Source organism: Leucopleurus acutus (assembly GCF_964270905.1).
Source record: "Leucopleurus acutus genome assembly, chromosome: 16".
In the NCBI taxonomy this organism is placed as follows: domain Eukaryota; kingdom Metazoa; phylum Chordata; class Mammalia; order Artiodactyla; family Delphinidae; genus Leucopleurus; species Leucopleurus acutus.
The window spans coordinates 75,489,414-76,037,933 of NC_139158.1; the positions used below are offsets into that span (position 1 = coordinate 75,489,414).

The 548,520-nt window shown below is 44.7% G+C and overlaps 7 protein-coding genes and 1 long non-coding RNA gene across 18 annotated transcripts; 5 read left to right on the forward strand and 3 right to left on the reverse strand.

Annotated features, from left to right (window-relative positions):
• Window positions 1–62,363: 62,363 nt before the first annotated feature.
• ARFGEF2 (ARF guanine nucleotide exchange factor 2) lies at window positions 62,364–162,173 on the forward strand. Its single transcript, XM_082858090.1, has 39 exons — window positions 62,364–62,648; window positions 76,991–77,021; window positions 77,678–77,801; window positions 84,941–85,087; window positions 86,028–86,207; window positions 86,566–86,800; window positions 98,069–98,137; window positions 99,767–99,918; window positions 103,595–103,725; window positions 104,918–105,152; window positions 105,781–105,880; window positions 106,597–106,736; window positions 108,018–108,126; window positions 108,836–109,019; window positions 110,784–110,895; window positions 111,468–111,673; window positions 114,057–114,141; window positions 114,245–114,416; window positions 115,393–115,544; window positions 116,609–116,737; window positions 117,764–117,922; window positions 121,585–121,732; window positions 122,868–122,967; window positions 124,861–124,901; window positions 125,004–125,173; window positions 127,753–127,904; window positions 136,019–136,191; window positions 138,420–138,580; window positions 140,472–140,602; window positions 140,752–140,881; window positions 143,966–144,101; window positions 144,955–145,093; window positions 145,202–145,256; window positions 146,646–146,766; window positions 150,093–150,223; window positions 154,028–154,196; window positions 155,819–155,957; window positions 157,832–157,949; window positions 158,505–162,173. Exons 1-39 carry the CDS (start codon window positions 62,528–62,530, stop codon window positions 158,679–158,681), a joined length of 5,364 nt encoding a protein of 1,787 aa, XP_082714216.1. The 5' UTR covers window positions 62,364–62,527; the 3' UTR covers window positions 158,682–162,173.
• A 12,079-nt stretch (window positions 162,174–174,252) lies between these two features.
• On the forward strand, window positions 174,253–216,788 carry CSE1L (chromosome segregation 1 like). Of its 2 annotated transcripts, none has more exons than XM_082858091.1 (25): window positions 174,253–174,670; window positions 182,332–182,427; window positions 185,719–185,861; window positions 188,672–188,773; window positions 188,849–188,994; window positions 189,323–189,413; window positions 191,020–191,127; window positions 194,899–194,991; window positions 196,790–196,957; window positions 197,065–197,194; window positions 198,037–198,102; window positions 198,513–198,715; window positions 199,162–199,246; window positions 200,913–200,974; window positions 206,583–206,719; window positions 207,856–207,959; window positions 209,826–209,923; window positions 211,196–211,346; window positions 211,489–211,697; window positions 212,130–212,227; window positions 212,329–212,414; window positions 212,865–212,946; window positions 214,248–214,394; window positions 215,308–215,539; window positions 215,761–216,788. In XM_082858091.1, exons 1-25 carry the CDS (start codon window positions 174,535–174,537, stop codon window positions 215,848–215,850), a joined length of 3,063 nt encoding a protein of 1,020 aa, XP_082714217.1. In that variant the 5' UTR covers window positions 174,253–174,534; the 3' UTR covers window positions 215,851–216,788. The 2 variants fall into 2 exon arrangements, with proteins under 2 accessions (XP_082714217.1, XP_082714218.1); XM_082858092.1 differs by lacking the exon at window positions 174,253–174,670 and adding an exon at window positions 175,182–175,232.
• Window positions 216,789–225,262: 8,474 nt separating this feature from the next.
• STAU1 (staufen double-stranded RNA binding protein 1) lies at window positions 225,263–315,237 on the reverse strand. Of its 8 annotated transcripts, none has more exons than XM_082858100.1 (14): window positions 315,184–315,237; window positions 274,845–274,910; window positions 263,352–263,556; window positions 261,179–261,317; window positions 259,579–259,744; window positions 248,937–249,035; window positions 234,792–235,022; window positions 233,674–233,817; window positions 231,590–231,736; window positions 229,759–229,834; window positions 229,215–229,534; window positions 228,483–228,605; window positions 227,608–227,693; window positions 225,263–226,690 (listed from the first exon to the last, which is right to left on the reverse strand). In XM_082858100.1, exons 3-14 carry the CDS (start codon window positions 263,392–263,394, stop codon window positions 226,675–226,677), a joined length of 1,590 nt encoding a protein of 529 aa, XP_082714226.1. In that variant the 5' UTR covers window positions 263,395–263,556; window positions 274,845–274,910; window positions 315,184–315,237; the 3' UTR covers window positions 225,263–226,674. The 8 variants fall into 8 exon arrangements, with proteins under 8 accessions (XP_082714226.1, XP_082714225.1, XP_082714223.1 ...); XM_082858099.1 differs by lacking the exon at window positions 315,184–315,237 and adding an exon at window positions 286,184–286,347 and having other exon boundaries at window positions 263,400–263,556; XM_082858097.1 differs by lacking the exon at window positions 315,184–315,237 and adding an exon at window positions 286,184–286,347.
• A 206-nt stretch (window positions 315,238–315,443) lies between these two features.
• DDX27 (DEAD-box helicase 27) lies at window positions 315,444–335,687 on the forward strand. Its single transcript, XM_082857649.1, has 21 exons — window positions 315,444–315,569; window positions 317,591–317,737; window positions 318,904–318,963; window positions 319,242–319,407; window positions 320,753–320,796; window positions 320,914–321,000; window positions 321,683–321,788; window positions 323,234–323,407; window positions 324,081–324,231; window positions 326,889–326,988; window positions 327,108–327,249; window positions 328,135–328,288; window positions 329,116–329,197; window positions 329,310–329,487; window positions 331,204–331,310; window positions 331,517–331,619; window positions 333,224–333,318; window positions 333,414–333,537; window positions 334,059–334,146; window positions 335,233–335,307; window positions 335,439–335,687. The coding sequence occupies exons 1-21, from the start codon at window positions 315,477–315,479 to the stop codon at window positions 335,455–335,457; spliced, it is 2,295 nt and encodes a 764-aa protein (XP_082713775.1). The 5' UTR covers window positions 315,444–315,476; the 3' UTR covers window positions 335,458–335,687.
• A 2,181-nt stretch (window positions 335,688–337,868) lies between these two features.
• ZNFX1 (zinc finger NFX1-type containing 1) lies at window positions 337,869–365,354 on the reverse strand. 3 transcript variants are annotated; one of them, XM_082857750.1, is made up of 15 exons: window positions 365,251–365,354; window positions 363,810–363,925; window positions 363,114–363,220; window positions 357,112–358,920; window positions 352,986–353,117; window positions 351,391–351,539; window positions 350,658–350,807; window positions 349,240–349,354; window positions 347,718–347,968; window positions 345,895–346,034; window positions 344,727–344,881; window positions 344,204–344,349; window positions 342,494–342,604; window positions 341,977–342,072; window positions 337,869–341,367 (listed from the first exon to the last, which is right to left on the reverse strand). In XM_082857750.1, exons 3-15 carry the CDS (start codon window positions 363,172–363,174, stop codon window positions 338,926–338,928), a joined length of 5,757 nt encoding a protein of 1,918 aa, XP_082713876.1. In that variant the 5' UTR covers window positions 363,175–363,220; window positions 363,810–363,925; window positions 365,251–365,354; the 3' UTR covers window positions 337,869–338,925. The 3 variants fall into 3 exon arrangements, with proteins under 3 accessions (XP_082713876.1, XP_082713875.1, XP_082713877.1); XM_082857749.1 differs by having other exon boundaries at window positions 363,114–363,228; XM_082857751.1 differs by lacking the exon at window positions 352,986–353,117 and having other exon boundaries at window positions 363,114–363,228.
• Window positions 365,355–365,905: 551 nt separating this feature from the next.
• Window positions 365,906–369,455, forward strand: LOC309973114. The gene is made up of 5 exons (XR_014326812.1): window positions 365,906–365,984; window positions 366,337–366,446; window positions 367,904–367,968; window positions 368,297–368,377; window positions 369,233–369,455. It is a non-coding gene; the product is annotated as an uncharacterized lncRNA (long non-coding RNA).
• Window positions 369,456–389,974: 20,519 nt separating this feature from the next.
• LOC309973566 (somatomedin-B and thrombospondin type-1 domain-containing protein-like) lies at window positions 389,975–408,150 on the forward strand (the record flags this gene model as incomplete). Its single annotated transcript, XM_082857851.1, has 5 exons — window positions 389,975–390,218; window positions 398,976–399,170; window positions 401,508–401,586; window positions 404,260–404,436; window positions 408,033–408,150. 5 exons carry the CDS (start codon window positions 389,975–389,977, stop codon window positions 408,148–408,150), a joined length of 813 nt encoding a protein of 270 aa, XP_082713977.1.
• Window positions 408,151–435,219: 27,069 nt separating this feature from the next.
• On the reverse strand, window positions 435,220–541,531 carry KCNB1 (potassium voltage-gated channel subfamily B member 1). The gene is made up of 3 exons (XM_082858093.1): window positions 541,342–541,531; window positions 539,425–540,157; window positions 435,220–441,177 (listed from the first exon to the last, which is right to left on the reverse strand). The coding sequence occupies exons 2-3, from the start codon at window positions 539,989–539,991 to the stop codon at window positions 439,168–439,170; spliced, it is 2,577 nt and encodes an 858-aa protein (XP_082714219.1). The 5' UTR covers window positions 539,992–540,157; window positions 541,342–541,531; the 3' UTR covers window positions 435,220–439,167.
• Between the last annotated feature and the right edge of the window lie 6,989 nt (window positions 541,532–548,520).

Below are 548,520 nucleotides of genomic sequence, written 5' to 3' on the forward strand. Positions count from 1 at the left end.
GCTGAGTCAACACCCTGTTGGAAAAGCTGGCAGCGGAGCCGCGCAGGAGAAAGCCCTCCCCACCATGCGCGCCCCCGCCGGCCCCGGGAAGAAAGCGGTGACCCCAGCCCCTGCCTTTGGGACACCCAGGCCTTTGGGTGCCCTCGGGCGCTGCCACGACCTTGGGAAGGAAGACGCACGGCTCTCTCGTTCTCTCTCTTACCCCCTCTTTTCTCTTTCCCCTTCCTTTTTCTTTCCTTCCTTCTTCTCTTTTTCTCTTTCTTTATAACTTCTATGCCTCCCATGAGATGAGCCTGCCCTTTCCAACCTTTCTCAGAGGAAATTATTTGCTCTCCAGTCACTAATCAAGCGGCAGCTGCTCTGCCCGTGCCTCCTTCCATACACCCCCAGCCCCCACAAGGCCTTTGGAAACCCGGCTTCTAGTCTAGGCTGCTCTGTGTGACCTTGATAATCAGCAAACTGCTAGACAAGTGTCTTCACCTGCCGCACTAGACGATGTGAAGAGACGATCCCTCTGGGACCTGTTCAGGTTAAAATCCCAGCTCCCGCACTTGCTAGTTTCCTCGGGTGACCTTGCCCTGGTATCCTTACCTCAACAGCCTCAGTGTTATCATTACAGTGGGAATAATCATGGTACCTAGCTAATGGGGTCCTACAGGGTTATGTGTTAATCCATAGGGGTACTTGGAACAGTGCCCAGCACCTAGAAATTTCTCTATAAATGTTTATTATTAATATTGCATGTATGAACAGCCCTCTTAGCCCAGCCCCACTTTCCATACTGTCCACACAGTTCCTAACCTGCCCCTGTTCAAGGGCCAGAGATTGTGTCTCTGCAGTGGATCGGCTGACTCATGTAATATCCCCCCGTAGACTGTCATCATCCTTTAGGCTGTTCCGAACACCCAGGATCATTCTCCCAATGGCCTCTGGGTAAGTACTGCAAGTGCATAAGGACACAAGGAGAGAGTGGGGTGTCTTCTGCCCTCTCAGAGCTCTGTTGCTTTGTGATCTTGGACAAGATGACATTTGATCTGGGCCTTGGGTGACTGAAGTTCCCCTGGACAGGTAGTCAAGGGTGTGAGGTAGATGAGCCTGCCACGTTTGGGTAGTGGAATCAATTGTGTCTGAAAGGTGATTGGCTCCCGAGTTTCTCGGGAAGAGGGCTCCGGAGCAACTCTGCTCTGTGACCTTCAACTGGTCACAGCAACTCTCTGACCCTCAGTTGCCTTGTCCTTAAATTAATCCTATCTACCACAAGGGGAGAGCATAGTGGGAGCATCCTGGCTGTGGAATGAAACTGGCTTACATTTGTTTCCCAGTTCCAAATCTAACTGGCTGGGGTGACCTTGGTCAAAACACTTCACCTCTCTGAGCCTGTTGCCTGTTCTGTAAAATGGGAATCTTTGTAAGAGAAAAATGTATGTAAAGCAGTGTTTCTCAACCTCAGAATATTGACATTTGGGGCCAGATAATTCTTAGTTGTGAGGGACCATCCTATGCGTTGTAGGACATTTAGAGTCATACTGTACCCACTAGATACCAGTAGCACCCCCTCCCCAGACGTGACAACCAAAAGTGTCTCGACATTGCCAAACATCCCCAGAGGGACAGAATCACCCCCAATTGAGAACCACTGATACAAAGTACCTGACACAGATAGCCAGCACATATTAGGCTTTCAACAACTGTTAGTCCCCTTCCCAGCCGTGACCAAGAAAGATTAGCTTCAACTTCAGAGATATTAGTTACACACACACATACACACAGATCCCATGCTTCACCCAAGAATTGACCCGCCCTGCCAAAAAGACCAGCCTAATGTTTCCGCGTTTCCATGCATGGAGCCCACCTCTGGCCCACCCCATCTCTTCTACATTCTTTTACTCCCTCAGATTCCTCTGGGATATTTCTCCCCCACCATCCCATCCCTAGTGAAAGATAATACAACTTTTTTTTTTTTCTTTTTTTTTTGCGGTACGTGGGCCTCACACTGTTGTGGCCTCTCCCGTCGCGGAGCACAGGCTCCGGACGCGCAGGCTCAGCGGCCATGGCTCACGGGCCCAGCCGCTCCGCGGCATGTGGGATCTTCCCAGACCGGGGCACGAACCCGCGTCCCCTGCATCGGCAGGCGGACTCCCAACCACTGCACCACCAGGGAAGCCCAGATAATACAACTTTTAATAAATTACTTAAGCTCTCGTTTTCATCACTTGTGAACTGAGGATCGTAACTGTACCAACGTCTTGAGGTTGTTGCGAAGATGCCTGAGTTAGTACGTGGGAAGTGCTTAGAGCAGATAGTAAGCGCTCTGGAAGTGAAGGCGTTTATTTAGTCAGCGTGTAGACTGAGTGCTGAATCCATTGGGATGCATTTGGCTGCAAGGAGGAGAAAAACGGGCTACTGATGGGTTAAACCATAGGACGTCATTTACTTAACAAGAGGTCCAGAGGAGGCTGGCTCCTCAGGCTGGTTGAGCACTTGGTGACATCCTCAAGGATCAAGGCACCTGCGACCCTGCTATCCTCATCATGGTGGCTTTTCTCCCAAAGTTTGGGGCCTCAGAGACACAAGGTGGCTGCTGCACTGGCCACGTCACCTGCTAACACAGCTCCAAAGCAGGAGAGAAGAGGGTAAAGGGGGCGCTCCCCTGTGCCTCTCTCTTATCAGAGGGAGAAAACTTTCCCCAAAGCCCGCAGCAAGCGGATTCTCCCTTACACTTCACAGGCAGACTGGGTCACATGGCCGCCTTTAAATACTCCCTGACCAAGAGCAGGGTTGTCACCAGCAACTTAGAATAGTCCTGCTCCATCTCCTGAGACATGGCTGCCTGAACAACTTGGGCTTCTGATGTTAAGAGAGAAGCGTCTACCACAAGCACCTACTATGTGCCGGACATGGGGTGAGGTTCTGGGACTGCAGACGTGAACAAGATTAACACCATTCAGGCCCTCCTGGAGCTGACAACATTCCAGCGGGGGGAGCAGACAGTGATGAATTAAAGACAGCAAGTTCCTTCTGTCATTCATTCAATGGGTGTTTATTGAAGGCCTACTATGCGCCAGGCTGGGATACAGCGGTGACCACAGCAGGTAAGGTTCCTGCCCTCCTGGTGCTTCCAATCCAGAGCAGGAGGAGAAAAACAATAACCAAATCAACATTCAAAAAAAAAAAATTCAATTAACAAGCAAACAGGGACTTCCCTGGTGGCGCAATTGTTAAGAATCTACCTCCCAATGCAGGGGACATGGGTTCGAGCCCTGGTCCGGGAAGATCCCACGTGCCACGGAGCAACTAAGCCCGTCACCACAACTAATGAGCCTGCGCTCTAGAGCCCGCATGCCACAACTGCTGAAGCCCGTGCGCCTAGAGGCCATGCTCCACAACAAGAGAAACCACCGCAATGAGAAGCCCGCGCACCGCGATGAAGAGTAGCCCCCACTCGCTGCAACTAAAGAAAGCCTGCGCGCAGCAACAAGAGCCAATGCAGCCAAAACTAAATTAATTAATTAATTAAAAAATAAAATAAAATAAACAAGCAAACAAATAAACGAGATCCTTTCAGCTTCTCCAGAGTTGTTCGGTGGCACCTCCAGGCCTCTGCCTCAGGTCACTGCCTACCCAGGTCTCATTACTCAGATAGAGACCTCAGCGCTGGTGTGATCAATGGGGACTCCCTTGGTCCAGGGCTGGCTGCCTCCCAGCTAATCCTGGCACAGAGCAACTCACTGAACCAAACATGACTAAGGAATCAAAAGCTCAGGGAGATTTCCTTTATCTATCCCGGTGTCAGCCTGACCTCTCCTCCCTTCTTCCTCAACACTTCCATCCCTACCCTCCAGGATCTTCAGTGGGGAGCCCTTAGATCCCTGTCTATCTCCAGGGCAGGGCCTAAAATAGGCTATAGCTGGGAAACATTCACCAAAAGAACAGAGAAAAAGGAGGGGGAAAAAAGGCTCTCAGTTCAGCAAGAAAAAAAAAAGCAATGGTAATGATGGGGAAATTCTCTTCTACAGGGACAATTTTAGAGTTTCTGTTACCACGTACTTTGCAAATAGCGGGAAATACCGTTTCGTTTCTGTTGCATAAGTTTCACAGTTGTGAGGAAGAAGTTAATGCTGCTTGGAATCATTAGACAGATAGTTCCTTATTCTCTGCTGAGACTCTCTCAGATTCGGCAGGCTCAGGATTTGAAGGCGTCCCCTTCCCAAGCTCTGCTTTTTAAAATGATAATAATAATTAAGATAAAACAAGGGGTGGTTTTTTTCCCTCCCAAGTTGAACGAGCCAGGTGAGAACTGAGTTATCGAACTGCCCAGGACAGCCAATCATTTCTCAAATGCAAATAAGTTCTCAGTAAGCCAGGCCAGCTGCCCAGAGAGTCTTTTCCCCGTTCCAAGCACCAAGAGCAGCTTTCTGAGAAGAGGAGAGAGGCGTCTCCACCCTTGGTATTGGACAGAACAGCTGAACAACCCGACGCAAGGCTGGACATGCAGGCCGGGGTTCATTTCTTCAGACCAAGATACAATTCTCTTCCTGCTACTCTTGGTGGAGTCACGCACAACTCCCCAAGTCAAAACTTCTCCAAAGAAAGCCTTGCTCTTAGAAGCAGATATCTCCAGAAGGCTCTGGTTCAAGGTCTGATTCGAACATAATAGATATCAGATTAAGTCAGGGCTCCAGAGCTTTGCCAAATCATATTCCCACCAGAAAGCACTGGAAATATAGCCCGGAGGAAAGAGAGAAGGAAATGCTTAGGACCCTTGGTTCCAATCCTGGCTTGGCCGCTGACATGGTACCTTCTTTTTTTTCCAGGCTTTGGACATTGTTGTAGCTCTAGAGACCAGCTGCCTGGATTCAAATCCCAGCCCCACCATTTCCCATTGTGTTACTTTGTGCAAGTGACTTAATCTCTTCCAGCTTTGATGTATCTATCTTTAAAATGGGGCCGATAAGAGTTCCTACCTCACAGGGTTATTGTGCGGATTAAAATACTTAATAGCTCCAAAGTGCTTAGGATGCTACCTGATATTCAGTTGAGTGTTAGCTATTATAATTGGGTGAGGCCATGATGTTTGGAGGTGTGGCAGCCATCTTGACACCATGAGGGAGGACATTGCTGACCAGCTGAAGATGGCAAAAATGACAGATGGAAAGAACCTGGATCTTTGATGTCAGTGAGCTCCTAAATTAACCAACTGTAGAGCCATTCTACCTCTGCATTTCTTGTATTATAAGACAATAAAATTTCCTTATTGTTTAAGCCAGTTAATTTTCCTTTATTTGAAACCAAAAGCACCCTAATTGACATGCTTCCCTTCCCCTAGATTTCTCCCCACTAGGATGACCTGAATCTTCTGTTCATAGGGTGACCAAACACCCCAGTTTGCATGGGACAGTCCCAGTTGGTACCTGTTGTCCCAGGATAAATATTATTAATAACATCTCTGTTTGGATGATTATGGCCACCCAATCCTTTGAAATAAGCATTGCCCACTTCCTACTTCTCTCTTAAAAGGCACATGCCCCAGAGAGGACTGCTCTCCACCATATTCCTTTCCCAATGAAGCAAAGGTCTAAGGTTTGTAACATGAAGCCTGGACTGGGGGTAAAAGTTAAGAAAAAGGTTCAGGAAGAGATTGGTGCATAAAGGGTAAATTCTACAACTTAGTCAAGCCTGGAAATTGACCTGGATGGTGTATCTTGAAATTCTGCAGCGAGGGATGCCAGATGGTTTTAACAGACATACTGGACACACGTTTATATGTCTGGGTTATTTTTTTTTTTCAGGTTCTTTCCTGGACTGAAAACTCAAGAATAGGGCTGCCCAGTCCAATTCCAGACACCTGGCAATCCCAGTAGCAACTTTTACTGAAAACTTATGGTTTCCTCTTTAGCCAGCAGAAACACAAACAGCCACACCCTCTCCAATGCCATTTATACTGCAGCCTGCCTTCCAAATTTCCTGGGCAAATTCCATTCTTGGAGCCTTCGTTGAAAGGGAGAAAGTTCTAATACCAACTGTTACCATTTTTTGAGCACTCACTATGTACCAGGCACTATTAAGAAGTGACATCAAATTTTCACAACTGCCCTTTGTGGTAGTTATTATTGTCCCATTTTTACAGATGAGAAAACTGAGGCTCAGAAAGGAACCTGATCAAGGTGGCTGTATTAGTTAGGATAAAGATAGACATTGTGACAAGACCCAAATAGTAATGAATTTTTAAAAACATACCTTGTTTCTCTCTCATGTTATAGTCCAGGTATAAACAACCCAAGGCAGGTATGGAGGCCTCAAGGTTTCAGGGCCCAGGTTCTTTCCAACTTCCTTAACATGTGGTATCCACTGTATGCTCCAAGATGGCTGCTCTGGTGCTACATTCCAACCAGCAGAAAGAGAAAGGGAGAAGAGAAGGGAATGCCTGGTTCTTTAAACACCCCCAGGCCGGAAGTTTCACACATCACTCTCACCCGACTGGCCAGAGCTTTGTCACCCAGGTGTGTCTGACCCTAAATCCACGCCAAGCCACCACTCTGGTGTTGCCAGAGGACTGTGAGAATCTTGTTTCCCTCATCATAGAAGAATGCCAGGCACACCTAAATATTAATTGAACAAATGAATGAATGAGTATCTCAGTACTCGTGTTTGGACTCCAGGTTGGGAGAAAGCTCACTGTGAGGCCTGACACTGCTCTAGGCACTGAGAATAGCAAACAAAACAGGTCGGAGTCCTCGCCCTCCTGGAGCTGACACTCTAGTGGCAAAAGAGATGGCCAATTAAGACCCTAATACGTCGATCACAAAGTCTGCCAGATCGTGGTGAGGACTATGGAGAAAAACAAGCGGGAAAAATGACAGGGAGTGCTGGGCAAGAGCATCCGGAGGAGGGGGGAGGGGGAGAGAAATTCTCACTAAGAAGGTGACATTTTAGCAAAGAACTGGAAGAAAGAGGTGAGGGAGTAGGCGCTGCATGTGTTCCAGGCAGAGGGAACAGCAAGCACAAGGGCTTGGAGGCCGTGGGCCACAAGTGCTGAGCCCTCGTGCCACAACTACTGAAGCCTGCGCGCCTACAGCCCGTGCTCCACAACGGGAGAGGCCACCGCAGTGAGAGGCCCGTGCACCGCAGCGAAGAGTAGTCCCCGCTCACTGCAACTAGAGAAAGCCCGCACGCAGCAACAAAGACCCAACGCAGCCAAAAAAAATTTTTTTAATTAAAAAAAAAAAAAAAAGCTAGAACCTATAGGTTTGCTGAAGTGCTGGGGGTAAGAGAGACAGAGTTCAACTTGACTCCAAGGTTTTTGGCCTGAGCAACTGAAAGGATGGGCTTGGAATTAACCGGGATGAGGAAGGTGGTGGGAGGGGTGGGTTTGGGGGAGAAGATGGAGAATTTAGTTTTGATCATGGGAGATTGCAAATTCCATAGCCTGGTGGAGATGTCGGGTGGGCAGTCAGAGACGCAATCCTGGGGTTCAGGAGGGAGGGCAGCCTGGAAATAAGAATGTAGGCATGGTCAGAACATAAGTACTAGTTAAAAGCCACGGGATTGCGGGAGATCACCCAGGGAGGGCATGTGGATGGAGACGAGGACAAGGACAGAGGCCTGGCCCCCACCAGCATTCAGAGCTGGGGCAGCCAGAACAGATGTTACAGAGAGTCCATTTCCAATTTGTTGAGATTCCCTGGCTTTCCTAGGAAGACTGGACATAGTGATGGAGTCTCCCATGACCTTGAGAAATGGAGCAACAGTCAGGTTCCCAGTCTCAGCTCAGTCAATTCCTTCATGGTCCTGAGCCTAGTTTCCTCATCTGTTAAATGGGGACATTAAGAATCCTGCTCTGCCAGCTCTCCAAGGGAACGTGAGGACACAATGAAATCTTACAGACCCCAAAATGCTTGAAAAAGATGAAGAGTCCTATACAAATGAAAGGAATTTCTTTCCCTACCAGCCGAATTTAGGTCCTCAGAAATGTGAAACTGAAGCAGAGAAAAAAACATATACAGCTTCAGAGAAAAGAAAAGTTGTGGCAGAGAAAGACTTACGTATAGCTCCATGCAACAGCATGTGGATGAATTTTTAAAACTTAACATGTCATATGCAGAGACATGGATGGACCTGGAGACTGTTATACAGAGTGAAATAACTCAGAAAGAGGAAAACAAATATCATATAATATCACGTATATGTGGAACCTAGAAAAATGGTACAGATAAACTTATTTGCAAAGCAGAAATAGAAACGCAGATGTAGAGAACAAATGTATTGGATACCAAGGGGGGGAAGGAGGGGTGAATCAGGAGATTGCAATTGATATATATATACACTACTATGTGTAAAATAGATAACTAATGAGAACCTTAAAAAAATGTAATATGGAGCCAGTGAAGCCAGATATAAAAAAGCACATTATGCATGATTCCATTTATATAGTGCTCAAAAGCAGAAAATATTAAACTACAGTACTTAGAGGTGCACACTTGGATGGTAAAGCTATAAAGAAAAGAGTGTAGGTAGCATTTACTGCACAAGTCAGGGCAGTGCTTTTCTCCCAGACTAAGGAGTAGGGGTCTGGGATTTGGAGAAGCTGTACAGAGGCATTAAGGGCTTGGCAGTGTTGTATTTCTTACCCTAGGTTGTGATTTCACAAAGGTTCACTTTATAATAATTTATTATGATTTACATGTGTGTCTTCTACACTTTTCTCTCTGTGTTCTCCATTCCTCAACCTAAAAAATGCATCAAAAGCCTTAAAAATAAGCATACACATCTATATTCATACCCTTTGACCAAGTTATTCTCATTCAGGGAATCTGAGCCACAGAAATAATCACACACTCACACAAACTTTAATTCACAAAGATGTTCACTGCAGTGTTACTTATAATAGCTCAGATTTGAAAGGACCTAAATTCCCACTAATAGGTAAATAGTTACATACATTACGGTATAGCCACAATGTGGAAAATTATTTAGCCCTTTAAAAGTCTGCTATCAGAGTATATTTAATGGAATAGAAAAATGGTCATGATACATGGATAAATGGGGAGGAAAAGAGTGGAATAAATTACATACAGACTGTGATCCTAATATTGTCAATATATATTACATATTAATACAAAAAAAGACAAGAAGGAAATTACAAAAATAACAGGAGTAGTTACATCTGGGCAGTGGAATTTCGGGTATCTGTTTTCTTCTTTTTTTTTTTTTTGGCCACTCCCCGCAGCATGCAAGATCTTAGCTCTCCAGCCAGGGGTCGAACCCGAGTCCTCTGCAGTGGAAGCACGAAGACCCAACCACTGGACCACCAGGGAATTCCCTATTTTCTTCTTTACACTTATATTTCCCAAATTTTCTACAATGAATATATATTACTTTTATTCTTTAATACATTGCTTCCTCCGCTTTTTTTTTTTTAATTTGGACCTCAAATGCACACAATTAGTTAATAACACTCCTCAGGCCATGGCACACCATCAGTGACATCAGAGTATGGCCTCTACTTTGTTTAATTTTCACTTATTTTTGCCTTCGTCACCCATCTCTACTCCTCCCCCCCACCCACCCATGGACACCCACCAGGGTATATTTAAAGTGTGTTCTTTCTACCCATCTGCCATATATTTGTTTGGATATATGTGTATCCAAATAGACATAGTAAAAAATAGTAAAAAATATATAAAGAGAGAAAGTGTTGTTTTATGATTGTTTTTAAATTTTTACATAAATGGTACAGTTATGCATTCATGCTATGTTACTTTTTTCACCCGGCATGATGTTTTTTTGAGATCATTCCTTGTTGCTCTTTGTAAATATAACTCATTACTTGTGACTATTGCTTAGTATTCCATTATGTGCTTGTATCACAGTGGTAGACTGCTGGCTGTTCCCCAAGTGTGGTTTCCTCCTCTTCCAGGACACACTGAAGGACTACATTTCCCAATATCCCTTGCAGGTAGGTGGAGCTACATAATGGAGCTTTAGATGCCAGCAGATGCCATGCATGGCCTCCAGTCCTGGCCCATGGAACGTCTCCCATGTCCTTTCCTCCATGCTCTTTTCCCTTCTAAACTGATTGGGATGATGACCCCAGAGTGACCTTGGAAACCATGGGTTGAAGATGGCAGAGCCACCCTCAGCCCGGGTCTGAATGTCTGCACCGAGGGAAGACAGACCAGTGATCAGTAACGTTCACCTTAGAGCACCTTATGTGAGCAAATAATGAAATGTCCATGGGGTCTGAGACTTCACATACTTCATGGTCTATTTATTATAACTAATATTAACCCTAACCAATAAAACTGTATTCTACTTTTTCATTTCCTAGTATTGAAACTACTGCAAACTCTTTGAAGCAATGCTATAACAAACATTCTCATATATATTTCCATTTGTATCTGTGAGCAAGTATTTTTTAGGTTGTCAACCAGAAATGGAATTGCTGAGCCATAGGGTTTGTATGTATTTTGCTTACTCCTGACCTAAGCAATGGCAGAGGCATCAATCTTTGGGGGACAGTGACTGTGGAAGTTTTGGTCTTCAGTCACCCAGAGTCAGAATTGCCAGTTGGGGTGTCAGTGTCATCACTGGAGCCATCTCACAGAGTGGTTTGGGCATCGTTCTTGGGGACCTGGCTGCCAAGACTGACTTCCTGGGCACCCTTGAGATTCTGTGAGCTCCCTATAACAATTGATAAAATTCTACAATGGGTTCTGTTGTTTAAAACTGCAAATCACTGACCCAAGATCAGGAGCTGGCAAATTTGTTCTGTAAAGGGCCAGACAGTAAATATTTTAGGCTTTCAGGGTCGTAAAGTCTGTGCCACAACTACTCAATTCTGCCGTAGCGCTAACAGCCGCCAGAGACAATATGTAAATGGATGGGTGTGGCTGTGTTCCAATAAAACTTTATTTATACAAACAATAGCCGGCAGGCTGCAGTTTGCCAATCCTTGAGCTAGACAAAAAAGAGATCTCTCCTTTCTCTAAATCTCTATGTAGACATGTATGGCACGTTTCCTGGTCTTAATTCCTTGGTAAGTTCCTTTCTTCAGTCCATTTTGGACTAACACACTACCTTGCTTGCAAAGGACTGATGGAATGAATAAAGGAGTAAATGAATGAAAGAACGAACGGCATTGATTTAGAGGTGGTCCTAATGAACAACCCAGGCAAAGGCCAGTCAGAACAGGAGCCAACTGGAAACCATCTATAGGACCGAACCGTTGCACCAGCGGCCTCCAGTCCTGCTCCATTGAGCCCACCCTCTGCCCCCCAAACCCCACACCCACCCAACCAGGCTTCATCACGCATGTCTGGAAGGCACCAGTTTAGGGGTTCCGTTTCCAAATTTCAGAAGCTAATAAGGAACAAGGGTAACTGTGGGAGACTCAGTTCTCAAAAGCAAACCGTGTTCCAGTGACTAATCCATCTTTCACTCCCGATATTTTTATTCATCCCAGCAGAAATGTGTATGAGTCACAGCTCCTGTTGGAGAATGTTTTAAAATGCATTATTGTGTATGTATCTCCAGCCTGCAGACCAGCAGAATCTGGGTGCTGTTGGCAGGGGGCTAATGATTTCAGCACTAACAATAAAACCTGTCAAGTCACACTAACCAGGACTCCTTTTCCCCAGTCTCTTCAGCAACCAACAAATAAAAAAACAGAAAGAAAAAAATAATAATTGATTTGGCATCTGATTGAGGATGTGGCCCATGGAGTACTGAGGTGGTCACAGACTTACACATTCTCCTATCAATACCTTTTCCTTCTTTTAAGATCCTGCTGCAAAAGCAATTATACTCCAATAAAGATGTTAAAAAAAAAAAGATCCTGCCACAACACCCCCGTCTCTTCAGGAAGCCTTTTGAATTAATCTGATCTCATCATTGGGAAAGCAGAGTTTTAACCTCTGGACCACCAGGGAAGTCCCTTCCTCTCTCTTAGAACAGGACTCAGGAAAAGAAAAGGATCTCTTCTGTTCTTCTGACCTGTGGATGTTGCACGAAGACTCCATGTCTGGAGCCATGGCAGCCATCTTGGACCCATGAGGAGAGACTATACCATCGTGATGGATAGAAAGGACCTGGACCCTTGATGCTGCTGTTGAATCACTGAATTAACCAATCCTGGGACTGCCCTACCTCTGGACACATTGTTTAAACCACCTGGAGTTGGCTCTTCACTAAGTTGTAGAAAAAAATTATCCTGATGGATATGCCCCATATATGGTGAAACTTCAAAAAACGTAGCTCTAGGGTCACTCCAGACCCATGTGTGAGGTGCAGAGGGAACATCTTTCCAAGCAATCCTACAGGCACCTCAAAAACATGTCCCAACTTGAACCAATTATCTGACGCGGTTGCCAAAAGACCTTATCCACCCTCCATTAGATGGATGGCACCTCCATCTATAGTCTCTCTCATGAAACCCTAAATCCTTTTCTCATTTCTGCATTCATTCATTTAAACAAATCATATTTACTGAGCACCTACTATATACTAGGCATTATGCTAGATGTAGGGGAAAAAACAGTGAATAAGACAAGTTTCACCACTTGTGAAGTTTATATTCTGGTTGGGGGAGAGAGAGATTAAACAAACAAACAAACACATAGTCAATGATAGCTAAGAAATAAACGAGGTATTTTCACAGAAAAGTACAGGAAACTACATACCTAGATAGGGTGATTCAGGAAGACTCTCTTAAGGAAGTAATAGTTGAGATCTGAATGCTGAGCCAGAACCAGCTCTGCAAAGCATGAGAAGAGCTTCCTAGGCAGAAGAAAATGGCAAGTGCAAAGGCCCTGAGGCTGGACCACACTTGGAACATTCCAGGGGTAGTAAGGAGGCTGGTGAGGTGGGAACAATGAGTAATGAGAACAGTAGTAGGAGTTGAAGTCAGATTAGTAATGCAGAGACAGTCCATGCATTCATGGACTTTATGCTAAGCACAGTGGGCAGCCAGGGCAGGGGTTTAAACAAGGCTGTGATATGACCTGACTCAGGTTTTTAAATGGTCACACTGTTGGGCAGAGAATAGCCTGTAATAATAAAAAATGATCATAACCAACCCTTTTGGGGTTTTGTTTTTTGGGTTTTTTTAATATTTATTTATTTGGTTTTGTTGGGTCTTAGTTGTAGCATGTGAACTCTTAGTTGCAGCATGCATGTGGGATCTAGTTCCCTGACCATGAATTGAACCTGGGTCCCCTGCATTGGGAGCGGGGAGTCTTAACCACTGCACCACCAGGGAAGTCCCATAACCAACCCTTTTGTAATACCTACTGTGTGCCGGGAACTGTTCTAAGCAATTTCCATATATTAACTCACTGTGTCCTCATAACAATGGGAATGATTAAGATGCCATTTTATAGATGAAGAAACCGAGGCACAGAGAGGTAAAGTGACTTGCCAAGGATCACACAGTGAGTAAATCAGAGCCTGGACTATAGGAAACAGGGAGCCTAGCTAGAGGCTATGGTGTATATGGTGAGAGGGGGTTGCCTGGCTTGGTCTTGGTGGGCAGTACTGGAGACAAGAGAAGAGGATGGATCAAGAATATAACGTCAAGATATGGGAATTCCCTGGCAGTCCAGTGGTCAGTACTCCACGCTTCCACTACAGGGGACATGGGTTGGATCCCTGGTCAGGGAAATAAGCTCCCGCATGCTGCTCGGTGCTGGCCAAAATAAAAAATAAAATAAAAATAAAGAAAAAAATTAAAAATATATAATGTCGGACTTCCCTGGTGGCACAGTGGTTGAGAATCCACCTGCCAATGCCGGGGACACTGGCTCGATCCCTGGTCCGGGAAGACCCCACATGCCGCGGAGCAACTAAGCCCATGTGCCACCACTACTGAGTCCATGCGCCGCAACTACTGAAGCCTGCGCACCTAGAGCCCGTGCTCCGCAACAAGAAGCCACCACAATGAGAAGCCCACGCACCACAATGAAGAGTAGCTCCCACTCGCCACAACTAAAGAAAGCCCGCGCGCAGCAATGAAGACCCAAATGCAGCCAAAAATTAAAAAAAAAAAAAATATATATATATATATAAAATATATATATGTGATGTCAAGACAAAAAGGAAAGAACTTTCCGAGGGAGTGGACAGTATCCTGTCTGTACCTTCTGATTCCCTTCTCCAGCAGGACTTTCAACAGGACTTTGGCTGGAAGACAGGTCACTAGCCTGATGTCCTCCCTGCCCACTTTATGGATGGAGGTCTCCACCCCACCCCAAACCCCGTTATCCTGCAGCACCTCAACTTTTTCATCTCACATGATCACCTCCCCTTTTGAGAACAGCCCAACGCTGCTACTACTGACTCCGACCTTGGTCTTGCCCTGCCCCTCCAGGGCTTCGCCTGGATCCAAAGATAAAAAGCCGCCAAAAAGCCAGCCGGGCCGCTCGCGGCGCCTCGCTCTCGGAGGAGAGCACTTTGTAGACACTCCCTGGGCCTCAGCAAAACTTCTATTGTTACGGGAGGCAGAAAACCACCCGAGTGGCCCGGTTGCTTGCCGGCCAAAGATTGCGAGCACACCCTGTCCCAGCCCGGCCGTGGGCCTGAGCTCCCTGGGGGAGGCCAGGGGGCCGCAGGAGAGCAAGACGCGCGCTTGACACTGCTGTCTGCCGCAGGTTACAGCCTCCACCGACCCAGGCATCTCAAGGAAGCCAGAAAGAGGGAGAAAGCAGGGCGGAGGTGACCAGTTTGGCCTTTCAAGGCGAGGCAGTTGTTTCTACGAAGCGTCTGGGAGTCCCCTAAGTATCTGTCCCCAACCCCGAGGGGATAGAAGGTCAACCTCTCGGTTCCTCCTCAGCCCGGGATTGGTTCAGTGTGGGGTGAAAGTGTGAAAAGCTAGGGACCTACCCACGCCTGGCTCCTGCTCTGGGGCTTTCTGAAAAAATGAAGTGCACAGAGCCTGAGCAGAGAACCCACCTCGTGCAGAGCACAGCACAAGGCTTTGAGGATTCAGAGAATAGGAAAGCACCCTGTCCTCCAGGGTCAAGGTGGAGGTAAGATGAGTGGTGCAGAGGCGGAGGTTTGAGGGAGAAAGCAAGGAAGGCTTCAGGGAGGAGCTGGCCTTTTTCAACTGCTCTTTTAGAGGCGGAGAGGACTCAGCACAACTGTAAGCTTCTTGATTGCAGAATCTATTGCCCTGAATTATTTTCATTTTCCACAGTAATCTGCACTGAATATTGCTGCTTTCCAGTTAATTTTTTTAAATAAATTTATTTATTTATTTATGGCTGTATTGGTTCTTCGTTGCTGTGCGTGGGCTTCTCATTGAGGTGGCTTCTCTTGTTGTGGAGCCCAGGCTCTAGGTACTCGGGGTTCAGTAGTGGCGCACGGGCTTAGTTACTCCGCGGCATGTGGGGCCTTCCCGAATCAGGGCTCGAACCCGTGTCCCCTGCATTGGCAGGTGGATTCTTAACCACTTCGCCACCAGGGAAGTCCACCAGTTAAATTTTGTTGAAAATAAAATAATAGGACTGAAAGGATCCCTATTCTCGCCCTCCTCCCTCTTTCTTTCCTTCTTTAAAAAAAAAAATCCTCAAAATGACTAAACAAATAAAATATGCACAAAAGAGCCATGTTCTTTTTTTATGTAAATGTATGGGCCATGTCCTTTACTTTTTTTTTCAGATCACTAAAGGATTTTATGTGCTTTGCTGGAACTTTGGAAAACCCCAGAGGAGCAAATGAATAAAATGAAAATCACCTACATTTTCACCACTTAGAAATAAACATTCTTAACACGTCAGAGTATTCCTCACCAGGCTTTGGTGGTTTTTCTATTAGTATTAAGGTGAAATTCGTTACAGTGAAATGCACAGATCTGAAGTGAATGATTCAATGAATCTTGACAAATCCCTACACCGTGTACACCCCACCCCCCAATCAAGATCTAGAACATTCCTATCATCCCAGAAAGTCCCCTCAGGTCCCCTTCCAGTCAGCTCACAACCTCCACAGGCAACCATCCTTCTGATTTCTATCACCATAGATTAGTTTTGCCTGTTGTATAATTGGAATCATTATACAACATACAAAATGCCTGGCTTCTTTCACTCAGTATAATGCTTTTAGATCCGTTCATGTATCAATAGCTTGTTCCTTTTTGTTGCTGAGTAATGTTTTAATGCGTGGACGTACAACATGTTGGTCTAGCCACCCTGTGATGGTCTTTTGTGCTGTCTCCACTTTGGGGCTATTATGAATAAAATAAAGCCACTCTAAACATTGGTGGACACATATCTGTATGGACATAGGTTTTAATTTTTCTTAAGCAAATACTTAGGAGTGAATTGCTGAATCACATGCTTAACTTTTATCAGAAATTTCCACCAGGGGCTTCCCTGGTGGCACAGTGGTTAAGAATTCACCTGCCTGTGCAGGGAACACGGGTTCAAGCCCTGGTCCGGGAAGATCCCATATGCCACGGAGCAACTAAGCCCGTGCGCCACAACCACTGAGCCTGTGCTCTAGAGCCCGTGAGCCACAACTACTGAGCCTGCACACCACAACTACTGAAGCCTGTGCGCCTACAGCCCGTGCTCCACAACAAGAGAAGCCACCACAATGAGAAGCCCGCGCACCGCAACGAAGAGTAGCCCCTGCTCGCCGCAACTAGAGAAAGCCTGCGCACAGCAACAAAGACCCAACGCAGCCAAAAATAAAATAAATAAAATAAATAAATTTTTTTTAAAAATTGCCAACAGCTTTCCAAAGTGGTTGTACCATTTTATATTTCCACCAGCACAGTATGAGGCTTCCAGTTGCTTACTAGTATGAATTTTTCATCACACAGAGAATACATGGGTATATTCTCCCGTAAAGCTAAAGCACCTTTGGGCAATCACCAGGCACCCGCCACTCCCCCCAGAATAACACTGTTAGCAGTTTGGGGTGCTTCCTTGCAGACCTTTTCCTGTGCATTTATATACATAAATAAATACCATAGAAAACACATCGTATTATTTTGTGGTGATTCTTTTTACAAAAACGGAAAACATCTTCCGTTATACATTTCTTCCTTGTGTTTACCACCCCCAGCATACAACTTATTCCCTGCCTCTAGACTTATTCCCTCCTCTCCCCCTAGATAGGACGTGACCTCAGCTAAGGTAAGGAGTTTGTTTTGTTCACTGCTGTATTCCAAGTGCCTTGAACAGTGTCAGGCAGAAACGGATGCTCCAAATATCTATGGAAAGCAAGGAGAGTGTAAGTATTGTTCTGGAACTTGTTTTTTTCCCCTCTATAAGTCATAGATCTTTCTAGGTCAGCACTTACCAATCTATTTCCTTCCTTAACCTGCTGCATGTATTCTGTGACAGGAATATGCAAATTTTCTTTTTCATTCCCCTATGGATGGGCACTTAGGTTGCTTCTGATTTTTCATTGTTAGGAGCACTGCTGCCATGAACATCTGGGCTTGCCCCCTTGGGCACAATATTTCTCTAGAACAGTATCCCAGAAGGAAACAGGGGGTTCGGAGTGTCTACGCAGTGTAAATTTTAGTAAAATTGGCCAAAGAGGCAGGATCAACACATTGTCAACTTGAGGAATGGGGGGAAGTTAATGGTAAATGGATAGAATTTCTTTTATTTGGCAAATTGGGGGCGGTGGGGAGAAGGTAGCATCAGAGTCGTGCTGGAGGGTGATGATGTTCCCACACCCCAGAGTCACATGCCCTGAGTTCAAATTATGCCTCTGCCACCATCAAGCTGTATGACCTCAAACAAGTTAAGTCATTCAACCTCTCTGTGCCTCAGTTTCCAATCTGAAAAATGGGAATAATAAACATAGCCACCTCCAAGGGTTGTTATGAGAATCAACACACATATAAAGCACTTGGAGCTGGGATGGGCACTTGTTAAATATTCAGTAAGTGTCCTCCACTGTTACTATTTAACAACCAACAAGGGTTTGTGTTTAAAAGAACACCTGTGGCTCACTTCAGTCATTTCCTTCATCTTCCTGGCCTGTAGACATTGGCTTTTCCATCCACTGACTCAGGGCATGTATTCCAGAGGAGAGAGGAGAGGCCTGGGAGCGGAGGTCCAAGGGGGAGGGGATCCAGGGAGTTACAGGAACCAGTGGAGTTTCCAGAAGCAAGGGCTGTTTGTTCAGTGGCAACAAAAGCCCCAGAGGTGGGTTCAGGGAAGACCTATAAGCAGCTGTCGCAGCCAGGCAGTGGGGAAAGTCAGCAGTGACCTCTGGGAGGGATGTTGGGGCAGAAGCCAGCTTCAGAGGGCCAGGGCCAGGGCCTGTGCTGGTGGGGAAGGAGTTGGTCGGGAGCACCATTGTCCTTCAGAGAAATCTGGTCAGCCTGGACTGTATCTGGAAGAAGAAACACATGTCTTGATTTTTAAGTGTAGAAGATCTGAGCAGGTTTAAGGGGAAAAAATTATTTCAAGAGCCGTGACTACAGGGTCTGAGAGGAACAGCGCCAGTATATTCAGGGCCTGACCCTCTCAGAAAGTTTCTGCTGTGGTTAGATGTTCCACCAATTTCTATGGAACAGATAACCATGGGGAGGGAAAAGTTGCCTCACCGCCCCCACACACGCATTCACTAATTTCATCATGAGACACCAAGAAATAAAGGGCACAGTCCCCCCCCTTAATTAAGGGTGGATTCCAATCTAGTCTGGAAAAGGACACAGGAACGTGAAAAAGCTAAAATCATAATGAAAGATTTAAAACATGACAGGCAGGCCTGGTTTAGAAGAAAGACTGCAAACTAGCAGCCTATGCAAGGCTTTAGTGACCCAGAACAAGATATTTTCCATTTTGACTTGGTTGCCATCAATTACATCTAGGAAGTTTTCACAGTAAGATCTAAATGTCTCACACCCCACATCCTAAACGTCAGCCAATTCTATAGCTCCACCTTCAAAATGCAAATACCCAGAGTCTGATGACTTCTCCCCACCTCCTTTCTCACCCACCTACCGGTCCATTCTCCAGAGGCAGCCAGAGGGATACGTCGAGGACCTAAGTCTGGTCCTCTCTCTCTCTCTCCTCTGCTTAGAACCCTCCATGGCTCCCACCTACACAGAGCGAAAGCTAAAGTCCTCACAGTGGCCACAAAGTCCTGCATGTTCTGCTCCCATTACCTCTCTGCTCTCAACTCCTTTGACTCTTCTCACTTCCTCTGCTCCAGTCACACAGGTCCCTCACTGTTTCTAGAACATTCCAGGCAGGCTCCCTCCTTAGGACCTTTGTATTTGCTTCTCTCTCTACCTGGACTGCTCTTCTCCTGGGGGAAGGGTACCGCACAGCCCATTCTGGGAAGGTTTCCCCAATACCCCACGTAAAAGTTCGCAATACACCTGACACTTCTGCCCCCTGCCCTGCGTTATGTTTCTCCACAGCACTTACTACTGTCTAAAATGCTACGTAGTCTGTTTTGTTCACACCTGTCCCCCATTAGTTTGTAAGCAGTGTCTTCAGGCTGTTTTGCTCTCCATGGACTCTCCAGTACCTGGAACCACCCTGGCCCAGAGCAAGCACTCCAAAAACATTTGTGCAATACGAGCACTTCCAACTTCTCTTAACAAGCAGAGGAGGGACTTCCCTGGCGGTCCAGCGGTTAAGACTCCTTGCTTCCAATGCAGGGGGTGCGGGTTTGATCCCTGGTCAGAGAACAAAGATCCCACTTGCCGCGCGGACAAAAAAAATCAGAAGAATTTGGCATCAGTGGGCTAGAGAGGAGCCATCGCTCTTTTGTTCACTGCAGTCCCCACCCAGCCTGCTTCGCTCTGCACTTTTGTCCCCTGGGCAGATGACAGAGCACCGCATGGGGAGCCAAGAGCCGGCATTTTGATCCCCACTTTTCTGTTAAATCTTTTCCTCCCTGTCCCTGAGCCTGCCAACCTCACTGCTTAGAACACCCGGTGGTCGACAGAATCCGGCCGCCAGAGGAATCCAGCCCACCGCCTGTTTTTGTGCAGCTAAGAATGGTTTTTACATTTTTAAATGTTTGGGGAAAAAATGAAAAAGGAAGACGTTGGTGAACCATGAAAATTACATGACATTCACGTTTCAGAGTCCATAAATAAACTTGTATCGGCCCCAGCCATGCACAGCCCGTTTACCTGTAGTCTGTGGCTGCTTTTGCGCTGTAACAAACAACAGCAGAACGGCAGAGACTATGTGGCCTGCAAAGCCTAAAACATTTTATCTGGTCCTTTCCAGGAAACGGTTGCCAACACTGGTCTAAATCCCTTCGTGAGATGAACCAAAACCAAAAACCACCAATGTCTTTCTCAGCCTGAGCTCCTCTCTGAAAACTTCCCTTGTTCCTGGGACCCACTTTGGCCCCGGGAAGCAAGTCATATCACTGCACAGCCCACACTCGCTGGCCATGACTTGTTTGCTCTGTATTTGTTCCTTCCCTCCTCGAGGACCGGGACCTGCGGCTAAAATCCCCCAGTGTTGAGCACGTTGCCCAGTAGTCAGTAAATGTTGGTTAAACTTTTCTGTAGGCCTCAGGGCCACCCCTTCTCTACTCTGGGCTCCATTTTGTCATCTGTAAAGTGGGAGCCTTGATCCCTAATATCTCCAACACTGCGGAGAAGGCACCCATGAGTCCTCGCCAAGCTGAATGAGACTATTTGCCAAAACAGTTTTTTTTTTTTTAAAGGGCATCGTGAGAGCATCAAAGGTAACAAACTCATGGACTGTGGGCCCGATTTCAGCCCAAATATGTTTTGCTTGGTTTGCACTTTTTCTAAATGTTTTTTTACTTCGGTGTCAGTAGAGACCAAACCTACTGTAAACCAGCACACTTCAGTTGCGAGTAGTATCTATCCAGCCCTTGTGGGCACGTGAGTTGGCCATCCCTGGATGGAGAGTTAAAGGATCATTACAGCCAGGATGCCTGGAGCCCTAAAGAAGCCTCTGGAGTCAAAGGTGAGGAATGTAATTAGGCCAGTTTTTCTCAAACCTGGATGGATATCAGAATCACCCAGACAGTATATACGGTGCAGATTCCAGGCTCACCCCACACCCGCTGAATCCTACGCCCCATAGTTTGCAATGCTGGATGTGGATTTTTTCTTTTATTCTCCCCAAATGCTTATGCATTGCAGGTGAGACTATGTATCAAATCAAACTGCAGATGTCAATTTATCTGTTATGGTCAAAATTATAAATGTACCTATCTCTTGACCCAGCAATTCTGGTTGGGAATCTATCTTCCCAACCAGGGCTTCTTAAATTTTAATATGCATACAAATGCCCTGGGCATCTTTTTAAGATGCAGAATCTGATCCAGCAGGTCTGGGGTGAGGCCTGCGACGCTGCAGTTCTAACGAAGCTCCTAGTTGATGCCCAGCTGCTAGTCCTGGCACATTTTGAGCAGCGAGGCTGTGCATCTCCCCGCACACATAACCAGTGATGCAGGTACAAGGGGACTCATTGTACTATAGTCTGTCATTGCAACTATTGGGAATAACCTGCATGTCCATCAACAGGACACCAATCAAATTGGTGCATCCCTATAATAGAGTATTACATGGCCTTCAAAACTATCAAGGCAGCTCCGTATGAACTGCTATGGAATGATCTCCAGGGCATATTATTAAACATACAAAAAAATCAAGAAGCAGAACACTAAGCGGAATGTGCAACATCTTGTATGTAAGTGTTGGGTTGGAATATTTATGTTCATATTGACTTGTAGAAGCACAGAACAGCCTGGCAGAAGAAACTGATAACTGAGTACCTCTGGAGACGGCAACGGAGTGGATGGATGACATTTGAATTTTGAACTATGTGAATATAATACCTTTTGAAAAAAATGAATAAAAATTTAAATTATAATGACACCTAAATACAAAGACTCACTATGTGCTTCTAAGGCTCACACATGAATTTCACACATGAACCAGAAAAGCAGCTACAGCGTGGGTCACCTCCACCCTCGGTGCACTATGTACACATGCGTGTGCGCACACACACACACTTGCATCCAGCTTTGAGGACAGTCTGTGCAGGGTGTTGGCAAGCACGCTGGGCTTAAATGCGGCAAACCTCCATTGGATCTCAGTTCCACCACCTGAGTGGCATAGAGTAAGACATGCCACCTCAATAAGCACCATTTCATGGGGATGGTCAAAATAACACTGGCTACCCTGCAGACCTCAGATGGTGGGAAAACGCTTCAAAAACTGTCAAGCATACGCATGAAAAGACTAATTATAACATGAACCCTGATGGTGAGCAGGGCATCGGGCAGCCCCAGCCTGGTCTCCACGGGGTCTCGTGCTTACCTCCCAGGGCGCCATGCAAGGTGGAAACCCAATACCTTGACCTTTGCAGTCAGGCAGCTGCTCAGAGCAACCCCTGGCAGTGCTAATCTCCAACTCTCCTCCCACCATCTGGTCCAGCTGCCAGGCTGAGTCACACGGGGCTAGGGACAGCACATGACCTGTGTGAGAGTGGTGGCTGGGGGAGGATGGGAAAAGCCACAAGAGGCTGCCACTCCCCTCTCAGTGGGAAACTTCCTGCCAGGGAAGGAGATCTAAGCTTGACCTTAGGTCCTGAACTCAACTGGTTGCCTGGCTGTCTGGCAGAACTCCTCCTCCAGGAAGCCCACCGTGTGTGTGTGTGTGTGTGTGTGTGTGTGTGTGTGTGTGTGTGTGTGTGCGCACGCGCGTGCGCGCGCGTGTGTGTGTGTGCACGTGTGTGTGTGTGAGAGAGAGAGAGAGTGTGTTTATAGCAGAGAAAGAAGAAGTGTACAAGGAGATGATAATAAAACTAACAAATATTGAGCACTTAACCGTGTGCCAATCTCTGTCCTAATTATCTCACAGATTGGGACTTCCCTCGTGGCGCAGTGGTTAAGAATCCACCTGCCAATGCAGGGGACACAGATTCGAGCCCTGGTCCAGGAAGATCCCACATGCCGTGGAGGAACTAAGCCCGTGCACCACAACTACTGAGCTTGTGTGCCACAACTACTGAAGCCCACATGCCTAGAGCCCATGCACCGCAACAAGGAGTAGCCCCCGCTTGCTGCAACTAGAGAAACCCCGCACGCAGCAACAAAGACCCAACACAGCTAAAAATAATTAATTAATTAATTATTTAAAAAAAGTATTTCACAGATTAAACTCAGTGAATCTTTGTTGATACTGGCAACATTGTCATCACCCCCACTTTCCAGACGAGGAGACTGAGGCCCAGTACAGCTAATTATCTCGTCCCAGGTCATATAGCCCAGAGTCAGAGACAGGCAGTCTGACTCCAGAGCCCCGACTCTGAACCTCTCAGCCACAGGGAATTTCATTTCTGGAAGGGATTTCTCAGGTGTCCCTTATGTTGGCATCTGGCAGTGTAACCGTGGGCAAATTAACCCCGTGCTTCGTGTTACAGAGTCTCAGTTTCCTCACCTGTAAAATGAGCATCATCATAGCAATACCCACCTTTCAGGGCTGTTTGGAAGCTCAGTGATGAGGTATTGAAAGTCCCGCATGCAGGACCTTTAACCTGATATCAACTCTTGTGAAAATCATCATTGTTAATAGGATTATCATACCCATTACTATCCAGTACTATTGGGTATAGAAAACACCCAGTCCTGTGCAAAAAGGAATCAAATCTCTTTTTAGCAGTTTGTCTATATCATTCGTCTACAACATGTAACCTAAATATCTTGCCTCTTCTCCTGTTTCTGTCAACCCCTGTAAGAAAGCAAGATAGAGTTAGCAAAAGAAAGTTTGCAGATCTTGGTCATGATCAAAACCACTTTTTTTTAAGGCATCAAGAATCTTGATTTCTGCTGAGAGATTGTCACAGAAGAGAAACCTACACAGGGCAGAAAGTCCAGCCTGGTGGCAGGGGGACAGATGAAATTTATCTTTCAAGGTCACTTCGACTTCTTTGTCCCCATGGAGACTAATTCAATTCAACAATTATTTAGCAAGTGTTTAGGCTGTTCCAGGCCCCTGCTGGGGACTGGGGAGATGGCGCAAAATAAGACAGATAAAAATCCCCATCTCATGGAGCTGAGTTTCTGGGGGAGGAGACAGACAATAAACAAGTAAAGAGATCATCTAATGTCAAGTGTCAAGAAATGCGGGGAAGAAAAGTAAAACAGAGTAAGGGCGTGGAGGGTGGTGAGAGAGAGGGCGGGGCTGTTATTTTAAGCAAGGTGTTCAGGGAAGGCCTCTTGGAGACATTTAAGTAGAGAGCTAATGAAGTGAGGGTAGCCAGGGAAAGAATATTCCAGGTTGAGGGAGTGAGTAGCATGTGCAAAGGCCCTGAGGCAGAGCCAGGGGAGAGAGTGGTAGGAAATGAGTTTGGGTAGGCAGGCAAGGCCTTGCTTCTCTCCTACTTTCTTCTCTGCCAAACTGGGATGAAGACAGCAGCCTCCTACCCCACCTCCACCCGGGAGCTGCCAGGAGATATTGGAGGGAAAGTGCTTTGAGAGGGAGACCAGGGAACTAATCAGAACGTTATGAATGGACACGCTTTACAAGGCCTACGCCAGGAGCACTTTGTGACAGCATCGTTTCTCCTCCCTCCTGGCGATTCTGTTATCCTAAAGACTATACTGGGAGAGCCCAAGTTTCAAATATTTGCATTCTCTCACTCAAAGGATAGAAAAGGTAGGGCCCAGGGAGTGGGGAGACCTGCCTGAGTTCACTAGCATATTCCAGCTAGAGCCCCAGTTTTAAGGACTTGGCTCTGAAATGCAACAAATATTGACTCATCCAACTCTCAGGTGAAGAAGAGAGCAAATAAAATCAATAGCCTTGTCTCCTTGAGAAGTTGTTACTTCCCCCAAGGCAAGAAGGAGGTGAGACTATTTGTTGAGGGATTGGACTGGCTGAGTAACACCTTGCAAAGGAAATTAAATGTGTTAAATGAGCAATTTCTCCTGTAGACTGGTTTCTTTGCTCTTCTCCACTTCTCGTTTGTGCTTTTCAGAACGTTCCCCTAATCTTCTTAGGTCTTCACAGCCCATGCTGAGCAAGGGTTAGAGAAAACTCTGGGCTCTTCATCACCTTTCCACAGATGAGGACACTAAGGCCTGGAGTAGAAAAATAGCTCATCTGAGGCTGTACAGCAAGTTTATTTGTTCAGCCAGCAGATATGCATCATGGTGAATGGGGAAAATGGCAGGCAGCAGACCACCTAGAAAATAACATAATGAACAAGATAATTTCAGAGAATACCAAGAGTGTGGATGAAATAAAAGAAAGGGACTGGCAGGACTAATTGAGTGTGGTCAGAGAAGGGCCCCAGGGGAGGTGACGTATGAGTGGTGCCTGTAGCTTAAGAAACAACCAGCCATTTTCAAAGCCAGGAAGTAGTTCCAGGCCGAGGGACGGCACATGCAAAGGCCCTGTGGTTGGAACAAGCATGTTGCTGGAGGAACAGAAAGGAAAGGCCAGTGTGGCTGGAGCAGAGCAGACCAGGAGGAGGGAAGTGAGAGATGAGATCAGAGACGTGGGGGCAGGGCCTTGCAGGCCACTGTGGATTCAGTCCTAAGGGCGGTGGCTGCCCGGTGGAGGGCTCTATGGTTGGTGTCAGATCTCCTTCAGAACGAAGGCTCACTCTTCCATGACTCCCTTTGGCCTTCTACACATCCCGGTACTTCCTCAGCTGACCCTGGAAGTTCCTGGTTGTGCTCCTGGCACGTGACTCTAACTACCACCCCCACCCCACCCCCATCCCCAGCTCTGATTTCCCACAAACTCAGCAGCAGCTGCCTTTCTCACATACAGGCAGATCCTCACCTCGGTTTCTCAAGTTCACGCCCTCTGGGAGCCTTGCAGCAGATGAATTTACATCTCCCCCCTCCCTGGCGGCGGCAGGAATTGGGGGTAGGGAAAAAGAGAGCGAGAGAGCAGAGAAGTTGTTCAGGAGTGAATCTGCCTGCAAACTAGGTAGAAAAGCAGAGAGAGCACGAGCCAGACCTGATGTGAGGGGCTTATCAGCTCTGCCCTGCAGACAGGCTTCCACGGGCCAGATCTGTCTCCTCTGGCCTCACTCCTGGTGTTAGACGGTGGCAGACGGAATCCCAGAGTGAGGCTGGCCAAAAATAACCAAGCACAGGGACAGCATCTAGGGGAACCTGGTGGGGGAGATGGGGGTCCTAACCCCCCCCCACCAAATCACCATCAGACCTCCAAAACTCTTCCTTGGTGATATCTCTCTTTGATGTAGGCAGTTGAGGTCTTTTTTTTTTTAATTGAACTATAATTGACATATAACATTATATTAGTTTCAGGTGTACAACATAATGATTCTATATTTATAAATATTGCAAAATGATCACAACAATAAATCTAGTTAACATCCATCACCACACACAGCTACAATTTTTTTTCTTGTGATGAGAACTTTTAAGATCTATCCTCTTAGCATCTTTCAAATATGCTCTACGGTATTGTAAACTATAGTCACCATGCTGTATGTTACATCTCCAGGACTTATTTATTTTATATCTGGAAATTTGTACATTTTGACCCCCTTCACTCATTCCGCCCACCCTCAGCCCCTGCCTCTGGCAACCATAAGTCTTCCTAATAATAATAGCTCAGAGTTATAGAGCACTTACTGTATGCTATGCACTGTATTGAATACTTGGAAGTTTTAATTCACGAAAGCACCTATGTCCAATGGAAATAAAAAGATTCTTAGAAAACTTGGTGATTTTTATGTATTTTTCAAAAGCCAGCTAAGTCGGGCTTCCCTGGTGGTGCAGTGGTTGAGAGTCCACCTGCCGATGCAGGGGTCGCGGGTTCGTGCCCCGGTCCGGGCGGATCCCACATGCTGTGGAGCGGCTGGGCCCGTGAGCCATGGCCGCTGAGCCTGCGCGTCCGGAGCCTGTGCTCTGCAATGGAAGAGGCTGCAACAGTGAGAGGCCCGCGTACCACAAAAAAAAAAAGTCTTGTGATTCTTCCCTGATCAAAAAGAGAAACAGGAGCTGACATTGTCATCCTCTTCCTCCTTCTCCTCCGCACCACGGATTAATATGAATAATGGCTAACTTTATTTGAGCATTTGCTATGTACCAGGCTTTCTTCTAAGCATTTTGTGTATTGTTTCATTTAATCCTCACAACAATCGGAGGAGGTAGGTGCTATTTTAACCCCCTTTACAGAGGAGGCAACTGAGGCAGAGCCCACACAGGGGTGGTGAGTAGACATTAGCTCTCTCACTTCTCATGCTATGACCTTGGACAAGTCACCTCCTCTCTCCAGGCCTCAGTTTTCTCATCTGTGAAATCTCTAAGCTGTACAAGGTCATCATGACAGTCTAAACTTTTTGTTATGCCTTAAACACATTTCCTAACAATCAAAGCATACCTAAAAAGAATGAATTTGAAACCACCTACATGCCAGTGTAGGACATGTGTGTGTGTGTGTGTGTGTGTGTGTGTTTTAAAAGCCAATTAATCAGCAATCCATTGCAGTTTTTTCTTTTCAGCCTGGGCCAGCAGAATGGCTCCCACAAAGAAGGATGGTGAAAAGGACCATTCTGCCAGCAACAAGGCGGTGAGCAGAGAATATACCATTGACATTCACAAGCACACCCGTGGAGCAGGCTTCAAAAAACGTGCTCCTTGTACACTCAAGGAGATCCAGAAGTTTGCCATGAAGGAGATGGGCACTCCAGCTCTGAGTATTGACGCAAGCCAAAGGAACAAGCAATGTCCCTACTGTACCTGTGGGTGGTGTCCAGAAAACAAAATGAGGATGGAGATTCACCCGACAAGCTTGGTTCCCTGTGTCCCTGTCACCACTTTCAAAAATCTGCAGTCAGTGTGGATGAGAACTACCCACTGATTGTCAAATAGTTATGAAACAAACAAAAAAGAGCCGATTAACCAAGCTTTTAAAAATGAGTCTATACTTTAAAAAAAAATTACTAGACTTCTTTAGAGCCATTTTAGGCTTACAGAAGAATTGAGAAGGTAGGAAAGTACAGAGTTCCCCTATATGCTCTCAACCCCACCCCAGTTTCCCGTTATTAGCATTGGCGTGGTACTTTCGTTACGATTAATGAGCCAATATCGACACATCATTATTAGCTAAACCCACAGTTTACATTAGGGTTCACTCTGTGTTGTGTATGCTATGTGTTTTGATGAGTGTATAATGACATGTGTTTGCCATTGCAGTACCATATGGCACAGTTTCACTGCCCTCAAAATCTTCTGTACTCTGCCCGTTCATCCCTCCCTTCCGTTCCCCTAAACTCCTGACAGCCACCGAATTTTTTCTACTGTCACCATAATTTTGCCTTTTCCAGAATGTCATGTATGTAGCCTCTTCAGATTGGATTATTTCATTTACTAATATGCATTTAAGGTTCTTCCTTGTCTTTTGGTGGCTTGATAGCTCATTTCTTTTTAACACTGAATAATATTCCATAGTCTAGATGTACCACAGTTTGTTTATCCATTTACCTATTGAAGAACATTTTGGTTGCTTCCAAGTTTTGGCAGTTATGAACAAGGGCTTATACATTTTTTAATAATTATTTCTTCCAATGGTAAAAAGCAAAGATATAGGATCACCATGGATTAGGACAATATGGACAAACACTGAGAATGAAATAAAAATTTCCCCGTTTCCAGATCAAGAAACCGAGGCTCAAGGAGGGGAAGTGACATGTTCATTCATTCATTCCTCCAGTGAATATTTACGGAGGACCTACTATGTGAAGGTACTGTGCTGGGTCAGGGGGCACTGCTGGGAACAGAAAGATTAGGTCTCTGCCCTCCTGGAGTAGACAGACAATAACCAAGTAAATAAATAAATAATATGAATAACGAAAGAACAGCCAATATTTATTGTGTACTTTCTTTGCAACAGGCATTGTTCCAAACTCTTTGTGTGCATTAAGGCAGTTGACCCCTATAAGCACCCTGGGAAGTAAAACTATCATTATCCCATTTGCAGATGGAAAACTGGAGTCCAGAGAGGTTAAATCACTAACCTAAGATCACACAGCTTGAAAGTGGAGGAAGCAGGATTTGAATCCAGGTCATGGGGCTCCCAAGTCTGTGGGCTGACCACTGCTCTAAAATAATGGGAGGTCATTTTAGCCCGAGGGTTGGTGGCAGAGCCCAGGCTAAACGCTGATCTTCAGCTTCTCGTGTTTTTTTGTGCTGGGGCCCCCCTGCCTTTCAGAGTTCTGAGAAGCCAAACCTCGCTCTTCTTCTGGCTTCTTCCAGTCTCTTAGCCGTGGTCCCTGGGGGTTGGGGGGAAGGGCTCGTAGCTGGCCAGGGCTCCTGAGTGCAATCAGATCCCCTTTCTTTTTAAGCCATTAAATCCCTGATGACAAATTCTGCTCTTCGGAGCAGCAGGCTGACCTGACCAAGAGAACAGAGTTGCTGGGTATGGAATAAAGCTACACACCTCAGCTGGTGTTTTGGACCATCAGGCAAGGAGGGGCAGTCGCACCCAACTCTGCTTCCTGCCGGTGTGGTTCAAAATCAGCAGCAGAAAAAGCCAAAAGTTTCTGGAATGGTGTTGGTGAGGCTCTAGGGAAACAGGTACTCAGACACCGCTGATGAGAGAAAGTGGCTATAGCTGCTTTGAAAAACAATTCATCACAACTACTCAGCTTTAAAAGAACACAGCCTTTGACCCAGCAGTCCCAGGGCTGGAAGTTCATCCTACAGACATCCTAGTTATCCACACGCATGTGTCTAAGATGATCTATGCACAAGCCTAGACATTACAGCAGTTTGTAGCAAAAGAACTGGAATAACCCCATAGCTCTCCCATTCCCCTAAACACGTCCCTGCTGAAACAAATGAGGTTCATACTCGCAAACAAACTCTATGGTTTTGTTCAAAAGAAAAAGTCAGCTTTCCACTGCGATTGAGATTTCAAGATAACTTGTTAAGGGGGAAAAAGCAAGCCTCAGAACATTATATGCGATCTCAACTACAGCAGAAAGAAGAGAGGAGGGAGGGCTTTGTCTATAGAGGTGTTGAATCGTGAAAGAGTGCTAGGACCTGGGGCCAGGCATCCTATTTCTGGCCCTCCCTTGCTGTGTAACGAAGAATTAAATAAAGTAAGCTACATAAGAGGCTCTGTTCAGGGTCTAGGACATAGGAAGTAGTCAGTAAAGAGTAGGTATACTAATAAGTATCAGCATTACGCACAAACTTTCTCTGGAGGAAGACACAAGAAACGGGGTACAGGGGCTACTTCTGGGAACAGAAGGATGTGGGTGGGAGAGAGGGCTGCTGACTTTTCAGTGTATGCTCTTTTTGAAGAGTTTGAGTTTTTCTTTTTACCTGTGTCTGTACCATATGTTTCAAGAATATTATTTAAATAGGGGAGCAGGGCAAATTCCAAAGGAGGAGCAGCTGAGTGATTTCAGGTGGTTTTCCAGCTGGATTTTTCTGAGCTACCAGCAACCTGGGCCCCGTGGTTCACAGTCTGGCCCCTCATTCACCTGGGGGACTGTTAGAAGGGCAGGACCTCAGCTCCACCCCAGACCTGCGGAAAGAGAATCTGCATTTTGACAAGATGCCCAGGTGAGTCGCATGCGTGTGCAAGGTTGAGAGGCACTGGTTTTCAGGCTGCAGCCCCGGAGGCCTCCAAGGGCCAGAAGACAAGTGGGTTGTTTTTTTTTTAACATCTTTATTGGAGTATAATTGCTTTACAATGGTATGTTAGTTTCTGCTTTATAACAAAGTGAATCCGTTATACATATACATATATCCCCATATCTCCTCCCTCTTGCGTGTCCCTCCCACCCTCCCTATCCCACCCCTCTAGGTGGTCACAAAGCACCGAGCTGATCTCCCTGTGCTATGCGGCTGCTTCCCACTAGCAATCTAGTTTACGTTTGGTAGTGTATATATGTCCCTGCCACTCTCTCACTTTGTCCCAGCTTACCCTTCCCCCTCCCCATATCCTCAAGTCCATGCTCTAGTAGGTCTGTGTCTTTATTCCCGTCTTACAAGTGTTTCTCTGTTTTGTGACTCAGCCGAGCAAAGGATGAATGGAATGAGTGGCCCCTCCCTTGGGGTGGGGTTTGGGGAAGGGGAGAGAACAGGAAGAATTGAGAACTCTGCTTGCTGTCTCCCCACAGCAGGTTGTAGCACGTGAGGTCTGAGGCATGTGGCTTTCAGCAGCTCCCCGCTTAGGGTTTAAAATAACTTTCTGGTTAAAAAAGGAAAGAAGGAAGGAAGAGAGAAAAGGGAACCTCCCACTGTAGCCCACATCGCCCCGACATGAAAGGAGGCCTCTGCCCTCCCCACCCCAGCCCCAAGCCCACTTTCTGTCTCTTTGGAGACAGTGACAGAAGTATTGCTCAAGGAGAAATCAAGTGGGAGATCCTTAGAGCTGAAGGGCCTCTAAGCTAATTCACTTTAAGCTTCTCAGTTAACAGGTGGAGCAGTCAAGCCTCAGAGAGCGCAAGTGGTTTGTCCAAGGTCACACAGCACGTTAGGGGCAGACACAGCTCAGGAATCATAGAGGTAGGAGAGACCTTGAAACCGTCTACTTAAGAGCTACAAACTTGAGAGGCCACACAGGTGATGCCTGAAAGAGAAGCCGATCAGCCGTTCTAGCCCACAGGCTGCAGAGCAGGGACGTGAGCCCAGATGGGCTCATGAGAATTGGTTCTGGAACTTTTGTTGGTACCAGCTATTCACAGGCATAGAGCCTGCCAACAGTTTTTTTAATTGTGGTAAAATGTACTAACATTTACCATCTTAACCATTTTTAAGTATTCATTTTGGGAACATTAAATGCATTCACATTGTTGTGTAATGAGCCTGTCACTCTTGGTAGAGACATGGGGATAAGAAGTATATCACTCTTTTAGTTCTAGTCTAAGAAAAACTGCAGGGAGCAAAATGATAAATGACCACAGACACTGGGGTCAGGGAGAAAACAGGGAGTAGTGGGCACCATGGCAAACTGGAAAGCATGCAACCCCATCTGAGAGACAGCCTACTTAGCTCCAGCTGACTTGTGCCTGCAGGGACGCTAGATCATCTATATGTGAAAACACCTGATTTTTTTTTAATGTATTTTTTTGAAGTATAGTTGATTTACTATGTTGTGTTAGTTTCTGGTATACAGCAAAGTGATTCAGGTATATATATATACACACACACACATATACACATACATTCTTTTTCATATTTTTTTCTTTATGGTTTATCACAGGATATTGAATACAGTTTCCTGTGCTATACAGTAGGACCTTGTTGTTTATCCATCCTATATATAATAGTTTACATTTGCTAATCCCAAATTCCCAATCCAACCCTCCTCCAACCCCCTCCCTCTTGGCAACCACAAGTCTGCTCTCTATGTCTGTGAGTCTCTTTCTGTTTCATAGATAAGCTCATTTGTGTCATATTTTAGATTCCACATATAAGTGATATCACATAGTATTTGTCTTTCTCTTTCTGACTTACTTCACTTAGTATGATAATCTCTAGGTCCACCAATATTGCTGCAAGTGGCATTATTTCATTCTTTTTTTATGGCTGAGTAGTATTCCATTGTGTGTGTGTGTGTGTGTGTGTGTGTGTGTGTGTGTGTGTGTGTATACCACATCTTCCTTATCCATTCATCTGTCAATGGAATTTAGCCTGTTTCCATGTCTTGGCTATTGAAAACACTGAATGTTTTAAGCTTTTCTTCAAAATTGAAAACATTTTGAAAAGGTAAACAGAAAAATTCTCCCTCGCACTTGGGTCCTCCTCTCCCATAGGTAACAGTTATTGATTTCTTATGAATACTTAAAGTTTCTTTATAATTATACAAGCAAATAGTAACACATACATATGTTTTGTCTTGTTTCTCCATTTTTACACAAAAGAGAGCATAATAAACACTTTGTTTTACACCTGGCTTTTTTACTTAACAATTTATCCTAGAGAACTTACCTGATCAGTACTGGGCAGCGTCCTCATTTTTTCCAGCTGCATCGTATTCCATTCTATGGATGATCCATATTTGACCCACCCCATCCCCTGTTGATAGGCATTGGCTATTTTTTGAAACTGTTGCATTACAAACAATGCTGCCTGGATAACCTCCAACATAATCATTTTTCACATGTGCACATGTATCTGTGGGCTAGTTTCCAAACAGTAGAATTTTTTATATTTGCATTTTTAATATTTAACAAACTTGCCAAATTTTCCCCTCATAGTGGTGGTACCAAGATCCACTCCTGCCAGTCATGTATGAGCGACTATTTCCTCACAAACACTTTATTGTTTTAATGTTGACAAATAAACTAAAATGAAACAAAATAAAAACAATGTGCATCCAAAAAAACAAAGCTGTGGGCTGCATCGGTTCCAACTTTACCAACTCCAACCCTTCAAAGCCCAGAAATGTTGATTGACTTGCTTCAAGTTGCACAGTGAAGGAACCACAGAGTCAGGATTCGAATCTCAACAGCCTGATTCCTGTGACTGTACCTGATCAACTTCCCAGCCAACTGCCAGCTTGGGGGACCCCTCAGCTTTGGTGGTAAGAAACTACAGCTTCTGCAGAGTTACCTTGTCAGCTTAACCAGTTGAAAAAGTCCCAGGCTTATTTGCAGATGTTGACTGTGGATGGAGCTGGCCCCACACCCAGCAAGTACCTCCTCTCAGATGTATCAGTCAGCTTTTACTGTGTAACAACCAACCACAAAATCTTATTTATTTCTGTTCTTTCAACCTAAAGCCCTTCACCCAAGTGCTTGAGGAAGCCCCTTATTGCAGAAATGAGTCTGCAACTAAAACCCGTGAAGTAGCTTTGGGTCCAGACAGACCTGAGCTCCACTTCTGACTCAACCCTCTTGTAAACTGTATGACTTTGGATAATTGTCTCTTTTAAGATTCCTTTTCCCTCAACTATAATAGAAGGATAAAGGTAGTCCCCACTTTGAACTGCGGTAACCACAGTGGACACAAAATAAGTACCTTGAACATGAGAATCAGCTCACCAAGATGCTCAAGCTATGAAAGGCTCAAAGGAACTGGGCCGGTGTGAGAGGAGAGAAGGTTCAAGGGTCCCCTCTCACTTATACTCTTCTATGTCACACCCTCATTTAGTCAAGAACAGTGGACAGAATCACCCATACTCATCACATTATGATTTTTTTTACATCGAGCACAGATAATTAGATATGTGTAAGTTGCGTACACATGTAAAACAATTCCTTTGTATTTATATTGTGTTTATGCAACTAGATTGACAGCAGGGACTATCTTCTAGTGGGTAAGACAGGCATGGGAATGGCTAAATATTTGGCAAAATAGAATGAGATAAATGGCGGCTGCAAAGTGCCATGGGGAAGGGCAACCCATTCAAATTGGAGCCCGGAAGGGCTTCTGGAGTCTTCTGTATCATCCCTTGAAGGAGGGTTAGGGGATGGAAGAGGACCCAACGTTTATTAAACAGCTATTTGCTTGGCACTCTGTTTCCTGATTTAATTTTTTCTATTGAGGTTTTTTTTTTCTTTAAAAAATAACACAAGTATGATATCACTTGTGGAATCTAAATAATACAACAAACTAGTGAGTATAACCAAAAAAGAAGCAGACTTAGAGAACAAGCTAGTGGTTACCAGTGGGGAGAGGGAAGGGGAGAGGGGCAATGTAGGGGTAAGAGATTAAGAGGTCACAAACTATTAGGTATAAAATAAGCTACAAGGATATATTGTACAACATGGGGAATATAGCAAATATTTTACAATAATAACTGGAGTATAACCTTTAAAAATTGTGAATCATATTGTACAGCTATAATTTATATAGTATTATACATCAACTATACTTGAAAAAGGAATTTAAAAAGGAACATGCAAAATAAAAGGATTTGTTTAAAAAAAGAATACAAATGTATAAGTCAGCTTTTGCTACAGAACAAACTCTCATTTATTTCTGGCTCACACATCTGTGGATTTTGGGGGACGCTACTTTTTTTTAAGCTTTTTTTTTTTTTGGCTAAGCCACGCATGCCATGCAGGATCTTAGTTCCCCGACCAGGGATCGAACCCGTGCCCCCTGCAGTGGAAGCTCGGAGTCTTAACCACTGGACCACCAGGAAAGTCCCAGTGGGGAGCTACTATTGATCTCATGATTTCAGCTGGACCTCTGGGAAAGGGGGTTGGTTTAGAGATCCCCAATATGTCACTTGTTTTGGAGGGACTAGTGGGCTATGCAGAACATGTTCTTCTCATTGTGAAATGCAGGAACCCAGGGGACCAGCCCAACTCCACCAGCACATTTCAAGTCTTTGTTTATATCATGTCCACTAATACCCCATTGGCCAAAGCCAGTCATATAGCCAAGGCCAAAGACAAGAGATGGAGAAGTATGTTCCATCCACTGAAGTGGAGGAGGAGAGGGTACATATTTGCTCAAAAATCACCTAGTTGGATGCAATCAATAATACGTGAATGCAGTCATGTTAAAAATTCAAACAAGAAAATATAAAAACATAACAAGGGAGGAAAATACTTTACCATCCTCCCGATCCCACCTCTCCCCACCTGGACATAATCACCTCATCAGTTTGGGTTGAGCCCCTTCAGACTTCTTCCCACACTTTCACACACACACACACAGAAGATTTTTATTTTGCACAATAAGTTCATACACTATGTATTTTCACATGACAATTACAAGTATCTAACCATTTAACAATTATATTGACCCTATGATTAGACTTTTTTTTTAACATCTTTATTGGAGTATAATTGCTTTACAGTGGTGTGTTAGTTTCTGCTTTATAACAAAGTGAATCCATTATACATATACATATGTTCCCATATCTCTTCCCTCCTGCATCTCCCTCCCTCCCACCCTCCCTATTCCACTCCTCTAGGTGGTCACAAAGCACGGAGCTGATCTCCCTGTGCTATGCGGCTGCTTCCCACTAGCTATCTATTCTACGTTTGGTAGTGTACATATGTCCATGTCACTCTCTCACTTTGTCCCAGCTTACCCTTCCCCCTCCCCATATCCTCAAGTCCATTCTCTAGGTCTGCATCTTTATTACCATCTTGCCCCTAGGTTCTTCATGAACATTTTTTTTTTTTTTAGATTCCATATATGTGTGTTAACATATGGTATTTGTTTTTCTCTTTCTGACTTACTTCACTCTGTATGACAGACTCTAGGTCCATCAACCTCACTACAAATAACTCAATTTCATTTCTTTTTATGGCTGAGTAATATTCCATTGTATATATGTGCCACATCTTCTTTATCCATTTATCTGTTGATGGACACTTCGGTTGCTTTCATGTCCTGGCTATTGTAAATAGAGCTGCAATGAACATTGTGGTACATGACTCTTTTCGAATTATGGTTTTCTCAGGGTATATGCCCAGTAGTGGGATTGCTGGGTCGTATGGTAGTTCTATTTTTAGTTTTTTAAGGAACCTCCATACTGTTCTCCATAGTGGCTGTATGAATTTACATTCCCACCAACAGTGCAAGAGGGTTCCCTTTTCTCCACACCCTCTCCAGCATTTATTGTTTGTAGATTTTTTGATGATGGCCATTCTGACTGGTGTGAGATGATATCTCATTGTAGTTTTGATTTGCATTTCTGTAATGATTAATGATGTTGAGCATCCTTTCATGTGTTTGTTGGCAATCTGTATATCTTCTTTGGAGAAATGCCTATTTAGGTCTTCTGCCCATTTTTGGACTGGGTTGTTTGTTTTTTTGATATTGAGCTGCATGAGCTGCTTGTAAATTTTGGAGATTTGATTAGACTTTTTGAGTTGCTATTTTATAAGCAAGGAATCTGGGGTTAAGATGTGTACCCAAGATCGCCCACCTCTTCAATAGCTGGACCAGGATTCAAACTCAGGACTTTTCAAAAATTATTTTCATTACGATGAGGCTGTCTCTATAAAAGAGGGATCCAGGGCTTCCCTGGTGGCGCAGTGGTTGAGAGTCCGCCTGCCGATGCAGGGGACACGGGTTCGTGTCCCGGTCCGGGAGGATCCCACATGTCGCAGAGCAGCTGGGCCTGTGAGCCATGGCCGCTGAGCCTGCGTGTCCGGAGCCTGTGCCCCGCAACGGGAGAGGCCACAACAGCTAGAGGCCCGTGTACCGCAAAAAAAAAAAAAAAAAGAGGGATCCAATTATACCCCCAAAGTTGTTACCAGCCCACTATGCCTTTTGTATGGGACCACAGAGAAGGCGATGGTTGTGTCTGTGTTTGTGTTTGTGCGTATGTGCGTGTGTGTGTGTGTTGAGAGTGAGTTTTAGGAAAAGGAAAAAGGAGTTATCACTATGACCAGACTTGTGTTAGGAGCTTTGGGAAACATGATGTACAGAAAAGACCCTCACCCTCTGGTCACTTATAATTAAGCCAAAGAAACAAGGAGTCTCTCTTGAGGCAGTTGAACAACTCGGCAGGATGTGCTAGCTGGCAGATTGGGCACTGACGGGACGTTTGCTCTGTCCGTCTAAGAGCTGAATGCTGGAGGACACTAGCCTTAACCACGTTCCTAGAAAATGGGAAAAATTTAGAGAAAGAATGAATCTTGGCCTGAATTGGAAACAGTGGTGATTGCTACACTCATTGGACTCAGTAGGTGTGATGTGAGTGTGTCACCAGGGGGCTTAGTTTAGACTGGGGTCAGGGAAGGTTTCTTGAGGAACTGACCTTCAAGCAGAACCCTGAAGGCTGAGTGGGAATTAGGCAAAGAATAAGGGAAGAGAGAGAATGGCAGGTGGGAAAACCTTGAGTGAAGCCGGAGAGGGCTTGGGCATCAGAGGCAGAGAAGGATTCCTGGGTGGTGAGGTAGAGGGTGGGGATGGAGGTAGGGAAGCCATGTGGGATAAGGCCGGGCGGTTGGCAGGGGCCAGGTTTGCAGGGACTTGAGCTGATCTGCATTGCGAAGGCAGATAAGAGGGGAAACGTGTGCGTGACCACAAGCTGGTGCCAGAGGAAGATGGCACACGTATGTGACCGTGCAAGAATGGCTTCATGAGCATATGAGAGGACAAGGGCAGGGCAGCACATGGCCCTGGATCGGGGCCAGGGGAGGTGCTGTGTGAATCGTGTGATGATTCTGGGTATGATTTCCTCTGGTCAGGTCTGCAGCTAAAAATTCAAGGTTTCAAAAGGGTGTCTTGGATAGCATAACTTGAGAAGCCCTTTGCATGGAGTTTGAACAAAGCACAGAAGAGACGAATTCTGAGGTGTTTGTGGTGTGGAATAGAGGAACAGGTCGGGGAGGGATTGGCATTTGGAAGGTGTCACAAGGTGACATCTGAGCTAGGTCTTGAGGAATGAATGGGAGCTCACTAAGCCAGGATGGGGGGGACGACACAGCAGGCAGAAGGCACAGCAGAGGTAAAGGCAGGGTGTTCTGAAAGCGCCCGATGGGTGAAGGAAACAGGTTGGAGGGTGTGAACTTAGATTCCTGGTAGAGAGGGGCACAGGGAATGCTGGGGCTCAGCTGGGGGTAGGCTGTGCAGGGCGTCCCACACCAGGCACGGGAACTGGGAAGCAGCACGATCAGATGATTCGTAATAATATATCGGGCTCACTTCTGCGCTCTCTCACCACAAGGGACTAGAACGAGACATCTGGGGCCCTTCCCCCTCTTCCTCTGCACAAAGACACACCTTTTGGAGAGGTCAAGGTGGGAGATGGGGTAACAGATCCTGTAATCCTATCCCCAATCCCTGAGTCAGGAAGCCCTTTCCCCAGCAGGCTCTAGCCCAAGTCTGCTGTTAAGACAGAGGTTGGAAAACTGTTTTTCTCATCCACCTGGACTCAGGTGGGTGGGATGGAAGCCAACCCGAGTCTCTGGAGACAGTTCTCGCTGCAAGATTGGCCCTTGGAGGAAACAGATGAAACCCGATGCAACATGAAAGATGGCAGAGGTGGCCAAGTGCTGATCTTATCAAGCTAACTCCTCCTTGGAATCAAAGAAAGGGAATAGAGCTTTCCTTGTTTTCTCTCCTTTTACCTCTTGGTTAATTGCTGGCCAGGGGTCTGTGGGATAGGAGTTGTGGGTGACTCTCAGACTGTAATCTGGCCTGGGAGGTGGGCAGGTTTCCCAGCCATCCTGGATTTTTAACATTTTCTTGTTGGAAGTCACATCCTCAAGCAAACTATTGAACACCATTTAGGGGGAGGGACAGAAAAGGTAAAAGACTGTCTTTGCGCAAGAGGGGTCTGTAATCTAGATAAAGGCAGGAAAAGAGGCACAGGTTCTTCATCTATCTCACTCAACTGTGAGCTCTTTAGGAGCAAGGACCTAGTCAAAACCATACTGGCATTTGTCTCTGGAAACGAGCACATTATGGGGCTCAATATATATGTCAGCTCATCCAGAATTCTTTCAGTTGTGAGTATTAGAAACCCAGCTCAGGATGGTTTAAATGAAAAGTGGGATGTGTTGATTTATAGAACTGAGAAATCCAGGGCTAGAATGACGTCAGGCATGGCTGGATCTAGGGGTTAACCAAAGTCATTAGGGTCAGACTTTTTTCCGTCCCATCACTTAATTCCTGTGCTCTTTGTGTTGGCCTTATTTTCAAGTAGATTCTTACTAAGTGATGACTCTCGGTGGCAAGACATACCTTTAGCAACCCCAGTGGAAAGAGTTTCTATTCTCCCAATAGTTACGGCAGAAGTGCCTGGACTGGATCTTGCTGGACTGATGTGGGTCACAAGCTGATTCCTGATACAGTCACTGGCCAGGGGAATGGAATATGCTGATTGGCCAAACCTAAGCCCCATGTCCATTTCATATTTTTTACGTGAATAAATATGAAAGGCTAAAGATAGCAGTATAATATTTTACATTTGAACAACAGAGCAGCTACAGGGGTTCTTTTTCAAAACCTACATCAGACCATTTCACTCCTCTGCTCTGAACCTTCCATCTCACTCAGAGCAAAAGCCCAAGTCCTTACAATAGCTCACAAGGCACTGCATGATCTTCACCCCTGCCCAGCTCCGATTCCTCAACTACTTCCTCTCCCACTAATCTCCCCTTGCTCACTACTTTCCAGCCAGGTTGTCCTCCTTGCTGATCCACAAACCATTAGGTATGCAGTAGCCTCGGTTTCTTTATTAATAAGATGGGGATGCTTGTAGGGGACATCTGGCATTTTGTCTGCCCAGCATTCCTCGTTTTCGGGCACCTCTGTGACATCCCCTCACCCCCATGTGTTTCAGGAAGTGTTGGCCCATCCCAGATCCAAAAATGGACTTGTAACTGACCAATCAGAACATTCCAGCAGCATTCCAAAACCATTCACGGAGCTTGGTTCAGGGGTGGGCATGTGACCCAAGTCAATCTAATGAGATTCAATCCTGACACTTCCACTGGAATTATTAGAAGTAAAAAGCTCTCTTTATGCTAATGTTGTTAGAAGCATAATACAAGAATTAAGCCACAAGAGCTACCACATAGAGAGAGAATGTGCTTGACAAACACCAGGGAAAGCAGCGCAGTGAGGCTGAGAGAGGAAAACCGAGTTCTGGTGGTATCTTTGAGCTCCTGGATTCAGCCATGCCTGAATCCCACTAGACTTAAAGTTACATGCCTTAGAAGATTCCCTTCTTTGCTCAGGCCGATTTGACTTTGGTTTTAGTCACTTGTAACCAAAAGACCACATTGAAGGGCTGCTGTTGTAAGGGTTAAAGAACATTGTGAATTATACAGCGCTTAGCACGGTAAGTACTCAAAAAAACAGGAGTAATTATTAGTAGTATTTTATGATTCCATCTTCTGCACACATATCGAAATCTGTTTCCACTTTTAAAACTTTTACTTAAAAAAGTATTTAAAATTCTGTGTCATCAGGGTTGATAGTCACTTGGTACAAGTATGGCCACATGGGTCATTAGAACACTGAAATATTTTCATAATGGCTGGTAAACAGCACCACTCTGAATCTCCCAAGTACTCCCTGGATCTCTAGGACACACCCAACCCCTCTCTTGGGACTCTCCAGCCCATCCTATAATCTAGCACCTAAAGGGTTAACACCAGGGCTGACAGGAGCCTCCTGGACCTGCTCTCTGACTAAGGCTATGTATTTTTTTTTTTTTTTTTTTTTTAGGCTATGTATTTTTGATATCACCTCTGGGTAATCTATTGACTCTTCAATATGCATGCATTAAATGGAAACCCTAAATTATCAACAGCTCCACGAAATAAGAGCCTCACTCTCCATCCCTCAAATCACCAATTATTGTCAATTGTGTAACCTCGTCTGATCCTAAAGACACCAGAGACATAGTTTGGCACATTGATGACCAAGCAGGCATGGACACCAGGCCAAGTAACTTTTTTCTCCCTGCCTGTTACCTTGTAGAGCTCCTTCCCTTATTCTACATCATGGTCATATTTGTGATTCCTAGTGGCAATCTGATATTCCTTTGTTTTAACACACGATGGCTGGCCTTACCCTTCCTTCACGGTGAGACATATGGTCCGTTTTTGTTCAGCTTTTCAAATTTTAAAAACTCACTCTGTTGGAAATTGAATTTCCATGTGGTGCCCATCTTTCTGGTAATAAGCAACGGATTTCCTTCCTGATTCAAACTTCAGTTTTGCGAATCACAAGACGCAGTTTAACTTTTCGTCTGCAAGTGATTTTTGTTGGTGCTCTTTGAAATAAGAATCCTGGTGCCCAATTGTGTAACGCTACCATTTAATAAATTATTTATTTTGATTCTAAGTCCATAAAGGATTTAAAGTGGTTTTTAAAAATATGTACAAGATGAAATCAATACATGAGGGAATCAGGGAGAACAAAACTTAAGGAGCAGTATATCTGACAGGTATTGCACTCAGCTGCTGGTGAGAGAGACCAGAAATAACAGTGGCCCAAACACCACAGACATTAATTTTTCTCTTACATAACTGAAATCTGGCGGGAGGAGGTCCAGAACTGCTGTGGCAGCTCCACGGTAATTGAGGATACAGGCTCCTCCTAGCATCTTGCTTCATTATCCTTAGAATGTGGCTTCCATCCTCAAGGCCACCCCGTGGTTCAAGATGGCTACAGGAACTCCAGCCATTGCAGCCACATTTAGACAGCAGGAGGCCGGGAGGGAGAAAATCCTGCAATCCCAGCTTTCTTTAAGGAGTTTCTTGGAAGTTCCAGCCCAAAACTTCTATTTATCTCTCACTGGCCAGAATTTAACCCTAGCTACATAGGGACCTGAGAAGTATGGTCTCTTAACCGTGCACGTTGCCACCTCAAATAAAATCAGGGCTTGGTTACAAGGAAAGAAGGGAGAACGGATAACATGTAGGCCACTAGAAATCTCTGCTACAGATAAGAAAATGGAAGAAAGTAAGGAAGAGGAAGAAAGTAAGCTGGTTCCCAAAACTGCCTACTGTCAAGATGTCTCAGGTGTCTGGTGGCCAGGTTGTCTCCAAGCATCCTAGTGACGATGCAGAAAGGAATCTGTGGCTAAATACAAAGTGTATTATCCAAGCAAAGAAAGCAAACCCATTGCTCAGAAAAAACAGACAAACAAACAAAAAACAACTGGGAATTCCCTGGATGTCCAATGGTTAGGACTCTGCGCTCTCACTGCTGAGGGCCTGGGTTCAATCCCTGGTCGGGGAACTAAAATCCCACAAGCTGTGTGGCCAAAAAAACCAAAAAACAAACAAACAAACAAAAAATCAAAAAACAAAAAAACTTACCTTTTCCCAATACTGAGGTTAAAAAGAAAGTCTCCCCACAGGTCTTCTTGAGGAGACATGGGACATGGTGGGTAATATCCTTAACAATATTCCTGCAGTAAAGGAACAACACGATTCTGGGATTTGCTTCAAAAATTCAGGGCAAGGGAGTGAGTGGGAGTAGAGCTAAAACCAGATGGGCCATGAGTTGAAAATTGCTGGACTGGGTGCTGGAGACATGGGAGTGTGTTATGTGTTTTCCTTTACTTTGGTATATGTTTAAATTTTTTCCATAATAAAAAAAGATTTAAACTCTGCAATAGGTCCTTTCTGACAATTGCTTTTTAAAATGTTCCTTTTAATAAACTTGCTTTAAGTTAAATTGACAGGCTGTTTCTATCATAACTATTCCCTCATTTTTTTTTTTTTGGCTTTTTTATCTACTTTATTAACTTACTTTTTAACAGCTTTATTGAGATATAATTCACCTCCTGTACTATTCACGCTTTTAAAAGGTGCAATTCACTGGTTTCTCACAGAGTTGTACAACAATCACCACAATCTAATTTTAGAATATTTTCATCACCCCCCCAGAGAAGCTCCATACTCACGAGCAGTCACACCCCTTTCCCCTCCCCCACCCCGCGTCCACACTCAGCCCTAGACAACCACTTATCTACTTCCTGACTCTATGTATTTGCCTATCCTGTATATTTCGTGTAAATGGAATCATACAATATTGTTTTTCATGTGTGACTAGCTTCTTTCACCTAGCATAACGTATTCAAGTTTCATCCATGTTGTAGCACTCCTCAGTACTTCATACCTTTTCACAGCCAAGGAATATTCCATTTTATTGATATACCATGTTTTGTTTATCCAATCATCCTCAGTTGATGGACATTTTGGTTGTTTCCAATTTGGGGCTGTTACGAATAATGCAGATATGAGCTTTCACGTACAGCTTTTTGTGCAAATGTATGTTTTCATTTCTCTTGGGTATATAACTAGAGGTAGCATGGCTGGGTTAAATGGTAACTCTATGTTTAACATTTTGAGGGATTGCTGACTGTTTTCCAAAGTGGCTGCACCATTTTACATTTCCACCGGTAATGTATATCAGTTCCAACTTCTTCATAGCCTCACCATCACTGACTATGGGCTGTCTTTTTAATTTTAGTCATACCAATGGGTATAAAGTAGTGTCTTGTGGCTTTGATTTACATTTCCCTAATGATTGGTGATACTGACCATCTTCTAATGGATTTATTTGCTATTTGTATATCTTCTTTGGAGAAATGTCTATTCAAATCATTTGCCCACTCTTCAATTTATTGTTTTTTTATTGTTGGGTTGTGGGTGTTTTTTTAATATATTCTGGATACAAGTCCCTTATTACATGTATGATTTGGAAATATTTTCTACCATTCTGTAGCTTGTCTTTTCACTTTCTTGATGGTGATCTTTGAAGCAGAGAAGTTTTTAATTTTGATACAATCCAATTTATCTATTTTTCCTCTTTAGTCACTTGTGCTTTTTTGGTGTTATATCTAAGAAGGTTCTGCTTAACTCAGAGTCACAAAGATTTGCTCTGATGTTCTCTTCCAAGAATTTTATAGTTTTAGTTCTCACCTTTAGGTCTGTGATCCATTTTGAATTATTCTCTGTGTATAATGTGAGGAAGGGATCCAAATTTATTCTTTGGATGTGAATATCCAGTGGTCCCAGCACCGCTAACTGAAAAGATTATCCCCATTGAATTATCTTGGCATCCTTGTCAAAAATCATCTGACTGTAAGAGTGAGGATTTATTTCTACTCTTTTGATCTGTTTCACTGATCTTTGGCCTTATGCTGAAACCACATTGTCTTGATTACTGTAGCTTTGTAGTAAGTTTTGAATTCAGAAATTGTGAGTCCTCCAACTTTGTTCTTTTCCAAGGTTATTTCAAGTTTTCTGTTTCTTCTTCTTTTGCGTATGCAAGCCTCTCACTGTTGTGGCCTCTCCCGTTGCGCAGCACAGGCTCCGGACGCGCAGGCCCAGCGGCCACGGCTCACGGGCCCAGCCGCTCCACGGCATATGGGATCTTCCCGGACCGGGGCACGAACCCGTGTCCCCTGCATCGGCAGGCGGACTCTCAACCATTGTGCCACCAGAGAAGCCCCTCTGTTTCTTCTTGAGTCAGTTTTGTAGTTTATGTCTTTTCAGAAATTTGTCCAGTTCATCTAAATCACATAATTTTTTGCCACAGTTGTTCATAGTATTCCTTTAAAACTTTTTTATTTCTTTAAAGTTGGTAATGATGCCCCCTCTTTTATTCTTGATTTTAGTAACTTGAATCTTCTCCCTTTGGTCAATCTGGATAAAGATTTGTTGATTTTGTTGATCTTTTTAAAGAACCAAATTTTGATATCATTTATTTTCTCTATTTTTTCCTATTCTTTATATCCTTAATTTCTTCTCTAATACTTATTTCTTCTGCTTGCCTTAGCTTTATCCATAATATTTAAAATGTAGTGTTTTCTAAATTATTTTCCACAGGACCAAGAATATCGTTTGGTGAAGGAAAAGGATTTTTGTTATCAAATAGTTTTGGGAAGCACTGAATTTAATAATATTAAATCATTTCTATTTTTGTTTTTAACTATGGAGCTTCCCAGAAACTCTGCTATTTTTACTAATATTGTGGATTTCCAAGAGGGACTTTAGTATTCAGAATCTTCAATATATAGAGAGTTATTCAATGAGGAAACGTTTTTTGTAAAGTAGCTTTGGATTCTGGGATTTTGTGAAACTCTAAAGTTTCCTGAAGTTTTACCATGCACAGACTTTACATGGCTAAGATGTAGACTGACCATATAATTTACCATCCAAACCAGCACAGTTTTGAGACCAATGGGTGTGGCTACTAATAATTATGATAGAACAACAGGTGTAAAACCTAAACAATCCTGGGTTTTGAACCTGGACAGATGGCCTCACAACAGAGTCAGACAACCTGTGTTTGACCTCAGGTCCATCGTATCCAGTTGTGTGATCTCAGGCAAGTTGCTCAACTTGCCTGTCTGCTTTTGTTGTCTCATCTATAAAATGGGGGAAATTATAGTAGTACTTCCTTTGAGTTAATGCATATAAAGAACAGCTTAGTGAGGAGTCTAAAATTAGCCACTATCATCATCATCACCATCAACATATATCATTTGGATCTAATAGATACAGCCGAGATAGGGACACCGTCTTGTTTCACTGTTATATCTCCAGCACCTGGAACAGTGTGTGTGTGTGTGTGTGTGTGTGTGTGTGTGTGTGTGTGTGTGTGTGGCATTGTACATTGCAGGTGCTTAGTAAATATTTCTTGAATGAATTCATGCCAATGAATAAATGAATGAATGAATGAAACAGGAGTGCAGTAGGGCTTTAGTTTAAGCATGGATGGCAATAGCAAATGCTGGCAAGGCTGTGGAGCAACAGGAACGCTCACTCCTTACTGGTGGGAATTTAATGCCGCTTTGAAAGACAGTTTGGCGGTTTCTTGCAAACGGAACCTACTCTTACCGTACAATCCAGCAATCAGACTCTTTGCTATTTTCTCAAATGAATTGAAAACTTATGTCTACAGAAAAATCTAACGTGGATGTTTATAGCAGCTTTATTCATAATTGCCAAAAACTTGGAAGCAACCAAGATGTCCTTCAGCAGGCGGATGGATAAATAAACTCTGGTACCTCCAGACTAATGGCTCTATGGCTCTGTAAAGAGCACCAATGACATATCTGGCACGGTTCTGAGATTTTAAAAACATAAACTCATTTAACTCTCACAACAACCCCTTGAGGTCGGTACTATTATTATCCCCATTTACAGATGAGGAAACTGAGCCACAGAGAGGCAAAGTCAGTAGCCCAAAACTCAATCAACTAACAGAGATCAGAGCTAGGTTGTGAACCCAAGCAGGCTGGCTCCAAGGCTCAGGCTCTTTTTTTTTTTTTCCCGATATGCGGGCCTCTCACTGTCGTGGCCTCTCCCGTTGCGGAGCACAGGCTCCGGACGCGCAGGCTCAGCGTCCATGGCTCATGGGCCCAGCTGCTCCGCGGCATGTGGGATCTTCCCGGACCGGGGCACGAACCCGTGTCCCCTGCATCGGCAGGCGGACTCTCTGCCACTGTGCCACCAGGGAAGCCCAGGGCCCAGGCTCTTGATTGCTATGTATTCTGCGTCCTGTGTGCACAGTACTTTACAGTGTGCAAAACGCTGTCAGGCATGCACTATCTCATTTAAGCCTCACAACAACCATTAGAGGTAGGTAGCGCAGCTATTATTATCCCTATTGGGAGTGGCAATGAGGGGATAGTGAATGAGGAAACTGAAGCCCTGAAAAGGCTGGTGATTTGCCCAAAGTCACATGATACACAGAATAGGACCTAGAGGCAGATGGGCTGGGTTCAAACCCCAGCACTGTTACTGACTGACCACATGACTGTGATCAAGTTAAAGCATACCTCTGTGCCTCAGTTTCCCCATCTTTCTTAGCATTCTTATGAGGATTAAGGGAATTAATATATTGAAAGCACTTAGAAGGGTGCCTAGAACCTGGGCTGGGACTAGAGTGAGGCAAGTGAGGAACTTGCTTTGGAGCAAAATTTAAGGGGACACCAAAAAACTCGGTGATTAAGATAAATGATTTTTGTAATACCATATTTTTAAAAAATTAAAATGAATGTAAAAAATCCATGATGGATAAAAATATCCAACATGTTAAATAGACAGGAGCAGTACTACAGACTTTGCCTCTTGTCTCAGGCTCCAGTAAGGCTCCACGTGGCACTGTTACTGATCCTGTCCATATAGAAAACGTTGGTATTTTGTTCATTATGGATTTTTCATATTCATTTTGACTTTTGTAGATACTGTATTATAAATATCATTTCTCCCAGTCATGGAGGCTTTTTGGCACCCCCTTAAATTTCGCCTGGCTTGCTTCCACCTACCTAGCCCCAGGCTTGTTTTGCATAGAGGAGGCATCCATTGCACGTTTGCCATTGTTATTGCTACTGATTGCTAACTCTGCACCACGAATTGTTGTGAAGAGTTTTATAAATATCTATCAGCTCAACAAGAAGAATGAAAACCAGAAACAAAGTTGAAAACCAAGGAACAGGATGGGAGAAAATATTTGTAGCTTATACAAGCAAAAGATTAGTGCCAAAACTATATCAGGAACTCCTACAAATTCAAGGTAGGGGAAGAGGATTAAGAGGTACAAACTACTAGGTATAAAATAAATAAGATGCAAGGATGTAGTGTACAGCACAGGGAATATAGCCAATATTTTATAATAACTTTACATGGAATATCATCTATAAAAATATTGAATCACTATGTTGTACACCTGAAGCTAATATACTATTGTAAATCAACTGTGCTTCGATATAAATAAATAAATTAACAAATAAATACCTTAAAAAAAGAACTCCTACAAATTAATTAATTAATTAAATTTTGGGGCTGCATTGGGTCTTTGTTGCTGCGCGCGGGCTTTCTCTAGTTGCCGCGAGCAGGGGCTACTCTTCGTTTCGGTGCGCGGGCTTCTCATTGCAGCGGAGCCCAGGCTTCAGCAGTTGTGGCGCGCGGGCTTAGTTGCTCCGTGGCATGTGGGCAAGTAGGATCTTCCCAGACCAGGGCACGAACCTGTGTCCCCTGCATTGGCAGGTGGATTCTTAACCACTGAGCCACCAGGGAAGTCCCACAGATTAATTTTTTTAAAGGACAAATGACTCAATACAACAGCAGGCAAAGGAGAGAAACAGGCAATTCACTGAAAAGGGAAAATAGTTGATCATCAAATATATGAAAAACTTGAATCTCACTAGTTATGAAATACAAATTTTGAAATTGATGTTATCAAACATTGGCAAGGATATAAGGACACGGGATTATAAACTGATAGCAGCCTCTTTGGAGGGAAATTTGGCATATCTAGTAAATTAAAATTACACACACCCCCTTGCTGAGCTATTCCACTTCTTTTTACCCCAGGGAAAAACATACCCACGTGTGCAAAGATGTTTATTGAGACTTAGCTCGTAACGGCGATAAATTGGAAACACCCTAAATGTTCTTCAGGAAGAGAGCTGATTTTAAAAAAACAAACAAAAAAAACGTGATATGGCCAGCAACTTCACTCCTACTGGGGGGCCCAGGTCTATGGCAGCATCTCCTATCACCAGCCCTGATCTACAGAAGCCAGCTCCCCTGAGCTTTCCACCACCAGATCTCTCTTGTGCAGATAAGTGGAGAATTCCCTGGGCCCGTTTGCAGAACAGACTGGCAGGGCGGGGTTTTAGTGTCCTCACTCTTACAAACCTGCCGTTCTGGGTCTTGGCTCCCTTCCTGCATGGTCTGCTGGGGCAGTCCTGGCATTTCTACCACACACATTTTTTCAAGCCGCCCTCCTGGGAGCACATGAGCATCATCTATCTCCTGGGGATGTGCCAAGGTGTTAAATCACAGGAAAATACTCACAAATGGTAAACTCACTCATATGTAGTATCATGTTATCTCCCTACACTCCGCCCCTGATCCAGCGCCCTCTGGACCCAGTCCATCCACACTCTCCTGACTCTGGTTGGTACACGTGAAACTGATTGTGCAGCCCCTTCAGCGTCTAATCCCCCTCCTCCCTTAGCAGCCCAGCACATCCCCAAGTCGGGCTGTGCTGCAATGTGGCTCTTGGAGCTGGGGGTGGACGCTCTTGGTTGGACCTCCTTGTCTAGAAGTGTTCAAGAGAGTTTGGAAGTGTCCTCGGCAAGATGGTGTCAACTCCAGCCTCTGCAATCACACAGCCCTGGGTTCAAGGTCAGGAGCTCAGCACTTCCTAGTTGTGTGGAAATTCACTCATCCTCTGTGAGCCTCTGTCTCCCCATCTGTGAAGGGCAGGGAGTAGCACCGGCCTCAATGGGTCTTTGTAAAGATTAAGTGAGATAACACGCGAATAGCTCCCCACAGAGTGCCTGCCTGGCTGGGCTGAGACACTTAGATGGGCCCTTCCAAACTTGAGATTCTATAAATAGGCAGACATGCTTCCCAGAAACCAGTGGGGAATTGAAAGCAGTGTCAGGCCTTGGGGGAGGGGAAGAAAGGGACTTGAGGGAGAAAAGGAAACGCACACTGGGTTCCGCTGCAGCTGCGGTGTGTGCCTGGGGTTCTCTCCAGATACTTCTCTGTTGTGGGTACCATCCTGTGCATTGAGGGATTAGTAACATCCCTGGCCTCTACCCACTAGATGCCAGTAGCACTCCCACCCCACTTTGTGACAACCTCATATCCCCTGGGGAGCAAAGTAATCCCTGGTTGAGAACCACTGCTGCAAAATGAATTAAGCCTCCCAGTAAAACCGGGATAAAAACATGCTAATACCTGCCTTGTATGGCAGCGGTACAGATTGTGGTTATTATGATGTGTTTATTGAGCACTTACTACATGCCAATGTCTGTGCTGATGCTTGGCATTACTCAGCTCACCTAATCCTCAAGCCCATCCTACTTGCCACTGCTATCCTTATCCTCACTGTACAGATGAAGCAACTACAAACTTCTCTCTTTTCTTCAAATCCAAATTCAACCAGCGCCTCCCAAAGGCCTGTTATGTGCCGGGACCTGGGGAGGTATTGTACCTGTAATAACCTCACTGGTTTCTGGGTGGATTCTGCCAAATGGGAGGCAGTGGCTGGAGGTTGGAGGGTGAAAGGAAGGGAAGATCCAGAGAATTTTTCTCCTCTCTCCACCTCCAACAACATCTTCAGCAGCTGCTGTGTCTCCAGCTCCTGCCTTACAGCCCCTCCCTCATGGGTCCTGGCTCCCGCTGCCTGTCAAAGCTTCCAACAGGTGGCCCAGGCTCCCATGCCACCGTTAATGCCAACTCCTGTCTTTTCTCTCCCTCTACCAGGGTGGCAGCCTCTTCCTTCTCTGGTTAATCACCGAGCTGCCTAATATGCCCTGTTTGGCTTCTCAGCTCTTCCATTACCCACATGACCAATTCCCTCAGTTTGAATACCTAGAGGTGTTTCTGCTTTTCTGATTGGACTCTGACTGCTACATACAGGATCTGGTTTCCTTGCATGCTCTTAGATCAGAATGTTGAGCTCTTGGCGACACATGGAGTATACCTCCTGAATACAAGAATAAATGTGTTTGATAAATGTATTAATCAGGACTCCTGATTGCAAGTGACAGAAAACCTAACCCCAAATGGTTTAAGCAGCAAAAGGGAATTTATCAGCTTATGTAACTGAAAAGTCCTGAGGATGTACTGATTTCAAGCACAGTTTGATCCGGGAACCCCAATGCTGTTGTCAGCATGAATGTGGATGTTTACAGCAGTGAGAAAGGCCCATATAAACTGTAAACTGCTGTGGGAAAGGCTATGAGTAGTATCCCAGTGGCTTTTTCTCCCCTTCTTCCTGAGTTAGGCTCGGGGCTATCTGGAATCAGACTACATTTCCACAAAACAAGTGATTTGGTGATCTACATAAGATGGTCTCCTTTTTATATTGCCAAGTAAAGACTTTAAGATAAAAGAAAATTAAAGAATTCTTTTCATCATTACTTCACAAAGAAAGAACATTTTAACCACCACTACCTGCCAAAACGGGAAAGAGATTAAACTATTAGAATAAACAGCAGTTGTTTAAGTTTATAAAATTTTCATTACATTGTTGTTTTCCCCAAAGTACCATGAACTGGTTAAAAGAAAAAAGAAAAAAAACAAACCAAAAAAACCCTCCTCATCGTCTAGCCAGGTTGTGTGTGTGTGTGTGTGTGTGTGTGTGTGTGTGCGCGCACACGCACGTAGCAGGGGGATGTTGGGTAACCCAGCTCTAGAAAATTCTGAGATTCGTAAAAAGTGGTTCTTGCCCTAAGGAGCTTCAGGTTCCAAGAAGAAGAAGAAAACAACAACAACAACAAAAACAGGATAATTGCTTTAATCGAGGCACAAGCAATAAGAGAACCCAGAGAGAGAATTAGTCCTGACTGTGGAAAAACCAGGTGGGGAGCAGAGATCTGAGTGGGCTGAGATGAATTCTACGAGCCCATAAGTCTGGGAGATAATTTTTACCAGACCAAAGAGAATCTGCAATTCCTAGAGTCTTGGTACCTTTAGGAGCAGAGATTCTATCACCAAATAATCTCTTCCAGTTGGGGCATTAATGAAAACAGTGGGTGGGTTTGGTCCCCTCTCCTCCTGGGCCCCAGAGGCTCTGAGAACCATCACCTCTGATAGGATCCAGCTTGGAATTTAGCCTTAAAGTGCCTGCCAGTGCCTGCCAGTGCAGGTTTGAGAGGGAAGCAGCAGCCCCCAGGAGGGTCAGGAGATATATGGGGTCCTCGCACCATCATGAAGGACAATAAGGTACCTGGGACAGCAGATGTCAGAGGACTGGGCTCCGTGAGACGCTGAGACCCTGCGGCCCCCCAACCCGTTAAAACCCCTTGGAGAATTCGGGGGCATACCGGGAAGTTGTAGGCTGAACTCATTATGAGGAGGAATTATCCTCTTAGCTTTCCAGTCCCACAGCTCACTGCTGGAAGCACAGAAATGAGAAAAGGCAACAAAAGAGAGGGTCCTAGATGGCGGGGGTGGGCGGGGGGGTCATAGGGAGTATCAGGCAGAAGTCAGCGAATCAGAATCAAACCTGACTGATTTTCACGCAAGACTGGCAATGAAAATAAATAAGGAAAAGTCCCCAGACTTTGTAAGATGGGCTCATGGAAAATTGTGGTGAGAGAGATTTTTTCTGATTAGCTCCGGGGAATAAAATAAGCCGGTACCACACTCACACATGACATAGCTATTAGATGTTCTTCTGGTGCCCAGGTAGCGCATGAGAATGATTCTAAGGCAAGAGGAGGAAACCAAAACCTTTTTCCCTCCTTTTTTTCAGGGCGGTGGAAAATAGGACCAGGTGGTGAGTCTAATCAGAACATTGGCGCCCTCTTATGGCCAATATATAAATTGCATGAAGGTTGAGGATGGAGGAGGGGTGGAGGGTCTTCTTTCCCTTTTATGAACAGAGAAATGTTAGATATACTAAGACGTTTCAGAGAGGCTGGCATTGCTTAAGAGGAATGTCCACTGGAAGGCGTACTCTTGGAGTTGGAGTCTACAATACCCTTCTCCTTCTGAAGCCACCTTTTCCTGCGTTCCCTGGCTTGGTAAAGGGCCTCACCACCAGTCTGGTTCCCCAAATAAGAAAGCTGGGGGTCATCCTAGACACCCTACTCTCCCTCATCCTCACATTCAGGTAGTTCCTGAGGCCTGATCATGTAACCTTCTAAACTGGTCTTGAATCTGCCTGCTTTTCACCATCTCTCCTGCTGCGGCTCTGCTCCAGGCCACCAACCCCTGTCAGCTAGAAAACAGCAGAAGTTTTCCTGTTTTGAGTATTCTCCCTTTGATCCCTTCTAGCAGGGTGATCTTTCCCTTTGTCATCAAATTATTTTTGATTAAATAACTGTTCTGGTTACCGAGCTACAGATCAAATCACCTCAAAACTTAGTGGCTTAGAACAATAATCATTACCTCTCACAGTTTCTGTGGGTCAGGAATTCGGCAAGGGTGTGGCTTGGCAGTTCTGGCTGGAAGTTTCTTCTGTGATTGCAGTGTGACAAGGACTGCAATGACTGGAGCTGGGACAGTGGGAGCCAGAGCAGGTGGGGGTTGGAGGGGCTCAGCATCTTCCTATCTCCACCTGGGCTCTCCACGTCGGCTGCTTGGGCTTCCTCACAGCATGGTGGACTCAGGGCAGTGTGCCTGATTAAATGGCAACTCAGGGCTCAGGCACAAGCGTTCCCATGAACAAAGCGGAAACTGAACCACTGTTTATGATCTAGCCTCAAAAATACATAACATCGCTTCTGCCCTACTCTATTAGTTGATATAGTCTCAAAAGCCCACCCAGTTTCAAGGGTTGGGGACATAGATCTCACCTCTCAATGGGAGGACTGTCAAAGAATTTGTGGACATATTTTAAACCTGCCACAAGAATTAATACTTGGTAAAAGTTTAAAATATGATACAGATAAGGCTTCAACCAACCCCCCCCCACATTAGTCTATGTGTTTATTATCTGTTTCTCCACATTAGAAATTAAGCTCGATGAGGGTAAGGACTTGGGCATTTTGTTCACTGCAGTGTTCCCAGTGCCTAGAACAGGGTTCGAGAACCACAGGGTGATAGGACAGAAGGAAATATCTGTCGCACTCCTCTCTGCCTAGATTAGGCCAAGGCATCCTCCACCATCCAGCTCTCTCCCTCCTCTGTGGCTCTCCCAAACTCCTGCCCCGAGTCATTTAGTTGTATACTAAGTTGCCACATCTTAAAACACAGTGCCCTATAGAGATGAGCTCAGCTGTGGGAGCCTGGGAGCCTGGATTCAAATCCCAGCGCTAATGTGAACCTATGTGTGACCTTGGACAAGAAACCTCATGAAGCCTCAGTTTTCTCCTCTGTAAAAAGGACGTACTATTACTACTTATCTCCTGGGGTAGTGTTGAGTTAATTTAAGAAAAGCGCTTAGGGGGCTTCCCTCGTGGCGCAGTGGTTAAGAATCCACCTTATGGATTAAGTGGTTAAGAATCCACCAATGCAGGGGACACGGGTTTGAGCCCTGGTCTGGAAAGATCCCACATGCCCAGAGCAACTAAGCCCGTGCACCGCAACTACTGAGCCTGTGCTCTAGAGCCCGCGAGCCACAAGTACTGAAGCCCGCGAGCCACAAGTACTGAGCCCGAGTGCCTAGAGCCCATGCTCTGCAACAAGAGAAGCCACCGCAATGAGAAGCCCACGTACAGCAACGAAGAGTAGCCCCCGCTCGCCGCAACTAGAGAAAGCCCACGTGCAGCAAAACGAAGACCCAAGGCAGCCAAAAATAATAAAATTTTAAAAAAAAGAAAAGCACTTAGGGACTTCCCTGGAGGTCCAGTGGTTAAGACTCTGTGCTTCCACTGCAGGGGGCGCAGGTTCAATCCCTGGGGAAGGTCCCACATGCCGCTAGGTGAGGCCAAAAAAAAAAGCACTTAGAATAGTGTGGCCTGGGGGAAGTACCATGTGTGTTATCCACTATTAGCTCTCATATTTCTGCATTGTTAGTTATTTTTCCAGTGTATTTGCTTTATTTTTAAGACAGCTTTGTTGAGCTTTAATTCACAGATCATACAATTTACCCATCTAAGGTATACAATGGTTTTTAGTGTATTCACAGACTTGTGAAACCATTACCACAATCTAATTTCAGAACGTTTTCATCACCCTCCAAAGAAACTCTGTACCCATTAGCAGTCATTTCTCATCCCCCTCTCTCTCCAGGGCTTGAAAACCCCTAATCTACACTCTGTGTCTATGAATCCGCCTATATCCATGATATTTTTTTTTCTTGTATTGTTTCACCCTTGACTGTGTCTTATTTTCCACCCCCAATTATAATAAAGCATAAGATCCAGAGACCCTGTCTTCTTCTCTTTTTTGTCTCATCCTGAACTTCAAACTGTTCTTCACCCAGTGGGTATCTACTGAAAAGTAATAAACTGGTCCTTTGAGTGAGAACAAATACAGAGCACCTACTACGTGCCAGGTAATGTGCTAGGTACTTTATATATACATTGACTTATCCTCACACAAACCCACGAGGCAGGCACTGTTATTATCCCCACTTTACTGATAAAGAAACTGAGACACAAGAGGGTGAGTTACTTGCCCAGAGTGACACAGCCAGCAAGTAGGCAAAGTCAGAATTCCAACCCAGGGACATCCCTGGTGGCGCAGTGGTTAAGAATCCGCCTGCCAGTGCAGGGGAAACGGGTTCAAGCCCTGGTCCAGGAAGATCCCACATGCCGCAGAGCAACTAAGCCCATGCACCACAACTGCTGAGCCTGGCTGCTGCATCTACTGAAGCCTGCACACCTAGAGCCTGTGCTCCGCAATAAGAGAAGCCACTGCAGTGAGAAGCCTGCTCGCTGCAACTAGAGAAAGCTGGTGTGCAGCAACGAAGACCCAGTGCAGCCAAAAATAAATTTAAAAAAAAATTTTTTTTTAAAGTAAAAAAAGAATTCCAACCCAGACCATTTGTATCTGGAGTCTGCACTCTTTACCACTGCATCATACTTTCTCTTTTGAGGCCCTTTCACCTGGAAGGGCCATCCTTGTCCTTCTGATTTATCTAAAGATTACCTGTGGGTATACATGTGCTATGCTTTTGGCCACTCTGTCTATATTTGGGGGATTTCCCACCTCAAGAGTGGAAGGCAAAGCCAGACATGGTCTCCAGCCTCCCTTGCAGCAAAGGGGCTGGCACGTGGCCTTGGCTCTGCTAATCAGCCACACCCACACCAGCCTTCCATTTGGAGGTGAGTGACTTGAAGAAGGCCCACCTAAAATCCATCAGGTAAGAGTAGCAGAGAGGCCTGCAGCTTGCAGAAGTGGGGGTCCTGGAAATGGCATCCCATACCCAGCCTTGGCCGTGGAGCCTGTACCCAGGATGGCGGCAGTGGATCTTTCTGGTACAGCCCAGCAGTGAAATATAGACATTGCATCCGGCTGCAAAGCCTCCAAAACTGATTTTCTGGCCCTCCCAGAGCGTCTATCAGCTTCTTGGTATATTTTAATAAAACACTTTTCTGCTTAAATTATCTGGAGTGAATGCTGTTGTTCACAATTCAGAACCTTGTCTGAGACACTCAGTGTCTGGGTATTAGTTTCTTCCTGCTGCTATGACAAATTGCCACAAACTTAGCAGCAACACCAGAAATTGATCACCTCACAGCTCTGGAGGCCTGAAATCTGAAATGGGTCTCACTGGGCCAAATTCAAGGTGTCAGCAGGGCTGTGTTCCTTTCTGGAGGCTCTGGGGGAGAATCTGTTTTCTTGCCTGTTCCAAATTCTAGAGGCGGCCCAAGTGCCCTTGGCTTGCGGTCCTCTTCCATCCTCAAAGCCAGCAAGGGCATCACTCCGACCTCTGCTTCTGTCATCACATCTCCCTTCTCTGGCTCTGACTCTTCTGCCTCCCTCTTTCACTTACAAGGACGCTTGGGATTATATTCAGCCCACAGAGACCATCCAGGATAGTCTTCCCATCTCAAGATCCTCAATTTATACAGCTGAAACTAACACAACATTGTTAATCAACTAGACTCCAGTATTAAATAAAAACTAAAAAAAAAAAAATCCTCAGTTTAATCCCATGTGTAAAGTCCCTTTGGCCATGTAAGGTTATATTCACAGGTTCTGGAGATTAGCATGTGGGTGGGTATCTTTGGAGAGTTACTGGTCTGTCTATCACCGTTGGGTTCCCCAGAAACTCATTCATTCTGAGATAAGGATTTGGATGCACATGGTTTATTTGGGAAGCGTCAGTAGGAGAGAGGGGAAGTGAGACAGGGGAGGGGAGGAAGCCACAACAGGGTGTGTGGCCAGAGTTGTCTCTTCATCACTGGGTAGCTCTCCCCATTGTGTCAACCCACTGGCATTTCTGGTGTGCCCTAGGCTCAGCCAATCACACATACGGGTCCAGGGGGAGCGCTCAGGCCAAGGGTCTGGCATATTTAAAAACAAAATATACCAAAATAGCATGTAGCAGACCCTGTCAGTGCTCCAGACGTTTGCCCTGGGTACTCACCTCTTCTGGCTGCAGGAGGCTGCTTTGCATAGGCCATGGGGCTTGGCCAGCCTGTGAGCAGGACACAATATCAGAGCTGATGCCCCCAGAAGCAGCCCATAGTCAATGATGGGTGAGAAGCTGGTGAATGGATACTCTTGCTCTCCCATCCCTTGGCTGGGATAACTCTGAGACATGCCTACACTGGCTCCCAGAATTCTCCGAGGGAATGGAACCCCAGATGCCCTCGGTGATGACAGGCTTGATAGCACACCTGTGTTGGCTGCATCCCCACTCCTCTGCTGCTGTGTCCTGGGATCACCTCCCCAAACACACTTGAATCCTTGTCTTGGGGTCTTCTTCTCAGGGAGCCCAAACCAAGATCCAGGGACAAACAAACAACAAAACCCCACAACTGTGGTGTCAAATATTTACATTGGGCAAGTGAACACTTTTTTAGTGCAGCTGGACACAGGGACACAAGCAAGCAACATACAATTGCTGTATACATAACCGCCTTTGGAGACAATCTTGAAAATCTACATTTGAGGCTTTTCCTAAACATGAGGCCCCAACCAAATGGTGCTTCTGCCTCGAGCCCCCCCCCCCCCCCCCAGCCATGCTGACAGGCATCGAGGAGGCTGCACTTGAGTCTGGCCTTAAAGTAAACATGGAAAATGAATTTGTTTCCAGGGGAGCAGTGACACACAGAGGCACTGTGGGAGCGGGGGGCGGGGGGTGGTCATCCAGGACGGCTGGGCTTATAAAGAGGCTGTGTATCATGGGAAGAAGCCAGACTGGCAGCTGGAAAGGCAGACTGCAGGCACAGCTACAAGGGCCTTAAATGACTGGTGCTTGTTACCAAGTCAAGACATTACTCAGAGGAAAGCAGGAGTCAAAGCAGACAGTGTGGGCTGCCAACTTTATCCGTTAGACTAGGTTCAGCTGCAAGAGATAGGGAACTGAAAATAAAAGGTGCTTATTCTATCTCATGTAAAAGTCAATGGGTCAGCACCCCAGAATTGGCATGGCACCCCAGAGTTGGCATGACTCTCCCGAATGTCAGGGACTCAGGCGCCTTCTCTCTTGTTCTGCTGAGAAAAACTTCTATCCCAAAGATCGCCTCCTGGGTGCAACGTGGCTGCTGGACAAAGTGCGCTGGGAGGAGGATGGCTAAACAGAATGCAACGTATCTCATTAAATTTAAGTTTCAGGTAGACAGCGAATTCTTCTAAAAATATAACTGTGTCCAAATTATTGCATGGGACCTACTTATACTAAAAAAAAAAAAAAAAAAAAAGGATTTCTTGTTTAGCTGAAATTCAAAGTAACAGCTGTAACAAATGACCTCAAACTCAGTGGCTTAAAGCAACACAAATATAGGCTCTCACAGTTTTGGAGGTCAGAAGTGTAAAATGGATCAGCAGGGTGGTATTCCTTGTGAGGCACTCAGGGCACTTGTTTCTCTGCGTTTTCCAGCTTCTAGAGGCTGGCGTGCCTCGGCTTGTGGCTCCACAATCACTCCAACCTCTGCTTCCATCAACACATCTCCTCCTGACTCTGACCCTTCTGTGTCCCCCTTATAAGGACTCTTATTATATTGAGCCAACAAGATAATCCAGGATAATTTCCCCATCTCAAAACCCTTAACTTAATCACATCTGCAAAGCCCCTTTGGCCCTCTAACATAACATATTCACTGGAGATGAGTTAGGATGCGGATAACTTTGGGGACCATTATTATGCCATAGAAAAACAGAAGTTGTGCCCCCAAATAACCTGCTGATTAAATGACTAAGTTCTGTGGTCCCCAATCCAGCTCCCTCCCTCCCTGCATTCATTCATTCATTCATTCATTCATCCCATAAGTAGTTATTGAGCACTTCCTATGTGCTCTGGGCGTAAAGCTGTGAACAGAACAATGTCTCCACCTTCACGGATGCACACTCTACCTCCGTTAACTATTCTGAATTGAAATTCATAGATAATGAAACCTTCCTATGCACATAATTTTTTGGAAAATATAATGACCTAATAAAGACGAAACAAAAGGAAAGCAATGTGTAATTTGTAGATTTGATTTCAGTATATAAATGTTTAGGTGCTATTACACTAAGAGATATAATGAATCAGTCAGCTGCTAGAACCTAAAAGTCAAACTCCCTGGATTACAACAGCTGCAAATGCAAGGGTGCCATTGGGGCAACTCAAATACCATGGCTGGCCTAAATGGTGGCAATGTGGTTTTGAAACAGTGAACAGCATTTGGTAACGTTCCAGACAAAATACAGTTTTCCCTTGAATTATAATCACAGTTGCATTCCTGGAAAATTCAATATATATTAAAACCGCACCAAAAATGCTTTGTGTTTTTATGTAGGTTCTAGGCTGAGATCATTATCAATAGGTTTTTCACCTCCAGGAATGTCTAGTCCAACCAAGTGGGACATGTGTAATTCTTTGCTATCTGGGAATGTCCAGCTCTCTGCAGGATGTAGACAAGCATTCCTGCTCCCCCCGTCATGACAATAAAAATATTTCCTCCACAAAATTTTAAAAATGTCCCTGGGGGTGGTACTGCCCTCAAGGAGAAGCAATGATTGAGCATAACAGAGGTGCATATGTCAAGCCCTTGATGGGAACAAAAAGGAATCCAGAATGGCCTGAGAGTCCTGACGAGGAGGAAAGGGGGAGAGAGATGAAGCCAGAGAAGTCGGCCACAGTGAGATACTTAGACTCAATTCCAAGGACAATGGAGAGTGATGGGGAGTCACTGTAGGGTTTTCAGCAGGAGAATGACATGGCTTGACCTTGTCATGGGGGGATGGCTCAAAACACCTGTTAGTCAGTGGACTGCACTGCTTTCTTCTGCATTTCACACGTTTGTTCATTCACTCACTAATTCATTCAACACGTGAGGACTGAGGAGTGTCTCAGTGATGTATGTATTGCTGTGTAACAAGCTACCCCCAAATGTAGTGGCTTAAAATAACAATCATTTGTTGTTTTCCACGAATCTGTGGGTTAGCTGGGCAGTTCCTCTACTGGTCTCACCAGGGTTTCTCAAGCTGTTGAATTCAGCTGGTGGGTCAGCTGGGGGCTGGGCTCAGCCAGTCGTGCTGGGATAACGGGCCTCTCTCTCCATGGGCTCTTTCTTCCAGATGCTCCTGCACCTCTGAAGACCTCATGATGCCTGGGTTCTGGAAGAGCACAGCCTCACTTCCACCACATTTATTGGTCAAGGCAAGTCACAAGAGGGTAGAGAAACAGACTTCACTTCTTTCTTTCTTTTTTCTTTTGAGATAACATTTATTCATTGAAGTACAGTTGATTTACAATGTTGTGTTAATTTCTGCTGTACGGCAAAATGATTCAGTTTTATATATATATATATATATATATTCTTTTTCATATTCTTTCCATTTTGGTTTATCACAGGTTATTGAATATAGTTCCCTTTACTATATGGTAGGACCTTGTTGTTTATCCATCCTACGCAGACTTCACTTCTTAGCAGGAGGAGCTGCAAAGTCTCCAGACAGCAATGGAATTTATGGCCATGAAACCTTCTACCTAGCTCCAGAACAGGCCCTGGGGATGCAGCCTGCTTCTCTGTGACCTAAACCCTAGTCAGATGACAAACAAGTCAACAAGTGAAAAAGGTCAGAAAGTGCTGTAGGGAGAGAGGGGCTACTTTAAACACAGTGATCAGGGAGGGCCTCCCTGAGATGTTTGAGCGGAGACCTGAGCATCTGAGCATGTCTGTGTCAGAAGTTTCCAGAGATTCCAAAAAGACACTGCCCTTGCACGCCCAGCAGCACCATGGCTCCCTTGGGGGAGGTGGGCAGTGTGAAAGGAAGGGCTCCAGTGGACAGCACAGAGTGGGCCAGAATCTGTCTCCTTACCCTCATTGGCAGGCTGTGTGACACTGGCCATCTCTGTTTCTTCCCCCTGTCTGATGCCCCCAAGTGTCCCCACCTCGCACACTGCACTGGGAGGAACCACGGGTTTATGAAAATAGATGGATACACTCCAGAGGGAGGTGCACTCGGGATGGTCCTTTCTGGCAGCACCACGCACAGATGTGGCACTGGACACACAGAAGTTCACTGGACTGGATGCCAGGAGTCGGGTCTACTCCAGGGACAGGAGGGTTGTGTGGAAGGTGTGTGTCTTGCCACAGGGGTGGTGAAATCCCATTTCTGGAGAGTGTGCATGAATACACCTCCTTACCATCCCTCTCTCCCCCGCCCTTTCCCTCCACCCTCCACGCCCCCCTCCTTTGCTCTCTCCCTCTCCCAGCCTGTTTCCTTGCCTTTCTCGCCTCCTCCCCCTTCACCTCCCTCCCGCACCATTTCTTTTTCCATTCTGCCTCCCTCTCCTCCTAATTCCCCCCCTTCCCTTTCTTTCCCTCCCTCTCCTCCTCTTTGTTCCCCCTCTCCTCTGCTCTGCTCCCCAACTCTCCTCTTCCTCCCTGCTCTCTCCCTATCTCCCCCTCCCTTTCCCCTCACTTCTCCTCTTACCTTCCCGTCTCCCCTCCTCTCACGCCCGCCCCCCTCCAATCCTCTAGCTTCCTCTTTTCTCCTCACCTCCCCTGACTCCCTAATCACCTCTCTCACTCACCAACTTTCTTTGCATCTTCTCTCTCTCCCTCACCTCCTCTCTTTCCTCCTCTTACTCCTTTAGCATCTCTCACTCTCTTTTTTTCCAGTCCTCTTGTTCCCTTTCCTTTCTTCCTCTCCTCCGATCTCCTCCACCTCTATCTCTCCTTCATCTCTTCTCTGACCCTGTCATCCCCACTCTCACGTTCCTCATGGCCTTTCTCCTCACCTTCTCTCCTCACACCCCCATCACCACCCTTCCAGCCTGCCACCACCTTTCTTCCGTCCTTCACATGCCCTCCTGCCTCCACCCACTTCTACTCACCTCCCAACTTTGCCCCTTCCTTCCTCCACCCTCGCCCCTCCCCTCCTCGTCCACCTGGCCCCGCCCCACCCCAAGCCTAGGCCACGCCCCCCAGGGTCACGGAGTCGACGGACGCCGTAGCGCCCCCTCCAGTCACGTGGTCACGTGACGCGCTCCAACATGGCGGCGCCGTGGGGCCGCGGCGTCGCTTCCTGACTGGGCGGCGCGGACGGACGCGGCTGGTGCCGGCGTGGACGCCGGGCCCTCAGCTTCGCTCGCCCGCCTGCTAGCGCCATCCGCCCGCGGGGTTTTTAGCCCCCGCTGGGCCGGGGCCATGCAGGAGAGCCAGACCAAGAGCATGTTCGTGTCCCGGGCCCTGGAGAAGATCCTAGCCGACAAGGAGGTGAAGCGGCCCCAGCACTCCCAGCTGCGCAGGGCCTGCCAGGTGGCGCTCGGTGGGTGAGCCGCCCCGGCCCGGCCCCGCGCCGGCCTCCCCGCGCCTGCTGTTACCCCACGGGGCCTCAGCCCGGCCTCCTGGGCGCCACGACCCCGAGTCCCACCCTCCCGCCCTCCTTATTATACCCCGGGAGAAACTGATGCCCTGCCAGCTTGGGACTGGCCCAAGGTCACCTAGCAAGTTGGTGACAGCCAGGGCTGGCTCTCCAGCCTCCCAGCCCAGGGCTCTTGCCACGGCTCCTTGCCGTCCTATTTCCTGGTTCCTTCTCTCGTCACCTTCAGAAGCAGCAGCCCGTGCTCTGAGTTTTTTCTTTACCTGGGTTCTGCTGGTTGGAGTTACCCCATGTGAGCAGAGCTGCCCAACTGGTTTAGGGAAACTCCTGAGGCCTGCTTTGGAAGTGCCCAGCTGGTGTATGTTTTCCTTTCATTTGGGGATCGCCCATAACTCCCTCCAGGAGGGAATGTAGAGGGTTATCCTGCACCTTCAGGTATTGTAGTGTTAAAGAGATCTGCTCTTTCCTTGCGGTCCACTCAAATAGAGGGTCTGTGAGGGCAGAGACACTTGTTTGTTTTATTCACCGCTGGATCCCCTGCATCTGCAACAGGGCCTAACACGCAGTAGATGCTGACTGAATGGACCCACAGATGATTGAAAGAGGGGAGAAGTCTGATTCATCTCTAGTTAAAACCTTGGTAGTTGATTCCATCATCAAGATCCTATCTTTTAGTTTGTCACTCAACAAATATTTATCAAATGCCCACTGGGTGGCAGGCACTGAGGATACAATGGGGAATGAGACAGACAAGGTATTTGCCCTTACAGAGCTTCTACTCTAATAGGGGAGGCAGAATAAGTAAATTTTAAAATGAATGAGACATTTTTTTGAATGCTAATAAATACTTTCGTAAAAGCAGTTTTAAAAAGTTTATTTATTTTGTTTATTTATTTTTGGCTGTGTTGGGTTTTCTTTTCTGCGCACGGGCTTTCTCTAATTGAAGCGAGCGGGGGCTACTCTTCGTTGCGGTGCGCAGGCTTCTCATTGTGGTGGCTTCTCGTTGTGGAGCACGGGCTCTAGGCTTGCAGGCTTCAGTAGTTGTGGCACGCGGGCTCAGTAGTTGTGGCTGGCGGGCTCTAGAGCGCAGGCTCAGTAGTTGTGACACACGGGCTTAGTTGCTCTGCGGCATGTGGGATCTTCCCAGACCAGGGCTCGAACCCGTGTCCCCTTCATTGGCAGGTGGATTCTTAACCACTGCGCCACCAGGGGAGCCCTAAAAGTAATTTTTTCATAATTACCTTACTTCTGTAAAATTTTTTGTAAAAGTAGATGTGATAAAAAGGGCTTGAGGACTGCTTTCCATAGGGTGGTCAAGAATGTAATCCTTTTTGAGGAGGTGACATTTGAGCTGAGTACTGAAAGGCAGGAAGTATTCACCACGTGGAATTTCAGAAGAGAGTTCTAGGCCGTGAGGATCAATACATTTGAATAGAGTTGGCATCAAGTTAATTCATCACCCCAGTGCCTTTGGTTTGGAATCTGTAAAAGTGACCACGTAAATGGAAAGTTTGCTTTTCTGTCACAGAGTTTGAGGTTACCATCACCTTTCTCCTTTCATTTGGTGCAGGGTACTCTGGGAGTCTTCTCTTGGGGCCTAGGAATGGGTTTGTGAACTTTGCATTTATTTCTCTGGGAAGAAGGCGGTGCCTCTCATCAGCTTCTCAGAAGGATCTGAGACTCCCTCAAGGATCAAGAACTATTGATACAAAGGTGGTTGTTGCTGAGAAAATCTGGAAACATACTAGTTCTGTGAAATTCAGGATCAATTAGAGGAATTTACTGAGACTTAGATTTGTAAAGCTTTTTTATTCAGGAAACCAAGGCTAACTGTTGGATATTGTTTTATCAGGAATGCAGGATAAGCACTACAAAGCAGTAGTTAGGCAAAAGCCTGGTACTTACAACTCTGCTTGGAAATCTGCCTGCATTCTATCCTCTCAGTGTTACTTTAAGTGAATTGTTGCAGAAGTTTCAAAATAGTTATTTGGCAGAGAAGTTTTCATTCCCCCTTCAGAACACTTAACATCAGATTTTCAGCAAATTGTATATCACTTTGTTGGAACCTACGTATAAAATCGTCACATGGATCATAGAGGGCCTTAACATTGAGAGCTTTTTATATATTTTTGGATCATGCCTTGTTGAGAAATTCAGATTTTTCCAACCCAAATTGTGGAATGCACATTCAGGGTTTTGGTAGTGAATTGTAAGAAATAGCCTATACTGAAAATATAAATTCTCCATTAAAAATATTTTTCTTGTCAAACAATATAGACGAGTTAAATAAAATATCCCATATGATGTTATTTAAGAAAAAGAAATAGCCGATAAAGGAAGTAATGTGACCACAGGTTAATTGAATAGCAAACTGTCATGGTGGCTCATCATCATCAAATTGAGTAATTATTACAAGGGAACCTATGTAAAGAGTTAGACTGGCCATCTTTTTTTTTTTTTTAAGACAGTACTTGTGTGTCATTGCTGTTAAATAAAAATGACTGCAGAAGAAAGCGTATAGCAAAGTATCTGGTGATATTTCACTCTGCATCTCAAGGCCCAGTTTTGTGTCCAGTAAAAGTAGCTGAAACAAGCCTGTGTACGAAGCATTGCAATGTGGCGAGTATTTTAGAGATTGCCGTGTATAGATTATTACTCACTTTGATAAGAGGAGCTGTAAGTGACTGCTCAAAGTTGAAATGTTTGAACGATAGGAGCACTTCCAGCAAACAGCTTCTGTGACCTTCCACCAGTTGTAGCATATTAGAGGGAGGGGATCACGGATGCAGGGGCTGTGTAGTGTAGGGATTTGGAGTGTGTTCTGTGGACTCAAGACTGCCCGGGTTCAGATCCCTTGCCTTCTACTTGCTATCTTTGTGACCTTGGACAGATCTTATAGCTTCCTGATGGGGTTATTATAAAGATAAAGTTAGGGGGCTTCCCTGGTGACACGGTCGCTAAGAATCTGCCTGCCAATGCAGGGGACACGGGTTCGAGCCCTGGTCTGGGAAGATCCCACATGCCGCAGAGCAACTAAGCCCGTGAGCCACAGCTACTGAAGCCCGTGCGCCTAGAGCCTGTGCTCCGCAACAAGAGAAGCCACCGCAATGAGAAGCCCGCTCACCGCAATAAAGAGTAGCCCCTGCTCGCTGCAACTACAGAAAGCTTGCGCGCAGCAATGAATAAATAAATAAAACAAATAAATTTATTTTTAAAAAAAGATAGTTGGCGTGTGCAAAAAACTTGACGTGTAGTAGGTGCTCTGTAAAGGCTTGCTCTGTTATTTATTATTTTAAGCTGTGAGAAACCACAAGACACTCTAAGCACCCTGGCTTGATGTTAACTTAGGTTGGTTCCTCGTTCAAGAATGACTTATTGCTCTATTTGGTTTGTAGATGCAATAAATTGGAATGTAATTACACGACTGAAAGGCTGTGTTTATTAGAGTGTTAACTTGCTAAGCTCAGTGAAGACAAGGGTTGTTCCTTGTAAAAACAGTGATGATCAGGATGGAATAGGTTTGGAGTAATCTCCGGGATTCATCTTCACTAAATGCCAAATGCATAGGTAGGGTCTGCCCGATTAGAGGATCATGGCCTTCCAGCCTTTATTGAGAAATCAAAAGAGCCTGTGAAAGTATTCATCACCCCAAGGACATTGTTGCTCTTTACTTTCTTAATGAAGTTTTTATATATATTAATAGTCTTGAACCTTTCAGCCCTCCAGTTGGGGTACATAATTACATTTTTAAACCTCCCTTTCACAGAGGTTTTATTTAAGAGCCATTCTCTCACATGGTCTCTTTAAATTATATTTCTGTCCTTAAACTCTATCAAGTTTAGAGACTTGAGAAAATAAGCTGAGTAGTTTCGAATGGTGTGGAAAAATCTGGAAATCTCGAAAACTTTAACTGAATTGTTTTCATAGTAGTCTTCATATATGGTAGGAGATTCGGTATCTTATTTAATAATTTAATACCCACAAAGTGCCAAGTAGGAGCTGAGTGCTCTGTAATTGCCAGTTGTCATTAAACATACCTATGTTTTTCATATGAAATTGAGTGACTTTAATTTTTAGAGCAGTTTTAGGTTCACAGCAAAATTGCCTGGGAGGTGCAGAGACTTCCCATATTCCCCTCCCTGCCCACCCTCGTGCATGGTCTCCGCATTACCAACATCCCTCACCAGAGTGGGGCGATTATATAGTGACGATCCTAACTCTGACGCATCATTATCACCCAATTGAGTGAGTGACTTTTTTTTTTTATAAATTTATTTATTTTATTTATTTATCTTTGGCTGCATTGGGTCTTCGTTGCTGTGTGCGGGCTTTCTCTAGTTGTGGCGAGCGGGGGCTACTCTTCCTTGCGGTGCATGGGCTTTGCGTTGCAGCGGCTTCTCTTGTTGCGGAGCACGGGCTCCAGGCGTACAGGTTTCAGTAGTTGTGGCTCGTGGGCTCTAGAGCGTAGGCTCAGTAGTTGTGGCCCACGGGCATAGTTGCTCCGCAGCATGTGGGATCTTCCTGGACCAGCACTCGAACCCGTGTCCCCTGCATTAGCAGGTGGATTCTTAACCACTGCGCCACCAGGGAAGCCCGAGTGAGTGACTTTTCTAAATCACATGTTATATAATAGCTATATGATATCAACCATGTACTAAGCACTTCTGTGTTTCAGGCACCGTGCCATACGCTTCACATGCAGTTTAGTTCTTACTATTATTATCCTCATCAAAGGCCTTAAGAACTTGGCTGACGTGACTTAACCAGAAGCAGTGGAGCCAGGCTGTGAACACTGGCAGTCTGGCTCCAGAGCCCAAGATCTTAACTATTACTACCATTCCTCCTCCATACAAAAGTTCTTATGTTGTATAAAATACTCATTGGAGTCTTAAACAATCATTATATTGGCAGTGAAGTTTCTATGCAGTGAACTTTTGGTGATGTTTCAGTAAGTAGAGCATTCAATAAGTAAAGAGACCGTATTTTTTGTAGTTGAATTTTGAGATGTAGTATTTGAAAGCCTCTAATCAAAAAGATCACAGCTTTTTCTCTGCAGCTTTTTACTGCTTATGTCTTTGGTTTAATTTACGGACTAACAGGAAGAAAGAAATGAAGTTAAAGAGCTGGTTTCCCATGAGTTTCATTTGAGGTATTATATCTTGCTGATTTATGACCTCTCTCTACATCAGCAGTAAACTCTTCTATTCATTCTGGAGTTGTGACGTGTGATTGATGTCCGTCTTTGGGTACGGCAGGCAAAGGGAAACCAAAGTTCAGAGGGCAACTTGCCTACATCTGCACATCCAGGTGGGCAACAACTACAATGGGTAGCTGACATATAAATCATAAAATCCACTTTTAGATTTACTACTCTGTTTAATATACGGGATTTAGAGACATGTGGGTCATTGGTGATCTTAGCTTGAGCTGTTTTGGTGGCACGCTGAAGGTGAAAACCAGTCTGGAGTGGGTTGAGGTGTGAGTGGGAGGTGAGGAAATAGACCGTGAGCGCACGCAGCTCTTTCCCAAGGTTTGGCTATGCTGTGAAGGGGAGGAGGGAGATGTGGCTCATGGGGGTTCTTTGGTTTTTTCTTTTTCTTTTTTTAAAGGTAGAAAAGACTCAAACTTGTTTAAATGTCATTAGGATGAAGCCAATTAAGGGAGTATATTCATAAATTTTAGTTGCATGTTAATATACAAAAAACATTCAGCATTCACATGTCCGTATAATATATGGTAAATGGCTTTTTCCTGCATACGATGTTGTTGTTCTTCTAACTTTGATGTGTTTGAAATAACTGTTCTCATTATTAGGAGGAATGTAAGTGCAAAATTTGAAAAATACCAAAAATATCCCTAAATTGTCATAAAGTAAGGCTTTCAATTGAAACACAAAATAAAACCTTTAATGTTAGCAAAGTCGGGTGTTTTGATTAGACATCTTGTTTATATGTGCTGTAGATTATAAAAATTTTGAGAAATAATAGGACTTGGGACCCTGACATTACTTTTTGTTGAAAAGCTTTATAGTGATTCTGCAGGAGGAGGTTCTCTGTCTAGAAGCAGCACTAAAAATTGAATTTTGATTATTGAAAAGCATTTATTTGTTGGATTGGCAGAAAATTCATTGGGAGCTGTGTTTGAAACTTTGCTTATTGATTGGTCTTGTGATCCTGGACTAATCATTTAGCTTCTCGGAGCCTTGGTTTCCTGGGATGAGAAAGGTGATAATGCCTGTGTCACAGGATTGTTGTAAAGGTTATATGAACTAACGCAATAAATAACTGACACCGTATCTGGCACCTAACAAATGACCTACTAAAATTCAGAGGCATTGGTGTTACCATATTTAAGGGAGAAGGAACTGAATACTTGTTCTTCCTGCCTCCTTTATTGGTTGGTTTATGGACATCTTTGCTGGTCTCTGACATTTTGACACTGGTGAGGCAAGTGGTTGGAAAAATTTAGAGCTCTGTCCTGTACTTGTAAATCTCAGGGGAAACCATAAGCAGTGCTGGGGAAAACAGTGAGACCATTCTTTATGGAAAAGAGCAAACTTGTGAAAATGTGTGCTTAATCAGCAAGTACATGGAGTCTCCTATATAAATAGCTCAGAACTGTATTGAGTTCTTTTTCACCAGGCTGAGGGGGCCTGCCTGGAAAATACTTGACTTTCTTTCCAGCAAGGTTATCTTAGAAAATCCTTAACTGTTTGCGAATTTATTCCTGGAGTCTTCCTATAAGAAGCTTCTTTGGGTTTACCGTCTTGGTTGTAAATGAGTCTTTTAGCTTTTTTATTAGGTATTTCATTAGTTTTATAGACTTGTGGGGAGAACAGCCTTCTTGTGCTAGGACCTAGAATTCTTAAATTTTCCCTCTGTCCTAAGGAGTAGTCAGTGCATACTTGTTCTCTATGTAGTCCTTCTGACTAAACCAGGGTGACATTCATTCAGAAGATATTTACTTGGGTGTCATACCAGGTGTCATGATGCAAGGAAAACAAAACAAACAAAGACCCTGTTCTCATGATGTTTGCAGTTAATGGGGAAGAAGGGGACTGTTCAGATGATCATGTCCTCTGAGTCATATTAATAACCTGACAACTCCTATGAAGGAGAGGAACCTGGTCCCACAAGGGGAGTGGACAAAGGGATGAAGGAAAACTTCCCTGAGGAAGTCTTGAGAGCTGAATGATAAATAAAAATTAAATAGGTTAGGGTGAGAGGCATTATGGCAGCAGGAGGGGGAACAGCATATGCAAAGGCCCTGTGTCAGAGAGGAATATGACGGTTAAGGAAACTAAAAGATACAACAGCCTGTGAATCTGTAGTTACCTCAAAATTTTTTAAAAGCTTTAATAATAATTTTTTTAAAAGAAACTAAAAGAGGCCACTGTGTGGTTGCAGCATGGCAAATGAAGGGGGAGAGGTTTTGGGGATAAGGTGGGAGAGGTAGTCCAGGGTCCTACCATGCAAGACCTTGGAGGTTATGTTGAGGAGTTTGATTTTTAGACCAAAAGCAGTGAGATAACACTGCAGAGTTCTAAACAGGGAAGAAGGTGATGGGATAAACAGGTTTGTATTTTGGAAAGATCACTTTAGCCATTATGTTCAGAACATCTTCGAGGAAAACCAGAGGGACTGCCCAGGGACCAGTGAGAAGGCAGTTACCATCATCCAAGGGAGAGATGCTGGTGGCCTGGACTTAAGTAGTGACAGTAGTAACAGAGTAAAGTGAATGTATCCCCACTTGTTTAGAAGGTAAAACTAAGAAAACCTGGTGATGGATTGGGTAAGAACACGAGAAAGTGGATCAGTAAAGCTGACTCTTAAGTTTCTGACTCACGCAACTGGATGGATAGTGGTGCAGTTCTTTTAGATGGGGGTGGGAAGACCATCTAGGGAGAGGTGGGTGGAGGAGCTTGATCTGAGTTGGGACTTGGATGTGTTGAGTTTCACCTGCCTTTGAGCATCCAGTTGGACAGGTGGAATAGGAAGTGGATGGATGTACGAGCCTTGTGTTCATAAGGCAGGCCGGCACCGGAAATCGAGATTTGGGGGTCATCCGAGCCCAGGTGGGAATTGAAGATGCAGTTGAGGCTGCGAAGGCCTGTGGGGGAGAGTGTACAGAAAAGGAGAGGCAGGAGAGCCTGGGCCTGAGGAACCCTGGCCTACCTGGCTGGGCAGAGGAGGCTGAGTCTACCAAGGAAATGGAGAAGAGATGGGACAAGAAGCAGAGGGCAGATGAAAACGGGTGCTTATGAAGCCGGAAGTCGAGAAAATTTCCGAGAAAGTTTCAAGGAGGGGGAGGTCAGTCAGGTCAAATGCTGCAAGGAGGTCAGGTCAGATGGCAACTGGAAAATTGCCCATCAGATTTAGAGACATGCGGGTCATGGGTGACCTTAGCTTGAGCTGTTTTGCTGATGCAGTGAAGGTGAAAACCAGACTGGAATGGGTTGGGGCACGCATGGGAGGTGAGGAAACAGACACAGCTCTTTCCAGGGCTTTGCCTGGGGTGTGAAGGAGAGGATGGAGATGTGGATCGTGGGAGTTTTTGGTTTTATATTTTTCTTTGTTTAAAGGTAGAAGAGGCTTGAACTTGTTTAAATGTCATTGGGAAGGGAGCCAGTTAAGGGAGAGGTTAAATAATGCAAGAAAGAGAAAGGACAGTTTATTCATTCAGCAAATACTGAGTGCCTGCTCTGTGTCTAGGAATTCCTAGATAATGGGGATTCAGCAGTGAACAAAACAGACGGAAGTCTCTGTTATCACAGAGTTTATATTCTACTGGGGAAGATGGAGAATAAGTGAACTGATACAAAGTATGTCAAGGGTGATAAATACTGTGATGAAAAACTAGGAAAAATCGGTGTAAAGTGAAAAAATAAAGCAGGTAAGGTGGTCCAGAATCACAAGGAGGGCAGTTTTAGGTGGAGAGGGAAGGCCTCTCTGAAGAGGTGACATTTGAACAGCCATCTGAAGGAAGGGAAGAGTGAGTCTTGTGGATATCTGGGGGAGAGAGGGCATTCCAGGTGGCAGGAAGAGTAAGTGCAAAGGCCCTGAACAGGACAGGCAACAAGTAAGCTGGGGGCGGGGTGGTAGGAGGTGAGATCAGAGGGATAGCAGGGGGCCAGATGTTTTAGAGGCTTGGAGGCCAAGTTCAAGATTGTGAGTTTTTACTCTGTGAGATGAGAAGCCAGTGGCATTTTGTGCAAAGGAGCAGATGTTAATCAGATTTACGTTATGATGGTTATGGATAATCTGTTTTGAGCAGATGTAATCTGATTTACATTTTAAGGGACTCCCTCTGGCTGCTGTGTAGACAAAGATGTGGGCCAGGAGGAAGGGTGAGAGCTGAAGCTGTGAGACCACTTAAGAAAGAGGCTCTTAGTCTAGGTGGGAGATGATGGTGGCTTGGTCTGGGGTAATGGGGATGGTCCAGCATATGAGAAGTGATCAGATTCTAGGTAGTTCCTCAGGAGGCAGTAGGGATGGGAGACTGCAGAGTTGGAGGGGCTTGACACTGTTTTCTAGCAGGAGAGAGTGCAGGCTGGGTACAGAAGTAGGTGAGTTTGTAGATTGGCCAACAGGAAGTTGAGGGAGTCTCCTCGTGTTGGCTTCTAATTTCTGCATGAAATAGGCTGCTCCATCGGTTGTGAGTAAAGATGAATGGTGATGACTAGGAGGGAGAGATGGGGTATTTGAAGAGAGTAGAGAAATGTGCAGTAGTCTTTGTGGAGAGTTGGAGGTGGTGAGCTTAACTGGCAGTATTTAGGGTTCCATTGTGGTTGGTGATTAGGGTCTTTATAGACCTACCAACTTGCCCTGTAGTCAGAGGTCTAGTCGTTAGGTGGAGACAGGTCAGAGGAGAGGGTCATATAATCTAAGTTTGGGATTTTGCCAGAAGTTAAGACTAAAAGTCAGAGAGAGTCAAGCCTATTGTTTGGCTGTCATTCAGATAACAATCCTGTAATGGGACCCATCCTGGAAAATGAAAAGAGGGGAAAGCTGACAAGTTCTTGGCCTTGTCAGGTCTGACAGGCCAAAGAAGGGTCCTACTGGGAGCAGTTAGTGGGTCATCTGGAAGGAAAGGAGGTTGTGGGCGGAGAACAGGCAGCAGCTAGAAGTAGCACAGTTCCAAACAGGGACAAGATTCAGAGTATGGCCAGCCACGCCAGGCTGACTTGGGGTGGAGGAGGAACTGAGGGTAGTGTTGGTTTGCATAGTAGAGAGGGGTATGCAGATCAGATGTGTGAGGGGAGGTGAAGGTTCCATGGGATGTCGTGGGACTTTGGGGGGTTGACCGGGATGGCGTTGTTGAGCTTGGTCGTGGTCATTGTTGGACTTAGCTTGGGAGTGGAGCAGAGAATGTGAGCTGGTGCCAAAGTCATTGATGAATGGGGAGGTGTGACCCGAGGTTCCTAACTGACAGCGATGGCCAGGAAGGATTTCCCAGGAAGACAGCATGGCTTTTCAGGTGCAGCTGCCCCACCCCACTCAGGTCTGGCTCCTTTCCAGCCTGCTTATTTATTGCTGCTAATTGCCCAGTTGGCTGTTGGGAGAGCAGTGCATGTTAAAAGGCAGGGCAATAAACTGGAGCAACTGTGCCCACTCCTCCTCCCTCACCCATCCTCCTCCTCTTTGGCTCTGGAGCAGACAGCCTAGGTGTGAATCCTGTAGTGGCACTTCCTACTGTGACTGTGGGCATGTGACTTCACCTCTCTGTGTCCAGATTCCTCACTGTATATGGTTAGGAGATGAGTCTCTTGTCTTCCTGAGTTGTAAGGAGGACCAAATGGGCACCTGCCCCTAGCGAATGTCAGCAGTTATTATGATGATTTGTGTTCCACTGATTTTCTTCTTTCCCTTGGCTTTCCGTCGTTCCACCGATGGCGCTAGAGATTTTGCACTATTACTGACTCCTGTTTTAAGATAAGAGCAAGAGAACGGACATTTATGGACCACCTGTGTATGCCTGACACTGCCTTAGCCATCAATACTTCGGGTTTGTTAAAAGAATTACCTACACCCAACTGCCTAGTTACAGTCTCTGGAGCATATGGGGCTGCTTTTTATCATCCTCATTTTTTTTAGAGTAAGACATCAAGGTTCAGGGAGGTTTAATAACCTACCTGGCATCATTCAGCTAATAGATGTCCATTTTCTTTCGGAACTTCCAACCCATTTCTTGTCTTTCACCACACCAGGCTATGTCAAGTGTTCTGTGGGACCCCATGCCACACACCTTTTCCCTGTTTGTTTTTTTTTTCCTTGCCTCTTTTTTTTTTGGCCACGCTGCATGCAGCATGTGGGATATAGGATCATAATTCCCTAACCAGGGATCGAGCCTGTGCCCCCCGCAGTGGAAGCACAGAGTCTCAACCACTGGACCGCCAGGGAAGTCCCCTGCCTCTTTTCAATGGAAAAAAATATTGTATTATCCAAATATATCTAGAAGCCACCTGTTGGGTCAGACTATATGGAACTACTACCCTCAAGCCATTTCCAGCTTTCCTGTGGCTCATGCTCATCCGTCTCTGCCCCCGCCCTGGCCCCAGCCCCCACTAATGCTTGCCTGGGCTATTAGCAGCAGCCTCTTGATTGGCTTCCCTGCTTCTGTGCTGTCCACCCTCCTCTTTATACTCAAAACTGCAGCCAGAGGGATCTGTCCAAACATAGGTCCGCTCAGGCCCCTCCTCCACTGCCCTCCAGGGGCTTCTCCTTATCTGGACCCCTACTGGGCCTTGTGGAGAGGATTTTTCAAATTTTTTTCCTTTAACAAAGAATGTTCTAGAGAGTGCAACAATTCCTCATACTTGTGGGAATACTTAAGTATAGATTAAGAAGACTAAAGGAAATCTGTGATCACGTGTTTTGTGAAGATCGCAGTTTCTTGGTCTTCTGCAGTAGGTACTGCTCACTGTGGAGGGCTATGCCCTGCCCTGCTCAAGTCACACTGGCCCTTGTTTATTCCCACCGGAAAACCAGGGTGCACCTTCCTGTGGTCCTGTCCCATCAGGCCAGAAAAAGAGGTGGGGGGATTCCAGAGCCTGGGTTGTAAATAGGCTCCCCGAGGCTGGATGAGGGATGTTCGTACTACAGAGCAGTACGAACATCACAGCATTCACGCTTTGAATTAATGATGCAAAACGAGTGTTTATATTGTTTTGCACTTATAGGTTACGGAGTAATTCGACATGCTTATTTGAGAGCCAAGTTACCCAAGAGGTTACGAACACAGGCTTGGGAGCCTAATTTTCTGGGTTCAAGTCGCAGCTCCACCTCTCACTGACTTGTAACCTTTCTGGATCTTGTCTCTTCGTCTGTAAGATATAGCAGAGTTTGGCCTCGAACCCTGGTCCTCTGGCTCCTTAGTTGCTCTTTGTTCTTTGGCAACGTTTTGCTTGTATAAAACGGGGATGTTTTGTTTTCCTTGTGCTGGTCATAGTCCTTTATGCCCTGCAGTTAGTTTTCCGCTGCCAGTGAATTTCTTTCTCCTTGATTCTTCCCTCTCCCTTAAGACAAAGGTTGCAAACTGGTAGTGTAAGGTCAGGGCAGCCTGCAAACAAGTTTCATTTGAGCATAATTTTTTTTTTTTTTTGGCCATGCCTCGCGGCTTGCAGGATCTTAGTTCCCTGGCCAGGAATGGAACCAGCACCCCCTGCAGTGGAAGTGTGGTGTCTTAACGACTGGATTGCCAGGGAAGTCCCTGAGCATAACTTTTTTAAACAGTTGAAATTACTTCCAATTACAGTTGGAGTTTTCACTTAAAATCCAGATTTTGACTTCTGGAAAAATCAGAACAACGGGCACCTCTGGGCTCAATCAGCTGGGACTGAGACTCTGCTGCACTCCATGCCCTGTTGGGTGGGGAGGGGGTCCTCCCTGCCCCTGATGTCTTATACCCACCTGTGTCTCTCCAGGAGGTTTCCTGCCTGGCCTCCATAGGTCTTTGATTTGATTACCCTTAGTGCCTCAGTGAGTAAGTAGCAGTCCTGGTGATTGATTTGTCAACTGGTGGGTTGACACCAGTGGCATTCTAGAATAGACTATTTTAGAGCTCAGAGGTCAGCACAGACTCTAACAAATGCCTAATTGCTTCAGATACACTTAACAGCTAAACTTAACTCTAATAAGGTAACCATGACTGGAAGGAACCCTTGCATTTGAGTTCCGGCATCAGTGCCCCTCTGACATGTCACACAGTGACAGATAATATTACCACCAAGCAGAGTCTTGACATTATGCATGTTGATTTCTGTAAGCTGAAAGCTTGGCCACCAGCCTCCTGGGCTGGATTTCCCGGGCCACTCCCACAGCCTGGGGCCTCAGCTAGAGGAGGCCAGAGCTACTTCCTGAGTGGATTCTTGTCCCAGAGGAGCAGGAACCATGCCACAGAGCTCTCTTTAGCAGAACCTGTGTGTCACAGGCCTTGTGGTCCATGAGCGAAATGTTTGATATTAGTCATCTGGTGTTCCTCTTCTGTTTTCTTATGTGTGTAGTAAGAGGACATTGAAAGAGTGGCTTGAAGGTTAAAATTGCCACCTCTAGTGAGTCCAGTTACTCGGTTTTCACTTCCTAAAGGTCAGTCTAGAATAGAGTTGTCCAGGAAAAGGAAACTTGTCACTTCCAAAACTGTGTTCTGGGGTTGCTAGGATAACTAATGCCATATCCAAACCACTGGCTCTCAAGAGATTGTGTGAAGAAGGCTGGCCTTTTGGAGGTTATCTGAATACATGGCATTCAGGTAGACATGTTTCACTGGCCTGCTTTGATAATACCGCGAGCCTGCCAAGCCTGACACGTAGGAATGCATTCGACTAAGTGGCTGTGGGGGAGTCCGGCGTGTTTAGATATAGGATGTTCTTGTCTCAATGGCACAAAATCTTGTTCTTCTGGAAATAAGATGATCTCTCTTTGAGACTGTGACTTCTGAGTGTTGGCACTGTTCCATAACAGTAACCATGTAGTTGTTGTACCCTCCATGGTAAAGGTTTATAAATTAACTTTAATTCATAAAAATTATATATGACTTAGCACAATATAAATGTACTTAATGCCACTGAACTGTACACTTAAAAATAGTTAATGTGGTAAATTTTGTGTTACATATATTTACCACAGTTTTTTTAAGTGCTAGAGAAAAAGTATGTATACTTACAGAAAATGTGGGAAAGAGAAAAAGATCATCATCCCCCTACTTAGATAGCTTTCAATATTTTGTTATATTTGTTTTTTTTAATATACATATTGCATGCTCCTAACATGCCTTTCTTTCTTCCCCACCAGATGAAATTAAAGCAGAAATAGAAAAGCAAAGGTAAGCCTGGGCATGTTCTCCTTGCTGAAGTGCAGTATGAAGGGAGTAGTAGGTGGTGGCCGTGGGAACCCCTTTCTCTGCATGTTTTCCCATATTTCTGATCCTCAGGTGGCACACACTCTCCTAGCATAGCGCTGGGCACATGGCAAGACTTTGTATGTGTTTGAACTGATACCGAGTTAACAGGTTACTGGCTCAACAACTGCATATTTGGAGGAAGGATAAGGAAGGTCAAGTTAATGCTGTTGTACCTTCTCTTGACAGAAGAGGCAAAGCCCTTGTCTCTTGTATGTCATGCTTCCTCAGGCAGGAGGGCAGCTTGTTCTGTTAAGGGGCTGCTCCTCATCTTCATAGTAATGAAGCCAGTGAGTCCCATTTCAGAAATACAGCTCTGACGTGGCAGGTGCCAGGATTCAGTCCAGGCCGCTGTCAGTACAGCTTGCTCATCAGAGACCTTGTTCTCTGCCTGTGGCCCCTTGGTGTTTTTTCTTAATGCATGTGTTTAAACTTTTCATTGTCTAGCCCCACAGATGCAGTTTGCAGGCACTTTTAATTAAATGATTGCACGTGGGATGGGAAGTTAGAGTGGGGGGTAGGAAAAGCAAGCTCTTTTTTTTTCATTTCCCCTCTCCGGCCCTCTCCTGCTTTTTTCCTAGGCTTGGTGCTACCGCACCACCAAAGGCAAACTTCATTGAAGCTGACAAGTATTTCCTTCCATTTGAGCTGGCTTGCCAGTCCAAGTCCCCACGGGTGGTCAGCACATCCCTCGACTGCTTGCAGGTACCATGTTTCAACTTGGTGGTATAAAGGATGTTCTCTCAAGCCACAGGTAGTCCTCTGCACAGGAGCTGTGCCCGTAACCCCCTGGTACTCAGAATGCTTCCGGAGGTGATGGAGAAAGGAGCATTCCAGCTCATTCTTTTTTTTTTTTTTTTTTTTTTCGGTATGTGGGCCTCTCACTGCTGTGGCCTCTCCCATCACGGAGCACAGGCTCCAGACGTGCAGGCTCAGCGGCCATGGCTCACGGGCCCAGCCGCTCCACGGCATGTGGGATCCTCCCGGACCGGGGCACGAACCCGTGTCCCCTGCATCGGCAGGCGGACTCTCAACCACTGCACCACCAGGGAAGCCCTTCAGCTCATTCTTTATGGAGGTCTTGTGAGGGAGGGAAGAATGAGAGGTCTGACCTCTTTACCTAAAAAAGAATTTGTTTCTCTCGAAGTATTTTGTTGATCTCTCTTATGTATGTTTTCCTAAATGAAACCTTTAGCATTGATTGGAATATTTGGTACATATGTGGGTACATAAGATATTTAATGCTACTTCTTTATTGATGGCATTAATATTCATAATGCCAAGTAGAGAAATAGATATCATCGACTCTCATTATTTGTGGTGATGGTCTATAAAGTTGCTGTGAACACGGAATTAGCAAACCCTGAAGCATTGTTCCTGAAGGGAATACAGGGCTAGGTTCCTGTGAGCCTCTCTGGTCACGTGTTCATCAGCTGATCAGTACATAACTTTATTCTTTGTGTGTTTCTGTTTAAAGACACATTATTTAATATATATTGTTGATTTGTTAGCATTGAACTTATGGTCAACAGCACTATGACACATGCCTGAACAAAGCTGATCACACGTCATTTCTCTGTAGGGCACATCCTACAGAGACAGCACTAGACAGCACTTAGCACTGTGCATGGGGGCCATTTTAAATGGCGAAAACACCAACGGAAAGGACAAAAATGTGAAAACCATGGCAATAAATAGATCACAAGAAAGACACTGTTTACGGTATGAGAGGTGAAACAAGAAGGCAGAGTGTCTCCTTGTTTGACCTTAGCCAGGAACTTGTGCATCAAGTGATTCAAATTTTTCACTGCGCTGCAGGTGTCCGCAAGTGACCACAAAAGCGTCCCAAATATTGATTGGGAACTTACAAATTTTAGTGAGCGGGCACTCACAAGTACAAACCTGTGAATAATGAGGATCGACTGTACTTAGGGCCATAAGTAACCTTGTTATAAGTTACTTTTTACTGGTGAAAAAGCAGCAGTGGAGAAATTAGGGTGACTTGTCCAATGACATGCAGATAGTGAGGGACAGAAACAGGACTGCAACTTGGGCTTCTTAATTCCCAGTCCAGCATTCTTGTATTTTTCATAAGATCTACTCATGAAGCTTCCGGTTACCTCAGAAACATTTGTTTTTAAACCCAGTGGGCAACCTACAGCAATGAAAAGAGCTTGATAAATTTTAAAAAATACAGTGGAGAGAGCCACAATTTATCAGTACTTTCTAGAACAGGAATAGTGAATAGGTTCTATATTTTATTGCTTGGAAGCTGTGTTGAACAAATACCTGGAACCTCATCTGGGTTTCTTGAGAAAGTGCCATGATTGATTGGTCGTGTCTGCTGAGGAACAGGACCGCCAAGTGGCGGTGGGCATGCCACATCTTTGGCATCTCTAGTCTGATATTTACTCTATTAATTTCTCTTGTTTGATATATCTATACTTGAAAATTGGTGAGAGTTTCTTCACAGAAGCAGCTCTTCTAAATGAAAAGCCATTTTCTCATTCAGTATAATTCTGTGCAGATTGTCCTATGTGGAACATGTAATGAGCCAAGCATTTTAAAGTGGCAGGCTCAGATCCTACTTCTATCCTGAAATATTTGTTGCCGTGAACATTTTCAGAGGAAATTTGGCATAATTAGCTGTTTTGTCCTCATGTTAAGGTTTAGTTCGGAAGCTGGTGCTGATAGTTAACATTATTGGTGTCCTAAACAATGCCAGTGTATTAAGCACTCAGCCTGCGCTGGGCCCTGTGCTAAGTGCTTTATCCCCAGCATCATGTTTAATCTTCCCAACAACCACCTGAGGTTCCTACTCTCATCCTCATTTTAGAATCAATGAAACTGAGGCTTGGAGAATAAAATGACCAGCCCTGCCAAGTTCCCCTGGCCAGGCAGTGATGGGATTGGGTGGGTGTCTAGGACTTGTTTACCCCAAGCCTGTGTTTAATCAGGGGTCCTTAAACTGTGCCATGAGCCAAATCTGGCCTGCAGCCTGCTTTGGTAAATAAAGTTTTATTGGAACATAGCTGCCTTAATCTGTTCAGACTGATATAGCAGAATACCACAGACTGGGTGGCTTAAACACGGGACATTTATTTCCTACAGTTCTGAAGGCTGGGGAGTCCAAGATAAAGTACCAGCTGATTAAGTTCCTGGTGAGCCGTCTTCCTGATTTGTAAATGGCCAAGTTCTCACTGTGTCCTCACATGGCAGACAGAGCAAGCTAGGTGTCTGGTTTCTTCTTATAGGGCATTAATCCCATCATGAGGACCCCACCCTCATGGCCTCATGTAAACTTAATCACTTCCCAAAGGCCCCACCTCCTAATACCATCATATTGAGGGTTAGGACTTCAACATAGGAATTGCGGAAACAGAAACATTCAGTCCATAACACCAGCCATGCCCTTTCGTTGATGTATTATCTATATGGCTGCTTTCCAGCTACTACAGCTGAGTTGAAGAGTTGGAACAGAGACCATGTGACTTCACAGCCTAAATATTTAGCATGTGGTCCTCTACAGAAAAAGGCTGCTGACCTCTGCTCTTAACTATTACCCTGTAGTCTGGCCTCTTTAATTAAAAATATGCTGTGTTTTCCTGGAAGTAGTCTGTTTCTGGAATTCTGTGTACGTGTGAGTATGGTTTCTGATGGAAACATCGACGTCCTGCTGTACTTCAGCGACTTGAGTGCAGTACCTGTCTTGAGGCTTTTGGCATGTGGTTCACTCTCTTTTCCAGAATGGAAGTTCTCTGTAATTTGATAGGTACACTAAGATTTCTTTGGTTAGTATACAAAATGCAAAATGTATCGTCCTTTTTATGACAGTAGAAAGTGGCTGGGTGCTCCCTGGAATACTGAATGAAAAAATTCATTTCCTCTTGGGGTTTGTCCTTGCAAACCTGTTTGACTGGCTTTTCCCAGTGTGGGTGATGTGACTTCTGCCTTGGAAATGGAGGGCCAGTGTCTAGGAGTAAAGGTTGGTTTTGGCAGGGTTGAAGCCAGCTGCAGAGGCTGTGCCCTGGGCATTTTAAGGAGTCCCTTTTTGAGCATGGAGAGATGATGGGGTAGCAAAGGTGTTTCTGGGTTTGGTTTGCTGTGAGTACAGAGCTCAGCATTCCCTCCCCCACAGGGAGAAGCCCAGAGCCTTCCCTTCTCACTTCTCCCAAGTGACAAAGATTCTCCTTATTCCTTTTCTCCAGCACCTGGTCGCCACACGCTCCCCCAAGGCCAGGACTGGAGGAAGGAGGGTTAGTTCAGGCTTGCCTAAACTAGTGAGTGATCTTCAAGTTTTTCTGGGCACATACCAACCACAGAAATTATTTTTCAGAATATTCTCTCAGAATATTCGTATTTCTTCAATTATAAGACTATATACAGGTACTACTGTTATTAAATTATGTACATTATAAACAATACGAAAACAGACCTTTTGAAAGGGTAGGACAAAAAAGTAGATAGAAACAGACTTCTAATATTTTCTTTCTACGTAAGGCTGTAGGAAACCACTGGTCTGAGCCATCTGGTTCATACCACAAGCATTATCTTTTTTTTTAAAATAAATTTATTTATTTTTGGCTGTGTTGGGTCATCATTGCTGTGCACAGGCTTTCTCTAGTTGCGATGAGCGGGGGCTACTCTTTGTTGCGGTGCGTGGGCTTCTCATTGCAGTGGCTTCTCTTGTTGCGGAGCACGGGCTGTAGCTGTGCAGGTTTCAGTAGTTGTGGCTCGCGGGCTCTAGAGCGCAGGCTCAGTAGTTGTGGTGCACGGGCTTAGTTGCTCCGCGGCATATGGGATCCTCCTGGACCAGGGCTCGAACCCGTGTCCCCTGCATTGGCAGGCAGATTCTTAACCACTGCGCCACCAGGGAAGCCCACAAGCATTATCCTTTATCTCTTATTTCTAAAAGACTTTGGATTTTTTAATGCACATTTTAAAATCTATTGTAATAATATAAATTGTACCTGAATATATTCTCTGTTAGAAATTTCTTTTAGAACTTTACAGATTAAGGCTGAAGGCCCTTGGACTGCTAACCCCGAACCCAGTTGCCTATTTAGGTGTATAATTTTCTCTCTCTTTTCTTTCTTTCTTTTTTTTAAACATAAGTGATATCATTTATGGTATCATTTGTCTGTGGAGGACCACATGCTAAATATTTAGGCTTTGTAGGTCGTATGGTCTCCATTTCACCCCTTCAACTCAGCTGTAGTAGCTGGAAATTATATCATATATCATTTATACTTGTACAGATTTTTCTGTGGCTTGCTTTTTACACCAGTGTTTTTAATGCCAGAACACTACATGCAAATTGAGGGCATTCCTGTGGACTGATAAATGATGTGTTATGCAACCATCTTACTTATCCCTCCCCGTCTAGAGGGGCATTGACAAGTAGCATCCCTGTGCAAGCAGCCTCCTTGGACACAAGTATCAGTGAGCCAGCTGCCCAGAGGCCTCCCTCCTCTGCCCTTCTTCCCATCCCTGCTTCGCATCAGCAAAGAATAAGACAGGAACTTCTACTCTCCATCTCTGTCAGTCCCTCATGGTCCAAGCCACCAGCATCTCCCCCCTAGACAGCTGAGGTGGCCTCATCATGGGTGCCCAGCTTCCACTGCTGTTGCCCTCCAGCCTGTTCTGTACTCAGGAGCCGGGCAGAGCCTTTAGAAACGTATCCCATCATGTCCATCCTTTGCTTACACCTGCTAGTACTTTCTACCTCACTTACTGTGCAGAGCACCTTCCTCAAGTGAGCCTGCCAAGCACACTTCTGCCCCTGTGAGAAAAAGGACTGTCTTATCACTGTTGTACCCCCAGTGCCAAAACAACATCCGGTACAAGGAAGGGTGAGAAGGCAGAACTAGAAAGACCCACAGGTTGCAGGAACTCTGCTTTCTTCCGGTCCTGCCTCACAAGGGAGTAAAATTATACTTAAAACCCTTTTCCATTGGAACGGTAACGTGCCCTTTAAGGAGGGCATAGAGGGGCGAATACTTCCAATCTTTTTTTATATTTGAATTAAACATCTGTAATTCACCTCCATCTTTGCTTTGCACCATCAGTGTTGGGTTCTGTGGGGCCTGCTTTTCAGCATTCACATTTTAGGAGCTCATAGACCATCCCACTCATAACCCAGTACTCAAAACGGACTTGAGTCCATTAGGAGTAAGGAGTCAGCAGTGTCCAAAAGCAGAGCTCACTTACCAGGTGGCCGGCAGCAGAGCTTATTTACCAGGCGGCCGGCGCTGCCCTCACTGGAAGCCCGCATGGGGAGCAGTGATGAGAGCAGATGAGGTAAAAGGCATCTGGACTTGTTCTTCAAAAACACACTTGAGCACCTCCCCGCCTCCATCTGGAGCTCTCTGGGGTTGGTCTTGAGCAGCAGAGTGTGTGCAGGCCTCTCTTGTGCTCACTCGGTCACTTGATCCAGCAATGTCGTATTTGTGCTCTCAGTCACTCTCTTTCCATCTGTTTTTCTTCCTGCTTATTGAATGGCGGCGCTTTCGAGGCTAATGATGGGGAAGAGCCATTGAGAAATGGCATCTGGCCTCCGCAGGGCGGCGCATCTTCCTGTTGCAGTGGTGGCGGCACTGTGGATCGCCTCAGGAGCTGTGTCTCTCTGGGCAGGTAGATCAAGAATGTGACACGCCAGAAACCAAAAAGATAAAGAACAGAACAGCATTTGTCAGAGTCTTTACTAAGTCACTGGAAGCAGAGGGTGCCTTAGAATTCACAGATCCCAGAGGGCTTGTAGCAGATGAGTGGTTCTTTTTATGTGGTCAGCCATCAGGATAACCTGAAAGACTTGGAGAAAAACCGATTCCTGGGCTCCACCCAACAAATTCTGTTAGAGGAAGTTTGTGTTGAGGTCCAGGAATCTGTATTTGTAACGAGCTCCCTCAGGTGACCATGAATCTCAGCCAGGCTTTGAAACCATCCTGACCTTTGAGTTCCCTTCCAGCTCTCAGATTGTCCCTGATGAAATCCAGGTCAGGCGTGAGGTGGCCCAGGCAGGCAGGCGGCCCCTGTCCAAACTGATCTGTCACCTGACCGAGAGGGCACAGCTCAAGCAGCCTCATCTGAAGAGGCTGCCGCACGGGTGACATGCAGTTTGATAACGTAGGTGCAGAAGTCAGTTAGTTTTTTTACTTTAATTTTTGGAATAGAAAATACACCAACATGGTTTGATTCAACATTCAAAAAGAATGAAAGCCTGCTCTACAAAATGTGTTAGTCCCACCCCTGCCTACAGCTGCTTAGTTCTCCCTGCGCTCAAGCAAACCATGTCATCATTAGCTTTTTATGTATCTTACTGTTAGAAAAAAAAAAAAGTTTTTTAGCAGCTTGAGATATAATTCACATGCGTACAATTCACCCATCTGAGGTATACAGTTCAGTGACTTTAGTATATTGACAGAGTTGTGGAGCCCTCACCACAATCTAATTAGAGACCATCTTATCCTCAGAAAGAAGCCCCGTTTTTGCTCATCAGCAGTCACTCCCTGTTTCCCTGGGATCCCCCCAGGTCTAGGCAGCCGCTGACTACTTTCTGTCTCTATTATGTATAGTTTTTAATCGCTCCATTTTTTACACAAGTGATTTTGCGCTGGGGGCTGTTGTACACGTGCTTTTCCACCATTGTGGGCTCTTCTGCCATCGGGAGTCAGGCTGGATGCTATGCTCTCAGGGTGGCTGTGCCTCCTGCACCCAGGATTGCAGAGACATCTGTGTGGGAACCGGAAGTTAAAGGCTGAGCCCACTGCCTGCCTCTTACTGCTGTGGGCGGCCTCAGCCCTGGCCTGGCAGAAACTTCTCACGTCTATGATTTCTGTGTTTAGAAACTCATCGCATATGGGCACATCACCGGCAATGCCCCCGACAGTGGAGCCCCCGGGAAGCGGCTGATTGACAGGATTGTTGAAACCATTTGCAATTGTTTTCAAGGCCCTCAGACCGATGAAGGAGTTCAGTTACAAATAATTAAGGTATTTCTGTCTGTCTGCCTGGTCTGGATTTTAAATGAGAAAGCTCATCGCCCTTGGGAATTTGGCTTTCTAATTTACCATGTGTTAGTTGTCTCAGGAGGTGCTGAGCTGGAACAGAAAAATGTAAGCATCACTTAGATCTTTTGTTAAGTGTCAGAACTGATTAGCATGGACTGAGACAAGAAGAGTGGAACCAGGTGTGTTTTCAAAGTAAACAGTTCCGCTGGTAACTACATAAATTGCTTGTGAATTAAATTGACTTCAAATCCTCTGCTCTTTCCCCTCGAAATTCTGGATTCCCAGACTGCCATTTCTCAGCAGGTCCTCGTGTTGATACTTTTATCACCAATTTGCCCCTGTCCTCTTACCCTCCCTTTCCTTCGCCCTGTTCCATTTCTGCTGCCAGGAATGGTTTGGCATGGGGTGGTCCCATCTGCTTGTCAGAGAACCAATCAGGATGGGTGCGGTCAGTGTTTCAAATCTTAAATCCTGGATGTATTAGCTTTGTGAGGGAGCTCCCTGTTAGCCACACCTTTCCTGAAGCTCCCTTGAAAACCCACCAGGGAACTCTGAAACTGACCCTCCCCCCCATCAAAACATGTATATTTTGTGATTGGCGTAGGTGAGATCAAGTTGGAGCACTTTCCCTCCTGAGACAAGTCTGTATTTTTGGCTTTTTAAAAAGTAAGCTGATAGAAAGCCCACTTCAGCGCAACTTATGTACTTTAAATGACTTGTATTCTATGGAGTTAATAATTGTGTTTAAACTCAAAGCAGTAGGGGGTTGGTTTTTGGTACTAATCATCCAGTTTAGTTTGCAGAGCCATCTTCTTAAACCAAACCAAATTAAAAACAAAGCCAAACCGTGTAGAAAAGTTTGGCTGTGAGAGGATGGGAGGTGGGTGCTCGTGAAGGTGAAGGTTGCGGATTTCTGTTTTAGGCTCTTCTGACTGCAGTGACGTCCCCGCACATTGAAATTCACGAGGGTACTATCCTGCAGACGGTCAGGACATGTTACAATATCTATTTGGCCAGCAAAAATCTCATCAATCAAACCACTGCCAAGGCTACTCTTACTCAGATGCTGAACGTCATTTTCACCCGCATGGAAAACCAAGTGGTGAGCGGTAGCAGTTATCAGCTGCTGGGGGGCGGGACACCATCCCATGCTGTGAACTGTTTCATGTGTGGCCTCGGTGCTTGGTGAAGATTCATAGCATTTTAAAATCAATCCCTTCCTCCTCTGAGTTCTCTGCACTCTGTTTTTATCCTTGCTTTAAAAAGCAGAGAGAGAATCTAGCATGGGTTTTGAAATTTGCATTCAGAATTTGCTTTGAGTTTGCTGCAGGAATTTATTTCCTTTTTAAAATTCTATCCTTCTGTTTGGAAATTTTTTATGCAACAGGCTGGCGTATTTTCTGTTCCTTATCAAAATGCTGGATCCATTTAGATTGAATCCCTTTTTCGTTGCCTTTCAGTTGCAGGAGGCCAGAGAATTGGAAAAACCAATCCATTCGAAACCCCAGTCCCCTGTGATCCAAGCTGCAGCAGTGTCCCCAAAGTTCAATCGTTTGAAACAGAGCCAGGCACACAGCAAACCAACAACTCCTGAGAAGACAGATTTAACCAATGGTGAACATGGCAGGAGTGGTTCTGGAAAAGTGAGCGCAGAGAATGGAGATGTGCCCAGAGAGAGAGACCCGTCGCTATCAGGTACGGCCCATGCGCTTCCCTGTCCATCCTGTATCCGAGGGGCAGGTGAAAGAGTTGTCTGGTGTCATCGCAGGAAACCTCTGATAGCAGCTCTTCTATTTCTGGGCCTCCCCCTTGACTTCCCTTTCGCTTTTCTCTTACGAAACACAGCCAGTGAGGCATGGTGTCTCAGATCACATTGTCAGTTGTGCACTTTTCTTTGGATAGTTCCTGGAATGTATTGATATCTAGCCACTGCTACTTGATGTCAACTTCAGTGCCGTGGGTTCACTTTGGAGCATTTGTCTCCCAGGAGTTAATCGTTTGGGTAGTTGATCATTCAGTGTCTGTTTTATCTCCCAGAGGAGGACAAGGACCTCCTCTGTCACGTATCCACAGGATCTCCGTGCTTTGCCCACTGCCGGACAGTTAGTTGCTATTTATGGACATCTGTGAAGGGAGCCAGAAGGTGGGTGGGTGGGTGGATTCATAGAGAAACAGATAAACAGGTAGCTTTGTTTTCTTCTTCTGAGACCAAGTACACTATTTGGTTGTGTTTGCTTTTTTAATTGAAAGAGATATTCCACACCTGGTGATAGTCTTAAAGTAAGTAAAACATTAGGCATGAAATTTTGGACTGGGTTGTCATATATTTCTGAATGTTTGCATCTCTCCCTGGGCAATTTGTACAAACCAGATCCTAAGTTCATATATTTTTCAAGAATGTACCTTCTTGCCAAGTGATTCTGCCAAATAATTCTTCGCTCTAGCTGACGGCTCTACAGTGAAGTATCTGACCCATCTTTTTTTTTTTAATGTTTTTTTATTGTGGTAAAAGGCACATAATATAAAACATACTATTTCAACCATATTTAACTGTACAATTCAGTGACACTAAGTACATTTCACATTGTTGTGCCACTCTCACCATCATCCATCTCCCGAAATTTTCACCTTCCTGAACTGAAACTCTGTCCCCATTAAACACTGACTCCCCATTTCCCCTCCCCACCCCCTGGCCCCTGTCATCCATCAGTGTACTTTCTGACTATGAATTTGACTATTCTAGGTATTTCGTATAAGTGGAATCAAACAGCATTTTTCTGCACCTACTGTATATTGGAACGCATTTTTAAGGTTAACTTAATATATGTCTACAAACAGATTGTGTTGTTTTTCTCCCCGTGCTATACAGTAGGTTCTCATTAGTTATCTGGTTTATACATGATAGCGTATATATGTCTGACCTGCCTTTATAATTGGTCTCATATCTTTTTCTGCCCCATTATTGGTAATGACATCTGTTGATGGTATGTTCGCTACCAGAGAGACCATACTTGAGCAGTTTTTGTTCATCTGTAATTTACCAGTGCTTGGCACAGGTAGGAACAGACCAAGTGTTGTTGCTGGCATGTTGCTCTGTATCAGTTTACCCAAGGCAAGGATCAGAGAAAAAGTTGCCACAAAGAACTACATGTGTGTCTCGTGTGAACACTGTGGCAGGCTACTCAGTCCCACTGTCATGTGTCTTGGAAGGTGCTCAGGAAGTCCTGGCCTACCCTCTGTATGTGTCATCGTCTTTGCCTTATTAACTCTCAGGGCAAGGACCAGGCAGGTTTTTACTGTAACCTTTATCAGACTGTGCTCAGTCAATCAATATTAATATTTAAACAGACTGTAGTAAGCATAGCTGTGCAGATGTAAAAGCAAGTCTCTCTGAGCTGTAAGAACGTCCTTCCACTACAGCCCATTTTCCACATGGCAGCCAAAGTGATCTCTTAAAAGCATGAATTAGATCACCACCACCCCTCTGCTTAAACCCCTCTGATAATTTCCCATCCCGTCCCATTCAGAGTGAAGTCTATGCCTGCCCCATCCCCACAGCTTCCAAGGCCCTGTGTGGCCTGGCCCCACCCACCTCCCTATACCCTTCTTTTACTTCCTTTCCCCTTGTTTGCGATAGTGGTTCTGGTTCTTGAAAGTGTGGTGCTTGCTCTTGGTGCCTTCGCACTTACTGTCCCTTCCTTGTCCCCCCCTTTGTCTTCAGGTCTCTCAGTTCTAACTGATCCCTCTCTCTGAAGCTCCCCATCACTCTGTCCCATCATCCTCTTTTATTTTCCTCATAGCATTTTTTTTCATCCTTTGTAAGGTTGCTTTATTTTCCTTTTAGTCCAGCGGCAGATTTTTTAAATATATATAATTTTATTTATTTATTGGCTGCATTGGGTCTTTTTTTTTTTAACATCTTTATTGGAGTATAATTGCTTTACAATGGTGTGTTAGTTTCTGCTTTATAACAAAGTGAATCAATTATACATATACATATGTCCCCATATCTCTTCCCTCTTGCATCTCCCTCCCTCCCACCCTCCCTATCCCACCCCTCTAGATGGTCACAAAGCACCGAGCTGATCTCCCTGTGCTATGCGGCTGCTTCCCACTAGCTATCTATTTTACGTTTGGTAGTGTATATATGTCCATGCCACTCTCTCACTTTCTCCCAGCTTACCCTTCCTTCCCCCTCCCCGTATCCTCAAGTCCATTCTCTAGTAGGTCTGCGTCTTTATTACCATCTTGCCCCTAGGTTCTTCATGAACATTTTTTCTTTTTTTGATCCATATATATGTGTTAGCATACGGTATTTGTTTTTCTCTTTCTGAGTTACTTCACTCTGTATGACAGTCTCTAGGTCCATCCACCCCACTACAAATAACTCAGTTTCGTTTCTTTTTATGGCTGAATGATATTCCATTGTATATATGTGCCACATCTTCTTTATCCATTCATCTGTTGATGGACACTCAGGTTGCTTCCATGTCCTGGCTATTGTAAATAGAGCTGCAATGAACATTTTGGTACATGACTCTTTTCGAATTATGGTTTTCTCAAGGTATGTGCCCAGTAGTGGGATTGCTGGGTCGTATGGTAGTTCTATTTTTAGTTTTTTAAGGAACCTCCATACTGTTCTCCATAGTGGCTGTATCAATTTACATTCCCACCAACAGTGCAAGAGGGTTCCCTTTTCTCCACACCCTCTCCAGCATTTATTGTTTGTAGATTTTTTGATGATGGCCATTCTGACCAGTGTGAGATGATATCTCATTGTAGTTTTGATTTGCATTTCTGTAATGATTAATGATGTTGAGCATCCTTTCATGTGTTTGTTGGCAGTCTGTATATCTTCTTTGGAGAAATGTCTATTTAGGTCTTCTGCCCATTTTTGGATTGGGTTGTTTGTTTTTTTGATATTGAGCTGCATGAGCTGCTTGTAAATTTTGGAGATTAATCCTTTGTCAGTTGCTTCATTTGCAAATATTTTCTCCCATTCTGAGGGTTGTCTTTTCATCTTGTTTATGGTTTCCTTTGCTGTACTGCATTGGGTCTTCGTTGCTGTACGCGGGGAGGGCTACTCTTCATTGTGGTGCATGGGCTTCTCATTGTCGTGGCTTCTCTTGTTGCGGAGCACAGGCTCTAGGTGCGCAGGCTTCAGTAGTTGTGGCTCGTGGGCTCTAGAGCGCCAGCTCAGTAGTTGTGGCACACGGGCTTAGTTGCTCCACAGCATGTGGAATCTTCCTGGACCAGGGCTCGAACCCATGTCCTCTGTATTGACAGGCGGATTCTCAACCACTGCCCCACCAAGGAAGTCCCCCTCATAGCACTTATTACTACCCCAAATCACTGAAGAGTTTGTGTTCACTTGCTCCTGGTCTAAGACCTTGGCCACCCTGTTTACCACAATATTCCCAACACCTGGTCTGGTGCCCAGCACACATATTCAGTAAATTCTTTTTTTTAACTTAAAATTCTGTTCTAACAAAGTATGCTTTACACTTAGTATATTGCTGTGGATTTTGTTGCCAGTATGATATACCCCGTGAGGCTTCTCCCAAGAACGTGGGCATCAGATTGCCTGTAGAAATCAGACCGCAAACCTGCCAATGGTAGGTCAGAATGGAGGTGCACCATCACCCTTACAAAGAGTGACTGGCTTCCACTTCTCCAGATGTGGCTCTAAAGAAAGAACGATACATCCAGCTCTCCTGCAGGTTCCATCCTGTGGAATGGCCGTCACGTAGCCACCCCTGGCTAGGCAGTCACTGTGCCAGGAGTGGTGCTTGCTACTTGGGTGCTCCACATACGTTGTCCTGCTTTACTGGGAACCCTTCCTGGGCCTTCTTGGGATAATGTGCCTCCCAGTGAAATATGTGTGGGTAACAATTCACCGACAGACCAGAGCATCTTTTTCCCCTCAGCAGTTTTTCATCCCAAGTTGATAAATCTACAATTTGTCAGTCTTGTCGGCCTGAGCAAGAAGTGGATCAGATAGCTCTTTGTAAATTCGCAAAATGAGATTTCTGAGCCTGTGACGTGCTAGCTTATGTGAATTTTAGGGCATGGCCAGCAGCCTTCCCTTGGGACCTCACCCCATTTGTCCATTCACACCCCTCCGATGGCCCAGCTATTCTCGTCAATTTTTTGAAAAACAGCTTGATTGAAATACAATTCACATTCCATAAGTTCAACCGTTTAAAATGTACAGTTCAGTTCTTTTTAGTATGGTCACAGAGTTTGCAACAATCACCACAATCAGTTTTAGAGCATTTTTATCACACCCAGCCCTGTACCCACGAGCAATCACTTCCCCTTTTCTTCTAAGTTTATTTTTAAGATTCTGACTATTTAACTCCCAGCATTAGACTTTAGCATTTTTACATGTATACAGCTAATATGTAGCTGTTGTAGGTACAGAGTTACCAGTGTGTTCACAGATTTCTTAGCTCACTTTTTTCATCTTGCAACCCATTCTTTAAGGGAAAAACAACCCAACTCTTAGATACTACAAAATAGAGAAAATGTATCCTCCCTCAGCTAGTGTGGAGGTTCTGATCAGACAGCCTGGGTTCAGATCATAACTGACTACTTAGTAGCTCTGTGACCTTGAGCAAAATCTTTAACCTCTCTGAGCCTCAGTTTCCTCATCTTTAAAATGAGAATACAACTGGTACTTATAGGTTTGTGAGAATTAATGAGAACAGTGTCTGGCACTTAGGGCTCTATAAGTGTTTGTTGTTATGATCTTTCATATAAGTTTCAGCTTAAAAAATGAGTTAGTTTAGAGAAAAAAATTACAAATATTTCAAATGGTAATCAGACTTGAAGTTAATGGGAACAGTGCAGTAGGATAACGTGAGTCTGTTTTCCATGTTAATGATACCAGATCCTCTGCTTTAGGAATTTTATTATTTTTGTTGACCAGAAAAAAAAAGGGTCTGGAGAATTCCCTGGCAGTCCAATGGTTATGACTCCACGCTTCCACTACAGGGGGCGTGGGTTCAATCCCTGGTCAGGGAACTAAGATCCCGCATGCTGCACAGTGCTGCCTGGCCAAAAAAAAAAAAAAAACTAAAATAGCTTTAAACAGACAAACGAAAGTTCTCAGGCTAACTCTTTATCAAAACAACAAAATGTACCCACAGGTCCCCCTTCTTTCTGCCTTGTTTTTGACACAGCCTGCTTTACAGGGAGGTTTTGCAGCTCATTGGTTTATAGCATTTTTATTAGCTGTGTAATGGACATTTATTTTGGGACAATAAGTTGTCCAATGTATTTCATACATTTGAGGAACCGTATTGGTGTGTGGCCAGAATGTGACAGCAAACAGCTTTATGCCTTGGTTTTTCCCTTTAGTTTTCTTATGCGTTACCAAATGCTTAGATGCTGGACATCACCAAAGCCTTGTTTCTAGGAAACAGGTGTATGTCATATTTCATTGTCACCACATGCACACACTTGCCCCTTCTAACTCCTGGTCTCCCTTCTCCCACTCTACTTTTTCCCTAGCATGTAGCAGAAAGTATAATTTACTTATTTATTATCCTAGCTAAGATGTAAGTACCATGAGAGTAAGGATCTTTGACTGACTAATTTTTATTTTTTTAATTGAAGTATAACTGACTTACCACCTGATATTAGTTTCAGGTGTACACCATAGTGATTTGATATTTTTAGAGGCGACAAACTGTACACAGTTATCACAATATTATTGACTGTGTATCCTGTGCTGTGCATTACATCCCTGTGACTTATTTATCATATAAGTGGTAGTTTGTGCCTCTTAATCTCCTTCACCTATTTTACCCCATACCCCACCGCCCTCCCCTGTGGCAACCACTAGTCTGTTCTCTGTATCTGTAAGTCTATTTCTGTTTTGTTATATTTGTCCATTTGTTTTGTTTTTTATATTCCACATATAAGTGAAAACATAGAGGATTTGTCTTTTTCTGACTTATTTCACTTAGCATAATACCCTGTAGGTCCATCCATGTTTTCACGAATGGCAAGATTTCCTTCTTTTTTATGGACTAAAGGACTCCTAGCCGAGTCACGCCCCTTCTAAGGAGCCTTCCTGGAAGCCTGTGCCATCCCCGTTACTTAGGCTTGCCCCTCATTGGCTAAAACTGGGTCACATGGCCACCCTTTCTACTAGGAAGGCCAGGAAATGTAGGCACAGCCCCTTCCGAAACAGAAATAGAGCTCTCTGAGGAAGAAGGATCTGAGTTAGGTAACTGGCAGTGCCTGCCTCAGGGGTTGTTGTCTAGCTGGCTAGGGAGAGGGTGGCAGCAAGGTTTTCTCCAATCAGAACCTAATCAAGGTGTCTATCTTATTTTACTTGGGGACAGAGTCTGTGAAACAGGTAGGGTCTGTTACCTAATCATTAACGGCCAGGTGGTGGCCGCTGGACTTCCCCGCAAATCAGCAAAACCAGTGTTTTTTAAGTGTACTCAGAACTTTGCAAGGATTTGATTTGATTTGGTTGTCCCACATTTTCACAGCAGGCTTGAAACTTAAACACAGCAGCCTTCTTGGTGGTCATTACACCATCCAGGAAAGCCTCTTCTGAGCCCTGCAGGCGGTCATGTCAGCAGGGGAAGCGGCCCAGGGTTCCTGTGTGGAGTCCTGCTGCTTCTGGGCCGCTAGTGGGATTCCTCAGCAACAGCGCCCTCTGCAGGAACCTTCCGCGGGAGTCTGGACTTCCTGACTCCCTACCCCTTCCTAGCCTGAGACTATTTTAATTTTGAATGGGTGCTGGTGCGGATCCAGCCTGTCAAGGAAGATAGGTTAAACACTCTTATCCCTCAAAAAAATGGTGATCCTGATGCTGTTTAAATGGAAAAACAGCAGTGAAGGAAAGGGGAGATCCATGTTGAAATGGAAATTTTACTTTTCTCTGTAGGAGTGAAAGATAGTGAAGGCTTTAGCTAACTGAAAGTGCTTTCAACATGGCTAGTTGGGAAATTTCAATATGGACTTAGTCTGCAGGGCCAGGCAGATGGCAGAAACGAGAAAGCTTCTATCACCAGGGCATCGTGAATGTCTTAATGCAATTACGCTCTACACATAAAACACGCAGGCCTAAGAAAAATTAACGTTTGAGTGCTCTTCTTTTCAGGCATCATCTTAAACGCTTTACGTGTTTTATCTTATCCAGTTCTCACAAACCCTGTGAGGTAGGTGCTGTTGTAATCATCCTTGTTTACTGCTGAGGAAACCAAGGCTCGGGGCAGTTACTTAAGTTCCCACCTTGGGAAGTGGTAGAGCGGGATCTGAACCAGGCATACTGGCTCCAGAGCCCTCACTCTCAATCACTGTGTTGAGGAACATTTTCTCTCTGAGGTTCTTAAACACCCTACCCTGTCAGTCTTCCATTTTTACCACTCTTGTCAGAGACATGCTACTAGGCATGTGTTCCTTTCCTACTCTCTGTGCTTGACCTCAAGGAGGATAGACAGTTGGGAGCGGCATGGAATGAGGCAGCAGGACATCTGCAGAGTTCATGCCCTGGCTAAAGGGGACAGCTGCTCCTGGTTCTAGCCGGTTGGGGCCAGTGTTACCAGATATTCTTTTTTTATCTTTAAATAGAAGTGAGATCTGGATTTTTATGACATGTCTCCCAGTTTTTAAATGTTCACAGCTAATTCAGAAGTTTTAGAAAGCAGTGCATAGGCACAGCAAAGGAAACAATCAACAGAGTGAAAATGCAACCTATGGATTGGGAGAAAATATTTGCAAACTATATGTCTGATAAGGGGTTAACATCCAAAATGTCATACAAGAGTAAAAAACCACAAATAAGCCCACTGAGAAATGGGTAAAGGACCTGAATAGACATTTCTCAGAAGAAGGCATACAAATGGTCAGCAGACATTTAAAAAGGTGCTCAACTTCACTAATAACCAGGAAATAGAAATCCAAAGCGCAATGAGATACCACCTCATGTCTGTTAGAATGACTTTCATCAGAAAGAGTTGGAGGGGATGTAGAGAAAAGGGAACCCTTGTACCCCATTGGTAGGAATGTAAGTTGGTACAGCTGTTACAAAAAACAGTATGGAGGGAAAAAAGAACAGTATGGAGGTTCCTCAAAAAATTAAAAATAGAAATATTTTATGATCCAGCAATTCTGTTTCTGAGTATGTAGCCAAAGGAAATGAAATCAGGATCTTGAAGAGATAATCTACACTCCTATGTTCATTGCAGCATTATTCACGATAACCAAGATATGGAAACAACGTAAGTGCCCATCAACAGATGAATGGAAAAAGAAGATGTGGTTATATACATACAGTGAAATCTTATTCAGCCTTAAAAAAGGATATCCCACCAGTTGTAACAACATGGATGGACCTGGAGGGCATTATACTAAGTGAAAGAAGCCAGTCACAAAAAAGACAAATACTGCATGATTCCATTTATATGAGGTGTACCTAGAGTAGTCAGATTCATAGAGATAGTGTAGAAAGGTGGCTGGGGAAATGGGGAGATGTTTGTCAGGGGTACAAAGTTTCAGTTATACAACATGGATAAGTTCTGGAGATCTAATGTACAACTGTGTGACCAGAGTTAACAGTACTGTGCTATACACTTGAAATTTGCTGAGTGTAGATCTTAAGTGTTTTCATCAGAAAAAAAAAAAAGGAAAAAAATAAGGTAACTATGTGAGGTGATGAATATGTTAATTGTCTTGTTTGTAGTGTTTATTTCACAGTGTATGCATATATCAAATCATCAAGTCATACACCTTAGATATATATAATTCTTGTCACTTATAGCTCACTAAAGTTTGGGGGTGGGGGGAAGCAGGGTATAGGCTAAACAGTGCGTATCTGCAGACCAGATGTACCCGGCAGCCACCACTTCCCAGCCTCTGATTTAACTCATCAAGCCTGCAGCTCCTCTGATGAAACGTATGCATCAGGCTGATATTTCTTGGGTGTTGAATGTGTACAAGGGACTAACAGATTAGAAACTGTCATCATAATTCTGTTAAATCATAGCATAAGAGAATGTTGGAACTAGAAAGGAACTTGGAAATATCTAGCCATTTGTTTACCAAATCATGGCGTAGATGAGATCTTAGACGGCTCATAGGTGAATGGTTTTTACTTTAATAGTTGTATGTTTATTTTAACACGCATTCAGAAAGTATGATTAGCGTGTGAAGCCTGTGATTTTGTGAATGTTAGTTACTGTTTAAGGTGAGTTAAAGAGCACTGTTAAATATGTATGTATGTACCAAAATATCTACAAGTCCTTTCCTTAGTACCATTCTTTCAAATAAAGTAATTTGGTACCCCCCCCCCAAAAAAAGTGTATGTAAATATGTGTGTAATAAATATAATAATATAAGTGGTGCACGAAAATGGCAAAAATTGTGAAGGTTGTGTGAGAATGACTGAAGTATGAGTAACACTGATGTAGACTAAATCATCTTATTTAGATGAAAAAACAGGTTTAGAAGATTTTGCCTGTGGCTGCGGACTTTTCTAACTTCCATTCAAGTTCTTTTTTGCCCTCTAAGAAAAGCATATAACATCAGTATTTTCCACATAAAGTTACTTACCCATTTAAATAATTATGATGGTTTTATTTGTCAATTAGCCCTCAGTAAAGCTGGGTGGTGGAGAATAAATAAATAGTTATGGTGAGTATCGACTGAAAAAAAAATGCACAGTTGAGAATAAAAGTTGAGAATTATGTTTTATTGGTGGACAAACCTGAGGACTTAAGCCAGGACACAGCCTCTCTGCAGGCCTGCTCCGAAGAGGTCAGGGAGGAGCCAGGGTATAGAGGAGTTTTTGCAACAAAGACCAGGTAGTCGGAACTTCAAAATATTACTGTTAATTAAAGAAAACCAGATATCTCAAGTTAACGAATTGAGTACTTTTCTGTGTATGGGAAGATGCAAGAGTCTGGGCTCATTGAAGTCATTCCTTTGATGTGCACCTTAGCTATCTGGGGCCAGTATACTGTGCTTTCCCATCCTGAGTCCCCTTAGGGTGCACCCTTTGGAGGTGGTTGCATGGCTGAGGGCGTGGTGTCATTTGTCTCCATCCCGAGTTCCCCCGGGGCTTACCGTAGGGGGTGACTCTGGTGGCTTGTTGGCTGCAACATCTTTTGTTTACTGATATGATATGTGGGGCAACATTTTTCTTTCACATGAGTTAAGTGCTCAATGAAAATACTTGGTGCTGCTTCTGCAGGATCTAGTGGACCAAGCACAGAACTCATAAAAATAGTGGCCTGATTGAAAATCCTCGTTAAGGAAGAATTTAAAGGGTTATTTTGGTTTTGTTTATTTAACATGATGGTCTTTTTGTCAGTGATGTTTTATAAATCAGTAACATTTGCTTCCAAAGGTCTAGTCAAGTGCTGTTTACTAGTTCTCCCAGAACTAGTTTGCTACAAAAACAACTGGTACCAAACCTCTTCCACTTAAACAGTTAACATTTTATAGAATAATTCAATTTAAAATTTAGTAAATTCTCAACTGTCACATTAGAAATCTCATGCTAAGTTCTGGGCTTACAGTGTGGGAAAACAAAGCAGCAGAAGGCATGTCATTTACCAGGGCTCTGTGGTACACGAGGTGAAGGGACAAGATGAAGCTGCTTCTTCTGTTCTGCCAGGAACTATAGCTGGATACAGTCCAGCTCCTGCCTCCAAGCCGGGGTGGTAGAGAGGGCCCTGGGCCAGCAGCTGTGACTCAGGAAGGAAGAATGTATAAGACAGCGAGGTCTTAGTGTTCCACAGAGGGAAAACCGAGTCATAGCAGATGCTGCCTCTGAGTTTCCAGATTTCCTGGGACACAATCAGATTTGGCTTTGGAGAGGGCTTATTTGTACCCTTGCCTTCCGACTGCGACTCTTAATCTCCTTCTCCACCTTCCTTAGTTTTCCCTGGAAATGCCCACACGTATGTGTTTGCATTTGTGTATTTGGTGTATGTGTAGGGATTGAAGATGGAGCTCAGGAAGTGGTGAAGGAGATCTTAGAAGATGTGGTCACGTCTGCAGTTAAAGGTAAGAACCAAGACCCCAGCCTTTCCTCCTACTCGTTCCTTCATAGAAGTCCCCGGCCAGTATTTTAGTGCCCACCCCCAGTAAACTCATGGAAACTGAGTCTGCCCCTGTCTGCCCACCTTTCATATGGAATTCAGAAATTACTTGTCGTTAGTGATTGGCGTTATTCTCACTCGGGTTGGGTTCAAGAAGCACAGTCTGACAATGTTAAGAGTTGGGTGCTCCACATGGAGATGCAGAGGGCCACTCCTGTATACAGCCAGGTTTTTCCAGAAGTGGACGGGGAGCCCTGAGGTGGTGAATTTTCCTGGCCAGCCATTGATGTATCCAGGGGACCATCCCCACGTCAGCAGGTATCAGATGCACAGGGAGGCTTTGTTCATTTTGTTAGACTTCATTCTTAACTCCCTCAGTTTTTGGTGTAGTTTCAGTGGAATTAACCTTGTATAGCTCAGAATGACTATCAGATGATTTTTCCTTTGTTTTTACCCAAAATTTCAGGTCAGTGGTTATGTGCTGAACACTCAGCTCCAGTGCCAATAAACCACTAATGGATTGAAAAGTCAATAAATTAGTGGGTTGCAATCAGCGTTTTCTAAATGGAAGAGAATAAAATGAAAATAGATGCAAGCTGAATGTGACTCATATAGTAATGTTAAGCATTGTTTCATGAAACATGTTTCAGTGATTTATTTATGTGCACATGTGTATAACTGGGTCATGACTGTTAAAATGTATTTCTTAGTGAGGGTCATGGTCAAAGAAGTTTGACCCACTGCTCTAAGCCCTATCCTTTTATTAATTTAGGGTACCACCAAACTATATTCATAGATTTCATTATTTAACTTTTTATAGAAATGTCTTTAAAATAATACCTTTAGATTTTTTTTTTTCCTGGGGCCAATGCAAGAAGTTCTCACATAATAAACACTTATCTGTCTTGTTCACTGCTATATCCCTCAGCCCCTAGCACAGAGCTGGGCACATAATAGGTGCCTGATAAATATTTGTTGAATGAATATATGCTTCAAAAACCATTATGGACAGTTACGCTTATTAAGTTGTTCGGTGTCCCTTAAATATATAATGATCCACATGGTAAATTCCTCATAGAGTTCAGATGTTCTGCTAATCATCAGATATGCTTTCTTTCATTAAATGATGGAATCTATTTAATTCTTTGTCTTTTCCTTTTCCACATGGCTGCCAGGAAGCTCAGGTCTACATTTCTTTTTTTCATGTGACTGAGGTTTTCTATCATAACTATCAAACTCTTTTCATTTACGTAACTCTTGTTCTCTAACCCCTTTATTAGTAGCCCTTTTTTAAAAAAAAAATCGGTGCTTTTTATGTTTAGCTGGTTCTAATCTTCTTTGGAAGTAGGTAGGGGTGGGCAGGACTGCTGTATTGCACAATTCTGAAGGCACCACTGACCTGGGCCACAATATGAAGGAAGCCACCTGGGAGTGGGGCTGTGGGTAATAGACACATATAGCCAGAGCAGGGCAGTGGCTCAGGGAAAGGGAAAAAGCAGTAGCTGGAAGGTTATGTGAATAACTTCTTCTTGGTGTGAGGCCACCTTTTAGGGTAAGTACTAACTTGGTAATGACTTTTGCATTGTATTTTAAGAAGCAGCACAAAAGCACAGTCTGACGGAGCCTGAGAGGGTCCTGGGTGAACTGGAGTGCCAGGAACATGCCGCACCCCCAGCAGCTGACGAAAACTCACAGACCAATGGGATAGCGGACGACAGACAGTCCTTGTCATCGGCAGATAATCTGGTACGTTGGTGATCTTCCTATCAGGCTTGTTTTGGTTTTTACTGTTTTAGAAGACGCAGAATTAAATCTCTATCAGAGGAAGCGAGTGAAAACCAACAAGCCCTGTTCAATTCTTTAGCCACACCATCCTGGCCTGATAGTCTTTGTGTTAACAGGTTCCATTCTTGGAACATGCTAATGTTGCTGGTATATAATAGGGTTGTTAAACTGTATTTATTCAGACTTTTAAAAACTTATATTTCCTGCCCTTTTTCTTTTCTCTCAAAATGGTGTATATTCATTATAGAAAAATAAGAAAATACAGAGAAGGAAAATAAGGAAATAGAAGTTATCCATAATCTTCTAACCCAGAGATAACATTTGTTAACATTCTAATTATACTCTCGATTTTTCTCTCCCTCCCATGTTTTTTACCACTTACATGTAGTAACACAACGTACATGCTGTTTTGTAACCTGCTTTTTAAATTTGAGGTATATGAACATCCTTTCAGGGCCCCCCTAAGTGTGTCTGCTACATTATTATTATTTTTTTAGGTAGCTTTGTTGTTCTCTTGAGAACAGTATATATAAACATTCAAAACAGGAAGAAATGATATTAACATCCCACCTGAACCCACTCTCTCGCTGTACCTTTTCACCAATGTTTCTCAACCTTTTAAATGATCTGTCTCTCACACACACACGCACACGCACACACACACACACACACACACACACACACACACACACGGGAGCCTTTTTATGTATTTTTCCCATTCATCACCCTGTTTCATGAAATTTTAAAGCTATTGGTAAACTAGATACCTGTTTATGTACTGTATGTATATCTGTGCTTTATACATATAAAGAATGATTTTTTCCCACACCCATTGCCCCCGCCCCCAACCAGTTTTTGCCCCTGTCTTAGTCTGTATAGGCTGCTGTAACAGAATACTATTTACTGGGTGACTTGTAAACAACAGAAATGTGTTTCTCACAGTTCTGGAAACTGGGAAGTCCAAGATCAAGGTACCAGCAGTTTCAGTGTCTGGTGAGAGTCTGTTTCCTGGCTCACAGATAACTGTCTTCTTACTCTGTCCTTCTGGCAGAAGGGGCGAGGGAGCTCTCTTGGGCCTCTTTAATAAGGACACTAATCCCATCCATGAGAGCTCCACCCTCATGACCTAATCACCTCTCAAAGGCCCCACCTCCAAATACTGTCACATTAGGATTAGGTTTCAACATGTGAATTTTGGGGTGGAGTAGGGGGCACAGACATCCAGTCTGTAGCAGTCCCCTTGGGGTTATATCATCCCCATTAAGAATGCACTTATATAGGGATGTACTTAAATCCACACAAGGTATTTGTGTGTTATGTACTAGGCTGCAACTTTGTTCACTCAACACTGTTTTATGGTCATCTTTTTACATCAGTAGTACATATATGTCTAACTAATGTTTTTAATGGCCATGTGAAATTCTATCATGGATTACCATAATGTAACAGTTCCCTATTAGGTTTTTGGGTTATTTTCAGTTTAATCACCGGAGACAGTTCTACATTGAACATCCTTGTAGATAGATCTTATGCCCATCCTTAATTCTGTATGATAAATTCACACAACTGGTATCGTTGGGTCAAGAGTTGGGAGCTTTAAGGCTTTGTTCCTTAACATCAAATTAGGCGGCCAGGAGGGCAGTGGTCGAATTTCTGCCCACTTGGAGGTTCTCAGCACTCATTTTCCCATTCCCTCATTAAAACTGAGCAGTAGCATTCATTCAAATCTTTGCTGGTCTGATGGAAGAAAGATCCTGCCTTAATAATTAGTAGTAAGGTTATTTTGGTTTATCTGTTATTTGCATTTCTTGGTAAATTGTTTACTCATGCTTTCTGCCTGTTTTTCATTTGGGAGTAGGGTTTCCATATTTCCTGAAAGAATTATGAGAACTTTTTGTATGTTGAGGATTTAATCCTTGTCATATATTGCAAATATTTATTTTAAAAAAATTTTAATGTAGCTTACTTTTTTATTTAAAGAAGTTTATTTTAAAACAAACACCTGTCATTTTTTCCCCCATTTATCCTGCAATAATATTCTTAGAAATAGCTTTTTTACCCAAGCTAATATAAATAATTACCTGTATTTGCTTTGGGATTTTTTATGGTTTAACCTTTGCTCGTTTAGCATTTTAAACCACCCACACCCACTTTTTGAAGGACAAGGAACAATTTTTAGAATTGCTGTAATGACTCCCCCATAAGCTCCTGTTTTGACATATTGTTTCCTCCTCCACATCCCTCACTTCCCCATTGAATAAATACTGGGTGGGCGAAAAGGTTCGTTCAGTTTTTTCCATAAGATGGCTCTAGTAGCACTTAGTCGTCTTTAACTTCATTTGAAACAGGTTTGTTAAATTGTATGTGACAGCTGTCATATCAGCAGACATTTAAAAATAAGAAATCAAAATTGGTGAATTTTTGTGTAGCCATTTTAATATTGAAGATGGAAGAAAAAAGCAACATTTTCATGCTTTATTATTTCAAGAAAGGTAAAAATGCAGCTGAAACGCATGAAAAGATTTGTGCAGTATATGGAGAAGGTGCTGTGACTGATCAAATGTGTCAAAAGTGGTTTGCAAAGTTTTGTGCTGGAGATTTCTCGCTGGACGATGCTCCCAGTTTGGGTAGACCAGTTGAAGTTGATAGTGATCAAATCGAAACAATAATTGACAACAATCAACATTATACCACGCGAGAGATAGCTGACATACTCAAAATATCCAAATCAAGCGTTGAAAATCATTTGCACCAGCTTGGTTATGTTCATTGCTTTGATGTTTGAGTTCCACATAAGTTAAGGGAAAAAAAATGTTTTGACCGTATTTCCGCATGCGATTCTCTACTGAAACGTAATGAAAACGTTCCTATTTTAAAACAAATTGTGATGGGCAATGAAAAGTGGATACTGTACAATAATGTGGAACAGAAGAGATTGTGGGGCAAACGAAATGAACCACCACCAACCACACCAAAGGCCGGTCTTCATCCAGAGAAGGTGATGTTGTGTATATGGTGGGATTGGAAGGGAGTCCTCTATTATGAGCTCCTTCCGGGAAACCAGATGATTAATTCCAACAAGTACTTCTCCCAATTAGACCAACTGAAGGCAGCTGTCAAGAAAAAGCATCCAGAATTAGTCAACAGAAAACGTAATCTTCCGTCAGGATAACCCAAGACCGCCTGTTTCTTTGATGACCAGGCAAAACCTGTTACAGCTTGGCTGGGAAGTTCTGATTCATCCACCGTATTCACTAGACATTGCTCCTTTGGATTTCCATTTATTTCGGTCTTTACAAAATTCTCTTAGTGGAAAAAATTTCAATTCCCTGGAAGACTGTGAAAGGCACCTGGAACAGTTCTTTGCTCAAAAAGATAAAAAGTTTTGGGAAGATGGAATTATGAAGTTGCCTGAAAAATGGCAGAAGGTAGTGGAACAAAAGGGTGAATACGTTGTTCAATAAAGTTCTCGGTGAAAATAAAAAATGTGTCTTTTATTTTTACTTAACAAAACTGAAGGCACTTTTTGGCCCACCCAATAATTTAAATTTTCATGAGATAATTACGTTTCTTATTTTTGAAGAGTTACCCTTTGGTTTGGACCCTTTGATTTTTCTCATCTTTGTTCTAATCTTAGGAATCAGATGCACAAGGACATCCAGTGGCCGCCAGGTTCTCGCACATTCTGCAGAAGGACGCCTTCCTGGTGTTTCGCTCCCTTTGCAAGCTGTCCATGAAACCCCTGGGCGAAGGCCCCCCAGATCCAAAGTGAGCAGACAGCAGTTCTTGGCCGTCTATAACCCAAATGACCCCGAAGGATCTTGGGGGCTCCAAGAAACCCCAGGGCCTCGTGCCCTGGTTGGTGTAAATTCAGGAATTTACGGGGTGGTTTTACAACTTTTTCAGGCTCATGCAGGTCCCCTAGTCCTTTCATCATGAATTGTCTCTGTGTTCCCACCAACCATGATCATTGTGCCCAATTTTCCTTTCCTTGGTTTACGTGCTAAAAATAATCATTATATTGAACATTCATCTTCTTTTTACTGACTAATGAATTAATCTGCTGATCTGGGGATCCACCATCAGGATGCATACAAACCTCAATTTCTTACCCTGATTGGAAACTTCTTCTTTGTGGATACAGATTTAAGCCCCAGATTCAACTCAGAGAAGCCAAACCTTTAGAGTCAAGGATGTACCACAAGGATGGTAGTGCTGTGGAGTGTCAAAGCAGAAGTTCTGGAGCCACAGGGAGCTGTGTTCAGCCCTGGCTTACTTGAGTCCAGCTTCATGGCCGTATGAGCTACTAAACCTCATCTGAAAAATGGGAATACGGAAAATCACCTCACACGATCAATGATGTGAAATGATAGAATGACATCCCAAGCATAGGGCCTAGTACTTGATGAGAGTTTTATAGTTACTATTATTATTATCATTATTATTAGTCATTAATAATAATCCTCACTCTTCTGTTAAGAATATGGTGACTGTTAGGGAAAAGACTCATGAAAGTTTCCCATTCTTTCCATCCCTTGTGGGCCGGGATGGGGAGCATGAGGCAGATGGATGAAGAGCACTGTTCTCCTTGTCTCTAAAGGTAGAGCGGGACAGACGTTTTCGTCTCACGTGCTGGATGTGAAGTAATTGGTTCTATTAGATTAGTTGCAGAACCAGCTTTCCAGAGTCAGTGTGCACTTATTTTGCTCCTGCTCGGTCCTGTGCTTTATGACAGAGAGTTGGCAGCTCTCGTTCTCCCAGGGCCTGCAGGTTCTGTGAGAACTCACCTCATGCCATCTGCCCTCATTCTCTTGACATTTAGGTGCTGTTGCCAATTCTCAACTCCCTGGCTTCTCAGAAAATCCTGCTCCACTGGTAGAGGAGTGAGACCTTCTCAAGAAACATGCTTTCTAAAATTTCACCTTTCAGCTCTGTCCTTGTTTTCCACTTCCTTCGCCAGATCCCACGAGCTGCGCTCCAAGGTGGTTTCCCTGCAGCTCCTCCTCTCCGTGTTGCAGAACGCTGGCCCGGTCTTCAGGACTCACGAGATGTTCATCAATGCAATCAAGCAGTATCTCTGCGTGGCATTGTCCAAAAACGGCGTCTCCTCAGTGCCTGATGTCTTTGAGCTCTCTCTTGCCATTTTTCTTACTCTTCTTTCAAACTTTAAAATGCACTTGAAGATGCAGATAGAGGTAAGGACTCCAAATTGACTTTTCTTTTTTTTTAAGTTTGATGACACTTTTGCATAATGCGTTAACTGCTGGCCTCATAGTCACCAGGAACTAGAGTTACACAGTCTACTTGCTAGTACCCCAGAGAAGAATTTTTTGAGCAAGAGAACACCTTTTCATAAAAAGTTACTGCCCCAAAATCTTGTATACCTTTCATTTTAACCGAAGGTTTAAATCATATGGTCTGTGTGTTGGGCTCAGTCCCCAAACATGTGCCTATAAGTTGTTTGGGATAACTTGAATTAGTTTCCAAATTGAGAAATCAGATTCTCCATGAACATCCGTTTTGTGATTTCTCTCAAAAAACCACAACCCCGGTCCTGCATTTCCACGTAGCAGCTCTTGGTGGTTTCTCAGGAGCAGCTGCTCTCTCTGATGGGGCCGTGTTCTCGGTTCACTGTGGTCCTACCCTGTTAGCTCTTCCCACCCAGGGTTCCGGTGCTGGTCAGCAGTGTGTGTGCCTCACCTCTTCTCCTGCCCGGGCTGCTTCACTCATAGGCTCTGCCTGTTCTTCAAAGGCTTTGGGGGTTTTGAGCCCTAATTTAAATTATTAATTGGTATCCTCCTTTTTCTTCTTCTTGTCGTATAGGTCTTTTTCAAAGAGATTTTCCTGAACATTTTAGAAACATCAACAAGTTCTTTTGAGCACAGGTGGATGGTCATTCAGACCCTGACAAGGATCTGTGCAGGTATTTTCACCCTGAGGGTGCTCATCTATTTGACTTGCCCAGAAACACTTCTGATGCTTTCATTCTCCAAAGTCCAGATTAAGACCTTTAACTCCTCCTTTTAGAGTTTTAATGAAGTGCTGAGGAAATCATTACCTTAAAGGCTACTGCTAGCCCAATGGCCAACTCAGACTGGTTTGCCCAGGACTTTCTGATTCTAGCATGGAAAGTCCCACGTCCTGGGAAACCCCGTAATCCTGGAAAACCAGGACACTTGTCACCCTACCTACAAGCTGAACGTGGTTTGTAAGTCACAGGGTCCTGGGTCTTGGTGCTGCCAACCCTTGATTGGATGCTAAGGTAAATGTGGATTTCCCTTACACTGTACAATTGTGTAGCTATAAACCGAGCATCTGTTTGTTATCTGGGTAACTGCATAAAAGTTACACAACTTTAAGAATTGGATCGGGCAGTTCTCTCTTTTTTTGATGAGGAAAGTGAGCTGTAGAGAGGTGGAAGCAGCTGCCAGGATTTCAGTTAGTACCAGGGCAGGCCTAGAAAGAGGGCCTTCCATGCTCCTGGTCCTTCCAGCATGCATTTCCAGAGTGAGGTGTGTCCAGCCTGAGTTAGTAATTCACTGGGAAAAGTTTTTGACCGAGGAATCTCATTTAATAAGATAACGTAACTGCTGTCTGTGTTCAGTCAGAATTTCTAATATCCATGTGTTATTTTCCAAGATGCCCAGTGTGTTGTAGATATTTATGTCAACTACGACTGTGATTTAAATGCTGCTAACATTTTTGAGCGCCTCGTAAACGATTTATCCAAAATCGCTCAGGGAAGAAGTGGACACGAGCTGGGAATGACACCTCTGCAGGTACAAACACTGAGAGCACTCGTTTATAATTTAAAGTTCATTCATTTCAGTAAACATTTTTCGAGAGTCACCGTGTGCCAGGCACTGTCCTTGGTGCTGGGGATACAGCAGTGAAAAAAACACAAACACGCACATCCATGTGCACGATTGCTGTGGTCCCAACACTTGAAAGCAAACAACGAAGAAGTAAGCCACAGAGAAAAATAAAGCAGGGAAGATAGAGAAGGGATGTTGGAGGTGAGGGTGGTGCCATTTCTAATGGGGCATCAGGGTGGCCTCCCTGAGAAGGTGACACTTGAGCTGAGACCTGTAGAAGCGAGTTCACTCTGTCACCTTTCCATAGATCACGTGAAAACAGGATCCCAGACTCCAGTAAAGGCAAAGGAGATTGCTTCTTATTAGATTCCCTCATTATTAGAGTGCCTACGAAGAGAATAGTATTCTTAACCTGAGGTCTCTGAAGAAACTGGTCAGAAGGTCTGTGAGCCACCTGGAATTATATATAGAATTTTGGTATATGGGCATTTTTCCTAGATAAAGGTCCATAGTTGTCATTAAATTCACAGAGAGAGATCCGTACTATTTTAGATGCTGTTTTGAGTCTAAAATATTTGCTTTTTTTTTTTTTTTTTGGCTGCATGTCTTGTGGGATGTTCCCCCGACCAGGAATTAAACCTGGGCCCTGGCAGTGAAAGCCCAGAGTCCTAACCACTAGACCACCAGGGAACTGCAACATTTTTTAAGACATTTACAACTTGCATTCAACTTTTAAGAAATGCTACTTAAAAGAAAAAAAAACAGTATTTTTATTTACTTGCAGAATAAGCCTTAAAATGGAATGCTTTTGTGGGTGTTTAGGGGATGATGGTATGTCCACAATCATTCATCTGCTGGAAAAGATTCTTTTCTCTTTTTTCAGGGTCACTAGTTAAGACCCTCTTATTTATTTATTTTTTTAAATGCTATTTTTAAGTGTTTTGTTTAATTTAAACAAGCAATGAATGAGGACTTTCTTTTAAAAAATCCAGATAATACTCTGTTTTAGGAATGCACACATCCCATATTTTTGCTGCTGGGGAGTTTGTAATGAACACCTTTAAAGATGTTCATGGCTTTTGCAATGAGCCGTCAATATTTATGTCACCTGTTAGCTTTTCCTTGGGTTAATAGCACCGAATGTCAGTGCTTATCTCGTGTCGTCTCAGGATTCCCGGAGCCCTCTAGATGTCGGCACTTAATTTATCTGCTGAGTCTCTGTGTCGTGTCACTTTTGTCCTTTAGGAGCTCAGTCTGAGGAAGAAAGGCCTGGAGTGCCTCGTGTCCATCCTCAAGTGCATGGTGGAGTGGAGCAAAGACCTGTATGTGAATCCCAACCACCAGGCCAGCCTCGGTGAGAGACCCCTGCTGCAAACAACCTCCCCATCCAGCCCTCACCCCCACCACGCACAATAGGCTGCTCACGTCATCGGGAGAAGCTATCCTGATATAGGTGTCTTAGAGTTAGCAAAACACTTTCATTTGCAAACTAGGTGAAGTATTTTAAATGTTCTGTTTTCTCATCCATCTGGAATTTGGGGGGGAATAGTGTGAATTGTGCTCGAACTCCATTTTTCCAAAAGGGGAGCCAGTTATTCCAACGTTTTTTTAGTACTCTCTCCTTCCCTCACTGATTTGAAGCACCACTGATTTGGTTTATGATATACCAAATTCTCCTGTGTGTGTAAGTCTGTTTCTGAATATTCTGTTCTATTGATTTGCCTGTTCTTGCACCAATACCACGCCTTTCAAATGCCTAGAGTTCTTAGCAGTGAGTTTTGATACCTGCTAGGACAGGTCTTCCTGTTCATTGTTCCTTAAGTGTCTTGACTGGTTTTGTACTTTTATTCTTTCATGTGAATTTTAGCATTAGCTTATCAAGTTCCACAAACAAGTAAGTTGTTAAGTAAAGTAACTGAGTGATATCAAGGTGCTCATGACCCTTACAGTACAAACTTTATTGTTACAGGTCTGGGAAAGGGAACTGCAGAGGCAGACCTCACCTCAGCCGTGTCTCTGTCCCATCTGTTTATTTGGTTTCCTTCGCTTTTATGTCATCGCAGGTCAGGAGAGGCCCACGGATCAGGAAATGGGGGACGGGAAAGGCCTTGACATGGCGAGACGGAGCAGCGTGACATCCATGGAGTCCACGGTGTCCTCGGGGACTCAGACGGCCATCCAGGATGATCCGGAACAGTTTGAGGTCATCAAGCAACAAAAGGAGATGATTGAACACGGCATTGACCTGTGAGTGTGGCTATCGCTCTAGCTGAATCTCTTGGGAACCTGGCACTGACTCCTCAAGACAAAATGCCTGTTTCCAGAGACCAGTGCTGGCACCTGTGCCCAGGCCCGATCAGGCTGGGCTGAGAGTGAGTGTGTGTGAGAGAGAAATTTAATAGCTTTGTGTGGTTGATGCCTGGTCTTTTTTCCCCTCCTAATTAAAAAAGTCAAACCAGTTTAGAAAATACAGAAAAGCATAAAGCAAGAATGTTAAAATCACTCATACAATTACTACCTCGAGGAAATCACCATTGGTAACACTTTTTTCTAACTGTGTATTGTGGAAAGTTTCAACATACAGAAAAATTAACTTTTGCCATATTAGTGTTATCTGTGTATTTTTTTCCTGAACCATTTGAAAGTACTTTGTAGCCATCATAATATTTCAGCTGTACATAGTTGAAAAATAAGGACATTCTCCCATGTAACCACATCATCATTATTACAATCACTGGTAAATCATAATGTTTCTTTTCAGTTTTTTATACACAAAAGTACATATACACACAATCTCACATCCTGTCCAACTTTTGAATGATTAGTTTTGTAAACTCAATTTATTTTAAAAGTTGATGTTATAATACTCATTTATTAATTAAAATGTTGATCTCCTCATTTCCACTCTCACCATCCCTGCATCCCCCCCAGTCTGTTCTCCCACAGCAGCTAAAGGAATCTTTTAAAAACTTAAATCAGGTCTTGTCACTCCCTGCCTACAGTCATTGCAGGTTTCCCATTTCCTCCCCACAGCCCGATCCAGCCTCCAGCCTCCCTCACTGACCTCTTCCCCGTTCAGTACTCCTGGGTCACAAGGGGCGTTTCAGCCCCTTGAACACCTCAAGCTTTCTGCACTATTGCACCTTCTGCTTAGAACATTCTTGGATCTTTTTCATTCTTCGGGCTTGGCAAAGCATCTCTTCCTGAAAGAGACCCCCTGTAACCACACTCTCTGAACAGTCCCGAGGTAGTCTGTGTCCCTGCGCCATAGTCATAGCCTGTCCTCACAGTCCTTGCCACAGTTTGTGCTTATACATGAAGATCATTCCCCAATGCGTGGCCTGGTAAATAACAAGTTGAATTTATACGTCAGTTAAGTATGCCTGCCTTTAACAGAAAATCCAGAAGTAACAGTGCTTAAGCACCATTAAAGAAAATCCCAAAGGGGACAGGCTAGGACAGTTGCAGTGGCTCTTATGGACGTCAGAGACCCAGGCTCCTTTTAGCTTTCTGCTTCACCATCTTGAATACAGTTTTCATCTTCAGTGTTGCCTCGTGGTTTAAGAGGACTGCTGGAGCTCCAGTCATCACACATATATTCTGGGGAAGAAGGGGAAAGAGCAAAAAATGTTCACCTCCCTGCCAAGTCAGCTTTGTTTAAGGATCCTTCCTAGAAGTATCCACACCACTTCTGCTCACCTCTCACTGGCCAGAGCTTTATCACACGGCCGTACTTTGTCTAAGCGAGGCAGGGGAATGTAGTTCTTATCCCAGATAGTTGTGTGCCCAGCTAAACATCTAGGTTTTATTAGTGCTGGAGAAGAGGAGAATGGATATTGGGTGACAACCAGCAGATTCTGTTAAAGCTAGGTCAAAAATTAAAAGTGGAATTGAGAAAAACTACCAGGACACACACAGTTCGTGGTGTTACTGTAATTTGCCTCAAATGCTAGCTTTTTTCTATCCTCCAGAGTTTGAAATAAGCAACCTGTGTCCCATCTCTTGAAAAAGGTTCAACAAGAAACCCAAGAGAGGGATCCAGTATCTCCAGGAGCAGGGCATGCTGGGAACGTCAGTTGAAGACATTGCCCAATTCCTGCACCAGGAGGAGCGCCTCGATTCTGTAAGATTGGGGGCTGGGTACGTGCATGTGGGTTCTTTCGGGTGATTCTGAGACCTTTCTGGCTTTAGCCTAGAGACTGGCTGACCCTGAGTGCAGTGCTACTGTCCACACCCCTGCTTACAGCAGGGTTGGCCAGTGTTGCAAAAAGTTCTATTTATCCCTTTGGCCAGTGTTGCAAAAAGTTCTTTAAAGGGAATAAACCAGCCTCCTGACAGGTGGTTGTGTATCTGGTGGGACAGTGTCAGAGCTAAAAGTGTCACTTGGCTGCTAGAAATTGTTCTGGGTGCTCGTTGGCAGCTCACCTCCCTCCTGAGTGTGCCCCATCATTCCTCCACTTTTCAGTCTCCTGTGCCTCCCCCTCTTCCTTCGTGGCGGGACGAAGGAACCTGGAATGGTTGGGTGGGTGGGCAGGCTCAGGGAGTTGCCTAACTTTTCTAGCAGTTCAGCCCATTCTGGGTGTTCAGAGCCGGGGCATTCGGGCCCCACCCCCACCCCCGCCTTTGACTGAAGTGTCTTTCACTGGGTGTTCATAATTGACAATTTTTAGGTATGAGTGAGTGTGTATGTTTCAGACCCAAGTAGGTGATTTTCTGGGAGAAAGCATGAAGTTCAACAAGGAGGTGATGTATGCCTATGTGGACCAACTTGACTTCTGTGAAAAGGAGTTTGTCTCAGCCCTGCGGACGTTTCTAGAAGGTTTCCGCCTACCTGGGGAAGCTCAGAAGATTGATCGGTTAATGGAGAAGTTTGCTGCAAGATACATAGAGTGCAACCAGGGGTGAGCACCATGTTTAAGTCCCTTCTGCGCCCTCTTTTTGCCTTCCTCAGAGCACCAGTCTTAGTGTGGTTGGGGTTTAATCTGCACCAAGCTATTACAGTTTCTGTTCACTGTGTCTCACGTTAGGACCTCACCTCGACCGTTCATGTCCCCTCTACAGGAGGTTGAGGACCAGAGAGGCTAAGTAACTTGCCCAAGACTACACAGCTAGAGCCCACGCTCTTAATTATGACAAAAGAGCAGTTCTGTGGGTTGAGAAGAGGCACTCAGGCATCTCTTTCCTAATCAAGAACAGCTCCCTGACTTAATATATGGGGTACATCTCAAGAATTTTAGTTTTTCTTTGATTACATACTGATGAGCAGGTTACTGAAATGGCTCCGTAACTAATAAAACCCCACCTAAGTACATGATTTCATCTTGGGGCCTTTTTTCTTAACTATTATTATTTTTTTAATTTTTAAAAAATTTTTAAATTCTTTTATTTTTAAAATAGTTTATTTTCCCTACAGTTCAGTTTTTTAAATTATTATTTTATTTAATTTATTTTTGACTGCGTTGGGTCTTCGTTGCTGCGCGCGGGCTTTCTCTAGTTGCGGCGAGCGGGGGCTACTCTTCGTTGTGGTGCGCGGGCTTCTCATTGCGGAGGCTTCTCTGGTTGCAGAGCGCGCACTCTAGGCGCGTGGGCTTCATTAGTTGTGGCATGTGGGCTCACTAGTTGTGGCTCACAGGCTCTAGAGCACAGGCTCAGTAGTTGTGGTGCACAGGCTTATTTGCTCCGTGGCATGTGGGATCTTTCCCAGACCAGGGCTTGAACCTGTGTCCCCTGCATTGGCAGGCGGATTCTTAACCACTGCACCACCAGGGAAGTCCCTTGGGGCCTTTTTTGATAGGTAGTTCATTTTTGCATAGGAAATGGAAATTGAAAGGAAAGCTAACCTTTATTAAACACCTCCTGTGTGCCAGCTGTGCCGTGAGTTTTACATGCATTTCATCTTAATTAACGGTAAGCCTGGGAGGTAGTATCCCTGTTTTATAGCTGAGGAAACAGGCTCTGAGATAGCAACCTGTCCAAAAATTAATCAGCTAGAAAGTAGCAGAGATTGAATATGAATTTGTCTGACTCAAGAAAGCTCATGCTCTTTCCTCTGAACATGAAGTTAAGAATGTCTGAATATACTGTGAACATGAAGTGGAAAATTTTCAGTGGAAACATTTTGAGAACAGTTTTGCCTCTTAAGTCAGCTTGGTTTTCATGTTAATTGGTCCCAATCCTCCAGGCTGTCCCCATGAGATGACCTGGTCAGAAAAGGCAGCCTCTGGTCGTTTTAACCAAATAGGTATTAGAATTTTCTGTGAAGACACAATTAGATGTTATTTACTTTAAACATATCTCTTATGTGGACCTAGAGACCTTGGTCTGTGTCCCCTAGTCGGTAAATATGTGACCCAATTAAATGTCACGTTAGAATGTAGACCTTTTACTGTGTTCTTCAGAACTTCTCCTTCTCCTGTTGGGGGCAGTTTGGATAGACAGGTTTTTCTTTAGCCTCACATATTACAAGGCTGTGCATCCCCAAGTATTTGTCTTTCTTCTCTTGCCTAAGGCGAAAAAAGTCAGACTTCACCAGCATATTGTTTATTAAAGCAACATAAATATTTTTCTTCGTATTTCTGCTGTTAAATATCATAGTGCATAATGTAAACCTTTTTTTTTTTTTTGCGGTACGCGGGCCTCTCACTGTTGCGGCCTCTCCCATTGCAGAGCACAGGCTCCGGATGCGCAGGCTCAGCGGCCATGGCTCACGGGCCCAGCCGCTCCACAGCATGTGGGATCTTCCCAGACCAGGGCACGAACCCGTGTCCCCTGCATCGGCAGGCGGACTCAACTACTGTGCCACCAGGGAAGCCCGCATAATGTAAACTTTAAATGGCTAATAACTGGACAGGAGTTTTAGTCACCTTTCCACCCAGTGCCTAGCACACAGTAGGTATTCTCAGGAACAGGACCAACGTGAGGCAAGCGAAGCACTAAAGGTGCAGACTGTAAAGGGCCTCGCTCAGAGTCATGTGCTGTCGGGTCGGCACCTGGGAGTAGGGGGGGCCTCGCTTGCCTCACCCTCGTCACTGGCCCTGGAGACTCCTTAAGGATCTTTTTTAAAAATCGACTTGAAACTGCTCTATTCAAAGAAGTCTAAATCTGACACGTATTCTTAACTAGCTTTTTCTGCACTCTGGATCGTTAGTTATCATTCAGTGATGATGAAAGCATCCTGAAGAGCAGTTGGCCTGCTCAGAGAAACACATCTCCTTGAGCACTGTACCCTTCCAGCCTCGTCTCCGTGTATGTTCTCACATGTGGAATCGTTTTTTCTTTTTTCAGGCAGACTCTATTTGCTAGTGCTGACACTGCATATGTCCTAGCATATTCAATTATTATGCTAACTACAGACTTGCACAGCCCTCAGGTAAAATATTTTAATGATACATATACTATAGTGGCTAAATAAGGAGCTTTATTTGGGCCATTGGCTGTCTTCTAAATGGGTTCTTAATTTTTTTAAATTTCAGGTAAAAAATAAAATGACAAAAGAGCAGTATATTAAAATGAATCGGGGTATCAATGATAGTAAAGATCTGCCTGAAGAATATCTCTCAAGCATCTATGAAGAAATAGAAGGCAAGAAAATTGCGATGAAAGAAACAAAAGAACACACGATTGCAACCAAATCTACTAAGCAGAGTAAGGTCTAATGGCAAATTATTTCTATTAATTCCAGTTTTCGAGTGTATCAGAATGCATGATTAAGTTCCCTGGTGATAGATTTAATTTGCATATCTAGCTATCTAAATAAGAAATATGATTAAATTAGTTATTATGATTATGTTGGCGCTTTCATAATATCACTTATCTTCTTGCTAGATTTGTAATTAGTTACAAGAGGGAATTTAAAATAATCTGAGAGCTAAATCATTCCCCAAAAATGTTCCTTAAAACTCTGCTGTAATACCAGTGGTGATTGTGCCAACCTTGATTAGAATTCTCTGAGTTAACACCCCTGTGAAGCTACCAGTTTCTTTATTTGAGAGGCAGCAGTGTGTATGGTTTAGAGCAGGGGTCCCCAACCCCCCGGGCCACAGACTGGTAGCAGTCCGCAGCCTGGTAGGAACTAGGCCGCACAGCAGGAGGTGAACGGCAGGCGAGCGAGTGAAGCTCCATCTGCATTTACAGCTGCTCCCCATCGCTCGCATTACCGCCTGAGCTCCACCTCCTGTCAGCATTGTGGTGAGTTGTATAATTATTTCATTATATATTACAATATAATAATAATAAAGTGCACAATAAATGTAATGCGCTTGAGTCATCCCGAAATCATCCCCTCCCCCCAGGTCCGTGGAAAAATTGTCTTGCACGAAACCCGTCCCTGGTGCCAAAAAGGTTGGGGACCGCTGGTTTAGAGCACGGGCTGTAGAGCCATGCTGCCTGGATTCAAGTCCCAGCTCTACTGCTTATTAGTTGTGTGACCCTGAGCAAGTCACTTAATGTCTTTGTGCCTCATTTCCCATCAGTAAAATGGCGATAATACTTGTAACAGACTCATGTAGTGGTCCTCATGAGTGTTTGTGAGTTAATTGTTGTAAATCTTTTGAAACAGAGCCTGGCGCATAGCAAGCGCTTAGTGAATGTTAGCTGCTATTATTCTCTTATTTCTTTGTAGGTGTCGCTAGTGAAAAGCAGCGACGGCTACTATACAATTTGGAGATGGAGCAAATGGCTAAAACAGCCAAAGCCCTGATGGAGGCTGTGAGCCACGCCAAAGCCCCGTTTACGAGTGCCACTCACCTGGACCACGTCCGGCCAATGTTCAAAGTGAGTATCCTGAGAAGTTAGGACACAGCTAAGCCTGATTCTAGAGCTGACCAGCCAGAAGCTCACCAGCGAGTTTATAATGGTGAAGAGATTGGGGAGAGGAAAAGGCCAAGCCTGGGTGTGTCTTTCTGGACAGCAACAAAAGCAAGTCCTTCCTAGAAGCCCTGTGATGATGCTAGGGATACGTCAGCATGGGCTGTGCCATCCGAACGTCTGGTTTAAACCCTGCTTTTGCCACTTTGTCGCTCTGTGACCATGGTGAGGCTATTCATCCTCTGTCTGTTCATCGTCTGTGAAATGGAGACAAATGCAGAGTGCTACAGGGCTGCCGGGGGATTGAATGAATTAATAATTATTCAGGCATAAGAGACAGTTTTATTGTGACATCTCATCTCAGTGGCCTCAGGGTTAGTTTATCAGATGAAATTATGTAGAAGTAAAAGACAATATCCTAAGGTCTCTTTTTTAAATGCCTAGTAAAGGTACACTTTCTAAATACATAGCACTCATGTTTTTCTCTAAGATGTTTTTATAGTAACTGTTAATATCCTGTTAGTTGATCAATTCTAGATTTTTGTGAGCTTTTAGTTTCAGGGAATTCACAAGAAACTTGGAGGAAAAGTAAAGTCTAAATAATTTGAATTAGGAACCTTTCAATAAACAAAGTTTATAGAACACAAGTTGCTTATAGATTTCACCTTGCATGCCGGCCTCTGATTAGTGATGGATGCCTGCTGCACTGTGTAAAGGATTCTCGAGCCCTGATTAGACTCAGCAGGGAGTGGGATCTCTGATTGATCAGTGATGTCTGCCATGAGCACAGATAGATATGGTGGGGGCACACTAGCCGCATGTTTGCCATCCTTTAGAACTGTACGTTTAGTAAATGGCATATCTGTAGTGACAGCTTTGACCACAGTTTAGGAAGAATTATTTTACTTTGTGAATGAATCAAAGTAGCAGTGAACTTGGCATCCTGGCTGTGTCATAACTAACAGTGTGGCCTCTAAGTGCTCTTCCACACTGAGATTCTAGACGTTATTGAAACCTTCCTTTCTTGGTAGCTGGTGTGGACACCACTGTTGGCAGCCTACAGCATCGGACTGCAGAACTGTGACGACACTGAAGTGGCCTCTCTGTGTTTGGAAGGCATCCGATGTGCGATCCGGATTGCCTGCATCTTTGGAATGCAGGTGGGTATAAACACAGCTCCAGAGATACTGGTGGGCCATTTTCTTTCAGATTTGTAAAAATTTAGAAACTATCAGACATTTCCAATTAGCCAAAAACATCTCAGCAAACTCCGTACTCATGCCCACCAAGAGGAAGCCCACAGATTTGTGCTGGCAACAGCCTCATTAGGGGAAAAAATTGGAGATTTGGATTAAAACCTTCTTTGAAGATAGGTGGGGTCCAAGCTACTTAATTGGATTTGACAAAACAGCCTTCCTATCCATCTGGCTAACTGCCTGCCCTGGTGCTTAAAATATTGTTTTTCCTTTTAAAATCAGCTTATTATTTTAATTTCCCTTATTTCCAGGTCTTCTCTGGGGGAAATAAATAGTTCAATGCACAATGAATATGTCTGTAAATCTTTTGAATCTTGAAAAACTCAAATAAGCAAATAAGCAAAATACAGTTCTCAGAATGTTAGGAAATCAGGAAGTTGTCAGTCCCATGTATCATTTGCTAAATCACTAAGAATTGGCACCCATTTATGTTGAAAAACTCAGTCTTCTGTTCCCATTTATCTTACAGTTAGACATTTTCTTTTGTACCAAGACCCCAGGCTTTGGGTTTCAGACCTCAGCTCTGCTGCTTCTCTAGCATTGGTCTAGCTAACTTCTCCCTAAGACACCCTTTATTTCCTCATTTGTAAACTTGAGAAAATAGACCTACCTTGCAGGATTGTTGTAGAAATTAGCATTTATGTAACAATCTTAGCATTCAGCACATTCCTCCCCTACTCCCTCCGAAAGGAATGGAACGTGAACATCAGTTTGAGGTCGGCTGCAAAGGAGAGACTAGTTCTCAAACATGAGATGGGCTGTTCAGGCAGCGGGAGGATAGCAGTGTGGAGGAACTGGTGTGTTAATGTATGTAAAGCCTGTCGATGTGTGTACAGAAGGCGGCAGAGGATCCAGTGCTCAGTCCCTTCAGTGTGAAAACGGTGTTGCTCAGGGCGGGATCTCAGCGTTCCCTCTCGGCTTCCCTTACAGCTGGAACGAGATGCCTACGTTCAGGCTCTTGCGCGCTTCTCCCTGCTGACGGCCAGCTCCAGCATCACAGAGATGAAGCAGAAGAACATCGACACCATAAAGACGCTCATCACGGTGGCTCACACGGACGGCAACTACCTCGGGAATTCCTGGCACGAGGTGTGTGTTTCTTTGAAAGCCTGGGGTTGCCTTTTCTTAGTGAGGATGAATCCCAGCTGTCCTTTGATTCAGAGCCAGTCTCTCTTTGGTCGATTCCATTTTTCTTGAAGTCAAGCCTAACTTTAACTGGGTTTTGTCTCATTCCTCAAATACATCATGTATCAGAAAAGTCAGACTCCCTGGGGCGTGGTGGGTGAAATGCCTCAGATGCACCACCTCACAAGGTGCTCCTGTCCCCGGTGGCCGGTGTCCACGCGGAGAGCACTTCTGGTGTGGCAGCTTCCTTCCCACTTTTCCCAAGTCCTTAGGTACCTCCTGAGAGCTCTTACCACCAGGGAGTAGATTTAAGACAAAGCCAAGGAGCCCGATTTCTCCTAAGTGTATGAGACAAGAGATGGTCAGCATCTACAGTGAGCCATTAGGGAAATTGCCAGTGGTTTCACGTTTTTATTTAACTAAACCATATTCTAAGAGTTTCACGTAAGGATATAATTATCCATGTGCACAAACAGGTGTTTGAAAGGTTGTTCATCGAAATTTTAGTCGTTCAAGGGAAAAATTAAGTTAGAAACAGCCTAGGTGTCCCAACAATGAGAGATTGCTCTTTTTTTAAAAAAGTGTGCTGCACCACTCCTTAGAATGCTGTGTGGCCATTTAAAATAATGTTGCTGAGGGACTTCCACAGCGGCCCAGTGGTTAATACTGTGTCTTCCAATGCAGGGGGTGCAGGTTTGATCCCTGGTCAGGGAGCTAAGATCCCACATGCCTTGTGGCCAAAAATCCAGAACATAAAACAGAAGTAATATTGTAACAAATTCAATAAAGACTTTAAAAATGGTCCACATCAAAAAAAAATCTTAAAAAAAAAATAAAACCAAACGAAACAAAATAAAATAACATTGCTGAAGGGAGAGACAGCCGGATATGACATGCTCCCTGATGGAAGCACACAATACCTCCTAAGAAATGTTTTTGCCCAAAACTTCAACCTGAGTCAATTCAAGCCTCCACTGTCAGTTTAAAGGAAATGTAGGGGACAGAGGAACACAATAAATGGTATCATGAGAATGCAGCATGCAAACTCTAGGATATGACAGAGCCTCAGAGCCAGTGACCACGTTCTTCAACAAATACATTGCGTGGAAAATAGTAGATGGTTGGGGGTGAGGCGGGGGCAGGCCTGTGGATTGAAAGAGACTTCAGAGAAAAAGGTAAAGATGTTATTAAACATTGTCTAATACTGTGGGAAGGTGATCACAGTATATTAAATTGAGAAATCGTTATAAACATTGTGAGGCTTCATCCTTCATGCCAGACGTACACAGAAAATGGATTTGAAAAGATAAACAGTAATGTTAACATCCTATCTGTGTGATAGCATTATAGAGGCGATTTATTTTCTTTTTTTCCTGAAGTTTTCTAATTTCTCTACTGTCTGTACGTATTACTTTTTGTTTTAGAGAGAAAACTGTGAAAGAGTAGAGGTGAGGGCATGGAGAGTGGTGGGGACTGTGATGACCTAGAAGGAAAATTGCTGTCAGCCTCCTCCTGCCATGGGGATCATGCGGTTCAGGGGGAAGGCCTAGAGCCAGACGGCTGGCATCCAGTCTGGGTATCATCCTTTTCCTGCCTGTATGACATGGCAAGTTGCTTAGTCTTTGAGCCTCATCTTCCTCCTCTCTACAACCTTCATAGGGTTGTTCTGAGAAAAAAAGGGGGTTAACGTGGAAAAGAGCTTACAACTGCATTTGGCAAGTAGTAAGAACTCAGTAGATATTAGCTGTCATGGTCATCATCATCATGGCACATACCTCAGTCCCTTTTCACCAAATGTTTCCTTTCTCGGTCACCACTCTGGAGTATTCCATATTAGAAAAGATGGGGGGGGGGCGGGGCAGTGGTGTTGTTTTGAGTTGTGTGCTTTTTTAAGAAATAATTTCCTGTTTTCTGAGGAGTCATGATACCTAGTGAATCAATAAATAGCTGCTTTCTCTCCTAGAACTTTCTTTTTTCTTTAACCTGAGAGATATGGTGAAGGTGGGGTTCCTGCCAGTTGCCAAGTGTATAGCAGCATCTGGAAATGTTAAAAATGAATCAACCACCTATTCGATATGCAGAAACCTTGAGAAATCAGGTTGGAATCAGTAAGTCCTCGGCCACAAGTGTTTTTGACATACTTGAGATTCCAGCTTCTGGAAAAGGGAGGACACTAGCAGTTTACTAGTAATAATTTAACAGTATTATGCCATGTGGAACAGTCAGGGGTTGGCTCTCTCTGGCCGAATTAAGTACCTTTCTCAGTCAAGGGGAAGGCCGTTTATAAGTGAAAATACTCAGCAGTGCTCAGTGGTGTAATGGAGTCCCATACTCTGGGATTGGATTGTAAGGTTACCATGAAAAGCAAAACTCAGCTTTAGTCAGAAGTCCCCATGGAAATTCCTTAGGAAGGGTTTACCTAGAGGTCTACGTGCCGTCGTCCCTCAGTAAGTTTTAAGCAGCCGGTTTTTGCTCCAGTAGAAGTTGAAACAAATCTCTGTTTCTTCGGGTAAGCTCCAGGTGAGAGACGGCCCGCGCGCAGGGCCGCGTTGTCGAGCACCTGCACCCCCCCATAGGGCTGGGAGACCATTCCAGGGCACATTCTCATCTATTTGATTAACCAAATAATAATCACCAACTATTTTAAGTGCTGGGGATTCAGCAGTGAACAAGACAGAGTTGGCTCTTAAGACAGAGAACAAACAAATATCTGGCATAATGCCAAAAAGTAGTAAGTGCTAAGGAAAAAAATATGCGTGGCCGGGGGAGGGTGTGTGATCTCAGGGCGGTCGAGGGAGGTCTGTCTGAATAACACGTGTCCGAGCTGGGAATCTAAGGGGTGAGCCATGGGGAGGAGTGTAAGGAACACGTTCAAGCATAAGGAACAGAGAGTGCAAAGGCTCTGGGGTAGGGCCAGACGTGTCGAGGTAAAGGAGCAGCAGGGAGGCTGGGGAGGCTGGTGTGTTGTGTATCTGAGGGGTCGAGTGGAAGGGAGATGGGGGTTGGCTGAGTCAGACTAGATGGTGCACTTACTGAGTGGCATGGTGGATGGAATCCCCTGCTCCAATCAAATGCTTTTTCTTTATTTATTGAGCACTTATTAAATTTGCATAACTAAACATCTGTGTTGCATAACTCTACTGTACCAGTTTTTCTTTTGCTTGTTTTCTCTTTCCCTTTTTAATAGTTAAAAAAAGAAAAAAAGGGCTTCCCTGGTGGCACAGTGGTTGAGAGTCCGCCTGCCGATGCAGGGGACATGAGTTCGTGCCCCGGTCCGGGAAGATCCCACATGCCGCAGAGTGGCTAGGCCTGTGAGCCATGGCCGCTAGGCCTGCGCATCCGGAGCCTGTGCTCCGCAATGGGAGAGGCCACATCAGTGACAGGCCCGCATACTGCAAAAAAAAAAAAAAAAAGGAAAGAAAAAAAATAGTGAAGTCTGTCTTCCAGACCCACACTCAGAGGGTTGCCTAGCTGGAACTAGGGAAGCCAGTCTGAGACCCTCAGATTTTATTCTCACCTGAAAAGCTGCTTGTTTCAGAGAACTCTCTAATGGTTAATTTAAAATGATAGTGCCCTTTACAGCCAATGAAATGGGAACTCATCTTTTCACACCTTCTTTTCATCAGATCTTGAAATGCATCAGCCAGCTGGAGCTCGCTCAGCTGATAGGAACCGGTGTCAAGACGCGCTACCTGTCTGGGTCCGGGCGTGAAAGAGAAGGGAGCCTGAAGGGCCACACGTTGTCGGGAGAAGAGTTCATGGGCCTTGGCCTCGGTAAGATACCAGGCCCCCCAGCCAGCCATCACGGACTCACCAGTTAACCGGCACGAAACCCTTCTTGTCTCATCGGGACTGTCCCGTAGATCGTCTCTTCCTTATGTGCCCGCTGACAGTATGTTTGTTGATGGAAGCGGAAGTGCTGCCTCAGCTCTCTAAATTGTGATTAAACTGTCGAGTAAATGCCTATTTTATCAACATCAGCAGGGTGCATTATGTTTCTTTCTATACATATAAGTATGTTGGAGGGAAAGCCATCTGGTATTTGAGGAGTGGGTGTGTGTATCTCTAGATTTTCAAAGGTAGATTTAACCTCTCTTCCATGTTCATCTTTTGTTAACTGATGTTCTTATCAAAGTAGAATTATTTCTGGTGATACAGTGAACTGAGAGACTCTCTTGTCCGTGATATAACAATAATAATAGTAAAAAGGGTAAACAAACGTGCCAGGCTACATTCTAAGCACTTAGTTTATATATTTTAATTCTTTTAAACCTTGTAACAACTCAGTGAAATTGGGGCTGTTATCCCCATTTTGTAAATGAGGAAAGTGAGGTACAGAGGGTGAAGTGACTTGAACAAGGTGACATTATGAGGAAGTGGCAGAGGTAGGTTTCAAACCCAGGCCATGTGATGTGGAGAGCAAGCTTTCTAGGTCCCACATACAGTAGTACAGTATAAAAGCACAGACTCTGAAAATGGGGGAGGGGTAATAGCACCTACTTCTTAGGGTATATATGAGGGTGACTGGAGTGAAATCCTAGAGAGCTCTCCAGACCTTCTGCATGTGGAAACCATTACATGTTCTAGGAGCTCTAAGTTAGTACTGATCAATTTGAATTTGTTTTCATAAAAAGAGACATTTAATACTATAAAAATGTAAAAGACACTTAAGAAAGGGAGATGAATGGTACAAGCCAGGGAGCCTCTAATAAGAATGTATTCTGAATGCCAAATGCCATAACCTGAGTTTAATTTTATTCTGTCGTCATTGGGGGGTTGGTTGTTTGTTTTGCCTGCAAACCATTCTCACTTATGTTTCTTGTCTGTGCATATTGGATATCACAGGATTCTTTGTTCTAAATACTTCACTGTTTTGGAAACACCATTGATTTTGTGCATTGTGTTTCAGGTAATTTGGTGAGTGGAGGAGTGGACAAAAGACAGATGGCCAGCTTCCAGGAATCGGTCGGTGAGACCAGCTCACAGAGTGTGGTCGTAGCTGTAGACAGGTAATGATTTCCTTCTTCAGTGAAGCTGGACTACCCAGTGGCTTGGCATCTTCTGTATTTTTACTGGGTATGAATGATCACTAATTTGTTTGACTGTTGTAAGTATTGTCAGATCTAGATTACTCAAACTAGGAGAGATTAAAATGGCACACATGATCCACAACTACTGATTACCTTCACATTCGTTTGGATTTTGATCTTGAGTTGTATCATAACCTTTTTTAAAATTATAACTGTGACCAAATTATGTCAAAAACAAGAGTTTTTCCTTGTGCTAGTGTTTTAAATCACCTTGTTTCCTTAGTGTAGAAATTACTTTTTAAAAACTTTCAAGAAGAGTTTAGGATTTAAAGCCTACCCATGAGTGAGAGTTGGCCAAGTTGACATTTCCATTTCTTTTTCCTCAAAACCTTCCCACTATTTCTGTTCACTTAAAACTTGACCTAAACATCCAGGAGAAATACAGGTATTCCCATTTGAAGATATTCATTATATATGAGGGCTTAAAATAGGAATTTTCTTAAAATCAACAAACCTCTGAAAATTACCATTGATTAATCATGTACATTAAATATAGATAATTCTGAAATGATAGCAATATAGAATTTATGACATAAGTTGTATTGCTCTCAGAACAATTTTCCTAGTATTTTAAACTCTTCATCAGCATATTTTGATCACCTTGCTCTTGTTGCTTTTCTGCTTCTCTCCAACAGGGATATTGTCTGTAATGTACTTTTGATGAGTTTTCCCTACTTTTCCCCTTAGGTTTAGGCTAATACAACAAAACGTTTGTTGTGCCATTAACCGCACATTTCTTTCCTGTTTTTCTGCCTTAGCCAGATAATGCGCAATAGTAACTTGCCTAGCACCTTTTTGTGTGCTGTTAAATTGTTTTTACGTTGAGATATAATTCGTACACCATAAGATTTACTCTTTTTAAAATGTACAATTCAGTGGTTTTTAGTATATTCAGAGTTGTGCAACCATTACCACTACCTAATTTCAGAGCATTTTCATCACCCCCATAACGAAGCCCTGCATTTATCACAGTCGCTCCCCATTTCCTCTCCCGCCGTTCCTGTAACCACTGATATACTTGATATACTTTCTGCTTGTGTAGGTTTGCCGATTCTGGACATTGTTGAATTGTCTATTTCTCCTGTTTAATTCTGTGTTTTTTGCCTCATGATTTTGGGGCTCTGTTGTTAGATGCATATAGGTTTATAATAGTTAGGTTTTCTTGACAGATTAAACTTTTTATCATTATAAAATGTTCTTTGTCTTTACTACTGATTTTAGTCTTAAGTCTACATCGTCTGATATCAGTGCAGCTACTCTTGTTCTCTTTTGGTTATTGTTTGCATGCTGTGTCTTCTTTCGTACTTTTACTTTCAACCTATTTGTGTCTTTGAATCTAAAGTGAGATTGGCAGGATGAATTAAAATAAACATGATCCAATTCTGTGCTGTCTAAAGATTCAGCCATTTTTCTTGAAGGAACATTTTTACAAGCCTTTGGTAGTTTCCAGAGTTCAGGTCTGAAAAAGTTGATTTTGTTAAATTTTTGCCAGTTGTTTTGGTTGCTCTTATGGAGGAGCAGCTTCTTAAAGGTCCTCAGTCTGCCATTCCCACTGTCGTGACATTCCATGCTATCATATCTTGCCTCTCCCCCATCCTTTTGTTGTGTCACTTTCTCTTCCTATCAGTATAAGCATTTCAGCTCTCAGCTCAGCTCACTGACCAGTTCTGTTCCTCTGATGCCTCATTGTTTATGTTAGTGGAAGTGCCACACCTGAAATGTTTCCTTTCTGTCTTTCCTGGGTGTTTGAAATTGAAGCTGCAGCTTCCAAGTCTAATTTTTATTTTATTATGTCTGGAATTTTCTTCCTAGAATTTTTACTGGCTCTACCAGACTGGATGGAAATGCAATAGGTATGTATTTGACTCACCTGTGACAACTACAGAAGCCTCCTATCATAACTGTCTGACCATTATTAACGATGCCTCGCATGTGTTGTCGGGTCTGGCCTGTAGTTGACTTTGTCCGCTGGCTGTGTGCCGTGTCCATGGATGAGCTGGCTTCCCCCCATCACCCCCGCATGTTCAGCTTGCAGAAGATTGTGGAGATATCTTACTACAACATGAATCGGATCCGACTACAGTGGTCCCGAATATGGCATGTGATTGGAGATCACTTCAATAAGGTAACTCTTCAAATTCAAAAACCCCACTCCATCAATGTCCAAATAAAAGGCAGGCAACTAACTTCAAAACAGGAATGATTGAGTGTGTAGGTGCGTATAATTCACATTCCCTGTGGAGTGGAGAACAGCTCGTAGCATACCTACGTATTGATAGAGCTCATGGAGAATGAATTAAAAATCCATTCGTATCTAAAATACTTTAATATCCCATATTTAGGAGGTAGGCTCACACCACAAAAATCATTATAGTCACTGGACAGACATTGGTGTTTGAAAGCATTGTGAAATCCTGAAGCACCTTCTGAATGACCAAAGATTAAGTTATGTTCTTTATATCAATAGTTTCACTCTAAATGTCACTACTTCTTGTATTCTGGCTTCCTTTGCCACCACTCTTCTAAAACCTTTGTTGAGGAAACTAACATTTATTTAAATCAGAAACAAGCCAGAGACTTCTGTGTTCTAAAACTGAAAACTATGGCGAGAAAACCAGATTTTTCTCCGCTCGAGGTTTCGTTGTATACACATAGGCACATGCACATGTAAATTGAACAAATGAAATCAGAATATATTTTATGTGTATATGAATGTCTGTATCTGTAATGTCATTTGCTTTTTAGGGGAAAACTAACAGCTTAACAACACTGTTTGCTACCAAAACACATTTCATGATTTCAAAAAAATTTTCTCAGGCCTGGAGATAAAGAATTGTAATAGAGATGCTTAAAAATAGTGTTAATAAAAGACAGTTTATCCAAAAGAGAATTGCCCTCTCTACATTGAATAGGAGAAAATCATAAGAAGAAGTAATCTGTCGTTGGGATATAGAACAAGCAGTAGAGCGCTGGTAAATGATTTGTAGCATCTGCTGATTTCTGTGGTGTGAACACCACCCCATGATTGATGGAAGGTTAGCAGTGTGATGTCACTAAATGGGAACTGGGAAGAGTTGGGTACTGCTGGCTTTTCTGGGCAGCTGGGGAACCCCACTGAAATGAGGCATTGTCACATGTAGTCTTGCTTCTAACTTGGTCCATCAGCTAATCAGAGTTCTTTGTTTACTTTGCTTTCTTATCAGCTCTAAGTAAGGTACCTCTCAGCACACCATCTGTTTAACAAACTGTCCGAGTGCCTTGTACCAGGTAGTAGACAGATGGGGTCCCTGCCCTCCTGGAGCTCACTTGGATTTTATGATGAAATAACTGATGGTAAAGGGTCAGGCAGTGCAGTGTGTCAGGCCTCTCTGGAGGTGACCTTTCTGAACCCTCAGTGAGGAGGTGGCCATGAGAGCCTGCAGATGCCCCAGAGCAACTGTTTGTTGAGTTAGTGGTAACACTGTCGTCTAAAGTAATCAGTCAGCTCAGCAACCATCTTTCCCACTATTGTGGGTAAATAAATTCTTAGTGGACATCACTGATATGAACTTGTTTGAGAGAAAAAATGTGAACCATTACCGTGACTGCACCTTGTATTCTTGTCCAAGCCTATGACAAGCTTCAGATCTAGGCTGGCGGGTAGTAATTAGACACGTCGTGGTTGTCAACCTCATTACAAATGTCCACTCCATCTCATCAGTGCTGTTAAGCACAAAGTTGTGGAAAACTCAATTGCTCACTCTGGGACTCATCATTCTTTCCACCACCTCAGGAGGATGTTGCGCTTCCCCCTGGGAGCCAGAGGACATGAAAATCCTGTGGGTTTGAAGAAGTAAATGGCCGAGTAGAGCTCTCAGGATTCTAGGACAGTCATTGGGACAGTCACATGTTTCTCTTCTTCTAAACTAGGGCACAAATATGTCCTGGGGTGTACAAAGCTGCATAGTAAGCGTGGTGTGTATTCCTGAAGCAGCCAGGGATTTTGAGCCAGGGAATAATATTCTTATTAGTCTCTAATTACATCAACATTACACGCACACTTAAAAAAAATTACAGCTAAAAACACCTTTGACCATCAGCACCCCTCAACCAGACCCTCCCCAAAGCTAATTATTTTTTATCCATTCAGTATACAGGCCGACCTCAGAGATATGGCGGGTTCAGTTCCAGACCAAAGCAATAAAGCAAATATTGCAGTAAAGCAAGTCTCACGATTTTTTTGGTTTCCCAGTGCATAAAAAAGTTATGTTTACACCATACTGTAGTCTATTAAGTGTGCAACAACCAAAAAAAGATGTACACACCTTAATTTTAAAATAGTTTATTGCTAAAAAACGTGAACCATCACCTGAGCTTTCAGTAGGTTGTAATCTTTTTGCAAATAGTAACATCAAAGAGCACTGATCACAGATCACCATAGCAGATATAATAATAATGAAAAAGTTTGAAATATCGCAAGAATTATCAAAATGTGACACAGAGACACAAAGTGAGCATATTTTGAAAGCATGTTTAATTAAATGTGTTTCATCATTAACCTTAAAACTGTCCAGCTCATGCCAAGAAATACCTTTTCTTCCTCCTGAGGTGTGTTTTCCCAGAGCATTTGTTTTGAAGGCAGGCTGTCCATGTTTGAGGTTCAGAATCCCATATCCACAGTTGTTCCACTGTGCCTATTTCACCTCACCTCGTGTTCCTGCTCAGGTTGGCTGTAACCCCAATGAGGATGTGGCTATCTTTGCTGTTGACTCGTTAAGGCAGCTCTCCATGAAGTTTCTTGAGAAGGGAGAATTAGCCAACTTCCGTTTCCAGAAGGATTTTCTGAGGCCCTTTGAGCATATCATGAAGAAAAACAGGTATGTACATTATTCTGGAAGACCCTTAGTCAGATCTCTGCTGGGGGTCTAAAAAGGTCTCTTAACACTAACCACACGATTCGTTTTTTCTTCTCTTGTTTGGCGGAAGCAAATAAAATGAGCGGACTTTGATTCACACCTATTATCTCTAAGTAAATCACACTACGATCTGTGTGTAACCTTTCCCAGAAGGGCAGATCATACAACTGCAGCTAGTAGAAGTACGTCATGCATCCTTACCGGGGGTCTGGGTGCTGAGGGAGTTCAGAGAAAGCCACTGCCAAAGCAGCCTCACACAGGGTCAAGAACTGTGACCTAGATTGGTTCAAGGTGGCGGAGTAGAAGGACATGCTCTCACTCCCTCTTCCGAGAGCACCGGAATCACAGCTAACTGCTAAACAGTCATCGACAGGAAGACACTGGAACTCACCAAAAAAGATACCCCACATCCAAAGACAAAGGAGAAGCCACAATGAGACGGCAGAAGGGGCGCTATCACAATAAAATCAAATCCCATAACTGCTGGAGGGGTGACTCACAAACTGGAGAACACTTATACCACAGAAGTCCACCCACTGGAATGAAGGTTCTGAGCCCCACGTCAGGCTTCCCAACCTGGGGGTCTGGCAGCAGGAGGCAGAATTCCTAGAGAATCAGACTTTGAAGCCTAGCGGGATTTGATTGCAGGACTTCAACAGGACTGGGGGAAACAGACTCCACTCTTGGAGGGCACACACAAAGTAGTGTGCGCATCAGGACCCAGGGAAGGAGCAGTGACCCCGTAAGAGACTGAACCAGACCTGCCTGCTGGTGTTGGAGGGTCTCCTGCAGAGGCAGGAGGTGGCTGTGTCTCACCATGAGGACAAGGACACTGGCAGCAGAAGTTCTGGGAAGTAATCCTTGGCATGAGCCATCCCAGAGTCCACTATCAGCCCCACCAAAGAGCCCTGGTAGGCTCCAGTGTTGGGTCGCCTCAGGCCAAACAACCAACAGGGAGGGGACCCAGCCCCACCCATCAGCAGATAAGCGGATTAAAGTTTTACTGAGCTCTGCCCACAAGAGCAACAGCCAGCTCTACCCACCACAAGTCCCTCCCATCAGGAAACTTGCACAAGCCTCTTAGATAGCCTCATCCACCAGAGGGCAGACAGCAGAAGCAAGAACTACAGTCCTGCAGCCTGTGGAACAAAAACCACATTCACAGAAAGACAGACAAGATGAAAAGGCAGAAGGCTATGTACCAGATGAAGGAACAAGATAAAACCACAGAAAAACAACCGAACGAAGTGGAAATAGGCAACCTTCCAGAAAAAGAATGCAGAATAATGATAGTGAAGATGATCCAGGGCCTCGGAAAAAGAATGGAGGCAAAGATCGAGAAGATGCAGGAAATGTTTAACAAAGACCTAGAAGAATTAAAGAACAAACAAACAGAAATGAACAATACAATAACTGAAATGAAAAATACACTAGAAGGAATCAATAGCAGAATAACTGAGGCAGGAGAACAGAAGTGACCCAGAAGACAGAATGGTGGAATTCACTGCTGTGGAACAGAATAAAGAAAAAAGAATGAAAAGAAATGAAGACAGCCTAAGAGACCTCTGGGACAACATTAAGTGCAACAACATTCACATTATAGGGGTCCCAGAAGGAGAAGAGAGAGAGAAAGGACCCAAGAAAATATTTGAAGAGATTATAGTTGAAAACTTCCCTAACATGGGAAAGGAAATAGCTACCCAAGTCCAGGAAGCGCAGAGAGTCCCATACAGGAGAAACCCAAGGAGAAACACACCGAGACACGCAGAAATCAAAATGGCAAAAATTAAAGACAAAAATTATTGAAAGCAGCAAGGGAAAAATGACAAATAACATACAAGGGAGCTCCCATAAGGTTAACAGCTGATTTCTCAGCAGAAACTCTACAAGCCAGAAGGGAGTGGCATGACATATTTAAAGTGATGAAAGGAAAGAACCTACAACCAAGATTACTCTACCTGGCAAGGATCTCATTCAGATTTGATGGAGAAATCAAAAGCTTTACAGACAAGCAAAAGCTAAGAGAATTCAGCACCACCAAACCAGCTCTACAACAAATGCTAAAGGAACTTCTCTAAATAGGAAACACAAGAGAAGAAAAGAACCTACAAAAACAAACCCAAAAACAATTAAGAAAATGGTCATAGGAATGACCTAAGAAAATGGTCATAGGTCATATTGATAATTATCTTAAACGTGAATGGATTAAATGCTCCAACCGAAAGACACAGGCTTGCTGAATGGATACAAAAACAAGACCCAGATATATGCTGAATGGATACAAAAACAAGACCCAGATATATGCTGTCTACAAGAGACCCACTTCAGACCTAGGGACACATACAGACTCACAGTGAGGGGATGGAAAAAGATATCCCATGCAAATGGAAATCAGAAGAAAGCTGGAGTAGCAATACTCATATCAGATAAAATAGACTTTAAAATAAAGAATGTTACAAGAGACAAGGAAGGACACTACATAATGATCAAGGGATCAATCCAAGAAGAAGATATAGCAATTATATATGCACCCAACCTAGGATCACCTCAATACATAAGGCAACGGCTAATAGCTATAAAAGAGGAAATCAACAGTAACACAATAATAGTGGGGGACTTTTAACACCTCACACCAATGGACAGGTCATCCAAACAGAAAATTAATAAGGAAACAGAAGGTTTAAATGACACAATAGACTAGATAGATTTAATTGATATTTATAGGACATTTCATCCAAAAACAACAGGTTACACATTCTTCTCAAGTGCTCACAGAACATTCTCCAGGATAGATCACATCTTGGGTCACAAATCAAGCCTCAGGAAATTTAAGAAAATTGAAATCACATCAAGCATCTTTTCTGACCACAACGCTATGAGATTAGAAGTCAGTTACAGGGAAAGAAACGTAAAGAACACAGACACATGGAGGCTAAACAATACGTTACTAAATAACCAAGAGATCACTGAAGAAATCAAAGAGGAAATCAAAAAATGCCTAGAGACAAATGACAACGAAAACATGACGATCCAAAACCTATGGGATGCAGCAAAAGCAGTTTTAAGAGGGAAGTTTGTAGCTATACAAGCCTACCTCAAGAAACAAGAAAAATCTCAAACAATCTAACCTTACACCTAAAGGAATTAGAGAAAGAAGAACAAACAAAATCCAAAGTTAGTAGAAGGAAAGAAATCATAAAGATCAGAGCAGAAATAAATAGAAACAAAGAAAACAGTAGCAAAGATCAATAAAACTAAAAGCTGGTTCTTTGAGAAGATAAACAAAATTGATAAACCATTAGCCAGACTCATCAAGAAAAAGAGGGAGAGGACTCAAATCAGTAAAATTAGAAATGAAAAAGGAGAAGTTACAACAGACACTGCAGAAATACAAAGCATCCTAAGAGACTACTACAAGCAACTCTATGCCAATAAAATGGACAACCTGGAAGAAATGGACAAATTCTTAGAAAGGTATAACCCTCCAAGACTGAACCAGGAAGAAATAGAAAATATGAACAGACCAATCACAAGTAATGAAATTGAAACTGTGATTAGAAGTCTTCCAGCAAACAAAAGTCCAGGACCGGATGGCTTCACAGGTGAATTCTATCAAACATTTAGAGAAGAGCTAACACCCATCCTTCTCAAACTCTGCCAAAAAATTGGCAGAGGAAGGAACACTCCCAAACTCATTCTGTGAGGCCACCATCACCCTATACCAAAACCAGACAAAGATACTTCAAAAAAAAGAAAATTACAGACCAATATCACTAATGAATATAGATGCAAAAATCCTCAACAAAATACTAGCAAACAGAATCCAACAACACATTAAAAGGATCATACACCATGATCCAGTGGGATTTATCCCAGGGATGCAAGGATTCTTCAATGTACGCAAATCAATCAATGTGATACACCATGTTAACAAATTGAAGAAGAAAAACCATATGATCATCTCAATAGATTCAGAAAAAGCTTTTGACAAAATTCAACACCCATTTATGATAAAAACTCTCCAGAAAGTAGGCATAGAGGGAACCTACCTCAACATAATAAAGGCCGTATATGACAAACCCACAGCAAACATCATTCTCAATGGTGAAAAACTGGAAGTATTTCCTCTAACATCAGGAGCAAGACAAGGATGTCCACTCTTGCCACTATTATTCAACATAGTTTTGGAAGTCCTAGCCACGGCAATCCGAGAAGAAAAAAAAAGAAAAAGAATACAGATTGGAAAAGTATAAGTAAAACTGTCACTATTTGAGATGATATGATACTATACATAGAGAATCATAAAGATGCCACCAGAAAACTACTAGAGCTAATCAGTGAATCTGGTAAAGTAGCAGGATACAAAGTTAATGTACAGAAATCTCTTGCATTCCTCTACACTAATGATGAAAAATCTGAAAGAGAAATTAGGGAAACGCTCCCATTTACCATTGCAACAAAAAGAATAGAACACCTAGGAATAAACCTACCTAGGGAGACAAAAGACCTGTATGAAGAAAACTATAAGACACTGATGAAAGAAATTAAAAATGATACTAACAGATGGAGAGATATACCATGCCCTTGGATTGGAAGAATCAATTTTGTGAAGATGACTATACCACCCAAAGCAATCTAAAGATTCAATGCAATCCCTATCAAGTTACCAATGGCATTTTTTACAGAACTATAACAAAAGATCTTAAAGTTTGTATGGAGACACAAAAGGTCCCAAATCGCCAAAGCAGTCCTGAGGGAGAAAAAGGAAGCTGGAGGAAACAGACTCCCTGACTTCAGACTATACTACAAAGCTACAGCAATCAAGACAATATGGTACTGGCACAAAAACAGAAATATAGATCAATGGAACAGGATAGAAAGCCCAGAGATAAACCCACACACCTATGGTCAACTAATCCATGATGCAGCAAGCAAGGATATACAATGGAGAAAAGACAGTCTCTTCAATAAGTGGTGCTGGGAAAACTGGACAGCTACATGTAAAAGAATGAAATTAGAACACTCCCTAACACCATACACAAAAATAAACTCAAAATGGATTAGAGACCTAAATGTAAGACCGGACACTATAAAACTCTTAGAGGAAAACATAGGAAGAACACTCTTTGACATAAATCACAGCAAGGTCTTTTTTGATCCACCTCCTAGAGTAATGGAAATAAAAAAAAAAGTGAACAAGTTGGACCTAACGAAACTTAAAAGGTTTTGCAAAGCAAAGGAAACTACAAGCAAGACGAAAAGACAGACCTCAGGATGGGAGAAGAGATTTGCAAATGAATTAACGGACAAAGGATTAATCTCCAAAATACATAAACAGCTCATGCAGGTCAATATTAAAAAACAAACAACCCAATCCAAAAATGGGCAGAAGACCTAAATAGACATTTCTCCAAAGAAGACATACAGATGGCCAAGAAGCACATGAAAAGCTGCTCAACATCACTAATTATTAGAGAAGTGCAAATCAAAACTACAATGAGGTATCACCTCACACCAGTTAGAATGGGCATCTTCAGAAAATCTGCAAACAACAAATGCCGGAGAGGGTGTGGAGAAAAGGGAACCCTCTTGCACTGTTGGTGGGAATATAAATTGATACACTATGGAGAACAGTATGGAGATTCCTTAAAAAACTAAAAATAGAATTACCATATGATCCAGCAATCCCACTGTTGGGCAATATACCCAGAGAAAACCATAATTCAAAAAGACACATGCACCCCAGTGTTCATTGCAGCACTATTTACAATAGCCTGGTCATGGAAGCAACCTCAATGCCCATTGACAGACGAATGGATAAAGATGTGGTACATATATACAATGGAATATTACTCAGCCATAAAAAGGAATGAAATTGGGTCATTTGTAGAGATGTGGATGGATCTAGAGACTGTCAGACAGAGTGAAGTAAGTCAGAAAGAGAAAAATATCGTATATTAACACATATATGTGGAACCTAGAAAAATGGTACAGATGAACTGGTTTGCAGGGCAGAAATAGAGACACAGATGTAGAGAACAAACGTATGGACACCAAGGGGGTAAAGTGGTGGTGGTGGTGGGATGAATTGGGAGATTGGGATTGACATATATACACTAATATGTATAAAATGGATAACTAATAAGAACCTGCTGTATAAAAAAATAAATAAAATTAGAAAATTCAGTTAAAAAAAAGAAAGTTTATAACATGAGAAATGCTTAGTCGCTTAGTGAAAAGAGCAGGTTATAGAATTGGGCGGTCATTGTAATAATAAAGGTTGTGATATAGTATATCTCTCTGTATGAAATGCCATAGCATCATATAAAAGAATCTTTTTCTTTATGTTTTTCCCTACATTTTCTAGAACATTTATTGTCATCATTTATTACTTTTAACAGTCAGGCAAAAAATATTTTAATAAATATGTATAGTTCTTGCCAACAAGTTGCTTTTTTTTCCCAGGAGAGAAAACTGTGAATTCATTGGTATTATGTGTTAAAGTCACCTAGGTATGTAGTCAGTCCTCCATTATCTGCAGGTGGCAAATTTTCTTTGTGGACTTTCAGCTAATTTTTAACTTTCTCCTTGCCTTCTCTAAGCAACCTTTCTTATTATCAGTTAGTATAGGTCCAGCAGACAAGCATGAATGTTATCCTAAGCCAGGTGAAATTTGCAAGCCAAGTCTCTCCTCCTAAAACCGCTCTAATGACTTTCAAAGCTAGTGTGATAGAAGCATTAGGTTTGTGTTGCCTTGCTTCTTGCTATTTGTGAGATAATAGTGTTCACCCCATAATCGTATATGTCTGAAAGACATATGTGCTAATCTGTTGTAAATATCCAGGTCACACCGTGTTGAACCTTGCAGCTGCTTCAGAAAATGGACCATTTTTCTGTCTTCATGTTTTATTTTGTAATAATTAAATTTATTCATCTTAAGTTATATATGTATGCTCCCATCCAAGTGTATGTGTTTGCCATCCACAAATATCTCTGCCCAAAAACCTAAGAGGATATGCATTAAGAATTTAGGAATCGTTATCTCTGGGTGGCAAAATTATGAGTATATTAGTCTAAATGTTTGGGGCCAGAAAAATTGACCAACAGTGGCTTAAACCACAAGTCTATATATTGTTTACTTAACAAGTCAGAAGCAGGCAGTCCCAACTTTGGTTCCATAGCCCAAATTGTAACCAAGGACCCAGGTTCTTTCTGTCCCTTTGTTTGGCCATAAACAGGGTGCTTTTCTTCCTTGAGCTTACTGTTTCATGATTGCTGGACAGAGACTTTAGCTCCGGGCATCATGCCGTGTTCACAGTGGGAGTGATTAAAAGAGGCAGAGCCCACTATCAGAATGGGAACAAGAGGAAAAGGGGCAGAGCCTACCAAGTGTGTTCCTTTTTTTTTTTTTTTTTTTTTTGCAGTACGCAGGCCTCTCACTGTCATGGCCTCTCCCGTTGCGGAGCACAGGCTCCGGACGCGCAGGCTCAGCGGCCATGGCTCACAGGCCCAGCCGCTCCGCGGCATGTGGGATCTTCCCGGGCCGGGGCACGAACCCGTGTCCCCTGCATCGGCAGGTGGATTCTCAACCACTGCGCCACCAGAGAAGCCCCCAAGTGTATTCCTTTTAAGACAAAAGCAAAACCTTGCTAGAAATCCCTCCCCTCCCATACCCATAGATTTTCTCTTACATCTGATTAGTTAGAACAGGTCATGTAGCTCCCCTAGCTGCAAGGGAGGCTGGGAGATTGAGGTCCTGGCACATAAGACAAGATTGTCATATTGTCTTATATTATTTATGATCAGTTCCCTGAGGTCGGGCATGTTGCTGCCCAGATGAAATCAGACTTATTAAGGAGGTGGGAAGATGACTGCTGGGTAGGCAACTAACTGACATGTTGACTGTCTTACTATTTTTTCTTTTTGTTGTCTCTAATTTTTTTTAATGAATGTAGATTATGACATGCTTTAAAAAATGTTTTTTTTAAGTGCTGCTTCTAAACAATGAGCTGTATTCATTTATCTTCCCACTGTCCAAAGTACAGATGACATGGGCTACCCCATTCTTTCCTCAGGTCTCCAACCATCCGGGACATGGTGATCCGCTGCATCACCCAGATGGTGAACTCCCAGGCGGCCAACATCCGCTCAGGCTGGAAGAACATCTTCGCCGTGTTCCACCAGGCCGCCTCGGATCACGACGGGAACATCGTGGAGCTGGCCTTCCAGACCACAGGCCACATCGTCAGTAAGTGTCTCTGTTCCCTCCTGACTCATGTCCCACATGCAAGTCTAGAAGGGTGATCATTTCTTTCCCATCTGTTTTACTCCCAAGAGGGGCTTGCTTGTTTAGCTACACTGTGATGTGCTAACGTGCCAGGTGGTGTGCTGGGCTCTTGACATGTGCCCAACAACCCTAGGAAGGAAACACAGTCGACCCTCATTATTTGCAGGTTCCACATTTGTGAGTTCACCTACTTGCTAAAATTTATACGTAATCCCAAAACCAACATTCCTGGCCCTTTTGTGGTCATTTGCTGACATGTGCATGCACAGAGCAGTAAAATGCTTGTCACCCAAGGCACACATTCCCAGCTGAGGTTGAACAAGGCCTTCGTGTTTCAGATCTCTTACTGTAAATAAACAGGTAGCCTTTCTGTGGTAAAAACTTACTGCCACGTTTTTGGCATCTTTGTCTTAGTTAAACTTTGCCATTTAAACCAGTCCATAGCCCAATGCTGAAGTGCTGGCTGGTGTTCCTAAGGGAGACTGTGGTGTACTTTATGGAGAAAAATAACATGTTTTAGGTTAACTCCGTTCAGGCATGAGTTATAGAGCTGTTGGCCATGAGTGTAATGTTAGTGAATCAACAAAATATATTAAATAAGTTAAACAGAAACACACGTAAAACAAGGTTGTGTGTTAATAGGTTGATGAAAGTATTGTAACCAGAGCCTCTCAGGAACCTAACCCCCTTTTCCCCTAGGAGATGGTTCAGTATTTGCTAATTCATTGTTCACAGCGACTTTGTAGAACACAAGTACCATGAGTAACAAGAACTGACTACAGTCATCCCTTCATATCTGTGAGAGACTGGTTCCAGGACACACCTCGGGTACCAAAATCCACAGATGCTCAAGTCCCTGAGATGAAATGGATATAATCTACACACATCCTCCTGTATACTTTAAATCACGTCTAGATTACTCATAAACACAACGTAAGGCTATGTAAATAGTTGCCGGTGCACAGCAAATTCAAGCTTTGCTTTTTGGAACTTGCTGCAGTTTTTTTTTCCTGAATATTTTCAATCTGGGGTTGGTTGAACCCACTGATGTGGATACCATTATTTCCCCCTATTTTACTGAAGAGGAAAACAGGCACAGAAAAGTAAAGTAGGACGACTTGTCTGAGGTCATGCAGCTGGGAGGTGGTGGAAGATTGACACCTGGCAGTCCAGCCCGGAGCTGGTGCAGTGTCCCTCCACTGTGCACTGACCACAGGTCCCTGGTCCTGCCTGTCATCACATCACAAGATGTTTACTTGTCTTGGTTTTTGTGGAAATTGTAAAGCAGTGGGTCAGCTTTGATTTTTTGAGGTCGTTTAACTTTTTGTAAACTTCTCGCCCCTCGTATTCTTCTCTTAGGTGGTATTTGTAGGGTTTTGAAAACCTTCAGTTTCTAAATTGCCTGTCACCTTTAGCTCACTGACTTTCTTTATCTCACTTTGTCTTCATAAGGCTCCAGTGAGGTAGCATGAGGTGTGGTCTTAGGGTGGAAACAGCTGGGGAATTAAGGGACATGCTCAGAATCCCAGAACTGGGGCCAGAGCTTTGCTCAGTGCTCAGCTTCTGTCAGGCAGACCCTCTGGGCCAACCCCACACACATCCACATTTATATCTTATGTGGTTATGCAAGCTCCATCCTAAAACGGACACCTTGGCATCCTGGTGAAACTTGGTTTTCTCTTGGCTGTCCTCTCACTTCCTTAGGGCCGCTTCTCAGAAAGGACCTCTTTACAGAGTCCCCCTTCCCTCACCACCAGCCTTTTCTATCTTCTGTCCCCTTACTCAGCACTTACCCCAGCTGAGATGATTTTACATACCTACAGATTTAGGTGATTATTGTCCATCTTGCCCATTGGAGCAAAGGCAGGAAATTTGGTTACCTCTGTGTACCCAGGGCCCACAACCACGCTTTGCATGTAGTCAGCACTCAACAAATGTTTGTTGAATCAGTGACTGTTTAGGCCTTTACATCATTGCGTGAGCTCAGGAACCAGTGTAGTTTAGCCCAAGCTGTACTCAATGCATTCATTCCTGAATAATTTAATAAGAAACCCTGTCTTCCAGAGACACTGACATGCTTTCCTTAGATTTTCACAAAAGTAATCATCTCTGGTATATGTATGTGTGTGTGTGTTTAATCCCCATTTCTGAATCCCGGGCTTATAAAAAATGTGCCTTTGTTTCCCCAGCAACCATTTTCCAGCATCATTTCCCTGCAGCCATCGATTCCTTTCAGGATGCTGTGAAGTGCTTATCAGAGTTTGCCTGCAATGCTGCTTTCCCTGACACTAGCATGGAAGCCATCCGGCTCATCCGCTTCTGTGGGAAATATGTCTCCGAGAGGCCTCGGGTACGGTTTTCCTCTCTTCACTCATTTGGCCTGTAAGGGGGGAAAGGAGTTGTAGGCAAAAACCCCTTGCTCCTGGCAAAGACCTTTCCAGCTACTCTTCTAGAAACGCATGTTTCCCCTAAACTAGGTGTTTATTTCAGAATGCTGCCATTACAGGGGTTATACCTTTTATGTTATTTTGTACGTATGAAGTTATTTTATTCACACTGAACTTTTATATGGTATTCTACAGATTGTTTTAGTAGATGATAATAGTAGCTTAGCTATGAATTTTGGCAAAGCTGAAGAAGCAAGACATTTCTGTTTGAAAGAAAACAAACCTCTCTTTTAGGAAATGACGTTATACCACTGTGATGTGGTTGAGAAATCACATTTAAAGATGACCTTTTGGGCTTCCTGGTGGCGCAGTGGTTGAGAGTCCGCCTGCCGATGCAGGGGACATGGGTTCGTGCCCCAGTCCGGGAAGATCCCACATGCCGCGGAGCGGCTAGGCCCGTGAGCCAGGGCTGCTGAGCCTGCACGTCCGGAGCCTGTGCTCTGAAACGGGAGAGGCCGCAACAGTGAGAGGCCCGTGTACCACACACACACAAAAAAAACAAGATGACCTTTTGTTTACTTCCGAAAATGTTTAGGGTTTTTCTGTTACATCTCACCTTTCTGAAGAGGCCTGCTTGGGACTTCCCTGGCGGTCCAGTGGTTGACACTTCACCTTCTAGTACAGGGTGTGCAGGTCCAGTCCCTGGTTGGGGAGCTAAGATCCCACATGCCTCGCGGTCAAAAATCCAAAACATAGAACGGAAGCAATATTGTAACAAATTCAATAAAGACTTTAAAAATGGTCCACATCAAGAAAAAAAAAACCTTTAAAAAATAAAGAGTCCTGTTTGGTTCAGCTGACTGTCTCAAAACACTGAAATTGGGTGGAAATGAACACAACTAAACTGATGGCCTGTATAGATCTCTTCTTAAGCATTCTTTACAGAAGTGTAAACCCCTAAGATGATATGTCTGGTCCCTACAATGGTTCAGTAAGATGTGATGATAATGAGAGCTGCTGTTGATTGAGTACTCACTACATGTCAGGCAACATTCTAGGCATTTTGTGTGTGTAGATTTGTTTAATCCCACATCAGACCTACGAGATGAGTAATTATATCCCCGTTGTACAGGGGAGTTAACCAAAGCAGAGAGAGAAATTGCCTAATGTTAAATAACCAGGGTAGGTTAAAGAAATTCCATTACCACAGACAATACTACTTCAAGAGTGGTTAAGGAACAGAGATAGGGCAGAAAGTAGGGCTTCCTACTTAGACTGTGGAAAGATTGCCAGCTCCCAGCTGCATGACCTTGGGCGGCTTACTTAATCTCTTAGTGCCTCAGTTAACTCATCTGTATAATGGCACCATTATTTCTACCTGCTTCATGGAATTGTTGTGAGAATTGTTAATCCATGTAATGCACCGTCACAGTTCCTGACCCATAGCAAGCATTTAGTAAATAGTAGCTGCTGCCGCTATTATTTTAAGTAATACGTGTTACACTAACATTCCAGAAAGACCTAAGATATTGAATCATCCTGGACATTTTGCTATCACCATTTGACCTTTATTGCTTTTCTTAATGTACCACCTCCTGCCCCCAGGACTCTTGTGGTCAGTTCCACTCAACTTATTCTAAAGCCCACTAAGTTCCAAAGATTCATAGGGGAAAACTGCTCATGTGCCCTTGGAACAGGCTTGTCTCTGTCTCCTCAGGATTTCCCATCAGACCCTTGCTGAATGGGTATTTTCAGGAGAGGAAAATGTGCAGGGCTTTAATCTTCATGTAGTTCTGTTTCAGTTCTTTCCTTTCACTTGCTTAGTCTGTCTCTGAGAGGTGATTCTCACTGTAGGTGCTGCAAGAATACACAAGCGACGACATGAATGTGGCTACTGGCGACAGAGTCTGGGTCCGAGGCTGGTTCCCCATCCTCTTCGAGCTCTCCTGCATCATTAACAGATGCAAGCTAGATGTACGGACAAGGTAACCGTGACCTAGGGTGGTGCCCCTTCCTTCCATCACTGAATGAGCCTTCAGCCCCTGCTCCCCCAGCCCCAGGCTCTCCCACTGTGTTCTCTGCTGTCCTCTTCCCCCACCCGTTCCCTCTTCCATGCTGGCTTTCTTTCCTCCAGAGGGCTCACGGTCATGTTCGAGATCATGAAGAGCTATGGCCATACCTTTGAAAAGCACTGGTGGCAGGACCTGTTCAGAATCGTGTTCAGGATTTTTGACAATATGAAACTCCCCGAGCAGCAGTCGGAGGTGGGTGATGACTAAAGCGCTGCCCTGGGGAGATGGGAGAAGAGCCCCTCCAGCCTTTGTCTGCGTCTGGTGTTGCTTCATCATCCACAGCACACGGAAGTCTTAAATACTGAGCCATTTCGGGTCTGTTTTGAAAATGGAAACATCCTTCCTGGCCTTCTTCTACCAGTATCGAGTAGTGCTAAGAAACTCTCCCCATCCGGGGAAGAGTGAGGGGAAATAAGTCACCACCGTCTGCCTACTTGGCCCTCAGGCATTGGACACGCAGGCACCCCACTGATCCTCTTACTAATTTGCTTCATATCGACTTCTGAACAGTTGGTAAAATGTGGAACATCTCTTGTCCCTTTAAAAATCCATTAAAAGGATTTTTAGTGAGGTTACAGCTGGAGATAATGTTGGCAAATATTAGGCCTTTTTTTTAAAGAATGTTTGATACATCTAGGAGTCTTTGTCTAGGGACAAGGGGGTTAGGAAAGGATGTTCTATCCCAAGATTTTTAGATGGGAATGCAAGATTTTTAGATGGGAATGCAACATTTTTACCTTCTTTTAGGAACAATGTTTCCTCCCTCCCCCGGTATAAAAGTACCATATGCTTAATAAAGAATATTAGGAATATACAGAAAATTCATAATTTTACCATTCCGAAATTAGACTTAATACTGTGGCAAACTTCCCTCAGTCTTCTACATGGTTCAGATGTGGTTGAGGTTATAGTATACATACAGTTTTCTAATCTTACTTTAAAGTAAAGTTTTCTTCCTTATAAAACAGGAAAACAAAGAAAAAAATTTAAACACCCACAGTTTCAATCTTCCACTGGTAACCACTGTTACCCCGTCAGATAGTTCTTGTGTGTTTGTATATCTCATACCTTTTTTCTTTTGACAAAAATGGAATCCCACCTCACATACTTTTTAACTTAATACATAAGTATTTTTTCCACAGCTGTAACTTTTCTTCTACAATGTTTTTAAGTACTGCAAAACATTCCTAGTTGTGGATGTTCCATAGTCCATGGAAAATTCTTTGCCGTTTTTCCGTCTTTAAATGGCACTAAAATGAATATTTTTTCCAGCTACATTTGTACTTATTTCTTTATTTGTTTAGGGCAAGTGGCTGACTGTCAGGTTTGGGGCATGCATGTTACTGAGGCTTTTGATACATACTTCTGAGTTGACCAAATACATATGTAGTCGTTTACACTGCTGTCAGCAATGCAGGAGAGTTCGTGTTACTCCACACCCACTCCAGCTCTTCATATTTTAGTTTATTTAATCATCAATATGATAGACCAAGAGTAAAACATTTAAAAGTTTTTTAACTGCTAGCGAGGTTCTGTTTTCCTTCACGTCACTGATCGTTACATTTCTTCTTTCACAAATTGCCTTTTCATATCCTTAGCCTATCTATTGACTTATTCTCTTTTTTCCTATTGATTTATGAGTTTTTTAGTATAAAAATAATATAGCATATCCTTACATAAATTGCAGATGATTTTGCCCACTTGGTTTTCTTTTTTGTTTTGGAAAATTTTAGCTTTTAAGTAACCCAATCTATTAGTTTTTTACTTTATAGTTTCCACTTTAGAAATCATGCTTAGCAACCTTTTCCTTAATTTATAAATATCTCTATATATTTCCTTTGGTAATTTCATGACATTTTTTTTATTTTCAGCTTTCTGAGATATGATTGGCATAAAGCACTGTATAAGTTTGAGGGGTACAGCAAAATGACTCAATTTACATGTATTGTGAAATGATTACCACAGTCAGTTGAGTTAACATCCATTATCCCATGTAGATAGAAAGGAAAAGAGAAAAAAACTTTTCTTTTTCCTTGTGATAAGAACGTTTAGGATCTACTCTCCTAGCAACTCTCAGTTATACCAACACTCAGGCAGTGTTAACTATAGTCATCATGTTATACATTACATCCCTGGGGCTTATTTATCTTATTACTGGAAGTTGGACCTTTTAACCCCCTTCATCCAATTCCCCTATCCCCATCCCGAACCACAAATCTGATCTTTTTTTCTGAGTTTGGTTTTGGGTGTTTTTTGTTTTTTGTTCTTTGGGTTTTGGGGGTTATTTTTAGATTCCACATATAAGTGAGATCATACAGTCTTTGTCTTTGACTTATTTCACTTAGTGTAATGCCCTCGAGTTCCATCCATGTTATTGCAAATGGCAGGACTTTCTTTTTTATGGCTGAATAGTATTCCATTATGTGTATATATATCACATTTTCTATATCCGTTCATCTGTCGATGGACACTTAGGTTGTTGCCATGTCTCAGCTATTGTAAATAATGATGCTGCGAACAGGAGGTTGCATATATTTCTTCAACATAGTGTTTTTGTTTCCTTTAGGCATATACCCAGAAGTAGAATTTGCTGGATCATATGGTAGTTCTATTTTTAATTTTTTGAGGGACCTCCATATTGCTTTCCACAGTGGCTGCACCAATTTACATTCCCACCAACAGTGCACAAGGGTTCCCTTTTCTCCACATTCTCCCCAGCATTTGTTATCTCTTGTCTTTTTGATGATGACCATTCTAATAGGCATGAGGTGATATCTCACTGTGGTTTTGATTTGCATTTCTCTGATAATTAGTGATTTTGAGCACCTTGTCTGTTGGCCATTTGTGTGTCTTCTTTGGAAAAATGTCTATCTAACATCATTTTTAGTATTTAAATTTTTGGTGTAAGGTGTGAATATTTAGCATAATAAAAATTTTTTGGAAGTATCACTGAATGACTTAATGTTCTGTCATACGGATGTACTCAATTTAATTGCCACATTACTGAGCATTAGTTTATGTCTGTGTTTACAGTATATAAATACCAGTGTTGGTAAACATCTTTATTCATAAACCTTCAGCCGCAGATCTTTGATTATTTCTTCAGGGTCCATTACTGGAAGTAATGTTATCGCATCAGTGGATGTGAACATTTTAAGACAGTTGCTACCTAGTGCTGAATTGCTTTTCAGAACATTTTGCCAATGATATGTGAGAATGCCCATCTCACCGCAGGGAGAGTGGCTTTTAAACATTATCTTTTAATTGTTTTTCCAGAAATCTGAGTGGATGACAACAACGTGCAATCATGCACTTTATGCGATTTGTGACGTATTTACCCAGTTCTATGAAGCTTTGAATGAAGTTCTTCTCTCTGATGTATTTGCACAGTTGCAGTGGTGTGTAAAACAAGGTACTCTTTATGTGGTTAGGCATCATTTTTCTTGACGTAGTCCTTAACGAGAGATTAATTTTTTCAGTATATAAAAGCATGGATGTAATGCCAAGGAGTACAATGTATAATTTAATTGGTGAAAATGTGTATTTTAAAAATTTAATTAGAAAATAAAAACAGTCTGTCCACCAAGTCAGTTTATAAAGCATTTCTTTCAAGGTGGGATATAGTAAATTTTAAATCTCAGAAGATGTACCTTTGTATATTACTATTCTTTCTACTTTTGTGTATGTTTGAAATTTTCTAAAATAAAATGTTTTTTAAATGTACTGTGAGAATCAAGATCAACAGCTTCATCAATGAACGTTTTTGGTTTTGAGTACTTACGTGTTTATTTTAGTATGTATTACGAAAAATACCCACGTAGCACATTAGACCTGGATCCCGTAGATAAATTTGGCTTAGGACAAGGCTTAATTTAGCTAAGTTTTTCGAAGAGTACTCAATTTTCAAGTAACTGATAAAATAGTTAATAAACAGCAAAAATTGGAAATGTAATGTTTGAGTGACTGAGTTTTCAGAAACACTTGTCTAATATTTTCTGTCTTACTTTACCATTTCTCGAACAAGGAGCCAGTTAGTTAAGTAGCAAAATGTTGACCTTCTTCCATCCCTAGCAATATAGCATGATAAATAATTCTGCCTCTTTATAGCCTACTTAAAATTTTACCGTCCGTACCAATGCTTCATTAATTAGAAGCCAACCAGCCCAAACAGTTGCATTGTCTCTACCTCACGATAGGAAGTATCAGCAATCAGGTTGGAATCAAAACAGCATTTGAAGTTTAATGATAGATGTTTTATTTTGCAGATAATGAGCAATTGGCTCGATCAGGTACAAATTGCTTAGAAAACTTAGTAATATCCAATGGAGAGAAATTCAGTTCTGACGTCTGGGACAAAACATGCAATTGTATGTTGGATATTTTCAAAACAACCATCCCACATGTGTAAGTGTTAATGTGATTACTGCTGTTTATTTCTACTTTCAGTGGTTATTTTAAAGCTCTGGGTTGCCCTTCACATTGATTGATTTCCTTCTCTTGCATTCTCTTTAGTTTGCTGACATGGAGACCTGTAGGAATGGAGGAAGATCCATCAGAAAAACATTTGGTAGGATTTTTTTTTCAGTTGTCTTTTCTCTGATCACATATTATAGTAAAAAATTAAGCAGCCCAAAGGGTTTGTGCTTTTCTGATGGGAAGTGAGTAGAAAAGGTTATAAGAGCTAAACACTATGTTCATTAAAATATTTTTTAGAAAGTACAGATAAGTATTAAGGAAATAAGTCACTTCACTCAATAAAAACCACTTCTAGTTTTCTTATTTATGTGACTGAGCACACACAACCCACATGCTTGCAATTTGGGCTCACTTTGTACATAATGTGTTACTTAACAGCACTGTGGGCATTTTTCCATGTTCCTTTTTTTGGGGGGCCCTCTGCGTGGCATGTGGGAGCTTAGTTCCCTGACCAGGGTTTGAACCCACGCCCACTGCATTGGAAGTGTGGCATCTTTACCACTGGACCCCCAGAGAAGTCCCTCCATATTCTTAAATATTCTCTGAGAACAGCTTCTTCAATGGCTGCACATTATTGTAATTTATTTAACGAATTTTCCCTTGTTGGACACTCTCGTCAGTTCTGGTGTTTCACTGTTACAAAGATTGCTTTGGTGTCATTATCCTTATTTATTGCCCTCCTACGTAAGGAGCACTTTCCTCTCCACCAATGAAATAGTAGTTTTTATTTTTTGTGTAAGTCCCCATAAAAGAGTTCTAATTCAAGTGTCACTTTAAAATACTTTGGTTTACAAGGGGGTTTGTCTAATTAGCTTCTATTTCCAAGTACCTATAAAGCCATTAGATTTTAAAAGGCATTTGGGATATAGCAACTTAAAAATGAAGCACATTATATAAACATTCTCTGTTTTTTAACTTTCTACTGTCAACTTAAAAAAAAAAAAAGCCGGGGCTTCCCTGGTGGCGCAGCGGTTGAGAGTCCGCCTGCTGATGCAGGGGACACGGGTTCGTGCCCCGGTCTGGGAAGATCCCACATGCCGCGGAGCGGCTGGGCCCGTGAGCCATGGCCGTTGAGCCTGCGTGTCCAGAGCCTGTGCTCCGCAACGGGAGAGGCCACAACAGTGAGAGGCCCGCGTACCGCAAAAAAAAAAAAAAAAAAAAAAAAGCCTAGCTACCGTGCTCGTTTATTTTTGAACTTGAGCTCATTAAAAATTTGTCACACTCATCATGAACTCATAGTACGTAGGGAAACGCCGTCTAAGTTGGAATCAGAAAGTGTGAAATTTTAATGGGAGGGAGAAGTAATTGAAATTTGTAATCTTTCCTATGCAGCCTCTGAGAAGTGCTACTTCTATACTTCAAGCTGAGCAAGACACAGATTCAAGTTGGGCCAGCAGTGTTAAAACAGGCTCATCTCTGCCCAGGTACTGAATTGTGGACCGAGAAATGAACGTTGTGTTTCTCTCCGGTTTACTTCTAGGATGTGGATCTGGACCGCCAGTCTTTAAGCAGCATAGATAAAAATGCCTCTGAGAGAGGCCAGAGCCAACTCTCTAACCCGACCGATGACAGCTGGAAAGCTAGACCTAGACCGTATGCAAGTAAGGCCACTCCCTTTATTGTTTTTGTATTTATTTATTTATTTATTTTAAATAGGTAACATGTTTACATGATTCAAATATTCAGAAGGTGCAGAAAGGTAAACAGGATATAAGCCTTTCTTCACCCCTGGGCCTCAGTCTGCCCTTCCCTCATGGCAGCCAGTGTCACCAGTTTCTTATATACCTTTCTAGAGACATTTTGCTCATATGCAAGTAAATGCATATTCACATACACAAGCATACAATATGTATCTATGTTTATATATGAATTCTCCACTCCTTTTTATACAAATTATAGAATACTGTGCATTATTCTTTTTTCACTTAATATAGCTTATAGATCATTCAAAATCAGTACCTAAAGTGCTTTCACGCTCTTTTGTACTATTGTGTACATTGCCCCAGTTTGTAGATGTGCTATTATTTGCTTAATTCGGTTCCTACCTGGACGTTTCTGTTATTCCCAGTCTTTTCTGTTATAAACAGTACTGCATTGAATCACCTAATACATGTGTTATTTGTGAGTTTATCTGTATGGTAAATTCCCAGAAAAAAAGATTGCTAGGTTAAAAGAGAAAGTGCATTTGCTATTTTGATAGATAATTCCACACTGCTGCCTATTAAGGTTGTACTTATTTACGTGATCTCTGGGAATACGTAGGTGATATTTGGTATCTTTTGAGTAGTTTTAATTTGCAGTTTTCTAATTATGAGTGAAATTGAGCAGTTTTTCATGTGTTTAAGAACAATTTCTATGAGCTGTCTATTCATAATCTTTGTTCATTTTGTACTGATTGTTGTCTTTTTATTGGTTTGGGTGGGGGGGCTCTTTATGTCTTAGATATCCCTTTTCTGGATATGAGTTTCAAATTACTTTTACTAATTTCTCTCTTAATGTTGCTTATGGTGTGTTTCCCTGTCTGTCATTTAAACAAATAGGTTTCACAGTTGCTCTCAGCCAGGCACAGCACTGTGTGTCCCATGTGTGTGCTCTCACGTGATCCTTATGCTTGCCCTTTGAGGCGGTACTGTTTTACATTTGAGTGAACTGGGCCTTAGATGACATGACTTGCCAGTATGTAGTAGAGTCGGGATTCAGACCCTTTTGGCTGACTGAGAAATTGGAACTTCTCAGGTGTTAGTCTGGTCTTCTTTAAGTTGTGGTCCCCATTATTTTTCTTCATAGCAGTTTCAGCCTCTTTTCAACATGCCAGTTTGTAGGTGTTCACACTGACATTAAACTTTTGAAGCAGCACATTAGACAAAGCCCGGTGTGGTCACTGTTATCTTTTGAAGGCACAAAAAATATGGAATCCATTCAGGAGGTGCCATGTTGGAGACTGACGGGCTGCTCCTCTGTGTCTGCAGCATAGCCAGTGTCTGTCCAGTGTCCAGGGAGAGAAGCTGTTTCCTCATCAGCCCCAGATAAAGGGGTTGGCTTGTGTGGGAGGGGCAAGTGGGCATTTCTTTAAATGGAACCACTGAGTGCAGCAAGATGTTTATGCTCTAAGAGATGCCTGGGGCTTGAGACCCCTGCCATTCCTCCAAGGAACAGTGCTTTGTTTCTCCCAGGCTCCCATCTCAGCCTCCCTTCTGGGCATGAGCTCAGTGAATAGAGCAGCAGGCAGAATCTCATACACCACTTGTATTGTTTCTTTTCTTTTTCTTTTTGGTCCAAGATGGTGTCATTGAATTGGCATATGTTAAATGTAAATCTGTTGCAATTCCACTGTATACTTTTTCAATTAAAAATAATTCTGGGGACTTCCTGGTGGTCCAGTGGTTAAGACTCTAACTGTCCGCTGCAGGGGCCATGGGTTCTCATGGACCATGAGAAGCTGTTTCCTCATCAGCCCCAGATAAAGGGGTTGGCTTGTGTGGGAGGGGCAAGTGGGCATTTCTTTAAATGGAACCACTGAGTGCAGCAAGATGTTTATGCTCTAAGAGATGCCTGGGGCTTGAGACCCCTGCCATTCCTCCAAGGAACAGTGCTTTGTTTCTCCCAGGCTCCCATCTCAGCCTCCCTTCTGGGCATGAGCTCAGTGAATAGAGCAGCAGGCAGAATCTCTTACACCACTTGTATTGTTTCTTTTCTTTTTCTTTTTGGTCCAAGATGGTGTCATTGAATTGGCATATGTTAAATGTAAATCTGTTGCAATTCCACTGTATACTTTTTCAATTAAAAATAATTCTGGGGACTTCCTGGTGGTCCAGTGGTTAAGACTCTAACTGTCCGCTGCAGGAGCCCTGGTAGGGGAACTAAGATCCCACATGCCCTACCGTGTGGCCAAAAAAAAAAAACTAATTCTGCATGGAGAATTTTTATATGCATATATATAATTTCACAGTCGCTTTCAAAAGCTTGAAGATGACCCAACTCCTTGTTTTTATTTAATGTTTATTTAATATTTTCAACATTCTGATTCTTTAACAAGTTGAAAAGGAAGCTCTACTTTTACTGTAGTCAAATCAGCCAACTTTGTAAGTGCCAGACATGGGCTGTCCCTGAGCCCAGGGATTGAGAAGATGAGACATTAGTCAGAGTCTAATCAGTAGGCAGAAACCACACTGATAATTTGAACAGGGAAAATTCTACATAAAGAATTGTTTTAAAAAAATGAAAATAAAAAAATAAATTTTAAAAAATTAAAAAAAAAAAAAAGAATTGTTAACTAGTCAAAGAGGGCTAACCACTGAAAGAAGTAGGAGAAGACTGAGGGATATGGAAGCAGAAAATGTGGGAAGCGGCTACTACTTCCAGGGCAGACAGAAAGTGATCCAGGAACTAAGAGCTTAAATAAGCCACACCCTCCTCCCCCTCCCCCCCACCCCGCCCCTCAAGACTGAGATTCAGCCCTTTGGAGAGTCGGCTCCCGGCTACCACAGGAACCTGTAGCCTCCTGTGGATAGAACACAGTCCAGAGCTGGTCTGTAGGAGTGACCCTTCAGGCAGCAGAAAAACGTGCCAGAAGACATGGGACCTGCATCGCTGACTCCCTCCCCGTCTTCAGGTCTTTGCTCAGGGAGCTCATTTTCAGAGAGAACCTTTTCCTGACCAGCTTGTTTAAACTTGCATCCCCACCTTGACACCATCCCTACCATATCCCCATCCCTGCCTGATGTCCTCGTTGTTTAACTAACGTACTACATCTTAACTTAAGTAGCTTGTTTACTGTCTGTCTCTGCCATGGGAGCAGGGATTTTTGTCCAGCTTATTCACTGTTTATGCCACAGCATCAAGAACCATGCCTGGCACATAGTCAGAGCTCAGTGAATTCAGTACTGGCTGAATCATTATTAGGGTTAATCTTTATCATCTAATATAGATCAGAAACTGTTTGCCAGCCTCCTCATCAAGTGCGTGGTCCAGTTGGAATTGATACAGACCATTGACAACATTGTGTTCTACCCTGCAACGAGCAAAAAGGAAGATGCAGAGCACATGGTTGCTGCCCAGGTGAGAGTGGCCTGAAGAAGGGCATCTGACGGGAGGTTGTTCAGATGCAGTGGTGTGCTGGAGCCTGGTGAGACTGGCTTGCAAGAGCCCAGCATGCTCATTCCTCCCAGGCCCACATTCAGTGACAGGGTACTAGTAACTTAAAATTGGCCACGATGGGAGTATTTACACCACTGAAATCACCGAATGCTAAAAATCAGGCATTTTCTCCCCCCACCCTCACCGAGAGCCAGTTTACCAGCATACTACTACTCAGACTCCACCCCCCACCTTGGTGCTTCGAAAAAAATGTGTTATTAATCACAGGGACTATTCCTTATAATTGATATATAGTTTAACCATGAATCACTGGGAGGGAAAATATGTGGATAAAGGTACCAATTTTTCCTTCAGGAAGTGCACTTTTTTGTTTTCTATGTGCAACCTTTTATATATACGGTTTGCTTGGAAACAGAATTTGGTGTCCAAAAGTTGGACAGTAACCTTACACCATGGGTTGCAAACTTAAGTGCTTCAGGGGCTGGGAGATGCTGTGAGTGCGGGTGGCAGGCTGGGTGGAACAATGGGAACCACCGAGCTTGAGGCCCGCCAGAGCCCAGCCACCTCCAGCTCCAGGGGCAAGTTGCTGTCAGGTGGGTCAAGCTGGGATGGTCTTCCAGTTTTTCAAGAGGAGTCAGAAATCAAGATTTTCTCATATAGGGCATCTCTTGTTTATTAAATACTATAATTATTGATCAACAAAAATACATCTGTTGGCCAGATCCAGCACAAAGGCTGTCCTTATTTGGTTTTTGGTTTTATTTTTTAAGTATACAACTCAGTGGCTTTAGTATATTCACAGAGTTGTGCAAATATCCCCACTGTCTAATTCCAGAATATTTTTTTAACATCTTTATTAGAGTATAATTGCTTTACATTGTTGTGTCAGTTGCTGCGGTATAACAAAATGAATCAGCTGTACGTATACATATATACGTATATCCCCATATCCCCTCCCTCTTGCGTCTCCCTCCCACCCTCCCTATCCCACCCCTCTAGGTGGTCAGAAAGCACTGAGCTGATCTTCCTTTGCTATGCGGCTGATTCCCACTAGCTATCTATTTTACATTTGGTAGTGTATATATGTCCATGCCACTCTCTCACTTCGTCTCAGCTTACCCTTCCCCCTCCCCATGTCCTCAAGTCCATTCTCTATGTCTGCACCAGAATATTTTTACCACTGCAAAAGGGAACGCCCTAACCATCAGTGTCACTCCCCACTCCCTCCTTGCCCCAGCCCTAGCAACCATTAATCTATTTTGTGTCTCTACGGATTTGTCTGATTCCGGATATTTCATATTACTGGAATCATATAATATGTGAGCTTTTGTGCCTGGCCTCTTAGCATAATGTTTTCCAGGTTCATCCGTATTGTGGCATGTATCAGTACTTCATTTTTATATATGGCTGAATAATATTCCATTGTATGGCTGTACCACATTTTGTTTATCCATTCATCAGTTGATGGACATTTAGGTTGTGTCCATTGTCTGGCTATTATGAATAACGCTGCAGTGAACATTTTTATACAAATTTTAATGTGCACATAAGTTTTTAATTCTCTTGAGTATATACCTAGGAGTGGAATTGCTGGGTCATATGGTAACTCAGTGTTTACCTTTTTTGAGGAATTGCCAGACTGTTTTCCAGAGCAGCTAGACTATTTTACGTTCCCATCAGCAATGTATGAAGGTTCCAATTTCTTCACATCCTCACCAGTGGTTGTTATTGTCTTTTTTTTTTTTAATTATTATAACCATCCCAGTGTGTGTCAAGTAATATCTCTTTGTGGTTTTGATTTCCATTTCCCTAATGACTAATGATGTAGAGCATCTTTTGTGCTTGTTGGCCATTTGTATATCTTTGGAGAAATGTCTATTCAAATCCTTTGCCCAGTTTTAAGTTGGGTTCTTTCTATCTTTCTATCATTGAATTGTAAGAGTTGTTTTTTTTTTGTGGTACGCGGGCCTCTCACTCCCGTGGCCTCTCCCGTTGCGGAGCAGAGGCTCCGGACGCGCAGGCTCAGCGGCCATGGTTCATGGGCCCAGCCGCTCCGCGGCGTGTGGGATCCTCCCGGACCGGGGCACGAACCCGTGTCCCCTGCATCGGCAGGCGGACTCTCAACCACTGCGCCACCAGGGAAGCCCAAGAGTTTTTATATATTCTAGTTATTAGTCTCTTATCAGATAGATGTATGATTTGACCTATTTTCTCCCATTTTGTACATTGTCTTTTCAATTTCTTGATGGTGTCCTTTGAAGCACAAAAGTTTTTAATTTTGATAAAGTCCAAGTTACTATTTTTTCTTTAGTTACTTGTACTTTTAAAGTTATTTCTAAGAAAGCATTGCCTAATTCAAGGTCACAAAGATTTAGGCCTACATTTTCTTTTAAGAGTTTCATAATTTTAGCCCTTATTATTTAGGTCTTTGATCCATTTTTGAGTTTGTTTATGTATATGATGGGAGATAGTGGGTCTCCCTTCATTCTTTTGCATGTAGATGTTTAATTATCCCAGCACCATTTGATGTAAAGACTGTTTTTTCCCCACTGAATTGTTCTGATAGCCATGTTGGAAATCTCTTGACCATAAATATGAGGATTTATTTCTGGATTCTCAGTACTGTTCCACTGATCTATATGTCTCTCTTTATGCCAGTACCACACTGTCTTGATTACTGTAGTTTTGTAGTAAGTTTTGAAATAGGGAAGTATGAGTCTTCCAACTTTGTGCTTCTTTTTTCAAGACTATTTTGGCTATTCCATGTCATTTACATCTCCATATGAATTTTAGGATCAGCTTGTCAATTCCTGCAAAGATGTCAGTTGGAATTTTGATAAGGATTACATTGAATTTATAGATCAATTTGGGGAGTATTGCAAACTCTGCCCTTTTGTAACCTCTGGCTTCTAGGGAGGGTTGTGGTCTATTCCTAGAGGGCTCAACAAATATAAAATCCTTAATTATGGGGGCTTCCGTGGTGGCGCAGTGGTTGAGAGTCCGCTTGCCGATACGGGGGACGCAGGTTCGTGCCCCGGTCCGGGAGGATCCCACATGCCGTGGAGCGGCTGGGCCCGTGAGCCGTGGCCACTGAGCCTGCGCGTCCAGAGCTTGTGCTCTGCAATGGGAGAGGCCACAACAGTGAGAGGCCCGCGTACCGCAAAAAAAAAAAAAAAAAAAAATCCTTAATTATATCTAATAATCCCTAATTATTTTAGGCAACATGTTCAATAAAAATTTCTAGCATTCCATACCTATTTCTGTGGTTTTTCCCTTCACATTTGAAAACACAGTTGTCAATCTTATTAAAGTTCATTAATCACCTGATGAAGCTAAAGATGCCACTTGGGCTTTGCTTAACAATTTCTTTCTTTCAGTGAGTATGTTTTGAGACTCACACCTTCTATCACGTGCACTACAGTTTGATTTTCTCATTTTCCAATTTCTTTATAAAATAAAAAGAGGACAGTGCAATCCTGTAGTGAAATAATTGGAGAAGTACAAACTCCTGTTCATGCAATGAAGGCAGTACTGACAAAACTGAAACTCTGGCCAGCAAAGCCTGCCGTCATGCAAGAGCTCAGCATATTCTTTCACCAGCCAGTGAGCAGAGTCTAAATGGAAAACATTTCCGGGTATTGAGGAATGAAGTGTACCTTATAGAGAGGAGGACTTCTGGAGAGTTATGATGATCTCTGTCTGATACCACAATGTCCAAAACCATTCCATCTTCTTTACTTAGCTCTCTTATCCTCCCCTCTCTAGCAAGACACGCTGGATGCAGATATCCATATAGAGACAGAGGACCAGGGCATGTATAAGTGCATGTCTTCCCAGCACCTCTTCAAGCTCTTAGACTGCTTGCAGGAGTCCCATTCATTCTCAAAGGCCTTCAACTCCAATTACGAGCAACGGACTGTCCTATGGCGAGCAGGTAAGGGAGGAAGCACAGCAGATGAGACAGGTGGTCACACTGGTCACTGTCCTAAAACATTAAAGCCTTTGGAAAATTCCTGGCATGGTACACACAGCTGGAATAACTTACCAGATATTTCATGCTTGAGGGAGAGAGAAGGGAAATTTCATCCTAGTACCAGGAATATTGTCTGGCACACGGGAGACTCTCAGTAAGTATTTGATGGAAAAATGAATTGGGAGAGTTTAATTGATCTAGCAAGGGCAAGAAATTTTACATTAGGTTAAGATTGTACAGTTAGGGACTTCCCTGGTGGTCCAGTGGCTAAGCCTCCGCACTCCCAATGCAGGGGGCCCGGGTTCAATCCCTGGTTGGGGAACTAGATCCCACATGCATGCCGCAACTAAGAGTCTGCATGCCACAACTAAGAAGCCCGCATGCCACAACTAAAAGATTCCACATGCCTCAACTAAGACCCGGCGCGGCCTAAATAAATGTATGTAAAATTAAGTATGATGATGTAAAAAGTGTGGTCATCTAGGAGCAACAAAAGCATTCATACATTTTTTTGAGGCTTTTAGGGGTTTTCTCTTCCACCTGTACAAATAAATATATAAGTCCTGGAAGTGAGTGATATGTGTGTGTGTGTAGACACACATGTATGTGCAGGGGTGATGGTAGGAGTCTCATTTTGTGAACTGTGTACAAAAGTGATACTTTATATAATTCTTGTATTGTTACCAATTACTTGAATTTTCCACCCAAATGCCTGTTTTAATCCATAATTTTAAAATGTCATTTTTCTCTATATCTTTAAACTATCTAGGTATTTTATGTCTTTGCCTATAATAAGATTTTGCTTAGGGACTTCCCTGGTGGTCCAGTGGTTAGGACTCTGCACTTCTGCTGCAGGGGGCACAGGCTCGATCCCTGGTCAGGGAACTAAGATCCCACATGCTGCGTGGCACGGCCAAAAAAAAAAAAAAAAAGATTTTGCTTATAAGAGTGGTTTACACATCTCTGTGGCAGATTGGTATTGCTTTGTTTAAGAAAACTGTTCTTCAGGGATGAGATACAGAGGAAAGGATACTTACGGAAGATTGTTCTGGCTGATGTGTGTGGGATGGATTGGCAGAGGGAGAAGAGATGACAGAGATGCACTGAGGAGCTATTTCAGGAGCTGCTGTGCAGTTTTCATCTAGGGCAGTGGTCCTTATTTTCAAATGATAACATGCTCTAATGGAGGGTCTAATTTGGAAGGCTAGAAAAATAAAATAATTATCATGTTGGTTCTCAAAACAAAAACAAAACGTGTTCTTATATGTGGTTTGTGAAAAAAATCTAGCAAGTCAGAGACATTCTAGAATTCTTAAAAGCTGTTACACTTGAGAAGATGAAATGAATGGCTTCACCAGCCAGTGAGCAGAGTCTAAATGGAGAACAACTCAGGGTGTTGAGCAAAGTGTATCTTGTGGGGAGGATGAGATGTCAGGGCTGCCTCGTCTGGTATCACAATTGAGCCGTATTAAAAATGTGAGATCTTTCGGTATTTCCTAAAGTAACTCAATTAGTTTCCCACGTGATTTCTCAGCATTACCCTGGAAGTGTGCACTATTTATACGACTATATCTGATCTCCAGGTTTTAAGGGCAAGTCTAAACCCAACCTTCTAAAACAAGAAACCAGCAGCCTGGCCTGTTGTTTGAGGATCCTGTTTCGAATGTATGTCGATGAGAACCGCAGGGATTCCTGGGAAGAAATACAGCAGCGACTTTTAACGTAAGAAGAATGATTTCTGATTAAATTTCTTACCTGTAATACACAGATGCTTCATAACAATACTGTGATTTGAAAAGAGTAGGAGAAAAATACCTATATGCTGACACCCTCACCAACTGTTTTCCTTTTTGTTTTTTCATCCTATCTGGTTCTTCTATTTCACTTTTCTTAATGCCCTGAAGAGGGCAGGGCCTCATTTCTTCCATTCAACATTGTTTAAAGCACAGAAACATAGGCAGGGAAAAGTGCTCTGAGCTCAGAGTCATCCAGCCTGGATTGAAGTCCTGACTGGGTCCTCTTTAGAGCACTGTCAGCTCTAACATCCCACCATTCCTTCTTCCCCAGAGGAACATATTAGAATCACGTGGGTACCAGGATGTACTTACTTTGTGTGGAAATGCAGCAGTGGGCCGGCAGTGGATGGCATTGAGAGAGCCCCCTGCAAAGAACTAGATCTTTGCCACCCAGTTTCTTGGGCAACTGTGAGCAAGATGCTGTGTCTAAGCCCCCTTTCGCTCCTTTAAGATTTGAAAACATTAACATGCAGTGCTGGCAAACACGAGATAAAGACACTCACTCTCCAATTTCTGGAAATCAGGGGGCATTATATATATATCAAGAGCCTTAAAGGGTTCAGTCTCTTTCTTTGACTCAGTAATCCACTGTTAGGGAATCAGGATTCCCACACAGAACATTCATTGCAGACTTACTTATAAAGAGAAAACACTTAAAGCAGCTCAGCTGTGGAATGGATAACTACATTGTGGTATATCCTATGATAGAATATTATACAGCCTTTAAAAATGAAGTTTTGGGGAGTTGCCTGGTGGCCTAGTGGTTAGGATTCCGGGCTTTCACTGCCGTGGCCCAGGTTCAATCCCTGGTCAGGGAACTGAGATCCCACAAGCTGCACAGCGTGGCCCCCAAAAAATAAAACTTTTTTTAAAAAGAAGTTTTTTAAAAATAATTTTCCTTGATGTGGGAACATTCTCATAATACAAGTTTCACCACAAAAAAAGCAGGATGTAAAACCATATATACTTGTGGTTTTTCAGTAATGTTTTTTAAAAATCACAGACAAAAAAACTGGAATATTTCCTATTCCAGAATATTGTTATGTGTCTCTTAGGATGACGGAATTATGGGAATTTTTTTCTCTTCTATAATTTTTTGCACTTTTCAGTCATCTTGCAGTGAGAATGTATGACAAGTCATAAACTGAAAAATGAATTAATTAAAGAGGACATCAGCAGCTCATTTCAATTTACATCAAGCCCAAAAGAGAACTACCTACATAGTCTCATAAAGTTTCTCTAAAGGAGATACATAAATGTTTTTAGCACAACATGTTTTAAAAATAGCCGTTGTGTGCGATGTGGGAAAAGAAAGACAGTTCATGGTTAACTGTGGGTAACAGGCTCTTGTGCTGATTGTGCTGCAAACCCTGATTGAGCCACGTGCCAGGCCTGCACTGGACTAACGTTTAATGTACTTGCTTCATTTCATCTTCACAGCAACCCCTTGAGTTTGGTACAGTTATTTATTCCCATTTTACAGCTGAGCAAACTGAGGCTCAGGATTTGTTCAAGATGGCACAACCAGAGCAGGTGTTCGCTAAATACTCATTGCAAGAATAAAGAGCGCTTGGGACTTCCCTGACGGTCCAGTGGTTAAGACTCCATGCTTCCAGCATGGGCCATGGGATCAGTCCCTGGTTGGGGAACTAAGATCCCACATGCTGCACAGCGCAGCCAAAAGATTTTTTAAAAATAAATGAATAATAAAAGAATAAAGAGCTCTTCACTCCAGTGAAATGTGAGATGTTCCTCTTTTATTTGACATCGCCCCCCGCAACCCCCCTCTGATTCTTCTAGTGTGTGCAGCGAGGCGCTGGCCTATTTCATCACGGTGAACTCTGAAAGCCATCGGGAGGCGTGGACAAGTCTCCTGTTGTTACTTCTAACAAAAACCCTCAAAATAAACGATGAAAAGGTACAAACAAGTAATGTCTCCACAGGGATTTGGGTTGGCTTTTCATTGAGACTTTGAAGTAACTACTTTCCTCATTCTTCCAAGGATGGTTACGTAACTAGCACCATTCTAGATGCATCAGAGAGAAGTTAATTAATTACAAACAATGGGTGCCTGGGGTTATTGGGGCTTTTTCTCTCAAAGAGCCTCAGTGGAGAAAGGCTGAAGTTGAAGCCAGGCAGGTTGCTGTTAAACAGCTACCGTGATTTTCAGTGTGGCTTTGTTGGAAGGGAGGGTTGAGATTGTGAAACACTGGTTTAGAACTGGAGACTTGATTTACTAAAATGAAAGTTGACTTTGGTAGCAAGGTTGTCCCCAAATAGTTTGTGTTAGGAGTTAAATATAATTAAAAGAAGTTGTAATTTACAAACTTTTTGCACTTACTTTCTAATAACCAGAAAAAACACCAATATTATTTGCAAGAAGTTCCAGGGTGAGATGAATACTTTTGAAACACTAGTGCCAAAAAATAGTTCCATGTCTAATTTTCTCTCTCTCTGTTTCTCCCACCTCAAGTTTAAAGCACATGCTTCAATGTACTACCCCTACTTGTGTGAAATTATGCAGTTTGACCTGATTCCTGAGCTCCGAGCAGTTCTGCGGAAGTTCTTCCTAAGGATAGGTGTTGTGTATAAGATATGGATTCCAGAAGAGCCATCCCAGGTACCAGGGACCCCATCACCAGTATGGTAGCCCTGGCCCCTCCGGGCCACTGCTGCAGCTCCGCAGCACTATCACCTCGCCGCCTCTGCCTGGCACATCTCGGGAAGGGTCAGACCGTAGAAAGTCGGCATCCTGGAGCTCAGCGTGGCCTGGATAAAGATGGTTCCATCAGAGTCCCCGACTGAGGCGTTGTGGTGTTTCCCTAAACAGTTGCGCACCCAGTTAACACAGTAGGTGGGGAGTCTGTCTCATCTCTGTCATTCCACTTTACCAGTTGAACTGCCTGTCACATCTGTTATTGCACTTGCCGTCATTCTCAAGCAAAGTCCCACGATTGGCTGTAGATGTTCTGTCAGAGGAAGTCGCTCTCCTTGAAGATACTGAGCATAGCTGTATAGGTTCGTGATTATTAGAGAGTATGTTAATAAAATTTCTTGTAACGGCTAAGTGCCACCTAAAATATGCTGGGATCTTTTGTTGTTTGAGTGTGCTAGAGAAGTTTGAGTGTTTTTGTCAGTTGTGAGTCAACTGTAGTTATATTAGTTTGGGGAAAGGTAGGGGGAAAAGGGTTGGGTTTTTTGGTTTTTTCTGTTTCGTTTGTTAACGTCTGGGTGATTTTTAAAGCATTTGACAAAAAAGATATTACTGAGGATTTGATTGAAGGCAGAGTTTAGTAATTAAGTTAGAATTAAGAGCTTGCAAGTTTTAAAAAACAAATGTAGTGCCTCCTGGCTCTCCCTGTTTTAGTAACTGGGGGAGAAAAAGTCTATAGGAAAAAGTCAACAATTGAATGAAGATGATTAGTCTTCAATGAAGTAAGTATTTGTGGAGGGGTATTAAAATTTCCAAAATACATTGTCCATCTAATACATGAAGCAGTAACAAAGTGAAGTAGTAATTTAAGAGAATTAATTTATATCTGAGTAACCCTTTCCTGAGTAACCCTCGGGATAGTGAGTGTACCAGTGGCTAGTGTCCCTGCTTGGGCACAGTCCCCACGCAAGGTCCCTCCAGAGAGAGGGGCTGGGGGCGCTGCGTGAGAAGGGTGGCTCCTGTGAGCCTCCCCCAGCCACGTGTCATGGGTTGAACCCGAGCAGACCTGTGCTGTTGTGAGCCAGCACAGCTGACCATGACCTTGGCAGGAGATGGCCTGTGTTCAGTGCTTCCATTAATTTGAACCAAGGAGCTGAATTCTTTGGAAGGGTTAGATTCTGGGGTCCCTATCACGTTAATGACGGTGCAATACTCTCAGCTGCAGGAGAACTGAATTCTGGTGCAGCTTGTGTAAAAGCTGGCGGTCTAGGAATACAGCCCGAAGCCTGCAAGCAGTAGACTTGGGAGCTGAATTTTATTCTGAGTCAGTGAGAAAGAACACAGGCTTCATCTCTGCCCTCTCATCCCCTGCTCACCGAGAGCAGCACTCAGCGTTAGAAGCATTGCAGAGTTATTAACGCGTGGAGACTGCTCCCTACGCCCTGTAGTCCTGTAAATTGGGTTGTATTGATGTCAACTCTGGTGCCTTAGAAGTTAGTAAGTTGGGAACCTATCTAAACAATCGGATAGGTTTTCTTTAGAGAGAAGGATTTCTGGTGCTTTTGTTTACTAAGAGACCGATTTCTTACATTTTTTGTGTTCTAACGGCCTTGAGCAGTGTTTGGTTTTGGCCAGCTGTAGTACTCTGTCTACTTTCTTCTTTCCTCAAAAGTGTTTTAATTTCTCTACCAAAGAAAAAAAAGAGCAGGTTTAGGTTTTTACATTATTTACATACATGAGAGAAGAGGGGCTACGGAATTTAGCAGGAAAGGACCTGCTAAATATTTTACTGTGAATGGAAAAGGTTAGCATGTTTGACATCCTGGTCCTGGAATCCGTTACATCTTTACCCTGAAGCATGGACCCCACACGCTGAGACGTCCTCGCTGGTACTGTGGTGGTCACAGCCTTCGCAAGTCAGCCGTCTCCATTGACATTTGCACTAAAGGTATAAATGTGGAGCATGCGGGTTTGTTCATACTTACATTTTCTGTCCAGCTGCGTCCCTAGGTGGAGATTTTTCCTTTCCTTTTGAGGTTCTCATGTGATGTTTTCTTCACTGAATGTGACTGCAAGACTTCGCCCGTGTGTTCCTGCCTTCTCTTTCATTTTTGCCCCCTCTCGCAGAGTAGGAAATGTGTAAGCACGTTTTGTCACTTCCCGAAACATTCAGGTTTGAATTTCTTTTCAGCTGTCTTTTTTAAAAGATTCTATATTCTGAATAAGGCATTTGAATTGTACCAGCATAGACCTTTTAGAGACTGGATGTAAAACCATTTAGGGTGATTTTTCTTGTCAGTACAGAGGAAATCCCTTACTTCAGTAGTAAGTCATTCAACCTAAGTTCTCTTTTGTGATGAATCTATTCTAGCTCACGGTGAATGTGGCTTGTGCCACTCACACACCAGTGAAAGGGGTGTGGTGACCCTGCAGCACTGGGCCAGGGGCCATTCATTCACAGGGTTATGGAGAAGAGCGATGCATTTCCAAGGCCTTCTTTCTTTCTCAGCATGCTTTAAGTGTTGATTTTTTGTGCTGAGTCTCTGGAGAAGTTTTTGTTTGTGACAGTACTGCTGCTTTGAGCAGTTTTGTTTTTCTTTGTTGTCCTTTAGGGAGATCACCAGCTTTGGCATCTTAACAACAAACGGTGGATGGGAAATTTTATTTCTAATATGCATCTTTACACCTCAAATACACCTTTTCCCTGTTACTCCTCACATACAAGCAAAGAACACACATAGTGGAAATTGTATAATAATATCTGGAAACAACATTTTCCTCTGAGAGGTGACTTTTGTACAAAATGCAAAAAAAAAAAAAAAAACCCTAAACTTTCTTGTCATTCTTTTGTGATTATGGCTATACATTTAGTAGTCTTTATAGTTATTAAAAGAACCTGCTGATAAATGCAAGTATGGCCATCTCATTCAGACGTTTGTTGTTATGATGCAAATGGATATTGGTTTAAATAGAAGCTGGATCCTTAATACTGCATTTTCTGAATTCTGTTTTAGTATTTGTGTTAAAGTAGATATAGCTTGAACTCATATGAAATCTTGGAGTTTTGCTATTGGCAGCTTTGTAGTTTGGGAAACAAAGAAACCAAAGCTGAATATTTAAAAGAATGACTATATATGGAAATCCTTGCTCTCAAAAAAAGACACTCATCAAAAGTGTAGTTTTTCTCAGTGTTCTAATTTTTAAAAAATTTTATCTGCATATTTGCATCAAATATTTCTTTATGTGCAAATGTATGTTTTACCTCCTTAAAAATGCCTAAAAGTTAGTTAATAGCTTCTTTTGTTTAATCTATACACAATGATTAAGTGCATTTAATATTGGTAATTTAATGAAAAGCATTCCTTGCCCAATGGATGTATACATTTTTGAAAGAATAAGCAGAATTATATAATACGAAATGCTATGTAAAGTTTTCTATGTAAAAATATTATGTATAATACTGTTAAAATAAATATCCCATGCTTTAATCAGGTGGTAAATCAATAAAGTTTTAAAAAGTAAAGCTGCTTTTAGTGTAGTAATTAATGTATATCAAGCCATTATTTATATCAAACTTAATAATGTATATCAAGTTTTGGGTTAGTTTGTTCTTGTGGCAGGTATTGGTGGTCAAATTTGGTCTTTATGTTTAACTATTATAATTATTAATGGGAGAATATTAATTGTGGGTTTTAATTTTTTTAAGTAAAATTCCCTTCATTCACTGTCCTCCCCCCTGTGAAAGGGAAGAATATCCAGTTATGAGGTCATGAGAAGATTCTTATTTATCTCATTAATTAGTTTGACCAGTGGGTTAGTTCCCAAGAAAGACAGACATCTCCTCCTGCTGGCACTGAAGGCGAGATCGCAGAGGAAGACTCACAGGTAAGCCAAGTGGGCACTGAGCCGGACACGATTCTGAGGTTCACACAGGGAGCTGGCCTAGGAAGACAGTGAGCTCTAACCTTGCCTTTCCTGCCTCCAAGCGCAGAATCCACTCCTTCTGAAATATGTAAAGTTGTAAATCATGATTATATTTAAAATAATCCACTGCTGGGAATTCCCTGGCGATCCAGTGTTTAGGACTCCACACTTCCACTGGAGGGGGCATGCATTCGATCCCTAGTAGGGGAACTACTAGGGATCCCACGTGCCACGCGGCACGGCCAGAAAAAAAAAAAAAAAAAATCCACTGGTGAAATTGACTAATACATGGTTGTCTTTATTAATTCACTGGTATAAAACATCTCTCTCTGGTGCCACATTTCAGGTGCTTCCAGGGAAGAACAAAGGGACAGTGCTTTCTTTTGGAAAAGTTTTCTGAAGTGTCTTTATCTCTTCAGAGCAGATAGTGCCTGAGTTTTATCTAGAGCAGTGGTTTTCAACCTGCTGCCAACCAGTGGTTTTCAGTTCTGCCCCCAGGGAACACGGGGGACACTTGGCAAGGTCTGAAGACATGTTTGGTTGTCACAACGGGGTGGGAGTGGCTGTGCTACTGGCATCTAGTGAGTAGAGGCTAACAAACAGCCCGACCCCCCGCCCCACAAGGAATAACCCAGCCCCAATGTCAGTAGTGCCAAGGTTGAAACACCCTGAACTAAAGTGACTTCTTTCTTCTGAGTAACAGGGCTCCTTCAGCATGTGTTACAGGACCTAAAAGTCCCTTTGTGGCAAATACTTTCAGCTTTCTTTGGCCTTCCTGTTAAAAAAAAAGTCTCTTCTGCTCGCCCCTACGGAGGGCATGCTGAGGTCACTGGTTAGGGAAGGGCCAGCTCCACCTTACTTCAAGTGCTACTTATTTAAGCTTTTTTTAAAATTAATTTTTATTGGAGTATAGTTGCTTTACAATGTTCTGTTAGTTTCTACCGTACAGCAAAGTGAATCGGTCATACGTACACATATATCCACTCTTTTTTAGATTTCCTTCCCATTTAGGTTACCACAGAGCATTGAGTAGAGTTCCCTGTGCTATACAGTAGGTTCTCATTAGTTATCTGTTTTATGCATAGTAGTGTATGTGTGTCAGTCCCAATCTCCCAATTCATCCCACCCCCCCCCCCAAGCATTTTGAAAGGTAATTTTAGCATCATTCTGCATTTGTACCCTGCCAACAGACTGGAACACATTTTAGGCAAAAGTACGTTTCCTTTTTCAGAGGACCAGAGTGGTTCCGCGGAATTTTTGCAAACCTGTGTAACATGCCTGTTGTCCAGTTTAAGAAATCTAAGTTGTCCTTGGGTTAGTGATTTGTATCACATCTTAGGAGCGTCCAGCTCAGTAAATGCAGCTGCGTGCCCACAGCGAGAGGAGGAGGGACAGGGACGGGGACTCCCCAAGGCTTCCGGCAAAACCGATTTCAGTATTTTTTAAAATGCCTATTTCTAGACACAAGCCAACCTTATCTGGTACTCAACTGACGATTGAGCCTCGGAGGATAATTTTATATAATAGTCAATTTTCATCTTTGCCAGAGACTCCCAGTCTTTACATGAAGCTTGTATAGCCTTGTCTCCTTTAACCTAGTTCAGATTTGCCTTAAGAATTTATCTTGATTTATGTCCAAGAAATACCCATATGTTCTAATAAACTCCTTAGCTTGAGTGAATTTGAGCTTAAATAATGGCATATTGATTTCCTTCTCCAGAGTGCATGGGTTTCTGAGAAGAGCCAAGCACCATGCTGTAGGAGAGGCCAGTGGTCAGATCATGGAAGCTGGAAGGAAGAATTCTTTTGTTCTGTTTTTTTTTCATATCTTTTTTTTTTTTTTTGGAGTATAGTTGCTTCACAATATTGTGTTTATACTGTACAGCAAAGTGAATCAGCTATACCTACAATCCCATTACTGGGCATATACCCAGAGAAAACCATAATTCAAAAAGACACATGCACCCCAGTGTTCATTGCAGCAGCTATTTACAGTAGCCAGGATGTGGAAGCAACCTAAATGTCCATCAATAGAGGAATGGATAAAGAAGATGTGGTACATATATACAATAGAATATTACTCAGCCATAAAAAGGAACGAAATTGGGTCATTTGTAGAGACATGGATGGACCTAGAGACTGTCATATACAGAATGAAGTAAGTCAGAAAGAGAAAAACAAATATCGTATATTAATGCATATATGTGGAATCTGAAAAAATTGGCATAGACAATCTTATTTACAAAGCAGAAATAGAGACACAGATGTAGAGAACAAACATATGGATACCGAGGGGGAAAGTGGGATGGTGGGATGAACTGGGAGATTGGAATTTACATATATACACTATTGATACTATATATAAAATAGATAACTAATGAGAACCTATTGTATAGCACAGGAACTCTACTCAGTGCTCTGTGGTGACCTAAGTGAGAAGGAAATCCAAAAAAGAAGAACTCTTTGTGTAGAAGGATTTGTGCTAACTTTCTGCCCTTTCGGGGTATTAGCACTGAGCAGGCTATCAATGTCATTCATTCATTAACATTAATGATGTTAATTAATATCATTTTTTAATTTATTTACTTATTTTTGGCTGCGTTGGGTCGTTGGGTCTCTGTTGCTGCGCGCGGGCTTTCTCTAGTTGCGGCGAGCGGGGGCTACTCTTCGTTGCGGTGCGCAGGCTTCTCATTGCAGTGGTTTCTCTTGTTGCGGAGCATGGGCTCTAGGTACACAGGCTTCAGTAGCTGTGGCACGCAGGTTCAGTAGTTGTGGCTCACGGGCTCTAGAGCGCAGGCTCAGTAGCTGTGGCGCACGGGCTTAGTTGCTCCGTGGCATGTGGGATCTTCCTGGACCAGGGCTCGAACCCGTGTCCCCTGCACTGGGGGGTGGATTCTTAACCACTGCGCCACCAGGGAAATCCCAACATCATTAACATTTATTGATGTTTACAGCACTCCAGACACCTTACTAAGTGCTTTGCCTACAGGAAGTCCTTTAAACCTCACCACAACCATATGATGAAGGTCACGGCATTAGATGAAGACACTGAGGCCCAAGAGGCCCACCGAGGCGGGGAATCACACCGTTGGGAAGTGGCAGAGCTGGGATTCTGACCCAGACTCTGTCTTCAGAGTACACACACCAACCACACTGCATCTCACTGCGCCGGTTGATGTGGTGGATGAGATGGGAAACCCAGCAGGGCGTCCAGCAGAACACAGTCCTGGTCTCTGAGGAGCTGATGTTCCAAGGCCTCTATTTGTAAGTTTAACTGCTTGGATATTACAAACACCTGAGTTAGAAACAATCATTATCAGACTTCTTACACTACCTTGGTAGGGCTATACCCTCAGAGCCTTTCCAGACTAGCACAGACATTCAGAAGTCGAGGAAAGGAACGGTGACTGGCAGAGAAGATGTAAGAGGAAGCGAGCAGATGCCGAGGTTGGGCCAGTAAGCGCTTGTGGTTTGTGCCTTCATTTTTCCACTTTAATACACACCTTAAACGTCACCAATTTGTAAATGCTGAAGAGGGTGTGGAGAAAAGGGAACCCTCTTATGTTGTTGGTAGGAATGTAAATTGGGGCAGCCACTATGGAGAACAGTATGGGGGTTCCTTAAAAAACTTAAGACAGAGTTACCATGTGATCCAGCAATCCCACTCCTGAGCATATATCCAGAAAAGACAAAACCTCTAATTCAAAAAGATACATGCACCCCCAATGTTCACAGCAGCCCTATTTACAATAGCCAAGACACGGAAGCAACCTAAGTGTCTATCAACAGATGAATGGATAAAGAAGACGGGTGTGTGTGTGTGTGTGTGTGTGTGTGTGTGTGTGTGTGTGTATAGGAATATTAGCCATAAAAAGGAATGAAATAATGCCATTTGCAGCAACATGGATGAACCTAGAGATTATCATACCAAGTGAAGTAAGTCACAGAGAAAAAGGCAAATATCATATGATATCGCTTATATGTGGAATCTAAAAAAAATTATACAAATGAACTTATTTACAATAGAGAAATAGACTCACAGACATAGAAAACAAACTTACAGTTATCAAAGGGGAAAGGTGGGGAGGGAGGGATAAGTTAGGAGTTTGGGATTAACAGATATACACTACTATATGTAAAACAGATAAACAATAAGGACCTACTGTATAACACAGGGGACTACATTCAAGATCTTGTAATAACCGATAATGGAAAAGAACGTGAAAAAGATATTTATATAGATATAGATATTTATAGATATAGATATCTGAATCACTTTGCTGTACACCTGAAACTAACAACATTGTAAATCAACTATACTCCAATTTTTTTAAAAAAGGCACGAATTCGTGACTTCTTTAGAGTCCCACACTTGCTCCTGCCTCAGGGCCTTTGCCCCTGCTGTTCCTCTGCCTGGAAGGCGCTTTCTCTAGATTGCTTCATGGCTAGTTCCTCCTCCTGGGTTCAACCGAAACACTAACTCCTTGTGCCTTCTTGGTGTCTTCCTCAGAGGTCACCACCATCTGTAATGATCTGTTTGATATGTCTCCCCCCACTGAAATGGGGGAATGGAGTGGGGACAGGAACCAGGGTTGTTTTGTTTATGACGGTCTCACCAACCAGAACACAGTACCAGGTATAAAATTCAGTGAATTTTTGGTGAAAGAATGTAGGGATTTTCAAAATGTTTTTTTAGTTCTTTTATTTATTTTTAATTTAATTAATTTATTTTTGGCTGTGTTGGGTCTTCGTTGCTGCGCGCGGGCTTTCTCTAGTTGCGGTGAGTGGGGGCTACTCTTCGTTGTGGTGCGTGGGCTTCTCATTGCAGTGGCTTGTTGCGGGGCATGGGCTCTAGGTGCACGGGCTTCAGTAGTTGTGGCACACGGGCTCAGTAGTTGTGGCTCACGGGCTCTAGAGTGCAGGCTCAGTAGATGTGGCGCATGGGCTTAGTGGCTCCGCGGCATGTGGGATCTTCCCAGACCAGGGCTTGAACCCGTGTCCCCTGCATTGGTAGGCAGATTAACCACTGCACCACCAGGGAAGCCCCGGGATTTTTTTTTTTTAAGTGGAAATTCTAGGGTGATCATGGGACAGTTCACAAACCCAGGGGAATTTGGTAATTTCCTGGGCTTTCTTGAGTTGCTGGCAATTCCACTCTCCATTTGCCTTGCTCAGCTTGAAGAGGAAGCTGCCACCCAAAGACCCCACTTGCCCTCTATACCTGCCATGGTGGAGATTAGCACTAGGTACCTGCTTCCCCTGAGAGCATTCAGGAAGATGCTCAGTCCTCAATTCCAAAGGTGCCCAAAGGGCTCCGGTTTGAAACTCCACACTCCCTGGATTCTTGCCGGCCTTACTTCCCCCTTCCTCTCCACCAAAGGAGGTGAGAAAGAGAACTTCATTTCTTCTGTTAGTCTTCCCTGTTGATCATTTGATATGCTCTTTGCCATTTCAGCCATTGTTCAGCCTTTATTTTTCCATTTCTGTGATAGCACCAGAGCAGTGATCAAATAGTGATCATTTACTGGATTTTTAATGTGCGAGGCATTTGTTCTGCATATATTATCCCCTTTAATCCTCACAACCACTCCATAAGGACATAAGATAGCTACCATCATCACACCCCCTTTTTTTTTTTTTTTTTTTTTGGCTGTGCAGCTTGTGGGATCTTAGTTCCCCAACCAGGGATCAAACCACTGGGCCGCCAGGGAATTCCCATCACACCCCATTTTTTAACATGGGGCTCAGAGAGTTCAAGGAACTTGCCTAAGGCCACACAGCTAGATTTGACGCCCTACAGTCTGGCTCTAGAGCCTGCCTCTTAACCACTGCTGCACACCACTTATCAGTGCTTGTGAGAGCTGTCACCTCCTGTCTGCATGCCTCTCCTCCACTACACCTTTTTTTTTTTTTTTTTTTTTTTTCCACTACACCTTTTTTTGGGGAGGTGGCGGGGGGCCATGTGGCTTGCGGGATCGTAGTTCCCTGACCAGAGATCAAACCCCGGGCCCTTGGCAGTGAAAGCTCAGAGTCCTATCTACTGGACTCCCAGGGAATTCCCTCCACTGCATCATTGATGCTCCCTTCAGTCCCTCCCTAAGGAGGGATCTCACACAAGGGAAGGGCTATTTAATGTGCTGGAGAGCAGAGGGATGGAAGTATTGATAGATCATTGTGGCACTGGCTCCAGAGGGCAGAGAGCACAGCCCACTACTGACATCTGCTGGCTGTGGGGCAGAAATACAACCGTGGGCTCATGCAGTTAAGTCTACATATTTCAAAGTTATATGTCAAGCTATAAGCTTTCGAATAAAACAGACCCTAAGCTCCTTCCTTGATAAATACCTTTGTAATACCTGCAAGTCCAGGTTCAAAAGTTGAATTCTCAGGCTCCCCAGAGTTCCCCATGCCAGAACAGAGCAGTGGGGGGAGAATTGGCCTTTGTCCTGCACCCTTTCTCCTCCCCCCTCAAGCCTCAACTTGCACCACAGGGCTTTGAATGTGTGTGTGGATATCCAGCTCTGTCCAAACCCGCTGCAGGGGCTTCCCTGGTGGCACAGTGGTTAAGAATCCTCCTGCCAGTGCAGGGGACACAGGTTCGAGCCCTGGTCTGGGAAGATCCTACATGCCGCAGAGCAGCTAGGCCCGTGCGCCTAGAGCCTGTGCTCCGCAAGGAGGAGTAGCCCCCGCTCGCCGCAACTAGAGAAAGCCCGAGTGCAGTAACGAAGACCCAACGCAGCCAAAAATAAATAAATAAATTTATTTTTTTAAAGAAACAGCTGGGAACACGTTGCCCCCCAGTCACACTTCCAGCTTAGAGGCGCTCACGCCAGCTGTGTATTTGCTCTCAGAAGTAACCCAGGCAAGAGATTTCCAGAGACCCTGGAAGAGAGCTCAGGGCCTGAGGGTGGGGACTTCCCGAGTCCTGCACGACTGGAATGTGGTCTGAAAGGGGGTGGCACAGGTTCGGGTGAGCACGGAAGGGAACCCACTTGGCCTGTGGACCCCTGGCCTGTGGGCAGGGAGTGGCTGGAGGAGGGCCAGCGTGGAGTCCTCTAAGGCACAGTGGCCAAGGTCCAAAGGCTTGCCCAGCTCTAAAGTAGCACACCTGGGAAAACAGAGGACTGGGGACAATGGGAGGGCGTCAAGAATACACTCCCACCGGTCATAACAAATGGTCATAACAGCTAACACTGTTGGGCGCTGTTTCCCCGGTGCCCTTCTGTAGGCTTCATATATATTGGCTCTTTGATCCTCACTACCACCCTGAGGCAAAATAACATTATTACCCGGATGTTAGAGGTCAGGCAACCAAGTTATAAGTAACTTGCCCAGTGCCACACAGATGGCATTGGGGTCTTAACCTCGGTAGTCTGGCTCAAATCCATGTACTTAACTAGCATGATACAAAAGGATGAAAGAATTCTGGCAATAAAGGGATGCTGAAAAATATGTCAGTTGTATCTCAAGGACTTCCGTGGTGGCGCAGTGGTTAAGAATCCGCCTGCTAATGCAGGGGACATGGGTTTGAGCCCTGGTCCAGGAAGACCCGCATGCCACGGGGCAACTAAGCCCGTGCGCCACAACTACTGAGCTGGTGCTCTAGAGCCCGCGAGCCACAACTACTGAGCCCACATGCCTAGAGCCTGTGCTCCGCAACAAGAGAAGCCACCGCAATGAGAAGCCTGCGCACCGCAACGAAGAGTAGCCCCCGCTCGCCGCAACTAGAGAAAGCCCGCGCGCAGCAACGAAGACCCAACACAGCCAAAAATGAATGAATACATTTATTTTAAAAAATTATATCTCAATAAAATGGGGAGGGGAAGAGCCAGGAAATTGTTAACAGAAAGAAAGTAGGTCCAACCGTACTGATACCAGACAAGAATTGGAAGAGGAAAGCTTTGAAAGGGCCAAAGAGGAATATTTCACATTATCAAATGGTAGGCTTCATCAGGAAGAAAGGGCAGGAACCCTTTATCCACCTAACAGCTTCAAACTATAAATCAAAAGCTGACTGAAGTACCCTTTAACAATGACAAAGCCAGAACCACGATGGGAGACTCACATGCCTCTCAGAGAACATCAGATAAAGAACATTTAAAAAATAATAACATAAAGGGCTTAAATATTCAATATATTATCTACAGCTAATGTCCTGATTAGTGAAAGACCAAAAGCTGTTTGTACCATGTGAATTTTCTACCATGTGCACAAGAAAGAAAGGTGCCTCCGTTTAAAAAAAGGTAAGAAACAGCAATCTGACACATCTCAATTTTAGCTGTCAACACTTTTCTGCATCTCAGCTGGGCTTTAAAAGTGAGATAGAACCAAAAGAAGACTTCTTCTTTCCAAGCACAGCCAGATGTGTCCATGGCCTTCTGAATCCAAATAAAATGTAAGAGTATCTTCCTTTTTTCAGAAAATCTTTCCATACAGTATATGCATTGTTTTATCAGGGTTTGGAAAGAAAGAAAACTACATGCATACTCAGTTCCAGCTCCTGAAAATGGCTGAATTATTTTCCTTGGTTTCCAGCACAGCAGCAGTTGTGGGAAACCTAAGAGTGTGTGTACGTGGCGGGAGGGAGGATGGGATCCCCAGGAAATCTTCATGGATCCCCCACGCCCCACAGAGAGAGAGGACCCACAAGCCTTTCTGTGGCCCTCACCCCTGTAGTTCTTGAGACTGCTACGGGTGAGGGGAGAGCGCCCCGCTGGAGCCACGTCCACAGGCATGATAACCTGGGCACATCTTGAGGGCTTCCTACAGAAACGGGCAGTGATGCCAGGCAGACACAAGATGCCAGCCAGCTTCCTTCCTGATTGGCTCTCGGAGATGAAAAACTGTTAAGTCATCAGGGTTGCTCTCCCCAGGACTAGAGGAAGATGTCCAGGAAAGCAGACTAGTATGATCAAGATGATTGCTTATACTGTTGCTGCGATGATGAAAATATATCTTTTCCACCAGTGTCCTAATAATGTACACCTTTCTCAATGGACTTCACCTATTTATATAGGGCATTGAATTCAACACTCAACAAATATTTATTGAACAGCTACGCTGTGCTAGGTGCTGGGGGTATAGCTGTAAATAAGAGAAAGTCCTTGTTTTAATAGCGTCCTTAGGCAGGTGTGGGAGGGACAATTGAAAAAGACAATTGGGGACTTCCCCGCAGTCCAGTGGTTAAGACTCCGGCCTCTTAACGCAAGGGCCACAGGTTCGGTCCCTGGTTGGGGAACTAAGATCCCGCATGCTTCACAGCGCGGCCAAAAAAAAAAAAAAAAAAAAAAAGGAGACAATTGCAGGGAGTGATAAATGCTGTGAAGAAGATGATGTAATGGAGGTAGGGCTGTCAGATAAAATACAGGACACTTGATTCAATGTGAATTTCAGATAAACACTATGATTTTTTTAGTGTAACTACGTCCCATGCGATATTTATACTAAAAAATCATGCATTGCTTTTCTGAAATTCACATTGCACCAGGTGTCCTGTATTTCGTTTGCTAAATCTGGCAACCCTAAATGTCTTGTTATTGGGTGGTGAGGAGTGGGTAATTTCGTTTGGAAAAGAGTGGAAGGCCTCTTTGAGGAGGTGACATTTGAGCTGGAATCCGAAGGTGCAGAAAAGCCAGTCTTTCAAGGATCTAGAAGAGCCTTCCAGACAAAGAGGGAAGAGCATGTAGGAATGAGGTAGGAATAAGCTTGGAGCTTGGAAGAACAGAAAGGAAGGTAGGGTGGCTGAGCTGAGTGAGGGTGGAGGGAAGCAGAGAGGAAGGTGATGAGTCAAACGGTTTGGCAGGAGTCAGATCTTGTGGGGTTTGTGGACTATGATGAGAGAGGTTGAGTAACTTTACCAAAAACTTATAACTACAACCCTTCTAGTCAAACAGAGCAACTTTTTACATTTTATACATAGGAGTTGCTTTTACATGTCTGTAGCCAGGGTGCAGTCAAAGATAAACACAGCCAGACATTGTTAAAGTGGTAAAAACAGATTTTGTTCTGTAATTACTGGTAATTACTGGTGGGGAAAGAGCTGAGCTCATTCTGGACTTGTGCGGAGGTGATTGGATGTTTTAAAAGGAGAATGGGGGAGTAAGGAAAGAACAGGGGCTCAAGTGAAAAGTTAGAGAGTTGGTCAGTATAAATGTGATGAGGCCAGCAGTGTCTGCTAGCTGGGAATTACCAAAGTTAGGCTTCTAGCCTCCCACAGAGACTGGGAGACAGAGACCCTACCTTCCTGATGATTACATTTCAAAGGAAGGGCTTTCAGGTCCTTAAGAAAGACATTCCTGAAGAGTAGGAGATACGTATACCTCTCAAAAGGACAGAGGAAGGAGTTCACAATTGTAAGCCCTTTTCAGTAAATGCTTTAAGAAAGGGAGGTTGGAGCCCATCCTCAGATCTTGGTTAGAAAAAAAACAGTAAATTCTCCTGGTGGCACTGAGTTTTCTCAGGCAGTCGTGAGGGGGTGGGGACACTGGGGTCACCCTAGGGACACAGCCTTGTGTTGCTAGAAGCCATGTTCGAGATTGGTCAGCGCTTAGTGTAGAGGTTTGGACGGAGTCACCACGGGCTGAGAGCTCTGCTGTCCTCAGTGCCTATATCCTTTTGTTCCTATATTTGTTTCCTCGAATGATGACCAAATAGCATGACTTTCAGCCCCAGAAGTAGCAAGCTAGCAATTCCAAGGGATGGGCTCTGAGGGGAGACAGCTGAGCCTGTTGAGGGAGGCAGAGGAGGTGGCCAAAACTGAGGGTTGGGATTTCCATAAGTCACCATTGGTTCCTCTTTCCCACACTCAGTGTGACATAAGATCCTATGGGCTCTACCTCTAAAATATATCCTGAAGCTGTCCACTTCTCTCCACGTGCACTGCTATTCACCCTAGTCCAGGCCTAACGTCTCTTTCCTGGATGCCTCCAGCAGCTTCCTCACTGGTCTCCCTGCTTCAAGGTCTTTCCCCCATACAGTCCAAGCAGCAACTGGTGGACCTTTTAAAATATAAATTTGGTGGTCATCCTGTAATGGGTGCACTTAAGACATAACACTGGCTTAAGAGGCTTGCATCATCTGGCCCCTGCCGACCTAACTTCATCTCCTGCCATGCTCCACTTTATTTTTTAAGCCCCAGCCTAGCCCAGTCCTGCCTCAGAGCCTTTGCTATTAGCATCCCCTCCTCCTGGAACGGTCTGCAGGCTGATCCACAGCTGTCTCCTTGTTGAAATTCAAGTCAATTGTCACTTGTTTAGGGGTCTCCTCTGGCCATCCCATTGACATTCTACGTCACTGCTGCCACATCATTCTGTTTTTAAATCCTATGAGAAGACTCATAGCACTTATCAAATTTGAAATTATCTTGTTTATTCCGTTCCTCCCTCTAAAACATAAGCTCCATGAGGGGCAGGCAGTTCTCTTCGATTGGAGACGCTTTGGACATGACTTTGGGCAGTTCGTTCAACAGTTATATAAGACCTACTAGGTGCCTGACATCAAAATAGGCCACAATGCAGCGGCCACTCGCCGAATCTGTGCTCGGCTCAGAATCGGCATTGTGATGCCCGATGGAGCGTTCAAAGCCAAAGGGCAGGGCTTCCCTGGTGGCGCAGTGGTTGAGAGTCCGCCTGCTGATGCAGGGGACACGGGTTCGTACCCCGGTCCGGGAGGATCCCACAGGCCGTGGAGCGGCTCAGCCCGTGAGCCATGGCCGCTGAGCCTGCGTGTCCGGAGCCTGTGCTCCGCAGTGGGGGAGGCCACAGCAGTGAGAGGCCTGCGTACCGCAAAAAAAAAAAAAAAAAAAAAAGCCAAAGGGTATTGTCGCTTGTGACGTCAGCACACACAGAGCGGGGCCGCGATTGGCGATTCCAGCCTAGGTGGAGCCGAGCGCCCTCGGCCCCGCCCCTTGCCTCGGCCCCGCTCACGCATGCGCCCCGACCACAGCCTCGCCGCCGCGCCATTTTGCCGGGGTTTGAATGTGCGGTGGAGCGGCAGCAGGGGTGGGTATTGCCGGCTACGGTCTGCGGCTGAGATTCCCTTCTCCGTACCCGTACCCCCACAAGGTAAGGCGCGGGCGTGCACGGCCTGGCACAGTGGCCTCTTGGGACCCGGCTGCGGGAGGGATGAGGCGCTCCCGGCACTTCCGAACGCTGGGAAGCAAGGACCGCACCTCTGGGCGAGAGCGGATTATGGGCCCGTGTCCCGGGCAGCGCCCTCGGGGAGGGTCTTCGCCTACGGGTCTCGTCTCCTCTCGGCACCCCAGGTCTGAGGCCCAGGCCCGGCGGCCCCCGAGCCTGCGAGGGGCGAGGGCTGCCCAGGCGCGGCCTAACCAGAGCGGCCCAAGCGCCCGCCCCTTCCCCTCCAGCACCGCGCTGATTGGCCGCGCCGCTCGGGAAGGCCGCCTCTCATTGGTGGCGCCCGCGCGTCCGTTCTCGGCGCTCCGGGCCACCCGCAACGCGAGCGGAGTGCGGCAGCCAGGCCTGTCGGCGGCTGAGCGGGCTTGCGGGCAGCCGCCCCGACCGCTTCTTCCCCTGGCCTCACTTTCTCATTAAGGAGGCGGTGGAGCGGCACCTCCCAGTGCTTCAGCCTCCGCGACTGTAACACGGGCTTCGTGGTCTCACTTTGGTGAGTTGCTCGTGAAGATTAGCTTGTAGACCGTGCACTGGGGAGTCCACGCACCTGCGCGGTAACACGGGGTCCGCCTCTTGGGGGAGACGCTATGGCGTGGTATACCGTTCGGAGCGTGGAATTCAGCGTTGGAATGAGAAGGCCTGAGTCCATTCCAGATTTAGCCTCTCCCTAGGGGTGTAACTTAGGGCTGGTCTCTTCATCTCTCCGGCCTCCACTTCCTTATCTGCACAGTGGGGTTGAAAACATCTACTTCGTTAAGTGGCTGAGGATACACAGAGTTACTACCGTGGTTTACAGAGTCCCGTCGGTGGTGACCATTGTCCGCCTCTCCCATCTGTCTCTTCTCCTTAGCCACTGTAGCCATACTGCTGACCTTCCTTTTTAAATGTTCCGAGCTCATGTCCTCCATAAAGTGTTTGGACGCGCCATTCCTCTGCTTGGAAATTACCAGCATCAGGTCTTTGCTGGTTCCTGTCTTTCGAGTTTCACTCGCCTTACGCCTTTTTTGACCAACCTCTCAAAAGATCTCTTTCTTTCAACTCTCCATCACATCACCCGAGGTTTAGTTACTTCACAGCTTTTATCATATTCTAGAATCACGTGTAGTTTACTTGTTTATTGTCTTCCTCAACTGCTAGGATGTAAAAAAGCAAGGACCTCGCCTGTCTCATTACTGCTGTACGCAGATGGCTGTTGCTTGCCACGTGTTAGATGCGCAAGTATTATTCCTTGGAATAATAATGCACAGAAAGGGGATTTTTACTCTTAGATCCTAACAGTGCTCTTTTTCTCCTCCACTTGGGCCCCCATAGTCAAATTTTTGGCCCTTTTTTGTGTGTCTCCATATTTTTGCATAATTCTTGGGACTTGATCTACCCAGCCTCTTCCCTCTTAAGACCCTTTATCTTTCATTTCTTTACATCAATGCAAGAGAGTTTTCTCTCCCCTTCTGTTTACTTTGATTTTTGCTGGTTGGAGACTGGGATAGAGGGAAACCATTTCCTATATAGTATTAGATGGGTTTGGGGGCAGTGTTCTACCTTTGGTATTAATTTGTTCCTTTATTCATTTAATAACTTGATTGAGCATCCACTTAATCTCTGTGAATACAGTGAAGAAACAAAAATGGACAAAGTCCCTTCCCTTGGGAAGCTTGTATTCTAGTGGGGGAAAGAAACAAGAATACACATAAATGACCTAGATAATTTCAGATAGTGACAGATGAAGGCGACTTCTCTGAGGAGGTGGCATTTGAGCTGAGACCAGGAAAGATGAGGGAACAGAACATTCCAGGCAGAGAGAATAGGAAGTACAAAGGGCTCGGGACAGGAACAAGCCTGGAATATTTGAAGAAAATCCAACTTGCACAGAGTAGTATATGAAGGGAGAGGTATCCAGGGGCCAGATCACATAGGGCTTTGCAGACAATGTAAAAAGTTTGGATTTGCATCTCATTGGTATGTTCTTGTGATTAGAAAGCAGAGGGTGGGGCTTCCCTGGTGGCACAGTGGTTAAGAATCTGCCTGCCAATGCAGGGGACGTGGGTTCGAGCCCTGGTCCGGGAAGATCCCACATGCCCACTAACCCCGTGAGCCAAAACTACTGAGCCTGTGCTCTAGAGCCGCGAGAGCCACAACTACTGAGCCCACGTGCCACAGCTACTGAAGCCCGCGCGCCTACAGCCTGTGCTCCACAACGGGAGAAGCCACTGCAGTGAGAAGCCCGCGCACCGCAACGAAGAGTAGCCTCTGCTCTCTGCAACTAGAGAAAGCCCGCGCGCAATAACAAAGACCCAACATGGCCGAAAATAAATAAATCTTTTTTTTTTTTTTTAAAAAGCAGAGGGTGGATTGAGGTGTTGGGGTATGTTCTTGATGTGTGTGTGCACCAGATAGTTTTCATTTATTGGATCTCTCTCCCTTTCCCCAAATGTAGGGCTTCAGGAATGGTTCTCTAATGTGGAGGAAATATCTAAGGAAAAGGCACACATCTTGGATCAACTTATGTCACAGATGTCTGTGAGATGGCCTTGGAAAGCAAAGCTTTTATTCCAAAAATCTTCATCTGTAATTGAGGGCCAGTGAGAAGAGGCTAGACTTAGGCCCAGCCATTCTTTCAATAAGAAGAACTTGGGATTTAGATAAGTCTGTCATAATTGATTTATTGTGGTACATATTTTTTATTTTTTGTGTATTGGTAGGGATTTCCAAAAATAGCTCAGTGGAGAAGTAAAGTATCACGCCTTATTCAAAAGCAAAAGAGTGAATTTTTTCACTTCTAGTTTGAGTCTTTAAAGTCAGTAACACTTTTTACATTTATATATTGCTAACATTTCCAAGTGTCAAAGCCCCTTCACCTGTGGCAAATAAGATAATTTAATTAGACCTTGATCTTGCTGGTATATTGTGAAAACCTGTGGAGTATTCTCTAAAATTACCTGATTGGTCATACTTTCCCAAATCAAGGCTAAGCTTATAAATTGGGTGTATAGACATTGTCACTGAGGAGATAGAAAAAGGATTTGTTGACATTTAGTCCCTTAACTAACATTAAAAATATAGGACTTACATAGTATTTTAACTTTGAGGGTTGTAGCATGCATATTTATATCCTCCCCCCCCAATGCCTCACAGTTTTTCCCCCTACACACTTTTTTTTTTTTTTAATTTAAACATAGTCCCACCCTAGCACTTCAACTTTGTTGTTTTCTGGGGTCACTCTGTCATGTGCTCTTAGAATCAGTTGTCTCCAGTTCTTCCTGTTTGTCACAGTCAATTGACCAAAATAAATGTGAAGAATGATAGTGCTTTTTTTAAAAATTTATTTATTTATTATTTATGGCTGTGTTGGGTCTTCATTTCTGTGCAAGGGCTGTCTCCAGTTGCGGCAAGTGGGGGCCACTCTTCATCGCGGTGTGCGGGCCTCTCACTATTGCGGCCTCTCTTGTTGCGGAGCACAGGCTCCAGACGCGCACGCTCAGTAATTGTGGCTCAAGGGCCCAGTTGCTCTGTGGCATGTGGGATCTTCCCAGACCAGGGCTCGAACCCGTGTCCCCTGCATTGGCAGGGAGATTCTCAACCACTGCGCCACCAGGGAAGCCCCAATAGTGCTTTTTGATGGGGGAAAAAAAATCAGTAAAGGGTATGTAGCCTTTGAAAATCGTACAACAAATATGTAGTAGGTACGCATCACTGTTTTAAGGGTCTAGGGAGGTTGCAGTGAACAAAACACAAAGTCCCTGCTCACATGGAGCTTACAGTCTAATGGAGGGAAAAGCGTAGTAAACAAGAAAGCAATTCATATGCCTGATAAAATTGACTTGGAAAAACAGAGTAAGAGAATGGAGAGTGGCTGAGGTGGGTGCTCTTTTAGATATGACGGTCCAGGACAGCGCCTCTAAAAAGAGATGACATTTGCAAAGAGACCTGAATGAAGTGGGCAGTGAGCCACAAAGCTCTCCAGGGGCAGAGATATCCAGGCAGACGGGACAGTAAGCGCAAGCCTCCGAAACAAAAGTGCTAGCACTGGCAGATATGAACAGTAATACAGGACAAATTTCAAATTCACGTCTTTCTTCAAGCATTTTTGAATGAACAGAAACTAATTATGGCAGTAAGTTGGTCACTGTTTATCTGACAGGTGTAACTGAGTTACTACATTATGTCGGGCCTGCTAGTAACTGATCCGCAGAGAATAGTCTCCAATCCAAACTGGATCCATGTTTTAGCTGGTTCGCTGACATATTGTCTTATCCATTAGTTCATGCAACAAATGCTTAATGAATGTCTGCTGTGTGCCAGGCAGTGTTGAAGGTCCTGGGTATATGGAGAGGAAGACCTACAAAGTCCCTGCCCTAAGGAGCTTACAAATGAGATAACAAGTCAAAGATCTCTCAGATGAGGATAAATGCTATTAACAGTACAATAGGGATGAGGTAGATGATAGTCACGGAAGGCTCTTTTGAGGATTTGACAGTGGGCTGACAGCTGAATGATACCTGATATCAAATTAGAAGGAAGGGCGTTATCACAGGCAGAGAGAACTGTCTTTGTCTGGTTTGAGGAACATAAAGAAGGCTTTGGGGGCTGGAACATAGGGGCAAGAAGAAGGTAGGAGACAAGATTGACAGGTGCCAGATTGCATGGGACTCTGTCATGAAGAAAGTAAAATGCAGATTTATTGAGGAGTGTCTTTAAAAACTGAACAAAATAGATCCAGTTAACATCTATAATCCCCTCAACACACACACAGTTTAACGTGTTGCCTTGCATAAATCCCAAAAGGTAGAATAATTTGCATGTGGCAAAGTAAGTTTTTTTTTAGCTCATATATACTGATGTAAATGGTTTTGTTTGGCACAGCAAACTTTCATGATTTCATAACAGATTCAGCATTGCAACACAAAAAAGAATGGGAAATGAATTGATTAAATCACTGCTTTCCAACGTGTTCCATAATAAAGTGGTTCGGTGGGCAAGTGATGGGAGGAACTCGATTAAAGAACGTTAAATGGATAACTTACTCTTTGAGTTCCTGAAGGCTTTGAAGTGAATCTCCAAAAGAGGGGGAATATGATGCGTAGCATTTTCCAAACTTTTGGTATAAAAACCAGAAAGAGTAGCCTCTTGATAAATTATGTGTGTGGTTAAGCAGGACTTGGTATTCATGCCCATAGAGTGGTTTGCCCTGGGTCAAAGGAGGTGAATATATAGGTGGGGGAATCTACTAAATCAGTCAGCATATTGGCTTCCCTTATGATAAAAACAACTGTACTGAGGAGAATACAAAGTTTCAAACAGATCAGTCTCCTTAGCAGGTTGTGGTTTCTGGCTGTGGAGGAGTACTCCGCACAAGCACAGCATTAGCTATAGCCCTTTATAAAATCTTCCTAGCTTTTTTTTTTTTTTTTTTTTAGTGACAAGACGAAGTGTTATGGCTTTTTTTGTTTGGATCAGTCTTGTTCAAAATCTCAGTCATCTTTGACTTCTTCCTCTCCCTTCTTCTAATCTGGCTGTCTTTTCAGGTCATCCTTTCTATCGCTGTCGCTGGTGCTTCCGCTCTAGTTCAGCCCTCTTTCGTTATTTCCACTTGAGAGGCAGCCTTGGGTAGTAGGAATAGGGTAGATCTATAGGGTCAGACTGATTTGAATCTAATCTTTATTAATTGTATGCTTGGGGAAAGTTAGTTACTCTCTCAGAGTTGCCTTCCTTGATTGTAAAATGGTTATTGTGTGAAATGATGTGAAGCGTATCTTCTAGCACTGTGCCTGGTTCATGTTTGTGACCCTTCCCCCATTTTACAAAAGTGTCCTAATCTTCTGTTCTCTTCCTCGACTCCAGTCTGTAAACCATTACCAGCCCAAAGTACATATATTCCACTTTCATTAAGTTTTTACCCATTTCAATAAACCTTTAGTGCCTTCCTCTTGTACATTAAATCATGAAATTCTTCAGCTAAGTATTGGGGAACCTATATGATATGATCTCAGCCTCCAAGTTCACTGTTCCCCAAAGGAGCTATGGATTCTTCCCATCTCTGTACTTTGCTCATACTATTGCCTGTATGAGATGGGTCCTCGTTCCACTTGGCCTATCCAAATCTATGTATCCTCTGGGAAGTCTTGGACCACAAATACTCCAGTGACTCTCTTAACCTAGCAGTTAAGTCGCTGTCTGTGTGATTCATTTGGCACTTACACTCAAAAGTGTTTCAGAATTCAGATTTTTTTCTTTTGAAATGCACTTGCTGTAGATTATACAGCATCCCCAGTAGGGCATGGGGTATCGCCCCGCAATCAAATACATTATTTAGTAAAAAATTTACATACTAAGTGAGATATTCATATTTACAGCCTCAGACAGTTCAGGCCAGGTTTTGTTGCCAAGTGAGTTTGCCACAAACTTGTTAAAAAAAAACTCAGTTTGTAGATGTTTGGATCTCAGAACTGCAGGAAAGGGATTATAGGTCTGTAGTTGGTATTTCAGTTTTATCTTGTCTTCCAACTAGGCTTTTATTTTTATTTTATTTTTATTTTTTTTGGCTATGTCGGGTCTTAGTTGCGGCACTCAGGATCTTTTGTTGTGGCTCACAGGCTTCTGTCTAGTTGTGACGCCATGGGCTTAGTTGCTCCATGGCATGTGGGATCTTCCTGGACCAGGGCTCGAACCCATGTCCCCTGCATTGGCAGGTGGATTCTTAACCACTGCGCCACCAGGGAAGTCCTCCTCGTCTTTTTGATGATCACCATTCTAACAGGTGTGAGGTGTTAATCTCATTGTAGTTTTGATTTGCATTCCCTCATGTTTAATGATGTTGAGCTCCTTTTCATGTACCTTTTGGCCAACTGTATGTTTTCTTTGGAAAAATGTCTGTTCAGCTCTTCTGCCCATTTTTCAATTGGATTTTTTTTCCAAGTTGTATGAGTATTTTTTATATATGTTTTGGAAATTAACCTTTTTATCAGATATGATTTGAAAATATTTTCTCCCATTTGGTATGTTGTCTTTTCATTTTGTTGATGTTTTCTTTTGCCATGCAGACACTTTTTAGTTTGATGTAGTCTGACTTGTTTATTTTTGCTTTTGTTGACCTTGCTTTTGGTGTGGAAAATTGCTTTTTAATTATAATCACAGCTGTCATCTTATGAACCCCAAAATTATCTTCCCAGGTACAAATTCTCAGTATGTAGTTTGCTGTCAGTACCTATGGTTGCATGTTGTACACAAAGGAATGTATTCTAGTTTTTTATCTCAGAACTCTGTGGGATCCTTAGAATTAAGGATGCTTAGAATTTTAATTTTTTATTTTGGGGCTTTAAAAAAATAAACCTAGTGATTTGTGTTTTTAACCCTTAGCTTATGGTATGTTTCTCCTTCTTTGTCTCAAAATTATCCCACTACTGTTTCAAAAAAGCCCACCTTATCTTCTGGAACCTTGTCTCAGCTAAGAGTAAGCAAGGCTTATAGCCCACACATAGAATGTAACAAGTAGATGACTTTCAGAGAGAGGGACACCCGTAATATAAAATGATTCTTTTATGTAAATCACTGCATCCCCACATGACCAATTACCCAAACCTCATTTTTTGTTTTAGGTTCTGTGGCAATGGAGCTCAGCGATGCAAATTTGCAAACGCTAACAGAATATTTGAAGAAAACTCTTGATCCTGATCCTGCCATCAGACGTCCAGGTAAAGAAAATAAATACTGTTTTGTGATTGATTTATTCTTAAAGGACAGGTGGGGGAAACGTTTGTGCAATATGCCTGTTTGTAAATAAAATTTTGAATTCTTAGGCATAGTTTATTTTTCATTCTCTAGCCATAAAGTCTTCAGTTGGCTGCTTGTAGCTGCTATAACATATGGTGCTGTGGGGTTTTTTTTGTTTTTTGTTTATTTTTTGAGTAAAATAGCTTTTATCCCTTCTGGGGTAAAAAGGACTAGTAAGTTTAGGATGCTTTGTCCCTTGACCTTTCTGAAAATCGCTATACACCTGCCTGTTTTAGAGATAAAATAATTAGGGCAGAGAGGTAAGAGTTAATTGCCTAAAAAGTGATTAAGTGAATGAAACTAGGTAATCAGACACTGTCTCTTAAATCACCATGTTGGGTTTGATTTAATTAATATATTTTAAGATCTAGGGTTCCTCCTACTCTCTCCCCCCTTCCAAATTTGACCAGTTTTCATTAGAAACTTAGTATAAGCTTAGAATTATAAACTCAGATGCCCGCAGGAGTCACACGTAAAGGTAAATGAAGGAGGCAGGCCAAGGGGGTTAAGTGCCTTGGTTAAGGGGCAAATATTGTTTGGAACCAGCTAACTCTGGGGGATTCACACCAGTCTTTCAAGATCAGATTTCCAGCTTTGCTTGAAAAATAAGTATATTTATATGAAGTGTTCTCATCTTTTTGTTTTTAATTTTTATTTATTTATTTATTTTTGGCTGAGTTGGGTCTTTGTTGCTATGCGCGGGCTTTCTCTTGTTGCGGCGAGCGGGGGCTAGTCTTCGTTGCAGTGCACAGGCTTCTCATTGCGGTGGCTTCTCTTGTTACGGAGCACGGGCTCTAGGCGCGCAGGCTTCAGTAGCTGTGACACGTGGGCTCAGTAGTTGTGGGTCGTGGGCTCTAGAGCGCAGGCTCAGTAGTTGCGGCACACGGGCTTAGTTCCTCTGTGGCATGTGGGATCTTCCCGGACCAGGGCTCGAACCCATGTCTCCTGCCTTGGCAGGCGGATTCTCAACCACTGAACCACCAGGGAAGCCCGTCCCTCTCATTTTTAAATGATAGCAATTAACTTCAAAAATTTTTGAAACACCGTGCAAACCAAATAAATTTCCGTGGGCCACGTGTGTCTTGTGGGTAGTAAGTTGATGATCCTTCTTGTAAGCCGTGTTAACCGGAAATGCTGATGTGCATTCTCATAAAGAGGATTTTGGAAGCACCCCATGAAGACCCAGATGAATGCATGCACATACATGTTATATTTATATGTTATATATAATACGTAGAATCGTACACATGTTAATGCATCCATCCTAGTCTAGAGAGGCCTTTGTGATTTCTGTGAGGGAAAATTGTGATTTTCCTGTTAGTGCTTAGAGAAGTAATTTGTTCTTGGATAAAAGGAAATTAATGGCTCTAGTCTTAGACGTTCCCAGAAAGCCTCTGCCAACACTGTCTAATAAAAATTATTTTTAATAATTGTGTCTTTGTAAGGTTGAGGTGCTGTTGTCTTATGAATCAGGGACAAAATGTGGGAATAAATTGTTGTTTCTGAGAAGAGTTAAGAACAGAGCATTTCCCAGGGGTTGCTGGATGTGAAATACTGACCAGCCAAACATTGACGCAGCCAAAGCCTTCTGTAAACCTCACAGACCATACAGAACCAGAGTGTGTCCCGTCCTGAAAAATATTTTCCAGTTCAGCATTCTTCATCCTCCAAGGAACCACATGGTAGACACAAAGCAGGGCGGCTTTGAGGGTGGAAGTTAAACTCTTGGGACTCAATTTGGAAAGAAGAAAGGTGTTAAATCATATTAAATCGTAGAAGAGAATACATGCTAACAGCAGACCTTTTCAGTAAATATCGGAACCTTGGAATGGATGTTGCCTTATGAAGAAGCTTAAGACAGGAAAAATTAGAAGTGCTATAAACCTTCATGGTGTGACCTGTAAACCTAGGAGATTTATTATCCCTAAGTGTAGTATGAGTTTAAAACGTATGGGTAAAATCTTTGTATAAATTTATTGCTGATATTAGAAATGTTTAATTCAAGAAGAAAACTGAGGGCTAGTATGGTAGAATAAGGACTGGACTAAAACGTTTACAGTGATGAAATCTTCTAGCTGTGTGATCTTACTTAACCTCAGTGGCCTCGTCTTTATTTTCTTTTTAACATCTTTATTGGAGTATAATTGCTTTACATTGTTGTGTTAGTTTCTGCTGTATAACAAAGCGAATCAGCTATATGCACACATATATCCCCATATCCCCTCCCTCTTGCGTCTCCCTCCCTCCCTCCCACCCTCCCTATCCCACCCCTCTAGGTGGTTGCAAGCACTGAGCTGATCTCCCGGTGCTAAGCAGCTGCTTCCCACTAGCTATCTATTTACACTATTTACATTTGGTAGTGTATATATGTCAGTGCTACTCTCTCACTTCATCCCAGCTTACCCTTCCCCCTCCCCATGTCCTCAAGTCCATTCTCTACGTCTGTGTCTTTATTCCTGTCCTGCCCCTAGGTTCATTAGAACCGTTTGTTTTTTTTTTTAGATTCCATATATATGTGTTATCATACAGTATTTGTTTTTCTCTTTCTGACTTACTTCACTCTGTATGACAGACTCTAGGTTCATCTACCTCACTACAGATAACTCAATTTCGTTTGTTTTTATGGCTGAGTAATATTCCATTGTATATATGTGAGTGGCCTTGTCTTTAAAATGAGGATAATACTACCTACCTCTCTGGGTAGTAGTGACAACATATGTGAGTAAAGCACCAGATGCATATGGTTAATAATAATATGTATTAGCATAAGTTAACTCATTTAATCTTAATCACAGTAGTATAAAAGAAATATTACTGCCATTACTAATAGTACTAATAGTAATCCTTCTGGAACAAGACGGGGTGTATGAATTTTGCCCTAAGGTCACTTAATCTCTCTGAGAAGCAGATTGTCCTTCACATGGGGTGATCATCTGATCAGGCCACCTTATAGGTTTGTGAGAATTGGGTGAGTTAACAGATGGTAAAGTGATCTGAAAATCGAGGTATTATATAAATTTAATGTAACATCATATATAGTTCATTTAATAGATAAGAGAAGTGAGGCACTAAAAGTGATAGGTTCCCTAAGGGAAAAAATATCCTAATCTTTCCATGATGCTTCAGTGAGAGATATGCATAGTTCACATATTCATGAAGTCTTAAGATTAGTTTGTAATAACAAATCTTCTAACATGGAAATTGTTTTACAGCTGAGAAGTTTCTTGAATCTGTAGAAGGAAATCAGAATTACCCACTGTTGCTCTTAACATTACTGGAGAAGGCTCAGGATAATGTTATCAAAGTGTGTGCCTCAGTAACATTCAAGAACTATATTAAAAGAAACTGGAGAATTGTAAGTATTTTGTGAGTACATAGTTTAAGACCCTGCATGTTTATAAGATTGATATATGCAGTGTTCCTGAACGATTCAGGCACAGATTAAAGATAAAAGCAGGACCCTCCTCAACAAAATATTAAAAAGTCAAATCCAAAAATGTATCAAAAGTATAAAAATACCATGACCAAGTGGGATTTATCTCAGATATGCAAGGCTGGTTCAACATTCAAAAATCTATCGACTAAGAGAAGATAAATCACATTATTATATCATTAGGTGCAGAAAAAGCATTTGTCAAAGTCCAACTCCCATTCATGGTAAAAACTCAGTAAATTTGGAATAGAGAGGAGTTTTCTCGGCAGTGTAAAGACTGTGAAAAACCTATAACTAACATCATACCTAATGGTGAGAAACTTAAAGCTTTCCCACCAAGATCAGTTACAAAGCAAGGGTGTCCCCTCTTACCACTCCTTTTCAACATTGTGTTGGAAGTCTTTTTTATTTTATATATATTCTTTTGCCATGGCATGTGGACCTTAGTTCCCAGTCCAGGAATCGAACCTGTGTCCTCTGCATTGGAAGCACGGAGTCTTAACCACTGGACCATCAGGGATGTCCTTGATAATGCAGTAAGAAAAGGAAATATACCATTTGGAAAGACATAAAACTGTCTTTGTTCTCAGATGACATGATTGTCCATGTAGAGAATGCAAAAGAATTGACAAAAGTTAAACAGGGGCTTCCCTGGTGGCGCAGTGGTTGAGAGTCCGCCTGCCGAGGCAGGGGACACGGGTTCGTGCCCCGGTCTGGGAAGATCCCACATGCCGCGGAGCGGCTGGGCCCGTGAGCCGTGGCCGCTGAGCCTGCGTGTCCGGAGCCTGTGCTCTGCAACGGGAGAGGCCACAACAGTGAGAGGCCCGCGTACTGCAAAAAAAAAAAAAAAAAAAAAAAGTTAAACAGGACGTTTTTTATTTAAATTCATATCAGTTAAGTCAGCTTCATAACCCAGGTTGCTAGAGACTGTGAGACTTTGTTTTAACATGCAGTTTGGTTGAAATTTAACTTTAGCTTACTATCTACTGAAGAGACATTACATGGGAAGATACAGTCTAAATGAGTAATTGAAGCAATTTCTATTGTAAACAAGGAAGAATTATATAAAGCTGGAAAAAAAACACATTTTATGTATATATATATGCATTCTACACATATATATGTGTAGAATGCAAAATAATTTAGATTTGAAGTTTTTGGTAAGGGATTTGTCCTGTGTCTTGTGGGATATGGAAATATTTTCTAATCATAAGGTAAATCTTATTATGCTGCAAGTTTAATGATCAGTATAGCTATACATTGAGAAATGGGTATCTTCCCTACCTTAGCTTCTTCCCTACCTTAGCTTATGACAGTGGTTCTAAATTGGGGGTAGTTTTGCCAACCTGGGGATATTTAGAGACATTCTGGTTGTCCACGCTGGGGGTGGGGTGGGGAGGGTGTCTGGCATCTAGTGGGTAGAAGGTGAGGGTGCTGGGAACCATCCTACAGTGCACAAGAAAGATCCCCATAACAAAGATTTATCTGACCCAAAATGTCAGTAATGCCGGGGTTGAGGTAACTCTGGGTTAGGATAAAGAAAAAAGTGAGAAATGTTTTTAGTAATAGCAGTAATGATACTTAGAAAGTATTAAAGTTGACAGAAAGAGTCAGTTTTTCTAAAAAATCAGCTTTAAATCTGGTTAAATATTTATTTAGAATCTTTTTTCCTCATTCCATAGAAGAATTCAAAAACAGTAAATATTGTTTTTAAGCTTAAGTCAGGCATTCTCACATGTGGTGAAGAAATGACTTAGTGAATTTTAGAATGTTTAAAAATCCATTCATCTACTTGTAGACATGCAAGCCCTATCCCCTGTCTTGATTTGTAAAACTAGTGAGATCCAGAATCTGTTTGGGCGATATAGTCCTGGATGCATTCAAACTGGTAATGGTCAAGAAGTTTTCATTGAAAAGACCTTTCTTTGACTTAAGGTAACAGTCAAATTGAAGCTTTTGAAGATGAATATCGGCTGAGTAGCATATATGTATAAAGATTCCCCCCCCCCGCCCCGCGGTACGCAGGCCTCTCACTGCTGTGGCCTCTCCCGTTGCGGAGCACAGGCTCTGGACGCGCAGGCTCAGCGGCCATGGCTCACGGGCCCAGCCGCTCCGCGGCATGTGGGATCCTCCCGAACCGGGGCACGAACCCGAGTCCCCTGCCTTGGCAGGCAGACCCCCAACCACTGCGCCACCAGGGAAGCCCTGTATAAAGATTTATAACCACATGTTCTGATTAGTTTACTTACAGAACTGAGATTCTTTTTTTTTTTTTTTTTTTTTTTGCGGTACGCGGGCCTCTCACTCTTGTGGCCTCTCCTGTTGCGGAGCACAGGCCATGGCTCATGGGCCCAGCCACTCCACAGCATGTGGGATCTTCCCGGACCGGGGCACGAACCCGTGTCCCCTGCATCGGCAGGCAGACTCTCAACCACTGTGCCACCAGGGAAGCCCAGAACTGAGATTCTTAATTGGCATCAGGGAGTCAGAGAAGCTCCTTAATTTGTATGTAAAATATTTGCATTTGGGAAGGAAGGTACATTTTTCTGCAGAAAAATGCTTCCATCAGATTATTAAAGGAATCTGTGACCCATTTATGTAGAATGAAGGCCCTACCTTCCTCTCTTTTTCTTAGGAAACCAGGAAATGAGAAATGGTTCTGTTTTATCTACAAACCCGTACAGTAATAGATACGGATTTATGTCACTTGCTTATTAATGTTTTGCTTTTAGGTTGAAGATGAACCAAATAAAATTTGCGAAGCCGACCGAGCAGCCATTAAAGCTAACATAGTGCACTTGATGCTTAGCAGCCCAGAGCAAATTCAGAAGCAGGTATGTGAGGCCCTGCTTGTTAGGTGGGCTTGTTTGTAGAGCTTTCAATCTAATTAGTCTCTTTCCTCCCCACAGTTAAGTGATGCCATTAGCATTATTGGCAGAGAAGATTTCCCTCAGAAATGGCCTGACTTGTTGACAGAAATGGTGAATCGCTTTCAGAGTGGAGATTTCCATGTTATTAATGGAGTCCTTCGTACAGCACATTCTTTATTTAAAAGGTATTGATATATAAATTCATATTTTTAAAATACTTGTTTCAGATATTTTTGCTTGTGTATATTTTTGTGATTATGTCATTTTTTTATGATAATTCTAGAATAAGAGCATAAGCCTCTCATTATTGTGTTTGTTTCTTCTTAAGTGTAGGATGTTTATTTCATATTGCCCTATTACTTGTGAAATACCTGGTCTTGATAAACTGTGCTTGAATTCCCTTTTTATTTCAGAAAGCTATCTAGCCATAGATTTTTCTCTAATCTAGCCTTGAAGACCTAAAGTCAGTTAACCAAAATTTGTAAATTTGCCTCTTTTACCTTAATTTTCTAGATATCGCCATGAATTTAAGTCAAATGAGTTATGGACTGAAATTAAACTTGTTCTGGATGCCTTTGCTTTGCCTTTGACTAATCTGTTTAAGGTATGTGATAACATCTTGGTGGTATTAAATTACTTAATATTTTAAAGTGCTTGAATATTTGTATAAATTTTGTTTAAGAGATTGCTTTGAAAGTGTATTTGATAGGTAATGGTTTAGAGCAGCATTTCTTTTGAAAAATTTCAAATCTACACCAAAATAGAGAAGCTGGTAGAATGAAATCCCATGTATTGACTACACAAGTTTAATGGTTACTAGAATTTTATTTCTTTTTAATTTGTTCTCTCCCTTTGATTTCGTACGAATAGTTAAAAGCAAATCCCAGGCGTCTTATTATTTCACTCAAGTATTTGAGTATGTGTCTCTAAAGGAATGGATCTGTATTTTGATTTGACTGTTTATGGAGTTTAATTTATATATCCGTACATCATCTTATAGCACATAAGGAACTTTCCTAGATATCTTTCTGAAACTTGTTTAAGATCGAAAGAGAAGTATTGTTAACCTTTTTTTCCAGATAAGGAAAGTGGAGGGTTCGGTATCACACAGCTAATAAAAAAGAGAGCCAGGCCTCAAACCTAGTTTTGCTAACTTGAGAAAAGCTGCTCATTTCCTGTTTTCAGAAAGGAAAGTTGTGTGATAATCACAACTTTCTAAATTACAGAGTATGCACAGGATTTTTGATGGTTAGGATATCTTACTGATAGTACATTTTTATTTTTAAAAATAAAATTGGACAAAATGTCAATATTTTTCACCTATTGGACTAGCAAAGATTTTTATTTCTTTTTAATGACATTAAAAGTTTTAGCCAGGAGCAGAGAGGGACGGGTGGGGGGAAAATGTTTTAGCCAGAGTCCAGTGAAATGAACACTAGTGTCCTGTCCATTGGGTTATAAATGGTACTAGCTTTCTGGAGTTTGACATTTCATTGAGAAAACCATAATATTCATATTTTCTAACTCCGGGATATACTTAGCAACGTTTGTTGAGTGTCTTTTACATTGTAGGTGTGCACAAATTACAAGGACCTTTTATGTATATTTTCTCATTTTATTCTCATATTTTATGAGGTAGGCATTATTCTTAATTACAGACAGATATGGAGATGGGGGCGCAGTAAAATTACTTACTCAGAGTCATGCTTATTATGAGTAACAGAGTCTGGGTTGTATCCAGATCTATCTGGCTTCCAGAACTCTTACTCATAGCATACTGTTCTCTACTGGTAATACAGTTCTAGAATCTCAAACTCAGAAAACTAGAAGTGTGCCCAAAGTTTTATACATAAGCTTGTTTATTGCAGTTAGAATAACAAACAGTTGCAAACAACCTACAGGCCAGGTGGCAGGGAATTATTTAATGAGTGCATATAAAGACAGTTTTGTGTAATATAGTTATAGACATGCACAGAGGAGAGTAGAAGGATCTAGTCCAAAATATTAATATTGGACTTTACAGTAGTGCTGTGATGGACAACTTAAAAATATATATTTTAATGTGTTTTTTCAAAAATTCTAAATGACTGTATACTACTATTTAAAAGCCAAATTTTGGAGAAGATGTATGAATAGTTTCAGCCTAATACAAGGCTTTTTCACTAAGGTTTACAATACACTAAAACCGTCTTTCTAAATTCCTTTCCAAGGCCACTATTGAACTCTGCAGCACCCACGCAAATGATGCCTCTGCTCTGAGGATTCTGTTTTCTTCCCTGATTCTAATCTCAAAACTGTTCTACAGTTTAAACTTTCAGGTAAGTTTCGTTTTATTTCTTGCTTTTGATTCTTATTCTTTGATGTCATATATAAAGTTTTTCACTTGATAAAGACTTCTTTGCTAGCATTGATTTTCCCCCCCTCACCCTGAAAAAATAGACATTGGTTGCTTGTGTTCTGATTCCCCGCCATTCTTTTTTTTTTTTTTTACAAGAGATAAATAAACTGACACCAAGCATTGTAAATGGATGGCCACAACAAAAGCAACAATGATTGCAATTACCAAACACGAAACGCACTCATACTATGTCATAATATTGACATTCAGTCCAGTAATCCTCCACTGTAACAGCTCCTTTACTTTGCAGTGAAAATTGATTTGTATATTTTTTGCCTCTGAGTCCTTGTGGGATTTTTTTTTTTTATTCAAACAGAAAGTCACAATTTCATCCTCATCAGTTCACTCAGTCCCATGTAATTAATTTTTTTTCATCTTGATCTTTTGTTAGCACCTTTATGAATTCATCAGTTTTCCATTAGAGTTCTGAAAATGCTTATTCATTCAGTTCAGTAGTATAGTCAGTTACCAGAAACCTGTACTTGTCAGAGTCTTTTCCATGAATTCCTTGAAGATGAAACCCTTTTATAGGAACTTTTTTTTTTTTTTTGTGGTACGCGGGCCTCTCACTGTTGTGGCCTCTCCTGTTGCGGAGCACAGGCTCCGGATGCGCAGGCTCAGCGGCCATGGCTCACGGTCCCAGCCGCTCCACAGCATGTGGAATCTTCCTGGACTGGGGCACGAACCTGTGTCCTTTGTATCGGCAGGTGGACTCACACCCACTGTGCCACCAGGGACGCCCTTATAGGAACATTTTTGCAAAAGCATCAGAGTACACCCAGAACTGTCTGTAAATGACAAAAGACTTAAAAATGACCACAGTTAAAGTTTTGATGGAAGTTCATAATAATGCAGTTGACAAGGAAATTTAGTTATTTCTGAGATATACATTTTAAAGTAATAACTAGAATTATGACTTACAACATTATACCGGAACGTATAAGATTCTTAGAAATTTCATGTAATGTCTGAAACATTTATATTAACATATTTCCATACAAATAACCCAAAGAAAGTTTAGTATTAGTTTTTTTGTTTATTTTTTTATACTGCAGGTTCTTATTAGTCATCAGTTTTATACACACAGTGTATACATGTCAATCCCAATCACCCAATTCAGCACACCACCATCCCCACCCCACCGTGGTTTTCCCCCCTTGGTGTCCATACGTTTGTTCTCTACATCTGTGTCTCAACTTCTGCCCTGCAAACCAGTTCATCTGTACCATTTTTCTAGGTTCCATATACATGCGTTAATATACGATATTTGTTTTTCTCTTTCTGACTTACTTCACTCTGTATGACAGTCTCTAGATCCATCCACGTCTCAACAAATGACTCAATTTCGTTCCTTTTTATGGTTGAGTAATATTCCATTGTATATATGTACCACAACTTCTTTATCCATTTGTCTGTCGATGGGCAATTGGACTCCCTGACTTCAGACTATACTACAAAGCTACAGTAATCAAGACAATATGCTACTGGCACAAAAACAGAAAGATAGGTCAATGGAACAAGATAGATAGCCCAGAGATAAACCCACGCACCTATGGTCAACTAATCTATGACAAAGGTGGCAAAGATATACAATGGAGAAAAGACAGTCTCTTCAGTAAGTGGTGCTGGGAAAACTGGACAGCTACATGTAAAAGAATGAAATTAGAACACTCCCTAACACCATACACAAAAATAAACTCAAAATGGATTCGAGACCTAAATGTAAGACTGGACACTATAAAACTCTTAGAGGAAAACATAGGAAGAACACTCTTTGACATAAATCACAGCAAGGTCTTTTTTGACCCATCTCCTAGAGTAATGGAAATAAAAACAAAAATAAACTAATGGGACCTAATGAAACTTCAAAGCTTTTGCACAGCAAAGGAAACCATAAACAAGACGAAAAGACAACCCTCAGAATGGGAGAAAATATTCGCAAACGAATCATCGGACAAAGGATTAATCTCCAAAATATATAACAGCTCATGCAGCTCAATATTAAAGAAACAAACAACCCAATCCAAAAATGGGCAGAAAACCTAAATAGACATCTCTCCAAAGAAGACATACAGATGGCCAAGGAGCACATGAAAAGCTGCTCAGCACCATAATTATTAGAGAAATGAAAATCAAAACTACAGTGAGGGCTTCCCTGGTGGCGCAGTGGTTGAGAGTCTGCCTGCTGATGCAGGGGACACGGGTTCATGCCCCGGTCCAGGAAGATCCCACTGCCACGGAGCGGCTGGGCCCGTGAGCCATGGCCGCTGAGCCTGCGCATCCAGAGCCTGTGCTCCACAACAGGAGAGGCCACAACAGTGAGAGGCCCACGTACAGCAAAAAAAAAAAAAAAAAAAAAAAAACACACAAAAAACTACAATGAGATATCACCTCACACCAGTTAGAATGGGCATCATCAGAAAATCTACAAACAACAAATGCTGGAGAGGGTGTGGAGAAAAGGGAACCCTCTTGCACTGTTGGTGGGAATGTAAATTGATACAGCCACTATGGAGAACAGTATGGAGGTTCCTTAAAAAACTAAAAATAGAACTACCATATGACCCAGCAATCCCACTACTGGGCATATACCCAGAGAAGACCATAATTCAAAAAGACACATGTATCCCAATGTTCACTGCAGCACTATTTACAATAGCCAGGTCATGGAAGCAAAGCTTATAGCTTTTAATGGAAGCATGTCTGGGAGACAAAAGACTGAAGAAACAGACTTGGGAAGGTGTAAGAACCAGTGGCATTTGAGAGGAAACACAGCCACGATCTTATAGCAGAAAATGCCTGGTCACCCGGTTGCTACTGAGGTGGTGGTCTCCAGTCATTCTTTCTGTTCTTGAGTTATTACTTTAAGATTCAGGGCTCCAGGAATGAGAAGGGAGTCTTACTGGTACAGACTCCTATACTGAGATGCAAGAGAAAGGATGTAGCTTTTTTGTTGCCTCTAGCCAGAGCCAAGTACTTGGACTTAATCCTCCCAACGTGATTGTACTCACAGTGGTAGGGAGAGCATCCCTCAAAAGGAATAGGTAGAATGAATATGAGATGAACAGCCCAAAATGGCATACCTTCAGTGTGCAGCTAGACAGCAATATGAGAAATTCTTAAGGATACCACTGGGTTCTTGTATACCTTATTTTGAGTTCTGCTTCCTAGAAGTCAGGTAGAATGAGGTGATTAATAACTTGTTAGTCATGGAAGCCTGATAGGAAGGGAGGCATAATCTTTACCCTTGGATTTATCCCTCATTAAGAGGGCAGTATTGTGCCACAGGAAATCAGTAACTGTATAAGACAATAAGCCTGACTCGGCGGTCATCTTACAGTAAGTGCAGTAGTTCAGAAAGGAAGAGGAATGTATTGGTAAGCAGTGAGTTTTGTAAGGAAAGTTTTCAGTCTTAGCTGAACCTTAAAGGAATAAGTAGATTTACATTGGGACAGGAACAGGTGGCATCGTTTGTGGTTGAAAGCTTACTGAGACAGTCAGAATGGTTTACTCATCTGTCAGACCTAGCTGGAGCAGAGAATTCTTGTCAAAATAGGTATCCATTGACTTAGCTGAGAAATGTGAGCTGGAGTCTATAGGCATGTGGAAAACATTTGGCGTGGTGGGGAAAACTTACTAAAATATAATAATTACTTCAACCAAAAGTCTCAAGTCACCATTTATTCTTTAGGATCTCCCTGAATTTTTTGAAGATAATATGGAAACTTGGATGAACAATTTTCATACCCTCTTGACATTAGATAATAAGCTTCTGCAAACTGATGTAAGTATTATTTAAAATATTTCCCAAGTAAGCTTTTTTTAAGAATTATTTGAAATATGTTAAATGTCAATTATATCTCAATTTTTTTAATGTTAAAAAAATTATTTGAGTGCCCTCAGAACATTGGAGGGAGGATAATTGTAATGAGCAGAATTACCCTTCTTGTAGTCCTGACTTAAGTCACAATTTATAGATAAGGCTATTTTATTACATTATTGAAAGTAAGGCCTCAAGAGTATTCACATTGTGAACATTTTATGAAATAGAAAATCATTTGTCATTGAAGATACTAAGAAAACTTAAACCTCTCTAATGGCCTCTTGAAAAAGTCATCTACAGTGTGGGAAAGAGGGGACATGAAAGTTTGTAATGTGTAAAAGTTTCTGATCTGAGTTTTGTAATATGTACTTTCAACATGTAGCACTCTGTGTTATTCATTTGCTTGTTTATTAATATATTTATGATTTACCTCTTTCTCAAACAAAAAACGTAAAAAGTAAAATATTAAGAATATTTCAACACCAGATAAAAATTACAGTTGGTGATGCAGATCTGTTTGGGTGGCACTCAGAGGGAGAATCATTACTGTGGGTGTACAGCAAATTTTGTGTGAGATTTTTACACAACAAGAAGCAACCAAAAAAAAAATAGAGTTCCAATAAAATAACTCCTTCAGTCCACTAGGAAGAAACCACTCCCTCAGAAAACAAAGCTTGTCTTTACACTTAAGTCTAAAGGAAGTTTTTCACTTAGGATTCTTAAGGGAATTGTTTGCCCATTTAAATGCGTCATCTCACTGTGTGACATCCCTTATATTTATGCCTTGAGGAGCTGTTCTTTTATCTCTTCTCAATTTGAGTTCTTTGGCACATAATATAGCTCAAAAAGTATTTGTGATTGCTGTTATATGTAGTAAGCATTATTATATCAGTCACTGTCATGGTTTCAGGTGGGGTTGGCAAGCTTTTCCTATAAAGGTCCGGGTAGTAAATATATTTGGCTTTGTGGGCTATATACTCCACTCTGCAGTTGTAGTTGAAAGCAGCCATAGGCAATACTATAAATTGTATAAATGAAAACAAAGAATGTGTGTGACTGGGTTTTAATAAAACTTCAGAAATTAGGCAGCAGGTTAACCCCTGCTTTAGGTTGTTCAACATTTTATAACCAGAATATTATTTGTGAGAATGTTATAGCATTAGCTTATTGGGAAGAGAACACATTTTAATATATTTGAAATGGGAACCTTTTGGGAGATAGCAAGACTATGTTACAAAGGAAAATGTGATATGATTTTTATTACTCAGGTTTTTGTAGGAATGTATTATTTTCGATTTAATATGTAAATATTTTATAATTCAGCAACCAGAAGAAAAAGCTTTGTTTATTTACTTAAAATATTTATTCACGCATGCATGCAGTGCCGTGTCTTAGTTGAGGCACATGGACTTCTTGGTTGTGGCATGCACGTGGGATCTAGTTCCCCAACTGGGGATCAAACCCAGGCCCCCTGCATTGGGAGCGCGGAGTCTTACCCACTGGACCACCAGGGAAGTCCTGAAAAGGCTTTATTTAACTTGAAAACTTTTGAGAATTGCTCTCATTGATTAATAAATAAGCATTTCGTCTTGTATTTGTTTGATAGACCAGGTGAATAAATTTACAGTGGCGTAGATGTAGTTCACAGCACTTGGCTTTGATGTAAAATTTTTAAAGAGTTCAGGAATTACAGCTACTCTCCATGTTTATGATAGCGTTGAAGTTGTATGTTTGAGTTTTCCGTTTTCTCTTATGTGAGGATGAAGAGGAAGCAGGCTTATTGGAGCTCTTAAAATCCCAGATTTGTGATAATGCCGCACTCTATGCACAAAAATATGATGAAGAATTTCAGCGGTACCTGCCTCGTTTTGTCACAGCCATCTGGAATTTACTAGTTACAACAGGTCAAGAGGTTAAATATGACTTGGTAAGGTGATGGTGGAGACAAATAATTAAGACATCCCCTCCCCCCCCCATGAAATAAATGGTTCCATTTGCTCTTAAAAATATGCTTATTTTTGTGTTTTATTCCAGTTGGTAAGTAATGCAATTCAGTTTCTGGCTTCAGTTTGTGAGAGACCTCATTATAAGAATCTATTTGAGGACCAGAACACGCTGACAAGTATCTGTGAAAAGGTTATTGTACCTAACATGGAATTTAGAGGTAATTGTGGCAAAGTGTAAAGCTTTTTCAGGAGATTAATTAAAAGCTTGTTTTTTAAAAGAGTATGTTAGTATAAATTTAAGAATTTAAGAAGTCTTCTCTGTGTTGCTTTTTGTAACATATTCAGTCTAAGTTTTGTTGGATTTAGTATTTCACCAAGGCAGAAGCTATTTTTGAACAGTTGACTTGAGACAAGAAGTGATTGATGACTTTTAAATACAGAGTTGAAGCCCACCTAGTTTGTGCTTAAGGTTAAAATAGTCCTAAGAGTTTGTATTTGTACAAAATGTCTTTCTGACAGTTGGGAAGAGCAGTCATTAGATCATTCATTCAGGAACAAAATGAGGAAATAAAAGTGTAACGTGGGGTTTTATTTCCTTTCCTTTTTTCATAAAACTGTATGTAAAGGACAGATCTTTAATCTGATACTGTCTGTCCTACTTGTTTTGGTGTTGAAATGACTGTTTATGAAATAATGGTGATAGTAGTTGTTAGGTTGTTTGTTTAATGTCCTTATCTGGCAGAATAACAAGTTGGCATCCCTAGATTGGTCTCCCAACACTTTTGAAGGTTGGTGATGAAGTCCAGTTCTGTGGACGTTCACATTAGAACAAGTGAGCCTATCTTGCAGCTGTATGCATTACCTATTACCTAATCTTTCAGGGTAGCGTTTGCTGCTCTAAGTAATGATTAAGAGTATATGAAGTAGTCATTTGTTGGGAAAGAACACTTTGCTGTAAAACATGGCAATTCCACATACTCTTCTGCACACTCAACTGTAAAGGTAGAATGACTTGCCATGTCTTTCAAGAGGTGATCTGAAATGTCATCTTGCTTTGTAGCTGCTGATGAAGAAGCCTTTGAAGATAATTCTGAGGAGTATATAAGAAGAGATTTGGAAGGATCTGGTGTGTATTTTGGTTTTTAGCTGTTGGTCTCTTAGCAAGCCAGTTTTAAAGTTGCTCTCTGTCTAATAAATACGGGGAGGTGAGGGAGTCCTGATAAGTGTGTCATTTCAGCTGGCTTTCATTGGAGAACTGTTTTCCTTCTTTAACTTGTACATGGTAGAAAGCAGCTCTTTATACGAGCTATATCAAAGTATCAGATGTAGAATTACTTGTCTTCTCTTTTTTATATACTTATTAGTGTTTATCGTACTACTGTGGTCTTTCAGTTTCGTTCTCATTTCACATTTGTGGGGAATTTTTTCATTGTTTTTGTTGCTGTTAGCTCTCAGATGGCAATTTGTTTTCTTATAAACTTGGTCGGTTGGTGGTGGTTTCTTTCTCCCATAATGTATTTCCCTTTGATTTTGTAGATATTGATACTAGACGCAGGGCTGCTTGTGATCTAGTACGAGGATTATGCAAGTTTTTTGAGGGACCCGTGACAGGAATCTTCTCTGGTTATGTTAATTCCATGCTGCAGGAATATGCAAAAAATCCATCTGTCAACTGGAAACACAAAGATGCAGCCATTTACCTGGTGACGTCTTTGGCATCGAAAGCCCAAACCCAGAAGGTGAATCCTTTCAGTATATTTTTATTTCTAAAACATAGTTGTTGGTACCACAGAAGTCAAAAAGAAGTGATATATTTCTGGTTATATAGCCTACTCTGTTAGATAATGTGTCAGTTCTGATTAGAATTCATATGGTTTCCAAAGATGGCTTTATACTGATGTATTAAGCACTTAAGTTTCTTATGGACCAAAATATCAACAGATGCCACACTTGCTTCCTTAGCTGAGACTCAGTATATAAAACGTGCTAAACTTAAATTTAGCTGTTCTTTAATTTAGGGAAGTTTCTTTATTATCTATTAGAATAGTCTTATATGTAAGTAGTTTGTGTTTTGAAGTATTCATTTCCATCTTCAACCTGGTTTTCTAAAGCTGCCTAAATTTCCAGTGTGGTAAATAATTACAGATTTTTCATGTTATTTCACTGTTATGAATTTGTTTTTTAGCATGGAATTACACAAGCGAATGAACTTGTAAACCTGACTGAGTTCTTTGTGAATCACATTCTCCCTGATTTAAAAGCAGCTAATGGTGAGTTTTGTGAAATGTTTTTAGTACAGCTTACACTATACCTGCAGTTATTTAAAAATACATTTATTTATTTATTTATTTATTTATTTGTCTGCACCAGGTCTTAGCTGCAGTGTGCGGGATCTTTTAGTTGTGGCATGTGGGATCTAGTTCCCTGACCAGGGATCGAACTCACATCCCCTGCATTGGGAGCGTAGAGTCTTAGCCACTGGACCACAAGGGAAGTCCCTACACCTGCAATTTTTATTTTTAACTAAAAAATGAGTACCGTTACAGCTCTATATCACCATGATACTGAAAGTGGTGGCTCCTATCCTTATTGCAGTTACTTTATTGGATAAAATCTCAAATGGTTGCCCCAGATCTTGCCCAGGTGAAATTAACTTTCCATAAAGAAAATGTCTCTTATGTAGAAGGAAAACAGGAACAAGTGAGACTAAATTGTCACTGTATATTTCTAATGTACATATAATAATGCACTAGAAATTATACTTTGGTTTTTGTTTTCCTTCTCATTTAAAAAATGAACTCTTGGGGGACTTCCCTGGTGGTTCAGTGGTTAAGAATCCGCCTGCCAATGCAGGGGACACGGGTTCGAGCCCTCACCCGGGAAGATCCCACATGCCCCGGAGCAGCTAAGCCCATGCGCCACAACTACTGAGCCTGCGCTCTAGAGCCCACGAGCCACAACTACTGAAGCCCTCATGCCGAGAGCCCATGCTCCGCAACGAGAAGCCACTACAATGAGAAACGCATGCACCACAACGAAGAGTAGCCCCCGCTCACCGCAACTAGAGAAAGCCCGCGTGCAGCAACAAAGACCCAATGCAGCCAAAAATAATTAATTAATTATTTAAAAAATGAACTCTTGGGAATTCCCTGGCAGTCCTGTGGTTGGGACTCCGTGCTTCACTGCCGGGGTTCAATCCCTGGCCAAGGAACTAAGATCCCACAAGCTACATGGCGAAAAAGAAAATAAAAATAAAATATTGGGTTGGCCAAAAAGTTCGTTTGGGTTTGTCCAAAATATGTTAAGGGACGAACGAACTTATTGGCTAACCCAATAAAACTAAAAAAAAAATGAACTCTTAAAAATTGAAGTAAATTTAAAGTACTTGAAACTAATAAATACTAAGGATATTTTCATATGTTTACAAAAATATGTTGATCAAGAGATATTCTTCTAAAACTTTGTGGAAAATTTAAATACACTAATAGGTAGGGATAATATTATAAAGAACTTCCATGTTACTATCATTCAGCTTCAGGAACTTTTAACAATTGGCCGATATTTTATCCCTTTCACTAACTTACTTCCCACTACTAGTGCAAGCTCCTCTAGAGAGACTTGCTCTTGATTCAGAATAGCTTCAATTTTGGAAGAAGATACTACTGTTATTTCATGGTCCAAATCATTTTTGTTCAATTACATAAGTAACACACGTTCATTTGTAATGAAACTTAAAGGTAAGGGGGAAAAATAAGATTATTTATAAACTTACCAGTATTAATAGCTGTGTAGTAGATCATTATATAATTAAGCTTTAATTACTTGACATTTTGTTTACCAGAACCATGTTTTTAAAATCTGATAATGTTGTCACTAGTTTGGGAGTTAACAGTCCTTAGCACTAAAATAACTGTGACTTTTTTTTTTTATATATAGTGAATGAATTTCCTGTTCTTAAAGCTGATGGTATCAAATACATTATGATTTTTAGGAATCAAGTAAGTTGCTTTTCATTTATATGTTATATGCCACTTAATCTCTTAAGAGTTTTATTGTATACTGGCTTCTCTTCCCTTCTGTGCAATCATTCGATATCCACATCTAACAAAATTAACAATAACTCCTTGAACTTAGGATGCCAGTAGAGACTGTCATACAGAGTGAAGTAAGTCAGGAAGAGAAAAACAAATATTGTATTTTAACGCATAAATGTGGAATCCAGAAAAATAGTACAAATGAACCGGTTTGCAAGGCAGAAATAGAGAGACATGTAGAGAACAAATGTATGAACACCAAGGGGGGAAAGCAGGGGTGGGGCGGGTGGGATGAACTGGGAGATTGGGATTGACATACATACACTAATATGTATAAAATAGATAACTAGTAAGAACCTGCTGTATAAAAAAATAAAATTCAAAAAAATAAAAAAATAAAAAATGAGGATGCCAGATCATGATTAATTTTCCTCAGTTTCTCTAAAATACTGTTTTACAGTGATTTTATTAAAATTTGGGATCCAAACAAGGTCTACACGTTGCTTATGGTTGATTATGTCTCATGTCTTCTAATTTACAACAGAGGGGTCCTTCTTCCCCTTTCTTTATTCATGTCAATTTTTGGAGAAACCAATCATTTACCTTGCAGAGTTTCTCATTCTAGTTCTGGCTGATTGCATCCTCAGAGGTATGATTTACCTCTTGTTCCTCTGTTCCCTGTATCTCTAAATTGGTAAATCTGGAGGCTTGATTAGATTTTATTCCTCTGGTAGGTGGGGGGTGGCGAGAGTTTGTCACTGGTATACTTTGCTTCATTTCACTAGGACACGTACATTGTCTCATCCACTTTCAGTGATGTTAAGAGTGATCATTGACACATTTTTTAATTGAGATATAGGTAACCTAATATAATATTCACCATTTTTAAGTGTATACTTGTGTGGTTTTTAGTATGTTTATTCTTTTGTACAACCAACACCACTGCCTCATAGATTATTTAATTACCAACACCACTGCCTCATAGATTATTTAATTACCAATTTGTATGGGAAAAACAGGGTAAATGTTTGTGTGTTTTTCCTGTGTCAGTTCAGAGTAATGAGTTTAAGTGCCTTACCAGCCTCCAGAGGACAAGTGAGTGATTTTTTGACTCTCTAGTTGTTCCTTCTTTGGCCAGTAGGAGCCCCATTATGTAGGTTCCTGTGTCCCCTTGACACACTTAGTAGCCTTTAACAGCTTCCCTTCTTTCATATATGACAGAATATTCCATGTTCATCTTGTACATTTCCTGCCCCAGACCTGAACTAGCCACACTTGAAGGTGGGAAATTTTATTTAGAGACTATAATCTAGGTGCTATGGAAATTGGTTTTAGGCTTTTTCATAGGAGAGAGCCAGAAAGTAAATAATACCAATATTATTACTAAAGTAACGGTGCTGAATGCTGTTTGATTTCTTTGTGTTTTTTATATCCTTCGTATATTATCCTATTAGGCATGTATAGTCAAGAAATACTATGTTTAAAGCAACTTGAAATTATTCTTTGTGCATTTTTGCCATTAACTTGATAAATAATTAGATTCTTCTGTTTGTGGGGTTTTGTTTTATTCGGAGGGGCATGAGAAAGGTTACTTTACACACCTCCAAAGTCAGGCATGGTGCATTCAGAAAGGTCTAGCTTTCCTCCCTGTTCCTTCTCTCGTCCCAAAAGTAACCATTTTTTACCAAGTTTTGGTTTATGTTTCCATTAGTTAATTTTAAAAATATACCCTAATACTGTCCTAGATATATTTATCTATTTCCCCTCCTCCTACACAGAAGAGAGTATGCTAAACACGCTGTTTATCCCTTTGGTTTTTTTTCTTTTTTGGCCGTACCACGTGGTTTACAGGATCTTAGTTCCCCAACCAGGGATTGAACCCGGGCCCATGGCAGTGAAAACTTGGAGTCCTAACCACTGGACCACCAGGGAATTCTGACACCTTGCTTTTTTTCACTTAGTAAATCCTGGATGTCATTCCATGGTAGTATTTACACAGTTCCCTCTTTTTTTTTTTTTTTTTAATTTAAATAGCATAGTACTCTGGGTGGCTCTCCTGTGGTTTACTCAACCAGTCCCCCAAGAGGTAGATGTTCTGGGTGTTTTCTAACTTCCACTATTTTAAATAATGCTAATTATTTGAAACAATAGCTTTGTATGTGTCACATAGTGTTTTTGCCATTGTAACTTTGAGATAGATTCCTAGAAGTGACGTTACTAGATTAGAGGGTAAACTTACATGTAATTTTGCCAGATCTTGCCAAATCTCCACAGGGGTTGTATCATGTTGCATTTAAAAAAAAAAAGCACGTATTTCCCCAAAGATGTTGGAATTTTGCCATTTTGCCAAACTCACAGATGTGAAATGGTATCTTATTGTAGTTTTACTTTGTATTTTTCTTAGAGTTTAAAAGCTTATCTTGCCGTTTATTTATGTATTCTTAGTTTTTATTGGAGTATAGTTGATTTACAATTCTGTGTTAAGTTTCAGGTGTACAGCAGAGTGAATCAGTTACACATATATCCATCCTTTAGATTCTTTTCCCATATAAGCCATTACAGAGTATTAAGTAGAGTACTCTGTGCTATACAGGAGTTCCTTATTAGTTATCTGTGTTATATATAGTAGTGTGTATATGTCAGTGCCAGTCTTCCAATTTATCTCCCCCCCCTGCATCTTTCCATTTAAAGGGCCATTTTCATTTCTGCGAACTATCTATTCATATTTTTTGTCCATATTTCCATCTGATTGTTGGTCTTAATTTTTAGAAAACATGTAATTTCCTTGTGATTATTATTATTTTTTAATGGTAGAAGATATATTATTTCATCTACCTATATATTTCTCAGGCACGATCAATTTTATTGATTCCACTGGACCAATAAAAGCTAAAAGTCAGTCCAGCAAGTTCACTGAGACTCTGGATCCACCCCCTCAAGTCACTGATGGAGTCTTTTGGTCACAACCCTTTCCTTGTTAAAGCTCTTCACAACAGCTCCCCAAACATGTTCAGAATCAAAATACCCTTCACATTTTTCATTTCTTGATTCATATATTTTCCAAATAGTTTGAACCGTGAATAAGAATTTGTGGATCCTGAAGTATCTAGTTTTACAACATAAATCTCCTTTATAAAACTTTATCTTCATATCATTCCCCATTTTGATCAATCACGTTCAGGCTCCAGCCAACTGTAGCACTCTCGACCAGAGAAAGGAAAACAGACCCACACCTGGGGCTGCCCCTTGTGCCGGAGTACTCCGTTTCCTATGTTGGAAATGCAGTGGGCATTTTTAAACCACCGATTATTCCACCATTAAGTTATCTGCTGTTGTCTGTTTGAAGATCACAACATAGAAATTTATTAACAGCCACCCCCCAGGGAAGACAGATAAATTCTATTAGTTCTATCTACTTCAGGGCTGAATACCATTTTTACAGTTAGCTGTGATGGAGAAAGAGTGTAGCTTACATTCACTAAGTTTTTACTGTTTGTCAAGTACAGTGTTAATGCTTATGATGGAATCCCACCTCATTTGACTTACACACATTCAGTTATTGGGGCTCAGCAAAGAGAATGAAAGAGAAAAACTCCACCACCTAGTGCCTGTCAATGAGCAGACACCCCCCAGAGTGGGGAGACTCCAATCTACTCTTCCCTGAGTGAGCCTCGTCTTTTTTTTTTAATTGAGAAATAATTGACATTAATTTCAGGTATACAACATAATGATTCATATTTGTATGTATTGTGAAATGATAACAGTAAATCTAGTTAACATGTCACTATACACATTGACAGAATTTTTTTTCTGTTGATGAGAACTTCTGAGATCTGTTCTCTATATGCAGTATAGAAGTAACTGTAGTTACTGTACATTGCATCCTCATGACTTGTTTTGTAACTGGAAGTTTTTACCTTTTGACCCCTGTCACCCATTTCATCCACTCCCCGCCTCTGGCAACCACCAATCTGTGCTCCTTAGGAGTTTGTTTTTCTGGTGTTTTTTTTGTTTTTTTTTTTCCTGTTTTGTTTTTTAAGGTTCCACGTGTGAGATACATGGTGTTTGTCTTTCTCTATTTCACTTAGTATAATGCCCTTAAGGTCCATACACGTTGTCGCAAATGGCAAGATTTTCTTTTTTTATGGCTGAATAACATTCCATCTGTGTGTGTGTGTGTGCACGTGTGCACTCCACACTTTCTTTATCCATTCATCCACTGATGGACACTTAAGTTGCTTCCAAATCTTGGCCATTGTTAATGCTGCCTGTGAGCTTGCGGGTGCCTGTAGCCATCTCTGTGTCTTCTTTGGGAAAATGTTCAGGGGAATTCCCTGGTGGTCCAGTGGTTAGGATTCAGCGCTTTCACTGCTGGGGCCTGGGTTCAGTCCCTGGTCAGGGAACTAAGATCCTGCAAGCCATGCAGTGTGGCCAAAAAAGAAAGAAAATATTATTCAGCTCCTCTGCTGAGTTAATTGGATTGTTTTTGCTGTTTAGTTATATAATCCTTCTGATTCTTAACACTGTCACTTTAATTTTAGTGACACAGAAAACAAAACAGCACAGTTCGTCTTACTCCCTCCAGTACCTCCACCAAATTACCCTGCAGCCATCTTGTAAATTATTTTAAACACACAAGCAGGAATAGAGAATAATTTAATGATACATAACCACCACAAATCTTAACTCCAGGCCATAATTACTTAAACCTGCACACACAGTGGAGGGACGCAGGGCACGCCCTCCCCATTCCCATTCTATTCTCTTTCTCCCCAGAGATAATGAATGAATTCAGTGTAAGTGATTATTTATGGCTTTACACGTTTGTTTCCACAAAAATTCTATAGTATTACGTAGGTTTAAGTTTTTTATTTATTTAAATGATACCCTACTATACGTATTGGTCTACATATCTAGTTTTCTTTTGTGCTTAACGTTGTTTTTAGTAGATGTGTTAGAGTTCATTTTTAATAGCTGTGTAGTATTCTTTTTTTTTTTTGTGGTAAGCTGTGTAGTATTCTATCATAAGAACATGCCACAGTTTATTTCCTGTGGATGATTCTTCAGTTTCTTGATTTATACTTTTTATGTGTCTTTGACAGGTATCTACCAGGGTTACATGCAACCTTGTGAAGCTGTTCTGTTTTAAAGATTAAAGGATATGCTAAAGTTTTAGAGGTTTTTAGTGAAGATTAGTATGCTTATGTTTATGCCATTCCCCCCCCCCTTTTAAGAGGAGAAAATGAGGCACAAAGAGCTTGAATGACTTTTCTAAGAAATACTTGCTAGTGAAAAGTATGGTTCTAAGATTAATGAAATCTCTGCTTCTCCATGATATTATTATTTTACCCTAACCATGGTTTTATGCTCAGAGAAAGAGAATTGGAAAAGTGAGTGTGAGCTGAACCATTATGTGAAGGTAGAAGTTTTGATTTTTTCACCTGTATCATCTCCATTGTAATAGTGGCTGAAAAAAAAAAACACTTTTTAGAATCAGCAAGTCACTCTCTTAGAGCTGTCTTTTACTCGAGATAGTATCAGTGAGTTACAGCATGTATATTGTTTTTTTCAGGTACCAAAAGAGCATCTTTTAGTCTCTATTCCTCTCTTAATTAATCATCTTCAAGCTGAAAGTACTGTTGTTCATACTTATGCAGCACATGCTCTTGAGAGAATGTTTACTATGAGGGGGCCTAACAATGCTGCTCTGTAAGTATTTGATGCAATGTATTTTTTCATCTCGGGGTGAAGACCATTCTGTACTCGTCAAAGATATCTCAGTATATTCATAATTTCATTAGTAGTTAAAAAAATAAATGTGTGTATTTTACTCATTTATACTGTGCCTCATTCCAAAAGGATTTGAGACTGCATGCCAGAGTAGACACATTCTGACAATAAAGTTAAATGGAGGAAATTGGAGCAAAGGAAAATAACTGGGGTGTGAGGTTAATAAACAGAAGTGTGTCAGAGGATCCTGTACAGTAGGTAAAGAAAGAAACTTGTGGATTTTATGTGGAGTCCTCTAGCGGCCAAGGCAGAGAGAAACTTGGTGAGTTAAAATGTCCACAATGTCCATGAGATTAAAATTAAAAGTTATTCAGAAGTGGGCCTTTGTTAAGGGAATACAGTGGAGTAGCCCTGTTCATAGCAACATCATGCAACAGAGTTATTTTCACCTGGCTGTTTTTGTGATCTTATTTAGCGCTGAGACATGACACAGCTGAGTGAAAGTAATTCTCTAGGGTCCAAGGCAGTAGCTGTTGTGGCCTAATCCAAGGATAAAATGCAGAGGATTGGGTGGTCTGCATGTCTTTCAGGCCTTTTCTTCAACAGTGTTATTTCTTGAAACAGCTTTGGGTAAGAGATGGAAAACATTCTAGGTTCTTTCCTTCATCAAGAACTTGAAGTACAGATATGTACAGTGGCCAGTTAAGGGTTGGAAGGTTATCCTTTAGGCGAGTTAAGCCAGTGCCTGTCTCCAGGCCCAGGATTTATGCAGAAAACGTTTCCGAACTTGCTCCGCCTCCAGGAAAGCCAGCTGACTGGGAGGCCGGGCTCTGTTCTCGATGGTGACAGATGTGAACCAGGGATGACCTCAACAGCCGTAGACAATGTTGGGTTTGCTGGGTTTGCTTAATTGTGTTTGGTCCCAGATATGCCTTCTTAGGAACTTAACATGAGCACTTATAAAAGCAATATTTTCCTAAGCTATCTTCCGACTGTCAGTGGTGGGAGATGGCTCACTTTTATGCCAAGAAGTGTGATTTAGTAGTTGCGAAGGGTGTTCCAAAGTGACAAGCTCAAGAGTTGGTAGTGACTGAAAGCTGTTTTTTCATCTATAGCTTTACAGCTGCAGAAATCGCACCGTTTGTTGAGATTCTGCTAACAAACCTTTTCAAAGCTCTCACACTTCCTGGCTCTTCAGAAAATGAATATATTATGAAAGGTAGGCCGTTTCCCTGGTGTACAGACTATAAGTATCTAATCTCAGACTACAGGGGTGGTAAACACTCTGAGTTGTACTTCAGGTTATTTAGTCTATGAACCAGATACTGTTTGTCAAGCATTAGGTAGGTTTCGATATTTTTAAATGAAAAATAGTTTAGTTTGTTGGTGTTTTCAGAAAAAATTTTACCCTAACTTGATATAGAACTCCTCTTACTAAAGAAAAGGTAGCAAACTCCTTTTTTCTTTTCCTAGGTTGAAATTCTTGAGGGCAAAGATGAGCTCAGACAACATTTATTGACGGCATGTTCTGCTAGGTCTTGGTGTGAAACCTGGGTGTATTTGATAGACCCCGCACAGATCCTGCCTTCATAGAAATACTGCCAGGGACACAGGCAGCTGTTAACAATCTGCCAGGTGCTCCATTAGGAGAGTGTTTTGGGAACAGCTCTGGGACAGTCTTATTAGTCTTACTTGCGGTTGCATTCCAAGAGTCTAGCATGGTGGATGACTCATAGGAAATGCTTTTTTTTTAAAAATAAATTTATGTATTTTTGCCTGCATTGGGTCTTAGTTGCTGCACACGGGCTTCCTCTAGTTGCGGCGAGCGGGGGCCGCTCCCCGTTGTGGTGCGCGGGCTTCCCACTGTGGTGGCTTCTCTTGTTGCGGAGCACGGGCTCCAGGCACGCAAGCCCCAGCAGTTGTGGCGCTAGGGCCCAGCTGCTCCGCGGCATGTGGGATCCTCCCGGAGCAGGGTGTCCCCCGCACTGGCAGGCAGACTCCCAACCACTGCGCCACCAGGGAAATCCGGAAATGCTTTTTAATTCCCAGTGCCTCTGGCTTGGTCAGGACCCGTGTGTGTGTGTGTGTTTTCAGCACTGTATTTCTCCCAAGAGTGATGTGTAACTACTCTTGTTGAATGTCCATTTCTGTGAAGATGCTGACTGGTCCGTGGTCTTCATTGCTGTGCTCCTAGGGTTTGCAGGAGCGCCCAGTATGTAACAGCTTCCCAGTAAATACTGTTGTGTGAATGAATGTGAGGATTCTGTGCCAGCCCAGAGGAGGGGCGCTGATCCATCCTGTAACCCTCAGCTTTCTCTAGCAAGTGATATCTAGGCTGAGGTGCGGGATAGGTAGCAGTTAGCTACTTGGAGGGTGAGTCTTTGGCATCACTGCAAAGTCTAGGAGGCAAGAAAGGATAACTTTCTATCTATCCTGTGTGCCTAGCATACAGTAGGTGCTCTACTTAGTAAACATCTATTCTGTTTGTGCAAAAATAGCCATCATATATTTTTAGCTTGATAATGTATTTCTCTCCTGTGCCCAGTGTTTTTAGGTGTCTGTTAATGAGCAGTTAATGCTGTAATATGGGCCTTAGCTTTACGTGTATTTTTGGATTTTTCTCAGGCTCCTAGTCTCTCTTTTGGGGGGTGATGGGCAAGTGGCCTTCTCTTTCAGCTTCTGGTAGGCTGTGATCATACTTCCAATAGGCTAGAGGTAAAATTTCATGCCACTGATTTCTAAGTAAAGGAGACTCAAAACAGACTCCCTTCCACCTGCTGCCCCCCGTGTCCATCCACTACTTCACCTGCGTCCTCTTGGTCTGCTTCTTTAGCCACTTCATTATTTTTTATTGTCCCTTAAGCCTTCTGGAAATAACACTTCCCAGCTAAATTTTGTTGCCAATTGTTGGTCTAATTTTAAAAGGGAGGGAAATTTAGATTATTTTTAAATGTAGAAAGCTATCTGGGGGTTGTTTAAGAGTCTTAAGATTTTAGTTTATGAATCAGTGGACTTTTTTCTCCCACTAATCACTCTTTTATTCTGAAGTTTAACTATTTGTTTTTGCTCTTTTCATATTTTACAGCTATCATGAGAAGTTTTTCCCTCCTACGAGAAGCCATAATCCCCTACATCCCTACTCTCATCACGCAGCTTACACAGAAGCTGTTAGCTGTTAGTAAGGTAACAGAACCAGTTCTGAAAGTGCAGTTGCTTTTTAACCTAAATGCTTCAGACTGTTTGAGCCTCAGAACTCCCTGGCAGTCGGTCGGACAGGGAGAGCTCTGTGACTCCTTCCCGACCAGCAGTTAATGTGTGATTCTGAAAGTGTGGGGTGACAGAGATGGGAGCCTTGGCAGAACTCTCCTTTAAGTGTAAGCTCAGAGACTTTAAAACATTTTATTCTCGCTTTAAAAAGTAACGGGTTCATTGAAGAGAATTGAGAAAGTACAAACAATCTGAAATGATCTTAGATGGAAGAAGTAGACTTTGCACCAAATGGACACAAAAGCAGCTATTCAGACTAATATAAAATGATGACTGAAGTCCTTGTGTCTGTTCTTCCTGACTCATTTCCCCAAAAATAAAATTCACTTTCTTTGATCAAAGATTTTAGATATTTTGATCCATATTTAAATATTAATACCAAGTTTTAGAAAATAAATCGGTTTAAGGCCAATAAAATTCCTTTGTAGACGCTTATTCTTAATTACTCTATGATAAAGGGATGAAGTCATAGGAAGTATTAGAGAGACTCAGAATAGTGATCCTGTTTGCACCAAATTCTGGGTAAGGGCCTTGGGCCTACTTGGGTTTGGGGGAATTGAGAGAAAAGAGACATAGGGCCTCTCCACTTTCACCTGCCCCTGTACATACACACTCATCTTCTGAGTTCATCAGCTTCATATGGTAGCCTTCCAAGAAGGATTTTGTTTGAAAAAGAAAATTGAAAATGATATGAAGGATTGTCACGGTGCAGATACAGACATACTGAGGCCCACAGAGGTTAAGGTTTGCCTGAGGTCCCACACACGGCTAGTGGCAGAGTCAGGCCTTTTATATCCCTGCTCGTTTCTCCCACCGCTGTTTACAGTGACGACTCTAGGAGAGCACACAGGTTTAAGAAAGCTCCTTGCAAGCGCTGGGAGCTTGGGTTTACGTAGTCACCTCCCCGTGACTCGGAAGTGTTTTCTCATAAGTAGACTTTTGCTCATTTAAAAAAAAAAAATCCAAACAGGTATTAGTATTACTTCATTTTCTGAATTTTAAAGGCACTGTAAAATTTTAACATATATGCAGGCTTTTTAGTGTAATTTGTGGGGTTTTTTTTAATATTGATTTTTAAAAAATGGCATCTCTTTCAGTGTGCTTTTAGTAAGGTTAAATGTTTTAGGTTATTTTTAATATAGTCAATTGGATTATTAGAGTCATAAGCTTTTTTTTTTTTAATTTCAGAACCCAAGCAAACCTCACTTTAATCACTATATGTTTGAAGCAATATGTTTATCCATAAGAATAACTTGCAAGGCTAACCCTGCTGCTGTTGTAAATTTTGAGGAGGCTTTGTTTCTGGTGTTTACTGAAATTTTACAAAATGATGTACAAGGTAAGTAAAAGAAAGTTATTTTTCTAGTTGAATAAAATTATTCAGGTGATTATAAAATGCAGTCTGCCTAAGAGATATGTGCCTTTTGTGTCAGAGTCATTAATTCTGAAGCTGACAGCTCTGTTTTTACTTTTATCAACAGAATTTATTCCGTATGTCTTTCAAGTGATGTCTTTGCTTCTGGAAACACACAAAAATGACATCCCGTCTTCCTATATGGCCTTATTTCCTCATCTCCTTCAGCCAGTACTTTGGGAAAGAACAGGAAATATTCCTGCTCTAGTGAGGCTTCTCCAGGCATTCTTAGAACGAGGTTCAAATACAATAGCAAGTGCTGCCGCTGACAAAATTGTGAGTCAGATTTTGATGTAACTGTAATTTTCTAAGGTAACTGAGAAAAACTAGGGATGGCAGATTCTTTAAACTTTTTAAAAAATTTCTTAAACTTAATAAAAAGGGAATTAATTAGAACATGTAACAGAATTAATTAGTAGAAAACATTAATGTATATTTTATTAGAACTAGGTATCCTTTAGTAATATTTATCTCTGGTGGAAACTAAGAGTAAGAGCCAAATAGGTTAATTTCAGGAACTTAACTTTAAAGGCTTGTTGTGGTGGGTTTGGGTTTTTTTTTTTCCCTCTACACTTCAGAAGAAAGAAGAAGAGAAAAAGGGTTAGATTATGACAGCATGCACCTTTTTCCAAAATATATCACCTGTTTAACTTTTGGAACAATTAATCCTTGCTTCTTTAACTAATTATTTAATCTAATTTGTTGTAGCCTGGCTTATTAGGTGTCTTCCAGAAGCTGATTGCATCCAAAGCCAATGACCACCAAGGTTTTTATCTTCTAAATAGTATAATAGAGCACATGCCTCCGTGAGTATGAATATAACCTCATTGTACATTTAATTGAGGCTTCTGTTAAGTACTCAGAAAAATGCTGAATTTATATTGTTGCTTTTTATTCACTTCTTTAGTGAGTCAGTTGACCAATACAGGAAGCAAATCTTCATTCTACTATTCCAAAGACTTCAGAATTCCAAAACAACAAAGTTTATCAAGAGTGAGTAAAATCATTTTGGTGTTACTATAGAAATAATGAAGGAAAGAGGCTAAAAACCCTTAGACTTTATGTGTACATATAAGCCTTTTAACAGTTATAAATTTTATATATAAAATATTTTAAGATGCTCGTATTCTTCAAGCACTAAATCAGTTTCAATATATTGTGTTCCAGAGGTTAGTTTGTAAGTTTAAATATCAAAACATTTTTCATTTTTAATAGAAATATCATAAAGAAATATAAATCAGAGACTATGTAATGCCTCTTTATGACTGTACTATAAAGGCAGCGATTCTGTATGTTAAATTGTATTAAAAGGCCAGTATTGATGCCAAAGTTAGTCATTGGGTTTTAATGATTTCTGAATATTTCATTTGGCAGACTTTCACTAAGTCACTTATTTAATGCAGTGAGTCGTCTGTATTGATACTCTGCACCTCCTTTCAACAGGTTTCTTAGTCTTTATTAATTTGTATTGCATAAAATACGGGGCGCTAGCACTACAAGAAATATTTGATGGTATACAACCAAAGTAAGTCTGTTTTCATTATTTATTATCCTGTTTTTAAAAGCAAAACATTTGACCTCTTAGTCTCTATTTTATAGATGACTTTATAGTTCTTAATGCACAGTGATAGTTATCTTTGTGGTTTCCAAAATATTCTTGGGGGGTTGGGTTAAAGAAGGAAATACTGCAAACGTTTTCCTAATTCCTGAAGGTCTCCACCCCCCCCTCCCTGCCCCCTGCCCCATCCCCCGGCATTCTCTACAGCCAGTGTTCTATGTTGTGTTTAGACAGCTGGCATTGTCTCCCGGAGCCTGCCTCTCTGTTAGGGCCAACTGTGATTTTTCAAATGAGAAGAGTTTGGATCAGTGAAATTTTGCTTTTGACTTAGTATATATGCATAAGAATGTAGTTAGGCAGCATTTCCCATGTAGTAGGGAAAGGAAGGATGGAAAGGAGGACAACTCCTTGGAGCAAAACTTTCCGCATCTGTGTTGTACCAAAAATAATTCCAGATTGATTGAAATGTAAAAAAATGAATTAACCTGAAATGTACCAGAAAATATGCTTTTCGAGCTATAGGAAATTGTGAGGAAATCAGCAGTTTCATTCAGTGCTGGTGGTGCCTAAGTTGGTATGGTCTTTCTGTAGAGCAAAAAATATGTACTTGTTACCTACAGCATCAAAATGTCCATGCTCTTTATCTACTATTTCCACTTGAAATAATTTAATAAAATAAATTCTTCATAAAATAATGAGTATAAATTGAGAATTTTACATTGAGAATTTTACAGCATTTAGAATTATTAAAAACTTTACTGCTAGGATGTTTGCGACAACATTCATAGGCCAAATCATTTTTTTAAAATACAGCCATTAACATTTACATACTTAAAGGTATGTAAGCATAGAAAGTTGGGAAGCTTATAATCCAAAAATGTTAAAACTAGTTAATGCTGGATGGTGGGGTGATGGTAATTCTTTTTTTCTTCTTATCTGTTTTCTGATTTCTAATTTTTCAAAGATTTCATGAGTAATTTGTAAAAACATACAAGACCAAAAAAATGGCTCTAAAGATTTTCCTTGAGCAGAGGCTTAAGGTAGTATTCACAAAAGATGATGACAGTTGGTCACAGAGTAGAGGTTTGATGTTTTTGTTCTGTCATTTTTAGGTCTCTCCCATTCAGTTGACCAAAATTAACAGCCTTATTTTGTGTTTTGTTATATTAATAAGGAGTCGCTGAACATAAATAATGTAAGCATCTCACTGTTAAATTAGACTATAGTGGTATAATGAAATAATGAATTTATTTTGCATTGATTCATAGAATGTTTGGAATGGTTTTGGAAAAAATCATTATTCCTGAAATTCAGAAAGTATCTGGAAATGTAGAGAAAAAGATTTGTGCGGTTGGCATAACCAAATTACTAACAGAATGTCCCCCAATGATGGATACAGAGTATACCAAGCTATGGTAAGTACTCCATTCTAAGGTGTTTTGGAAATTACAGTTTCTTTCCCCTGTGACTACAAAATTAACCAAGCTTATTCTCTTGGGAGCCAAGAGAATTTGGTTCTGACCTCAGCCTCCCCCCAGCAACCATGAGATCCAAGACATGACTTGTGGGTTCTTCTGAGCCTACCTAGAAAGATCTTGTTTCCTGGTTACTTTTTTGTTTTTTTTTTTTTGGCCGCGCTGCACAGCATGTGAGATCCTAGTTTCCCCGACCAGGGATCAAACCCATGCCCCTGGCAGTGGAAGTGCAGTCTTAACCACTGGACCTCCAGGGAAGTCCCCTGATTAACTTTTCTTTGTAGGGGAATTCATGGACCCCTTTGAAAAGCCTGGTGAAAGTCCGTGGTTTAGATGATCTCTAAGACTTTTATGATAGTCACTCGACTAAACCGGCCTAAGTCCTTAAGAGGAGAAACTGAATAGGCCAAGAGAAGGTTTATGTGCTTGTGCTTGATGTCTAGCTCGATGTGCAGACCTAGCTTTTCTTGACCTTTTGCCTCTCCCTTACTGTGTTTTCACTCAAGTAGCCTTCCGTCAAGTGACCTGACAACTTGAAGCTTATTTCTTCTGACTTAGAAGCATTGGATTGCCTTGGTCTGGCTTGATGCCATATGGCCTTCTAATCAGCCAGGCCTGGGTCACTCACACAAGCCAGCTTTGGCAGCTCTGGGAAAGAGACATTGGGGTGCTATGGCCAAAAGAACTGAATGGTTTCTGGTTAGGCATAAGCACCATTTCATTCGTAATTTCAAAGGTCCCTTATTACTCTGGAGACTACGAGTCTACAGTCGTATGTCTCTGAGGAAGCTGCTCCTTATTGTTTAAGTCTTCAGGGCAGTTACTTCAGTCTTTCTGTCATCTTCCAATCCAGGACTCCTTTATTACAGTCTCTGATCGGCCTATTTGAGTTACCTGAAGATAATACTGTTCCTGATGAAGAACATTTTATTGACATAGAAGACACACCAGGATACCAGACTGCCTTCTCACAGTTGGCATTCGCTGGGAAAAAAGAGCATGATCCTGTAGGTCAGATGGTGAACAACCCCAGAATTCACCTGGCACAATCACTTCACAAATTGTCTACTGCCTGTCCAGGAAGGGTAAGTGTCTTTCTTGTCAAAGAACTCTGTCATTCATCTTCCCATTTTTGAAGGCATGAAAGCAGTTGAGTTACTTGGGGATCCCTTAAACAATTATTGGTGATGGACTGCCCTTCTCAGAGCTGTGGCAGCTCCCCCGTAGAAGGGCGGCAAGTGCGGGGGCGTTGTGTTTGTACGCTGGGATCTCTAGCAGCTGTATGTGTGCTTCCCATCTTGTGCAGGTTCCCTCAATGGTGAGCACCAGCCTCAACGCAGAAGCGCTCCAGTATCTCCAAGGATACCTTCAGGCGGCTAGTGTGACGCTGCTTTGAACTGTATTTTTTGAATTGGCTTAGTCCAGGATGGTTTCTGAGGACATCGTGGAGACGTCTGAGCACAGCTGTGTTAAAACAAAGCAAGTGTTCCTTTTGAACTTGTCTATTAAATGTTGCTTTAAGCTGAACCTTGAGAAAATTAGGTGGTTTGTGTGATCACAAATATAAGTGGGTGACTTTTTCAGTTTGCAGCTACAAAGACAAGTTTTACTAGCTTAGTGTATGACATTGAGTTGAGCATTTGCACAGTTTTGATAATTCTAAAATTTGACAGACACTTAACTGTGGAGGTTTTTTTTCTGTTACTAAATCCTTTTGTTTTGAGGCTGTTCGTATTTCTCTTGTCCTTTGTGTTTTTGTCTGTTTCCTCAAGCTTTTATTGGAAATGTCAGTAAGCAAAGAAATCACTTATGTAACTTGCCAAGAAATGCACATTTCATAGTTTTAAATCTGTAATCAGCAATAAAAAAAAAAAAAAAACCCTAAAATCTGTATCTAAGAACATCTTAAGCCCAGGCTTTTGGTGCTGATATTTTTATAATGAAGAGTTTAATTGTTCCTCTCCTGGACTTCATAAAATCCTAATTTCTTAATAACTCAAACTCAGGTTACTTAGTCTTTTTTACAAGGGAAAGGGAACAATTACTGCAGACTTGGGGCTCATCTGTTAGAACTTTCTAGCTAGACCAGTTCCTGGACGGCAGCATGAACTTTATTTAGGTAGATGGTTTCCTCTGTGAATTGGAAAAGAAATGCTCTGCCTGGCTTCACGAGGCTGTTGGGACTGCTTTAGACAGTGCAGGTGTTTGCTCTTTTTTGCAGTGTCTTTCTTGACTGAAGATCAGAGATTACAAGGAACTTTTCCAACGGTGACATCTTAGAACCTGCGGTCTAGGAGGAACCTACAGGTGTCAGTCCGTCTTGGCAAAGGCTGCCAGTCTGGCTCGTCCCTGGACTGGGCCCAGGGGTTCCATGGCCTTTATCTTTAGGGGGTAAAAAGAATCAGACTGTTGACACTTGGAGAGGCACAGTTTCTATGTATACTTAGTGCAGTTAGACTGGAATCTCATTCTGTGCAGATTATGTGGATTTGTTTTTTTTCAAATCTCAGGCACCTGACTTGAATGCTTTATTTTCTTCACATGTTGGTTTTGTTGTGTTGCTTGAGAGATTTCCAGCTTAATCTAGTGTACTGCACCATTTTTGTTTTGACCCAGTAATGGAAGTATTAAATCATATAATTACTACATGGCTTAAAATTGGTCACTGGCAGGCAGATGTTGAGATAGCACTGAGATCCATTTTTCAACTATGAACATAATACAGGTGAAAAGTCTAAAATGGCAAACAGAATTGGTGATGGTTTACGTTTGGCGCTCAGACAAGCTCTCGTATTTGGCTCTGTGCTTGCTAAAGCCGTTGGTTAACAGTTAAGTAAATGCAGGGATAGTTACTGTTCTGGAGGATCCTTGTTTCAGCATCTTGATCAGCCTTCTGAGTTTAAGTTCTGAATTTTTTCCTTCCTCAGAACAGTTGAACGGAAGGTTTCTCTCTGTAAACAAGCGCACCTTTTTAAATAGTTCCTGAACAGGAAGGCTGGCTCTTCTACTCTAGTATAATTCATGAATATTTTTGTTAATAGTTTTTTAAAATGTTCTAAGGTGAGGTGGTAAAGACTTTAAGAGATGGCAGGCTGAAGCTGCTGCGCTGTGTTTGGCTAAGTCTTAGTGACTGTTCCTCAACGGTGGTGCCAATTCTTCGTGTGCAGGAGGAGCTGGGCTCATACTCTGGGACCAGGCCAACCTGGGTTTGAATTCCACCTCTGCCACTGACTGAGGCCTTGAACAAATGCCTTGACCGCTATGCTTTTATTTACTCTTATGAAAAATGAGGGTACTACTAGTTAACTTCACGACAGTTTTAAGAATAAAACAACATAAAGTACTTGGTGGGAAGACTCGGAGGAGTCCTGGCCTAGGCAAGGCCCTCACTCTCAGGACATTTTTAGACACGGGGCAAACGTCATTGCAATGTTCCTCATGAGAGTCTTGTGTCGGATCCACAGATTCTCCGTGCTGTTTGATCATTATCTCCTCTTTTATATGTATTTTCCTTGTGGAAAATACAGGAAAAGATTTGAAAATAAAAAATCATCCATACTCCTACCTTCTTTAAGCATTTTGATTAATTTTCTTCTTTGCTGCCTCAACAAAGTTTATTTTTTTTGGCTGCGTCGGGTCTTAGCTGTGGCATGCAGGATCTTTGTTGTGGCGTGCAGGTTTTCTCTTCTCTAGTTGTGGTGCGCGGGCTCTGCAGTTTGTGGTAGGCTGGCTCTCTAGTTGAGGCGCACAAGCTCAGTAGTTGTGGCATGCGGGCTTAGTTGTCCCGGGGCATGTCGGACCTTAGTTCCCCCACCAGGGATCGAACCTGAGTCCCCAGCATTGGAAGGTGGATTCTTTACCACTGGACCACCAGGGAAGTCCCTGTAAATACAGTTTTACATGCTTTTTTAAAAACCTTTTAACATTTAAAACACTTACGTGGCAAATATATATATATGTATTTTTTTTTTTTTTTGCTGTACGTGGGCCTCTCACTGTTGTGGCCTCTCCCGTTGCGGAGCACAGGCTCCGGACACACAGGCTCAGTGGCCATGGCTCACGGGCCCAGCCGCTCTGCGGCTTGTGGGACCCTCCCGGACCGGGGCATAAGCCCCGTGTCCCATGAATCGGCAGGCGGACTCCCAACCACTGCGCCACCAGGGAAGCCGGCAAATATATTTTTCAGTGGTTATGTATCGTGTTTATCATTTGGATATACCACTACCAAGTTACACAGTCACTGTTGGACATGTAGAGATTTTTTATTTTATAAATAATTCTTGAGGTGGACATCCTATATATGCCAATATTTGTCTACCTCTGTTTCCTGAAGGTGCAATTATTGGGCCAGGTTGTGCCAATTTCTGTAGCACATCCCTACCCACACTGGGCCTTACTTCGTTATTTCATTTATTTGTGGGGCATAATGAATGTGGCATTCAGTCAGACTATTAGCTGCGTGTGGTAAAAGTCTAATTAATTAGTAAATAGGGCTTGTATCTGAGCAACAAGTCTCTGCCCTCCCAGAGGCAACACCTTTCAACTAGTACTGCCTATATCTTCATTCTTTACCACTTAATTCTTCATCTTCTTGATACATCAACCGTAAGACTTCATAACTCCCCGCTATGACAAATGAGAACTTGGCTCACACCGCTTACTTCCAGCCTACCTTTTACAGTTCTCTTCATCTTTAATAATAACCCTAAAACTGTAGTCCCATCAACTGTGGCCCTCGTGTCGGGTCCTCTGTACTGATAACAGGACGTCTCCCACCGTCCACCTCTGCCTTCATTTTCACGCTGTCACAGCAGATGGCTTTTCATCCTGTGCAGTAGTCCTTTTGTGTGCTTCATCTGTAGGTATCTTTTAAAAGGTGAGAACAGATAAACAGTATGTGAACTGTTACAATGGTGTGATTAGTATTCAGAGCTGGAGCTGGGCAGTGTGTAGAGATTGTATTTCTTCCTCTCAAGGTTTGACTCTTGCATCCATCAAAAGAGAATGTTCTTAGAGTCAAGGTCAAATGGATTGGGCTTTGCCCTCATATTCTGTCAGTTGCTCAGAGCAAACCATGCCCCATTTTATCTTGTGATACATTCGGATCCTGACTGGTTTTCATTAGCTTTCTTCATTCTGAGTGTTACATGGGAACCCTTCCACTCTTCTCTGAGATGCTCTTTTTACAGCTCACTGGCTCTCGTGGGCCATGCAGCTTCTTTAGGTTAATTGCTAGGACTCCCAGCTGAGCCTCCCTCTTCCAGTGTTTCATGGAACCTTGAGAACCAGATGTGAGTCTTCGGTCTGAGAATGTGACAGGTCCAAATCCTTCTTTCCTGAGAGGTGGAGGAAATTACCAGCTTGCACAGCTGGGTGGAACTGGGATTCAAACCCAGGCAGCATGGCGTCCGGAGCACAGGACTTGGCCACTATACCATGGCTTTGCAAAAGTTAGGAACAGGTAATCAGTTAATAAGGGCGTGACTGTGAGGTAAACACTGTGAAGAGCCACCATCATCCACCAACCTTTCTCTGGGGTTCCTGCATGACAGGTAATAAAGACCTTTTCAAAAGCTCACATGTGGTTGGAGACGTCAACTTTCTCCCTTATAATGTGGATGATGTGAGAGAAAAACTTGACAACGTGGAAGAAAGAGCCACCGCAGACAGGTCAGGGGTAAGTTTCTCAGACCTGATGCAAAAGGAGGATGACCGGCGGAGAAGTGGAAAGCAAAATGAGAGGTTTACCTTACGTCGGAAAGATGGTCCATCTCCTTGGCAAGCAGTTAAGGGTCAATCCTCCTGAGTCTAGAGAGGGAAATGCTACTCTCAGGAAACTGGATTTCTCAGCAGACGTCAGCTGCGAAGACAGATCCTAAACTGTCTCCTCGTGGGTCCGCAGGGCAGTGGGGAGGAACCTAGCACCCACCAGGTCCTGCCACTCTCAGACAGAGCAGGGCTTAGTGTCCTAGGCAGGCCGTACAGTCCCACTCCTGAGAGCCAAAGTTGAGCTGGAGCCAGCCCCACGCAGAGGGCTGCCTCCGTCGTGACTGTAGATCTCAGGCTGGAAGACGTCTATGCGATGGTGCCTGCAGAGAAACCTTCCCAAGGAGAACCAGGGTGGCGGCAATGAGCTAAGCCAGCGGCTGCAGGTTGAGCATTCCAAACCCCCATCCTCCTAACAGGCTGTTGAGGACGCTGCCTTCAGTCCCCAGGACAGACTGCCTCTGGGCTGGGACAGCACAGTGCAGAGCCTAAAACAGTGAGGCCAAAGCTGCCTGCCCTCTGTTTAGCCAAAGGCAGCATTTCTCAACATGATTCGAAGGATTTGGGGCTACCATCCAAAGGAGCATGTATCATTTACAGTTGTATGTTTTGTATTAGAAAAAAGTCACTAGCAACTTCATGGGTGTTACTGCTTGAGGACAGTTGTTCTCAAAGTACATCTACATCACCTGGGACTTTATTAGAAATGCACGTTCTTGACCCCAGACCTACGGCATCAGCACATCTGGGAAAGGGACCCAGCAGCCTTTTAACCAACAGCCCTCCCAGTGAGCTGATGCTCATGAAGAAGCCAAGAAAAACCGAATCAGAAAGACACGCAGGCGCGGCACAAGCTGTGAACACTGTTAGAGTCCAAGGTTCCATGGCCTCAGAAGTCAGAAGGGATCATATTGTAAAGATAGGAAATTAACAAAGGGTAGCAGGCGGAAGACGGCTGTGGCAGCTTAGGGCCCAGAGGAGCCACAGCCTTCGTGGGCCTCTTCCAGAACTCAACCACTCCCTCCAGCCGTAGCTGAGACGGACCTGAACTCCTGTTCTCATGGCATCTGTCTCCACACGTTTTCTTGGGAGAGACCTGGAAGTGGACTACGGTCTGCAGCCCAGGGAGGAGAGCCCTGCCAGCTGGACAGGAGGACAGAATGGGGGAGAGGAGGGCTCCAGACGCCTCCAGCAAGGAATTGGGCCAATGCCTCTCCATCAGCCACCCTGAGCAGTGGGACTCTAGAAACTGCCTGGGAGCAAGCGGCTTCAGAGTCCGTCTCTGGGCTCCAAGAACAACAGAAGGTACTGACTTCTGCAGTGACCGCACTGCAGTCTCTGAGCCGCTACTTACATGCTGGTATTCACCCACCTACATTACAGCATCTTGGCCCTTCGTGAGGTGATCTATTTACAGGCGCTCTTCACAGCACGGAAGCCTTATCCACACCCAATCCACCGTCCACCAGGCTGCTCCTCGCTCGGGGCCTTGGGAAAATGTTACCTGGCCAAGGGGAGCAATGACAAAGGTGGTCAAACCACCTCAGAAAGAGTCGGGCCAGGTCTGGGGCCGCTCAGGCTTTGGGGATTCAGAGGACACCCTGGTTGCCAACAAACACTCTAGGCCGTAACTCCCCAAACACAGCCATACGACATGTCCAAAAGTCATGGTCCCTGGGCTAAGGAAGGTCTGAGCATTTGCAGTTTTCTTAGCTGGATTCAACCTGGTTTACATTATTCTTGTCCATGAGCCCAAGGAGCCAATCAGAGAGGAAAGTAAGCTATTAGGGGTCCAGAGGAGCATTTTCAGATATGCGTCCTGAATCTACCAGGTGAGCATATGCTCAGCATACAGACCTGTGGGGAGGTGGCGATATTTACACAGTAAAACACAGGCCCAAGGGAATCTCAGGCCATTTCCTGGGGCAGGCTTTTGGCAGCTGGAGCCAATACACGATTAAAAAGGCAGGCAAGAAGAGTCTGAGGAAGCGACACAGGATTCTGTTAGATCTCACTCCAAAGTGGCACCAACCGCCCACTACTGAATCCAGGCTCAGCAATGTCAGAGGTCAGAGAGAGACACCCCTGTCACTGCTTCTACTGCAGCCTAAAGAAGTGAGGACAGCCACAGTGAGCTGAAGGCTGGATCCAGCTGGCTCTGGAGGAGGGCAGCAGGGGACGGGCATACCTGATCCTCTCTGGGACCACCGAGCTCCAGGTTGTTCAGCTTTACAATGGGTGGCACCACTGCATGTGCACTGCAGACACAATCATGAAAGAAGTGCGTGTGAAAGGGGGTGGAAATAAACGATAGGGTTTGTGTTTGGATAGAGGGCTTTTAGGGATAACTTACAAATTTTTCAGTTTACTTTCAAAGGTCCTTTTTAAAATTACCAATACACAAAGACTGCTTTATAATTTGTCATCACAGGCCTACTTCCAACAAAGTAGGTTTTGATGAAAATATTTGTAAAAGAATGTACAAAGGAAATTACTTTTAAAATATCAAGTTATTAAGCACATATTAAGCAAAGCAGTACCAATTTCCCAAATTACGTATAATTTTTCCTAATAAAAATTGGTATGCCAAGAAGTCTGATTAGAATATGGAGTTGTAAAAATTACAGTTTCATATGTATATTCTATATATACATTGTATATATACATTAAACACACCACTGCAAGCACACAGTGCCAAATACCAAGAAAACAGCTCTGCTGCTTTGATGACTAGAAACCACACCCTCTCCAGTCTCAGTTAGCCTTGCATCTTAACACACATCTCTTTAAAAGCCTATTTCAGAAAATTGGTTAACTCCTCCCTGCCAATCCAGCAGTGCTTAAGTGCTCAACAATCCATTATTTATGGATTTAGAAAGTTTTTCTTGTCTGTTTTTAAGGGCACACAGATGTTTAAGCACTTAAACCAGAGATGGTAATGTCGAAAGTTTCTGAAGTTAAGTTTCATACAAACAAACAGCTACGCATCTCCATCCTCAGGTTTATTTCCTGGTGGTTGTCTACTGAGCTCCTGTTAGCTTCTAGAGAGCAAGCAGCAGCATACTGCTTCTTGGGAATGGCCGGGTGTCTTTTCCCATGGGTCACAAGAACCCCAGACTCAGACCTTGGGACCCAGGCCAAGGTCTCCGTCACTGGGCATTCACCCTGCAAAGCTGGGCACATTAGCTCAGTGAGCTATGGAACAAAACCTAGATTCAGAAATGACACTTTTTTTAAGAGCTACAGTTCACATTGCTCAGCTCAAGAAGGCCTTTAAAAATACAAACCAGAACAAAACCCTGCTATGGGGAAATCATCCTTACTCATTAATATCTCCCTGTGATAAGAGGAACTTAACGAAATTGACCTAATGTCAGTGCACCTGTTGTGGGGTGACTGAATCCTAAGTCTGTCTTCCCCAAAGACAACAGGAGCTGCTCCACCTTTGCAGATCGATGCTCCTCAAATCCTAAGACCCACTAGTCTTACTGTGGCTGACTCGCAGCTCTGATTTTTTCAGACCTGCCTCTCAGGTGCCTTCATGTCTGCTTTTCTGCCTGTAGTCTGGAAACCAGGACTGCATGTTGTCCCAAGGGCTAGTTTTGAGCCAAAGTTCTTGCAACTCTTAGAGATCATGTTGGGATAAAACTTAGTGCAAACTCGATTCCCAGGCAGCTCTCTCAAAGCCTGTTGAGACAGAGATACTGCAGGTAAATGAGTCCTCAGCAGGCGATGACAGCTACAGGGCCTTCACAGAGGCAAGACTAGTTTGAGAGTTTACAATGTAAGAATAGTCAAGGACATCCCATCTGGACAGCTTTCCAAAGCAACCAAAATACACCTTCAAAAAAACCTGTCAAAGAAACCTGTAGATCCTTCCTAACAATATCCCAGATATTAAGAGGAAACTTCCCCTTCTTGGAGTGCTGTCAATGAGGGCCAACTGGACTGCCAATTAGAAGTCATGAATTACTTCTAAGACTGTACTGTCCAGCCCTTTCCATCTTCCCTTCACAGTGTGGAGGGTCACCGGTTGGACACACTGTGAGGCAAGGAGGCGAGAGCTGGGCAGAGACAGCAAGATCTCAGGGCAGGAGTGGAGGGAGTGGCTGGCAAGGCTGGGACATTGGCTACAATCTCGATGCGGGAAAAGGTGCTAAAAACACAGCAGGGAAGGCTGTGAAGAACCCTGAGGTGCCAGAGGTATCAGGACCAACACATGGCTTTTAAGTAGATATACAAATCGGCAGATGTGTATACGTACACACAGATACACTTCCTAGCTGTCCACTAAGAGGGCCCAGACACAACACACCCCTAGCAGTGAGGTCTCAGAGCACCCAGACCTTGGTTGCTAAATGTCATCTATCACTAAAGAGGATCAAGGCTTCTTGCAGAAATGCTGAATCCAGGATTGGAAAGGGAAAAAATGCCTTTCCTTTCACTGCTTTTATCCCTGCCCTGCTGAGTCCCCTCATACCCTGTAGCATTTTTCCATAACCTCACTTCCGGTGCTTCTTGCAGTCCAATCCACAGGCTGGTTTTATAGTGAACCACCTTTATGAGCATATTCTAAAATGAAAAAATAGAAAACTACCAGCCCCACTCCTCAGCCAGACTAGAATGCAACGCCTCACCTTCACTCTTCCAAGCGCGAGCCCGCCTGAGGGAAGTGACCAGGAAGCCTCTCTCCTCTCGGTCATTTCTTTGGGTGACATCGTCTGGTTCAGATGAGAGGCGCCTCCCTTCACCCGGGCACCCACTTGCCCCTCACTGGCAGCAGTGCCCCCCACGCCATGCTTCCATGCCCTCACATCTTCCCTTACTGCTTCAGTTACTGCTCGACAGGACCAAAAATTCATTAGTAGCTGTTTATTGATCAATGGTTTGATATAAAGTTATTTCAGAGCTTCAGAATTTTGCCCAAATGGAATCACAAGCATTACAAAGTTTTTTTCTTAAAAATAAAAAAAGTATAGGGGGCAGGTTGGGAGGGACCAACCTAGCAGTAGTGGCATTTAAGAATAAATTAACAAAAAAAATTTAGTATTACTATTTATTGGTGACAAACACTAAGTTTTACTTACATTCCATGGGGAGAAAAAATTCCAGCGTAAACAATGAATCGAAGCAGTACTTAACTCGCAAGGCTACCGTGCTTTTCATCTGGACCATATGCAGGACCTCGCTGCACACATTTCTGTGCACAGCAACACGACATCAAAAGCAACACAGTTATAGAGATAAACATGGGTCATTCTTTTCAGCCCTACATGGAGATGTAATCAACAGTATAAAGCACTCAAGGAAAATCAATTTGCAGTTGTAGATGTGCTACATGGAGATCATATCCTGTAGTGTAGTGAAAGCTATGTGTCTTCAAGAGTCATATATATATATATATGTATGTATATATATATACATACATATATATATATATACACACACAATTTTTTTAATCTTTAAAACAAAGATCAAAGTTCATTTAAGTCCTGTTGCATTAACAAAATTAAAATAGAAAGGAACCAAATGATCATTTAAAGTTTAAAATTCCTAAATTGTCCAATTTATACAACTATGGGAGACTTCAAGGTTTCTGAGAAGTGCAGGACTGTTTCAGCTAAACCAGAGGGCACACAATTTTCATCACTGAAATGGTCCTGGGTTAGTCCGATGAAATAAAAATGTATAACCACATACACAGGGATATGATCTTTGCCGGTTAGATTACTGATAAGGTCAGTCTCAGACAAGTTTCTAAACTGTGCTATGTAACTAAATACAACTGAGAAACTCTCAAATGAAAATTTTATATAGTGTCATTTCAATCAAAAGAAAATAATGAAACTAAGAATACGTATCTCTTGGAAGAGAGCAGTGGTGATGGCGTGGGTACCGCGGTAGGTGTGGGCCAGAGCACGCCGAGGTCAGCTCAGGCTGAGTAGGAAGCATGTGATTTTCTCTGGTGCTTTCAGCTCTGGGGCCAGACTAAGGCCTCTCTCCAGCGTGGTGTCCAGGGTTTGTCCCAAAGTGTCTGAGTGAGCCAGTTTGAGAAGGAGTCGTGCTTTCTGTTTCTTCTTTCACACAGCAAGGAAAAAAAAAAAAAAAAAAAACACCCCAAAAGACCAAAACCAAAAACCAACCCCCCCACCCTAACCAAGCGCTAGGGTGCCTGGGGCGTGGACCCGCTGGTTTCCCAGTGGCGCCGGGGTGCCCGGCAGGCCCGCCCGGCCCCCAGCAGCTGCTGCTGCATGAGGAGAAACCATAGCACAGGCGAGCGGCCATGCCGCTGCCTCCTCGGGGCCCCGCCTTCTTCACCACTGCTGTCTCCAGTCCTTTACCCATCGTGTCTCTCGGCCCACTGGAGGTATCAGAAGTTCCAAATTTTCAAAGCAGTTTCAGTATTTTCAGTATGTATGTTGGGATTTTTCAATGGTTCATGGCCAGATAAGGTTCAGCACCTCCCACACCTTTAAGGAAGAAAAAAACCAAAAATGACCCAAGTTTTGAAATTTAAGACAATTAAGCCATGTTAAAAATGAAACTAGCAGACATCGAGAAGTCCAATAGTTCAGGCCCCAGTTTATGATAACTGGATTAAGGTCTTCCCAGAATATACCAGCAAGTGAAAACAGCAAAGAAGAGAATGGGTATGTAGTATGTTATCTCTAGGAGGAAAAGGAAGAAAATAAGGAAATAAATGTATCTGCATAAAGAAACATACAGGAAAGGTACACAAGAAACCAATACAAATGTGATCTCTGGGTGGGGTGAAGAGAATGGTATGGATGAGGACTGCATGAGGGGCAAGACGTATCACTGTGGACACCTTTTAAAATAATTTTGACTTTTGCACCATGTGAATGTATTACCGATTGAAAGCTTAAAAAAAAAATAAAAGTGAAAGCTTAAAAAAAAAAAAAAGGGCTTCCCTGGTGGCGCAGTGGTTGAGAATCTGCCTGCCAACCCAAGGGACACGGATTCGAGCCCCAGTCTGGGAAGATCCCACATGCCGTGGAGCAGCTAGGCCCGTGAGCTACAACTACTGAGCCTGCGTGTCTGGAGCCTGTGCTCTGCAACAAGAGAGGCCGCGACACTGAGAGGCCTGCGCGCCGCGATGAAGAGTGGCCCCCACTCGCTGCGACTAGAGAAAGCCCTCGCACAGAAACGGAGACCCAACACAGCCAAAAATAAATAAATAAATTTAAAAAACAAAACAAACAAATTAAAAAGAAGTAGAGCTCTCTGCCCAAAACTTGGAAACCTTTCAGGGCAAAGGGACAGAAAGTGACTAAGACAAGTATTTCACTACTAACTTGAGCAGACAATTTGAATTTAATGCAAATGAGGAACAGAACTGCCTTTCCATGTAGATCAGCTCACTCACACAGACATTGGTCCATTTCCTGTTCTTGGCATCTCTGTATTTTGTTGGTCCAACTCAGACAGCAACTTTAAAATGTTCAGTGCAGCCTAGCAGGAATGAAAAGGGAAGTCACACCACGGCCACCGCTCAGGACCACAGTATACGACACTGAATAGCGAGTCGAGGGCTTGTCCTACTGCCCAACAAAACAAGTGGTCCCACTAAATAACCCTTTCATGTTTGAATTTTTAATTAAAAATATAAATTAAAAAATGTTATCCATGGTTACCTCACTGAATCACAACCTCTGTTAATTTTATTATATATTGCCTTCTAACATTTTTAACCTGTGGTCACCAGACTCTACAAATTTTATATCCCGCTTTAAAATAAAACCTTATCATGTTTCCGTGTTAGAATTAGAATACACTACCCTCGGTGACATTAATATGATGGGCACATTATATTACATCAGGTGAATATACCACAGTTTATGCCAATTAATTTAATCAATTCCTTTTCTTCATTTTAGTATTTCTTACAATAATAATTTCATCTGAACAGAACACCAAAACAAGGGGCTTTCTAAGTTGCCAGAACGTGGGCATGCAATTCCTTGTTCTGGTCAGAGATGAACTGAATACAGTATCTGGATGCGTTCCAGGACCCAAGTCCACCTCTCAGGTCAGCAAGGGAAGAGAGGAGAGGGGTTGGCCAAAGCCCATGAGTTCTGATCAACAGAATGAGAAATCAAGCCAGTAACCTAAGAAAAGTCCTCAGAAATATGGACCCTGTAGAACAATCAACTGTTCTTGAAGTCTGCAGGAGAATCCTTTTCCTGTCTTTCTGAGGCCAGCAACGAGCTGGAGCCAGGCCCACCGCGGGGGGTAACGTACCATATCGTGGCAGGACTCCACATCCTTTCCGATACCATGGCTGATCAGGGGCGGCTGAGAGGAGCAATTGATGAGAGATACGAATTCGTTCTTGTTGTTTTTGGGGAAGTCTTTGTATTCAACCTAAAGGGGAAAAGAAAACTGAGGCAAGGACAGGAAGGCGGGGAGTATGAGCCCGGCACAGGGCTGCGGCTCTGGGCCCAGTGAACAGAGGTGACACCTCTCCCTGGTCTCAGCCTGACTTGTCTACACCAACTCCTGCTCAACAGGCACAAGAGACTCACAGTGGGGTCTGCGGCTCAGGGGCACTGAGGGCTGCAGGCAGGATGCCAGGGCCCCAGCTTCCAGAATCCTCCAGGAACCTAAATGTCTACTCAGAAACCCTGGTCTGGAAGAAGCCATGTCCTTTCCTAGCAGGTAGAAAAAGGGCCAGCACGTGAATCTGTTCTCACTGAAGTCTAACTTTGTAACTCCCACTGGATTCGAGGCCTTGTCATTACGGTTGGCCTGGATTTTTAAAAATTACCAAAGGTGGAGGATATTCTCTTACCATCCAGGGTTCTAATACTTCCCGTGCCTCCTCCCTTCCTCAGGACCACTCTTTACCATGCTTCCCCCAACCATCCCCCGAGACAAAGAACTTGACTTAAAAAAACAAGTTACTTAGTACTGAGAGAAACCAGAGATGACCGCACTGAGGTACAGACCACACAGCTCAGACCCAACAGTTACCTGGAATCCCTGGACTCTGGAAAGATAGTCCAACTGCTCTGAGGGTCTCGTGAGAGGTCCATGGGGTGCGTGGCCTGAAGAGATGTTATTCTTTAAAACGGTCTCAGCTGTAGGCGAGGTGCCCCCATACAACAATTCTCGGGCTATCATGGCAGTTACCGTGGCCTTGGCAGGGTTCGGGGCTACCCTGCTGAACTCTCTGGTGTGATGCCCTTGACTGACTCCTACGGCCTGGGCGACCTCGGGCACCATGGGAAGAATTCCAGCAGGCAGCTGCTGATGACTAAGATAAGGCATCCTGAACTCATCCTCTTTATGGCCTGGGGATGGACAAGCAGACAAATCAACCCAAGTCCACGCACGCCGCGTGGAGAGATGCTGTAAAACCCCACGCTGCCCCCCACCCCAGCACACACAACAGCACAGGCGTAATGCAGAACCAAGCACTGACCACTAACTCATTACCTAGGTTCCTGCTATTACCAGGAACCATGCAAAGCCCAGAATCACAGTCAGACCAAGACAATATTAACTTCACACTTACTAGTCCCATTTTCATCCCCAGAGCCAGGTTCAAAAAACGTTACTTTTCTTCCATCCCCTGGTTTCTTTATGGGTGTCTTAAAAAAAAACAAAAAAAAGGCCATGAGCATCAATCAAACTGTTGAAAAATTAGTTCCTTCTGTCCAAAACTAAACGAACTCCAACCAGCCCTAATCTTAGTTTTATAAACTTTTAAACGATGAGGGCACTGGCAGAAAGGCCCTCTCCCAAGGCCCCACCACTGGTCTGCTTGTGCCGCCAATGTGCCCACAGCAGAGCCCCCTGCTTTCTCCCAAAGCACACTCTCAGCCACGTCAGCCTGTCCACGAACAGCATCTAAGGGATGGGGCCTCTGTTCTGTGCTCACGAGAGGGGAACGTTTAACCAGAAGGACCCTGAAGATGTTAGATTGATAGAGCTGACCAAGAAAGAAACTTTTGGGGGCTTCCCTGGTGGTGCAGTGGTTGAGAGTCCGCCTGCCGATGCAGGGGACGCGGGTTAGTACCCCGGTCCGGGAAGATCTCACATGCCGCGGAGCGGCTGGGCCCGTGAGTCACGGCCGCTGAGCCTGCGCGTCCGGAGCCTGTGCTCCGCAACGGGAGAGGCCACAACAGTGAGAGGCCCGCGTACCGCAAAAAAAAAAAAAAAAAAAAAAAAAGAAACTTTTAGGTTGATGCTAAATAATTAAATAAACAAAGAATATCTCCTGGAGCACATGTCCCACTAAAAGATATAATGACATAACCAAAGATAACAAATGTAGGGGGAAAATGTTACTAGATAAAAATGTTGGGGCTTCCCTGGTGGCGCAGTTGTTGGGAGTCCGCCTGTCGATGCAGGGGATGCGGGTTCATGCCCCGGTCTGGGAAGATCCCACATGCAGTGGGGCGGCTGGGCCCGTGAGCCATGGCCGCTGGGCCTGCGCGTCCAGAGCCTGTGCTCCGCAACGGGAGAGGCCGCAGCGGTGAGAGGCCCGCGTACTGCAAAAAAAAAAAAAAAAAAAAAAAAATTGCCAAACACAAAGGTCTCCCTTCTGAGGAGACAAAGCTGCCTATGATGCTCTGTAAGATTCTGGAATGAAAACCCCCAAAGCCAAGTCCAGGATCTCTACAGATTCTCTGATGAGTGTTTGGGATCCCAGTTATTGACTATGTGGCCACAGCTGCTGCCATTTCTCTCTGCTGACAGACATGACTGAATCAGTCCTGGTGTTTTCAAGTTTATCCTGAAAGGACCATCCAGTGACTGGAAACAAGGTCGGCCAAGGCTTTCACTGAGGGTACTGCTTACCAACCTTGGCAGAAGTGCAATTTTCAATATGGGATCATTTTTGTCTAATGTTCAATTCACAAAGAGAGAGAAATCCCAGATCGAAACTATGGATCTGGCCCTGACTCTATCATCACACTGTCTCCGTGTCCCAAGCGTGTTCCACAACTAACAAAAGCCTAAGGCTGATGAGTCTTTTATGCAGGACTCACTCTAAGAGCACAAATGACAGAATCACACACACATTAATTTCAAGTCCAATTAATTACCCGTCATCCCACAAAAGGAGAGGAGCAAGCTGCCCTCCACCAAGCATCCCAGACCACAAAGATACTGAAACAGTAACGACTTAACCCAGCACCATGCTTGGAGCCATGGACATGCAACTCCCCTTCTGACCACATTATAATGAACCAAATGCTAGGACCCTGCTCAGCCGGGCTGCTTTACTGCCAGGAGGATGAAGCCTTGCCCTGAAGCTTAGCCCTGGAGGAGTCAGAGTCCTGAGGTGAGAAGGTCATCTTGCAGTTAGAGAGCAAGGACACAGAGCCCTGAGCAGTCACCTTCTCCTCTGATTTGAGGGCTGGTTTGGTGGGCTGAGCCTGTGGGACTTTGAAACCAAGGATTTCCAGCATGTTCTCGGCTGCATTGCGTTTGGCCACCTTCTTATTGGTGCCTGATCCTTCTGCAGTGTGGTTTCCCACCTTCACCTGCATAAAGAAGGCAGAACTCAGATCAGGGCTTAACCCTTTAGAATAAAGACTTGTCAGGAACTGAAAAGAACCCAGAATGGTCAGAAGATGGATGGCTTAACAGTGGTGCCCTGGGGCTGGCTTGGACCAGCCTGTGAGAGCCCATTATGAAATCCTGAGGAATTTGGAGAGGTGGCTGTTAAAGGTAGCTATTATTAAACACTAAAGTATATAAGCTTATAATTAAACAAATTATTTTAACAAACAGAGGGAATGAATACTTCAAATTCATCACTTCCTAACTGGACTCCAGTTTACAATTGTCTATGCTTTTGAGATTCTTTACACTTGTATGTGTATGGTGTCAATATGCAGCTACACATCTCTTTCCAACTCAGACAGAAAATGGCCACAGTGAGAGTACTTACACCACAGAAATCTGCAACTACTACTTATCAAGGATTAAGTTATACTGTTGATTGTCTATTCTTAAGTGATGGAGAAAAGGTTAATAACGCAGATTAATCTTCAAATTGTTGTCAAGTCTGCAGCCATGATGTAACTAATACAAAAAACTGAAACTTCCAGTCTTGGAAAAGTATTATCTGATTCAGCAAAGAAGCCATTCATATTGTTTAAATGAGTGAAGTTCTGACATGTCTTTGTTGTTGATGTAAATAAAAATATCAACCAGTCCTCATGCTCGTACCACAGTCATTCAACAATGACAGACGCAAACCTCCTTGCTGAACCTGAGGGGAATAAAGAATTCACACGAGTCTCATTCTGTAACGCTGCTATTGGTGACTGTCACACAGATGTATGAAATTTACAAGAGTATTACATATTTTTTGTAAATTGTATGCTACACTTCCTTCCTATCAGTAAAATTTATAATATACACATATGTACATATAATACGTGTGCATATACGCGTATAGTCTCCACACACACTGCCTTTCCCTAAGAGTTGGCTGTTACACATACTCCAGCACACATCACTGCTTACCATCCCCTTCCAAGCTGGTCTTGACCGCAGACCAAAACCAGAAGCCCCGTCACGAAAGAGTCAAGGAAACCCTCCCTGGCCTGTGAAGAGGGGCCTGAGGTTGAATCCCAACCGGGCATCTACCAGCCGTTTGATCCTAGGCAAATTACTGAGCCTCTCAACAAACTGGAATTTTCTCTTGTACATGGAAGGGTCATTACTCTTCCTGCCCTCTGACTGCAGAGGTGAAACACACCAGGCTAACTGATGGTGCTTTATAAGCTGTAAACTGGGCTTCCCTGGTGGCGCAGTGGTTGAGAGTCTGCCTGCCAATGCAGGGGACACGGGTTTGTGCCCCGGTCCGAGAAGATCCCACATGCCGCGGAGCTGCTGGGCCCGTGAGCCATGGCCGCTGAGCCTGCGCGTCCGGAGCCTGTGCTCCACAATGGGAGAGACCACAACAGTGAGAGACCCGCATACCGCAAAAAAAAAAAAACAAAAAAAACATTCAGCTGCCCGTGTGAATAACTGTTTAATAAGCTGAGTGCATGGAGAAACGCTCTGTACAAATCTGAGGCGTGAACCCAATCCCCGAACTCCAGGCTCTACAGAAGGATCAGGAGAAGCAGACCCTTTCTATAATTCATAAAGCTTCTGAGAAGAACAACAGTAACTTTCAAGAAGTAACAAAGAAAAAAGTTACCCACGATTCCCCCACTCCTCTAAACAGGCGCAGTGAGTCCAGGCTCCTACCTGTTGATACAGCAGCATGTGTGCTGTGCAGACAAGCACGTTTTAAAGGCATCAGATTAGTGCAGGCAACATGGTCTAATAACAGTGACATCTGGCGGCAGGGAGTGCCCAGTGGACCTGGCCTCCTGGGGAGAGGTGTCCGGCCCCTGGACTACCTCAGGCCCTGAGACAGGAGGCGGTCAGAGAAGGGCCGCCCACAAGCCGGCTGACCCACCTGCATCACAAACTCCCTGCGGCGTGGGAGGCCTCGCTCAGTGAGGAGGAGGTACTCTGGCTCCTTCTCCTTTTTTGCCTGCTGGATCTGGGCCAGTCTGCTAATCGGGTTCATCCCCTGGCCGTACTCCGGGCTGCTTTGTAGCTGAGGAACAATGAATGTAGAAACCATGTGCCATGTTAGTCACAGTAAGGACCTTGCCAATTCAGAGACAAGGACATGACAGTTGATTACTTCTATGTTGTTCTAACAGCTCAGAATTAATCAGATCTTTTTTAAACCTTTTTTTACTTGAAAGATGCCTAATGATTTTCTATGATCGCTCTGAGGTGATTTTAAGGTCTTCTTAGCAAACCAACATCACCATTCACTACGAGTAGGCAAGCATCATTGTAACGTCTGCTTTTGAACAATAAATGTCAACATATGACAGTAAATGAAGAGGTAGAAAAAACATAACAAATTCTTTCTAAAACTTTCCAAAAGTCTACATTATAAGGATGGGTTCCCAGCTTTCTTAACAATGACTCAAAATCCAGAAACCATATGCTAACTTGTGTGTGAGAAAAACTTGGATTTTGATACAACATGAAACGATACTGACAATCAGAACGGATCCTGGTGTTCATAACTGTCCCCGAATGGACCCCTGTCCCTTCTTTGGGTGGGTGAGACAGAGTATAATTTTTGATAGGTTCTTTAACATGACTCAAAAATAAGAAGAAGGTGTATACGTCTGACGCCTACGCCTGCCCCAGACATCTCCCCGCCCAGGAGTACCCGCGCGTTCAGAACCGCGCAGTGGGCAATGAGACGGAGGCAGCACAATTTAACTGTTCTCCCCGCAGACTGGCAGCGCGGCTGCCAACACACAGCTTCTCACTGTGACCGCACCCAGACGGGCGTGGCCGCCTGCGGAGGCCTCCACTGAAGCCAGCACAGTGTCCCTGTCGTTGCCTAACCTGGGACTCCCGTGGGAGCAACCCAAGGTGGCCCCTGTAAAGGCTCTCCAAGGCCGGGCCTGTGCCTGCCAGCTCCCGACCTCCTTCACCAGCCTTCTAACCCCCCAGCTGCCTTTGGGCAATGAAAACGCCCTCTTCATTCAGAAAAGTCCTTACCCTGACTATGCATTTTGTTTTCTTTTTGATTCTGGGCTTCACTCGCTCAACTGTAGGCAGGGGCGGCAACTTCTTCAGCTCCTCAAGAACAGCTATAGCAGCATTTTTCTTTGAAATCTTCTTGCTCTTCCCTTCACCTTCCCCCACAAACTCCCCAACCGACACCCTGGTCACAAAGCTCTTCATGTGGGGTGGGCCACTCTCCCGGGCAACCTGTTTTAGAGGGAAAGACTGAGTGAAAGCGTGACAGGCACTCATTACCAGCTGCACGGCGCACTGGTTAGCACACTACTTCACACGAAACACAGGAAAAGGGGAATTGAGGACAAGACCCATTAAATGAAGGGAGTGTAAACACTGATAATCCTGAATGCTTTCTCTTCCCATTTCCTTTTCTTCCCCCAAACTTGTTAATGTTCTCAGGTCTGATGAGTCCAAAACAGACATGGAATAGGGAAACATTTTCTACTCCCGCCCACCCAGGGTCACAGACTGTCCTGAATGTAGTGAGCTCCCCTGAAAACGGCAGAAAGGAAACTGGCCCAGCAAAGCCCAGAAATAAATGCAGCACACAGAGGTCAAGTTTAATATTTGCTCTGAGCTGCCAGCCAAGATTGAGCTTATTAAATACTGGCTGCTCTACAGCTGTAAAAAGGAATAAGAAAATCTCCAAGCACATAAAGTGATCCCCAGTACACAGTAAATGAAAAAAGCAAACTGCAAAAGAGTGTACAAAGGGTGGGGGGGGTGTTAAATCTATGTATACATATACACACACATATAAATAGACACACAAGTGTGTGTGTTTATATGCTTATTTTTGCAAAAAGAAACTCAGGAAGGATAAAGCAGAAACCAATGGAATCAGTTTCCTACAGCAGGTGGGAGGGATTGGGGTAGAAAGGGGACGAGATGACACTTCTGAATATATCTTTTTGTGTAGCTTTGACTCTTGGAACCATTTAGTATAACACATATTAAATATATAAGAATAAGTCAACAGAGATGGGGGAAAATACTAAAATATGAACATGAAACCTAACTGTAATTAAAGTGATTACATAATCACACAGAAGGAAAATAAAAATCAAATCCAACCTACATGAGCCAAGATACCCTTGAAAAGAACAACTGAGTTAGCAGACTTACACTGCCAGATTTCAAGACTTTCTGTGAAGTTACAGCATCTACAACATCATGGTATTGTTTAAGGATAAACCAAAAGATCAATAAAACAGAAAAGAATGTAGAAACAGACCTGCACATAGACGGTCTTGATTTCTGGCAAACACACCACAGCAAATCCAAAGTCTTTTTTTTATAATGACATTGGAGCAACTAGATATCCACATGGGGAAAAAACTGAACCAAGATCCTAAACTCAACCAAAAATAAAAATTAACTGAAGCTAGAACACAGACCCAAACATGAAAGCTAAAACTATAAAGCTTTCAGCAGAAAACACAGGAGAAAACTTCATGAACATGAGGTTGGCAAAGAATTCTTGAACACAAAAAACACAAATTAGAAGTCCTCAAAATTAAAAACTGCTCATCAAAAGACAACATTTAAAAATTAAAAAAGGGAACTCATAGAATGGGAGACAATATTTGCAATATATGTACCAAACAAAGGAATTATATCCAGAACATTTAAAGAATTCCTACAAGTCAATAATAAAAAGACAAATATTCAATTAAAAAAATACTTCAACAGGTACTTTTGGCAAGGATGTGGAACAAGTGGTGGGAGTGTAAATTGGTACAATCACTTTGGGAAATAGTTTTGAGAATTTTTATAAACACCTACCCTTTGACTTAGCAATTCTGAGTGCACATGCACCCAAGAAGACTTATCAACCTTATTTATAATGGTTCCCAACTATCCGATATCTATCAATAGGACAATGGATAAATTAAGAGTTTTATATTCATACACTGGAATACCACTCAGCATTAAACTACTGATACACATGGATAAGACTTAAAAGCATTATGTTAAGGATAAGAAACTCAACCCAACAATCCATATTATATCTTTCTTTATTTAACATCTTTATTGGAGTATAATTGCTTTACAATGTTGTGTTAGTTTCTGCTGTATAACAAAGTGAATCGGCTATACGTATACATATATCCCCATATCCCCTCCCTCTTGCATCTCCCTCCCACCCTCCCTATACCACCCCTCTAGGTGGTCACAAAGCACCGAGCTGATCTCCCTGTGCTCTGCAGCTGCTTCCCACTAGCTATCTATTTTACATTTGGTAGTGTATATATGTCAATGCTACTCTCTCACTTCATCCCAGCTTACCCTTCCCCCTCCCGGTGTCCTCAAGTCAATTCTCTACGTCTGCATCTTTATTCCTGTCCTGCCCCTAGGTTCATAAGAACCAGTTTTGTTTTGTTTTTTTTTAAGATTCCATACATATGTGTTAACATACTGTATTTGTTTTCTCTTTCTGACTTCCATATGACCCAGCAATCCCACTACTGGGCATATACCCTGAGAAAACCATAATTCAAAAAGAGACACATACCACAATGTTCACTGCAGCTCTATTTACAATAGCCAGGACATGGAAGCAACCTAAATGTCCATCAACAGATGAATGGGTAACGAAGATGTGGCACATATATACAATAGAATATTACTCAGCCATAAAAAGAAACGAAATTGAACTATATGTAGTTAGGTGGATGGACCTAGAGTCTGTCATACAGAGTGAAGTAAGTCACATTACATCTTTTTATTTATATGAAGTCTAAGAACACAGAAAACAATATCTATAGTGATTACAGAAAGCAGCTGCTTCTGGCTGGAAAGGAGCACAGGGACTTACGGAGGTTATGATAATGTTCTGTATCTTGATCTGGGTAGTGAATCATGGGTTTTTACACATGTTAAAATTTAATGGGCTGTGCACTTAAGATACATACATTACTGTGCAATAGACTGTTAGCATAGGGAAAAAAATAATCCAAGCAAGTTAGGAAAACAATGCTCTGAATATACACATTCAGTGTAAAGATAAAAAGAACTGCAAAGATAACTTAAACTTGGACTTCCCTGGTGGCGTAGTGGTTAAGAATCCGCCTGCCAAAGCAGGGGACACGGGTTTGAGCCCTGGTCCGGGAAGATCCCACATGCCGCAGAGCAACTAAGCCCGTGTGCCACAACTACTGAGCCTACATGCTGCAACTACTGAAGTCCACACGCCTGGAGCCCATGCTCCGCAACAAGCAAAGCCACTGCAATGAGAAGCCCTCACACCGCAATGAAGAGTAGCCCACTGCAAGCAGAGAAAGCCCGCGCAGCAATGAAGACCCAATGCAGCCAAAAATTTTTTTTCTTTTTTTTTTTTGTGGTACGCGGGCCTCTCACTGTTGTGGCCTCTCCCGTTGCGGAGCACAGGCTCCGGACGCGCAGGCTCAGCAGCCATGGCTCATGGGCCCAGCCGCTCCGCGGCATGTGGGATCTTCCCAGACCGGGGCACGAACCCGCATCCCCTGCATTGGCAGGCGGACTCTTAACCACTGCGCCACCAGGGACGCCTGCCAAAAATTTTTAAAAAAATTTTTTTAATTAAGAAAAAAAAGAAAATGTTCTTCAACTGGTAAATGCATGAATAAGTTGTGGTACATCCATACAATGGAACATTATTCAGAAATAAAAAGAAATGAACTATAGATACATATAACATAGGGACTCAAAATCTGCATTATGTTAAGTTAAAAAGCCACACAAAAGGCAATATACTCTTGCCAGTAGATTTGTAATCTTGCAATCTGGAAAGATCACAAACTTCCAAATGGACAACACCGAACACACTGTATCTGGTTGGCCATTTGTTAAAAGGTGAGAGGCCTGAGGGAAGGAACAGTACAAGGAACTTTGGCCTTTGTTATCATGATTTACAATTATGGAAAGGTCATGTCTGGGTTGTGTTTTCTAAGATGGCTTTATATTTTTATGTGCTCCCTCCAGGCTTCTCAAAATGTTATTACCCATCCCGTTAAATAAATAGATAAAGGGAAAGCCCAAAAGGGAAAAAAAATTTAAAAAGGCAATAAATTCTCTAATTCCATGTAAGTAATATTTTGAAAATAAGCAAAACTGTAGGGACAGACATCAGATCAATGGTTGCCCAAGGCTGAGGATGGAGGGAAGGGATTGACTGCAAGGGGACACAGGAGAAACTTTATGGGGTGAAAGATGTTCTTTATCTTAATTGAGGTGATAGTTATACAACCATACCATCAAAACACATCAAATTACATACTTAAATAGGATGAATTTTACTTTATGTAAATTATACCTCAAGGAATCGGACTGCACAGCCCCCCGCCCCCCCCCAAGAAAAGCTGATAGAGGCATATCAAAGGATACAGGAGCTAGTCTGAATGGCAAGTTGAACATCAAAATGATTAGCAACAATAATGGAGTAACACTTTGAATGCATCTATACTAATATAAATTAATATAATATAAGGCAGGAGGAGATTTACTTTGGACATGTAGAAAATCAATGTTTGACATCCACCACAGTAATAATTGGTGCTGGGAAGAATTATCAATGACTGCTAGAAACAATGGGGAACTCTGTAAGGGCATAGCCTTCAAGCATCTCCCCATAGGTTATGGATTAACTATAAAGGGAAAGGAAGTCTCCACAGAGTGGCACACATCTGGTGTAGGCAGTGAAACTAACATCACTAACACTCGGATAAAATGACATCATGTGCTGCTGAGAACCAACATTACTTCTGTAGTGTTCCCTGCCAAAAAACGCACAACCCGAAACTAATCCTGAGGAAACAATCTGACAAACCCAAACTGAGGGCCATTCTACAAAATAACTGACTTTTAAAAATACCAATATCATATATACAGATTGCCAACAAACACATGAAAGAATGCTCAACATCATTAATCATTAGAGAAATGCATATCAAAACTACAATGAGGTATCACTCACACCGGTCAGAATGGCCATCATCAAAAAATCTACAAACAATAAATGCTGGAGAGGGTGTGGAGAAAAGGGAACCCTCTTGCACTGTTGGTGGGAATGTGAATTGGTACAGCCACTATGGAGAACAGTACGGAGGTTCCTTAAAAAACTACAAATAGAACTACCATACGACCCAGCAATCCTACTACTGGACATATACCCTGAGAAAACCATAATTCAAAAAGAGTCATGTACCAAAATGTTCATTGAAGCTCTATTTACAATAGCCAGGACATGGAAGCAACCTAAGTGTCCATCCACAGATGAATGGATAAAGAAGATGTGGCACATATATACAATGAAATATTACTCAGCCATATAAAGAAACGAAATTGAGTTATTTGTAGTGAGGTGGATGGACCTAGACTTTGTCATACAGAGTGAAGTAAGTCAGAAAGAGAAAAACAAATACCATATGCTAACACATATATATGGAATCTAAGGGGAAAAAAAAGGTCATGAAGAACCTAGGGGCAAGATGGGAATAAAGACACAGACCTACTAGAGAATGGACTTGAGGATACGGGGAGGGGGAAGGGTAAGCTGTGACAAAGCGAGAGAGTGGCATGGACATATATACATACATATATATATATATATACATACATACATATATACATACATATATATACTACCAAACTAGATTGCTAGTGGGAAGCAGCCGCATAGCACAGGGAGATCAGCTCGGTGCTTTGTGACCACCTAGAGGGGTGGGATAGGGAGGCTGGGAGGGAGGGAGATGCAAGAGGGAAGAGATATGGGAACATATGTATATGTATAACTGATTCACTTTGTTATAAAGCAGAAACTAACACACCATTGTAAAGCAATTATACTCCAATAAAGATGTTGGAAAAAAAAAAGAAACTAACATAACATTGTAAAGCAATTATACTCCATAAAGATGTTGAAAAAAAAAAAACAAACCAATATCATAAAAGACAAAAAAAAAACCAAAAAAACGCTGAGGAACTGTTACACATTAAAGGAGACTAAAGAGATGCATCAGCTAAACACAATGTGTGATCCTGTACCAGACTCAAGACCAGGAAAATACTTTCTCTAAAGGACATCATGGGGACAAGTGGCAATATGTGAATCTAGGATGTATATTAGGTAACAGTATTACAGCAATGCTAAATTTCCTGTATTGACAATCAGATTATAGTTATTTTAAGATAATGTCCTTGTTCTTAAGAGACACATACTGAAATATTAGGAGTCAAAGGGCATGATGTCTGCCACTTGCTCTCAAATGAGTCAGCAGAATGAAAAATAGAAAAATATGTACATTTACAGAGAAGAAAAAAGCAAATGTGCTAAAATGTTAACCACTGGTGAATCGATGTGAAGGATACATTCACTGTCCTACGCTTGCAACTTTTCCATTGGTTTGAAATGTTTCAAAATAAAAAGTTGGAAGGATGGCTAGGAAATCTGTGTGAGCCTAAGAACTGGCTGTGCTGTGCTCAAAGGTGAGAAAGGGAGGCATCTCAGAGAGCGGTCTCACTGCCCTACAAAGGAAGAGGTTTGTTGGGAAGAGCCCCGCTCGCAGAGGCGCTTGCAGACTGATCTTAGAGAGCCCCCCAGGGGGCTTCCCTGGTGGCGCAGTGGTTGAGAGTCCGCCTGCCGATGCAGGGGACATGGGTTCGTGCCCCGGTCCAGGAGGATCCCACATGCCGCGGAGCAGCTGGGCCCGTGAGCCATGGCCGCTGAGCCTGCGCGTCCGGAGCCTGTGCTCCGCAACGGGAAAGGCCACAACACTGAGAGGCCCGCGTACCGCAAAAAAAAAAAAGAGAGCCTCCGGGATGCCCTCCCACACTGACAGCCTATATTCCAAATGCTCCCTCCTTGAACAGTGCTCTCCGCATCCTCAGATGAGACTCGAAAAGTAAGGGTAGCCACGCTGATGGCTCACTTCAGATTCACAGTCCATCCTGGTCCCTCAGCAACCATTTTCACTGTCTGCTCACATCATAATCCCACCAATCTACATCTGCAATTTAACGTAGAATGTATTTAGTGGGATCAAGTCACAATTGCCTCCCAGTGACTATATCAACCAGCTCCGTAACATTTTCTAACTAAAACTATGTATTTTATCAAAAATCTAGCTGTATACATTTTTCTGAAAAGCTATATGAATGGCTCCTGTATTCTCTATTGCACACTTAACTCAGCTTCCAACATGACGTATCTTACTATCTGTCAAAATAAAAAAAAAAACAGAAAACTATTCTATTCATTTATTCAATAAATATTTCCTAAGCATCCAATATAGGACAGGGGATCTTCCAGGTGCCAGAGACAGAACTGTGGGGAAAAAATAAAAGCTTTGCTCAACCTAATAATGGAAGCTAATATGAACTTTTGATATGTGAGAGCTATTTAATATAAGCACTCATATTAACAAACTCAATGACACTACCTACACACAAACTGTCACGTTTTAAATTATTACTTCAAGAGATATTCACCACCACAGGGCACTCCCACAATTTCTTTTGTGACTACCTGACAATACCCTGCTAAGTGTTACATATTCCTGAAGTATGAAAGCCAAATCTAAAACCTAAACAGAAGTATAGGTAGGACAGAAGCAATCTGGTCCCCAAATCCCAAAGAGCAAAAATATAAAATGGCAATCCCTCACTAAGGTCCAGAAAGCTCTGTGACTCTCAGGCAAAGCAGCAATTGGTGTGGGCAGGTGCCAAGCTTCACAAGGATCTAGGGCCCTGGCCCCAGCAGTCACCTCTGTAACCCCTAGGTGACCCGAGAAGCCAGGCATCTCCCGTTCCCACAGTCTTTGTACCCCTTCCTCCAATCTTTAAACATCCATTCTTGTGCCACACTAATCCCTCAGCAGGAGGGAAAGAAGCATTTCTTCCCTTTCCCGAAACAGGTTCCCAGGGAGACCGTGAGGCTTCTCCGGGTGAAGCTCCCACCTAGTTCCCACTCAACAACTAGCCCTATTATTCTGTGTGTCCCCTGTCTCACTGCCTCCCCAGCCACCATCTCCCACCCAGAACAGAGGCAGAAAGGCTGGAAGGGATGTAGGGCCAGGTAAGATGCCAGCCCGAGAGCCATCTGGTGCACTGCACTCTGGAAAGGGGACAATATAAACTGATCCTGCCTGCCAGGAAGGGGCAGGGATGGGTGTGGGGCGGGGGTGTGGGATGGCCCTGTGAGCCAAGTGCCACTCTCTACCCCCACCTGTGCCTCATGGCAACAGATGAGTTTGGAGGTCAGAAATCACCATCACTCAGCTGATGGCATAAGGACTGAACTCAGGAGCCAGTTTAGGGCACTAGCACATAATAGAAGAAGGCATGTATTTCATGAGAGTCAGACATGAAATTTGGGGATCACCTAACTACAAAATTAAAGTATTTTACAGGACAATAAACTTCAGGTAGACTTTTTTTTTTTTTTTTGCGGTACGCGGGCCTCTCACTGTTGTGGCCTCTCACGTTGCGGAGCACAGGCTCTGGACGCGCAGGCTCAGCAGCCATGGCTCACGGGCCCAGCTGCGCCGCAGCATGTGGGACCTTCCCGGACCGGGGCACGAACCCGTGTCCCCTGCATCAGCAGGCGGACTCTGAACCACTGCGCCACCAGGGAAGCCCCAGGTAGACTTTTTAAAAAAGAAATAGGCCAAAAGAAGTTAATGAACCACTTAAAATTGTTTTAAGCAGATGTCCCACCTCAAATTACATTTCCCTGAAGTAACAAATACATTGAGTTTTAAAGCTCTTTGGAAGACTAAACCTATACTCTTTATAACTTTGAAAGACCAAATAGTTGATAAAGAAATCTATTAAAACACAACCTTGCATAACCAAGCACAGAAATCAAAAGAAAGAATTTGCAAAGAATTTTTGAAAATTATGGAAACTTTAAAAAAATTTCCCCCTTACCTGCCTAATCTATTTGGACTGTGTCTTTGAAAGAAACACATACTAAATGTACTTTATTTTCCATATTGAACTAACAATCATTAATTGTTGTTTTTAGGCCACAAAGTCTCCAACAACAAATGAGGTTATTAAATGGGTGAACTGGGAGGCACACACTGGGCAATGACAAAACTTATGTCTTTTTAACAATTACTCTGATATTTTTAGGGACCATTTAAGGAGATTCTTAATATTTGGAGGGTAGCAGATGCTTTTGAGAATCTCATGAAACCAACGGACCCTCCCGCCAGAAGAAAACACACGTGAACAACAAAAGGATCCCCTTCAGACCATTTTAGGAGGTTAATGGACCTACAGAGGCCAGCTGTGGACCGCCTAGAGATCCATGGCTGCCCTAGGAATAAATACTGCTTTGCTAAATAAATATAAAGTTTGAACCTTCGATGGAAAAAAAAAAGCTTTACAGACAAGCAAAAGCTAAGAGAATTCAGCACCACCAAACCAGCTCTACAAATGCCAAAGGAACTTCTCTAAGTGGGAAACACAAGAGAAGAGAAGGACCTACAAAAACAAACCCAAAACAATTAAGAAAATGGTCATAGGAACATACATATCGATAATTACCTTAAACGTGAATGGATTAAATGCTCCAACCGAAAGACACAGGCTTGCTGAATGGATACAAAAACCAGACCCATATATATGCTGTCTACAAGAGACCCACTTCAGACCTAGGGACACATACAGACTGAAAATGAGGGGATGGAAAAAGATATTCCATGCAAATGGAAATCAAAAGAAAGCTGGAGTAGCAATACTCATATCAGATAAAATAGACTTTAAAATAAAGAATGTTACAAGAGACAAGGAAGGACACTACATAATGATCAAGGGATCAATCCAAGAAGAAGATATAACGATTATAAATATATATGCACCCAACCTAGGAGCACCTCAATACATAAGGCAACTGCTAACATCTATAAAAGAGGAAATCAACAGTAACACAATAATAGTGGGGGACTTTTAACACCTCACTTACAGCAATGGACAGATCATCCAAAATGAAAAAAATAAGGAAACAGAAGGTTTAAATGACACAGTAGACCAGATGGATTTAATTTATATTTATAGGACATTCCATCCAAAAACAGATTACACTTTCTTCTCAAGTGCACATGGAACACTCTCCAGGATAGATCACATCTTGGGTCACAAATCAAGCCACAGTAAATTTAAGAAAATTGAAATCAAGCATATCAAGCATCTGTTCCGACCACAACGCTATGAGATTAGAAATGAATTACAGGGAAAAAAACGTAAAAAACACAAACACATGGAGGGTAAACAATACGTTACTAAATAACCAAGAGATCACTGAAGAAATCAAAGAGGAAATCAAAAAGTACCTAGAGACAAATGACAACAAAAACACGACAATCCAAAACCTATGGGATGCAGCAAAAGCAGTTCTAAGAAGGAAGTTTATAGCTCTACAAGCCTACCTCAAAAAACAAGAAAAATCTCAAATAAACAATCTAACCTTACACCTAAAGGAACCTGAGAAAGAAGAACAAACAAAATCCAAAGTTAGCAAAAGGAAAGAAATCATAAAGATCAGAGCAGAAATAAATGAAACAGAAACAAAGAAAACAATAGCAAAGATCAATAAAACTAAAAGCTGGTTCTTTGAGAAGATAAACAAAATTGATAAACCATTAGCCAGACTCATCAAGAAAAAGAGGGAGAGGACTCAAATCAATAAAATTAGAAAAAGGAGAAGTTACGACAGACACTGCAGAAATACAAAGCATCCTAAGAGACTACTACAAGCAACTCTATGCCAATAAAATGGACAACCTGGAAGAAATGGACAAATTCTTAGAAAGGTATAACCTTCCAAGACTGAACCAGGAAGAAATAGAAAATATGAACAGACCAATCACAAGTAATGAAACTGAAACTGTGATTAAAAATCTTCCAACAAACAAAAGTCCAGGACCGGGTGGCTTCACAGGTGAATTCTATCAAACATTTAGAGAAGAGCTAACACCCATCCTTCTCAAACTCTTCCAAAAAATTGGCAGAGGAAGGAACACTCCCAAACTGATTCTATGAGGCCACGATCACCCTGATACGAAAACCAGACACAGATACTACAAAAAAAGAAAATTACAGACCAATATCACTGAGGAATATAGATGCAAAAATCCTCAACAAAATACTTGCAAACAGAATCCAACAACACATTAAAAGGATCATACACCAGTGGGATTTATCCTAGGGATGCAAGGATTCTTCAATATATGCAGATCAATCCATGTGATACACCACATTAACAAACTGAAGAAGAAAAACCATACGATCATCTCAATAGATGCAGAAAAAGCTTTCGACAAAATTCAACACCCATTTATGATAAAAACTCTCGGGATTCCCTGGTGGCGCAGTGGTTGAGAGTCCGCCTGCTGATGCAGGGTACACCGGTTCGTGCCCTGGTCCGGGAAGATCCCATATGCCACGGAGCAGCTGGGCCGTGAGCCATGGCCACTGAGCCTGCACGTCTGGAGCCTGTGCTCCGCAATGGGAGAGGCCACAACAGTGAGAGGTCCACGTACCGCAAAAAAAAAAAAAAAAAAAAAAACTCTCCAGAAAGTGGGCATAGAGGGAACCTACCTCAACATAATAAAGGCCATATAGGACAAATCCACAGCAAACATCATTCTCAGTGGTGAAAAACTGAAAGCATTTCCTCTAAGATCAGGAACAAGACAAGGACATCCACTCTCACCACTATTATTCAACATAGTTTTGGAAGTCCTAGCCACGGCAACCAGAGAAGAAAAAGAAATAAAAGGAATACAAATTGGAAAAGAAGAAGTAAAACTGTCACTGTTTGCAGATGACATGATACTATACATAGAGAATCCTAAAGATGCCACCAGAAAACTACTAGAGCTAATCAATGAATTTGGTAAAGTTGCAGGATACAAAATTAATGCACAGAAATCTCTTCCATTCCTATACACTAATGATGAAAAATCTGAAAGGGAAATTAAGGAAACACTCCCACTTACCACTGCAAAAAAAAGATTAAAATACCTAGGAATAAACCTACCTAGGGAGACAAAAGACCTGTATGCAGAAAACTATAAGACACTGATGAAAGAAATTAAAGATGACACCAACAGATGGAGAGATATACCATGCTCTTGGATTGGAAGAATCAATATTGTGAAAATGACTATACTACCCAAAGCAATCTACAGATTCAATGTAATCCCTATCAAATTACCAATGGCATTTTTTTATGGAACTAGAACAAAAAATCTTAAAATCTGTATGGAGACACAAAACACCCCGAATAGCCAAAGCAGTCTTGAGGAAAAAAAACGGAGCTAGAGGAATCAGACTCCCTGACTTCAGACTATACTACAAAGCTACAGTAATCAAGACAATATGGTACTGGCACAAAAACAGAAACACAGATCAATGGAACAGGACAGAAAGCCCAGAGATAAACCCACGCACCTATGGTCAACTAATGTATGACAAAGGAGGCAAGGATATACAATGGAGAAAAGACAGTCTCTTCAATAAGTGATGCCGGGAAAACTGGACAACTACATGTAAAAGAATGAAATTAGAACACTCCCTAACACAATACACAAAAATAAACTCAAAATGGATTCAAGACCTAAATGTAAGACCGGACACTACAAAACTCTTAGAGGAAAACATAGGAAGAACACTCTTTGACATAAATCACAGCAAGGTCTTTTTTGATCCACCTCCTAGAGTAATGGAAATAAAAACAAAAATAAACAAATGGGACCTAATGAAACTTCAAAGCTTTTGCACAGCAAAGGAAATCATAAACAGGATGAAAAGACAACCCTCAGAATGGGAGAAAATATTTGCAAACAAATCAACGGACAAAGGATTAATCTCCAAAATATATAAACAGCTCATGCAGCTCAATATTAAAAAAACAAACCCAGTCCAAAAATGAGCAGAAGACCTAAATAGACATTTCTCCAAAGAAGACATACAGATGGCCAAGAAGCACATGAAAAGCTGCTCAACATCACTAATTATTAGAGAAATGCAAATCAAAACTACAATGAGGTATCACCTCACACCAGTTAGAATGGGCATCATCAGAAAATCTACAAACAACAAATGCTGTTGTTTTTGTTGGGGTGTGGAGAAAGGGAACCCTCTTGCACTGCTGATGGGAATGTAAATTGATACAGTCACTATGGAGAACAGTATGGAGGTTCCTCAAAAAACTAAAAATAGAATTACCATATGATCCAGCAATCCGACTACTGGGCATATACCCAGAGAAAACCATAATTCAAAAAGACACATGCACCCCAATGCCCACTGCAGCACTATTTACATGGAAGCACCTAAATGCCCATTGACAGACGAATAGATTAAGAAGATGTGGTACATATATACAATGGAATATTACTCTGCCATAAAAAGGAATGAAATTGGGTCATTTGTAGAGACGTGGATAGATCTAGAGACTGTCATACAGAGTGAAGTAAATCAGAAAGAGAAGAACAAATATCATATATTAATGCATGTATGTGGAACCTAGAAAAATGGTACAGATGAACCGGTTTGCAGGGCAGAAATTGAGACACAGATGTAGAGAACAAACGTATGGACACCAAGGGGGGAAAGCGGCAGGGGTGGGGGGGGGTGGGGTGGGATGAATTGGGAGACTGGGATTGACACCTATACACTGATGTGTATAAAATGCATAACTAATAAGAACCTGCTGTATAAAAAAATAAATAAAATTCAAAAAAAAACAAAAACTGGGGGCTTCCCTGGTGGCGCAACGGTTGAGAGTCCGCCTGCTGATGCACGGGACACGGGTTCGTACCCTGGTCCGGGAAGATCCCACATGCTGCAGAGATGCTAGGCCCGTGAGCCATGGCCGCTGAGCCTACGCGTCCGGAGCCTGTGCTCCGCAACGGGAGAGGCCACAACAGTGAGAGGCCCACGTACCATCAAAAAAAAAAAAAATTTGTATATTCTTCTGTTAATAAAACATGATTACTTAAAAATAAATAAAGTTTGAATCTTAAATTTGAAGATTCACATATATATGATTATCATTCCAATGTTATTTAAGAAAAATACAATTCCGATGATGAACACCAACAGTATAAAAGATGTGTAAAATAAGCTTACCTCAAAATTCACAGGCAAGTTCCGTTTAAGTGCAATCTCAAACACTTGACTTATTTCAGATTTATTGAGATTTTCTTCTTCTGATTCTCTTCCGTTCACCTAAAGGAAGAATAATTGGTTAGTAGTGAACTCTTGTTAAAGCGGTCAAGATCCCAGCTGTGATGATAAATCTTAAAAGCACTGAAACTAGGCTTTATGGATGCAGCAGTAACCCCGTGAACAGAGCCACATGTGTTCCATGTGTCACTGAAATTAAAAGGTTAAAAAAAAGTGTCCTATCAAACTCTGGCTAGTTTCTACCTCATAAATCCAACATAAACAGTCCACACATAACAGGCCTTTGGGTACGGATCAGTCTAATCGCGTTGTAGTGAGCCACGGCCGCTCAGGAAGAGGGACTCCCGAAGCCTCCTCAAGGACTGGCAAGCCACATTCTGGAAAAAGTCCAAGTACAGTCTATGTGGGGCATGGCAAGGACAAATGTAAGTCTCTCCACCTAGGTATGTGGGTTTCTTATTTGGACAAAAAAATCCCTGGAAACCACTTTTTTAAAAAAGTTGCAGTGGAACAATTACAAAACCGCCACGGGTCTCATACTTCACTGCTGCTGGCAAAAATGCAAGGTGCAGACTAATAAAGAACCTTGAACAAAAGCTGACTCCAGCTTTGTAACAAGGTTCATTTACAGTCCTCCACAGGCTGGGACTACAGAGGGGCAGAGATCTTCTCTGTGCACACGGACCACATGGAATCTATACTGTGTGGCAGTGATAATACAAGAAATGAGATAAGCTCAGTAATAGCAAAGTGACCCCAAAACATGGCAAGACAGCTGTGTTTTTCTTATTACTGGGATTCTTCTGTCAAAGAATTTGTAAAATCCTATTTCCAAGATAAGAACTATATGACAGGAACCCAAGGCTGAAATCACTGAATAGGCAGATGTAGCACCATCCAGGATTTGATTTGTTGTGCATTTCCTTAGGTTTATCAGGTAGATCCTAACCCTAACACAGGATCCATATTTCAAGCTATAATTAAAAGAAAGAAAACTCTAAATTAAAAAAATTAATATAATTAAGGATATAATCCTGTATAAGTAAATTTAACCAGACACTGTAATTCTTTCTCTCCTTCCATGATGATAATGTTTTCTTTCCAATCTGGTTTCACTTCACTCACTACCTGGTCAAAACTGTTTGCATAGCAACTTCTGGTGATTAATTATTAAGCCAAACACACTTTTATGCTTGTTGTTTAAATCATAAGGAGAAAGAGGGCCTGCCTTTTTATGAGTGAATCCTTAAAGCCAGAAATGTTCAAGCAAGGTATCTTAGAAGGCTAGAGTTCCAAAGAGGTTTGGTTTGAAATTTATTTTTTAAATAGGTTTAAACAAGAACAAAAAAAATACTGTATTTTAAAAAGTAAGCATGTTCAACAATAGTGCTGAGAAAACCAGATACCACACACACAAAAATGAAGTTGGACTCTTACCTCATACCACATACACAAATTAACTCAAAATGGATCAAAGACCTAAGCATAAGGGCTGAGAGTATAAAGCTTTTAGAAGAAAATACAGGGGAAAAGCTTCATGACACTGGATTTGGCAATGATTTCTTGGATATGACACCAAAAGCATAGGCAACAAAAGAAAACCAACAGGACTTCCCCGGTGGCACAGTGGTTAAGAATCCGCCTGTCAATGCAGGGGACACGGGTTCGAGCCCTGGTCTGGGAAGAGCCCACATGCCGCAGAGCAACTAAGCCCATGTGCCACAACTACTGAGCCTGCGCTCTAGAGCCCACATGCCTAGAGCCCATGCTCCGCGACAAGAGAAGCCACCGCAATGAGAAGCCCGTGCACCGCAATGAAGAGCAGCAGCCCCCGCTCGCCGCAACTAGAGAAAGCTCGCACGCAGCAACGAAGACCAAACACAACCAACAAATTAATTAATTTTTAAAAAAAGAAAATCAACAGATGAATTGGGACTCAAAATTTAAAACTTTTGTACAAAAAGAAACCAAAAAAAACTTCAGTACATTGAAGGACACAATTAAGAGAGCAAAGACAACCCACGGAATGGAAGAAAATATTCGCAAATCATGTATCTGATAAAGAATTAATGTCCAGAATATATAAATAACTACAACAACAAACAACGCAATTCAAAAATGGAGAAAGAATTTGAATAGACATTTCTCCAGAGAAGATATACAAATGCTCAACATCACTAATCATAGAGAAATGCAAATCAAAACTACAATGGGATACCACTTCACACCCATAAGGACAGCCACAGACAATAGCAAGTGTTGTCAAGAATGTGCAGAAATTGGAATCTTTGTACACTGCTGGTGGGAATGTAAAATGGTACAATCTCTGTAGAGAACGGTATGGTGGTTCCTCAAAAAGTTAAACTTAGAATTACAATATGATCCAGCAACTTCACTGCTAAATATATACTCAGTAGGGACAGATACTTGTACATCAGTGTTCATAACAGCATTATTCACAGTAGCCAAAAGATGATAACCAACCAAACATCCATCAACAGATGAATGGATAAAATGTGGAATACTGATACAATGGAATATTACTCAGTCTTAATAAGGAATGGAATTGTGAAACAAGCTACAACATGGATGAACCTCGAAAACATTACGATAAATGAAATAAGCCAGACACAAAAGACAAATATTCACTTATATAAGGTATCCAGAACAGGCAAGTGCGGAGACAGAAGCAGGACAGAGGTTTACAGGGGATGAGGACGGGGGGAAGGTGGAGTTTTGTTTAATGTGTACAAGAGTTTCCGTGTGAGCTGATGAAAACGTTTTGAAAATGGACAGTGGTGATAGTTACATAACATTGAGAATATATTTTATGTCATAGGACTATACACTTAAAAAATGGTTAAAATGGCGTCCTTTATATTATCTATATATTTGACCTTAATTTTCTGAAAAGCAACAAAGAAAACTATGTGTTTCATACCAAACAGTAACACACTAGAGACCATCAACACATTAACTTGTGCTAACAGGCTAACTCATTTTTGTACACAAACAAGTTTTCTGACAGCTGTTTACTTGAAGAGTATCCACAGATTTTTTAAATAAATGAGTTATTTTAAAAACTGGTCCACTCTCATGATAAATAACTATGTCAATGAGAATGTTTTCCTTAGGTGCAACAAGAACCAAATTTGGAAATAAACCAGGTGATGAGGATGATAATGCTTCTATTGCCATGCATGTACCCCAATTTTCATTTTTTGTTCACTGTATCAGCTGAATTCCTTTTAACTTTTATTGTTAGTTATGACCTATTTCAAACATACAGAAAAGTACAGATAATAATGTAACAGGCAATTGTGCTGGATTTAACAAATGCCAACACTAGACACTATTGACATCAATTTTTTTTTTGCTTTTATAAGGAAAACAATGAATGAAGCCCTTCTCACTCTTCTCCCCATAGAAGAGTTACCTGCTATTCTAAAATGGGACTGGATCTTTCCCAGCCATGTGGCTTTCTTTTTCAAATGGACCAAAACAATATATAGTATAATTTTGTGTTGTGAAAATTCACATAAATCATTCTCATTGATTGCCTTTTATAAATATTCTAAAGTTCAAACTTATAAGTTTTACTAATGAAATGTTATTTTTCTATTTTGCATATTGAGGTTCCACATAAGTCTGATAAAAAACAATGGTTTACTACTAAATTTTAAACTCTCAGCCAGTAGTCCTCAACCATAGCAGCATTAGAATCACTTGGGAGCTTTACAAATACAGATGCCAGAGCCCTGCTCCAGATAAGTGAACTCAAGTTTTTGCAGATAGGGCCTGGATTTTTTTTTTTTTTTTTTGGCTGCGTTGGGTCTTCGTTGCTGTGCACGGGCTTTCTCTAGTTGTGGCGAGCGGGGGCTACTCTTCGTTGCGGTGCACGGGCTTCTCATTGCGCTGGCTTCTCTTGTTGCAGCGCACGGGCTCTAGGCACGCAGGCTTCAGTAGTTGTGGCTTGCAGGCTCTAGAACGCAGGCTCAGTAGTTGTGGCACATGGGCTTATTTGCTCTACAGCATGTGGGATCTTCCTGGACCAGGGTTCAAACCCGTGTCCCCTGCAATGTTCTTAACCACTGCGCCACCAGGGAAGTCCCAGGATATCGTTTTATATATAGTATTTGATTTTTTTTTAAGTCCCCAGGTGATTTTACTAGCAAACAGAGTTGAGATTCACTGCTCGAAGGTACTACTTCTGAAGGAATTGCAAAAGGGACAAAGCAGCCAGTAAAATAAAAATGCAAAACAGGAAACAAAGATATACATTTATCTGGAAGTGAGATTATGTTGCTCTTTTACATAAATAATTTTAATATTATCTGGACTGGACAAAATGTTGCAATGGGGGAAGCAGCAAATGACTCAAAACAAATCCACAAATACCATTCCCAGTGAGATGACGAAAGTGTAGCGGGCCCTCAGTCTTACCTTCATGAAGTGGGAATTACTGTTAACATCAATCCCATAGTGTATGGTTCAGCAATAAAATCTAGGCAACATTAAGAAAAGAAAAAAACACTCTGAACCATGCTTAACCCTCAATATGCCAGGGAAAAATAGTAATCACCATTTACCATCTGGCTCCAATGGGCCCTCTTTATTTTTCTATATTTAAAGACATTTTACAAATAACATACAGAATAAAAGGACAACAAAAATCATTTCATTAGAGACTTTACTAAAAAATTAAAATAACAAACCTAAGTTTTTATTCCAGGTTTGTAGTCAGGAAGGAAGGTACATATACCCAAAATGGGCAAGGTCATTAAATGCAACTAACAGCTGTCATGCCTGAACTTTGAGCACTGCCCATAGTAACGATGCCAGATTTCAAATCCACCTCCAATGGGTTCTAGCTTATGATTCTGATTCTTCTTGTACTGGTATTGTCAAAACACATTACTTTTGAAACTGACTCATAACTTTGTTGAAGGGAGAAAAGTCATCTTCTTTGCCCCGTAACTACTGGATTGGCCAAACAGTTCATTCGGTTTTAAGTAAAAATAAAAGACACATTTTTCATTTTCACGAAGAACATTACTGAACGGATTCACTAACCGAACGAACTTTTTGGCCAACCCAATACAAAATGCTTTCATTTCTAGATTTATAAACACCAAAAGAAGGATCTAATGATTTTTTTCATTGTTGTATCATCAATTTCCTTCTAATACATACACCTCTTTCTATATGTATCCAGTTATTTTGTGGACATTAAGTGGTGAGAAAACTCTGGTGGCCAAACATCATATAAGATGAGAGAATGTGGCCACACAAATTTTTTAGAAAAACAAAACAAGATGGTCCAGTTCTTGTTGAAAAATATTGTGCAGCGAAGTCCTTCCTGTTGAATGACTGACCAGAAGAGAATGCACATTTCTTTTTCATACACCAGAGAAATACACAGTTCACCTGCTGACTCTTCAAGTCTGGGAAAACTTATCTAAGGTATCAACTGAAGACTCCCAGTCTGAGTCACGTCAACACTCAATCTCACCATCACCATTAGAGTCTAGAATGCTGCTGTTTGTCTCTCTGCATTCATCTTCTGATTTGCCTAATAATGAAAATGTCTTCCTCCATCAATTTTCTTCTCTTTGCCAGTACGGATGGAAAAAGAAAAATTCTGAAGTCTCTCCTGGGTTCAACAAAAGCTAAAAGTAGAGTAAAAAGATGGTGTCTCCAGTCTTCTTTTGTATCTTCTTGAAAGATAATGTGATACATTAGGCAATGCAGTAATAGCATTAAAGGATGATGCAATAATGATGATTATTTCACTACTGTATCATCCACCAAGGATTTCATCATTCTTCCACTTTATTATTATTTTAATCTTGTTTATTGCATATTTGGGAAAATATGATGAAGAGTGTTGAAACGATATGTAGGAGGACAGCAGCAAAATGTTTTTCAAAGCATAGGAAAATTAAGATTCCATAATGTAAAGATTTATAAAAGGATCCAAAGGACCCACATGATCATTTTAAGACAGAAATCATTATTCTACTTTCAAAAATAAGTATGTTTTCTCTTTGTTCTTTTTAAAACCTCTAGAAAAAGAATAAAAGTCACGCAATATCAATTCTTACAGAGGTAGAGAAAGCTCAAAAATGAAAATTGGGTCCAATGGACCGTGATAGTATAATGAAGATTAAGGTCTCCAATTTTAGTTTTAGTCCTACTTAAATACGTCCCTGGCTCAAGTGAAGATAAGAACTCAAGACCAGGAAGAACTGCATTTATTTATTTTTTCAGAAGTAGTATTTAAAAAAAGAAAACTTCAAACAATACAACTTTTTAAAAGTCTGTCCTCTACCACTACCACCAAGAGAAAACTACTTTTAAAGTTTGCTATAAGCTTCAAGATAGAAACTATGCACATGCAAATATATACAGATACATGCACACACAGTTGGCAATTTTGATTACTTAACACAATCACACTATACACGTAGTAACAGCTCTGGATCATGATTCCCCCCCATTCAATACATTATGGGCCTCCTTTCACATCCACGTAAATAGATATACCACACTCTGATACTCCTGGGATAAATGTATTCATTTATTTAACCATTTCCCTACTAATGGACATATTAGGCTAGCTCCTGTTTTTCTCTATTACAGATACTGTAGTTATGACCATCTTACTCCTAACACCTCAACACTGAATAAGTCATCCTTTATTAGCACAAGCCATGGACGGGACAGGAACAAAACAGAATAGAATAGAATAGAGGTGCTTTCCCAACTCAGGACCTCTGCTCAAGCTGCTCCCTCTGCTGGGAATGTACTTCCCCTGCTCTTCTGCTCATCTTCAGTCTGAGCTTAAATGACTCTTCCTCAATGCACCATCAGTACTCCTACCTAAACAAGACATTTTATGCTCTCATGATACTTGCTACTTCCATCCTAGCACTGCACTTTTTGATGATACTCCATTCAACCAAGCTCCACATGGGGAGGGGCAGTGCTGCTGTTTACCTTTAGGGTCAGCCAAGCACAGTGCCTGTCATCAAGGGACCAAACCACACCTGTCTTAGACAGAAACCGTCAGATTTATTGGCTATATTTTAGAGAAGGTGAATCGATCCACCACATGAGCTAAAAATTTTCAATAGCAAAATGGACAATTCGTTTAAAATGATAATTTCCAGTGCTGGCAGGCTGTGGGCAAACAGGCTGCTCAGGCCCTGTTGGCAGAGGCCTAAAATGGTACCATCTTCCTGGTGGGGAACTTGGCCATATACGTTACCATGCAATTCCACTTCTAGGACTGTGGCTCATAAAAAATAATCACGGACATACACAAAGATTTAACTACAACAATGTTCTTCACTACCTATTTTTATAACAGGAAAAACTGCAAACAACCTAAAAACCAAGCCTCTGTTGCTGAAAAAATAAACTGGTATGCTCACACAATGGAACACTCTGCAGCCATCAACAAGTGCTTAAAGGACATCCCTGGCAGTCCAGTGGTTGAGACTCTGCACTTCCAGGGCAAGGGGTGTGGGTTCGAACCCTGGTTGGGGAACTAAGATCACACATGCTGTGCAGTGTGGCCAAAAAAAAAAGTACTTAGAACCATGTTGAATTTGAGTCCCCCATGGAATTATAAGTAAATGGCATTACAACATATTCATAATGAGCACTTCAGTGAAAAAAAGGTGGTTACTGTACAATATCATCCCATTTTTGTGAAACAGGTGCATGTACTTACTTATATGTGCACTGACATTCACAAAAATGTTTACAGTGACTATCTACAAGTGGTAAATTTATACAGCATTTGTTTTTCTTTTTTTTTGAGTTTTAAAATTTTTATAGTTCACAGGCATTACTTATAAGAAAAAAAATTAAAGCTGTCTTTTAAAAATGTCCTTCTCCCCTGCTGCCCACCCTCCAGGGGGCCTGGTGGACCAGGCGCAGCTCATTTAGGTGGGAAGCCAAGTGTTTCACTTATTACCTCAAAGAAAAGGTCATATCCTAGTTAATGACCCTAATTTCTGAAGTCTCTACTTCAAACCATATAGAATTAGAAAAGGGGCAAAGAGGAGGAAACAAGGGGCACAAGTGATGATTATGACTCCCAGCCAAGCTGCTTATAGAACGTCAGGTGAGCCGAGGACAGGGTGTCCACTACAGCCCCCTGACCTCAAGACCTGAGCCAACCAACTGCTCTGTGAGTCACTCTGAGACACTGACGGGCGCTTTCCCTTTGCAGCGATATGGTGAGTACATACTTCCAAGGAGGATTCCAAGGGGGAAAACTGCCTGGGAAGCACTGAAAATACTTAGGACCTGGGATTCCCAAACCCTGACTGTGCTTTAGAGGTACTCTAAGAGCATGTTAAAAAAGAAAAAAAAAAAGCAGGACTTCCCTGGTGGTCCAGTGGTTAAGACTCCACGCTCCCACTGCAGGCAGCGTGGGTTCGATCCCTGGTCAGGGCGCTAAGATCCCACATGCCGTGCGGCACAGCCAGAAAAAAAAAAAGGATAAAAAGAAAAAGCCAGACTCCTGGCTAGACCCACTGCATTAGAATCTAGATTCATGTGGGTTAGGCCAAGGAATTTTTTTTTTAACTTCTCAAGTGATTCTGAAGCAGACAACCCACATACCACTGTTCAGCGATCGTTTAACAACTGCTGGCTAGAAGGAACCAAGAAATACCTACTCCATCTGACTCCAATTATATTAGCACCAAAGTCAACTCAAAAAATGAAGCCTCCAAAAATAACTCAGATTTCACTACCTTTGGTGTTTTTAACAAATCTCACCACTGAGAACTTCATCCTTTCACTTCACTAAATTCTCCTCTTCTAAGCTATAGTCCATTCTCCTTTATTTGGTCCTCAGTGGACCCAGGAAACAGATCATCTCTGTTAAATGCATGATGACACTCAAGATGGAAATGCACTACAACAGAAGAAAAACAAAACCGTCCTGCATAGCAGCCATGAAACCACAGAGCACCACCCTGAGCTGGGTCACCCTGGGGGACAGCTGGACACAATGGACCTCAGCAAGCACCCTGCCAAGGGTCCCTTCAACTTCAAACCTATCATCACCCATTTAGCCCTACGTTCTGTGCAAGATCTTCCTATTCTTTGAGGACTTGTTTCTTGAGGAAGAAAAGTCAAATGCTTCCCAGGGATGTTTTCAGGAAGCATTTCATACTATGATTAAACAGAATCATGAAATCTCAGTGTTTTCTAACTCAGTGGGTTTCTCCTGGAACTCTGGACCCTCAATGGCATGGAATCACTGATTTTCTAAGACCCATATTCCTATTTAGTCACAGAGTTCAAATCCTTTACCTATTGTGATAATTTTAAAATTTTAAAATTATTATCTGTTCTAGAGTTCAAATCCTTTACCTATTGTGATAATTTTAAAACACAGTCCCCAAGGGAGTTCCCTGGCAGCCCAGTGATTAGGGCTCCGCACTCTCACTGCCGAGGGCCCGGGTTCAATCCCTGGTTGGGGAACTAAAATCTCACAAGCCGCATGGTGTGGCCAAAAATTAAAAAATAAAACAGCCCCCAAGTTCTCTGACACTCCTCTCATCCAGAAGTGGGGTCCTCAGCATTGTGAACGTACTAAAAGTCACTGAACTATATACACTTAAAATGGTTAAAATTGTGAAATTATGTTATGTGAATTTTACCTCAGTACAAAAAGTGAGATTCTGTACCTCCTGTTTTTGAATCTGGGCTCTGTGCCTGCTTGACCTACAGAATATGGCAGAAGTGACGCTGTGCTGACTTCTGGGCCTAGGTCCTAAGAAACTGGCAGCTGCTTCCATTTCCTGTCTTCTAGAATGCTCACCTTTGGAACCTAGCCACCACACTGTGAGGATGTGTAAACAATCTCTGCATAGGTTAACTAGGAGAGGAACTGAGGTCCCCGGACCAAAGCCCCCTCTCAGCTCCCAGGCGACAGCCAGCAACAACTCACCAGCCATGTGAAGGAGCCATCTTGAAAGAGATCCTCCAGCCCCTGCATAGCTGCCTCAGCCCAAGCTACGTGTAGCAGAGACAAGCTCCCCATGCCAAGCCCTGCCTAAACTGCAGGCTTGTGAGCAAAATAAAGGCCTGTAGGTGTTTAAGCCACTAATTTTTGTGACAGTGTGTTAAGCAGCAATGGATAACTGGCACTTCAAGATAATAAAGAAAGAAAGACTGGTCAAAATGGCTTTAGAAAACCCTCTAACCTGGTACCATAAATCACAGATTCTGACAAGCATAATCTTCAGCACCAAAGAATTCTGCCATGCATGTTCTTCACAACTCAAGTGAGTCCACAATCTTTCTAACGTGTTCACTCAAAACTATGCCATTGAGCACAAAAGAAGGCACCTGACTTTCTTGCTGAGACATTTTTTTTAAGGGGGAAGAAAGGCAAGAAAGCTACAGGGTATAAAAACTTGTAAGCTATCAAATAACAAACATTATGGACAACTCTCAATACATCCTCTTAGAGAAAGCAACTTGAGATGGTGTCTTCCCTACCACCTTCCTGCTACACCCAAAGCGTCAAGGAGCCCCAGCTCTGCTCTCTCCTCACCTCCAGCCTCTCGGGTGGGGGCTCGTTCTGCAGGGTCCTCAAAGCTTTTGCAGCAGCGTCGTGTTTCGCAGCCTGTCTCGTCTTTCCTTTCCCGTTAAATTGCTGTCCTCCCACAGAAAGTTCAACTTGATAAAGTAAAGGTGGCACTGGAAATGGGTAAAAGTACCTAAAAATAGAGGGGGGTAAGGAAAATGAGTCTCAGGTAAGTCACCATACATTCTCTGACAAACTCCAGGTATTTCCTTCATCACAGGTCCTGATCACATCAGCGTTTGCTCACCAATAATGACTCCTCATCAGTACATCCAGAGATTTCCCATGTTTATGCTGCATTAGAATTGCCGCACAGTATGAGCAAATACCGTTTATGTTCCACAAAATACACTGCCTTACAAATTACATGAGTTCAATTTATAAAGCTAACCCGTATTTACAAAATCTAAAATAGATTAGACTTTGGCTGAGACAGAACACTTAACTTGCTCTACTTTCTCGTACCTGAGATTCACGCTTCCGTGTCTCCAGAAAAGGATGGAAATTTTTTAACAGACATCTTTTAGAAAGGACCCTCATTTCTGTAAATCCCAATATCCTATAGCCTGGTGGAGGCTGGTTTCTATTTTTAAAATGGCTTTGGCCTCCACCTCCCTCCTACCCCAAAGTAGGGAAGGGAAATGAAGACCTCCAGTTTGATCATCAATCTATCCACTAGTGTCTTATGACCACAAGCAGAAGGTTTTTTAACGCATGGCATTTTCAGGTTTCAATTAATATTTTACTGCATCCGTATACCAAGGCTATTTACAAACACATATGTAAGTTCAACAGTCAAAAAGTACCCAATAAACAATAATCAGGAAATCTGTGAATGCTGAGAATTGTGGTGTTGCAGGAATCATGTTCAAATATGACTCAGTTTGGGACTTTCCTGGTGGCACAGTGGTTAAGAATCCGCCTGCCAATGCAGGGGACACGGGTTCGAGCCCTGGTCCGGGAAGATCCCACATGCCACGGAACAACTAAGTCCGTGCGCCACAACTACTGAGCCTGCGCTCTAGAGCCCACGAGCCACAACTACTGAGCCCACGCGCCACAACTACTGAAGCCCGCATGCCCTAGAGCCCATGCTCTATGACAAGAGAAGCCACCGCAATGAGAAGCCCACACACCTCAAAGAAGAGTAGCCCCCGCTCGCTGCTACTAGAGAAAGCCCGCGCATAGCAACAAAGACCCAACACAGCCAAAAAAAATTAATAAATTTTAAAAAATAAAATAAAAATCATTAGGCCATCTTTGTTTAAAAAATAAAAATATGACTCAGTTGCACAAAGCAGTTAGAAGGGTGATAGCTTTAACCAGATAGCTTGGGGCATGAGCCGTGCTGCTCGTGAGGAATGTGCTCAGGCCCCTTCCAATGACAGGAGTTAAAAGAGCATCAAGATACAGTTCCAGTGACACCAAGACAATTAAGACTGACTTTAGCATTTGGCAGGCCAAAGAGGACCAAACCATTTTGTGCTCTACAATCTAAAGATCTTATTATTCTATGTAAAAGATCATATATATCTTCACCTGTATTGAAAACAAAACAAACACATACCTTGGGGGATAAGCACCTCCTCTCATGTTGTAGTTATAGGTGGACTGCATCCGAGAGTAAGGGTCGACAGGCTTATACATTGGTTTTTTTCCAAGTTTCATGCACAGTGCATTTAGCTCTACAGTAGGGGTTATGCTTTCTGCAACACAGAATCAACACAAAGAATTGTTTTTTTCTGATGTGAGAATGACACTCACTAAAATCAAAAAGAATAGCATGCTTTCTACTAATTGGATTCATGATGTATTTCAGGAAAAGATCTAAATACTTCACTGCTAGGCATCAGGTCAGGAAATCCAAGAATCTGCTGTGATTTCTAGGTATTAATACACAGTCAGCAGCACAAAATATACTGTAACGGCTATTAAGGGAGCATCAGTGTAACACAAGATGTTAGCAGTGAAAGCCAGTTGTCAGAAATAAGTTCCAATACACATCAAATTCATGATTAAAAAATCCCACAGGACCGTCCAAATCATTTCATTGTTTGGGAATACTCAACCAACATAACTTTGGTTGCACTGACTGGCTGGCTTACACTTAGAAGGATGTTTGTACACACTATTTCATAGAACAATGCATTTATTCAGTACTAACTGGAGGCAGAGTACTGTGCTAAGCTTGAACACAATTCTTGCCCCAGAGGAGTTCAAAGAACACAAAACACACTCAAAGAACTACAATACAACATTATGTGTGCTATAAGGAAAGGTGCAGTATCACTGAGGAGGAGACAAGTAAATTCTATCTGGAGAAGTCAGATGAGACCCACAAAATATTTAGAGGTTTCCATTCTTAATTTTTTTTTTGGGGGGGGGGCCACACCTCACAGCATGTGGAACTTCCCTGATCAGGGATTGAACCTGCACCCTCAGCAGTGGAAGCACGGAGTCTTAACCACTGGACCACCAGGGAAGCACTGGATGTTTCATTCTTGATACTTATAATGGGATCTGACTTGTGGTAATACTTGTTAGAAAAATGAGTTCTGTTGCCGTATACAACAGGAGCAAGTGTATCTTCGGTTATCTCAGAAATAGCAACTTTAGAAAATATTCGTTATTCATCTTCCTTTTTTTCCCCTCTCATTTCATCCAACTCATAAACCTTTAAAAATCATTTAAAAAGAAAACCAGCCTGGAAAGATTAGTGTAGGTGCACAATCACATTTAAAAATAACACTTTAATATCAAACACAGAACAACACTAGCAATGGCAAAGTTCGATTTAAATGCACACAAAAATCCACTTTAAAATGCCTCTTTAGGGTGTATGTAGAGGAAAATAAAAATGACTCAATTCTGTACCATAACTGGTTTGACTAAGTTTAGTGCATAAATCAAATTTATAAGAATATCTTTGAGTTTGCAAAGTCAGAGGGTCACGTGAATAATCAAGCTCTCTCTAGCTAACATCCGAATTATATTTTTTACACAATTCAAATAGTGCATTTTAAGTAAGAGCAGCTCTGACCCATAAAATTTATCTGCAGTAGAGAATAAATTTAAAGAAAGAATACCACAAAGCAATCAAAAGCAACAAGAAAGGTGTGACCGAGATCTTTTGAGATCTTCCCAGATCATTCCCGAGTGCAAAGGGCCTGGAATGACTTCATGTACTGGAGCGATAACTCTCCTAAAACAGCCACTTCTACCTATAGCCTCCAGGTCAGTGGTTCTCAAGCTCCCGCCAGACACTCCTCTTTATCAGTATTCTCCCCAGTTGGGCCCTTGCTTGAAGAGATATTACCTACTGATTTGTATTTAAGAAACAAATATTTAAAATATTTTCTCGTTCTTGTTAATGATCAGGAAACATAAAACTGATAATCAGGGGTTATGATCAACATGTTATAATCAATATGACCACACGGAGTTGAAGTGATTTTAGCTAAAACCCACATTCTTGGTATCTATACAACCTTATCAAAAGAAAACATGTATTTTCATTAGGCTTTTCTAAAAATCTCGGAAATCATCTGGCGACATCCCTCACCTCCCACGACCACCTTTCCAGACCAGCAGGAGTGGAGGGACTGGAGCCTGGGAACCACTGCTTTAGAGTAAGGCTAAGACCTGAAAAGATAAGCATTTGCCACTGGTAGTGCAGACTCTGTGCTTTCAAAACCAACAAGTTAGTTACGAAAGAATTCATATACATACTAAACAGATACCTCTAGACACACTTTTGAAAGGAACCTGTCTTGGCCCACGCATAATACCTGGATTCCTTCCTTCGCTACGAAAAGGGCGGACTATAGGTTTAGGAAATTTTGTTCCTTCCAAAGCTTTGGCAGCAGCTGTGTGTTGGGCTTTTTTAATACTAGTTCCTTCAGCTTCCCAGTGCTGATCTCCAAGTGTTAGCTGTACTGTAAACACCTACAAATGAAAATTGTGAGCTCTCAATTCATGAAACCTGATGTTGACTATAATATGTCACTTGGTCCTTGAACATAATTTATGGTCATGGTTTAAAAGGCTTGGTCATTATCTTGATAATTTATCCCTTCATCCCCTTTTTCGTTGTTTTTATAAACACAAAAAGATACACATATCATTGACTTGTACTGCATAGCACTCCATGAAAAAACTATGCTTTGAAAGATGGGGGTAAGTACAGAGATTAAAAAATGTTCTCTTATATATTAAAATATTAAATGCTGATGATTTGGAAGCCATCCAAATAGAAAATTGTCTTCCCATTATTTCTCATGGAAGAAACTTAGCAAACTTGATTTAGACACACAGTAGTACCTCATACAAATGAAGACAATATTTGTTTTGATGTTGTAATTTGTTTGTGGACGCTTGTCTGAAAACACAACCCCATTAGAACGAAAACTCAAATAAATTTGGGAATGTCAGCCAGGTTCGAAAATGTTGCCTTTTACTTTCCTAAGACTGCACTAGTCAGACACTGCTTCCACTTGCAGAAGCAAATCAGATTCATAGCAAGTAAAGATCTAAAAACGTTTCTGAACTCAATTCTAAGGAGGCAACCAAAACAGCTAATTCCGTCCTCAACAAATACTGACAATGGCAAGCCTCTTTCTTCCTTTTTAAGTATAACGGTAACTCATGTGCACACTCCATTCGTAAAATTAGGTTACGTTAATCCGATCAGACTAATACTCTATCAAAAAAAAAACAAACCATGACCCATCACAGCTCAGTGATTCTTTAACTTTGGTGTGCATCTGAAGAATAACCTGGGAAGCTTGGTAACATACACATGCCCAGGGATTTTGACTGAACAGCACCAGGGAAGCCCAAGCATGTGTATTTTTAACAGGCTCCCAAAGTGATTCTGATCCACTTCAACGTTTGAAACTCACTACTTTGGCGCTTTTATTCTTCTCATCTTCTTTATCACAGAATATCACTTTATTTCATTGACAAATAATTCACATGAGAAATGTTAATCTGAGTATGCCTAGGTCATTTAAATTTGGTGCCTAAAGGGATGGGGCCAACTTGCCTTACAGCTGATTTTTCTTATAGGTCTTAACTTCAGGATTCCCTCAGTGCACAGCTTCCACTAAAGGGGAAAAATTAGAATCCTTCATCCCCCTTGAAATATTAGGGGTCTCCTATATTTATGCTGCAGTTGATAAAGCTACTCACTTAAGCACCAATAGCATGAACTCAAAACCCTGGCTGGCATGAAAGGTCAAATGGCAGAAGAAGGCTGCAATCCTGTGCAATCCCTGAGTCATTTTTGTGATCCTTTCATGGAAAGACATTGAAGGGGAAAATGCTAAAAGATAGAAAACAGTTAATTTCATGATCAGTCTTGCCTTTCTCCAGGGCTGTCCCCGTCGGCGCTGCTGCCACTCTGCTGCCTTCTGTGTGGAGGGTTGGTAGTGAGGTTAGATCTTGGTTCAGACAGAATTAAAAGTACACCAGACCTCTGACTTTTTAAATAGTCTAACAATCATCTAGGAGGGAATAACTTTTCCTCTTTGAACAACTTGTAGGTAAAAAAAAAAAAAAATGCAGTTACAGATTGAACACACAGCCAAATTACCTAAAGTACTAAAGTTCAAGTGAGAAAGTACATATTTCCAAAAATATCAAAACAGTTAATAAAGGGAATCCCAAAGTTAAGATCTGCAAAAAAAATCCTGTAGAAGAAACAGAACAGTTATAAAAAATGGCTAATTGCCTTCTAAAGGTAAAGAAACATTTCAAATATAATTATGCTTTAGAATAATATTAAAACTAGCTTCATGTGAGTGGGAAATTTCTGTTTTTCTTAAATGCATAATTGCCTAATAATAATAAGTACCATTTCTCAAGCATTTACTATGTGCCAGACATTGTGCTCCACACTTTAATATATCTCACAATAGACTTATTTGGTAGGTATGATTATCCCCATTTTACAGATGAGAAAACTGAGATTCAAAAAAAGTAGCAACTTGCCCAAGGTCACACAGCTAGTAAGAAGCTAAGATTCAAACCCAGATCTGTCTGACTCCAAAGGCAACTCACCTAACTGTGCTATCCTGTGGTGCCATTTATGATTGTGGTTGATGTTAACTTTTAGTCAAATGAAAAGAGAAACCTGGTATCAGTCAAGGTTTGAGGTTTGCATGTCAAGAAAAATGAGGCATAAAGAGACAAATAACTCATCCTTATAAAAAGTATATCATCTTACTGCAAGGCTAGGATCAGAAACAGGAGGCCCAATTCCTTATGTCTCATACTACAGCTGCAAAAGATAAAGCCAGATATGCAAACATTTAAGTTCCAAGATGTACTGATACATTAGCACAGATATCAAACAAGCTTAAAAGACTGAACTCCTGAATAACAAATAGGAAAAATTCAAATTACAGTCAGTCTTTCATCCTCTAAGATGAGGGGAATGAGAAGGGTACCTGAAATCAGAGATAATCCAAAATACTCACTGGGAGACTAATTTTACCTCTCATATTCAAACCTTGTTATCTCATTGCCAACAAGTGGCAAAACTGATTTCCCATTCACCTCCTCTCCCTGCCCAGTCTAAGGTACACATGCACTTTCAAACAAGCAGGAAAGGAGCCAGAGGTAGGCAGAAGCCAGGAGGCCCAGAGCCTGGAAAACTCACAGGAAATCAATCATAGGTGCTTGGGAATTGTCTCTATTCAGAATGCTAAACAACCACACACTAACTGGAGTTTTAAAAGCCAAATATCCCCCAAAGAAGCACATCTTTTCTTTGACCCATTCTGCAAGGATGAAAAAAGAAGCGACTCGCCAACAATCTGTACTTTTGCGTCTCTTTAAGACAACCTCAGCAGTTTGAAAATATATATATTTTGCATCACAGAACCACTTGCAACTGTATAAAAAGAAAGAAAACATTCCTAGTGGGTTATAAATGCACAAGCAGTATGGACAATATTTACCTTACAGTGAGCTGGACCTTGCTCACGCAAAAGCTTATACTCAGGTTGAATCTTGTTGAAACGGGCTAACTCATTCACAAGACACATTGGGGTTTTCTCTTTGGGGTGTGCCATGTTAGAAGGAACTGAAAAATAACGTAAGAGCATTGAAGTCAACTAGCAGTATTTAAGACTGCAGCTCTCCCAGAGACATGAAAAAAGAGGGAAAACAAGCTGAAGGTCTAAGGATTTAAAGCAGCAGTGATGCAATACTGCAAACCACACTGGGGGCACATATCTGAAGACACAGCTGGGATCTTTTCTGAACCAGTTGAAGCCAGGTAACCTAGGAGGGGGTGTGTCTTCAAAAGAGAGAGAATAGAAGTCAGAGGAATAACTAAACCATGGCAAGCACACAAGATTTGAAATCAGATGAAGCACTGCTATTATAACCAAGGGAATAACAAGGAGGTCTTTTGAGTAGAGACACACACACACACTGGTTACTGCAACAGCTGTCAGCTGCACCCTGTTCGTTATTTCATAAAAACTCAATATGCCAGTACCATTTCTCAAACAACGACTGTCCTTTTCCACACAGCTAACTTCTCATTCCTAGGGTGTCCTCTAGTCTTATCTCCAGAGGTTGCCATCCTCAGACCATATCCATTTCTGATAATTATAAGTAAAATAAAATGGCCTTTGTGGGTGGGAGTTTTATGAAGTCAAAAAAATGTGGATATAAGAACACATTAGAAGAAAAAGCAATAAATCCCAGAGGACTGAAATAGTCTGTGCCATTTCCTATTAAGATGGTATTCAAATGGCAAATATGGGGAACACTGAATCTCTAGGGGACCATGACAAGTCAAGAATGCTATTTGGTGAGCCGGTCCAAGGAAGTCTAGAGGTAGCAGCATGATAGATGCCATTCTGCCGAGAGTGGGACAAGCTAACACTCTAAGAACAGATTTACAAAGTAAAGGAAACGAGACGATGAAGGAAGAGGAGGAAATGCAAGGGAAACTGTCAGGCTTAAGGTTGAAAAGAATTTGTTATTAGGTGACTCTAGTATAGAGACACCTATGCTGACACCCCATTTAATTGGTTTTGCAACTTGGGGGAAGGGGAGGTTTGGGGAGCAGAATATTGTTTTTAGGGTTTTCCCCCCAGAGGTTTCAAGTTTTTCCTGATCAATGAGCACATTTATTTCATTTTTTATTTCCCTAATATTTAAATTTGATTGCTTCTAAACTTATTTCTTTTTTAAAAATCTCTGCTTCTTTGTTCAATTTCTAACTGGTCCTCACTATGATTTCTTAGCCACCTCTGGAATCTCAATTTAAGCTTACTTATTCAAAATAAAAATTATCAAATGCGAACACACTCTTTTGCTTTCCAATAAATCTGCCTGCCCCCTTGCTTGGGAAAAATCTTATAGACATCCAAAAAGGAGGCTTACACCTACAAATCAATTCTGGGAAATAATTATAAAAGCAGAATTTTCCCATATAACAATGAATATCCAAAGTGGTATTTACTGTTCGATTCTTTCTGCCAGCTACCACTTTATAATAGACAAGGCTTTATAGTTTAGTTTCCAATTTTCTTTCTTACACTTTGAAATGGTCTGTCAAAGGCCTCCATCAACCCGATATACAACCAAGTGTGTTCTATATCTGGGATAAAGAAGCGTGGGTGGTATACTTTCTTCTGCTTCTTGAAGGTAAATGTGTGTGAGAGCTCCCTACATCTGCAATCTACTTATCAGATCAGAAAACAGGCTAAGAAAACATTTGAAACAGAAGACACTTGGAGTCATACGCTTACCTGCAGCTGCACTGGTGGATGTAATAGATGCAGAGGGTAAAGCAGAGTTTTGAATAGGTCTACCTGCATTTTCAGAGGGCAGAGAGCTAGTAGTAGAAGGAATACTCATCAAAGGCTGTGAGAGAAGAGACTGGTTCTTGTTCAGTATTTGGCTCCCTGAGAGAGCAGCAGATGGGTTCTGAACTTGCACTTGAACTTGAGACATGGTCACTTTCAACAAAAGTGAACAACTGCAGGTAAACAGCTTTCAGTGCAGGTTAATTCAGTGCTATGAAGTCTAAAGTTCTACCTGAAAGTTGTAAGGGAAAGAAAATAAAAAGATAAATTATAGAGGAGATATGTAATTGCCAATATTCAGTCAAAATTGGTGTCACCTACTCTAGTATGATAATGGCCCCGTTTAGTACGTAGCTATGTTGATGTATTAGAAATGTGTCTCTCCTTCATATACAGTAAGGTTCACTAGCCTTGTAAATTTCTCAAAGTGTTTTTAAATGACTTACAATACCCACATGCCCTGCATGTTCATTTTACAAAGAGAATCGGCATGGTATGATAATATTTATTGTTGAATATTAAGAATTATAAACTATAGCTTATATTCAAAAATGCAAATTAAAAAATATGAAGAGGTTTTCCATTGCATATGGGATATGGTAAAGGTTTCTGGTTTCAAATTGATAAGAAACTGAAAGCAAACTGGGTTTGTAACACCATTAACAGGTGAATGTAAACACTGCTTCCATTTTAGGGCCATATGCTCAGATTGGCAACCTTAGAGCTTTCCTTTACATTGACTGAAGAAAGAGAAGAATTCCTCACTTTTCCTTTTTCTTTTTCCTTATGATGGTAAAAGATCTCTTTGTTTTCCTACAAGGTTTGTTTGAGATAGTCTCATTTATTTACAGATCCCAAACAAGAATTGCTGCACCCACATCAATGCTCATGATCCTGAGAAATCATCTGAATAGCAAAGAACATTCTATAGTATTTCTATCATTAAAAGCAAAAGCGGAGAAGATGAAGAAGAGAGGAACAGATTTCAGACAGATGATTTTACTAGCGTGGCTTGTAGGGGTAGAGCCTACGGAGCAGAGATTGTTTATTGCATCTTGTAAGTTCCAAAGGCATTAATCCTAAATACATTTAAATTTCTTCACAAGTCAAAAATAAGGACAGTTCTGCTCATTTTTATAGTCATAGTTCAAAAAGTTGAAAATGTTTAAGCAAATCAAAAGTACTCAAAAATAACCAGTAAGCAACAAGGAACAGAAAAAGCCAACCAAAGCAGAAGCCAGCAAGCTAACAAATTGGAAGTTCTATTATAGAGTAATTTTTGTTACTTTATTTTTTTTAAGTCTCAAAATGATTTTTAATTAACACTGGACCTCTAGAAAGAGATGAATGACCAGAGCAATTAAGTTACTTGAGGAGTCCTGGCACAACCTCTCTTGTTGAAACAAAAAGGACTACAAAGTTCAAAACAAGACAAAAAACAAAAGCAAACCTCAGCTAAACTATGACTTTGGTTAATAGAGGCATAAACATTACCTTATACAACAAAATTCTCCAATACTGCAGTTGTTCCTTGCTTACTTTTGAAATCAGAACAAAATAACGGAGGAGATGCACTGAAGATCTAGGTAATGGTCTTAGCAGATAAGTTGCCAGTGTCAAGAAACAAGTCCAGAACCTTTCAGAAGTCAGCTATGACCCTGTTTCATTGTTCTTATTTCATTCAGCTGCCAAAATATAAACACTTCTCTCTCAATCTTCCCCCTCCTTCTTTTATTCACTCTCTCCCTCTCTTTCTGAACTCTGTCTTGAGGGCATTTTTCTAAAGAGTATACTCACAACTTCACAACACCAACCATAGGTCACAGGTCAAAACATAAGCCAAAAGCCAAAGTGTTTGCTCCACAGTCTACCTGCATCCAGAAGGAGCAACCCAACTCTGCCCTGGGTGGCTCTTGAGAGTCTGAGACTGAATGAACTAAATTTAGAAAGGGTGGGGCCCAAAGGGATCTCTTTTGGCCAACGTTCTCTACAGCAGGCCCACTGCCAGCATTTCCAGTCACAGACATAAATTCATAGGTTTTCTAGAAGTTGAGAAAGGGAACAAACAAGTTATTAATTAAAACTGCCCCAAAAATGTTAACCCCAGGTACACCTGGAGGAGTTATGTCTTTAAAACAACTGGTTGAAACCAGTAGCTCAGAACTGCAAATTAAAAAAATTTTAAACCCTCCTAATAAGGCTCTGTATTTTACAAATTTTTAATTTCCAATATGACCAATAAAAATTCAACAACCAGTACTCATTTTTAGCCATTTACTAATTTAACATTTCTATGTGTCTTTAAGCCTGAAAAGAGAATCTGAAGCGGTAGTTCTAAAGTGGGGGCAATTTTGCTCCCCAAAGACATTTGACAATATCTGGAGCCATTATTTGACTGTCATATTTGGGGGATGGCAGAACCTATCAGTATCTAGTGGGTAGAGGGGCAAGCATGCTATTTCTAGTACATATATAATACGAATCCACAAACTAAAATCTTACTAATGTATTAAGCAGCTTATATTCTCAGACAGGAAAAGAAAACCCCCTTTTCATCTCAAAAGGCTCTAAAACACTGATGCTAATATTTTACCCAAACAGATGCTCCTCCCCTAAGAGAAGCCAGGCAGCTATCATAGCTATAAATGGGGGGAAATATATGGTTTACTCACATAATTCAAAGAACAAATAAAGTTTTTCATTACTGATATCTATATAGTTCACAGAAGTATTCAGGGCAATCACAGAATTTCAGAGATATTACTTCTGTATAAATTTAGAACCTGTTGCTCAACAGTGCTCCATACTGAGATTAAATCCTTAAATGAAAACTTATCTTTTCCTTTACACCTGTCTTTAAGGATTGTTTTCCAACAGATAAATTAGGGACTTAAAAGAGATTAAAATGCTTTATTAGAATCTTCTTACAGAAGAACAATATTTCACACACAGTAAAATTAGGTTGAAAAGTTTGAAACACAGAGACTCCAGTTTTCCCCAGCGTTGGAAACACCTTGACTGTTAAGCCCGTGTTGTGCTATTTCCCTGCCTCCAGCACAGATGAGAACCTTTAATCTCCTGGGTTTTTTCCTATTTGAAGAGCTTGAGAAACCAAATCAAGAAAACATTTTCATCCTGTTCTCAAATCCTAAATTTGTGGAGTACATATAAGAACTACAACATTATAAGGGGTGAGATGATAATTATGGGTACCTCTATAAAAGCATTTTTTTTAATTGTACATGATGTGCTAAAAAGTGATCAGGCACAAAATGCATATTCCTAACTCAGCAATGAATCTACCAAGACTGGGCCATACTGAGTGCACAGTCTGAGAGATTTAATACACAAAAAGGCAGATCCTTCTAGAAACAGTTTACAGAAACACCTACAATACTACTTAGTCCTAACCACTTTCAACTAACAGATTGTTAAATTGTTGCAGTATGAAATACCTACTTCAGCAATTAGGGAAGATCATTTTTAATATCCAATTTTTATCAGGATTTACACATGACATAATGAAGTATCTATACTTTTGTGCAATCAACACATCATTCCCCTTTGTAATAAGTGATGTTTCCAAACAAGATGTGTTTTTTAAAAAACAGGATGGGAGGGAGGGAGGGAGGGAGGGAAAAAGAAAGTCATCCCAATTCTGAACAAGCTTTTAAGATAGCCAAGACACTGCAAGAAATATCTCCCCTTCTCTTCTTTATTATATTTTATATAGTATGGGTACACAGATACAAAGGAATATTCCAGTTCCTCACCATGACAGAACATTAACAGTACCAACAGCAATTTTAGGATATATTTATTCACTATTCAACAAAAATCTATTAAGCATCTAGTACGTGTGAACCCTTTTATGGCAGATTGTACATTCTCAAGTGCTAGAAACTACTTGTTAAACTTTTCCTCAAAGACACAAGAAGAGCTCTTTAAGCAACCAACTGTACGTCTATTAATCTGTTCTCTATAGCTTCTGAGAGGCTTCACTCTCAGAGAAACTTTGTCAACAACAAAAAGTTAAGGAATAAACCACTTTTCCTATAAAAGCCTTGAAATACACCTAAAATACCCACGTCCTTCCCTTACATCCAACACTTACTTCCAAGATCCCTGTCTAATACATCTTTCTAGCTGCAATGTGGTTATGTTTTCTGCAAGTGAACTCACTCCCCCACCACCATACCACCCTACCTTCACCTTCCCCTACCAGCATCCACCATCCCCTGCCCCCTGGAAACAGCAATTCACTGACTCCAAATGTTATCCAAACACCTGCAGGCAGGGCAACCACAAGTACAGAAACATGGCAATCACTATCATCCTACATAATCATTTCCAAAAAGACAATGTCAACGTCAAGCAAATAATGTCCAACAGCAGGCCCATATATCAAATCACACAATAATAAAAGGTTCTTGAAAAGAAATATGACCAAACTACTTAAAAGAAAAAAGACCACAATGTACTTGGTGCTCAAGAGAAAGACACAGGACAAAAAGCCATGATGAGGCACAATCACTCGCAAGACAATAAAATGAGCCAAAAATAATGCCTGGAAACAACCCAGACTGTTCAAGACCTTTGCATCCAATACAAGTGACTGATTGCAGGGCCAAGCGGGCAATGGAGGATTTTCTTTACACACAGATGTAACCATTAGGTGGTCCATTTAAAGAAATACTTCCTAAAGGAGAATTCACTATTGTTCATCATAGAAAAACCATCACACCATACTGTGCACTAAAGGGAAAAAAAAAAAAATTTACCTCTGCAGCCTAACAAGCTGAAAACCTTATTTTCTTTTCTAGGTTTGAAACGTTATCAAGTTCCCCTCCTCCCTTCCCTAGGAGAACTTCTTAAAAGTAAGTCAACACAAACACTTATTATTTTTGTAAATATGGAAGTTTGGGGTTTTTTTTTTTTGGCCATGCCGTGAAGCTTGCGGGATCTTAGGTACCCAAGCAGGGATTGAACCCAGACCCTCGGTAGTGAAAGTGCAGAGTTCTAACCACTGGACCGCCAGAGAATTCCCAAAATGGAAGTGTTTTTAAATCAAAATGAATTATCTGTGTGTGATTTGCTGGTGATTGTTAAGAGTAATACTGTGGGACTTCCCTGGTGGCACAGTGGTTGAGAGTCCACCTGCCGATGCAGGGGACACGGGTTCGTGCCCCGGTCCGGGAAGATCCCACATGCCGCAGAGCGGCTAGGCCCATGAGCCATGGCCGCTCAGCCTGCGCGTCCAGAGCCTGTGCTCCGCGACGGGAGAGGCCACAACAGTGAGAGGCCCGCGTACCGCAAAAAAAATAAATAAATAAATAAAAAATTCTTGAATAAGAAGGGGCTTGGTTCAATACACTTAACTGTCTTTTCTTTCAAAGAAAAAAAATTGTAGTCTGTAGCCATGTGCCATCTACATAGAAACCAGCCTTCCTGCTAAGTAGCAACAAACAATGTTAAATCATGTCAAACTTCTGAGTTGTGGCTTTCAGTTCTACTCCCAACTCAGATAGCAATTATATGCCCAACTCTTGCCAATCCACTGCTTGCTGCCTCAGTTTCCCCAAAGCAATCTGTAATAGGCTCTTTGACAAAGCCTCAGTTGTAGCAATCTGAGAGCTAAAACACTGAAGGAATCCTGAAGCACTGGTAACAGTTACTCGGTCCTTTGAAAAGAAAAGCATTATACAAATTCAGTGTGATGAGTGCAAATCCATTCCCCGAGCTTTGTATAACTTCTCTAAATTCCTTATGCATCAATTTCCTTATTCCCAAAGAAAGCAAGGGTTAACTTGTCTATTAATTACCACCTCAGAGATAGGGTATGATCATGTGCTTTCAGCCCTTAGAGGGAAAGTGCTAAAAAACACAAAGCAGTGTCAATGCTTGCAGTGTCCTGACAAAGGACTGTAAAATCCTGAACACTCTTACAGTAAAACTTTTTGGGTCCAGGTGATCACAAGCAGTCAGTGGTAAATGGAACTTGTTTTCATTCACAACAAAAAACAATGTGGAATTATTTCCACAAGTTTGAAAACCAGGTTTAACATAAGCAATCTGTGAAATCAAAGGCAAACTACAAAAGTTTCTATGACCAAGATGCTATTGACCGAGTTATGTTTAACAACACTTCAGTGGTAAATTTTCACGTCTCTACATTTAAAGTGTATGGCAGTGCTGGCTAGAAGGTTTTACATTCTTGCCAACAATTTTCCCTGTATTGACTTTCTAATTAAATCTCAAGAGTAAAAAGAAATCAAACTGCATAAAATTTGTTTCTCTAATACTATAGCCAGAAGTAAAAGTCATTTTCCACACAAATCACTGAAGAATTCAAAAACATTACAGATTATGAACAGGCCTGAAATTACAGAGCCAAATTACGCGTACCTTAAAAACAAGCGCTCCAGCAACAATGTTGTTTTGGTTCAGAGAGGTTAAGTGGTTGGGAAACTCCTGGAAAATAAGAAACAGTAGTAGTTTACTAGAGTAGATCTTTTTCTGAAAATGAAGATATATATTGCTAAAGTTTTGGGGAAGCCTAAAATTTACAAGTAGGGAAGGAAGTTTCTGAAAGCATGATGTCATGGCTTGAAGCAGCACACTGTAGAGTCTACAAAAGAAACAGGTGCCTGGAAACTAACTGGGTAAAAAGTGCTTTGCAGAGACACAAACATATGAGACAGTAAAAATTTCCTTTTTAAATCTTAATTACTTCCTGCTAAGAGAACTATGAATACCTCGGAGTTAATTTTTTAGAAAGGAACTGGAGAGAACTTCCCGGCATTCCAATGGTTAGGACTCCATGCTTGCACTGCTGAGGGCGTGGGTTGAATCCCTGGTCAGGGAACTAAGATCCTGCAAGCTGCACAGCATGGCCAAAAAAAAAAAGGAACTGGACATCATATACCGTCCAATCACACAAGCCTGATTTTTAAATTTGCAGCCTTTAACTCCTGATTAAATATTTTATTCATAAATGTCCTTACCATATGCTTGGTGATGCAAATGCAATTACATGGGAAAATTTACAAAAAGGAACTTGTACATAAATATTCTTATATTAAACTGCAAAATATGAAAAAGCACATTACCTCTAGCAAATCCAAATCATAATCATTCTTTAGAACTGGATTTCAGATGACATAAGAGTTTAACTCTCAAACTCTAAGGTCTCATTTATCTAGAGGTGCCCCTTCTGTAAACTGGCAGTAGTCAGTAACAAATAGAATTCTTTACCTTGAGATGCTTTTTGTGTTTTTACAACATAATTTTGCTCATTTCAATTTCACACTGCCACTGTGACTTAGTAAACAATAAAAAGTAGCTGTTCACTGTCCAAATAATTTCAGAAATAAAATTATGAGCTTTAATTGGTTCTACAGTATTTTAACAACCCAACTTCTTTCTGTAAATAGTACACTATACTAACAATTCTCCAATCTAGAACCCTATTGTTCCGCAATCTCACCCATTCAAAAGACTAGCATGAATGGAAAATGAAAAGGCCTCTGCACAGCCCAAACAAATGTCTAAGACCACTTAATAGAGGCCATGCCTTTTGCCAGTGCGGGCTTCCCTCAATTCAAGCTCATCTAAATCTATGCTGAACGCTTCTGGTAGGTTTATCTAGTTTTCTAGCCCAAACCTGAAGTTAAAAAAAAAAATGTTAAAAAGGAGGTGCTAGAATCAGACAACAGTGAGAAACAACTGTTAACAACTTAACAGCAAAGAAAAAAAGGGGGAGGGAGGAGAAAAACAGCAGTCTACAACGCCATGGATTTCAAACATCTCAACACAACACAGGTGATAGCTGAGATTCATATACACATTCACACTTCCATGAGCAAACTTTTTTTTTAATCCCCAACCATTTCCAAAGCCATCATGATTACTACCAGTGTATCTTTATACCACTTACTTACTCCAAGCAGCAGCAGAGAAGAAAGACTATGGGATAAGCCCAACTCCCTTTCTTTCCCACTCAAGAAGCACACTAGAACACAAGAGAGTGAATTAAATTCATTGCTTTATTCACTCAACAAATAATTCCTGAACACCTAATAAACAGCAGGCACTCTTCTGTGCACTGGGGAGAGAGGAGTACACAAATAAGATGTAGTCCCTGTCCTCATGGAATTCATGTTTGTATAGGAATAACCTTGACTCCAACACAAACTTAAATAAGTAATTCACAGTGGCATTTTAATTAGTAGTAACATCATTTATAATACACATTACCTCATAACTAAAGAAGACACAAAAGAACATAAAAGGTCCCCTGGCTGCAAGACACTGATTTAGGATAAGGGCAAACAAGCTATGACATGGCTGTGTGGGTGAGGTAGAGAAAACTCTCGACTGGGGATCTGAGTTTGGGTGCCAACTCAGGTGCTCAGCTGAACTACCCTGAGCAAGTTACTCTGTAGACTTCAACCTTTTAATATATCAAATAGGGTTACCACCACCAATTTCATATGATTAACAAACAATAATCATATTATTCTTGGGTGGATGAACTGGTAATGTAGGTGAAATGCTTATAAACTATGACAAAGTTAGCTAATAAACATCACTTTCGTAGGGTACACAGTAACCAATATTATAAAATAATATTAATAAATTATGTTCAAAACACACTATTTAAGAAAGAAAAAAAATGTAGCAAACTTAAGAAGAACCTCGTCCCCTCCAAAAAAATTTTTTTACTTTATTCTTTTTTATGTTTGGTGCTTAATAAATTCTGAGTTAACAGGGAAATAGTTCCTTGGCAGTCATCCTCTAAATGTTTCAGACTGTAAAGGTTCACTCTACTACAAACCAAAAGGAAACTTATTTGCCTGACTACATTTGACTGTCATCTAGGTAAAGGGTCATGGAGCCTCAATGAGCAGGTTAAACTGTGCAACAAAGAACGTAAGCCTCTACGAATAATCAGACTTATCATTACATATAAATTATGTACTAACAGAGGAAAGGACTGCCTTGCATTTTGTACCAAATCACAATGGCACCGGCAGACAATGGTCCTATTCGTATCAGGATGGAATCTGCAAGGGTAGAAAATTCATGTCTTAATTTTAATCTATAGAAAGCATGGACTTCAAAAGAGCAAAAATGTGCAAGAATCAGACAAGATCTAGGTAGATCATAAAGCTCATGCCTGAGAGGAGCTAATATAGTAACACCTTAAGAAGCATTATCTGCTCATTTCATTCCCAGAAAAGACACATTTCCAACACCTTTTCATGATTAATGAGACACACTTATGCCTTGGTTGAGGTTAAACACAGAATGGAAACTCATATACCAAATCCAAACTCATAACCCCAAATCCAAAGGCACATTAAATTTCAGTGATCTAGCCTTTTAAGACTAGCCATAAGGGTTGTCCTGGTGGCGCAGTGGTTAAGAATCTGCCTGCCAATGCAGGGGACACGGGTTTGATCCCTGGTCGGGGAAGATCCCACATGCCGCAGAGCAACTAAGCCCACGCACCCCAGAGCCCACGTGCCGCAACTACTGAAGCCCGCATGCCTAGAGCCACCACAGTGAGAAGCCCACGCACCGCAATGAAGAGTAGCCCCCTCCTGACACAACTAGAGAAAGCCGGCGCACAGCAACAAAGACCCAAAGCAGCCAAAAATAAATAAATAAAATTTTTAAAAAATGGCTGGGAAGCAAAGAGGGCAACAACCCTATACAGTTAATTAGAGGCTGAGTTAACTCATTTCCAGTAAAGCAGAATAATATAATTCTAAAGAAACTAAGTTTCAGACTTCCCTGGTGGCGCAATGGCTAAGAATCCGCCTGCCAATGCAGGGGACACAGGTTCGAGCTCTGGTCCGGGAAGATCCCACATGCCACGGAGCAACTAAGCGGGTGCACCACAACTACTGAGCCTGCACTCTAGAGCCCGTGAGCCACAACTACTGAGCCCGCAAGCCACAACTACTGAGCCCACATGCCTAGAGCCCACGCTCCACAAGAAGAGAAACCACCGCAATAAGCCCACGCACCGCAACAAAGAGTAGCCCCCGCTCACCGCAACTAGAGAAAGCTCGCGCACAGCAACAAAGACCCAACGCAGCCAAATAAATTAAATAAATAAATAAATAAATTTATATATTAAAAATAAAAAACTGCTTTTCTTGGCAACAACCTTGTCTACAGTTAATAAATCATTTTCAATAAACTTCATGAAGGATTATAGCAATAATTTAGGGGACAGCATCCTTCAACACAAAGGCTAATGAAACATCCTCATCCCCATTTACCTCTAAGGCCCACCCCCAACCTTTGAAACAGCTTAAAAGTTTTAGTTTAATTTGACTACAGTAATCTGTCACAACAAACAAAAGGAAACTGAAAATCTTCCAACTATTTCAAGGAAATCATGAACAGCATTCATTTGAAAGACTGAGTACTACCGAGCCAGACTTTTTTCCAAATTGGTCTGAAGTCCTAGTGAACAAAATTCATCCTAACTGTGGTGGGTGGGAGAACTGGGGAGAAAGCACTGGTGACACCCAGAATAAATTACTCTAAACAAAAAGCACCTGAGAATAATTAGAGACGTGTTGTGCTTCAGTGGAAAGAGCTCAGGACCCCACTCCAGTTACTTGGCCTCCCAGATGGGCCTCAGCACCTCAGCTATTACGACCCTTCCTTTGCAAAGACGTTGGGGAGTAACAGAAATACAACACAAAGCGTCCACTTCAACCTCTGGCACAAAGGAAGAGCTCGGTGAACAGCAGGTTTTATATTATTAGATAAATTCAATCTGACCTTTCAGATTCCTTTGCTCCATCAAATAACTCTCACCCTGTAATCCTAACCTGGCACACGGTAAAAGCTTAATAAATAGTAGCAAATATTATTATCCAGCAGATTCACTGATCCTGTCCTCAGTCACATATAAACATCTACAAATATAAACTTAATAGTTACACACCACTTGTAAAAAAAACATTTTAAATGGGAACAGAGGACATGCTGACTAAAATCAACCCACACTCACTGGGCAACCAATTTTAACGCTACTTCAAATATAGAGACAATCTGATGAGCAATCATTTTCATTTTGGGAAAAGACCCCAGGGCACTTAAATAGATTTTCTTAGACTTTGTAGTCCAGCAGACATTTCAAAAAGCCTCTAGGACAATTATGACCTCTCTATTATAATACAATTATCTGTTTTGCTTCCATTACTGTTATAAACTCACAAAGTCATCACATTTTTCCAAATTAGATTCCAGATTAAACAGAAGCAGATGGGATACAGATTTAATATTTAGAAGACTAATTCTTAATTGAAAGCAAACACATTCTTGGATAGATTTTTCTACTTTTGCTTTCAGTAAATTACTCTGAGGGACCCCCTGAATATATTCCTTTAACAAATAATTGAACATGTGTTATTCCAGAAAATATAATTAAGTCTGAAGAGAATTTGTTTCTACCTCCATTTATCTGGTGACATAAATCATTTAACATCAACCTTATTCACTACTATAGGAATGTAAATATTTTAAAAAGTAAATAAGCTATTTGCAGTAATTTCCTCATTTTACCATTTTATTAAAATAAATAATTCTCTTTGGTAAAGTTTTTTAGTTCAGAGCATTAAGCTGTCAGCAAAACATATCCAAGCCATCCATCTAGTGGCATTTGTTAAGATCAACATAGCTGCATATTTATAATCTTATTATCTCCTTATGTTAGAAGAAAGGATTTGATCAACATTATTCCAACTTCGTAATACGTGATTCGTAGGTAAGCACAGCTTGGTGCAAAAAGTTCTTTAAACAATTTCCTTTAAAAAGCAAAGAGTTCTGGGACTTCCCTGGTGGTCCAGTGGTTAAGACTCGGTGCTTCCACTGCAGGGGGCACAGGTTTGATCCCTAGTCAGGGAAGTTCCACATGCCTCAGGACACAGCATGAATGAATGAATGAATGAATGGATAAATAGATAAATATAGATAAATAAATAGGTAAATAAATAGATAAATAGATGAATAAATAGATATATAAATAGATAAGTAAATAAAGATAAATAAATAGATAAATAAATAAATATATAGATACATAAATAAACGAATAAATAAAATTTAAAAAATAAAACAAACAGCAAAGAGTTCTGTAATCAAAGTAAAATTGGAAACAAAAGTCAACAAAGCTCCTGGCTTTTAAAGATCTAGGAATACCTTGTAGAACTGTCTCACTTTAAAATTAACTGTGGGGCTTCCCTGGTGGCGCAGTGGTTGAGAGTCCGCCTGCCGATGCAGGGGACGCGGGTTCGTGCCCCGGTCCGGGAAGATCCCACATGCCGCGGAGCGGCTGTGCCCGTGAGTCATGGCCGCTGAGCCTGCGCGTCCGGAGCCTGTTGCTCCGCAACGGGAGAGGCCACAAGAGTGAGAGGCCCGCGAACCGCAAAAAAAAAAAAAAAAAAAATCAACTGTGATGCAGGCTTCCCTAGTGACACAGTGGTTAAGAATCCGCCTGCCAATGCAGGGGACACAGGTTCGAGCCCTGGTCCGAGAAGATCCCACATGCTGCGGAGCAACTAAGCCCATGCGCCATGGCTGCTGGGCCTGCGCTCTAGGGCCCGTGAGCCACAACTACTGAAGCACACGTGCCTGGAGCCTGTGCTCCGCGACAAGAGAAGCCACTGCAATGAGAAGGCCGCGCACAGCAACGAAGACCCAATGCAGCCCAAAATTAATTAATTTTTTAAAAAAAGGATGTTAAAAAAAGTTATAAAAAATAAATAAAATTAACTGTGGTAGATATGCATGCTGTGTGCTAATGTTATAATGTACTTGGAAATGTATCGAAAAATAGAATGGATTAATGAATTAAAAGAGATGGAACAGACATGTAATAAAGTAAATACAGTAAAATAATGGCAGAAAGTAGGTGGTAAACATAGAAGTGTACACTGAAATTCTTTAAACTTTCTTATGTGTGTGAAATTTTTCATAACAAAATGTTGGGGGAAAATAACCATAGCAAATAACATGTCTTCTCATGGTTCAACCTCTAACCTACAAATTATATTTTTGGAATGGCATAAATAAAACCTGGTCAAAATCAAGCATTTAAGGAAAAGCTCATGCAGAAAATTACACCAGAAGCATTTTAACCACAAAGGTCTCTGTCACAAGAAGTTAATTTAAAACAATCTGTTATAGGTCTAGTGTGAAACAAAAATCTGTCATAAAATTCTCTAAACATTTTTTTGAGGTTAATTTGTGCTTTTATTTGCCAGTATAACTTAACTACAGTGGCCTGCAAACTTTTTTGACCTAAAAAATACATTTTACATGACAATCCAACAAACACACACATATATAATATACATACATATATATGTAAGTGAAAAAAAAGTTCTCTAAACATTTTTGAAGGCCACAAAATCCTATTCTGAGAGAAATAAAGCAACTCCAAAAGCTCTCATCTGAGGGGGTAGAATTTATATTTCCCCAAATTGAGCAAATGTTTGTCACTAAGTATGACATCAAATATGATCCAGTTTGGAGGTTCATAAACAAGGCTCCTAGAATTTTGATTTATGACATTCTACAGAAAGATACATTTTTCATGAAAGTTCCATCTTTATGCTGGTGAATTTCACTCTTTCTTACTCCATGTAGTAAAAAGGCATCAGAGAAAACTGTCCCACAAGCTGAGACCCACTCTGTGCCGCCTTACATTGTCACTGTCGTATTGGGGAGAAGCTGTGGATGAAGCAGCACAGTGCAGCCCCATGTTTAATGATTACACCCAGAACGTTAATGGGTTAGACTTCAAGAACTGGGGGCGGGGGGGGAGTTCCATGCCTCATGCTCATTTCTAAACTTAAGATAATCTGTATATAAATAGGCTTTCTGGCTGAATCTTAGAGCACTTTAGTCTGAACAAACTGTATTAACGGTAACAATTCCAAATACTTAAAAGTTTTACTGAAAGCCTACTGGGAAGCACTGAGCATTTTTTAAAATAAAGTACATATTGTGTCCTTTCTTAGATGCCAAATTGGTTGGGGTTTTTTTTTCCCCCTAATGTTAAGAGGTATGCATATCCCTCCTCATCTCCCAAGTTGTAATAACTAAAACATAAGTTAACTGTAACTGATCAAGCTCAAAAGTAAACCTACACAAATGAAATAATGACATTACAGGTCTACGAGTTGAAAACTGTTCATGACCAGAAATTTCAAAAGTAACAATGACAAACATAATATTCCTGTCAACTTCCATTCTAGGAGAGATCTCTTTTTAGATGAGAAAGAAAAATATGATCATTTATGCTGTGAATTCATTCATATTTATAAAATTGGTTTGTAAATACAGCAGATTGGGGGGGCGGTCTTTAGAAAATAATTCTACAACACTTTTGAAATCAAATATCTTTTGCTTGGGCTTCCCTGGTGGCACAGTGGTTGAGAGTCCGCCTGCTGATGCAGGGGACACGGGTTCGTGCCCCGGTCCAGGAAGATCCCACGTGCCGCGGAGCGGCTGGGCCCGTGAGCCATGGCCACTGAGCCTGCGCGTCCGGAGCCTGTGCTCCACAACAGGAGAGGCCACAACAGTGAGAGGCCCGCGTACCGCTTAAAAAAAAAAAAAAAAAAATCTTTTGCTTAATTCTTAACCTTAGGTGACAGCAGTATATTTACACAACTACTGTAAAGAAACTTTACAAGTTTCATTATGAACTATTAACTGTATTTTAACACAAAGTTATTCTCCATCAAAAGTGGTTTCATTTTATAGGTAAAGGTAAACTGGAACAATCTCTTTGCCAAATATCTCAGTTCTCAAGTTAAAATTGATGACATTTTGCTAGAATTAAACTTTAGGTAATAATCATCTCCACAGACCAATGACTTCATCATTTAAAAATATCTTAGCTTTCCATGCAGTAGAATACACAAGACAAAAATAATGAAATAGATCTGTGCTGAAATGGGAAGCTGCCCATGATATAGGAAATTAAAAAGTTCCAGGAAATTAAAAAAAAAAAAAGGTGGTTTCATAGGTAGGCCTCCACCAAAACAGGATTAGGTTTATCTGTATTTCTGATTGCTCCTCAATTATAGTCATTAATAGCTCAAAAACTGTTGCTCTTGTACACAAAGAAGCAAGGCAGCATCCTGGATATGACTTTGAGGGGGATGAGGATATTTTTTTCTGCTGTAATCATGCATAAACAGAGATAAGAAGCCCCACAAAGGAAACAAAATGAGAACTATGATTCCACTAAAAGTAATTTTGCGACAGATTATGAGCCTGGGGCAACCTGGTAAAATTATATGATATTCAGGATTTATGTCAAAATAACCCAGTTTGGGGGAGGGAGTACTACATGAAACAAGATTGACCTTGGCTATGCGTTAATAATTATCAAATCTGAGTAACCAGTTTGGGGGGGTTCTCTATACTATTCGACTTTTGTATGTTTTCCATGAGAGAAAGTTGTTCAAAATTAGATTATTGACTGAAATGTTAAAACATCATTTCCCTAACACTACTGTTTTTGATATGGCAGAAGACATGCTTTGTACTGCTTCTACAGCTGTTTGCTTAGGTGTTTTTAAGAGTCATCCAAACGAACACTTTAAACTATTTCTTGATGGTAACACTGTGTCAGAAAATTCCAGGAAAATGTCAAAAACAGGGAGGCCACTTTGCATCCTGTGTGTTACTGAGAGATGAGTGTAAATCAAAAGAGTTTAAATTCAGTAAGGAAATTTACTACCTAAAACAATGCTATGACACAGGAGGATCAGTCAGTAGAGCAAACACACACTCCTTCCTCTTTTGTAAATTTGAACCTCCTTAAATTGAATTTCTTTAATGAAGGGTACACCTATACAACTAAGAACAGAATTAAAACAAACTCAGGGTCTTCCCTGGTAGCGCAGTGGTTAAGAATCCACCTGTCAATGCAGGAGACATGGGTTCGAGCCCTGGTCCAGGAAGATCCCACATGCTGCGGAGCAACTAAGCCCGTGTGCCACAACTACTGAGCCTGCGCTCTAGAGCCCACGAGCCACAACTACTGAACCCGCGTGCCACAACTACTAAAGCCCGTGCTCCGCAACAAGAGAAGCCACCGCAATGAGAAGCCTGCACACCTCAACAAAGAATAGCCCCCGGTAGCCGCAACTAGAGAAAGCCTGCACGCAGCAACGAAGACCCAACACAGCAAAAAACAAATAAATTAAATAAATAAATTTTAAAAAATAAAATTAAAAACAAAAAAACTCAGTATCTTTAAAAAAAGCTAATGTTTTAAAAATCCCACCTGTCACCAGGATGACTGAAACTACCCCCTCTACAATCCCACTGTATTTTTAGTTTTTACTTCAAGCTGCAATGTAATCTACTGAATACATTTGGTAAGCACACTGATTCCTGAAAGTCCAAAATCAACCAAAAATCTGGTCTAACTCTTTTTCCACCACTCTCTAAACAATTAAAGCTACAAGCAGGAAGAGTGACCTTAAAAACGTCCCCACAGCAAGAGAACAGAGGCAGAACAGACTGAAGCACACATCTTCGCCCGAACAGAAGAAAACTTCCACATAAGCAATACTGCGACACGGAGGTGGGGCAAGGGCTTAAAAGGAAAGTCGGCCAACGGGGACGGAGGGAATAAAAGCAAAGCTGCCGTGAGAAAAAGTCAAAAGTTAGAAATGCAGCGGCAAAAAAAAGACAACTTTTCCAGCTCCGTACACCCTCCCTCCAGAGCCTGACACACAGCAAGTGCTCCAGAAAGGTTTGCTAAACTCAAGGAAACTTTCCCAGAAATGGAAAGACAACAAGAAGCGGATGATGGCAGGAAAATGGACAGGTTGCTCATACGGAGGGAGCTGGTGAAAATCCTGCAGTTGACTCAGCGGAGGACGTGGAAATAGCAACACTATCTTTTACAGACTGCCTACTTACAGTGTCCCAATTAAACGTACGCCCCTTTCAGCTGTTAACAACCCAAAACAATGCCCCGGCGCTGGCGGTGGGCAAGACGCTGAACGTTTCGGCCCCTAAAGATAACCCAAACGGCTAGGTAGGTCAACTTTGGTCCACTCTACCCATTAAGTTATACCTTAATATCATGCTAATAAATTATGCAGACGGTTTATTGGGACACGCTGTGCGTCTGGCACTCTTGATAAGCGCTTTATACGCCCCATTTCACTGAACCTTAACAGCCTTCAGAGGCAGGGACGGCATTAGCCCCTTTTTCTAACCAAAACACAAAGACTTCAAGTGACTTGCCGAAGGGGACTGCGCTGGGATTTGCACCCGCGCTGGACACCTGGGCCGTGTGCGTAACTATAACGCTACAGGCCCGGCTGGGGAGATTTAGGTGCTCCGGCCCGCAGGGACTTGAAGCGGGGATCCCCCGCCCCGCCCCCGCCCCGGGAATAACTTCGGCATCGCAGCGCAATCAGAGGAATGAGGAAAGGCGGCGTGGCACCTGTTTCTGGGCCCAGCAAGGGGTGGAGGAGCTAGGGACGCCCAAGGTCCAGGCCGCGGGGCGCCCCGAGGCGGGGGGCACGGGAGAACCCGCCTCCTCCGGGAAGGCCCCGCGGGCGGGAGAGAAGCCCGGGGAAAAAGGCCGAGCGCGCGGGCCCGCCGAGGCCTAAACCCCGCCCGCCACCCACCTCCCAGCGGCCACGGCGCCCGCGCGGGCCCCGCCAGGCCTGGCCCTGCCGCCTCACCTGGCTGCTGCCCCGAACTCGTCTCCCGGCCGGCAGTCCTGGGCGGCGGCGGAGGTGACGGCGAGGAGGGGAAGGAGGAAGGAAGAGGAGGAAGGGACGGCGGGAGGGAAGAGGCGGAGTGGCCGCGGAGGAGGCGGGCGCCGCCGGGCCGGGGGTTAGAGGGAGGGGGAGCAGAGCCAGACGCGGCCGCTACCGGCACAAACACTGAACAGCCGCTCGGGCGCCCGCAGCCCGGCAGGAAGTGACGGGGGAGGGGCCTGCGCCCGCCCCCGGCCCCCGCCCGCCTCCATGCCCAGCCCCACCCGCGGCCCGGACCACAAGTCCCGGCGGGCCCTGCGGCGGCGCCTGCGCTCGCAAAGGCACGCCGGGAGCCGGGCTAACCCTCGTTGGTCCCGCCTGAGCCTCCTAGGCCAGCCTTTTGGGCCCCGAGGCCTGCTGGGAGTTGTAGTTCTACTGGGAGTTGCAGTTCTATTGGGAGTTGCAGGCTGCCCGCTAGACGCGGACGCTGGGGCTTCCTTCTTTTCTCCTTCCGCTTCGTTCTTCCCTTTTTCCCTTTCCCTATTCCTCTTCTCCGGCCTTTATTACTCCTTTCTCTCCTTCCCTCAATTGCTCCTTTCGTAAGTATTTATTAAACGCCCACTACTTGCAAAGCACTGCTTGCAGAGCTGAGAATATAGTGGTGATCAAACAGACAAAAATCCCTGCCCTCATGGAACTTAGGTTCTAGTGAGGATGAAACACAATAAAGTCAGTAACTTTTATAGTGAGTTAAAAGGCAAGAAGTGCCAGATTGCTATTTCTTTCACCCAGTTCTAGATAAACTAAGTAGTTTTTTGTAGCCCTCTTATATGACAGGTTGAGGTTTGGGCGTGGGGAATGTTGACCCTCTAGAACCACACTCAGCAAAGAATTATACACGCGTTGTGGTAGGTTCAGGGAACAGTGAGTGAAGGGACTGCAGATGTCCAGGCAAGCTCTCTCTTGCTCACTCTAGGACTGCTTCCCCACTATTTAAAAATAGTTTCTCTATCTCTCAATATCTCTCAATTTAACTCCTGCTCAATCTTCCTTGCCAAGGCTATATAGTTTAATTTGCATAAGTTCATGATATGAAATGTGTGGCTGACGGGGCCACTCCAAACAGTGCTTTGGGACCTTGCCCCAGCCTTGGAGGACTCCCTTCTCTGGACCAGGCAGGCCTCCTTACTTCGCTCCTTATAAAATACATTGAGACTGAATTTCAGGACACCAAAAGCAGTCAAAGGAATTTCACTGTCCATTGAGTGCCGGTCTAAGACAGTACTAAGCAACATTCAGATATTGTCCAGCCCTCTGCTAAAGGTGAATTTTCTTTCTATCTTCCAAGCAATCTGGATCCCATAGGTCGCTTGGGTAAAGGAGCAGACACAGAGGGGTTTCCCTAAACCCAAAGCTGAGGTCTCTGCACAATCAGACAATCTCTTCAAAGGTTTAAAGGTAGAAGGGGGTGTTCTGACCCATTTTACTATCACCCTTGGGCACCCAAGTGATGGGCCTATGACTTCTAGTCTCAACTTTCTTCCCTCCTTCCATATATTGAGGGGAGATCTCTCTTTTCCTTCTCTAAGCCAGTCTTTGGATTTTATCCTATGACTTGGGCCTCAACACAGCTGGGCCTTAGTTTTCCTCTTAGTTAAACGGGAAAAACAATTTCCTGTTTTATCCAGGGGTCATGAGAATTAGTAGAGTTCGATGACACCCTGTCTCAACTTCCCCATCTAAAGAGTGATAGGACGCTCCCTAGTGAAGTCCTCAGTGTGCTGCTCTGAGCAACCAAGGCTACTACACGCTCTTGGTTTTTTTGTTTTTTGTTTTCGGCTGCTCCTCGCAGCATGCAGGATCATAGTTCACCGACCAGGGATTGAACCTGTGTCCCCTGCAGTGGAAGCATGGAGTCCTCACCACTGGACCTCCAGGGAATTCCCTACCTGCTCTTGTTAGTGACTGATCACCCGTCATCCTAGGGAATCACTTGTTCTCAGAGCACTGCCTTCCCCTCCCTCTCCCATTCCCTGGTAACCGCTGATCTTTGAACTGTGTCCTGCAGTTTTGCCTTTCCCAGAATGTCATATAGTTGGAATCATGCAGATTGGCTTGTTTCACTTAGTAATATGCATTGCATGTATGTGGCCTTCATGTCTTTTCTTTTCTCTTCTTTTACTTTTTTTTTTGGCTGCAACGCACAGTTTGTGGGATCTCAGTTCATCAACCAGGGATTGAACCCAGGCCATGGCAGTGAGAGCGCCAAGTCCTAACCACTGGACTGCCAGGGAACTCCTGCCTTCATGCCTTCTCATGGCTTCATAGCTCATTTCTTTTTCTGTTTTTTTAACAGGCACATTAACTAACAAGAAGTATAATCTTTAGATAAAAATCAACTTCTCACAGGGTTTTTATGAGCTTTGCATGTTCCATTCCTTATTACAAACACATATATAATTTATCTTCTGGCAAGGAACACACAGGATTTAGTGTAACTTAATGGTCACAATATCTTACTTCCATCTGCTTCCTAAAGAAAAATAAATAATTCCTAAAAAATAATTATTATTTTATTATTAAGCAAGAGTCAAGAAGCATTCTGGCCCTTGGAATAGATTTTGACTGACAGTCTCTAGGTACAAATAGAGAAAAACAAATCCAAGTGACCCACTCCTGAACCACAGCCAGCCCACGGCTAACCTATGCCTCAGTTAAATACAATTTCTTGGTTACACAAAGTAAGAGTTCAGCGTTCTCAGAAAACAAGGAGTATTAAATCTTCAGGTGGTGGTTGTTTTTCTTTTCTCTCCTTTTCTTTCTTCTGGGTTTTTAGTTTTAATTAGTTGCTATCACTTTAACATACACATAATAATCTGGGTTTGTGTCATCTCCTTAAAAATGAGGCAGGGACTTCCCTGGTGATGCAGTGGTTAAGAACCCGCCTGCTAATGCAGGAGACACAGGTTCCAGCCCTGGTCCGGGAAGATCCCACATGCCGTCGAGCAACTAAGCACGTGAGCCACAACTACTGAGCCCGCATGCCACAACTACTGAAGCCCACGTGTCTAGAGCCCATGCTCCAAAACAAGAGAAGCCACTGCAATGAGAAGCCCTTGCGCCGCAACTAGAGAAAGCCCGCACGCAGCAACGAAGACCCAACGCAGCCAAAAAAAATAAAATAAAATAAAATTTTAAAAAATGAGGCAGATTAGGCTGCACAGAGCCTGCTGAGTGGCAGCTGTGCCCTAAAGATGGGTACTTATATTTTACCACAGTCCCCACCCTGCCCGCATCTCTCATTTATGTTACTTTCCTGTACCTGTTGATATTTGAGTTTGCAATGCCTGGCTTACTGTGTAACTGCATGGACTGCATGCTGGTCTATGGAGCTGAAGACCTGTCAGAAAGACAGTGAAAGAATCTCCAAATACAACTGTGATAAGTATAGGAAGTAAAGGTACCTGGTGTTATGAGGGCATTATGAAACCCTGGTTTCAGGGTTTAAGGATGGAGCATCCAGAAGCACTGTAGCTTTAGCAAAGGTCTGAAGAGACACGTTGGTGGTAACTAGGCAAAAGCAGTGCAAGTGTTCCAAGTAGGAGGGAAAGCATGTGCAAAACCCTGTGGTAGGACACGTGGCCCAGGTCCCAGTTACTATACTACAAAACAAGCTGCTCCAAAATTTAGTAGTTTGGAAGAACAGCAATAATTGTATTATCTCTAGTAGATCTGTGGGTCTGGAATTTGGAAAGAGCTTGGCTAGGTTCTTGTAACTTGGGGGTCTCTACTGTGGAGTGGACCACTGGGGGACAGAGTGCCTGGGTGCTAGCTGGGCCTCTCTCTCTTCCGGAAGCCTTAGGGCCTATCCATGTGGTCTCTGAATGGGCTACTTTGAGCTTCCTCACAGTATGGCAGCCTCAGGGCTGTCAAATTGTTTACATGGCAGCTGAAGGCTTCAAGAGTGTGTATCCCATACAGCAAGGCAGAGGTGCACTACCTCATGTGACCTAGCCTTGGACGTAACATAGAGCCACATCATAACAGACATACAGAACAATGGAAAGAAGTAAACCTCCATATTTACAATCAATGATCTTTGACAAAAGTACCAGGCATATGCCATGAGGAAAGGATCCTCTCTGCAGTAAATTAGTGGGAAACTGAATATTCACAAGCATAAGGAAGAAATTAGAGTCGTATCTCACACTACCACTGCAGTTAATTGGCTACAAGCAAAACACAAGCCAGTCCAGATCAGGGTAGGAGAATTAGACTCTGCCTCCTGATGGGGAAGTGGAAATGGAGTTTAGAGGAAATTCAGGACTGGAGACACAATGTATGAGTGAGTAGCATTTGGGAGGTAATTGAAGCCTTGTGTGTGGATGTTAATGGATGTTAACACCTGACCATTATCTCTGCTCCAATCTCATAGCCCCTTAGCAGAACTTTGCACCCTTATAATTATTCAATTATTTGCTGAGTTTGCTCTGTTTGGCTAGAACTATGTGATCAACTTTCATGAGGGCAGGGACTCAGGCTGTCTTGGTCACCATGGTGTCCCTGACCCTCAATGCAGGTCTGGTACACATAAATTTCCATCAGCTGCTGAAGAACCACAGCCTCTTTCTCTGTTGGAGGCTCTAAAAAACAAGGAACACCTGTAGGATTGATTGGCCCATGTCAAGGTCACCTATAGTATGTGTTGCAAGGGGAAACAGGTTGAGAACTACTTGCTAGTCTAGGTAATTCTCGGGATTATTTAAGATAGTGTTATCTCCTAGGGCTATTTCAGAAATCTTAGGCATACAACAGAAGATATAATGGAAGCCTCCATTTCCAAAGAAATCTTTTAAAATTCCTAGGAATAAACTTACAAAAAAGATTCACAATCTATGTGAAGAAAAAATTTGATTCCGCAGAAGGACACAGAAAAACTGGAACAAACAGAAATATAAGCTATGTTCTTGGCTAGAAAGACTCCATATCACTAAGATATCAGACAGTTGATGAGATTTAATCTAGACATTTAATGACAGCCCAAGAAAAACACAAATAGGATTTTGTTTTGGAACTAGATGAGCCATGTCTAAAATTCTTCTGGAAAAATTAACAAGAAAACATTTCTGAAAACGCCTGACCATGTAGTGAACATATTATAAAGCCTTATAATTACAACTATTAGGTACTAGTACCTAATTAGTTCCACAAATCAGTGGAAGAGAAGAAAAATTCCCAGATAGACTCAAATACATGTAGACATTTAATATTCAACAAAGGTGGTATTTCAAATTGGCTAAGATAAGATGGATTTCATTCATTCATTTCAAATTGGCTAAGATAAGATGGATTTCATTCAGTTTGGGACAACTATGCAGCCTCTGCAAGTGAAAAGCAGAGTTACATCCATACTTTATATCTTATACCTGGAAAAATGCCGAAAGGATCAAAGATTTAACTGGAAAGAAGGAAACCATAAAAGTACCAGGAAAATCCCTGGGAGAATTCTTTTACAACCCTGAAGTGGAGAATATCCTTTTTTTTTTTTTTTTTTTGAGAATACCCTTTTAACTATAACACAAAATTCAGGAGCCTTAGGAAAAAAGATCAATGAAAATACAAAAAATAATCATGTGAAGTAAAAAGATAAATGACAAACTGGAAAAAGAATTGCACCTCAATTATGGAAAAGGCAAATTTCATAACACATTAAAAGGACCTAAGAAATGGGGGGAGGGTAATTAGATGAAGGTAGTCAATATGCATAAACTTCCAGCTAATTATAAGGAACTACTAGGGATGTAATATACAACATGATAAAGATGATTAATGCTGCTGCACTTTATAAATAAAAGTTGTTAAGGGCTTCCCTGGAGGCGCAATGGTTAAGAACCTGCCTGCCAACGCAGGGGACATGGGTTCAAGCCCTGGTCCGGGAAGATCCCACATGCCTTGGAGCAACTATGCCCGTGTGCCACAACTACTGAGCCTGCGCTCTAGAGCCCGCGTGCCACAACTACTGAAGTCCGCGCGCTTAGAGTCCGTGCTCCACAAGAGAAGCCACTGCAATGAGAAGCTCTCGCGCCGCAACTAGAGAAAGCCCGCGCGCAGCAACAAAGCTCCAACACAGCCAAAAATAAATAAATAAACGTATTTAAAAAAAAAGAAGAAGAAGATCAAATTAAACCCAAAGCAAGCAGAAGGAAAGAAATGATAAAGGTAAAAGCAGATATCAATAAAATTGATAAATCTTTAGCCATACTGATCAAGAAAAAACAGCCAGAAGTTTTGTGGTAGGTGCAGAACACATATATGTTTATTAATGAAGAGACCACCTCTGGATTCCAGAGGTCTGGAATGAGACATTAAAAAAGTGATAACAGGGGACTTCCCTGGTGGTCCAGTGGTTAAGACTCCATGCTTCCAATGCAAGGGGGCATGGGTTCGATCCCTGCTTGGGGAGCTAAGATCCCACATGCCGCATGGTGTGACCAAAAAAAAAAGTGATAACAGTATTTACCTCTGGAGACAAGGACTGAGTAGCTAGGGATGAGGTGGAAAAAATACTGAAAATACCTTTTAGTATTCTTTTGAATGTGCATATATAATCACCTATTAAAAGTAAATAAAATGCTTTTTTTTTTAAAGAAAACATCTTCCTTTGGGGGCTGGTAATTCTAAAAAGCATATTCATTCATTCATTTAACATTTAATATTTCTTATTTCCATGCATTTTTATACTTACACTGCAAATGAAGACTTCTTAAAACAATATTGTTTTGTATATTTTAAAACTTTATATAAATGGCATACTAATATTTGAATTCTTCTATGACTTGCTTTTTTCCCTCAACATTACATCTTTGGGTGGTTCATCTATATGTGTATGCGTAGCTCTAGCTTGTTCATTTTCATTGCTATAGAGTATGCCATCAAATGAGTAGACCATCTTGTACTTACCCAGGCTTCTATTGATGGACATTTAGGTTAGTGCCATTTCTTGTTATTATAAATAATACTACTGTCAACATTTTTGTGTATCTCCTCACGCACTTGGTAGATTTTACATTTCCAGTATTTGTAATTGGCTGTTTCACAAAACATCCAATGGGGTATCCTTATCTAAGGGCTATCTTACCTGTTGATTTTTACAGATCTATGAACTGTAAATATAACATAACTTTATTCCAATGCACATAGCCTTTGAGAAAAGTGGGGAATTAGGATCACTCATTGACTTATTTATTCAATAGATTCTTACATACTTACTGAGCATTAACTATGTGCCAGACACCGAGAATACTAAAATGAACAAGAAGGGGATTTCCCTGGCGGTCCAGTGGTTAAGACTCCGCGCTTCCACTGCAAGGGGCACCGGTTCGATCTCTGGTCGGGGAACTAAGATCCCGCATGCTCCGCGGCGCAGCCAAAAAGTTTTAAAAAATAACAAACAAATAAATAAATAAATATATAAAACGAACAAGACAGGCCCCTGTCCTCGTGGAGGTTACATGAAGAACATATCTCTGTTTTTCTCTCTTGGTCTTTTTCTCTCACCCATTGTCCTAAAAAATCTTGATAGGGTTTCATCATTGGGATGTTAAGGGCTCCAGGATAAGTGAGGTGAGAATTAGTGATCATGGGTTAGTTATAGATCGACAAGGTAGCCCCTCTTGGCTTAGCTGACCTGGTTATTTCTCACATTTAATACTAAGTAACCCAGTGGGAAAAACAAATCCCTCACGATATAATTTTTAAATATTGATCTCGTAGGAGAATCCACTGCTTATCTCAAGGTTATCTGGAAATAGGAGGGTGTATTTTCATATTATACTAGAAGCAGAAAGCTAAAGGGGTCATTTTCCCTGTAACATTAGAAAGATTTTGGTCACGCAAAATAACTTTTGGCTTCATGCAAATCATTTGTCGTTAAGAGAGTAAGTGCTAGGGAGATCAGCTCGGTGCTTTGTGTCCACCTAGAGGGGTGGGATAGGGAGGGTGGGTGGCAGACACAAGAGGGAGGAGATATGGGGATATATGTATAGCTGATTCACTTTGTTATACAGCAGAAACTAACACACCATTATAAAGCAATTATACTCCAATAAAGATGTTAAAAAAAAGAAGAGTACAAGTGCTCTTGTTATATTGAAATATTACCTAGTCTCTAGATAATTTCTACGTTTTATTACAGTTTTTTAAATTAAATTGCTTAATCAAAGTAATGTGTTCATAGTTTAAAGAGTCAAATAGCTTTAAGAAGCTTATCATGAAACAACATCCCCACACACTCACTTTGAACACTTTCAGCTCTCTGGTATCTCCCTTCATGTTTCTAAACGACATGCTTGAACAGATAATCCTTGATTCTTCCATTTAGACTTCTTCTGTTGCTTGCTTACTATGGTATATGAGAATTTTGTTCTCTTAGTCCTGTTCCCACTCACTCCAACACACAAATTTCCCCTTCTCCTATCCTTCCAATATGTTTGTACCACAATTCTTGATTCAATCAATATTTACATTATTAAGATTGTACAAGTAGTATTCACCACTGAGTATGTAGAGTAGTATGGTTAAATTTCATTTCTTACATAAATTTCCTTGCCTGAAGTTATTAATTGCCTTGGTTTTTCATTTTCTTGTGTAACAGGATGTAATAGAGAACTATTTCTATCTCAGTTTCAAGTGATGCTTCCCCATTCCAAAGTAAGTCCAGCCAGGTGGGACTTGTAAAAGTGGTGATTAAAAACTGGTTATAGCAGCTTTATTTATAATTGCCAAAGCATGTGAGCAATCAAGATGTCCTCCAGCAGGTGAATGGATAAATTGTGGTACATTCAGACAACAGAATATTATTCCACACTAATAAGAAATGAGCTATCAGTCCATGAAAAGACATGAAGGAAACTTAAATGCATATTACTAAGTGAAAAAAGCCAATCTTAAAAGGCTACATACTGTGTGATTCCAACTCTATGACATTCTGGAAAAGGCAAAACTATGGAGATGGTTAGAAGAGGATCAATGGTTGCCAGGGGTTTGCGGGAGAGGGAGGGATGAATAGGCAGAGCACAGAGGATTTTTAAGGCAGTGAAACTGTTCTACGTGACACTATAATGGTGGATACATGTCATTATATATTTTTCCAAACCTACAGAATATAAAACACCAAGAGTGAACCCTAGTAAACTATGGACTTTGGGTGTTAATAATGTGTCTGTGTAGGTTCATGATTGTAACAAATGTACCACTCTGGCGGGGGATGCTGACATTGGAGGAGGCTGTGCATCTGTGGGGTCAGAGGATGTACAGAAAACCTCTGTACCTTCTGCTCAATTCTGCTGTGAACCTAAAACTGCTTTAAAAAATGAAGTAAATTAAATCTACTAAAATAAAAACACAAAAACTGATTTTGTTATCTTTGGTCCCTTACCCATTCAAGAGCATAAAAGGGCTAAGTTTGAAATTTCCAGAGACTATAAAGAAAATGTTTGGAGAGAGAGCTGCTGATGAGATGACAGTAAGTTTGCCCAATTTATGGGAAGGGGAAGAGAACGATGCTTTTTCTTCGAGCCTAAAGAAAGACACTTCCATCAGACCTCTTGAAGAGCTTGAAGTGTCTCTGGAAGCTCAGGTGACACAGTAAGTGGTGTCTGACTCACACCTGAGAGGTATAAATGAAAGGCACTGTGGCTGGTTAGCTGCTTTGATAGTGGCAGAGGGAAGGGGTGGTGGTGTTCAAGGGTGCAGGACAGTGTCCTGAGGACCAGATTGGGCTGTGCTGGGGAAACACCAGCTCGCATCTTGTCTAAGAGGTTTCCCCCATGGTGTGAGGTGACCCCGTCAAAAGAGACTGCATGCCTGGGGGCTAAAGGTGGAATTGTAAGCAGTCATCAAATCAAGGGATCTTCAGGTTGACAGAGGCCTGACCCATCCAGAGGAGTGCAGAGTGGGGGCTGAGAGGTGGAGGAGTATCTCTGAGCATCACAGATGCCAAAAGTTCCCTGAGAGAGGTAGAGTCCATTGGAAACACCTGCCAAGGTCAGAGAGCGCCCACCCCACCTCCACAGAGGCTGACTCCTGAGTGGAGGAGGGTGGTGGAAGGCCTGGGTGGGGAAACAGAGAAGCCCCCCAGGCCTCTTCTTCTCACCTCAGGTGACCAGTCCAAAGTGGCAGAAGGGGAGATGGTTTAATTTTAAATAAATTTGGAATTTTTGACTCATTAGAGTGAATCAAATGAAATTGTTAATATTCAACCATCTATGCTCACAAAAATGGCAATTTCATGTGATTCAGCTTAATGCGTAAGAGTGGACATTTTAATTACTGAACTGAGACTGTTTGGGGGTTTTAAGTGATGGAGAGAGTTTTATTACCTGAGAGTGAGATTTGCCCTAGACTTCATCCAAGAGTATGAGGGAAGAACTGGCTTCCCAGAGACAATTTGACATGCAAAGAATAAACTTTACATCCAAGAATAAACTTCTTTTCTGCCTACACCCCATAGGCCCCATCTGTTCAACAAATTGGCTACACTTCATTTTCTATGTGTTTATCACCAGTCGACCCACAAAGTCTCTGACAGGAATAGAAATCTCTCAACAAATTCAAACACATCAGAAATAGGTAACCTATTTCTTTCCTTCCTTCCTTTCATCCTTCCTTCCTTCTTTCTTCTCTTTCTCTCTCTCTTTCTTTCTTTCTTCATTTTTTGTCTTGGAGACATTACCCCATACCTCTCTGTTCTCCTGCTCTGATTGGGACTGATTCCTCTCTAGACCTGCTGGAAGCTGCAGCGCTAGCCCTTCCTTTTGCCTTTTTCCTGGGCTGGAACTCCTGTTTCCTGGGTTCCACAAGTTCCTTTTTCATGGCTTTCTCCCTCATGCTCCATTCTCTTTCTGAGAAAGAGAAAATTTTGAGAGATTACATATTTGGAAATATCATCATTCTATCCTCTCAGTTCATGGGTAATTTGGCTGGGTATAGAATTCTAGGTTAGAGATCATTGTCCTTCAGAACACAGAGGTTTTCTATCTCATACTGGCAGAGGGAATGGGGGGTTGGAAATCTGTTCCTTAGAACTTTACACTTAGATGGGAAACCAAATTTTCTCTTATTTCTTCCCTGTATTTCTCTCTCTGTCTCTCTTTCTTTTCCTCCCCCTCCTCTCCCCCTCCTTCTCTTTCTTCTTCTTGATGGTGGTGGGGAAAAATTCTACATCACTGGGTTTTCAAACTCTAGAGCTGTCAAAAAGCACACAACTGTTTTCCTAACATAGACTTGTATTTATTTTTACTTACTTATTTACTTATTTATTTATTTATTTTTATTTGGCTGTGCAGGCTCTTAGTTGCAGCACACGGGATCTTCGTTGTGGCACGTGGGATCTTTGTTGCAGCATGCATGATCTTTAGTTGTGGCATGTGGGATCTAGTTCTCTGACCAGGGATCGAACCCAGGCCTCCTGCATTGGGAGTGCTGAGTCTTGGCCACTGGACCACAAGGGAAGTCCATAGACTTGTATTTATATAGCAGAAAATAAATTTGGTACTTACACTTTGCGCTGTGTTTGAATTACTGCTGTAGTGAGAACATACAAACAATCATGTACTGCTTTTTTCAGTTAAAAATTTTGCTTGGGCTTCCCTGGTGGCACAGTGGTTGAGAGTCTGCCTGCCGATGCAGGGGACACGGGTTTGTGCCCCGGTCCGGGAAAATCCCACATGCCGCGGAGCGGCTGGGCCCGTGAGCCATGGCCGCTGAGCCTGCGCGTCCGGAGCCTGTGCTCCGCAACGGGAGAGGCCACAACAGTGAGAGGCCCGCGTACCGCAAAAAAAAAAAAAAAAAATTTGCTTCTACCTTGATAAGTGACTTTTCTATCATTCCTAATACTACAACTCTTCCCCTTAATTTTTTTTAAATTGAGGTGAAGTTCATATAACATACAATTAACCATCTTACAGCGAACAATTCAGTGGCATTTAGTACATTCACAACGTGGAGCAACCACCATCTCTAACTAGTTCCAAAACATTTTCACCACTCCTAAAGGAAACCTTGTAGCCATTAAGCAGCTACTCCCCATTCTCCCCTCCCCCAAATCTCTGGCAACCCCCAATCTGCATTCTGTTTCTATGGATTTACCGATTCTGGATATTTCATATAAATGGAATCATAAAATTTGTGACCTTTAATGCCTGACATCTTCCACTTAGCGTAAAGTTTTGAAGGCTCATCTACCTTATAGCATGTATAGGTAGACCTTCATTCCTTTTTACAGCCAAATTTCCGTTGTACGGATATAACACAATTTGTTTATTCATTCATCTGTTTGTGGATGTTTGGGTTGTTTTCACCTTTGGCTACTGTGAATAATTCTGTTATGAATATTTGTGGACAAGGATTTTTTTTTGAGTACCTGTTTTCAGTTCTTTTGGGTATATACGTGGGAGTGGAATTGCTAAGTCACACGGTAATTCTATGTTTAGTTTTCAAGGAACTGCCAAGCTGTTTTCCACAGCAGCTGAACCACTTTTACATTCCCACCTGCAATGTACAAGTGTTGTAATTTCTCTACATCTTCGCCAATGATTGTTATTTTCCTTTTTTTAAATTATGGCCATCCTAGTGGGTGTGAAGTGGCATCTCATTATGGTTTTGATTTGCATTTCCCTAATGTCTAATGATGTTGAGCATCTTTTCATGGGCTTCTTGGCCATTTGTATATCGTCTTTGGAAAAAAGTCTATTCAAGTTCTTTCCCCATTTTTTAAGTGGGTCATTTGTCTTTTTGTTTTGAAGAGTTCTTTATATGTTCTAGATATTTCTCTTAATTTCTAACGCTACCTGAATTTTCACTGTTGTAATATCTGTTAATATTTGAGTGTTCCACACAATGTGGAAGAGACCATTCATTGCCTAGTGATATTCATTTTCTCATTTTTTTGCAATAGAACCCTAACTTCATTTTTGAAAGAACTATGTGCCCAGGAAAAAAAAATGCTATATTTTCTGGGCCCTCTGCTTCGAGGCTTAGCCACACTGTTAAGTTGAATATATCTATTAGACATCTGAATGGAGATATGGGATAGATAGCTGAAAATTCAAGAATGGAGTCCAGGAGAGACGTAATTCAGCTATAGCCCAGTTGTCCCTTCCCCACTGCCTTTATCCATCACATTTTGGTACTTGGCTCATATAACTCCCCTCCACTCACCATCCTAGTGACCTCGACATTCACACACACATACGATCAAAGACTCTGGTCATTGAGTTATAGGACCTTCTCATTTCCAGCGACCTCCTCCCTCCCACCTCAGTCACTCATCCTATGGCCATACACTGGGTCTTGACATAAAAAATAAACATATCCAAAACATCATTCTACATTCTGGCCACAACCCTTCCAGCTTTCATATTCAATGACCACTAAGACTGTTCTTCTAGCTCATCAGGACTCTAGTCTATTTACCTATCTAGCTTCTCCCCTTCCAACAGTTTTCTTCATTCTTCGTGCCCTTCCATATTTAGCAAGATTTCATGGTCCATCATTTCAAGAACACTCTTTCCAACACCCTAAACTCTCGTGACCATTTGTATTTTGCTGTACTTGCCTGTCAAAACCCATCTATCTGCTTTGCCAATGTCTATACTGAAAAACTCATTCATCTTCCCCAAACAAAACAAAACCCTATCTACATTTGAACCAATCTTTTTCCAGTTGCCATAGGAGTGGTTGGTGTCTCTCCTATCCAAACCAACCCTTATCTCCTCCTCTCCTTCATATAAACCTCACACTTTCAATGATTCCTTTTCTCTTCTGGATATCTAAGCATTAGCTCTCAACTAGATTCTTCCAATCTTTATTTAAGCATTCTCAAGTCTCTCTTAAAGGACAAAAACATAACAAACAAACAAAAAATGCCTTAGTCCCATTTGCTCTCCAGCTCTATCCCATTTTCTTCTTTCCCTTCCCAGCCAAACTTCTTGAAAGCTTTGCCAATACTTTATTAAAAGAGGTCACTAAGTCCAATGGACTTTTCAGATCTGTTGCTCAGTCTTTCACAGGCATTGGACGTGGTCCATCACTCCCTTCTAGAAATAATCTTCTCCCTGGGCTTCTGGACCTGACTCTTCTAGTTTTCATCCTATTTCTCTGATCACTCCTATTCTTTTCTTTTTTAAAAAATATTTCTTTATCTGGCTGCGTCGGGTCTTAGTTACGGCACGCAGGATCTTTGTTGCAGCATGCGGGATACTCGTTGCAGCGTGAGGGACCCTTTGTTGTGGCGTGCGGGCTTACTTGCCCCGCGGCATGTGGGATCTTAGCTCCCTGACCAGAGATCGAACCTGCATCCCCTGCATTGGAAATGCAGAGTCTTAACCACTGGACTGTTAGGGAAGTCCCCTTTTCTGTCTTTTTAAGGTCTCAAAATGAGATAGATGAAAGTGTTTTGCAAACCTGAACACTGTAATTAGCAGAAATCGTTAATAGATTTTTGTTACTCATATAAAGAGAGGAATGAATATGGAGCAAAGTTGGAAGGTGGACTGGAAAATGAAAGTGATGGTTTTGTTGAAATGGTAGATTACAGGTGTCATCTTCTCTCTTTCTCTAATTTCCTTTATACCGTAACAGTGTTTTGTACGATATATATTTTATTTGGGTATAATTAACACGCATTAATAGTATTTTAACAACATATATAAATCAAGCATATTTTTTAGAAAATAATCAATTCATAGTACATTCTAAGAATGTAGATGTTAGCAATAGCATGGTAAAGTTGGTGGAAATGAGAACGAGGCTCTTCTTCAAGGAAAAAGTTTATTTACTCACAGGTCCGCCAGAGAAGGGATCACTCTATACCATGCAGGACCACAGGGGAAGCACCCGGGGTTGGTCAGGTGGCAGAAGACAGGAGAGAGGGGAAAGCCTGGGCCAGAGCCTTTATTGGAATAGGGCTAAACCGTTTAGGTTTGGTTAGTTTGAATAATCCCAGTGGGCTCTGGGCTATAGGGGTGGTCTCTAGTTGCCTGGTACCTAGCCTTGGGATGATGTAGGGCAAGGGAAATATTGGCTTGATGAGTGAGTTAGATAAGGAGGTGATTAGAGCTATAGACTTGAGATTGGTTGGTTTGTATATGAAAGACGTGCTCTGAGCTGAGTCCTCTGCTATCGCTAAGGATTGAGTAGCCCTGGGAGGAGCAGCCTCTTCCCTACCAGCAAGCTTTTTAAGATGTCAAAACATCAGAAAATTTAAAACATGATTAATACTACACCTTCCAGGGAACTGCATTACTCATTCAGATGCTGACCTGATACATCAGATATGAGAAGGAAGGATAATGCTTAGATAGACAATGCATGAAGCAAGCATGTTACTCACAGCTGCAGCTGTTGCAGGCCTAGGTTAAAGACCATGGACAGTATTACTTACATTAAATGTCCTCCATACTTAAAAGAATAACATTACCCAAGGCAAACAAAGTGTACCAGTGAAGCAAAAGCTTTTGGAGGGTGTGGGCAGGAACTGAGCCGCTGAAAGGGTGGAGCTGGCTTGACAAGTTTTTGTGTATAAGCCCTAGGAGAATGCAAGAGGAAGTAACTGCTCCTGGGGTGGGAGAAGGAACATCCTTCAGTTTTCATCAACGTTTAGGAGAAAAGAGGGAGAATCACGGCTCAGTTAATGTTGTGATAAGGGGTTGCTGGCAAGTTCAGGTTTTTGTTTCCGGTGGACTTGGGTTCAAATCCTGCACTGGCCACTCAATGGCTTCTTTGGACAAGTCAGTTAATGATCACAAATAACACTTATGGAGCACTGACTATGTGTCAGGCACTCTTTTAAGTGCTTTACATGTATTAATTAATTTAACCCCCACAACAATCTCATGAGGTAGGTACTATAATTTCCTCCATTTTAGAGATGCAGAAACTGAGGCACAGAGTAAAGTCATTTGCCCAAGATCAACACACTTTCATTAAGTGGAGGAAACAGTTAAAACAGAGCCTGCCATATACCCCATATTCTTCCAGTAAATTCTTTTTCCTGCTTGAGTTAGTCAAGCAGGAAAAAGAATTCAGAAACCTGAACTCTAAGTGACACAATAAATTACAGGGTTTGTCATGCATGTTGTCACACGTGTATAAAGAATTTTGTGCCATATAAATGGTAGATATTATTTATATTCAATGAGATATAAAAGATTGTAAGGTGCAGAAAAGATTAACGTTAAAGTAAGTTAACTGAGGGGACTTCCCCGGCGGTCCAGTGGTTAAGACTCCGCACTTCCAATGCAGGGGGTGCGGGTTTGATCCCTGGTCCCTGGGTTAATTGAGAAAGTATGAAACCTCACTGGAAATTGGTGCATTTTTTTTTAAATTTATTTTTATTTTTGGCTGCGTTGGGTGTTCATTGCAGTGCACGGGCTTCTCATTGCAGTGGCTTCTCCTGTGGCAGAGCACGAGCTCTAGGTGCGCAGGCTTCAGTAGTTTTGGCACGAGGGCTCAGTAGTTGTGGCTCGCTGATTCTAGAGCACAGTAGTTACGGCGCACAGGCTCAGTTGCTCCGTGGCATGTGGGATCTTCCCAGACCAGTGTTCGAACCTGCATCCCCTGCATTGGCAGGTGGATTCTTAACCACTGCACCATCAGGGGAGTCCCGGTGTATTCGTTTTTAAAAACAATCTCGGATCTACAAGCAAAAAAAATTGTGAATATGGTTCGGATCTTTTTTTTTTGTCCTGAACCATTTGAGAGTAAATGCTGACTTGATACCTCGTCATCCCCAAACACTTCAGTGCATATTTCCTACAACAAGGACTTTCTTCTATGTGATACACACATCCAAATAAAATAATTATGATACAGGGCTATCATCTAACCCTCAGACACCTTTCAGGTTTGCCAATTCACCCAACATTGTAACTTCCAGCAAAAAGATCTTTGCATTCAGATTGTTCTATTTCTTTCAGTCTGGAACAGTTTTTCAGTCTTTCCTCAACTTTCTCGTCCTTGACACTTTTGAAGATTTCAGGGCAACTGTTTGGGGCACGTTCCTCCATCTGGGTTTAACTGAGGTTTCCTCATGATTCGATTCAGGTTTTTGGCAGGAAAATCAAACACTGCTAATGGTGTTTTCTCATTGCATCTGACCAGGTGACATGTGACTGCGATTTGTCCCCTTGCTGATCATGTTCACTCTGATCACTTGATTAAGGTGGCATCTGCTGGGCTTCACATCCATATAGTTACTCTTTTTTTTTTCCTTCTTATTAAGTATTTTGTGGAGAGGCACTTTGAAATTAGGTAAATATGTTATTCCTTATCAGACTTTCAATTTCTTTAAAAAAATTTTTTTTCCATTGAGGTATAGTTGATGTACAATATTACAGGTTTCAGGTGTGAAACATAGTGATTCACAATTTTTAAAGATTATACTCCATTTATAGTTATTATAAAATATTTGCTATAGTCCCTGTGCTGTACAATATATCCTTATAACTTATTTTATGAACAGTAGTTTGTACAGACTTCAATTTCTTTATTTTTCTCTTTTATTCAATGGGTTTAATCTGTTACTTTTTTTGTTTGGCCGCGCCATGCAGTATGCAGGGTCTTAGCTCCCCAACCAGGGATCGAACTTGTGCCCCCAGCAGTGGAAGTGCCGAGTCCTAACCACTGGACTGCCAGGGAAGTCCCTGTTACTTTTTTTAAATTGAGATGTAATTCACATACCATAAAACTCACCTTTTTAAAAAACAGTTCACACTTTTAAAGTGTACAATTCAGGAGTTTTTAGTATACTCATACCTTTCTAATTCCAGACATTTTCATCACCCCAAAACAAACACTGTACTCATTAGCAGTCACTCTCTGTTCATCCCTCTTCCCAGCCACTGGCAAACACTAATCTACCTTCTGTCTCTATGCATTTGCCTATTCTGGACCTTTCATACAAACAGAATCATAAAATATTTGGTGGCTCCTTTCACTTAGCATAATGTTTTCCAGGTTCATCCATGTTGTAGCAAGTATCAGTACTTCACTCCTTCTTGTTGATGACTAGTATTCCATTGTATGGATATATTTACCACATTTTGCTTATTTATTCATCAGGTGATGGACATTTGGGTTGTGTCCATTTGGGGCTATTATGAATTAAGGCTTCTATGAACATCCATTTACAGGTTTTTGTGTGGATAGATGTTTTTAATTCTCTTGGGTATGTAGCTAGAAGTGGAATTGTTGGACCATGTGATAACTCTGTGTTTAACTTTGTGAGGAATTGCCAAACTGTTTTCCAAAGGGGCTGCACCATTTTATATCCCCACCAAATATGTATGAAGGTTTCAGTTTCTCCACACTCTTGCCAACAGTTTTTATTGTCAGTTTCTCTTTTTATTACAGCCATCTTAGTGGATGCGAAGTGACAGTGCTTGTGGTTTTTATTTACATTTCCCTAATGATTAGTGACGTTGAGCATCTCTTTGCCCTCATCATCTCCAACAGGCTCTTTCTGACCTTTCAAGTCTCAGAGTAAAGGTCCTCTTCTCACAGAGGCCTTCCCTACGTCTTTTATGTAACATTCACTGCAGCTGCCGTTATTTTTTTTTAAGATTTTTTTTTTTGATGTGGACCATTTTTAAAGTCTTTATTGAATTTGTTACAATATTGCTTCTGTTTTATGTTTTGGTATTTTGACTGCAAGGCATTTGGGATCTCAGCTCCCCAAACAGGGATCAAACCCGCACCCTCTGCATTGGAAGAAGTCTTAACCACTGGACCGCCAGGGAAGTCCCGCAGCTGCCATTATTAACATCATTCTGTAAATGTCTCTAGTTCTCCTTGTCAGCACTTTAGGTAAGACTGTACTTTCCTGTCCCCTTGATGTTGAGTGTGGCTCTATGTCTTGATTTGACCAGTAAAATGTGAACAGAAGTGATTTATATTGTTTCTGGACAAAAGTCTAAGAGGCAGTTCAATCGTTGTCATATATCCTTCTCACTGCTGCGGTAATCATCACATCCCATGTTGAGATAAAGCCTTGGTAAGCCTGGGCCCACGCGTGATTACAGTGAGCACACTTCCCAACCTGATGATCCCAATGTTGTTCTGATGAGTCTGGCAGCTAGTTTAGAACTTAAACATAGAGTTAACATATACCCAACAATTCCCCTCCTAGTACCCAAGAGAACTGAACACGTATGTCCACATAAAAACTCATACATGTATGTTCACAGCAGCATTATTCATGACAGCCAAAAAATAGAAACAACTCAAATGCCCATCAACTGATAAGTGAAATCTGGCATATCCATACAATGGAATATTATTCAGCCATGTATAAAAGAATGAAGTACCGATACATGCTACAACATGGATGAACCTGGAAAACATGCTAAGTGAAGGAAGCCAGTCAATATATTACACAAGTACACGATTGTCCAGGAGAGGCAAATCCATAGGGACAAAAAGTAGATTAGTGATTGCCTAGGGCTGGGGTGTTTGTGGGAGGATTTCTTAGAAATCGACATTTGGTGCCTCTTTCTCCACTTTCAGTTCTCAGCTTTGGGACAGTCCCTCTTATCAACCTGCCTTTTCTTCATCTCACTTATTCAGTTTGTACTGATTCTACAACCTACCAAGGGTGTGACCTTGGGCAAATTCCTTTATCTCCCTGTGCCTCAGTTTCTTCACCTGTAAAATGAGCATATGATAGCACCATTAGGAAGGTTACACTTCGAACTCACGAGAATGGCTGGCTCTGGCGAGAGGAGAGAGAAGGAAAGAGAAGGCAATATCCCCAGTGTGTAAAACAGAGGCTGAAACAAAGCAGGAGCTCAATAAATAGTTGTGGAATTAATGAAAACGTTTGGTACCACTGTTCAGTAGTAGAATATTGCTCAACACTAATTATTGAGAATATCCACCTTGACTCTGAGAACGAAATCAGTTGGAAACTCTGCGTTGAATTGGAGGGGGAAAACTTGGTTTTCCTAAATACAGCTTGAGTTCTGGGGCTGGGAACCTTCCCTGGTGGCGCAGTGGTTAAGAATCCACCTGCCAATGCAGGGGACATGGGTTCGATCCCTGGTCTGGGAAGATTCCACATGCTGCAGAGCAACTAAGCCCGGGCGCCACAACTACTGAAGCCCGCGACCCTAGAGCCTGTGCTCTGTAACAAGAGAAGCCACTGCAATGAGAAGCACGCGCACCGAAACGAAGAGTAGCCCCCGCCTGCCGCAACTAGAGAAAGCCCGCGCGCAGCAACAAAGACCCAACGCAGCCAAAAATAAATAAAAATGAAGACCCCCAAGGAGAAAAATAAGCAATCTCTTTTCCTTTTTTTCCAGTCTGTTCTTCTTAGACTTTAGTTTGGAGAGGAGATAAGAAATTAAGTGGGAATGGTGAGGAGGAGGGGTGGAAGTGAGAGTCCAGATGGATTTTACAAGGAAGTGCAGCAAATCTCCAAAGCTCCCAACATCTTTGACCTCCAAAGATTTCAGAGGACTTGCTCATTCTTGGGCAAGGTTGTTAAGATTTCCACATCTACCCAGATCTTATCAATCGCAAATCATTTCAGGGAATTAAGATGTGAAGGCAGCCTGGATCTGGCTAATAAATAGTTAATGAAGCTTAAGCCGGTGGGGCACCACGTGCAGGGAAATGCATAGCACTCCTGGAACACAGCCTGGTGGTTCGAGAGTCAAGGCAAGTAGACACACGTCAATACAAAACATTCCTCGTGCCAATGACAAGTCCTAACAGATCATCCTGGCATTCTGGGGAGGAAGAGGTCTTAACTGTAGGTGGAGAGAGCCAAGTAGGGCTGCTAAAAGAAGCAGCATTTCCAGGGAAGTTTTATTTCCTTGGGAACACTGCACAAGAGAGCAGATGTGTTTCTTTAAAAATTGCCTTAGCTCTTGGTATCACTTTGAAACCATGCAACTCAGGCTGGGACTTGAACCCACGTGCAGAGATTTGAACCCGGCCAAAACCCTGATTGGGACTTGAACCCACGGTCTTTTTTTAAAAAAAATTAATTAATTAATTTTGGGGGCTGCATTGGGTCTTTGTTGCTGCACGGGGGCTTTCTCTAGTTGCGGCAAGCGGGAGCTACTCTTTGTTGCGGTGCGCAGGCTTCTCGTTGCGGTGGCTTCTCTTGTTGTTGAGCACAGGCTCTAGGTGCACGGGCTTCAGTAGTTGTAGCATGCGGGCTTAGCAGTTGTGGCTCGCAGGCTCTAGAGTGCAGGCTCAGTAGTTGTGGCGTACGGGCTTAGTTGCTCCACGGCATGTGGGATCTTCCCGGACCAGGGTTGAACCCGTGTCCCCTGCATTGGCAGGCGGATTCCCAACCACTGCGCCACCAGGGAAGCAGGAACCCACGGTCTTTTTTGTTTGTTTTTGTGTGTGTGTGTGTGTGGTATGCAGGCCTCTCACTGTTGTGGCCTCTCCCGCTGCGGAGCACAGGCTCCGAACGCACAGACTCAGCGGCCATGGCTCACGGGCCCAGACGCTCCGTGGCACGTGGGATCTTCCCGGACCGGGGCACGAGCCCGTGTCCCCTGCATCGGCAGGCGGACTCTCAACCACTGCGCCACCAGGGAAGCCCCCCACGGTCTTTCAATTGAAGTTACACAACTAGTCTCAGGACTTAATGAAGCTCAGGGTCTTGATATCTCAACGCAGAGAAAATTCAGTGAGAGACAAAGTGACAGGTAAGAAGTGCATTTATTTAGAGAGAAACATACTCCATAGAGTACGGGCCATCTCAGAAGGCGAGAGGCCCGTAAATATGGCGTGTTTAGTTTTTATAGGCTGGGTAATTTCATAGACTAATGAGTGGGAGGATTAGTCCAACTATTTTTGGGTGGCAGGGTAGTGGGGATTTCCAGGAATTCAGCCACTACCCAATTTTTGGCCTTTTATGGTTAGCTCTGAACTGTCATGGCACTGGTGGGTGTGTCATTTAGCGAATGTATTACAATGAGCATATAATGAGGCTCAAGGTCTACTGGAAGTCAAATCTTCCACCATCTTGGATGTAGTTAGTTCTAACCAGTTTTTGTCATGTCCTATGGCTATGTCATTCTTTTAAAGGTTGTGCCCTGGCCTCTTCCCTCCTGTTTCATTTTTACCATTTCTTTTACTCATATTGTATTTCCCCCTCAAACTGAAAAGAGTGACAATGCTTCCCCCTCCCCTCTGATTACAAATATATGGTCAGTTTTTAAAAAATCAAGTACTATGGAAAACTATAAAGAAGTAACTAAAAATCACCCATAATTTTACCCCCTTTCCAGAGATAAATTTTGGTGTATGTACCTCTTGACTGTAACAGATTTCCTGTTGCCTCCAGTAGCTGTTATCCATTTCTTCCATTGAATTTTAGTTGGGCATATGGCTGCTCAGGATAAAACCTATATTTCCCAGTTTCTTTGCAGGTAGGTATGCCCACAGACTAAGTTCTGGTCAATGGGATGGAAGCAGAAGTCCTAGAAGTGTGATTAAGGGTAGGATATGTGTTTTTCTTTCCCTGCCCCTTCCTTCCTGCTTGCTGGAATGAGGCCTGATGGCTGGAGGTTTAGCAGCTATTTTGGACAGTGTGGTGGAAGCCACGTGATGATGATATGGAATAAAAAGGGTGGAAGGAGCCTGGGTTCCTGATGACTTTGTGAAACCACCCTACTTGCCCTTTTATTCAAAAGAGAACTCAGTGTTGAATTTATTTGATTCAGTCTCCATTCACCAAGTTTGTCGGTAAATCCAATGTCAGCTTTTTTGGGGGGCTCTTTCCCATCACTTGGAATCATGCAAAACCAACCAACCAACCAACCAACCCACCAGCCCAGGTTCCCATAATACAAGAAAAGTGGGGAAGGCCCAATTTAGTTTTCTGCTCATGATCACTGCTGATTTGCTCAGAGACCAAGTCCAGACCAAGTCCCAAAAAAGTTAGATGGCTCTGCTCTCAACATCCACTTCCTCTGTGCAAAGCCTGGCCATGCATAGACCCCAATCAAGGAACTTGCTGCTTTGCAGGGCACTGGGAGCATGAGAGATGTAGGTCTTGAATACTCAGAAATTCACCACTCTCTGTCCTTCCAGCCTTCCTGTAGTGAATGTCTGTTATTCTTTATCGCTGCTCAACATCCTTGGATTCCTTCCCCTCCCAATGTTCGGGAGTATCCCACCTCATCAATTCATGCCTATCTAAGATTGAGACTACATCATCACTTTTTCAAGATCCCTGCATCTGGAGTACAGGCTTGTGACCTAAGCTCCGCCAATCAGAGGATCAGTGCCCGTCTTCCATGGGAAGCAGACAGCCAGTCAGAATCCACTGTAGCCAGCATGGCAGAAGAGACTCTCAACTTCGGAGACAGCAGGGACCTCTGGTTCTTTAGTCAGAGGACAAATCATGATGTCTGGAAACAGCAGTGGCTTCAGTGGTATCTCAGTCAAAGGAGATTTACAAAGTAATTTGGCCATTGTTTCTGGATGTAGCCTTCAGGTCTGAAGATTTTCTTTTCCTTTCTTTTTCTTCCCTCCCTCCCTCCCTCCCTTCCTTCTTTTTCTTTCTTTCTTTTCTTTCCTGCCTTCCTTCCTTTCCTTCCTTCTTTCCCTCCTTCCTTTCTTCCCTTCCTTCCTTCCTTTCTATCTATCAATCCACCCATCCACCTAGAGATACCTATATGGCTATAGAGATACAGAAAGAGACAGAGACAGAGGAAGAATGGGAGAGGGAGAGATAGAGATTGTAAAGAATTGGTTCATGCAATTATGTGTCTGGCAAGTCCAAAATCTGTAGAGCCAATGTCCCAGTTTGAGTCCGAAGGCTGCAAATTGTTTTGGAATCACGAGAATTCCAGTTCCAGTTTGACAAATGCCCTGAGGCAGGAAGAGTTCTCTCTCACACAGGGGTCAGTCTTTTGTTCTATTCACACCTTCAACGGATTGGATTAGGCTCCTTATGGAGGATAATCTGCTTTACTCAATCTAGTCATTTACCTTAATCTCACCCCAAAACACTCTCACAGAACCACCTAGAATGTTTGATCAGATATCTGGACATCTTGTGGCCCAGTCAAGTTGACACATACAGTTAACCATCACAATGACCAATAAACAACTTTCTGGGATTGGATTAGTTGTCCGTCTTCAACCCAAAGCAGGAGCTTCCACCTCTTTCCCATTTTAGAAAACCTATAACCCAACATAAACATTAGGCCACACTCCTCTCACAACCCTGAAGCCACACACCTCCATTGCTTTCTCTGCTGTTTCTCTTCAGTTTAGCCTTTCTTGGTGGGCCTAAAATCCCATTGCCCCCTCTTGGTGAGTCCACAGCAGCAAAAAGCACAAAATACCAACCGTTTTCTTAATAACTTCCCCATATTTCAGACATAAAAATGGAATCTTACCATACATGTTGTTTTATAATCTGCTTTCTTACTGTATCTTAGATATTATTCTATGTTAGCATAAATGGAGCTACATATTTTTTAATGGCTACAGTATTCCCTTGTAAAAATGTACCACAACTGAGTGAACTATTTCTTTATTGTTACACAGTAGGGTCATTTACAACTTTTTACCGTTGTAAACAGTGTTTTGATGTACATATGATTGTGTACACTTGTCTGAATATATATATACATATATATATATATATTTAATTTATTTATTTTTGGCTGCGTTGGGTCTTCGTTGCTGCACGTGGGCTTTCTCTAGTTGCGGCGAGCGGGGACTACTCTTCGTTGTGGTGCACGGGCTTCTCATTGTGGTGGCTTCTCTTGTTGCGGAGCATGGGCTCTAGGCTTGTGGGCTTCAATAGTTGTGGCACGAGGGCTCAGTAGTTGTGGCATGTGGGCTCTAGAGTGCAGGCTCAGTAGTTGTGGCACACGAGCTTAGTTGCTCCACGGCAATGTGTGATCTTCCTGGACCAGGGCTCAAACCTGTGTCCCCTGCATTGGCAGGAAGATTCTTAACCACTGCACCACCACCACTAGTCCTATACTAGTTATTTTAACAGAGAAAATTTAATGTAAAGGATTGTTTAAGACCCCCCAAATAGCCAAAGCAATCTTGAGAAAGAAGAACAAAGTTGGAGGCATCATGCTTCCTGTTTTTAAACTATATTACAAAGCTATAGTAATCAAACCAGTATGGTATTCATATTTTAAAAAGACACATAGATCAATGGAACAGAATAGAGGGCCCAGAAATAAACCGACATATATATGGTCAATTAATTTACGACAATGGAGCCAAGAATATACAGTGGGGATGGGACAGTCTCTTCAATAAACAGTGTTGGGAAAACTGAACAGCAACATGCAGATGAATGAAACTGGACCACTACCTCACACCATACACAAGTATTAACTCAAAATGGATTAAAGCCTTGAATGTAAGACCTGAAACCATAAAACCTCTACAAGAAAACACAGGCAATAAGCTCCTTGACATCAGTCTTGGTGATGATTTTTTGATTTGACACTAAAAGCAAAGGCAATAAAAGCAAAAATAAACATGTGGGACTACATCAAACTAAAAAGCCTCTGCACAGCAAAGAAAAACATCAACAAAATCAAAAAGCAACCTACCAAATGTGGGAAAATATTTGCAAATCACATATCCGATAAGGGACTAATTAATATCCAAAATATATAGAGAACTCATACAATTCAATACCAAAAACCCCAGAAAATCTGATTTAAAAAATGGGCAGAGGATCCAAATAGACATTTTTCCAAAGAAGACATACAGATGGCCAATGGTTACATGAAAAGGTATTCAACATCATTAATCATCAGGGAAATGCAAATCAAAACCAAAAGGTGATATCACCTAACACCTGTTAGAATGACTATCATCAAGAAGGCAAGAAATAAGTGTTGCTGAAGATGTGGAGAAAAAGGAACGCTTGTGCACTGTTGGTGGGAATGTAAATTGGTGCAGCCACTATGGAAAACAGTATGAAGATGCCTCAAAATATTAAAAATACAACTACCATATGATCCAGCAATTCCACTTCTGGGTATCTATCCAAAGGAAATGAAAACACTAACTCAAAACCGTATCTGAACCCCCCATATTCATAGCAGCATTATTAACAATAGCCAACACATGGAAGCAACCTAAGTGTCCATCAATGGATGAATGGATAAAGAAAATGTGGTATTTATACAAAATGAAATATTATTCAGCCATAAAAAAGAAGGAAATCTTGCCATATGCAACAACACAGATGGACCTTGAGGGCATAATGCTAAGTGAAATAAGTAGGACCGAGAAAGATAAATACCGTATTATCTCACTTATATGTGGAATCTAAAAAGAAAAAAGCAACACCCACTGAAACTCATAGGTCAGAGAACAGTGGGTGGTTGCCAGAGGCGGGTGAAATGGGTGAAGGTGGTCAAAAGGTACAAACGTCCAGCTATAAAATAAGTCATGCAGATGTAACATATAGCATGGTGACAACAGACAATAATACTGTATTTTATATTTGAAAGTTGCTAAGAGAATAAATCTTTTTATTTTTATTTATTTATTCAGCCGTGCTGTGAAAGCACCGAGTCCTAACCACTGGACCACCAGGGAATTCCCCATGTATTTTATATATAGTAGTGTGTATATGTTAATCCAAAACTCCTAATTATTCCCGCCGCCGTCACGTGGCTATTGTAATTAAAATAAAAACAGAAAATTCAATTCCTCAACTTGCTACAAGTGCTCAATAGCCACTTGTGGCTAGTGGCCATCATATTGGATACCACAGATAGAAAACATTTTAATGCTGCAAAAAGTTCCAATGGACAGTATTGATCTAACAATTGGCATTTATCTGATGTTTTGTAGTAAACAAAGTCTGTTCACCTCCATCTTTGTCTTTAATCTCATGTGATGCTGTCTTGGTTTTCTAAGAGCTCAAGGCAGTGTGACTCAAAATATGGACAGTGTGACTTAAACTGTAAACTGTTCATTACCTGCTCAGGACACTATAAATATAGAAATTGAGAATAAGCTTTCAGAAAGTTTTTTAGCAAGCTGATCTTGCCACACATTTTTATTGTATTTTACAGAAGTACCAGTCTGCAATGGATTGGAAATTTAAAATGCTGGTCCTTCACTATAGATTGTGCACTTGCAGGTACAAGTGCTCCAAGGTGCAAGGATGACTTGGACATGGTTCCGGCCCTCCAGAGCTCAGGGAAGAAGAGTGGAGGCAGCCAGAGTTGACATAAGGCTTATTTGAATTGAGCAAACATTGACATATAGACTTGACGGACGTCTGAAAATGATTCAAAAACACATAAGGACATTCATTCACTCATTTATTCATCTAGTAATTACTGAATGCCTACTATATACTAAGCACTAGGGATACAGCAGTGAACAGGATAGAAAGTGGAGTAATTGGAACACTCATATATTACTGATGTAAAAAGAGTACAGCCGCTGTGGAAAATATTTTGGTGGTTCCTCAAAAAGCTAAACACAGAATTACCATATGACACAGCAATTTCACTCCTAGGTATACACCTGAAAGAATTGAAAACAGAGACTCAAATAGATCCTTGTACGCCAATGTTAATTGCAGCATTATTCACAATAGGCAAAAGGTGGAAACAACCCAAGTGTCTATTTACAGATGAATGGATAAACAAAACGTGGTATATCCATACAGCAGAACATTATTCAACCATAATGAACTTGACACATGCTACAACATGGATGAACCTTGAAAACACTGTGTTAAGTATAATAAGCCAGACACAAAAGGACAAATATTGTATAATTCAACTTACATGAAATATTTAAAACACGCAATTTCATAGAGACATAAAGTAGGTTAGAGGTTTACCAGGACTGGGGAGAGAGAAGAATGGGGAGTTAGCTATTCCTTAATGGTTACAAGGCTTTGGCTTGAGCTCATGAAAAAGTTTTGGAAACACATAGCAGTGATGGTTGCACAACACGGTAAATATAATTAATGCCAATGAACTGTACACTTAAAAATAGTTAAAATAGCAAAAAACAAAAAAGACAACTGAACTTACTTTTATGACACAACTGCAATTCTGCTGCAAGTACAAAGTGTTAAACACGGAAGGAGCAAACAGCTATGAAGGAGGATAGGTAGTCCACGAAGGCTCCAGGTAGGAGGTGATGTTTAGGAAGTTAAGATTCAGTGAGATTTCCACAAGCAGAGAAGAGATGAAAACTTCCTGGTAAGCTGTGAGATCTACTCTCCTTAAGGACCCTGGAGCCACTGCCTCGGTTATAATCTTGGCTCTGTAATTAACTGGCTCTGTGACCCTGGGAACCTCTCTGCGCCTTAGTTTTTTTTTTTTTTTTTTTGCGGTACGCGGGCCTCTCACTGTTGTGGCCTCTCCCGTTGCGGAGCATAGGCTCCGGACGCGCAGGCTCCGCGGCATGTGGGATCTTCCCGGACCGGGGCACGAACCCGTGTCCCCTGCATTGGCAGGCGGACTCTCAACCACTGCGCCACCAGGGAAGCCCCATCGCCTTAGTTTATCTGTAAAATGGCGACAGTAATGGTACCTTCTGCTAGGGTTGCCGTAAGGATTAAATTAGTTAATACATGTAGAAGTGCTTATATCAGTACTTGGCACAGAGTAAATGTTATACAAGTGTTAGCTATTCTTAATTTTTGGCCTCACAGCGGTGGCTTGCGGAATCTTAGTTCCCCGACCAGGGATCGAACCCACGCCCTGGGCAGTGAAAGTGCGGAGTCCTAACCATTGGACCGCCAGGGAAGTCCCAGCTATTTCTATTTTCAAATTTTTCTTTTTTTATGAAAATAAATGTTTACTGTGGAAAAAAACCTAAGACGAAACTAAAAATCGCTTAAAATTCTACCACCCAGAGACAATCACTGCTAAGTGTTTAGTGTATTTTCTTCCACAATTTTTTTGTACATAAATATACGGAGCTCATCCACGCACCTCTTTAGACTTTCTCCTCCGCAACTCGCACACGCCTCCAACCGTCCCACCGTTTTCTGAGAACCAAGAGTACGGATTTTGTTTAACACGAACACCGTGCCTTGCCTTCGTCACACAAACCACGCCCCAGGTTGCCGCTCGCGCGCCGCGAGAGTTTGCGAGAGGGGGCGGGCCAGGGCGGCCTCCAAGAGGAAGTGACGTAAGCACAAGCGCAGTGATTACGCGAAGGTTGGGGAAACGGGAGAGCAGCCTAGCGCGTCGCGCTGGTTTCCGGAAGTGGCTGCTGCGGCGACATGCTTGCGGAGCTGGGTTTAATCGGGACCATAGGCGAAGATGATGAGGTGCCGGTGGAGCCAGAGACTGACTCCGAAGACCAGGAGGAGGAGGTATGAGCCGATCGGGGTGGGAGCGCGGCGGCGGGCAGCCGATGTCCTTGACTGCTTCCCTTCCCCGTGGTGCCTCAGGTCCCTGCCCCCAAGGGCTCAGCATCCTCTGCCAGGCCGGCAAGTGTCCCTGGGTCTCACCCGGACCCCCAGATCTTCCTCAGTTTGCTCGCCACTAGCTTTTCCTCACCTCCGCGCCTGTGCTTGTGCTATTCTGTGTCGCCTTGGTGAACTCAGTACCCATTCACTGAACTGATATTTAATCCAGGCGATGTGTCATAGAGATCCAGAGAGAGAGTCAGTCCTGGTTCCTAGTCAAGGAGCCATGGTTATCCATGCGTTCATTAAGTCAGTATTCATTGACTACATGTGCTACACCTAGTGTTAAGCATTCAGGACACAGCAGTGAACAAGAAGGGCAAGGAACACCGCTCTCCTGAAGCTTATGTTGTGGTGGGGAGTTAGAGACATTAAACAGCATGGCAGTTAAAAAGGGACCGGTGTCACGAAAAGGTGCTCATCCTTTAAAGCTCCAGCTCAAGTGTTTTCCCCTCTGTGGCCTCATCTGCTTACTGACACCTCTGGTTTGGGTGTCCCTCGGCCTCTACAAATTCAGCTTTTCCAAAGCTGAACTCTGGTCTCCCTCACCCTCCCAACCTGCTTTATCTCAAGCCAGAAACCTTGGAGTTATCCAGCCTCTTTCCCCTCCAGTGTTCTGCAGGCTACCTCAGAAATCTCTCTTAAGCTTCTTTCTCCCTCAGTCCACATTGCTTCCACCCTAGTCCAGGACACACTGCCATCTTGTACCTGGATACCTACAATCCTAACATACCTGGTCTCTAACTGTTTCTCTTGTCGCCCCCCCGCCCAAGTGTATTTTCCACTTAGCAGCCAGAATCTTTTTGTTTCTTGAATGGAAAACTATCACAGAAATATTATCACTTATATGTGGAATCTAAAATACGACACAAATGAACATATCTACGGAACAAAAACAGACTCACAAATATAGGGAACAGACTTGTGGTTGCCAAGGGGGGGTGGGGGGAGGGAAAAACTGGGAGTGTGGGGTTAGCAGATGCAAACTATTATGTATAGGATGGATAAACAACAAGGTCCTACTGTATAGCACAGGGAACTATATTCAATACCCTGTGATAAACCATAATGAGAAAGAATATGAAGAAGAATATATATGTATAACTGAGTCACTTTGCTGTACAGCAGAAATTAAACACAACATTGTAAATCAACCATACTTCAATAAAATTTTTTTTAAAAATTGTCATAGAAAAGGACTGAAGGAAATATGGCAAATGATAATGCTAAACTTCAAGTTTAGCTTGAAGTGCTATACAATTACCGATTTAAACTAGGTACTGGAGAAATGAGATATAATCATTACTGATAATAAAGTTTAGGGTCAGAGTTCTTATGAAATTGTTTAACTCAAGTAAGAAAAAAAAATCAGTATAGCACTTTTTAGCTCTCAGGGTTTTTTCTTCTGTTTATCCTCCTGAATCCATAGTTCAGCCAGTTCTCCTTCCTTTCCCATTTCCAAATGTATGAGTTAAAAAAATTTGTTGCTGTTGTTATTTATTTCTAACTTAATTGAATTGGGGTCAGAGAACAGAGTCTGTATAATATTGATTTTTTTGAACTTATTGAAGATTTGCTTAAAAGGAATACTATGTGATCAGTTTTTGCAACTATTCCACGTGTGCTTAGAAAGAATGTACGTGCTCTAGTGCAGTGTTCTCTATATGTTCATTGGAATAAAGCTTATTAATTGTGCTGTTCACATTTTCTACGGACTTACTCATTTTTTTTGTCTGCTTGATCTGTCAGTTATTGAGATGTGTTAAAATCTCCCAGGACAATTGTAGATTATTGTACTTCTTGTCATCTGTCAGCTTTTGCCCTGTATATTTCTGTTCTCTTATTGGGTACCCTCATTTCCTTCTTCTTTTTCCAGTGTTCTTTCATCTCAGTCCCATAGTCATCCTGCCTCTCCCTCTTCCCAGGGGCCCATTGTGCTGGGCAGAAAGCAGAAAGCCTTGCAGAAGAACCGCAGTGCCGATTTCAACCCTGACTTTGTTTTCACTGAGAAGGAGGGGATGTACGATGGCAGCTGGGCCATGGCTGACGTCATGAGCCAGCTCAAGAAGAAGGTGAGACTGACACAGATAGGCAGTTCCATGCCGTAGGCTGTTAGGGTTGGACAGTGAGCTTCTGGGTCCAATGGTTTAGGAATGCCAAATGTTACATATAAATTGCTTAAAAAATGGACATAGCTATGTTACAATTGTCTATTTTCTAGGTATTCGCTCCTTGTTTTGAGTATTAGAAAGAAACCTTTCTTATGTTGTTTTGTAACAAAGAACAATCTAGCAGGCATCCTCGGTAGTGGTGTTTTTGAAGGCTTGACTCTGCCCCACAGATACTGTCACTCTCTGTCACTTGCCAGGTGATCTCATGTGGCCTTTCTGTTTAGGGTCCCTGGTTCCCACACATCACGGCCAAAACTGCCGTGAATGTCTCTGTCATCTGCTTGTTTGCCAAGACCCTGTGCTTTTCTTTGAATCTGGTTAACAAGCTACAAGGTGCTTAAAAGTTATTTTCCATTTCACATGCTTCCGAGGGAAATACTGCCTGCTCAGGGCAGTTTAATCCAGACCCTGCTGGTTCTTGTTCTGTTTCAAATAAAACAGCATTGCCTTTTCAAAGTCATCTTGAGTGGGGTTTTTTTTTCCTTTTCATGTGTACTTCATGTAGTTACTGAGTTGGTCTTATAGCGCTTACGTTCTATTCTAGCAGGGTAGAAAATGACTAGACAAACAATTAAGCCGTTCCTTATGGCTGTGGTAAGCGCTGTAGCGGTTCAGGGTGCTTTGAGCGTGCATCAAGGGGGCCTGCCATTACCTCACCTTTTGAAAGTTTCAGCAAGATCCAGCGTTACCTGAATTTGCTCGCCTTTCAACAGTTTGATAGGCTAAATTATGTCCGATGGGCAAGGGGAAGAGTTTTTCCAAGTAGCATTCAGATACAATGTGACATCTCTTGGTAACTGTATCATTCTCAATATTAAACACCGACAATGTGGGTGTTCTTACTGGTTCCAGGTAATTTGAAGTTTTTTCACAAAAAGACCATTTATTTAATGGTTTTTTGTTTGCTTGTTTGTTTTGTTGTGAATAATCTATGGATTCATTAACCTGTCCAAGTACAGATGAGCTTTTTCTATATTTGACATCTGAGACCCTACCTTAAGAAGCCCTTTGCTTTATCTCTTTCCCATACGTATGTTTCTTTTTCATCTCTTTATTTTTATCTGTAGAGGGCAGCCACAACATTAGATGAGAAGATTGAGAAAGTTCGAAAGAAAAGGAAAACAGAGGTGAGTAAGCAAAGCAGTTACTTCTCTTTGTAGGTGAGCCCTGAGCTTTACTCTCAGCGTGACCACACCGTTTCTCTTGGAGCCTAGGTTGCAGTACGGCTGGTGCAGGCAGGCTTTCTCTGTGTGCCTGTGGTTCATAGTCACTAAGAATCCGCATAGTTTTCTCCCAGGCCTGGGAGCATAATATTTTTCCCTTCCTTCCCTTCGCTTTCCCTTCACAGGTTCTGGATTTCCTGAAGTTTGTAGTCGCCTTGCTTTATTACAGTTTCTTTTTCTAGGGTAAAGAAGCCAAGTCTGGGAAGTTGGAGAAGGAGAAAGAAGCAAAGGAGGGCTCTGAACCGGAGGAGCAGGAAGACTTTGAAGGGAAAGACGAGGAAGCCACAGAAGATGAAGAATCAGAGACTGACTACTCGTCAGCTGATGAGAACATCCTCACCAAAGCAGGTAGGCAATACTGTCAGAAATGGGGACAGGAAATTGGAGTGTTCGCTTTTACTTTGTAGGTTATCCTATGCTCTTCTACACAGTTAAATTTAAGATCTCTGGGTCTATGCTCTTCTACACAGTTAAATTTAAGATCTCTGGGTCGACCGCCTTTCTTTTTTTTTTTTTTAATTTTTTTCTTTTTTTAAATGAATTTATTTATTTATTGGCTGCGTTGGGTCTTCATTGCTGTGCACGGGCTTTCTCTAGTTGCGGTGAGCGGGGGCTACTCTTCATTGTGGTGCACGGACTTCTCATTGCAGTGACTTCTCTTGTTGTGGAGCACAGGCCCTAGAGCGCGTGGGCTTCAGTAGTTGTGGTGCGCAGGCTCAGTAGTTGTGGCACACAGGCTTAGCTGTTCAGTGGCACATGGGATCTTCCCGGACCAGGGTTCGAACCCGTGTCCCCGGCATTGGCAGGCAGATTCTTTAACCACTGTGCCACCAGGGAGGTCCCGACTTCTTTTCTTTTAGCTTCTCTCTTTTTTTATTTTTTTTTTTGCGGTACGCGGGCCTCTCACTGTTGTGGCCTCTCCCGTTGCAGAGCACAGGCTCTGGACGCGCAGGCTGAGCGGCCATGGCTTACGGGCCCAGCCGCTCTGCGGCACGGGGTATCTTCCCAGACCAGGGCACGAACCCGTGTCCCCTGCATCGGCAGGCGGACTCTCAACCACTGCGCCACCAGGGAAGCCTTAGCTTATCTTTTACCTTGGGATTTTGGTAGGGCTGTTGTACTTTTCAGTCAGAGTTCACTCTTTTTCTTTTTCCTTTTCTTTTTTTTTTTTCGGTCATGCCGCGAGGCTTGCAGGATCTTAGTTCCCCGAGCAAGGATCAAACCCAGGTACCAGCAGTGAGAGCTCCAAGTCCTAGCCTCTGGACTGCCAGAGGATTCCCACGTTCAGTCTTTTCCTCATCTCCAGCCCCACACAGCTGTTGACACGTCTATGACTCAAACTTATTTGGGGTGATAGGTCCCCCACCTCAGATGAGTCCAGCCACGTAGTAGGTGTTCCATTAATATTTCTTGCAGAAATGAGTGCTAAAGCATCCTTATATAGCACAGTGGTTGGGAGCCTTGTCTCTGGAAGCTGCCAAGTTTGCTTCCTGTCTGACCTCAGGTGAGTGACTTACCTGCACGGCTGCACAGCCTCCTCTTCTGTGAGGCGACGCTGGTGACAGGAGCTCCCTCAGGTTGTTGCATGGATTCAGTGAGGTGTCCATCTACGTAATGCACTTAGGACAGTGTCTAGCAGACTGAGTGCTCAGGAAGTATGAGCCCTGATTATCAGCTCTCTTTTTCTCCATAGATACACTCAAAGTAAAGGAGCAGAAGAAGAAGAAGAAAGGACAGGTGAGCGTGGGCTTGGACAACAGTGTGCAGCTTGTTCTTACAACCTGAAAGAATTTTAAGGTCATTTAGTTCCCTTTTTGCTGAATTCTCATTCTGTCTTTTGATTTTCTGATGTAGGAAGCAGGAGGATTTTTTGAAGATGCATCTCAGTATGATGAAAACCTCTCATTCCAGGACATGAACCTTTCCCGCCCTCTTCTGAAGGTAGTGGCTTCTTTTGTCAACCATGGGATTCTTGCAGTCGCCCCGTAACCGGGCTGCCTGCCCTAAACTGGGCTCGTGGCCTCCCTGAACTCTGTTGTCCACACAGAGAACCCTCTTACACAGAGGTTTTCGTCTTGGCCTGCACGGCCCTGCCCCTTCGGGGCCCCTCTGATGATGTCTCTCAGCAGCCATTCTGATCTGGTCGCACGGGCCTCACTGGCCCTTACACAGGCCAGGCATATTCTTCCTCAGGGCCTTCGTGCTTGCTGTTCCCACCGCCTGGAAGATCGTTCCAGAAAGCTGGTTGGGGTGCTCTTCGCCTCTTTCAGGATTTTACTCAGTATCCCCTGCTCAGTGAGACCTTCCCTGACAGCCCTTCTGTAAATTGCACTCATCCCCTCCCCCTGCCCTTGCCAGCCCCCTTGACTGCGGTAGCTCTCTCCATAGCATTTATCTTCATATGACACTTGTTTGTTTTCGGCCTGTTTTTTTCTACCAGATTCTAAGGGCAGGGTTGTTCCTTTTGTTTATTACTATATCCTCAGGGCCTAGATAAGTGACATACAGTAGGTGGATTGAATAACTGGGAGGGATTGAAACCTGTTTGGAAACCTGCCTTGTTTGTTTTGTGCTGAGACTCCCCCTCCTCTCCTCTCCGACTCTATCTTTTCTTTTTCTTCAGGCCATCACAGCCATGGGCTTCAAGGAGCCCACACCGATCCAGAAGGCATGCATACCTGTGGGTCTGTTGGGGAAGGACATCTGTGCCTGTGCAGCCACTGGGACAGGTAAAAAGGACAGGGACTTGGGGGTGGGGGAGGGAGAGGAGGAGGAAGAAGGAGGATGTGCAACATAGAATAGACTCTGTGTTGACTTACCAAAAGCCCACTTTGCTAAATATGCAAATATAAATTTTAATGCAATAACATTGTATATTCTGTATAGTAACTTCCCTTTTAAAAAAATATTAATATATATCTTTCTATTTTTTTTTTAAATACTCCTTACTTTTTTTAAATAGGGTAGTCACAGGTTACAGGTTTCAGGTGATCTGGTGAAGGTCATTTTTGTTTAATCCTATCAGGGTGTCTCTGTAACCATGACCTCCTGTCACTCCCATGATAAGCCCCTGTCATAGGAGTAAAGATTTTATAAAAGGGATGTTTATCACAACATTGTGTGTTAGTGCAGTTAATTATATAGTCATGTAATAGAATAGAATAGAAATAGTCATGTAATAAAATACGATGCAACCATTTAAAAAAAGTAGAGTACTTAAAGAAATAGGAAAATGTATGTTTTTTTTTAAAGGGAAGTTACTAAACAATACATAGTGTTATTGAATTAAAATTAACATTTTTGTCCATTAAAAGAAGATTGGTAATGTAGATACTGTTTTGGTAATGCTTACCTCTGGTTGGCTGAACTGTGGGTGATTTTTATTGCTTTTTTTTTTATTTTGTATTTCCCAGATTTTTTACATTGACCATGTGATTGATTGATTGATTGATTTTTTTGTTTGTTTGTTTGTTTTGCGGTGTGTGGGCCTCTCACTGTTGCGGAGCACAGGCTCCGGATGCGCAGGCTCAGCGACCATGGCTTATGGGCCCAGCCGCTCCGCGGCATGTGGGATCTTCCCAGACCAGGGCACGAACCTGTGTCCCCTGCATTGGCAGGCGGACCCCCAACCACTGCACCACCAGGGAAGCCCAATTGATTGATTTTTAAAATTTATTTTATTTATTTATTTTTGGCTGTGTTGGTTCTTCATTGCTGCATGCGGGCTTTCTCTAGTTGCGGCGAGTGGGGGCTACTCTTTGTTGCGGCGCACAGGCTTCTCACTGCGGTGGCTTCTCTTGTTGCAGAGCACGGGCTCTAGCCATGAGGGCTTCAGTAGTTGTGGCACGCAGGCTCAGTAGTTGTGGCTCGCGGGCTCTAGAGCGCAGGCTCAGTAGTTGTGGTACACGGGCTTAGTTGCTCCGCGGTATGTGGGATCTTCCCGGACCAGGGTTCGAACCTGTGTCCCCAGCATTGGCAGGTGGATTCTTAACCATTGTGCCACCAGGGAAGCCCTGACCATGTGATTTAAAGCCAGAAAAAAAGTTTTATGAAAAATAAGTTGCTTCATTTCCCTCTGAGTAGATATGTAGGTTTTCTGTGTGCAGGTGAAAACCTGGACCTGAGAAGGACAGAAGCTTTTCTCATTTTGCTTTCCTGCTGCCCTTCCCTCCAGGTAAAACTGCAGCTTTTGCTCTTCCCGTCTTGGAGCGTCTGATCTACAAACCCCGCCAGGCTCCGGTGACCCGTGTGCTGGTGCTGGTTCCCACCCGGGAACTGGGCATCCAGGTGCACTCCGTCACCAAGCAGCTGGCCCAGTTCTGCAGCATCACCACCTGCCTGGCTGTGGGTGAGTGTCTGGCTGAGGGCTGGCTGCCTCTGACAGAGTGTGGCACGGTGGAGGGGGGATGTGCACCACTGTCTGAGGGTGATGGGTGCAGGAAAGCCTTCATGTGATTGAAACCAGTTAAAAACCAGATGACGTTTTCACAGTAGATAGTGAGGGCGATGGGGAGGGCTTTGACTGAGGCTTCACCAGCCTTGCAAAACGAAACTTCAAAATGATGAAACAAATTTTTTCTTGATACTGAACAAATTTAGGATATAATTTTGTCTTGCATGAATAATGAATCAGATATTTATTGGGGCAGAATCTTTCTGATGATGTTATATGATAGTGTTATCTAACCTTCATTTTACCCTCCTTATGCAGTAGGAAATTGTAGGTGATTTAGAAAGATTATCAGTTTCTCAGCTGCATCTCTCAGTTGGTGGACAGTTGAACTGTTGTATTCTGAAGTGGCTTTGTGTCATCATCGTTTTAGATTTTTGCACTTGGCACAATTGTAATTAAATAATCTGTCTCTCCCACCATATCGTAAAATCTGCGCAAGTGGGGCCCTTGTCAGTCTTGTGCTCTGCCGTTTGCTTGGCATCTGCCGCGGGAGCTGGCAGGTAGCAGGGCTCAAGGCCGTACTGGTGGGTGACTCAGCTGGCTGCCTGGTGGGCTTTGCTTTTTGCAGGCGGCCTGGACGTGAAGTCTCAGGAAGCAGCCCTCCGGGCAGCGCCTGACATCCTCATCGCCACCCCGGGCCGGCTCATCGATCACCTCCACAACTGCCCTTCCTTCCACCTGAGCAGCATCGAAGTGCTCATCCTGGATGAGGCTGACAGGTACACCTGAAATGGTGGGGTCCCCAGGGCCACACCCCGGGGCGGGAACCTGCACTCTGCCTGGTCCTACCTGGCTCTGACCAGTTCAGCTGTTCACGTTTGAGCCTTTTTGTCCATCTTAGCCTGGATTATCCTGCTCTTTTTCTGTAATGTGATGGTTAAGAGGGAAGGCAAGTTAAATTCTGGCTCCACCGCTTCCTGAGATTGGGAAACGTTATTTAGAGTCTTAAAGCAAATCTTTTCTTGTTTGTAAGTGGGGGATAAGTACCCACCTCATGCTGTTGAAGATTCAAGGAGTAACTCTGGTATAGTGCCAGTGCATAGGGAGGATTCAACCGACAGCCTCGATTACTCTGATGCAGGCTCCCCCTCCTTCCCCGCTCCCTCCTCTTCCCTCCCTCCCTCTCTTCCTTCCTTTCTCTCATTCGTGTCTCATCTGCTCACCTCTTTCCTTCGTGACTCAACAGAATGAACTCTTAATGAACTGGACTGCTGTGGAGGTGGCAGGGTAAGGAGGCTGTTCAAGTTTACTCTCAAACTGAAGCATCTCCAAACTAACCAGGTCCTTAACCAAGTTTCTCATCCTCTGTGCCCCTCTCCCGCTTCCCATCCCACTGAAGGGCAACTCCAGCCTTCTAGTTGTTCAGGCCATATTCTCAGTGCCATTTTTGTCTCCTCATTTTCTCATCCCCCCAGGATATCCATTGGTAAATCCCATCCACACACTCCCACTTTGGGGCTTCTCTTCTGCATCGTTGTTCCCTCAGCTTGGAATGACCTCCTGTACCTCCTCAGGTTTCTGTTCCAGCTGTCACTTTGCTGGCCACTCTATAACAGTTCCTGGGACTTCCCTGGTGGTCCAGTGGTTAAGAATCCGCTTGCGGGCTTCCCTGGTGGCGCAGTGGTTGAGAGTCCACCTGCCGATGCAGGGGACACGGGTTCGTGCCCCGGTCCAGGAAGATCCCACATGCCGCGGAGCGGCTGGGCCCGTGAGCCATGGCCGCTCAGCCTGTGCGTCTGGAGCCTGTGCTCCGCAATGGGAGAGGCCACAACAGTGAGAGGCCCACGTACAGCAAAAAAAAAAAAAAAAAAATAGAATCTGCTTGCCAATGCAAGGGACATGGGTTCGAGCCCTGAAGATCCCACGTGCCGCGGAGCAACTAAGCCCATGCGCCACAACTGCTGAGCCTGCACGCCACAACTACTGAAGCCCGTGCACCTAGAGTCTGTGCTCCGCAACAAGAGAAGCCACCACGATGAGAAGCCGATGCACCACAATGAAGAGTAGCTACCGTTCACTGCAACTAGAGAGAAAAGCCTGTGTACAGCAACGAAGACCCGATGCAGCCCCCCAAAATAAATAAATAAAATATTTTTTAAAAAACAAACAAAAAAAAGTTCCTCCCTTCCCCCCACACCCCCGTCTCATCCTTCCCTTCCTGCCTTATGTTCTCTGAGGTGCTACACCTCCTTGACCTCCCGCATTGTTACCTGAATGCTCATGTGGTGGCTGTGTCCCTCTTCTCCCCAGAACTTCATGTTCGAGAAGGGCCAACTTTGTGTTTGTGTTGCCTGCTGCCACATCCCAGTGCCAGGACCGTGTCTAGAATCTCGCAGGTGCACAATAGGTGTTGAATAACTGGTAGACTGCCTCCCACGAGCATTCTTGAGGCCTGAAGGAGGTAAAGGAGATCGTTCTAAGCCAAGGGAACATGATCTGATTTAGGTGTTAAATATCAAAAATATCAATGTCTCAAAAGACCAAGAAAGACTGTGGAAGTTTCAGACTGAGACCAAAGAGACACGACAACTAAAGGTGATACCTGTCTCTCAACTGCAGCCTGAACTGGACGAGAAATACTGTAAAGGATTGGATGGGTTGAAAAAATTGGAGTCACAGTAATCTCACAGATGACTATTATCTGCAAAGAGAAAGAGGTTCCTTTCCTAGTGGAGAGAGCTGGTAGACACCACTTCAACCAAGTGACCAAACTGCGATGCTGGAACAAACTGTCTATCTCCGGATGGAGTGAGAGTGAGGTGCACAGCTGCCCCCCACCCCGCTCCCAGCAATGATTGTTAAATCCAGTCACTGGGGAATAATTAGACATATTCAGAGTGTGAAAAAGGATGAGAGGACTTTGTAGACTAAGGGAGACTAAAGAGATGTGACAACCAAGTACAACGTAGGAACTGTCATTCCTGGACTAAAAAAATAAAAAGATAGCTCTAGAATGACGTTTGGGGGACAGTTAGGGAAAACTGAATATACATTGTACTTTACTTTAGATATCATTCAGACACTTGAATTTCTCAGGTGTGGTAACGACATTGTGTTTATGTAGGAGAAAGTCACCATTCTTAGGGAATGTGTGCTGAAACATTTAGGGGTCCGGTGTCATGATATCTGCAATTTAATAGCATATGATTCAGCAAAAGAAAAAAAAGAAAGACTAAGCAAATATGGGCAAATGATAATTCTTGGTGAATCTTGGAAAAAGGGTAAAATAACGCTAATAAAATAAGTAAATAAATGAGCCTGAAACATAACCAATGACAGTATCGAAACATCATCTGTGCAGTGTTTTCTGTCCTTCATCGATACAGATGCAAGCCCAGTCCATTTTTCTTGATTCCTCCCCTCCCCTGCTTGCCAGGATGCTGGACGAGTACTTCGAGGAGCAGATGAAGGAGATCATCCGAATGTGTTCCCACCACCGCCAGACCATGCTCTTCTCAGCCACGATGACGGATGAGGTGGGCTGTAGGGAACAGAGGGGCGGCGCAGAGGACCCCGGGCTGAGCTGGAGCGCCGGCTTGCCTCCCTCCCTGCCTCCTGACAGGCTGGTCAGCGCCCCTGCCTTTGTGCCTGGCAGGTGAAAGATCTGGCTTCTGTCTCCTTGAAGAATCCCGTCCGGATATTTGTGAACAGCAACACGGACGTGGCCCCCTTCTTGCGGCAGGAGTTCATCCGGATCCGGCCAAACCGGGAAGGGGACCGGGAAGCCATCGTGGCAGGTGAAAGCCCAGGGTGGGACTGAGCAGGGAGGGCTGCTCAGCTCCCCTGAGCTTCACACCGAAGTGTTGGTTTTTCCCCAGTGACTCCTCCATCCGGTCTCCCGTGCCCCAGCGTGCGGTACAGCTGTTCCTCTGCTCCACGAGTTCTTCCTCCCTTTCTTTTGTCGCTTCACCTCCCTTCCACCGTCCAGTCCTCTTTATGTCCTGCTGAACTCCTAGCCACTTCCCTCCAGCTGCCTCTCTGGCCCTTCGTCCAGGCCACTACTGTGTCACCTGGATTGTTGCAGTGGCCTCTGACCTGGCCGTCTGCTTCCACCCTGTCCTGTGGAAGATGCCTTCTCCACACTGCAGACCATTTAAAAGGATCATGTACAAACAAGCATTCGCTCCTGTTCCTTCGCTGTTTAAACCCTCTGGTGTCTTCCATTGCTCTTAGACTGAAATCCATGCTCCCTAGCGAGTCCTGTAAGACCCCTGGACCTGCCCCGGCCTGCCCGGAGCCCCCGGCCTTGGTGCCTTAGCTCATGGCCCTCCAGCCACACCCGCCTGCTTTCGCTTTCTCAAACCCCCCAAGCTTTTGCTCTTTCCTCTGCCTGGAATCTTCCCCCAAATCTTCTCGTGGATGAGACTGTCTTGTCATTCAGCCTAATGTCACCTCCTCAGAGAGGCCAGCCCTGAAGCTGCCGCATCTTCTCTTCATTCTCTCACGGCATTTACCGCCCTTGAGAATTGGGACTCGGCCTCTCCGTCTCTGCCCTAGAGTGGGAGCTCCCCAAGGCAGGGGCCTCACCTGCCACCCCCGAACCAGGCACAGCAGCCGCTTTGCAGGCGAGGAGGGAGGACGTGCTGGAGGCAGCCACCCGCTCACTCTTCTCTCCCTGGCAGCTCTGTTGATGAGAACCTTCACCGACCACGTGATGCTGTTCACCCAGACCAAGAAGCAGGCCCACCGCATGCACATCCTCCTGGGGCTGATGGGGCTGCAGGTGGGCGAGCTCCACGGCAACCTGTCACAGACGCAGCGGTTGGAGGCCCTCCGGTAAAGTTTCGGGGGCTGAGGTTCCCACCCATCCTTCAGAGAGGGCTCTGTTCATTCCAGAGACGGAAAGTACCCTCCAGAGGTCATGTGTGAGCGGTACCAGGGGATACAGTACAGTTCCCCACTTCACAAAGTCTAGCCTAACCGTTCTAAGGTCAGGTCTTAGAGACATTCAGAACTCTGACTTTGTACAAAATGATACTCTTGCCCCAGGATTTGAGTGTGGGAGCTGCTGAGCAGGGTCACAGCAGGTAATTGACTTGGGATGATGCAGCACACATTCTGATCTCTGCAGCCTTTCCAGAGCAGGGGACATACCCAGGTCTGCTAGAATGAGATCCTGAAGCAAATCCATTCGTGTTTCTTGAGCACTTACCTTGCCAGGCCCTGTGCTTTTCCATGTGGTTTCTTGTTTAACTCTCGCAGAATCGAGTCAGCTTGGTAGGCAAGGAGGAACCCTTTAGGACTCTCCACTGGTCCTTATTCACACAGGCAGCTGAGAGTTGTTTCTTAAAGGCTGTTTTCAATGCTGAGGCACTTGCCTCTGCTCCGTGTTATAGTCTAGCTCTGTGGTTCCCAAGCTTCTCTATTTATAGGAATTGCTGTTTAAAGTGGTATACACAAAACTACATTTGCTCTATGTCGTGGGATGTTTGGGGGGCATGTGCGTGTCGTTAGGCTGACACTTAGGATCTGTCTCCACTGTGATGGTCTGTACTCTGCTGCTTGACTCCAGAAGGGTTTGTGTTCTCTTCGCTGGCTCAGGCTTCTGCAGAGTATTGACTGGGGTCAGGTATTCAGAGGAACATGTTTGTGGCTGTTTCCAGGCGCTTTAAGGATGAACAGATTGACATCCTCGTGGCCACAGATGTAGCAGCCCGTGGACTTGACATCGATGGGGTCAAAACGGTGAGCGGGCCCCGTCTTCCTTGAGTTTTTGCTGGGAGTCCTTTTGCCTCCTCACGTCCCCCTCTCCCCGCCGACTCCCAGGTCTGACTGATGCTTAACTTTGGCCTTCCAGGTCATCAACTTCACGATGCCCAACACCATCAAGCATTATGTCCACCGGGTGGGGCGAACAGCTCGTGCCGGCCGGGCCGGGCGCTCAGTCTCTCTGGTGGGAGAGGAGGAGCGGAAGATGCTGAAGGAGATCGTGAAGGCTGCCAAGGCCCCCGTGAAGGCCCGGACGCCGCCCCAGGGTGAGCAGGCGTCAGTGCCGCGGCTCAGGGCGGTTCGGGTGGGTGGGGGAGCGTCCTAGCTCAGACCCCGAAGGACGGGGCAGCGGGCACAGGGTAATGGGTGAGAGCAGGCGCTTTGCAGTTAGGAGCCAGATTTGAATCCCAGCTCTGCCACTTCCTTGCTGAGGGGCCCCGGGCAGGTCTCCCCTTGCCTCTCTGGGCTTCATTCTCTCTGTGTGTGAAAGGGACTGAGGAGAGACTTGTGCCCCAAGTGCTTAGTCATAGGTATTCGCCAGCCTTTGGGAAGAGAAGGCCTCTTTTTTTTTTTTTTTTTTTTTTGCGGTACGCGGGCCTCTCACTGTTGTGGCCTCTCCTGTTGCGGAGCACAGGCTCTGGACACGCCGGCTGAGCGGCCATGGCTCATGGGCCCAGCCGCTCCGCGGCATGTGGGATCTTCCCGGACCGGGGCACGAACCCACGTCCCCTGCATCAGCAGGCGGACTCTCAACCACTGCGCCACCAGGGAAGCCCAAGAAGGCCTCTTAAGGCACCACCCCCACTAACCCTTCACCACTTCCTCTTGGTGGGGGCCCCAGATGGGGAGGAAGTCAGCACTTACTCTTTTTGTATATCTTTCATTCCTTTTTTACTCATCTGTAGCGGTCATATAATGCACATCGTTAAAAAAATTTTTTTTTAAGTTACAAAAGTAATATGTATTCAGTGTTGGAAAAAAGTAAATCAAATAAGAGTAAAAATGTAATTGTATGTGAAAGAGCTCACCACTCACAGCATTTAGATACACATCTTTTCAAGACCTTTTTTTCCATTCATAGGTCTTTTTTTTTTCCTTTCATTTAATTCATTCAGTCTATTGCTGTTTGTTGTATTCTAAGTATTGGGGATACAGCAGGAAACAAAACAGCTGACACTGTTGGGAAAAAGACACAATAAATAAGCTAATTGTAGGTGTGATTGAGAACGACAGGAGAAGTGCCTACTTTAGAAAAGCTGCTGAGAAAAGGCCTCTGACAGATGGCATTTGAGCCGAGTCCCGGATGACAAGAATGAGATGGCTGTGGGTGGTCTGGGGACAGAGTGTGCCAAGCAGGGAAAACCAGGGCAAAGCCTCAGAGACAGGAACACACTTGATGTGGGAGTAGAAGACAGGGAGGGCCAGAGGCCCGAGGCCTGTGAGCAAGGGGTAGGCAGAGGTCAGAGAGGTAGGCAGGGGCCATGCTGAGGAGTTTGGAATTTATTCCACGAGCATCAGGAAGCCTTTGGGGAGGTGTTAAGCAGAGCAGCCACACATAAAAACCCCCCCAAAAACCCAGTTTTCTGCGTCACTAAATACCCATCTGAGGGCTTCCCTGGTAGCGCAGTGGTTAAGAATCTGTCTGCCAATGCAGGGGACATGGGTTCGAGCCCTGGTCAGGGAAGACCCCACATGCCGCGGAGCAACTAAGCTCACGCGCTGCAACTACTGAGCCTGCGCTCTAGAGCCCGCGAGCCACAACTACTGAGGCCGCATGCCAGGACTACTGAAGCCTGTGTGCCTAGAGCCCGTGCTCCACAGCAAGAGAAGCCACCGCAATGAGAAGCCCAAGCGCAGCAATGAAGACCCAACACAGCCAAAAATAAATAAATAATTAAAGAAAAATCGCCGTCTGCGTTGTTTGCATCAGCTACACCATGTTCATCCTTATTTTAAAATCTTTTTCATTCTTTTCCCCTGAGATGTCATCCTCAAATTCCGGGACAAGATTGAGAAAATGGAGAAGGATGTGTATGCAGTTCTGCAGTTAGAGGCTGAAGAAAAAGAGATGCAAAAGTCAGAAGCCCAGGTGAGGCTGTGAGGAGCACTCTGGTCCACATGCTGCTTAGTAAGCAGACTGCATGGGCCCCGGCTGGTCTGCCTTCTGATATGCTGTGTCTGCCAAACGTATCATCAGAGCCCCAAGTATTTACAGGCAGTGGCTTCCTGCAGCCACCATGTTCTGTATTATCAGATGTAGGTTTCATGAAAGGCATCCTTTTGCTGTCCCCACAGATCAACACAGCACAGCGGCTCCTGGAGAAAGGGAAGGGGGCACCAAACCCTGAGCCTGAAAGGAGCTGGTTCCAGACCAAAGAAGAGAGGAAGAAGGAAAAAAGTATGTTGGGGAGGTTCCTCAAAAAGCTAAACATAGAATTACCATCAGGCCCAGCAATTCCACTCCTAGGTCTATACCCCAAAGAACAGAAAACAGGGACTCAAACAGATACTTGTATGCCAGTATTCATTGAAGCATTATTCACAATAGCCAAAGGGTGGAAACAACCATGTTCATCAGCAGATGAATGGATACACAGAATGTGGTAGGTACATACAATGGGATATTAATTCAGCCATAATGAAATTCTGGTACATGCCATAAGGATGAACCTTGGAAACATGCTAAGTGAAATAATCCAGACAAAGGGACACATCTTTATGATTCCATTTATAATAGGTACCTAGATAGGCAAATGCATAGACACAGAAAGTAGAATAGAGATTACCAGGAGCCATGGGGAAGCTCTAATGGTAATAGAGCTTCTGTTTGGGATGATGAAAAAGTTTTAGAAACAGATAATGGTGATGATTGTACAATATTGTGAATGTCATTAATGCTACCGAATTGTACACTAAAGAATGGCAAACTTTGTTATATATATTTTGCCACAATTTAGAAAAAGTAAGTCAGAAAGATATTTAGATATATATATTCCCTTTTCTCTCCCTTTAAAAAACAGACAAATTCACATTGTCTACACCTTGCTTTTTTCAATGAATTTTGTAGTTTGGAGATCATTTTATATAGGCACATATATAGCTGCCTTTTCTTGTTTTCAGTGGCTATGTGGTCTTCCATCACATAGGTGGATTATAGTTTATTTTAATTAGTTCCCCATTGAGGGACATTGAGGTTGTTTCCAATCTTTTGCTATTATAAACAAGTGATGTAGTAGATAGCTATACAGATGCCCTTTCACAATTAAGCAAGCATATTTGATTTACAAGGTAAGTTCCAAAAAGTGAAATTGTAGGTCAGAGGCTATGTGTATTCATTATTTTGTTAGGGATTGCAAAATTACCCTCCAAAGAGGTAGTACCAGCATTTAAGAAATACTGTCTGTATTTGATGGGACAAAAAATTAAGGTGATGTATGTTAAGTTTCTGTGTTATAAATAGAGTTATAACTATATTGTGGGAAGGGGTGGGAAGTATATCTTTCATAATATGAGGCAGATATATAATGAATGTCTCAAGTAGATTAATTAAGAAATAGTGGGGAAAAAAAAAAAATGAAAAAAAAAAAAAAAAAGAAATAGTGGAACCAGCAGGTTATTTAGTGAGATGGAGGTAACTGCCAGGAGAGGAAGTGACTGCTGCTTTTCATTTTAAGCCCTTAAATGTATCACTTTTAAGTATGTACACTTCTTTTTTTTTTTTTTTTTTGCGGTACCTGGGCCTCTCACTGTTGTGGCCCCTCCCATTGCGGAGCACAGGCTCCGGATGCGCAGGCTTAGTGGCCATGGCTCATGGGCCCAGCCGCTCCACGGCATGTGGGATCTTCCCGGACCGGGGCACAAACCCACGTCCCCTGCATTGGCAGGCGGACTCCCAACCACTGCGCCACCAGGGAAGCCCAAATATGTACACTTCTTATTGTAAGTTTAAAAAAAGATTTTATGAAATGGTACCTGGACTCTCATGCTCTCTTCTCATCCCAGTTGCCAAGGCTCTGCAGGAGTTTGACTTAGCCATAAGAGGAAAGAAGAAAAGGAAGAAGTTTATGAAGGATGTCAAGAAAAAGGGGGAGATGACAGTGAGTAGCCTCCTCTTTGGAGTTGGGTCCCTGCCTGAGGATGTGGGTCAAGGCTGCCAGGTCTGTTCCACACTTACATGTCATCCTCTCCCCAGGCAGACGAAAGGTCCCAGTTTGAAATCCTCAAGGCACAGATGTTCGCTGAGCGGCTGGCCAAGAGGAACCGCAGAGCCAAGCGGGCCAGAGCAATGCCCGAGGAGGAGCCAGCGAGGGGCCCTGGTAGGCAGATGGGGAACCTGAAGGAGCTGGTAGGAAGGCTCTGCCTGAAACCTGGGCTTGTGGTCAGGGACAAAAGGGGAGGGATGATGATAAGAGCCCACACTTTTTGACTAATGAGTATGTAGGTGTGTACAGCTGTCCTTTATTGGCTCCAAGGGGTGAAGTGACCCCATGTTTTGTAGGATTTGAACACAAGCCTTTCTGATTCTGGAGCCTAAATCCTTAGCAGCTGCTGCTTGAAGGAATGGGTCAGGGTGGAATGAGGGGAAGATGTTTTCAGCCCATTTTATGTTTACATGGTCCATTCCACCTTTGGACTCTGCAGGCATCCTTTGGAGTGGTTCTTCACACCTGGTACTTATGATTCCTTATCTCTTTTCTGCTGGGATCTGATGTCTTGCTTCCATGTCAAAACATCAGGCCAGAGCATCCACTGAACTTGGAACCATTACCTTGAGCTTAAGGGGATTTAGGAGCTTGGGACAAAAAGGCCATATCTAACCCATTCTCTCTGTGCACAGCAAAGAAGCAAAAGCAGGTGAAGAAATCTGTATTTGACGAAGAACTCACCAACACAAGCAAGAAGGCCCTGAAACAGTATCGAGCTGGGTAGGGTTTTAAGTCATCATGGAGCTCTTGGTATTCTGATGAAAGCTATGAATCTTCTCCCTCCTTCCTTCCCCACTCCCAATTCTCATATACCTACAGCTTTATAATGCAGGCATGCCTCATTTTATTGTATTTTGCTTTATTGCACTTCGCTTTTTGCACTTCGCAGATATTGCAGTTTTTACAAGTTGAAGGTTTGTGGCAACCCTGCGTTGTCAGATGATGGTTAGCCTTTTTTTAGCAATAGAGTATTTTTGTTTTTTAAATTTTTATTTATTTATTTTCTGGCCGCACCACACACTTGCAGGATCTTAGTTCCCCGACCAGGGATCGAACCTGGGTCCCAGCAGTGAAAGTGCGGAGTACTAACCACTGGACCACCAGGGAATTCCCAGCAATAGAGTATTTTTAAATTAAGATATGTGCATTGTTTTTCTTTTTAGATATAATGCTATTGCACACTTTATTAAGACACTATAGTATAGTGTAAACGTAACCGTTACATGCATTGGGAAACCACTAAATCCGTGTGACTTGCTTTATTGTGATACTCACTTTATTGCAGTGGTCTGGAGCCAAACCCTCAATATCTTTGAGGTCTGCCTGTATATAATTTTAAGGGCTCCTGTCTGTCCCCTTCCCCGCCAGCCCATCTGTGGATTCCCAGGGTGAGAGTAAGAGAAGTGTTAAGGCCCTCCTGCCTTGGAGGTGAAATAGCACATTTTTGGTTCAGAAATAGAGCTTTCTCTCAGGGGAGTGATAGAACCCCAAAGAAAGGATTCTGGTGTGCTCTTGGGAATGTGCTTTCCTCCTCATATCCTCTGGGCTGGGGTTGGTGGCTGGGTAAACTAAGTTACCCCAGCAGTTTTATTACATACACAAGAAGGAAGAGCCTCTTCGTCTTGTTTTAGTGCTGGGCCCTGACTTCCATAAACCCATATTATCAGGTGGAAGAACACAGACTTAGAACCTCAGGCCCTGAAAATGACACATCTGTGGTGCTGCTGCTTTGTGTGGGAGCTGGTAGGATGGGGGGTGAAACATTGCCTGCTTGTCCAATATTTTGCCGTCTTCTCTCATTCACAGCCCCTCCTTTGAAGAAAGAAAACAATTGGGCTTGCCCCACCAGAGACGAGGAGGAAACTTTAAATCTAAATCCAGGTAATGTTTATAGTTCTGGAGGACCAGAGGCTATGAGTGGGGTTGGAGAGGAAAGCTTTCCTGGGAAAGGAGCTTCTCCTTCCTCTTTCTGGTCTTAGCGTTGGTCTTTACTCTGCTCATTTTCTTCATAGGTACAAGAGGAGGAAGTAGCCGTGGTGGCCTGAAGAAGTTCATGGGGCGGCTCTTAGATCCCTTCTTTGTGGGAAGTCATCCTGGTTTGGTCTCTCTTTCCTGTTTGTAAAAAAATTATTTAAAACTTTAATACATCTTTGTCATTTGTACATTAAAGAAACGGAAAAGTTGGGGGTGGTGGTGGTACATAGCTGTTTCCTAAGCATCCTAAGCATCCTTGTCAGCAAAGGTTCTTTCCCGTTTTTTTTTTTTTTGCGGTACGCGGGCCTCTCACTGCTGTGGCCTCTCCCGTTGCGGAGCACAGGCTCTGGACGCACAGGCTCAGCAGCCATGGCTCACGGGCCCAGCCGCTCCGCGGCATGTGGGATCTTCCCGGACCGGGGCACGAAGCCGTGTCCCCTGCATCGGAAGGCGGACTCTCAACCACTGCGCCACCAGGGAAGCCCCAAGACTCCTTTCTTGATTAGCTTTCACATAAAGAAAATACTAGGGGGCTTCCCTGGTGGCGCAGTGGCTGAGAATCTGCCTGCCAGTGCAGGGGACACGGGTTCAGGCCCTGGTCCAAGAAGATCCCACATGCCGTGGAGCAACTAAGCCTGTGCGCCACAACTACTGAGCCTATGCTCTAGAACCCGCAAGCCACAATTACTGAGCCTGCAAGCCACAACTGCTGAAGCCCGCACGTCTAGAGCCCGTGCTCCACAACAAGAGAAGCCACCACAATGAGAAGCCGCATGCAACAACAAAGAGTAGCCCCCGCTCGCCGCAACTAGAGAAAGCCTGCGCGCGGCAATGAAGACCCAACGCAGCCAAAAATAAACTAATTAAAAAAAGAAAATACCAAATGGAAGAAGTATTTTTGGGAGGCTGAAGAGACCAGTCTAATTGTATATCTTATCCTTCTGTCTCTTCCCTCCATAGCACAGTCTACGTCGTCTGCTAGCTTGGCACTGCCATATATACTTGGTATGCATCTCTATGCTTGTAGAGGAGCTGGGTGTGGAATAAGGATATTCGTGCTAGAAGTTCTGTCAATGTCCTAAAACAAAAAGCTGTCATCTATTGAGCACCAGCCGTGCGCCAGACATTTCTGTGTACTGAGCACTGTTTCATTCAGTTCACTACAGCCCTATGAGGCAGGTACTGTTATCCCCATTTTGCAGATAAAGAAACAGAGGCTTAGAAAGATGGAGTAACTTTCCAAAATTGCACAGTTGGGAATTCAAGTTTTTGAAATCGTGGTATATCTCAACCTATACCTTTACTATGGTGTGGAAGTGCTACTGGAGAGACGGAAGCTCAAAGGGGACAGAAAGGGTACCACATAGGGGCTTACCTGGTGGTCCAGTGGCTAAGACTCTGCGCTTCCACTGCACGGGGCACAGTTTTGATCCCCAGTAGGGGGACTAAGATCCTGTATGCCATGCGGCACGGCCAAAAAAACCCAGAAAAGGGTACCAGATAAATTAGCTCTTTGTTGCAAAAAAACAGGTTGTACCCTGTAGAATGGTGGTTCTCATCCTTTTCTGAATCACAGGTCCCTTTGACAATTAGATTGAAAGCCAGAGGACACTCCTTGGGAAAATTGTGATTGTAGTTTATGTCATAATTTTAAGCAGTACACAGACCTTTTTCTTTCAGCTCAAAAATTATTATCCAGTAGCATATACCCTCAAGATTAGAGTATGTTTAACGCTATTCATTTAGGCCGTACCTAAAAGTTGCCAACAGAGGGTTCCAGTTCAGTAAATACTGGCACACACACAAGATGGAGACCAGGGATTGAACCCGTGCCCCACGGAGTGGAAGCACAGAGTCTTAACCACCGGACTGCCAGGGCAGTCCCAGACTCACCGTTTTGTTCTTGTTTTTGCGGTACGCGGGCCTCTCACTGTTTTGGCCTCTCCCGTTGCGGAGCACAGGCTCCGGTCGCGCAGGCTCAGTGGCCATGGCTCACGGGCCCAGCCACTCTGCGGCATGTGGGATCTTCCCGGACCAGGGCACGAACCCGCGTCCCTTGCATCAACAGGCGGACTCTCAACCACTGCGCCACCAGGGAAGCCCAGAGTCACCGTTTTCACATGCTTACAGAAAGATCCCCAAGCTAGATCGTTAGGCCAAGTGCAGAACTACGTACTTTTCTAAGGGTTAGATATTGCATATACACAGATTGATCGATTTTCTCTGGGAGGACTCATAAAGCTGTTAATAGGAGTGCCTCTGGGGAAGGAAACTTCAAGTATACCTTTGGAGTTTTCTTTTCACCAAGAGTGAAAATGACTTACCAGCCAAAGACACAGACACATACCACAGACACAGAAGTATGACCTCCTCGTAGGCACTGCCTCCATTCCCATCCTCACTGTCTCAAGCTGCTTGAGCTGCTTTTAACAGTTGAGGACAAACACAGACCACTGATTTTTCTCACTGTTTTTATTAATTGGCTTTATAGGCTAAAGTGCATAGTAAAGACAAAAAAGGAAATGTATACATAGCAAAGGGACGTTTTCTCGCCAACATTAGAAAGACCTGAGATGCCTAAGTGTCAGTTCTAGGGAACACTGGACTGAGGGAATACGTATGCAGGCAGCAGGCCTGGGGGCTGGCTTCTGGTATGGACCTGGGACCTACAGAAGCTGCTGGCATGCTAACCCTGCCCAGGCAAAAGCTGCAATAGAGGGTGTTGGGACAAAAGGGTCACACTTTGGATAGGCGCTGCTGGTACTAAATGAGAGTTTAGTCCTTTCAAGGCCCTGGGGAACCAGCACAGCTACTGAGCCTCTCCTATTGCAGGGAAAAAAACCTCAACCATCCCAAAGTGCAAGTCCCAGGAAGGGTACAGGGATCACTCCTTAGTTGGCCTGGGCCTGCTGCATAAGCCCCCAGCTGTGGTCTATCACACTTTCCCCCACTCTCAGTGAATATGTAACATCAGGATTAGTCAGTGAAGTCTTTGTCTCATCACGTGCCTCCGTCTCCTAGAATGAGGGTGCCCGAGGAGAAGGGTAGGAGGGATTCTTGTGCTCCTTGAAAGGATAAGCAGCTCATAAACAACTCCTCTGGGCCTCTTTATTAGACTGGAAATGAGTGTGCAAGTTAGGTCCTGGCAATTTAGAATGAGTCTGCTTCACTGAGCTCCTATCTGCCTCTGGAGCACTGCGGGAAAAAACATGTGACTGAGTCAGGATCCAGAGACACTACTAGGTAGCCTGGGTGGAAGCCCCAAACATGCTTCAGGCAGTCTGTCCACTAACTTGCAGAAGAGAGAAGAGACCTGTTAACTTCGCTCTCAGTTCTGGAAGTAAAGTGCTTACTCTAGAGCAGGGGTAAATCTAGAAACAAATGTGGGCAAGCCCTAAAAGTGGATCCTTAAATAGGTGCTAAGACTAAAAGGACAGTAATAAAAAACAAACTTCGGTTCTTTCATGGGGGAGCCGGCCCCAGCCATACGGTGGCCGGGGCAAAAGGCAGCGGTATGTCATCTTCCTACATCATCCTCTGGATCTCCTCAAAGTTCAGCAGGTTGTTGGCCGTGTCAGACCAGGCAGGGTGCTGGGCCCCATCCATCTCGGAAGCAAGCTGATTGCTTCTTTCCAGAGTATGGTTCACGCCCCCAATCACCTCCTTACAGTCAGGACACGTGCCCCTCTGCATGGCTCCCCCACAATCACTAATCACATAGATGTGGCCATTGGGGCACTTGAACCAGTGGCCACGAGGGTAACCTATGGCTTTGACGATCTGCGCTCGTTCTTCCTCTGAGATGCCCAGGCCAGAACAGGGAAGGGTGGCTTTCAGAGCCTCCATCTTTCTCTGCACAAGCTGTTCATCCTCCCGGGTGAACTTACACGTCCCCTCGAGGATCTTCCGGACTCTGGAGACCTCTTCTGCTACGCGGCCTCTCACCTTCCCCTCTGCTATCTTGCAGCGGGTCAGCAGGTTCACCAGGTATGTGAGCCTCTGGATTTCACTTTGGAGGTCATCCAATTCCTGGCTGGTGAAGCTCAAACGCTTCTTGGCCAGCCACTCATGGACCTGGTCTAATCGAGTCCTCACCTGCTTCTGTTCTAAGACATGCACTTTTTTCAGGGAATCATATAGGCCAGCCAGGTGGTCATAGAAGCTGATATAATTCTCAACAAGGCCCAGGTCCTTCACTGACAGATTTTTCTGGGCCAGCTTCTCTTTCAACATCAGGAAGTCTTCAGGGAGCAGCTGGTAGAGGAGATTCTTCCTCTCCAGTAGGGCCTTAAGTTGTTCCTGGCTGACTGCAATTTCCCCTGCTGAGCCCAAGATCTTTTCCTTGACAACTTCAATCTCTTCCAGCCGCTGTTTGATGCTGGTTCCATACCTCAGATTTTTGCGGATGGGCACCTGGCAGATAGGGCAGACCTTCAACTTGATGGCAACTTCGTCATCCTTCTGCTCGTTCATGTAGCGGTCCAGGGCTTGCACCTCAAAGATGTGGCTGCAGTCTTCCAGCTGTACAAAGCGGGCATCTGGCTCATCCTCAAAGCCAAAGAAGATCTGGGTGACTTCTTCCTGGTGGCAGACACGGCACTTCTTGGGGCATGGTTCCCCACACAAACCAATGCAGGGGTGGCCGCAAGCCAGCAGCTTAGTACAAGGCACGTAGCAGGGGGGTCGGTCACAGGGCTCAGAGCAGAGTTTGGTGCACTGGTAGTGCTGGCAGCGCCAGTCACAGGGTTCCACACAGGGACTGCACAGTTCCCCACACTTTTTCTTGCACTGGCTGTGGACGCAGCGGTTCTGACAGGTCCGCTGGCAGGGCGGGCACTCACCAATGCACGGCTCCTGGCACTTGTGTGAACAGATGAGCAGGCGATTGCAGGGCTGTTGACAGCGCTCGTGGAAGCGCCCTTTGAAGCAGCTGTGGCAGGAGCCGGGACATGGATGCCCACAGTCCAAGATGGTGCCACACTTGGTGGTGCATTTGACTGGCAGGTCATACCTGAGGTCCTCCACATGGCCACACTTCACCTTTTGGCTGTGCCCACACTTGAGTTTCACGGTGACCTTTTCTGAACACAACCGCACACAGTCTTCACCACATGGGTGGCTGCACCTGTGCCCACATTTCAGGACCTTGGGGCAAGGCTCTTGGCAGCAGAAATCTGACTCAGGCATGGAACAAGGGACCATTTGTTCATGGCCGCACCGGAGAATGACTTTGGGCACCTTCACCTGACAAGGCTGACACTCCTGGAAGCAAACAAGGGGGCACCGGTGCCCGTCTTGGCATATCACCTTCTGGCATGGCTTCATGCACTGGAACTCCTTGTGCAAGGAGTCATAGGGGTGGCAGGCACGGGTGCAGACGTGCCCACAGCCCAGCCGGAACTCACAGGGTAGGCTGCAGCCTCCTTCGGGCACTTTTTGGAAGTCAGAAGCTTTGGATACTGAAGTGTGGATAACAGGGTGGTTCTGGCAGCACAGCCGGAGGGCAGAGCCTATCTGATTGTTCTCTCGAAGGGTATGGATGATCTTGCTCCACAAGGGCACCTTGGCCAGCATCTGCATGTTTCCAATGCAATACATTCCCTTCTTGGCACGGGACAAGGCCACGCAGATGCGGTTGGGTATCTGGAGAAAACCCACCTTGCCTTCCTGGTTGCTGCGCACTAGTGAGAGGAGGATGATATCATTCTCCTCCCCTTGGTATTTGTCCACCACATGGACCTTGACACCAGCAAATGTCTTGGCAGGCATGAGTTTGCGCAGGCAGAAAAGCTGCCCGGTATAGGTGGTGAGGATGGTGATCTGGGAGGGCAGGTATTCCTGACACAGGAAGTACTTGCACAGCTCCACCACAAAGCGAGCCTCGTGCTGGTTCTGGTGGCTTTTGCCTTCTTGGATTTCCTGTTCAGGAAAGTTGTGTTCTACAAAGAAAAGGTTGGAAGAGACCCCCTGGAAAGAAAAAGAAGAGAAGGTACATTCATGGTAGTTTTTTCTACCTTCATGTGCGTTGGCCACTGACCCTGTCCCAGGGAAGGACCTTAGAAGGCTTCTACATACTCTGTACCATAATCTTTAATTTAGGAGCATTCCACTGTGCTGAATGCTTTATATACCTTATCTCCTTCAATACAATAATATTACGAAGCAGCAACCATTATTCTCATGTACAAAAGAAGACCCTGACCCTCAGAATTGGTATATAATTTGCTAAAGGTTACACAGCTACTAAATGGCAGAGCTGGGATTCAAAAACCCAGGTCTGTATTCTCAACTTATATTCTATTCCTCTTCTTAATAACTAGCTTTTTACTGTTTTGATTTTTGTTTTTGGCCACATCACATGGCTTGAGGGATCTTAGTTCCCAACCAGGGATCGAATCCAGGCCCCGGCAGTGAAAGCACCAAGTCCTAACCACTGGACCACCAGAGAATTCCCAATAGGCAGCTTTTTAGAAAGCTGGCTGTTTTCCCTTCTGAAAGCCCTTTTTTGTCCTGAGGAAAATATAACCTCCTAGGTTGCTGACAGCATCAGAGAAAGATCAGGTAGGGCAGATTCACCTTAATCTTCTCGTATTTGAGAACAGAGGGATGGTTTTCCAGATCCTGGTAAATGTGGGGTGTCAAAAGCCGGGCAATTTCAGGGCACATGCGGTGCTGAAACAAGACATGTATGTCATTAAAAACATGGGCGGTGCTGAAACATGTATGTCATTAAAAACATGGGCGGTGCTGAAACAAGACACGTATGTCATTAAAAACATGGGCAAAGAGTAAAATGGACAGTTTTCTAAAGACTAAGTTGCTAGTGGAAAATCTGGGGCAGTAACATTTGAAAAGAATAATAGGGAAAAAAGAGCAGAATGTAAACAGCTCCTTCATCTGACACAAACTCAACACAGGCTGAACTTCCGGTATTTTAAAACAAAAAAACAAAATAAATCTGACAGAGTCATTTCATTACTAAACTAGCAGTATTTTAATGAAATAAAAATGCCAAGCTTTCTTGTTGGCATTTGGCAGGCTCCCAGGAGCCTTCCCTTGGACATTTGGTAGTAACAAAGGTCTAGCTTCTCACCTGGTAGTTCAGACGGACAAAGGGAATGTTTACTTTCACCAACCGTTCAAAGAGGGACACCTCAAGGTTGAAATTCTTGGCCAGATCATACACATTGGCACTGGGGCGCAGCTGAGAAGAGAAACACGTCTGAGGATTCTCCACTGAAAATGTATTTTAACCATCCATCCATCTACCCACCTATCAAATGTTTTTCAAGTGGCTTCTGTGTTCCAGGCACTGCTTTAGTTGTTAACAGGCTAAGGACAAAGAGTGACAAAGGCCATGAAGCCAAGAAATAAGGGTGATGGGACAGAATGCCCAGGGGTGGAGGTTCTTTACATAGGCCTCTCTGAACAGTGACATCTGAGTTGACACCAGCATGGAGGAAGTCACCAGTCATTCAAAGAGCAAGCCATAAGAGAGAGCAGAAAGAAGAGGGTGGGAACACAGTGAGCAAATGAGATAGATGGTGGTATGAGGTGAGGTCAGAGAAGCAGGCTGAACCCTGAGAATACTGGCCTTTGTAGGCCACTTTAAGAAGCTTGACTTATTTATTTATTTTTGGCTGCGTTGGGTCTTCGTTGCTGTGCACGGACTTTCTCTAGTTACGGCGAGCGGGGCTACTCTTCATTGCGGTGCGCAGGCTTCTCATTGTGGTGGCTTCTCTTGTTGCGGAGCATGGGCTCTAGGCACGTGGGCTTCAGTAGTTGCAGGACGCAGGCTCAGTAGTTGTGGCTCACGGGCTCTAGAGCACAGGCTCAGTAGTACTGCCGCATGGGCTTAGCTGCTCCACGGCATGTGAGATCTTCCCGGACCTAGGGCTCGAACCTGTGTCCCCTGCATTGGCAGGCGGATTCTTAACCACTGCGCCACCAGGGAAGCCCCAGAAGCTTGATTTTTATTTTAAGTGCAATGGGAAACCACTGGAAGGTTTTAAGCTGGGGAGTAACATGACCTGATTTACTTTTTAGCTCCTTTATGAAGAATGGATTAGAAGGTGGCAAAAATGGAAGCAGTGGGATGGGGAACACGCTGTTTTAACAGGCCACGGTAGGGCTTCCCTGGTGGCGCAGTGGTTGAGAGTCCGCCTGCCGATGCAGGGGACACGGGTTCGTGCCCCAGTCGCGGAAGATCCCACATGCCGCGATGCGGCTAGGCCAGTGAGCCATGGCCGCTGAGCCTGCGCATCTGGAGCCTGTGCTCCACAGTGGGAGAGGCTACAACAGTGAGAGGCCCGCGCAGCGCAAAAAAAAAAGGCCACGGTAGATTATTAAAAAGTAGTAAAGGGGGGGCTTCCCTGGTGGCGCAGTGGCTGAGAGTCTGCCTGCCGATGCAGGGGACACGGGCTCGTGCCCCGGTCCGGGAAGATCCCACACGCTGTGGAGTGGCTGGGCCCGTGAGCCATGGCCGCTGAGCCTGTGCGTCTGGAGCCTGTGCTCTGCAAAGGGAGAGGCCACAGCAGTGAGAGGCCCACGTACCGCCAAAAAAAAAAAAAAAAAAAAAAAAGTAGCAAAGGGAACCTGAAATGGATAATGCTACCTCTAAAACATGCCCCCAATCTAAGAGCACCTGCTCTTAGATTGAACATGGGAGGTGAGGAAAAGAGGTGTCACAGATAGCCACTAATAAGCTTGAGGACTGGTAAAGCAGAGACCAGGGTCTTCCTGTCTGATTCCTGATTCCACTCCTGCAGAGAGGCAGCCTATCTTCTAGGGGCCCCTGGCCTACCTGCTGGTGGTCCCCAATCAGAATGAGGTGCTGGCAAGCTTTGCTCAGGGTGGCAATGGTGTGGGCCTCAAGGACTTCAGCAGCCTCTTCCACGATGACGATCCGAGGCTCCACCTTCTGCAGGATCTGGCGATATTTGGCAGCACCTCGAGTCAAGAGAACAAAGAGAGTTCTCTGAGTGGATGTACTGGACTCGCTGTGCCACTGGGCTTCTGGATTGGTGACCCCCGAGCCTGGGTCTGTTACAACTGAGTCCTCACATTCACCCAGGGCCACGGTGACCACTGCATGAGAATGAGTGCTGCTGGGTGGTCTCCAGAGCACCATCCCCATGTTGTCACTGTTGAGGTTCTAAATGCAGTAGAAGCAAGTGGGTGAATTTCACCAAGAGAACCCTAAACACAGCTTGCTTCCAATAGCTTTTCATGGTATTTTCCTCTAACCTACTAAAGAAGTTTCTCTTTACCTGTCCTAGATAATCTGATAGGCATTGGCAACAGTAGTGAACTCTATGCTTTCTTACCTGTTGTTGTCATTCCTACAACTTGGGCATCTTTCAGGATGTGCAGGTCTTCCTGGAGTCTCAGCTCTGCCATTCTCTCTGCTGATGTGCGGTACTGACGTTCATAGCTGAGGATCTTTCGGCGGGTGTCAGCCTGGTACATCTGTAGCCACAGCCTGGAGAATGTGAAGAACCAGGGAGAGGAAGCCATGTGCTTTCTGAGAAGGTGGAGGAAGCCCCTTCAGTGTGCCCTGTGCATGAAGTGGAACCTACACCCTAGAGGAAGTTACAAGCCACAGAGAAAGGAGAGACCCAGATGTGCAGGGACCTGAGAGTCCAAAATGGCCAACAAAATGATGTGCAGGGAGATGTATATAAGCGGTCAGGAGCTAAGGAAGGAGGGGGCTAAAGAACAGAGGTTAACTACTGGACAAGAGCAAGGGACTTTAAAAGCTTCAGGAAGAATTTCTCACAAACTGTCCCTACTCCATTCCTGCCCGAGTCCCCACTCCTCCCCTCACAATTACTTGTAATTGTGGAGAATTACTTGTAACTCTCCACAAGTAAAACAGATCATTTCACCACTCTGCTGTAAAACCTTCCAGTGGTACTCTTCAGCCCTAAGAGGCCCTGCACAGTCTGGCCCCTGCCCACCTCTCTGACCTCACTTTCTATTTGTCTGAGATACAGCCATGCTGGCTGCCTTCTTTCAATTTCTCAAACATGCTCCCTCCCCCCTCGAGGCCTTTACCCGTGTGGTCCCTGCAAGCTCATCTGCTCCCCCTTCCCAACTGGCCTTATTAATGCCTACTCATCTTCCAGATCCTGCTTCCAATGACACTTTCCTAGATATCTCAGATCAGATCAGCTCCCATGTTAATATTCTTAGCACTCCTTGCTCTTTTCTTCCTTGGTGTTGATGCCTGTTTGTAACTTTTTATTTGTGGAACTAACTGATTTGTCTTCCTGGATAGCCTCTAAACCCTGTGAGGGTAGAACCAAGCGTGTCTATTCTATCCCATGGCTGCATCTAGCACTCAGCTCAGTGGGGTGCTCAATCAATCGTCGGTTAACACTAATATTGAAGATCTGAAGGGCTTATATTCTAGGAACAGGAAAGGAACCCCCTGGGGAAATTACATGGGCTGGCTGGGGCTGGGGGTAGGTGGGGGTGGGGTGGGCACAGTACCTATAAAGCTGCCAGCGAGAATTCAGGTCCAGCTGCCAAACATCTTGGATTTCATTGGCCTCGGCCTCAGTCATGGTGTTCAGCTTGCGAAGTTCAACCTTCACCTTCTTTTTCATTTTCTTTTTCTGGTTGCGCTGGGTCTGTGGATATCAATACCAGTCAGAGTCACTGAGTAGAGGTGGGCCTGGTTCTAAGCCCGAGGCGGGGGCTAGAGCACATTTAAAAAAGGAGCTGTCATCTCTGATGAACTTCTCTAAGTGTCTCACACTCTCCCAACAGATATTTCATTGCTAAATGAGGGCTCTGGAGCCAGTTTGTCTGGGTTCAAAGTCCCATCTACCTCTTATATGTTGCGGGACCTAGAGTAAGTTACTGAACCTGAACCTCTATGTGCCTCAGCATCCCCTTCCATAAAATGGGAATAACAATAGTACCTCTTCACAGAGTTGCTGGATTGACTGAAGGAGTAAATACATGGAAAGCACTTTAGAAGAGTGCTGGCGCTAGTCATTACTGAACATCTTTGACCACAGTCTGCTTCTCATTCCTAAAGCATATGTCATGACAGTAGTGGAGGTGCGTCTCTCTCGTTAAATGCCATACAGGTCCTGCTAAGATGGTCTTAATGCCGTTATATCAAGATAGTACCTTTAACAAGTGGGTAAAAGGCACCATTTCGGAGAAAGTGCTCCCCCCGGCTCTGCATGAGCCTTTAGAAGGACTGGCATGCCAGATAGATGTCACAATACTATGGACCCCCCTCCGCTTCAAAACCAAACAATTCAACTCCTCCAGAGGCCACATGGCAGATGCCCAATCCATGCTTCCAAGTATTGGGCTCATGATTCTGTCCCTCGCATAGAGATGTTGAACTGAACTAGGAGATCAGATTCAAAGCCAGCAGACTGGAGAAAGCTGCATTCAAAGCTGCCCTTAAAGTCCCTTAAATCATCAGTGGGGTTCAGTGTTCTATTGTCAGAGTAAGACACGGTAAATTCTGAGGACCACTAGGTTCTACCAAAGGAAGGAGCGGACAGAAAGTCTGGGCATTTATACTATTCTGGCTCTAAGAGAAATATCAAATTTCAGAGTGATTGAAGGATAAATATTCCATCCAGTCTACATAGCTTACTTCATTCTGTTTTACTTGAATCCTCTAAAATCTTAATGCACAGACTTGTTTGTAGTTGAAAAGAGAATATCCATGAAAGCACCAAGCACTGAGACCGTAAGTGTTTGATCTGACTCATATGTGCTGCGCTTCTCTAAAAGTTCAAGAGAAGCACTTGGCTACCTACTTCCTGTCTTTCTAAGTTAGCATTTCTTGCCAGGGCCCCTCTAAAAGGCCATAATTTTTATACTCTTGGAAACTGGACCTATCTTTTTTTTTTTTTTCCTGTAGTACGCGGGCCTCTCACTGCTGTGGCCTCTCCCTTTGCGGAGCACAGGCTCCAGATGCACAGGCTCTGCGGCCATGGCTCACGGGCCCAGCCGCTCCGCGGCATGTGGGATCTTCCCGGACTGGAGCACGAACCCGTGTCCCCTGCATTGGCAGGCGGACTCTAAGCCACTGCGCCACCAGGGAAGCCCTAGACCTATCTTATACTAGGATTAGGTTGTAAAAGGGTAACTTAAGCTAATTATGAGGATGCAGTGAATATGGTGCAACAGAAGTGAGTGAAAATCAGGGGCTGCGGTTCTGGTCAGAACATATGCTCTCAGGCCTGTTTAGGAGAGTTACCCACACCCACCTGGCAATAATAACTGAACTCCCATTTCCTACTCTGTTAGGACTTGCAGGGGCTACGAGGAAGTGAGCTTACCTCCCACTCTCCTGCAGCCTGCTCCTGCCCGGCTGCTGTCCTGGGGCCATAGTTGTCTAGCCTCATGGCCAGAAGCACTTTAGCCAACTCCTGTACTGCCCCATTCTCTTCCTTCTTCCGTCGCCGGGGCCTCACCACCTCTTCCTCCTCAATCATCCGGTCTGCTTGAATCAGTTCAGCCTCCTCTGCGATCTCAATCAGCGAACCCTCCTCTTCCCCTTCTTCCTCCTCCTCCTCCCCTTCTGCCTTGGCTAAGAGAGGAAAGCAGTCAGGACAGGGATGGAGACTCTTGAAGCCAAAGGATGAAAAAGGGTACCTATAAGAGCTAAGATGCATGAAGACATTCTTAAGGGGTTTAAGTGGTTACCTCTGGGTAGGGAAATGGGAGGAATGACAGGGGAGAGAGACTTAGGTTTCCTTGCATACATTTTTGTTACATTTAAAAAATCACATGAATGTATGCCTTTTTAAAGAAGGTTTTACTTATGTCAAATACATATACAAAGGAAAGTATACAACGTAAATGTGCAACTTAAAGGATTATAAAAGTATATAAAATGAACATCCAAGTACCTTCCACCCAACTTAAGAAGCAGAAAGTTACCAATTTCTTTGAAGACCCTTGTGGGCTCTACTAACCTGAATTCTATATTAGTCATACCTCCCTTTTAACTTTACCACATATATAATATATATATATCTTCAAACAACCACCATCATCTAGTTTTGACTTTTCTGAGCTCTATATAAATGAAATCATACTGTATATATCAATATTTTCCTATAACTTGCTTTTTTCATTCAGCATGGTTTTGGGTTTTTTTTGCGGTATGCGGGCCTCTCACTGTTGTGGCCTCTCCCGTTGCAGAGCACAGGCTTCGGACTCGCAGGCTCAGCAGCCATGGCTCACAGACCCAGCCGCTCCGCAGCATGTGGGATCTTCCCGGACTGGGGCACGAACCCACGTCCCCTGCATCGGCAGGCGGACTCTCAACCACTGTGCCACCAGGGAAGCCCAAGCATGTTTTTGAGTCATACATATTGCTGTATATGCTGTAATTCAATCCTTTTCACAGTTGTATCCATTATCTGAATAGATTGTAATTTATCCATCTGGTGTACAAATGTGGATGGATATTTGAGTTCCATCTGCCTTTCTTTTATCATAAAGTGGTTTTGCCAATTAATATCGCCATTAGCCTCATATCAGAGTTCCCACTGCTCCACATTCTTTCAATGTGGGATTATATCAAACATATAAATTTTTGCCAATCTAGTAGGTGTGTAATAGTATTATCATTGTAGTTTTAATTCCTCTCATTTCTAATGAGCACTTTTCATGTTTATTGACCATGAGGATTTATTTTGTGATGTGCTTATTAAAAGTCTTTTATCTGTTTTCCTATTAACCTATTATTTGTCTTTTTCTGATTGATTATAGCTCTTTACTTTTAAGTCCTGCTCTTCTAGTCTTTACCATTCCACCTTAAGATGTGATTCTAGGCAGACATGCACCTCTTACCTGTATTTTCAGGTCCTGCTGGAGCAACACTTTGGGTGAAAGAACCAACACCTAGACCCAGCCACTCCAGCATCATGGAATGCTTCCAGCCCTGGAAGCAAACCCATTCGCTATTCTGAGGAAAGAATTATTAGTCATGAGAATTCTATGACAACTAGCATGAGGAAAGGTCTTCTCAAAGGATCAAGAGGTAATTCCCTTAAAATTCTCTTAAAAATGCAACGTTTGGGCAACTGGCTCATTTAATATGACTTGCATAGATTTAAAAACAAAAATTTCCTGCCTCTTTTGAAAAAATCAGGAGCTATGGGAGCAATGAGCCTGCATTCCTAAATGGCAACAAATGGCCAAAGTTGGCTGCTGCCACCCCTTTTCCAGTTTGCCTCAGTCCTTGCTACTTCCCAACGCCTCACATCTAGCCTGCTTCAGTCCTTTATAGGACTCTGACTGACCCTTTTAGGCTTTGGGGCTTGAAACCCTGGAAATCACCAACCCATTGATAGTAGAGCTACCATCTCACTGGATTCCTGGCCAACCACTTTACAGAGATCGTGTCAGGTACTTCCCTGGTGGTCCAGTGGTTTAGACTCTGTGCTTCCACTTCAGGGGGCACGGGTTTGATCCCTGGTTGGGGAACTAAGATCCCTGCATGCCGTGCAGTACAGCCAACAAAGAAAAAAAAAAATACACAGATAGCAGATACTTCTTATAATATCCTTTGAAGGCAGGCGTTATTATTATTCCTGCTTGACTGCTGAGGGACCTGAGTATCACACTGGCTCAAGTCACAAGTCTGTGTGACCAGTCTGTCAAGTCCCAGACCCTCTATATGTGCTAGGTTGCCTCGTTATGATTTTGTTTAATTTAACAAGCACTTAGAGCACTTATTAAATCAAGAGGTTTACAAATATTGACTTGTTTATTCAATAACAAGCCTATAAGAAATAAGTTGATCTGTAAGAAACTGCCATTTTTGCAAGTTAAATTTAAAAATATTGGCAATTTCACGGGGTTCAACTTAATGTTATTAGCCGCACTTTTTTTTTTTTTTTGCCACGCCTCACGGCTTGCGGGATCTTAGTTCCCCGACCAGGAATGGAACCCGTGTCCCCTGCAGTGGAAGCCTGGAGTCTTAACCACAGGACCTCAAGGGAAGTCCCTATCCCCACTTTATAAAAGAGGAAACAGGAACAAGAAAATTAAGTAACTTGCCTAGAGCAAAATCGGTATTCACATCCAGCAGACTGGCTCCAGAGTCTTGTTTCTGACTAGTATATTCAGCTGCCTTTTCTCACGAAAAGGAACTTTTCACATCACAGCAGCATCTTAGCAGATTATAGCTAATGCTTTGGACTTCTACTTCTGCTGCCAAATATGGGGACAAGAGAGATGCTTGTGCCCCACAAGATGACCCCTACCTGTACTGGTCCATTCATCAGGCTTTTCCAGTGTTGGAGGGAGATGTACTTCTCCAGATGCTGTTCCCGTAGTACGCCACGCATGGTGCACTCCAGGGTCTGGGCCCCTTCATGCAGCTCTTGCTCTGACTCTTTCATTTGTGTCATGATCTATCAAGAACAGAGGGAAAGAAATGATGAAGAAGTATCATCATGTCCCAAACTCAGTCTCTGCCTTGAGGGAAAACAAAGCTAACACAGGAACAGCCAGTCTTTAACCAAAGGATTAATATCTAAAATGTCTAAAAACCTCCTACCAACTAGTAAGAAAAGGAAACAAATAATACAACAGAAAAGCAGGCCAAATATACTGTGGTAGAGACCGCTCTCTTTTTTCCTTAGTAATAAGAACTCAAAGTTTTGGTTGGGCACAATGCTGCCCAGCTAGAAGATGATACTTACCTGGTCAACAGGCCGTAAGTAAAAGTGCTATGGGTGGTTTTGGGGAAGTAGCTTTAAGGCCCTGGCAGGGGCTGGGAGGGGTGGTGTGCCCTTTTCTGTCCTTTCCCCATCTTGGATTATGAGGGCAAAGATCACACCGTAGGATTACCCGAATGGAATGCTGGAAGGAACCAGGGTCCTTCACAGCTTTGTGGAGCCTCCCTATCTCCCCTGGACTGCCTACCCAGAAAGCCACTGCTATCTCGGTTAGTTCTCCCTTGAGCTACCTCAGATCTCCAAAGCTGGGACTTACACTCATGTAGGCCCTTCGGAGGTGCATGGGGAGGTTGCGGCGGAATTCCCGCTTGTTCCTCAGCTCCCTCAGGGTGAACTGCTTCAGGATTTCACTGTTGCTCCTTCCACCTACCCGCACAATGCTGGTCTTTTGACACTTATAGATGCCTGTGGAGCAAAGCAGAGCATGGCAGAGTTAAGAGGAGCTATGCTGGATTCTCTCAGGTGAGAGCTGTGTATGTTTGGGATGTTGTTGCAGCCGGTCCCTTAGGGTACAAACTGGTACTTACAGGGAACCTACCCCACCAGTGAACAAGAAGGTCCCAGAGATGATGTGACCTGCAGAGCAGTAAAGTGTCGTGCTTAAGAGCACAGGCTTTAGAATCAGACACTTGGGGACCCAAGTCTTGTCTGCACACTTACTGCTATGTAACCTGGGGCAGGTTACTTAAGTTGAGCCTCAGTTTCTTTGTCTGTGATTTGAAGACAGTAATACTTTCCTTATAGGGCTATAGTCTGGATAAACGAGAGAGTATCCTTATAGCTCCTAGGGAGGGCCTGGCCCAAAGTAAGCATTAGTAAATGTTCTCTATTATTCACTCTACAGATATTTACTAATTGCTTATTTTGTGCCAGGCATGTGTTAGTTTCTGAAGATACAGTGGTCAAAACACAGGCTCAGTTCCTCATTTGTTCTCATGTCTCACAGTCTACCAGAGAAGATACATATTAAACATTTTATCATAATAAAACTTAATACTATAAATACATGCTAAAAGTGTATAACGGGGACCTTAACTAGCTTGGGTGGGGCAGAGATCTAATTTTTAAGGATCTAATTTAAACTGATACTCTAGGAATAAGGAAGATTTAATCTAGGTGAAAGGAGGATATGAAAGAGTGGAAAATAATAGTCTAAGCATTATTTTCCAGAGGAAAAACAAATACTTATTCATTCATTTATGCAATTAGTATTGTTTGAGTGTCTAGTATGTGCCAGGATCTGTGAATATAGCAAGAAACAGGACCAATCCACTTAGTGTTTATAGTCTAGGGTAGAGACACATACAAATAAACTGGTACATATATGCTAATTAAGTATTTGAAGGAAAAAATACAAAAGGAGTCTTAACCTTGTCTGGGGCCAAGAGGGCAAGTCCACATGAAGTGAGACCTGAGGAAATCAGCTGGAGCCATCCAGGCTGGGTGCATCAAGATGGAGACAGCGGGAGAAAGAAAAAGTACATGCTAGGCAGAGGGAACAGCATGGGCCAAGGGAGAAGCTGGAGGAAGTCAAGAAACTGTAGACAGTCAGGGTTGCTGGAGTTAGAGAGAACAAGGGAAGAGGTAGGAGATGAGGTTCAGAATTAAGCTGGAGCAAACCACACACAGCCTTTCAGGCTGTGGACTTTATCTAAAGAGCAATAGAAAGCTACTGAACTTGCTGATGGTTCAAAGTAGAGAACTTTTTTTTTGGCCACACTGCACAGCCTGCAGGATCTCAGTTCCCTGACCAGGGACTGAACCCGGGCCACAGCAGTGAAAGCCCAGAATCCTAACCACTAGGCCACCAGGGAACTCCCAACAGAGAACAATTTTGCCTACAGATATTACCTTCCAGAAACTGGTCCAAAGCATGATTAGTATAACACACAACCAAGATGGGGAACTTCTGGAGGCTAATTTGCCAAACAGCCTCGTTGGTTAGAAGGGCCTGAACAATTTTTAGACCCACATAGGTTTTGCCTAAAAAACAAGGAAAAAGGAGAGTTAAAAAACTTAGAGACTTTCTAAAAGGAGTAATTATGTACAGCAAATTATTATTTAAAAATTTAAGGTAATATATTGAGATGGTTTAAAATCCTAGAAGCGCAAATGGGTGTGTTATGTCCTCCTCACTCTTCTGCCCCCAGCCACCTAGTTCCTCTTGGAAGCAACCGGCGTTACTAGTTTCTTGTGTAACTTTCCAGAGGTAGTCATTCTATGCACAAACAAAAACGAATATACAGTCTTTTTCTAGCCTTCCCCTTCCTTTTTAAAATACAAACAGTAGCAGACTATTTTCACCGTTCTACATCCTGCTTTTTTCACTTAATATAGTTCTCTATCAGTACATAAAAAGAATCCTCTTTTTGTTTTTCAGGGCTGTAAGGCATTTTTTTAGCCAGTTTTCTGTTGATGGACATATACATTGTTTCCAATCTCACACAGCAAATTATTTAGAAATGCTTTTTTTTAAAAATAAATTTATTTATTTAATTTATTTTTGGCTGTGTTGGGTCTTTGTTGCTGAACGCGGGCTTTCTCTAGTTGTGGTGAGCGGGGGCTACTCTTTGTTGTGGTGCACAGGCTTCTCATTGTAGGGCTTCTCTTACTGCAGAGCACGGGCTCTAGGCACACGGGCTTCAGTAGTTGTGGCATGCGGGCTCAGTAGCTCTGGCTCGCGAGCTCTAGAGCGCAGGCTCAGTAGTTGTGGCGCACAGGCTTAGTTGCTCCGCGGCATGCGGGATCTTCCCGGACCAGGGCTCAAACCCGTGTCCCCTGCATTGGCAGGTGGATTCTTAACCACTGCGCCACCAGGGAAGCCCTAGAAATGCTTTTAATATACCACAGTAGACTTGCCTTTGTGATAGGAGTGAAAAACTCACAGAAATCAACATCGGAGTTAGAGTTATGGGCTCATTAATAAATGGTCAATAATTAATTGTTTACAAACAGCTAAATTCTTACATTGTGTCAAGCTGAGAAGCCACTGTCCTAAAAAATACTCAATGTTGAGTGAGCAATACAAGAAAATAAACATTTCAGTACAGCTGAATACTTTTCAGTATAGATAAATAACAATTTCTTGCTTCCTTTTTTTTCTTCAAATAATATGTATTGAGTGCCAAACAGGTGTTAGACACTGGGTTAGGTGCAAGAAATACAATGGTGAGCAAAATAGCCATGGTTCTTATCTTCCTGGACCTGACAGACTTGCAGAAGAGAAAGATAATCACACAAACAAATGCAAAAATCACAAATGTGGGAAATGAGAAATACAAGGTACCAAGAAAACAAATAATTGGGATTCTGGCCTACTCAATGAGATTAGAAGAGGCTTCCCTGGGAAAGTGATAACTGAGTAAGAGCGGGCAAGGTGGAATAGGGATGGACTGGTTGGGAGGTTCCTGACATCTTCCAGTGAGTGAGGACAAGGTCTGGCTCCAGCAGTTGAGATAATTACGCAGACTGGGGAGAAGTTTCAGAGATAAACTTGATTGGAACTTGATAATGGTTTGGCTGGGGTGAGGAACAGAAAAGGATAACTCCTATGTTTCTAATTTGGAGGACTGGATGGCTAAGGAGTCCTTCGGAGGAAAGAAAATCTTTATAATTCAATATTTACCCCATCCTCTCCTACTGCTTCCTTCCCCTTGGAATGGATACTTTTCGGGATTTCCACCTCAAAAATGACCCCCTTTGTCACATCCCTCTCAAACTCACAGGCTGTTTCTTAGTAGCTCTGCGTGTGTGTGTGTGTCAACCTAGCGTGTTGTCACATCCCTCTCAAACTCACAGGTAGGCTGTTTCTTAGTAGCTCTGTGTGTGTGTGTGTGTGTGTGTGTGTGTATCAACCTAGAGTGAAATGATTATATTACTATACTTGGAGCTAAAGAGTCTCAAGTCAAATGATAACATTAGGGGAAATTAGTTGCAACATGCATATTTTGAAAATACAAACAGCTTCTATAAATCAGTAAGAAAAAGAAACCATTCAACAGAAATATGGCAAATACGAAAAGGCAATCTACAGAAACAGTTATATAGATAGCTAATAAAAACAAGAAAGGATATTTAATCTCACTCTTGATTAAAGAAATACAAATTAACCACTGTGATATACATTTCCAGAGGACAATTTGGCACTATCTATTAAAATTACTAATTCACATATTCTTTGATTCAGTTAGGGATTTCTCTCCTGGGTATACTCTGCTTCTGTGTGAAATGACTCACAAACAAGGTTATTCACTGACCTATTGTTTGTATCAGTAAATCTTTCCATAGGGAACTGGTTAAAGAGATTATGAGCTATCTATACAATGGAATATTATGCAGCCACAAACAGGAGTGAGATAATACTTATGCACCAGTATGAAAGGATCACCAATGTATTTTATAAGTGAGCAAAGCAAAACACATGCAAAGTGCTTTCTAGCATAGTGAGTCAAAAAAAAGTGGGGGGAAATAAATCTAAGTATGCATTTGCTTGAATATTCATAGACTATCTCGGGAAGGATAAACAGGAAGACAATAACATTGCTTTAGATAAAGGTACTGGGTGGGATGGTGGGAGGAGAGAAACGTGGAATTTTTAAAATATTTGAACCATTTTTTATTAAAACATAAAGTTAAAATTAATAATGAGCCAAAAACTCTAACCTCTCAGATCAGCAAAAACTGCTGATGAGCAAACATTGATAACATACAACAATGCTGGAAAGTATAGAAGGAAATGGGAACACTAATTCATTCTCGGTGGCAGTACAAACTGTACATCCTTTTTCTTCTTCTAAAGCCCTGAAAGCATCACTTTAATTATGCAGATTTTCCCATCATATGGGTGTTTCTTATCAGAAAGAACTTTCCATTTTGTTACATTAATTTTTTATCATGAGTTGCCATTCTTTTATCGTTATTTTTAAAGAACCTCTTCCTGTTTTGTTTTTTATTTTTTAAATATTCTTTTGGGAGGGTAATTTAGCAGTACCTACCCTAACTATTAATGTGAATTCCCACGTTAGGAAAAAAACTACAGAAATAATAAGCAGAGTACTCAGAGATAAACACACACAGATATAGATTATGAATACTTACTAAGCACTGTCTATGAAACAAAAAAAAAAAATCTTGGTGCATTCATGCCATGAATGCAGGCATGGTAAAAAAGAGTGAGGTATATTTCTAAATGTGACTGTAGTGTAAAGAATGTAAAAATATCCGTACATGTTATATACATATATATAAACTGTAGGCCAATATATAGAGCATAATCTTGTTTTTGTTATTTAAAAAATAGGAAAAGTGTGCTATGTAAACATATAAATACCCATAAAGACACAAAGATATATCAGTTTTAACTTTGGAAAACATCTCAAAAGACACATGTCAAACTGCTAATAGTAGCTATCATCTCAGAGGAGGATTAGAGAGTGGCACACAGGGAGGAAGATGTAGGGAAGTATATTTCCAAGAGAAGAGAGAGAGAAGCCAGGAGCCGGCTTCTAGACTGCCTGAGTTCTAGTCTTAGGTCTGTCACTTGTCATCTGTGTGAGCTTCAACATATTATTCAACCTCTCTTTGCCTTAGTTTTTTCCATCTGTAAAATGGAATGGTTTCTACCTCACAGAGTTGCAATGAGTTAACAGATGCAAATCATATACAGCAGTATTTGGTGTCCAGTGCTATTATATACCTGATATTATTTAACTTAAATTTATATAAGATCAAGCAAATTAATATAACCTGCAACGGAGCAGAAGTAATGCATCTCCCTAAGTCTGACCCCTCAGCAGTCTTACTACGCACACCAATGGGTCCTCACTGGAAAATCACTATGAGAAGCTGCTTTTTCAACAAGTTCAATGCCCATTTCAGGGCAATGCTTTAAACTGAGACATTCCAGAAACCTAGAGTCAAGCCTCCCTTGCCTATCTCACAGGGCAGATGTCATGTGCTCTGAAAAATTTTCTCTTACCTGTTCCAGGAGGTCCTTGAATAATAGCCAGTTCTCTTGTGAGAGCAAACTGCAAGGCTTCCATCTGGGAGTCATCCAGCTTCAGGGTTTCTTTTGAGGGCCACTGGCTGGGGTCTAAGACATTAACTCTGGGATGTCTCAAGCCCTCAGTATTCCTCAGAGATTCCCCAGTGGCAGAGGGATCCTTTATTAAGGGAGTGAAATCATATCTGCCCCCCATTAGCAAGTACCTTGGCTCCTTCACATAAGAGTCACATTCCACGATGTTCCTCTGGAAGGGGATGTCTTCCTCTTGGACTTCCTGGAGTCCTTCCAGGACGTGCCTATAGGCCTCAAAGTATGCAGTTGTCTCCACCATGAGGAAAGAGTCAGAGGGCTGGACATCTGTTAGCAGCTGTTGGCTCTGCTCATTGAAGCAGAGCTGGACAATTCCTCGGCAGAGATCTTCCTGCTCCCGATTAGACACGGTGGCAAAAAGAAATGTCTCAAAGTTGTCCTTGGACATGCACACCAAGGACCCATAGAGCAATCGCTTGGAGTTCTGCCAGCGAACAAACTTCAGTGATTTTGTGTCAAATTGCACCTTGTAGACAATGCCTGTTGACGAACACACGGGGGTGATGATCCTGGTATCAAAGTAGATTCGGATGTCATCAAACTTTCTCTTCCTCAGGCCTTGGTCTTCAAAGCTTTGGAGAAGTTCCAAAATGCCCTCCCGCAGGGGTCTGACAAAATCCTCTCGCAGGAGTCGGAAGTGGGTATCCAGATAGATAGCAGTGCTGTCGTATTTTCCAGAAATGATGTTGGGGCGAAGGAATGGCCTCTCATCCAAGTGCACTTCATTGTAAGTGGGGTAAATGGGCATGGTCCGGTAGCTCTCAACATGGTCTTCTGCCTCAGGCTGCACGAGAGTGTAGGTATCCACTCTTAAAGTGCCCTCTCGTCTCTTTTCCTGCAGATGTTCGATGATGGTCTGGACCTTTTCCAGGTTCTTCTCTGTCTCTTCTCCTATGTCAACACCAGAGGCTCTCAAAGCATTAAGAGAAGCTGGCAGGAGAGAAATGAGCATGGAAGTTTCCTGCACAGAGCTGGCAGGGAAGACACTTACAAGGTCCTGGAGGAGGGAGATGATGTTGCTAATGTGTTCTGGATACTGGTTTCGAACATGGGGGATGGATTCAGTGATCATCCCTACCACATAAGCCGGCAAGCAGACTTTGAGGAATGTGGAATTCTTCAATATGCCCAGAACATGGAGAACGCTGTGGCGGTCCATTTTGGAACTGCAAGCCTTCCGAAGAACTTGGCAGATGAGCTCAAGGAAGTTGGACTTCATAAAAGAATGAGACAAGAGCTCCTTCAATCCTAAACTTGTGGCAAGTGTGATGACCACCTCAGAGGGATCTTTCTGCAGAAGACTTTCTAGGAACTTGTAGCCCAGTTTCTTCACCTGCTGTGGCTGTTCTGCAGGCTTTTGGTGGGGGTTCCGCCACTGCTGAAAGTTTTCACCGGATCGTGGTGGTCTGCGGTTCCTTCCCTCCTGGTTGCCACTTCTCTGCCTGGTGTCATTTTCCTGACCATGTCTTTGGCCTCTAGGTTCATCATTGGCATGCCCCTCCTGGTTTCTCCTTCCCTGATGTGGGTTCCTGCCCATTGCCCCAAACCTCTCTTCTCTTTGCCGATGAGGAACAGGATGGTTGTTGGCCCTAGGATGCCTTCCGGGCTGGTTGGCTCCTCCTCTGAGAGCACTGGCCGCTGGATTATCGGCCTGATTTCTAGCTCTTGGTGGTAATTCTCCATCCATAGGCCCTAAACACAATGGGAATTTTGGGTAAGCACAATGATATGGACACTTTCATTTTCCAAAACAACTAAGGAGCTTAGGTTTTATTTGGAGAGAAAAAAGGTTTCCGACCAAGTCGTGATAAATATAAACTAGTTTACAAGGGTTGTTGTATATATTACAAAAATATTGTTTTTTCAAAGGGTGCAACAGAAAAAATAAACATTTGTTGAGTGCCTAATACATGATAGAGGATAACTACTCATTTAATCCTCACAAGCTGGGATTATTTCAGAGGCTCAAAAAGGTCATCTCATTGCTTTCAGTCTCTTGGCAGTACCGAACAACAGTGAGAGCATGAGTTTCACAGCTAAACAGACCTGGTTCAAACCTTGGTCTAGGTACTTCCTTACTGTATAACCTTGGCTAAGTTGCATAATTTCTCTAAGCTTCACCATCTGGGTTGCTGTAAAGATTAAATGTTTATAAAATGCTTAGTATACTACCTGACACATGAAAAGCTCTCATTAATGTTAATTACTAACAGAAATACTAATAATTTTTTATTGGGAATACCCTGCTGATCTCTAGGACCATTTGTTCTGCCTCTAAACAATTAGGTCATAGGCAACAGAGACATCAAATGGGATAAAACCATAAAGGGAAATGCTTTTTGAACCTTCCTCAGCATCAGATGGCAAAGGGGAAGGTAGGGCTTCCTTTACCAAGATGTTTTTGAGCCAAATAATAGATTGTGAAGGAAACTGAAAAATAAAACTCAAGTTCTATTTCAGGAAACTGAGAAATGAAACTCAAACTGTGATTCAGGAAACTGAAAAATGAAAATTAACTTTTCCTCCTTTCTGCAGCACGAGTTCATCGACCTAGTACTTATCTATTCCCAAGCCTCAGACAAGGAGGTGTGGGGAGAGGAAGGAGACATACCCAGCACACACAGGAAAGCTAACATCATCCTGTGGCTGAAGCTGAATTTGTCTTCCTTGATCTGCCACACATTTCATAAGTGACCTTGGCAAACATACCCAAGCCCTTTTTCTTTCAATTTCCTTTTCTCTAAAACGGATTCTAAAGCTGACCCAACTTAGCAGAATGACTTGGAGATTTTAAGAACAAATAAACAAAAGAAGACTGTATGCCATGATTGGATGATAACAAATGTTATGAAAGTTTCAAATGCACATCATATTCAAGATGATTGTACCATTTCATGCCATCAGATCCTAAATCCACTAATGTACATTTCCTTGTTTTGTATGTTGTCGAGAAAATTTTAATGTGACAAGATAAAGGAAAATTTGGTAAAATATAAATACTGTAATACCGAACTTTAAATTTTTATAATTGTTACTTTTATATTTACTTTTCAAACTCCCAAGACATCATAAGAAAGTCCTACTTTTAATAATCTGATCTGATTAGAAGACTCAGTATTTTGGAAGAATGGAAAATTGTATCATTTCTCATCCTTTCAACATTCACATAGCTCATAAAATAAAGTTCTACAGTTCCTCCTCATTCGTTCCATGACTGATACTCAGAAGACATGTTGCAAACTTAGGGAAAGGCAAGAATCCATTCAGTTTAGTTTCATTTTAGAAAGTTCTGAGCAAACAGAATAATCACTACAGTAGAGTGATGCTTTCGGAACTAACTTTGCTTTGGTGCCTAGGACTCTAGACATGTACTATCAAATACACGGTGACTAGCTATGTGTAGTTATTAAGCATCTTAAATATGACTAGTCTGAATTAAGATGTGTAAAATGACACATGGAATTTTAAAGACTTAACAGCAAAACATGTTAAATACCTCATTAAAATTTTTTATATTGATAACATCTTAAAATTATAATATTTGAATATCTGGGGGGAGTCAATACAAATATTAAGATTATTAAAGTACTATGAACACTAATTAGAAAAGGTATGTGCACCCCTAGGTTCACTGCGGCATTATTTACAATAGCCAAGATACAGAAGCAGCCTAAGTGCCCATCAACAGAGGAATGAATAAAGAAGATGTGGGGTGTACACAAACACACACACACACACACACACACTATATATACACATACATATATATATAAAACGGAATACTACTCATCCATAAAAGAATGAAATCTTACCATCTGCAACAACATGGATGGACCTAGAGGGCATTACGCTAAATAAGACAGAGAAAGACAAATACTGTATGATTTTACTTATATGTGGAATCTAAAAAACCAAAGAAATGAACAAACACAAAAAAACAGAAACAGAATTATAGATACAGAAAATAAATAGGTGGTTACCAGAGGGGAGGGAGGTAGGGGGAGAAGATAAATAGATGAGGCAAATTAAGAGGTACAAACTTACAGTTGCAAAATAAATGCATCATGGGTATGAAATGTACGGTGTGGGGCATATAGTCAATAATTATGTTATATCTTTGTATGGTAACAGATTGTGTAACTAGACTTACTGTGATTATTTTGAAATATATAGAAATACTGAATCATTATGTTGTGTAACAGGAACTAACATAATGTTGTCAATCAATCAGGTCAATCAATCAGGTCAATTATACTTCAAAAACAAAGTCATAGAAAAAGAGATCAGATTTGTGGTTTCCCGAGGCAAGGAGTTGGGGGAGGGGAAAATGGATGAAGGAGTCAAAAGGTACAAACTTCCAGTTATAAGATAGATAAGTACTAGGGATATAAGGTACAACATGATAAATGTAATTAACACCATTATATATTATATAGGAAAGTTGTTAAGAGAGTAAATCCTAAGAATTCTCATCACAAGGAAAAAATTTTTTTTCTATTTCTTTAATTTTGTATCTATATGAGATGACAGATGTTCACTAAACTTATTTCAGTAATCATTTCATGATACATGTAAGTCAAATCATTTATGCTGTACACCTTAAACTTACAGTGCTGTATGTCAATTATATTTCAATAAACCTGGAAAGAAAAAAAACTCCAAGAAAAGTACTATAATAGTAAAATATATTCAATTATAATAAAATGATATTATTTGGATATATTGGCTTAAATAAGACAAATACCAAATTTTATTATATTAAGTTTTTAAAATGTATATTACCTGTTTCTTTTTGTTTTTAATGATGCTACTAGAAAATTAAAAATTAAGTTTTGGGCTTGCATTATGTTTCTACTGGATAATGCTCCTCTAAACCAGTTACTTCCGGGGACTTCCCTGGTGGTCCAGTGGCTAAGACTCTGCGCTCCCAATGCAGGGGGCCCAGGTTCGATCCCGGTCAGGGAACAAGATCCCACGTGCTGCAACTAAGACCTAGCGCAGCCAAATAAATAAATATTAAAAAAAAAAAAAACAGTTATTTCCATTTCTGACACCTCAACACTACCTTTGCTAAAGTGAACTGCACCCATTTAGAAGCTCTCTTAAGGAGAGGGGACGGTCGTCTAGTCTGAGTCATTCATGTTGTAGCTAGTGAATAAACCATTCTCTTTTTTTTTTTTGGGGCCATGCTGTGCGGCTTGCAGGACCCTAGTTCCCCAACCAGGGATTGAACCTGGGCCTTGGCAGCGAAAGCATCAAGTCCTAACCACTGGGCCATCTGGGAATTCCCAGGAATAAACCATTCTTTACTTGAGAGATGCAGTCTATTTTGGTGGGCCTGCTCATTCATAAGTAACTCAATTTCCTTCCCATTACAGATTTTCTTCAACGTACAACTGGGTTACTTCCCGATAAACCCACTGTAGGTTGAAAGCATTAAGTCGAAAAAGCATTTAATACACCTGATCTATCAAACATCATAGCTTAGCAAAGCCTACCTTAACATGTGCTCAGAACACTTACATGAGCCTACCATTGGGCAAACTCATCTAACACAAAGTTTATTTTATAACAAAGTGTTGAATACCTCATTTAATTTACTGAATAACGTACTGAAAGAACAGGATGGTTGTCTGGGTACAGAATGGTTGTAAGTGTACTAGCTGTTTACCCTTGGGACAGAGTGGCTGACCGGGAGCTGCAGCTCACTGCCGCTGCCCAACATCACAAGACAGTATCTTACCCAGGAAAAGTTCAAAATTCAAAATTTGAAGTATGGTTTCTACTGAATGCATATTGCTTTTGGACCATGTTGCAAAGTCAAAAAATCATAAGTGGAACCATCATCAGTCTGGGACCATCTGAAGGTAGAAACCCTTGCTCACCTCTGTGGTTAATATGAGGATTCCTGGGCCGGGCCTCCGGACAAGGTCTTCGGTTCTCCATGTCTGAGTCACCTGATTTCTTCCACGTTCACGTTACTTTCAGTTGTCTGGAAGTCTGCACAGGTTGACAGTTATTAGTGCCTTTTGAAATACAGCATCCAGCAGGAAAAAAACCCAAATAGTATCAAGCTAATCCTTTCTACCTCTACATCTTAATGATTCGTTAATTAAGAGTCAAACATAGATTTTAATCATGTGCACAAGTGTTCAATTCTGCGAATGCTCAATTATGATACAAAACACTAAATTCACAATCTAGGATCAAATTTCAAAGGATCAAATTCCCCCTTCCCTTTATCCTTGTACTTTCTTGGGGTTAAGGGAGTGTCATCAATTCCCATTCAAAACTCCTGTTTGATTTATGCCTTTAGCCAAGATACTTAAGCAGTTGCTAGGTTTCACTTTCCTCTCCTACAAAGCAAACAAATATTGTTGCCACAACAGAAAGAAGTACATTTTTATGAACCCCCAAACCATGTATTTACCATTCCATCCAGCATTTATACTATATAATACTCTATAGCTTACAGTACTCTATAGTACATAATTAGTGAGCAGTTATCCCTATACTACTCTTTGGAACACAGCCAAACGGATTAAGTCCTCCGCTCTATTGAATCAAGAGAAAGAAATTACGTTTCAATAACCAGGAGGCTTAGCATCTACAGGATGCTGTTTCCTCAGGACAGCTAGATATCTGCAGTTCTTTCCTTCTCCTCTTTCTTTTATCTTGATGGGTTTCGACAGTAGTCCTGTAAGAGAAAGAGGAAGCCCCTTATAAGGAAACTTCTCCATCCTACTCATACACATCATGTGGGCTGGGGCTAGGGAAAGAGTGGCTAACTGAGAGTCCTCAGCAAAGGGACTTTTTCGACTGTCCCTTTCACTGAGTTTTAAAACATTCATAGTTGGAAACTGTGAATAGATCTGGCATTACATGAGGAGTAGCTTTTACCCTCATCAGAGAAAGGAGTCCCTTTCCTTCCTGCTGGGAATATTTTTGGGGAATCTCATCCCTCATCTTATCAAACCCAGCTCTCATGGCACAGGTTCAATATTTAGAGGGTTTTTTGTTTGTTTGTCTAATTAGAAAAAAATGCTCAGAGGAAAATTCCTTCTTCCTCTTGTTGAATAGAAACTCACAAATTTTCTGGGATAAAAGAAACAAGAAAAGAAAAAAGAAAGGCAAGGAAAGGGAGGAGCAGAGAGGAACAGGAAATGCTACCACAAAAGCAGAATCGAATGGGTTTCTTTGGGAATCAAGGCCTATAAGGGCAGGATGAAGAAAATCAGTGATGGTCAAGCTGCTGTAGTGGTTAAATTAGAGAGGAATATTAATTACCAGGATGGGATGAAAGAGGTTAGAGCTGGGTTTCAGGGGGAAGTCTCCAGGGTCCTGAGAGAGTATAAGAAAGGATGGAGGAGTCCCTGTCACCCAGGCGCCCAGCAGCTCCTGATGGAGATACTGTAGGGTCAAGGGAGAGCCAGGGCTGTGTGCGGCAGTGAAGAAGGTGCCAGGGCAAAGCTGGAGCGGGGAGCCGCTGGGGAGGTGGGGGACAGTGGAAGAGGTTTGGGGGCCTCAAGGAGAGGGTGGGGCGGAGCTCAGCTGGGGGCTGTTTGCTAAAGTGATGAGGGCCTGGAAATAGGAGTGGGGAGTCTAGGTGCGGAGGGTGGTTGTAGAGGATGGGGATGAATGAGGTGATGAGGGGAGCTGAGGACGCTGGAAGATGAAGGGGGAGCTGTGGCAGAAAATGAGGATGGAGATGGGGGGACAGAGGAGAGCTAGGTGATGAGGCTGGAGGCGGAGGTGGTGATGGAGGCGCTGAGGGGGCTAAGAGGGGCGCTGAGGAGAGGGCCCAGGGGGTCAGGTGGGTGATGGGGGCGCTGAGAAGGTGACGGGTACTGAGGCGGTGACGGGTGCTGAAGCGGGTGATGGGGGCGCGGGGGCTGAGGAGGTGGCGGGGGCGCTGAGGCGGGCGTCGGGGCAAAAGTGGCAGTGGAGGGGCGGCGCGGGCGCCGGGGGTCGCGGCGGGCGGGAGCAAATGCGTGACCGGGGCGCGGGGCGGGGGTCGCTCACCGGGCTCCAGCGCGTCCTCTCTCTGCCAGCGAAGCCGCCGCCGACTGGTGCTCGGACTCGGGCCCAAGCAGGTCAGCGGCCCCGCCCGGCGCAGCTTACTTTCGGTTTCCTTTCCCCGCAGACACTGGGCGGGCCGAGTGGCCGGCCCAGAGGAGGAGGGAGGGGAGCAGGAGGGGGCCGGGCCCTGGCGCAGCCGGCGCCCCCGCCCTCAGGCCCGGCAGGGGCGGTTGGACCCGCGGGCGTCGCCTCAGCTCCCCGCGGCGGCGGGGCAGGCGGTCTTGGGCCGGCGCCGCTGAGGGGAGGGGACTGCGGGGGGCGGCTTAACGGCACCCGAGGCCGTTGCAGGCCTCAGCCGTACCCAAAGGAGCGGGGACCCAGCGGACAGCTTGGTGCGTGTGAAGCGCGACATGGCGGCGAGGCCGACGAGCCCGGGTGGCCTCGTGTGTACCGGGAAGGGGCGGGGCTAGTGTAGCCTTGACAACCATTAGGCCTCCTCCGCCTGGGCGGCGCGGCGACTACATTTCCCAGAGGGCCTCGCGTGGCGCGGCTTGGGGGGCGGGGAGGAAGCGCCTCGGGCCCAGTGCGCAGGCGTGAGTCCCCTCTGGTTATATAAGGGAGGCTTTGGAGCTTCTTGTTCTTTTCCGTCCTCGGTGCTGTCCGTTCTTCGCCTTAGCTCCTCCGTTTCTCCTCCCGTGTAGTCCCATCCCGGCAACCAGGGTTTACTACTGTATGTGGTGAGTGGAAACCTCGCTTCGAGATCTCTGTGCCTCTTTTTCCCTTTTTTGTGCGGTCGCCCCTACCGGTGGCCCCTCTCCTCGTGGTTGCCTCTGTTCTGACTCTAAATAGGCCTCAGCGCCTTTGGGGAGATGAGTTAGAGCTGGAAAAGCCCGCGCCTTGTGCTCGGGCCTGAGGAGTCTTCGGCTGGTGTAAATGATGACTTCACTTTTTTCCCCATCAGATCGACAATGCTGATGTCTTTGAATACTTGCCAGTTAGTTCTGAGACACCGGCCTCAAAAGGCGCTGCCATGTTCTCTTCCGACTGTGGGAAGATGGCGCTTGATGACCTTTCTTTGTTGGTTCGCAGGTTTGCGCGATCACAGCATACAGAATGGAGCTTGGAGGAAGGGGTCCCTGCTGGGCCTTCAAGGAAACCACGTGTAGACATGAACAACCTTCAATCTCCTGACCTCTGGAGTAAGCATTTGTGTTTTGGCCTATTGTAAGAAACGCATGCTCTGAGGAGCCTCTTAGTTTGCTAGGCAGCTTGGAGGGAAAGAAAAGATGATTAAGGGCAGCCAATTAGCATATTTTAGTTACTAGGTTTTCTTTGAGGTGTTCTGGGTGCTTGGTTTTATTATAATTCACAAAAACATCTTATTACAAAGTGAAATAAGTGAATTATCTCTTGAAAGTGAATAGGTGTTAAATTTTAAATGTCTTTGTAATGCTGTTTAAGGCACATTTTCAGATGCCATTCCTTCACTTGTTTCTTAATAAACAGCTTTCTTTTATACTTAAGCTTCCAAGTGGATGGATAATGTGATGACATTTTTAAAAAATTTCTATTGGCGTAGAGTTGCTTTACAATGTTGTGTTAGTTTCTGCTGTACAGCAAAGTGAATCAGTTACATGTATACATATATCCCCTCTTTTCAGATTTCCTTCCCATTTAGGTGTGATGACATTTTTAAGGAAAGCCAAATGTGTTTCTGTTGGCCTACTTGCTTTAATTACCAACTCCTTAACTTAACTGAGTCCAGAAATGCACTTTAAGGGTGGGACTTCTTGGACGAAGTGTTCCTTAAACCTTGCTGTCCCAGAGTATTAAGTCGCGTTTTAAGTGATGACATCTTGCATTAAAGTGTAACATCCTAACACATAGTCGAAACCCTGCAGTCATCTAAGTAAAACCCAGCCATTTCCCCACAATTCTTGCCAGCCACGCTGGCCTCTATCAAATGTAAGCATAGAAGTCAGAGGTATTTGTCTTAGCTACTATCTTATTGCCGAGAACAGGACACAGAAGTGCTGAAATACTGCATGAAGTCGAAGGTAGAGAAACAGACGAACCAAATCTTATTCCTAGTTCAGGGTTCTTTCTTTTTTTCTTCCTTCCTTCCCTCCCTCCCTCCCTCCCTCCTTCCCTCCCTCCCTCCCTCCCTCCTTCCCTCCCTCCCTCCCTCCCTCCTTCCCTCCCTCCCTCCCTCCCTCCCTCCCTTCCCTCCCTTCTTTCATTGGGCGTTCCGTTGCTGCACATGGGCTTTCTCTAGTTGGGGCAAGCGGGGGCTGCTCTTCATTGCGGTGCTCAGGCTGTAGGTGTGTGGGCTTCAGTAGTTGTGGCACAAGGGCTTAGTTGCTCCGCGGAATGTGGGATCTTCCCGAACCAGGGCTCGAACCCATGTACCCTGCAATGGCAGACGGATCCTTAACTACTGCACCACCAGGGAAGTCTCCAGGGTTCTTTCTGTAGAGGCGAAAAGCTTCCTGCTGGCATAAATGATGACTGAACTTTTTTCCCCGACAGATCGACCATGTTGATCTAACTTCTCTAAGCCAGTTTCTGTCTGATATGCCAGCTTGAGCATCTCCTCTGTCCCCCACTCCTTTGGGTATCTAGCTGACTGGCGGTCATGTTTCTGTTTTCATCTCAGGTTCACTGTTGGCAGAAAGCAGACTTTGAATGGACCATGATGGATCCAGGATTGGGAGAGAATTGGTAAGTCACGTCCATTATTAACTGCTTTTCTTTGAAAGAGGTTATCCCCATTGCTTTCTACTTTCTGTGACTCGTATGGCCATTGCAGCTGATGACTTAACTTTTTTCCCCATCAGATCGACCCTGTTGATCTAACTGAACTATTAGCCAGTTTTGTCTGATGCATTGGCCACAAAGATAACTTGTGTTTATTTGTTTTCTGCTTAACCACCAACAGACTACTTTCTGTGGGGCTTTTTTTAGTGGGAATTGGGCTTGCCCTATGGGGTTTTTCCCTCTTCCATCATTCAAGTCCTTTATCTTGGCTTCATCTGTTAACTTCCTACAGGACCAGAGCCCTTTGTGCGTCAGGGCGTAAGTAGGTTGATTGCAGCCTGATCTCAGCTTGGTTCAGTCTGTCCTGTAACAGGTGAGGTTTCTGCAAATTGTTATCTAGGTGTTAACCCCTCCTTAGTAAAATGATTACTAAATGTGCTCAGGGTAGAGAGGTGTTGGGTTTGCCCACTTGGGAGTAACCTGAGTACCCAGTTCCAAGTTGGGCAAAACAGGAGGGGAAGACCATGTCCTTGGCAGTACTGTTGACCTATTGGTACTACCAGGTCTTTCCCTAAGAAAGGGGAAAAAATTACATGAAAACTTAATTCTGCCTTGGCAGATAATACGAGATGAGGAGATCCAAGCCATCTTTTGAGTTGAGATTGAAATTGGTTGTAATTTTTTTTTGAAAGGTTGAATTCTTCACACTGTAAGCTGGAGGCCGACCTCAGTTCCTTACCCCATGGGTAAGGAACACAGTGGCTTGCTGCATCACAGTGAGCAAGCCAGAGACAGGCAGTCTCTATCTCCTGCCTCCTTTCTTTTTAAACAAATAACACTTTGTATCCCTAATGTCTGCTTATCCACTTTATATTTCAGATGCCCCCATTTGTCCCTAAAGTATCTTTTGAATGAGTTTCATTTGTGTTAAGTCCCTCTAGAATCAACATAACTTTTGGTGTGGTCCTGGGTTTGTCTCCCTTACCTCCATTTACTGTACCTAGAAAGGCTGTAGATTGATGATGAACATTTTGACGTTATCAGGAACAACACAGACTTCAGTGAGGTGCCAGACTCGAGGTTGGAAGTCTCTCCTTGGTCTGGTACTTAATGCAACATCCACCTAGTTCCTGAAGTCTAGATACTTCCACATCCCAAACAAGTAGCTGTTTATATCAGTTTACATCAGAATGAAGTCCTGATCGTGATGTATCTTTTTTCTTTTAAGGAGTTTCTCAACTGTGGAGTTGGAATGCAAGGTCTCTTGGAAAATGATGACCATGTTTACTGAGAAAGCATGAAGGTTCCAGTTGAATCAGTCTCATAAGGTTGCTGTGTAACCTGAGTGTCCAGAGCTGAAAAGCCTCTGGCTGTTTTGAACAATCAAGTATTATATTAAACTTAGATAAAAATTTCTAACTTTGTAGCCTTCCTATCTGGAGAAAGAAAATAAAATCCTTTGAATCAAAATACTGTTGTATTTGGTCATTGGAGATAGAGACCTTGAACCAAATGATACTTAAGGTAAAAAGCTCTAGGGGCAGAGAGAGCTTTTAATATTAAACTTAAAATTTTAATGTTTAAACATGGAAAGTTCCAAACAGACTAAGTGCCATAGGGCTAATCTGGTTTCACTTTAACTTCCCTACTCTGTCCCAGATACTTGATCTGACTAATCTTAGGAAGATAGGATTCCATGGTGGGTTTTTTTGACTTTGTACCTTCTAATCTGATTCCTGATGTTGACTCCAAGTCCCTTGAGTGTGTGGACCTAGTGCATCCGGTGAATAGAAAACTCGCTAAAGGGGTGTATTACTTTTTTTTTTTTGCCACACACCACGGCCTGATGCCCCTGCAGTGGAAGCTCGGAGTCTTAACCACTGCTGCACCAGGGAAGTCCAAGAGGGGTATTACTTCTGCTATTAGGTTATGAAAGACTTGTTGACGTCCTCTTGCCTAGTTCCCTTCCTGTCATTCCTTGGCTTGCTCACTTTAGTGAGGAATTGCAATTGGCTTCCAGCCAATAATGTGCAGAGAACTGAGTCCTGCCAACAACTGAGTTTGGGAGCAGATCCTCCCCTGGTATTTGGTGACTAGAAACCTTACTGACACCATGATGCCTGTGAGCATTCAACTTAACATGTCCAAACCTGAACTGACCCCCTTCCACCAAGGCTGCAGCTCCCACAACCATTTCTATTCCAGGTGTCGCAACACTGTCAGCTAGGTGCTCAGGCCAGAAATCTTAGTTATGCTTGACGTTTTGCTCCATTCCCCACGTTGGTTTACCTTTTTTTTTTTTTTGGCTGTGCCATGCAGCATGCGGGATCTTAGTTCTCCAACCAGGGATTGAACCCGGACCCCAGAAGCCAACGGATCCCCAGGGAATTCCCGGTTTACCCTTAAAATACATCTGACATTCACCCCTTTTCCCACCTCCATTGCTACCATCTTCTGGATCCAAGCCACCATCATCCAAGCTTTGATTACTGGTCTGTACTTCCACCTTCGCTCCCTGAGATCTAATTCTCTATATGTAGCCAGAGTGCCCTTGAAAACCAGAGATCACACCACTGTCCTGCTCAACCCTCCTGTGTCTCCCCACCTCACACAGTAAAAGCTGGACTCAATGGCCTGGACCATCTTCCTCTCCATTAACCTCTGACCTCATCTCCTCCCCTCTCTTTCAGTCACACAGGTCTAACTCCATCACTTTAGGTGCACTCCAACCTGGAATGAATGACCAGGCCCAGCCCCGCCAGATCTTTGCATGGTTCCCTTGGTTTACTTAAATGTCACCTTCTCTGGGAACCTATCTAAAACAATCTTCCCCATCACTTTCTATTCCCTTATATTTTTCTTCGTATTATTTTCCACTGCCTAATAAATAGTGCCTATGTGTATACAGTATACATACATTATATGTGTATGTTTATGTAGCATATATATTTGTCATCTGTCTCCCTACATTAGACCATGACTCCATGGTAGATAGTACAAGAGATAGATAGTGTAGATAGCAGCTGTCCCTCCTTTGTGGCCCCTCCATGGCACGCAGCACAGATCCTGGCACGTGGTAGGCCATTCAATAAATATTAAATGAAAGAATGAATCTGGGATTTCCCTGGTGGTCCAGTGGGTAAGACTCCGTGCTCCCAATGCAGGGGGCCCGGGTTTGATCCCTGGTCAGGGAACTAGACCCCACATGCATGCCGCAGCTAAGAGTCTGCACACCGCAATGAAGAAGCCGGCATGCTGTGATCCCACAGCTAAAGATCCTGCATGCTGCAACAAAGATCCAGTGTGCCGCAACTAAGATCCGGCAAAATAAATAAATATTTAAAAAAAAAAAAGTGAATCAGACGCTTGCCTTGTGGCAGGACTGCTAAGGTACTTGACTGGCACACCTTTTTAAAAGGTTTATTCTTTTTTTTTCTTTTTGGCTACGTTGGGTTTTCGTTGCTGCGTGTGGGCTTTCTCTAGTTGTGCATGGGCTTCTCACTGCAGTGGCTTCTCTTGTGGAGCACAGGCTCTAGGCGTGCGGGCTTCAGCAGTTGTGGCACACGGGCTCTAGAGCACAGTCTCAGTAGTTGTGGCGCATGGGCTTAGTTGCTCTGCAGCACGTGGGATCTTCCCAGACCAGGGCTCGAACCCGTGTCCCCTGCATTGGCAGGCGGATTCTTAACCACTGCACCACCAGGGAAGCCCTTGACTGGCACACTTTGTTACTCATCACAACAGCCTTGTGAGGTGAGAACTAGCATGATTCTCACTCTTATTGCACAGATGAGGAAATTCAGTCTCTATATGAGACAGAATCAGGTCACAAACTGACTTATTTGACTCCTTTTCTCTCTCCAACTTAACTGCCTTTTACCAGAACAAGAAGTGTTTTCAGTTCTTTGTATCACCTGCAGTTTCTAAAGTCTGGCTCTTGAGTTTGTAACCCTTGGCTTAACTGCAGCCTCTTACTGAAATGCAGTCTGACTGATACAGGAGGGAGCCAATTTCCGGTTCTGAAAAGTTCAAATGCTTTTATTTATTTATTAATTATTTTATTTATTTATGTTTTGGTTGCGTTGGGTCTTCGTTGCTGCCTGTGGGCTTTCTCTAGTTGTGGCAAGAGGGGTCTACTCTTCGTTGCAGTGTGCAGGCTTCTCATTGCGGTGGCTTCTCTTGTTGCAGAGCACAGGCTCTAGGCACGCAGGCTTCAGCAGTTGTGGCACATGGGTTTAGTTGCTCCGCGGCAGGTGGGATCTTCCCCGACGAGGGATCAAACCTGTGTCCCCTGCATTGGCAGGCGGATTCTCAACCACTGGGCCACCAGGGAAGTCCAGTTCAATGCTTTTGACTTCCTTGTTGGTGAGACACCTCTGAGGTCAGAAGTAGCCCCAAATGCCTACCAGCCAGGGGTCAGAGAAGTTCCCTAGAGAGCTCCCACCCCCTTAAGTCTCTAGGCTTTGCTATCACTGCTTCCCTGAACCCCAAAGGCAATGATAGGCCTCAGATGCTCAAATTCTTTGCATCTTGTCTCCCCAGCTTCAGTCCCACAAAACATTTGATGCTTCAGACTCATTCTACTTCTTTGTCCTCTTACCTGAGGGATCTCTATCAGCCTCAGTTTCCTCATCTGTGAAATGGGGTTCATAACAATGCCTGCTTCAGAGAGTTGAAACCTTCAATAAAATCAGGTCTGTAAAGCACTTAGCCCAGGCCTGGCACATTATAGGGACACAGTTCATACTTAGTGAATAAACAAATCTTCCTGCCACATTGAGATGGGAGAAAATCTGTGCTGGGGAGATGTAAGAAGTGTGCTCATTGAGTGCTTACCATGTGCCATATTGTATCATTATTTCATTAATCCATACCCCACCCTTGTTCATTACAATCCCATTTATCCCTTCCAGAACTTGCAGCTCCAGCCTGTGTCTGCAGGGGGCGCTGTGGACACACGTTTCTCCAGCCTGTGCGACATGCCTCCACTCTCCGGCTAGGAAGAAGGAAGATGGCCCGCAGGGGAGTTTTCATAGTTAGGCCAGATTTTCAGATCCTGCAGCCAGCACTTTGGGGGTTGGCTGTCGCAGGGGAGCCTGAGAAAGGGCGAGTTCCCCGGGCCTGAATCATGGGCTGCTGATCGTGCGACCACCACTCACAGTGTAAGAAACCAACCAAAAACAAATTTACCCACGATCCCTTCATCTAACATATCAGTAATCAGTTTTCACTTTTCCGTGTTCCCTTCTGTTCTCGTTGTAGTGGAGCAGCTACTACCAACATGGTTGGAGCTTCCAATTTTTAAAGAAAGCCAGAAACCCTTAAAATGTTGGCAACTGATTCCAATTTTATAAACTGTGAAGACTGAACAATGCACACGTGTGAGCCTCATATAGCCCAGAGGCCACCAGTGTAAGACCTCTGGAGTTTGAGCTGTGACCCTTTCAGCACCGCCCTTGTCATTCCTGGTGCAGGTAAAACACATGATGCCCAGTTATTATACATTTGAATTTCAGATAATTTTAACCATGTCCCAAATATTGCATGGAACATACTTACACTAAAAAATCGTTATTTATCTGAAATTCAAATGTAACTGGGTGTTCTGTATTTTTATTGGCTAGATCTGGCAACCTCGTTCCAGGGAGCATCTGGCTTGGGATGGTGCATCTGTTCTTTAAGATGAAGCCTTGATGGACCTCATTCCTTCTGAGTAACTTGTATCTCTGCCAACTTGAACTTTCCTCTCAGATTATTTGGCGGGGGGGGGGGGGGGGGGGGGGCGGAATTGGGGTTTCTGAAATTTCCCGATAGTTAACAATTTGGCTGTAATGCCTGGATGGGTAGAATTGGCAGGTCCTATGGTCCCCTGGGCTGGTCCCCTGATCAGTTTCTCCCAAGGTCCCAATGTTGATTAATTGCAGGTTTGTTTAGAAGGCAACTGTCTTTTCCTTTATCTGTTAGTCATGGCAGAAACAGACCATCTTGGGCTTATTTATATCTGTGGCTTTTTTAAAAAGAGAGAAAAGGAGAAATCTGGATCCTTTCACTTGGCAGGCTCATTTAAACAAATGGTCCTTTTGCTAAAACAGACTGGCGCCACAGGGCCACAGTTTGCAGGTGGGAGGGTTTGGGATGGGGGTGGTCCTGGTGGGTGAGAGCATTTTTTTCTTTTTCTTTTTTTTTTTTTTTTTTGCTCCAGTGTTAAAATGGTGGCATGTGCAAACTGGGACTTTGTCGTCACTTTTGGCTGTGCCCAGGTTGACCTGGTGTTTTTACAGCTAGAGGAGCTACCTGCTGAGAGTGGTGGTATTCATCAAAGTAAATGCTAGGCTGCCTCAAATATTTCACTGTCGCACTGTATGGTCAAGTCCAAACATTCCTCTGTAAGCTCCATTTCTCCCTACTTGAATCATAATAGTAACAGCACCATAACTGCAATGCCATTTATTGAAATTTCTTACCAGCCTCTAATCTAGAGTACTTTACATTTTAAAATAATTTATTCCTCACCTCAACTCTGCAAGGGCAGCAATATTATCATCCTGACTTTACAGATGAGGAAACTGAGGTTTAGAAAGGGGAAGTGACTTACCTAAGTCACACAGTTAGTGAATGGCTCTACCAATGCCTTTCCTTGTCCATCCAGGTCCCCTCCTTACCCTAGTCCACCTTGCTCACCGCTCCTAGAGCAGGGACACATCAGCGTCAGCTCTAAGCCCTGTGGTGGGAGCTTCAGCAGGAGATGGAGGTGGGGTTGGGGAGTGAGGATGACCTATGCATCCCCCTGGCCGCACCCTGTGGGGACACCTCTCCAGATGTTCTTCTACCTGACCCTCCTTCTGGGCTCTGATGCTCCTTCCCTGGCCCCTTCAGATGTAGGGGTATCCCCTCTACTTCCAGCTCCAAGGTTTTGCACTAGCTCCTGTGGTTTCCTTATATTCTGTGAGCACCACTGTATTCTTCTTGAATTATACTCTGCTTAGAGTTATTCTGTTTCCAGTGGGCCAGGACTGGTAGAGAGGCAGAGCTGGGATTCGAACCCAAGGACTCCAAAATAACCTCTTTGCTAATGGCATCCTAGAACTGCTTGCTCCTGCCAGCCACGGTGTTTTCATTCTGGCTTGGACCAGGATCTACTCTCATTTCTATTCTTTTCTCCAACAATTACAGGAAATGTTGCTAAGTGCATTTTCTGTGCCTGCTAGTATATGGACTCTATTAAAAACAAATAAAAAACAATGCTAGCTTGACATGACTTGTTCTTAGGAACAATCTCCTAGTGAAGTCTTGCACACCCACCCTCACCCTACCCCCAAGTTCTTAATGAGAATCATTTTGAGAAACATTTCCTGGGACTTCTCTGGTGGCGCAGTGGTTAAGAATCCGCCTGCCAATGCAGGGGACACAGGTTCAAGCCCTGGTCTGGGAAGATCCCACATGCCATGGAGCAACTAAGCCCGTGCACCACACTACTGGGCCTGTGCTCTAGAGCCCGCAAGCCACAACTACTGAGCCTGTGAGCCACAACTACTGAGCCCACGTGCCACAACTACTGAAGACTGCACACCTAGAGCCCATGCTCTGCAACAAGAAGCTACTGCAATGAGAAGCCCGCGCACCGCAACAAAGAGTAGCCCCCACTCGCTGCAACTAGAGAAAGCCTGCATACAGCAACGAAGACCCAACACAGCCAAAAATAAATAAATAAATAAAATTTTTTTTTTTTAAAAAGGGTAAAGAATTCGAATAGACATTTCTCCAAAGAAGATATATGAATGGCCAACAAGGACATGAAGTGATACTCAGCATCACTAATCATTTGGGCAATGCAAATCAAAACCACAATGAGATATCACGTCACATACACGAGGATGTCTACTATACAAAAAAAGCAGAAAATAACAAGTGTTGGGGAGGATATGGAGAAACTGGAACCCTTGCACACTGTTGGTAGGAAGGTTTAGCTGCTTTAGAAAATGTTATGGTGGTTCCTCAAAAAATTAAAAATATGACATATGATCCAGCAATTCCACTTCTGGGTATATACTTCAAAGAACTGAAAGAAGGGTCTCAAAGAGATAGCTATATACCCATGTTCACAGCAGCATTTTCACAATAGCCAAAAGGTGGAAGCAATCTAAATGTCCATCGACAGATGAATGGATTTTTTAAATGTGGTATATACATACAACAGAATACTACTCAACTTTAACAAGGAAATTCTGGCAATGCTACAAGATGGATGAACTTTGAAGACAGTATCCTTGAAATAAGGCAGTTATGAAAAGACAAGAAAATGTATGATTTCACTTATATGAGGTACCTACAGTAGTCAAACACGTAGAAACAGAAAATAGAAGGGTGGTTGCCAGGGGCTGAGGAGAGGGGACAATTGGGGGTTATTTATTGGGTACAGAGTGTTAGTTTTGTGAGATGAGAAAGTTCTGGAGATTGGTTGCACAACTTAACACTACTGAATTGTACACTTAAAAATGGCTAAGATGGTACATTTTATGTTTATGTGTATTTTACTGCAATTAGAAAAAAAATGTTCAAGGGCAACAATAAACTCTGGTAATACGGAAGGAGCAGTGTCTGCCGCAGTGTTAACATAAGGTAACTTTCCATGACCCACATAGGTGTAAAATAGTTCCACCCAAATAATTCATCTTAGAGCTGGTCCCCTCTGGTTTTTACTGTTGTGGGTCTACTAGTTTATGACCCTTATGGAAAAAAGTATTTGCATCACAGCTTATAGTCATTGGCTGTCAGAGATGTAAGAGCTGTTGGAAAAGGGCCCTCCCTCAACCCTATCCCCATTATATAGATGAGTAAACTGAGTCCCAAAGAGAGAGCTTGCTTTGTTCAAGGACATAGTGAGTTTCTCCTGACATCTGGCCCAGGGTCCTTTCTCAGTGAGGAATAATGAACTCTCCTCTGGCAATGCTGGTGTTGGACATATCATTAGAATATGAACTTCTGCTGGCAGTGGACTTATTAGAATATGTCATTTTCTGGAACTTCCTTGGTGGTCCAGTGGTTAAGACTTCACCTTCTAGTGCAGGGGGTGCAGGTTTGATCCCTGGTCAGAGAGCTAAGATCCCACATGCCTCTGGGCCAAAAAACCAAAACAAAAAACAGAAGCAATATTGTAACAAGTTCAATAAAGACTTTTAAAATGGTCCACATCCAAAAAAAATTAGAATATGTCATTTTTGAAGAAATCTTCCATTTAAAAGACAGTCTTGGGGACTTCCCTGGTGGTCCAGTGGTAAAGAATCTGCCTTGCAATGCAGGAGACACGGGTTCAATCCCTGGTCGGGAACTAAGATCCCACATGCTGCGGGGCAACTAAGCCCACATGCCCCAACTACTGAGCAGACACACCTCAAACTACAGAGCCCATGTGCTCTGGAGCCCGTGTGCTACAACTAGAGAGAGAAAACTCACAAGCCACAACTAGATAGAAGCTCTTGCACTACAGCAAAGAACCCACGTGCTGTGATGAAGATCCCATGTGCCGCCACGAAGACCCGACACAGCCAAAAATAAACAAACAAAACCCCAAAATGCTTTAAAAACAATAGGCAGAAGACCTAAGTAGATATTTCTCCAAAGAAGACATACAGATGGTCAAAAGGCACATGAAAAGATGCTCAACATCGCTAATTACTAGAGAACTGCAAATCAAAACTACAGAAGGGTACCACCTCACACTGGTCAGAATGGTCATCATTAAAAAGTCTACAAATAACAAATGCTGGAGAGGGTGTGGAGAAAAGGGGACCCTCCTGTACTGTTGGTGGGAATGTAAGTTGGTGCAGCCACTATGGAAAAGAGTATGGAGGTTCCTGAGCAATCCCACTCCTGGGCATATATCCAGACAAAACTATAATCCAAAAAGATACGTGCACCCCTATGTTCATAGCAGCACTGTTCACAATAGCCAAGACATGGACTTTTAGGTTGTTTCCATCGACAGATGAATGGATAAAGAAGATGTGGTACCTATATACAATGATATACTATGCTGCCATAAAAAAGAATGAAATAATGCCATTTGCAGCCACATGGATAGACTTAGAGATTAACGTGCTAAGTGAGGTAAGTCAGAAAGAGAAAGACAAATACCATATGATATCGCTTATATGTGGAATCTAAAATATGACACAAATGAACCTATCTACGAAAGAGAAACAGACTTACAGACGTAGAGAACAGACTGTGGTTGCCAAGAGGGAGGGGGGTGGAGGAGGGATGCGTTAGGAGTTTGGGGTTAGAAGATGCAAACTATTATATATAGAATGGATAAATGAGGTCCTACTGTATAGGAAAGGGAGCTATATTCAATATCCTGTGATAAACCATAATGATCCCACATGCTGCAGAGCAATTAAGCCTGTGAGCCACACTACTGAGCCTACGCTCTAGAGCCCATGAGCCACAACTACTGAGCCCGCGTGCCACAACTACTGAAGCCTGCATGCCTAGAGCCCGTGCTCCGCAACAGGAGAAGCCACCACAATGAGAAGCCTGCACACCGCAACGAAGAGTAGCCCCTGCTCGCTACAACTAGAGAAAGCCCGCACACAGCAACAAAGACCCAACGCAGCCAAAAATAAATAATAAAAAATAAATAAATTTAGGGGCTTCCCTGGTGGCACAGTGGTTAAGAATCTGCCTGCCAATGCAGGGGACACGGGTAGGAGCCCTGGCCCGGGAAGAGAAAGCCCACGCGCAACAATGAAGACCCAAGGCAGCCAAAAATAAATTTATTTAAAAAAATTTTATAAGAAACAGGGCTTCCCTGGTGGCGCAGTGGTTGAGAGTCCACCTGCCGATGCAGGGGACGCGGGTTCGTGCCCCGGTCCGGGAAGATCCCACATGCCGCGGAGCGGCTGGGCCCGTGAGCCATGGCCGCTGAGCCTGCGCGTCCGGAACCTGTGCTCCGCAACGGGAGAGGCCACAACTGTGAGAGGCCCGCGTACCACAAAAAAAAAAAAAAAAAAAATTTATAAAAAACAAAATAAAACAAAAAAACCACTTATCAGACCTGGACTCTTGTTAATGTGGAGTAAAAATGGAAAACTCCAGACATTCTAAACACTTGTGTTTCATTTGCTTTGAAGGAATTTTCCTCATCTCTAACTAATGGGCCTCCAATTTCTCAGACTCTCTCTGCCAGAGAGGGAAATTGAGCTGGAAGGTTAACCATCCAGAGAGGGTCACGCACCTGGCTCCACCCTAAACTTCATTATTTACCAGTGGAGCCCGCTAGACATTTGGCAGGAAATGGTGAAAATAACATTTTCCTGGTGGCTGAGGGTACCATATGCATTTTGGCTTGGGTGGTATCCAAAAGCAGCTGGGAAAATTCCAGTTTTCTCAGGCATCCATCTGTTCACTCTGGGTGTGGCTAGCCATACAGGAAGTCACACAGACACATATTGCCCATTGAGTTAGCTCTGTCCTTCAAAAACATATTATTTAAGATATAAACACACCCAAAGGGCGAGAGGAAGGCAGCTTGAGGAAGTGGTGCCCTATTGGACATCAGGGTTCAAGGCCCAGCTTAGGCACTGACTCAGCCACCTTCATTTATAAAAATTTACCAGTTTTCTACGAAGTGGCAAGTACTTTCTAGGTCTGTGACTGTAGGCAAGTGACTTCACATCTCTGAGCCTTGTCCAACCTCTGCAAAAGTCATTAATAATATTTATTTGTGGTAGATACTGCTGGTTCCTACCCAACAGCCATTTCCTTGCCTCGTGTCCTTGCTGGAACCAGTCTCCCACTCTAGAGGCAGATGAAGCCAGCCACTCACCTTCCAAGCCTCCTTTGCATTAAGGCACGCAGCTCAGTTCTGACCAATAAGATGCAAGGGAAACTTGGCCAGGGAGTTTCTAGATGCAGTGCCCACGGCATCTTTTCATATGATTATTAATAATCATGAAACTGAGTCTCCCTAAAACCAAGTTCCCTCACTGAGTTTATGATTAATCTCTCTCTCTCCAAAACTTTATTCCCTTTCTTGTCCCCTCTGACCTCAATCCTCTGCTAACCACTCATCAACCAGATGAGTGACTACAATTGCTGTTGTCAATAAGATTGTTAACATACTAAAATCGCTGTTATAGATATGTCATCATTAACGTACAAACTCAGGTTGTTTCTTCAGGGCAAGGTGAGTTAACAGACCCCCAAGTCATGGACCACCTGGCCAGAGAATCATAAACCAGAGACATTCTGACTCTCGAAACTAGGATTAAGAAATGTCACAAGATAATAATTAATCCCAACCTCTTTGTTCTTCCCCTTTAAAAAAAAAAAACCTAATCAAAGACCAAGTTGGAGTCATCTGAGGCTTGTCTCCCACTCCCTTGCTTGGCGCCCTGCTTTGCTGCAAACAGCTGTCAAGACTTTGGCTTTCTGCGCCAAGGGCACAGCAGCCCTCGCCTGGTTGCAATAACATGATTGCATGCAGCTATTAGGTGGGGCAGGCAGCCCGCTGAAAGGCCCAGAATATTCAAAGCATACGTGCTGCTGTGTAGATTAGAGCAGTGCTTCTCAGGCCTTACTGTGGGGGTAATGTGCATTGTTCAAAGGCAGATTCTGCGCCGGGGCCCGAGGTTCTGCATTTCTAGTGATAAAGTGAATTTGTATATCAGGACCCACAAAGTGAGGGCTGCTTCAGTGGCCTGGCTCATGTCACAGATCCAAACCTAAGTGCCTGCACTTGTGGGAAACACCTGTCAAGGAATCCTAACATACACCAATCACAATCCTCCAACGTCATGAGCTGACCTTAACCCTAGAAAGCAGGACCTTCTAGCCCATCATGCCTTGTTTTGTATTTTTTTTAAATATTATTTATTTTTGGCTGTGTTGGGTCTTCGTTGCTGTGCACATGCGGCGAGCAGGGGCTACTCTTCGTTGTGGTACGTGGGCTTCTCATTGCGGTGGCTTCTCTTGTTGCAGAGCACGGGCTCCAGGCGTGCGGGCTTTAGTAGTTGTGGCTCGCGGATTCTAGAGTGCAGGCTCAGTAGTTGTGGCACACGGGCTTAGTTGCTCCGCGGCATGTGGGACCTTCCCGGACCAGGGCTCGAACCCGTGTACCCTGCATTGGCAGGCGGATTCTTAACCACTGCGTCACCAGGGAAGTTCCCCTTGTTTTGTATTGCCTCCTCTAATGCTCTATAAAACTTGCTCTTGCCCCAAACCCCTCACGAACAGTGTCCCATTGCTCGGGAGGCGCTGTACTCCCCCACTCCATGGATTGTTTGCCCTTCAACAAAGACATCGAACACGTTACTAAATTGTTTTAGTTTTGCCATTTGATACAAGCAAGATTTCGGGCGAGACCGATGCTGCTGGTTCTAGGACCACACTTTGAATAGCAGGGTGTTGCATACCTTTGGACACAAATTAGAGAGAAGCCAACTATACGTGACAAATAAAAAGGAAAGAAGTTCCCAAGGAGGAAGTTCAGGGTTGGTTGATCCAGCAGTTCAACAAGTTCTTTAAGGACTCAGGCTCCCTTCCGTTTTCCTGTCCCCCATCCCGGGTGGTTGGCATTTAGTCTTCAGGCTTGTTGCCTCAAGGTCATGAGACAGCTCCAGGGGACACACACACACTACTGAACTTTCAAGGGAAGAGGAGAGCATCCCTTCCTGTGCATATCCCACTATCAGTGGGAAAGTCTTTCCCAGAGCCCCCTGCCCCTCGAGGGCTACTGATATGCACAGCCCAGGGATACCACTTTAATAAACTTTACCAGAATGCTGCCTCAGCTCCCAGCGGTCTTCTCCTCACGTCTCCGTAGCCAGAAGAGCGTCCTGCAGTCAAGGCTAACCCGTCATTGGCAAGGAGATAGGATGACTGTGATTGGCTTAGACAGCTAGTTCTTAAAGGAAGGTGCTCAGACCAGCAGGATCAGCACCACCTGGGAAACCTGTTAGATATGCAAATTCTTGGGTTCTACCCCAGGCCTAGTGAATTAGAAAGGCGAGGGATGAGGCCCAGCAATAGTTTCCCAAGGTCTCCCAGTGATTCTGATACACACTGGATTGAGCCCGGGCTACACACTGGAGTCATCAGGGCAACTCTTAAAATTACCACTGGATAGAAATCAGAATGGTGGTTACCTCTGGAAGTGGGCTGGGGTATAGACCTCAAGAAGTGTGACCAACTTGTCCCACTTTGCCCTGGACATTCTTTGTTTTAGTACTGAAAGTCCTACATCCCAGAAAACCCCCCCAGTCTTGGACAAATCAGGACAGTGTGTCATCCTACCTTGAAGGGGCAAGAGGGAACTTTCTGGACATGTTCTATGTCATTATCTGGGTGGTGGTTACATGGGTGTACATGTGTGTAAAAATCCAATCTATCCATTTAAAGTTAGTGCACTTAACTCTACTAAATGTAAAAAATACTGATGTCCAAATTGTATTTCAGATCAACTGAATCAAAATCTCAACTGAGAATCTCAGGTATTGGTATTGGGAAAACTCTCTCTGGGGCTTCTAATGTTCAACTAGGTTTGACAACTAATGTGTTCAAATCACCTGAGATCTTGCTAAAAAAAAAATGAAGATTCTGGGGACTTCCCTGGTGGTGCAGTGGATAAAACACCACACTCCCAATGCAGGGGGCCCGGGTTCGATCCCTGGTCAGGGAACTAGATCTCACATGCCTGCCGCAACTAAGAGTTTGCATGCCACAACTAAGGAGCCCACGTGCTGCAACTAAGGAGCCTGCCTGCTGCAACCAAGACTCCACACAGCCAAATAAATAAGTAAATAATTTTAAAAATGAAGATTCTGGGTCCGTAAGTCAGGGATGGGGCCTGAGATTCTGCATTTCTGACAAGCTCCCAGGTGATGCGGATGCTGGACTCTGTTCTGGGTAGTGAGGGCCAAGCCGAATCAAAATTTACCTTCTGGGTCTGAGGGCAGGGGGAGGCGGCCGTCTCCTGAAACATCTTGATGCTGTTATTGAGGAAGGGAGAAAGTTGGGGGAGAGGTAGACTAGCTGTGGGGTAGCCCACTCCTGTGGCATTCAGTGGAACCAGTGTTTAGGGTGAGGTTAGGAAAAGTAGAAGCACACACATGGGCAACGTCACAAATACAGAAGCTCAGACAGCTGTTCCCAAAGCCCTGACATGCCAAGAGGTCCATGTTTGCCTGAGTCCTGGCCTTGGCCAAGTCAAGACCAAGGACCCCAGCCTTTGTTCAGTTCGCTTGTCCTAAAGTCATCCAGGAAGATGCCCCTCTGGAGAAGTCAAGTGTGGCCTCCAGACGTACCCTCTCCCTCTGCCCCGCAGATGCTGTGGAGACTGATACCAGGCTGCCAGCTGGTTTAATTACTCAGATGGGAAGTTGGCTGCGAGAGCTCAGTCTTGGGCAGAGATTAATGACTCCATTATCTTCCTGGGCAATCATCCCATGTGGGCCTCAGTCTGGAATGTAGATATAAGGTGTAAATAAAGTCCCTGTTCTGAGGGAGAGCATTTTTCATTGTCTCCAGATGGGAATTTGGCCCAGAAACCCTTGGCTCAATTCCAGGAGGTGTCTTTGTTTAGCGGAACAACTTGGTCCACTGGGGGCATGTGACACAGGTCTCCTGAGCGCTGGGCTGAGGTTTGGGGCAAAAAATGTATTACTCTTTTTCTTAAGCTCATAAGTAATACATGCGTGTTGGAAAACATTTAAACTAGGAAGCTGGGTGCATGTAAGGTAACAAGTGATAGTTTTGCCCCCCCTTCCCACTCCCTGAAGGTAATGATGATTAACTTTCGGTGTGTATTCATCCAAACACATGTCTTTTTTTTGGTCCTTTGTTCTTTTCCTTTGATTCAACTTTATTGAGGTATAATACACTATATTATACACTCTACGGCACATATTTAAAGTGTGTTATTTGATTAGTTTTGCTACATGTCAAACCTATGGTAACTTCACCACAATTAAGATAATGAACATATCTATCACCTTCCAAATCTGTTATCCATCCTTGTGCCCTTTTGCAATCCTCCCTCCCTTCCTCCCCCCACCCCCGAACATTGATCTACTCTTGTCACTATAAATTAGTTTGCACTTTCTAGAATTTATGTAAATGAAATCACAGTGTACGTACTCATTTTTAGGTGATGGAGGTTGGCTTCTTTTATTCAGTATGATGATTTTGAGATGTCATAGGTATCAATACTTTTTCTTTTTTTTTTACTGCTGAGAAGTATCCCATGTATGGAAGTTCCCTGATTTGTTTATCCATTCATCCGTTGATGAACTTTCTAGATTGTTTCTAGTTTTTGGTGATTACAAATAAAGCTGCTCTGAACATTTCAGTACAAGTCTTTGTGGACAAATATTTTGTTTCTTTGGGTAAATGCGTAGGAGTGGAATGGCTGGATGGTATCGTATGGTGGGTACAGGTTTAACGTTTCAAGAAACTATTTTCTAAAATGGTTTAGCACATTTTGCATTCCGCCAGCAGCGTATGAGAGTTCCATATGCTCCCTGTCCTCACCAACACTTGTTATGATCAGTCTTTGTAATTTTCGATGTTCTAATGGATGTGCAGTGGTATCTCATTGTGATTTTAATTTTCATTTCCCTAATGACTAATGCTATGGTGCATCTTTTTACGTGCAATTACTGGCTATTCACATATACTCTTTTGGGAAGTGTCTGGGAGCAGGTGGTTGAAGGTGTTTTTTGTTTTTTGTTTTTTGTTTTTGCGGTACGCGGGCCTCTCACTGCTGTGGCCTCTCCTGTTGCGGAGCACAGGCTCCGGACGCACAGGCTCAGTGGCCATGGCTCACGGGCCCAGCCGCTCCGTGGCATGTGGAATCCTCCTGGACCGGGGCATGAACCTGTGTCCCCTGCACCAGGGAAGCCCTCGAAGGTGTTTTTAAAGCTGCTGACATTGAGGTCCCCATGTGATACCCAAGCACAGATGTCAATTAGGCAGTTGCATGGTTAGTTTTATTTTTATTTTTTGGCCACGCCATGTGGGATCTTAGTTCCCCAACCAGGGATCAAACCTGCTCCCCCTGCATTGGAAGCACAGCATCTTAACCACTGGACTGCCAGGGAAGTCCCAGGCAGTTGGATATTAGAGGCTAGACTTCAGAGGAAAGGTCCAGGTTGGCGATGTAAATTTAGGAGTTGTCAACTTATCGGTGTTTTGAGTCGTGAGACCAGATGAGACCAGTAAGGGAGAGCGTGTAGGCAGAGAAGAGGCCAGATCTGGGTTTGGGGGCGCTCGATTAATCTGAAGCCAGAAGATGAGCAAAAACCACTCAAAGCAACTAAGAAGGAGTGGCTGGCGAGGTAAGAGGAGGAGGAAGAGAAGAAAGTGTCTCCTGGCAGGCAACACTATAGTGGCTGGCCTCCAAAGATGGCCCGTAGAGAACCACACACTCTGCTCTTCACACTCCGGTATGGCCCCTCCCACTTTCATTCTGGGCTGACCCTGCGAAACCAACAGAATGGAGTAGAAGTGACGCGCCTGACTTCTGAGGTTGTAAGAAGCCCTGTAGCTTCCACCTTGGCTTTTGGAACATTCCTCTGGAATAAATTAGTTGCCATCGAAGAAGTTTGGCTGTGAGACTACCATGATGGGAGGAAGCCCAAGCTAGCCACGTGACAAGAAAATATGGAGAGAAAAAGATGGCCCGCTAGTCCTTGGTTGTTCCAACCATCTCAGTCGAGGCAGCAGACAGGTGAGTGAAGAAGCTGCTTTGGATGTCTGGCCCAATCAAGCCTTGAGATGACTTCAGCAGTAGCTGCTTATTTATTTATTTGTTTGTTTGTCTGTTCATTTTAGCAGCTCGCGGGATCTTACTTCCCTGACCAGGGATTGAACCCGGGCCCTCTGCAGGGGAAGTGTAGGATCCTAACGGGACCACCAGGGAATTCCCGGCAGCAGCTGCTTTCTGACTGCAGTTGCATGAGAGACCCCAAGTGAACCACCGAACCAACCCACAGGACTATGAGTGATAATAATAAATTGTTGTTTTAGGTCTCTAAGTTCTGGGGCAGTTCGTTATGCAGCAGCAGATAACTGAGACAGACGTGAGCAGTGAAGGGAGACTGACAAGCCCCCCTGCCCCCACCCAGAGCCCAGTAGCCTTCAGCCCAGACCCATGGAGAGAGGGGTGTTCCACCTCAGCTGGATGGCTCTCTGAATTCTGATGGGTCCCCCCTCACTGCTAAGAGGAGAATAAGCTTCTCTTTGTGTCCACAGATGTGGCATCTGCCAAGAGCCCCACAGCCCCCAGGGCCCTTACAAAAGGACAACAAGGGAGATTTTCTGGGAACTGGGTCACCAGTTACTTGGATGCTTCAAACCTGGCAGGACAGAAAGAAACCAGATAAAGGAGGCTGGAAACTACAGGAAGCCCCTGGTCCTTGTCAAGGGGACATGCCATGGTCAGGAGTGGTTGCCTGCCCCCAACTGACCCTTACATCAATAGATACCACCTTTCTCTGTTTCTGTATCTCTTTCTTCCTTTTTCCTTTCTTTCTTTTTTCTCAGTAGTTAAAGCATTTGTAAATCAGTATTTTATATATATGTAATATTGTTACATACATATAATATATATTTTATTATATATATGTAATTAAAAGCCACCATCCCATTCTACCCTTCCCACACCCTATTCAGTTCTCTAGGGGCAATCACTTAACTTTTTTTTTCTTTTTTCACATTTATTTGAATAGGTAATACGGGCATGACGTAAAAATTTCAAAAGGTACCACACAGCAGCTCCTCTCTCCAAAGGCAATTACTCCTACCAGTTTAGTACATCTCCTTACAGAGATATGCTATGCATATGTCAGCATATAATATAAATATTCTTTAAAATAAAGCAGAGATGGTAACAGGCTACAAACACTGTCACGCACCTTGCTTTTTCACCTAATAATGTATCTCCAAGATCTTCTGTATCAGTACATAAACAACTGCTTTGTTATTTTAGGAGACTGCATAATATCCCATTGTAGGGATGGATCGTAACAGATTTAACCAGCTCCTATGAGGGACAGTGAGGTCGATGGCAACTTTTTTTTTTTGGTACGCGGGCCTCTCACTGCTGTGGCCTCTCCCGTTGCAGAGCACAGGCTCCGGATGCGCAGGCTCAGCGGCCATGGCTCACGGGCCCAGCCGCTCCGCGGCATGCGGGATCTTCCCAGACCAGGGCACCAACCCTTGTCCCCTGTATCGGCAGGCGGACTCTCAACCACTGCGCCACCAGGGAAGCCCGATGGCAACTTTTTGATATTATAGTGAAGCAGCAAAGAACCTTGTACTCTCATTTTCCTGCACACATGCCTCTACCTGTAAGGATTCCTGAGTCCAAAGATACACATTTTTGTAAATTTTGATAGATATTGATGGACTGTCTTCCAAAGAGACTGTGCTGATGTACTTGTCCACCAACTTCATACTCAATATCCTTTCTCCATACCCTCCCCAATTCTATTCAAAGAGAAATCAACATTTTTGATTTTCCCTAATTCGTAAGAAATGGTATCTCTGTACTTTTACATTTGAAATGTCTTATTAGGAAGTCTGACTATCTTCACATTCTTAGTTGGCATGGCAACTGTGTCTCGCCCTTGTAGCTATTTCTTCTAGTTGTTATTTCCATAGACCTAAATAATGTACTCATGTGGACATTTGTTGATTTATCAGCTTTAGACATTATCTATTGATTTTTGCTCCAATAAATGAGGATTTAGCGCACTTACAGTATCCTGTCTTACATGCCCTCTCTCTTTCCAACCTTCCTTCCTTCTCATTCTATTTATGAAAAAAAATATTATCGGCTTTCCACTTATGGTAGTGATATGTTTTCCTTTTAAATAGACTTTATTTTTAAGAGCAGTTTTAGACACAGTCAAACTGAGCAGAAAGTACAGAGTTCTCATAAACTCTCTGCTCCCCACCCCTGCTCAGCCCCTCCCCCATCAACATCCCCCACCAGAGCGATCCATTTGTTGCGATAAATTGAAGCTACAGCCACACAATCTTATCACCCACAGCCCATGGTTTACGCTACGGTTCGCTCTTGGTGTTGTAAGTTCTATGGGTTTGGACAAATGTATAATAACATATACCCATCAGTATGGTACCATACACGGTATTTTCACTCTACTAAAAATTCTCTGTGCTCCGCCTATTCACCCCTCTTTCCTCCTTAATCCCTGGCAACACTGATCTTTTTACTGTCTCCATGGTTCTGCCTTTTCCAGAATGTCATATAGTCGGAATCATACAGTATGTAGTCTTTTCAGATTGACTTCTTTCACTTAGTAATATGCATTTAAGTTTCTTCCATGTGTTTTCATGGCTTGATAGTTCATTTCTTTTTAGCGGTGATTTATATTCCATTGTCTGGATGTACCACAGTTTATCCATTCACTCACTGAGGGACATCTTGGTTGCTTCCAAGTTTTGGCAATTATGGATAAAGCTGCTATAAACATCCATGTGCAGGTTTCTGTATGGACATAAGCTTTCAACTCATTTGGGTAAATACCAAGAAGCACGATTGCTGGCTTGCGTTGTAAGAGTGTATTTAGTCTTGTAAGAAACTGCTAAACTGTCTTCCATAGCGGCTGTACCATTTTGCATTCCCATCAGCAATGTACGAGAGTTCCTTTTGCTCCACATCTTCACCAGCATTTGATGTTGTCAGTGTTCCAGATATTGGCCATTCTAACAGGTGTGTCGTGGTAGCTCATAGTTTTAATTTGCATTTCCCTAATGACATGATGTGGAGCATCTCTTCATATGCTTCTTTGCCATCTGTATGTCTTCTTTGGTGCATGTCTGTTTAGGTCTTTGGCTCGTTTTTAATCCAATTGTTTGTTTTCTTGTTGAGTTTTGAGAGTTCTTTGCATGTTTTGGCTAATAGTCCATTATCAGATGTGTCTTTTGCAAATATTTTCTCCCAGCCTGTGGCTTGTCTTCTCATCCTCTTTTTTAAATTATTATTATACTTTTCTTGTTTTCTTTTATTTATTTATTTTATTTTCCTTTTTTGGTTTTGGCCGCGTCGGGTCTTAGTTGCAGCACACAAGATCTTTCTTTGTGGCGTGCGGGCTTCTCTCTAGTGGTGGCGTGCAGGTTTTCTCTTCTCTAGATGTGGTGGCACAGGCTCCAGGGCATGTGGGCTTTGTAGTTTGCGGCACGCAGGCTGCCTCAGTGAGGCACCAGAGCTCAGTAGTGTGGCACGTGGGCTTAGCTGCCCCAAGCATGTGGGATGTTAGTTCCCCCACCAGGGGTCGAACCCACGTCCCCTGCATTGGAAGGCGGATTCTTAACCAGTGGACCACCAGGGAAGTCCCTCTTCTCATCCTCTTGAGTGATACAGGTTTGTAACAAATAAATCATTTAAAAATTTAAAAAATGGGTCAACTTAAGGATAAATATTCAGGAAATGATAGTGAAAGTGGTAGGAATATAGCAAAAAAGGAAGGTGTATCCAAGGGACTCGGGCAATACTGACGATACACAAAGGGCCTGGTACACAGCCTGGCTCTCAAGCTTACCAATTATTATGCCCGTTATTACTATTTAAATAATATTGGCAGCTATCGTTGCTCTTATAATTATGGCAGAGCGGCTGTTACTGTTATTAGTGCTATAACAATACACTATTGTTATCTATTATAATGCATTGTTTTGATGAAGCTCTGTATCGCTTCTAACTCCCTGGAACCTGGGGGCAATGGGATACGCTGCAAAGTTGCTGCGGTTATTATTACTGTTATCTTGATATTTTCACCGCCTCAAGCCGCGCAAAGTTTTTATAGGACGAATGGGGGTGGATAACAGTTCCGTGACAGGTAGGAGGTGGGTCTGGGGAGGGGTCGGGCCAGGAGCCTCCGCCCCACAATGGGGCGGGCCGCTTAGGGTCGGTCCCGGTCGGCCTGCGGTCCCCAGCCTGAGCCCGGCTATGGCCCCGTGCGGCGCGGCGCCGATCCTGCCGCTGGCGCTCGCTCTGACCGCCGTGGCCGCGGTGTCGTGGGCACGGGGACCGTCGGGCACGCTCTGGTCCCGGCAGGGCTGCGCCGCGCTGGGCCGCTGCTGCCCGGGCCGTGACCCGACCTGCGCGGCCCGCGGGCCCCCTCGCTGCTTCTGCGATCAGGCGTGCAGAGAGGTCCGGGACTGCTGCCCCGACTACGCGCGGGCCTGTCCAGGTGCGCCCCCGGGAGCACGTGGCATGGGCGGAGCTCCCAGCGCGGAGGGGAGCAGGGTACCGGGGTGCGACGGTACAAGGAAGAGAGGAAGCCGCCCTCGGAGGGGGTTCTGGACCTGGAGGGGCGCAGGAGCAAGGGGGACGGGGACGTTCAGGACACCAGGCGAAGAGTGGGGCTGGAAAGGTGCGCGCGGAGAAAGATGCTCGGGCGGGCATGGACGCCGCTGCGCGAGTCTGGGGGAGGGGGCGGAATGGAGACAGATGCGAGGAGAATAGAGGGGCGTTTGGGAGGAGAGGGTGCAAGAGGCCTCCCCTCGCGCGGGACTTGGGAGGACCGCGCGAATATGGAGGGCTCGTGGAAGAGGCGCGCGAGCCAGGCGCTCGGGTGAGGGACGCGGTGCCCCCAACAGAAATAGGCTCGTGCGGGCACTGAGGGGTGCAAGAGAGGAGGGGGCGAGAGAGAGCAGGGGGCGCACTCGCTAAGGAGGGCGCACGCGGCTGGAAGGGGTAAGAGGGAGGAGGGGGCGTATGCGATCATCAGGGCTCGTGAGGCGTGGAGGGGTTGCGAAGGCGCAGAGGGCGCTTGGGTGCCAGATTTAGCAAATAAAAATCCAAGATGCCCAGTTAAACTTAAATTTCAGTTAAATAACAAATACTTTTAAAGTATACATATGTCCTCAATATTGCACGGGCCATACTTATATTAAAACTTATTATTTTTCTGAAATTCAAATCTAACTGGCCGTCCTGTATTTTATCTGGCAACCTTAGCTGGCGGAAGGGCGTGGGGCATAGGGAGTGCGAGTGGGATCACGCACCACATCGCGGGCAGGGAGGTCACAAGGCAGATGGAGGGGGTGTTGAGAAGCCGAGAGAAAGGCTGAAGCCTGGAGAGGGTTTGGAGTGGAGGGACGCTGAGAGCCGAGAGAGGAAAAGGGCTGGGTGGTCCGGGGAGGGGCGGAAGAACTGGGTGTGTGTGTGGAACAGGTTAAAACTTAGGTGAATGAGCGGGGGGAGGTGTGAGGGGGTTGGGATGGGATGTACTGATCCCTGGGCAAGTAAAGTCCGGGCACTGGTCCCAGTGCCGGCCGTGGCCACCGGACCAGGGTCTAGGTCATTCCCTCTAGAGACCCCTGCCAGAGTGGTATCCACCAGGCTTTGAAATTAGGGTCCACTTTTGTTGAGCCCCCAGTGGGGAGGACTCCATCCTTTTTAAATTCCAGGAATAACCTTTTCACACCCATTGGACACAAAAATCTAAATTCTGTCACCTTGTCAAGCGGATATGATCTAACTTTCCTTTGTCAGGGAGAAGAGTGATTGATTGGAGCCCTCTACCTGGAGATATCAGTGGAGCTTCCTTCAGGAACTTATATTTAAATGAAGGCAGCTTTAAAACAATTCAAAATTGAAGGGATCCAACATTTATTGATCACCAACCTACTCTGTGGGCTGGGTCTCTCATCCAACCCGATTACTGTCTCACAGCACTCTGGGGCTCTGGTCTATAATAATGTCCCTACTCAGCAGATGGGAAGGGCGTGGGTCAGAGAGGAGCGGGCTTTGGCCAGCCAAGGTGATCCAGTAGGATTTGGACCTGGCGATCCCCTTTCTTCTAGCCCCTTGCTGCTTCTCACAACTTTGAGTGGCAAATGGTGGAAATTCAGGTAGCAGAGACGAAAAAGTAATTTTGGATGTGCTGTCTTCCCAAATCATAGCAAATGAGACTCCCCCAGATTAAACTTGCAGAAGGACTATCTTGGGAATGCTTTTGTACTCATCTGCTTCTGTGCAGAGAGTGCATGCAGCCGTGTGGTCATTCAGAGTGTAGGGCTGAGGTTCTTAGTTCAGCTGCACCCACAGGGGCTTCCCTGTCACACGGCAGGAGTGGGGACCCAGGAAGGGAACCAGGTAGAGGGATCAGTGATACTTTCCCACGGTTTGATCCACGCTGACAGAATCACACGATGTTATCAGCTCCCCGGGGGTTCCCGTTACATAAAGAGCTTGGGCTGGTGGGCCCAGCAGCCTCAAAGCTTTGCCCACCTCTTTGTTTTGCTCCTTTGGGAAGGTGTCAAAAAGGCAGTAGGTCTAGGATCTGCCCCCTTGTCTAGGCTGGGCAGAGCTGAGGTCTTATGAATAGACCTGGGAAAAGTTCACTTTTCCACCTCCCAGGGGAGCAGAGCAGAAGGGGACATGGGGACCAGTTAGGAGGCAAGGTAGTTTTTTCATGAGTGATTTAGGCGATAAAGTTGACTAACTTCAGGAATTGATTGTGGTAGAGGGAGGTGTTGAGGATGGCTTAAAAACAAACAAACAGGACTTCCCTGGTGGCGCAGTGGTTGAGAGTCTGCCTGCCGATGCAGGGGATGCGGGTTCGTGCCCCGGTCCGGGAGGATCCCACATGCCGCAGAGTGGCTGGGCCCGTGAGCCATGGCCGCTGAGCCTGCGCGTCTGGAGCCTGTGCTCCGCAGCGGGAGAGGCCACAGCAGTGAGAGGTCTGCGTACCACAAAAAACAAACAAACCACTAACATTTACTGAGTACTTATTACCTGCTGGGGAGGTACTGTTTTAGATGCTTTAAATAAGTTGTCTCCTTTAAGCCTCATAACAGCCCGATGGAATAGATAGTGTTATCACGCCCATTTTACAGATGAGGCACGGAGACATGGAGAGGTAGCGAGCTACTCTGACTTGCCCAGCTATTAGGCAGTAGATCTAGGATTTGAACCCCAGCAGTCTGGCTCCAGATCACAATACCATATGGTTGCTTGAGGGTGGGAGGACTTAAGCCTGTCGCAGGAGGGAAGCTCGAGCCCTCAGGTGAAACAGGAGCCCTTGACCTTGCCCACCTTCAGTTCAATTACCTTGCTGGCCACCTGCTATGTGCCCAGCTCAGCTGGGACCAGTGGGGGCCAGAAAGATGGGACTCTGGTCCCCCTCAAGCTTATATTCTATTTTTGGGCAACAGGGTGGCTTGCTCAGTTAGAGCAAGCGGAGGCTTGGAAACGATTGGTGAGGATGGGGTGGGGTCAGGAAGAGGGTGGGTCTGGAGCGGCTAGTAAAACCTTAAAGGATGGACACCATTACTCCATGTTTTTCAAGTTCCTTACTGAATGTTTTTAAGTGTTTCATGCTCCTTAATTCTTACTTCAACCCTGTAGGGATCAAAGTCCCTACTTATGCACTTATGTGTTCATTGTGCTAGTCAGTACTCTGAGGGTTGTGACACAACTCGTATTACTTAAGCTAATAAGGGGATGTATTAGGACAGGTAACTGAAAAACAGTCCATGGATTCTGACTTCAGGCATGGCTGGATCCAGGGACTCCAAGGATGTCATCGGGACTCTTTCCACCTCTCAGCTCTGCTTGTGTTAGTTTCAATCTCAGGCATGCCGTCACCGAGTGTTGATAAAGACAGTACCTAGTAGCTCCAAACTGGTGTCCCTAGTGGAATGAGAGATCCTTTTCCTAGTTATTCCAGCCAAACTCCTAGGGATGGTTCTCATAGGTCCAGTTTGGGTTGCATGCTCATTCACGATCCAATAAATCACTGAGCCTAGGGAGAAGGAATGTGTCAACGGGTCATGTCTGGGTCACATATGTACCCAATCCCAGGAGTGAGGAGGTGAGGTCAGTCCTACCCAAACTATGTGGACTGAGAGTGGGGAGGGTCGCTTCCTCAAAAGAAAACCGAGGCGGTGTTACCAGAAGATGGGGGTAAGGAGGCTGGGAGGGCAGAAATGACAGCTGCCCACTTCCAGCTGTAGCGGACCCTGCATTTCAGGAAACTCGAAGTAAAAGTGTGCTGAGACATCAAACAGGAGGAAGAGGAGGCAGGGGATGCACTGGGGAAACACATTTTTAGCCACTAGTGTTTACAAAAGACCTTTTGTGAAAACATCTCAACAGGAGATGGAAACCAGTAAAGGATTTCAGGTGACAGGTCAGAACTGCATTCCAGAAAAATCCTTTTGCTAGACAGTGAGGAGGATGGACAGTCAGGGGGCTGGGCAGTGAGGTTCAGAGAAAAAGGTCGGGTTTGAATTGTCCAGAAAGGCATTTCCTGCTGAGCCTGGGCCTGTTGGCGGCAGGGCAGAGGGATCCAAGGGGACTGTGGGAAATTCAGCCTGGCTCCAGCAGGCTCTGCTGACATGATGTTATCTGGGTCTCCAGGGCTGGAAGAGCAACCTTAAAAGCTCCTCGCATCTCCCTCTTTTTCAGCTGCACTGATAAGCTAGAATTTCTCCTTTACTCAGAAAAAGGTGGGATGGCCTTTGTTTTGAGAAACGCTGCCATCTGGTGGTACCTTTCTGGAATGCCAACTTGCGGTCACATTTCCTTTGCGGTCGCTAAGGCACAATTCGCTCATTCAGAATTCACTGACTCTTTATTTACTGGGTCCCTATGTGTCAGGCACTGTGTTTGGTCCTGGAATTCAGCAGGGAACAAGGCCCCCGCCTCCACAGAGCTGACATTCTAGTTGAGGAGGCTGACAATATATGAATAATCACATGAACCGAGGTTGTGACCCTAGGTCTAGGTAAGGTGTGATGACAGTTCCCTGGGGGTGTCAGCTGTGCACGCTGCTTGGTGACATCACAGATGCCAGCGACATGGAAAGAATATGCATAGGGTGGCATCTGCCTAATTTTCTGCAAAATCTCTCACCTGTCTGGCAGGGGATCATGGTGGGACTTTGGAAATTCCCTTGGTCCGGCTGCCCAGACAGTGCCTGAATCTGGGCTGCCATCTCCTTGTCAGTTGTCCAGCCACTCTGTGAACACTGACACGAAACTCACTTTTTCTAGTAGATTTTTTTCTTTTCTTTTTAAAAAAATATTTATTTATTTATTAACTAAGAGCAGGTTGCCCCTGGTCTTAGTTGTGGCTTGCTAGCTCCTTAGTTGCAGCAGGTGGGCTGCTTAGTTACAGCATGCATGTGGGATCTAGTTCCTTGACCACGGATCGAACCCAGGCCCCCTGCATTGGGAGCACGGAGTCTTAACCACTGCGCCACCAGAGATGTCCCCACTAGCAGATTTTCTATTGTAGATTATACTTTCTCACCTGGACAACTGCAGTAGCTGTTTTATTGGTTTTCCTGATTCTGCCCTGACCCCCATCCGGCAGCTAGAGACATCCTATTAAAACCTTAATAGTGATAATTCACTCCTCTGCTCAGAACTTGGCAGTGGCTTTTCTTCATGCTTTGAATAAAGTCCAAGTTCCTTACAATAGTCATCAAGGCCCTGTATGCTATCACTGCCCGCCTCTGTCTGACATCACTTCCTGCCACTTTCCTTCCTGCTTTTTATGCTCTAGCCACACTGGCCTCCTCACTGTCCCTCCAGCATCTAACCAGGACTCTGCCTCAGGCCCTTTGCACTGCCTGTTCTCTCTGCCTGGAACATTTCCCCTCAGATACCTACACAGCTCCCTCCCTTACCTCCTCAGATGACCTTTGTCATGTAGGCCCCCCTTGACCCCTCTATCTAAAACAGTTTCTTGTCGCCCTGCACCTGCCACTCTTATCCTTCTTTGGATTTTCTCAGAGCATGGATTGCTAGTTGAAATTACCTCATATATTGTATTGTTTCTTGTCTGTTTCCCCTACTGAATGTCAACTCCTTCAGGGCAGGCGCTTTTTCTGCTTTGCTCCTCTGTGTTCCTGGCACCCGGGCCAGTGCTTGGCATATAGTAGGCCCCAAATAGTTGTTGAATAAATGCAGAGAGTCCCCTGTTGTATTGAGTGTTTACTATCTTCCTAGTGCTGCACATCTGTCATTGCACCAATTCTGTGAGACTATAGCTGGAATCCAAGCTTGTGTGACTCCAGCGTCTTGGCTTGACTCAGATATTCAGTCTCCTTAAGCTCCACTTGCCTCTTCTGTGAGATGGATTTGACAATAACGCAAATACATACATATATATATGTAGGAGTTGGGGTTCTGGCGAGTGACAGGTGGTACGCCCAGAAGAGTTGAATGGAACATAATTTGACAAGGGTTCCATTCGCTATGGTGCGGGCAGGGGGAAGTGGTGTTATAGGAGCCTGGTGAGGGCAGGATCCATGGCTGAGGGGCCCCTCCATGCAGGACTGAGGGTGAGGTGGGTGGAGGGGCAATAAACACCTGGGCTGCACTCTCCTCCCCATGGGTGCCTCACTGGCTAAACTCAATCAGCGGCCAGGGGGCCTCTCTGATGCACAGGCTTCCCTGGGGGGCAGAGGGCACAAAGAAGGACCCTAAAGTTGTTGTGAGGATTACATGAAGTCCGGGACTTGACCTTCCTGGTCCAGCAGCAGTGACATAATTGACATCGTTATTAGGTGGGTGTTGAAAGCAATAGATGATTGTTCTGCTGTCGTACTTTATTTCCTCCTTCCCTCCTTCCCCTGAGCATTTCAACTCTGCTCAGAGTTGAGAGCCATGCAAGGAGTATGTGACTTCCTGAGGTGCCAGAGGCAACACTGTCTGTGTTTACAACACAATCACCTCCTTCCCTCAGTTCAAGAATGTACACTTTTTTTTTTCTTCGCATTTTCAAGTTGCTGAACTAGGATATGTCTCATAGCTGGTGAATGTTTGTCATGAGGACAGACCTGGTCTTTCTTGTTCCCCACGGTGTCTCCAGCACCTAGGACAGTGCCCAGCTCACAGGAGATGCTCGGTAAATGTTTGTGGAATGAGTGAACTAATTCTGACAGCAGTAGTGCCCTGTGTGTTCACAAGTGTCTGTCTGTGTGTGTGTGTGTGTGTGTGTGAGAGAGAGAGAGAGAGAGAGAGAGAGAGAGAGAGACTGTCAAGGCCTGTCAAGAAACGCTTGACAATTTCTTTTTTTTTTTTTTTTAATATTTAGTTAGTTAGTTTGGCTGCACTGGGTCTTAGTTGTGGCACGCGGGATCTTCTAGCTGTGGCATGAGAGCTCTTAGTTGCAGCATGCGGACTTAGTTGCGGCATGCATGCAGGATCTAGTCCCCGACCAGGGATCAAACCCGGGCCGCCTGCATTTGGAGCATGCAGTCTTACCCACTGGACCACCAGGGAAGTCCATGGCTTGACAATTTCTTGTCAAGAAATTCTCTCCCTGGGGAAAGTCTGAAGATCCCACGTTTTGGCCAGATGGCCTTCCCTGTCTGGTTTGGCCCAGTCCTGGTCTGGGACTGTGGACTTGGGTGAAGAAGCTGAAGGTCTCAAAGGCCACATCATCAGAAAATACCTACTCACTGGGCCCCTGACTGTGGTAGCACAGGGAGCATCTCATGGACATGGACGCCCAGCAACTTCCTTCTTTTTTTATGGTGAAATATTTCAGACCTAGCCCAATGTGGAGAGAATATAATAAACCCTCATGAAAAGCTAAGAAATAAGCCTAGATCAATACCACTGGAGCTTCTGCACTCCTGCCCTTTCTCTTCAGAGGTAACTGCTATGCTGAATTTGGTATTTATAATTCCCGCGGAGGGGTGTGTGTGTGTGTGTGTGTGTGTGTATATATATATATATACACACACACATATAAATATTCAATGTATATAACATATATACAGTCAGCTCTCATGATGGATGGTAGTTATAGTCTATAAAATCCCCATGAACACTGAATTGACAAGTAGTGAGCCGTTGCTCCTAGGGGAAATATGTACACACCCATCTCACACAGATTATAATCTTAAATCCTAAAAACAACTCATTCTCGTAGATTCTCTTTTTAAAAAGGGAAGAACAAGATTCAGAGGTATTAAGTGACTGGCCCGAGAGTGCCCCACTAACAGGTGTAAGAGCTGGAATTCAAACCCCGTCCTCCTGGTCCCGGAGCTGGAGCTCCTTGAACTGCACCACACAGCCACTGGCTCCCTCCATCCAAGAAGGCAGATCGGGCCCTCGTTTGACCTCAGCTGCAAATGTGCATGTTGGGTGACTCCGAATTTTTGCTGTTCTGCGTATGTCTGTGCATGACTACAAAAGCGCCTCAAATATTGGTTCGGGGGTTACAAATCAATTTTTAGCAAATAGGTAAATTCACAGATACCAAATCTGTGAATAGTGAAGATTGACATATATATACTTAGGTATATATATCAATACAATATCATATATATGTGATATATACATATATAGTATCATATATATGTAATATATGTATATTACCTATATGAGTTCTTAAACACTATATAGCACTCTTTTTCATTTTTTAAGACTGTATCTAAATAGTATCACACCAGAAATAGCTTCTGCAAGAGGCTTCTTTCCATCCACGTTGTTGCTAGTGTAGTCATGGTTCGCTTCACGGAGGCAGAGGAATAGCTAGTGTTTACTGAGCACTTGCTGTGTGCCAGGAGTGAACGCTTTATACGTCACATCTGGTTGAATCCTCAAGGCCACACTATCAGGTGAATACCATTCTTATACCCATTTGACAGGGGAAGAAACTGAGGCACAGGGAGGTGAAATCAGTTGTCATAAGTGCCTAGGAAATGTTAATTGGAGGAATGGGTGATGGAAACCACTGGAATGATTGCCAACAGGATGATGGGTAAATAGAACGTGGAATTCTAAGTTTAGGTAGACGTATACGTCTACCAAATTTGTCATAGAGAAACTTTTAAGGCACACATGGATTCAGGTTTGCAGAAGTTCTGGTGCTCACTGTGGTGTTTTGGGGGGTTCGGCTTGTGGGGAAGGTGGACAAGACCTGGCCGCTGCCCAAATTCCATAGCAGTTGTCCTTGGAGACGCCACCTTCTCTTCCAGCGGTCTCCTGCGTCGTGGCAGAGTGGAGCAGCTGGAGTCGCTGTGTCAAGCCCTGCCAGGTCTCTTACCGTCTCCGCCAAAGGCATGTCCTGCAGGAGCCAAGAAACGGGGGTGCTCCCTGCCCCCCACTGGAAGAACGGGCTGGCTGCGTGGAGTACTGGAGCCACCAGGGAGTGGAGTGCCAACAGTCCTTGCGTGAGTTGGGGTGGCCTTGGGGGTGGCTGTCAGAGGGAAGAGCCTGGCCGGACCGCAGGGCCCTCCATAAGTTTCCGTGTGGGGTCTGAGTTTAGGGTGGGACTTTGTCTTCCTTTTCCCTCATCCCCCTCCTCACCCTCTGAATGAGGTAAGAAGCTCTGACTTCCTTTGGGCATCTCGATGTCTTCTTTCTGCTCATCTCCCATTGTGAATCAGTCAGGGCTTTGTTTAAATGAAGATGACAGGAAACCCATTTTAAACTGACCGGAGCAAAAATGTGTGGCTCATGTAACTAAGATCTCAGGGTCTGCCTTCAGGCATGGCTGGATCTAGGAGCTCAAGCAATGTTGCCAGGAACCTATCTCCATCTCTCAGCTCTGTTTTCTAATGAGTTGGCCTCATTCTCAGGTAGGCATTCCCCCTGTAATGGTCTTTGATAGCTCCAGGCTTCCCTGCAACCAGCCTAGCAGCTGGAAGAAAAGGCCTCTTTCCCCTTAGTTTCAGCACATGTCCTTCGTTTCACCAAACCTTACCGCGGTGTCACCCTCCTGTTTTAAATTCTCCAATAGGTATCCCGCACCCTCGTGAAGCCCAAACTCATCATCATGGTCTACAAGCTCAAGTGCTCTGGCTCTTACCTCCTGTGACCTCACCTTCCTTCTTCTGTCTACATTTTAAAGGATCATTCTGTTCACTGTGGGGACAGGAGACTGAAAGGGGTCAGAGGGCAGCGGGGAGGCCAGGGAAGAGGTGACTGCAGTGGTGCAGGCAAGAGAGGAAGGTGTCTGGACCAGGATGGTGGCAGTGGGGTGATGAAAGAGGGAATGTCATTTCCTCTGCCTGAAATCCTCCTCCCTCTCCTTTGCCACCCACATCTAACTTGCCTGGTTCATTGTTTCCTGTGTAGATGTCAGTTTTCTCCAGGAAGATTTTCCTGACTGCCCCTACTACTGCCCCTACATGCCATCTGCCATGCACTTGGCCACATTACTTGACTCTGTGAGGCCAGTGTTACTATGCATTTTACAGAAGGGGAAACCAAGGCTCAGGGAGGCACAACACCTGCCCAAGATACATGGCTCATCGTGCATCATTTTGTTCAACGCTGACAATAACCGTATGATATAGGTTCTAGTATTATACCCATTTTTTTTTTTTTTTTTTTTGCGGTACCTGGGCCTCTCACTGCTGTGGCCTCTACCGTTGTGGAGCACAGGCTCCGGACGTGCAGGCTCAGCGGCCATGGCTCACGGGCCCAGCCGCTCCGCGGTATGTGGGATCTTCCCGGGCCGGGGCACGAACCCGCGTCCCCTGCATCGGCAGGCGGCCTCTCAACCACTGTGCCACCAGGGGAGCCCTAGTATTATACTCATTTTGCTGATGAGGAGACTGAGGCTCTGAAAGGACCAAGATCACTGAGATGTAAGAGGGGGAGCTGGAACCAGAATCTGGGCTTCTCTGGGGCTCTCCTCGCTGCTCTAGGCTACGCCAAAAGCAGCACTGGGTGTTGGAAGAGAAGAGAAAAGGGAAGTTGTGTATTAAGTGTGTTACCTTCTCTCGATCACAAGCATTAATTAGTTCAACACCATATCTTTGATTCAGCCCCATCATTCAGAATGGGCAGGGGTAGGGACATCTTTGGGCTCTTTTTCCCCCTAAGGAATCACCAACCTCTCATGGACTGACCCTCAATTCTCCTCTGTGTTCTCCTCTGTCTGCTCCAGGAAGGAAGAGGCTTGGAAGTTGGCCCAACAAGATAATTTTATTAATTCATTTATCTGTCCATACCTCTGTCCCCCTTTTCTTCCATCCTTACATTTTCCCACCTATTCATTCATCTATACGTCTGGTTCTTTTATCCCTTCATCTGTCCATCGACCTATCATGTCTTCATCCATCCTTCTTTCCATTCATCATCTCTGTCTCTCCTTTTTTCCATCCTCCCATCTTCCCATTTACTCATCACCCATCCATTCTTCCTTTCTTATATCATTTCAGCCACCCATCCATCCATTCAGTTATTAACTCATCTCTTTTTTTCTCACTCACTCACTTATTCATTCATCAAGATCATTCATTTGAAGAACTTTTTATTGAGACTATACAACCCACTGTGCTAGGCCCTGAATCTAAGAGATAAATATGATCCTGCCTCCATCATTGCATAAGGGGTACTTGTGGGGACTATCTACCCAGTTACAAGACCCCACAGTCTCCTTAGGGCTACCATAGACATGACTCTGACACCAGGAGTACCTAATCGTGCTTCCTGTGGTGTCATAGCCTTGGGGGCGGTGGTGCTGGGCTACCTGACTCTGTTTTCTCCTTGGCCCACAGTCCCTGCTCTGATAACCACAGGCAGCTACGGGAAAGAACGAGAAAAGCGAGGTGTCCCCAAGAAGCAGGAGACAATAGGGTAAGTGGAAGCAAATGAACCCAAAGTCAAACTCAGATTTGTGAACATTTTTCCTTGGATTAGACTTTCATCATGTTTCTCTCTTCCTTTTTTTTTTTTTTTTTTTTTTTTTTGCGGTACGCGGGCCTCTCACTGTTGTGGCCTCTCCCGTTGCGGAGCACAGGCTCCGGACGCACAGGCCCAGCGGCCATGGCTCACGGGCCCAGCCGCTCCGCGGCACATGGGATCTTCCCAGACCGGGGCACGAACCCGTGTCCCCTGCACTGGCAGGCGGACTCTCAGCCACTGCGCCACCAGGGAAGCCCTCTCTCTTCCTTTAACATCTCCCCATTTCTTGTCCTGTTACATTTGTAAACCCATGAACATGAACTTTGAGTCCTTAATGCCTGGTCTCTATTCAGCTTCATTCACTTACTCATTCACTCAGTGTTTATTGTTTATACGACAGGTATGTTTATGTCGTTTATATGCGTTAGGCCTTGGGTCTACAGCAAGGAAGAGAAAAGGACAGAAATACTTGTCCTCATGGAGTCAGACAATAAACAAACACATAGCCTGTCAAATGGTGCTAAGTGCTATGGAGAAAAATGAAGCAGGGAAGAGGGTGGGTGTGCCAGGGACATCCCTGTTTAGAGGAACTAAGATATTGAAGAGGTTATCTGGGGGAAGAGCATGATTGGCAGAGGGACTAGCAAGTGCAAAAGTCCTGAGGCAGGACATGCCCGGTGTTCAGGGATCAGCAAGTAGTTCAGGCTGGAATTCAGGGAGAGAGAGAGAGAGTAGGAAATATGATATATTGGGGGGAGGGGGGTGGTCCGATCACACAGGGTCTATAGGCTGTGGTGGGAAGTTGGGTACTTTCTCTGCATGAGATGGAGTCATGGGAGGGTTTTGGGCAGAGGAATGACAGGATCTGACTTAGGTTTTCACAGGGTCCCTTTGGATACTATTTGGAGAATGGATCGTAGAGAGGCAAGGAGGGAACCAGGGAGACCAATGCGGGGCCTACAGCAATGGTCCACATGAGAAATGAAGGTGGTTTGGACCAGGGTGGTAGCCCTGTGCCTTTGAAGGGTGGATTTCAGGGACTGGAGTCAGACAGTGTGTTGCCGATGGTGGTGATGAGGTCAAGCATCTAGGACAGTGCCTGGCACATGACAGATACTCAACAAATATTAATTGAAAGAATAAGGTCTGAACTAAGGCAGTGCTAAGGGAGATGGAGAGGAGAGCTCTATTTGTTAGGATTCCTTTCACTGCAAGGCACAGAAACTCAGCTCAAACTGGCTCAGGTGAAAAGGAGAATTATTGGTTCCTATAACTGAGAGGGAAGTTTTGAAATAATATTACTTCAAGCATGAACTGGAGCCAAGAGGTCAAATATTATCAGGACTCCCTCTCCCCTTTATGCCTTCATATACTGGCTTCATTCTCAAGCAGGCTCTCTCCCTGTAGTAGCCAAGATGCCCACGAGCAGCCCCACATCCTCCCAGCTTAGCAGCCCCAGCTGATGGGGTCCTTCCTCCCAGTCTCATTGTGTAATTTCTGGAGGAGTTTGATTGGTCCTGCTTGGATCCTAGGCCCATCCCTGAACCAATCACTGTGACCCAGATGATGGGACCTCTGATTGGTCAGCTTGAATCATCTGTCCACTCTAGGGGCAGGTATGGGGAGCCAGGACCAGGCATCCTGATTGATTGCCCCTCCAAGACCACGTAGGGTGAGGACAAGAGTTCCCCAAATAAACCACCAAAAGGGCAAGAGAAAGAACGTTGGGAAGGCGAAAATTCCAATTATCACAGGCTTCTGGCAAGGACAGGTTCCTGAGGCGTTCTGGGGCAGCTGAGAGGAAAGGGCTCTGGGCCGGCTTTGGGCTGTTCCTGGAAGAAAACTGTCCACTCCTTGGGCTTCCCAGAGGCTGCAGCCACCAGGGGGCAGCAGCCCCACACAATAACCTCTCGGGGTACTTGACAAGCTGCATCTCTTGCAGCAGGGAGTGCCATTTACCATTACTTGTAGAAAAAGTTGGGTCGAAGTAAAATTTTAGCAAATTGGGTCTTAATTCAGATACTCCAGAATGGGACAGTTATTTAAATAATTCTTGCAGTGACTCTTTTCTGTAAGATAGGATCTTTTATGAAATGTGGTGGAGTGCTTATTGAGGCTTTTGGGGTTAGGCGGTTCCATTTTAGGCACTACCATTTATTAGCTGTGTGACTCTGGACAAGTTACCTTTCTGCTCCTCGGTTTCCTTATCTGTAAGCTGGGGCCAAGATCTACCTTGCAGGGTTTCCCTATTCCATTGGACCAAATGATTCGGCAAATTTTTGTCGAGCCAGGTCCTAGTCTAGGACTTGGACACAACAGTGAACAAAACAGATACAAATTCCTGCCTTTGTGGAGCTGACATTACTGCGGGGGAGAGAGATGAGAAGTAAACAATATAATCTTTTGGATAAGGTGTTTGAAGAACTGACCCATGGAAGCCCTCAATGATGTTAACTTGAAAAAGCAGGAGCCAAGTCTCATGGATGCAGATTGAGTTGCCCAAAAGGTTTCTTCTATAGCAGGGAGAAATTGTATCAACCTGAGCCTGCATAGGGCTAGGTACACAGTAGGTGCTCCGTAAATGCTCACAGGTGTTTGGGGTGGTGTCTTCCTGTGTGGCTGCAGGTACTGTGTCCAGTTCCGGCTGGGGCCCGTTCCAGGGAGCTGCCAGCAGGTGAGGGCGCCCCATGCCCAGTGGACAAGGTATCTGATCCAGGGCCACACAGTTTGTGTGAGGTGTGAGTGGCCTGCCCAGGATGCCAGGAGCCGGCGCTGCTACGGGGATGGTGGAGGGGCCGGAGGGTAAGCCATGGGACTCGGGCATGGGGAAGTGCGACTGTAGAGCCTGGGGCCTCTCTGCAGCCTGAGAGATGAAGGTGCCCAGGGAGTGGGAGCCTGTTTCCTGGCCAGGGCAGGGCGCAGGAGGGTTCTGATCCCAGTGTCTGAGGAGGAGCAGCTCCTGCCATTTCCAGCTGTGTGACCTTGGGCGATCTCATAACCTCTCTGAACCTCAATTTCCTTATCTGAAAATGCAGATAATACGAGGACCTCCTCATGGGGCAATGATGAAAGTGAAGTGAGATTCTGCAAGTTGAAGACTTAGCATAGCTCCTGACATCCAGAAAGTACTCAAGAAAAGGGAGCTGGTTTCATTGTTGAATCCTTACAATTCCCTTAAAAGCCAAGTTTGGTTACCCTCATTTTATAGATGGGGCGACAGAGGCTCAGAGAGGCATTGTGACTTAGTCAAGGTCACACAGGATTTGACCCAGGTTTGGCTGTTATCATCCCCCTAGACTCCTCCCACAAGGGCAGATGTCTTGGAAAGCACTTAGCATTACAATAGTAGCTAAAGTTTATTGAGTACCTACTATGTGCCAAGCATTATTCTAAGCTCCATATTCATTCATTCATTCAATACATATTTGTTGAGCACTTACCATTGAGCATGTGCCAGACAATGTTTTGGGTACTGGGGAGATGCAGTGAACAAAGGAGCTGTGGTCCTTCTCTTATGGAGACACATTCTGCTCTGAGGAGGCAGACGTTAGGCAAGTAAATCTGTAATTTGTCAGATGGGAGATAAGTGTTAGGGAAAGAAAGCAGAATCGGGGAAGTTCTGGGGACTTTTTTTTTTTTTTTTTAAGGAAGGTGACACTAAGGAGTTGACATTTGAACAGAGTTCAGAAGGAAATGAGGGAGGTAGACATGTGGAGGTTTGGGGGAAGGGTATTCCAGGCAGAGGGAACAGCAAGTGCAAAAGCCCTGAGGCGGAAGCGTGCCACCATTGAGGCTGGCGTGGAATGAGCAAGGGGGAGCATGGAAGGAGGTGAGGACACATTGACACACAGGATGCCCTTGAAACATTCCAAGAGCCCAAAGTGGATACTTTCGGGATCCTCTCCTTCTAGATGAGGAGACTGATTCACAAAGAGGTGCCCGAGGTCACACACCTAGCAAGTGGCAGAAACAGGCTTTGAACCTAAATTTCTCAGACTCCTTGGCCAAGCTCTAAAGACAAGTCTAGACTGTTTTCCACAGTACTGTACTTTTCCATGCAGGGATTATTAGATTGTAGGAACAAGAGCTCTCTCTGGGGTCTCTCCAGGGAGTTCTCCCATTTCTAAGGATGTTAGTTTCCTGACTTTTAAAATTGAGCAGCCCTGCTCACTGTAAACCTAGAGCAGGGAATGCCAGTGCCTGTTGGGGTGTTAGGGACAGATGTATCTGAACGAGAGGCATTGGGACTGCACAGATCTGGGTTCAAACCCCACTTCTGGCCCTTACTAGGTATGTGACTCTGGGCAAACCCTTCTTACCCTGACAGTCCCCACCACTCAGATGGTGGGAAGGATCCTGAGCCCTTTGCACAGCACCTGGCTCCTCATAGATGCTTAGTAGTGGAAGCTGCTCTTGTCATGTTTAACCTATAAAATGGGTATAATAATATATGTACATTGTGAAAATGACATGTGATAAATGTGATGAACCTGGCACATAGTAGGTGCCCAATAAATAAATGGCAGACAATAGGGAGGCCCTCTCAACCAACCTTCCTCCAACCTCTCCCCTCCACCACTTACTCGTCCTAGACCTGAGATTCTACCATTAGAGATTCATTCTTTGGACTAGATGCTCACTTATTAGAGCCTCAGTTTACTTATCCATCTTTGAATAAGTCTTTCTAGCCCTAAAACTCTGATTAATCCCAAACTTCTCTTTTTGGATGCAAATACTCCAGGAACTTGGCACTTTGGTGAGGCTGAGATGAGGGTTGCAGGGACTGCTGCCTCTACCAGGCATGGGTAGAGATGGAAAGCAGAGCCAGGTCTGTGCCAGGCAGGGGCATCTTTCTCTGCTCCCACCCCAGCCAGGCCAGGCTCACAGAACAGGTGACGGAAGGTCTGATTGCGGGCATGAGCTCACCAGGCAGGACTGGGCAGAGGAGGAGGATCAAAGTGAGGATGGAGAATCGAGCTGCCAGCCAGATTCTTTCCGTGGGCAGCTGGTGAGGGCGGGCATGCAAAGGGCCCAGCCCCGGGGAGGGTTAGCCTGCCATTTGGGGATTTTAGGACGGTTTATTTAGCATGAGAAGTGTCTCTGAGTTTGGGACAAGCAGAAGGAACACCTGCTATAGTCATGCACCTACTGTGTGCTGGGCACCAAGTGGGTGCTTTAGATGTGAGCTCCCACTCAAGCCTCACAAGCCCTGTTGAGACAAGGGACATTCATTCCATTTTATACACTGAGGATGGCAATAACAATGGTAACTTTAAATGCTATCGTTTGTGAAGTGCCTATTAGGTGCGAGGCACTGTGCTTAGAAGCTTAGAACAGTGCCTGGCACATAAGACAATCTGTGTGTGTTATTATTGCCATTATTTGCATTTTTAAAAGATGTGAATTATACCTACAGAGAATTGGCTAAAACATATATGAACAGGTTAATAAATGTTTGCAAAGAGGACACATCTGGGTAGTCACCACCCAGGCAAGGAACAGAACCTGGTTAGCCCCGCAGTCCCACCCCCAACCGCAGCCCCTCCCCTCCCCATATAGGAGACCACCATCCTGACTTTTATGGTAATCCACTGTACAGTTTTCTTTATAGCTTTACTCAACTCGGTACAGATCCCTAAACACTACAGTTTAAATTTTCCCCCCCAAACTTCACATATATAAAGTGGTACAGGCTGTACCTTTTAGAATTCGACTTCCTTTGCTCGACATGCGGTTTGCAAGGTCTGTCTGTGCACGTGGCTGCCTTGTAGCACTGGATGGTTCATTCTTGTTGCTGAAATGGTTAGCTGTTATTGTCATGATCATTTTTACTTTCTCTGCACACAGCATCTCATCAAACCCTCCCAACACTTCAGAGGGGTGGAGATTACAGTTATCTGTTATTCATTGAAGAGTCAGAGGCTCCTAGCAGCTGGGTCATGAACCTCCCCACCCCACCATTCCAAAACCTTTCTTAATCACTCCACTCTGTTGCCTCCCAACAGGAGGGAAAGGGGGGTGCAGAGAGGTTAAGGATGTCTTAGTGTCACCAGACCCTAAAAGCCAAGTCTGGATTGCCCCGGGTGGCCTCTAGGGTCAGCAGTTCTGCGGCCAGCCCAACTTCTTCATCAGACACAGTAGACACAGGGCCCAGTGCCCACACATGTTCAGGCTCCACAAAAATGCTTTAATTTTATCCTCTTAAAATCAGAAGAAATAAGATGTAATAGTAGTGAAGATCTGATACTGACTCCAGCCCGGATTATATTTATCTTTTTATAATGCAGTTGTAAATTTTGATTTAAAACATTTTTGCATGGAGAAGGGGCCCCTGAAAGCAAATAGCCCTGGCGCCCAGGGGAGTCATGACGCCGCTGAAGCAGCCCCATGTCTTGCAGGCACCAGCTGTCACTGTGGCAAGCAGCCGGCCATCCCCGGTGCCGAGGGACCTGGGAGAGGCTTGGGCAGCTCCAGGACTGTTCCTGCCCCGAGGTCCACAGCCTCGTCTTCCTCTAGCAGCGATGACCCCCGTCTGTCCAGAGCCCTTCTTTCCAAAGCCTCCCTGGGTGGCAGGGAAACCCCCAGGGCTTGGGATCCTCCAGGACGAGGGAGTGGGGAGAAACCTGCACATTTGAGACTGAAGGAACAAGCCTTGTCCTTATGCTGACACTGAAAATAGCTTTATGTTTCCACTGGGTGCCAGCTGAGTCACAGCCTTACTGCCATCTCCCTCTAGTTCAGGGCTTCCCAAATTTCATCTCCTAAATACACCCTTCTCCATTTTGCCCTATTTTCCTTACCTGTACCTTTTTCTTTTTGACACCCCACCTCACTCATCCTTTTTTTTTTACTTAAATAAATTGTTTTTTAAAAGGAAGCTTATACTTACATATATGTGTATAAATAGGAAATGTTTTTTAAAAAAAAATCACAGCTAGAAATGAAAATAAATAACAGTAGCAAACATTTATTAAGGTACAAGTACTGTAGGTACTGTGTGCCAAGCCCTGTCCTGGCCCTTTACACATACCGACTCACTGGATCCTGAGTTAGGTGCAGTTATTATCCCCATTTTACATGGGCTGAAACTGAGGCACAGAGAGGTTAAGTTACTTGCCCCAGGACACAAACCTAGTGAGTGACAGAGTGGGGATTTGAAACCCATGAGCTATACCTACTGCTAAGATTTTCTGCACTAGCAGTACATCAGCTCCAGGAGGGCAAGGTTTTTGGTCTGTCTTGTTCCCTGCTGTGTCCCCTGTGCCTAGAATAGTGTCTGGTACGCCATAATGCTCAATAAATATTTGCTGAATAAATGAAATGAATAGGTGAGTGATCAGTTGTCATAATTAGAAGGCAATCAGAAAAACAAACACAATGGAAACCAGACAAGTCTGGTGAGGTATTGTTGCCCAAGGAGCCGAGCATGAAGCCTGCTCTCTCGTTATTCAAACAAGACATTAGCACGTGTGTGAGAGGGAGTGAGGGGACACCAGCATCTAATGGAGACTAGGCCCTTGACAAACTAGAGGAATTACAAGGGACTTGAAAGGGAGCGGATTTTCTCCCCTTGGGAGTCAACTGTAATTACTAAGCATTTTAACACCTTTATTGAGATAGAATTCACAATATTTTACCATTCCCTCAGAGTGTACAATTCAGTCTTTTTTAGTATATTCGTAAGATCGTATAACTTGGTGTCATTTTAGAACTCTCTGTGCCCCCCTAGAAGAAGCCCTTGTACCCATTAGCCGTTCCTGCTCATTCGTCAGACCCCTCCAGCCCTAAGCAACCACTAGTCTACTTTCTGTTTCTAGGGATTTGCCTATTCCGGACATTTCATATAAATGGAATCATACAAATGGTCTTTTGTGTCTGGCTTCTTTCATGTAGCATAACGTTTTCAAGGTTCATTCATCTTAGTAGTCAATTATTTAATGCCCTGTCCTGAATTCGTGTAAAACGATCTCATTTATTAGTCCCTCACTTTGGGAAGCACGGTGATAGTGAATAAAGAACTGTGGGGGAGTCCTGGCTCACTTCCTGTCCTCATGCGAGTGTGCTGGCCCAGCCTTCCCAGCCTTTGGACCCAGGAGCTCCGAGGATGGAGTTGGGGGAGGGGTGTATCTTTCTGCAGTCCTCCGGGCTGGGCAGGGACTGGCCCACATGTTCCTGCTACTCAATCCTCCTTCCTAAATCAGGACTCCGGGCACTCTTGGGAATCACGGTCTGTTCCCCGTCTCTGGGAGTGTGAATGAGTCACTGGGCAAGCATTTCAGCAGCACCTGTGTGTGTCTGTCTGTCTGTGAGGAGGTGGGGCAACGCAGGGGAAAGAGGTGCTGACTGGTCAGGAGGCCAGTGAGGGGGTGCCCCGGTTCACATCCAGGCCGGGTTCCCTAGAAGCAGGCTTTCTCTGCCTCTGCCCCTACACTTGTTTTGGCCGCAGGAGGTCGTTTGACATGGAAATTATCTTATGTGTGTTTAGCTGCTGTCTTCCCAAGCAGACTAAGTGTCTGAGATGCCCCGGCTCTGTAGTATAAACTTTTTGGAGTCCCTCATAGCTACCGTTGAAAAAGCAGCCCCTAAGGAGTGATGCCTGTTTTAATCGCCTCAAGGATCCTGGAAGGCGGATGATCTTTCTCCCATTTGCAGAAGGAAAGACTGAGGCTTAGGAAAGTCAAATGACCAGTACGAGTTCTCATTACCAGGAAATTCTGGAGCTGGGATTCGAACTGGGCTCCAAAGCCTGTGCTCTTGACCGAACAGGAAGGCAGAGGCTGTGGTGGGAAACACCGGGTTACGGGTACCGTGAAATGGGACATTTACCTGGGGTACTCCTTCTGGAGCGTGTTGCTTTGTCACCGAACCAGCTTCATTTTGCCTGACTCACAGCAAGCCAAAACGCTGAGATACCGAGGTTTGCAAACCTTGTGGAAATAGGAGAACAAGTCTCAAATCTGCCTCCCAGAGGAGCTCAGGGTATTTATGGGAAAAACAATAAAGCAGCAGGGCGGTCTGAGGCATGGGGAGCGGAGGGAAAGGTGACTGGAAAAAGGTGCAGTCACTGTTGTTCTGCGCAGGTGGAACCAAGCTACAGGCCTCTGTATGTTAAAAACGAGGGCACTTAGCACCATCTGAGGGTGGAGTTTTCGACCCTCTGACGTCAAAAAGTCACCAAAGGAACACTCACTAATACCCAGTTGAAGGGTCAGTGGTCCTGTCCCGTCTTAACAGGCTCAGCTAGAACTAGACACAGCCAACTCCAAATTCCTGGAAAACAACTGAGTCAAACGTCTCATTGTTTAGGCTACGAGCTGCTTGGAGGACATGGAAGGCCTTGATTAGTGAAGCCAGGTGAAATGGATTTGACTCATTACCCCCAGTTTCAGCTGGAGTCTGTGCAGAGTCAGGGAATCTGCTCGGGGAAGTGGGGGTATCTCCATGCAGCCAATACAAAAAACCCCACAAAGTTCAGAAATGTGTGGGAGACAGAGGTGGGAAGCATGCAGGGTGATGTTCCTGGAGCCCTGCCCCACACCTAAGCACTTCAAGTCAAGGACCTTTGAGGGGTAAGGGACAGAACTCAACCAACTGTAGCAGAAATGGAAATTACATTACATGTAATTAATGTCAATAATTACATGTCAATAACACATGTAATTAACATATTCAGGATAGATCTCCTGGGTATGGCTAGATCCAGGGGTTTCAAGGTTGAAGCTGTCTTATCGCTATCTTTCGGCCCTGCTCTCCTCTGTTTGGCTTTTTCTTAGCGGGCATCTTGTGGTGGCATAGATGGCCATCAGCATCTCTAGGTTTTCTTCCTCCCAGTTTAGTAACGCCAAGTGGAAGAGAGCTTCTCATTTCCAATGGCCGTAGCTCTGGCTAAAGTCCTGGGGTTGCTGCTTATTGACCCGGCTCATCGTACATGCTCATCCCTGAACCAGTAGGGCAGTGGGCTCTGATTGGCTGGGACTGGGTCAGTCCTGGGGGTAGGAGAGGGCTTAGTCCTACTTTAACCACATGGACCAAGGGGAAGGGATAGTTCCCCTAGGAAAACTCAGGGTGCTGATATCAGAAGCAGCAGGAAGTGGGCTGGACAGGTCCCAGATGACATGGGAGGTGGAGGAATTACCATCCAGCTCTCTGGCTTTGCCACCGACTAGCTGTGCGAACTTGAGCAAGCCCCTTCCCCTCTCTGAGCCCCAGTTTCCCCATCTGCACAGTGATGATCTCCTTGGACTCATCCAGCTCTGAACTTCTGAGACCAAAAGATTTCATTTAGCCAGCGGCCCAGCATCCTAGCTTGACAGATCCAGGCTCTGTGGCTTAGGAATGCGTGGCCTTCACATACCCTGAGATTGAACTTGGGACCGGACATGCAGCCTCCTGTTCCTGCTCATCCCGGCAGGGTACAGCCTGTGTTGGTGGGAGGGAAGGGCTCCAAGGAGGTTTCTTTGCACATCCCTAGCGTTCTCCATCTATAATTGGCTCCAAATGAAATGATCTCATCCCTGAACACTGAGGAAGATGGATGGGGGTGGGGGTAGGGAAAATAGCTCACTGGCAGCATCTGACACTGTTGGTGACTAACCCGTTTCCCTCTGAGAGAGACAGTCCGCTCTCTCGAAGACGACATAAAAGTTTGGAAAAAAAAGTCTTGGTAAGAGATTGAGGAAGGCTCCAGCTTTTGGGACTCTGAGAGGCCCAAGGCATCTCTTCACTCTGTCCACACCAGGTATCTTCTCACTGTTGCTCACAAGTCAGCGTGACCACTTGTCATATCAACCCCCGGCCGGTGAGGAGGTGAAGCGTGGCCAGTCGTCGAGCGATTTGTCCTGTACTGATTCTCGATGGAGTTTTGGGGCTGACTGAAGCTCGTTTAAATGCCCATACATTAACTGTGAAAGATGAGCTCCTGATCAACTTTTAAAAAGCTTGTCACGGCACCATCTGTTTGGCGTTTGTCACTATTGCATTACATAAGAGGAAAGACATTTTTAAAGAAGGCGGCTGCATTTAGTAATTGGATCGCTGGAGAGCAGCCAAGCTGGGGCGGATGGCACTATGATCTGGGGTGCGGCGGCCTCCCCAAATTCCACTCGCTCTTGGCAGAGACCTGAGTGCAGCCCAGCTTGGGAGACAGGCCCGCCCGCGGTGGCTTCTTTTCCTCTCGCGTTTCTCTCTCTCTCTTACTTTTCCTTCCCCCCATTTGTTCTAACTCACCCTGTGACTGATCAAGTATTAACGATAACCAGAGGACTTCACCTCCCTAAGCCCCAATTTCCTCATCTGGAAAGCGGGAATAATAATATAGTGCTGCTGTGAGGTTTAAATGCATTAACACAGTGCCTGGCACGTCGTGCCTGCTTGATGAGTGTGAGCTATTATATAAAGCTGCGTCTGATATATCAAGGGGCCAAATACATGTCTGTTTTCCTTCCTTTTCCCTTGTCTTCCATTTGATTCAGCAAGTATTTGGGAAGTGCCTACCTTAGAGGCGGGGCTGGCTTCATAGATGTGCAACTTGGCCGGTTGTACAGGGCCCTGCACTTGGCTTATTGCTCTATCGTTGCTGTCTTGAGATATTTATATATATTTATAATTTTAAAAAACATATATATATATATATATATATATATATTTTTTTTTTTTTTTTTTTGCGGTACGCGGGCCTCTCACTGTTGTGGCCTCTCCCGTTGCGGAGCACAGGCTCTGGACGCGCAGGCTCAGCGGCCATGGCTCACGGGCCCAGCCGCTCCGCGGCATGTGGGATCTTCCCGGACCGGGGCGTGATCCCGTGTCCCCTGCATCGGCAGGCGGACTCCAACCACTGTGCCACCAGGGAAGCCCTCCCAAAAATATATTTTTAAATTTATTTTTGGCCGTGTTGGGTCTTCGTTGCTGTGCATGGGCTTTCTCTAGTTGCCGTGAGCAGGGGCTACTCTTCGTTGCAGTGCACGGGCTTCTCATTGTGGTGGCTTCTCTTGTTGCAGAGCATGGGCTCTAGGCGTGCAGGCTTCAGTAGTTGTGGTGCGTGGGCTCAGTAGTTGTGGCTCACGGGCTCTAGAGTGCAGGCTCAGTAGTTGTGGTGCACGGGCTTAGTTGCTCCGTGGCATGTGAGATCTCCCCAGACCAGGGCTTGAACCCATGTCCCCTGCACTGGCAGGTGGATTCTTAACCACTGCACCACCAGGGAAGTCCCTGTCTTGAGATTCTTAATCATTTTTGAACAAGGGGCCCTGCGTTATCATTTTGCTCTGGTCCCTGCTGGTCCCACCTGGATATCTAGAGTGATGCTATGTTTTATTGGACTGCTTGATATTTAAAATAAACAATTCATGGGACTTCCCTGGTGGCACAGTGGTTAAGAATTCGCCTGCCAGTGCAGGGGACATGGGTTCGAGCCCTGGTCCGGGAAGATCCCATATGCCATGGAGCAACTAAGCCCGTGAGCCACAACTACTGAAGCCTGCGTGCCTAGAGCCCGTGCTCCGCAACAAGAGAAGCCACTGCAGTGAGAAGCCCGCGCACCACAACGAAGAGTAGCCCCCGCTCGCCGCAACTAGAGAAAGCCCGCGCATGCAGCAACAAAGACCCAACACAGCCATAAATAAATTAATTAGTTAATTAAAAACTAAAATAAACGGGTTCGTGCCCCGGTCCGGGAAGATCCCACATGCTGCGGAGTGGCTAGGCCCGTGAGCCGTGGCCGAAAAAAATAAATAAATAAATAAAATAAACAATTCAGTCCACATTTGAAAATTTGGAAAGTTCACATAAAAATCTGATGTATTTTGGAAAATTAGAGCGTCTTGCCATAGTGAGTCTATATTCCCACATGCCTCCAAAGATGGGCTGGAGCTGGGTGGCAGTACCCTCTACAAAGGGCACATGCTTTAGTTCACCACTGTCCCCACCACTCCTGGAGGCTTTGAGCTGAGTCCGTTTGCTCATTTACGGAGCATCTGGGATGGTGGTTGGGGTCATGGGCTTTGAAGCCAGGTATGTTTTCAGCTTTGCCAGTCAACAGCCATTGACCTTGGGCACGTAGCTCTTTGCCTTAGCTTTCCATCTATAAAATGGAGATGATGAGAATAGTAAACTCTCCCTTAGGGATGTGAAGAATAGACTAGTTAATACATGGAAAGCATCTAGAATATGTTGTATTGTTTCTGTTCTTTTACTCTTCTTACCTGGTGCAGAGGCTCAGACTCCAAGTCTGAGGGCTGCCCTCCAAGAGCTGGAAGCTGGACCTGCAGCAGCTGGCTATGAGGTCATCTTCATCCTGCCACCGTGAGCAGCATGCCTTGTCAATGTTCACTTTCTCTCCCTCAACCTGCAGTGCTGGAATTCATACCTCGGAGCTGCTTTCCTAGCGTTATAAGCATCATTCTGAGGGAAGGGCCTTCTGTTCCTTAAATAGTCCAGTTCATCCCTGCCTCAGGGCCTTTGTACATGCTGCACTCTCTTCCTGGAACACTCTTTCCCTATATATTTGCATGGCTATCTGCTTATTCTGGTCTAGCTCAAGTCTAGTCACCCGTGAGAGAGGCCTTTCCTGACCACCCTAAGTAGTCTCCGCCCTGATCCCTCCACTCATACACATTCAGCTACATTATCTCCTTCCCAGAACTTTTTTGTTGTCTGAATCCCAGAGGACCTGGTCTATCTTGGTCACTGCTGTACCCCCAGTACCTACACCATTGCCTGGCACATGGTAGGTGCTCAATAAGAATTGTTGCCTAAATGAATGAATGAGCTCATTAACTCTTCATGGCCACCCTGTAAAGCAGGCACAGGAGGGGAAGCGACAGCTTAAGGTCACGTAGCCAAGAAGGGGCAGGAAGGGAGGTGGGAACCAGGTGCCCTGCTTCTAAGCTTCCTGTGGCTCCCCGGTGGGAACAGGATAGACATGTGGACCTTCGGGCACACCCAGCCACCCAGAAGGGGTCAAGTATGAAGCAAGGCCCAGGGAACAGCTTCTAAGTATGGTAAGAGTAAGCCAGCCCAGCAGCCAGGAGGTAGGACTGTTTATAGGAGCTGGAGACCATCACCATGACAACTGGACAGCCTACAGCTTCCAGCTGTCACCAGGGATGCAGATTTGCATTTGGCTGGGATGCAGTGAGGACAATGGGGATGGGACTGGCAGAGGGTGGGGACTCCACACAGCCAGTCTGGGGGAAGGAGGTTTCTTTTCTGAGAGTTGCCTAAAAACTGAAAGGACTTGGTGGCACAATATAATTGTGTGTGTGTGTGTGTGTGTGTAGGAGAGTCTGGGCTATGTGGAGCCAGGGTGCTGGGTTTGAATCCCAGCTTTGCCTACTTCTGCACTGTGACACCTTGTGCAAGTGATTTAACCTCTCAGTGCCTTGGTTCCTTCCAATGTAAACAGGGGATAGGCAATAGTATGGATACCTTATGGGGCTGCTGTGATAATTAAATGAAATAATCTCTTACATCACTTAGGATGTATCTTGCATTGTTACTAAGTTCTAGAAATCACCTTTTGATACATCTGACTTTGATTGCCTTTCTGCTGGGGTAGTGGGAAATTTGGTCTCAGTCATTCTCAGGGATCCCCACTTCCCTGGCTTTATTCATTCATTTAACAAATATTTATTGAGCACCCAATCTGTGTGAGGCAATGTTTTAGAGGCTGGGAATACAACAGTGAACAAAGCAGACAAAAATCCCTGCCTGCGTAGAGCTGGCATTTTAGCAGGTAGACATTAAATAAAATAAAAAGGAAAAATACGTATTATGTCCGATGATTTTAAATGTTCAGGAGAAAAAATAAAGCAAGGTGATGGTGGGGGGGATATGGACTGTGGGTGAAGGTTTGCACTTTTAGACAGTGCTAGGGTGTCAGAGCCTCGTTGAGAAAGTGACCTTTGAGCACAGGTTGAGGGAGGGAAGAGAGGGAGCTATGTGGTTATCTGGGGCAAGAACATCCCAGACAGAGCAAACAGCAAGTGCAAAGGCCCTGGTGCAGGAAAGTGAGCATGTATGAAACCATATTGTGCAGTTATATCTCTTGCCACGTGTGCACGTATGGTGTTAAGTGGCACACACTTAGTGGTAGATGGGTGGTTGTGCCGTGGATGCGGATGTGTACACATGGATGGAGATGTGTGTACATGTTTGTTCACACAAACGTGTGGCTGTGCTTGGCCACGGATGCTGTGCCCGCACAATGCAGGGGATGCCATCCATGCAGATTACAATGCGATGGGACCTCCTGGGGCTGTGCCGTGCAGTGGCCCTGTGCAGATTTATGAGTAAATATTGAAACATAAAAACATGTCTGTGAGAGTAAAGTCAGAAAGAGAAAAACAAATACCGTAGGCTAACACATATATATGGAATCTAAAAAAAAAAAAGGTTCTGAAGAACCTAGGGGCAGGACAGGAATAAAGACGCAAACGTAGAGAATGGACTTGAGGACACAGGGAGGGGGAAGGGTAAGCTGGGACAAAGTGAGAGAGTGGCATGGACATATATACACTACCAAATGTAAAATAGATAGTTAGTGGGAAGCAGCTGCATAGCACAGGGAGATCAGCTCGGTGCTTTGTGACCACCTAGAGGGGTGGGATAGGGAGGGTGGGAGGGAGACGCAAGAGGGAGGAGATATGGGGATATGTGTATATGTATAGCTGATTCACTTTGTTACAAAGCAGAAACTAACACACCACTGTAAAGCAATTATACTCCAATAAAGATGTTAAAAAAAACAAAAAAGCAAAAAAACATGTCTGTGAAAATGTCCATATGTGCATGTGTCTGGACGCTTGCATATAAGTGATATGTAAATGTGTGCATATGGATATGTCTTTATTTAAAATGTTAATATTTTGAATATCATGGATTTTTACAATATTGATTTTTTAAAATATTATTTATCTTGATCACTGAGTTTTTTGGTCTCCCCTTACAATTTATGCCACACACTCCTTACCATAGTCCTGGCCCTGCTCTGCCCTGGGGATGTATATAAAATGAATGTGGGGGAGGCCTGGCTGAGGCAAGGGAAACCTTTCCTTCTAGTTTCTTCCAGCATCTGTGCTCATCAGCACATGACCAGAATCCAAGCCCAATCTGAGCACCTCTTGTTCCTCTAAGACAAGATTTATTGAGTGCTTCTATGTGCCAGGGACTTGCATACATATTTTCATTTCATCATTACAACCATCCTCTGGGGGTAGATATTTGTTCATTCGATTGCACATGTATTTATTTATGGCCTACTATGTGCCAGGAGCACCATCTGGTATTCCTGCTGGCCCAGTATACAATGTTTCTGATAACAGCACCCCAGTTTTTTGGGGGGGAACCTAGCCTCTCCCCCTCACAGTCCAAATGTCTCAGACTTTGGAGCTAGGCCCTTTGGAGCTTTCTGCACCCCTTCCCCTAGCTCCAGGGGCGGGCACGTGGCCCAGGTGGCCCAATCAGCATAGTCCATTCCTCTGGCTATAAAGATTGGTTATAGAATGAGCATGTGACCCAAGTTGGTCCAATCAGAGTGAATCCTAGGACTTTTGCTGCCCTGTTGGGAAAAAAGCTCTCTTTCAACCTAGCTTTCTAGCTATAAGAAATCTGATATAATCCTGGAAGGAGGGTCCACTACATGAAAAAAGAGAAAGAAAATGAGCCCTTGGCATCTTTAGAGCCTCTGGATCCAACTGTACCTGAAACTATTGCCTGAAGAATTTCCAGTTCTAAGAGTTTATAATTGGTTTTTAAAGTTAAATCGGTTTGAGAAGGCATCTGAAGTCCTGTGCTTGGCATCTTTATACATTATCTCCCTTAATTCAGAGATGAACTCGGTGAAGGGGCTAAGATTATAAAGGAACCTGAGCCTCAGGGAAGGAAGCAGCTTGTCCAAGGTCACACAGCAGATCTGTATTTGAAGCTTGGATTCGAACCCAGATCTCCCTGCCTCCTGAGCCTTTCTTCCATTTCACTTTGTCTGAGCTCTGGACAAGAGGGTCTGTGGGGATAATAGACAAAAGACCTGAGTCCCATTTTGGCCACTATTTTGCTGTGTGACCTTGATCGCATCATTTCTCCAACATGAGCCTCAGTTTTCCCATCTATAAAATGGGGAACATAGTAGTGCCTGCACCATCTGGTTGTCATGAAGTTCAAATGAAATAACCCATGTAAGTAAAGCGCTTAGAACAGGGCTGGGAAGGTAGCAGTGAACATGAGCTATTATTATCATGGCTCTTTTTTGGAGGAAATGAAGGAGGTCTGGGGGCTTCGTCCTTGCCTGCAGCCAACATGCTCCCTGCCTCCCTGCTGGTCACAGGTTCCCTTGGATGGCGCCTTCATCCAATTCCTGCCAGATGAGCAAACCTGGCTCACTTACCCAGAGAGCAGGCACTTAAGGAGCTGCTTCCCCAGTTTCTCTTTTAATTTTCATTACATAAATTTCACATTTCCTGGAATAAAGATCTTGAGCGGCTGGACTCATTTGGAAATCAAGTCAGCAAAGACCTCATTTATTTTAATGGGGCTGCTAGGTGGCCGAGACAAGGATGGATGGTGGCGACTCCCGGCTGAGCTGCTCCTGGCTGAGCTCTCAGATGCTGCCTTGGAGGAGCAGATTCTTCTAGGTTCAGTGGGGTCTGTTTTCATTATGTGAGAGGCTCCTGGATGCACAGACTGTGTTGTTCCCTGGCTTAAACCTCCCAATGGCTGCCCATTGTACTCAGAGTTACCCTGCTTAACAAGGTGTTGTGTGATGGACCCCTGCTGACCTCTCCCACCTCCTACCCACCACTCTTCTCCTCACTCATCCCTCTCCAGCCAAGCTGGCCTCCTGAGAGTGTTCCTACCTCAGTGCCTTTGCACTTGCTGTGCCTTCTACCTGAAAAGCTCTCCCAGCTCTTCTGGTGGCTAGCTCCTTCTGTCAATCAGATCTTGTCTCACAATCACCACCTCTGGGCAGTCTTCCCTGACTGCCCAGTCATCCTATATCACCACCTGTTTTATTTTCTCCATAGCGCTGAGCAGTTTATATCTTTTTGTTTACTTATTTGCCTATTTGTTTATTGACTGTCTCCTCTATGAGAATACAAACCCCATGAGAGCACAGATGCCTACCTCATTCACCTTTGTCTCCCTAGGACCTGGTACGGAGAAGGTGCTCAATAAATATTTGTGAAATGAATGCCTGAATTCATTTAGCAAACTTTTACTGAGTGCCTTCCCTGTGCCAGGCTCTGTGCTGGTGCTTGGAACAGAGATAAGACATGGTTGTTGCCTGCATGGGGCTTACAGTCTGGTGCAGAGAGGGACAAGCCACAGTAACTTTTATTGACTGTGACAAGGACTTTACAAGAGACAGCACACTTGATCCTCACTACAGCCCTGGGAACTAGCTGTTACAAGTTCATGAAGCACAGAGAGGTAAATTAACTTGCCCTAGATCACACAGCAAAGAAGCAGTGTAGGCAGAATTTGCACTCAGATGCTTCAGACCCCAACATTTCTTTTCTGAACCACTAGATTGAGCTGCAGCTTGAAATCCCACCCCCTCACCCCAAAGGCCCTCTTTCCCCTTCAGCAATTTCCTGTTTATTAGCACAGGGTTAATTGCCAACACATCTGACAGCCGATTCATTTGTTCCCTCATTTCCCATCTGCTGAGGGTCAAACCCCCTTCCCCTTGGGAAACCGAGAGTAGATTCCCTTAGAACTTTTGTTTTTCTGATTCCAATAACCTCTCCCTGACTCTCTTCTTTGATATCCAGGATGGGCAATAAGAAGAACACACACACATTTCAGAAAAGCACAAGAATATCTGCCCAGCCTTAGCTTTCTAGAGTGTCTCATCACAGGCTGTTTAATTAGCCCCAAACCTTTGCAGCCCGGCACCTCCAGACATGCTGCCAGCTGGCTCTTCACAAAGAGCTTGCCTAATATTTGCTGTGGGGACACGTGGCCATCAGGAGGGGCATGTCCCCAGGCAGACAATGAGCTCAGGACATGGGCATTGCCACACCTGCTCCTCTTTCTGAGGACGGGGGAAAGAGCTGTGCAGCCACTGACAACACAGTGTTTTTTGAGCTTGGGTCGTGTGTGTACACTTGTGTGTGGGCAGAAATGTAGACAGAGGCCAAACCCAGGCGGATAAGGGCCCAGAGGGAGGGACATGGAAGTGTGTACCTGCAGTGTGGCAGGGCCAGTGGCTGTGCTGGGCCTGCTTTCCCTTGTGCTGTTGCTTCTCAGATATTTTTGACCATGAGTTGCAGGAAGAAGTATTTTTGCATCATGACCTGTATCACACACACACACACACACACACACACACACACACACACACACACAGACACACACACACACCAGTGAAATGAAAGTTTCATGAATCTGTACTCACTTTATTGTGAGTAATGCATGCTGATCTATTATGTTCTGTTCTAATCTGGTCTAGTCTATATCATTCTTTCATCAAAAAAGTGCTAGTTGTGACCCATGAGATAGATTTCAAAGTCCCCTAATGCAGGAATTTGTAATCTGGGTCTGTGAACTTGGATGGGACAAAACTCTATAGCTTTATTTTCACTGACTTCTAGCTGAAATGTAGCACTTCCTTTAGTTAGAAATTTGGGCAAAGAAATCTTAGTACCATAAGCAGTATTTGTGACATTGTCACTAACAAACACTATAGATTATTTTGCATCCCGTTATAGCTGTTTCAGATGCCTTGAAACAGCCTATAAATGCTTCTCTACCTCAAAATTATGGTAGTTACTAGACCCACTGCTAGGTTCTGTTATTTGATTTGCTAAGAAGCACATGTATCATGTATTAAAAATATTTTGATAATTGCATTTCAACAGAATAGGTTTCTTTTGTAAACCTAGGTATTTTATTTTATGCAGTTAAAATGATTATTTGAGAAGGGGTCTGCGGGCTTCACTGGACTGCCTGGGGGTCCACAGCACACAAAGTTTAAGAACTCTGGCACCAAGGGGTCCCAGCTCACAATTTATGAAACACTGCCCCAAGCTGTAAGCTCCGGGAGAGCAGAGCCCTGGAGTCTCTAACTGGTGTATGCCCCCTGAGCCAGCACTGAAATCACATTAATGACCAGTGTTTGAGGAGCACTTACCATGTACCTGCCTCTATACTAGGCGCTCTATGTGGATAATTTGCTTTAATCTTTACACCAACCTTGTGAGATAGGTACTATTTTTTGCTGTGTCTCTTTCTGTCTCTTTACTCAAGTTCATTTTTCTTCTTAGCACCAGACGTGTCATACATTTTAACTCTGTAGATTGGCAGCCTTCCCCTCTAGAATATGGGTCTCTCTCTTTAAGGCAGGAATTTGCTTTGCAAATTCCAGGTGGGGGGCGGGGGTGGAAGGGCCGACACCAGGGTGAGGTGAGTGACGAAGTCATCTCTCATGCGATATTTAAGGGTGTGCCCCAAACTCAGTAATCAAGATAAAGCATATTAAAAAAATTAATGCAAAAAATCCACAATGAACAAGATATCAACATTTCAAATAAAGACAGAATCCAACTCTGCACTGGTACAATTCTGCCTCTGTCATCTCATCCCATTCTTGGCCCTGAGGGACTTAATTAATATATAACTGTTGCTTAAGGGAATTAGCCTTATTCTGCAGATGGGAACACTGAGGCACAGAAGGTAGAGACCTCCCTGATGCCATATAACTACTAAATGGAGGAGTCAGGATTTTGAACTCAGGCAGTCTGGCTCTGTACAAGCCCTCTCAAATCCTGCACTGCTCTGTCTGCTGAATTATTATGCTTGATGCTTTTGGTAGAGGTAGTAACCTGCTAAAATTGACAGACCTGGGTTAAAATCTTGGCTTTGCCTCTTCCTAGCTAGGTTACCTTGGACAAGTCACCTTACTGACCTTTGCTTCAGTCCCCTTGGCTGCAAGATACAGGTAATAACAGTGTTTTCCTAGTAGTGCTTCGTGAGGATTGGGGGAGATAACATATGGGAAGGGCTTAGCAAAGCATCTGGGACGATAGGAGATCTTGGGTCACATTCTGTTTCTTGCAGGCACCTGTGATCTGTGTGTATGCATGTGTGTGTGTGTGGTTTTTTTCGAAGCCCCCTTACCTGTTTTTAAGGTGAATGAGTGTGGGCTCCCTCTTTAGATTGTTACCTTCATGAGGGCAGGGACTCTGCCGAATCCAGCACCAAGCAGAGGGTCTACTACACAGTAAGTGCTCAATAAATGTTTATGGAAGGCAAGAAGGCCTGAAGGAGAGAGGAAAATAAAGAAGAGGAAGGAAGGAAGGGAGGAAGGAAGGAAGGAAGGAAGGAAGGAAGGAAGGAAGGAAGGAAGGAAGGAAGGAAGGAAGGAAGGAAGGAAGGAAAGGAGGGGGAGAGGGAGAAAAGAAGGAAAGAAGAAAGAAACAAAGGAGGGAAGGATGTCTTATTTTATCTCAGAATTGCAATGCTTATCCATAGCTGACATGTAGAAGATGCCAGTATATGTGTGTTGAGTGAATAATTATTATAGCTTTAAAATAAGTCTTGAAGTTGGGTAGTGTCAGTTCCCTAATATTTGTTCTTCTTCAATATTGTGTTTTCTACTCAGGATCTTTTACTTCTTCATATAAACTTTAGAATCTGTTTCTTGATATCCACAAAATAATTTGCTGGGATTTTGCTTGGCATTGCAGGGAATCTTTAGATGAAGTTGGGAAGAACTGGCATCTTGACAGAATTGAGTCTTCATATCTGTAAGATGGAATATCTCTCCATTTATTCAGTTCTTTGATTTCATTCATTATACTTTTATTGTTTTCCTTATATAGATCTTATACATATCTGTTGGACTTATAACCATTTCAGTTTTTTGGTTGCTAATGTAAACGGTATTGTGTTTTTAAAATTTCAAATTCTACTTGTATATTGGTGGTTTGTAGGAAAGTGATTGAATTTTGTATATTGAGCTTGTATTCTGCGACCTTGCTATAGTCACTTACTAGTTCAGGAATTTTTTTATGTCAGTTCTTTTGGATTTTCTACATAGATGATCATGTCATATGTGAACAAAGAGTTTTATGTCTTCCTTCCCCATAGGTACACATTTTACTTAGTTATTTGAGTCTTATCTCTCTTTTTTCTTAGTCTAGCTGAAGGTTTGTCAGTTTTGTTTATCTTTTCAAAAAACCAGTTTAGTTTTGTTGATCTTTTCTGTTATTTTTCTGGTCTTGATTTCATTTATTTCTTTTCTGATCTTGGTCATTTCCTTCCTTTTGCTGACTTTGGTCTTCTTTTTCTGGTTTCTTGAGGTGTAAAGTTAGGTTGCTTTTTGAGATTTTTTGTTGTTGTTAATGTACGTGTTTATAGCTATAAAATTCCCTCTTAGAACTGCTTTTGATGCATTCAATAAGTTTTGGAATATTGTATTTCCATTATTGTTTATTTCAAAATACTTTTTGATTTCCTCTTTGACTCATTGGTTGTTCAGGAATGTGTTGTTTCATTTCCACATATTTGTGAATTTTCCAGTTATTAATTTCTAGTTTCATATCATTGTGGTCAGAAAACATACTTGGTCAGGTAAAAATCTTCTTATATTTGTTAAGACTTGTTTTGTGAACTAATATGATCTATCCTGGAGAATGTTACATGTGAATTTGGGGGTTGTCGGATGGAATGTTCTGTATATGTCTTTTAGGTCCATTTAGTCTAAAGTATAGTTCAAATCTAGGTTTCCACATTGATTTTCTGTCTGGGTGATCTATCCATAGTTGAAAGTGGTACTCTAATCCACTCAAATCCCTACTTAAATCTCCTACTATTATTGTATTGCTGTCTATTTGTCCCTTCAGATCTGTTAGTATTTGTTTAATATATTTAGGTTCTCTTATGTTAGGTGCCTATATATTTACAATTGCCATATCTTCTTGATGAATTGACCCTTTTATCATTGTATGAAGTCTTTCTTTGTCTCTTACAGTTTTTGACTTGAAGTCTATTTTGTCTGATATAAGTATAGCTTACCTTTGCTCTCTTTTGGTTTCTATTTGCGTGGAATATCTTTTCCACCCTTTCATTTGCAGCCATTGTGTGTCTTTAAAGTTGAAGTGAGTCTCTTGTAGGCATCATATACTTGGGTCTAGTTTTTTTTTTTTTTTTTCTTTATCCATTTAGCCACTCTTTTTTTTTTTTTTTCTTTTTTTGCGATACGTGGGCCTCTCACTGTTGTGGCCTCTCCCGTTGGGGAGCACAGGCTCCGGACGCGCAGGCTCAGCAACCATGGCTCATGGGCCCAGCCGCTCCGCGGCATGTGGGATCTTCCCGGACCGGGGCACGAACCCATGTCCCCTGCATCGGCAGGCAGACTCAACCACTGCGCCACCAGGGAAGCCCTGGGACCAGATTCTTGATGGCAGACGTTTCCATTTTTATTTGCCTGGACTATGATAACTCCATTATCGTCAGAACAATAGCAGATAAGGAAATATCTGAGTGAATAGGATAGACTATTATGTTTCTCTTGAGTTCTTTGAAGTATGTTTAATATTTGAGAGTGAAAGTTACAAACAAATAAAAAAATAAAAACATTTCTTTTAAGGTAGGTATACTGGCCATAAATTTCTTCAGTTTTTGTTTGTCTGAGAAAAATCACTATTTCTTCTTCACTTTTTTTTTTTTTTGGACACGCTCTGCCGCTTGCAGGATTTTACTTCCCTGATCAGGGATTGAACCCGTGCCCTGGGCAGTGAAAGCGCTGAGTCCTAACCACTGGACTGTCAGGGAATTCCCTCTCCTTCACTTTTGAAGAATAATTTTGGAGGGTCCAGAATTGTAGGCTTTTTTTTTTTCTTTCTTTCAACACTTTAAATATTTCATTCCACTCTCTTCTTGCTTTCATGGTTTCTGAGGAAAAGCTGGATGTAATTCTTATCTTTGTTCCTCTAAAGGAGAGGTGTTTTTTTCCTTGGGCTTCTTTCAGGATTTTTTCTTTTTCCTTTCCTTTCCTCTTTCTCTCCCTCCCTCCCTCCCTCTCTTCCTTCCTTCCTTCCTTCCTTTCTTTTTCATTTTGGTCAGTTAGTTTCATAGGCATTCCGAGGGAGAAGAGAGGGGAAGGAACACGTGGAATTTAAGGAATTTCAGTCTTCGGCATCCCAGTTCCCCCAGCCGGGCTCAGAAGGTCTTCCTATTAATGATCCCAGGACCGATAAGATAGGTCACAGTGGAGGTTTGGGGTACTTGGGTTCATCATGACAATAAGTGCCACCGTCTACTACCATGACGACGGGCCAAGCCTAATGCCACTTAGGTCTAAACTGACACCACGCTGCAAAATAGCTGCCACACTCGGCAGGCACAGGCGAGAATCAGAGACCTGAGGAGGGGACTCGCCCAAGGTCACACGGTAGTCGAGACTCACCCCTCTGCTCCTCTTTTCAGCAGCGCAAGGGCAGCGCTCAGTAGGACAACTGCTCTCGTGCATGCACTTCCCGGTGAAGACAGAAGCCTGGCAGGGGCTCAGCCTCTTCAGATTCTACCTCCCGCCTCGGTCAAATGAGCCAACATGCGCCTCCACGCATTCCACGACGACCCCACCGCGCTCGAATCCCCGCCCCTTCCCCTCCCCCACCCCCTCCTGGGTGCTCACCTGCACCCAGCTGCAGCCCAGGACAGTCTTCTGAGCTTCCAGAGGGACAATGGTTGGGGGCGAGAGGCCCTGGTGCAAGAAGTGAACTGTGGCGACCCCCGCCTGCGAGGCGTCAAGGAGAGAGTGGCCATGGAGCAGGACCCGGATCCCTGGAGAGGTGGATTCGACCGCGCTGGAAAGCAGCTGAGCAGCAGCCGCTGGGTGGGCCAGCACTCAGCTCTCTCAGGACTTTTTCTTATCTTTGATTCTCTATAGTCTGAAAATCACACGCCTGGGTGTAGGGTGCTTTTTGTCTGTTTGTTTTTTGTGTTTTGTTTGCATTTATCCTACTTTGTGTTCTCCCAACTTCCTGGATCTGTGGTTTGCTGTCTGACATTACTTTGCAGAGATAGTCAATCATTATTTTTTCAAATATTTCGTTTGTTTGTCTTTTCATCTCTTTCTGGTGTTCCCATTACATATATGTTAAACCTTTTGTAGTTACCTACAGTGCTTGTATATTCTCTTCTCTTTTTTTCAGTCCTTGTTCTCTTGGCTTTTCAGCTTTTGAGTTTCCCCTCTGCTGGAGGGAGGAATTTACATTCTATTGGAGGGAGTAAACAATAAGCAAGATGAACACATAAAATACAGTGTGTCAGAGGGTGTAATCGTTATGGAGAACAATAAAGCAGAGAAGGGGATGGATTGGGAGATGTGTGCATGTGAGGGGGGTCAGTGTGGGAGGCTGCTACTATAAATAGGGAGTGAGCCACTGTGACTAGCCTGGAGAAGATGTTCCAGGTAGAAGGGAGAGCCAGAGCAAAAGCCCTAGGGTGGAAGTGTGCTTGGTGTATTGGAAAATTGGCTGGTGGCTAATGTGCGTGATGGAGAGTGAAGGAAGTAAAGAGTAATAAGATAGGAGGTCAGAGAGGGTGGAAGGGTCTGAGAGGGGGGCCAGAAAGGAGCAGCATCACTAGATAAACCCATGGTGGGCATGTTTGAGGACAGCAATGAGGCCAGTGACAATGGAGTGAAGCATCCTTAGGGGAGAGCAGGGGGAGACGAAATCAGAGCAGCAGGCAGGGGCCAGGGGATGTATGGCCTTGTAGACAATGCCGAGGACTTTGGATTTTATTCAAAATGTGATGGGAAGCCTTTGGAAGGTTTTGACAGAGAAGTGACATGATCGAACTGACAGTTTGACAGGATCCCTCTGGCCACTGTGTTGAGAAGGGCCTGAAAGGGATCAAAGGCGGAAATAGGGAGCCTGGGCTGGAGGCTGCTGCAATCATTAGGCAACAGACGACGACAAGCTGGCCCAGAGCTATGGCAGCGGAGGGGTGAGAAGTGCAGATTCCAGATCTATTTTGAAGGCAGAGCCCACAGGAACCACTGAAAGGCCATTCATTTCAGAACTGTTTGCTACAGCAAAAGTTTGGAAGCAACTTGAATGTTCAGCTGTAGGAGTCTAGCAGTTACTGTGTACAATAGAATAGAACGTAGGCTTGCAAAAGAATGAGGAAGCTCTTCGTGTGTCCATACAGCATGATTTTCAAGATATATTAAATGAAAAAAGCAAAGTGCAGAACAGTGTAAATGTTACTATTTGTGTGGGGTAAAACCAAACACACACACTTATACCTGTGTGTGTGTGTGTGTGTGTGTGTGTTTGCCAAGAATGTCTCTGGAGGTATATATGAGGAACTGGTAGCAGTAGTTGCTTCTGGAGACAGGGGGCCTGGGGTCTAGAGGTGTGAGGGAAATTTCACTTTTCAATATACTTTTTGGAGTTTGAATTTTGTACCTCTTCCAGTGGTTCTCAACTGGAGGTGATTTTGTCCCTCAGGGGACATCTGGCCATGTCTAGAGACATTTTTGGTTGTCACAGCTGGGGAGAGGGTGTTCTTGGGATCTAGTGGGTGGAGGCCAGGGACGCTGCTAAACATACTACGGCGTGTAGGACAGCCCCCATCACAAAGAATGATCCAGCCCCAGATGTCAATAGTGCTGAGGCTGAGAAACCCTGGTCTATGGAAAAAATAAAAGTTCCATTTTTTAAGGACAGTCTTTTATTCTGAGATAATATTTTTTTGAGGAGAATTGAAATATCTTTTGTTTTACTAGGAAATGGTGATAGTACACGGTCGTTACTTTGGCAAAAAAACCCAAAATGCCAGCAAGGCTTATATACTTCCCCAAACTGAATTGGCAATTTAATTGGCCTATGAAATTCTAAAGTTAGAAACTACTCTTTCCAGGCTTTGAAATGTAGTGATTTTAAAATATGTCCACAAATTCTTCCTTACTTTTGTCTTTATGAGGTGCAATTCCTCTTAACTTTTTTTTTTTCTTTTTGCCATGCAGCATGTGAGATCTTAGTTCCCCAGCCAGGGATTGAACTCATGCCCCCTGCATTGGAAGTGTGGAGTCTTAACCATTGGACTGCCAGGGAAGTCCCCAATTCCTCTTATCTTGAGTATGAGCTAATGAATAGAATTTGGTAGAAGTGATGCTGTCTGATTTCTGAGACTAGGTCACAAAAGGCATTGTGCTTCCTCCTCGCTTTCTCTGTCTTTGATCACTCACTCTGGAGGAAACCATCTGTCATGCTGTAAGAACATTCAAGAAGTCCTGTGGAGCGGCTCACATGGTGAGGAACTGAGGCCTCCTGCCAACAGCCAGCAGGAACCTGAGGCCTCCTGAGCCATGTCAGAATCAGATCTTCCAGCCTCAGTCCAGCCTTCAGATGACTGCAGCTAATGTCTTGATTGCAGTGTCATGAGAAACTGCTCCCCACCCCACCAGCCAGAACTACTCAGCTAAAGACCCTCCTGAATACCTGACCCACTAAAACTATGAGATAATAAATGTTTCAAGCTACTAAGTTTGGGGGAAACTTGTTACACAGCAATGGATAACTAATATAGAAATCATCAAGCCCTGTCAATCAAGGTGATCACAAAAGGGCAACGTATGAGCAGAGTAACCTGTCCACAGATTTTTTTTTTTTTTTTTTTTTTTGCGTTATGCAGGTCCCTCACTGCTGTGGCCTCTCCCGTTGCGGAGCACAGGCTCCGGATGCGCAGGCTCAGTGGCCATGGCTCACGGGCCCAGCCGCTCCACGGCATGTGGGATCTTCCCGGACCGGGGCACGAACCCGTGTCCCCTGCATCGGCAGGCGGACTCCCAACCACTGTGCCACCAGGGAAGCCCCGCAGATGTTTTTATTTGGCTACTACAGGACCAAAAGAAAAAAACAGAATTAGTTGTTAACACTAAAAAGTTGGGCTACTTCCCATAAAAATCAAGATTTCTGACTTGTCTGAAAAAGTCTGAGGACCAGGATCTGGCATTGCCAGGCCTGCATCTCTGTGTGGTGACTGAATAGAGTTCACCCCTTTAGACAGGGAATGGGATCTTCCGTTCGCCACACTCACCACTGCTCCCTATGTGTCTTAGCTGGGTTGCTTTACTCAGTTATGTTACCTGCTTAACTTCTGTAGGCATTTGAGCTTATAAGTTGTATTGGGAGACATTTTTATGAGGTATCAAGGCTAGGAATACCCAGGCATCGTTGACATGAGAGTCAAATGACCAGAACTGGGGTTCCATGGACACAGCATGGGTTAGGTGACCACTGCTTGCATATGGGGATGACAAGTCAGTCATGTTTTCATGCCTCCTCTCTTTCAGATGAAGAGAAACAGTCAGCGCTGCTTCTCCAGGTCCCCAGGCTCTCCAATTCAGCCTCCCTTACAGATCTTCACACCCTCACCTCCCTGTGCCCTCCAGAAAATAAACCACCAAGCTTGTTTTCTCCATACCTTTTTTTATTGAACTCTGCAGACTCATTAAGGGACCATTTGCTTAGCAACTCTTAAACATTTGGACGTATTTTACAAGACAGGACAGCAGCTGGAGGTCACAATGTCATCTCATCACATGCATAAAAAGACACTGGGTTTTGTGTGGTTTGGTTTCCTCGTGTGTGTGTGTGTGTGTGTGTGTGTGTGTGTGTGTGTATGATGCTCATCTTCACCTTTACAGGAAGGACTAGAGACATCAACTGACCAGAGATGAACAGAACCCATGAACGTGACCCCGAGAAAAGAGTGGCTAAGGACATTGGTCATTTATGGCTAATGTGATTGGCCCCCATTATGGGTGGGGCGATCAGAATGGCTTTGCTGGCAGAAAAGCCTCAACCTCACACCATGGTTCCTGGGAGAGACAGAGGGTCTTAGCTGATGGGACCAGGGAGCATGCTACCATGGGGGGGCGTTGGGCTCAGAAAAAAGGAAGACCATTGGCTCTCAAAGCTGGAGGACAGGGTGGCCCTGTTTTCCAGCTCAGTTCCCACGGCTCAGGGAATGCGATCCAGTTTCCAGATACCAGCTCCCACATTCCTGCCCCCAGCAAGTCCCAGACCAGGGGAAACTGTTACCTTGGACCCTTGGCCTAGCCTATTGGAAAACCACCTTGTAGTCTCCCGTGGGCTAGTGTGAGCTAAACTAGAGCGCGAGGCTGAAAATGCAGGATAGGAGGGTCAAAAAGAGGCTGGGGCTGTCCCCATAGCCCCCTGGAAGTGTAGCTCTGAGAAGACCCTTAGGGCAGAAAATTTGACCGTCATCTTGACCACCAATTGAGTCAAAGAACAGATGACACCGATGGGGCTTCCGGGCTTCAGTGGGAGGAGCCTCCCATTTCTCCTTCCTTCCCAGTTAGGAAAACCTCAAGCCAGGTGAGAACGAATGAACTCCTCTCTCCACTCACACATTCACTCATTCATTCATTCACTCAGAAGTCACTCATTTACACAACCACTCAAAAAAAAAAACCAAACACGGGTTGGGTGACCACTATGTGCCAGAGTCATATGTTGGGAGATAACCCTGAGTTCCTTGACCTTGGATTGAAGCCAGGACAGGCCTGGAGGGCAAAGGGGCCACAGCTGCACAGCCCAGCAGCTCCTGATTGTCCTCTTCTCCACCCTGCAGGCATCCGGAGCTCAGATGTCAAGCTCATCAGAGAGAGACCTCAAAGCCCTGGTGAAGACCAGGGAGCCTGAGCCCCGCTGTGGAGAAGTCCAGATCTCAGGGGCATCTTCTTTTTTTTTAAATTTATTTATTTTATTTATTCTTTTTTTTTTTTTTTTTAGCTGCGTTGGGTCTTCATTGCTGCGCGTGGGCTTTCTCTAGTTGAGGCGAGCAGGGGCTGCTCTTCACTGCGGTGCGCGGGCTTCTCATTGAGGTGGCTTCTCTTGTTGCGGAGCATGGGCTCTAGGCACAGGGGCTTCAGTAGTCGTGGCATGCAGGCTCAGTAGTTGTGGCTCACAGGCTCTAGAGCACAGGCTTAGTAGTTGTGGCACACGGCACACTTAGTTGCTCCGTGACATGTGGGATCTTCCTGGACCAGGGCTCGAACCCGTGTCCCCTGCATCGGCAGGCGGATTCTTAACCACTGCGCCACCAGGGAAGCCCCTCATGGGCATCTTCTTCTGCGCTTCCCTCCTTGTTTTCCAAACCTGGATTAGTTTAGGGAGGCAGGAAGTATGCAACAATCCACGCAGGACTCTGGAGAGCATCCTAATGGGACAGAATTGGGAGTTTTCTTCATTTTCCAGAATCGTCATCTCATTGCAGCCAGCAACTTGAGCTATTTCTGTAGGGCAGAGCCTCAGAGGGGGGATCTCGGAAACTGGGTTTTTGTTTAATTTTGGGAGGAAGGCAGCTGCTCAGACTATCCATCAAAACCTATGGCTTTGCCTCATCCTATAATGAAGCAACCTGAGACTTCCTGGACTTGAGGATGAAGCCTCACTTCCTCCAAGCCCACCATACACAGTTAGCTGGAACTTTAAAACCTCTTTCGTCACATGCTGTCCTTGGAGCATGCGGTATCCAGACTCACTTGGGAAGGGCTACAGAGGTGGGAAGAGCGAGCATTCAACCTGCAGGTAGCCGAAGCCTCGTTTTGTTGTCAAACTAGACTGCGGCTGTCTCTTTCTTTTGGCCCTCCTGGACTTACTTCATTGGGTGGGGACTCTCAAGGGTCTTGAATGGGATTTCCTGTTTAATTTGCCAAAAAAAAAAAAAAAAAAAAAAGCCCTTTAGGGATGGTACCATGTGCTATTGCCTGGCCAGTTTGTTCATTAGGCAGCCGGCGAGTGGGTAAAGGAAAATTGTATCTCATGTACAGAAAGCCTGAGGCCTATGAGGGCCCAGGGCCTGGGCAGAAGGGCTGAAGCACCGTGAGAAGGCCGCCCAAACAGGGGGGCTGCTCCTTGGCTGGCCTGGGGGAGGGGAGCACGAGCCTCATCCCACACATGTGGTCCCTGTCAGGGAACTGGGGGTGGATAAGCGACCAGCAGAGTCACTAAAACTGTCCAAGATGGGGAGCCCAGAGGATCAGGGTATCCTGCTGCCACTTCCCTCCCTGACATTCCCCCAGAAAGCTCCACATTCTAGAATCTGAGTTTCTGCTAACTGTGCTCTCTGCCTGTGCCCCAGTTGCTTGAGCCTGTGCTCAGATGTTCAAACCACACACCCGCACACATGCATACATTGGAAGTGGGTGGGGCGGAGGTGCTGGAGAGAGAACTTCTCCAGACGTTCAGTTTGGTCAGCATGCAGTGCTAGGTTCCCTCAGCAACATCCGTTTTGTACATCAGCTAGCCTGTCTTTAAACACCTGTGCTGTCAGAGAGCTCATTACCCAACATGGCATCGAGTTCCATGGTGAGGCAGGCCCACCTATTAGAAGTGCTTCCTTAATTTGAGCCGAAATTGACTGCCCTGTCCCTTTCATGCAGGAGAAACTTTCAGAGACTGGCATGCAGACATAATGTGGGCAGGTGGGCTCTCCCTCAGGTGAACTGCATCCCTTTCCCCGCCAACCTTTAGATCTTTCCAGGATCTTTGCAAGAAGGAATGGAGAGTGAGTTAGCAGTGAAGATGAGGGGTCACTCGATTAACAGAGTCCCTTCCAAATCCATGTCTTCAAGACGTCATTTTGGGGAGTTCAGGAGAAATTCCAGGTTAAGCCAATATCAAGGCCAGTGGATGGAAACCCAGACTACACAACTTCTAGATGAAAACGGCCATGGGCAAGGGTGTTTGCTTATCTGGGCATCAAACCTAGCAAATGACTGGGAGACAATTTTGTTGTTGTTGTTCTTCTTGTGCAGTAGTTGAAAAAAATCTTGTCTGTTTTAGTTGGCTCTGGTTCAAACCAGATTACCAGGAATTTGGGGGCGGTGGGAAAACGCTGATTAGAATCTCAGTCCAGAATTTGTACTTCGGATGGTTTCCTCTTGGGGTTGACCCAACAGGGATGGCTCACTGCCATCTGGGGGTCCTGATTTGGTTCAGATCTCTGACCTGGGCAGAGGCCAGAGCCCTGTAGCTGACAGTGAGGCAGGTGGGATATGAAAATCTATAGATGCAAGATGGAGATGATCTGGGCTTACGTCATCTTCCTGCATGAGCTGATGGATGGAGAATCATTTCCTGCTGAAGATCCTGCTTCGTGAGATGTCCTCTGCCTACCCGAGGCCTGGAAACTGCCTGGTGGAATTAATTATCAAGATAGTCCAGACACTCCCCGAGGCCTGGATAGGAGGAAGCTGGAAAAATACCACTGCCCTTGCCACGAATGTCTGGCTCTATGGAGCCAGGCAACTGGAAAGGGAAGGGGAGATGAGATGGCAGATTCTGGGGACGCGTCTTCTCAGGATTTGGCTGCAAGCTTGTCTGGCCACTGTTTTTTGGTAAGCCTGTTGGAAATGGATTGAAATGAAGAGCTGATAAAAAGTTGATGAGATCTGAGGCCCAGGATTTTCTCTAAGTTTCGCAAGAACCTGAAAGTGCCCTGACCTTCAGATCCAATTGATGTCACAGGAGAGCAGGGCGCTGGGCATGGCAACAGGCCAGCCAAGAGGGGTTTAGGCGTCTTCTGAATCTCAGAAATGCCAGAGGGAGGTTTTCTCGCACGAGATTTTACATTCCAAGATCTCTGGAAATGAACAAACTCAGTCCCTTTAGATCCCCGGAACGGCGTGGAGGATGAGCTCAACCATCCCACATCCCATCCTGATTTTAAGGGCCATCTGTAGCCCTGCTTCCCCTGGTTTCACTCCTGCATCTGTGTTCTGGAGTTTTAAGAACAATAAATAGAACAGACAGAATGAGGAAAGTAACAGGTCAACAGATTCTAGGCCTTGTGTCAGGAAATGCCTGCACGAGGGAGTCGGACCCCAAAGTCTCTCCCCACCTCCAGGAAATCAGAAACGAAAAGAAGAAGAAAAAACACGATCCAAGGAGCAACAGGAGGAAATGAAGGAGACCAGAAGGTATCAGCTGCGATTATGACCAACAATAAAACCCCTAAGATGTTATTCCGTATTACAAAAGAAGAAATTAGACTCAATGGCCCAATTATAAATTTGCTAAAAATACATATATATATATTTTATCCGAACAGAAAAATAGACTACTCTGAGATGCGTGGACATCCTATGATGTAGTCACGCATCAGATACTTCTAGAGCCAGAAAAATGGCGACAGAAAATGCAGAGGTAACTCTTATTTCTGGGTGTAGCCAGGGCTGGTTTGAGTCGCCCTGGGTTGAGTGAAAGCATTTGGATGCTGTCATATAAGCAGTGGGAGGCGAGGAAATTTTAGCTCAGGGCTGCAGGTTCTCCACTGTCCTGCTGGGGGAGTCAGGGGAAGCCCCCTTTTAACGCCTGCCAACTTCGCAGCAGTAGAAAAAGTCCTTTCTCAAAGGATCACATGCTAGAGGCTTCTCACCACATTGGATTCAAAGTTACTTGACTGGAGGCTGAAGCCCGGGGTCGTGTTACTTGAGACTAGTTGGCAGAGAAATGAGGAAAGGAGAGAGAGAGAGAGAGAGAGAGAGAGAGAGAGAGAGAGAGAGACACCTGGCATTAGTGACCCTTGTCCATGGTGAAGTTTAAATTTCCCCCTGCCCATGGACTATACACTCCAGCCATAACTTGGAGCAAGACAGAAATATACAACAGTTACAAACATCAACAATACATTACAGTTTTACAGAAGAGAATACGGTTCTGTTTTTTCTGCTCAGAAACGTGGATCTTATTCAGAGAAAGGGCAGGGGTGAGGCTTACAGTTACTAAGACACGGCGGAGGAGAGGTCAGGAATCAGTCTGAAAAAGTTTGTATCACCAGCAATTCAAAGGGGCAGAAGCCAGGTGGGTTGAAAGGGAATGGCCTCCTCAGGATTTTGCCGTTTCCCCATCGTCATCGTCTTCCTTTCTTGACCCCCAGTGCTTTTAGAGAAAGGGGCTTCACAGGAATGAATGTTCTTTCCTCTTTTTTCTTTCCCCATTAAGTGTGCTTAAGGTAAAATTCCTAAAGAAGGCACTGAGAAATCTACTGCACCGAAGTCCTATTGCTTCTTTGCCCCAAGATAAAAAGGTGAATAAACGGAGGACTCCCCCAGAGCTCTCCCACCTCTCTCTGCGGGTCGTGGACAGTCCCCTGTGTGATCAGGACACAGAGCTACCTGGTCCCTAGCCCTTTTTGATAATGGTGTAAGTTTGGTGGGGTTCTTGATGAGTTTTACTGAATTTGCCAAAGGGACCAGGCATCCATTCACCTCCAGTCCCTAGATTCATTTCTTTGGGATGACTCATTTTTTTTCCCCACTTTCGTTGGTTTAGGAATGGGTGGTACGTGGACCATCAAGTTAAAGCCAGTATTTGCCTCCAAACTATTGCTTTCCTCTCCTCCATCAACACCCGTCTATCAAGGTTAGCTTCTCACTGGAGACTCAGGTAGATATCCCAGTGCGCGTACACAGGTACATGTAGGGTGTACACATATTAAAAATCTGGGTATGTTTCTTTTTGGCAGGTGGGGGCCTGGGAGAACTGACAATACTCTATTTTGAATCGGCACAGGGTAAAAGCTATATTCCTACAATACATCCACAAGTAAAAGGAAAACCCAAAACAAAACGCAATACTTTCTAAGCATAGTATATGCTGAGTTTCAGTTATTCTGTTTCTATAAGAACTCTATAGGACTCTGGCTATTAAGCCTGAAAAGGTAGGTTCTTAATGATACTTCTGAATTCATCCTTCAAAAGTGACTCAATAAAATGCTACTTTAAGTTCAGACAAAATACATGAGGAAGGAAGGGGTAGGTCCTGCATGACCACACAAGGCAGAAAGGGCCTTTGGTTAGAGACAAGGAGAGTTGCACCAATTGGTTATTCGTTTAAAAAAAAAAAGAAAGAAAGAAATCGTTTCTAATCTGTACACTTCTCGTCTGCTTCAACCAGCAAATGAAATGCCTCGATTTGAAGAAGGGGTGGTAAGTTCCTTCTCGCTATATATGGCTATATTTAAACATGTTCACTTTCCTGATATGTAAAATAGACTATATTATTATTATTAATTTTTACAGATAGCATCAGCTCTAAAAAATCTGAATCGGAAATCACAACTATTTACTTTTATCAAAAAGCATTTGTTTGTTTTCCCTGAATTTTCACATTTGTGCTGATGGCGGATGTAAATGGTGATGGAAACAAAGAGACGTGAGATGGCCCAGGGAGGACTGTTCTGCGGCCTTTCCTCCACAGGCCCCCAGCTTGTACTGTATGCTCAGTAAAGCACCTTGGGTGCTTCCTCTCTCTGGTGTGCCACCAGCACAGGCTGACCTCATACTCCCTGTCCCTTAAATCCCTTTGCATTTGCTGCGAGAGTACTCCGAAGATACTTCCAGAGTCAAGATACTTTGTTAATGCAGCAAAAAACAGGACTGCACCCTCTTGGAGGGATCTACAATCCTCGGAGATGCTGAGAAGCAGCATGAACCGGGTGTATACGCAGCAGAGAACACGCGTTTTTAAGGGCAGTGGAATGATGCCACGTCATCATACCTGTGACAGGTTGCCCAACCTCATGCCACTGTGCAGAGTGCAGGCAGAATGACGCCATGATGTCTGTGCACTGACAGGTGGATTGTGCCTTTGTACTAACAGGCAGACCAACAACATATTCTACGAAGGACAGGGAAACCATGTTTTGTTCCATCAGGAAGACACATGCCTGGCACTGTATGGAGGATTGGCAGATCTACACTATCGTACTTGGGACACCATCCTTCAAAATTGTATTAGGAGAACAACATCGGTTCATTGTACTAAAGACAAGCAGATCAATAATGTGTCATCTTTACTGACACATGGGCCAACAGCTTGGCATCCTGCTAACCAGCGGCTCCACTCAGTGTTACTGCCCTGAGGAACGGCCAACACCAACATGCTGTTGGACTAAAATCAGGCAGGCCAACGCCAGGTCATCAAACTAAGACAGGAAGACCAACACCAAGAGATAGACCAGAACCGCTCACAATGCACACAAATACTTATTGCTTTTTTCGGTACTGGCTGCATTGATGGCTGCAGAAAGGAGAGCTGAGCTGTTAATACAGACAGTGACACTGAAAACACACCAACACCTGGTTGACAAGAAAGAGAACAGAGTAAAACACCCAATGCCCAACCGTCTACTTCATTCTTCTGAGATGTTCCTGTTTCCTGTACACATGACTTTACAAGAGGCCCCATGCAGGGGCCAAGAACCCTTCCTGATGCAAGAGGGTTAAGGGGAAGCTTCAGGGGGGCAGGGAAGGAGCCCACAGACTTTGACACAGCAGACAGCAATACCAGCACAGTATCACTCACCGTGGCCAGACACATGCCTGGAGCAAAAACCCAACTGTAGTCCCAACAAGTGGCCCACGGGAAATCATGCTTGTTTTAAAGTGCAAGATGTTGACACTGTCCCTGGTAGAACCTATTTTTGAAAAACATAAAGTGCTTTTTATTTTAACTTTTTTTTTTTTCAAACTTGAATATCACAGGAAACAAAAAAGAATTTCTATTATAGTAAATGCTTTCCCTGCCCCAGCAGGAGGTATTCAAAAGTCTGAACTGGGCATTTCAATTGGGGTTTTTTTTTTTTCCTTTCGTTTTTTTCAGGTAAAAAAAAAAATCAGATTTTATTCTGTTCTTCGGTAACATACAGTCTCTTTGAATAAGCTATTCTTCTGCATATTTGACACTTGCATATCTTTTGAGTCTACACTAGCGATGTACAGAAAGCATTTTCCTTCTATAACCCTAAAGCAATGCTCAGAGTTCATACTGTTGGCTGAGTGCCCGCCTTCTGAACTCTTCCCAGATTGCCAGGGGGCAATTAGAATTGAGTACAAGTGGTGCAACTCACCCTGATGATATCTCAAAATAAAATCTCAGGTACTACGGAATACTGAAGTCAATGAAGACATTTGAGGAAGGGTTTTGCGCTGGGATCGTGGCTTATGGTGCAGTTTTCCCCATGACACAAGCATTCCCTGTAGCCTTCTAACAGTGGGATCCATCCAGCAGGTGATGGACAGAAGTTCCTAGAGGTGGCCAGGCAACACCCAAAACCAAATTGGTCAACCCACTCTTTTAACACCAGCCACTTGTTCCGGCATCCTTCTCCAGCTGAAGCCAGGAGGGATGGTGATCTTGCCCTCAGAGGCTGTGATGGAAAGCCACGAGAGAAGAATGGGGAGTAGGTGGCCTTGGTTATGTCTAGAACGTGGTAGTGGTGGCTGTGAGTTCTGCTCTTGTCATCTTCCAAAGAGGGCCGTGGAGCTGTTACAAGGAGGCGCCATACCCTGTGGCTTGGCCAACTTCACTCTGATGGACCCGTTAACGGCTCTCAAGGTTTTAAGGGAGATTTCTCTGGTCTCTCTTCTTTCTGGGGGCTTTACAAAGCCTTTCTGTTTCAGAAGTCATGCAGAAAAGCTCCACGGCAGGTAAGCTGAACAGCACTCCTCTTTGGACCCTGCCACAAGTCTCTCCTCTGTGTGGAGGTGGTTCAGATGCTCTGATCCCGTGTGCTTCCATGGGCTCCTCCCCCCGGCAACACGCGGACATCGGGGGAGATGTGGTTCTCAAGCTTGCACTTTTCCTGACCACTGGGAGTTTTTCCAGTCAATGCTTCTGTAGAGTAAATACAGTTCTGCCTTAAGAACTTAGGGGAGGTGGGTAAGGGGGAGCTTTCAAAGTGGTTCTTCTCTGATCTTGTCCCGACGCTGAACTTGGGACTAGTGTTCCCGTGGAGGCTCTTGGGGGGGCTGGAGTCCACACTGTAGAGCACCTGCCCCTCATCATCTGTGTCCGCATCAATGTACTGGTGGATACCTGCTTCAAAGTTGAACGCTATTGCTGTGTGTTTCTCTGGCGACCGGGGGGGTGTCCTAGCACTTGCTGTGGTGTAGATGGAGGACTCTGGACTCAGCACAGGCCTGTCCAAGAGTGTGGCACACTCCAGCCCAGCAACAGCTGCCGCAGCACCCCCCCGGTTCCTAAGAGGGTCATGGTACATCCCTAGAACGGGGACTAATGGTCTGGGATCCCCCTCCATGAAGTTGACCTTAAGTGCTCGAAGCTTCAAGGGGTTGGTGGTCTTCATGGAACTCTTTGGGCTCTCAATGAAGAAAGCAGAGGGATGGCTGGCATCAGCGGGGGGGTTGGCCTCCACAAACCTACCACCGGTGGCACCCAGAGCTCCCTGCCAGCCAACCTCTGGGGCCATGCCACCTCCGGTTTTGCTGGGGAGTGATGCCAAAGGGCTGTGGGAGAATCTGGTGGCTTCAGGGAAGTCTGTGGCACAGCTAATGAAGCTATCAATGCTTGACATGCTTCGCATGTCAATGACCCCTTCTGTACGAGTGGGCAGAGGGGCTACGGGGCTGGGGATACTCTCCATTTCAAGTTCTTCCTTTGGTTTGCTCTGTGTTGCTGGCTCCTTAGTATTGAGGATGGGTTGAGACTGTGTCTTGGCCATCTTATTGTACATGTCTTCCAACTGCTGGACGTTCAGGTGCTGAGGACTAGAAGATGATCTGGCCTTCTCAGGGGATCCCTGCTCCTTGGTTTCAAAGGACTTACTTGAGCTGGTTTCAGACAGTGTCCTCTTTGTCCATTTCCATTTGTTGGGAGACAAGTGATTATCTTGCACTTTGTCTTTCTGACCCATGTTCTCTCCACTTTTCTCAACGACAATGTCCATCACCTCGATGCTCCGGGGGAATGCATCCTTCATGTTCATGGATACGATGCTGCCATTTCTCTTGGCTCTCTCCAGAGCCTCTCTCCGCTTGATTGCTTTCTCCTGCCTCTTCTGCTCCTTGTAGAACTCAGAGAAGTTATTGACAATGATGGGGATGGGAAGAGCAATCACCAGGACCCCTGCAATGCAGCAAAGACCCCCCACAATTTTCCCCAGGAGAGTCTTGGGGTAGATGTCTCCATACCCAACGGTCGTCATGGTGATGGTGGCCCACCAGAAAGAGGCTGGGATGCTTTTGAACTTGGTGTCATCCTCATCCTTCTCGGCAAAGAAGACAAGGCTGGAGAAGATCATGATGCCCATGGCAAGGAAGAGGATGAGCAAGCCCAGCTCATTGTAGCTCCTCCGCAGAGTGAAGCCCAAGGACTGGAGGCCAGTGGAGTGACGTGCGAGCTTAAGAATGCGGAGAATACGCATGATGCGGAAGATCTGGACCACGCGGCGGACATTCTGGAACTGCAGCACGCTCTTGTTGGATTCAGTGAGGAAGATGGTGACATAATATGGCAGGATGGCCAACAAGTCAATGGCGTTGAGCGGGCCCTTGAAGAACTTCCACTTTTTAGGGGAGGAGAGGAACCGCAGCAGGTACTCCATGGTGAACCATGCAATACACACGGCCTCCACGTGGGCCAGCTGGGGGTTGTCTGTGGTCTGGCCAAACTCATCAAGGCTCTGCAGCTCGGGCAGTGTGTTGAGAGACAGGGCAATGGTGGAGAGGACGATGAACATGATGGAAATTATGGCAAGGATCTGTGAGGAGAAGAGAGTGGAATTTAGTTATCAACCACCAATGGGATTGTCATCCTAATACTCTGGGTCTGCAGGACATTCCTCAATATTCAAGAGCATTTTCATAGCTCACTAATTACCTAATGACTGGATGTTTGAGCTAAAAAGATTATTTATTCAAATCCATTTATCATACAGACGTGGAAACTGAGGCCCAGAGAACTGAAATGATTTAAAGCTAATCATCAAGCCCAGGGGTCAGTCAATTTTTTCTATAAAGGGCCAGATAGTAAATCTTTTAGACTTCGAAGCCCATGAATTCTTTGTTGCAACCATTTAACTCTGCAGTTATAGCATGAAAACAGCCTTGGATAATACATAAACGAATGAGCATAGCTGTTTCAATAAAACTTTATTTACAAAAACAGGAAGTGGGCTGCAAGCCATAGTTGGCCGTCTCGTGATCTAGACCAGTGGTTCATAACTATTATGGGGTGGGTTACCGCTTTCCCGACATTATACTTATGATAATATCAATAGTTACCCTTTATCGAGCGTTCATTGTATTCAAGGCACGATGCTTGTCACTTTCCATGCAATTCCTTATTTCATTCTTACAACAACCCCATTAAGTTGTACTTCCAATGAAAAGATGAGGAAACTTAGGCTTCCAAAGCTAGTAAGTTGCAGAGCCAGTATTTTAACCTGGGTCTGTCTGACCCCAATACGTGAGCTCTTAAGAATGTGTTAGAAATGAGATGAAAGCTACAGACCTTTTTGCTAAACACTCAAGGTTTTGCAGATGATTTTCAGGGAGGCCTAGACATCCTGGTCTCATGTTATTAACTCCTGAGTATGACTATGAATTTTTGAGGCTAAGGATCACAGCTTAACTACCTTTGAGTCCCCTGGATCAAGAAGAGGGTTTGGTCCAGATGTTTGGGCTCACTGGATGTTTGTTGAATTTAATGGAGCCTAGGCTAATCTACAGCTTATGCAGAAATGCAAGCAGATGTAATAAATTGCTCTAGGGTCTTTTTTTCAAAAATACAAATCCAGTCACATCACTCTCCTGCTCAATAAATTTCCAGGACTCTTCAGGAAAAAATCTAGACTCCTAAACTTATCTATCAGCCCTCCTCCCCACCCCCCAAAAGCTGTCCTCGTCTCATAGACTTGTGCCTCCCTTTCTGCTGCCCCTGCTAAAGGGCAGCGGGTGGGGGTGGGGTCTCCATGCTTGTATCATTTGATCCTGGCTGCCGCTGAGTGGCCAGAGATGGACAGAAAACCCAGGCTGGGCTGAGCCAGTCCACCAAGGAAGATTTGAGTTCAGGGATCCAGGGGTGAGTGGGTTATGGGGGTGGTGAGCCTCTGAATTAAATGGTCAAGTGCGGTCCAGGTCTGAACCAGCTTCATGATAAGCCCAAGCCTCAAGCAACTCTTCACTCACGTTGTAGGGGATCAGAAAAACCATAAAAAATCAGAGAAAGCTGAACCTTTTAGAGAAGCCAGAGGTTAAAGGGAAGAGGCAGAGAGAAGAAGCAGAGAGGACATAGGAGACCTGAAAAGGGTGTAGAGGGCCACAGTTAAATGCTTGGGCTCTGGTGTCAGGCTGTTTTGGATTCAAGTCTCAGTGCTTCCACTTCCTTACCTTTAGTCAGGCATATAACTTCTCTAAGCCTCAGTTTCTTCATCTGCAAAATGGGATGATAATGACAATATCTATCTCAGAGAGCTGCTGTGAAGATTAAATGTGTTAACACATGCAAAGCACTCAGGACAGGTTCCAGCAGCACCTAGTGAATGTCTAATAAATGTTAGCTGTCATCACAGGGGAAATAGCTCAGCCCACACCCTGTCAGCCCAGAACACCCAGCCTCCGAGGGGCCAGATAGTCTTTGCTTCTCGCCCTTGTTCTGAAACTGCCTGCCATGTCCTGAAAGTAAATGCCGCTGCTGCCTGGGTGAGCGTGAGAGGGTTCTGTCCCCTGCAATACATCCCCGATCAGGACACATGGTTGCCGAGTCTCTCTGAGTTTGGCTCTGACCCCCTCTCTTTGGCCTCTCCTGCCACAGGTTCCCAAACTTCACGCTTCCCTAATCACACACTATCGTTGGTCAGTTCTGCAGGTCTGTGCCTCTTCCTCTCTGTCCAGTGAATTCCAATCCATCTTTTAAAATCCAGCCCACATGGCCCCTCCCCGCAGAGGTCATCCCTGGAGGGGCCAGCCACTCCATTCTCTGGGCTCCCTCGTCATTTTGCCAGTGTTGGGGTTCTTAGCACACTACAGCCTATTACAGGGGTGTGTGTGTGTGTGTGTGTGTGTGTGTGTGTGTGAATGTGTCCATCACTGCCCAGAATCTGTAAGCTTTGGGGGGACAGGGATGGATTCTGAGATTCACCTCTGCAACCACAGCGCCTTGGGCAACAGGTTTTCATGGTGTTTCTTGGCTGTGGCTCAAGTTCACGGCCATTTATGGGTCCCGTGGCCTTGGGCATTGCAACTTTCCTTGCCTCAGTTTCCTTATTTGTAAAATGGGGATCCTCCAGTAGTTCTTAACTGGGGATGATTTTGACCCCTCCCCCTTCCCTTGGGGACATTTGGCAAATCCTGCAGAAATTTTTTGTTGTCACGATTTGGAGGAGGGGTGATAATGGCAGCTGGTGGGTGGAGCCAGGGATGCTGTTAAATACAATGCACAGGACAGTCCCCACCAAGGAGAATGATCAGGCCCCAAATGTTAATAGTACCAACGTTGAGAAACTCTGGGATATACCAGCAGTCAGCCCCTCAGGAGCTGTAGAATGAGGGAAAAGAGCTGTTAGCACAGAGCTAGGCACAGAGTGGGTCTGACCTTACAGAGCAGCCAGCTGGGACCTCGGGGCTGAGCCCCTGCAGTGGAGCTGCTACAGTTTCTGACTCCTGGCCCTGAGGGCAGCTGCAGGAGAATGGAGCAGATTCCTGGGGAGTCTGTTCCTTTAAGACCTGGGAGATCTCATTTCCCCCAGAGGCTGGCAGGGGAAGCCTGCTCCAGTTTCTAACCCCCAGACAACTACAGGGAAGGCCCACATAATTGATGTCTGCTGACAGATGCGGAATTATGCACCCACCTATTGTACAGTCCTTAGCGCTGTTATTCTAAGGCGGGCACCCCCTCTTTGTACCCCAGAAAGTTCTCTCCCCTCCCGTCCTCTCAGCCTGAGGATGCTTAGGAAAGAAGAAAATGCAGGCAGAGGCCTCACTGTATCCTGGAGGGGGGTGTCCGCTGCTCAGGGTTGCGTTGGGAGGGTCAGAGGGTGCCAGGCCTCCTGCCCTGGCACATGCACTCATCAAATAGCACTTGGGCTAATGCAGTGTGACCCACCCTTCCTAGCCCTGCCCACAAGACTGCTTTCTCTTCCAGACCCGCTGAAGCCCTTAGGGTCAGGGTTACACTTCCTGACTGGGGAGCTCCTGAACATGAGTTAAACCCTCTGTGCCTCAGTCTCCTCATCTGTAAGATGGGGGTGGGTCACTGAAAGGTGGCAAAGGGAATTCAATGAATTCATAAGGCCCTTAGATCAACTTTTATTGCTTTTATTATTTCACAACATTATATTTATTTATAAGCCGGTTGGACTTGGCTCTGAGCAGTAGTGTTATTATTCCCACCTGGCTGAGTGGCCTTGGACAAATCACTTCCTCTCTCTGAGACTCCATTTCTTTATCTCTAAAATGGAGATGAAAGTAATTGAGCACCTACCACATAACAGCCACTTAATATATATTTTATGTTATTAAATTATTATTTGGATAATTTATTGTCACTCTTACCTCCAGCCTCTGGACTGGTTGCTTCTGGAGGTCCAGGACTAGGTCTGTGGACCCCAGTGCCTGGCTAAGCCAGCAGACATCCTCTAAACAGTCTTGAACCCAAATGAACAGTATTGATTTGGTCTCTGGGATGGGCTGCAGGGATGGGGGACCAGCCAGGCCAGCAATGAGTCCTCCCGGCCCCGGCTCAAACCCCTGGCCAGGTCCCTGCATTTTCAGCCTTGCTTTCCTGGATCTGAGCCCAATCGGGTTTGGGCAGGACTCCAGGAACCCAGGGAGCAGAGGCAGGAAACAGGACCAGGACTCAGAGGCTGTCCCCAAATTCCCTCCCTGCAATGAGGTTCTGAAGCCTGCAGCCTACTTGTCTGCACCAAGTGTGGGAGGGGGTTTTGGTCCTCTGGGAGAAGAGAGTAGCAGGTAGGGGTAACCCAGGGGGGAATCAAGGGTTCTGGAGCCAGGCCTTTCTCATTCTAAAAAAAATTGTTGGCTCTGGTGGTTAATCACAGGATGCCTACCTTTGGCTCCAGCAATAAACAGGCTGTTTATCATTTGCTCTGACCACTTCCCTGCTCTTCCAGGAATATGGACAAGGCACAGAATGTCTGTGCAGAAAAGGGTCCAGGCTCCTTTCTGGAAGGATGGGGAGACTCAAGCAGAGAAGGGAAGGGACTAGTCTATGGTCACACAGCCCATTGGGGTCAAGTCTGTGCAACAACACTAGAAGCTCTGGCCAGGAGAGAGCTGCACCTAGTGTTCAGGTCCTGCAAACTGTTTTCATATACATCCATCTTCCCAGCAGCATTATTTGTAAGAGGCAAAAAGTGAAATCAACCTGAACGTCCATCAACTGATGGATATACAAACTGTGGTCTATCTATACAATGGAATATTATTCAGCCGTAAAAAGGAATGAAATACTAATACATGATACGATATGGAAGAATCTTGAAAACATTATGCCGAGTGGAAGAAGCCAGACACAAAAAGCCACATAGTGTATGATTCCATTTATATGAAATGACCAGATAAGACACATCTATAGGGACAGAAGGCAGGTTAGTTGTTGCCAGGGTGGGGACAGGAATTAACAGTTAATGGGCATGAAGGATCTCATGGGGATGATGAAAATGTTATAAAATTGATTTAGGATGATGGTTGTACAACTTGGCAAATTTACTGAAAAATCATTGAATTGCTCACTGGAAATGGTGAATTATATGTTATATAAAATTAGCCTCAATATAAGTTATATAAAAAGTTGCTTTCCATAAAGAGTATCCCATTGCTTTTAATCCTCACAACCACATTGATGGGTCACAGGAGAGAAGCAGAAATCTGAGCAAGCCACAGCCCTGCTGTAAACCCTGAAATGGCTCCCCATGAAGTTCCGATCCTTTTGCATTTAGTTGGCATATGTTTACTGAGCACTTACTAAGTGCTATGCTCTTTGCTGGGGATGCAGCATGGATAAGAAAGACAATTTCCCTGACCTTAAGGAACTGGTAGGGAAAGGCAGACAAAAAACCCCATAAACCAATAAAGGAGCAAGATGATGTCAGATAGTATTATGTGCTACATGTTACTGAGAAAAACAAACCAGGAGTATCAGTAGAGAAGCACTGGGGGTGTCCACATGAGGTTGGGTGGTCAGGACAGGCCTTTCACAGGAGATGTGCTGGTTCTGAGACTTGAAGGTGAGGAGTATGTCATTCAAAGATCTGAGCGTTCCAGGTACAAGCACAGCATGTGCAAAGGTCCTGGGGTGGGAATGAGCTTGGCATATCAAGCAACAGAAAGAAGCTCAGTGTGGGTGGGGCTGCGTGAGCAAGGCGGAGAGTGGGAGGAGATGAGGTCAGAGAGGCAGGAGGCATAAAAAGGAGATTTGGATTTTGTATTAAGTCCACCTTTCTTCTCTCTCTGGACCATTTCCTCCATTTCCCACTGCATATTCCGTAATGAATCCTGGCAAAACTACTTATAATTCCCAAGCCATGCTGCCATGGTTGCTCACACCTCCAGATCCTTGTCCATGCTGTTCCTTCTGCCTGGAGTATCCTTCCTCCCCTACTTCTCCTGGCTGATTCCTACAGCCTGTTCTGGCCTCAGCTCAGAAGCCACTTGCTCCAGTGAGCCCTCTCTGACTCCCGGTTGTGGGTTGAGAACACCCACCCTCTGGACTCTCACAGCCCTTGAGTTTGTCCCTTCACAGCACTGATCTTTCCAAGCTGGAATTTCCTCCTCTGTGTCCTGCAATAGAATGTCAGCTGCATGAGGGCCCAGGCTGGGTTTGTCTTGCGTTGCTGTAACCCCAGCTCCTGAAACGGTGCCCGGCACAGAGCAGGAGATCCCTAAATAGTTAATAAATGAATGATCAAGCAAATGAATGAAATGGAGGCTCAGAGAATGAAGTGATTTTTCCAGGGCCACACAACTTGCAAGGAGTGGATCTGGGACTCCAGTTCAGGTCTGTGCGTCTCCCCAAGACGTTTTCAAGGACGTAGGAGGTGGCAGAGTTTCTGGAGCATCAAACCTTTCGCTCCTTTTATGGTGCTTCCGCTTCCTCAGCTTTAAGGGGGGATTACAGATGGGGAGTTTTAATCAGAAGGGTCACTGGCGCAGATCCGATTAAGGGGATTGGAAGCAGGCTGATGGTTTTGGCTCCCTCTTCTACAGGTAGGGGCCTCTGGTCGGGGGCGGGGGGTGGGGGGGGGTGGGGTGTGTTGGTGAGAAATTGGAGTCGGGAGCCTGCAGGGGGCGCTCATGGGCGCAAAGGGACAGGAATCCAGGGACAATAAAGGATAAAGGCCTTGGGGTGAGCCAGGCAACAGAGGCCTTCACCATGAGAAGGCAACCGAGACACACAGGTGGAAACAGGGTGCAGTGACATTGCTGGGGGTGTCCCAGGCATTATAAACCAGAGGCCTTGGGGTCGAGAAATTTATTTTTACTTATTTGTCCAAGTTTCCAAATTAGGAGATTTCACATGAAAATCTAGATTTTCACATTTCCCTTGGAACGTCACATGCTGTATCTACACGTTCAACCTGCATTCCCCATGGCAACAACTGGCTGGCGCTAAGGAGTAGCTGTCCCTTTAGACAGGGCACGGGCTCCCCAGTGTCCACAGGCCCCTTCACTCCTTTCATTATCTGTCAGGTCTCTGTAGGTGTCGGGTTTGCCCCCTGGACCCGCTGATATGATATTGAAGACAGCAACACTTACCTGACCTGCTACCATATACGAAGAACTTTCCAGACAAGACCTGCATCTAATTGCACATGCCAGGAGCCTAAGGGTCACACTTGCCACATCCAACCCCATCCTTTGCCTCCATATCCAAACTGTCACCAAGTGCTGTCCCTTCAGGCTCACAAACATCTTTGGATCTGTTCCATTCGCTCCACCTGCTAAGCCATGACCCTGTCCCAAGTCACCTTCACCTCCCACTGGACCACTGCAAACTGACCTCTTTCTGGTGTCCCCAAAGCCACTAGATGTCCCCAATATCTATTCTTCCCTTCTTTCCTTGTAAGAGAGTTTTAGCGGGACAAAGGGTTACCCAGAGTGAAGACTACATTTTCCAGCTTCCCTTGTAGTTAGATGTGGCCATGTGACTAAGCTTGGCCAATGGAATGTGAGCAAAAAGGATGCTTGCCCTCTCTCCTTTTCCTCTTTCTTGCTGGAGGGGAGGCAGATGTGATGCGCAGAGCTGGAGCAGCTCTCTCGGATCTGAGATGGAAGCTAACCCCAGCCCTGGACTGGCCCTTTACTGAAGAAGTTTGCCAGCTCCTGGTCTACCTCATAACATCCATCTTGTTTAAGCCACTGTATTTTGGGGTCTCACAGTTCCAGTCACTTAGTCTATACCCTGCCTAACTCTCCACCCTCGTCTTGCTCCATGCTCCCCTTTGCTTTCTCATCTCAGGCACATTAGCTTTCCTTTGGTCCCTCATAGTCTCCATGATCCTTCTGCCTGGAATGCTTTTCCCTCCACTCTGCTTGGTTAACTCCTACTCATCCTTCGTAGCTCAGCTCAGGCATCACCTCCTCAGGGAAGCCATCCCTGACCAGGTCAAATTCCTAACTGCAGGCTCTAGTAGTGCTATGCCCTTCTCCTCATAATGCTGTCCAAGTTGCAGTTTTACAATAATGCCCACCTCTGTAGAATGTAAGCAACTGGAGGGCAGGGGTTGTGTCTAAATAAAGAATGTTATTTCATCCCCCAAACAATCTGCAGGGTGTGCTGTGTCCCCTCCCTCCATTTTATAATTGGGAGAACTGAGGCTGAGAAAAACTATATCCAAAGCGACAATTAAGGAAGTGGTAGAGGCAGGGTTTAAATCCATGTCTACTAGGCTCTGAAGCACCCACCCCACCTTTTTTTAAAACACTGAGGACCTTTCTTATCCCAGCATCCTGGGCTCTGGGTTATGGTTTTTAATGTATGCCCTCACTTGAACCATCTTCCCCTAGGTGACCTGACTCTTCCCAAAAAGCTCTGGGTTGGGTACCCTTTTCCTAACACGTCAACTAAGTTCTCATGAGCTTTGCCAAAGCAGGAATTCTAGAAGCTGGTGCTGTTACAACCTCCTGTCCATCTGAGGACAATGTCTCTGATGGGGGTGGGAACTTGACTCTGATCCCTATAGAGGGAGGAGGTGATGGGGAGAAACGCGGAGCAGTGTCCTTCCTGCCTGAGTGATCGCCAAGTCCTGATATTTGCTGAGGGCATGCGGAGCTGAGGAAGGGACTGTCAGTCTTAACGGTGATGAACGGCATCAGTCCATCCCCGCTGCAGAGAGCAGTGTTTTGAATAAAAAACAAGGAGCATGGGCTTCCCTGGTGGTGCAGTGGTTGAGGGTCCGCCTGCCGATGCGGGGGACGCGGGTTCGTGCCCCGGTCCGGGAGGATCCCACATGCCGTGGAGCGGCGGGGCCCATGAGCCGTGGCCACTGGGCCTGCGCATCCGGAGCCTGCGCTCCGCAGCGGGAGGGGCCGCGACAGTGAGAGGCCCGCGTACCGCAAGGAAAAGCAAACAAACAACAACAAAAAAAAAAAAAAAAAAAAAAAAACAAGGAGCATAGGAGATGTGAGGCAAGGGCAGTGTCCACAGGCTCTGCTGAGCCACAAACCTGTCCTCTTGCCCCTGAGCCTGACAGGATGGGGAGAAGCGTGTCTCTGAGAGCTTGGCTGAGGTGGCTGGGTGGCTGAGAGTAACTAAATGTGTTACTCTGGATGCTGGGATTGGGTACAACTCTGGCTAACGTCAGAATGATGGCCCTGTGAGTGGTCATTTTGACAATAGCCAATTTTGCTGATTAATGCCCAATATACATTCAGAAAGAGTCATTTGGGTGACTTAACAATAGTTCTTTTTCATATAGCATTTTAGTCTCAGTAGAGATTCATATTGAGGTAAAATGGATGTGTGGATAGTCTAGAGACCTACTTTCTAATTCTGGCTGGGCATCCTTAGGCCAAGTGTCTTCACATCTCTGATCTTTTTCATGCAATATCTACTGAGGGTCTGTAGCTGCAGGAAGGAGGTCTCATGCTCAGAGGATGGAGCTACTGGATTCTTGAGTCACCACTTGGAAGAGAGCTGTGCGGGGTTGTTACTGGATCCTCAGTGGGAATCACGAGTCAGAAATAAACTTTGACGTATAAAGTCATGAGACTGTGTGTTCGTACGTACTGCAGCATAATCTAGGGTATTCTAATTCATCCGGTTGAGTTGGAGTGCAGGTTCTATCCTCTGGTTTTAGCTGAACTAGTCCTTGCACACAAAGATGAAAGGCTTACAAAGATCCTTGCAAAGAAACAACTGCTCGGAGATAGTATTAATAATTCAAGCCCAGGAGAGCATCAAGACAATAGCTAAACTGATACTTCTCCTCCTGGTATGAGTCCTTCCACAGTAACAATGTGAGGTTGAAAACAATGAGGATCTCGTCATGTCATCATTATCAGGGAGACTCTGTAATACGGATTTTCATCCACTCTCTTTTATGGTGAACCCTGGCTTCATTCACTCATTACATATAGGAAGAAGACAGGATAAGTGAATTAAAAAAATGAATGAATGGGCTAGGTCCAGTGGGGTGGAGGTACTAGAATGTACTGGTTAAGAACTAGACCTGCATTTTAATCCCAGCTTCTTAATTTTCAAGCCATGTGACCTTGGACATGTTACTTAGCCTCTCTGAGCTTCAATTTCCTCATCTCTGCAATGAGGATAACCAGTTCCTATTTCACTGAGGATTCATTGAGAAAATGGCTGGCACACAGTAGAGGTCCAGTGAATGTTAGCTGCTCATTTTTTTAAAAACTGGGAGGAAGACTTCAGCTCGATGTAAGACTATACTAAGGTGGGAGCCGTTACAATTAGTTATTATTATTTTTCTTTGGAAGGAGGCCAAAGGGTGGGTATCCCTTACACAGCTGTGTAAATTTACACAGGGAACTTCAACTCAGTTTCCTTGTCAGTAAAAAGGGAATAATAGGGCTTCCCTGGTGGTGCAGTGGTTGAGAGTCTGCCTGCCGATGCAGGGGACGCGGGTTCGTGCCCCAGTCCAGGAAGATCCCACATGCCGCGGAGCAGCTGGGCCCGTGAGCCACGGCCGCTGAGCCTGCGCGTCCGGAGCCTGTGCTCCACAACGGGAGAGGCCACAACAGTGAGAGGCCCGCATACCGCAAAAAAAAAAAAAAAAAAAAAAGGGAATAATAATACCTACATGGTCAGGTTTTTATTAAGATTGACCTCATTCATTCACTCAGTGATGCGAGGTACCATTTTAGGCTCTAGGGATACAGCAGTGAACAAACCAGGCAAAAATCCCAGCTTGTGTAGACCTGACCATCTTGTAGAGGGAAGGGATACACAGTGAACAGTAGCAAGTCAACAGGATAATTTCAGGTGGTGAAAGTTGCTAGGAAAAAATGAAGCAGGTCAGTGGGAAAGAGAATGACCATGAGGTGGGTTTACTTTAGCTGAGGTGGTCAGGGAGAGCTTCTCTGTGGAGGTGACATTGAAACTGAGACTTGAATGATAAGGAGGAGTTGCCATGTGACCATCGGTGGGAAAAGCATTCCAGGCAGAGGGAACAGCAAGTGCAAAGTCCCTGAGGTGGGAACGTGTTGGGCCAGTGTGAAGTAGGGCTACTGAAAGGGAGAGGAAGAGGAGGTGAGGTGAGAGAGGTAATGGGGGCAGGTGTTAAAGGGTCTCCAGGCCACACACACTAAATGTAGAACATGTCATGATTATTAGTGGTATTATTAGCAACAGTCTTCCTCTGACTCCCTTCTTCATGCCCAACTAAGGACCCGCTTTGGAAAAGACAATCATTCTGGAGGAGTCCCTCAGATATTCAGCCAAGAATCCTGTCAGGTCAATTTAGCCAGAATCCCCTTTTTCCCTGATGTTTCCTCTTAGTAATTTTCCATCCACTGACCCCTATCTGCTCCTTGGCTATAAACACCCACTTGAATGAAACTTACAAGCTTTTGCACAGCAAAGGAAACCATAAATAAGAAGAAAAGACAACCCTCAGAATGGGAGAAAATATTTGCAAACAAAGCAACTGACAAAGGATTAATCTCCAAAATATACAAGCAGCTCATGCAGCTCAACATCAAAAAAACAAACAACCCAATCCAAAAATGGGCAGAAGACCTAAATAGACATTTCTCCAAAGAAGATATACAGATTGCCAACAAACACATGAAAGGATGCTCAACATCACTAATCATTAGAGAAATGCAAATCAAAACTACAATGAGGTATCACCTCATGCTGGTCAGAATGGCCATCATCAAAAAATCTACAAACAATAAATGCTGGAGAGGGTGTGGAGAAAAGGAAACCCTCCTGCACTGTTGGTGGGAATGTAAACTGTTAGAGCCACTATGGAGAACAGTATGGAGGTTCCTTAAAAAACTACAAATAGAACTACCATACGACACAGCAATCCCACTACTGGGCATATACCCTGAGAAAACCATAATTCAAAAAGAGTCATGTACCACAATGTTCATTGTAGCTCTATTTACAATAGCCAGGACATGGAAGCAACCTAAGTGTCCATCAACAGATGAATGGATAAAGAAGATGTGGCACATATATAAAATGGAATATTACTCAGCCATAAAAAATGAAATTGAGTTATTTGTAGTGAGGTGGATGGACCTAGAGACTGTCATACAGAGTGAGGTAAGTCAGAAAGAGAAAAACAAATACCGTATGCTAACACATATATATGGAATCTAAAACAAAAAATAGTTCTGAAGAACGTAGGCGTAGGACAGGAATAAAGACGCAAATGTAGAGAATGGACTTGAGGACAGTGGGAAGGGTAAGCTGGGACGAATTGAGAGAGTGGCATGGACGTTATACACTACCAGATGTAAAATAGATAGCTAGTGGGAAGCAGCTGCATGGCACAGGGAGATCAGCTCAGTGCTTTGTGACCACCTAGAGGGGTGGGATAGGGAGGGTGGGAGGGAGACAAAAGAGGGAGGGGATATAGGGATATATGTATACGTATCACTGATTCACTTTGTTATACAGCAGAAACGAACACACCACTGTAAAGCAATTATACTCCAATAAAGATGTTAAAAAAAACAAACCCAAAAAACACCCACTTGCTCATGCTGTATTCAGAGCTGAGCCCAATCTCTCTCTTACTGTAAAATCTTACTGTAAAACCACCATTGCAGCGGTCCCCACACATGTCTCAATGGTCCTGAATAAAGTCTGCCTTGCCATCTTAACAGGCGTCATTGATTTTTTCTCTCTGACACCTTCCTTCTCTGGACCCCAGCAGCCTCTCATTTTCCTGTTATGAAAGGGAGTCAACAGAGCCTTTGGCACCTTCTCACTTGCTGCTCTGTGGGCCTGGAGAGCCCTTTCCCCACCCCTCTCTCTTACACACAGTTTGCTTTCTGACTTCTTTCAGGACTCAGCAGAAATGTCACCTCCTCAAAAAAGCCTTTTCAACTTTCCCCAGACTGAATTAAACGCCCTTCTGGTGTGTTTCTCAACTCTTTTATTGCCCTTGTCATAGCAGTTTTTTTTTTTTTTTTTTTTTTTGCGGTACAGGGGCCTCTCACTGTTGTGGCCTCTCCCGTTGCGGAGCACAGGCTCCGGACGCGCAGGCTCAGCGGCCACGGCTTACGCCCCAGCCGCTCCGTGGCATGTGGGATCCTCCCGGACCGGGGCACGAACCTGTGTCCCCTGCATCGGCAGGTGGACTCTCAACCACTGCGCCACCAGGGAAGCCCCACAGCAGACTTTTTAAGGTAGAAACTAGGCCTTGTCCCTCCCCTTTTCAGCCCTCCAGTGGCTTCTGACTGTGCTCAAAATAAGGTTCCATCTCTTATGGGCCTTATAAGACCCTGCCTGATCTCATCTGTGTTGGCCTCTCAGCTCTCTTCTCCTCTGCTTTCTCCCACACAATCCCTCTCCCCTAGCCACACTGGCCAGCTATCTGCTCCTCAACATGCCAGGATCATTCCTGCCTCAGGACCTTTGCACTTGCTGTTTTCTCTCCCTGGGATGCCATCCCTCCAGATTTCTCTATGGCTGGCTCCTTCTTATCCCTCACATTTCCTCCTTAGAGAGGCTGTCTCTGACAACCTGATCCAAAAGAAACTGCTCCCTACTCACTCAATCCTGCCATCCTGTTTTACCTCACTGGGGATTTGCCACAATCTGCAGTCATCTTGTTTCTTCCTTTGCTCACTCATTTATTGTTTTCTTCCCCACTGACCTTGGTTAGCACTATGAGGGCAGGGACCATGTCTATCTTGCAAGGCTGGATCCCCCGTTGCCCGGCACAGAGCTTGGTATGGAGTTGACACTCAAAAAATACTGGTGCAGTAAATGAACAAATGAATGGATGGATGAGTGCATGGTTGTTGGGTGGATGGATGGATGGGTTGTGGGTTTAGAAGCCATGGCCTCAACTAGACCACCCAAATGTAACAAGTTTATTGAGTATTCACCCTGCATGAGACACTATGGGGAAACACAAGCTGGAATTAGCAGCTGAACATCTAATAATAATGACATAATAAAAACAACTAGTATTTATTGATTACTCACCATGCCAGGCACTGTACCAACTGCTTTACATGGGCAGTCTCATTAACTCCTTAAGTCAACCCTAAGATGTAGATACTCTCATAATCCCTGTTTTGTAGTTGGGAAAACCAAGGCACAGAGAAGTGAGGCTTCCTGGAGGAGGAATCCTTTGGGCTGGACCTTGAGGGCTAGAGATGGATTCCAGCAGGCAGAGATGAGAGGAGGAGGTGTTCTAGGTGGAGGTAACCATACGTGCAAAGGCTTGGAGGTGGGGAATGAGAGTCAACCCAGTTTGGCCGGGGCGGGTGTGCACAGAGACAGAGGCTGGCAAGAGTGGAAACCACCACCTACTAAGCGCCTACTGCATGCCATTTACTCACTCAAGGCATTTTCTCACAACCACCCCAAGAGGTAAGTTTTATTACCTCCACTTTTCAGAGGACCAATCTGAGGCTTGGAGCAGCTAAATAACTTGCCCAAAGTCACACAGCAGAATGAGGGTTGAACTGAGGCCTGCCTAACTCTGGAGTGGGCATGCTGGGTCAGAGGGGTATTCAGGGGTCGAGAAGAGAGAAGACAAAGGCAAGCTGTTAAGTGAGCATGTACTAAGAGCCAGGCACAGCATTTTATCTCATCTAATTCTCACAAGTACCCAGGCGGTTGGTATTTTTGTAGCGTTTTTTTGTTTTGTTTTTTTGGCCATACCGTGCAGCTTATGGGATCTTAGTTCACCTACCAGGGATCGAACCCTGGTCCCGGGAGTGGAAGCACGGAGTCCTAACCACTGGACTGCCAGAGAATTCCCATGTAGTTTTTGATTTTTGAGACTGTTTAGCATTTTGGGGGGAGAATCAACCCTCTTCCACTCTTATGTATTGAGTGAAGTTGACCCTATTCCCCAGTCCCAGGGAGGGTAAGAATGAGATCAAAGCTTACCGGTTAGGATAATCTATCCCCCTGGACACAGTGATTGGTTTAGCAGTGTTGGCATGACTCAAACTGGCTAATTTTCATCCTGGGATTGTTTCTGGAATTATTGGGAAAGAGGTACTCTCTTTCATCAGAGACTGCTGAGTTGACAGGATATCAACCTATGGGGGCCAGAAAGTAATCTTTGGCCCTCTGGAAAGAATCTGCCCAAGAATATAGCCAATGTAGAGGGACTCAATGCTAAGAGACAAAGGCAAGTTTCTGATGACACTACTTGAGCACCTGGATACAGCCATTCCTGAAGCCAGTATCCTTGCACTGTCAAATAATATGAACCAATTAGTGCCCTTATTTTGATTTGGGTTTATGACTATTGCAAATAAAAAGTGAACTGGCTAACAAAATTCTTAACTGCATTTAACAGGCAAGGTAATTAAGATTCATAGAGGTAAAGTGACTCACCCAGGATCACACAGCCAGGAAGTGACTGAATCACACTGAGATATAACATAGAAGGTGCCTGGCATCTAATAGGTCCTCAATAAATGTCAGCTCCCGTCCCCCACAAACCAAAGAATGGCAGAGTAGAGGACTGGAAGAGATAGGCCATGTGGAGCTCCAAGTTTCTGGTCAGATTCTGGATTCCATCTATAAACTTCCAAACTGTGTTGGGGTCTGGCAGGAGTGGGAACCAAGGCTTAGGAGTTGGCAAATAAAGTGAATCAGCTGCCAGGATGTCAGGGTTTAAACAAAACTCCTGAGGATCCCACTCCCTCCAAAACATGCCATCTGAGTGTCCTGGCTGCAACCCAAGGTTTCCAGGGAAGGGCCTGAAGTCCCAGCACTTAGAAACTTATACTTAGTAGGAGCGTGCGCAGATAATGGTTTCAGTATTGCCAAGGATTCTGTGGTCATTGAACTTTTCAGAGCTCCTTTTCACTGGAACTGGACAAAGAATGAAGGGTTTAACCTGCAAACTCTGACACTGAACAGAGTTGGGTTGTAATCCTGGCTCTTGCCAGCTGGGTGACCTCTGGTACATTACTTAACCTCTCTGAGCCTTGGTTTCCCGTTGTGTGAAATGGACAGGAATGGAGGAAGAAATCAGGCAAAGCAGGTAAAAGCTTTTAGTTCAGAGTTTAGAATCTCTCTAGCTTTTGGGCCACAAAAGTGAGTTCTACATACAGGCTGAGTCTTGGCATAGATAATCATGTCATCTCTCTGAGCCTCAGTTTTCTCATCTGTAACATGGGATTCAGAATAGTCTCCACCACACGGGTGTTTGTGAGGCAGGGAAGAAATCATGGGGGGAACATGCGTACCCCAAACTGCCACTTGGTGCCAGTGAAGGGTGAGTGTCTGTGACAAATATGAACTGAGGGCTGGAGGGCTCCACCTACCTACAAGCAGATGGTTTTGGCCCACACAGTGGATTATTTGCCAAAATTTATTTCCCCTACAAATCCAGATTTCCAGTTTCTCAAAAGAAAAAAAAAAAAAAACAATCTGAAGCTCTGGCTCCTCTGGGCCCCTGTTCCTCTGTGAATGCTGGGCTAGGGCTGAGTGCCAGCTAGTCCAGGCCTGTGCTTTTCAAGTCTTATAAGCAGCCCCCGCAAGTTGTTTATAAGGCCTACTTGGCCTCTGCAGCGATCTCAGTTTGTGAGCTTAGGCATAAATCATTAGAAGTGTGGCCAGCGATGAGGGAAAGAATTAAACAGTGCCAGGGAAACAGTCATGGGCCCCTTAAAGAACGCTGGGTCTGCAGCTGGCTCCATGGGATGCTCTGAATCAGGGATGTGGGGCTGGAATCCCCACCTGTTCTAGCACCTCACCCCTTCCATACTGTGGCCTGCTCTTCCTGGTCTGTAGGAAAGCTGTGTTGTTGCTTCCTTAGAGCCCCTGATGCATTTTTTTCCCCTGCTTCCAGACCTCTCTGAAGCCCTCCCCACCCCCATTCTCCACTACCCACTCTGCCAATAAAACAAAGTGATGGGATTAAAAAAATAGGGAGGGGAGGAGTGACTAGTTCAGTTCAAGTGGCCAGGAAGGGCCTCTCTGAGGAGCTGACATTTGAGTGGAGATCTGGGAGATGCAAAGGAGCCGGGTATGGGAAGACCTGGGACATGGTGTTCCAGGAAGAGGCAACAGCGAGTGCAAAGGCCCTGAGGCAGAGAAGAGATTGTAAGAGGAAGAGAAGGGAGAGCTGTGTACCCGGAGCTGGGAGAAAGGTAAGGCGTGTCAGAGATGAGGTCTAAGAGAGAAGTGAAGAAAGCCTTGAAGACCTGATAGGATGTTTCTATTCTGAGAACCACACAAGCCACAGAGGGCTTCTCAGCAGGCTAGTGACACGGCCTAATGTAGATTTTAAGATCCTCCAGCTGCATTTGGTAACGGCCTGTAGGGAGATAGGAATAGAAGCAGGAATCTAAGTGAGGGAGACTGGCAGGTGTCCAGGTGAGAGATGGTGGTGGCTGTTGAGGATACAGAAGAAAGGTTCAAGGCATATTTTGGATGTGAAACTAACCAAATTGCTGATGGCTCAGACGTGTGAAGTGAGGGAAAGAAGAATCAAGGAGGAATTCCAGGTTCCATCCTGAGCAACCAGGAGGCTCGTGGTGGCCTTTTCTGAGATGGGGATGACTGAGAGGAACATGCTGGAGAGGCCAGAGGAGCACCTGAGGCCAGATCATGATGGGCTGTGAACACTGGCTGAGGGGTCTGGAGGAGACCCTGCAGGCAATGGGGAGCTACGGAGGGCTTTTGAGCAATAGCTGAATATTCATTCAGTCATTCAACAAACGTTTATGGGACGAGGTGATCCACATTCTGCTCTCTTCCAGACAGTGATGCTCCCCCCAGCCAGCAATGGGTTTAGGGGCACAAATCACACTCTTGAGACCAGAGCGTCGATAAGGAGATCTCACCTGCTGATCCATGGGTTCCCTTCCCCTCCTTCTCCATCCCCTGCTTTAGGAACCAACGTGCATTTAAAAATCATTTACTCACTGATTGTCTGTCCTCCCCTCTAAAAGCTCCATGAATGTAGTGACGATCTTTGTCACTTCTGTGTCCCCCATGCTTAGACCTGTGCCGGGCACACAGTCAGTGTTCCATGACTATTTATTGAGGAACTAAATTTTTAAAAAAGCCCCAGTCTGCCATCTGGAAGGACCAAGTGAGAGGCTATCAAGCACTGGCCTCAGGCCTGGAACACAGCAGACGTTCAGCAAATGGTGTTGAAAATGCATGGAAAATACGGGCACACTGTGTGCAGCCCTGGCCCAGTGTCTGGTGGGTCTTGAGGCCTTCCCCAGTACAGGATGGGCCTGAGGGGTGGGGACAGAGAGGTGGCCTGTGACCCACCCTCCTGGGCCCCTGTCTCGGGGCCTAGACTGGACAGGTAGGCGTGGTGTCTGAACTAATCCCAGCTAAGCAGCCAGACATGTAAGGATGTGTAATCCGAGGCCTGAGCACATACTGTCCTTCCGGCTTTAGCCTGACCTTGGCTGGGATGACCCAAGTCAAGGTGGACACCCCGGCCCCCCAAGGTCCCCCAGAGCTGAGACCCTCCACACAGCCAGGGACAAAGACAAAAGGGAGCCCTTCTCTGAAGGTAGAGAGTGACAAGCTCACCCAGGTCTCCCCCACCTTCCACCCCCGCCAATGTGGGGAGTGCATCTCTGCACCCCTCCCCCATTCCTGCATCTCTGGATCAGAGTCCTCCCTGATGTGGGAAACACTGTACAAAAACATTGTGTCAGGGAAGAAAAGAAGGATCCGTTCATTCAGCAAATATTTATGGAGCCTAAACTATGTGTGAAGCCCTGTTATAGACTCTCAGGACAGTAATGACCAAGATAGACCTTGTCTTCAAGTCTCTGACCTTTGGGTCGGGGGAGAAGATATTAAATGAGGAAACATAAATGAACAAGGTTACTTCAGATACCACAAAGACAAGAAAATGGGCTAATGGGATAGAGTGTGACTGGGTGTAGGGAGGGCATCGTTAGCTGTGGTGGTCAGGGAGGGCTTTTTGGGGAGGTGACATCTGACCTGAAGGAGAAGGATTCAGCTGTTTAAGATCTAGCAGAGGAGTGTCCAGTCAGAGGGAAGAGATTTTAATCCTCCTAAGTTATATAAATTGGCACCATTACCTCCGTTTATTGAGTACTTACTATATGCCAGGCCCTGCTCTAAGCAATAAGTTGTTTAACACTTAAAACAATCCATTATTGTTGTCCCATTTTATGGATGAAGAAACTGAGCCACAGAGAAGTTAAGTACTTTGCCTAAGGCCACACAGCTAGCAAATAGCAGAGCGGGGATTTGAACCCAGGTCTGCTCTATCCTCCAACTTAGGATGACTTTTTCCCCATCCTCAGAGAACAGGGAGGAGAAAAATTAATTGTTGAGCACCTACCAAGCACCAGGCCCTTTGACCTCTGTCATCTTTGCCTGGCCCCACCTCTGAAGTCCACCCACTGGTTTCCTGCCATCTCTTTTCTCCTCCCCTGTTACGACCTTGTCCACCTCCAGCTCCGGGAGTGGCCACGTGACCCAGGCTGGTCCAATCACCATATCTCAACCCTCTTAGACACAGTGATTGGCTGGAAGGATGGGCATGTTACACGAGATGGGCCAATGAGAGCAAGTCCTGGGACTTTGGATGTAATCCTGGGCTGGAGAGGAGCAGTTGTCTTTCAAAGGGGAATGTCTAGCTGGGAGATGAGGAACCAGGAAGCCCAGAGAGCTTGCCTGAGAGTGAAGCTCACCCAGGGGAAGGCAGAGACCAAAGATGGAGAAAGCCTAAGTTGCAATGACAAGTCCTGACAATATGGTTCAAGGGCCTGTGTATCTGGGCCAGAAGCCAGAGCAACTTCTTGACTTTCCAGTTGTTTGAGCCAATAAATCACCTCTCCCTTTCTTTTCGAGCTTAAGCCAGTCTGTATTGGATTTCTGTCACTTGCAACTGAAATGAGAATATTTTTTTCCTCCTGGAACGTCCTCCCTTCTCTTCTCTCCTCCTACCAATAGTACTGTTCTTACAACCATCATGAATATAACCATCATTGTCACCACTAATGCAATTACTACTTTCATTAATACTTCTATTACCACTGCCAGTAATAACACCGTCATCACCACCACGAACATATGACTGCTGGGGCCATTATTGCTCCTATGATTGGTGCTGGTATGACTACTATTACCTCTATTAATGTCACAATCTCCATTGGAAACCTCCCTTGTTTACAAAGCCTTTTCACCATCCATTGCAAAGGCAAGGACATTAAGGTTTGCAAAGGTGATGGAGTCTGCCTACAGCCATAGGCAAGGCTACTCAGATTAACATTCATTCACTCCCTCACCTACTCATTCATTTATTGAAGAAATGCCATTGACCGCCTTCTGTGTGAGGATGGGCTCCTCGTGCAGCCCATGCTGGGAGGATGCTGGGATGCAGCAGCGAATGTAGACTTGGTTCCTGCCCTCGCTGGGCTGCCAGTCAGGGGGACATTCCAAGAAGTTTCCTCACAGCCCACACAAGAAGCCTGGCCAGGATCATTCTCTCCTCTGCAGGGTTCTGAGACTATGGTGGAGGAGCCCTGTCTGTAGGTAGAATTGAAGGACTGCTGTTTTTTACCTCTTACCTGAGCTGCCTTGGCCAACGGTCTCAGCCTCTCAACATTTCTCCCCAACTAGACAGTGAGTTCCTCGTGCGTGTGTGTGTGTGTGTGTGTGTGTGTGTGTGTGGCGGGAGGGATGCACGGGGCTTGGGGAGTATGGGGTGAGGTGGGGAGAGCCTGACTTTACTTCTCTGTCTCTGCACAGTGCCTAGTATAGGGCTAGGCACATAGTAGGGGCTCAATAAATGCTTATTAATGGATTGTTTTTCAGAGGCAGAACTAAGCCTCCTTTCTTCCATCCACACAAATTTCTATCCATTCATTTATCTAACATACATCTAATTCTTCCTTTCACCTATCCTCCATTCTTTTTTTTTTTGCGGTACGCGGGCCTCTCACTGCTGTGGCCTCTCCCGTTGCGGAGCACAGGCTCCGGACGCGCAGGCTCAGCAGCCATGGCTCACGGGCCCAGCTGCTCCGCAGCATGTGGGATCTTCCCGGACCGGGTCACGAACCCGTGTCCCCTGCATCGGCAGGCGGACTCTCAACCACTGCGCCACCAGGGAAGCCCTATCCTCCATTCTTATATTCAGCCAGCCAGCCAGCCGGCCACCTACCAGTCTACCTTTAACTGTCTACTCATCTATGCATCCATTCACCCAACCATATACTGTCCATCTTCCTCTCTCTCACTCTCCTTCCATCCATTTATTCATTCATCCAGCCAGCTTTCTATCTGTCAATTCTCTTTTTGTTTTTTAGGATTTATTATTTATTTATTTATTTATGTCTGTGTTGGGTCTTTAGTTGTGGCATGTGGGATCTTCGTTGAGGCATGCAGGATCTTTCATTGCAGTGCACATGGGCTGTTTGTTGCGGCACATGGGCTTCTCTCTAGTTGTGGCGTGTGGGCTTTCTCTTCTCTAGCTGTGATGCGTGGGTTCCAGGGCACGTGGGCTCTGTGGTTTGTGGTACGCAGGCTCTCTAGTTGAGGCGCAAGAGCTCAGTAGCTGTGGCAGGCTAGTTTGTTGCCCCGTGGCATGTGGGATCTTAGTTCCCTGACCAGGGATCGAACCCGCATCCCGTGCACTGGAAAGTGGATTCTTTACCACTGGACCACCAGGGAAGTCTCTCCATCTGTCAATTCTTCCACTTTGCTTTTCTCTCTTCTTTCTCTTCCCTCCCTCCCTTCATTCTTTCCTCCTTTCACTCATTCTCCATTTTTAAATTCATCCATCTTCTCTCCACTTAACCAGCATCCACTATCCTTTAGTCTTCTACCATCCATCCATCCATCCATCTATCCTTTCCTCTCTCTCATTTTCTGTGTTTGTCTCCATCTTTCTTTTAATCAATTATTCATTCATCCCTCAAGCATGTCCGGCCCTGTGTCAGCTGCCACGCGTAAGGTAATCAGCGCTCGATTCCTTCCTCAGAGAAATCACATTTAAACCAGACGGGTGGCTCCTCAGGACCAGGCTCCCTTCCGCCGTCCCTGTAGTCTGTCTCCTGAACCCTCCAAGGGACCCCAGCTCTCATCCAGGCATTTTTTTCTTGCCTGTGCTTGGAATCTTCCCTAGAGTTCCAGCCCACAGCCCCAGCAGAGATTATAAACACAGCCACTTTCTCCGGCTGTTCCTAGAGCTGTTCTTAACCCCTGCCTTCAGAGAACACAGCCCCGGACAGGGCCAAGTTGCCACACAGCTCTGTGCAGCTGTGTACAAAAATAATACAGTACTGCTTAAGTGCCTACTGAGTACTGGCGTAATGAGGGGTGTAATGAAGAAGATGACCTAAAATTTCAGAGTCCGAAGGCTGCTGCCCGGTTCAACCCTTTCCTTACAGCCATGCTAGGGTAAGAGGCTGGGAACAGCCCAGAGAAGAGAGTGACTAACCAAGGTCGCCAGGCCACTCTGTGGCAAAACCAGGATTAGATTAGGGGTCTCCTGACCCGGTGCCCCATCCCCTTCCTGACTGGTCCCGGCCTCTACCCATTCCCCTTGGGTAATTTAGGTTGATTCCAGCCTCCAGGTTTTTGCTCTTGCTGTGCCTCATCCCAGCCTCCTTCCCTAGAATGTTAACATTTTCCTGGCTCTTAGCAATTTGCCATGAGTTTGCAAGATTGAACAAACAAACAAAACCTTGATTCTCTCAGCCATTTTTGAGGCACTCCGAATTCCTCCAGGGCTTCTTATCTTCCCTGACAACCCAGGCCCAATCCGTCGCTTCCTTTTAAAACTCTTCCTTCTGGTTTCCTGAGGGGTGCTCTGTCCCTCCCGCTTAGAGCCAGCCAGGGGTGGAAAACGCAGTGGTCTACAGGGCCCAGGCAGGAAGTGCAAATAACTCCAGCTGGCTGGATGTAAAACTCCAGGAGCGGGGAGGGGTGCTCAGGCTACTTCTCACCAGCTCCAGAAGGGAACAGAGGTGACCCAAAGGTGGCCTAATTTTCCAACTTCTTAAGAGAAACAAAAAAAAAAATCTAGTTTTTTTCCCTGAAATCTTCCGAATTGTTAACGCTGGCAGCTGATTCAAATATGTAAATGCAGTTCAATTCAGACAATACCCAGGCGCAGGCTAGATCTGCTTCTCTCTTCACAATCTCATCGGGTAGATAGCTCCCTCCTCCCGCACGAATTGCCACAAGACAGCCTGGCTCCAAGAAGAGCTTATTGCTCTGAATACAAATGACATAATCGTAACAGTAGCAGCTACCTCAAATTCGATAACCAAACACTCCAATCACCACTATGAGATATCGTCATTGGACAAATGAAGAAAACCAGAGGCTCAGAGAGGTTAAGGAACTTGCCCAAGGTCACACAGCTAAACAACAACCTGGATTTGACCCCAGGTCTGTGTGACTCCAAGACGGTGATCTAGCCCAGTGGTGGTGGCGGCGGCGCTGTCCCTTCGGAGGCATTTTGGAAATGTGAGGGTGGGCAGGCATTTCTGATTGTCACGTGATGGGGTGGGTGTGCTACTGGTGTTCAGTGGGCGGAAGCCAGGGATGGGAGAAGTCCTGTGATGCACAGTCTTGCATCAAAGTCTCATCCTGCCTCCAGTACCAAGAGCGCCCCCAGTTTCTCCCTTCCCCCACGTTGGGAGCTATTATTACATGCCAGCTGTATGCCAGGGACTTGAGATCCAGCAGCCCAATGAGGTAGGTACCGTCAGTAACCCCACTTTACAGATGAGAAAACTACAGCTTGGAGCAGGTGGGTGGTGACTTGACAAAGGTTACGTGAAGTGGCACCAGGGCCAAGGCTAAGGTGAAAAAATTTAAGGGTGCAAGATGGAAGGGAGTCCCTCAAAACTCAGTAATCAAAGTAAATAATATTTTAATGCAATATTTTAGAAAATCAAACTTAATGCAAAAAAATGCATGATGAACAAAGCATCTATATTTTAAGTACAGAAAGGATCTGCCATGTTGAGCCATCCTGGCATCTGAAGGAAAAGAAAAAAATCAATGATACTGATTCTGGATTTTTGTGTCTCCCCTGCCACCGCCGAGCCCCGGCCCCAAGGCCATACTAATGGTAGGTACCCTGTCTCTCTAGCACTAGCCTCAGTAAGACGGGGAATGAGGAGGCCAGTCTTCCACCCGCAACTCGCCAGGCCTTAATTGCGACTGGTTAAATTATAGGCCCCAGAAAGCCATGATTTGTAAGCAGAAGACAGACAGGCCTTTAATTAGAGCCAGGCGGGTGGGTGGCTGGCTAATACTAAGTTCCGTAATAAGAGCTGTATTTTTGAATCCTCTGGCTTGATCACACCCATTCTGGAGGCCTCTTTAGAAACTTGTTCATAAAAAATAGGGTAAACAGCTATTTCTACCCCAGGAGAAGGAAAACGACTCTGCAGCAGGACGACCATAACAAGGGTGGGCTCTGGGGGCAGTAGGTCAGGGACAAACTCCAGTCTTGCCACTGACCTGCTATGTGGCCTTGGGCAAGTCACAGCCCTCTCTGAACTTCTGTTTCCTCATCTGCAACACAAGGATGAGAAAGACCTACCCTGCTGGTGGTGAGGATGATTAGAAATTATACACAGTAGGTTCATACCCCTCATGGGTTTGGTTCCAAGGATAACCACGTAAGATGAATCATGAACCACCATCCTTTACTCTTGAAAATGCCTACCTTTAAATTGGAAGGGCCCAAATCCTGGAAGTTCAAAAGGCAAGAAGTAACATCCTTCACTTCAGATGTGGTCTCCCTCTTTGTGACCGGGAGGCACATGTCTAAAGCGGGGCCTTTAGGGGAAGGTGAAAGGATGAAGGAGGAGATAAAGAATTGTTCTTTTTCTGTCTCTCTTCCTTCTCAAGCGAGAAAAATCCAGTTCTCATGTATTAGATGCTTGGGTAAGAAAGTCTGTTCTAGCTAAAAGTCTGTGGCTCATAGAAGCACTCGCTATGGTCCTGGTTTGAAGAAACAACTGCTGGGGTTCCAGACTTCCTGAGCTGCCTATTTCTGGCTGTGAGCACACATGGGAGTTGGTTAATGTCTACAGAGCTAGTCTGGAGTGGCTGAGAATTCACAGTGGATTCAGCCTGGGGTGGCTGACTTCCTTGGTAGCTTTAGCAGGAATGAGTAGTAAGGCTCATTCAGACTGGTCAGGAGGGAATCTGTGCTGGTGTTGCCTCCTTTATTTCCGAGGCTAATTGCTGAGGATGTGCACAGACTGCAAAAAAACACAAGCTGCTCTCGGTGTGCAAGGCCCCTGATAGTGTAAATAAAGTGTAAATAAACCATTAGGTTGAGGATAGAAGGACCGACAGATAACAGAGTGGCCTTCTGCTCAGAGACTGGCTGTTAGTCGGAGGTTGGGGCCAGTGATTCTGTGTGTGTGTGGGGGGCGGACTGCCCACACGGGCAGGTGCTGGAAAAGTTCGAGGACGTCCCAAGGATGGGGGAGAACACTCAGGCGCTCAGTGGGCAGAGGCTGGCATGCCAGGCGACCTGTAATGCACATACGAGGCAGGGCTGCTTATGATTTCCCGACTCCATCTAAACACATCAAATATTTCCTGCCAGTGCCAAGGTTTAACATACACTGAATTTTCCAGAAATGCAACCATTGAATAAAACAGCTGAAGAACTGTACTTTCATCTGTTCAGGTACTAAGTTACTCACCACATTGGAAAAACCACGTGGCTGATGGCAACGCCACTTGTGGTATCTGGGCTGCCGATATACCTGTAGCTCTCTGCTTTTGTCACTGTCACACAGCGCTTCTATGTATAGGGTGAGCGCCTGACACTTCATCGTGTTTTCTGGTGTCATTGTCGTGACCAGGCATTTGAGTATTGAAATGCATGAGAGTTTAATATAAATTATTATCCTTATAATTCTCCTTTCTACTAAAGTTAGGGCATTACATATATTGATTTGGCGGGGGGAGTTACATATACAGGTAAAGTACATTATCTACTTTTTTTTTTTCTTTTTGGCTGTGTGGCATACGGGATCTTAGTTCCCCTATCAGGGATCGAACCCAAGCCCCCCGCAGTGGAAGCATGGAGTCTTAACCAGGGAAGTCAAGTATACTATCTATGAATTTCATTTTAGGGCAGTAAGTGGTGAGAGGAGTTAACAAAATATTTGTTATATGTAAAGGGGGCTTGGGGTTGAGCAGGTGGAGAAACATTACCCTGAATGATGCGTGTTTATACATCTTCCCTTCTCAGGGCTGCCTTCCTTGACCCTCTCCTCCCTCCCCGATGAGGGCATGTCTCTCCGCTCATGCTTTCAGGGCCAGGCTGAGGCATGCACTGTACAACCCTGAGAGTGAACATCTTAAATTTTATGCCCTGGGCACCTCACTCGTCTCACTCTCTTCCTGGCCCTGCCAACAGTATTTTGAATATTTGTATGATTAGCTGCAACGCCTGTCTCCAGTGCTTCACTGGGAGCCCCAGTCCAGGGCCCAGTCTGCCGTGTTCATCCATGATCCTGCAGCGCCTAGCACCGTGGTGCTTGAGGCGCTGTGGTCACTGGCTGAAGGAATGAAGGGCTGGTATATTTCATATATATGTAAATAAAAATGAATTCATTTCAACTTTATGGCAGGACGAAAGATGATCAGCTCTGGACCAGGCGCCAGGTCTGTAAAAGCAAGTAAGACACAATCCTCCTCCCTGTCTAGCAGCAGAGAGACAAACATACAAATTATCGCAAAGCAGAGTGGGGCGTCCCAGGGAGAAGGGGGAGCCCGCAGCCTGGGAGAAACCAAGTCCATCTGGGGGTGGGGAGAGGGAAGACTTTCTACAGGAGGCACGACTTGAGTCTTGGGGGAGAGCAGTTTGCCAGGCAGCCACCCACCATCCAGTCTAACCGGCTATTTTATAGATGAGGAAACTGAGCCTGGTTCTAGGTCCAGCTCTGCCACTGCCCTGCTGCATGACCTCAGCAAGTCTTTCCCCTTCTTTGGGCCTCACTCTCCCCATCTGTACAGTGAATGACCTCCAGGGTCAGCCTATCTTGTGGGACAGAGGTCTTAAACCGGCAGCTCTCAGGCTGAATCTCACCTGCTGATGGCTGTTACCTGCCTGATGCCAGGATGCATTTGAGCTGATGAACTATGTCTGAGGTCTTCACGAAGGCTAAAAACTTTATAAATTAGATGCCAACATTTTAGATGACACCTGAAAGCACTGGTTTTCAACCAGGTGTGATTTTACTCCCCAGGGGACATTTGGCAATGTACCCCCTACGGAAGGTTTTCGTTGTCACAGTGGGCGTGGAGTTGGGGCGGGGGTGGGGCCTGACTGGCATCTAGTGGGTGGAGGCCAGGGATGCCGCTAAACATCCGACAGCGCAGACCCCTGCCCCACCCCACCAGCAAAGAATTGTCCCACAGTGCTGACGTTGAGATGCCCTTGCTAAACATCAAGGCCTTTTTCTGGGCCACACCAGCTCCTGGGAGGGTCCAACCGGATCCCATTGTCTTTCTACTTGGCAATTAATCACCAGCCTTTCTCGGAAGTCTGGAATTTTTGTCTGTTTTGTTACTATGCTTTCTCCCTTCAGGCCTAGACTCCCTGCTAGCCTCCAGCTCCCTGGGAGCAGGGCGTGCCTCTCCTGCTCACTCTTGACTTCACCTCATTTCTTTGGTTCAAACCTCGAGGCACCTTGGACACCAGGCCTGCATGTTAAGACCCTTCTTTTCCACATGGGCACATGTGGAAGCACAGAGGGTGACACTGGCTTGACCAAAGTCACAAAGCGAAGGAAGTGCTGGGGCTGAGATTTGAACCCAGGCACCCTGACCCCCAGCTCATTCTCTGAAGCTTTGTTTCTGAGATTTGACCTCCTCTGGGGTTCAGGTTTTCTACGTCCTCTCTGCTCACCACCCTCTATGCCTTTCTGGTTAGAACTGAGCCTTAAAGTTACGTTGGAAACAGAAACAAAAGCTGTCTTTGAATCCTCCCTCTTGGTGATGTGCTGAGGTTTTGAGTTAGATCTCAGAAGGACTTTCTGACAATGGTATGTTGGGGTGGGACGAAGGAATGGCATGAATGGTGGGGATAAGGTGGCACACAACATGGGGGCTGAGAAAACAGGCTCTGGAGACAGAATTGAGTTCTAGTGTTTGGGTTTCACCCTAGACTAGGACAAATTCCTTTACATCTCCGAGTCTCAGTTTCCCTGTCTGTGAAATGGGCGCAGTGATCCTTCCTCAATCATTGAGTTGTGGGAACATGCATGTGGAGGGCTGGCCCAGGGCCTGTTCAATGAGGGGAGCTGGGGTGGCTGTTAGCTCCAAGGTCTGTGGGGGCAGGGGGGTGACTGGAGAATTCTAGAAGGTGACAGCGTGTCTTCCTCTCCAGAGGGTAGAGGAAGGAAAAGGCTCTTTCAACTGCCTTGCTTTCTCTTTTAGGAATTCTCCCCCACACACCTCTCTGCCCACTTTCATGCCACAAATTTCTCATCCCCCAACCTTAGCCAGCAGCCCCAGGGCGTTGAGTACTTCACCAAGAGAGGAGCCTAGAAGCTTCGCTCTGCTCTTCTCTGGCTGCGGCACGTTTCACATTTTATGTCCGCTCAGTCGCCACGTACTGGACACTTTATGTGGGCCCGGCACTGTGCTGGGGCCACAAGAGCGAATGAGACAGGAAGTCACAGTCCTCAGGGGAGAAGAGGAGCCGACAAGCATATAAATAAAGGCAGGCAGGGAGGGGGTTAACGGGCAATGGGGAGAGGTGCCTGTGGGAGGGAGGCAGCTGGTCAAGAAAGGCCCCTCGGGCTTCCCCGGTGGTGCAGTGGTTGAGAATCCACCTGCTAATGCAGGGGACGCAGGTTCGAGCCCTGGTCCCAGAAGTTCCCACATGCCACGGAACAACAAAGCCCCTGCGCCACAACTACTGAGTCCACGTGCTGCAACTACTGAAGGTTGTGTGCCTGGAGCCCATGCTCCACAACAAGAGAAGCCACCGCAGTGAGAAGCCTGTGCACTGCAACGAAGAGTAGCCCCCGCTCGCCACAACTAGAGAAAGCCCGCGTGCAACAACGAAGACTCAACGCAGCCAAATAAACAAATTAAATAAATAAATAAATAAAATTAATAATTAAAAAAAAGTTAAAAAATTTTTATAAAAGAAAAAAAAAAGGCCCCTCTGAGGTGCCTACACAGCTGAGGTCTGAGGATGAGCACATCAAGACAGAGGAAACAGCAAGTGCAAAGGTCCTGAGGCAGGAATAAGGTATGTTTCACGGCCAGAAAGAGGCCAGTGTGGAAGAAGCAAGGGAAAGGAAGGTCAGAGATGATGATGGAGAGGCAGGCAGGAACCAGATCACCCGGGGTTTTGAAGGCCAGAGCGAGGAGCTTCCAATTTTTTCTAAAAACCCAGAGGAAGAGGAGGCTCTGGGTGCAGGGTGGAAGAGCTGCCTTTCTGCTGGGAGTGCCGGGGCTCATGGATACCAGCCTCAATCCTGCCTCCTCACTTTTGCTCAGGCAGATTTGCCTGCCTGGAATGCCCTTTCCTTTCCCCTCACCTGTCCAGCCTCTCTTCAGCCCACCCTTCCTCAGGAAGCCCTCCCTGACAGCTGAGCCCGTGGGGACCTCTTCCTCCCTGACCACCCCTCTGACACTGAAATCCTCTGGGAAGTTTTGCTAACAATGTAGATTCCTGGTCCTCCACACAGAGAATGATTCAGGAGGTCTGCAGTAGCACCCAGGAATCTGCATTTTTAACAAACTCTTCCAGATGATTCCGTTACTGGGCCTTAGAGAGACAGTTGCTGGCATTTTCCCAGAGCCACCTCAGGCAGTAGGGTGGGTGGTGTGTATATGGAAGGGGAGGGAAGGGGGCAGTCAGTCGAACCAGAAGACCCTGGGTTCAAATCTCAGCTCTGCTGCTTACCCAGCTGGGTGTTCTTGGGCAAGTGCCATCACCTCTTTGAGCCTCAGTTTCCTCATCTATAAAATGGGCATAGTCACACCTAACTTGAAGTGCTGTGAAGGGGATCTGTCCACATAATGTGCTTAGCCCAGGGGGCGGCCCACAATTGGTGCTTAATAAACCCTGTCTGGTCCTCACCCCATAGCAGCTTCCCAAGGGCCTGAATGAGACCAGTTAACACACTGAGGTTTGCTGTGTACCAGGCAATGCTGTCTAGACCAGGGGTCGGCAAACTTTTTCTTTAAAGGGCCAGACAGCCAATATTTTAGACTTTGTGGGTCACATGGTCTGTCACAACCACTCCACTCTGCACTTGGCACAAAGGCAGCCAGAAACAGACAGAAACAAGTGGGCCTGGCTGTGTTCCAATAAGACTTCACGGACAGTGGAATTTGAATTTCATATAATTTTCACGTATCATGAAATTTCTTCTTTTGATATTTTTCAGTGACTTGAAAATATAAAAACCACTCTTAGCTTGCAAGCCATACAAAAGGGGGTGGTGGGCCGGACTTGGCCTGTGGGCCCTGGGTTGCTGACCCCTGCTCTGGACACTTTGTGTGTATTCACTCCTGGAACCCTTATGAAATAGGCATGTTATTACAACTGAATTTTCAGATGAGGAAATGGAGGCTCAGAGAGGCTAAGATCCTTGTACCAGGTCCATCTGACCCTTGTTGCGAGAGATGGTGGTGAGATTTGGATGCAGGCAGAGCTGGGTTCAGAGCCCTCACTGTTAACACTGTGCTCTCCTGCCCTGTTGGGGCTCCACACGCCTTAGATGTATATACCACGTTTCAAGAACCAGTGACCTCTCCTTATTGAGAGAGAAAGAGAAGAAACAACTTTGATATTGTTTAAGCCACTGCCATTTGGGTCTCTATCACGGCAGCCAAATCTGTATCTTATGTAAGTAATTCTTAGAATAATTGTGGGGGGGAGGGTGGCTACTAAGCAGGGTGGTTGGTGATGGCCTTTCTGAGAGGAGACGTTTGAGCTAAGATCTGACTGTGAGAAGGAGCTGATCATGGGAAGAGCCCTGGCAGACAGTCCCAGGCAGAGATCAGTAAGTGCCAAGGCCCTGGGGTCGGAGGAGCTTTCAGGGCTACCCTACATTTTAATTCACATCCCACTAACAGGCTGTGCTGTGATCATCCATGGGGTTCTCACTCCTGTGGCAAGTAGCTTGATTTCTCATCTGAGAAATGAGATAAGAATAGCACTCTTTTCATGGGGCTTTTGTGAGGATTGATGAATGCATAACTCGTTCTTACAATGGTGCCTGGTCCCTAATGGGCGCTCAATAAATGGTGGATCTGTTTCCTGTCTTCTCTGAAAAGAGGCGGCCCTGGAACTGCATGCTTCCCAAGTCAGAGGGGAGCGTCACCAATGACTTAATGTGCAAGAACAGCTTTCTCATGTGGAAATTTTCTATCTCTCACACCTTTCTTGTCTCTCTTTTTCTATTCCCTCCATCATCCATCTGTCCGCCCACCCACCCATCCTTCCTTCCTTCCTTCTACCATCTATATACTTACCCACCACCTATCTGTCCATCATCTACCCACTTGTTCATCTATTGTTTATCTATCCACACATCCACATGTCCACCCACCCATCCATCTGTGTATCTATCTATCTATCTATCTATCTATCTATCTATCTATCTATCTATCTATCTATCTATCTATCTAGCCATCCATCCATCCATCCATTCATCCAGCCAGCCAGCCTGCCAGCATTTATGGAGAGCCTGTGCCAAATTCTGGGGATGCAGAAACTAAATAAACTCAATCTATGCCCTTGAGGAACTCAAACTCACTTAGGCCAATAAGTACCTAAGCTGCTTTGTAAAACATGACAGAGAGTATAGAGTTTGAATTTCCACTCTGCCACCTCTGCCACTTCTCTTGCATGACCTCAAGATAGTGACTTTACCTCCTTCAACCTTAACTTTCTCATCAGTAAAACAGAGGCAGTCATCCCTATCTCCAAAGATTAGATGAGACCAGAAAGATAAAGTACTTCTTACAGAACTTGGCACGTAATAGGCATTTAAAATATGGTTCCTATTATTCTAAGCGGAAACACAGGAAGGTTTCTTGGAGGCTTCTAGGCTTGACATAAAAGGATGGAAAGAATTTGGCTCCGTGAGAGTTAACAGGGGAAAGTGAATTCTAGGCAGAGGGCATAACAAGAGCAAAGGCAGAGGCAGGGAAATCCAGGGTTCGCAGAAAGGCCAGTGGAAGAGGAATCTCTGGTTTCCCTCCCTCAGTGTTCTCGGGGCAGCAGGTCCAGAGAACCGAAAATACCAGAGAGGGGAGGGTGGGTGCAGGACAGGCCCTGAGGGGTGACGACCTGCAGTCCAGGTGACCCAGATAGCCACAGGCAGACAGAACTGGGTCATGGGAATTAATCTCGGCCACAAGGTGGGTTCCCCTCCACTCACCATCTGGGCTGGCGGGGCCTGGCTGGGTGGGAAGAGGTTTGCTTTGACACTTGGCTTCCCACGGGCGTCTCAGGCTTAACAAGGCCCAGCAGTGCTCTTGAGCCCCTACTTGCCCTTCACTGGATTTTGCCTGTTTTGGAAATGGCACCCCCATGCCCCCAAATCCCCAGGCCACCAACCTGGGAGCCCTGCTTGGCTGCTCGCTGCCCCGTGGGCTCCACCTTCAAAACGGATCCGGAGTCTGACCACTTCTCCCCACCTGCACCGCCACCACCCTGGTCCAGGGATGCAAGGATGGCAGTGGCCTCCGCACGGTGTCCGCGTGTCCTCCCTTACCCCTGCAGTCCTTTCTCTACTCCGAATGATCTTTTTTTTTTTTTTTTTTTTGGCGGTACGCGGGCCTCTCACTGTTGTGACCTCTCCCGTTGCGGAGCACAGGCTCCAGACGCGCAGGCTCAGCGGCCATGGCTCACGGGCCCAGCCGCTCCACGGCATGTGGGATCTTCCCGGACCGGGGCACGAACCCGCGTCCCCTGCATCGGCAGGTGGACTCTCAACCGCTGCGCCACCAGGGAAGCCCCGAATGATCTTTTAAAAACATACATTGATCCTGTCACTGCCCTGCCCTCACCACCTAGGGGTGTCCCATGAACTTGGAATAAAAGCCAGCGGCCACACCATGGCCTCAAGGCCCTGCCTGATCTGGCTCCAGCTGCCTCTCCCATCTCACCCCCACCCCCTCACTCACACTGGCCTCCCGGCTGCTCCTCCAATATCCCAGACTGGCTCCAGCCTCAGAGCCTTTGCACGTGCGGTTCTCACTACTCCTCCCTAGATCTCTGCAGGTCTCCTTCCTCCTCACCCTTCAGGTTTCAGCTCAGAGGTTACCTCCACAGAGAGGTCTTCCTGACCACCTTGGTAGAGCAGCCCACCAAACCCCCTCACTTGTTATCCCAGGATCCTCTTTCAGGGCTTTTAAAGCACTCAGTCATTTCTTTCTTGACTTGTTCATTGTCTCGTACACTAGAGTGGGGGGGCAGGGACTGTGTCTGCCTTCACCCCTGTGTATCCCAGCTCCCTGGTACAAAGGAGGTGCTCAATAAATGTTTGTTGGATGAATGAATACACAAGGCCTTCTCCAGTGGGGAAGTTGTAGAGACTTCTCAGAATCAGAATCACAGGCTCATGGGAGTACTTTTGAGACATCTGAGTGGTGAGCTTCCTAAAGATCATCAGAGCCACCATGCCCGTTATACAGGTGTGGAATCTGAGGCCCAGAGAGGGGAAGGAACTGGCCCTCAGGCACACAGCCCTGCTGTGGCAGAATTAGGGCTGGGACCCAGGCTTCCGTCTTTTCAGCCTCTCATCCGGGGGCTTGTTCTCTGTCATGACCTTGATAGAATTCTCCTGATAACCCCCTTCCCTACCTGCCCCCCTCCACCTTTCCACAGCCTGCAGACCCTGCCACGCTGGCTGCCCCCTCCTCACAGCCCTGCACCAGCCACCCCACCTTCCTTTGCCCCAAGTCTTCTAGACTTGTTGGCTTCTGGAAAGCCCAGAAGGAAGCAGAGAAACCGCAGCCTTCTCCCCTCTGGGGTGGTGGTGGGGTGCTGGAGAGGAAAGATCACCGGGTGAGGGGTTTTTGCTACCTCTGGGGTCACAGCCAAGGGTAACCCAGCCCCAGAAGCCCCTGCCCAGACTCAGCCCTAGTCCTGCCAGGCCCTGGCTGCCCAGAGCCCTCATTGCCAGTCAGAGGATTATCCCTTGACCTCCTGCAGATCTAGATGGGAGGGCAGGCAGTACGCAGGCCCAGGCAGGCCAGGGTTTGCAGCTCTCCTTGGCCCAGTGGCTTTGGGACAGCCTCTTCTTTCTCTGAGCCTCAGTCTCCCCGTGTGTAAAATGGGGTGAAACTACTGACACTGCAGAGAAATCAATAGAAAATCTTTTCTTGCTTCCCACAAGAAAACATCAGCAACCACAGTTTGAGCGCCTACTGTATGAACTTTTCCAAGTGCTTTAATTGTAGCCTTTAAGCCTCTACAAGGGCCACCTGAGTAAGACCTACATTTACAAAACCACCCAGAGAACATACCCGCCCTGAAATAAACGCTCCCCACACAGCACGGATCCTGACGGTGACATGCTCTGGCCTTTTTTGTTCTTGTTTTTTCAATGGTGGTTGTGACCCACTAAATTGATTCTATGACCCGCCGTTTGACCCGCTGTACTGTGTTAACTCACTTAAACCTCTCAAAACCCTGTGAGAGAAGAACTATTAATACCTCATTTTATACATCAGGAAAGAGCTTTGAGGCCAAGCCAGACCTCAAATCTTAACCGCTGTGCTCAGCTGCCCCTTTAAGGGCTGGGCTGGGTAAGTAGGGCCCCTTCCTGGGATGGGGCGATGGAAACCTTTCCACAATCCCCTGGCAATTTCCCTTCCTTGGCCCCAGGCAGTTCCTCTTTTGGTTTTCCTAAGCAAGATGTCAGGTTAGTAAAACAGATCCCAGAGTTTAATTAAAATAATGAGCCCTGCCAAAGGAAGGGCACCAGGGCCAGCCAGAGTGCGGAAGATGAATTACAGTTTTGCTCGGGGAAGAGGTAGGCAGGAAGGGAGGGGAGGAGAGGGATGGTGAGTGAGTACGAGATGGAAGATGATAGGAGAGAATAGAAAAGAAGAAGAAAGAGAAGGAAAGAGTGGGAGAGAGCAAGAGAAAGGAGGAGGAAGAGAAGGGGGGGAGAGGGTGATAGAGGAGAGAGACAGACAGACAGACAGACAGACCTGAGAGGGCAGTCATGTTTTGAGTTGGTGCTGCTCACATTATCGCCTCCTCTAAGCCCTCCTCGCAGAGAATCCCAAGATCAGAATCTTCTACAAGATCTGAACTTGTCACTCCTCTACTTTAGAGCTTTCAGAATAAACCCAGACTCCTAACTGTGGCTCTCAAGGCCCTGAAAGGTGTGGCCCCTGCTGTCCCTCCCACTGCCTCCATCCCCACACCCCTCCTCGCCTCCCCACAGCCCAGGTCCCCTCTCCCCGTCCCCACACTGGGCTGTTCCAAGGGGCCATACAAGGGCTCTGCTCTCTCCTCACTCCTCTTGCCTCAGGTAACACTGGCTCCTCCTTCAAGGTCTCTTTAAATATCATTTGGGGACACAGGGCTGAACTCGACTGGCAACACCCCCTTCCTGAGCTCACAGCTCAGAGCGGAAGCTGGAGCACACACGAGTAATGAATAAAAGGAGATAAGATTGAAGGCACTGAGTGGAAAAGCAATGACCGACCTTCCGAGCACTCTCTGTGCCGGGCCCTGCTCTGAATGCTTTATGTGCGTTCATTGCATCTTGCTCCAGCCCCAAAAGGTGGGTGTTAGTGTTGTCTTCACCCCTGTGAGCAGTGAAACAGGCTGCTCGCAGCTTGTCGGGGCAGAGCCGGGTTCCGCTCGGGAAGTCTGGCTTTGAAACAACCAGGCTTCAGGGCGGCTCCAAAGCGTGAGGAGACGGGCAAGGTGGGCAGGTGGGTGGGCACAAGGAGAGGCAGGCAATTGATATTTGGTGGCTCAGAAGGTGATCTGCTCAGAGAGAGAGAGGGGCTGGCCATGCAAAGATGGAGGAGCGTATTCCAGGGTAGCTGCACGGTGGGATGTTCTGAGCCCAGCCCACCTCAGCACCCCATGAGTTCCCATCCTTTTAAAAATGTGCTTGCCCCAGGCCAGTGGGGGCGCTGGCAGAGGCCACAGTCAAGTCCACTGAAGGCCTTGGTGAGTTCCAGACCTGAGGCAGGTCACTAGGCTCTTTCCTCTCTGTGGGTGACCTTGGGGAAAGGTCTAGGGGACCCAAGAGGGGAGGGGCCACCAGTCTTTCCAGTAACCAGAGGTCAGGGGAGGGCCATGCCTGTCTCTTAGAATATAATGTCTTTTCAGTTGTCACTGAATGAATATCAGCGAATGGCTTCATTGGGAATTCCCTGGTGGTCCAGTGGTTAGGGCTCCACGCTTCCATCGCAGGGGGCACAGGTTCGCTCCCTGGTCGGGGAAATAAGATCCCACATCCCACGTGCCACATGGTGCGGCCAAAAATAAAAAAATGTAAAAAAGAATGGCTTCATTCGTTCATTCGCCCACTCCAGCCGCACCATGGCCCCCTTGCCCTCTGAAGTCCTCTCTAACCTCATCTCCTAGTCCTCTCCCCCGACACGCTCCATTCCAGCCTCAAGGGCCTTCTGGCCATTTCCCAATATATTGAGCTCATTTTTGCCCCAGGGCCTTTGCATTGCAGTCCCCTCTGCCTGGAAGGTTCTTCGTCCATTTTGTGATGCTATCCCTAATCGAGCCTCAGCTTCCAGGAAGGGGTTGGAGGTGTGCAAAAGAGGGGCCATTCCACCCAGACCTCATAATCCCTAAGGGTCTTAAACAAGAGTTTTCATGATATAGACATAAGGTTCCTCACTGCACCATTGTTTATTAGATCAGAAAGTTCAGAACCAACCTCAGTGTCCTTCAACAGGGTAAAAGTTAAACCAGCAGTGGGTCAGCCACACAACGGAATACTATGCAGCTGTAAAAAGGAGCAAGGTGGCTCAATACATATGAATAGCGAATAATCCCTGAGGAATGATGCTCGTAACCAGTCCCCATTTCAGTACACCAAAGAAAAAAGGATCTACGCATCCATGGATTGGGATGAACTTGTATATAGATAGATTGCTTCTGGAAGGGATCAGAAGAAATTGGTAACAGTGGCTGCCTCTGGGGAGGAGGGCTGGGGGAAGGGGCAGGAGAAGGACTTTTCACTGTGTACCTTTTTGGACACTTTGACTTTCATACCGAGAAAATATATCACCTATTCAAAAAACTGGCATCCCAAAATTTTTAGAATTTTGACCTTAACTCTAGATGGGTTACATACATAAACAGGGACACAGTGACAATGATGAAAGAAAGCCATGTTCGTCAAACCTCACCATCCTTGTATCCCATTACTGGCTCATGCCTCGAGAACAGCATGAATTTAAAATGTAAATATATAAGTACATAAAACAAATCCTGTGGTTATCTTGTGAACCTCACACATACATTGTGCTGTAATTTTGTGCAGGTGGGCCAAAAGCATGAATTTGTTCAATTTAATATCTAAAAATTTTATTCTATTTTATTTATTTGGTTCCACTGGATTTTAGTTGTGGCCGGCAGGCTCCTTAGTTGCAGCTCGCCAGCTCTTTAGTTGTGGCATGCAAACTCTTAGTTGCGGCATGCGTGTGGGATCTAGTTCCCTGACCAGGGATCGAACCTGGGCCCCCTGGATTGGGAGCCTGGAGTCTTCACCACTGCGCCACCAGGGAAGCCCCTAATATTTTAAATGTACCATAACTTTTGGGATGTCTTCATCTGGGGGCTTTTAAAAAAATAAATTAATATTCCAGGAGTCTCAAAAAATAGAAGTCTTCCAGGCTTCTCTTGGCCTGAGGGACCCTGTCCCAGTTCTCCTCAGGGAGAGACCAGGAACAGTAAACCCACAATCCCACATTTAGCCACTCCCAGGGGACGATGACAAGTTCACCAGGATGCAGAGGCTGGGTCAGGTCCGCCCCTGGGAATGTGGTCCCTGGTGAACGGGGGCAGGAGGGAATACCAGCCTGGGAGGCTGGTCTGGCTACGAACTGGGGGCACCGTCTTGTTTTTTAGCTGCCTTTCTGGGAACTGAGCTAGAAGCTCCACCCAGTTCTGTCTGAACCCACAGCCCAGGCTTTTTAGCCACTAGATCAAAGTGAGAGATGTTGATACTGTATGTTTTCACTTATAAATCTAAAAAATGAAATAAACTTATCAATATAACAAAACTGAAACAGACTCACAGATACAGAGAATGGACTAGTGGTTACCAGAGGGAAGAAGGGCAAGATAGGGGTAGGGGATTAAGGGGTATAAATTACTAGGTATAAAATAAATAAGATACAAGGACGTAATGTACAGTACAGGGAATATAGGCAATATTTTATAATAACTTTAAATGGAGTATAATCTATAAGAACATAGAATCACTATGTTGTACACCCAAAACTAATATAATATTGCAAATAAACTATACTTCAATAAGAAAAAGTAAGGGCTTCCCTGGTGGCGCAGTGGTTGAGGGTCCACCTGCCGATGCAGGGGATGCGGGTTCGCGCCCCAGTCCGGGAGGATCCCGCGTGCCGCGGAGCGGCTGGGCCTGTGGGTCATGGCCGCTGAGCCTGCACGTCCGCGTCCGGAGCCTGTGCTCCACAGCAGGAGAGGCCGCAGCGGTGAGGGGCCCCGCGTACCGCAAAAAAAAAAAAAAAAAAAAAAAAAAGTGAGATATGTTGATCTAGCGTGGCTGTGACCTGGCTTGAACCAAGGTCAAAGTTTCCCACTAGCCTGCAGGACAGCAGAAATGACCAAATGTCGCTACTAATAATGTACACGCGTTTAACACCTTTGTGAGCATTGCCCTTCACTGTCTTCAAAGCTTGTGCCCAGCCTGCATCTTACTTCTCACGGCCACCCTAGGAGGTAGCAGGATTGGTTTCATAATTCTCACTTTACAGACCGGGAAGCTGAGACTCAGAGTGGGGAGGGGACTCGTCTAAGGTCACACAGCAGGGGAGTATCATACATGGTAAGCGTCTCCAGTCCAGAGATCTCTCTGAGACACCGCCTGGCGGAAGCCAGGGTGGGCCTCACCCAGTGCCTGGGTCCCCAGGGCACGGATAGACAAGGCCCCCACCTCCTCAGGTGGGCAGAGACCAGGTGACCTAGTCTAGACTGTGTTGCTGAGCCTGGGTAGGGGTGGAGGCACATGCAGGCACCAGTGACAGGGAATCTCAGAGTATCTAATGGATCAGTGAGACCTGTCACATCTGCCTTCAAGAGGTATCTGGAGTGTACCCACCTCTCACCACCCCGACAGATGCCCCCTGGCCAGGCCACCATCCTCTTCTGCCTGGATGGCTGCAATCACCTCCTCACTATCTTCCTGCTTCTGTCCTGATCCCTACAAGAAGCCCACTCCACCTTCCACATTCATCTGGAGGGACCCCGTCAGAACCGAAGCCAGGTCATTTCACTCTTCTTTGCTCAAAACACTGCCATGTGTCCCAGTGCGCTCAGAACAAAAGGTGAAGTCCTTACAAGGCCCACAAGGCCCTGCGTGGTTGGGCCCTCCTTCCCTCTCTGACCCATCTCTCTCCATTCCTCCCCTCGCTCACTTGGCTCCAGCCACGCTGGCTTTCTTTTTTTTTTTTTTTGCAGTACGCGGGCCTCTCACTGTTGTGGCCTCTCCCATTGCAGAGCACAGGCTCCAGACGCGCAGGCTCAGCAGCCATGGCTCACGGGCCCAGCCGCTCCGCAGCATGTGGGATCTCCCCGGACTGGGGCACGAACCCGTGTCCCCTGCATCGGCAGGCGGACTCTCAACCACTGAGCCACCAGGGAAGCCCCACGCTGGCTTTCTTGATGCTCCTGGAACACACCAGGCACTCTTCAGCTTCAGGGCCTTTGCGCTGGCTGTCCACTCTGCCTGGAACACTCCACCCTGACATACATACTCATCTCCTTCACTTCTTTCAGGTCTCTGCTTAAACGTCACATCCCCAGAATGGCTTACCCTGACCTACTTCAAGCGGCACCAACCTCCCATGAACATCTGAATATCAGTGCCCTTACTCCTGACATATTACATCTATGCATAGATATTATATATTTGTGTCCTGTTGTTTTTGTTCTTCTCTCCTTTCTAGAATGCAAGCTTCATGAGCTGTGGAGGCTTGGTTCTTTTCCTTCATTACTGTATCCTCGGAGCCTAGCAAGGGTCTAGTGGACAGTAGACACTAAATAAAGATTTGTTGGAGAACAAACAAATGAATCCAGGTCTCCTGACAGACTCCTCAGGACTCCGACTGGGCCAAGGAGCTCTGAAATGCCCCATGGATCTTTCTCTCTGAGAAATGCAAACCCTGCTTCCCACTGGGGTTGGGTAGTTTGCTGGCCACATGCCCAAGTCACTGCAGTGACGATACCCATTCAGTGTGTTTCTGTGATTGAAGGCAAAGCACGCTCTGTTTCCTCAAGGTACTCACACAAACACAATGAGAACTTTTTGGGGCTCAAGGTAAAATTTGTAGAGTAAAATGTTGCTCCAAATGCATGGTTTACAAGCAAGCAGGAATTATTTCTTTGTAAACAGGAAATGAGATCTTATGCAAAACAGGCTTTCCTTGGGGTTGGCTCCCTTTTTCAAAAGACCATTATTAGGCAGAAAATAATCATTCATAATAATGATAGTTACCACTAACTGAGCAGCTATTATGGGCGAGGCACTGTATGAAGTACACTGTCTACTTCATCCTCATGATATCCCTGAATAGTATTCCTGCCTGCCAGAAAAGGAAACGGAGGATCGAGAAGTGAAGTGACTTGTCTGATGTCCCACAGTCACTAAGAGCAGAAGACAGTACCCAAACCCCAAATCCAAGAAAAGATCCTCTAATGACACTGGCACTAGCAATTTGCTAAGACAACCATGCAGATAAGGACAGGCCTGCTGGCCAGGGTCTGAAAAAAAAAAAAAAAGGATTCTGGATCATCCGGATGACAAGGGTAGTCAGTCATGCAGCACCCAGAGCTCGGGCTGGGGTTACACTTCACTGCTGGTGCGTTCCTGGAAGACAACCAGAGAGCTCTGGCCATTTCCCCTTAAAAGCGCTGGTGAAAGGCGAGGAGAGATGTGTTTGGAGAAGCTTCTTTGGATTCCACTAAAGCAGGTGCTTAGGGGCCTGGAGCAGCCACATGCACGTTGCCCCACATGCCCTGTCATGTGGTTTTAAAAGTCTCTAAAACTCTGTCTGCCAAACTGTCCCTCTCTTATTTTAAGCTAGCTCGAACTCCCCAAAGGGCCAAGATGACAGGACAGGCCCAAGGAGGGCTGATAGAGGGATCCTAGCCATGACAGTCAAGGCCCGCTCTGAAGCTGACAGCATCCAAAAAGCTCTCGTCAGCATTACCTTGGAAAACTCTCTCAGGAACCTGGTGAAGATGACTAGATACGAACCGTGGTCTATCCAAAGAATAAAATACTACTCAGCAATAAAAAGGAGTGAGGCACTGATGCACCACGGGTGAGCCTCCAAAACATTGTGCTAAGTGAAGGAAGCCAGACACAAAAGGCCATATATATGATTCCATGTCTACGAAATGTCCAGAAGAGGCAGAGCCATAGAGATAAAACGTAAATTAGTGGTTTTCTGGGCCTGTGGGTGGGAATGGGGAGTGAATGCAAGTAGGCGGGAGGGTTTTGGGGAAATGTTCTGAAATTGGATTATAGCGATGGCTGTACAACTCTGTACATTTATGAAAAATTACTGAATTGTACATTTAAAATGGAACATTATGGTATATAAATGATTCCCCAATATTATTAAAATGGAATGTTATGGTATATAAATGATTCCCCGGAGGAGCAGGGGGTGGGGACTGGGGGTAGTTAAGGCCTCGTGGAGCACAGGAGATAAATGGGTATGTACTGGTTAGAAGGGATGGAAGCTGTGATTTTCTTAGTCACCTAACTGGGGAAAACAAGGAGCAGAAGCCCTCTGACTTCCTACTAGTTAACAAGAGATTATATTGTGACGGGGATAAAAGCTGAGAATCATAATGATAACGGCTGACATTATTCAGTGCTTATTCTTCACCAGGTGCTGTGCGAGGCAGTTTACACATATGAACTCCTTTGCTCCTCCCAGCAGCCCTATGAACTGATGCTGGGAGAAAATTCTCCACGGGTCGCTCAATGTCTGCGTGTCTTCTGAGCAAGAGACACTGAGAGCTTTGTGCTGGACTCTCTTCTCAAGGATGTCTGCATAGCAAGCAGCCTTGGAAGATAGAAAGAGTATCTCCCTTGTTTCCCAATCACTATAATAAAGATAAGGTCTCCCTCCAGAGCAAAGGCTGGGTGGGTTTGCCAGCAGCCCTCTTATTAAGACTGGGGGTTTCCTAAGCCTGGGGATCCTCAGTTGTGACAAGTCCAGGTGGTGCAGCATCCACCTGGGTCAACTTGCTGTGCTCCCACAGAACCTGGGGGCAAAAAGAGCTGATGCGAATGTGAAGTTCATGCCACCTGCTGTGCTATGAGTGATAAAGTCCTTTGTCTTCTGACCCAGGGGTCTTGTGTCTCCTGCTGGTATCTAGTAAACTGGGGCAGGCTCACTTGTTTGCTTGCAAGCAAAGTAAAATCTCAGAACCCTCCACAGTTCTTGACAGTTGGCGCTCACATCACCCCCATTTTACAGATGAGGACTCTGAGACCCAGAGAATTAAAGCTTCTTGTTCAAGGTCACACAGCTAGCAAAGTGACAGAGTTGGGACTGAAACCCAGACAGATTGGGAAAGGCAGGAGATCTGAGCACGGGACTGGCGAAGGTAACACCTGGGAGTGACAGGAGCTGAAAGCTCCGAAGATACACAGAAGGTCGTGCCTCTCAGCCTCCCAACCCCATACACCCCCAGATGCTGCCTGTCTCCACATCCGGCTGCTGGGGCTGAGCAGCCATTTGGGACGGCCGCGATATATTTAACGGTGAGTCACGCTCTCCCCCAGCAATCAGCAGTGGCAGGCTCGGGAGGATGCAGGGAGCATCTCTGGGAATCCAAGCCTGAGGGTCGCCATGGCAACCCCACCCAACTCGCTTGCCAACAGCTGGGATGCCAGGGCCTGAATCAAGGTAGAAAATAGTCTCATAGGCCGAGTGCGGCCAAGGACAGGAGCAGGCCTGCCACACGCCATCACGGGTGGGTTCACCAGGGGTTGCTGCAGGAGTCCTGAGGACCTGGTGATCAGGAAGTCTCATAGGCGCGCTGGTGAGCTCAGAGTCCCCCCATGGAGGCCTGATGTCCCTGGCCTGCTGGGATGAGGGTACTTGACTTGATGGGTACTCTGGTGAGCACCATCTCTTTCTGCCTTTGTTCCTCTCGGTTCGTCTGTCTCTCTCATACATACCCACCCTCATGAAGACCCCTCTCCATCTGAGCTTCTAACAAAGCATGATTACAACAGCTACAGACTGCTGGCATCCTGGGGGTGTTAACCACAGACCAGCATCTTCCAGGATAATTCTGAAGACTTCAGAACCTAAGACAAAGCAGCTACACCCACACTCCCACACCAAATATCAATATTCCAGTGAAAGCAGTTTGGAACCCATTCATTCATTCATTCATACATTCATTCATTCATCAACTTGTTGTCTTAATTGTTCATTCTGAATTAAATTCAGCCTCCTACAGGCCCTGTATAGATGTGGACCTGGTCATCTCTCTATCCTCATCCCCTTCCACTCTCCTCCTTTCTTACTCCACTCCAGCCTGCTAGCCTTGTTGCTGTGCCTCAAAGATAGCAGGCTTTTTCCTGCCTCAGGGCCTTTGCACTTGTAGTTCTAACTTCCTGGAAAGTTCTTCCTCCAGATAACCACAGCCTGACTCCCTCACTCCCTTTTCGTCTCTGCATAGATCTCATCTCCTCAGAGAGACACTGTCAAGACCACCCTAGGAGAAAGCTCCCAGTCCAGCCTCAAGGATAAGGCCAAATATATCTACATCACGTATAACACAGATTGTGACTTAGATTCTGCTATTTGTGACAAGGAAAGGGAAATTGAAAATTCGTGGCCTGTAAATTGAATCTGGCCCACAGATACGTTTTGTTTGGTCTAAATAGTGTTTCCAAAACACTGAATTAGTTGCTAACATTCATAAAATTGGGGAGATTTCATTTTAAAATACCAACTTTCAACTTCTCTTGCAAAACTGGAGGATCAAGCTACACGTTCCTGCATCTCAGCCACTGGCGGGGGCTGAGCAGCGGCCACCCTGTTAGACAGAGTGTGAGAATTCCTGTCTGCCAGGTGCACCACTTGGCCCCCTTCATTTATTTACACAGCCACCGGCAGCCTCTGGGGGTCTTTATTCTCGCAATCCAGGTCTCCAAGCTGAGGTCACTAAGCTTGGTTTTGGATGGAGGGAGTGGGACATCACAGGTTTTTTTACCTTAATCAGTTAGAATTGAGTTTCTGGACTAATGCAGGCATTCTAGGGGAAGGCACTGAGTAAGCAAAGGCGTGAAAATGTAGGGCAAGTTCTAGTACTGCCAAGAAGTAGTATGGAGTGGGAAGAGGCCAGCAGAGTCATTTGGGACCAGAATCTGCAGGGCCTTGAATGCCTTGTTAAGTCCTTCAACTTCTCCTGAGGGTAGCGGGGAGCCACAGAAGATTGCGGAGCAAAGCAAGGGACACGGTCAGAGTCAGCAGGGGTGTGGGGAAGTAGGAGTGAGAATCCCCCATGATATCAAGTCTGGCTCAGGGTTCTCCTGAAGCCAAACCCCAGCCTAGAGAGCATTCGGGGTGAGAAGGGTGGTGTCTTCCATCAGCCCCTCAGCTCCCGGCTCCTTCCTCTGGCTGTCTGATAATAACGGTTTTCAATACAGATGTTCTGGGTCGCCTGCCGTGGATCACTCAGCCACCCTACCAGAGAGAAAACAAAGAGCAGTGTTTTCCATGTCTGTTTTAGACTGCTGTCTACATCTTTGTTCTCCATGAGGAACACCTGCCCCCCCCCCCCCCGGGTGCCTCTTTTTCAGTTGTGGCCCAGCAGCCAGGTCTGGACCACCAGGCTGGGTTCCATCACAGGAAAGAACCAGCAGATGTAGCAGAATCATGCCAGTTAGTCTGGGAGCTGCCTGGGGATGGTGGTGTCATTAAGTCTCAGGGATGTGGAGGTGAGGGGGAAGGAAGCTCGTCTCAGTCCACATGCCCATCCTAGACGGACCTTCTTTCACTATTCTGAGTAGCTAGGAAGAGCCCGCTCTCCTTGTCTCCTGAAGATGCTCCCGGGAGTTTGGGAGTTTGCATCGTGTGGTACATTTGTGCCCATTTTACTGATGGGCTGAGAGAAGTAGGAACTCCACTGCACCTGGGTGGATCCAGCTCACCCATTTTACAGGTGGAAAAACTGAGGCCTGAAAAGGAAGCATGGTTTGCTCATTATAGCGCAGTTGGCCACAATCTGAAAAGACCGGAATGTAAGATCTCAGAGGGCACGCACTTTGCCTGCCTTGGTCACAATTCCATCCCCACCACACAACATAGTACCTGGCAAATAAAAGGCTCTTGATAAATATATGTTGAATGAATAAATAACATCGCTTCAGCTGTTTTAAGCTTTTACAAATAAGTCTCACACACATTCCCTCATTTCGACTGTCATCATTATCTTTCAAGCCAGGAATGGTACTTTTCCTCATTTTGTAGGTGAGGAAATGGAGGTTCAGAAAGGTTTAGTCACCTATCTGAGATCACACAGCCTGGAAAGAGCAGACCTAAATCCATAACATCTTACTGTGGGCTGAGGATCCCTTAGAATATCCGAGTGGAGGAAGAGACCTTGGGAACGCCCAGCTATGAGGTAAAAGCCTTGATCCACAGGAGCAGCTCTGACCTAAATTACACTCCACAATCTGGGGGGAGAGACCAAGAGAACAGTTCCTCAAACTGTTAAACAGAGTTGCCATACAAGCCTGCAATTTCCCTCCTAGGTAGATATCCAAGAGAACTGAAAACCTCTAGCCACACAAAAACTTGCACATGAATGTTCACAGCAGTCATATTCCTAATAGCCAAAAAGCAGAAAAAACCCAAATGCCCATAAACTGACAAAAGAGAAACAAAATGTGGCATATCCGTACAATGCAATATTATCTGTCTGTAAGAAGAAATGAAGCACGGATACATGCTGCAACATGGATGAACCTTGAAAACGTCACGCTAAGTGAAAGAAGCCAGACACAAAAGGCCACATGGTGTATGACTCCGTTTACATGAAATGTCCAGAAGAGGCAAATCTATACAAACGGAAAGCAGATTGATGGTTGTCAGGGGCCGAGGGAAAGCAGGGATGGAGAGTGACTGTAATGGGTATGGGTTTCTTTCTGGGATGATGTAAATGTTCTACAGTCAGACTGTGGTGATAGCTGTACAACTCTGTGAATATACTAAAAACGACTGAGTTATACCTTTTAAATGGGTGAATTTTTATGCCACATGAATTATATCCCAACCAAACCATTGTTAAAAGAATATCAAGAGAAGCATTTCCATGACAACAGAGTTTTAGAAGGAGGAACACACAAATGAGAAGACGTCCCTAGCATGGGCAGCCCCATGCTGTCTTCTGGGATGTCTGAAGAAGGATTTCAAGACAGAATTCCAACTCCAAGCCCCAACAATTCACCTTAGGGCTTGTTCCTAGAGAATTGGGAATCTGCAGGATGCTTCCTTCAGGAAGCCCTTCCAGATATCCTAACCACAGATGAGAAAAGGAACCCAGTGTGATGACTGGGCAACATCTGGTGTCCAGGTGCTCTGCCTTTGATATCTTACTGAAGCCACGCAACAGCCTTGCTGAGTGAGAGAGAACATCCTCACCCCCATTATCTGGGCAAAGAAATGGAGGCTCAGAGGAAAGGAAATGACTTGCCCAAGGTCACATAGTGTGTGATGCTCTCAGCTACATCATAGCACAAGGGACTTGCCTAGGCAGACTTGGGGCCACTTGCAGGGGAACCTCAGTCAAGTTCCTCACACTCTGTGGGCCTTGGTTTCCCCATTTGTACCATGAAATTCCAGCTCACTGTCCCCTTCCCTGTCTTGGTGGGGGCTTCAGCCGGACCACCCATAACTGCCTCTGATATAATGATTCTCCATATTTCATCAGGTTTCATTTGAACAAAGCCAAACATCTTTTCTCAGGGCCCCACCCACCCAGGGATTCTAAGCTAAATCTGTGCTGTTTTTCTCAACTCTGTCCTTCTAACGCTTGGCATGCCACTCTGCACTGTGGCCTCTATAACCACTTCTCAAATAACCCTGATGCTGGAGTTCAAGGAAGAAGACAAGGTTGCAGCTTTGTGAAGCATTTGCATGATGCGATTTCACAGGCTTGCTTTCTTCAGAGCTAAATGAGATGCTTTTCAGGGGCCCTCCCTTTTCTTTCGAAGTTCAGCTTTGGGGTTTGCAGACCTGAGAAGAATTTCCTACCAAAGTGTATAGATAAAGCTGCAAACACACACTCTTTCACATCTCCATCCATCCAACCATCCATCCATCCATTTCCCTGTTCATTCATTAATTCAACAAAAATTTATTGAGGGCCTTCTATGTGCCAGGCACTGTGTTAGTCACTGGGTACCATGGAAGGAAAGATAAAACAAGCTCCTTGTCCTCATGGAGCTCACAGACTAGTGGAGGAAGATGGGTCTTAGTAGACCCACAAAAATAGCAACACAAATTGGGATGAATGCCACCAGACAAAAGTTCAGAATAATAAGGGGGACCTAATTTCTACTGGGGGCAGAGGAGATCTCTCTGAGGAAGTTGATATGTGACATAAGTATGATTTACAATTTATCAGTGAGAAATGCTCTTGGTTGAAGAAGTAGAAAATGCTGACTCGTAAGAGACTCAAACCAGCAGGGCATTTATAATCCCACATAACAAAATGTCCTGAGATAGGTACCCCATCATCGAGGTTCACAACAATATCATAAAAGATCCAAGTTCTCTACCATCCGTTCTACCATCCTCAGAGGATTGGCTCCATTCTCAGGCTCACTCACCTCATGGACCCAAGATGGCTGCCACTGCTCTGGCCATCACATGAAGACATGGCCACACAAGGAAAGGAAAAAAAGTCCTTCTCGTCCTCCTATCATTTTCTGAAGTAGAGAAAAACCTTTCCAGAAACTCCCCAGCAGATTTGATGTTGGCATCATATATCCTCACTTAAGCCATCACTGGTAAAAGTAATGGGGCCACCATGATTGTCTCAAACCAGCAGTTTTTACCCAAAGGTGATTTTTTTCCTCCTTGGGACATTTGGAGACACTTTTGGTGCAATAATTGTGTGTGCTGGGGGTGCTACTGGCATCTGGCAGGTAGAGGCCAGGGATGCTACTGAACATCCTATAGCACACAGGACAGCCCCACAGCACAATTAGCCAGGTGTCAACAGTGCTAAGGTTGAAAAACCATGTCTTAGCCCAATCAGAAGCAAATCCTGACTGACGGGGGCAGCAGGTGGAAGGCGGTGGGAAATTGGTTAGGGAAGCTTCCTGGAGGCTGTAACAGCTCAGCTCAGTCTAAAAAGATGGACATTGGCCAGACCAATCCAGGAAATGAGTCAAGCCTAGCATCTGGCCAGTGTACCAGCAGAAACGCAGATGACCCGCTCCATCTTTCCTGCCTCTACCAGCAGGATGTAAGCCCATGTGGGTACAGGTCTTGCCTGTCCTACTCAGGGCTTTATCCCCATTCCCAGTTCAGTGACTGTCACAGAGGTTGTTCAGCAGGTCTTTGGTAAAGAAGATGTGAATGGAATGGAGGTAGCAGACTCTTGACTGTGAAATCTCTGGGAATTTCTGGGCATCACACAGAGCGGACATCACATCACACATAATGAATAAGCATAGGAGGCGCAGCCAGTCAGCAGTAGCAAGACGCCCCCAAACAGTTCAATCCCATCATTGTACAGATGGGGAGACACTGGGAAGAGGAGAGTCCAAACTCCCTCAGGAAGCGGCAGATGCAGGCCCCGTGCCCCTTCCCGAGCCCAGGATCAATACCAACTGGTAGAACTGGAATGATTGTTTAGAGACACATGATGCAGCCGATCACAGTTTCCAGTTCCTAAATCCAGGTCTATTGGGGGGATTTGGGCATGCCTCACCTCCTCACAAAGCGGTCTTCCCGGATTTGCTTACCTCGTGACCCCAAAAGGATGCTGAGCAGGGCCGCCATTTTGTCACCCACATTCCCTACTCAGATGGCAAAATGGCCGGCCCACGTATTGATGCATGTTTTGTTTGGACCACGCAGTTCTCAAAGAATTTATGATTCGCCTTCTTTGCCAACAATAAAAGTAATTGCGGGGCTTCCCTGGTGGTGCAGTGGTTGAGAGTCCGCCTGCCGATGCAGGGGACACGGGTTCGTGCCCCGGTCCGGGAAGATCCCACATGCCGCGGAGCGGCTGGGCCCGTGAGCCATGGCCACTGAACCTGCACGACCGGAGCCTGTGCTCCACAACAGGAGAGGCCACAACAATGAGAGGCCCGCGTACCGCAAAAAAAAAAAAAAAAAAAAAAAAAGTAATTGGGACAGTGAGCCTATAATCCAAATTTCTCTCTTTTTTTAGATAATTGGAAGGTTTGGCAGCACCGTGCCCATTCTTCTGCCCGGCAGCCGTTTCCCAGAGCTGGAGTGTGGCCGCCCCTTTAGTTGGGATACAAGCGCTCCATCCCAGCTCAGGGCCCTCCTGGCATGCCACTCACGTACAGGCTGGGAGAGGCATTCTGAGGTTACAATCTAGCCTCAGTGGACGGGGCACAAGCGTGAGTGGGCGAGGCTGCGCTGGACCCCGGGCCGGACACTCTTCCCCTCTCTTGGAAGGAAGCGCCTGGGTGACCATGGCAACATGCTGCCATTTGTAATACATCTTCCTTTCGAAATGGAGAGACGACAAGTACGTCTCTCTTCCTGGCTCAGGCGACATCAACTCCTGATGCCCCCCAAACCTAAGAGCCAGAAGGAGGAAGAGTGTGATCTGTCTTCTCCAATCTGGGCCCCAAAGGCAGATGACCCCCAAACACCCCCATTTGTTCAACCAACCCAGAGATGGGGGGTAGGGAGGGGTTGATTTAGATTCCATCTTATATAAAAAGACCAGAAAATGTTTGATTAGAGATAGAGGAAGGCGTGGGTGTCTGAGACGGGGCTCTATTTCTGGGCAAACGTACACATTCCCTCCCTCCTTCCCTCCCCTCCCCTCCCTCCTCCCCTCCCCTCCCCTCCCTCCTCCCCTCCCCTCCCCTCCCTCCTCCCCTCCCCTCCCCTCCCCTCCCTTCTCCCCTCCCCTCCCCTCCCTCCTCCCCTCCCCTCCTCTCCTCCCCTCCCTCCTGCTGCCTCCCCTCCCCTCCCCTCCCTCCTCTCCTCCCCTCCCTCCTGCTGCCTCCCCTCCCCTCCCCTCCCTCCTCCCCTTCCTCTGGGGAGCAGCGCAGACTCTCCTGACCGCTCAATGCCGCCATCTTCCCCTCAGCCATGACCCCAGCCCTCTGCCAATATCCTGAGTCCCCAGTGCATCCGGCATGTTTCTACACTGCTTACAGGATCAGAAGGGAATGAAATGAGAGAATCATCCAGAAATAAAGAAATACCCCACACAATATTTCCCTTTGAAACTAAGAAGCTGAAACCCAGAACTGCAGCGGAAATCGGAAGCCTCATTGAGAAACGAAGCGAAGAGTGCCAATTAGCACCCAAGTCCCCTCCCGGGAGTGAAAACCATAAATATTAATGGCCATAATCATCTAGTATTAGTCATATGCCTTGTAAATTAAGGTCTTTTTATCGGGAGTAAATAGCCGTGTTAAAGGCAGTGGCTGGCTGCATGCCAGGTGTGGCCCACCAAGGTGATGGCAGAAATCAAAACAGGTCCAACCTGTGAAGTGGGGCAGCGGCTTCTAGAACAGGTGGGGTGAGGGGCAGGGGGTATGGCCAACCCTCTCAATGTCTGCAGTTTCCATGCAGGGTCGTGGGGCAAAGCTGATCTGACAGATGCAGCTTCAGACAGTGAAGTCTGGGAAGGTAAGGCTTCCAGGGAGAGGTGAGGCCAGGTGGGCAGGGAACGGGGGGTCTCGGGGAGGTGCCTCCAAGGTTGCAAACGCTTGGGCTGAGGGCGGAGGGCGCAAGTTCTGGCTGCTGCCCGTCCTGCTGCACTGCAGCCTTGATCTCTTCCATACGTGACGCAGCCCCATCTCTTCCTCCTCGGCCTTCTCGCCCCTCTTCTCTTCATCTTCCTTCTCTGCCTCTACACCTGCCAGGGCTGACTTCTCCATGAAACACCAGAGACACAGAGCGTGGGGCTCACACGGCTTCTAAGGTCCCCTCCCCAGTGTTCTCATTTCTTTATAATTAGAAGGAAAACAATGAATTTTTTTTTTTTTTGGCCGTGCCGTGTGGCTTGTGGGGTCTTATAGTTTGCCCACCAGGCATCGAACCTGGGTCACTGCAGTGAAAGCTCCGATTCCTAACCACTGGACCATCAGGAATTCCCCGGAAAACAATGAACTTTTAGATTGCAGAAGATGTTTCAATAGGTAATCTTAATCTAGTCATTTTTATATCAATGCAGCCATCAAATGTAACACTGAATAATTTTCATGGAGAAAGGCGAAAGGACCCAGGGCCCCTGGAATGCATAACACGGTCCTGCTTTCTGTCACCCCCTCTTTTTTTTTTTTTTGCAGTACACGGGCCTCTCACTGTTGTGGCCTCTCCCGTTGCGGAGCACAGACTCCGGATGCGCAGGCTCAGCCGCCATGGCTCACGGGCCCAGCCGCTCCGCGGCATGTGGGATCCTCCTGGACCAGGGCACGAACCCGTGTCCCCTGCATCGGCAGGCGGACTCTCAACCACTGCACCACCAGGGAAGCCCTGTCCCCCCCCCCCCTTCTCCACCTCCTCTTCCTTATCCTCCTCCCACTCCTCCTTTTTCCTTCTCCTCAACCTCCTTCTTCCCTTTCTCCAGCTCCTCCCCTTCCTCCCACTAACCATGGGGTCTTGAGCAGTCGGCATTGCCTTATGGAGTCTCAGTTTCATCCTGTGCAAAATGGGCTAATAACAATAATTAATAGTAATGACGAGTCAGTGAAAGCTTTTGACACAAAGCAGTGGTCAGCAGTGGTACTTCCCTTCCTTTCCAGGAGGTTCTGGAGTCCTGGGAGTCAGAGGTGTGATTTATTGGAAAATCTCAGGGGACAAAGTCCCTGGTCACATGCGCCCCATCTCCCCCCTGCTAAATGCATCATCAGGCCCTCTCTCTCCCTGTTTCCTGGGCTCCCCTGTTCCCCTTAAGGATAAAGGCTTCTCTTGACCCTCCGAGAAAACTCACAGGGCACTTGATTGGATAGATCAACTAATGCCTCCAAATCCCAACAGAAAGCAAGCATCCATCTGGTTGGCTCTGGCAAGGGAGGGGAGCCTCCCAGCTCCTTGTCAGCCAGGACTGGATGCACAATTTACAGAACCCAGTGCCAAGTGAAAATGCAGGGCCTCTTGTTCAGAAATTATTATGATTTTCCAGACAGTGACAGCAGAGCATAAACAAAGTATGGGGCCCTTCTGAGCGCAGAGCCCAGTGCTACTGCAGGAGCTGGGGGCTCGTGACGGTGCCTGTGGTCAGCTTGGGGCTGCCGGCCTGAGGGTGGGTGTGGCGGTGGGAAGGGGAGGTGACAGCAGTGATGCTGACTCTCTTTGACTCCCCACACCCCCACTCCACATAGCAGGTGCCCTGCAAGTTCTTACTCATTTATCCTCTTAGCATCGGGCCTCCAGTGGGAGGTGAGACCCCCTCCCAGGGGGCTGTGCCCTGGACCCTCTCCCTCCTCCCTCTTCCAGCTTCCCTCAGATCCCTGGCTCCAAGTTACGCTGGCCATAAGCACCCTCACCCCTGCCAATCGCGCAAAGCATAGGCCAGGAATAAAAATGAAATGAAATAATAATGGCTGAAATAGGAAAAGCCAGAATTTATAAAGCATTTACAAGGTGCTGGTCCAAGCTCTGGGTCAATCTCAACCTATTTTAATTCTCACAAGGACCTTCTGAGGTGCGTCCTATGATGATCTCCATTTGGCAGAGGCGGAAACTGAGGCACAGAGAGGTCAGGTCCCTTGCCCAAGGCCACACAATGGGGATGTGGCAGACCTGGGCTCCAGTGAAGGCTGGTGCTGGTTCAGAGCAGGGACAGGAAGGGGGGTCATGTTGCCTGTTCCCAGCCTCTGGGCAGGAGACCTACAGACCCCTACGAGATGCTTTCTCCTGGGAGTGGGGTAGAGAGTATGGGTGACCGAAGAGTAGTGTGTGGCCCCTGGGAGCGCGTTGGGCTGCGAGTCCTGAGACCTGGGTTAGAGTCTGGGTTCTACCGATATGTCAACCTGCAAGGTCACTCTCCCTGATGTGCGCCTGCTACCAGCTTTGCTGACCTCACCTCCTGCACCCTCCCTTCACTCCTACAGCAACACACTAGCCTCTCCACCATTCCTAGACTCTACCAAATGCATTCCCATCCCAGTACCTCTGCACTTGCTGCGTTCATTTCCGGAGCGCCCTCATGCAGTGATTCACATGGCTCCTTATTTTTCTGGTTTAAAGTCAAAGCCCACGAAGCATGTGTGTGGGGGGGTGTGGAGAGCGTGATGTGTCTTCTCTGTGACAGAGAGGCTTCTCTGACTGCCTCACCTGGAAATATATGTAAACTGCTTTGAACAGCACCCAACACTTGGTAAACACCACAGAATTGTCTAGTACTATTATTGTCATGTAAATTTGCAGCCCCTCAACTTGTCCCTCAATTCCCTCTATTCTTCACCACTCTTATCCCTTCCTGAAATTATCTTACACATTTGTCTGCTTGTGTACCATCTGTCTCTCCCACTACAGGGCGAGCTCCACTGGGCTGGGACTCAGTCACTTTGCACCCCGCGAGTTAGCACAGGGCTCAGCTGGTATCCCAGGGCCAGGAAGTCACCTCTCTGAGCCTCACTTTTTTCAAGAGGTAACAGCAGCTCCCAAAAAGGCTGAGGAGCAGATGGAAGGAGGGGAGACCCAGCCATGTTTCTGTGATACTGGGGAGGGGACTGCAGTGACGGTCCCTAGAGCTTAGTCCCAAAAGCTGGCCATGGCTGCCGGTCGGCATAGAGGGCTGCCCTGGCTGTCTGGCCTGACCCAGGAGACTGCCCAGCCACAGATAGCATCCTGGGATGGGGGGGGGGGCGTCCCCTGAGCTTTAGACTTCAGCCCTGCCCTGATCTGGAAGGCAGCTGAGAGGGCTGGGCCATGTAGACCCTTGTCATTCAGTTCACTCCCTCAAGAAATATTCATGATTAGCCATCAGGGAAAGGTAAATCAAAACCACTGGGAAATCCCACTTCACACCCACTAAGATGGCTAGAATAAAAAACAGACAGTAACAAGTGTTGAAGATGTAGAGGAACTGGAACCCTGGTATATTGCTGGTGGGAATGCAAGACAGCACAGCCACTGTGGAAAACAGTCTGGCAGCTCCTCAAAAGGTTAAACATAGAGTTACCATACGACCCAGCAATTCCACTCCTAAGTATACACCCAAGAGAAATGAAAACCTATGTCCACACAAAAACTTGTGTACAGATGTTCACCGCAGCATTATTTATCATAGCCCAAAGTGGGAACAACCTGAATATCCATCAGCTGACAAAAGGTAAACAAAACGCAGCATTCTCCATACAGTGGAATATTACTCAGCCATAGACATGAATGAAGTACTGATACATGCTACACAGAAGAACTTTGAACACATTATGCTAACTGAAAGAAGCCAGACACAAAAGGCTACATATTATATAACCCCACTTATGTGAAATGTCCGGAAGAGGCAAATCCATAGAGACAGAAAGTAGATTAGTGGTTGCCTAGGACTGGAAAGCGGTGGGGGAAATAGGGAGTGATTGCTAGTGGGTATGGGCTTTCCTTTTGGGGTGATAAAAATGCTTTAAAATTGATTATGGTGATGGTTGCACCGCTCTGTATATACTAAAAATGATTGAATTATGCACTTTAAGTGGGTGAATGATACATCCCAATATCTCAACAGAGCTGTCGTATGTATGTGGATATGTATGTAGATAGATAAATAGATTTATGAAATATCTACTCTGAGCCAAGTGAGCAAAGCAAAACCCCTGCCCTCTCAGGAAGCCAACAACGAAGAGACAAGGGAACAAAGAAAAGTGTAATTTGACTCTTGGTGATAAGAAAAATAAAGCAGGAAAGGAAGAGAGGGATAGATGGCAGGGGAGAGGCACTGTGGTTCAGGAAGGTCACTCTGAGGAGGTGACATTTGAACAGGGACCTGAATGAAGAGATTGAGGGAGTCACAGATATCTGGTGGGAGAGCACCTGGAGAAATGGCAAGTGCAAAGGCCCTGAGGCGGGAGCGATAATCCAGCACTAAGGGCTGGAATGTAAGGAGCCAGAGGGAGCGGCAGGAGGTGAGGTCAGAGAATTGATGGGGGCTGGATCATGGAGGGCCTGGTGGGCTGTGGTAAGAACTGTAGCTTTTTTCGGAGCGAGGTGGGAGCCATGGAGGAGTTTAGAGCAGAGGAGGGATGGGTTCTGACTAAAGTTTTCATGGCCTCCCTCTGGCTGGGAATGGAGAATGAACTCGGGGGTGGAAGTGGGCAGCGTGGAAGCTGGGAAACCGGGGAGGAGGCTACCATAATGGGCCATGTGAGAGATGATGGGGGCTTGGCTCTGGGGATGGAGGTTCGGGAAGTGGTCAGGTGCTGGGTGTGGAGTGTACCATCCCATCCCTGGTCTTGTCTGCATCTCCCCACAGCCCTGACATTTGCAGGCACTTTTATTGCCATTTAACTTGCCCAGTGGTCGGCTGGGAGAGGGGGCTTCCTACCTAATGAACAGTCTGAACTCCTTGCACTGTCCAAGGTCAACACCCAATCCACAGCCCTTACCCAGAACCCTGAAAACTCCTATGGATTTGTAGACCCAGGATCCCTGCTGCTTCTCTCTCCTGTGACCAAGTGTCCTGACCCCGTCTGGGCCCTGGCTCAGCCTCCACTACCAATTTCATGAGAAACCCAACCCCACCCAACACTTTATCATTCTGGCAGACTTAACTGCAGACTCAGTTTCTTCATCTATAAAATGGGAATAGTAATAGATAACTTGAATGACCGTTGTCAGGGTTAAGTGAGTTAATGTACATAAAAGCACTTAGAACAGTGCCTGGCACACGGTTGGCATTCAATAAATGTTGGCTGTTATTATTATTGTATATTATGTATTATTATTGCTGTATTATGATTAGTGGTAAGGGGTATTTGGCAGGTCATGGGGTCGGGGGTTCATGTATTAAAGGATGCTAACCCAGAGCGAATTCTCTTCCCTCGCCCCATTCCCACCAGCAAATTCCTGTCTTCGTCTCAAGAAGCATCATTTCACTCCCTTTCTGGGAAGCATTGGCTCTACCCCCAACCACCGAGAGGCTCACTCATTTCAAGGGGTCTTAAGAAGCCATCTCCCCAATAGCACTGGGCTCCTGGGAGGAATTCTCCTGCCAGCCGCTCAAAGAATGTGTTTTTCTGTATCTTGTTGAAGGAGATGGAAGCACAGAAAGATGGAGAAATGTGCCCAAGGTCACAAAACTTAGATGTGGCAGACCTGGGAATTTAATCCGCATCTGGTGCTAAAGCAACTGTTTAAAGATAGAAAGCTGGTGTTACTGAGTGCCTATTATGTTCCAGGCATTTTGTAGGCATTGCCTTTTTTTAAATTGTATTTTCACAAAAATTATATTTTTTTGAGAAGGTCATACATGCATACGGTTTGAAAATCAAAAAGGTACAAGAGGGTATACATACAGGTAAGGGGGGGATCTCCCTTCTGTCCCCATTCCTGTCGTTCAGCTCCCCTCCCTGGAGCCAGCCACGGTCCCAGTTTGTTATGGATCCTTCCAATGATGAGCTATGAATGGCAGACCCCACTTGCCTACCCAATATCCACCTTACTAAGAGAATCCCAGTTTTGTTCAGGCAGCCATGTGCCCAGGTAAAAATACTCATGTTCCCAGACTCCCTTGCAACTAGGAGCAGCCATGTGACCCAGTTCTGTGCAAAAGTCCCTGCGCAAGTCATTCCTTTCTACTTCCCCCCAAAGACAAAGCACATTTTGCCCTTTGCCCTTCCTTTTCCTTTCTGCCTGGAATGTGGACTTGATGCCTGGAGGCAGTGCAGGCATTTTGAAACCATGAGGATCAAAGCCACATGCTCTGGAACAGGAAGAAGGAAGACGCCTGAGTCCTTGAGCATCTGGGTCGGCACTGGTCCACCCAACTCTGGACTTTTGTTGTGTTTGTTCAAACCATTGTTGGTTGAATTTTCTGTTCCTTGCAGCTGCATGCCTTCCTAGCTGATGTACTACACATACATAAGCACTTATATTTATCTGTATTCTTTCTTCCCCACAAAAATGTAGCATTTTTTACTACAGCCTTCAGAATCTTACTTCTTCACTTAATGATGTATCTTGGAAGTTGTTACAAATCAGTACACACAAAGCCCCAAACGTAATTAAATTATTGTGTCAAAGACTTTGTACACGTGCCCCGTAAGTCCTTCAGCCAGTCCTTTCTTTGGCCTCATTTGGATCGTTCTCAACCTTACAAAGATTATCCAGGTATATATATTTCCCACGTGTGAGGGCATATCTACAGGAGTAGAAAGTGTAGATGCCTTTTAAATGTTCCCAATGTCAAATTGCCCTGCAAAGAGGTTTGGCCAATTTGCATTCCACCAGCAATGTGCTAGAGACACCATGCATTGTCTCTAATCCTTGCAACGACAAAATTGCTAATGCCCATTTTGCCAAGACTTAGGGAATTGTATGTGGCCTACCCAAGGTCATGGCAGGTAACTGGTAGAACTGGGATCTGAACCAAGGTCTGTCTGATGTCAAAGCTGTGCTTTTAAACACTTACATGACATTGCTTCCCAGGCAGGCTGGATTCCAGAGACTCTCATCAAAGAGGGAAGAGTGAATATAACCTGGGTGCTGGTCTGTGCCTGAGAAGGGCCTGTGGGTGGAGCTGCGCAGAATACATCCCAGGTTGGCTTTCATCTCAGATCTGCCACTGCCTTGCCGTGTGAGCAAGTCCTGCCCCCTCTCTGGGCCTCAGTTTCCCCATCTGTAAAATGGGTAGCTTGGAGTTGTGGGTCTCTAAGATCTTCTAATACTCAGCTTCTGGAAAATCCCCAATGTCTGAGGGTCTCCAGGGAACCACTTTTTCAGCCCCCAAAATGGAAAGTCTTCTGAGCAATTTTTCCTCCGTTCCTGACCAATCAGAGGTCAGTAGCATCCAGGGGCTTCTATTTCTATCTGTGGACCGTAGTCACACTCCCTGGGGGAGTCTGGGCTGCGGAGCAGAGAATGGCTTGGCTGCCCTGTTTTCTGTTCAGAGCACATCTTCTTCCAGCTCTCTCTGACACCTGGATTCTGAGGGCAATGATTCTAATTATGGCTTCATATACTGAGAGCTTACCATAGGTCGGGCACTTGCCAAAGTGTTTTACAAATATAACATATACACATTTGGAAGAGAGAGCCTATTCTTATCCTATTTTCCTTATCCAACTTTACAGATAAGGAAACAGAGGCACAGAGGGGTTAAACAACTTGCCTAAGATCACTCAGCCAGTAAGTGGCAGAGGCCAGGGTTTGGCTCCAGGAAGCCTGGGCCAGAGTCCATGCCCTTAACACAGGGTTTCTCCACCAAGGCACTGCTGGGCTGGAGCATTCTTGTCTAGGGGGCTATGCATTGTAGGCCGTTTAGCAGCATCCCTAGCCTCTACCCACTAGATGCCAATAGCACCCATCCTCCTGGGTGTGGCAACCCAGAATATCCCATACATTGCCAAGTGTCCCCTGGGGGCCAAAACACCCCTGGCTGAGAACTGTTGCCTTAACTACAGCTCTGGAGGAATGGATTCTGGGTCCATCTGGGGGCTCTTACCTTCCTGAGCCCAGATTAGGCTCCTGGGAGGCACTGCGAAATCTGAGAGACCCTTGCTGGAGGTCCATGCCCTGTACAGGTGATGGAAGTGTTGCAGGGCAGCCTTCTCTGAGACTGGTGATGGGAAAACTCAGTGAGGGTCACTGGTGGACAGCAGCGTGGTGGTGGAGTGGGTTTGGAGGTCAGCTGGGTGACCTTGGGCAAGTGCCTTAACTTCTCTGGGATGCCGTCTTCTCAGTCAAAATCAGTGATAACCGCTTGCCGAGTTGAGGTGTGAAACAGGTGTCGCATTATGGGGGAAGAAAAATGAAAACCAGAAACTACCTCAATGTAAGGTCTACTTAAATAAATTATGGTTCATCCATGGCCTGGAAGATTATGTAGCCATTAAAAATGAATGAGATCAATGTATTTTTGCTGATGTGGAAAGAGCTCTAAGGTTTATGAATTTATTAATAGTTAAAAGGCAAGGTATAGAGCAGGATGTATGAAATAATCCCATTGGTATTAGAAAAAAAATTGAATGTTCAGCATATCCTTATTGAAAACCTACTACTTGCCAGGCACTGTTCTAAGCAGTAGGAATACAGCAGTGGACAGAACAGACAAATCCCTATTTCCTCAGAGCTTGTGGAATGTGAGTATGAAGATTCAAACACATGAAGATTTTATAAGAAGTACAAGAAAATGGTTTCTTCTGAGCCTGGAGACGTGGGAGTGAGATTGCTATCCTTCCACTGTATACCCTTCGGTATTGTCTGAACTTGTCTTCACTGGGTGTGTGCATTCATTTTAATTATCAGTTTTTAAAAGACCGGATCAAAAAATTAGAGGCAAAGCACAGTGCCTGGTTGCCTTTATTATGATCATGTATTCAGTAACTGTTTCTTGAGCACCTACTATGTGCAGCTACTATGCTGGGTGCTGAGGACACAGCGGTGAGCAGGAAAGATGAGAAACCAGCCCTCAAGGGGTAGGCGCTCTAGTTGTGGGGCACAGACCCATTGGAGAAGTAACTACAAGTGTCATTCGTGTTAGTGATGACGTCCAGGGGATTACAGAGGCATCAGCACTTAACAGAGGGGAGGCCTAAAGATCTGGGGAGTTGGCCAGGGGTCAGGAGCCTGGGCTCTAGCCCTCTCTCCCCTGACACAACTTCCCTGCCCCTCACTGTTCACAGGGTGTGGCCCCGTGTGGCTCTGGAGCTAAAACAACTAAAATTGACTGAGAAGGTACAGCCTACGAGGCACTCTGTAAGCACTTTACACATATTAATTTACTTAATCCTTACTACAACCCTATGAAGTAAATAGGATTTTTATCCCTATGCTACAGAAAAGAAAGCTAAGGCACAGAGAGGGTGAGTAACTTGCCCAAGGTCACTCATGCAGCTGGTACGTGGCAGAATCAGAACTGAAATCCAGGTTGTCTGCTCCAGACCCCATACTTGTAAACACTTCCTTTTATGACTTCTTTTCCTCCTCTTTCCTGCTCATCAGCGGCCGTCCTCTGCCTCCACGCCCTCCCCCAGACTGAGGATGGCCCTCTGGTCCCACCTCCAGCAGAACGTTCAAGGATGAGGGAACATCCCTCTGCACCCTCACCTGCCTCCGTGGCTCACGTGGCATCTTGGCTTTGCCCTCAGAGCCCAGGGGGAAGAGGGATCAGAATGGGCAGGAACAACCAGCAGCACACAGTGTCTCTGCCTACCTGTCCTTTAGGGATAAGGACCTACGTTGACTCTTAGAGCCCAAGGATCCAGACTGAATTTAATTCCGGACCCTGAGAGAGCCCTGCCCTGGGTCACAGACTGGGTCCTAATGCAGGTCATGTTGAATCCTGACTCTGGCCAGATTCCTTCACGACCCTGGTCTTAGTCTAAGCCCTGACCCTGGTTACGACAGAGCTCTCACTTCGCTCACAATCTGAGCCCTGGTCCTGGTCACAGACCCAGTCTTAGGCTGAGCCATGATCCAGGTCACACACTGACCTCAGACTCAGATTTAGCTCTGGTCCTTGTCAAGAATAAGTCCCGACCCTCATCACTCCCTGAGTCCTGACCCTGGTCACACAGTGAGCTTTCCCTTGGCCTCAGGCAGAGAGCACCCTCTCCACCTGCCGCTTTCTACCGTCCAAGGGTCTGGAAAACTTCTGGAATGCACTCTTCCCACCTAACCCTGAGCTTGGACCAGACATTCCCTCCACCTGCGTGAGGATCGTCCAGACTGCCATCTCCAAGGGCCCGTCTGGGGGATCTGGGGAGCCCTAAGAAAGACCAGGAAGGCATGATTTAGATAGAGCTGAATTCTTGGGAGTCCCTTTCCATCCAGAGGATCTCAAACCCCTCCTGTTTCTCCCTGCCCATCTCCTTCTTTCATGTTCATGCACACATTTATCTTGAAATAAAATTCATCAGCAGAATTCTGTCTTTAAGGAAGGGAGGTCAGATAGCCACCCAGCAGCTGGGCAAAATTCTATTATCAGGAGGAAGTGCTGCCAGCAGGAAAGGACAGTGCCCTCATTTTCCCCGCCAAGCATTACCCACTCCCCTCTGAGCCTGGCTTGATTCTGAGGGGCTGTGCAGTCCCCAACGGGTGGAGAAGGCCTGCTGGCAGAAGGAAACTGTCTCCCCAGCAGCAGTAGCTGTCTGCCCCTCAGATGGCCAGGATCTGCCTCCGGGCCTGGGAATCAGCCTGTGTCTGAACAACAACAGTGTAAAGATTTGAAAAGGGTCCCCCCTTCCAAGGGTGGCAGGGCCTGGGCAGGACGTGACACATTGGGAGCACGTCCCTGTGGTCTCCTTGAAGAATGATGTTTCCTCCATCAAGCCCCTGGGCGGTGGGGGGGGGGGGGGTTCCCTGAAAATGGGGGTGGGGGACGGTGTGAGGAGCACACATTCATCACCTTCCTCATTCCCCCAGAGTGCAACCATGTGAAATCATGGAGATGGAGCAGGTGCTGAGTTGTCCACCCTACTCCCCTACCTCCTCTGGAGGGGTACATGGAGGGGTACATGGGGTACATGGGGGTGCATGGGGTACATGGAGGGGTACATGGGGGTACATGGAGGGGTACATGGAGGGGTACATGGGGTACATGGGGTGCATGGGGGTGCATGGAGGTACATGGAGGGGTACATGTGGGTACATGGAGGGGTACATGGTGGTACATGGGGAGGTACATCGGGGGTATATGGAGGGGTACATGGGGTACATGGGGAGGTACATGGGGGTACATGGAGGGTACATGGAGGAGTACATGGGGGTACATGGGGGTACATGGGGAGGTACATGGGGAGGTACATGGGGGTACATGGGGAGGTATATGGGGGTACATGGGGGTACATGGAGTGGTACATGGGGTGCATGGGGTACATGGAGGGGTGCATGGGGTGCATGGGGTGCATGGGGTACATGGAGGGGTACATGGGGGTACATGGAGGGGTACATGGAGGTACATGGAGGGGTACATGTGGGTACATGGAGGGGTACATGGGGGTACATGGAGGGGTACATGGTGGTACATGGGGAGGTACATGGGGGTACATGGAGGGTACATGGAGGAGTACATTGGGGTACATGGGGGTACATGGGGAGGTACATGGGTGTACATGGGGGTACATGGGGAGGTACATGGGGGTACATGGGGAGGTATATGGGGGTACATGGGGGTACATGGGGTACATGGGGGTACATGGGGGAAGGAGGGAAGCATGGTTGCTGAGGCCAGCTGGGCGTCCTTCAAACCCCACCACTACCTAGGACAGCCTGTGAGTTGTGTCCTAGTTGGGGAGTCAAGACTCAAATATCCAGTGAGCCAGTCGGTGGGACATGGAGGTGGAGAAACACTCAGTCAGCCTGTCGGCCATCTTGTCAGTCAGACACAGAGACAGGCAGATATGAGTCAGTCACTCAGCTATTTGATCAGGGACACGGTCAGACAACCAGGCCGAGAGACGGTCAGTCAGTGAGACAAGGAGTTGGACAGAGAGGCGTCCTGTCATCATCTGTTATATACAACAGCCAGCCAGCAGTCAGATTGACAAGCAGGCTGTCCGCCCCCTTGCCACTCAGACATGGAGACAGACAGCCGGGCGGGCAGTCAGACCAGGAGCTGAAGAGATAGGCTCGGCCATTCATCTAATCACAGCCGAACACCCTGGAAAACAGGCAGCCCGACAGGCTGTCAGCCGGTCAGACAGACGTGAAGGCAGGCAGACCACAAGGTGGTCACTCAGCCACTGGGACAGACAACCAGGTGGAACAGGCAGACAGACAGACAGTCAGTCAGACACTCATAAAGGCATTTAAACAAGGAGATGGACAATTTGTTACGCATCCAGTTAGATACAACAGTCAGTCAGACAGGCAGACAGACAGATGGTCACTCAGTCATCCATTCAGTCAGAGGTCTCACAGTGTCATCACACAGGGAGCCATTCAGTTTCACAACCACTCAGTCAGTCTGGAGACAAAGAGGTAATCACCCACTCAGTCAGCACAGGTGAGTCAGGCAGACACCTAGGTGGACAGAAAGACACAGCCAGACAACCATTCATCCAGTCAGTTGGACACCCAGGCAGGAAGGCAGACAGACCAACAGTGACCTAGGCTTGTAACCAGTTTGTTAGATGGACAGATCATCAGGAGGACAGGCAACCGCCAAGCCAATCATTCAGACATTTCTCCTCCAGCCAGTGGTGTGGTAGGTGAATCAGTCAGACCCAACCTGCTCCCCAGCCAGTGACCCAGCTGGTCATTATGATCCAGGCCAGGCAGTGTAGTAACTGGACCCTGTGAGGGACGTTGGGAAATGGGACAGGTGGTCACAGAATAACCAACTGGGGATCTGAACACCCTTCACAAGACCCTGACACAGACACCTAAACAGTCAGGGAAGGCTTCCCGGAAGTGGAGGAAGGAGGACCAGGCTCAGCGGTCAAGAGCAAAGCATTCTGGGTAGGCTAGCTGCCCATCCCCCGGCCAGGATTGGAGGCAATTTTCCAGTTTGTGTCTCCTCTTTCCTTAACCCCAGTACTCTTCTAGCTCTGGGCATGGGGTCCACACATTCCCCAACCTTTTTATCCTCACCATGCCCTGCCCCATCCCAGGAGCCCTTTCTCCCTCTGAAGCATGTCAGACACATTGCCAGGACCTGGGAACACCCCAAAGCTTCCTACTTTTTACAGGTTGCAGGGCTACAGAAGGGCTGTCGTGTGTGTGTGTGTGTGTGTGTGTGTGTGTGTGTGTGTTTGGGGATGGTGTGTGGAGTCCTTGTTGGGCCCCCCTTTCTCACAGCTCTGCCAAGTTTTCCCTTCCTCCCTCCTCCTCTGGAGCTGGGGTGGGGAGGGCCTCCCACCTCCCAGGCCACTTCCCATTTTGGGAATTAGGCTGAGAACTATGCAAGGAGACAGAAATAATTCCTTTTTCGAGCCTGGCCTGGGCCATAGCAGCACAAACATTGGCCCAAAACCAGTGCTGGGGAGGGGCCCAGGAGGGGGCAGCTGGGGGCAGGGCTGAGCCCTGGGGCCCAGGGAGACAGAGGCCTGGGTGTCCAGAAAATCTTCCTCAGCCAGCCCAGGGCTAGGTCCCAGGAACTTGGAAGACACAGAAGCTCCCAGATGGGAGCTGCCAGGCCAGAAAAGGTTGGGCGAGGGGTATGGGGAGCAGGATAAAGAAAGAGGAAGAAAGAAGTCACAGATTCCCCGCTGGCAGAGACAACTTGAAAAATAGATCATGTCTGGAAGGCCAGAGGGGATCTCTGATATCTCCTGAGAACATGCCCCTCCCACAGGCAGACAGGGTTTCAGCAAAATGGGGGTAGACCCACTGAGCCCTCAAATAAGAGATGGTGGCCAGGGACGCACCTAGCACACAGGTGGTACACACAAAATGCAAGTGTCCTTCTGGTGGGAATTCAAATACCCAAATTCAGTGCAGCTTTGTACCCCGGCTGCACTGCCTCCTAGCGTGTGACCCTGGGCAAGTCACCTCAACTTCCTCAATGTCACATTTCACGTCTGTAAAATGGGGGCAATTGTAACAGGGAAGAGGTAAATCAGACTCCACGTTGGATCTGTTTCTTTGGCTTTAACCAGTGCTTTTCGTTGCTTTTGTTATTATAATCATACATAAGAGCCTGCCTCGGGGAACCCTGCCCACCTCTGAATGGCTGCTAGAAAGTAGAAACTAACACATCCCCTCACTGAGGCTGGTCATTCCACGAGATGTGTCTCGCAAGACCGATGGCCCTTTTACTTTACTTCCTCACCGCCTCTCCCTCTCTCATTCTATAAAAGAAACTGGCACCCAGACCCAGATAAGATGTTTTTTCAGAGACACTAGTCTGCATGCTTTCCGAATAAAGTCGTATTCCTTGTCTCTGATTCACTGGCCTGTGGTGCGGTGAGCGTAGCAAGCTTGGACTCGGTAACGAATTTGGCTTAGACAGCCAGGAGCCTTGCTGCTCATGGCTAGCCGGCCCCGGTCAGGGAACACTGGGGCAAGGCCCTAGCAGCTGCCAGGACCATTTGCCCTGAGGATCGTCCCTTCAAAGTTCCCTGAAGCGGCACCAGCTGGCCCAGCACTTGGCAGTTGAAGCAAGGAACCGACCAACTTCAATTTGGGGCCACGAGTCGACAGGCTCGATTCGATTCTGGAAATTTGGTTCCATCTGGGGAACTTCGGTTCCAATTTGGGGAACTTCGGTTCCATCTGGGGAACTTCGGTTCCATTTGGGGCTACAAGTTGACGGACTCAGATTATGGAGGGTAAGTTGCTCCGGTGTGCATGCCGGGAACATATTCCACCCTCAATCTGGGCTTTTCCCTTAGGGGACAAGCCAGTCTGGTTGGGGTACCGTGTTGGAGGGCAGAATTGTTGCTGGACTCTACCTGATTCTGGGAACCGGTTCGCTGAGAGCTAGTTCGTTGGTTTTGCAGGGTAAGTCTACCCGATCTGGGAACTAGTTCATTGGTTTTGTCTTGGTTTTTTTGTGCATCGATGCTAGAATTTGTGTCTTTTGTGTTTTGGTGTTATCAAACTTATAAAAATGGGAAATACTCCATTTATCCTGAAGGAGAGCCCTTTTGGGCGTATTATTAGTTAAATGGGCAAAACAGCTGTGAGCCTATGACTAAGAAAGACATGTGATGTACTGTTGTAATAGGGTGTGGACCCAGTATATGTTAGAATCAGAAGAACGATGGCCCCTGAATGACTCACTCAATTATTATACAATCTTGCAGTTAGAAATGTTCTGCAAAAGAGCAGGGAAAAGAGATAAGATTCCAAATGTAGGAGCATTTATGCTGTTGCATGAGGGGGAAAAGGAGTCAGAGGGCTGCCCCCTAATGGTGCTGTGGTCTAAAAGGAAACACGGAGGAAAACCTGTTCTACAAGGGAAGAGGGAGAAAATGAGAGTGGGGATACGTTATTTCAAAACTTACCCCCCCCTCCAGCCTATCCAGCTCCTCCAGTGGCCGAGCAGGCTGCACCGGCAGTTGTTCCAACTCCCCCCGCCACCCCATGCCGCCAACATATTCTCACTGCCTCCTGTTTCCCCTATCTGTGAGGATCAAATAGAAGTTTCTATGGTAACCCCCCGGGGCACAGGGACCTGGTTTAGTATCACCATCTAAGACCCAACAGGGCGCCCAATTTGGACCGGGAGCCACTTCTGCAACAGGACAATTTCTCTTGCCCCGATATCCTGTAAGAGGCCAGGGGACTCCCTTGGACTTGAGGCGTACAATTCTGATTTCCCCACAGGAGCCCCGGGTAACATTGACATTGGGGAACAAGTTGATTGATTTTCTAATAAGTACGGGTGATCTTAAGAGGCTGGTAAATATTAAACAAAGGGGAAACAAAGTCATCCTAGGAAAACCTTGCCTGTATCTTTGAGATACAAATGTTCTATCTGGTCTTCTCAGAAACCTTTATCTCTGCCATCTTTTTAAAATGCAAATTTTGAAAAAGAGGGTACGGTAATTTAGAACTTGACTTGTTTTCCATAAATATTAGTAGAAAGGGTTTAGCCATCTAGATAAGGGAGTTGATTTGTTCCATCTGCCAGAAACCCAACTTTAATCCAACCTCTTTTGTAAACTGATGGATTTCACACTGCCGTGCCTGACTCAGGGCTGAATTTTTTTTTTTTTTTTTTTTCAGTACGCGGGCCTCTCACTGTTGTGGCCTCTCCCGTTGAGGAGCAACAGGTTCCGGACGCACAGCCTCAGCGGCCATGGCTCACGGGCCCAGCCGCTCCGTGGCTTGTGGGATCTTCCCGGGCCGGGGCACGAACCCGTGTCCCCTGCATCGGCAGGCGGACTCTCAACCACTGCGCCACCAGGGAAGCCCAGGGCTGAAATTTTGAAATGAGAACTATGATGTCTCTCTGTTTGTGTGTTTGTATGTGTTTTTGTCTTTGGATAACATGCTGAGGTTAGTCTGTCAATGAGCTCTATTTAATTGTCTTACAGAAAAGTAAGCATTTTCAAACCAAATAATTCTAAATACAAGAGAAATTAAGCTAAATGAGTTTCATGTTCACTTGAACTGGAAAATATTTAAATTAATATCTGGTATTAATGTTTAAGTTTGTTGATCTAATTAATATAGACATGTCTTTAGAGCCATCAACATTAAGTATAGTACTTTCACTGCACCTAGGTCTAATAAAAGTTAAATGAAATCTTGTTATATCTGTTGCAAATTTGTCAGCAAGAAAAGTAACTTGATATGATGAAACTTTAAAGTAATTATAAATGAGATAAGAGCTTTTAGGTAAACTATAAAAATATTTTTATGTTCTAAAACTCATCTAAAATAGTTTCTCCAGATTTTGGTAACTATTACTTGCCTTTTTGTTGTCACTAGAAATTAAGGTTTTTAAGAGTCAGGGATTCTAATTTAAATATATAAATAAAGCTACTGAAAATAATAAAACATTTCCGTACGGTGGAATGTGTGTTTTCAGTTAAGAAGGTATGAGAAATGGAATTACATTTTACTGAGAAAGTTTTGTACATGGTCAGGATTAACAAAATTTAGATTGAAGTTAACTAAGTAAATGGATTTTTTTAAGTAAGCTAATACAAGACTGGAATTTGATCTCTCTCTGTCAGAAGTGCTTCTTTTGATAACAGATTATATAAGTTTCTGTGCCCTTAGGTGATCCGTATTTGTTTTCTTTTAATCATTTTGTGACTTTGGTTAAATGGATAAGTAATGTTTCACAGTGACCTACAATCCTGTTGTGTTTTAAAACCTTTTTGATACTTTTGACAAACTTCCCAAATATCAAAATCTGACTCAAGCTTTTTAGCCTCCAGCTGACTCTGGGATACTTTGAAAGAACATCTCTGAGACATCTCAGAGACAGATGTCAAACTAAGTTTATTTGATATGTTAAATTGCTTCAAAAACATTGTCAAGTGATTGGAGATGAACCTTAGATTATAGTGTGTGGAGATATGTCATTTATATAGATATTCCAAAATTTATATGGAATCCCTAACATCTGATATGTCCTGATATGTTATCAATCATTATACTAGCTATTCTAAAATGGTATATCCAAGTTTCCTGCTAATTACGTTGTACTCAAATCTTTATCCATGCTATTTTAAGTTTTGTCCCGATGCTTTTACAAAATGAAGATTTTCAAGAAGACTGATAAAAAGGAACTTTTTAAGAAATACAAGTTTCTGATAGCCTTTAGATAATATCACTGGACTGGGTAACAAATGACAAAACTAATGGGAAACCTGACTACTTCATCCAGATCAGCGGGAATTAATTACATGAGACTGAATAAACTGGTAAATATGTTTTATAACTTTACGACTTTGGGAAATATATTGGCTTTAATCTTTGTTTTTCGGAAAAACTTTTTCTCTTGTGCTATGACCTACAACAAGTTGATAAAGTGTGCCTTTGTAAACAAAGACGAAACATTTATCTTTTTCTCTCTACCTGACCCTGCCAGAATTTGTTGTCTCCAGCTGGCTCTCCTGTGGACTTGATATTATGCTAATCATTGTTTTAATTTGTTCTTTATTTCCGAATTGTTTGGGCTTTGTGTCTCCCCGCTGTACTGTCTTTGTCAATATTACTAGCTGCATTGCTTATATCCTATTTTATAAGATCGTTGTCTCTTGTAGTACCCAGTGTGTAACCAGGCCTCCAACAAAACTTCTATGGCTAAACATCTTAAGGAAACAGATCACTTTTATAACATAAAATAATTGTAATAATGTGATTCTAAGTATGAGAAGAAGCAACAAGGGAAAATGTCTCCTGGATCATAATTAGGGGATCCAGAGAATCTTTAATTATCAATAGGGTCTAATCTGAAAATTGGCACCTAGAGTGGCATATCAAGAATTTCCCCCTGACCTGGGATGAGCCTCCCAGCGCTGTGGGACAAAATCTTATCATGAAATATCTCCCAAATATTGGTCAAATTCCTGACCAAGAGGAGAGGATCAGCCCTCAGCGACTGCAGCCCTCCAATGTGAGCCGGTGAACCCTGAGGAAACTCGGGAAGGAGAAGAATACCTGCCACCTAGCAGCCATCAGACTGCAGCCACTCCCTATGGTGAGCCCTGAGGAAACTCAGGATGTGAAAATACAGGATACAGGCCCCAGATAGCTGTGGTGCATATCAAAGAAATGATTTCAGTGAGCCCAGACTCTTGTATCTTCCCATACAAAGAAAAATGCTGAATTCCTTAACTTGAGATGTGGCCTCCTGGGCTTGAAGCCCTCAAAATTCCCGGTAAGTCTCAACTTTTAGGTTGTGAATATTTTTAAGTATGCAGGTGTAAAGTAGACACTTCCAAAGCAGAACAAAAGACAAACCTCAACATTTGGAACACTGACACCAGTGGTGGACACTCCCAGAAAGATCCATCTGCTGGAGCAGTTAGAACGTTGTCACCCCTTTTTCCACAAGACTGTGGAATGGATATTGACAGTGGGGAATTGTAACAGGAAGAGCTAAATCGGACTCCATGTTCGATCTGTTTCTTTGACTTTAACCTTTGCTTTTCGTTGATTTTGTTATTATATCATACATAACGGCCTGCCTCAGGGAACCCTGCCCACCTGTGAAAGGCTGCGAGAAAGAAGAAATGAACACATCCCCTCACTGAGGCTGGACATTCCAGGAGATGTTTTGCAAGACTGATGGCCCTTTTACTTTACTTCCTCACCACCTCTCCCTCTCTGATTCTATAAAAGAAATCAGCCTCCAGACCCAGATAAGATGGTTTTTCAGAGACACTAGTCTGCCATCTTCTTGGTCTGCTGCCTTTCCGAATAAAGTTGTATTCCTTGTCTCAACACCTCATCTCTGATTCATTGGCCTGTTGTGCAGCGAGCAGAGCGAGCTCGGACTCGGTAACACAATGACAGAGACTACTTTCCAGGGTGGCTACAAGGATTAAATGACATGATGGGGGTAGAAAATCTAGCACGGAGTAGGCGTACAATGCATTTTAGTCTTTCTTTTCCTTCTTAAAGCGTTATTCTTATCTCAGTGCGGTCTTACAGAAACCCAGACAAAGGTAGATCTCAGTGCACATTTTCTAGGTGACACCCACCCGGAACCTCGTCTCTCTGAGCCTCAGTTTCCCCTTGTGTAAATGCTAGTTTAGGACAAGAGGAGATATCCCTGAGAGCCAGCCCTTTCATTGCTGTCATCATTAGAGTCTCGGGTGATCTTCAATATCTGATTGCATCATTCCCAGCATGCATTTTCCCTTTGCCAACCTCTTCCTGGTCAGCTGGGATCCATCTGGTCCTCAGGAAGCTGACTCCTCCCCTGCCCCAGGAATAAGCCAATCAGCACATTGCATCCCCCAGGATAGGCACATTGCATCCTCTAGTCACTGAGATTGCTCAGAGTGTGACGTGTGACTTAAACTAGTTCAGTGAGATTGACTTCTGAGACTTGCTGGAATGCTGGGAGTTCTCTTTTCTTCTGGACGACATGGTGTGCAAATGTGAAGCCTAGAATTACTTTTAGGGCTCCCATGAGGGGGGCCAGCCCAAGAGCAAAGCTGACTCACAGAGAAAGGCAAAGCAGAATGAATCATAGACATTGAAAAGACATTGTGACCCCTCTTTTACCCCTGGATCAAAACTCCCTGAGACTTTTCAGCTACACCATCCAATAATTGCCCTTCATTTTTTATGCCAGTTTGATTTGGTTTTCTTTTTCTTGCCCCCAAATGCATCCTTACAGACATATCTCTTTTACCAAAGACTTTCCACCCGTTTTAATCCTCATTGTGACCTTTCTAAATAGATACTATCATTCTTCCATTTTAGAGATGAGGAAACGGAGGCTCGGAAAAATGAATTGACTTGCTCAAAATTACAGAGGCAGAAAGTGTCAGTGCTGGGATTTGAATCTGGAAGTGCCTTATGTTCCTTTCTTCATGCTGTATGACCTCCCCATTTCTCATCTATCTCTGAGCAATTGAAAGGGAGAAAAACAGTAACAACCCCTAAACAACAATAATAATTGTTCCAGGGAAGACAAATCTCAAAATGTCAAAGTCTGGAAGATTCTTAGAGATCATTCAAGTTAACCTCCCTCAACCCTCCATTTTGTAGATGGGGAGACCGAGGCCCAGAGAGAGGAAGGATCACAGGGAGAAAGAATCAGATTGGGAACCAGGGCCTGGGAGAGCAAGAGGAGATTGTTCCTGCAAGAATGGACGGGTCATCTGCTGTTTCATGTCTGCCTGGAGGGCTTCCTCTTGGTAACAAATACCCTCATTCTTTAGAGGAACTGTCTGTCCCTCTGCTCTGGAGCCAGGTGGCTTGGTTGAGGCTGAGCAGCCCACCTCTAGCTCTAGGTCTGGCCAATCAGAACGGTGCATTCCCCTGGCAGCAACCATTGGCTCCGTTTGAGCACATGACCGAATCAAGCCAATCAGAGTGAACCCTGGAACTTGTGTGGGGACTACAGAAAAGAGGGGCTCCAAGTCTAAAACTCCAGGCTCAGAGCCTGTGGCAGGCCACCGTGGCAGGTTACAGTTTAATAATCTAGCTCGTTTTCACAGCATGCATTTTTAAACTTGCTTTCCATTTAGGGTAAGCAACGCAACCCAGTTTGCTGGGCCCATCCCAATTTTAAAACTGAAAAGTTCCATGTCCAGGGAACTGCCTCAGTCCCATGCAAATGGGGACAGGGAAGGTTGGTCAGTCTACTTCAATTTAGGGGTATCTGATATTGGTTTTCCATTAATAGCAGATTCCTTTTAAAATAAACTTACTTAAATTTAATAAGTGGGTCGTTAACAGGAAAAATACTAAGAAAATAATAGTACCTTTAGTGAAAGGAAATGGCAAGAAGAAATCATGAAAGCTGCATGTCAGTGCCTGACAGTCGTGGGAGACACACATGCCTGCAAGTTCCTGGGTCGCTGGCCTGCTAGCTGTTTGACCCTGGACAAGTTGCTCACCCTCTCTGAGCCTCCATGCCCTCCCCAGCTCACAAGGTGGTGGAAAGGACAGAGGCGGGGCTGGCTTGGGCAGGCAGGCTCTGTTTATACTCTTAAAGTGTGGGCTCCTCCCAGGGCAAAACCTGCCGCCAAGAGTGGCTCATAAGTTGTTGGAGGAGGCCCTTCATCCACCTGCTGCGTTTGGCTAATGGGACCATGTCTGCAAATTAGCCACCAGTCAGCCAAGACGCCCTTTAGAGATGCTAACTGCCTGGAGTCCAGGAGTCCACACTCCTCCCTGGCACAGGCGGCTGGCTGTCAATCTCTTGCCATTGTTGTCTGAAACAGCGCTTGATGTCTACACAGACCTGGGGCCTGGAATGCTGTTAGCATCTAACTATGGCACAGCGCGTGGAGCGTGGTCCAGCAATGCTCCTGCACGTAGCACACAGGTGCTAGCAGACATCTATTCCTGTGGACATCTCTGTGGACGCACGTGCACCCTCCTGCTCTCTGTGGACATATGTGCACCCTCGTGCCTGCCCTCTGGGACCCTCAAGTTTGGGGATGAAGGAGTGTATATGTGTGCTCTGTGAACCACGCATAAACCTGCACAGAAAGAGACCCAGACAAGGTACATACAGGCATGCTACGTGGGGCTGCTGTGAGGATTAAATGACAGACGCCTGTAAGGCACCCAGAACGGTGCCTGGCGCGTGGTTAGTTAGCCCTCAGTAAATGAGATCACATAAGTGATCATTTCCCCCCATATGCTCTTATTTATTGAGGTATAATTTACACATATAAAATGCACAGTTTTAAGTGTTTCAGCGCAATGCCTTTTGATAAATGGAAACATCTGTGTAACCACCATCCCAATTAAGGTACACATATTTCCATCACCCGAGAAAGTTCCCTCGGGGCCCTCTTCCAGTCAATATCCCCAGAGGCAACCACTGTTCTGATTTCTCTCACCAAAGTTCAGTTTTGCCTATTCTTGAAGCTCATATGGAGATGATGACTATTAACATACTCAGACACATGCAAGTAAGCATGCAGAGCCACACACACTCGCACATACGTGCATGGAAGCTCACGGATGCACCCAGATACACACTGAGAAAGGGGTATTTCTAAGCTGTAAATCCCTGGGTTTCAGTCTGCAGCTCAGATTAGCCTCTCGAGGTCCCGGTAGCTAAGGGAGTTGGGGAAGCTACTGGCACTGGGACCAGACCACGGGGAGGCTCCTTCAGCATCTCCTTTAGCTGCCGCTTGCTGGATGACCTCAGGAAAGTACGTAAAATCTCAGTTTTCTCCTCCATAAACATGGGATGACTAACATCCTCCTCCCTTGGATTGACCACTTACTATGTGCCAGGCACTGTTCTAAGGCCTGTACAAGTCCTAACGCACTCCATTCTTCCCGCCAGCTTAGTAGTTAGACCCCTCTCTTATGGGTAAGGGAACTGAGGCACAGAGAGGTGCAGCAGCTTGTCCAAGGTCACACAGCTGGGAAGTGGCAGAGTTGGATTTAACCCAGTATGGCTCCAGAGCCTTCACTCACCACCCTTACAGTATACCCCTCCCCATGGAGAGACTATGAGGGTTATTATCTATGTCCACGCCCTGGAAAACAGTAGGTGCTTAATAAATATTACATGCGGCTACTACCAAGAACATTCATGTCCACTATCTCAGTGATGTCATAGCAGAACCCAATTTTAAAGACAAGGAGACTGAGGCTCAGAGAATTCAGTGGCAAAAAAATCCAGGTCTTCTGATTCTAAATCTCACATTCCTTTTATTCTCCCCAGTAGGGCTATCCTATCCCACGAGGAAGGGAATTTGTTTTGTTTACTGCCATGTTCCCAGAACCTAGAAGAGTGCCTGGCATGTACTCAGCACTCAATAAATGTTTTTCGGGCTTCCCTGGTGGCGCAGTGGTTGAGAGTCCGCCTGCCGATGCAGGGGACACGGGTTCATGCCCCGGTCCAGGAGGATCCCACATGCCGCGGAGCGGCTGGGCCCGTGAGCCATGGCCGCTGAGCCTGCGCGTCCAGAGCCTGTGCTCCGCAACGGGAGAGGCCACAACAGTGAGAGGCCCGCGTACCACAAAAAAAAAAAAAAGTTTTCCCAATGAATGGATACAGCAGGGAGCTGGGAGGAATCACCCAGTCCAATGTCCTCCTTTATAGTTGGGGGATCCAGGACCTAGCGAGGGGGTGTGACTTGTCCAAGGTCACACTGCACCTTAGGACCATTGAATCTATCATTTTCTCTCTGCCTGGTCCACTCTCTCTACTTCCTGACCTGAGCAGGCCAAAAGCTTTTGGGAGCCCATGAGACACCCTCAAAGGCAATGTTAATGGGGAGCTGGCACAGAGCCTCTCCCCAATTCATTATGCTGTGCAAGGTCGGCGTGGAAGGCTGCCAAGTTAAACCTCAGAAAACGCCCGAGCAGAAATAAAACAAGGCCCAGCTTGCCAGGGCTTTCGCGCTGGGGATGGCGAGCATTCCTGGCGGAGAGGCGGGAGGGAAGGCCAGGCCAGCCTTTAAAAGCCCTTTGTGCACAAATGCTTGAACTGCAGCCCACTCTGGCCGTCGTCCCCACCAAGTCAGCAGAAGAAGCTAAAGCTTGCAGCCCAGCAGGACAGTGGGGAGTGGCCTGAGGTCTGTGCTTGTGGGGACAGAGGGTCAATGAGAGCCCATCCTGAAGATGAAGGAGAAATGAGAGGCGGTTGGGAATGCTGGGGAGGGAGTAGACTGCCCGAGACCGAGGGTCACTTTGAGTTATAAATCCCTAGCATTTGTACATGGGTGTACATTTTTAACACACAATGACTCCCCCTCATGACCGTTAAGTGCGTGTCCATAGAAGCAGAGATTGAGAGCCTTATGCGCAAGATTTATTGAGGAGACAGCAAGCAAGGGAAACAGGACCCGGCAGGGCAGGAGCTACGGTAAGATGGGGTCTTACAGGAAGCTAGCTTCAGCCTGATCCCACCACGGGGAGCTTGGGAGTGTGAACTGCACCTGAAGTTGATCTCACCTTAAAGTAAGAAGGCAGAGCTTTTTTTTTTTTGTGGTACGCGGGTCTCTCACCGCTGTGGCCTCTCCTGTTGCGGAGCACAGGCTCCGGACGCGCAGGCTCAGCGGCCATGGCTCACGGGCCCAGCCGCTCCGTGGCATGTGGGATCCTCCCGGACCGGGGCACGAACCCGCGTCCCCTGCATCGGCAGGCGGACTCTCAACCACTGCGCCACCGGGGAAGCCCAAGGCAGAGCTTTTGTACCCCTGACTCAGTGAGTCGTTGGCTACAGGCTGCCAGTGATGCGGGGAGGGGGCCGGAGGACAGAGCTGTTGTAGGGCGTAGTCCCCCAAGCAGGTGATTCCCATTGGCCAAGGGCAATTGTGAGAGGGGGGCAGTTATGAGAAGGAGGCAGTTGTAACTTATCAGCAGCTGGTACTCATAGCAGTTGCAAGGGGTGGGGGGTATGGGGGGAGGGGGAGAGAGGTACAGGTGCACCAGCCTGGAAAGGGGGTGTAGGGGAGGCACCTACAGCATCCATCCTGACTTAGTGCAGTAACTCATCACTACCTAAACCTCCCCAGCTTAGGGCCAACCCTTGGAAGAAAATGAGGAAAAGACTGAATAGTGCTGAGGTTAAGTTTCCACCACCCTCCCTCCATTGCAGGCCATGGAATCTAGTATTTGGAAAATAAGAAATTAAAAAAGAAACGGCACTTCATACATCTGGGCTCACAGAGTACAAGTTAGAACTATTCTGTCTGTAGGATTCTAGAATCTGCGAGACCCTCAGGGTGGCGTGTCAGAATCATTGCTTTCAGGCGCTCTGAGCCGATCTGCCTGCTGGGGAGGCCTCACCAAGGGAAGATGGGATGGGGCCCAGCTGGAGGACCAGGCTGTGCAGATGAAGTTGCAAGGTGAAGAAAGACAAAGCGGCCTAGGCAGGCCTCAGGGGAGGCCCCGGAACCAATGGCGAGATCTGATCCTGTGAGAAGGGGAGCGGTGGAGCAGGGATGTGGGGCAGAGGATCCTTGGGCAGGTGAGGGCCTGGCCTGCAGCCCCCATCCCAGCCGCGAAAGGCACCAGACCCTTCGGCCCTGAGCAGGCCCAAGGGCAGGGCCACATCTCACCCTCGCCCGTGCCAAGCTCCAGCCCCCTCACCTGGGCACAGCGCTCTCTACAGTGAGCAAAACACTACCGAGCAAAACACGCAGTCTTCTGAAGTGGGTGAGTCAAAATTCTACACGTGGGGAAACGGAAGCTTAGAGAGATGCAGTGACGTCGTTCACGAACAAGTGTTGATTGAGCACCTGCTCTGTGCCTGGCACTAATTCAGGGGCTGGGGATACTTTAATAAACAAAACAGAAAGCCCTGCTCACATGAAACTTATATTCAAGTAGGCTAGGAGTTGGGTGGGCCAGAAGGGAATAACTGCTATGGAAAAATAAATAATAAATAAATAAAGCAGGGAAGGGAGAAAGTGCGGGGGGTGGGGGCAGAAGCCGCCATTTTAAAGATGGAGAGTGAGAGACAGGAGAAGAACTCCAGCTTTGGGGTTAGGCGGGTTCGGTGTTTGAATCCCAGCTGGGCCAGGTACTCAGGGCGCAGCCTTGGTCAAACACTTGGCCTCTCTGAGCCTCAGTACCCTCACCTATGAAAAGGAGGCTGCTGTGAGAAGGGCACGGCTCGAGAAGGAGTTTTCATGGTGAGCCCCAAGGCAGAGGCACTATGTTTCAAAGTGTACTTCAAGGACCATCGGCATCAGAATCCACAGAGATCCCTGTTAGAATGCAGATCCCAGGCTGTGTCTAGAGACTTTGATTCTGTGGTCTGAGTGATGAACCTGGGAATCTGAATTCTGCTGGGGTTTGAGAATCCCTGACCTGGGCTTGGGTGTGGGGTTAAGGAGCCTCCCTGATGAAGATTCACGGGTCCCCAGAGTGGAAATGCCTTTAAAGATCACACAACCCAGCTATGTGCTCCCAGTATGCAGACAAGGAACCTGAAGACCAGAGAAGCTAAGTGACTTGCCCAAGGCCACACAGCAGGAAAGCTGGGTCTGGGATCATTGACAGCTGGATGGAGAGGTAACAGCTGGTTCAGATAACAAGCCGTCAGACTCCAGATAGAGGGGGTAGGGGCAGAGCGAGAGCTGAATTTCATCCCGGGAATCTTATCCTGCTAGACTGGAAGATGGATGAGTGTTTCCTTCCCATTTGAGACTGTTAAATGATCCTCTCCAGACTCCTGCTCAGTTAATTCCTTAGAGAAAAGGGAGCCTGCCCTTGGACCACTCTGACCAGCCCAGGGCACCCTAGCCTCCCAGTGAGCCCCTTCCTACAGCCCAGTGGACTTGCTGAACCCCTATGGGTGCCAATGTGGGACACATACCACCAGTACCAGCTGCATTGAAATCTGATTTCTCAACCTCAGTGCACCCTGGAATCACTTTGGGAGCTTTGCAGAATACCAGTCCCTGTGTCCCACCCACAGAGATTCTGATTTAATTGGTCTGGAGGGTGGCCTGGCGTTGGGATTTTTCAAAGATTCTCAGATGATTCTCACGTGCAGCCAAGACTGGGTTAGCTGTACAGGGAAAGACATCGGATCCCATTGATTCAAAGTGAGAAGGTGTTAGCCTTTCCAATTCTCCTTCAAACCTTCAGACTCCCTTAAGGGGAAAGTCCCTGTTGGAAGCTAATGGGACTATCACACCTCTCTAACACACATACGTCTCCCCTTTGAACCCAGAGAGAGCAGGTGTCGGACTCCAGCATCTGGCTGGAATTTCATAACATGATTAATGGCAAATGGTACCAATTCTTCATGATATCAAATTTCCTCTTACAGACAACTTGATTGAAGTAAAATAAATTAATTAAAGAATATTAAGCAAATCCTATTTCGGGTATTTCCCCTGCACTCAGTGGTGGTTTCTGACCCAAGTGAGTCCCCTCACGTATGTCCTCCTCCGGCCACAGGGATTGGTTCAAAGATGAGCACATGACCCAAGTATGTCCAATCAGAGCCAACCCTGGGACTTTTGCTGGAACAGCCAGGGAAGAGGGCCTCTCTTTCTGCTGGCTTTGGTGTTCAGAAGATGAAGTTCAGAGAAAATGTCAGCTCAGAGAGAGGATGTGACCTGTCTGAGGCTCCAGGCACTAGTGGTGGAGCTGGGATTTGAACCAAGTCCATCTGCCCCCAAAGGTAGTGCAACTTCCAACTAAACCATATTTCTGGTGAATTTTTCATTTAGAAACCTCCCTCAGAACTTCTGTTTCCTGGGTTTACAGTCTTCGTATGTGGCATTTGCTTTAGAAAAACTCAGCAACACCCTATAAAAGATAACCCAAATAGGTACCTTTAAAAAGCTGATAGAAAACATGAATTATCATTCAATACATTCCGAGCACCAGAGAAGATATTTGGCTGTTTGCAAAAGAATTTGGTGCCCTTCCTCCTTTCAGTTTGGGATGATAAGAGCCTTCTGGTTGGAGTTCTGGCCAGACCTTTAAAACTATTTCACCCACTCCTAACCCAAAGGAGTTCAATATTTGCTTCCTGGCAACTGTGACTAACCTCTGAATTCTTTCATCCATCAGTTCATTCAACACAATCCTACAGAGTGCTTACAGGGAGGCAGGCACAGTGCTAGGTGCAGGAGACACAGATGAACACAGCAGACAAGTCCTGCCATCAGGGAGCTCACAGTCCACATGGGGCAAGGGAAGGCAGAATAATCAGACCATCATCAAAATGGATGTGAAATTACAGTGGGAACAAGGGCCATCCAACAGAGGTACATAGAACTTTGAAAACCATAACTGGGAGGTTTGACCTGTTCAGAGATCATGGACGGCTTCCTGGAGGAGGTGACATTCGATCTGGGAGCTTCAGGATGAGCAGGCAATACTGGGTGAAGAAGAAAGGAAAACAAATTCCAGGCTGAGGGAAAGCATGTGCGAAGGCCCAAAGCAAGAAGGAATTTAGTATGAGATCAGTGTGGCTGGACACAAGGAACCAGGAGACTGTGGTGGGAGATGAAATCAGAGAGGTGGGGGGCCTGGCCGCATGGAAACTTGCAGGCCACTCGGAGGGGATTTAACCTCTCCTTCCACCCATTCTCCAGCAAATCAAATGGAAATTACCCACCTTTGCCCTCCTCCCTCCTTTACCTCATAAAACTGTGAAAAATCCCACTGCCCTTATGATTTATGGAATTTGAAAAATACAACAAAATATCCACACAATTGAGATTCTTTAAAAACTTGGGGTGTTTGAGCTACTTAAGGAGAAAAGGGAGAAGAGCAAAAAGAGAAAGGCAAGAAGCCCAAGAATAAAAGGGAGAAGCAAGTGAGGGAGAGCTACGGAGAGAAGGAGAGCAGCGTGGGGGTGGGGGTGGGGGTGGGGTGCTGGCTCAGTGCCTGGGCTCTGCAGGTAACAGCCTGGGGTCAGACGCTGCCCTGCCCTCTCTTAGCTGCATCCTTGCATGTATTACTCTGCCTCTCCGGGGCTCAGTTTCCACATCTGTAAAATGGGGAAAATAACAGTACATTCCTCATAGGGCGTTGAGGGGACTATCTGAGTTAACGTCTGTATGAGTGGTACAGGAATGTTAGCTATGTGGGTGTTGGCAGAGAAATAGGCTGGATGGTGCCTCTGAAGCCCTCAGAGTCCCCAGGGAAACCTGGGCTCAGCCTGGACAGCTGGAGGGTGAGAAGTACTGAGGAGACACAGGGCCCACAGCGATGGGCTCCTTTGAGATAGGCTTTGGAGGGCGGCTAAGAAATCTTCCTGGGAGAGCGAAACTCCTCCTCCCTTGAGTGAGAATGTCTCATATCTGGAAGGAGGAACCAGGTTCTGCATTTTTCTGAGTGAAAGGGAAGGGCTTCTGGGCACCTCCTCTAAGGAACCTCCAGTTCAGGGAAGATTAACCCCAGAGCAATGAACTTTGGAATCCAAAAGCAGTGACCAAAGGGGTCTGACGATAAATTCTTTTTTTTTTTTTTTTTTTTTTTGCGGTACGCGGGCCTCTCACTGCTGTGGCCTCTCCCATTGAGAAGCAACAGGCTCCGGACGCGCAGGCTCAGCGGCCATGGCTCACGGGCCCAGCCGCTCCGCGGCATGTGGGATCTTCCCGGACCGCGGCACGAACCTGCGTCCCCTGCATTGGCAGGCAGACTCTCAACCACTGCGCCACCAGGGAAGCCCCTGATGATAAATTCTTGAAAGAAATACCAGGGCCCATTGTGGGGCTTAGAATGTCATCAAGTTTGGGAAGTCAAGGGAATTCCCTAGCGGTCCAGTCATTAGGACTCCTCGCTTTCACTGCCGAGGGCACCGGTTCAATCCCTGGTGGAGGAACTAAGATCCCGCAAGCCACGCAGCGTGGCAAAAAAAAAAAAAAAAAAAAAAAATCAGAAGTCAAGGGAAGGGTGTTCAAATAGAGTTTTAAAGGATGAATTAAGGAGGCCAAGGGGGCCAGCGTAGGGGCTGCAAGCTTGTGCTAGTCAGCACAGCATGTGCAAAGGTCCTGAGATGAGACCCGGAATGGTGTCCTGAAGATCTGAGAAAGGAGATAGGGAGCCATACGAAGAATCTGTAATGTGAAGGTGGGGTAGAACTCCTTATAGGTCCCTAGTGGCCAGGTAAGGGTTTTGGAAATTATCCTGAGAACAATGAGAAACCATGGAGGGGTTGATACCTCTTCCTACCGCTGCTTCCCCTCACCCTCATTCAAAAACTGTCTAGGTAGAGTGGATGTGATTTGACATGGGCTCTGCATAGAATGATTTGAGAGCTTGGAAAACTCTCTGACTACTACTACTGCAAGAACAGTAGTCATTCATTCATTCATTTATTTATTCAACAAATATTCATTTAGTAACTACTATATGCTAAGCACGATTTTAGCACTAGGAAGATAGAAGTAAACCCTGAACAAGTTCCTCTCTAATGGAGCTTATAATGCAATACAATGAGACAGACAAAAGCGAGATAAATATATAGCATTCTAGGTGGTGGAAAGGACTATGAGAAAAATAAAAGAAGGTAAAGAATGGAGCATGTGAAGATCAGGGGAGGGGGTGCTGTAACCATTTACTGGGGGATGTGACCCAGCAAATTGCCCGTGCAGACCCCCTTCCCACCCAGTGTCCCCTGAGTGTCCATTATTTGCACCATTGTAAGCAGAGTTTAAAGATGATTTTTTAGCACCTCTCCATCCCACAGTCAATTAAGCTCCCCCTCTGCCTGGCACCAAGAGTGCATTTGTGGTGACCACAGCGACCAGCAAACCGTTCCCCTTCCCTACGCGTTGCTGCCAGCCGCATGTAAGGAAGCCACAAGCACTAGGCACTCTGTTCTCGCCTTTGCCTGACACCATTTGCCTTTCTCTGGATAATAGGGTGGTGAGATCATCCGGGTGCCCCCCAGGGGGTTGGCAGGGCTGCATCCCTGGGCCTGTTCCAGGCCAGCCAGCAAGAAAAAGAAGTGGATTTAAGCGGAGTTGACAACAGGTTCGAGGGTTTCCGGCAGGAGTGGGGCAGGGGAGCCATTCTTCAGCCGCCTTCCTGAGGATCACGTCACCTCTGCCAGCACCACCCGAGTGGATGGGCGTCAGAAACAGAAGGAGGTGTAACAGAACCCCCCTGGCTAAATGGAGATTTGGGAACCTTCTGTGGTTTGCATTTCTTCGGGAACTCTGCCAGAGGGGGATGATGAGCAGCAATGACACACACAAGAGATGAGACCCACAAATAACGAGTTGGAAACGGGAGTTCCGACTCGAAACACCAGCGTTCCGGATGTGCCTGACAGAATTGTGATCACAAACGCCACTTGGGCGGCGTTTGCGATCAGACCTTGAAACCTCAGAATTCCAACTCCGAGCATGAGTTCCAACCTGAAACATCAGCGTTCCAACCTTGTCTGCTGGAGTTCTCGGTCACAAATATCAACACTCTGGCCGTGTACTCCTTGGGTCCAGTTACAAATCTGAGGATTCTGACCTTGGATGGCAGCCTTCTGACCTTGAACCCCAGAGTTGTGACCTCGAATGGCGATGCTCCAAGAATGAACATCAACCACAGCCGTGATCTTGAGTGACAGACCTGCAACCCCGAACCCCAGAATTCCAATCCCAGGCACCCTAACCTCTACCAAGAATTTCTGAAATCCCAAGCTTTCCAGCCTGAATTTGCAGAGCTAACATCACTCCATAAGGATATAAAGTCGAATTCTACACAACAAACTCTCCCACAGGCCCCCAGCCCCCAGAAATAAGCCCGAAGCTTGGATGATGATGAAGAAGATGAAAGTAACAGTTCGAATAACACTGGCTCACATTTATTTGCTGCACTTGGCTGAGCACGTCACATGCTATATCTCAGTGCATCCTCCGGACCACCCCAGGGAATTTATTATTCCCATTTTACAGGTGAGGAACCTGAGGCTCAAAGTCGGTCTGGTTTGCTGACTCAATATTCAGTGCTTTTCCCAACCACTTCAGCAGATTTTTCCTCCTGCTCTCTTTGGAGTTTGGGTAGGGGGACCTAGGATCCTATTAGCTAATACATTTAGGACTTACCTGTGAATTTCCCTGACCTGTGTTGTCATTCACCGGGGATGGGCTGCCTTGAGTTTTGGAGCCCCACCTGTGTGGAACAGTCATTCATTCAACAGACACTTGCCACCCTGTGCTGTGCTGCAGTAAGGAGAGGGGAGAGGGGACCTGTTACTTCTGACACCCAGGCTCTATACCCTTCCTCCCCACTCCCTTCACGATGGGAGGGTCTCAGAGGCAAGAAGTGATCACCCCCTGCTATTTCTAGCCATCGAAGTTTCTATGCTGCAGGGGTCAAGAAGTGGAGCCCCAAAGGCTGAATGTGGTCCACAGACGTGTTCTGTTTGGCTCACTCAAATGTTTTAAATTTTTTTTTAAATTATTTGGCAACATTGAAAAACGTGGATATCTCAGTGAAAGCTAAAATTTCTGGCTGGGCCCAGAACCCAGCCTGGACGCAGAATCCAGCCTTGAGCTGAATAGCAGCTGCGTCCTTGGATGGGCACATGTGCTCCAGTTCACCACAGTCCCCACCACTCTCTCCTGCCTCCTTAACTGAGTGTTGAAAACCACCTCTTTGGATTGGTTATCCTCCCAGTCGTGAGGCCAGCAAGAGTCTAAACTTTTTATGCAGGGGGTGGGTACTGGTGGGTAGAAACCCGAAGGAAGGGGGAGGAGAACTAGGGGACTTGCCTTGGGTTGCATTTGCATGGGGCTTTATGTAAGATGGAGAAGGCTCCATGTGCCCACATCAGTGGATGCGGGGTGTGATGGAGACTGGGAAGAAGGCTGGGGGGAGGGTCTAAGCCCCCTGCTCTCCAGTCACTCCTTGGCACAGCCATTGCATGAAGGGTTCAAGCAGGCAAAGGTGTCATAAGAGGCCTGATTAAGGCAAGGTTTGGGGTAGCCTCTCTTTCCTCTGTCCCTCTTGACAAAAGGAAGAGAGAAGGAAAACCAACAATATGAACGGAGCATCCGTGCCTGGCCAGCTCAGTGCTGGCTGCTCTGGCACAGATGAGTGCACCTGTCTTTCCAGTAGTCCTGCTTGGCAAGTTACCACGCCCATTTTCCAGGTAGGGAAACTGAGGCCCAGAGAGATGATGGGGCTGTTTGCCCCGGGTCTTGTAGCTCATATGTGGCGGTGTTAGGATTATGAACCCAGGCCTCCAGAGTTCCAAGCCAGAGCTCTTTCCACTCATCCTACCAGGGAGATGGCATATGAGAGGAGGAAAAACACTGGTGAAGAGGAGGGGAAGGGCACCTGCCCCAAGTGGGCCTAATCTGAAAATAAACCAGAGAGACATTTTTATCATTGAAAGAGTGGAAATGCCACCACATCCAAACTGCTTGTTCAAGGTCAGGGAGGGCCTTTCTGAAGAGGTGACATATGAGCCAAGATCTGAAGGATGAGAAGGGGCAGCTGGCACTGCAAGATGCAGAGCCAGAGGCCCAGAAAGGTTAAGTGACTTGTTCAAGGTCACAGGACTAACTTCCCTCCCTCCCTCCAGTCCTCCAACAAACCCTCTCTGACAAAGCCAGCCCCGCCCCTGCATCAGGCCCTGGGGTGACTTTAGAACACAGGTCAGAAAACTTTCCCTGTAAATGCTGTTGTTACCAAAAAGCAACCATAGATAATAGGTAAATGAACATGTTGATGTTCCAATAAAGCTTTATTTACAAAACCGGCAGCCTACCCTGCTTTACAACACAGAAATGAGTACGACACAGTCCTAGATTTTGAGAATATCCTGCCTTGGTTGGGGCGGTAATACAAGTTTAGAAGAAAACAGAATACACAAGGGAGCATGCTAAATGGTGCAGGAGAGGTAGAAACAGAATATGTAGAAGATCACTTCTGCGGCTCAGGAAGGAGAGAAATCAAGTTCAGGTTCTCAGAAAGGGCCACCCGCACTCCTCTTTGACCTTGGCCTGTTATTCTCTATCTAAACACCTTCTTTCCTTCCCAGCATACATATTACACTTTGTGATTATTCTTTCATTTAACTTTTTATTTGTTTAATGCCTAGCTCCCTCCAGCAGGCTATAAACTCCATAATGGCTACGGATTATTTTTGCCAGCTTACATTTATTCTCTCCTTTTTTGCTAACAGTATTTCAATTTTTCTTTGAAAAACCACCTCTTTCCCATTCTCAGTCCCAACTCAGAAGCAGCCATTGTCATGTGACCCAGACCTGGCTAAGTGATTGACTTAGGGATGGACCAGTGAAAATCAGCCCTGGGATTTTGCTGGAATTACTGGGGAAGAGACTTGCTTTTTCCCCAGGATGGAAGCCTACAGTTGCTGGGTGCTCTCTTTCCAGCCATGTTTGCACAGCCTGCTGAGAAGCCAACATGGATAAGAAGAGACTTAGATGGATTGGAGACCAATTCTTGATGACATATTTAAGCCCCAGATCCAGCCCTGCCTGAAGCCCTACCTAACCCGACTTTTCAATTACATTTTTTTTTTATTAAGTCCATTTGAACTGCATTTTTCTCACCCACAACCAAAGGAATCCTAAACCAATAGACACACAAGTGCTTCTTATGCATCCTGCACAATGCCTGGCATATAATAACATGCAGTAAATGTTTGTCACACAGACAACAGGTGGCATTGAAGGAGGACCTCAAAACATGCACATACACCCACATGAAGTTAGAAGGACCAGAGAAGCCTAGAAAGGAAACTAACTTTGAATCCAATAGGATTGTCCCAGGAATAGGAGGGAATGACTGAATCAAATTTCGGTCAGTATTTCAAGGAACAATAAGGGATGTGTAAACATACCCACAGCATAAGAGATAAAAGAGAATTGATCTATTCAGTGGGAATTCTAGACATGTTGAAGGCTGGTTCAACATTATCTTTTTTTTTTTTTTTTTTTTTGTGGCCACACTTTGTGGCATGCAGGATCTTAGTTCCCCATCCAGGGGTCGAACCTATGCCCCCTGCATTGGGAGCGCAGAGTCTTAACCACTGGACCGCCGGGGAAGTCCCCCAACATTATCTTATCCCCACCTTTCTTTCTGTTTTCACATGCCCCTGGCAGGGCGATCATGCACTGCGTCTTCGGTACCAACAGTTGGGTCTACAGACTCTGAGAAGAAATGCTGGCCAAGGTAAGGGGCCCCACGGATCACACAGGCCTTGGAAAGGCTCAGGCATGGGCCTTAGGTAGCAATTAGTGAAATACAATGCTCTATGTTTAGAAGCTGTTTGATTCCAGGTGCATTACCTGGTGGATGTGAAAGATGATGTGGAATTGGCCAATATAACATGATTCTCTCAAAGACAGTGTCTGTCTGCCAGGCCATGGTGGGCAATTATGGTGGAGACCAGCCCTGCTGCAGAGCAAACATGGAGCAGACAGGGTGTGAAGGAACACCTCAAGTGCCTAATCCAATTGCACCTCCTCGCTGTGAATGGAAGGCCAGAAGTCACTTCTTCCTGTCCCAGGAAGTATGGGGATGGTAGTGGGCAGGTAGAGATAAGGAAGGTGGGAGGAGATTGGAGGGGGTACACCTGGGAGACGCTTGCCTTGTATGGGAGAACCCTCTGATCGATCACCATAAGATCATGCAAGTTTGCTCATTCGTTCACTCAACAATTGTTTACTAACACTAAACCGCAATAAAAATTAATAATAACAGCCATGGTTAACTCGTACTGAACACGTGCTGAGTACCAGGGATTGCTGAGTGCTTCATATAGAATTGTCACAGGAATTCCCTGGAGGCCCAGTGGTTAGGACTCTGAGCTCTCGCTGCCGAGGGCCCAAGTTCAATCCCTGGTTGGGGAACTAAGATCCCACAAGCTGCGCAGCGCGGCCAAAAAAGAAAGAAAGAGATAGAATTGTTACTCTGGTTGTTATGAGGCTCCCCAAATTATGGATCAGGAAATTGAAGCCCAGAGAAATTCATTCCCCCAAGGGCACACAGCTTGAATCAACATCGAGCTAGGATTTGAATGTAGGCAGTCGGGCTGCAGAGCCTGCTCTCTTAAGCATTCCTGTCTCTCTGTGGGCCAGGCCTGGCATCCACAGAAAAACTCATAAGCTAGTCTTCAGAGTGTTTTGTGCAAGGAAGTTATGAACATCAGGTTTCTGGAGCACAGAGGAGGGAGCAGGCAGCGCTGCCTGATGGGGGTGTGGGTGGTGGAGGGAGGGAGAAGCTGGGCCTTGAAGGGTGATGAGAGAGAGGCTGCAGGCAGACAAGAGGGAGAAGGGAGTGCAAAGCAGAGGAATCAGCTTGGGCAGAAGTGTGGAGCAGGACCCAGGAAGGATGGTGTATTTGGGGAATGCAAGAATGTGGGTGTGGTGTGAGCAGAGGGTACCATGGACAGAGAACAGGGAGAGCCGAAGGTGGAGAGGTTGGCTGACGTCTTGAAGGTCAGGCTGAGGAGTTTGGACTTTATTCTGGGGGCAGTGAGAACCATGCAAGGGTTTTTGGAAGGGGATGATTAGCATGAGCAGATTACGCTTGAGAAAGATGGCTTAGGTTCCCTGCAGAGAAGGGACTGGAAGGGGACAGCTGGAGGCAGGGAGGCCAGTGCAGAGGCTCAGACTCTGAGGAAAGACCAAAGCAACAGCAACAAAGTCATCCCTCTGATCTTATCTCCCCAGCTCCCCTGCTTTCACTCTGCTCTGGCCACACTGGCCACCTGGCTGTTTCTTGACTGCCCCAAACATGTTCTTGCCCCAGGGCCTTAGCACATGCTGTTTTCTCCACCAGAAACACTCTCCCCTGCCAAAGTCCACATGCCTCCCTCTCTCCCTTCCTGCAGGTTTCTGCTTAATTGGCACCTTCTTGGTGAGGCCTTTTCTGACCATCCTGGTTAAACACCCTGCACCGGAACACTCCCGCTCCCTTTCCTGCTAACCTTTCTCCGTGTCACCTGCTACAACCAAAATATTGCATATTTATTTCATCTTGTCATTTCATCCATGAATACTTCACTATGTATCTCTAAAATATAAATATTTCCAAACATAATCACAATAGCAATTATTACACCTAAAAAATAGCATTCATTCCGCCATAACATCAAACATCCAGTTAGCATTCATCTTCCTCTGTCTCATGATTTGTTTTTCACAGTTTCTCAGCTCCAGGAAGTATCTGTATTTGTTTCTTTTTTGAATGGTCTTAATCTCTCTATTCACTGGCATCCCAGTGCCATGAGGGCTGGAGTCTTTGTTTTGTTCTCTGTGCTGTGTCACCAACACCTAGGACAGTGCTCGGCACACAGTAGGCGCTCAATAAATCTTGTTGAATAAATGAATACAACCAATCCTAATAATAACAGCTGCTATTGAGCTTGTGGGTGTTATCTGTTTATTGTTATTTACTATATTACATCATCTAATCCTCACAACCTCTTTATAAGGTAAGGGCTGTGATTGGGCCCATTTTCCAGATGGGGAAACTGAGCCACTTGGCTCAAGGACTCACAGCTAGAAAGTGGCCAGGGCCTAAGACCCATCACATGGACCGGGCATCTGTGGCTGCTGGTGGAGGCTGAGGTTTTGTGGTTGCCCAGGAACCGCCCCACATCCCACATGTATCCCCAATCCAGCCACCTTTCACTGACTTACTTCCCTCTTCCAAGCTGCCATCTTTTCTCTCTCTCTTCTTTTTTTTTTTTTTTTGGCCGCACCGTGTGGCTTGGGGGATCTTAGTTCCCCAACCAGGGATCAAACCCGGGACCTGGCAGTGAGAGTGCTGAGTCCTAACCACTGGACCACTAGGGAGTCCCCCGCCATCTTCTCTTGCAGTGCTGCAACATCCTCCTGGCAGCTGCTCATCTTTTATTTCTCTAATGCCCACTCTTCATGCAGCACCTAGGGGGTGGAGGCCAGGGATGCTGCTAAACATCTTATAATGCACAGGACAGCCCCCTTCAACAGAGAATTATCCCTCTTCAAATGTCAACAGCGCTGAGGTTGAAAAGCCAGAGATGTCCTGCACCCAGAGCATGGCAGAAGCAGATGAGAGTCAGACTTCTGGAAATGTGTTAGTGATAATAATGAGAGTCCCAAAGTTTGTAAACAAAGCTCAAAGGCCTAAATGCAAGGTCTGAAAGTATAAAACTCTTAGAAGAAATCATGGGGAAAACACTTCATGACATTGGACTTGGCAATGACTTCTTGGATCTGACACCGAAAGCACAGGCAGCAAAAGAAAACATAGACCAGTTGGACTTCATCAAAATTTAAAACTTCTGTGCCTCAAAGGACACAGTCAACAGAGTACAAAGGCAACCTACCGAATGGGAAAACATATCTGTAGATCATGTATCTGATAAGGGGTTGCTATCCAGAATATATAAAGAAACTGCTACAACTCAAGAATAAAAAACAAACAACCCGATTAGAAGATGGGCAACTTACTTAAATCGGTATTTCTCCAAAGAAGATATGCACATGGCCAACAAGCATGCGAAAAGGTACTCAACGTCACTAATCATTAGGGAAATGCATGTCAAAATCACAATGAGATACCGCCTCATATCCGTTAAGATGGCTACGGTAAACAAAACAAAACCACAACACGCAGGAAGTAACAAGTGTTGGTGAGGGTGTGGAGAAACTAGAACCCCTGTGCACTGTTGGTAGGAATGTGAAATGGTGTAGCTGCCATGAAAGACAGTATGGAGATTCCTCAAAAAATTAAAAATAGAATTACCACGTAATCCAGCAATTCCACTGCCGGATATACACCCAAAAGAACTGAAAGCAGGGTCTCGAAGAGATATTTGTACAGCCACATTCCTAGCAGTATTATTCACAAAATAGCCGAAAGGTGGAAGCAACCCAAGTGTCCATTGATAGGTGAACGGATAAATAAAATGTGGTATATACACAAAATGTATTATTATTCAGCCTTAAAAAGGAAGGAAATTCTGACACATGCAACAACATGGGGGACCCTTGAGGATATTACACTAAGTGAAATAAGTCAGTCATGAAAAGACAAATACTGGACTGAGAGTAGTCAAATTCATAAAGACAGAAAGTAGAAGAGTGGATGCCAGGGGCTGAGGGGTGGGAATGGAGTTATTGCTTCACAGGTACAGAGTTTCAATTTTGCAAAATAAAAAGTTCTGGAGGTTGGTTGCACAACAATGTGAATATACTTAACACTACTGAACTATCCACTTAAAAATGGTTACGATGGTAAATTTCATGTTATGTATACTTTACCACAAATAAAAAAGAAATCACCCAGAGATTGTTTCAATTGCGGGGTCCAGGTATGGGTGTTTGTCGAAGCTCAGGTGACCCAAATGTTCAGACAGTGGTGAGCACCCTGCTCTGTGAAGTGTGCCCTATTTATTATTCCCATTCCCAGCACGGGGGAGGTGACTTGTGGGCTTATACCGCCAGGAAGCAGTGGGGGTGGAATTGGAACCCAGGCCATTCCCGTACCCGCAGGAATATGTCTCACGTGGTAACATTACGTCTTATTTGCTATTTATGTCATCAGGGAAATTTTAAAGGAGAATTGGTGCTCTGGATACGAACATGTGAATTCCGGCTCCCGCCCCACCCGCCTCCAATTTGGGGGCAGGGGTGTGCCTCTGTCCCTGCCCCCATCCGGTCAAGGCCACCTCTACCAGAGACACCAAAATCAAGAATATGCCACGTCAGGGAGAAGGTAAGGCCTTATCTTAATATTTAAATTATCTATTAAAATAATGCTTAATGCTAACCCTGTGTCTCCAATAGTCCCATCCCGGAGTCTTTGGGGCCAGGAACACTCCCAAGTTAGGAGGGAGACGCTGAAGGCCTCTCACCTCCGCAGCACTTCAGTTCCCCAAGGTGAAGAGGCATCCTGGAGCTCTTTTCTCACTTCCTGAAGGTCATTCACTTGGCACAGAGGCCAGATCGTGGGCTCGCAGTCCTCCCGTTCGCTGTGTGACCCTGAGCCAGCCACTTCACCTCTCGGGGCCTCAGTTTCCACAGCTGTAAGCTGAGGATAATTATCCCTCCCTCGTGAGGTGACTGTGGGAATCAGATACCACAGTGCATTTAAATGCTCCTTGCGCCGCGTCAGGCACAGTGGTAGCTGCGGCTGCTCTTGTTTTCATTTTCGCCAGGAGCTGGAAATGAGGCTGACCGAGCCCAACCAGCCCTGGAATTTTTTCTTGCAAGATGATCCCCGATAGGAGTTTGAGGTTTCCCACAGGTCTTTTGCTGCATCCCTAGAAGCAGATCCTAAGATAAAGATCTGAGTAAAGTGGCTTATGTAGGAAGTGATCCTAGAAAACACTGGTAGGGGAGAGGAGACATGAGACAGGGAAGGGAAAGAGGCCAAACAGAGTGTACTAGCAAGCAAGGAACCACTGTGGGCACCTGGGGCTGAATTCTGCTGAGGAACTCTGGGGCCAGTGTGGACCATGAACCTCTGAGTTATATCCCCATGCAGGGGGAGGGAGCTGAAGTATTATACACCTTCCCCATCAGTCATCAGTTGAGGGCTGCTCCCTCCAGGTAGGGCCTTAACTCCCTCTCTTTACTGGACTCCACAGGCCAGAGGAAGCTTCTAGGCAAAGAACTGCAGGTGCTGGCAGCTGGGAGTTGGGCTAGTGGCACTGAAAAGGTAAGAGCTAAAAGGATATGGGTGGGAGGGACACTGACCATATCTTCCCCATCAGGACTGGGTCCCTGTTCTGCTCCACTTGCCTATGTGACGTTGAGCAAAGTTATGTAACCTCACCTTATAATGAGCATGTATCTTTGTATAAGAATAATGAATTTTTGAAAAGGATCTTATTTATCTGGCAGGAGAGTCTGGAGGGTTACATGAAATGACAATTAAAAACGAAACAAAATAAACCCCGCTAACAGTTACTGAGGGCTTTTTACGTGTCAAACCCTATTTGAAATGCTTTGCATGCATTAATTCATTTAATTCTGGTGGCGATTCAATGAGGCAGCCCCTGCTATTGCCCCCATTTTATGATTGAAGGAACTGGGGCACAAGGAGGTGCAGTAGTTTGTCACATGTCACATGGTGAGTAACAGGGGAGTCAAATTTTGAACTTGGTCCCATCCACGACAGGTTGAACTTGGGCAACCCTAAAATCAGGGCTCCCATCCAGGACACTGTCAAGTATAGGAAGTACACATAGTGCTGGGTATGGAGTTGGTGCTTAATGTGTGCTTGTTCTCTTTCAGTTAATTAAGCTTTGGCCAAACTGCTCATTTGGCCAGCACTTGTCCTTCCTAAACATTTTCACAATCTCTAGCTTTTTGTAGCCTTTCAAAAACCCTTGGGAGACCAGCTGCCTAGGTATGATACTGGTCAAGCATCCTGGAGGAATGGAAATACCCCTGAACCTCAGTGAAGGTAACGGGGCGTGGGGGGCGAGGGAGGGGCAGAAAGGCCTGAAAATGGCCCCTGATCTTTCCCCAACTTGTTGTGTGACCCAGGCAAGTCCTTGAAGTATCCTCCGTGTTTCCCCTTATCAAATCAGGATACTGGATTTATGAAGTGTGGCTTCCGTGCTTTCCATGCACGATCATACTTAATCCTCCAGGCAACCCTGGGAGGTAGCTTTTATTATCATCCTCATTTACAGCTTAGGAAATGGAAGCTACGAGAAATGAAATGATTTGTCCAAAGTCCAGAGCTAGGAAATGTCAGGGCTGGGAATCAAACCCAGGTCTGTGTGACCCCACAGCCGGGATTCTGAATCTCTGGCATATTGGGCTGGCCAAAAAGCTCGTTCGGGGTTTCCATAACAAAAACCTGAGTGAACTTTTGGCCAACCCAATACCAACATCCAGGATGACTGACCCGGGCCAGCAGGAGCCTCAGCCAGACGATTCATAGCACTGGAGGGGCCCCATGGATTCTGAGTTGGTTTCCCTCATTTTTCTTGATGATAAAACATGAATCCGTCCTGGCTCAAATCAAGGAAGTAGAAGCATCATCACAGTAAAGGCATGAAATCCCAGGGGGGCAGGCGGGGATCCTACAATCAACAACACGGTAACAGGGGATGTTGCCAACCAGGGGAGTAGCTAGAAGAGAGGAATTCGGTGATAATACCAACCATCACTGTGGTCACATATAGAACATTTATTACCTGCCGGGCACTGGGTTAAGCTCTTTATGCAGATTATCTCCTAAGGGCCCTACGAGGCAGGCTCCATTTTTTAGAGGAGGAAACTAACACTCAGAGGAGGAAAGGAACTTACCCAAGGTCATATTCCTGGCAAGCAATGTAGAAATGAACCACATCTGTTGGACTCCAGAGCTGAATCTTTTTTTTTGGGGGGGGGGAAGGCTTTTTAAAAGTATATATATATATATATATATATATATTTATTTATTTATTTTGCCTGCACCGGGTATTAGTTGTGGCATGTGAACTCTTAGTTGAGGCATGCATGCAAGATCTAGTTCCCCGACCGGGGACTGAAACCAGGCCCCCTGCATTGGCAGCACAGAGTCTTATCCACTTGGACCATCAGGGAAGTCCCCAGAGCTGATTTAAAAATCTGATTTAAAATTCTGTGGTGGGCAAAGTACTGACCAAAGTCTCTAAATAAAGAATACTCTCACACTGGGATATAATAATAATAATTCATATGTATAAAGTACTTTCCATTTGCAAATTACATGCACCATCTGAAATCTCACTGAATCATCAAAATAGTCCCAAGAGGTGGGCACTTATACCATCACCATTTGGCAGATGAGCTCACTGAAGCTCAGAGAGCTTGAATGAGCTGTCCAAGATTCCAGATCGAAGAAGCACAGGTTTGGGAACCAGACCAACCTGGGTTCAAACCCTTGCTCTGCCATTTTCATTCCTTCAACAAATATTGACTGAGCACTTAGCTGTGTGAGCTCTGGCAAGTGACTGCCCCTCTCAGAACTTCCATTTCCTCTTTATAAAAGAATATTAATACCACTCATCAAATCCATTCCCTCCCTCATCTGAAAATGCCAGACATGCTTTTCCAGGCTTCCCTGCAGATAGAGCATGAGCATGTGACCTGATGCCGGCCAATGGGATTTAAAATGAAGTCTGCCAGGGGGCTGCTGGGAAAGGTTTGCCTTGCAGAAAAAAGAAAGTGGCACGTAAGAGGGCACACTCTCCTTCACTGGTCAGATATCATGTGTCTGCACTTGAAGGCTGGAACTAGGTAGCCATTTTGTGAGATGAGGCATCCAGCCTGAGGACCAAGCCACCTGCAGGAGTTGGAGGAGCAGAAGGACAGAAAGAATCTAGAGTCCTAATGGCATCATGGAACCATTAACACAAAACCAGCTACGTGGAACTTTCCGTTAAGTGAGAAGATGCATCTTCCTCCTTACAGAAGCCACTTCCAGGTTTCTAGCTGTGACTTGTAGCCCAAACTGGCAGATTACCTTGATTGAACTGCTGAAGGGATTTCAATGAGATAGTGCATATAAAGTATCACTAATCAGTGCCTGGCACAATAAACAGCAGCTACTCTGGAAATTATCTCAGGCTTTAACCCTGAGACTTTTCCGGGGACCACAGACACTCCTGGCCTGGCAAATTAGTTCCCTGTTTCTCCTACTGAGAAAAGCCTGTAGTTTTCCCAGAAAGCAGAAACTCAGTGGTGGCCCAGCACTGCAATCATGTCACTCTGATGAAGCTGACCCCAGCTTCCAAACAAGAATCAACCACACTGCCTGTTGCCTAATGGATTTTGATTTTCACTGCCCTGACGGGGAAGACGAGGGCCTGTACTTTGGTTTGTCTCTGTGTTACCAGAACATCCATCAATTATTAACAGTGGCAGCTTGGTCTTCCAATACTGCTATCAGAAGGAAAGGGCTTGCTGCACACTCAGCCCACCCAGCCATAGAGAAAGGACTCTGCTCCCTATTATTTATAACAATAAGCCCTATGTACTGTGGGTTAGGCACTGTGCTAAATTTTGACAAACATGATTTCATGATGAGCCTGCAAGGTGGGCCTTTTATCTATACTTTAGGAGGCTAGCTGGTGGGAGGCTAGAGCTTGGAGAGGTGAAGAACTTGCCTAAGGCCAGAAACTGGGGAGGGGGTGAACATGGGCTTGGAACCCAGGTCTGTCCTTGCTCTTAAATATATGAGGTATGGTCATTTCTGTATCTCACAATCACCCAGCAATGATCCTCCACTTGACTTCTTATTCTGTGAACTCTGAGAAATTTCTACAGGCCTTGCTGTTCTGACAAGCAAAGCATCCAAGTTGGGGGGCTGGATGGGGGTGGGGAGGGCAAAGGACAAATGATTGAAGGAGGCCAGAGGCACAGAGAACTGGGCTGCAGGTGGGCTGGGAGGAAGGAATGACAGATTCCCAGACCCTGAGACACAGTGACTGACTGACTGCCTGCTCCATTCGTTCATTCCACGCGTAGTTATCTGGAGATCCTCTGTGTCAGGCACCACGCTGGGTGCTGGAAACACGGCAGTGGATACCACTCTTGACTTTCATATTCTTGTGGGGGAGAAACGGAGAAACACAAGGAAGCAAGTATAATTTCAGATGGTGCTTAAACCCTATGCAGGAAAGACACTGCAAGATGTGACAGAGTGTAAGGGGAGGGAGGCTGTTTTAAACAGGGGTCAGGAAAGGTCTCTCAGAGGAGGGGACATCTGAAAAGGGACCAGCTCCTATGAGGAATGAGAAGGAGTGGCCAGCCATGGGACAATATAGGGAAGAGAATTCTAGGCGGCAGGAACAGCAAGTGCAAAGGTCCTGAGTTAGGATAAAGCCTGATCTGTTTAGGGAACAGCAAGGAGGCCAGTGGGGCTGAAACTGAGTGAACAGAGGAGAGAAGAGATGAGCTCAGAGAGGTCATGAAGCTGGATTCATGGTGAAGCGTTTGGACTTTATTCTGAGTGCGATGGGAAACCTCTCTGGAGCATTTCGAGCAGATGAATAATGTGATCCAATATACATTTAGAAAAGCTCGTTCTGGCTGCCGAATGGGGAATGGATTTTAGGGGGCAAAGGTGGAAGCAGGGAGACTGCGGAGGAGACTATGGTACTTAATCACCATGGAAAGAACAGTGCCTTCAAAATCACACTTGAGTTTGCATTTCTGGCTACTCCTGTTTGCCTGTCACACGACCTTAGGTGAGTTACTTAACCTCTCTGATCTTCCCTCTTTGTGAAAGGTGGGATAATACTAGAGAATTGGTATACGGCTAAGTGTGTTGTTATACTTCAGACACAGTAGATGTGTGAACAATGGCAGGGTTTCTATACTGAGGGCCAACGAGCCTGCCTGCCTCACCATTTCAGCCTTGGCTGCAGAATACCCTAGGCCGTCATCCATCTGCTCGGACTAGCCGGCAGCCCCAGCCTAGGATCACAGAGAGGTCATGAACCTCGTCCCTGTGAGCGGATTAACCCGAGGGAGAGATGAAGCTGTTGATTCCCAAACAGCGCCTTTTGCAAGCCTGAGCTACTTGCCTAGCTGTCAGGCACAAACCCAAACACAGCCTCTTGCCTGCTTCTTCTGGGGAAGTGACCCTCCCCTCCTCTGCCCCTCAGTCTCTTGTCTTAGGGACAGGGCAGGAAGGAGGGAGAGTCGTATCTGGGTCTAAACCAGGTGTGGAGGGGAAGAACCCGTGTCAGGCCTGGAAATAGCAAATTAAGTCTGTTGATCCTAAGCCGGTTAAGGGTGAATGACTATGTCTTAAGAGAGAGGCTTTTTGGACATGAAACCTGGGGCAGGATTACGGCCAGAGGCAGCCCACAGAAGAGGAAACAGGCCTAGGAATCTCTCTGTCCTCTTCAGAGTCGACGCGGAAGAGAGAAAACCTTTGGGCCTCTCTCCACCCTCCAACCAGCCACTCAGTCCCACATTCACTCGCAAAGGCCTCTCCTTGGGCAGACAGATCTGGAGAAAGGACCCCACAAAACCCGCTCCAGACCCAGCCCTGTAGGTGGGCCTTTAGTGGGGGGTAGTTGAGCCAGGGAGCACCCACAATGAGAGGCCAGGCTGGACAGGAGGCAGCCCTAGCTAATACATCATGGCTGGTACGCAGACTTCCTCTTCTCTTTTTCCTTTCGCCATGAATACATTTACCTGCCCCCCCCCCTTCTTTGGCCCTGCACTCAGAGAATGAGTTATGTTCAACACGTCTTTCCCAACTTGGTTTTCCTGGACTTTGACATCAACACCTCTCTGTGCTGGGCTCCCCCTGGGTCCCGCATGGCCTCTTTTATAGCACTGCACACACTGTGTTGTCATTGACTCCCAAATCCCAGCCCACTGGCCTCGTGAAGACAGGCCCCCACCTCTCTGAGGCAACCCCGAGTCCCAACCTGACACAGAGAAGTTGCTCATCAACAAATGACCTCCTGGCCTGACCTGGCCCCCACCCCAATCCTTTCTTAGTCCCTTACAGCCTCTGCTTTTTTTACCTGAGAGCACGCAGGACTCCCTGGCCTACCCAGTGTGATTGAACCCATTCCTGCCTCTTTCTCCTGCTTTATTTTTCACATTGCCTCATTTTTCTTCCTCCTATTTCGAAATTTACTTCCTCTTCCGACAGCCAAAGCATCTTTAGAAGCTGCATCAAACCATTCTTGGAATCAACTCACCAAATTAAGAAAGACCAAACCAGGGGTGACCCCTCGCCCACAAGCAACCACAGCCAGCTGCATGCGTCATGCACGCACACACCCACCCCCCAGAGTCCCTTTGCCTCGTTTCTCTCACTTATGCTAAAACCGCCTGACAGTATCTCAATGTCCTCCACGTATGTCTGTAAGCTGCCTTCATTCCCTTCTTGGGGCAAAATGAGGTTATAAATATAGGGATAAGTATTAAAATTGCAGGGTGACCCCCCTCCAGCCCGGGTCTGGGCCTCCACAAGGGAGCATTATGTAGAATAGACCAAACTCAACTCTACTCCACCCCAAAGCTTTATTGTCTCTCCGTGCCCTTTTTATGTGCAGTGTCCATTCTCTTGCTGTGGGTTTTCATAAGTCTCTGTAAATCCTTTTCTCCAACAAAGTTGGGGTATAAATTATTGAATGATAAAAGGATGAGGTGGCCAGTGCCACCTAGGAACAGTCTGAAGGGGTTGTTCGTCCTCACCTCTGAGATCTCAGCCATAGCCCTTCCTCTTTTCTGGTCTTCACATTTGGGAACTAAGCCAGAGTCCCCCAGCCGTGGTCCTCGATCTGGGGACACAGGCAGAATGCCCCAGCCCAGCAGCCCCTAGATTTCACACTCACCTTGGCGGCCACAGAGGAATTGGGCTTCTCCAGTAAGTCCCAGAGCTTTTTCCTCTTCTCGGCGCAGCACGTGTTATCGAACTCCTCGCCCTCCCGCTCCCGTAGGGTTTCTGCCTCGCGCTTGAGCTCCTCATTCATCTGCTCCTTCTTCTGGTGGTAGCGGGCCTGGCAGCAGGACTCCAGGTAGATTTCGTCGATGCCCCAGTAGTCGAGCTCTTGGCTGAAGCTGAGCGCGCACATCTCCTCCATCATGTGCAGCCGTCCGGTGCGGTAGAAGTTGAGGATGGAGGTGAAGGCGCCCGGGTGGCGGTCGAAGAAGTACTCATTGTCGTCGAGGCTGTAGTCATCGCACACCTCCAGCAGCGAGTCGTGCGTGTTGCAGTCACGCAGCTTGCCCAGCCGCGTGCGGGGCAGGCGGTCCAGGGTGCGCCAGAGCACCTCGTGCGCCAGCCCACCAACGTTGAGGCGGACGCGCCTCGAGCACGCCTTGCTGCGCACGATCTCCATGGGCTCGGGTGGCAGCGAGCTGGTGGAGCGTGAGCCATGCTTCGTCATGCCCGCCGGCATCGCTGGTCCGGCCGCCCCCGCCCCCCCTGCCCCCCCAGGCCGCTGTCACTGGAGGGCAAGGCCAGCCGCCGCGGGGGAGGGGGGCAGGGAGCGCTGTGGGCTGCTGGGGGTGCAGGGGGCAGCGCGGGCGCGCGTCACGGCCGTCTTCTCACCTCCATCCCGACGGCTGCGAGGCAGAAAGCAGACGCAGGTCAGCAAACAGGGAGCTGTGCGCGGCCCCTCCCCACCTCTCCACCCGGGCCCCAGCCGGCCTTGACCTTCCCGGCGCTTAAGCCGCTCAGGCCCGCAGAAAGGCTGGGCGCTGTCCTTCGCGCCGGTGCTGAAGCCCGCCCCACCCCGTGGCTGGAGGGAGGGGCCGCCCTTCGGGGCGGGGAGAGGGTCCCCAAGAGGCGCCCCGGGGGCCCAGGAGGCCCTACCCCGGGCTTCTGCTGCCGGGACCCGACCCGGCCGCCTGGGGCGCTGTCCGCCCCTTCGAGTGCTGAAACTCGCTTCTCCCTAGGTCTCCCCGTCCAGTCCCCGACCTGGCCCCGCAATGGGGAGAAGAGGGGAGCTGCATGAGAAAACTTTTTTTTTTTTTTAACTGCTCATCTTTTCCTTCCCCCGCTCCGAGATAATTAGGATTTGAGGGCTTGGGGGTGGCAGCGGGATTGCTTTTTCTAAACCTTTAAAGATCGGGAGAAATTCCGGAGGGTTTCAGGTGCCCACCTGTCGGTCACAACAGACGGGGTGGTCATGAAGCCCCGCTGTCCTGAAGCAACCCCTCTCCCCAAGCCACGGGAGCATCTCTTGAGGTCTCTCCGGCAACGAGGTGAACCCTGAAGACGCAAAGCCAAGCTCTGCGCGGGGTCCCGCCCCCCCCCTCTGCGCCCCCTGCCCCACGGCAGGAACGGGGAGCAGCGTCCTGGGGATGCACCTGGTTCGTCCTCCCCTCGCTCCTTCCCCGCCCCCCCCTCCTCTTCCTCCTCCTCCGCCGCCTCCTCCTCGCTCCTCTCCTGCGGTGGCTTTTTATAACTCCGGGTTCTGCGCCTTTCCCGGGGCTTGGAAGGGAAGGGGTGGGGGAGGTGGGAGGCGGGGAAGTGAGCTGAATTTTCTGGCCTTTTCAAAACGAGCCCTCCTCCCTCCACGCACTGGGGATTTCAGGGGTTCCTCTGAGCCCCCAGGCATGTGAAGCTCACGCCCTAACCCCTCACCCCAGAATGCGGATCGCGCACCTCCCCGGGCCCAGGCCCTTCACCCACCCCACCCCCCAGCCTGAAACGCGGAGCCTGCGTGGACCAACAGGCCGAACCGCGGCAGGCGAGCCCCTCTCCTGTGTCCCCCTGCGCCCCCGCCGCGCGCCCCAACACTCACCCCCAGGGTGGCCGCCTCCCGGGGCCAGGGACCGCGCATCGCCGCGGTCGCCCGGGCGCCCCCGCCCGCGGGCAGCGGCGGACCCGGGGCCGGGCTGGGCCCGGCCTACGCCGGACGGGCAGGCGACGCGCCGGAGCAGCAGGCGCTGCGGGGCCGGAGCGCGCTCTCCGAGGCTGGGGGCGCGGACGGGCGCTGGGGGCGCGGGTGGCAAGACCGGGATCGGGCGGCGGCGCCTCCTCCTCCTTCTCCTGCTCCCGCGGCAGCGGTGGCGGCTGCTTGGGCGAGATCAACAAGTCGGGGCTGAGCTTCGGCTCCGCGCTCGCTGCGATTCTGTCCCGCACTTCTGAGCGCCCAGAGTCGGGCACCGAGGCGGGACGGCGCCACCTGCGGGTCGGAAGCGTGCGCGCCGCTTAACTCCTGCCTGCCCGGGCCAGCCAGTTGGTGAGGCTCGGGGCGGGCTGGGGTCTTGGGCGGTTTGGCCCTTCCCACCTGGGCTACCTCCACTGCCTGCCTCTCAACCCCGGCTTCCTTCATCCGGTCAACAACGTGGCTTGAGCGCCTACTGTGTGCAAGGCACAAAGATAAGCATCCGAGATACAGCTGTGAACCAAACGCAAACGTCCAGCCCTTGTGGAGCTGGTTGGAAACAGACCAAAACCAAGAAAGTCAAAGAATATGTCAGACGGTGATAAGCGCAGTGGGGATAATGAAGCAGAGGAGAGGGATAGAGGCAGGGGTAGGGGGAGAAGATTGCAATTTTAAATAGCCCTTGCTTTCATGAGCTTCCATTCTAGATTCTAAAATCTAATTCTGGAATGGAATTCTAGATTCTAGTAGGGGAAGGTGAGCAATGGATACATCAACCAATAAATATCCAGTGTGGCAGTTGGTGATAACTGCTAAGAAGAAAAATAAAGCAAGGTGACAGGAAGAGAGAGTGAAGGGTGAGCTAGCTTATAAAGCCTGGTGATTCAATCATTCATTCATGTCACTTTGGACAGCTGGTTATTGAGAGCTTCCTGTGTGCCAGACCCTGTGGCAGGGTCAACAAAGAATACGTCCTCCCCTGGAGCTCCCTGTCCAGTGGGGGAGACAGAATCGATCAAATAAACTCCAGAAATGAATAAAAAACGGAAGGATTTACCTAGAGAAGTGAGCAAGGCCTCCCTAAGGATGCTATAGTTGGGCCCCATGTTTACTCATTTATGCTTTCACATACATATTTACTGCATGGTAAGTAAATAGGTGCTGTGGACACAGCGGTGAGCCCCTATTCTGGAGGAGAAAAACTGAGCAAGCCACAGTGCCCTAAGGTAAGATCCTTCCCCATCTGGCCCTTTCCTTCATTTCTAAAATTAAGGAATTCATTTCCATGGAGTTGCACATAATATTATTATATATTTTAATCTGTTCATTTCTTGTCACCTCCATCATCATGATCTGTGTCCAAGATGCCATCATCTTGTAGGTAGAGGCCAGGGATGCTGCTAAACGTCCTCCAGTGCACAGGCTGGAGCCCCACAATAGAGAATTCTCCAGCCCTGAATGCCAATGGTGCCAAGGTTGAGAAACCTTGGATTAATTTAATAGAAGGCAAAGGTATTTCCCAGTCTGGAAATGCTATTCTCTCAACCAGTAATTAGTGAGCACCTACTATGTGCCAGGTACTACTCTGAACACTGGAAATACAGTGAGAATAAAACAGGCCGTCTCTACACTCATGGACTTATATTCTGGTGGGGGATACAGTTAATAAACAAGTAAAAAAATAAACCAGATCATTTGAATTGTGTTAAATGCCATGAAGAAAAGTAAGTGAGAGGAAGTGATACAGCATGACTGGGAGAGGTATCAGCAACTTTAGATAGGGTGGTCAGGCAGGAAAGGCTTCCTGGAGGAGGTGATATATCTAAGGCAAGAATCTGAAGGCAGGGAGAAGACAACCATGTGAAGTCCTGAGGATGCAGGTACAGGCAGGGGAAACAAAACAAGCAAAAGCCCTAAGATAGAAATGAGCTTGGGAAAGGAAGTTAGAGAAGTGGATGGAACCAGGCCAGGCAGAGCCCTTTGGGGATTTTATTCTCAAGGTTAAGGAATGTTTTTGAGGTTTTTTTCTTAATTGTGATGGGAAGCCATGATAGAGTTTTAAGCAGAGAAGTTCCATGTGCTGGTATATGTTTCAAAGTGATTCTTCCAGCTGCTGTGTGCATTATGGGATTTGGGGGACAAAAGGGATCAGGCGGCAGCAAAGGAAGCAGCAGGAAGACCCATCATGAGACTTCTGCAATTGTCCAGGCCAGAGATAATGGGGTTTTGACTGGGATGATAGTGGTGGGAATAGCTGGGCAATTTCATAGCTACAGGGCTCTGACAGGGGAGAGTCCTCCCCAAGTCCGAGGCCAGTGCTAGATATTCCATGTCATTCAGATTTGTCACTCCAGGTGGCCCAATTCCTGCAAAGTTCTGGCTCTGGCTCCAGATTCAGATAAAGAACATCTGTGTACAAGTGGATGTTAGAAGTGCAGATAGTGCAAACAGTTCTGTAACTTTTAAGCAAAAGCCCTGTTGCTACTACTTGTTCATACATTTACTCAATGCAAAGGATTCAGTGCAAACCTAAGAAGGAAGTGTTGCCAGTGGCTCAAAGAGTGAGTTCTGGAGTAAGAATGATTGGTGCCATTTTTTGCAAAATGACCTTGGGCAAGTGATTAAACCTCTCTGAGGCTCAATTTTTTTCTTCTGTGTAAAAGGAGGATGGAAATTATTACAAGGAATTTATAGAAAGCATTTACTCATTGCTAGCTCTCATTATCTGATAGATCGTAGGTTACCCAAGGGCAGGAGGTGGTCTGTCTTGCTCCTCTCAAGTAACAGAATACTTTACTAACAGGAGCTTAAAGAATAAGGATATTTAATTATCTCACATAAAAATTTAGGATGAGGGTGGTAGGAGAGTTGATTAAGCAGCTCAACTATGTTATTAAGGACCCAGCCTTCTTCCATTTTTTTTTTCCTCTGTCTTCTTCAATATATTGGCTTTTTGTCCCAAGCTTGTTGCCTCATATTCACAAAATAGTTGCCACCACTCCAGGCATAAGTCTCCATGAAACCATATTCAAAGGCAGAAAGAAGGAGATGGCCAAGGTGGCCAAAAATATTCCCCTTTTATGCTTTTATCCGCCCCCGCCCCCCCCCCAAAAATCTCTGCCAAGTTCCATATCATGGGTCACATGGCCACTCCTATACCAATCACTGTCAAAGAAAACAGGATTCACCCCTTAGGGCTAGGCTAATTACTGCCCTTACAAAATTGAAGTTTATTTAACAAGGAAGAAGTGAAGATTAAAGTTGGGTAGGCAACCAACAGTGTCTGCCACACTGTTCCCATAGTGCCCAGCACAATGCCAGGTACAGAGTAAATGCTCAATAAATATTTATTGAATGAATAAATAAATCCTCTTATACGAAGGTATATAAGAAACTTATGAATAAGACACACCTCTGACCCCAGGAGTATCCAGTCCTATTGGTGAGGGTGGGGGCAAGGTATATAAGAAATAAAACTGGCAAAGAGTTCTTTTATGGGCCCCCTCTCTGACTCCAAGCCTTTCATGAGGAGACCCTCTGAGATGCTTCACAGTCTCAAGTCAGCTAAACTGATATTTGTATACATCTTTTTAAAAGAAATCGTTAGTATGTAAGCAGTGTTCAAGTCCTCTGGGCAATCCCCTGTGCTAAATAGCAGAGGTCATGAGCTGGTTATCTGCAGACTTTTGTTGTGTGGCCATCACAGATTTTTTTTTTTTTTAGTTAATATTTAAATATCAGAGGAATTTCCATGAAAATCTGGATTTCTGTTTTCTCTTGAAAAATTAGAGGAACTGATTAACACTGGCCCACATTCCTGCGTCACATGGCAATTACAGCTGGCTCAAGAGGAGTGGCTGGCCTTGAACCACAGCCACCCCCTTTAGGCAGGATGTGCTCTCTATTATGCTACAGTCTCCACCCCTGCCTAATATTCCTCACTCAAGACACTTTTCTTATTTATGTTACTTTCCTGGCCTTGGTATAAATTTAAGTTCATGCTTGTTGCACACAAATGCCAAGGAAGTCCAAAGAAGTTGTCTTGCCGCTCTCTGTTTCCCCAGGCTCTGCATAGTGCCCAATTTAGAAATTTTATGTTCTAAATGAAAAGACTATAAATTATTTGAAAGCACCTGGTCTTCATTTCTTAGAATTTTCCACCATCATAAGCAGAGAGACTATCTAGAGATAAAGCCAATAGAAGGGATTGTAGCGCCCAGAGATTGAGATACTAAGTCCTGTTAATGTCATTAGAGTTCCTGGATCCAGCCATGCCTGAAGGCAGTGCCTCTGGGTTTCCCACTTACGGGAACTAGTAAATACCCCTTCTTACCTAAGCCAGATTGTGCTGTGATTTTGTCATTTAAGTCCCAAAGTGCCCAACTGATTCAATTCTCTCTCCACTAACCAGAAGTTTACCATCTCCTTATAATGTACTTATAGGAAACAGTGCAAAAAGAGTAATAAAACTTAGAATGTTCTACGGAGAAGGAGCCCTGCATTGAGTTCAAGTATAACCATCTCATTCTACAGATGGGAAAACTAAAAAGCTCATCAGGAGGTGCAGTAAGTATCCTGATGGTCAGCCAGTAAGTAGGCAGCCAAGTACCAGCACTAGGTCACAAACCATCTTCTGCTCAGGCCCTCTCGGCAGACTTCCCACTGAGAGGTGTTGAGAGTTTTCTCCGAGGCTGAATGAGGTCAAGTCAGCCCAATTCATCCATGTAAATACAAGTGAATCCCCGTCTAAGCTGGGCTGGCAAGAGACATGTCCACTTCTGGGCACTGAGCAAAACTAATTAATCTCCTCTCCCCTCTACCCACAGACCCTTGGGAAGGAATAATTGTTTTCGGTTATGAGGGTACCCAAAGGCTCAAGGGATATAATTGACATCTCTGAGTGGCTGTCACTCAGGACAACTGCTCTATGCGGTGGCCTTGCCCAGATACAGTTCCAGTAGCCCCAGGGATTTTTCTAGCAGCTTGGAGTCCAGTCTTTTTGCCCGTTTCTCTTTTGCCCCAATAATAATAATCATAATCATGAGTAAAATGGGGTTAATGATAGAATCTACCTCCCAGGGTTGCTGGTGGGACTAATGAGATAAGGCATGTGAAGTGCTTAGCACCATACCTAACACTAGCAAGTACACATTAATGTAACTTTAGTAACTATACTGACAACCACAGTAACAACAGCTAACGTGGATTAAGCAGTTACTATATGCCAGGCACTGTACCTATTAGCTGTTGGATGGTCTTTGAGTGACCAGATGTCTGATTCTAGTACTTTTTCAATCTAGCCTGATTACCTTTATCAAGCCCTGGGGTTCCTGGTCCAGGTTCCCGGAAAGTGGGTGAGCTTGATTTTCTGACCAACCCAAACATTTTTCCATTTTTATTTTCATCTTTTGCTCACCACCTACCCATCAACCCAACCACCCATTCATCCATCCATATACTCAGCCACCAAACTATCCAACTATACACCCGCCCACTTATCTACCCACCCACCCATCAATCCATGCACTCATTCACTCACTCATCCTTCTTTCCATTCATTCACATATTCTATCCACTATCCATCTTTCTACCCACTCATTCACCCATCTATCATTATCCAGCCATCTACCCATCCATATACCATCTGTCTTTCCATCCACCTGTCTATCTACCCATTCACTCATCCATCTATCCATCCATCGACCGATCAGTCTATCCATCCATCCATCCATCCATATGCCCAATCACTTACCCACCTAGTCACTCATCCACCTACTATCTACCCACCCATGCATCTACATACTCATTCATCCCACCACCCAATCACTCATCCAGCCCAAACATTCATGCATCTACCCACCACTCACCCATCCACCCAGCCACCCTACCCACTTTCTCAGCCATTCCCACCCATCTACCACCTAACATTTTGGGGTGTTTCCTACACACAATGCTCTGTGCTAAGCTGTGGCATGGTCTCTTGAGCTCCCTCCCTGGGAGGAAGTGTGGACACGACCAGAGGGTCCCCACAGAGGGAGATAGGTAAACCTGCACGTAGTCCATTGAGACCCTTCATGGCCTGGACTTTGCCAAAGCCACTGGCTTCCAGGATCTGTGGTCAAACAATGATGAAATACAGGGTGAGGATGGACTGAGGCATGGGCTTCCAACAGAGCAATTAGAGGTAAACTAATACCTCTTCCCCACAGAAAAGGCTGGGAACTCCAAGATGCAGTAGAAAAGGAGTGAGTCAGCAAAAGGAGGAAATAAAAGCCACAGAGATCAAGGGCTAATTAACCGATTCTCCTAAGATATCATTAAGTCCAGCCCTCCTGCCCTTTGGAGACTGATCACTCTCCTACTTCCTTTCCATCGCCCTTGTCCACTCACTCTGTCCTGACCTCATCTGCCTCCTCTCTCATCTCCCTTCCCTCATTTTATACTTCCTTGAATCCAACATCCCTGCTGCAACCAGGGTTGATGACCTTTAAAGGCACAAGTCTGACCACATCGCTCCCCTACTTATAATGCTTTATGACTCCTCATTGTCCAAGATAAATGACAATCTCTCCCAAGATGAGAAAAAGGCCATTCTTTCACTTATTAGCACATATTTCCCAAGCACCTATTAGGTGCCAAGCTTAGGTTGCATGTTGGGAATCCAACAGTGGTGAAACCAACCTGCTGTCCTGGAGCTCCCATTTAAATGGTAGACATAACCAGAGACATTTAAAAATAATCTAATATTGATACTCAATGTGAAGGAAATAAGTAAAAGTGTGAGAATAAGAATAATGGGGAGGAGAGGCAGCGATTTCAGCTCAAGAACTTCCTGAGAGAGTGATGGTGCTGATGAATCTTAAGTCAGAGTGATCACCAAACCATAAATATAGAAGGGAGAGCAGGTGCAAAGGCCCTGGGGCAGGTGGGAGGGTTGAAGGAGATGGAAGATGGCAGGTGTGGCCAGGGCAGAGTGTATGAGGGCAAGAATGGGCTGAAAAGGAGTAGGAAAGAAAAACAGAGGAGGAGAGAAAAACCGTGTAGGTGAGGGTGTTTAGAGGTTTTTGGATTTCATAGCAAGAGCATTGACGG

What these genes read in the sequence shown, in the direction of transcription:
- ARFGEF2 (XM_082858090.1), top strand. Translation starts at nt 62,528, where the DNA reads ATGCAGGAGAGCCAGACCAAGAGCATGTTCGTGTCCCGGGCCCTGGAG. An exon ending in AACCAAATCTACTAAGCAGA is followed by an intron (nt 114,417 to 115,392) that starts GTAAGGTCTAAT and finishes ATTTCTTTGTAG; the next exon opens with GTGTCGCTAGTGAAAAGCAG. An exon ending in ACGTCCGGCCAATGTTCAAA is followed by an intron (nt 115,545 to 116,608) that starts GTGAGTATCCTG and finishes CTTTCTTGGTAG; the next exon opens with CTGGTGTGGACACCACTGTT.
- CSE1L (XM_082858091.1), top strand. Translation starts at nt 174,535, where the DNA reads ATGCGCCCCGACCACAGCCTCGCCGCCGCGCCATTTTGCCGGGGTTTG. An exon ending in AGCTGTTAGCTGTTAGTAAG is followed by an intron (nt 209,924 to 211,195) that starts GTAACAGAACCA and finishes TTTTAATTTCAG; the next exon opens with AACCCAAGCAAACCTCACTT. An exon ending in TTTACAAAATGATGTACAAG is followed by an intron (nt 211,347 to 211,488) that starts GTAAGTAAAAGA and finishes TTTTATCAACAG; the next exon opens with AATTTATTCCGTATGTCTTT.
- STAU1 (XM_082858100.1), bottom strand. Translation starts at nt 263,394, where the DNA reads ATGCGTGGGCCAAGACAGGTTCCTTTCAAAAGTGTGTCTAGAG. An exon ending in AAACAAAATGCATAGTCAGG is followed by an intron (nt 233,818 to 234,791) that starts GTAAGGACTTTT and finishes ATTGTTCCTCAG; the next exon opens with CTACAAAGCAGCCCGGAGTA. An exon ending in CCAGAGTCCAGGGATTCCAG is followed by an intron (nt 228,606 to 229,214) that starts GTAACTGTTGGG and finishes TTTCCCCTTTAG; the next exon opens with GTTGAATACAAAGACTTCCC.
- DDX27 (XM_082857649.1), top strand. Translation starts at nt 315,477, where the DNA reads ATGCTTGCGGAGCTGGGTTTAATCGGGACCATAGGCGAAGATGATGAG. An exon ending in ACATCGATGGGGTCAAAACG is followed by an intron (nt 329,198 to 329,309) that starts GTGAGCGGGCCC and finishes TTGGCCTTCCAG; the next exon opens with GTCATCAACTTCACGATGCC. An exon ending in AGAGAGGAAGAAGGAAAAAA is followed by an intron (nt 331,620 to 333,223) that starts GTATGTTGGGGA and finishes TTCTCATCCCAG; the next exon opens with TTGCCAAGGCTCTGCAGGAG.
- ZNFX1 (XM_082857750.1), bottom strand. Translation starts at nt 363,174, where the DNA reads ATGGAGAACCGAAGACCTTGTCCGGAGGCCCGGCCCAGGAATCCTCAT. An exon ending in TCAAGGACCTCCTGGAACAG is followed by an intron (nt 353,118 to 357,111) that starts GTAAGAGAAAAT and finishes CTTGTTTTTTAG; the next exon opens with GCAAAACCTATGTGGGTCTA. An exon ending in TGATGAATGGACCAGTACAG is followed by an intron (nt 349,355 to 350,657) that starts GTAGGGGTCATC and finishes TTCTTTCCTCAG; the next exon opens with AATAGCGAATGGGTTTGCTT.
- KCNB1 (XM_082858093.1), bottom strand. Translation starts at nt 539,991, where the DNA reads ATGCCGGCGGGCATGACGAAGCATGGCTCACGCTCCACCAGCTCGCTG. An exon ending in ATTCCTCTGTGGCCGCCAAG is followed by an intron (nt 441,178 to 539,424) that starts GTGAGTGTGAAA and finishes TTCTCCTCACAG; the next exon opens with ATCCTTGCCATAATTTCCAT.